Below are 457718 nucleotides of genomic sequence, written 5' to 3'. Positions count from 1 at the left end.
GGCCTTAATAAAAAACACAATCAGACCCCCAACCTTAAAGTTTAATGCACATTCTTCCCATATTTCTCTTCACACCAGTAAAAAAACAAAAAACGGTGGAAGCCGTGTGTTCTCCCAGGCTAAGATGTGTGTTAAAGAAAAAGGCGATAGTCATAATGAAGCCCCATTGAATATCAAGCACACCATCAACTCACTATAGCTCTCCATCGCGCTAATGAAATTGTTCCCCCCAACTTTTTAATTAACTTGCAGGCTCATGGTGTGGAGTCAAGTTGTGGACACAGACAAAGACTACAGCGCTCTCTCTCCCAGGTGATATGAATATCAAAGAGGGAAGTTGCTCTGAATTAAGCCGAGTTTCTTTATTAGGGGAGAAACTTCAGAGGGAGAGACAGATGTGCTGAGGCTGGGCTCGTGTCATTTCTCCCGCGTCAGTCTGCTTTCATTCGACACTTTGATATGTAAGCGCAAAGAGGGAGGGGATGATGGATTTATTGTGAATTTACAACATGGATTGTTTTCATAACTTTTTAAAAAAAATCTTCAAGGATGTCTCGTTGATAGTAATCACAATCATTCCAAGGCGCTGGGACATTCATCACAAGGAAAGGGAGATAATAGGGAAGCCACTAAAAGAAAGAAAGGTTTTTTGGTTTTTTTCAAACACATTTCCCTTTATTGGCATGGTGAGGCTGATGAGAATTGCACATAAAAAATGAAATTCACAAGAAAGTCGTACAATAGGTAGAACCACAAAGGCATTGGTAAGGACTTGGCAGAAGGCAACGTGGATAGGACACAAACAGGTAACATCCCATAGCGACCCCCTCCCCCACCCCAAACACACACACACACACTCACATACCTGCCTAAAATCACACATTCACACACTCGTACACATATTGTCCTTCCAAAAAAAATTACCCAACAAACGTTTAAGCAGTGGCAAAGTCCTCAGTAGGTCACATTATTAAAAAGTCCGCCACATTTGAAATTTGAACCATAAGGTGTTATAATATATTGCTACTCTAGGCAATTTACAAAGCATTTTTTTATTACAATGATTAAAGCCACATCTATCAAATGGGACACGACACCATTACCCAAACGCGATACAGACAGCAAGAAAGTAAAACAATGCCTTAAAACACAGGTAAGGGTTTTTTTTAGTTTTTTTTTTTTTAAATCCATCCCTCGACCAATTTTTGCCTCTTTGCATCATAAAAACGAGCCGTTTCTTGTCTCCACAGTCAAACTCCATGAAGGGACGCCTGTGATCAGCAAAGCTTTCTCTCCTTCCTGTGATGGAACCTGCTTCTCTCATTACTTGGCTCAGGCTAGAAACGGGATATTAATTGAACCAGAAACCGCAAGGTTACCTTTTATGTCATGTTTCGACGGCGCTGTGATATCTGGACTGTGAGTGAGGGCGGGGCGGGTGGAAGGGGGCCGGTGGTGCGGCATGCGATACATCGTTGAGTAGTTTTCTCTAGGCTTATAGAATGTCATTTAAAATCTGCCAGTTAAGACAGCTGAGAGGCAGATATCCAAAGTGGTATATATACCGTACCGACTGTCATCCTGTAATAGCCATGCACTACACAACAAACAACTCGACACGTTTTTTACACACACACACACGCACGCCGTACACACACGCACGCACAGGGCGGAGTTAAGAGTCAGTCACGTTTTGCACAGATGTCACAAGGTAATGCGTGCATTACAATCACAGAGACTCAATTACATCTTAAAGGGAAGAGCGGGAGGCGGGAGGCGGGGGGACATTCAAGTGTTTACCGCACGGGGTAATATGTCACGGCGATGAAATGCCAAGATACTGGAATGGAGTCATCCTAGCTAACCAGCGGCTGGGTAATGGGTCAAGTCCAAAAATCACACAACAATAGGAGCTAAAATACAACTCTGAAAAATAATTTATTGCTTTTTATATAGTTTTTTCTTTCATTTATATTATTATCATTATTATTATTAATCATCTCGTAATTATTGTAAATATTAGTAGTATCATCATTTTGTATATATATACACATACATATATATATATGTATATATATATATATTGTACATCAAATACAAGATCTTTAAAAAATTCAGGAAAAGGAAATTGTAAACTTTTGTTTGGCATTCACATAATCAAGCGTGAGTGGAGCGATGACAACAAAGTGTTTACAGTGGTACAACAAAAATTCCTGCTAAATCATTTTATTGCTTCATGTTCTGGTGTTTGTGTGTATGTGTGTGTGTGTGTGTGTGTGGAAAGAAAAACCCAGCGACGTGCTGCAGATGGGACTGATAGTGGAGACAGAATGAAATCACTAAAAACCATGAGGGGGCTGACTGCTGGAGTGATTCACTGAATGTTTTTGATTGTTTTGGAAAGGCATAGAAGGTAATATTATCCCCACCAAAGCGTTTATTGTACACCCTGTCTAGTGATTGGAAGTTAAATAACACAAATCGAAAGGACAACATAAACAGGAAATAAATCCCGTGAGGTACGCCATGTCATAATGGAGCCCATAAATAGTCTTGATTCAAATATTAAAATAAATAGATAAATATGTGATTGAAAAGATTTGAATGCTCGTCTTTCACTGAAGGTAATCAAAAGGAGAACCGTACAAAGCAATGAAATCAAATTGCATATATACTGTACATATATGTATATATATACTGTATATATTGATTGCTTCAGAAATAATTAATAAAAAAATGGGGTACCTTTTTTTTACAATCATGAAAAACACGTTAAAAATGCATTTTACACTGGTTGTATAAGCAAAAACACTGATTGAGAAACGTTATAAACAGAGAAAACTATACATGGTTGACTGTTTTTTTCCCCAACAAAATAACTTAAAAAAGGACGTTTGTTCACATGCTCCCTCAAAATGAGCAGTCGGACACATCTTTTTTTCTTTTTTTACAATCATAGCATGTCTTCTAAACATCATGTAGGTGTACAATATGTTTTACAGTATTGTAATTACTACAGATCGACATTCTGAATTAAGAAATTGTCTCCTCATCTTTAAAAAAGGCTGCGTTTTACAGTGCATAGCTGTAACAAATAAAGAACTTTATCCGATATGTACATAAAATAAAAAATATTCCTTTTTATAGTATTTGTAAATACACGGCTACATTTCTCCTTAAAATGTAGACAACAATGTTACCTTGAGAATTTTACCTCCAAGATACAATTCCCTATACTTTTGTTTGTAACACTAGATCCAAACACCAGATTCAAAAGAAAGAATAAAAATCAACAGCAAAAGAAAACAAATCTGGCTGAACAAGCTGCATGTTTTCACCCCCAAAGAATTGTGGGCTTTGTAGTGCTTGGAGAAAAAAAAAAATCATGAAAGTTTTTTTTTTCTTCTTCTTTCACTGATGGTTGTACAGCAGTAGAGTGCACCAAACCTGTGCACCAGGTTATGAGGGTTCACTGGCTTTCCCAGAATGCAACGTCTCTTCCCAGCTTCTTCAGCAGCTATGTTCATGTAAACTTTATTTTTGATATATTCATTTATATTGATATAGGTCTATAGACTTATTCTTTATATACTCTATGACATAGAGTGTAAAACTTCTGGTAGTCTCGTCGGCAAAGGAGCGAGAGACAACAGTGAGGTATCAGAAGTCCCTCTTTGTGACAGACGGCAGGTGCCACTGAACCGGTTACCTTCTCAGGCTGCGCTGGGCCTCCCTCAGCAAGCTGTCAAAATCCATGGAGTCATACTTGCTTTTTGTGGAGGCTGGATCAAAGTCGTCCGAGTGGGAGTCTGAAAGCGGCAAGTAAAGGATTGTGGTTAGAGTTGAGCAGAGCAGCGTTTCTTTGAAAATGCACATAAACAAGATTTGTGTTCAGAAAAAACTTTACGGTCACAGCATATACAGTCTAAACGCCAGTATCGCTCGGTCATGTGGAGCTCAGTGTTAATCTCAGAGTTACTTTGCTGCTGGGCTTGAGATTTTTCAGATCTGTATCTACCTGAAAAAAGACAATCATTTGTTCCCTGTGTTTTGCTACTTTGAGTGTATTGTTGTCAAACATCAAAATTTGATGAACTTAAAAAATAAAATAGGGGCTGTCAATCGATTATAATATTTAATCGTGATTAATCGCAAATTAATCATACATTTTTCTATCTGTTCAAAATGTACCTTAAAAGGAGATTTGTCAAGTATTTAATACTCTTATCAACATGGGAGTGGGCAAATATGCTGCTTTATTCAAATGTATGTATATATTTATTATTGGAAATCAATTAACAACACAAAACAAACCCTCACAGGTACTGCATTTAGCATACAAATATGCTCAAAACATAACATGGCAAACTCAAGCCCAACAGACAACAACAGCTGTCAGTAAAGGGGAGACTCGTGGGTACCCATAGAACCCATTTTCATTCACATATCTTGAGGTCAGAGGTCAAGGGACCCCTTTGAAAATGGCCATGCCACTTTTTCCTCGCCAAAATTTAGTGCAAGTTAGGAGCGTTATTTAACCTCCTTCACGACAAGCTAGTATGACATGGTTGGTACCAATGGATTCCTTACGTTTCTAGTTTCATATGATGCCAGTATCTTCATTCTAGCTTTAAAACTGAGCCCGCTAGAACCTCCGAAATACAGATTGTGTTAATGTGTTAAAGAAATTGGTGACGGATTTGCGCTAACTCGTTATTATCGCGTTAACTTTGACAGCCCTAAAATACGGGATAACGCACAGCCTACTATGTGCCCAGACTAGTCGGACTTAAAGGGGACATGTCATGCTCATTTCTGAATATACCTGTATTCACCCTCTGTCTGAAACGCTCTGTTTTAGCGCCTGTCTCTTTAAGAAACCCTGCCGAAACCCTGCTCTGATTGGATTATATATATATTGTAATGAGCCTGCATGTGACATAGGAAGGGGAACCAAATCTGATTGGCTTGTTGGATCACATGTTTTCTGATTGAGGCAGCCCACAAAAAACTGACTGGGTTGTCATATTTCACAGTTTGTGGGTTGGTAGACACAAGTGAGTTTTTCATGATGTGTCCCCTTTAAAGGTAAAAACATTTCAATCCATAACTGCATGTTTACATAGTAACTACTACTAAAGAATTCAAATAGTTTGGTCATAAAAAAGTGCCTTATTTCACATGGTGGCAACACATGTGAAAGCATATCCTTCCGTCGGTCCATCTCTCATGTGTCCCATTTTTCCTGATCAACCTGATAATACATAAAGAGTATCTTATCTCCGCCAACAGACAGCTTCACAAATGGGGCCCCCAAAGGGCCCAGCAGCACACTCCACGAGCTTTGAGAAATGGGAATGACCGTGGCAGCTAGAAGACGCCAGTCGTGATCTAATGCAATGGCCGAGGGCTGGATTGTGTCACGCTGCGCACCTTGAGGGATGAAAAACACCCCGGCGCTCTACTTAAAACTAATGGACAGTGTCTCCGAACACACAGAAAAAGACGCGAGAGCCTACAAGATTGAGAAGACGGTTCGGATACCACACTATTATAAGATCCTCCCTTCCTCTCAATCTCTTTATCCTGCGCTATCAGTACGGGGACGACCAAAATAGCCTGTTCCTGACAAAGAGGCGGTCGAATGAAGGCCTTTCCATTCCAGTAGACTGATTAGTCAATCTCGGCATAATGTCTATCCTCAAGGCTTTAGGATTAGCAACTGTTTCTCTGTGTGTCAATTTCTCATCATGTCCCCTCTTTAAAAAGCTGATAGCTTCGAGCATGTGCTTTGAAAATGTATAGTAACCGCTTCATTTATTGAGGAAAGTGCTCTTTTTCTTTCTCCGGTGACCTGTTGACCCTCTTGTAGCAGTGCATTATGCATTCCTGACCTCCTGCTTTGCTGGTAAATAAATGCCAGAGGAAAAAACTGGCTGCGGATGCGAGAGTCAATACCTATCTTACATGTCATCATCAAGTGGAGGATCTTTTGTGGGTGTGCAACACTTGACATAATGGGGCACCTCTTACTTAAAGAGGATCTATTATGCTCATTTTCAGGTGCATACTTGTATTTTGGTAACTATATAACGCACTAAAGGAAAGGGGAAAAGCACAAATCACAATAGGTCCCCTTTTAAATTTCAATATGGCTGCTCAATTATTGCCACCAGTATAATTGTGCAACTAACAGACAAGAGGAAAGTTTTTTTCTTCACGTGAAACATCATGCCAGAAAAAAAAAAGCCTGCATTTCATAGATATCTTGCATTATTTATATGCCGTTCAACCTTCAGCTGCATATCCATTTGAGTACAGATTTCTGTATCTGATCAATATAGAAGCTATGTACATACAGTACATGCATGTTTACTCTAAGGAGACACTCACGCTAGATGAATTCTGCTATACTGCCACGACCCGCCCCCCCCCCACCGACTCCCAACAAAGGCAGTAGGTGCGCATAAGTAGGTATGCTCCCCCTCCCTTTAAGTAAATGACCGGCCCCTACCTGCCACATCAAGGCTCTACCTCCTTTCTGCGCCGCAACAGCTGGCAACAGATGGAAGCTCCCTCTAGAGGGAGGAGGGGGTTCGCTGGGACTTAACCTTGCTCCCACCTTCCTCTTCCTCACCTCATCTCTTTCTTCTACAGCGCCTTTTCTCCTCATCTCTACTCCTCCCTCCTCTTCGCCGCTGCTCTTAAAAGTGATTCCTGCACACATATATGCAACAGCAGATGCAAACACATCTGCACACATGCTTTTAAGTGCCATCTCTCTCCCTAATGTCTTCATATCAACAAAGTAGAAACAAGCATCTCATGTCCACATGAGTAATGGAGTGTGCGGCTACACGCAGAGAGGGAATGGAGCTCTATTCTTGGTACGTTCACAGATTGACCTCTGAACTCTCTTCGCCCTTTTGAGCCACGAATGCCTGGTGGACACATTCAGAGCTGTAAGAGTTGTTAGCAGCACAGAGATGGGTCTCTTTTGATCTTTTTGATTTCCCCCCCTCTCTTTTCTCTGACAAGTCCTCCCAGCTACGCAAATATGCCGCATGACCGCAGGGGGCTGATGGAGAAGAACAACAAAAAAGCTGCACTTACCCAAGTCTGTGTAATGCGATTTGCAGAACTGCTTTTGTCCGCCGAAGCACAGCTCGAACTGGGGCTCGTTTGACCTGCGTAAGGTGTGTCCGTTCTCAAGGGCGGCAAAGGCGTCACAAGTGTAGCGGTACGTGATGAAGCCAAAATTGTCCCTGGTCGAGAATAGAAAATGGATACGTCAGAGCGGGTGCTGTGGGGCAACAATAACTGAGCAGTGGGGAGGGAGGGGGGGGGGCCTTGTCTTAGATGACGATCACGCTATTTATATGCAAAAGAGAATCAATAAAAGTGTATCTTTGGGGCTCCACAGGCTAAGAACTAGATGGAGCAGGAGACGCTCGGAGACTGCAAAAACCTCTGTTTTACACTCGCCCTTTGCTCAACAGTTACAGCAGAAGATTTTTTTTTTATGTATTACATGACATCCAGAGGTTAGGAATGGTCAAATAAACGTTCCCTACACTAATACCAGACTACCATATAGATGCACACACACACACACACATGCACAGAAAGCCCTGGGGCCTTACCCATCGTCCCTCAGGTTCACCGCACATTCTTCAATCTCGCCAAAGACTTCAAAGCGGCGCTTCAACTCTGTCCGGGTGCAGTCGGACCTCAGTCGCCCCACGTACACCACCCGTCTCTCCTCCTGCTCGTTAAGAGGAAAGACAGAGCGGAGGAAGGAGATTAAAAGGGGGAGTCTGTTTCCCCTCTCTTTCTTCACCGAGCCCTAATGAATTGGTCTTGATCACTCCTGTGGATACAGCAGCTGACTTTTCGGCCCCCCGTTTTTTTTTGTCCCTCTCCTCTGTCTGTCTGTTGTGTTCCTCTGTGATTGGTTCAGCCCCTGCTTCCTGTTATCTGATAGAGTCGGAGGCGCCTTCAGTCGTCTGCCTTGGCACCACAATTCCTCTTTCTCTCTGCAACTCATCAACCAGAGGCGGAGTGATTTTTATCAAATGATGCCATGTCTTAAGTTTGAGGCTGCTTCTTCTTCTTCTTTTTGTGAACTAAAAATAAAGCTGCGAGGTGACTCAGCCATATGTCAGAGAAGCCTGTTTTCTTTCCCTCCAACATGGGAGTCAAACTCACAGCATGGTCAGTTATTCATATCCAAGAGAGAGGGAGCATTAAGAGCCACGGGGCAAGAAACGTGCATTTGCTTCAACCTCAGAGGACGCGGGGGTCGCAGCGGAATAATTTAGGAACAAACTGCACCAGGCTGCAATTATGGCGTTTGAGTAGTTTAATTGCATATGCTAATCATACAATGCAGCACAAGCTTGGGGCTATAGCGTATCACTAGTATTATTTATTTATTCATTCATTTGCCATTACAGGGGCGAGTCCATTGAGGCCCGTTGAAATTTTGAATGCTGTCTGGAGGGTAGTAGTAATAGTAAATCAGTTGCCTGGTGCTAAACTCAAAGTTCACCTTTGCCCCGTTTATAGAGTAACTGAGAAAGATACAAATTAACTACAGATTATGCTTTTTTTCCACTCTCTTTAATGCTTACATACTGTTTGAGACAAAAAAAGTATTTGCTGAATTAGGGGTTTAGCTGCTGACAACTGATAAATAGGCGGTCTTCTCTTGATGGCACCCTGAGGGCTGCCTGTGTGTGTGTGTGTGTGTGTGTGTGTGTGAGAGAGAATGAGGCAAAAACAGAGACAGACAGACAGAAGGCTTTCACATCCCTGGCCTCCCAAACCTCATTTGACAGCTTGAGCTTCGCTGCTCGTAATTGTTTGTCTTTTCCATCTCTGAAAATGTATGCATGCCAGGCCACGTTTGCATTACTGCATCATTTAATGCGTGCTTGATCAACGGGTGGTAGCGGGCGGCGTTGCCCTGCTGGAAACCTGAGTGATTTCACACTGGGAACGTGGAGAGCGGAGATATGGGAGAAGAAATGTGATATTCGCTGCATCATTTTGAAATAGATACAGAAAAAGAGCTCAAGAGAATCAGTTTCCTTTTTTTTTTGGTCCTTTCCTCCATCTTGCTCTTTCCACTATTTTAACATTTTGCCCCTGTGGTGTGATTAATAAAAGTCGACAGTGTTTCCAGACGACGCAGACGTTAAAAATACACAACCCGGAGATAAAAAAAAAAGGAAGAGTCTGTCGCCTGAATCATTCAGGAACTCACTTTGTATGTATTCTTTCAGTAGGGTGGCACATGGCGCTGGGCTGGAGGCTGTGTCATCCTAAGTAATGTGTGTGTCTGCGGGAGGTTTGTGTGCGTTGGCAGGGATTTCTGCGTAGTGCCACAGTCAGTGATTGCACGCGCTCTTTTAACAGGCAGGAAAAGTCAGGATGGAGGAAATGAGATGGCGTTTGTGACTCACTATTGCTTTTTGCTTTTGCCTCTCTCTCTGCTCGGCCCGTTCGAACTCCCGCTTCTCGTAGTCCCGCTGGTACTCCTCCCTCTTCAGCCTCTCGTGCTGGTAGTCCTCGTAGCTGTCATACCTGCGGAGAAAAAGAATACGTATGACATCACCGTTCTCTAAAATTCACGTGCACTGTTGATGACTATCAAGAACAATTCCCGGTATTCACCGAGGAGCAGTCCCCCTTATTATCTCACTACTGAGGGTTCGGTTTCAAAGGGAAAAGGGAATGGACATGTTAATAAGACGTCTCTTCGCCATCGCTATGATTGCGCAGCCCGCGAGGAGAGGCCCGCGGGAGTGCCGGCGAGCAGCGCGGTCGGGGAGCCAGGCAGCTGCAACTGTCAGCACAACTTCACATGTCATTACTTTCTGCTTAGTTAGGGCTTCATCAAGAAGGAAAGTGCAACTTTCTCCCCCACCCCGGACTAGCGCGAGACGTGTCCGTTAAGTTTTCGACTGATGAGCGACTCTCTGGGCTTGTCGGGTGTCATTAGGCCCGTGGGTGCCAAATCAGCTCGGAGCGCTGGGATGGTGTCAGTCTCCCTCTCTCTCTCTCTCTCTCTCTCTCTCTTCCTGCACTGTGACAGTACTTCTCTGCATATGGAGCGGTCCCCCCTCTGCAGTGGCTCACAGAAAACTACAGAGACACTGATACAGCTGGGAGCGCCACACTCACCAGTGAAGTAGGAATGTGCATCAGTATGATTTGGGATGCTTTTGTCACTTGTCCAATAACACATGATCAATTAAACATATCCGCCCCCCGAATGTTTGTCACGGGGCCCCCGTGTGGATGGGACAGGCTGCAAAGAAGCGTCGGTCTTGATGTGAAAAGCGAATCGCAGAGTGGTGGCAGGGGGAAGTTAACTGTCAATTGTCTATAGTTATTCAGCCATGCTTCCTCGCACACTACACTGAGGTCTTTTGAATGTTGCCAGGCACAGCGGTGGAAGAAATACTCCTTAACTTTAGTAAAAGCAGTAATAACACAGTGTCAAAATACTCTGGTACAAGTAAAAGTCCTGCATTTTACTTTTAAGTAAAAGTACAAAAGTTTTAGCATCAAAATATACTTAAAAAAGTAAAAGTACTCAGAATGTCCCATTTCAGAATCATATATATTATATCACTGGGTTGTAATTATTGATGCATTAATGTGTTCATCTCTAATGTGGCAGCTGGTAAAGGTGGAGCTAATTTCAACTACTTTATATACTGCTGGGTAGCTTAACCGATAATAATACATCATAATTATTAGTTGATTATATATCAATAATCTAAATCTGTAAAGTAAATAGTAACTAATGTTGTCAAATAAATGTAGTGGAGTCAAAAGTACAATATTGGTTTACAAAATGTAGTGCAGTAGAAGTATAAAGGAGCATAAACTGGAATTACTCAAGTAAAGTACAAGTACCTCAAAATTGTACTTAAGTACAGTACTTGAGTTATTTAGTTACATTCCACCACTGGCCAGGCAGTTGCTGAGAATCAACATTTGTCCTAACGTGAAGAAAGCGACCGAACAAAGGTTGATAACACGTAAACTACTGGAGGTTAAATCATTTCAAAGACTCACCTTGGCCTGCGGCTGAGAGGAGATCGAGACTGATGGTGGGGGCTCTTGTGAGTCCTGGAACGAAGGGTGCTTGGATCTGTGACGTGACGAGACCTATGGGAAAATGTTAAACATGAAAATATATGTTTTTAGCAACACCGACTGTAGGAATGCTGTTCATCTCACACATCAGAGGGAAAAAAAGTTTAAATAAATCAAACTATGTACTGATGACTCCTGCAAACTTGTGACACCTTGGTTAATTTGTTCTTGGCTTTGGGAACTAAATTAACCTCTTTGATACTCATTTAGACGTCAGAAACTGGGTTAATTCCACATAAAAGCATTCTCCTAATCCAGCCCCACAGTAAGTGTGCATGATTTTCTACAGAACTTTCATACACACCTGAGCTAGCACACACTATCTATGTATGAGGAGTCGGTCAATACTGCAGAGCTCGTATATATCCCTGCACTCCTTAAGCTTCTTGATGCTTAATTATTGAAGTGTTGTTGAAGAAGGAAGAGCTGAATGATGGAGGGGAGAGAAGTTTGGGAAGCTCAGTGAAGCAAAGGAGTGCCAGTTTTGGACAGATCGAGGATCTTACGCTGGGAAACTTGAAACGGGGGAGAGGAGGGATTTTGAGAATTATTTTGCTGAAGTTCTATTTATCTTTTCTTGCATGAAAATATAACAAGCTTCTTGTTCTGTCGCTTTTCAAAGATCCCTGCGCAGTGTTTTCAGAAAGCTTGTCAGTGTCAGATTCGGAATCGAGCGCCTTGAGACCATTACTGTATAATTTGTGAGCGAGCTGGTGTAGAGCACAAGAACATGAAGGGCTCAAGCAGAGTGGAGTGATTCTATTGGCTCTCTGGAGTAAACTGACCTTTAAGTAATCAGGCAAACAAACTGAGTCGCTGCAGTGGAGTCCTGCACTGTGAGCCACTCGATGGACTACTACTGACAAACTTCATTTACTCACGTCCTTCTCAGTAACCACGGTTCGCCTCTGTTCTCCTACCAAACCCGACAGAAACCCCCTCAGCTCTGATCAAAGGGAAGCATGGGAAATGTAGTTCTCACACAGAGCTATGATGATAGCAGTCTCTTTTGAGAGGGGTTTTGAGACTACATTCCCACAGCTTGGATTTGGCTTTCATCTCTGGGGATGTGAAAGAGGAGGGTTTGCCACTCAGTAAAAACAACAGCTGCCGCTTAAAACAATAGCCCCGGCATCAAACAAAAAGCAGGAGTGAGCCAGTGAGCGAGTGAGGAGGGGTGAGTGTTAGGAAGACACTCAAATAAAACTCCCTGCCTAGAGATTAAAACTCGTACTTTTCAAAAGTCCAGTGCCTCTAGCACATTTCATGTTTCTTTTTTGTTCATTGTGTGTTTTTTAGGGACCATTCCACTAATCTTTTTTCCCCCATTGTCACTTCAGAGATATTGAAGTGCCACCTGGTTTAAAAGACAGAATTTGGTTGGCATAACAACTGCACACAATTCGGTTAGAATTAGGGCTGTCAATCGATTCCAAACTTTAATTGCAATTAATTGCACGTTTTTTTTATCTATTCAAAATGTACCTTAAAGAGAGATTTGTCAAGTATTTTATACTCTTATCAACATGGGAGTGGGCAAATATGCTTGCTTTATGCAAATGTATGTATATATGTATTATTGGAAATCAATTAACAACACAAAACTATGACAAATATTGTCCAGAAACCCTCACAGGTACTGCATTTAGCATAAAAAATATGCTCAAATCATGACAAGGCAAACTCAGTGTGCTGACTTGACTATGACTTGCCCTAAACTGCATGTGATTATCATAAAGTGGGCATGTCTGTAAATGGGAGACTCGTGGGTACCCTTAGAACTCATTTACATTCACATATCTTGAGGTCAGAGGTCAAGGGACCCCTTTGAAAATGGCCATGCCAGTCTTTCCTCGCCAACATTTAATGTAAGTTAGGAGCGTTATTGAACCTCCTTCATGACCAGCTAGTATGACATGGTTGGTACCAATGGATTCTTTAGGTTTTGTAGTTTGATATGGTGCCAGTATCTTCACTCTAGCTTCAAAACTGACCCTGCTACAACCTAAACATCACAAGTTGCGTTAATGTGTTAAAGGAAATTAGTGGCGTTAAAAATAATTTCCGTTTCTTTGACATCCCCGGTTAGAATCCATTCCACCTCTCTCTCACCTGTTAAATCTCTTTGTGTAACACTTGCCAGATCTGTCCTGCAACGCTAAAGACTAGCAGGAGGTCAAGAACCCATGCTGAGAGTCTCCAGGGTCTATCCTGTCTGACACCAGCTCTGACGACTGATCAGGCCTGTTTTACACTCCTAAGCCAGATCCCCTGCCAGCTCCCTGCCCTGTATAAACTGCATGGGTGGGGAGCAGCCAAGGCTCAGCCAAAAGAAGTGTGTGTGCGTGTGAGAGATGACTTACCAGGAGGTGGGGCGTCTGTCAGGTGAACTGGAGAGGGAGCGCCTCCGGTAGTGCGAGGAGGAGCTGCGGGAGTCGGATTGGGAGCGAGAACGGGAGCGGGATCCACTGCTGGTCCAGCAGAAAGGCCTGCTGGGCGAGAGGAGGAGGGAGGACGGTGGGGAGACGGAGCCTCGTGAAGGGGAGCAGCTGGATGGCGGGGAACACGAGGGAGAGCAGGGGGGGCAGTCGAAGAGAAGGTCCAGAGGGGTTCCCTCCCACGGATAGAGGAAGCGACTCTCGCGGCCCTCGCCCAGCTCCAGCTCGTCCTGGAAGGGCAGGAAGCCTGGGTGCAGGGAGCTGGAGCCAGGCGGCCTCTCTCCCTCCTCGAGGGACTTCGGGGCTGCAGCCTTACTTGGTTTGCTGCCTGCTTCTCTCTCCTTGCCACCCTTTGTATAAAGGGCTTGTATGGGGTGGCCAAAGTGCTTGTTGAGTTCTGCTCTGATTTCCTGGTCACACAGGAGCTTCCGGCTGATGGCAGAAGAGTGGAGTTGGTCCCAGTCAGTAGTGGCCTCTTGTGAGGAGATCTGTGTAAGGGTCTGCTTCCCTAACTCCTGGACCCGGGCTGCTTCTCCATTCACAACGTTTTGATGCTTAGCCAAAGGACCACATGAAGCTGATGATGGAGAACAAGAAGATGAAGATGATAATGAGGATGGCGGCATGGCTGAGTCCTTACATTCGACATGCCTGTCCTCCACTTTGCCCGCAGTAGTAGGCGCGGGAGCAGCGGTGGCACCTGACGTGAGCGTCATTTCCGCCGCCGCTGTAGTCACGGTAACGGTGGCTGTGTTGCCGCCGTCCTTCTTAGCGTTAGCCGACGCTTGGCAATAGTCATGGTCACTGTAGCCGCGGGGCGCCGCCCGCTTATTGTTGCTAGTGCTGCGATGCTCCTCAAGGCCGCCCCCCGCGGTGACCGAGTAAGGTAGGGCGATGGACGCTTTGCTCAGCTGGGCATAGAGCTCAGTCTGTTCGGGACCCTTCCTGGTGGGGCCCCCGCCTGAGGCGACTGGGGCCGGGGCCAGAGCGCCGGGGCCCGACTCGCTCAGCCTGGCTCTTTTGCATGCCAAGGCCGATGAGGAACATGAAGACAACTTGGTTTTGAGCGATGCTTTGAAAGGATTCTCTTGACTGGCTTTGTGTGGGGGCGTGGTAGGTGGTGTCAGACCTGCAGCGGGAGGGAAAGAGAGCAGTTGGTGGAGGGGGGCAGTAAAATAGAAATGAAATCAGGATGCAAACCTCCCCAAATATCCCCCTCTCCCTCCTCCCCTCGCTCACCTATAAACTCCCAGGTCAGTTTATGGACACAGATACACGCCTGATTAAAATATTCACTTTCACTTGGCCTAATCCTGATCTCTATTTTATTGCAATCTTGACAGATTAATGTAATGCTTGGTGTAACTTAATACGGTGGCGCTGTAACACGGATGACTTGCCATCCCCCTTCCTCTCTGACCTTGGAAAGATCCCTTTTCGTGAAAAAAGAAAACACAAACCCCTGCAGAGGACGAACGTAATGCACCCCAATGAAAAAATAAAAATAAAGTAGATGTATCATATCTCTGCCTGCCTCACGTAAATGTCTGCACTGGACAGCGGCCAATTCATCTGAATAAAACCAAAGATCTTTTTTTATCGGCGTGAAAAAGTAATCGCCGACGTGACGCCGTGCAAGCCGCAGCATCTCCCACTTTCCTTTGAAACAATGTAGGGCTCTTAATGCACACGTTAGCATGCCTGGTGATGTTGCCATGGCGAGATGTCATGGAAGCCCTGGCGAATGGCTTGTCGTTCTTCTCAGATGGCATGTCCCTACTGCACCCCCTCCCAAGTTTCCCCAGCCTCTTGCAGATTTACAACCAGACAGATGGCAGTTATATGGGAAGTCCTGAGATGAGCCCACTTTATGGCATTGTTAATGCACTCACACAAACAGCCGCCGCCATTACTCTCTCTCTCTTTTCCTTTTCTCCCCTTTTTCCTCTCTTCCTGTCTGCCATCTTCCCTGGATCAATCTCTATTTCTCCCTTTTCCGTCTCTCAGCATCCTATCCTGTTTCTGCAGAACAAATGTGCCCACACACACACTCAGCACTAACAGTCTCTCACTGGAGTCAAACTCGGGCACTTTGAAACACCTACGCTCTTCTTTGCCTTTCTTATAATGCACATCCTTCTTCCTCTTGCTTGTGAATTGCAACAAATGACAGCTATTAGTATCAAATCCAGTGTTAGAGTATGCACGGGGAAAGACAGCTTGGCAAAGGGAGTGCGAGGAGCCTGATACATAAATATGCACGTTTTTCTGAAACCACTTGCTGTGTTTGGAATGCCTTATCATCCGACTTATTATCTGGATGTGTCTGTAAGTAGGACTGCAAGCCCCCACTCCCCTCTCTCCTCCCCTCTTCCCTCAGCTCTGATAGTAATATAGACGTATATATATGCCGATGAAGTGAGCTATGAAAAGGAGAAAGGAGAGAGAGGGAGCTACACAATGCCTGAGGAACTTCTGTTTCACCAATGAAGCGCCATCTGTCCAAAACAATGTGCGCGTGGGGTCATAAACTAGGAGCCATTAGCGACGGGGGCGAAATAAATCAGAATTAGATAAATATGTGCCTCTCAGTCAAACCTGCAAGTGATGGATGAGCCGCAGACGCAAACACCAATCATGTAGCCACCGGAGAGAGAAAACGATGCGGCGAGCGAACGGAGACGGAAAAGAAAGAGGAGGGTTTTATAATCTTTTTTTTTTTTTTTTCGTCCAGCTGTAAATTGCAAGGAGACCTCGGAGCGAATAACAGCTCCGTGCTTAAAGAGTTGATCCGGCGGTAAGCCATGCAAATAGCAACACACAGACCACCCCGGTGTCATGAGATACAGTAATTAAAGACAACGAGGCAGCGAGGGGTAAATCTATTAGCTTGGCAGAGATTAGGCCGCAACAGTCAGATCCCAGGGGGCCTGTTGTAGCCGTTACTGAGAGGTGTCAAGAAAACATGCAGCCAACGGTCCAAAAGTTGATTTTGTTTAGTGTTTTGGCTCAGGATTAAAGTTATCTATTTATGAAACAGTAACCACGACTACTACAACTCATCATAAAGGTATAAAATAATAATGTTACTGGCAGCAATTCATGGAAAGTTACAACCGTGAGTCGTCAACCTGCCTTGAAGGTGCTGAGCGGAGCCGCCCACCTGGCTAACTTCCATATGGTTATCAGTCACACCACCATAATCTCTACTGTAGTGGAATGTTACTGTGAAATCTGCAAAGGACGTGTAACTCCGGACCTCAAAGCTCTCACCTCCGCTTACTGCGATCTATATCCATCTGTCTAATGCAGCACGAGACTCCGAAAGCTAATCCCTAAATCGGAAAAAGGGGCTCAGTAACCTGGAGCTCTCCGGACTAATGACTTCCCTGCTAATATTCAATCCGAAATTTGCTTAGGACGGTAAAGTCAGTTGAAGGGCTTTATTCGAGTGTGCTTGTAAAACAGATGCGGTGGAACAGAACGGACGGACGGACCCGGCCACGGGTCAATAAACTCACCCCCGTGCCGTAAAACAGGAAGAAATATTAACCGTGCTTGATTGCCCCAGAGCTTAAGCAACCTTTTTTGCTTCTTTAGGTCTCAATAGGCATCCCCCCTTTGACCCCGAAAGCTTATCTACACAAAAGGGTTAAACGGCACTTGGACCAAGGTCAGAGAGGGGCAGAGGGAGACCTCTTGGGATCTGATGTGCCACAATTTCCATCCCCCACAAGAGATAAGTAGAAGGTGCAGGGGGGCAGACATGAGGTATGTATGAGGACTATTTCCTCTGCTGGTAAATGAATACCCGAAGGGGCAACATCACACAGCGCGAGAGGCCAAAGGGCTCACATTTTGTTTTTATTGACCTTAGTGATTAATCTGGCGGAGAAGGGGTGTAATTACTGACACCGTTCACGCAGAGAGATACAGAGAAATACCCCAATAGTACAGCTTTCGCTGGCATTTGCTTAATTTCTGTCTTGTAATTACCTTTTGCCTATAGCTTTCCTCAGATGTAGTTAATTATAACTCAATAACACAAAAGGATGATGTCAATAATGATGCTGAGAAAAAAAACCTCACACTGACTCCATTTACAAAACAGCATCCTTTGCATACAAGATTTTAAAATTGACTCCTCAGTCAGCTGATCTAATTGCAGAATTGTCTGGGGGGAGGGGGGGCCTCAGGACGGGACGGCACAGATCATACGGTGGAAACCGAATTACGCTGCAAAACCAATTAAAACAATAACACTGCCATTTCTATTTCCCTATGATGTGTAGGCTAAGTAAGCTGTCAGTCAGAGAGCATTAGGATCTGATAGAGGAAGAGGAAAAGCATATTAACTCTTCGGGAAGGGGGGAGGTGGTGGAAGGTGGGAGGGGTTCGCTAATAAACCCTGAAGAGATTGGAAAGCCTAATCAATACTCAGGCACATAAAAATGTTCTCCTATGCATTCACCTTGAACTCTGAACTGGGATGGAACAATCACGATGTTGGAGTTGGAGTTAACCCATTACTAGCTACAACCGGGAGGTGAGTTATTCATAATAACTACATGTGTTTTAAATAATCAGAAAAGCCTGCTTACCTGGGGTTCCAGCAATCTCCACACTTAATGTGCGTTCAATGGTTTTGTTCTCAAACGGTGATCCCTTGTGGTCACTGGAAGACAAAAGGAAAAGTGCAACATTTTACTTCTCAGGTGAACTTTTAAAAAGCTTATGTGATCTAAGAAAATGGAAATGAGTCACAAAAATGCCTCAACTTGGATTCTAGTCTTTTCTTTGGATTTGTCTTTGTTTGTTGTTTTTGCCTAGTATAACGTGGAAAAACTTCTCACACTTACTTTGGAGACTCTGGGGTCAAAGGAAGTGGCAAGGTGGTTGGTTTGGCTGCAGAACACAAAGGAGCATGGGTAATTATTGACCTAGGTATAACACGCATGGCAGAAGAGAACAGGTCCACATTCTGCAATCTCAAATTGGCTCATTAAATGCAATTATTGCTACAGAAAACACCTGGTTAGAAAGTCTTTCTATTGTGAAAAGCATATCTTTTTTAGATTGACCCTGTTTTAACAATTTATAAGATAGACTGTCCACTCTGTGAGGCAGGATGAAGTGATGGGACGATTTTTTTTATTTTTTTTTTCATAGGTGTCTAGACACAGACATTACCCCGCTCGAGACAACAAACAGATCGAAATGGAATAAAGACATAAAGAGACGATGCCACAAACAAGACACATGACAGTGGGTGAGCCCCTCTAAGGACAAAAAATTAAAAAAAAGTCATAATCGCATGCACCAACAGCAGAGGAGGGGGAAAAAAAGAAGGAAGAAAGGAGAGTCAAGGAAGCTTGTGCAGTTGCCCGAGGCTCTGGCCGACTTGTGCTCCAGCTAAGGGAACGTGGCTTTAGTAGCGCGACGCTAAAGAGCAGCACCCGGGCTCTGAGTCTAAAAATGTTCAGCACGCTCGGCTCAATCAGCCAGAGATGGTTCAAAGGTCGACTTTATGAATGCAAGACGTACAGTAGCAAGACAAGGCTCGCCCCTTTTCCCACCCCCTCCTTTTTTTTTAAATTTAAATTTAAAACAATGCCTCCGGGACTAACAAAAAGCATTGGCCAGCAGGCTGTTTGTTGTCATTGTTTATGCCCTCAGAATGACTGTTAGATTCGAATTAGAATAGGGGTTAGTTGTGAAGTCAAACTGGGAAGTGGTTAGAGCAGGAGAGGGAGAAGAGAGAGCAGAGATAAGCCCAGTGGGGGGGGATGCAGTCATGATTACCTAACAACGGGAGGCCCTGGTCGTCGGGGTGCTCGCTGAGTGCCTGCCTGTGTGGGTGCCCTTGCCCTTGTGTGATGCGGGGAGGGGCGGGCTCTGCAAATCTAGTATCTGGGAAGAGTGGACCCTGCGAGAGCACCGCAGCGGCGCTGCTTGTGACATGGTCATCATCATCATCATCAACACCAGCATCATCATCGTCATGGTCAACATCCTCCCCATAGAGCCCCTGGCTTAGCCACCCGAGCTCTAGTCCAAAGCCCAGGTCTAGCCCCGAGTCTGGCTGGTTAACCCAGCTCTCTAGGTCAAAGGCCAGAGGTGACAACAGGGACCCCGAGTCAGGCTCTTTAAGCTGACTTACTCCCCGCTTTCTACAATCAGGGGTCCTTCCCAACTCTTCCTCCTCCACCTTTGAGGGAGCCTTCGCTGGGCTCTCAGACCTCTTACCTGCCGATTTGTTCTGAATGCTGGGGGTGATCTTAGGTGGGAGTAGGTGGGCTCGATACCGAGCAGGCCTCTGTTTGGAGGTGAGCAGCTGGCTAAGTAAGGGGTGCCCCGGCTTCTCGTCTCTTTTCCTAATAGTTACCGTGATGTGCCTACGTGGTGCGCGGCTGGCACCTTTACTGTTTCTACGGCCTTGCCTGCCAAAGCCCTCACTAGCCTGAGTGGCGCCCGCAGCCTCTCGGCAATGCTCACAGCTGTGACTCACCTCTCGGGGAGGGAGGGAATAAGAATGCATATACCTAATAAACCTAGCGGCGGCCAGGCGGCCCGCATCGCCTGGCGGCCTTCCTTCTTCACTGGGCGGCCCGTGCTCCAGTTTGGGGCGGGCATGGCCGCAGGTGGAGGTTCTGTGGCCGGCAGGGATAGAAGCACCCTCTGACTCCTCAACCGCGTCATCGTGAGTGCAACGCTGCCACTTCCCAGCCCCAACACCAGCCACACTACACTCGCCTGCAGCCCGGCTCTCACCTCGCTGGTGATGCTGCTGCGGCGGCTGCTGCTGCTGCTGCTGTTGCTGCTGTTGCTGTTGCTGCTGTTGCTGCTGTTGTTGTTGTTGTTGTTGAGATGGCACGGCTGACTTCTTCTTGGAGGCGTTGGAAGAAGAGGAGGAAGATGTGGAGGAGAGGGAGGAGAACGAGGAGGTGGACGACGAGGACGGCGAGGAGGAAGAGGAAGAGGCACCGAGACCCAGGCCACTCTTGTCTCTGCTACTGGCACCCCCCCAGGTGCCTTTGGCTTCACTGGCTTTGGTGTGGAGCAGGATGTCATCGGTGGCTGTTAGGTATTTCAGCAGCTCAGTGCAAGGCCGCCTCACCGGGCGGTTCTGTTGGCTGGAGCCCCCTCTTGCTTTGCCATTCCAGGGGCTCTCCGTCTGCACAACGAGAGAGAGAAAATGACTTAGTTTGCTTAAATAAAAAGGTTTACTCAGTGTTACAGTGCAGTTGATCCAGTTGTGAGAAATGCTCTTTATTTGGCACAAAAATAAAAGTAAAAAAGGAGCCAGAGAGAGGGACTCAGACAGCCTGAGCACAGTGGTTGCCCGACTGTCTGGGAGGCGATGTTGGGAGTGCGGTCCGCCCATCATCTTAATTGCGTGGCCCCTGTGAGCACCACCGCGCCACTCTGTACGCGCACCATGTCCTCCGGGAGTCCTCATTCGCTGTGCTCCAGAAACGGATGACTCAAAGGCACAGTATGAAAATAGACCATGTGAGGAAGGTTGACGCACTGCCTGTGCAAACACGGTACGCGGCGTAACACACAAATCTGCGTCGGCTATGATCACATACAGATGTTTTATACATTCAGAGGATTTTGGAGAAGCATAAAACAAACAGACATGTTTCCCCAAACAAGAGCAAATGATCCAGTGCTGTAAGCTTTGCATGACACTGAACATACAGTATGTCACGTTCTGACATGAAATGCAAACAGATTACTGAAATCACACACTTTATTTATTCATAAACCTATGATACTTACACTGACTAAAATTAATCTTAATCAACCCCACCCCTTCAGAAAAAAAAAAAAATCCTTTTTGAGAGCCGTCTAATGAGAACATCAAGTCTGATATTTTGATCTTGTCGTCTCAAGGCATCAATCTCTCCCGCAAGAGCGCCTGTCGCTGTTTTTTCCCTTTTTTTCAACAGGCACCATACCAAGGCGGATAAGTGGTGGAGCTAATGAGACAACGGTGCCGATGCCTCGCCTGGAAAGCCCAACAGCAATCAGCCTGTTTTCATTACGAGATGGCCCCCTGGGATAGTAGACTAGAGCAGTAGTCTAACATCTTCTAAAGGCGGCCACCAAAACAAGAAAAGTGTGAGAGGGAGAGAGGAAGAAACCAGACAGAGCAAGAACAGAGTGAGGGAGATAAACAAACACTAACAACAAAAAAATGTGTGTACAGGAGTGAAAAAGCAGCAAGTCAGCGCGTGTATTTGTGTGTGTGTGTGTGTGTGTCCCTACCTTGACGACGGCAGGTGGTGGTCTGATCCGGTGGTTGATGCTGGCTGCATGGTTCTGTGCCTTGCCACCTGTGTATTGATTATAGCTGAGCTGGGAGTTTGCGGGTGCCAGAAGGAGCTTCTTCAGCTGCGAATGGACCCAAACAGAAACAAGAGAAAGTGGTGAAGGGAGGAGGAGGAGGGAGGGGGGGGGATTGAGCGTGGGTTATGCAAATTTCCTTTCAATTAGACAGCCTTTGTAAATGTACAACCAGAGGAGACCAATGTTGCAGTTAGAAAAGATAAAATCACTGACATATTTAAAAGATTACAAGCACTTTACAGCATGTGACAGTTCCTTTTTGTCCTGTGCAGGTGTTTTTGTGTACACAAAGCCAGGCTGCTCTAATGTGATTGAATAAACACACTCGGGCATGTGGCTAAAGGTCATTTGTAAGGGACCGGCATGGAATAAAATGGACTATAACCGAACACAACATAACATTTTAGGTCGAAGCCCAGATGGTATGTGTAAAAATAAAGAGAGCAAAGGTAAGCTGACTTCATCGAGAGGCCAAAAAAGAGGACTCGGGCACAGGGGGGGGATTAGCTGAGAGCCCCACTGGGAGTAGACGAGATGAGATGGATTTCTTTTCCCCCCCTTACTTTCATTACGTGCCGGCTTGATTTCAGGGCCTGTGGCACTGTGTCAACCGTACTTGGCCCCACCGCAGTGTTCATATCGTTGAATTGGCGCCACAATAGCACTGTTATGTAATTAGCACTGAGCAGCGAAACACACTGATCCATTCCGTTCACTTCCCTCCTCACTGCATCTGCACGCTTCCACTACACATACTGTGAATACATCGTGGCAGAGTGTGCCAAAAACACAAGTCTAACAGACAAATGGACACTTTTGGTTGCCCAGTCTTGTTGAAGAGTCTTGCAATGGACTGGCACAAAAGCAACAGGGTTGGAGGTCATGTCTTATGAGTAGCGTATGTTTTGACCCCGTAGTGGTGGTGATGGGAGAATCTGGAGAAGGATAAGCTGGTTGGTCTTACCAGTGAAGGCTCCTCGGGCTCTGGGGTGCGCGGCGAGCCGTCGGGGGAGGAGGGACAGCTCCGGTCACTGGCATTGGTCACGTCCCCATCTGCCAGGGCCTCAAACGAAGGCAATCCGTCCTCATCCACCGGGATGCTGTCCAGGGTCTCTGTAAGCACTGCCAGCAAGTTGGCCTCATTTTCTTCATCTATCTTCTTGGGGGGGGAGGGAAAGGGGGGAAGGCGGAAGACAGAAAAATAGAGAAATATAGGACATTTTAGTCAGGAGAAGTTGCATCTCTTTTTTTTCCTTCTACCAGGGAAGTAAAGGTGGTGGGTGGTTGCATGCAGGCTTTCATTGTTAACAGAGTGGGAAGATTTTTTTCTAATTTTTTTTTTTTCTTGCAGCAGAGCTGGCTCTATTTTGGCAGCCTTTTTAAAAACAAAATTCTCTCCCTGTGCAAGTGAGTCAAGCCTGTCACTCATATTTTAAGCATGCAGCTTACTGGACCAAAATAATATCTCCCCCAAGAAACCCATTACCAGGGCTGACAAGTAGCAAGTATCTCGGGAAGACAGGAATGGGTCGGGGTGCGTTTGCGGCATGGGCGGGGATGGTTTGTGGGGGTAAAGGAAAACAATGAGCGGAAGTTCTCTCTCTTCCCCTCGCAGAACTGAGAGACGATCTCGCTTGCCGACATTTATGTTTGCAAGCAATCCTCAGATAAGGCGAATTACCAGCCGCTAACGCTAAATAAATGCGATACATTTAAAATGTTGGGCCTGACAGCTGATGCTCGCAATGGGCGGGAAGTTGCCATCAACATTTCATGAAAAATAAATCTTGTTCTTGCCACTCAGCTCCCCTCTTTGATGTACCAGTGGAGTTGTGTGCTTGCTGCAGCTGGCTGTTTAATGGTAGAGATTAGAACTGGGTGTGAGAGAAATAAAGAGACAGAGAGATGAATATATGGAGATGGATAGCGAGAGTGAGGGAGACGCGAGCTGCCAACTATCGACATCGGAGGCTCGTCGGGGATAATAACTATGCATGTATGTAGAGGGAAATAGAGAGAATAGATATTAAGAGTGAGAGGAACGCAGCTTGTGTTTGTGTGCACGGCTGTGCCTTTGCACAGTGACAAGTGACAACAGGAACTGTAAGTTCCAGGGCCATAAAAGCCCGGGGGACTTTAAGACAGCGGAAAGATAAACAGCGTCGTCACCTCGGGATGTTCTGTGGCCAGCCCAACAAGAACAAATCCCTTTTATGCACATGGCAGGATTATCATCGCTCGGCGACGGCGTGTGGCCATCATTATGCCAAAGGGGGCCGCCAACCTCTCAGATACCAGCGCTGTACCTCAGAAGACAAAATTTCCCCCACCCACTTGCTCCTGTCTACCCCACTGGTTTTACATAATTACAAACCCACCCACCACGGATGCCACTTTTGGAGCAGGTTTGGATTTACCAATGAGATAGCGGCCATTTTCATGCTCCCCCCCCCTTCCAATTTTCATTTATAGATGACACAGATATCGTTCAGTTAGCTAGGTAACAGTGAGGAAAACTGATGTTCATTGAGTAGATTTTCTCCTAACAACATGAGCACTCAGTCATTATTAAAAAATGATAAAGGGGACATATTTCACAGAGATAACGCGACGTAGACTGGGGGCCATGTCGCATTGGCAAGCAAATGCCTCGCAGGAAATTGCTCTGTATGAGGTGGCATGCTGTTTAATTACTTGCGAGGAGCTTCAAATCCACTGTGCTGGAACCCTACGCTACCGAAATGCTCCCCATTTTCCAGCATCCCAAGTTATTACCTGAGCGCTAAGCGGGTAGGTATTAACCGCTCATAAAGCCGGAGCCTTTTCTTAGCCCAAACATACATCCTCGCGTGAGGAATTGGAAGTAGGATCATTTTAGATTATCACAAATGAGTCTTTAATGAGCCAGCCATCTGTTTAGGCCCAACCTCACCAACTATCCAAGCAAACGCTGTATTCGGATGGGGCTTTAGTCACCTCTGTAGAGCCAGTTCAAACCTAAACACGCTGTAGAAATTGCAGTCTGTCTGTGCCACAGTGTGACACTAGTTACATTAAAAGTTCTGTGCAAGCTTCATTATGTCATGGCTTGGAAAGGATTGGGGAATTTCTGAGGCTCAAATGTAGCGATTTAAAAAAAAAATCCACCGATTGGCAAGCTCCCACAGGCACACTGTATCCCCGAAGATAACCCAGAAGGGACTCTCATATTCTGAAAGAGACACTTGTAAAACCCTGAGTCGTGACGATCATGCTGCAGCCGCTGCTGCGGCTCTAGTGGAGGCACTCGCAGGCCAAGTGGGGATTTGAGAAACTGGGGTAAAGAGCAAAACCTCGGTGATCGTTTCTACCCTGGAGAGAGCATGATCTAATACCCCTGTCCAGGAGGGCGAGCTTAAGGACCACACCTTGCAGAGTTCCTGCACCAAAGCCAATCTACTACCAATGACTCACTTCTTGCCCCTTGTATATATTCTAAACAAAATCTCCGTGTGGGTGGACTTCAGGAGCTACGGCACCCAAAGGGGGCGCCGCCGGGATAACCTGGCAACCTGCTGACGGCCGTGTCCACTTATATTGATTACTCCAGCAGCTGCTGAGAGGGAAAGAGGGCAGGAAGAACAAAGAGAGGAGAGAAAAATTGCCTCGGTGGGAACACTTTCTCGCCCATCCCGCTTAATGGACCTCACCGAATTAAAGAGATCTTAACAATCCTGGGCTAATTGTGGGATCACAATATATTAACCCCGCTCCAATCCTAAAGGGTGCCATTTTGTGGCTGTTTTATTCCAAATGCTTCAATTAGCCATAAAACATGCTGGCAAGTGCTGGCAGAGCTCCTCTCACCCCCTCCTCCGCCCCCACGTCGGAGAAAAGAAAGCCAACTCCAGTTGTTCATTATTAGGTGAGGCCCTTTTGTTATCAGGCAGGCTGTCTTTGAGGTTGTCCTTGCCTTTAACTCTTTTATTGAGTTCCACGGCCCAGCATTGTGTTCCAGGAGATACTATTCACACAGCTGATAACGGAAGGTGAAGGTGCTGTTTTAAACAAACACCCACTTCTGAACACCGGGGCGAATAGCCAAATTATATCGGCTAATTGCTTCTTGAGGATTCCGAGCTCCTGAGCAAATTTGGAGGGGATCAAATTTTAACGAGCTTTTCGGGGCAATGCATCATTTACATGTTAAAAGGAACCAAATGTGTTGTGAAAAAGTGCCAGGCCCGATCGCTGAATAACGACAAGATGGAGTTTCGACAGACTAAACAGCCCCACCGTTATCTCCGAATGAGAGGCAGAACATGTGACAGACACTCTGGATGTGGGGAGATAAAATATCTCCCATTAAATGGGTCATCTGGTATTTAAAGTACTGTTTATTCTCACTGTCTCACTCTTTCCTTCTCTCTTTCTGCAGATGGAGGAATCGCATCCAGTTAGTTCAGACGGAGAACATTCTTAATAAATTGGCCCCCTAAATTGCGTGGCGGGGTTAAATCTGCGCCTTGACAATTTAATTGCGTTGCTTCATCTCAATCTTTTATTTTTTTCCCCCCTCTGCTCTCTGCTCTGTCACATTTCAAAAAACATTCCCTTGAATGAGGTTAAGCGACTAGCCAGACCTTCTAATCATGGCACAATCAGAAATTGCGGGGGGTATATGTGCGTGCGGCGAGTGAGGAGGGGGACCTGGGGGTGGCGGTATCACATCTCGTCGTTACAATCTCGACTCTGCCAAGAAAAGCAGCCTTGGATTTGATAAACAAATAATGTCATTCTGTGTTATTACCCCCAGCCCCCAGATTTCAGAGGAAATAAATCAACGTCAGCCTCGCCGTTAAGGCGTTAGTCAGGCCTGACACGTCGGCCGGTCACACAGGCACAACATATGGCAGCGGAGGAGGAGGCAGGAGAGGGAGGGAAGGGAGGGTGAGGTACGGCGCGATCGCGCGGCGGAGAGACAAATCATGGCAGCCGCCAGAGACGTCTGGTCATTTAGCATGAGCTTACTGAGATGGAGAGAGGGTGATTATGGCCTATACGGAGCGACGAAGCCATACATAACACTGTTAAGTCCCTGTGTCTGTGTGTGAGGCGGCGGCGAAACAGTCTGACGATGTTCCAAATCATAAAACTAAATGTTAAACCTCCATCGTGGTCAGGGCTCTAGAAGCCAACTGACGGCTCCTGTCGTTTTCCATCCGACTACAGAATCAATAGAGCATCTTGTATCCTGAATTTCCCAAGCAAATGATGGACTAGATATCAAGGGTCTACACCCCTCTGTCTCTCCTCTATTGTCACCACTCCGGGTCCAGTATATATCCTGGCTTATCATGATAGTTTGTGCTGTAAAGTGCTAAATCTGGTACCCTCTAAATGCAGACAAGATTGTCCAGTCCAAGCACCAGGCGGCTGATTTTAGCATTCTCCATCCTACTTAGCTATAACACCACAACCGGTCTTGTGATAATCCCTTCGCCCCCTGGCAGGCATTCACTATTTTGTGCCTCTGCTTAAACAGAAATGGCAGCCCCTCGGAATGAAGAAGAAGTGCCGTTGCAGAAGCCGACTGTTTACATGCCAGATGTCTGTCTGAGTTTAGACGGCTACGTGAGTTATATACATCAGCGAGGAAAACGGTTCGACCCATCAATGAGGACCAGGATGTGTGTGTGTGCGGAGATGATGCATCTCCTGGGAACCATTTGAGACTGTTAGAGCACTATCAGATGAGCTGATGGGGGGGGGAAAGAGAGAGGGGAAAGGGAAAGTGAGAAGAGGAGATATCTGTGTGAGAGCGAGCCAAAGAGAACTGTTGTTACACATCCTGACACAGGCCAGATCCGATTGAGACGCCTACCCAAGGGATGTTAGCGGCGCTGTTCTTTCTAGTTCTCTGTGGAAAAAAGAAATCCTTTGACCGGTATCCCTGCTGCTGCTGCTGCTAAAACTAACCACCTGAACTCTGTGACACAAACTGCTGAGATCAGCTGTCACATGGCTGCAGACACACCGGGGCCCTTACTGTCTAACTTTGGGTCAAAAATCATTCTGTATCTTTTCACACACCTGGACAGACGATGTAAACCAACCAATGAAACACCATCCTTACATCTCCACCCTAACACAGCGTATTCATATAAACTCACACGCATTCTCACACAGCTACCGGCAGTATAACATGTGCGGGGGGGGGGGGTTCGGTGTGTCCTGGTGGAGCCTCCCCGTCTACAGTCCTGCCCCAAGCTGCTGTTGTTTTCCTTCCACAGCCGTCCAACAGATGGTCCAAGCAACCGTTTGCTAACACCACAGAATCACACACCACCACCACCATGATTGGACACTCACTCTTTTGTTTTGGCAGCGACTTCCCAATCGGCTTGGCACGAGGAAACACTGATTGCTGTGATTGCTCTGACTTGCTTTGACGATCGCAGCAGGAGGAGGAAAAAAAAACAACAGAGATTTGGAGGCTGGAATAAGGAATATTCAGCTAGATGCGGAGATGGGATGAAGAATGGTGCTTCCCTCTGCTTTTTTTTTTTTTTCGCCTAATGGAATGCAAATAGCTATTTGCTTAAGTCGGCAGCTCTGAATGTGCACCACTAAGCAAGGGGGCCTTTGAACATACTGTTACACTGTTGATAATGTGTTGGAGGAACACAGGGAGGGGGGGAGGAAGAGCGAGTGCAGAGAGACACAGAAAAAAAAAAGGAGACTGTTTCCAATGTCCATCTTGCTAAATGGACGCTGCCACATTTCCTGGCTGGGATGCAAGTCTGCCATCAGCAGTCAAGCATAGCTGTCCATAAAACAATTACACACACGCAGAAGGCTGGTCACTTTGGTTTTGACATTTACATCGATTTGCGAGGGGGAGCAGAATGGACCAGAACTTCTTGTTTTTTTTCTTTTCGCACCGAGGACTCAATGTTATCATCCACTGCTGACACCACATTTACACACACACACACCTGCACACAAATGCAGCTCCTGACCTTTCAGGCCCTGCCAAGCCCATCGAGGGTTTGTGGCGTTTCATTTGTCACAGTAATGTCTTCCTCGGAAAGGTGCCAGCGCGAGGAGAGGCCGGGGTACGGCGGACAAGATATAGCGGTCTACGCCCGGCGTTTCAAACAAAAAGGTGTGTTTCTGTGTCATTGTCCTGTATTCTACATCTTTGCGCGCATGTGTTTGCGCATACGGCGGGGGACGCAATATCACAAATTTATGGTAATTGAAATGGCAGAATCTTTTGGGGGGAAATGCAGTCAATTTGATTCTGCGGCAAAAAAAGGTCACCCTATTCAATTTGCACTCAATGCCATGCGCGGCGCGACAGGGAAACACCTGAAAGCAAACGATCTTATCAAGGCCTCGCAGGCTTCGCCACTTACCCGCCGCATAAAAGCTATTTGCTGATTACTAAATAAACGCATTATCTTTTACCTTGACTTCTGTGAGTGCCTTTTCGCTCCTGGATCCAGGTAGGAGGCTGCCGCTGCAGTGTGTATGTACGCCTCTTATCCGCGAGTGACTTTGTGAGCATGTTATCAGAGCAGGGTTTTTTTTTCTTGCGCACTTTCAAGTGCCCATATGTGTATGGGCTGCACGTGTAGTAGATGTGGTCAAACACAGAGGACTCCATAAGCTTTTGCATGTTGTGTGCGAGTGGTACCGACGCGGGGATGCGCCTATCTTTACATGTAAAGAAAACACATCAAAGAAATTGTGCACTTGAGTCAATACAATCCCAACTCATCGAGGTGAGGCAGGGATACTATGAGAAAGGATGAGGGGGGCATGAAAGCTCTCTGGGTCTTTCTTTGTAGCATCAACATCGAATGTTGAGCTGTATTTCATCTTAATCTAGGATCTGTTCTCTGTGGAATACTGATCATGCTGCCGTTAGTTTGGATAGGCTCTCGCCTTTCACTCTCAGCTTACATTTAGCCGCCGCACCTGCACACGCTACTCGACTGTGAAACGTCTGCCAAACGCAGAATGATCAATGGTCACTGACCACTTGATGACAAGCGTCAAGCACTCGAAATCCCTTTCCCCAATCTGCCCATCAAGTTATTATACAACACAGCCCACAGCCATATGAGTCGAGGTTTCGGCTGGCCACAGTAGAGCCTGAAAATGGTTTTCTGGAAAGAGCTGATTAACAAGCAGACAATTTTAGAGCTGTTGACTCGCTGAGGTCAACAGCACTGTGATGGCGGATAAATGCAGCGGTTTCTATCCCGGATACACCACTTCACATTCTCACAATGCACATATTTCACAATTCACCTGATATAAAACTTGCTATAGCTGTGCTTGTGCCAAATAATCATGTTTATGTGCATAGCAAGTACTTAATACCCTTGAAAGTATTAAGTACTTGCAAGAGTTGATTAGGACCCCAATCTGTGTCCATATCTATCTATGATATTGCCATTTCCTTGAGACGGATTTGTTTTACAAAAAGGAGGAGTGGGAATCGCCAGAGGCCCCACGATACTTAAGTCAAGATACAATCGTATTGTGATTTTAAACATTTTGCAATATATTATATTGCGATATATTGTGATTTATTACCTTTTTTCAATTGCAAATTATGTTTTACCTAATAAGATACAGTTTTCATACACATATCTTGAGGTGAGAGGTCAAGGGACCTCTCTGAATGTTTGGTATTAATGGATTCTTTAGGTTTTTCTAGTTTTATCTGGTTACCAGTATGTTTACTTTAGCTTTAAAACTGAGCCTGCGACAATGTCTGAAAGACAGAATAGCGACCAGGATCGTTAAGAGGTTAATAGTTTATATGATAAAAGGTCGATACTTGACGTCTGTGTATCGATACAATATTGCCACGCAAAATATCGCTACACTACACTGTATCGATTTTTTCTCCCACCCCTACAAAAAGTGGAGTGGAAGGAACATGTTGTATCTGCGGTGGCCAAATGTCTGTAAGAGCTTCCGCTTTCACTTTAGACTCGGGAGCTACTGATTGGCCAGCAAGTGAGTCACCCAAGCATCCAGTCACTCATGCATCAGCAGAGCCTAGGAGAGCCTCTTGAACTATTCGAGGCCTGTGCAGACTTAAATGCTTCAGGGGGGAAATAAGCTGGAGCTATAAGCATGCAGTGCACATCATAAAGCTTAGTTAGAACGCATGGACGACAAAGCTCTTAAAAATAGAGTCTCAACCAGGGAAAACTAGTCCTTCACTTGTACAAATTGAAGTGCCAAAGATGGGTTAAAAAAAAAACTCAAATGTACTTAAATGCTTTTTTTCCCTGACAATATAACCCAAGAGAAGCATCACGGCTCACATTTTGTTTTTAATTAATTGTTAAAGACAACATTTGTCCTTTAAATTATTGTTCAGAATCAACAAAGTTCTCCAGAAGCTGTGACACAAACACACAGAAATTGACAGAATATGGCAAACCACCAGAGCAGAAGGGCTCGCCAAGGCTACTGCTGGGCATGCTGGCACGGAACACACACACACACACACACCTGGGATCGATTGGCCTTTCCTGGAGAGCGGAAGCAGCCTATCGCCCAAGACTGATAGTGCTTCACCATGAATCGCGGCGCTCGCTGATTGAAGGCCTCTCTCCATCCTCCTCTCTCTCTCTCTCTCTCTCTCTCTCTCTCTCTGTCGAGGTTTCCCTTTTTTGCCTGTTATTCATACTGTTTTCTTTCTTTCCTCCCCGTCACTCTTTGATCAATTCATTTCATCTCTATGCAAACACCATCTTGCGCTTCCTCCGTCTCTTTTTGTTGCACAAAGGAGAAAAGTATAAAAGGCATTCTAGGAATCCACTGTTTGTACCTTCCTCCCACTCCAAAGTGTACACTATTAAATAATACAAGGAAGGTCGGTCTTATCGCGTGGCATCGTTGCAACATGTTGCCGCGTGCGTGCGTGCGTGTGTGTGTGTGAGAGTATTGGGGGGTGGTGGGGGTGTGTGGGGTGGATTATTGGCTTAGTGTTTTGGCCAGGTTTAAGTGAAACAGCTCTGAAAGGCTCTTAGTGGAGATTACCCCAGGTACTAAAAATAGTCATTCCCACCCAACACACACATGAGCACGCACGAAACGGAAAGCGATGACAGTGTTGTGTCTAGCCAGAAAGAGGCCACTATCTGATCTTTGTATATGGTGTCTCAATTACACAAAAGACACACACACATGCACACGGACACATCGGTGGCTCCAGTGTGATGAGAGAGATGGGTATCCACTGGGGGGGCATGGGGATCAGCTGGGGCAGGAACACCAAACCATGCCTCAATCAGCAGCAGCGGCCCGCTGGGAACGTGGGCTGAGTGTGTGTGTGTGTGTGTGTGAGAGAGAGAGAGACAGGGAGCCAAGCAGCCACCACCACACCAAAGGATGTTCCCTTGCTCTTTTTGAAAACACTCCCTGAGGGGACTTTTTTTTTTTTTGCCATATCCATCCCCCCGCCCTGCTCACTATCCCTCCCTTCCAGCCTCTCTCTCCAGAAGCAATTGTTGGAGGCCAGAATATATTTGTTTAGCCACTGCAGCTTCAACTTCCCATCAGCCAGGAACAAATGCTTTGCCTTGGGAGACAGAGAGAGAGAGGGAGAGAGAGAGCCCACAGTGTTGAGAGCTCTTGTTGTGGAGTGGATCTGACAGACGCTCCAAGATGACACAGGCTTGGACAGCCCAAGTCTGCATCTCTCTACTATACGTCTGCGCCCGCTTGTCTGCGCTCCCTCTCATTTGTGTATCTTGAAACGGCATAGCCGCGGGTCTGAAAAGCGCCGGTTTGCCTTCAGTTTCGACAGTGACGGAGGATTTTCTCCCATCAGACAGTGCAAACAATGTATCGGCGCGGTAAAAAACTGAAGGAGACGAGGAAAAGTATGGTGTATTCTAATAAGACTCACTTGAGAAAAATCATATTATACAGTGGAATATGATAATTCATACACCCTTTTGCTGGAGCGGTGAACTGGTGCGGGTGGTGTACTCTCAAATGTCAGCATAAATTTGCAAAATAAACGCAACCGGCATTCAGCCGGGAGTAGGAACAGGGACAATAAGGGTCTCTGCTGTCTGTGTGTGTGTGTGTGTGTTTGTGTGTGTGTGGGCATGACAATTCCTCTCTAGAGGGTCTATGACTTTGTCCTGTTTCAGCTCACAGGAGCGCCCAATCGCCAACAAGTGTGCGAGCTAATCAATGCTCACACGTGTTCGCGGGGAAGGAGGAAAACATTTCATCACAGCGTGTTTTCATCAAAGCCTGCCAAAGATGACCCAATCAATCTAATCTGCCTTTACTTAAAAATAAGCGCCCGAGCATCTGTTCAAAATCGCTCAAACAAGCAAGACAAAGCGGCATAATGCCTCGCAAAGTCGCAAACCGCGTCCTGTTGGGAGCAATATAAAGAGTTTGAGCGGCCCACATATGTGCGCTCACGTGCGTCGCAATATCTGAGTAATGCTTTAAGCCTTGGCATCTTATTTTACTACCTGCAAAGCCCACAACCTTTTACTTCCAATCCATGAGCTTTGATTTGGGCTGGCACGAGTCCAGGCTTTAACGGGTCTCTACATTTGTCTCTTTCACTACCCATCTGTCCCCATGTCTGTCTGCGTGTCTGTCATGTCATCTGTTGGCCTTTTCTATGCCTCCCTTTTGTTTCGCTTTTTCTCTATCTGCCCTTGTCCCTTTTTGTCCCACCTGTCCATCTATCATGAGTGCATCTCACAACAGGACAGGTACAGCTGCGATCAAATGTCAGAACTCAGCGCCAGTTTTCTTGCATAATCACATGGTGATGTGGCCATGACGCATCGCCAGTGCGACCGCCACAATCGGAATCCAACTAAGTTAAAACCAACGATATGCGTTTCCATCAATCAAGCGGCTGAAGCTGGACATGAAATCTGAGTGCGGTTAAAAAGACTCTGGGTCACGCTTCTATGCCATTATCTTTGGCAGTACATCGGGAACTTATTGGAGTAACCACCCCTTAACAACTGTCGCCCGAAATAGACTGTGGACTTTCACGGTCGGTCCGTTTTGAAGAGGTGTCAAACACCAGGAGCGATAGCTGTTATGTGTGTGTGTGTGTGTGTGTGTGTGTGTGTGTGTGTGTGTGTGTGTGTGTGTTACGAGAGGTGGGGGTGTATCATTCTCCACATTTCGTGTCAGGGACAGTTGGGACAGTGGCAGGGAATGGAGCAAAAGGAAGGCCAGCCAGGGGACAGCTTGTGATCTCGGACCGTATGTTGCTTACGGAACAGGACGCACATGTACACAGGTAGAAACATGGGCTAAGTGGGCTAACATGGGCAAAGTCCACGCCAAAGGGAGAAACACTGCTCCTGAACTGCCTCGCTTGAAGTCCTGCCTTTTCTTCTGTAACGTGGTGATGTCACCAAGTAACACATTTGCATAATAGTTTGGCACGCCCTCAAACAAAGCTAGTTAGAGCGGAGCTGGAGCAGAGTCCAAAAGGTTTGGTTCGCTTGACAAATCACAACAGAGTGGACCAGCTGACCAATCACAGCAGCCTGGACTTTTTGGGGGGGCCGAGCAGGAGGTCAAACAGAGCGTTTCAGACACAGGTTGTAAAGAGGTGCTGCAGCACAGCCGGTATGAGAAATGTAAAGCGTTTTTTTGAACATTAAAGCATGTAAACATGTTCTAGTAAAAACCTAAAATACAAGTATACACATGAAAATAAGCACAATAGGTCCTCTTTAAATGTTCCCCTTAAATTACCAAGTAAAACTTTGTCTGATGTGACGACTATGCTTCCGATCCCAACTGTACTGTATAACCAAGTCGGTTTACTCATTTGCTACCGTCTGTCACATGGAGCTGCAACCTGAATAAAAAGCCCCAGTCCAAGAAAAACAGTAGGTGTTTGTGTTCCTTTCTGAGCTGCAAATCATTTCAACAGTTGACTTACTTGAACTAATGAAAGGCGGTTCAAACTTCCAGGGAGCATGTTGTTTGATGGGGGGCTTTTAAAATGGGAGGGGGGCCTCAGCGTGACAGCTGCACCCAGCTGTTACACATGGGCCGCCTTGATCTTCTGCTACCTGCGTTTTTCTTACAACACACACCCATGCTGATTTGTTAAGCGGAAGTGTACGCACGAGAGGATGCAAGAAAACAAAGAATACACTTTAAATCTGGCCAGTTATTAACATGTTCTCTAATCTCAAACTTTTGATTGGATGCTTCTCTGCCCTGTGTAGAGGCCAATCAGGGGGGGGCAGGCGCAGGAAGTACAGCTGCAGCCCCAGCTTTCTGATCCTTGCCGAGCGGCAAACTTTCCCCTGTCAGATTAAGTAGGATTAGCCGGGTCCTGCCGTATGATGAACTGAGCACTTCATATGGTGACTTGAAACTTGCCAAAGATGGAGAAAAAAAAAAAAAATCCCTGGTCAGGGAAATGTATTACTTGCTTGGAGTTTTTTACTGCTTGATTAGAAGCCTTTCCATATCCTCAGCATAATAAATACAATAGCTGCTGGCTCGCTCAGAGTGTTGAAAACATCACCCGCTCACTGCGATGTACAGTATTCAAGTGGATGCAAAACACGTGTACATGAGCATGTGCCCGATGCACACTGGAAGTCAGACGCAGCTACTTGCTCAGAGCCAGCTCCCTCATCATGGTCCTCGGTGATGGCTAAGTTCCATTGTGTTTTAAAAATCACACACACAGAAGCACATGCATACACTCTCATTGGTATTTTTATCCATCCCCAGAGCCACTCAGTGGCTGTAAGCCATATCACTCTCAGATGACAGAGGAGCCACGGTCACACCAGCTAGTACTTAAGGCGCCCCTTTCCATGTGTGTGTGTGTGTGTGTGTGTGTGTGTTGGGGTGGTCCACAGTGGTGATATAAAGAGATTCTGAAAAGGGTGGCAGTGCTAGGGAGGAGGTCAAACGTGGAAAGAATTTAGCCTGTTATCAACTGTTGCCTGCAAGACCACTGAGGAAGCACACAGACACACACACAAAACACAAAACAGAGACCCTGAAAACGTGACTACATGACACACACACGCACACAGCCTTCTCAGACAGGGTTTTTCCTCCCGAGGCGAGGCTAAAGCATCCAATCTCAGTCTTTCTTGTCTATCTCTGGCACTGATAAAGGCTTATAATGAACTGGGGACTGGAACTCAGTCCCAAGACCGATGGCTTTATGGCCCTGGCCAGATCATCGCCCTCTGTGGACTTCGTTTGTCACCGGGTGAGGACAGAATGAGAGATGGAAAGAGAGGGGATAGGAGGAGACAGAGAGAGAAGACAGAGAGAGAGGGGGCGGGGGGGGGAAGCAAAGGTTAAACTTTTACACTCCAACCTTTGAGAAGCGTTTTGCAACACAGCTGCCGTGTCCGGAGTTTACTACCGGCGCGGTCTCTCAGATGTGTGCCGCGTTACTGACTCCGGGCTGAAATAAACGCTCAAAAGTTTTGATAAGGGTCGCGGCCGGGATGCAAACAAGGGGACAAAGGTCCTCCTGGGGCTTATCGTTCTTCGCGTTATCTCCACTTTTGTACTTCGGAGCAATGTAAAAGCATGTTTGTAAACTGGTAGCAGTTGTACATTTTGTTTGGCTCGCATTCAAGAATGCGATAGGGGCATGCTATCATTCCAGCTCACTCCTGACCCTTTGGGAGCGCATAATAATGAAATCACTGTGGATGCAAAGATTGTTCCATACAGCACCACAATGCTTAGAAGCTTTACTTACCTCAAAAAGATTGGACGCATCGTTGCCATACTGGGTGGAAATAATCTCCGATTGGTCGCTGTACCATTTGAGGCCGCCCAGGAAGCTGTCTGCATCTAAGTCACTGACATCCAGCTCTGAGAGGTCCAGTTCAGGGAGATCCGGGCAGAGGGGCTGGTCTTCGCCAACCAAGGCAGCACACTGAAGGAGAAAAAAAGAAGGAAACAACAAGGATAGTCAAGACAAAAACAAAATCACATCTCTTTTATATGCAAATCAGAGGATGGATTCGTTGTGCCAAGTTTGAAGACAATGGGGGAATCTGAATCTGGACAGGAGTCAAAAGTCTTCTAAGAACCTGCTGTTGAGTCCTGAACAAAGGAAATCCATACATAGTATAACAAAGCTTCTCATCTCAATGACAAATTTAGGTTTAAACTCCCCACTTTTCCTTACTTTTACTCTATTGATTAGTATCAGAACAGTTCTGCAGGTCAGCTCGTTTTTGCAACATGCAAACCTGCACCCTGTTTCTGCTCTGCTTCTATCCGACCTGCAGCAGAGCACCGTGCCCTGCCACCACCACCACCACCGCCACCACCAACACCAACACTCCCCCGGCACTGCCATAGGCGCTGGCCTCCGTGCCACTAAACGCTGCCTGTTGACATTTTGTTATTCACCAGCCACTTTTGTGTAATCGAGCCAACGCGTACTGTATGTAGCAGCTGTCGCTGCCTAATCATCAGCTGCAAGTGAGGGGGCTCTGGACTGGAAATCAATAGGGCTTTGGCGATTGGTGAAAAGGTGTTTAAGCGGAGGGGGAGAAGGGGTGGCAACAGGTTTACGAGCTGATTTTGCATTTCAAATGACAGATATTTATCATATCCTTCAAAAGATTCTAGCTTATTCATCATTATGGATAGTCATTTCAGTGGGAGATCTATAGTCAAGGCGTGTTTACACTCTGTGACAGTCCACATGCAAATCCAAACCCTAACAAAACAACTGGCTGCTGTCTTAACAGGACACACTCTCTCTAATTTTGTTGACAACACGTCAGCCCGTGTATGAACGCCACAGGATGGATAGAAGATAGAGATATCCTCGGGCAAAGCCTGGAGGTATTTGGCCCAGAGACAGACTGACTGAGGAGGGATGAGACTCAGGTTCGGCTCAGGGCAAAAAAAAGCTGCTTGGAGATGGAAGGATGCTGTGCCAAGTATAGTGGAAAAACCGCCCAGACACCGGTGTCACAGTTCATCCTGTCGTCGGATTCGCACCAACGCGAATGACTTAAGACTGTGATGAGACAAATCCGTTATGTTGCCAGATGATCCAGGCTGACATGGCACAGGATGGGGAGAAAAAAGAAGAGGAAAAACGGTATGTGAGGATGTTTCAGAGTCTGGACGTCCTATATGCTGCCCAATAATTATCTCATGGACTTCTTGGTGGACTAATGAAACAACGCCGCCAGACAGACAGACAGTCAGTCAGTCATTCAGTCAGTCAGACAGTCAGTCAGGACTCACAGCAGCGCTCCACTGATTTTACGCACGCATCGCGCATAAAAGCACCTGATTATTAGAGGAAGCACTGACGTCCTGGATGACAGTTCTCTCAGTGAAAGAGCGAGGTTTTTCATCATCGAGTCTACATGCATGCATTTCATAGAGAAGGGAGCTTCAAGAAGACGCGTAGAAAAGGAGACTCTCTCTCTTCCTCCTCTCCTCCTACCTGGCTATAAAGTGGCAGATGCTCCATCGGTGTTTAAAGTGCAAAAGGAGCGCATTTTCTGAGTGAGAAAAGCAATCCCTAAACCGATCTGAAATAACACATCATCCATACTTAAATTCAATAATCTTTCTCATATTATCATCACGCTGATAACCACAAAACATGCAGCCATGCAGGCTCGCAGTCACATCGAGAGAAAACCTTCCTGAAGCATCACTGATGGGGGGGGACTCCAAGTCCAAGTGTTGCCAGGTAGAACCAAATGTCCACAACACCGGGTGGACTCGGTAAATTATAGGGAAAAAAGAGGACGTCTCTTTTTGATGTGCATTTTTTATTTTTTTTTAATCTGTACGCACTGGATCACTGGAATCAGAGATTTAAAAAAAAAGACGACGAATTATTACTTGGATACAAATTACGCAGAAGGGTAATAAAATGAAATGCGCACACAAGCATGACCTGATCAAGTCTTGTGCTTGGATTGTTGCTCTCCAGCAGCCTGGATGTTGGCACACACACAAGACAAGACGTGCCCGGTACCGTGAGTGTTATGATGCTCCTGCGCAAATGCCAGATAAGTCCTCAGCGTGGACAACCTTTTTTTTGGTAAAATAGCATACCCACAGCAGCACATCAAAAAGGATTGTGGGCTTTCATGCGTCAGCGAAATACCTGACTTTGAGACATTTCAGTCATTTCGGCATGAAAACACCCCTCTCTCTGGCGCCGGAGCGCGTCTACAGTCCGCGGCTGCAGGAGGACAGATATCCGCAAGCTCCGTCTGAGAGAGAGATCCTACGAGGAGAGCGATGGTCTTGTGCACGCGTTACAACAAACTACATCTTTAACTGAGGTGAAAAGAGAGACTCCGCATATTCCCTCCACTTGTCATGTATTCCCGTGTTGTACTGTATGTCCCTCCGCATCCTCAAACTGCGTCCAGACGCGCACTACACCACCGCCAGCAGCAGCAGAAGAGAGAGAGAGAGAGAGAGAGAGAGTGGAAAAATCACTGTCTGTCTCGGATAGTCAGTGTGTTGTCCAACGTGTCCAGTTAGAGAGGTGGATAAAAAAAAAGAAAAGTCCAGAGGGCTAGAAACAGATGAAAAGAAGAAGTGCGCTCACCTCTAATTCTCTCCACACCGAGTCCTGGTTACACCTGTCCCACGCCATCCAGACACTGAATGACGGTCCGCACAAAAAAAAAAAGAAATAAAGGAAAAAGGAGGAAAAAAGAAAAAAAGAAAGAAATCAAGTAAAAAAAGAAATATCCACACACGCTTCCCACTCGCTCTCCCACTCACAGGCAACTGCTGCCCCTCGCCGAGAATGAACCGAGGGCACCTGTCTTACAACTGCTTTCCATCACATGACAAAGCTATTAAAAGTAGTGCAGGGGAGTGACTCGGAGTCCACGCTGCTCAGCCTGGTGACGCGCAGGAGAGCAGGCGGGGTCTGGTTGCGCACATAGTAAAATCCTGTGCGTGCACTGCAAAAAATGTCCATCTCAAAAGCCACATCATGCTTTATCTTTTCCATATCACACTATATATATATATATATAGCAGTGGCGGCTGGTGGAAATGTTTCTAGGTAAGGCTGTGGTGCCACATCCAATCAAATTCAGCAAACATATATAGGTATGATTTAATGGAGAAAAAAAAAGTGAAGGTATCAAAAACACATTACTACTTTGCAGTTAAATAATCAACAATTATTTTATTCTAATAAAGAATGCTTAGAGAAACACAACAGTATAACATGTACTCAGTGGTGGAAAGTAACTAAGTACATTTACTCAAGTACTTTTGAGGTACTTGTACTTTACTTGAGTATTTCCATGTTCTTCTACTCCACTACATCTCTTTTTGAATATATACTATATATTATATAGTATATATTAAAAAAGTAAGCGACACGTACTATTTGTAGGTTGAGACACGTTGTCGACTGATCTTCTAGATGGAAATCTCGATTTGAGAACTCAAACTTATTATCTCAGATTTGTTGTTAAAATGTTTAAGAAACAGAATAACATAATTCGGGCTATTTCTGTGGTGTGTGAACGTCAAATTGCAGCAAATCTGACAAAATTTGTGTAAATTAAATGTGAGGAATGTATATATATATATCCTCCTGGGAACCAAGTAAAAAAAAGAGTCTTCCAATAACTTTTTTTGTGTGATTTACTTCCTATTTAGTGTTAAAAGCATGTCAACTGTAGTGGACCACAGGACCATTTCAGTGTGAAAAGACTAAAAAAAATGAACAGATTATGGCCGTTTAGTGATATATAGCAGCAAATCTGACAAACTTTAAATTAAATGTGAGTAATGTATAGGGACATTCAGGATCAATTTGCCAATCCTCATGTTTTTGGTTTGTATCGTGTGGAAGCAGATGCGACGTTGCATTTGGCACCTGGAGTTAAGTGACTTCATCTTTTCTAGCTCCCACAAAAAGTGACATTTTCACAAAAGCTGGTCCTGTAAATATGTCACCGCACCTATCGGGGATTCCTGCAAGAATGCGCAATAACCACAAGGTTTTTCCCATCCCTGCCTGCACCTACAAACACATCTTGTAATGTAGAAAAAATAATAAAATAGTCACAGCATGTCTTTCCAGAAAAAAAAAAGTTAGAGATTATCATGAACATAAAAAAGAAGTGGATGTCTACCACATTTAAAGTTTCAGATGCGTAATTGCAGTTTTTTCCCCCTCCGCACTAAAGATAGAGTAGGCTATGTTCAATTAAATGATCATTCTTATACAAGATAATTAGTTTCCTTTGTTTGCCCCATTCTTGAATTAACTCCAGACAAGAAGACTGTAACCTAAAATGCCTGCTGTGTTTGGCGTGTAGAGTATCAAAGAGGGTAACTCAGGCTTTAGGAAAGTAGTTTTTTTTGTCCATTCAGAGGCAATAAAAAAGGACAGGTGGCAGTATCAACCGTGTATACAGTGTCAACAGGACGTGTATAGGCAACACTAGCTCGCTAAAATAAAAACAAAAGCTCTGTGGACATTTCAAACAAAGTGGGGCTTCTGACTGACAGCTTGCTGCAGGAGGAATCCTAAATGTTATTGTCTTCCTCTAATCACACATTTAACAGAAACATTGTTCTATATGTAAATTATTGTCTCGTAGGGATTTTTCTTAGCGAGTTCATGAATAATGTGATTCTAAAACTGTTGCATGAGATCTTTAACAAATAAAAAAGGATGATATCAACAGTTAGTTTTCTGTTTAGACATAAGAAACTCCATGGAACTTGGGATCCAATTTTTTAGTCTATTAAGTCCACTTGAGCATGCAAGGAGCAATTGTCTCTCTAAATTAGCGAACCGCAAACAGCAAGTCTCATTAAACACAAAATTGCACAGAAACCTGTAAAAAAGGTTGCGGGACTGGAAATGTAAATAGTGCAGATTGTGTGTGAGCACGCCAGTGAGTGCAGTAAGACGTTATAGCCGATATATATGTATGCTTATGGGTGTCTGAGGGCATTTGTAGCACTCAATCTATACATCTGCCTCTCCACGCGTGCCCAGAGATACTACCCAGAAGCAACGGCGAAACTCGATCTGAGCAGGTGGCGTGTGCAGTGACCTCACGGAGCCCAGATGGAACAGTACCACAGAGACATGATATAGAGGGGGGGACATGGGAATGACATGGGGCTCGCTGGTAGATATAAAACACTCAAGGATTTAAAGCTGTAGTAGGCAGGTTGAAGTGGATATGATTAAAAGAAGTTATTTTTTATAACATTAGCGCATGAGACAGGTAATCTGAAAAAAAATCGGTGTCCTCCGGTGCTCCTAATGGCATCTGCAAGATTTCACAGAACGGAGGAAAACAACCAATCAGAGCCGAGCTGGAGCATGCTGTCTCTGAGCAGCTGTCAATCACTCGCAAACTCCAATCAAACGGTCAAACTAGGCAGCGCTGATCAAATATGATCAATATTCTGTTACTATAATGCATATTTCTTTTATAAAATGTTTTCAGAAACATGAGAAAGTTTGTGACCCGGCTGCCATGTTGAGATCTGTTGAGGAAATACCAAGCACCGCCCACCAGGCGGAGCAAACTTTCTAATTTTACAGCTAAACAGTACACGACGAGATGTTTCTGAAAACGTTTTACGCAAGAAATAAGCATTACAGTAACAGAATATTGATTCATATTTGATCAGCACTGCCTAGTTTGACCGTTTGATTGGAGTTTGCGAGTGATTGACAGCTGCCTTTGTTGAATGAATGAATGAATGAGTTTTTTAAAGCCTGAAAACAGAGCCATGAGGAGGTGCAGAAGTCTAATTTTCTCTCAGAACACTTGATTTACAATGTGCTGAAAGGTTATTACGGAATGTTTTGCCCAATGATGCCAAAAACATTCTGCCTACTGCAGGTTTCTGTGATAAAAAAAAGTGTAGTTAACGTAATCTCTCAGTCTTTACATGGTGTTTATGTGTCCAACAGATGTAGCTACAGTAGCAACTGGTCAGATAGATTTCTCACAACTTGAGTAATAGCACCATAATGAACACAGACTTGCCAAAAAGAAAAAAAAAAAAAATCTTGGCAGGAGATATATGCTGGTAAACTACATTCCTCCCTCTCCTGAAGCGGCATGCGAGTCACAGTCAAAAGGCTTATCTGATTGTACTCTTCATGCCAATTAAGACAACGGAAGCTAAATATAGATATAATGCTATGATTTCCTTTCTTGAATGGCCTTTGATTCTTTCTTTTTTTTCTCTCGCAAACACGTTCTTGCTAGAGGCTGGATATTTATGTGTGGAGATTTGTAGATATAGGAGTCATATCAAAAGGAAAAGGGGGGGTTCTACAGCCCTACTGAAGTACAGGTAATCTTTGAAATACCACAGCTTTTGTTTCAGTCGCAGAGAGATGCTAATGAATGGGTTAGTGTGGGAAGATTGTCACAGACTGGTGCAGAATGAGGATGTTTGGTGTAGCGCCACATCAGGGGAGATATTTGGGCCGACATCGCCGCGTGTTCGATCGTTCCGCTGCCAAAGAATGACCTTGGGGCTTGCTTTCACACCGCTCTTGCATTTAGCCGCTCTTATATATATCACGTCTCAAGGGGGGGGGGGGTGAATGTATAGGGCGGAGTGTGAAAAGTTGTTCGCACCCGTTTCATGCACAGCATGTTGTCATGTGACGGACCTCTCGAAACCTCTTGAATATTGCCAATTGCGGAGCATGTAACCTTGCAGACAAACATACTTCAAAAGGAACCATTGAAACCCAAATTAATTAAAAGTGACTGTTGATTAATTGCTAAATGGCTCGCAGCTCAAAAATAATGCAATGTGACAACTTTGCACATAGAAGATGCTCGGCGCCACCTTTAGACAGTCAGACTTGCTTGAATCGGGGGGTTGCGCTGCTGCTGGCGTTATTCTCAGAAAGCAAAAAGGTCTTTATGATTAAACAATTTCTCCCAAGAGTCAGCTGACAAGTGGAGCTCTCAAAGCCAAAATGGGGCTAATCCACAGATAATTATCTTTGTTTGAATATTCAACGTGGCCTGACTCATGGTACGGAGTCTCCCATTTGCATTCTCTGGTCTCAGATTGAATCTGATATTAACATTTCTGTTAAAGAGCAAACAGACCCTGCAGTGGAAATTATGGTTACACGTTTAATTCGACACAGTCTGACTGTGTCGTCTTTGACAGTCCATCTATACTCAAGTGGCGGTGTCTTGTTTTCCTTTTTCCATAAATTGTGTCAGCGGCCCTCTGAGAGTGTGCTGCTGTGTGCGTGTGTGTGGGGGGGATGATTCATATCACTTTGTTGCATGTCATTGCTCCCAACAGAATCTATCCTAGCATCTGGCCGTTTTAATACATGGTGGCTGGATTCATAGGAATTAATTGAGGGCAGAGGTAAAACAGAGTGTTACGTCTATTCATTTATTGTCCGAGACGGCTTATGCTTTGTTCTCCCGCTTGTCATCTGATGTGCTTTCAGATCTTTGGTGCATGGGTGATTTTTCCCCTTGACGAGTCATATTGTTTTCTCCTTATTAGGGGTGACAGTGGAGGAAGCGGTCACATTTCACAGCAGTCAAATGCTCTACAATAACATAGGATGTGATGGCATACAAAACGGGCAACAGGAAATTGTAAATGGATACACAGCGCAAATATAAAGTCCTAATGTGGTGTCGAAGGACCGCTTTAAAAGTACCCTTTAAATAGTAGGGGTGGGGGAAAAAAACTATATTGTGATATTTTGCATGGCAATATTGTATCGATTGACGTACGTCAAGTCTGACTGGCGGCTATTCTGTCTTTCAGAGGTTATAGCGGGCTCAGTCTTAAAGCTACTGGTATCACATGGAACTAGAAAACCTAAGGAGTCGATTGGTACCAACTATAGCATTTCGGGAAGAATGCTAAACAACATTCCAAAGTTACGCAATGGCATGGCCATTTTCAAAGTGACCTCTGACCTCAAGATATGTGAATGAAAACTCTGAGATGAACAGAGTGAAAACTGTATCTTATTAAATAAAACAGATGTTGACAAACTGCATAATTTGCAGTTGAAAAAAAGGTAATAAATCCCAATATATCTTATCGCAATAAGATCGTATCATGACTTAAGTGTAATAATATCGTATCTTGAGGCCTTTGGTGATACCTAATAAACTAATATAACTTAATAAAACTGGGTCACATATTAGGAATATTTACCATAACATTTTAAATGTATTATCTCTTTTCTATTTCTTAGTGCCACAGAAAGATCTCTCACAAGGCCCATACATTTACTCTGCCTCCATAGGCTCCTAACTCATGCATTATAGGCTACAAAATAAACAGTGTGACGCCACAAATTACGCCGACGCTCGCCCTTTGATGTACAGTAAGCTAGTGCGATTCCCCCCCCCGTGATGATTTTTACATCGCCTCTCTTTGCAGTGCCCTTCAGAGAACCCGCCGCCTCGCCGCCCCGCGTGCGAGCGTGTAATCCTTTCCATCAATGAACTCCACTGTGTCATTTAGCCCGCTCTCGGTGTGGCGGCTACTTTCCCCAGCGGAAAGTCCGGCCCACATTATTAAGGCAAATGGCATGAAGAGGGCTAGGGCCAGTTAGCCGTGGCTGAGCCTTTGGAGCTGAAAATAGCATCAGTCCCACGCAGGGGCAGGTAAACACAGAAAGGAGCCTGGGGCGCAACACAGGACGGTTCCACCCTCCCCCCCTTCTTTACTCCAGCTCTGTTTTGGAGGAGCACCCCCCTCCCGCTACAGATGAATAATATCACGGTCACATGGTGATGCGAGTCTCCCGTCGGAGCCCTGTGTTAAGGGGCTTGTTTAAAATCGCCGGCGAGTCATGCAAGATGCATGTAGAAAGTGGTGGCACAAAGAGGGCGAGCTGCGAGCGTGGGCCTGGTGTGTAATGCGTCTTGGTGGAGAAATCGTGCTAAACTAGCGCTCTGGGCAGGGACTTGCGAGGCACTTTGTGTTTTGCTTGGGTATAGCACTCACCAGGAATATTAAAATTTATGGACCGTGAGGGTTTGGGTTGCAAACACACATACATAAACAAGGCCTGAAAAATGCTACAAACTTTGAAATTGCTGTAAAATTCCAACAGATGCCACATGCCCGGCAATGTAACTAGAGGAAATGAGATGTGCTGGTGTGCAGGAGGTGCAGTTAAATCTTTTTCTACTGAAAGGGCACATGGAAATAGCGCTTGTTGTCATGCTGAATATCCAGTAAGGCACTTTGAAAGTTTAATATATACTTTAAACTTAGTGAGTCAAGAGCCATGGCCTCTAAAAAGCAATGTTTGCAGCAGTGTAATATACAGGCATTAAAGGAATTACCTCTTTTCTGGTGCTTACTAGATCATGTTTGGATTTTGAAGTGCGGGTTTAAATATTAGGGCTGTCAATTGATTCAAATATTTAATCGCGATTAATTGCATGATTGTCCATAGTTAATCGTGATTAATTGCAAATTAATTGCACATTTTTTATCTGTTCAAAATGTACCTTAAAGGGAGATTTGTCAAGTATTTAATACTCTTATCAACATGGGAGTGGGCAAATATGCTGCTTTATGCAAATGTATGTATATATTTATTATTGGAAATCAATTAACACAAAACAATGACAGATATTGTGCAGAAACCCTCACAGGTACTGCATTTAGCATAAAAAATACGCTCAAATCATAACATGGCAAACTGTAGCCCAACAGGCTGCAACAGCTGTCAGTGTGTCAGTGTGCTGACTTGACTATGACTTGACCCAAACTGCATGTGATTTTCATAAAGTGGGCATGTCTGTAAAGGGGAGACTCATCGGTACCCATAGAACACATTTTAATTCACATACCTTGAGGTCAGAGGTCAAGGGACCCCTTTGAAAATGGCCATGCAAGTTTTTCCTCACCAAAATGTAGCGCAAGTTTGGAGCGTTATTTAGCCTCCTTTGCGACAAACTAGTATGATATGGTTGGTACAAATGGATTCTTTCGATTTTTCTAGTTTCATATGATATCATCTTCACTCTAGCTTTAAATCTGAGCTCTCTACAACCTAAAAATCGCAAGATGTGTTAATGCTTTAAAGGAATTAGTGGCGTTAAAACAAATTTGCGTTAACACATTATTATAGTGTTAACATTGACAGCCCTAATAGCAAAATTCATGTTTTGCAGGAGTCAAAATGAACTGTAGAATGTGAAAACTACATTAATGAGATCTCATCACTGGCTACAAGCACATTTTTGGTGCATCTTTCTGAGAAAACTGCAAAAAAAAAAAAAAAAAAACCTCCTGTGAGTCACGAGGAGGGCCCAAAGCACAACAGATGTTGCTTGATTTCTAAAATAATAGAGAGGCAGGGCTGAATACCTTGACAGTGCAGTCCTTATGTACTCTTAGCACTGGAAGAGCGCCAGGGAAGAATTAGGTCAGCCGAAGTGCATCGTGCCTCGTGGAACTCCACGTTAAAACAGCATCAGGGGAGAGGTGGAGGTGGGGGAGGTTGGTGACACACAGGTAGAAATTTCTGGAGCAGCGCAACCTGTTTTTTTTTTGTTTTTTTTACTCTTGTATCATGGAAACGTGAGCAGAAACGTTACACCCTTGAGTCCAAGCTGCAGTCTAATTATTTTGAGCAATGAAAGGAGAAGGAAAAAGGGGAATGAGAGAAAGAGAGGGAGAGAAAAAAAAATGCATGCGAATTGCAATTCTTTCATACAGCCTGCATACGGGGTGTATAACCACAAGCCTGAAAAAATCCTTACGGCACAATAAAACTGATTGTATCATCACCTTTTTTTTCCCCTTACAGGGTGCATTTCTACTACTCTTCACATCACCTCCTAAAAGGAGCATGTACGGTGCTGCTGGAGTACACAGAGATGGAAAAAAAAGAAAAGCGATGAGAGGAAAGAGAGGGCACAGTCAATACCCATTTTTGCCAAGGCATCCTAGTGAGAAAAAAAAAAGAGCAAAGAGACAAAAGGAGCAGATGGATGGAGATGGAGCTAATGGTGAAAGAGAGTGTGACAGGGAGTAACAAAAGCAAGAGGGAGTGAGGCTCTGTGAGTGATAGAAAGATTTGGACAAAGACGGGGCATGAATTAGAGGCAGATATGGAAGGAGGGGAAGGAAGATGGAAGCTAAGCACAAGGAGGAGTGATTGGGGACAGGAAGTGTGGACTTTTAACAAAGGGTCAGACCGATGAGGAGGCTAGCGACCGACTCGCTGTGCTCCGAAGCTGCTCCATCACGAGATAAACCAGCTCGTTGTCCCCATCGCCGGGGCTGACCCCGCTCCACGCCGGCCTCCCCGCGCCCGTACCACGTCCACTATCTCAGCGTTGATCTAATAGTTACCACCTTCCCCCTCCCCTCCCCCCGCATATTCCGGTCACGGTCTTAGATCTTCCTGCTTACGATGGGTATCTGGCTCACATGTGCCACGTATTCATTTACAGGAAGGTCTAGGTTTTCACACACACACACAGATTCCTCCACTGCCAACATGACCTCACTGCCCCCTCATGACTATCACGTTTTGGAAATAAAATTGTGTTCCCCCCTTGTTAGCGCTATTAAAACTGGAAGAAATAATGAGGTGTGAAGACGACAGAAAGTAATTGGTTTTGATGTGTGTAAAAATCGTGATTTTAACCGGACATGATATTCAAATGACTTGGCATCCGTCCATCAGCGTGAAGGCGTGTGTAAGCATATTGCAGATTGTGCTGAGCAATAATGTTGGCTTTTCCTCGTGAGTAGTCACTGTTTTTTTGCAAGCATTTTTTTTTTTGTGTGTGTTTTTTTCCAAATGTTGTTACGCCTCAAGCCATTTCCACTTTCTCGAAATGATTTCCATCCCTTATTTTTATATATATCTGATCATCAGGGGTGGAAATCAAGAGCTAAGATTAACTGTCAGGCAGTCATTCAATCAGTCAACCTTTTGCCCCGGCTCTCCCGTCCCTGCAGCCTCCTCCAAGTCCCCCTCCTAATCCCTTGTAGTGTGTTTTGTGGCGCTCGCCGTCCACCGGGGCTGTCATCGCCGCCACAATAAACAGGATTAATCAGCGCTGGCATTGGGCACTTTAGTCCAGATGACGCGTGTAATTAAGGAGTAATTGGCATGTCATCTGTACATGAGGAAATATGACATGCGCGAGCCAGATGTACTCGTCGCGCCGCCCCGGCAACAAGCGGCGCCTTAACAACTGTGTCCTCAAAGGCTTTTTCTTTTTTTTTTTCTCCCAGAGAGATAACTTCCTTTGCACTGCTGACACTCTCGCTTCCTTAACGTCTTTACTCACCCTGCAAACTCCCCTCGCATTGTAATTCACTCCCTTATTCATTTATTTACATGCTAACACACTTAAACACTAATTTGCTAACTTATTCATTTATTTACATGCTAACTCACTTACTGCCGCTCGCATTCGGCGACTTATTCGTTTATCCACATCCAGGATGACACAGTTACTTTCTCCAGTATTCATTTATGCACGTAGGAAGTCACTTGTGTTCTCGCTTGCTTAATTAAGAGGGCCCCCTCTCTTTTCACTTCACACAAAAGGATTGGCTTTACGCAGCTCAATACATACTGTAGCTGCACACAATGGGAGATGGCCAAGATGCCCTTTCGTGTTTAGGGTCATGCCGGCTGCAACAATAGGTCTGAACTGCCCTTATCTCTGCTTGTAAACGTGAAGCTCCGGGATAAGTCAGAGCCCGATTTCATGGCTCATGTGGGAGATGAACATAACTGAGGGGAGAGTTTTCTTATTTGCCCTTGCACGTTCCATTTCCTCGGTTGTTAGGGAATAAAAAAGAAATTCACCAGCAGGCTTCGGGATGCTTTACCCAAGCTCTTATAGCGTAGACGCACACCTATTTATTATTATTTCATAGTTACTTAGAGTATCCGCAGCCATTTGTCAGTGTAAATGCAATTTTGAATTACTTAAGAAGCAACATTAGGTATGCCAAACTTGCGCCCGCCTCCTCTGTATAAATTCAATTGACTCAGGGATATTAAAGGCGTGCCAAAGAAAATGATCATAATGGATCGTACTTCTTATTTCAGGGAGAGTTTTTGAACGTACCAAACAAAACTAAAAGAAAGCATCACTGAAACAGAGTTTTGGGCGTGGATCTGGTTTCCAGGAGGGGTGCAGCTTGGCAGGGAGCGAGGTCAGCGATGCACTTGGCTGGTAACCTCAGATAGCTGCTGGCTAATTTGCAGTATGCCCCCAATCGCAAGAGAAAGCCCAGAGCCACGCTGAGTGAGGGGAGAGAGGGGTGGCCATAACGGCAAAGCAAATGGCTCATGGAGATATCCCAGTTGTTTTTCATCACATCAATTTCACGCCTGTGCCGCCAGTTTTTTTTTTCAGAAATGTGACAAGATGGAGACGGGGAGGAAAAAAAATAGGAGAAAAAAAAGGGGAGATAGTGAAGGAGGAGGAAAACAACAAGCTGGGAGATACATAAAGCTGGCAATGTTAATCTCGAGGCCCCGTTCCTGGTGCGAGTGATTGCTGTCACAGCTGTCTCGTGAACAAACAAATGAGAAGATCTCCAAAGCTAATATCTACACTGACAATATTGTTCACCCACTTCTCAATTTACTGATGCAACACAGAAGTTCTTCCGGCAATTCGGTTGACTCCGGTATGTTTGCAGAGAGTTAAAGGAAGTAATTTGTTTTAAGTGCAATAAAGATTTGGAATGAGCAAATGCGAGGTCGACCTTACTTATCCTTTTATTGCAGCTTCCCAGAAGCATATAGGTAATGATTATTGTTTTCTCACTAGCCGTGTTTCCATTCAATTGTGGAGCGAATTGTAAGCAAACCTTTGAAATGTCGCAAAAACAAGAAATGCGAATTAGGGCCGTTTCCATTGACTGGTTTGGAGTAAATAAAATAATCGTAAGAAGTTGGCACTGAACGCTATACGCATGGCTGTTATCCACCAGTAGAAGAAGTAGAGGTTACAAACTGGAGACAAAACAGGTCGGCTTGGCCATCTAACCCATGTACGATAGAAAAATGGAGAGATCTTAAAGAATTTGTTTCAGTTGGTCATGTCAGCTAGAGACGAAGATGAGCGTTTCCATGACGCCGACAGCTGTATCCGCATGATGGCGTCATGTAAGTTAAATGTTCGCTATGTCAGAATTTATTTGGCAAAGGTGCTTCCATAATCCATTTAGCGCATCGACTCTTTTTCGACAAAGGCAAAAACCACCTCAAGCCAGCGCAAACCTTTATTTCGAAATTTTATATTTTGCGAATTTTGCCGCTTCCTTACAGCTTTTCTAATGCGATACTTCAAAACGGGAATAAAAATATGTGTATGGAAACCCGGCTACTGTGAATAAGTTCAGTTATACAAAGATAGCTGCTTTTACCTCTGCTGTTACGTCCTTGTTTAAGATATTGTGTATGTGTCATGCCTCTAAGGAAAAGTACCCGATCCCAAAACAAAAATTTCCACTAAATTCCAAAAGGTGTTGCCGTCATCAGGCTTTATCTATGGTGCAAACAAACCTGTTTATACAAGCTGAGATAGCAGATATTTAACCCGACAATTGCTTTATGGCTTCTTGACCAAACACACTTTATAGCGGTTTGCATAGTTCCCGTCTTTCATCTGTTAGAATTTGAGAGGAGCGGTGTTCTATGCAGCGTAATGACTCAACAGTAAAGTAAAGATCCCTCCAACTGTGGGTTGAATATTTCTAAAAGCAAAATGCGCTATTGCAGTTAAAAAGTACAGGAAGTACTTAATTTGTGCATATGTTTGCTTTATGTGTATAGTCTCATACACTGCAGATAAACAGCAGGAAATCCAGGCCTGATAAAAACTCACTGAGCGCCTGATGGAGCTCCGGCTCGGCATGGGAATAGTCAACAAGACTCCAACTCATTGGACAATCTACCATCCAATATAATTAATGACAGTGCATTTTTAATTACCCCTGTGTGGCGGTAGGCACTCCAGCTTTTGTTTATTGAGCCCCACTGATACCCATATTAACCAAGTTAGGTTAATGATAGAGGTATTTTACTTAATAGCATTTTTATTACTCCCGCTAAGAATGAAGCAATTAATTAACAATGGGCGAATTAAGTTCCTCTGCTGTAATGGCCTACCAACACAGGACATCATTACCAATAGTCAAAATAATTCATAAAGCGAGGAGTCAGGTGGCAGGATGGGCGGCGGGAGCGATGAATATTCCCCGGCATACGGTTTGATTTTTCATTTTCGAACGGAATAAATTATGAAAACGGTCTGTCAGCGGACGCGTTGGTGGTACTGCATGCAGAGTGAGCTGCAGGATCAAAGATGCAGTACCTTAAGTCATAGATTTTGACACAGGAAAAAAAGAGAAAGTTGCACAATATGAGTATTATTTGACAAGATAAAGTGGTGAATTAAAGATGCACGGATAAATGAGAGAACAACCACAAGAGGAAAAGATGGGGAAAGTGAGGGAGAGGACTTCAAGAAATGACATCGAATTATGGACCTCAAAGACATATATGAAAGCGCATAATCTTTTAAGCTTGCATTTGAAGGTAATCTTCCATTAAAGAATACTGGCTATTTCTTTGTGGAGGAGAAATGCAAAGACAGCAGAACTGATGGGGGACTATTGGTGTGACTTTGAATAGAGGGAAATGGCAAAAGGTGCAATTTCTCCGGCTCCGGACGTCGTCGGTAAATTCTTCCATTCTGAAAAGAACTACTAAAACAGTGGCTGCGGAGAAATATAATCCCCCACCCCCAACCTCCCAACGCCCAACACACACAAACACACATGCACACACACACACACACCCTGAGCCCAAGTACACATGCAACAAAGAGGGAGAGATTAAAGCATTAATTCAGTGAGAGGGAATAGGATCCTGGCATAAATTTAGAGTGAATGTTTTGGGGGTTATCTTCTCTGCTGACTGCTGTTTCTACTCTCTGTACTCCATTGCACTCCACATGCAAATGTAAAATCGAGGTCACACCCTGTATCCTGTAACATATCAGGCTGTAAACTCTTGTTTTTCTTTGATAAGCTCTGTATATGTGTGTGTGTGTGTGTGTGTGTGTGTGTGTGTGTGTGTGTGTTTGCAGCGACAACAGGTGCACTCTTGTGTGTGAACGTGGAAAAGTACCAAACCGTCCATGTGGATGGTGCTCTTTCTGTATGTGTGTGTGTGTGTGTGTGTGTGTGGCTGGGTGTGTCTATTTACATCTCAAGACAGTGCATTTCAAGCTGAAAACAAATATGCACCTAGAGAGCCTTGTTTGTTTGCTTGTCATTGCTGGGTGGGATGTACTTTACCAGCTTTCTCCTGGCTTCACACTGGATACCAGCTGGCGGGCACTGGGGCGCCGCGACGCATCGTGCCAGTGTCACAAACCAACGGGAAAAAAGTGTGCCTCATCATATAGAAAAAGTAGTCTGGCAGCCTCCAGTCCTCATTAAAAATGCACTAACGCTGAATGCTCCCATTAATCTAAGCATGCTGTATTTAGCGAGGGTAGCCTTGTGTACAGTCTATAAAACACAGCAATTAAAGCAGGTACTTTTGGCTTCATCAAGGCCCAGCCGAGCGCAATGGGCCAGAAATGGGGAAAAAATTCCTCCAGCAGCCATAGCCAGGATGTAGTCCGTAGCACTAAGACAGATATGGAATTGGAAGACGACATGATTTAATCTCGCTCCCCCGCCTGATAATGGAAAGAGAATCTGTTAATGTTCCATCTACAGTGTTGCAGATAATCATCTCTGAGGTATCAATTCTTATTTCAAGACATCAGTCATCCGAATATAGACTAGAAAATGAGGTATAAGAATATCATGATACTACTACTACGTTGGGGCCACCGTGATAATATAAATGGAGAAGTATGACCCCAGCATAAATACATAAAATGTTGCTTTTTTGTTGTTGTATTATGTGCTTGTTGGTGCGGTACAAGGCGGAGGACGTTCAGTAACAACATCTGTCATGACATCATTACGAGTGCAGTAGGCGTGTACTTCTTATAGCACGAGGGTTCAAGGAGAAGTGCTAAGACGCGAGCCGTCGAAGCATGCTTTCAACTGCAACCCGAGTAGGTTACAACGTGGAGAGATCACATGTGCAGACCCTTTAAGACTTTGATGGTTGCTCAAAGGGACGGAGAGAATAGCTCGCATCGTCCCGTCCCATAGCAACAACTTTTTTTCTTTTTTTTCCCTTCTCAGGTTTAAAGCTGGAACAGACGTATGAATGCTACTGGATTTGTGCCATCACCCTACAGAACCCCTCAATAAAAGATATTTTTGGGTTTCGATATTGGGTTCGATAGCAGGTCAGGCATTAATGACTGTTACTGTAGCTCTTAAATTTTACTGGCTTTCAATGGTGAATGGTATAGTTTTTTCCAGTCAGAGGGGGTGGGGATTGAAACCGGCCGAGCATTGTTGTAGCATGTAACAGTGGTCACATCAGAATTACTTATAAGCAATTATTTTTTCATGTCCATGCCAAGCCACGAGGGATAAGAGCATTAGCCACATAAATGGATAATGAGGCCACGCTCATAATGAAAAGATACAGCGTCCACAAAGTAGCATTACAATCCAAAGATGACAGATCCCCCCCCCAAACAAAGTGAAATCACTCCAGAGACTCCAGTCCAGACCGTGCTGGAGTGCATCCCATATAAGCAGGTGAGAGTTACTGTGTCGCTGTGTGTTCTCCTGAGTCGTTTCGCGAGTAGGGCCGGGTTGGCTACGTAAAGCTGTCAACATTTCCATACCCTAATAATAATTACCCTCAATTTACCCTCTGCCCCAGAGGCAGCTGGAGTAAACAGGCCCAGGGTATCACCACCTCCATGCTTAAAATGTGATTTCTCATCAGGAGGTGGCCACATGGTATGGAAGATAAATCATTTTCTGTATGTACAGTATTAAAAACTACTGCGCTGCCAAGTGTAAGATAAGAAGTCCACTCAGTCCACTGTTGTTTACAAGGTTTCCTTTTTTTATGGCCTTTATTTATAGTGGATCATGACCTTGAATACGATTAGTGAGTCAATAACATCAATTCACTAAGTTGCATTCACCGATAAGAACACACTGCAGGATTGTTTCATAATAAATACGTCCTATGGATAATGAAACTAGGACATGATTATGTTCAATAGTTAAACTTCAAAGTCTAAATACTGTATAATGACTAATAGCAGTGTGATTTAATAACTGCTACTGACGCATTAATTCAAATATTTAGTAAGTTAGGTAGTTAGTTAGTTCCCTTTCTTTCCTAAATAAAAATGTGTGCCAGAGTATAAATCAGAGTATGATGATGATGAAGTATGATAGTACTGTGGGATAAGTGAAGTGGCCAACTATCACCAATGTTATAGTTATTATAGGGATGCTGTTGATGTAGAGCCCCTGACATTTCAACTACTTTCATGGCTGAAACATACAGTAAACTGCTTTCAGCTCTCAAACCACATAACAACTGACAATTTAACTGCATACAGAGCGTAAACTTTAAATAGAACTTTAAAATGTTTTCAGCAATTGCACTAGAACACACTTCAAAGCCTTTGAGTGCTCCAACTTAAACTGACACTTCAAATGCTTTAAGGTTTTAAACTACATAAAAACTGACAATTCAACTGCATACAGAGCATCAACTTGAAACGAAACTTTCAAATGTTTTCAGCAATTGCATGACAGACAATTAAGAGCCTTTGAGTGCTCCAACTTAAACTGCCGCTTCAACTACTTTCAGCCTTTAAACTACATACAAACTGACAATTTAACTTCATACAGAGCGTAAATTTGAAATTAAACTTTGAAATGTTTTCAGCAATTGCACTAACAGACAATTCAGAACCTTTGAGTGCTTCAACTTAAACTGACACTTCAACTGCTTTCAGTGTTTCAACGTCAACTGCAATCCTAATTTAAAATCTAAGAAAAAACCAACAACAAAGCCACATTTTGACATTTAATTTTCATACTTCATGTTGTGGTTTGTGTCGGTGAAAGACACTTTTCAACCTTGACAACAACTGACATTTCCAACATAAATTGACTGGCAGCTGCTGTACTATAGGCCACAGTCGGCTACATTGAGGATAAACCTTAAATGTTCCTGCATCTCCCACCCAGCCTGGGTCCAAAATCTTGGAGAAATGAGAAATTATTGTCCACAATTCTGCCATGTTACAGGTTCTGGGTTTGGGAATTGAGGTCTGGAAAGCATTTGTTAAGGTATGAAAAAGATAATACATTTGTCTATGTGTTTTTCACTGTTATGTTCTCCAGCACTACATCTCCTTAGGGACTGCCAAGCTCAAACCACAACTGTTCCTCAACCATTTTCACATTCAGTTGGCCCACACTGGGGCAAGGCAATTTGGCTCTCGGACCATCTATACAGTGCCTTGTCTGGGAATGGATTTAGTGATTCTGATCTTTTTTTGTGCCTATGCTCTTTGTCTCCATTGTCAAGACTCGGGGAAAGAGAGAGAGAGAGAGGGGAAAAAACAAGTTTGACCGAAGCCCAGTCAATTATCTCCCAGGTGTTTGACTGAAGTGATTGTAAGCGATCGCGGCAGTTCCCACGAGCCCTGGACTGAGACGGGCTGGAATTAGCCAGGAACAAAACCCAATTCAGCAGAAGTGAAGAAACAGCAGTTTTGAATAAAACCAGGCAGAGAATGCAAAAGAAAAGGCTCCCTGCAGAAGATAAAGTCGAATATTGGGTCCTTTTTTCCCTCTTCCTCCATTCCCCAGTTACACACAGCCTATCATATAGCCTAGTCTTTTTAAACAAACTGTGGGGCTGGAATTGTGTCTGTGGTGCTTCCAATACCTTATTGTGTGGAGGTTAATTACTGGCAAGGCATGAGAAAATTACATTCTCAAAATAAAGTATTATGATTGGCCCTTCCGCTGGCTATTTTAAGTAATGCGTGGTCTTCATACAAGATAGCTGGGAAGCCAGATTTTTAGACTTGTTCGATATCAAGTAACCTCGTTTCAAGTCCTCTATTAAAGCGACTATTCTGACTTGCAAATTACCTTTCTTTCCCAGGCCCCAAACACCATTTCCTCACGAAGATTAAGTTATAGCCTGTACTTGAGTGCACACAGTGTTGTGTAATAACACAGGACACTTTTTCTATTGATAGCAGTGAATTTCCTTGTGTCTTTTCACATATCTCCCTGAGAGAATTCAGTCATGCTGAAGGGCAGCGTATCTGCACAGGGAGGATATTGTGGAGATTGACATTTAGAAATGGAGGGGGAGGAAAGTGATGGATTTCTCAAGCACTACCCGCGGTGGTGTAAGAAAACGTACGTAGGTCTAGCCTATAAGCTAGCTGCTGCAGGAGTCCAGGCACATTCCTCAAGTCAATTCTTAACCACTAAAGAATGGTTAACTGGGTAAGGACTCTAACTCAGCCTCAGTGAAGAGTGTAAGCAGGAGCCTGCTTAGGTTTGCATGAATCCGCATGACGGGAGGGCCCAGTTCCCAGGCAATGATTGTGCATTTTCCTCCCTGTTGGAATCTTATTTACTCTCGCCTTCCACATGAGATGGCCACGTCAAGCATGGTTTGCGTCCGGTGCACTTTCGCTCGGCTGCTCGTGCCGCACGCCAGCTCACACACATCAGGGCTAATAAATATGAAGCCTGGGGAAACTGGCTTCGCTCGGCGCGGCAAGGCTGGAGGTATCTGCCGAACGGACGAGCCGGAGTCAAAGAGCACATCACGTGCGAGTTAGCGCCGCTTTGGACTGTGATGAGCGTGTAATCGCAAACTGGGATACGACTCCGGGGGCTATGAGGCATTGGGCTTGTTCAGCATCACCCCAACAACCCCACCAGCATACACTCGCACACACGTACACCCCAAAGCACATGCACCCATAACCAGAAAATGTCATCTTAGATGTTCTTTTTAAATAATGGCTGAGCAAGTGTTTTTTGGTTGTTTCTTGACTTGAAAGACGTTTTCTTTCATTCAACATTTTTCCATCTCGCTCTTCTCAGTTCACTGATCAAACATGTCTGCATGCTTGCGTGTGAATCCACACACACAAACATGCAGCCAGCCACTCGTGTATCTCATCTCTGCTCGGTTTATTAAATCAAAGCAACATAGAAAGTACCCCAAAACAACAGCTTCCTCCTTCCTAAATCCGAGGTGGTCTCACACTGAGCTGGGGATAACCCCCTAAAACAGAGGGATCGAGGGTGATGAAAGGTCCATATGTCCCGGGCAAACACCTTCACAGGACTGAATGTGGTTCGAGAAGCTCCTGTGAAAAATGAATGCCTGGGCCAGGCGACACCTCAGCTTGTTGACGGAGTGTGACATCCTGCAAGGACCTCCTTTTTTTTTCTTCCTAATGACCCTCTCATATGCAAACTAGTCTGGATCATCAAGCTCATTTGTAGTGTCACCTCCTGCCCTCAGCGTTGTCACCCCCTGCCCTCAGTTTCACACATTAGGTGCCTTAATGCCATGTCCACAGTAGTGTTGATACATTTTAAATTTGTTGCAAAAAGCTCAGTTTTCCCCATCTACACCACCATGCAAGGCTAAATGCATCTGCTTTGGTGAGTATCTCACTGAAACTGAAACACTGTAGAAATCAGTTAACACATACAGCACAGTATGTTGAGATCTACAGTGTATATACAGTGAGATCCATTATATCTATATGTTGTTTCAGTTCACGATAATCCACGAGACTCTTGTTTTCCATGCTGTCAGCAACACCCTCGGTACTGTAATGAGCAGCCACTGCCACTGTGTTCGGCACGGCATCTGCCAGTGATTACTTTATAACAGTGTTGCCAGTTCTTTGACATCAATGAACTGACAGCAACTCCCACATCCCTAAACAAACACGCAGGAGATGATCTGCTGAGACTTGTGAATCGCCTACAAATCACAGAACAACAGACTTTAATTTGGCGCCAATGAATGACCACGTAGACATACAGTATATACCTACACTATATAAATAGATCAGACATGACTGTAACTGCGCAGTTACATTGTTTCTGCAAATTCAATGCAACCGAAGCAAATATTCAACTGATAATGTAAGACTGCTTCCAGTAACAATAGCGGGAATGCACCTACTGTATGTTAGTACTTATAATATGCTAACTAATCTACAAAGATCAATACATGTGCTGTTCTTTTAATCATCTGTGACACATGAAAATTGGTTTTCTTACTGCTTGCTACCTTAAAACTCAGTTAAGTAATGGATGTGATATGATAATAAAGACATAGACTGTCCTAATCAAACCAGTGGCCTCAAAATGCAGAGCCATGTCTGCGTTGTTAATTGCCTGGATAAGAGTGTGTTCAGATTAACATTTGAAATGCAGGAAAAAAAAAACGCCCTCTTCCCATTCATTTCAATGGCACCACTGCATTGAGGAAGTGGGGGCTGCCCAGGCAAGGGGCTCTGACAAAAAGCAACACTTTTTAGCAGCACCGCACTGCAAAGCCATGGCAATGTTTTGGCCATATACGTACGTAAGGAGATTACTCTGTAACCTAAACAGTGTAGCTCCATTGTTTACTTCACAAAAGTCAAGACCAAGGATAAAATGATCGTCACAGTGATAACTTCCTGTCTCGTAGTAATATAAAATGCTGTGATGTGTATTTGTGTCTGATACACCTTAATATAGAGTGCTGCAGGGATGACGTATTTTTGTAGGAATACTAGGAATTAGCATCTCGCTTGTTCCCTCGACAAAAACCCAATGGGATTTTTCCATTGGATTTTGGAGTATTGCAGAAAATAAGCTCTGTGGCAAAAAAACATTTATGATGCTTGCATGTTTTGTTCAGCAAGATAATCTCCACAAATGAACACCATTTTTATGCATTTTGAAGTGAGAATGCAGTTACCAGAAGTAAAAAGCTAACATTAGGAAGTGCTAAGATGCTTACTCATTTCCGAGTTCATTCCTGCAGCACTCTATTCATGGATTCATGTTACTACAACTGGACTTCCCAGATCATATTTCATCTTCAGTACCCGTAGAAACACACAAAATAAAGGTGTATTATTATTTGAATTAACAGTGTAGAGAAGGATCAAATTCAGTAACAGTGACATACAGGTTCAAATGAAATTCTTTACACTGATTGTGTTTCATTTCTTGCTGCTGTGTCCATCCACCTCTCTCATGGAAAACACCCTCACACAGGCGCTACTAAAAACAGACAATATTGACGTCTCCTCTACTGCAACAAATGGACAGTCTGATGGAACCCAAATGAATTTGGAATTGCTGCAGTCGCGTTGGGATTTGTCTCTGCCCAGTTACAAGAGGACGGGTGTGTATACCGGAGACGAAAAAAAAAAAAGATATAAAAACAGAACCATTAAATAGAAGCTGTCTGTACTTTAATACACAGTGGAAGCAACAGAAGCTGGGGCGTGTCAGCATGCGAGACAGATTGACAAAGTCATCACAGGCTGAAGCTCAGGGCTTTCGCAGCCATACCCAAAACCTGTTTGTAACATCTTATTTTCCAGCATGTACCCAGGGGCCACTTCCGTGTGTCTTAGAGAGCTGTGCTTTGCAGCCACACTAGCATGAACCCCCCTGATGGCTGGCGGAGCCCTCTGATCTGGCTGCTCACACTCTGGTCCACACTCTGGGGATCTGGGATAAAGGACCCTTTTCACTCTCTTCTCTTTCCTCCCCAGCATCACTCACAACCACCTCTGTTTTAACAACTTGCCTGCCTCCATCACTCACTCTTTTTTAACTCCCTCCTTTACTGTTCCTCCTCCTCCTCCTCCCCCTTTTTCCTCTCTTCTTCCTCGTTTCCTCTCTGCCACTATAGCCATTGAGTGCAGCCAAGGCTTTTGTGTGCAGAGTGGCTCTTTATTGAGTGTCACGCTGGCCGATAATCGCTGTTTAGCGGTTATCGCCCCTCCACACCAGGCCCATTAATTAGGCTTAATAGTCGAAGAAGCAACTTTTAAGGATGCACTTGAACAGCAATAAGGCCGCGGTTATGAGACGCCACTTGTTTGCGTGTGACTTCTGAGTGCGTTTTTATTAACGCCCGTGCGCCGGCTCTGTTATTATTTGTGAGCTCGGCTAATCAGGGGGAGCCAATTGTAAGTGACATGTCCGTGGTTTATCAAGCCGATGATGTGGCGGGTGAACAATGGTGCCAGAAACAATGAGCGGGGGAAGCGGTGTCAGGCGAGATTACAAACGTCTCGTGGAGCGGGCGAGAGCCCTCGGGGATGTCAGATCACCATATTGTAGGGCTAATGAGATGGCGACACACTGTACACAAAGGTGTTGTAAAAATCCGTTCTCTGTGATGGCTCAGCCGGCTCGCTGTGACATTTCAGCAGGGGTCATATTGAGGTGACACACAAAGACAAGGTCTTCAGAGTTAACCTGCCGCCCAAAGAATATAAGCCAGAAATCTCCTTTGAAGCAAATGCGACAGATGGATTTTCTGAATGTTACTCAGATAGGAAAAACAGCATTGTCAAGTTTAGTCGCACAATATGTTGCTATTTCTAGTCGGTATAATCTGGGCGTAAACATGTCAGTTTCTCACAAGTTCTTCTTTTAAATTCCCGTGTCCATTAAAAGCCACGGGCTCGTTTTTTCTGTGAGAAGCCGCAGTGAAATAAATATTTGTGCATGGCATCAAAAGGGGCTTACATCGCAGACAGCACGTCCTCAAACAAATATTGGCGAAAATGTTGGGGAGGGATTTTGTTAATTGATGCTGTCCTCTTCCCCTTTTAATCACATAAGCCCTGGATGAATCTTAGTTTAATTCGCTGATAGAATGCCTCTTTTTCCAGCCGTTCCTCCGGCTCGTGCTGAAAGCTGAAGGGATCAGGTCTAATCCAAACTTCCCCCCTCCCCAGCGTCCCATGGCTGGTCAAGTCTGGGCTGCTCGGGAGAACAGGGGAGGGGAACAGGAAAACTGGCAGGCGGAGGTGGGGGACTGTTTGTCGGACCTGGTTATTCCGCTCCGTGGATCCCATCAGGCGAGTCGTGACACGTCCCGTCCGAGGCCATGTCCCACCTGAGCGCCGTGCAGGGGGTTGGACTCTATGAAGGGGAAGAGTGTGTATAACTGTCTCATCTGGTCACATTCAGTTTGCATCTCTGGAGTAGCTTGTTATATGACTGTGCCAAAGTCTTCCTTTTTTTTTAAGTGGTCAGCCTACCTCTGCAATATTTTATCAAATATTCTTTTTGTTTGCTTAGACTGTTAAATTAAAATGGTTCAAACCAAGATAAGCTTATCACCCCAAAGGCTTACAACTGCAGCTCAATTTCCCATATTCTTCTTATTTCCATATTTTCTCATCTTCGTTCTTTTTTTTTTTTTTGTTCTCGACTCTCCGTTTAATAAACTGTGTACTCTCTCCATTTAGAAACATCCGACCTCTTTATAGCCTAGAATATGAATGAGTCAACTTAAGCAGAACCTTTATGGCAGCCAATATCTCTCATTTGGACCATTTCTGGGAGTCCTCCAAGCTCCACTGATGCTGTGATTCAGGCGGGGAAGCTGCACGAGTTAGCAGTTCCATGATTAGCTCGGAGAGCAGTAGGGGGTGGAAATGTCCATCAGTGCAACCCCACCTCCCCGAGCCTGTGAGGCGTGAGAGCGCTTAGAACACCCAGACCCCGCTGACAGCGGTGACTCAAGACCCCCGAGTGGAAAAAAAGAAAATTTGAAAAGCTCGTCTGCTCTCTATCTCGACTTGTTGAATGCCAGTGGATGAGTTTTGTTTGTGTGTATGTCAGATAGTCACCAGGAGAGGAAGTACGGCACGTGACAAATGAAAAGGCGAGAGGATGGGGTGAAGCAGCATCCCATTAAAGAGAGAAAGGGAGTAAAGATAAGTCCGCGGTGAGACGATTCATGCGAGCGAGTGACAGCAATCACGCCGATTTGCATTGTTTTACATCAGCTCCCGACAGACATGTAGCACATGTGTACCAGCAGGCATGCCTGACAGCGGATCTATCTTTGTCAGACACTTGCGTGCATGTGTGTTAGCACGTGTTCTCACATTTATGTCTTCCTTTGTATTTATATTCACTTGTCTCGCTATGACATCCGGACCATAGCTTGAGTGCAGCCGATTACAACCGGTGCTAAACCTCTATGCTGCCTTAGTGACCAACCCGGGGCCAGTTGTCCCTCATGTTTCACATTGTCTGACCCCTCTAGTTTGACCTCCCTGCTCTGAGTACAGCTGTCTGCCTCATAAACTATACTCCATAGCAGGGGTGGTGGTGGTGTTGTCGTTGTGGAATGATCTTTCTTTAAGCTTTTGGGGAACCTATTTTTTGATTTACTTCTAAATGCACCAATGATTAGTCAGCAAAATGGTGCCTAATAACATATCACCTTAAAAATAAAAGGAATATAAAGGCTGATGTGATGACATAATCAACTAATTTATTCACAACTTCTAAATAAAAGCACAAAACACAATTTTGAATACTTTGTTTTATAACCTTTACAGTCCAGAATTGTTTTAATTCCCTTGCAGATATATTTTCGAGATCAAGGTAGTCCCTTTTTTAAACTTTTCTTTGTTATTCATCTTAAAACAGCTTTATGGCCCTGACACAAAAAGCCGACGAATGTCTGTCGAACAGTTTGGGGCCGTCCATCGGCCTAGTTTTTGCTATGTGTCCCGCACCGTTGGCTCTAGTCTGCCCGTGTCGGAGGTTTTTCGGCCGATTCAGCATGTTGAATTGGTGGCGGAGCTCGTCGTTGAGAGAAATCACTCTGATTGGCTGTTCAGCAAGCAGGCCAACAAGTAAAGTCAAGAGGAAAAACACAGAAGGCTCTTCTCATTTTTCATCTTCATCTCATCAATCCAATACACAGATATTTTCACAACAACATAGCCATCTGGAATGAAGCTTAGCGGTGTGAAAGTGGTCGGCGGATGCCGCTTTGTTTCATGTTCGTATCATTACTGTATAGCTTGTATATTATCCGCAGTCCTCGGTCTTCCGGTTTCTCATTTTGAATGACGAATATAGACTACCGCCACCTGCTGGTAGGGAGTGTTATTTCATCTCACGCAAGCGCAGAACATACGTGGTTGTTTGCCGTCGGTTGTAGTCTTTGCGGTGTGTTCAAATGCAACTTTTTGGTCAAGACAAAGGCGACGTGAGACGACGCAACTGGTGGCCTTCGTCACTGCTAGTTCTTTGATGTCGGGTTGGTGTGTCTGGGCCTTTAGATGTATAGAAACATCCCAGAGAGTAATTTTCCCCACAGGTCTGCTCAAATTGAAAAAGGACCTCAAAAGCCACTTTAGGCTACATCCACACTAAGCCAGTAAAATATGAAAACTGACGTTACATGTTGTTTGTTTAGTACGTATAAAAACCAAAGTTGTCTGGGTGCACGGACTTCGGTTCAGTTTGTGCTCATTCGCATGTGTGCATGTTGGTGGTGGCATGTAAAGAAAATAGTGGTGGGTGCCTGTGTCATGAGTCAGGTCAACACTGCAAATTGGCCTCAGAAGCGTTTCTCCCAGTGAGCACACATGCTGTGTTTGACTACATGTGCACATAGTCTGGCCACATACGCAAGTGTCAGGAGGCAGGTTAGCATTCTGTGACTGTGATACTGCTATCGCAAAGTCCATATTCGTTTGCCCACATGACTCCATGCGCACACCGGAGCAGGCATCTGAGAGTGTGTGTGTGTGTGTGTGTGTTCCATATTTAAAGGATATGTCTGAGTTTGTGTGTGTGCGTGTGAATGTGTTAGAATAGAAAGGGTTCAAGTTGACAAACTGCAGACGCCAACACTACGAGAGTGAGAGAGAGAGAGAGAGAGAGAGTAAGAGAGAGAGAGGGGGGCTCTGAGCAGAAAGGGTGGCAGAGAGGAAGAGGTGGGGGTGGAGGGGAGGGGTCTAAATCTGTGAGAAAACGTCTAATCCCTGGATTGCTGAAGCTTCGGAAATCCTGGAAATAGATTAGGAGCTTCGCCGGCCCAGCCGCCTTTAATAAGAAGGCCCGTTTGGCTCCAAAGTCATGGCACAGCACTTGCATAATGTGCAGAGCCGCCACTTCTTGTAATTATCGTTTCCCCTATTTGGAAAATGATTCAATAAACACTGATCCACGGTGTCCCGCGCATACTGACAAGCTGCGGATGGAAGCCCTGGTACATGTGCGACACCCGCTCCGGCCACTAATCCAAATACAGGGAGGAGGCTGAGGGGTGCGCTAATCGAATGAGGACTGACCGTATCGACGGGAGAATCTTTGTGCAGTTTCTCTCGAGCCGGACGGCCACTGAGCCGAGGAGGCTCCCGATACATTTAGAAAGGTCCGCCATCAGATAAGAGAAAGTTGCAACGCGACTCCCGACATTATCTGCTTTCACACATCAGCAAACTTTGCTCCTTTTTTCTTCCCCCCTTTTGGCATTCCCTGCCACCAACGTTGTCTCTGATATCTTTTTGTAATGAGCGAGCTCTGAGGGCTAGCGGGGGGAGAAATAAGTCATCTTCATCTATTTGCTCTCAATGGGATTGCATTTCCCTCTCCACTGGCTCTGCTGTGTGAAACCCTATATTTCTCCCTCTCAGCAGGGAGGTCGACACTTTGCGGCGACAAATGTGTTGAAATAAGGATTTGATCCGGGGTTCGCAAAACACAAGAAGCAAATTCCTTCATTATGAAAAGTGAAGTGTGAACACATAGAAAAGAGATATCATCATGTTATCTAAAATGGAACCAGCTATTGCAGCTTACGGTGTCCAGATTTGTCAGTGCAACAAAACTATGACAGAAACTGAATTCGAAATAGAAAATGACCGAGGCTCTTTGAAGGCTGGTTGAGAATGGCATTTGTATGAGTTCAACAAAGGGGAGTGGGCCAATAAATAACTTCACCTTTCTGTCATCTTTGAGCGATTGTTTTTGACTGTCCACAAGGTTAGAAATAAAGATGAACAAGATGTGTGTACAACTGAAATAACAATTTTGGAGCTGTTATTTGCAAATCAACCAGGTAACTTCAACATCAGCAGTAATTAGGGATGCAACTAAAGATTATTTTCATTGTCGATTAACCCGTCTATTATTTTCACAACTAATCAATTAGTTGTTTGGTCTATAAAATGTTATAAAATGGTGAGAAATGTACATCAGTGTTTCCAAAAGCCCAAGACGTCGTCCTCAAATGTCTTGTTTTGTCTACAACTATAAGATATTCAGTTTACTGTCATAGAGGAGTAAAGAAACCAGAACATATTCACATTTAAGAAACTGGAATCAGAGAATTTTGAATTATTTTGTCTCAAAAACATTACTCAAACCAATGAATCAATTATCAAAATAGTTGGCGATTAATTTAATAGTTGACAACTAATCGATTAATCGATCAATCGTTGCAGCTCCAACAGTAATTACAGTAAATAGCTTTAGTTAGGGCTGTCAATCAATTAAAATATTTAATTGTGATTAATCGCAAATTAAGCACACATTTTTTATCTGTTCAAAATGTACCTTAAAGGGAGATTTGTCAAGTATTTAATGCTCTGATCAAAATGGGAGTGGGCAAATATGCTGCTTTATGCAAATGTATCTATATATTTATAATTGGAAATTAATTAACAACACAAAACAATGACAAATATTATCCAGAAACCCTCACAGGTACTGCATTTAACATAAAGAAATATGCTCAAATCATAACATGGCAAACTGCAGCCCAACAGGCAACAACAGCTGTCAGTGTGTCAGTGTGCTGACTTGACTATGACTTGCCCCAAACTGCATGTGATTATCATAAAGTGGGCATGTCTTTAAAGGGGAGACTCGTGGGTACCCATAGAACCCATTTATTTCACATATCTTGAGATCAGAGGTCAAGGGACCCCTTTGAAAATGGCCATGACAGTTTTTCCTCACCAAAATTGAGCGCAAGTTTGGAGCGTTATTACGCCTCCTTCGCGACAAGCTAGTATGACATGGTTTGTACCAATGGATTCCTTAAGGTTTCTAGTTTCATATAATGCCAGTATATTCACGTAACAACCTCCGAAAGATCGATTGCGTTAATGCGTTAAAGAAATTAGTGACATAAAATTAATTTCACAGCCCTAGTTTTAGTATTTGAAAATGACCCTAATACCAGACACTGGGTCTTCAGATGGTTGTCAGCCAAAAGCTCACTATCGCTTGCAAATCATTCTCATCTATTGACACATCTGAAGCTCCAGTGGACAAGGCCCCACTGCCATAATGGCCGTGTCAAAATGACAAATATTAGCTCTCCTTTCCCTCAATCAATTAAGAAAATCAGTCAATGAGGGACTATTGATGACAGGACCCCTTTAAAGAAGTGAGAGATTTCACTCTAGTATAAATAACTGCCTCCCTTCTGTTTTGCTCTCCTGGCTTTGTGCTGTCTCTCTCTTTCTTTCGCCAAAATGAGGGTAATGTGCTATGAAAGGTATCCCAGATTTCACACTTCCTGGGGCCCTGAGAGATGGAGCGACCAGCTGTCCATATCACAGCACCCGTGTTCCTGGCTACCCCCGGCCAGAGAGAGCCACAGGCAGCCAGAGAGGGGGATAGAGAAAGAGGGAGAGGGGGAGAGAGCCAAGAAGGAGAGAATGAAAAGAGCTACCCAACTGGTAGAACAAAACCTCTTTGAAAGTATGTGGATGTTTCTAGCCTTTACTGTACATTTTATGTGTGTGTGTGTGTGTGTTTTGTTCTACCAGTGTGGAGATTTACAGCCAAGTCACCTCATTGAGTCATGAAAAGTCAGACTCCCTTGCCTGCTCGCTCCCTCACACACACACACACACACACACACACTCACACTCACACACTTGAGAGATTTGAGATGAGCCAGGACTGCAAAATGCCAGAAAAACAGTGACCTAAGCATCCTGGAAATAGCGTTAAATCTGGCAATATCATGGATCACAACAACTCGGTCCCAGCTTGCAACCAGTCTGTGACATTGCCCTCGCTCAAAAAACTGTCCAAAGTAAGATATCCTTTCACTTTCTCTGTGAAACTGCCCGTAAAGCTCCCCCCCCCCTCCCACCCGCACCCGAACACCAATCTTAAATGCGGGTGCCATAACACTAGTGTGGTGTACTGCTCTAGGGCGCAATTTTCCATAGACTTGCTCTATATTGCCATCCGAGAGAGCTGGATCAAAATGGCATGGTTTCAGCTGGGAAGTCGGAATATTATTGTAGAAATAATCATAGCGGGGGTTTGGTTTCAGCCGGCTATTGTATTCATGTCACAGTGTCGCCACGTTCATGCCTTTAAATCTCACACATCTTGCAGAAACCTTCCATGCGCATACTTTTCCTATATCTAAAATGCCAATGACAAGATGGGAAAGACAATGAGCTGATTAGCATGTGATTACCGAAAAAGGTCGCAAAGTGTTATTTCAATTGAGATACAGTGCTGCATGCGTGAGTGTCATTTTCAAAATGCATACCCTTCAAGATTACTGGGGAATTTGTGTGCAACTTCAATCCGTTTTCAATAATATCCCTACAGAATATGTAGAAATGTATCCAACTCTAGTCATATGCTGTTTCACTTGGAATCAAATACTCCACCATTGAGTTTGAAAACCCAAATAAAGGTTTCTGTTCATCGTATAATGTGGCTTTTAAGGATTGAAGGACAAGTTCGAAATTTAGGGAAATGCGTTTATTCCCTTTTTGCTGAGGGTTAGACGTGAAAATCAATACCACTATCATGTCTGTATGTTAAATATGAAGCTACCACCAGCAGCAGGTTAGCTTAGCTTAGCTCAAAGACTGGAAACAGGGGAAAACAGCTAGCCTGGCTCTGTTAAAAGGCAACATTATCTGCTAACCAGCACACGAGAGTTAAATCGTTCCTCTCATCTAACTCTGCCAAAATGTGAATAACCAAAAATTTGTTTATATTTTCAATTAATTTCTGTGTTGTGTAAATGAAATCGGCAGGAGGAGAGCTAGCAACGTTAGCCGTTAGCAGCCGGTGGGCAGCACAGTCCTGCGTGGCTAAATAACGGAGCTAACAGCTAATGTATGGAGGTTGCATTGAGTTACATTATGATACATTCAAGCTATTTTCAGTAAAAAAATGTATTTGTTAAAGGTAAATTATAACGTTTTGTGTTCAAATGGAATCTTGTAAAAACAATGGGATTTTTCGTTTTGTTTTTTACCATGGTATCAAATTGGGTATCGAGAATCGTGGAATTTCACAGGTATTTGATATTGATTAGTACATTTCTTGTATTGTGACATCCCTAGACCAAACCAATTAAGCTTGACGAGGTAACAGAAATCAAGGGGACAATCGAATGCATCGACAAGTACATCTTACCCTTGCATCAATTAAAGGTGGTACACAAATAAATTTGTGTCCAACCCAGAATATTCACATCATTTTGGTCTATTTTTGTAGCCTAAACTGCTGTAAATCACAGTATGCAAACATATTTACAATAGGTATATACTCATAGCCTCACATATGATGTTACACATACCCAGACAGAACAAACAGCACATATTTGTGGATTTATTTCTTGTGATTTCAAAATAAAAGTGAGGGCTGAGTCTCTGTGGCGGCTTTTCAGCATAAATAATCCCACATTACTTTTCAAAGTGCTGGTTTTCAGAGGCGGTGAGTCGTTTAAATGGGTGGCGCTGAGGTCACTGGAGGTAGTAGCCCTAAAAGTTTGCACCTGGAGGGAGCGGGGCCACTTATTGATTGAGGAGTGCTCATTGGACTATATCAGTGAATGATTGACTGCATGCTAATCCCGCCCATGAGTGTGGTTCAGTAGCTTCATTTTACCCCTCACTGCTTTCTGGTGGTGATCATTTATGCTTCATTTCTGACAACACATTTTCTATGTGAGAAAATGAGAAGGAAAAAAAGAAGGGAGAAAAACCTATTTGCTGCACTTTAAATCATGAGGATTAAGTGTGTAAGAGAGTGAGAGAGTAAGAGACAGAGAGAAAGAGAGAGCACAATACTATTCCAATCACAAGTGCCAGAAATACGGAGCAAATAAGCCACAGCAATTTATTCCAAAACAACACAAATCTTGTTCTTTTTGTTCAAATGAGCGCTGTGGTTTTCAGGCTCGTGAAAAAAAAAAGACTATAGAACAAACACAGTTAGAAGACAAGGAAGCAATGCCAACATCCCTAATTATATGCTATTCATGTTCCCTCTCATCGCTTTGCGAGAAAACGAGAGCTGATGTAGCCGTTTTGCGGACAGCTAATTGTGTGAGCAACAGCGTGCGCCGCCAATGCATGAGTAGCTCTCCGAGGCCGTTGCTGTGCGTTTGAAAAATAAAATAAAACTCAGCACGGGAATTGAGAGTGCAACATTTAGCATTAGTGCTACTGCAGCTCTTTATAGCAGGCGCCCTGTAGCACTTCAGTGGCTATATGCATAGGGTGCCTGTTTGTTTCAATCACCTGGGGTGCTTCCTTTTAAAGGCCAGCAGTCACAGTGGCCTGCCTTTCATATTTTGCACTGATTGTGGTGGCTATTTTGATTCCCCGGTTGCTTAGGCCAGACAACCTGCTGCTCATTCCAGTCACACACTCACTGATAGACGAGGAAGCCATTTTTGAAGGAGTGGTCAGTCTCGGTGGAATGAAAAGTGACTCCAATAACAGTAAAAAGCCTTTTTCTTTCCTTGCCCTTGTCCGTTTTTGTCTGTCCTTGTTGTTGTCGAAGAATATGTCCCATCAAAGTTCTCTGAGGTGAACTCGGTGCACACACACACACAGTACGAAGCGCCATCTCTGAAGTCAATGCGATCCTCGGGCTCTCTCACTACCCCCGCAGTGTGACGGGGCACCGGGTCCCGGATCCCAACCCGAGACTGCCAGAGTTTTTAAGTGGCTTTGAGATTGGGAGAAGTGATAGAGGCTAAGCCCTTAATAGCCATTTCTCTGTAATCTTTCCTATGAAAGGCTAAACTATGGGGGTATTGATTTGTTTGAAGAAGGAGGGGGGGGAAAAAATGGAGGAGCGGGTGAGAAAAGTACTCCATCAGGACGGGGCATCTTGAAATGTGACAAAGTTGTTCAGCGGCCGCGCAGATAAGCTCAGAGTGAGCCCATTTTATCCAATAAATGCTGCACAGTTCGCTCCGTGAGAGCAAAACAAAGACAAACTCATCAAATCCAAGTTGACAAGACTCACAAACAGTGGTGCTCTTTCTGTCTCAGTCTGCACTCTAACATGGTTGGCGGTAACATCAGTGACTGCGTTGGCTTCAACCTTTAGTCAGGCGCTCCAGCCCAGTCAACAGCGCATCCATTGTTACAAAAAGTGCTCACAAACCTCCTGTGAGGAGGCCGGGAAGGGAATGTGCTCCCGGTGTGTGTGTGTGTGTGTGTGTGTGTGTGTGTGCTGCTGGGACTGCTTAAGCATCACAGGTCTGTTTGTACTGGTGTTATTTAGATGACTGCTTTTCAAATGACGCTAAGCAATGCTCCACGCTATATCTCGCTGCGCACGCCAGCACACATCTCCCCATAGTTACAGCCCTGAAGGATATGGTAATCGAGCTATTATTAGATGTGGCAGCGATAGCATTGTTCTCTTTGTAGTCCCGAAGAATACATATTCCTCTGTTTGATGTATTAAGGGAATGTACAGTATGCCCTCCTGCTTGGGCATGGAGAATGATTTAAGAACCTACACACAGTGTAATCCTATTATATATGGTTTATATGCTTGAACTTTTAAGGGCAGAATTTCACATCAGCATCACACTGATAATTCCGCGAGAAGCGAGAGGCTGCCGCCAGAATGTGGGGCTGTTTTTCGGAGCATTTCCTCGCAATGTTGGTTCATCTGTCGCCCGAGGGAGGGCAGGTGGCCTCGGCCTTATTCCTGGGCTCCGTGTTCACCTGGTCTGCGCTCACTGAAAAAAACACCAGACGTTCTGGTCGGTTCTGGCCAAAACACACACTTCACGTGGCACCTTTGCCATAATTAAGACAGCTTTTCTTTACACCGACCCTGCTGTGTTCCAGGGACCTGACAAAAGGTTTGCGTGTAAGTGTGCGTCTCACAAAGAAAAACAGACTAAACTCTATTTGTGCTAGTGCTCGCTTGTGGAAGATCATGATGAATCAGTCTATTTTATTAATTCATCATGAGCACAAAGACAAGCAGAGCGAGGTTGTTTTCTTAACCAGCTGTGAAGGCAGCAATTTTGACACCTCAAAACACACACACTCCTACAGGGCCATTAAAAAGCATACTTTTTTCTTTTTGGTCAGACAGTGGCATATGTACTCCTATCTTGCCTTTCCTCTCCTATCTCTCCAACAGTCATTAACCCTCATGTTGAGTCCACTTCCACACACACACAGCTCTTGACCCCTTGACCACCAGAGGTTACTCATTACCGCACGTGTACGTGTGTGTGTGTGTGTGTGTGTGTGTGTGTGTGTGTGTGGGGTGTCGGGAAGGGATCGTCTTTCTACCAGCCAGCAGACTGAGTCTAGTCGAGTCAATAGGCTCCATTGAAAGCCATTGAGTGGACCGAGAGGGGAATTAGCAATTAGTCATTTATCATTTACAGTGCATTTACCCAGAGAGTGCAACCACGCCATTGAAATTGTATTACCTTCAGCTAAAAAAGATTAAAAAAAAACAACTAAAATACATATAAGTGAAGCATATTTGGAGGAGTTTGTAGCAGTTTGAGGCACCGCAGGACATAAAAGAGCTTAAATATTCATAAACCCAGAATAGATGTTACTATTTATTTTTAATAATCCCAAGACATTTCACCACAGGCCAATCCTAAAGAAAACAGAGAAGTGGTGGTGGTGGTGTCGGTGGTGGTGGTGGTGGGGTGGAGTAGAACATGCAGTAGAGGTTTGGGAGTTGTTACCCTCATTTATGCATAGTCATGTGTGCGAGCTAGTGGGTGGTCAGGGGTTGAGCGTCCCCGTGGTAAAAGTCCACAGCGGCCGTAGTCCGTCTGAGTTATTGGCTAACGGGGCTGTTTGGCTCCGAGAACTAACCCCCCACAGACGTCACTGGTCCCAGGCTTGTGCAAACACGATAGCGGAGCGACAGACGCACATATGTACAGTGCACTCGTACGCGGAGGTGGAGTAATGCTAGCCAATTACACAATCACACAGCACTAGACGTGAGAGGGAAGAAAATCATTCACACTCCCCCGCCTACTCTCTCACTTACCTCTCTCTCTCTCCCTCTCTCTCTACACACACACACAGAAACATCAGAAATTTCATCTTACACAAACCTTGAAACACACACGTATAAACACACACACACACACACTGGGAGGAGGACAGGAAAATCAATACTGATCATAGGGCCAGCTGTTTTGGGCCTATCACTCCATTGTGATGCCGAATGTGAGGTGATTCATGACAGGCCGCGCTCTCCCACGCCTCACAGAACGACTGATGGATTCCTCTCTTTCTTCTTGCCATCCCTCCATTCCTCACACACTCCCTTCTCCTCCTCCCCCCTCTTCCTCTCGCAGGGTCCGAGGTGATGAGAATGACACTGCACAGAAGGGGTCTTTATGTAAATGAGATCAGTGATCCCCCCCACCCCCCCGTCTCCCACCCCACTCTACATCCCCCGCTCATTTGCAAATCCATGCGTTATGGTTAGATTGGGACCAACTGCGAAACCTGACTGGAGCTGGAGGGATAGGGAGCTTTATGCAGACACTGCAAGAGAGAATGGATGATTTCTTTTTTCAGCTTGGTAAAGAGTTAACATCAAAATCAAGCAATAGGCCATGAGAAGTACATCTCGTGGCTTACAGCTTTCTATAAAACAAAAGTAACAAAGGTAATGCGACGCGATATAAAAAGAACATCATCTTTTTATTTTTGATGTGAAATATTTGTGCGAACTATTATTGTCCCGCAGAGCAATATAGTTATAGTACTGGCAGATGATTTCTGGTTAGTGCATTAATATTTAAATCAACTATTATGCGGTCAAAGGTGTGCGTTTATTGGACATTTTACAACGGCTTCAAACGTGACCAGCAAATCAGATCAGACCGGGTCTATCTTGCTCAAGAAAAAAAAGGCACATTTTCCTCCCGCTCCTGTATGAAACTTGAGCTCTTTGCCCGAGTTGTGTTTTGTTATTGTGTATTAGAATGTCAATGCGCCTATGTCTTGTTACCCATACAAAGCAGCTGCACTGTAACATAAATACAGGCCTTGAGGTATGCTCGTGAAAATGTCACGATATGGCGAAAATATCAGTTACGAAAGAAAAGGAAGAAAGCAATACTTCTGTCTGTCATAACACCAGCATGGTGCACGCGCACACACACACACACACACACACACACACACAACACCCAGACTAAATCACCTGGAAATGGCCCAGTGTTCTTGACACACACACAAACATACAGACGTCATACGTGTGGAACACACAGACACAAACACACTCCGCTTTTGACATTTGGGGATTGTTGTTGTTTTGGTCGACTTCAGGCGGCAACCCCACCTGTGGCGATGACTCTGTTTTGGGTCCTGACTTGTCACACTGAGAGGCGTCAGGAGAAAATGCCCAAGGCAAAAACTGGCCCTGTTTAGCCCCGCAGTATGCCCGTTTGTAATTGGCCAAAACACCAGGCGGCCTGTGGCCATTTGTCAGTTTGAATAATTGATACAGGGAACGGTCACACCAGCAAACACGCTGGCACTTTAGCTCACATTTATATGCAGGCGTTTCCCTCGTTCTCAAAACCCTCCACGCACATCATTTTCATGTGCAATTTCATGTGATGTTATGAATTATGTATTCGGTTTCATTCCGATTAACATCTAAAAACACAGACCCATGTACCATTAGTCCAACTAATCAATTACGAGACGTATAGAAATGAGTGAAGATACAAGCAAATGGAGATTAAATTGGGGAGATAGCTAGTCAAATTAACTGCCGCTTGTTAGGGAGGAGAAGATGAGATTCTTGTCTGGCGTTTTCTTGTTAATACAGGCTTCATTAATGACACGCTCACTTTTCATATTGTCACTCTTTGAAAATCACAAGCCATTCAAAAATAAAAAAAATAAAAAACAACTTTGCTATTTAGCAAAGGATGATCAGCCAGTCAAAACTGTCAAAATGTTGAAATCAGTCACAACCCGTCATTCGTTGACATGCCCTTTTCATGCCGCGCAGTCGAGAGAAGGGATAGTTTTGATGAGTGCCTTTTGTTTCACTCACTTTTTCCTCCAATTCTTTTTTTTTTTCTCATGTCCTAATTAACTCCCTTTTGTCTCACCATGTTTTCCAAATGAGAAATGCTGTGATTCTCTATCTTGGTGTTATTTTTGTCCCTAATAAATGAAGGTTGAGCATGCATTGCCTTGTAATTAGTTGGAGGAACAATGCAAGACTGCAGCATTTTTTGGCCTTGGTGTGTTTTGGTGTGATTCAGAGAGAGTGGGGAGAGACAGAAACAGAGAGAGAGAGAGAGAAAGAGAGATACAGAGAGAAACAGAGAGGAAGCACAGCCAGAACCCTACGACTCCCTGTTGAGAGAACATAAGCTGCGTTGCAGGACTGCAAAATATGCTGCCTGGCTTCTAATGCCAGATTAGTGATGGCAAACCATTGTATTGCGTGCCATGGCATCAGCATGAGACCAGTGTGCATGTATACAGCCTAATGAATCTGTCACTAAGTTTAACGTGGTTGGAAATGTTTTGGAAATTAAATTGTCTGTGTTTAAGGTCCTCTTTACATTTACATTGCTTTATATGTATGCTATTATTTTTCAATCTATAATACAGAGTATGATGAGGCATGCAGTGATCCCATACAAATGTCTTTATTTTAATCTAAAAGTTAGACTGTCCAGATTCAGCATATGAGAATTTATTCTTTACAAAGAGTGAGTCAGATGTTTGAATCCAGTTTTCCAACTGCTGTTAACTCTATACCAGCTACAGACAATTATATTCCCTCTCATGAATATTGTCTTTCGCCATCTAACAGAAGATTTATAATCCCATTGGGACTTATTGAGGAATGAATGAGTTATATAACCAGCTTAGTAATAGAACTCATTCATTTCTTCAATCAGTCAATTGTTAAGTCAGAAGCTGGTTTTCAAGAGGCCAGGTAATAGGATGTGTGTGTTAATAGATCTTTATTTATTTCTTTATCAGGTGCGATCCAATTAGTGCTGCAACTAATGATTATTTTCAATATCAATTATTGCTTCTTTTTTATTATTATTTTGATTAACAGAAGAATTGCTAGATCTAAAAAAAAATATTAAAATTTAAATGTTAAAAAAAGAACTTGAATTTAAAATTAAAAAAGTGAAAATCATAAATTCCCAGAGGCCAAGATGACGTCTTCATATTGCTTTTTTGTCCCACCAACAGTTAAAAAAGTTAAAGGTGCTAAATTTGAAATTCAGAGCATATCTATTGCCTCCACACGGCTCAACACGGCGACAGAACAAGACTAGCTCCCAGACTTTCTGCTAAGCTAATTGGCTGCTGGCTTTAGCTTAATATTTACCTTCAGACATATTCATATCTAACTTTCGACAAGGAGGCAACACATTTTTTTTTATTTCCAAAAACGTCAAACTATTCCTTTAAACGATTACTTGACTATCAAAATTGTAATTGTGATACATTTTCCATCAACAATCAACTGGTTTTGTTCACCACTAAATATGCATGTATATGTATATGTATGTGTCTTTGTTCGTGTTGGGTGACAGAAAGCCTAATCGTATTGAACACATGTACACACATATTTTAGCTTCAGCATGTCTAGCTCCTTTATATCATCATCGTGTATGTGTCTCTTTGTGTGTTTGAGCGATGCACGTGCGTATCAGCATCCAAACCATATTTGCAATTCACAGCAGCCTCCCTCGCGCATTGTCCCAATCTCTGCCTACTTACCCTGCTCTTTTTTTGTGTTTTCCTCTGTGCATTGTTTTGGCCTGCAGCTATTGTATCTGTTTAGATTGACTGGTGGGTTGGCTTTACCTCTTGGCTTCAGGATGGGGATTGGGGTAGCAGAGGAGGGGGTAGATAACAGAAACAGACAGGGTCTTGATCACCCACGCTATCCTCCACCTAAATATTACTCCACAATGTCTGCCGCCCCCACCCCCCAAAACAAATAGGACATTTCCTCTCCTCTTTATCTCCTCCGTCTCTCCTTCGCAGGTATTCCCTGCCACTCAGCCCTCGCTTTTTCCCCCTCTTTTTTATCTAATTCCATACTCCTTGATTCTCTCCCTCTGTCTCTCCTCATTTCTCCCTTCTCAGGTTTAGCAGAGAGGAGGAGTGCCAGTGATTAGGAGGCGTTAGAAAGAATGGACGTGCTGTTCCCATAAAGCGCTCTGTGCTGTCAACACCAGCTTTGGTGGAATGGAATCAGATAAAAAAAAAAATCACTGAGTGTGTGTGTGCGAGAGGGGGGGTCAATTAGGAGTGTAGCTCGCCAGTTCCAGCGAGACACATGACTCTCTTGCCTACTACTGTAAAGTCAGTTTGCCCTTCAGCTGAACTTAGGCTCACTTGAGCTCAGCAAAGCCGGGCCAGATGGAGATGAGAGGTGGGGAAAGAGGCAGAAAGAAGAAGGCAGCAAAAGGACTGACTCACAGTGGTGGAATTAATATCTCGACCCCCCCACACCTCCCTCTCCTCATGCACTCGCACACAAATATTTGGCAACATACAGAGTGAGTGATGGGACACTTTGGCATGGGACAGGGATACGGGGGACACAGAGTGTCTGCCAGAGACTACCAGGGCAAAGGGAAACAGACGTTCCAATGGCATTATCAGCTGCCTAAACTAATCTTTTTCTGAACATGCACATTGGGATTTAAAAATTAGACTCCGAATATGAATTAACTTTAGACTAACCTGACTCTTATTTTGAAGAAACATTGCATTCAATGCAAAAGTGAAAAATTAATGAATTATCTAGATTAGGAGACGCCTGGTCCAGTAGATTATATGTAAATCCAATTTATGTGGGCCTAATTATTCCTAATGGCAATGACCCTATAAAGCTACTCAAAGCAAAGTCAAATAAACTTACAAGTAAAGCAAGCAGTTTGCAGTTTTTAATGTACATTTTAGACCAAAAAAAGAGTCCCACAATATACAGAATCTCCATTAATATTTAGTTTCTGCATTTTTCACTTTCATTGAAAGGCTGCTTCATGTTTCAACATCTATTAGCTACCAGAGTACTCTGCAACCAACAAATAAAGATATAGAATAACTAAAATAAATCTATACCAAAACACTGATAAATTGATGACCCAGATTATTAAGTATTAATGAATGCACTCAATTAGAAAACAAGCAGTGTCATAATGTTACAATCTAAAGAAAAATAAGTGTCGTGTGAAGCCAACGCCTGTCATGTCACTATTTGAATTATTTATGTGCATTGTGAACATCAACATCTTTTGAGCAGAAAACAATAAAAAGCAACTGACATTGCTTTGGGAGCCAGACAGTATTGCAGCCATCACTTCCACTTCCAGCTGTGGTCAACATGCAAATTAGAGTAACGCAGCTTCAGAGGTTCTACAGTATAAGACATCGGCCCTGTTCACACCTGGCATTAACAGGCCTCTTGGGTGATTCAATCACAAGTGGACAGCTCTAAGTATAGGTGTGAATGCACGCATTGAGGACGCATTGAGGTCCGATCGCTCAGACCACATTTAGATGTGGTCTGAGCCACATTCTTTTAGTAGTGTGTACAACGAATGTGTCCAGGGCCACACTGAAGAACTGCCTATTCAACTGGCGTCCTCTGCTTAAGCTGAAGTACACACTCATTTGCTGGCTTTGTCTACAAAAATTCGGAGATATATTATGAATGCCTCAAACATCTTGGCTGATTTGTTTGCCTGGAACACGCTAAGGAATAGACCCAGTCTGCGTTGTTTTGATTTCTTCAGTGCCATGGCGTGACTTTCCTCTGTGTATTTTGGCCGTTTTTGTGACCGCGATAGCGCCGTAACCGTGTAAGATGCGGTCACAAAACTTTACAGGGGAGTAGATAAGATCACAATGAAGGCCAAGTTCGAAGATGGGCATGGTCCGAGGAAGGGCGCCGGAAGTAGGGGGGTAGGAACACACACACACACACACACACACACACTTTACGCCCCTGGTCCTATTTGGCATTGTCGCTATTTTTTTACAATGACTGACTATTGAAATATTAAGCACAAACAGAAGTAGGGATATGTAGGAAACCAAATAGAAAATGCATATCAGAAATATGGTCCAGACAATAACTATAGACCATCTTGCGATGGGATCACACCGGCCAAAACGTCAATTCAGACAAGGCCAATGGCCCCTTTGCACCTGTTGCTCAGACCATGGCCATCTTTGAACTCAACCTTCATTTTTGATATTAACTACATACCTGTAAAGTTTCACGACTGCATCTTGCACGGTTGTGTGGGGGGTATATATGCAGGTAAATAGAGTATATCAACCTCTTTTTCTGTCAACTTACGGTATAATCACATATCAGCCAAAAGGGCATGGAAATACATAGGAGTATACCCACTCCTCCAGGGACCACTACACCACTGGCAACCCTATTGTGGTGACAAAATCTGTCCACAGACAGACAGAAATATAAACACTTGGCTGACCCACTAGGTGAAAACAATACCAGCGCCACTGTCGTCACTGCTAAAAAAGGCCACTAGTTAGCAGCAGTCTCAGCATTGTTGATGGTTGTTTAACCAAAATATAACTATTAATATGATACTCACGTTTATATAAGTCCTACACGGGAGAAGAAAGAGGAATTAAATTATTATATACAAGTTCATATTTGGATAAGGCTGTGTTTCTCACTTACACTGTGCACCTTTTAACGTTCGCACCTTACATCTGCACTTCTTGATTCCACAGATATGAAGATGGTGTATTGTGCGTCACTTCGAGTGTTTCTTTTTCAAACTTCATGCAGGTACAACCTGTCTGCCTGCCAAGTGGCCTAACTGGCTCTGTGCTCCCTTATAGCTGAATTAGCAGGACATACAGGAGAAAACAGAATGTGTTGGCAACATATTCTCATTTGCAGTGGCCACGCATCATCTGCTTAGAGAAATCAGGGTGAACCATCAGAATATCAAAGAGGCTGACATTTACTTGGAATGTAGTTGTGTGTGTGTGTCTGTGTCTTTAGTGCCTACTTGATTATAGTGTTCTCTACTTTTCACTCCCGGTTTCTCCCTCTTTTTCCTCCAACACATACAGTACCAACACACACCTATTTGTGGTGCACTCAGAGCTGCCTGTGTTTGCAGGCGTTAGATTCGCAGTGACAGGGAGAGATGGAGGGAACAGAACGAGAGGAAGCGAGAAAAGAAGGAACAAAGAAATGGATGACAGAGTGAGCGGCTATTCTCTCATGCTGAGTGAGTGGAGTGTCAAAACAGGACTAAAGTGTAGCGGTGTCATGAAAGATTGAATGCTCAGTGAGACTCCATGTTCCACATAGCATGCACGGACAGACGGGAACAGACAGAAAGAGAAGGGAGTCGCAAAGATAATGTAGTTTGAAAAAAAGCAACTGGAGGCTCAAGGAAAACATCATCACAGTGGGAGAGCTTCATGCCGCAATGGATAATAAGGCTAATATAGTATAGTTACGAGTCGGAGTTTGGCATCTTAAGTTAAAGCCTAGCTATCGCTCTCTGCAGTAAGCCATTCCCCATTTGCTATTGCTTTACGCTACGGCCTAATAATGCTGCAATGCCATAAAATAATCCAAAAAAAGATCAAGTAGTTATGGATTCTCATAAGCTCCGAATTCACTGAAATGTTGAAGATGTGAATCACTAACCCAGGCGTCCAAAAGCACTCCACCTGTTCTCCTGTGACTGATGCTTATACCTTTAGCCACTAATTGGCACTTATGGGGAAACCCTCCCACACTCCCTCCATCACTCCTTGCATGCACACATACAGTATATACACACCTAGAAAATGGATTGACCTCATTCACAGGGCTTGGGGGGCTACATTAAAGGGTCTCACACTCTCCCTGGCAGATTGTCAAAAAGCGGGTGGTCAGTATAAGTGAGAATCATGCCCTAGTTTGGCTAGCTCTGTTGGGAACCAAGTGGTCTTTTGACAAGGCTTTTAATGGATAGGAGTGTTCTATGTGGATCAGGACCTTTGCACTATATCGCAGAAGCTCTCTGGACCTTTACCTTGGCGGACATTGCCTGTCAAGCTGAAGGAAATTCCTATTATTATTCTGAGATTGGATTCTTGTGGTTTGTGATTGGGCCTACAATAGAGCCTTGGGGAACTCCACATATTCCTTCTCTCGTTTTCAAGCCCTCCACTAGAGCTATGGACCTTTTAGTTTTTTGTTTGCATTTTGTTTCTATGAGCAATATTTGTTCCTCAAGCTAACTGTGTTCGTGTTGGTCTTCGTTATATATTTCATATGTCTCGTGATGCAAAAGCGCTGCAAACTTGCCAGTTAACACGCATGCAGCCCATGCCAAAACACACACACACACACACAGAGGTGCCCACGCTCAAAGAGCACGCAGCCATAAATCATTTAAAAGCACAAGTCTTCTCTGAGAAATGCTTCGGATAAAAACGGCCCACCTGAGTCGAGCAGCGCACAGATCAATCATGTATCACAAGAAAGTCGAGGGAAGAGTGGGATAACAGAAAGAGGAGTAGATGGGGGTGGGGGAGGAGCGGCCTTCTCAGCGTCGAGCACCCTGAGGCGTAGATCCCTCAACTGGTTCAGGTTCTTGCATGTGGGAGAGAAGCTTCATGGAATGGTCATAATGCACCACGAGCGTGCGAGTTTGTATGTAAGGTTCCTCCATTTAAAAGGCCTCAGCTATCTAAGCACACAATGCATAATGCATTGGACGTTCAAGCCAGTGTGAAATTAGCAGTGCTTACACGCAACCAGTGCACGCATTGAGCCTCAGCTATACTACAGGACGGTGTTAAGGCATCAGACTGTCCACTCCCTCCCCCACTACTACAACCCCTTGTTCTTTCTTCTTCTCGTCACAGAGAGAGAGAGAGGGACTGAGGATAAGATAAGGCCAAGCTATCTGCTTGGTTTGCCCTCCATTCGAAATAGACAATGTGGCAGTATGCAGAGAAGGAGGGGAAAAAGGGGGTAGGTCTATCATAAAGCAAACTTGTTTCAGGTTAGCGAAGGGCGCTCAGTGACAACAAGCGGTAATCCCTCTTTCCAAGGCCTAGAGGGGACAGAGCGATAGCGTGGAGAAAGACGGTAAAAGAAGAAAAAAAAGTCTGCCAAAGAAAGATAGCAGCAGATATGTGGGCTGACCAAATTAATCTTCTTGACAAATATATCATTGGCAGAAACCAACGATGAACCTCTCATTCATGTGATACTGTAGTAGTACAAGTTTCCAAATCCCTTAAAAACAGTATGTCATCGTGTCCTCTTTGACTCCATCACCTAACCACTCCAGACTCGCAAATATCCTGCGCTCCTTGGAGAGAATCCGTCTCTGTTTTTGGACTAACCGAGAAGCAGCGGTATAGCATTCCTTCAAAAAGCCGGGTCTCAAATGCCTGCAATCTTTAAAATTGCTGGGGAGGATCAATCTGGGTCCGAAGACGGAGCCCGAGTCGGTCTTCCCATGAGTAGCAGGGCTGCATGTAGCCTTATCCCCTGATGGATGTGGAGAGGGCTAGCTTTAATCCTGGACTAACAGCCAGTTCTCTGGCCCCTTGATTGCTGCACAGCACAGAAAAACAGCCCAAGGGGCCAAATACAGTCTTCCTTTGATAGGAAGAGACCCAGCTAAGATTTATATTTGTGGGTATGACTACATATGTGCATACATGAGGTGAGGGAAAGGAAAAAGAAAGAGGGTGTGAGAGAAAGGTTGATTTTATTATTTGCGGGTATTGGGTTTTTGCCCAGACATAAATCCTGGCCATCAATAACAATCTCAGTGAATAATAAGGTATAAGGACCTTGACCAGACAGAGCGAGAAGGCTTTGATTTCACATAAAAGCCAACAGACACACTTTTAAGCAATACTGTCTTGAAAATGTGTTTTCTCGGTTTTCACAAAGAATAAAAATCCTTTAACTTTATCTCAATTTTCTTATTTTTAATTGGTATCGATTTTACGAGGGACATAACGCACAATAATGGCTTTTATACCGTTTTACATTATCAGAGTACAAATTAGTAACAATCAGGGTAAACTCACCACACATAGGCCTTGACACTTACACCCTTTTCCAACAAAATTAGAGCATATATGTGTCTTTTTTTAAACACGGGAAAACCCACTAAAAATAGTCGACAGACTCCGTTTCCATTACCAGTAGACGAGTATGCCTGTTTTTTTCTTGTGTGTCACGTTCATCGCCACGAATGCTTCTTTTTTTTCTATATCTGTTACATATTTAGTCTGTCTTTCAAACTCTTTAACCAGAGTTAGTGATTTTTTGGAACAGTGGAAAGCCTAACCAAGAAGGGTTTGATGAGTTTGATTTTGTTTCTGTCGAGTTTGAATGAAGTGTGTTTTAAAATGATCAGGGAGGTAAAATGACTGTTTCTTTCAATGCCGGCTGGGTAGCTTTGAGGAGCACATATAATGGTTGTTTCTTTATACAGCTAACTCTGTGAATTAAGAGTTTATTTCAACCAAATTGGTGATTGTTGGAACAGTGAAAAGACTAACAAGACGGTTTTGATCCGTTTCATTTGTGTGTTTTATGACGATCAGCGAGGTAAAATTACTGTTTTACTGTGACTGGAGACTGGCGACTTTGAGGAGAGCATATTAATTTAATGTTTTGTATGTTAATAAATTATAACAATTGTCCAAATCCCTGTTGATTTTTTTTATTGTATGTTCACTTCAACGCATGTCACATAGCATTTTGTCAGGAAAGGGGCAAAAAAGGGCGTCATGTTCCCATCACTGCAGTTCAGAACTTGAGCCGATAAATACCTGTGACTACTACAGAGTTATTTGTCCCGGGAATGAATGCCGATTGTTACTTTTCCCACTGAAGGTAAAAGACAGATGTTAGTAGGTTTTTTATCCAGTTGGAAAATGGCTTGATTTTCCATTTTGGTGGATGGGTTGATTGAAGATTGCTGTGCAGTCAAAGAGCTTTTAGATCAATTCAAAAACCTGCCAAAGTATTCTTGAGCAGAAGCATGTAGGCCTGCATAAATATCGGTCGTGAAAACTAACTACTTTTAGCTACAATCCTGTGAAACAACACAATATGCACCTACGGTGTGAGAGTTTTAAAAAAGGAACTGGTCGTGGGGAGTTTTCAGCGTGAGACCTTGTGGCTTCGATTCAAATAGTTATGACCACCCGCAGCTGCTTGACCTGTGTCCTTCTTGACAGCTAGAATGGCAGGCTTCTGTCTGTTTATAAAGACATGGGGTGCAAAAGCACACATATGGTCATTAGCATGCTGGACAGACAGCAACAGGTTAGTGTTCTGGATTAGCTGTAAGCTTTGGCTCATGTAAGCGTTTGGACGGGGAAAAGATGTTTTCAACAAAGACTTCATTTGGAAGGCTTGCTTCAGGCAATGTTTTTATGTCATGTTTTTATGTCACGCTATGCAATGCAGTCTAATTATTTCAGGGCGTAGAACATACAAGATAGTTGTGAGTTTGCATGGCGGAATGCACAATGCCTCGTCTGTGTGGGTTAATTAAAAATATGGTTCAGGTGAGCCGCATTTCAGCGGAGTGAGAATTAATAAAGTTTCAGCAATGCTTTCGGGTTATCAGTGTAAATTTATATCCTAATTCTTAAAGGGCAAAATAATTCACTATAACACCTAATTACTTAAACGTGCCAATCCCCTGGGAGCAAAAAAAAAAAGTTGAATAAAGGCCCCCCCTGTGGTGGCAGTGATGCCCAAGTCATTGAAGGTGGCAGCGCCAACTTGGGCTGGCACCGTGCCCAGCCTCTCTGGGGACCACATGTGGCACGCACCATTGCACGGTTATATATCTGTGCCAATGAGCATCCCCACCCCCTGCCTTTGCCCTAAAATATGCCCCTTTAAATGCGCTCACCTGCCAAAATGCCCTCATGCACAACGGCCCGTGCAACCTTTAGAAAACCTCACTGTCATCTCTCCAGCTCGCCCAGGAGGGCATAAATGAGGAAAATATACATTTTAATTGAGCTACTTAGAGTGCCTTATGCCCTTGTGCAGGCAAAATGACTGTAACTTCTATACGCACACAGTGTACAGTGTTCCGGATCATCCATCTCTGCTGCCAATGAAGCTACCTTGCCCGAGGGTGCAGCTACGCACTGCAATGCCTTCCTATGGGGACAGGGCCACTGACACTTCCAAGTCACCTTTTCCAGTCCTATTTCTACCTTCATCTCCTCCTCTAAAATCTTCCCTTCCTCCTTCATGCTGCTGCAAATAAACAGCAAAAAGGGCTTAAGGGTGACCGAGTGGCTGATTCCTTTTTTTCTCCACGCTCCTTCCCATTTCCTCTAGAGTTACGGTCCCCAAAAAATGGGCTTTAATGGGAAACTGAGGACAAGGTAAATGGGGACTTTATCTGGCCATCAGTTTGGCAGTTAGAACTGCTGCCGAATGGGCTTTGAAATCTCCTTAAGGCAACTCTGAGGTGGGGAGAGGAAGAGAGACAGCAAGGTGGGGTCAAAAGTAGAAGAGAGAAAGAGAGAGAGAGAGATAAGGGCTATATAAGGGATAGAGGGAGGACGGTGAGGAAGAGATTGCGAGTGATGGGAGACAAGGGTGGCTGAAAATGACTGTATGAGCGGAGTGTGTGGGGGAGAGAGAGGAAGAGGTGGAGATATGATCGGTCAGCGAGGACTAGAGGAGGTCAGAGTTGGATTAACCTGCATAAGGATTAGACAGCGCTGTGAGGGGAGCCTCGAGCCTACAGCAGCTGTTGCCCAGGGTGCCAGTCACTTTCCACTGCAAGGTGTTTGTGTGTGTGTACATTTTGGTCAACAGATGAAATACAGTAATATGTGTGGGGTTGTTGTATATCGGTGAGGAGGATTTAGAGGCCATGCAGCAGTAAATATTATAAAACTTTTTAAAGGATTTGACAGGCAGTATTTCGTTTTATTTTTCTGTCAACAAATCTTATGAAAAGACAACTAGGGATGTCACAACACCAGAAATTTTGTAGTCAATACCAATACCAGTGAAATTCCACGATCCTCGATACCAATTTGATACCAAGAGTAAAACAAAAAAATAATTTTATATTGCTGTGAAAACATATTATTTAAACAACTGATTAGAGCCTGAACGCATCATGATGTAAAATCAATTTCACCTCCCATGAATTTGAGCCATTAGCTTCGTTCAAGACTGTGTTGCTTACTGGCTGCTAAAAGCTAACGTTAAATTGCTCTCCTCCTGCTGATTTCAACACGGATTTCTTGTTCACCATGTAGCATTATCAGGGATGAAATAGTGTGCGTCCCCTGGATGCGTCAATAGTGATTTGACTGTGTCATGAACACATTTTCTGTCATCCCCTGCCCGATGGGACGTCGTTAGTCTCGAGTCCTGATGGTACCTGCGGTACTGTAGAAAAAGAAGTACTGTCATGTTTTCAAAATGTTGGCATCGACTTGCTACCAAAGTCCTGGTTACATCCCTAAAGACAACAATGAATTAATTCTACTGACAAATATTGCCTGATTTCTTCATTCACTCAGCCTGACGTGTTCATGACAGCAAATTTCTTCTTGAGAGTTGGGGTATTTTGTTGAGAAGAGTGGTTGATGGTTGAAGGAAGTTGAAGAACTTACAACAACTTGTATAGCTGCATCAATCTCAACAACTCTTTTTCACTTGGCTTATTTTTGTGGCTATTTTTCCTTCCTATTCTGATGTTGCTTGGCAGATAGCTTGCTGTATAAGATGACGACAACCCCATTCTTAATTCTGCATACATAGCTCTGATCGGTACCAGCGACAAGTTTCTCCAACTTGGGGAAACGGTCGACACAAAATCGCTAAATCTGAGTTATGGGCGGCAATTCAGTGGTCTAGAATCGGGCTGAGTCAACTCGTCTATTGTTAAAACTATATTAAAACCACATAAATCAGCCACACTGTTGCACCAGTCTATGGCTGAAAACAGTAGCCAGTAAATGCACTACTTACTCTCCCGCTCTTTTAGGAAATGACTTTTTTGACCTGTTTTACGTACAGACAGAGTAGGGAAGTCAGAAGGTATTGAGAGACAGAAAAAGAAAATGCATTGTCGGTTTTGGTCTATTCATGAGATTTGATGACTATAACAAAAATATACAATAAAGCCAGCGTCAGCCTTTAAATTATTTAAATAACAGGTAAAATCACCTTGCCGTAAAGTCAGCCTGAAGTGACTAGATGCCCTATTTTGCATTTGACTTTAAGTTTCTGTCAAAATTTCTGTGCTTAAATATGCATATACATGTGACCAAGTGTCATCCCTCACACATATAAACACGGCAACAGTTTTCACCAGAGCTCGCCGCCATCTGTGGAGCTGCCCATCTCTCTTTCTCTCTTATCTTTTGGACTCGGCTGCAGAGGTGCTCTGGGCTATGTCATCTTCTCTCTCTCTCTCTCTCTCTCTCTCTACACACACACACACACACACACACACATACACAGATCCTTCCTCCATCACAGTAGGAGACAGTGGGCTTGGCTCTCGCTCTGATCTCTCCATGCAGCCTCCGAGCCTTGGAGATAGGGTCAGCTCAGCGAATGATGGCCTTCCAATCCGTCTCTGATACAAACAATGCACGCACGCACACACACACGCCACCTCAACATACACAGTCTCAGAAAACTCACACATCACACACAGCACGGGTCAATAACCAGGGTATACCAACAGCAATCACAGGACTGCTGGACGTGGGGGCTGTGTATTTGCGTGACATTCGATCGGATGGATTCGCCTTGTTCTTTGCCAGTCTCCCGGGAGAAGAGGCTGAGGGAGGGGAAGCGATCTGTGGCATTCTTTCAGGGATGATTCTTTCCTCTGTCTTTGTGATGATGGTGGCCTTGGCTCACAATGGGTACACTACGGGTCCTGCATTGAAACAATTGCTCCTCCACAGGCTCCCTGTATTCTCTGTTGACCCAAGGGGGGTTGGGGGGGGATGGTTTGTGCTCTGTTAAAGGTTTGGTTTTCATTGTGCATGTGTGTGTGTGTGTGTACACAAGCATGTGGGAGCCTTCAAGACTGGGTATCATGGGCGTGTGTGTCTTTGAGCAATGTGTTTGGGCAACACAGAGAGAAAGAGAGAGAGCTTTTATCTGTATTGTCAGGGGATAATCACACAGCATACCCTTGAATATCCTGTGTGATAAAATCTGATGTGACACTGTGGGATTGCAGGGATGATTGAACTCTTGTCTTAAAGAAATCAAGCAAATCCACCGTCACTCCGCTTGAGATGGGGATCCGACACAACAATGTCAAATGACTGTGTTTGGAGCATGAGGCAATCAGGGAAATAGTATACCAGTTACAAGGCAGACCAACATGCATTACCCTCTGAACATGAAACCTTGCTTACACCGGGGGAATGATTTATCTCAGAGAATTCTTTAGTGAATTGGATCTGAGAGTGTGTGTGTGTGTGTCTGTACTCCTGAATCAAATAAATAAAATGCATCAAGGATATTAAACAAACTGAACAAAATTGGATTTAAACAAGCAGCAGACTTGAAATTGCGCATTTATGACGGTATTCCAGTTTTCTCCTCGTGCTTTCTGATCCTCAAAAAGGGACTTTGTTTCTAAAGGGATTTCAAAAAGTTAGCGTTCACTATAAAACAGCATTCCTAGAGCTGTTAGGGATGCGGTGCCTTGCTTCAGGGATGATGCTTTTTAAAAGTACAAGCTTGCACAGACTTCGGTGGTTAAACATTAATGGGAGTCCACATGCGAAGACAACAACCATACGTGCCATTCACACCAATTTAAACCTCCATTCGGCCGTCACTGACCTCACAACCAGCTGTCCTGTCAGGGGCACCGATCCTAAGGAGGAGGATCAGAAATTTACAGAACAAATACTGCTTTTAAGGAGGCTCCATGATAAATATATTTACGGATTTATCGATTTTATTTCCACTACGGTGGACAGCTGAAATCTCATCGTGAAACTGCGTCATGATAACAGATTTAGTTCAGTTCGCAACATGTATCCAGTAGGAGATTTGTGTGATTTGGGCAACTACCAGTGGAGATTACACTTCACTATACAGTATATGCATCACAGAATGAAAAATAGATGCAGTTTTTTAGACCGCATAATGAAATGTGAGGGGTCCCGAAGTGACATGCATCGCATGAGCGTGTCTTGACAGCACATTCTCACTCCTAACTCGTCAAATACTGCCGCTTGGTCAGTGCCCCGACGCACGGTGAACCCCTCTTGAGTTACTTTTGAACGTGTCAGGGACGGTGTGTCAACATACGCTCGTTACATGCATGGCGTCCTTTCAAAATAAACTTCTGTTTTCACAGGCAGATAGGTTTATGCAACACAACCACTTAGTTAGGTTTAGGAAACGGTCGTTGACGTTAACTTCACTGACTAAGAGTCAGGTGACTACTGAGTGGCTAACAGCTCATGTGACTATGTGACTGCCTAACGACTCACGTAACCAGCAACTCACATGACCAGCGACTCAATGGACTAATGATAAAGAGTCACATGACTAACAACTGACGTGACAAAATAAGTCAACGTTACTTTTAGTTTAACATGGGCCATGAACAGCAGTCTCCTGGTTGAAAGTCCTGTGTTTGTTTGACCCATCGTCCGCCCTATGCGGACTCCCACGCTATTAATACTACGTCCCTTGCTCTGACCATCGATGATGCCACGGGTGGGTTTACATTTGAGTTAGTTGAAAGCCCGGTGCATCGCATACAGACGCTAAAGGGTGCCTCTGTGTGTCGTATCCGATGCCGAGGGCACTTACCAAGCGACGGTATTTGACGACTTGGGAGTGAGAACGGGCTGTCTTGACGTCCGTGTGGATGGTTGCATTTGATAAAATGGAATCTTATCTGTTCTATGAGACGTGCGAGTGACAGCCACTTAAAAGAAAATGCTTTAGGTGTGGATTGCCCTTTAGTCTCTCTGTCCTGTAAGCCCCATTGTCCATTTGCTCTATTTTCTAAGCTCCTCAAGCAGCCTGGTCCATCATCGTGACAACATGATATGGAGACGAGCATTGTTCACATCCACAGAATTTAACTTTTAAGCCTCGTCAAGACCTCTGCATTTCCAAGATAACAAATACATCACATGGTGACATATGTATAAAATCATGCACAAGATATCTAGAGGTTTACATTTAATGTAATTGTGAAGCTATAAAAAAAAAATGGTATCTTGGATTTGAATATTTCATTGTGTGAGTGTGATGTACTAGAGGTGTTGGAACAATCTGTTGTACATAGTTCAAAAGAATTACTCTGGATAAGGAAATCAAATTGGTTCTTGGTGTCCTTATAATACAATTAACAGCTATACCAAGAAAAAAGGTATAAAAACAACAACAAAAGAGACACTGCTTGCAAGTTTTTAAAAGAGAAAATGTATATATGCCTGCTATCTCCAGCATCTTGGAGGGGACAAACAGCTTAAAAATGGCAGCCAGTGTCTATTAGCATGCCATCTGCAATGCGTAGAGATGTGAGAGACGCCGAGCTCATAAAGCCTTGCCTCTCTGAAAGATTCTCCACGCTTGACCTTACGGATGATACTTCCGCTAGGTTTTGGAGTGCTTAATAAGTAATATTCTGCTAAAGGCCAGCAGGTATTTGGAGCAGGGAATCATTATTGAATGAGGCTCAGACCAGGTTTATGGTCCCAATTATGCTAGGCTATAAAAGTCTGATACTGGCCGAGCAAAAACTTTCACCGAGTTTCCAAGTTGCTGAGGAGAGACTGCAGATTAGAAATTAATTTGAGCAACACGATGTGCAATTATGATCGGGAGATGGAGGAAGAAGTTGCATCACACTTACACCAGCTTTTTTTTATTTTTTTATCTCTGGTTATATCAAGGCTAATATCTGTTTAAATATGCAGCTTTCAAGACTGAGAGTGATTGGAGAGACACACACAATGGCTGCATCCACAATTAATTTGGGGTTTGGTACACAGAGCTATAATTTAAACCATCGCTTAAACAAATCTCAATACGCTAACATTTTTCAAACATAATCCATTGAATTGATCTGAGTAATATTGCTATCTAAATGTGTATGAATAGATTTCACCCAGAGACAGAAGATACACAGCAGATGAGTTGTAAATATTTCATTTTGATTTCTGGGATGAGGTTTTATTATTGATGATGAAGTGGGTGCGGGCCTTCTCTTGCGTAGAGACGGATATTACTCTCGCTGAAGGTTTTATAACAACTGCTCTGGTTAAGATAAGACCATGAATGACACCGAGGGAGAGTTCAGTCTTCCATCCTCTACCTATATAATATCACCTCTTCCTCTCTTTTACTCCCGTCATCTCTATTCCTCTCTGCTGGCCGTGAACCTGCACCCACACCCGTTCCTTTTTCACTTCCATGGTCTCATTTGTCTTCTTGCGTCTCTCTCTGCCAGTCTCTGTCACGCTTTCACCCTCCTCTCATCTCTCCTCCCCCCCCCCCCCCCCCTCCCTCCCTCCCAGGAATGGATTCAGGTGAGCCAATTTCATCTCGGTCATGCCTCTTGTTTGCAACAGTCAATTCGGCTTCTCGGGAAAATGGCCTCCTCTCTTCATCGAGGGCCTTTTCATTTAGACAACTTGGCTCTTTTGCCCTAACCCTGAAATTACTTTTGGGCGCTTGTGAAAGGGGGCGATGCGTTAGTGTGATACGGCGCCATCCATTCATGCTGGACTGTCACCTCTGTCCGGTGGCGATGGTTTTGTTTGGCTCAAGTAAAGAGTAAAGAACCACAAGACTGATTATGTAAAGGCGATTAGCCAAGATGCAACTTTTGATGATACTGTTACTAAAACGCTTGAGCAGCCTGTTGAGTCAAGAGTAAAGATAACACCATGGGAAAAAATTGAGCTTGAAAGGTATTTCTTTTTTTAATTTAAAGGGTGACATAGTAATTTACAGAAGACATTTGCATACATTATATTTGGCATAGGTTAATAAATGTTATGGTCAGCGCAAACAAAAGGAGTTTGCACACCTGATCCGGATCCGAGTCCTTTGACATCAGGTATCTGCCGTGTCAAACCAGATGTCAATGTTGATTTATTTGTCACGTAACTTACGTTACGTAACTTAACTTAACTTCCGGAGTTATTCTAAGCCAAGTCACGATCTTTTCCTAAACCTAACTACAGTAAGTAGTTTTGTTGCCTAAACCTAACCAAGTTGATCTCTTCTTAAGCCTAACTACGTAGTTTTGTTGCCTAAACCTAAGGAAGTGGTTTATTGTGAAGACTGAAGTTTATTTTGAAAAAAATGTATGCATATTGCAAGCGGAAATTGACACGTGTTGCTGGACATTCGTAGGAAAACAAACAAAGAATAATTTTTTCGTAAGATATCATACGAACCGTTGTATGAGGATACGTTGATCTGACACACCTTATTCTTTCCGAGCCCCTTGGTCTAAATACTGGAATGTCCTGGTTAAAAAAACATAAAATTCATAAACTTAAATTATTGATAAGATTGGGAGGTTCCAATTCCTGAAACTTACATGACGCGATCCACTCAAGAGAAGACGTATCACTCTGTTGGAGTTGTTGTAACCACAAGAAAACTCTATTTGCGATTGTAGCCTACAGCGATGTAACAGAGTAGAGCTTCTTCCCTCATAAATGATCTATGGATGATACAAATCCTTTGGATCAGCTCAGGTCATCTCTACTCAAAACCAAAAATGTCAACATTATGGTGGCGTTAGTTGGAAATTGAAGGGATCACCGAAGCCATCAGGATACATCATCTGGTCATCACGAATGTCTGCACCAAGATTTGTCCATCCATCTGGTAGACGTTGAGATATTTACTGAATAAATGAAAACGTCAACCTACCGGGGGCACTGAATTGAATGTCTAGGGATCACCAAAGTCAGTAGGCTTCATCCACAAGAGACTATGATTGTCTGAGCAATCCATCCAATAGTTGATGAGATATTTCAGTCTGGAACAAGGCGGTGGACCGACCGACCAAAGGACAGACCGCCATCGACTTTGCCATCCCCACCACGTCTAAATGGAAACATGTTTCAGTTTTGTGCTTCTTCAAACACTTTCTGGAAGACTCTCTGCAAAACTTCATCTACCTAGTTTGCTACATTGCCAAGCAATTAAGCTGTGTACAAACCATGGAAGTGCATTAAAACTTGGCTTACTCCGTAGAAGCCGGCAACATATCAGATGTTGAGTGAAATTGATTTTATGAGGAAATGTTGCAGCGCAGCACATTACTGCTCAGAAAACTACAATGGCATACAAAGAGGGACCGGATGTTCCCTTGACATGGTTCTTTAAAGTTAGGATGATGTAGTCAGCAGCTCATTAATGCTTTGTTAACATTTTGCGTAATGGGAAATAAATTAGGCACAAGCAATATGGCAACCCCCGTTATAAGAATATTCTCTCACCTGCTCATAAGCTTTGACATTTCGGAGAAGAGACACCTCACCAATCAAGTTTCACATTAGGTGACGGACGTGAACGTAACCCAATGATGCTGATCCAAGTGTGAAAGTATTCTTTTGATGATGCTGCTCTCGCTGCCTCGCTGTTTCACTCCCCGTCTCTCCCTCTTTTTCATCTCGCCCTCTGAGAGATCACACTCCGTCCACATGCTCCAGCCATTAGCTAATAATTCTCTCAGATCATGAGTCGTTTACTTCACTCACTCAAGCACCGCCGCGCTCGTCTAATGGTGATGACCCGGCTGTGTGTGTGTGCGCGTGTGTGTGGCAGAAACTCGTGTGCGTGCGGTTATACATACTTTGCGGATGCATCTGCTACCTGCGCCGCCTTCACGTGTCATTGGCTGCGGGAAATGAGGAGCCTTTTCGCCACTCAGCCTCCCATCCCGAGGAATATGAGCATGGCGCACATCTCTGACCGGAGGCAATCAGAGTTAGCTTTAACGGTGGGAGCTAATGAGAGAGGGGCTAGCGCTGTGACTGTGTAAAGAGGGGTGCGGAGCCACGGCTAATGCAAACATGCTCAGTTGATTTTGACGCATTGCACACACGAGCTGGAAACGGATGAGCTATTTCGATTGTATTGGCATTTGGGTGGTGGGAAACAGTAGGGAGGGAACATAGAAGTGTTCAATAAGTATCCCGAATACCTGGGCAGCGTTATCTCTAGGGTGAAATGTCTATAAAATGTTCTTAATTGGCCACACCCTGTCATATTTGCCCGATTAGAATGCCACCAACAATGCAACATCATTCCCCTCATTCTCCCACATTTTTCCGTACGCGCATACATACACAGACAGTCCATTACGACGGCCTCCTCGAGGGAAATCAGGCCATTGTCAGGCATATGTCACATGTTGACATTATATCCTTATCATTACTTGATGCACAGGAGTGGAATTAACACAATCCCCCCTGAGCATTAGAAATCACATCTGTAAATGTTGGAATAAACAAACAATGGGAAATTTGAATAAAAAGTGAGCGATGCAGACAGACGGAGAGAGAGAAGCTGAAGACCAAAAACACCCAAACACTCCCCGGCTCTCACTCAAAGATAGGATCACAATCAGATAACACACACACACACACACACACACACACACACCTGCTTGTTTGTCTGCTCCCCCTCCTCCGACCTCACTGATTCTTCCAGTAAAGAAATAGGGATAAGGAGAGAGAGAGAGAGAGAGAGAGACAGGGGAAAGGAGCAGGGGGAAGGGTGGAGGGAGGAAGAGAGGGAGGAGTAGAATGGCATTATGTCTATCGGTGTGGATAATTGAATGTTGGAGCGTTTTTCTCCAAGCCTTTGTTGTCCAATCAATACAGCAGTTCCCATGGGAGCTAATCTGTATTAGCAGAATTAGCCTGCTGGCTAACTCAGATGTCTCAACCAGAAGGCCCCTTTGCCTTGTCCACCAGATGTGGGGATGCTGACAGCTGTGCGTGGATGAGGTGAAGGGTCGTCTACTGTAATGTAGAGGTACACAGGATGGTGTGTTCCATGTACGTATATACCTCAAATTTTGAGTTTTATTTCACAGTAAAAGTTGTGTTACTGCATTAAATACATGTTTAAAGGGCACATATCGTGCTCATTTTCAGTTCCATACTTGTATTTTTGGGTTTCTACTAGAACACGTTTACATGCTTTAATGTTCAAATACACTATTTTTCACACATTGTCTGAATATACCTGTATTGACCCTCTGTCTGAAACGCTCTGTTTTAGCGCCTGTCTCTTTAAAGGCCCCCCTCCCGAAAAAGCCCAATCTGCTCTGATTGGCTTGCAAGAAAAATATGGTGCACCTTTGCAAAGGTACTGTGCGTTCCAGTACCCATACTACCATACTATTACTATTTAGTATACCAGAAAAAGATTAGTATGTCCCAATACATAGTATGTCTAGGCCAAAAATACCACAATGTCCTACTGAATATGGGTGCATTTTGCAGTATACAAGCCAGCATGCTTTTCTCGCTATTCTGACCCATAATCCTCTGCGCAGCATATATATGAGCAAGAGGGTCAAAGTTCAAAGCGCAATGTTACTGTATACTGCATGCAACAATACAAATTTTCAGCCCGTTCTCATTCCCTGGGCGTCAAATACTGCCGGTTTGTCGTCGGCCTTCTATACCGGCACCCTTTACCTACAATTTAAACCCATCCACGGCAACAGTAAACGCTCAGGGAAAACCTACGCAAATATTTTTGTTTAGTTCACAACATTAAGCACCGTTTACTACAACCTAAGAGTTGGTATGACTTTGTAAGGGCAGCTACAGTATGTACTAAAAGTAAAAAGAAATAGTATGCGATTTGGAATGCAGCGGTAGTTCTCAAGCTGTGGGCGGTATATTCTAATGAGCCTGCATGGGACAAAGCCCAATCTGAATGGCTTGTTGAATCTCATGTTTTCTGATCTAGGCAGCCCACAAAGAAACTGACTGGGTTGTCTTATTTCACAGTTTGTGAGTTGGTAGGCCCTCCAGATACCCAAATGTATGTACACAAGCACTGAAAAAGCGACTTTTTCATGATATGTCCCCTTTAAGTGGTTAAAGCCAACCATACGTCGCTGTTCATCTGTGTCGGTCAAAATAGTAACTTTGGTTCTCCGAGTACTGACGACTGCTCACTGGACTGAATGTCTGTTATGTGGGAAAAATGGCCTACTTAAGTAGGAAAATAGGAAATCAATAAAATATTGAGAAAGTGCATGAAGTGATGCCGACTTAATTCTGAGTTTGATGGGTGAAGTGATGGCAACAACACAAAGCACGTCATCACTGCCGTCTTTCAGCATTTCGCTGGAACTTTGTCTGCCTTGAGAAAGAAAGTGAAACATCAGCCTGCGATAATTAACACCATCAATCACGCAAGATGCTCCGTGGTTCCAGGTATGATGCTCTGAATTTGACAGAAAATGCTGAATATGAATGATGGAGGGGAACTGGTGTTTATCAGTAGCACCTTTCACACAAGTTACAGACACAGGGGAAAACCGCGGCGCTGTGTTTACGGAGCTCAACATGGAACATATGAGAATTAGCGGGGTGTGGTGTGTGTGTGTGTGTGTGTGTGTGTGTGTGTGTGTGTGTGTGTGTGTGTGTGTGTGTGTGTGTGTGTGTGTGTGTGTGTGTGTGTGGTGACGATGCTCCATTTGAGTTCAAATGTGTGTTCCACCACGTGTTTGTGTGCGTGTTTGTGCATGTGTGTGTGTGAGCATTAACAATGAGCGGCCTGCTAGTGCTAATGAGAGGTGAAGGGAGACAGTAATTGAAACCCTGGGGAGAAGGGGAGACGGAAGTGGAAGGGGGGGGCAGCAAATGGAAAAAACACACTCCCTGTACTCCTATATTTTCACCATGGATCTAGGCAGCATGTTTCCCCAAGAGACACAGCCAGAGGGTAGAGTGCTCTCTTTCGCTCCCTCTTTTCACACATTTCATGTTGTGCGGTTACACTACAAAACACACGGTCAGGACCTATGAATGACTGACATAAAGAGCCTAGTTTAGATTTGCATGAAACTGTTTTGGGGGGGTTTTTATCTTTAAAACCTCTCTGTAATTGGTGTACACCATGGTTTCTGCCCATCCTGTTGTTGAATACACCTCTTTACTGCGTTGCATGGATCTCAAGTGGAATGTGGACCATGTCGACTGGGTTGGGTGGAAACATTAAAATAGAGAATCACATTTTCTACATAGACATTTTTTATTATTTAGGGACAAGCCTGTGTACACAAAAATGCAACAGGAGGTCAACTATGGCTCGCAAGGAGCATTTTTGGAAAATAACTTCCACTCACTTTGCCTAAAATTATCCTCTGTGTGAACAGCTAATGCCAAACTGAAGCTAAAGATTATGCCTCATGGGATTAGATCAGTCCCCTTTTGGATTCATGTCAAATTTGGATGGAATCAGCATCGATGGTGTGTGTGGTGCTTTCATACCATAGACTGTATATACAGTAAGAAGTGGAGTTGGTCACTGTGATGTCACCCATTGGTTTGTGGACCTTTTTGAATCTTCAAATTCTGCATTTTGGTTTTTGCCTGATGCTATCTTGTTTTTTTTTGCAACCAGAAGTGACACGAGATGGTGGACACCAAACACTGAAGACATTTTTAGACGACCAAAATGTTACAATTAACTTTCCTGAACTGAAAACACACCGTGAAAGTTCTGAGACGGACAACTCCCAGACCGGACAACGTCGTGGCAGCGACTTGTCGATCACAAGGTAGCCACGCCCTAAAGCATCCCCGGCTTTATGGTCTATTTGACTCTAAATCGGACCATAATTTACTAAATGAACATCATGCTGTATTTAAGACTTGAAACTAGCGATTGAGAACATAGCTCATGTTTACAATGTTTACTGAGGTAATAAATCAAGTGAGAAGTAGCCTCATTTTCTCATAGACTTCTATACAATCAGACTTCTTTTTGCAACCAGAGGAGTCGCTCCCTGCTGACTATTTGAAAGAATGCAAGTTTAAGGCACTTCGGCATTGGCTTCACTTTTCTAGACCTTTACCTAGCATTACCTTACCATCTGCTGTCTTGCCCTTTAACAACATGTTCCTATGTACTATTTCAGCTTGGCTGTGATGAGCCAACAAGCATGGGTTTATTTGACCCTGGCCATATCTGGACGCCGCGCTGCCTGCTACAGGGAACCGAGGTGTTGTAACACTGTCGCCACGTAATAACTCACGACCTTGCGCGATGACATCCAAGACGCTTCACACACTCGAGCGGCTGAACAAGGCCTTGGAAACTGAATGTGACCACCCTCCAGTTTAAGTTGCTGATGGTATTTATGTAAAAAAATGTTTGCTGCATGCTTGCCACAGACAGAATGTGCGAGGTAAAAAAGATCAGAGACGGTCTTGAATCAGCCAACCACTCGGCACAGTGCCGGCACAGGGGGGAGCATGCATGTGCACACACACTCACACACTTCCGGAAACTTCCAGGGAAGCTCCAGTTGTTACAAAACTTCTATCCCTTCTGACCTAATAGCCTACAGAAATAGTTAGGCGCACACGCAGAAACACACTCACCGACAAAGACATTACATTTGACTTACATTTGCCGAGGCTGCAGCAAGTGACGTGAATGAGCAAATATTGGAAATTGATAACAATGCTAATGCCTACTTCCCCAAACACAACACATTCTGTTTTACTATTACATTTTTCAAAGACCTGCTTTTCATGTAAGCTGCTTTCCCACTGACAGAATTGCTAACATTTGCTGTATTTTAAACTCTTCAGACTGGCAGACATTATTGTGGAAAGACTAAGGAGATTGTGGAGAAAGTAAAACTTTAGTTAAACTTCACATATAAATAAGTTTCTTCAGGAGGTGCCAAGCTCGTGTCTTAGAAACAAGCATTAAAAGGTGGTACAGACAAATTAGCACACCACTAAGCCAATCGATTACTGGCACAAAGCCAGTCCGAGAGAAGAAAAACACTCTAAAATGAGTATTGTGGGTTGGCGTCTATTATAAAGTATAGCTATTATAGTGATTTCCATCATAGGAGACAACATGTGCACACACTCGCACTCTACATTCAGACCTTTTTCTAAAACAGTACACTGTCCTCGTGCTAGTACATACTGTGTGTAGTAAGTTCTGTACCTAAAAACAGATACTGCCCTAATAAAAGAGGACACATTCACACACGTGCACAGTAAATACAGAAGCATGCACCTGGAAATCACCCAGGAAGTTCCTTCATACCGTATGACTGCACACGAACCAGACGAACTGTAGCGTGGTTGACAGCGGTCATAAATAAGTTGCAGCCTCATAAAGAGACAACAACTTGTCACTGTTGGATTGAAAAACAACCTTAACTGAAAGAGTGTGAACTGTAGCAAATCCAACTTGGTGGTTATAAGGGTATAAGGTTCAGAGCTGTAAAACTACAGTATAAACAGTACACCACAGGAACTATATGAATAATCTATTATAAAAAAGTATGTTCAAATGATCTATGCTTGAGTAATTGTTACAGGGTGTAAAACCTTTAAATAGGAGGTCAACTGACGAGGTAAAATATGACTTTTGCCATGAGCAATAAGACCTTTTGTTTTAACTTTGTCAGCCAAGGACATTGCCTAACTTGTCATCTGGGCTCTTGCTGGCAACTGCACACCAACTGCAACATTCTATGAAAATAGAGACTCTCATAAAATGGTGACACATCAAGGGTCGTATTTTCAGAGGACATATCATGAGGTACGGATATTTTAGGAAAAGGGGTGCATGGCCATGTTAAACGGACAAGAGGGCTAACCCATAGACACTTTCTTACACGTGCACTGCATTTATGGGCATGCAGGAGCCTTTGAAACACCGTGAAGGTAAATGCACTAAAAGCAGTCTGCAGTTGCTAACTCAAAACCCTCAACACGAGCCAAAGCAGCTGGGCCTTCATTCAACAGGTTGATCAGAGTCTCGCTCGTACTGAGCTGGTGCACACATTTGCACGTGCACGTTTATGCATGGTGCAAAACGGTGGCCGCCAGCCACAATGCGAGCTGCGAAGCCAAAATTCCATTACGCATCCAGCGGTAATTTATATGCCTGCTTGGTAACTGGAAAAGTTGAGGCTGAGGGCAGGACGTGGTGACACACATGCTGGATTCTGCACATGCGTCCCTAAAGAACATGTTCCGCAGCAGGTACATTCCCTGGAGATCTGGGGCCTCGTTTATAACCGTTACGTACGTACAAAACGGGGCCTGAAAGAGGCGTACGCCACTTCCCACGCGAAAGTTGGGATCTGAAATTGGCGCCACAGATGGTGAATTTGTGAATTGAAGCCAGACTGCAGAAATTAAAATGCATACACATTTAATTTCACGTTACTTATAGATCCACTTTATCATACACATTCAAACCAGCAGTGTTATTTGTGCTTGTGCTAATGAGTCCTTTCAGCCGATTAGACTGTTGTCAGGCTATTAAATAGGCATTATCAGTCGCTACAAGCCCCATAGATATGGATCAATAGGGGCCTACTACACCCACTAGTAGTAACTGTTTATTTGCCTAAAACTAAAGACTTGTAGTTTTGTTGCCTAAACTTAAATAAGCCTTTTTGTTTGTGTTCAAAAAGTGACGTTTCATTCAGTTTTACAACATGTTGGAACGTGTTGCTTTTAAGTTTCACTTTCACTTTTACAACGTAGTAGGTGTAGTAGACCCCTAATAATCCACATCTATGGTGCTTATAGCGACGAAAAACGCCTATTTAATGGCCTGATAACATTCTAATTGGGTGGTCCTTTTCACCTCAACCATGTTAACTAGGATAACTGATGAAATTATCATCATTGGTTGTAGAAACCCAAGATAACATCATATAACATTAAAGAATTGCAGAACAGAGCATCAATACTGTGCATACGTATCACCAAGAACTTTCATATAGTTTTTGTGTGTAAAATCACTGCAGTGAACACGACTGTGTTGTCACACTCACTCTGCCTTCTCCAGTCACCTCACTCGGCACATCTTCACCACCTGCACATATGGATTGTAAATTAGCGAAGTCTGGAAATAAAGCCAGTGACAGCTGTCACACAATCATAACACTCTATATCCTCATTATCAGTCCTAATCATAATGCAGGACAAGTTCAACATAACAAAACTTATATAAATAGATTAATTGCGTTCACCTATCAAACTTCCATTTTCAAATGATATCCAGGGTGGGGAAAAAAAAACACTGATTGACACGATAATTTTGGCAAGGTGTGAAGTAATCAGTCGGATTTCTGTAAACATATAAACACTGCGGTGACACTCGTGCGTAATGCTGCATGATGGATGCACTGGCACTGCTAGAGGACTACGTGAATGGAAGAATTAGGAGGGAACAAGTGTTCAGGGACTAAAAAACAAAAATTCAATTTGAACCATTGATCAGCAGGCTCATTTATTTGCATCAATATTCATTCATTAATTGATGGTTGGATGTGGGCAGGTGGAGGGTGGGATATTAGGCTGATCCATGAGCGCACATTTCCAGGTGGACTGCGATTTATAAAGGTTTAATAAATTGGATAATTTCTTCCAATCACTAATACACATACTAATCGTATACATCAAGACCTTTGAGCAGTTGCTGAGAAACAGGAAAAGAAATAACCCCCCGCCCCCCCCCCCCAGTCATAAAACATGAAAGTGCAAGAGTCTCCCTGGCTTGGCCCTGAGCTCGCCATTCCAACTTTGAAAACAAGGCCTTAAAATACCAGAGCCCTAAGGGGGTGGGGGTGAGGATTTATGTCCGTTTGCAGAAGGTGAATGAATATGGGCATATATAAAAAGAACCAGAAAGGTCTAGACCGTAAATTAGGGCCAAGGGGTAGATGCAGGGCAAGCGCATAAAAGTGTGGGACTCTTTTGTGCAAGGTGTTCGATGACCCCTCATTGTTGAGTCTCTTGTACAGTCTATTGCCTCTACGGATATACGCAGGGGTAAAAATGAATCATACACACATGCTGTACATACATATATTACAGCAGAACTTCAGTGATTCTACTCCTACGTGTTTGCAGCTGCCACATACTAACTATGATTCTTTACTGAGGATGCAGCTCAATTCAACCCTATTGGTGCGGTGGATTAATCAAGACCACACTCATGATTGGAACTTTGCACTCTCTCATTGGCCACTTGCTATCGCTTTGCAGATTTACAGTGGTTGAGAAGCACCAAAGGGAATGAGTGGGCGGATGGATGTAGCGAGGACGAAGAGTGGATGGTGCACCTCCCCCCGGTCTCCTCTCCCTCCCTCCTTTCTCAGAACTGATGAAGGACTTAATCTTTGGTGCTACCTCATCAGTCCAATAATCTAATTAGGGGGAAAGGGAGAGTGTCGGGATGGATTCATACGTTGGGCTGTGCCGCGCCCCCTTACCTGCCCCTGCTGCCATTGCCGTGCACATTAATCAGAGAGGAACCTCCTCTCCTTCTCTTCGTGAGGGAGCGATAGGGGAGGGGGGGGCATGAAACAGACACTTTCCAAAAGGCCTGGCTTACATATTTCATGGCACATTACGGATGTCTTGCCTCAGCTCCGCCGACAACTCATTAGGACCTTTATGAAGAGGGGGAGTAGAAAGAGAGGGAGAGGAGAGGGAAAGAGCAGGAAAGCATTCTTAATATGCATCCGTATATCAGTCTTTTCGACTTTTAGCACAAGTTTAAATGGAATACCCAATGGTGGGTTTAAGTGCAGCTTTTTCTCTCAGAATTTTAAAATGATGTACAGTACAAGCTTGTTCGACTGGAGATCAGAGAGCCGTGTATTTCATCCAACGCACAAAAAAGATGGCAGAACGCACACAGAGGTTCATGCTATAGCGCCCAGGTCACCAACCATTAGGTCTGGGTATCCGGAAATTATGACACTCCCCCTCAGGTTAACACAGTTAGCTCTGTCAGCACTGTTTGTGCTGTTAGCTGCGACTCAGCCATCTCCATGTTGAGAGCCGTGTGCAGGCAATCCGGGCTGTATGGGTTGTAGCTGCTGCGGTAATGGGCCAATCATACGTTTAACTACATTGAAGAACACTTGTTGTGATTGGCTTGGAGCAAAACCACACATTAGTTATTTTTAAGATCTGGACACAAAAAGGATCGACTGCAGGTATCGTTTGACTGGAGAACTTTTGATAATACTTGGTATTGGGTTATTTCGGTCGATACTTTAAAAGGTATCAAGTACCAGCCCTACCAACCATGTAGACGTTCCAAACGATCTGATAGAGTTACCAGTACAGCAATAGGAACATAATCCCTCACTGGTTTCCCACCAGCAAATATTGCCAATTGTGTCTGATGGACTGCCTGGTCCACCTGGACAAGAATTTAGCCTGTCTTGCTGTGGTGCTTGGCGAGCCTTTTTTCGATCCGGTGTGCTAAATGAACAAACTTCAACTATTGATTTCAATGGGATCCAAAACCCAACAAGCCTCCTGCGTTAGATCACCCCAAATATGATCCATAATATGATACAGCTCCAAATATTCATGGTTAATAGATAGCCTGCTACCCAAAGGCATATTAGAAGGTCGTGTTTAGTTCAAGGTGAGGTCTTACCAATCAGAAACTACCCCTTTATGGTGGTTCAGAAGGTGTGGTCTCAGGAGGGCCCATTACTGCATGTGCCTGTGAAGGTACATCCGTGATAAATGGTATGGTACTTTTGGGTATAAAAATGCACTGCTCGCGTCTATTTTTAAGTGTTTGTACAAAGATTTGCTTTCCCGACTTCCACAGTATCGTTATGAAGGCTTGTGTTTATACATACTGTATGTACATGTGTATCCATTTAATATTTGGGCTACAGTATATTCCAATGACAAAGTATTTTCTTTTAGGGACATAACTTCTGTTTGGGATGATTTAAAGGGCAATTTTGTTAAATAAACTGACATATTTTTTTCTGTGTTTACCTGGTATGCCTCATAATGCCAGGTGTGTAATTCACCTGCCATGTTGCCCAGTTGCAGGACTACATGTCTGATCAGGATGATGGGAGAGGTGGGTGACGCACACAGAAGGGAGAGAGCTCAGCTGATGGCTTGCTGGTGGCCTGATTGCTCTGGCCCAGCGGCCCACTGAGCAGTGATTGCCACAGCTGGGGCCTCCGGTACAGATTCCTCCGGCGCTCCCATAGCTCAAAGCTGACACCTCCCACTAAGCACTGTCTGCCCAGACCAACCTCTCACGATGCCATTTGTCCTGACAGATGGAAAGACGGAGGTTTCAAACCAACCTATATCTTCTTCCACTGATTTGTCCTTTCTTTTGTCTCCCTTGGCTCATCCATCAATCATTTTCATCCTCACTTATTCACTTTGTGTCTCTATCTTCTCCTCTGTCCTGCCTGACTGTGTTTTCCTTTCCTAGTCTCACTCTTCATCTCGTCCACCTTTCTGTCTCCACATCTGCCCTTTCAGTATTCCTTCATCAACTCTTCTGCCCTTTGTCCCGGCGTCCACATTCATTTATTTGGATCGCTTCCACCTCGGAGGGAATAATCCGCTAACTGGTTCATTCATACGGATGACATCATCAAATCCCTTCGTTGCCGTTGGCTGGATTAATCCTGTTCATTCTCTTGCACTGACTGAGTTCATTATGGAGGCACAAATCCAGTCGGTTTAAAAAAAGAGCGAAGAGGTCCGGGCTACTACTGCACGAGCTGCAGGGGAAGAGAGTGATTGAGACAGATAGTGAGAGAGGACAGAAGAAGGAGATAGAAAGTAGCAGTCACTTCAGGCCGCGGTCAAAGTGCAGCATTAAACAAAAACAATAGATTTATGGATCTGCGTTTGCACAAGGCTGAAACATTTCAAGTTAGTGGAGTTTTGAAGAGAGTGGTGGGGAGTCGGAGGTGATACATTTCTGTTTATGTGTTAATATAATACATCATTAGTTCTTTGAGGTCCAACAGCCCATTACGAAGGCCACACAAACAACATACTATGTAAGGTGCTGTGGGAAAGTAGTTTACACTGATTTTTAACCCATAATAGCCTACAAATAAACTGTAGTGATTCCTCCAATCATCTGTTCTTCCCTCCTAGAATAACTGGTGGTCTAACCCTTAAAGGGACTGTTTGTAAGATTCAGAAATGCTGCTTAACAGCGACACTTGTGGCCTTGAAATCAACGAAAGTCAGCGTCGAGCTCGCGCTTGCTCGCTCTACATAGACATGAAGGAGCATCACTCAAAACAGTGAGGCGACAGACGTCAGCTAAAACCACAATATCACTCTATATTTCACCTGCTTGGCAGTAATGTTAGCTGACCAGACAAAGGTCTCTCCATGAATCAATGCCGATCCCAGTGTTGGCTTTTCCTGCTCAGCACAGGCTTCAGGCACCCGGTCGGTAACGAGACGATAACGTAACTCGTTGAGGAGCCCCGTCACTTCACAAGACACGGGAAACCTCTGTTGGTCTGGAGGAGCTGCAGCAGTTATTTCTGCACAAACGTCCACTCTACATTCACTAGATATTCTCAGAGCTAAACTAACTCTTCTGCAGTGTGGAGTGAGCGCACGTTCAGGTCTAGAGGTGGAGCGAGACAGCGAGGACGCGCGCGCTGTCTGAGTGAACGCATTAACACAATCCATCCTACTAGCTTGTTGTGAAAGAAGTTAAATAACGCTCCAAACTTGCACTACATTTTGGAGAGGAAAAATGCAATGGCATGTCCGATTTTCAAAGGGGTCCCTTGACCTCTGACCTCAAGATATGTGAATGAAAATGGGTTCTATGGATACCCACGAGTCTCCACTTTACAGACATGCCCACTTTATGATAATCACATGCAGTTTGGGGCAAGTCATAGTCAAGTCAGCACACTGACACACTGACAGCTGTTGTTGCCTGTTGGGCTTGAGCGATTCAATATTATAATTGATTGACAGTAGTTGAAAATAATTTGGTAACAACTTAAAGGTGCTGTGTGTAGGATTTGGCAGCATCCGGCAATGAGGTTGCAGATTGCAACCAACTGAAACTCCTCCCGTGTGCCAAGCGTGTAGGAGAAATACGGTGGCAGACGTGAAAACGCGAATGGCCGTCCGTTCTGGGCTACTGAAGAAACATGGCGGCCGGCTCCCTAAAGAGAACTTACTCCCTATGAAGATATAAACGACTCATTCTAAGCTAACGAAAACACGATTCATATTTTCAGTTGATTATAAACTAAAGAAAACATACTTATTTATATCATATTCCAATTTCTGTCAATACAGTAGATCCCCTAAATGTTACACACTGTTCCTTTAAGAATAGAAAAATGGCCACACCCAGGTCAACAGTTTTAAAATAAATAAGACCCTAATATTACAGAACATAATTAGGCCCCATAACTTTAAAATTCAGTATAGTTTGGTATCCCGGCTCAGTCCAGATCTAGCGTCGCTTGATCTTTTTCCTGGAAATGTAAACCATTAGCGTTTCTGCTGCTACTGTGGGAGCTCCACTATGCTAAATTAGGTTACATAACACTACATAGCTAAGGGCAAGAATGAGAGTGAGGAGGGGAGCATACAGTAGGCCAGGCTCCACAGGTGCAGTGTACAGTAATAGCAGTAACACCCAACCAGATCCAGGTTAGCTGTTGTGAGGAAGTGTCTAGTATGTCCCTGGAATACTGTAGGGGATTCACTAGACTACACAAGGCTAGATGGCTCAGGGAAGAGGAGGGGTGGTCTCTAAGCCCCTCGTCCTTGCGTGACATAACTGATAGGATTGCTTTGACTAACGGGCATTTAAGTGCTAGTGTGACCCAGTGGCGGATCGAGAGGTCAGAGACGAGGCTGTGGCCAGAGACGGGATAAATAAGCTGAGGCATTCCACATTATGAATTATGTATAATTGCTTGCCTGAATACATGTGAGTATCTATGCATGTGTGCCGTCACTGTGGTATAGGATACGCATGCATGCATTCATTGATTAGTTTTCTCTAAGTATTCCATGTACATAAACATAAACACATACTGGCACAACATGGAGGTATAGTGAGAGAAAGCAGAGATGGGACAAACACAGTAGTTACTTTGCACTGCAGTATTTCCATCGTTGTCTCTGTCGCTCCGCCACACAGCTATGCCCATTTGCTACTCTTTTAACACATGCATCAAACTGTGTCAACACCCTACAAGATTTGATCACATTTGAAACACATATGTAGGAAAATATACATTTCATAGGCCTCCAGAAAAAAACAAAAACATCTGCGTCTGTATTGAGGAAGTGGATCAGCTGATTGATCGCGTAGGCAAAGACGTTACCGGCAGTAACACTGTCACTCCGATTCATTTTGAAACAGCAATGGCCAAAGGTGTAACGTTATCACTCAGCGACTTTATCACTCTGACATACCTTTGCGTTTTTGGGCTGGCGCATTGTTGCGGTCCAGTCAGCAGGGGCTGTGCGGAGAGTGTGAGAGAGGAGAGATGCAAACACTGCCACGGCTTTACGGAAAACTATATCGATATAAACGATATTGTCTCATCCTATATCTCGTTTGAAAATACAGCGATATACCGCCCAGCCCTAATTCATCCTTTTAAATTGGATAGTTACAGTTAACATGATCCATTTTCCTGCTATAGTATTTTGCCCTTTCTTTTTTGCCCTCCCTCCCCGACTAATTTCTGTATGACAAATCAGACTGCTACGAAATTTATGGCGGATATTCATGGCCCCAGGATGACTGTGCAACTTTGTTCTACCCTGACATTTCATCTAATGCCACCATCAGGACCAAAATGTCCACCTGAGCAACACTTGGGACCATGCCAAGGTATAATGCCTTAATGGGCAGATTTACATTTCAAGTTTGCTATAAGATGTTCATAATATACGGAGGGTTAAACCCTGTGTTCCCGGTGACCACCAGACTTTTTATCCAGGTTATCATCGGTTCAAATTTACAACACAAAACAAGAAATATCTCAAAAGATTGCCACCCTCGTACACATGGCAAAATTGCCAGTCGGTCCATCCAACAGCTTTGTACCATGTGGCATAAGGAACATTAAAACATATAGTGTTTTGTTGTGCAAACGGTTATGCTGAGATGTGGGGCTTTGGAATGCATCTTTTTTTTTGCTTCTATTTTTTAGAGACCTGTAGGCTTTAGTTACTTTGACACATTTTTATGTAGGCTAGATGTGTGTGCAGCCTTAATGGAAATAGTGATGGGAGTGACAAGGGTGATTACCACAGAAAATGAGAGGCAGCATAAACAATAAAAAAGCAAAATATATGGACCCATTATCCAAGATGTTTTTCTGCCAAACTCACAATAGAAACCTGTGAAATTCAATCTGATATACACATTGTAAGCTTACATTAAATATACGCATGGATGCCTATGTGCAGACATAAAACACAAAAACAAAACCTATGTGATATTCCAAAAACGCTCTATTTACGACTAAGAACAACCACTGGAAGTGTGGACAACCCGACTGCCTGTGGTTCGACTGGCCAGTCATATAGGAGACGGAGGGAGTGGGCGATCATCCCCGTCTATCTGCCCCCCTCCACCCCTCCCTCCCTCCCTTCCTCCTCTAGCCAGATGACACACATTGTGGCTGATCTGTCAGTGCGCTGGCATCGTCGGAGCAGGACATGCATGATGTGTCAGAGATAGAATGTCACGCTAGAGGCCCCTGGATGGAGAGAGGGATGAAAAAGAGGGGAGAGATGACAGATGGAGCGAGATCGACAAAAAGAGTGCGGTACACAAAAGGAAGGATGGAGGGAAACAGGTGGATTGAAGGTGTTAGGCGGAAAGAGAGACAAGGATGGAAAGGAGGGATCAAGTGAGGAGGGGGATAAGCACACGGAGACAGATACAAAGAGATTATTCCGAAGGCCAATGCTGCACATTCTCAGCGCAAGGCATAAGGGCGGCAAGGTGGCTGCTTACACAACACACACACACACACACACACACACACTCGCACGGCTACATGTTGCCAAAAAGACCTGCTGGGCGCCTGCAGAGACATGAGTCATAGTATCCATATCACTACGCCACAACACATACAAACAAACATATTGTGCCGCTCGAGTGCTGCCGTTACAGGCATTTCTGACATTTCCCTGACAAAAAGGAGAAGATCTGAGGGTTCTGCCTGGTTGTGTTGAAGGAGTGAGAGGAGAGCTGCAGCTTTGCATCGCTCTAGTTGGTACAGTACAGGGGAGCAGTGAGTTATAGCTGGCCTCTTACAACAAAGGTAGAGCCTGGCTTGTTGTGTGTGTAGGTACACAGTTGTGAAATGTGCTCCGTGTGGGCTGGTGTGTGTCAGTAAAGACATAGATAGCTAGTGGGTGTGTTTACTAATGTGTGTTAGCGGAGGATGTAGTGTGTTAAAGCAAGTGTGTGTGGTAGTGGGGATTTAATGGGATTTCCAGCTCAGCAGAATGCGCCTGCTCGTCTCACACCCACCCCCCACCCCCAACATGTTCAGGCACGTGCACGCACAAACACACAGTCTCGGTATCGATCCGATCGCCAGCCGCAGGGTCATTCATCAGATCGTTGGAGACACCCAGGTGTGTTTTACTGTTGGCCAATGCTCAGCAGCGCATTCGAGGAGCAGACAACCATCATCGGAGACACGCCGAGAGAGAGAGGGAGAGAGGGAGAAACAGAGAGGTGGATAAAGGAGGGGAAATCTTACAGTAACAAAATGACAGCACGAGAGAAAACAGTTCTGTGAAAATTACAAATATATTATGCACCCACGATTTGTATCTTGCGTCCCACATTGAGACAAGATTTAGAGAACTATTTTTACTAGATTGTGAATTTGGTTAAATATCTGAGAAGTCAACGTGTTTCGTTTCGTGCTTCAGGTCAGCGTTGACTTTCAACCAAGACCACAATCTTTCGCTGACCTTATCCAAGTGCTTTCAGCTGACTGAACAAATACAAATGTTTATCATACTGTAACTGCCAAGAGAAAGAATTGTGGGAAAAACAAATATACTGTCTGTGAACGTTTTTCAGATATGTTAAGTATTGATATTTCCTTGTTATGTTGATTAAAAAAAAAAATCTTGGCAGCATTACATTTCCTACAAAGTTTATTGACAGGTGCAAATTATTTGTATATTGATGTAATAGTTTATCAAGTAGGTTGTAAGAGTTGTAATGACTGAGGAAGGACTACGATTCTGACATTTTTCAAATTCTTTTCTCGCACGATATCTGCACAAGATCATTGTTATGGCAAAAAAAAAATATGGTCAGGCAAATATGGTTGGTTGGTTAAGGTTAATAAAAATGGTCTGTGATGGGATGAAAACTCCAGCCTCCTGCATGAAAGTCAGACTCACTATATGTACATCCACCACCCTGAACTCCAAACTCCATCTACCTCACTACTGTACATACAGAATTCTGCATTGGGACTGAAAGTGGGCACTGGATGTACATTCAGATCAATTCAATTTATTTTGATACAGCATCACATCATCACAGAAGTTATCCCAAGACGCTTTTCATATAGAGCAGGTGTAGACCGTACTCTATAATTTAGAGACCCAACAAGAGATCCCCCATGAGCATGCACTAGGTGCAACCGTGGCAAGAAAAAAACCTTGGGTAGAAACCTTGGGCAGAACCAGGCTCTGGTTGGACGGTCATCTTTTCATGTCTAGGTGTGGAATCATCCAATATGGGCTTAATGCCTAAGATACTGGGCTGCTTAGGAATCCTCTATTTCCACACTTACTCCTTCACTAAAAAACTCACTCCTAATTTGGTACCATTCCCTCCTTTTATGAGATTCACAAATGCCAGACAGATAAAACTAATTTCCGATGGCCATGTTTTCACCATCCAGTCGCAAGCGAATTCTGTTGTGATGCTAAATATTTCACACAACCATTCTATGAACTACTTCAGACATTATGCAGATTTACTGCCACCAACAGTCAAGCCTGACAATCGCCTAATTTGCCACCCGATAGTCACAAAGGCTGATCTCACAGATGATGACGGTCACATCTCTGAGATACAACAACACAACCTGACACGCGGCAGCCTCCACCTCAACCTCCACCCTAATGACGGGTTAACGGATGCCCCCAACGCCATAGCAACAACTCCTTGGCCTTGTCGTCGTTGTACCTCTGATTCAATTACCTTGACCTCGGCGGGTGCCTGGGCCTCCCTCCCAGTCTTGCTCCTGTAGCCGGGGAAGGTTAATTGAAACGGAATGCAACATTAATTTCCTTATTAATGAGAGCAGGTGACTGGCCGCTAAACTGTAGGAGAGGGTGACCTCACAGAGACTTTTTCTTTTTTTTAAACTTTCCCTTGTTAGGAAACGCCATGTGATGATTCAGAATGTTCGATCATAATCAAAATGTACCGATGTGCTTTCAACGTATCTGTTGTAATGTGTGCATGTGTATCTTTTGGCCTTTAGACTAAGCCATTAAAGCCTATATTATATCAAACTACTTACTCATTTGGCCTGATACCAGAGACTGCATACTATATCGAGACACGCGATCAAATATACTCGCAACCTTAAATGCACTGCGGATTGGCATATAAGACACTCTGCAGTGCTTCACTTGGGTTACCTAGCTTGCCGCTATTAGAGAGTCCATTGTTTGTGCTTTAAGAGAGCCCATTGTCAGTGCTTAGCCTCCTGCATTGGATTTCTCGCTTAAAGGGATAGTTCAGGTGTTTCGAAGTGGGGTCGTATGAGGTACTTCTCCATAATCAGTGTATTACCTACAGTAGATGACGGTTGGCACGCACCCAGCTGGAAGAAACAGACTGGAGTTACCGCACGGAAGCAAAGCAATGTACTGCTGTGGACGGGGCTGGCAGCAAAACGTATTTTAGCGACCTAAAAGAAAGGCTCACCTAAAAGAATCAATATCAGTTTAAGTACAATATATGTAGAATATTTTCACCGCTTTACCTTGCTGTCAGAAAGCATGGAACTCAAGCTGTTGTATCCAGCTCCACTCTCGTCAATGCCACCAGACTCCTTTGAAAAAAACTGTAATTTGACCTTGCAGAATATGGAGTTGGTGATCAACTGCTGCCTTGATTGGTTAGTTTGTTTGTGCTATTGTGTGACTTTGGTGAATTCAAACTAACCAAAGTCACACAACAACACAAACAAACTAACCGATCGAGACAGCGGTAGACCAGCAACTCCCGTGTTCTGCGAGGTAAAATCACTGTTTTTTTCAACGGAGTCTGGTTGCTTTGACGATATAGCAGTCACACGGCAAGGTAAACCGCTGAAAATATTCTAAATATAGAGTAAACTAAAACTGATAATGATCTTTTTAGATGGTCCTTTCTTTTAGGTGTCTAAAATACATTTTGCTGCCAACCCCGTCCACAGTAGTACATTGCTTTTCTCCCGTGTCCATACTGCTGTCAGTTTCTCCAAGCTGGGGGCGTGCCGTACGTCATCCACTGTAGGCAATACACGGACTATGGAGAAGAACCTCATACAACCCCACTTGAAAACCGCTTTGTGTCTCAAAAGAGAAAAAAAAAAAAACAGGTAAGCAGTTTTGACAGCGACTAAAGCGTATTTGCATGACAATGTGCATTGTTTTGTGATAATTTGCATGCCGCTGACGGTGGTTATGCACTATGTATGTGTATTTAAAATTAAGCCTCCCCTGCTTTCACCCCATGTCATTCAAAAGTCCCAGGAAAATAAAACTTTGCATTTAAGACTAACTTTCATTCATCCGCACACCCGCAATGCAACAATACTCCACGTGTGTGCATTCTAGTGCCTCACGCCCCTCATCTGTCAAAACATGATAAGATATAAAACTCCGCGGTGACGGGGAACAAGCAGCCTCCTCTTCAATCTCCTTAAACAAATACCAGGCAAATGAATGAATTTTGAACAGCCACCGCTGCCTCTATCACGGGACGGATCTCTGCTTTATTTCATTCTGGCACCTTCAGACGCTTTTCCGGAGGATGCAAGCAACTAGTTCTAATAAGATTTTTCTGCACTTGTTTTTTTTTTTCCCATTTCGTCTCTTCCACCAGCGACTTCCTTGTTTAATCACAGAGTCTATTAAAAAGGCAATTAAACATCATGCAGGTAATATGTATAATCCATTGAACAAATCCCGGATCAAATATGCAAATAGCAATATTGGAATGTTGATTAGTGTGCCATTTTGCCTGCACTATTGATTCAGCAGAGTTAGAGCGAGACCTTGTGCCCTTAAGTGGCACGTTGCCTGGTTTTAAGGTCTGGTATAAAGTGCACAGATATTTCTTTCATGCTCAATTTATGCAAGGCAGTTTTGAAGGGAATTCCGCGCGATTCGCTCAGAGGCTTTCTGCGAGTGTTGCTGCACATTTGGCTGGGACGTGACTGTTTCTAAGTGCATGGGAATCTGCAGGAAGTCTTGTAGTGTTTATCCCCCCTGAGGCAAACACCCCAAAGCTACGTGAAAACGCACAGGCACACGCCACTTTAAGGAAATATCGCTTTAACCGAGCCAAAAAGAGAATACAAATGTGTATTGGGAAATTGTCTGATTGCTCTATCTGAGGGTCAGCAAGACACCAGCTTTGTGAACTGAAAAAAATGCTTTGCAGGAGCACAATAAGTGAAGATAAAGAAACAGGGATTCATCTGTGTGTCTGTGTGCACACCAAATCCTCACATTGTTACTATCTAGCATGTAACAAGAGTTTCACTGGATACAGGCTACAGAGATCAAACAACCTGAACGCAATTAGAGCTGCATCCAGATGATTTCAGGGCGAAGACGTGCTGTTATCACTCCTCTAGTTTTGAAGGGGGGGAAAAAAGACAACTCTCTTCATCATCATAAAAGGCAGCGCTGGACACAAAAGGCTGCAATCAAAGTGAGAGTCACACACCACAACAAAAGCGCTCGTCTGAGTAACACGACGGCATTTAAAAAGTGTTTGCTTGACTGATGTTCGGGCTGCTTGCTCATGCCCGTCTGCCCAGATCTGTGCGGCGGGGTTTGGAGTTGACAGAGGCCACACAGAGCCGACGCACAGATCAACAGGTTATTAGCATAAGCCCAAGAAGGTGTCTTAAAAAAAGGCACATTGAAATGTGGAAATAATTCCATCAGCCCGACCGCACCTCTTACAAATAAGAAAAAAAAAAAACAACAACTGCTTTATCACTTTCTCAGCTTGATGCAGTTTCTCTTAGGGGGCTTTGCCGTTTTGTTTTGAAATATTAAAAGTGGAGGAGTACAAGCTGGAGGGAAAGGAGGAGGAGGAGGAGGAGGAGGAGGAGGAGGAGGAGGAGGAGGAGGAGGGAAGGAGGGTGTTTGGTGACAGAGGACGGAGGGAGGGAGGAGGATGGTGGGGTTTGTGTTATTGATGTGCAGCGCTGGCTCAGATAAAGGATTGGTGGGAGCCAACCAGCTCCTATCTGGCTCCTCCAGCCAAAGGCCTGTTTGCTTTCTAGGAGTTGCCGTCGACCAAAGTTTGTGTGCATGTGTGTGTGTGTGTGAGCTGGGAGGCTGGAGAATGGAAAGAGAGATAGTAGGGAGGGTAAAGCGTGTAGATGCTTTTTTCGGAATTAGATTCTGCTTCCCTAACAGCAAAATTAAGGTACGATCGGACAGAGAGAGAGGGATGGAGAGAGACATTCTCAGGGTTAAGCAAGGATAGTGTATAGTAATGGACCGAGCGCAGTGTCACAGATGGAATATGATTACCATAGATCCATTTCTGTCATGCTTTCAGAAAAAATAAAAGGAGGGAAAAAATAGAAACGCCCATGTGGCCGAAAATAATCTGAAGACGGATCGATATGGTTAGTAACGGAGTGTCAAAAGACCTTGATGAAGAGGTGGCTTTATCAAAAAGATATGTTTCATAGATGGGGCTCTTGATTTATATAGACAGCGGCCCAATGATGCAACATGAATTACTGGCTGGTTAGTATACAGGGATGGAGAAATGGAGGGAGAGGAGAGTGGGGGATGGGTCAGAGGGGAAGGATGTCTTCTCCTCATCAGCATCTCACTGTCAGCACAGGGAGAGCACTACATGCTGAACCGCAACAACAAACCCAAACCCACTTAGATAGGTTTAGGAAAAACATCAGGGTCGGGTTTAAAACAAGTATTTAAACTAAGTAAAATACGTACGGAAATAATGTAACAGAAGTATGGAAAACACATCATAAACATCACTAACTTCAAAATAACTCAACAACACTTTGGGACGCAAACACCGGTCTCGAACACCGGCCTCCCGGTGAAAGTCCTGTGTTTATTGGACCAATTACCTCCCCTCCCCTCCACCATAAGCATTCTACGTCACTAGCTCCGAGCGTAGCATATTTATGCGGATGTGTTTACATTGCAGTCACTAGAGACTACACGCCGTACAATTGACACACCAAAAGCAAGAATAGCGTTCTCATTGCTGGCAAAATGACTTGTGATTACCACATCATTCATATGGCATTTAGTGGATTTACTGACAAGGTGGTGCTTCATAATTTTGGGCACATGGTAAGTGACATTTCTGAGCCCAGACAAGTTGTTAGTAGCACAATACTGTAGAGACAGATCATACTCCACCTACATCTAACAATCATTACAACAGGCTGAACACTACTATCCCTAATTGGTCTTCCAGCTGTCTACAAACACCAATTTATAGTATTCTTTGGAGGACAGTTTCCTTCTGACGGTGGTCGCATGTCTGGTTTGGATATTTTCTAAGAATATAACTGTATGCCCCTTTAACATTTCAGATTCTCTGTTCCCATCTCGTTATACTTCACCTCCCATGGATTGAGATTTACCAAACTTCAAACACAGGATAATATTTAACAACAGTGAAATAATATTTGAGGAGCAAACGAAAAAATCTTACTTTCATACACTATACTATTTCACGGCTTATAATGTACATCTGCAGTGTTTATTTACAGGATCCAAAGTTCACTGGTGCCAATGATTCACGGTTATAATCCAAACAACAATCATTGACGAGTGAATATCTGAATTCAGTTCGTCAGTGAGAAATTGAGCAATGCAAACTATTTTAATAAGTTATGTAAATGAGGATGATGGCTTTTTTTTCCAAAACTGGCATTTAAGAACTGACGGTTCAGATATTTTTTGATTAAAAATTCACATTTAAAAGTCTTTTATGTTGTTACAGTAATTTCAGGTTTTCATCTTTTAACCCTTCATAATCATAATTGTGTGGTGACCAAAAGTTATTTTAAAAATCAAGATTCTTTGAAATCCCATAAATGACTCATGTCCTCTCGAGAGAAAAAAAAGAAGAAAAACGTTTTTCTCCTTATCCGAGTCCTTTCCACCCCTCACTCCCCTGCTCCCTTCATCATGAGTGATACGGGCTCTGTTCTACCCTCCATTTGTTTGACCCTGCAGGAGGGGAACTGATGTGCTTATCCATCAGAATCGCACGGCTCCATTTACGGGATGGACCCCTGCCTCTAAAGCAGCTCCTCCAGCCGGCACCAACAGCTGCCCGCCTGTCTTAAACACACGTCCACCAAGGGCAAGGGCAGATCCCCAACGCTAACGCTGAAGCTTCTTCAGCTCCAACTCCGTTGACTTGTGTGCAGCTACTAGGGAACGTTCTGTCAAACGCAATGGAGTGCGCCGCATCTCAATGTCGATCCCAGGGACGCGCTGATTGAGCATGTTGGCTTTCTTTCCCATTGACACTAACTTATGAGCATTTGAAAGTTGCAATCAATTACAGCACTGTCGGAAACACACAGAAGGTTTAGTGGGGTTATGCTGAATAATTAAAAGCACTAGAATATGTCTTGTTCGGATAAAATTTAAATGCTCCCAGTGCGTTCAGGCCGCATTCAAGAAACCTGACATTTCAGCTTAGTATTAGGGCTGTCAGTCGATTAAAATATTTAATCGCAATTAATCACGATTGTCCATAGTTAATCGCGACTAACCGCAAATTAATCACACATTTTTTTTCTGTTCAAAATGTACCTTAAAGGGAGATTTGTCAAGTATTTAATACCCATATCAACATGGGAGTGGGCAAATATGCTGCTTTATGCAAATGTATGTATATATTTATTATTGGAAATCAATTAACACAAAACAATGACATATATTGTCCAGAAACCCTCACAGGTACTGCATTTAGCATAAAAAATATGCTCAAATCATAACATGGCAAACTGCAGCCCAACAGGCAACAACAGCTGTCAGTGTGTCAGTGTGCTGACTTGACTATGACTTGCACCCAAACTGCATGTGATTATCATAAAGTGGGCATGTCTGTAAAGGGGAGTCTCGTGGGTACCCATAGAACCCATTTTCAATCATATATCTTGAGGTCAGAGGTCAAAGGACCCCTTTGAAAATGGCCATGCCAGTTTTTCCTCGCCAAAATTTTGCATACATTTGGGACGTTATTTAACCTCTTTCGCGACAAGCTAGTATGACATTGGTACCAATGGATTACTTAGGTGTTCTAGTTTCATATGATTCCGTATCTTCACTCTAGCTTTAAAACGGAACCTAAAAATTGCAAGTTGCATTAATGTGTAAAGAAATTAGTGGCATTAAAATGAATTTGCGTTAACGCGTTATTACCTCGTTAACTTTGACAGTACTTATTACAGTATATAAGATATTCTTTCTTCAGTGTATAGTTTGATCCCTTAGCCTCTGCATGCCACTGCCCCATTCAAGTTTCCCCCATGCCGAATACGTCATGGGGCGACACACTTCTGTGGGGCCCCACTTTTCCAGCCCATTCATGGTCTCGCTTTGCAGGGGCAGAGTAGGACATAACATTAGAAAGCAGACAGGGGTGACGTGTGCCCCCTCTCTGTGTGTCTGTGTGTGAGTGAGAAGGAGGAGAAGGAGGAGAAGGAGGAGGAGAAGGAGGAGGAGGAGGAGGAGGAGGAGGGCAGGGGAGGGCCAATGTTGTGTGCCAACACATAGAGTTCAAGCAGAGCAGGAACTGATACCCCCCCCCCACAAAGGAAGAAATGTGCGAGCAAGAAAAAGGGGGTGTCAGTTGAGAGAGACTCAACCAGTGTTAGCTGGCTTTTCCAATTCCACACTGGCAGCTCGGTCATGGGACTGAAACTCCATCCGCTCTCTGGAAAGTAGAGGCTGGACAATCTGTTTCAGGACGAGGTTCTGGTTGGGGGCAGGTACATCATAGATCTCGTTTACACTTGGCGAGTTCATGAGGCTTGAGCCAAGTGCAAACACAGCAAAACAACTCAGAACAATTTTTTTTTGCAGAAAAGCATCACGTAAATGCACTTCTAGATAAACTATCTAAATATGATGCGGCCAAGAAGAGACACATTAAATAACTAGCATAAATGTGGCAATATTGGTTTATAATATTGATTTTCTTAAAACGTCATTGTGTCTGCAGGACATTTATTGCCACCCTTGTTATGTTTAAACCCGACATAATTGCTTCCCCTGAAGTAATGGTCCCGGTAACCATTTTAACACTGTGCACATTTCAGCGTTGAACATTAACGTCTCCTTTACACCAGCTGACTGATTCATCCGTGGAAACTTTAGACTCAAGTGTCCCACATTTCCCCTCACACATGAGACTTTATCCCTCGCAGAGGTTCCGAGCGTGGCTCACTTTCCCAAGCTCGCCACCATCACAAACCCCCTAACCCCCCTATCCATCTGACTGTAACTCTAGCCTCATCCCAGGGTGCGTAATCTCTCTCATGTTCCTGTCTCTCTCCGTCGTCGTCTAATCTAACTCGCTCCTCCCGCTGCTTCGGGGCTTCACGTGGAATGCCACAGGTCACGGCTGGGGCGGCTTATGCAGGGGCAGGTGCTGTCACAAGGTATGTTTCCATGGCGGCAGAAATACGCCACTGATTTTTTTTTTTGAAGGCTAAAGACATGGCATCCACTGGCCCCTCCTTCCTCTCTCTCTCTCTCTCTCTCTCTCTCTGCCCCCTATCTCCCTCTCTGTGCCTACATTTGGCTCTCTCTCGGGCTGTGTCACAAGTTGTGTCAGTAGCGGTTGCAGTTTGGCCGCTCGTCATGGGCGGAGGATTGGCTACGAATCTTCCATTAGCCTGCAGTATGTAGCACATGATTTGAGTCGGAGTAGAAGGGAATGACTCGACAGCACATTCGCTGCCAGATAAGGAAGAGCCACAACACCTCCTCAGGATGATACCCTGCCATGAGAGAGAAGTTGCACTTTTTTCCTTTTCCTTCCAGAACCTGATTGTTTTTTTTTTCTTTCACTTGCAAATGCTGCAAGATTTATATACATTATACTAATATCACCGTCATCTTATATATTCTAAACCAGGGGTTGTCAATCATTTTGGGGACAGGGACCCCTTAAAGGGGAGAACATTTTCCAAGAATCCACTCATAATCGTAACACCGATTAAGCATAATGCTTACTACCATTTGTACTCTTCGATGCCTTTAGAACTATTTGGATTCCAAAACTTTTCAACCTAAATACTTCAGATCTGATGATAGTGATAAGCATTAACACATTTCAGTTGGAATCATGTTAATACCACTTTGTTTTGCCCTGATATTCCGGGTGCTTTGTAACCAGATGTCGCTTTAGCTTGGCCGGCTTCATGGCTACGTTCGCTTGCACCTGACGACACTTGACGCATTTTGGACTCCCTTCGCTGTCGCTCGATATAACTGTCGTCATATTTTCTCAATTTAACTAGTTTGGGCTAAGTGTCACTTGACGATGTGGCCTGACATCCAAAAATACTTTTTTCCCATAGACTTCCATTGGGAAAGAGATGTCCGTAAATCAGCGGATAATTTTTTTTGGAGGTAAATCAACTTCCACTACCAAACACCTGATTAGCCCTTATTTAAATCATTAGATCCAAAAAGTTGTAAAATGCGGATTGTAGAGTTATCGGATGCGGAAGATTGCTGGATGATCCAGGTACTTTTTGGCTTCATGCACCACTGTGCAACTCTCATAGGAATGAACGGGAGCCCGCCTCTAATGCTGTATCCACTTCTCTTTATATAATTACATCTAATAATATAATAATAGTATATCATTTATAGCAAATTATTTCCCGGACCCCCTGACAGAGTGCCACGGACCCCACTTTGACAATCACTGTTCTAAACTATCAAAATGAGGTCAAGGTTTGGGTTATGAACACGACCTTTGACAACACATCCCAGTTGCACTAGCAACAGCGCCACTGCTGAGTGACAGTCAGCAATGTGCAGCCACCACACTGACAAAAGCAGCGCTCCTGCTGTTGGAGGGTCCTCTCAGTGTCAGCTGTCAGTGACGTGGAGCTGGAAGCTCAGTGGAGTATTTTGACCTTTTGCTAACTGTGATGTCATCCTCTGGCTCATTTACATAGTTAAGAGAGCAGTTCTCCGAGAGACTCACTCGATATACACATGTTTTCAGCATCTTTGCCTTTGATATCTAGTTATGTTTATGTGACACAATATCAAAAAAATCACACCCCCGACTTCTGGTTTAATCAAAGTGTTACCTCCAAAGGGAAATTGCACTTGTAGTAAATTAAAAGACTCCACGCATTTTGTATTGAACCTGCAATCTTCAAGTATCAGCTGAAACAGACTCCATAAAAACAAACACTCCTTTTCATTTCATCCACTTGATTCTTCCCTCTACTCCTCCTCATCACTCTTCAAAGGCGAAGGTTGACTCTCACAGCTCCGGGGTGTGCTTGTTCTTCGGCGCGTCTGTATCCCTTGCCTCGTTACTGAGCTTCACAGACAGTATAATTTCAGCCTGACACCGCCTTGAATGTGCCGCTGTCAAGCCGGAGCGCGGCGGAGTGCGAGTTGAGGGATGCAGGCTCAAAAATGTCACTTTCGTTCTCGCTGAGATGAGAGGGAAAAGAAGAAGAAGAAAGGGGGGGGGAAGGAGGGCTGGTGGATGGGTGGCTGGAAGAGGCCTTGGAACAACTGTTTAAATCATGACGGGAGAATGACCACAGCCTGAAGAGGTTGTGTGTTTGTGCATGCACAGAGAAGGATGTGCTCGTCTGTAGAGTTTATTGTTTTCTCCTCTTGGTGGAGGCATGTGATAGGACTGCGTATAAGTAGATCGGGGAGTTCATGCAACTCTTGTATATACAAAAAACAAAGTGCTTGCGTGAGAATGCACAAAGATGCAAAAAAAAAATAAAGTGTATTATCTGCACCGTGTCGAGCGTGTAGGTTTCTCGCCATATGTGTGAGCGCGTGTGCCCGCCTGTGCTCCAGCATATCTGGCCCCGACTACAAAGCCCCTCTGTTCTTAGCATGAGCTCCATCTCTGGGCCTTGTCAAACAAACGGCTCCTGGCGCCCCTTCTCCTGGGCATGTGCCACGGCCGCTGCCAGGTCCGCCGTGGCTTGTGGAGACCCTGTTCCTGGCATCTTCCGAAGCGCTGCTGAGCATTAACGGAAGTCCCCTCCGTCCTCGTTTACATTCATTAAAACGGTAGCACTGGGCTCCCCCCAGAGCGCTGGGAAGCCGCGCCAAGCCTGCCGCAGCCGATAAACCGGGGCCACCTCTCGCTGCCCATTCGCTTTGCTTTCTTCTGTCATTCCCTGTGCCACTCTCTGTCTGAGATGGCGCCCCACAGCACCCCTCTGTGGGCATTGGGCTCTGGTCTGTTGGCAGGATTCTGTCTCTGTCTTGGTCTTTACTCTTGCTTTTTTTTTTTTTCTCTTTGCTGTTTGTTTTTTTAAGTTAAAACGGTGAAGGTTGTCACTGTTCCAAGTCTTAAAGGGCAACCATATGAAACAGCATTTGAACCTGTTTCAGTGGCTTTGGTACAGACCTCGACTGTGCAGGTAAAATACTGAGCACAACTTCACAAGCCAGAAGCAGACAAACAATGTCCTCAGTTTACCATTCCAATACTCAAACACCTACTGCATCTAACAGCCACTTACTGTATGAACCAAAAGCATGAGGTTTATCATGTTAAAACGAGGGAAAATTTGTTTTAACGCCATTCATTTCTTTAATGCATTAACACAACTTGCAATTTTAAGGTTGCAGTGGGCTCAGTTTTAAAGATACTGGTATCATATGAAACTAGAAAACCTAAGAAATCCATTTGGTACCAACCATGTCATTCTAGCTTGTCATGAAATAGGTTTTATAAAGCTCCAAACTTACGCTAAATTTGGTGAGGAAAAAATGCCATGGCCATTTTCAAAGGGGTCTCTTGACCTCTGACCTCCAGCTTTGTGAATGAAAATGGGTTCTATGGGTACCCACGAGTCTCCCCTTTACAGACATGCCCACTTTATGATAATCACATGCAGTTTGGGGCAAGTCATAGTCAAGTCAGCACACTGACACACTGACAGCTGTTGTTGCCTGTTGGGCTGCAGTTTGCCATGTTATGATTTGAGCATATTTATTATGCTAAATGCAGTACCTGTGAGGGTTTCTGGACAATACATGTCATTGTTACGTGTTGTTAATTGGTTTCCAATAATAAATATATACATACGTTTGCATAAAGCAGCCATATTAGTCCACTCCCACGTTGATAAGAGTATTAAATACATGACAAATCTCCATTTAAGGGACATTTTGAACAGATAAAAATGTGCGATTAATCACAATTAACTATTGACATTTATGCGATTAACTATTTTAATCAATTGACAGCCCTAAACAATATGCATTCTATACATTACAGTGCAAGACTAATCTTGTGGATTTGGTCATCCGTGGTAGGGGTCTGGAGGTGAACGTTCCAACTGCAGCACCTACAGTAAGGTATTCTGCCAGGATGTCTGAGGTAGTGTGGGGTTAAGCACCTCACGTTAACCTCGTTCTAATTCTGCTCGCCTCATTATATCGCTGGACATGTTGCCTTGAAGGGAGTCCACTGTCCTGCAGATTTTCTCCCCCCTTTGTGGCAGAGGAAATGTTAGGTCTAGGGTTGTGACTTGACCGTTGTTGGGTTGTTGTGGGGAACAGCGGTTACCTTCTTTCTCTCATTTCGCGCCTGGCTGACTAAGATTCTTCATTGTCAACATGCTAACCCTTAGCTCAACCCCCATACGGAACATGGAGATGACAAACATGTGCTGGACACACCAACAACAACACAATGACCTCTACAGGGGGAGCTGCTGCCAGGTGCATTCAGAGCTTTTGAGGTGAACATTGAAGCAGGTATGACGGCCAACATGCCAGCCCTACTCAGCACCTCGGCGTCCTTAATGCTGGGAAAATCTGAAATGAAGCTGACTGATCACTAACATCACTAGCTCTCAACTCCCCTATGCGTCAGCTGCGTCTTTTAGGGTCACGCTGTTGTACCGAACAGACGCTTGTGCGTGCGCGTGTGATGGATGAAGGCGGGTTGCAGAGCGGAGGTGTGGCTAGGCAGAGGAAAATATAACCTCTGGCGAGATGAGAGGATGCCACTCTGGAAGGGAGATCAAGGTATGCGCTGCTGGAGGAAATACAGGCCCCTTGGCTGGCAGGCGGAGCTGACAGAGTGGCTAAATAGAGAGATGAGGGAGGCAAGTCTTAATTACAAACAGCAAGTAGGGATAAGGAGAGGGATTAGGTCATCCATGGAGCACGGAATTAGAGGAAGAAGAGGGGGGGGGGGGAAGAAATAGCTGACTTTAATTAGCATTGTTGGTGGGGCAGTCACGTGTTAGTGTTAACCCCAAAGAGCTAGTTGTCATTAGCATTCATATAACGAGGGCTGAGTGCAACCAGGCCATTTCGGTAGCAATTACTTTAGCCTGGCTAGTGCCGACATGCTGGGACACTACACATAAAGATAGTCACTCGTGCTGCAGGGGCGACAGAGGCCAAGGGAGTGAGTGATTGAGCAAAAGCGACTGGATATTCACTCCAACCAGCCTTAGCATGTCATTAACTTCCTCCCCCATCCCCACCTCCCCCCCTGACTGGACATTATGAGCTTATCACATAGAGCAAAAGGGAATAATTACCCAAATACTATCCAGCACAGCCATCTTTAATCAGAGGAGTGTGTAATTACTGCCACACAAACGACTTCAGTTCATTACGAGGCTGCCGTAACATGTCCGACGATGGATGGCTCATCATTCTAGAGTGTATTATTTACCAACGCCGCAGCAAACCCAGGGACAGATAAATACACAATTGTCATTAAGGAGGAAAGGAAAAATGGATGTGCCGGTCAGACGGGCATTTTTCAAAGACGCGTATTAAAAGCCTAAAGTGGTGAGAGACATTAGAGGGCAAGTGAGACGATAGAGGAATACCCGGGCGACTGATGGCGTGTTTTAAAAGCAACTTCCACTTGATTAACTCCCCTGTTCTCTGAAAAAATCTAATTTCTGCATATTTACATTTACATTTGCATTCGTTTTTATGACACACACAAATCTGTTTATGGCAGGGCTTTATTTCTTTCCCCCGGCAAGCAAACCGCTCCGGAAAGCATTTCCGAGGCTTGTTGTTTCTGTGCTCCTTTAAGTACACGTGATGTGTATTTTCCTGGGGTCCAGTAGCGCACTAATCTTCTGGAGCCAGATGTGCTGGTAAAAGGCAAGCCACAAAGCCTCCACCACTAGACGTCTCTGCATCGCTCCTGGCCAGATATGATGCTGCATCCCTGGGGGCATTAGCTGAGAGCTTTGCCGGGCTCCAAATAGAACTATGCTCCTGCTCTGGAGACAGCGGCATAATGGAACAGTGCGAGGGAGGAGGACCAGTCGAACTTGAGGTCTATCGTGGGAAACCACTGGGTACAGCACTTTTTTAAAAGTAATACATGTGTGTGTTTTGGAACGATAATGACGACCAAATTGTTTATTTAGAAGTGACAGAGAAGCTGAGCCGATATGTGTGGCGGTATCCTGATCAACTACTTTTACGTGATCACGAGACTATGTGCGAAAGCCCCATTACTTCTTCATCAAAACTAACTAACCATAAAATAACAATCTTTCTGTGTCTCAGCGAACAGGATATTAAGGAAACCACTCACCAAACATATCAGCAACAGGAGATTTTTACAACTTCGGGTCTTTATTACAGTCTACAAAAGATGCATTTCTGAGCTGTTCTTTATCCCCGACGATTATTGTGCCCCAATGAACCAATCAATCATAGCGGCAATTTTAAGAAAAAAAGTATGCAGAATTGCATCTGTATCCGCTATGAAGCATTTAAAATGTTGTGCGATTTTGGAAGGCAGGGAAAGCTATGCGACAACAACAACAAGCAGCAGCAGCAGCAGCATTTCCATCCCGATTGAGTGGCGGTAATTGTCGAGTTGTCAAGCGGGCTTTTGTGGCCGCAGACGGAGCTGGCAGAGCCCATCAGTAGAAAATTACAGAGCAAAAGAACAATCGGCTTCTCCGCTGTTACTTAAAAAGAAAGAGTTGCCCAACAACAGGGCGATCCGAATGGAGATGAAACCAACCCAAAAAGGGAGACTGTTTACCTCACTTTGTCTTTGTCTTGAGAGGGAAATGTCAACCGGAACCCAAAGAGGGGAAAAAGAAAGGAAAGGAGAAAATCAACTCAGGCCGCCATTGCTCATTCCTCAAACATCTGACAACAAATCATTATGCCGTCGCTGCAATTGATTAACAGTCACCTGGTAATTGATATCAACAAAGGGAGGGTTGTTTTTAATTCGAGGCTCTCACAGGCGGGCCCTCCTTTCGCCATGAAAACATTAGGAATGCTCTTTTTTTACTGCCGCTTGTCTCTAAGGCAACCAGCTCAATTTATCAACTAGTGTTCAGGGCAATGGAATTAAAGCCATACAACTGCTCAAACAAGATCCCATTTTATGGCCTCGAGTTGTTGCAACCAATCACATGCTGTTTCACCCTTTGGCTGACCACCCTGTGATACCAATGAGACAGAAACTTCAGTCAACTGCTAGTATCTCTTAAAAAGATGATCCGCATCAGTTGTGTCCCCGTTTCCCAACTTTTTTTTCTGACATAACCATTTAGTAGCAGTTTATCTGAAGATTAAAAGCCTATAATTAGTGCCGTCAAAGTCAACGCGATAATAGCGCGGCAACGCAAATTCGTTTTAACGCCACTATTTTCTTTAAAACATTAACACAAGTTGCAATATTGATCATTCGGAGAGTGAAGATACTGGTATCATATGAAGCTAGAAAACCTAAGGAAGCCATTAGAGGCTAAATAAAGCTCTAAACTTACGCTAAATGTTGGTGAGGAAAAACTGGCATGGCCATTTTCAAAGGGGTCCCTTGACCTCTGACCTCAAGATATGTGAATGACACTGAGGGTCTGGCATAACTGACAGGGCAAGCTTGCTTGTCTGGCCTTGATCTTTGTGCATGTTTAGCCGGCCTGGGCATGCAGGGACACCCGCATGACCAAAACCAGTGTGACAACCCTGGACCTATGAGAAGGGATCGTTCTGTCATTTCATAGGGGGTTGTTTTGTCACCACCTGCTTCACGGCTCATCTATGTGAACAAATCCGTGGCGGGGCACACACACCCTCCCTCCCCTACTAAATGCACACAAACCACATTTACTAGATCAATACCCTTAAACAAATCCTTAATCTGTAATTACTCGCTAACACCCAGCAAATGATAATCCGAAACACAAACACCCATCTGTATTTGAGGTGGTCTGCCTCTCTCGACATCTGGCTCTCACTGAATTACAGTGGGGCCCCCACGCAGAGCAGCAAGCAGGGGACCCGTGCTCTGAATGGCGCAGGTTGGAAAACAGCTATGAAAGGTTCGCCTGTGCCCTCTGTTTGTTGCTCCTGGGGCTTAAATATGGCAGCTATCCATGGCGGGGAGTCTCCTCGAATGGAGTCCGCCATGGGGGCTGAGCAAATAACAACACTTGCCCTGATGCTCATACATACGGCATTCTGGATGTTTTTTTCTAGGGCAGGAAATAGGCTAAAGTGAGAGTCAGAAAACGAGTAAAAAATAAATAAATAAATGGAATTACAAAAAGCTTTTGTGTGTTGAGAAGAACAGTGACTCATCAGCGTTAGTGTTGGTGGTGGTTGGTGCTTTCCGTTTCTTAAATTTATTCTGCCACCTGTTATTCATCATCAAAATAATAAATCCTACACCAGAAACTTGGTTAAAAATCTTTAAAAATAACAGGAATTACAATTCAGGTGTAAACCTTTTTAATGCAGCAACAAACTGGGCAAAACTTAAACAGGAATTGAAATTCCAGTATATAATGTATATAGTATATAAACATAGAATTTAGTAGATCGGCCCCATTGTCACAGATATCCCATCCAGCTATTAATAGTAGGCCTGATATAAGATCTGGTATCAGTCTCGGTGCATCCATAGTATTTTTACACTGTAACATTGATACTTTTAGTCAAGTAAAAGATCTGAATACTTCTTCCACCCCTGGCTTAAAGCATTAAAAATCATTTAAAAAGATCCATAGAGCATGAACAGTTTTCATCATTGGGACTCGTAGAAAAATGCAGATATCTCAAAATCTTGCCAAATGAAACAAAAACCTCTGCACAAGAGCTCAGAGCTAAGTGGGATCTATGTCTTGCACAATTTGGGTAAACCTTTTAAGAGCAAAGTGAGGAATGAAACAAAAGCATCAGAGGAAGAGGGGGCAGTCGGTGGTAGTGGTGTACTGTAGCTCCTGACATGACTGGTTGCCTATAAGTGAAAGCCAAACGGCCATCAACTGTTACCCATAACCCCCTCGCTCCATCGTCCTATACCATCATCTCCCTGATGGACACTCAAACCCAGCGGTAACCCCACCTCCCCCCACTCCGGCGCCCTGCCAGGCTCGGAAGCAATCTTCACATGGGTGAAACCGAGGGATCTTGCACGAACATTGGGTGGGGATGGGGGTGGGGGGGCAAAACCGTTTTCCGTTGCTAGGGAACAAAGTGACTTGAAATCCTTGTGTATTTGTCATCGCGGTCGTTCGTGGCGAAGGGATACAGGTCGCCACTTGAGGAAGAAACATCAAAGGGCAAAGAAATTTAGCCGGGATGTGAAGCAAGAGGAAACATCAGTTTCCTCCAATTGGTAACGCCTTGATAGTGAAAAAATATGAATGAAGAGAGAGAGAGAGAGAGACAGAGACAGAGACAGAGACAGAGACAGAGACAGAGACAGAGACAGAGAGAGAGAGAGAGTGCAGCACGCTTTGGGCCATGTTTTAGCATGAAGAGGCAGCCCATTTCGCATGCCTGGCTTATCGGGTGCGGAGGTGTGCCTGCGCACAATGTGCAGGTGTGATAAATAAAAATGTTTGGGGTTCTGTTTTTTTATTTGAGTCTGGGTGATTTTTGTCTTTGGCTGAATTTGAGCAGCAGATTTGAGCTCAGATCAAACTCCTGCGGGGATGCTGCACAGGCACACACACACACACACACACACACACACATTTAATGCGTCTTTACTGCACCTACTAGGTGACATCCAGTCCTTTTGCTTGCGTGTCACATCAAGTGTACAATGTGGTTCACATGTCAAAAGGGTTTAATGCCAATATCAGGCTTGCCTTCTATGGCTAGTGCTGAAAAATCAATACGCCGGCGTTCTCCTTTGAGAGTGTTTGGAGCAAAACAACACAAACGCACAATCGTACACACACACTGCTCTGCTAGCATGCAGTCTCCCCAGGACACGGTGTCGCCCCAGGGCTAAGCTACACCTGTCCACCTGCACTTAGGTGGCTACTAATATGTTTGATCCAGAGTGACAAGGTCCTCACCTCACAACGCTTACAATTTTCTGTTGTGGGGAGAAAAACTTTCAATTCTTGGAGTGTTGTGTGTGTGTGTGTGTGTGTGTGTGTGTGTGTGTGTGTGTGTGTGTGTGTGTGTGTGTGTGTGTGTGTGTGTGTGTGTGTGTGTGTGTGTGTGTGTGTGTGTGTGTGTGTGTGTGTGTGTGTGTGTGTGTGTGTGTGTGTGTGTGTGTGTGTGCGTGTGCGTGTGTGCCAGACTATCCCCAGATGCATTTGTTTAAGACATAAAAGATATTAGCATGAGGGCTTCTGGACCAATCCCACTCAAGGGGACCAGACGACCCTGATGTGGTTAGAGGTTGGAATCTAAATGCCTCAATAGCAGTAATGGAGACTTTTAGAATTCACTTTACTAAACAACACATTTGTGTCTTTTCTGTGGTCAGACTTGTTAAATACATGTATTTGCAAGTGGCTGTCATGCTTAACCCAGTAAAATGTCCAGATGATAGCAAGAAATGGACTCCCCCCCTCGTCCCTCCTTGTCCCTGCCGGTCTAATTTTCAACCAGAATGATCTTGAGATTCTTTCTCTCTGTTTTCAACCGCACTCTTTTTCCGGGGCTTAGCGCCGTCTCGCTCCATCAACCAAAAGATTTATCATGTCCTGCAAGAAAACAAACAAGCGGTGTGTGGTCATCCTACTGTAAGTGCTTCTAATTACATCTTTAAAATCCCGCCAACAAGCTATTAAAACGTCCACATTCTCATTTTTTCTCATTCCCCTCCACGCTGTCTCGTATCTTGAAACACTGCGAGCAATTAGTCCGAGTGACTTTATTCATTGGGGGCTCAGTCCTAATGATTATTAAACTGCACACAAGTCGGAAAGTAACCGCAGGGCTGCATGGTGGGAGAGAGTGAGAACGAAAGAGGGGGGAAAGAAAAGAAAAAAAGGGACAAGGGGAAGGGAGGCGGGGAAGGACGAGAAAGCTGGAGGGAAAGGAAAGAAAAAGGAGAGACAAAAGGATGAGGATGAGAGTGTGGGAGAGATGATGGGGATTAAAAAGAGGACAATCGTGGACGAAGTTGAATTTATTATCAGGGACAAACGGACTCTGGAAACGGGTGCGCATGAGGCCGAGCCGTCCACTAAGAAATTAGGACGGATCATTTGCATTGTGGCAGGTGGATAATCACCCGGTAAAATCAATCATATAACTCATCCGCACAGCCCGCGAAACACGTGTATAATGTAGAAACTAAATGACAGGCAGCAGATGCACCTATAAAACCTTGCGACGAAAAAATGCACGCGCACAGTAAATGGTCTCAGGTGCTTAGCAAATGTGTACACACACCGGAAAAGACTCATGCCCGCAGTGCAAACATGCATAGACTTTACCATGTCCCCGCTGCTCTCCGGCTCTCGTCAATCCACACCTGATGTTATCTCTAAGGGAGATTTATGCACTCGCCGGAGTGAATTTATGAGAGACGGCCTCCTCCAGTCAGAGTCTGCTAAGAAATTGCTTTGTTGAAAAAAGAAAAGAAAAAGAAAAAGCAGATTTGAAAGATTTATTTCTATCTACACCATGGATGCATGATATATTCAATCTGTTTATTTGAGTGAAACAATCATTTCAGGGAGGGAAGCCTACGAGACGCGATAAGGCTGAATTGTGTTTAGCGCCACCGCCCCCACCGAACCCCAGTTTGCAGTAGGGCCTTTGCTCAAATCTATTCGGTTGTCATTGTTTTTGTTTGCAGCGACGGAGTATAGGGGGGGGCTGACGGTGTTAGGGTGATGCATCATTTTCTCCCTTTTGTTTGTTTTGCTTTTTTTTATTGATAGATTGATTGTTACCTTGGACATGAGCGCCGTGATGGAGGATCTCGGGACAAAAACACAAGTGGCAGCTCCTCGCCGTCACCTCACCTGTCAGACTGGCGAGTTCATAAAACATGATCAATATTACCCCCTCCCCTCTCTATCCATTCATCTATTCATTTCTTTCACCGGGTCTCTATACTTGTAGCTGGGGGGAAAAAAGCATGCTGTCAAAAGCGCAAAGGCAGCCCTCCTGTCTCATACAATACCACAATAATTGAAAGCCATTTTTTTTTTCTTTTACTCTTCCTCCTCTGTATAGACACAACGGTTCTGTACTCAGAGTGAGTGAATATGTGACGTGACATACAGTACAAACACTGTGGCTAATAGAAAGAAAAGAGACCAGTGCATTTGGTGGTCCTGACGTTAGATGTCCGAGGAAAGAAAAGGTCAGGGTTTGATTGAGTAGCCGGCCGCCGCTCAAACAAAGCCCCGTCTCGGAGGGTGCAGAGGACAGGCGCAAAGTTAGCATCTCAGCTCCCCCGGGTGCCTAACACATGCCTTCCACTTCCATCTCAGATAGGACAGAGGGACTGGGGGCAGACGGAAGAGTAAAGGACAATCACTCTGGACCGTCAGGGACAGGTCGGGCAAAAAAGAAAATGTACCTTAACTTTTTTTCATACAGCAGATAAGAGTTATTCTACTGTCTACTGATTTAATGTCAAATAGCTTAAAGAAAAGAAAAAATGACTAAAACATCCAGGGATTCTGACGAGCAGAGTTAGTTAACTTTAACATATTGTGCAAGTAGGACCACAGTATCAGGTCTGTTTATGTAAGGACTTCTAAAAGATTCAAGTTGGGTGTACTACTATCTGTTTTTTTAACAATACTAAGGCAAAGAAGCCAGGATGGCATACAAGGTGGGACAAACAAGTGGAAAGGACCACAGCTGACTGCAGGGTGACCAAATGAGAATGGGTGAAATCCGGGATACTGGAGTTTGGGTTGGGCGTGGTCATGTGGCCACGGTGGGTGTGTTCTCCAGCACGTTACATTCAGTGACTACGTTTACAAATGTTTCATTTTTTGCCCTTATTCTGAAATATTCCTACCGAGCTGTTTACATGGCTAATGAAAATTAATATTCCACTAATATTCCCGTTGCACACTCTGATCAACGTATTTGCCTCCCTCTTTCATTCCTTCAACCATCTTCTCGAACAAATTTCCGTTGCGATATTTGCGCATATCCAAAAAAAACTGCTGATATTCCAAGTCTTTCATAATGTTTAAAAGTAGTTGTGTTTCTCCTTCCGACCAGAAATGTGGGCTTTTGTTTTGGGCGTGCATCTCTTCAAACTGTCAGCTAGTTGGTTTGTGTACAACGCACAGAGCTGGCTGCAAACAGGCAAGAGGCCGGGTGTCGCAAATTGCAGTAAAAACCCCAGTTGAGATGCATATTCAGAATGCGTTGTATAAATGGTTAAATGAATGCTCCTTAAACCCAAATAATGTCACAATATCCCACATGTTTTAATCATAAAATGCTCCATTCGGAATAAGGCCTAATTCAGAATATCCAAAACAGAATATGCTGTTTATATAAAACGTATAAAATTTGGAATATTGATATTTTCAGAATAATAGTGGAATATTAGAGTGCATATAAACATAGTCACTGTCAACAAACAGTAGTAATAATAATAATAATATGCTTTCCTGCAAACTTTGCAAAATGCTTGTTTGGATTTCGTAAGGCAGCAATGAGCCATGGGTATTTCCCTCCCCACTCTTTCCGGTACCTGCAGTAACATTTTTGCTTTTTGGCTGGATGTTCACCAGGTCCCGGGATACTTGGCTTCATGTCTGTGATGAATGCCTTAATTTCCCTCCGTAAATATTTTAATTCAACAACGTCATAGTTATACGTTGCCGCTATGCGTCGCCACTACGCATAATTATCACCGTACACAGCATTTCAAAACCTAAACCACGTTTCTCTTTAAGGATCTTAAGGCCCAGTCACACCATTATTTACAAACAGTATGATTTCTGAGTCAGATCAGTCCATTTCAATAAAATTGCCACAACCAGTGGATCTGCTTGTGGAAACGAAATAAATAAAGAGTTCAAATTTGGTATGACACGTGAAATCCATCATTGACCAATCACACACCGTTTCCAAAAATAATGATCTATGAGGGATTGCAGAGATGGATGAAGAAGAGAGAGAAGATATGCAGTATGATTTGTAGTCATTAGTGAAACATAAGTGGATGGCACATTTACATTCCCTTGAAGGAACCGTGTCAACTTACTGTGCCCTCTAAGTAGTCACTATGTGACCCAGATAGCAACACCTACCTCACAAAGACTCATAAATACATTGAGCTGTGTCACTTTTTATCACTTTAATTGAACAATGGTTCTCCAACTGGTTCCCACTAAACACGTGAAAAATTAAGTATAGCAATCCTAACTTCAGAGAAATGTTGGGGCAAAGCGGTATCAAGCAACTTATAGAGGAAACGCAGCTTACTGCACGAACATGAGAATGGGACCGTGGACAAAGCTTTTAATACCCATGAGATGAATGCACAGTGTGACCTTTGTCAATCTGAGGTGAAAGAGTTGGGAGCAGGAGCTCATAACACATGATGGTGTTTCTGGTAAAAGTATTGTGTCCAGGACCCTAACCCTTCTGTGTGTGTCTGATGCTTCTGGTGTCAGGTGACCGTCAGGGGTAGCAACAGCTAATACTGGTCTCTTCTGCCACCTAGGCCCGGGGGAAATGCTCTCCTCAGTGGTGGCACTTAGCAGATTGTGGCAGGGCAATGGGCAAATAGGTGACAAGATCTGAGACGAGGCATTTTCAGAGAAAAATGTGTCATGCCTCGCGTGCCTCAGCCAATTAAAGTGTCTGCACCTAAAGCAGAATTATAGCATAGTTAACCATAATGAGTTGCAAAGTTTAAGATCACTGCCTGCCAGACATAAAAGAAAAGAAATGGAAGGTGCAAATTCGCCGAGAAAGTTTGGAGCGGCACAAATCATATCAATTGCTCTGCGTATGGTGCATCGCCGAGAATATTTACAGGTATTAAGTGTTCAAACAGCTGGCTGCTCACCTGTTATTTACTCGCGTTGCCTCTGTCATCACTTACATACTGTCCTTTGTCTCCAGCAATAGTATTTCATTTGATATCAAGAGACAGCCCTTAGATTATCACATGCTCAGTCAGGTTTCAATGTCTAAACCTTCTTCTGCCAGTTAGAGCACTTTTATGTCTTTCATTGATTTAGTGTCCTGACGTAATTTCTTGAGGCCAAATTCACTTTGCATCTTGTTCACCGACTATAAAATCTTCGAGCTTTGATTAGATATTTATGAATGGACGCATGCATTTGAAAGTCTCGAGTTGCATTTGATTTATGTCAGCAGATAACTATTCAAAAGTAAATCACCGGCCAGATGAGTGTGCTGTGTTTTTTCCATTTTTCCATTTCTGCCTTATTTTTCTCCCGCATGTTCACGTATCGTCGGTCAAATCTGAGCTCAGATTTTGTGTGTGTGTGACCGTGCAGATGGCTCGTTTTATCTGGATACACATCCCTGTCAGTGCACCGCTCCCCGGCGAGCAGTGGATTTGGACTGGCTGAGGTTAGAAAAAGTGAAATCCGGGGCTGGCAGTATTCCCTCCCTGCCTCGTGTTCCTTGCGCTAATCTCCTGGTCGGGTCAGCGCAAGAACAATTAAATGAGGAGAGCCGAGCGGCTCCTCCAGGACCCTAGGGCCTTGTCGCATGGGTGGGAGGTTAGCTCGACACCACTGGTGGGAGAAGATGCATCATTAATGAATCAGGAAGTGGAGACCGAGCTTGTCGGCACCCCAGTAAACTCTATTAGACCACACCCCATTGCCTTTCACTAATGAATAATGGATGACGCCCTGCTGGTTCCAGGTGTGACTTGACACAGCAGTTAAAAAAAAGGATATGAATATTCAGTGGCGGGTGGTAATGAAATCAAAACGTTCAGTATGGGAGTCCGTTTTTAGATTGAGTCTATCTCTGCTGTGCGGAACTGGTAGACTGTGCTGATGGAGAGAAATGAGAGACTTTATATGCACTGACAGGGCTGAATTTTTGCCCTGCACTTTTAATGGTTTGTCTGACAGCAGATGGAGATGTCACTGTGCGCGCACTGATGGAGGCCATTTTATTTTGGCGAAGCAGCGGTGATTTGTTTGTCGGCGAGGACACTGATGAGCAGGAGGACGGAGAAATGACCCATCGGTCAACACTAAACAGACTTCATTTAGTTGCTCTAACAGAGGGCTTCCAAATTGCCCTGTCAAGGCGTTTTGTTTTTTGAACACATGAGCCAGTCTGTATGTACAAGGTTTCATATAAGACTGCAACAGGTGAGAGACGGATTCAACTCTGTCACATCGCCTCAAATCAGTAAAACAAAAAGTAAAACAGCTGCTGAAAATCCTCTACTACATTCTCCTGTGTCCTTTCTCCATGCTCCACCACTCCCCCCCTACACTCTGGCATTTACAGGCTCCATCCAGAAGCAGAAATACAGACAGAAAAGCTTGTGAACAAGAGAGCATGAGCCCGTCATAGACAAATGACCAAGCCTCCGAAGGTTAATGCCCACCATGTGTGGAACGGGGGGCCCGCAGGAGGCCAACGCGGCTGCAAAAAGCACGTCCCAGACACCCCGGCAGGCGCGAGGGGCTCTAGCTGCTGATTAATGCCATACTTTGGCTAATTACCTCCTCAGCGGACGTTAGCTTTAATGACACGAGTCATCAGAATACGTCAGGGTGGATGGATAGCCAGTTGGGGGGTGGGGTTGAGAGGAGGGAAAATCAGGAGAGATATCAGCTCAGCCGAGCGTCAGAGAAAGCCATCGACTGCGCCTTCCCACCCCATTAGGTCGATTCCAGCACACCCGCCACCGTGCCGTCCGTATCTGAATAATAACTGCCGCTCACTCGCAACCCCACCACCCCGCTCGCCCTTCCCCTCAGTCCACCAGACCAGCATGGACTGGGTCCATTTGGTACCCTGTGACGCTTTCAGCCAAACTCTAATTTACAAAGAAATAAATGGTCTCCATAATAACAAGGGCCTGAATGTTCCCCAATCTCTGTGAATCTGCCTCACCCTCCCACAACAATTCACCTCACCAACAGAGAGCCAAGAAGTGGACAGTGGACTTCAGCTGTTGTCCCCACCCAGCTGATGAGTTACAAGCGGCCCGATTGGCTCAGCAACGCTGTCCTACAGTGTGGTCATTCAAGCCCCAGTGGAAGAAGTGAACTCTGATGGCAAAGCTAATTTGGATATTCTCTCAAGCGTGAAATATGGAAAAGAGTTGCTAAATGAGCAATTAATCCCACGGAGATACCATGTACCTGCAAAAAAAAAAACTTAGATTGAAGAAGGGAAAAAGAACAGAGTCGAAACGAGAGCAAATTACCATTTTAACTTTCCTTAAGTAGTTTTGAATTTAGATTCACTTGATATGATGAATATCAACATTTCAAGATGAGGAAAAGCCAACAAAACTGCACAAATGTTTGCACACAGGCACCTTTTTGTCAGATTTCTGAGCTATGTTTTGCCATTTTCCCTTTGAAGGTTCCGGCTAATTGCTTGTGGATGACTTTAGCCTTTTCATTCTCTGAAGGCCTAATTGTAATGTATTGTTGTGGAGGGCCGCGGGGCTCTCCTGGAAGTCTTATTTATTTTTGCCATTCATCAGTCTGTTAAATATAGTCAATACCACTGTCAACGTAAATTACATGGCCCTCTATAGAGGCGGCTTTCCGTGGACGAGGGAGGCGAAAAAAGGACCTTGAGCCGGCGCCAAGAAGTGTTCTGAAGTGCGACGCTGATGCTGATTCAGAGCTGAAAAGAAGGCGATGAAAAAGGGATGAGATGGAAAAGGGTGGCCCTTGTCTTTTTTGCGATGTGAGAGGATAGGGTTCATCCCAGTGCCACAGACAACAAGCGCACGGCTTAAGTGTCTGGCAGTGTGACATGTAGCTGAAGAAATGGTTCTCCATCCCTCGTCTTGTGTCTCTCTTAGGGACATAAAAAAAAGAAAAGAGCTGTGTGTGACTAGATTTCAGTCCTATCTAGCTCTCGCAAAATATTGATTCACACTAAGAACTGAATGTCAAGGTAAATGTTTGCCACTTTTCACTCTGCAATTATGTCTTGAGACAGTACGGACACAGTGCATACATACACGTATTTACATATTAGCCGTCAACTACAACAGTGCCAGTTTTGTCCTTGAAGTTGAGTTGGCGTTAAACTATTTCAATTTGCACAAGACTGTCTCGGTCTTCTTTATTCAAACAGAAAGGCTCGGAATAATCTCCGTCATCCCCTGTGTGTGTGTGTGTGCCTCACACACACACACACTAATAACTAGCAATCATGATAATCTATAACTGCACTCCAGCAGAGTCCCTGGACAGGCATTACAGTCATGTTGCGGGCCAATAAATAACGCCACAAATAAAGCGCCTGTCCATTTTCGCACCCAGTGTGTATGCAAAATAGGTCAATAACACTATCCTGGAGGTCATTGCCAGACCGTTTGCTCCTTTATCGACTGTACTGCAATTCCAAAGGAATTAGGCTATGTCACAATTCATCGTAGCCGCAGCCTCTGGGTCTTTGACAAAAAGGGAGCCTTCTGTGGGGATGACAAAACCTATTTGTCTTACAAGGTTGTGTGTGTCTGTTTTGCTTCTGCTTCGCCTTCAGTGACCTGAATCAAAATAGAAAAAGAGGCTTTCATGGTGTGTCTTATATTTTAAGTTCTTGCCTTTTTTCTTGGTTAGTGTTAGAAATGTATTTCTCTTCTTTGACGGTGTGATTTTTTTATGATTAAAGCCTCCTTTTTGTGCCGCCTAGAATTAAGATATTACTTTAGATGACTGGTTACCTGGTTTGATTAAAAACATGTTATCAGTGTAATTCCCTAAATTTCGGTAACTGACTGGAAATCAGTTATTTTCAGTTGTTCCAACTTGTCTCCATGGGTATATCATTCTGCTATTTATCATCACATGTCAAATACTTCAAAATTGCATCCCATCTGTTTCTCCCCCTCTAAAGAGACACGTTTTTTTTTGAATGACTCATTCTGCACTCACATGCATACTCAAAACCCATTCAACAAATACTCTCTTTTGGGCGTCATAGCAGCAGGATCATGGGACGGAGGTATATGAAAGTACCGTACATGTCGGTTTGCAACGTCACCAACAGCTTTCTCCCTGCCAAAGGCTCAAACATGTGGCTTGATGCCCAGTTTAAGAACATGTCCTTTCCTTTCGTCCTCCTCGAACTCATAATTGAGAGTGATGGAGGGAGTGAGTGATCCTCAAAGGCAACTGTCAGTGTCCATTTTATCGTCTTTTTCTCGTCTACTTTTAGGGTGCATTTAACCCCTTGGTGCGGTTCCTTTGGGTTGGTGTGAAAGATGAACTCGAACTCTGGTGTGAACCAAATAACCGTTGTCTGGCGGCTTCGAAGGCGTGGTCTCGGACCGCTGTCAAGTGAACTCTGAAGCGGTTCATTTTTGGTGTGAACACCATTCAAAACCAATCACAGGAAGCGTATTTATGTGTCATTTCATTGGTTAAAAAGACGTTTGCTTTTATGTTTTGGTGACTGGTAAACCAGTAGGCTATTTGCACGGTTTATCAGACCACAAATCAGACAATAATTAGGCGGGCAAAACAAAAACGGAATTCATGTGAAGAAGAAACGTATTTTAAGTCTTATTTTGATGCAACAATTTGTACATTAGTAGGAATGTAGCACAGCATGGACGTGAAAGCAGTACTCACTTTATCTATGTGCAATAAAAATATTTTCGCCCTAAAATCACTGAATAATCGTGATAAATAATTGTGATTTCAATATTGATCAAAATAAATTGTGATTATAATTGTTGCCCTAATCATGCAGCCTTAGCCACGAGCCTGTTATTCAGATCATTTTCTGTAACCAGATGGTGGAATTGGCAGCCGCTAAATGAGTAAAACTTAACACCAATGCATCATCCACACACTTTTGTCACAGCGTAGGAAAGCACATCACAAGCATCGAGGAAACTGTTGAGTCATACAAGGACCCAACTGTATGACCAGTAATAGCGATGTGAAGTCCCTCCTCTTATGGTGGACCACCATGGGACCTTATTTTGGAAAAAAATATGAACGCTAGTTAACGGAGAGAGAAATACTTTTTTGATCCCTTTTGAATTGCGCCACGAATCACACATATGATGTTTGTTAATTTAAAACATAATTTTGCACGTCAAGAAAGTCTCCGTAGTATCATTTAGTTTTGTGTGAAACGTGATAAGGTTCTATGGATGTTTTGGTACTTTTTCCTGACTAAGAAATGTTTTCATGTCACGATGGTAATCAATTTGACTGTTCTGACCAGACAAACAGAAGCATCAGTCTTTCATTAAACAACCTATGTTTAGGCAACCTTTTTACGGCTGCGTGAATAGTGAGCGTCCGCTCCGGGCAGCATCGGGTGGAAGTAGCATGACATTGCTATACTGTCGGGGAAAAGGCAAAGAAGTTGAGGGTGGATGGTTAGGCATACAAAGCATGTGACTTTGACATCAGAGGCCACGGCCACCATCTTTCGAGCTTACAGGCGCTGAATGTTTAATGTTCAAAAGATAGATTTTGGGGTAAAGTATCACTTAGTATGCAACAATGTGCGCTCAAATTAGAATTTATCATTGGAAACACAAGATTTTCGTGTTTTAACAAAGGTTATATCAGCTGTCGGTATCATTAACGTCTATCAGACCCTTTTTACTTTTGTGTTAAGTGTTAACTGGTGCTGCCACCACTAAGCCAGTGGCAAAGCCTGTTAAGAAAAGCTGACAGACAGACTGGTGGAGTGTCTACAATGTCTAGTGGGTTTTGATACTGTCACAAGACATCTCTTCCTTCTCCTTTTCCCTCCATTCCTCTTTGTCCACCGCTCTACTCGCTCCTCTCCCAGTCCCATCATGATGGCCTGAGCATGAAGGAGCCATCTGTCACTCTGTGCTCACTCCTGCTCGGGTCCTGAGAGCCCGCCACTCGCCTCTCACCCGCCTTGGCTGTCATGTCCGCTGGCTGACGGGAAAAGTGACGAGCGGCGACAAACGTCCCCAGCTTGAGTCTGTCAGTAACTCCCCCCTTTTTTCCCTCTCCGCTCCTCCTCCCTCCTCTCACAAACACACACACACAGACACCCATCCAAATGCATACACCCGTCTATGCTTGAAAAATCTGCTCGCTGTATCTATACAGACAGCCTTCAGAGAGCTCACGTTCAATTGATTTTCTCCATTTTGCAAAAGCATGACATTCTGACAGGGGAGAGGGTGAGCAGAAGAATAAAGGAGGGAGAAGATGGGGAGAGACATGCAGAGAGTGGTATTCCCCCATCTGACCATTATGAGCGGCATGTCAAACGAGGGCGAGAGACAGAGGCCATGACATGGGCCAGCCCACACAGGGAGAGGCTGCGAGGGGGGGGAGCAGGGACAAGGGAAGCAGGGGAATAGATATAGAAATGGGGAGGGAGGGCAGTTTGAGACAAGGAGGGAGGGGGAAAGATTGTGAAGGATGGAGAAAACCACTGTAAAGAAAACAAGAGGGAAGAAAGAGAATGAGCGCGTGGAATAATGAGGTGGGGCAGGTGGAAGAGGAGGAGGAGGCAGCGAGAGAGCGCTCCTTACAACCCTCCCATCGATCGGGTACAGTTAGATTGGCTACCTCCTCTCAGCCCTCCTTTTGCCCCCTCGATCACGCCCTTCCCTCCGCCTCGCCACTCCCTCCCTCCCTCCCTCCGCCCCACTCGCAGGGGCCAAAGTGATAGACAGTGAGAATCTAGTGATAGCATTTGATTGTCAGCTGAAGTGGCAGTTATAAATTTACTCCAGGATAGCCATTTACTGAGTGTGACGGGTCGAGGGGATTGCGACAGTGATTTATTTATTTATTTATCTATTTATTTCTGCATGATTTTCCCTTTGCATTTCACCCCTTATTTATTTCCCCAAAGTTATTTTTTTTTCTGTATCGCGAAGGAAAAAATGGTATCGGTATATCTCTATTAAGAGCTAATGAATTTATCATAGGCTGCATTGAGGTGAATGTGTTGCCTGTTTTGAATTTCAAAAGAGATATTATATAAATAGCCACAAGGCTTTAAGGACATCCTAGACGTTCTCTCTGTCTTTGATACTGGATTGTATAATGTTTTAATCAATGAGACTAGATGTGGGGTTATAGTGGTTAGATTCATAGGAACTAATAATTGAATGCTGATGTATTATGTTTGATGTATTAAAGTCATCCTGTAGATCCTGGAAGCCCAGATGTCCCACAGGGACAAACCTTCAGAACCTACAAATGGCTGCTGTCTCTATTTGGACAATTCAGGGCTTCTACTGTAGCTGGCTCAAAAAAAAGAAGGGGAAAGAAAATGACCTCTGTTGCGCGTAGTTTACCGGAGCATCTGTCTCTGTTTACAATATCTTCCTGATATTTGGAGGCAGGGGGGCTACGGCCATTTCACAGCGCTCCCCACTCGTCCGTCACCCCCGTCCCCCGTCCCCCCCGCCCTCATTCCTGGTGGATTACTCCTTCAATTTGTTAAAAGCCGAAGCCTCCGTGGGATGGTCCAATCGCAGGAGAGGGATGCGGTGGGGGATGCAGGAAAGCAGTTGGCATTTACAAATGCTGTGGGTGCAGTGAAATATGGCGGCCATATTTCAACATGTGTGAGGCTGTACGTGCACACACACACACACACACACACACACACGCGCGGGGACACACACAATTCAGAGGGAGCGCGTTGTCAACAGTCTGCAGGTGCATCAGTGTGTGGATGTGTTTGTTTGTGCATGTGTTGGGCGGGGGGGAGGTGGGGGTTGCATGGGTGGGTTTGTGTGCACCTTTGACACTAGTATGACAGGCGCTTAATTGCATCCAGGGGTCCATGATGCCGCTTTCTTCCGCAAACGGTGACACACACACACACACACACACGATCCAAGATCCCGACGTTGTCGAGGACACGCAGGTATTGACTTGCATTTTTTTTTTTTTCCTTTCTCAAACCTGTTAATTAATCCTAACCTTAACAATAACACTAATTGGCACCGCGTCTAAAAATAACACTTTCTACTTTGACAGATTTTTTTGTGCATCTTCCAGGGGATGTACAGACCCCAGAGGACATTACAAATTTGATCTTGCACACAAAATACGCGCCCACACACACACACACACACACAACCTTATACTGACATGAGCAGTAGGAAAATGAGACGGAAGAGAAATACGACAGGCACGTCTACCTGAAGGCACAGGCTCCAACTAGCAGCTAAACTAAACAAAAGAAGCTTTGTCTGTCTCTTTCTGTGTGTGTGTGTGTGTGTGTGTGTGTGTGTGTGTGTGTGTGTGTGTGTGTGTGTGTGTGTGTGTGTGTGTGTGTGTGTGTGTCAGACAGTCAAGTTACAACCCCTGTTGTTCCCCGGTTCCCTTATTTTAACTCTTTCCCCTGCTGTGTTTCCTTGTTATCGCCCCATTGGCTCGTTTAAGAAAATCGTGTTTCAGAGCTATTCTCCACAAGAGTTCATCAGACAATCTCATCACATTGCACTTTTTTTTTTTCTTTTTTTTTTTTTTGCATGTGCGGGGATTTCCGAGGCTATCGAAATCGGCCGATCTTTAGAGACGAGCTTAAAAAGCAGAATGACAATCTAGATGTGATCTCCAAGTGGAAACTGAAACTAGAATTATGCGGTCGTGTGCCTCCTTAAAAGAGCCAAGTTTGGTCATTCTGTATGAGTTCATTTCATTTCATAGGATCCTAAACGGAAGCCAGAGCCCCATATGTGGTGCAAAAGATATTCAACACAGACATTTGCATATTCAACAATAACAAAGCCATCCACAAAAACATACATGCGCGTTAGTATTGCGTTATCTCTTTCTGTCAGAAGTCAGGGTATAGGCAGAACTGAAGACAGAAAAAAATCCGTCGTGGCATTCCTGGCATGCGCGGCAAGCTGAGGTACAACAAAGACAGGTACAGCTACAGCCTGAGATAAACAGACAATGTAATTACTGTATGGTACAGCATAGTACATGAGCCGAACACACACATTCATACTCGCACACCTGTATCACACACATAGCGCATGCTATATTCCAGGCATCTTTGTGCTCACTATGAATGAGAGAAAAATAATGGGTTTTGTATCTGGAATTCGGCTCACCCGAAAATGACCTGTACTGTTAGGATCCCCTCTCTTCAAGCTAATGCTGCTCTCCAGCTGGCTAGTCATTAAATAACTTGTAACCAGAGGTGCATATTGGTTTCAATATGAGGAGTAATAATGATAGTGTGATAATGACACAGAGCCGTAAGGAAAAAAAAAAAACTGTAACTGTAATTGTATTTGTAGGCAATTTAAAGCCAATCTGCAACAAAGAGCATTTTAAAGTGTATTTTTTTGTTGCTGTTGTTGTTGTTGTCCGTCTCAAATGCTTCTATTGACCAAATATTTAATGTTCCGTGAGGTGCACAGCTCTCACACATCAATATTCAAGCCCCCTTTCATTCTGTTTGTTTATGGCCATTTGTTTTCATTTGCACACAGGAGAAGCATAAACCCACAAAGACTACGGACTGTTGAGCAACTGTTGGGAAGTCTTGACTTGAGTTACGTACATGACCAGGACTCGAGAATCAGAAGCCACAGTCAAAAAATGTGATGATTTCATACGACTTAAGAAAAAATGTCACTTTGACTTTAACACCAACAACATCAGATTTCAGTTGGAACTGAGCCTGATGACTATGGAGGACAGAACCTGCCAAAATGAAAAATAAATGACTCAATAAATAAATAAATATGTCATTAAATGTAGCAAAAATAATATAAAAAATAAATGCAGCCATTAATTAATTGATCAAATTTGACATAAATTAATATTACTGTTTTAATGTGCTTCTTTATTTATTTGACTTTGTATTAATCCCCTTATTTATTTACTCTTGTTCCTTTACATTTTTTTATATATTTATTTTTATTTATTTTCAAATTCACTTATTTTTGCATATTCTTTTTATTTATTTTTTTTTGCATTTATTTTTGCATAATTTCTTATTTAATGTATATTTATTTTCAAATGTAAATATGTATTTCTACATTTATTTATTCATCTATATATTTCCGCCCGATTTTCCCTTTGCATTTCACCCCTAATTTATTTCCCCAAACTTATTTATTTCTGTATCGGGAAGGAAAAAATAGTATCTGTATATCTCTATTAAGAGCTAATGAATTTATCATAGGCTGCATTGAGGTGAATGTCTTGCCTGATTTGAATTTCAAAAGAGACATTATATAAATAACCACAAGGCTTTAAGGAAAACCTAGACGTTCTCTGTGTCTTTGATACTGGACTTTATAATGTTTTAATCAAAGAGACTAGATGGGGGGTTATAGTGGTTAGATTCATAGGAACTAATAATTGAATGTTGATGTATTATGTTTGATGTATTACAGTCATCATCTAGATCCTGGAAGCCCAGATGTGGCACAGGACTACACACATACTGCACAGTACGCTGTTATTCTTTTGTCTTTAATTGGGAAAATTGTAGATTTTGGAGAATTTTCTGGTGGTATCCATAGATAATCTGTGAGTGAGTCAGATGGATCTAAAATTAGGTTTATGATATTCATAGCCTCATTACCTCCAGAAATGTATACACTAATTACAGGCTGTTTTGTAATTACAGCTAGCATAATATAAATGTTTTAGTCATACAAACACCTTAAGAAGAGAAAGCTGCAAGTGAAATCTAGTGTAAGAACTACACATAATTAAGATTTTCTAATCTCTGTTTAGGATTAAGAAGCGGATGGTGATGTATCTGCTATGGCGGGAAAATATGAACATACATACAGCACATTGTAGGTGCTATAACATTTGATGAACAGGATGCTTTGAGGTTTGTTTTTAACTTTCTTCCTCCTCTCCTAAGGTACTCGTCGTTGCTGTTGCCGGTCTCTCTTGATAACAAACAAACAAAGCAAATAAATACACCCTCATTTCCACATCCCCAATGGGCAAAGAAAAAGATATCTTGTTGGGTTTTTCCAAAAATCACTTTGTCTCTCTCTGAGCCTTCCCCCAAAATAAAAGCATAAAAGATGCATAGGTTGTGCACTCTCTTTTAAAAGCGACATTCAACGGGCACTAAACTGAAACATTTAAAGGAGGATTACGTCACTTGGATCTCATGATGTCCATTGCAGAAGGCTAAAAAACAAGCAGTCACCTCAATAACATCTGGCTGCACTCCTAGTAAAGCCACATTAGATTCTCGACATTAGATGGCTCATCTCCGCGGAGTACAAGAACTAGTTTTTCCCTCCGCTACGTGTTTGCACGAGGACGAGGACAGAAGACGTGCTGGAGGTGAAACAGTTTGTTTAATATGGATTCAGGCACCGGCGCCTTGCGGGGCCTGCCCACTGTGGGCCTCCCAGACCTCATTGTAATTTCATTAGCTGCCGCGGCGACAATGAGCGCCGTGTCGCATCAACACATCAAACCCCCGGGCCGCCGATACCCACGAGCCAGCGCGCGCATGCACATAAACAAAACAGAAAAAGACTTGCGTTCGTGCACATGCATGCATAAACACGGAAACCCACTCGCTCGCTCACTCACTTTTCGCACTCTCTCTCACACATTCCCACACTCTTCCCACCCTCCTCCGCCCCTCGCAAGCTTTTTTTTTCCCCCACCGGTAGGTCTCTGGTGGGCAGAGGGAGCAGGATTTCTTCTGGGGCTTTCCCTGCCTTCCAGTTTTAGAACGGCAGAAGGAGGACATGGTGGAGGGAGTTGGAGTGGAGACGATCGGATCGGCTTTGATATATGGAACCAGCTTTGATGGTCTCTCCCTTCTTCTCACTATAAATAGCTAGCTACAGCTTTAGGGGGAAATGAAGAGAGAGCCAAGAGGAGGAGGAGGAAGGGAGAATGAGGAGAAGGAAGATCCCTGGAGATATCATTTTGTGCTCAGAGGTACACACGTGCATATACAACAATTTGAGTTCGAGTGCCAATTCTCATCGGCAAAGACGTGGAAATGTTTGCATTCTGACAGAGTGACGGGATTTGACACACAAACATGCATGCATCACACACATACACACACACAGGGGTGTGGAAGGAGAGAGGTTTAGGTCCCTGCGGCATGTTGCACAGTAGAGAGGTCAGGTTCCTTATAGCTGTATAGGAGAGTGTGAATGGAAGGCAAAGTGAGAAACAGCACCAGCACATGCTATAATCATCAGTGCATCGACATGATCGCATGTGATGGCACACAATTTCTCAACTCTTTAAAAAGGGAAAGAATACTGGTGGCTTTGGATGTTAAGCACATTAACTTCAAACTGTGTGTACTTTACTTTACAACCAATCATTTTCAAAGCATAACATTGTATTTTCACACCAGTTCCCTACGTTCCAGGTCAACGTATCCTCATATAACGGTTCGTATGATGTCATACGGAAAGTTATTCCTCATTTTTCCTTTGTTTTCCTACGAATGTCCAGCAACGCATGACGCACCAGTCTAATTCCACTTCAGTCTTTTCAAAATAAACTTTCAAAGAAAGACTGTCTTCAAAGGAAACAGCTTAGGTTAAAGGAACAAAACCACTTAGTAAGGTTTAGGAAAAGATTAACTTGGTTAGGTTTAGGCAACAACACTACTTAGTAAGGTTTAGGAAAAGATCAACTTGGTTAGGTTTAGGCAACAAAACTACTTAGTAAGGTTTAGGAAAAGATCAACTTGGTTAGGTTAAGGCAACAAAACTACTTATAGGCATAGGAAAAGATAAACTTAGTTATGTTAAGGAAAAGATCAACTTGGTTAGGTTAAGGCAACAACACTACTTAGTAAGGTTTAGGAAAAGATCAACTTGGTTAGGTTTAGGCAACAAAACTACTTAGTAAGGTTTAGGAAAAGATTAACTTGGTTAGGTTTAGGCAACAAAACTACTTATAGGCGTAGGAAAAGATAAACTTAGTTATGTTAAGGAAAAGATCAACTTGGTTAGGTTAAGGCAACAAAACTACTTAGTTGGGTTTAGGAAACAATTGTGGCTTGGGTAAAAAATAATGCCGTAAGTGACGTAATATAAGAACGGAAGTTATGTGACAAATAAATCAACATTGACTTCGGGTTTCATACGGGATACAAACAATGGTCTCCTGGGAAAAAGTGGTGTTTTTTGACCCAATCATCCACCCCGGCTCCCCATCCCTACACGGCGTTTGGCGCTGTTTATACATACAACACATATATCAACTTAAAGTAATGAAGTTTGTAAGCAGACACCCATTTTGAATTTGTCTTGAGGGACGTTCTGACATAAAAAATGTTCAGTAGCATTACATCCACGTGCTCTGCTTTTAGATAGCCAAACCAGGAGGACGAAGGGTCGCAAGGAGCATTTTGATATATTGTCTGCATTTCTAGCTCCACCTTCAGTTATGTTGTTCAGTTTAAGCTACTGCTGCTGCAGCTAGCTGGTATTCTGCCAGCAGCCACTACATGCTGTGGGCTGACTCATGAATTATTGGTTTACCTTTTCACTGTTTCCATGATACGCCCGGCATTTGTACACAATATATTTCATCATCTAGTATGTTGTCATGCGTGTACAGATATGACCACCAACAAGCACTGTCTGAGGTTAGTCCATACCCACAGGTAGCTTTGGTGAGAACTATGATGAGCAAGTATCTGACTGTAACACAAATGTCAGAAATACCAGAAAGATGATCTACAACAGTAATGTAGATGGGGACTTGAATGCAACTTCCTTGCTGTAATTTTTTTAATTTTTTTATGATGACTCAATCTAAATTAATTTACATTTAACTGAATGAGAACCTTTCACTGTGCCTTAAAATCTATTTGGGTAAATCAACAGGTAAATGTGTTTAAAGTAGGGCTGTCAAAGTTAACGCCATAACGCGTAAACGCAAATTTGTTTTAACACCTCTAATTTATTCAACACATTAATTTAACTTGCGATTTCTAGGTTGTAGCGGTAAATGGACAATATTTTTTAATTGTTAATTGATTTCCAATAATAAATATATATATATACATTTACATAAAGCAAGCTTATTTTCCCACTCCCATGTTGACAATTACTTGACAAATCTCCCTTTAAGGTCCATTTAAAATAATGTGCGATTAATTTGCAATTAACGGCGATTAACTATGGACAATCATACAATTAATCGCGACTAAATATATTAATCGATCGACAGCCCTGGTTCAAAGTATAAATCGAAACAAACCCTAAGTTCTATCCTGCACCGCCTCTGTTTCTGTCCCACAATGCCAGCGAATTACCCAGCATGCAATAGAGTACAGGCCTGGAGGGCCAGCATCCATCCTGCCTCACTGGAGCTTTACAACAGGCTGTCAATGACACAGCCTAAACAATGTCAACTGTAGCAACCAGAAAGTGATTCAATTTAAGACCTGCTTTACTCTCCTCGCAGCGAGCCTTCAGACCCGCCGCCTCGCTCTCTCTCTCTTCTCTCTCTCCTGCTCTCACTAACGCACATGTACACAAATCAAATGTAAACATGCAGACGGCGTGTCTCCATCAGCCACGGGGGACAGGCGGTGGCAGCTCTGTGTGCGCCGCCTCACTTTTTACCACCCAGAAACAAATGACCAGTCCTTTCATTTCCCCCGCCCCGCCGCAACACTGTCCCACCTAATCGCTTGTCGTCCGCGAACATGACAGAGCTTTGCCTCAAGTTATGACTCCTGGATGATGACACACTTAGAGGCCGGCGAGGGGAAGTTAGCGCCGCGATAGATTGATACATTTGTCGCTTCTCTGAGGACTCTCACTCTCCCCTCCTCCCTCCCCCACCAATAAATGACAAATGAGTTTAACTGCCACCGTTAAAGGCATTTATAATATTGATCTGGCAAGAGTCAATAGCCAGCGCTATGCTCAGGCACTCATAATATTACTTTGAGCAGTGTGCACACTTGCAAGAGCATAAATACGGAGGCACACATGCTCTCATACAAAACAAAGGGTGGGAAATCAATGGACAGTGGTGCTACTAAGAGAAAGACTAATGTTCCTAACTAATGAAAATAAACACATTAGGAATGTACGGCGTTAAACGACCTCTGTGCTGACCTCACTCCATCTTGTCACAATTAATCCCTCGTTAAGGGGGTAATTGTTTGCCACTGCTCATATTTATTGTTGATCGCGGTGGCGAAGGTGCCTGCTGTCTCTGAGACCAGGGTGAAGCCCGTAAACACACACACACACACACACACACACACACACACACGTGTGCCGTTCATGCATGGGTGTGCTGGAGATAGCAGTGGTGGTCTTGAAGAGGCGCTTGTGCCCCAAGTTGCCGGGGGCAGCGATCGATAAGGAGAGGGAGCACGCCGGCGCAGGCTCTAATTGAAATGAATTTGGCTGTGGATAGATAAACGATTGGACATGTAAAGGGAGAGCGAGGATGAAAAGGGAGGGTTAGTCGGAGAGGGGGCGGGGGAGAGATTGAGATTTTTTTTTCACCTTTTCTCTCAAAGGGCGAACGTCTGGGGAGTCTTCAAATGAGAAATACGGTCACTTTATCATTGGCGGCGACCAATAGGAATTTTACACGGGGCTGAATCAATCATGCGGGGGGTTTAATATGGAAAGGAATGAACAGAGGAATATTTGCACAATGTAATAACACCGTCTCTACATCCTGTCCATTTGGTCAGTTTGATTAGCAGCTCAAATACTCATCGTGTCTCTACCACTGTATCGCATTAGCATCTTCTTTTATTTTTGACATTTCAACTGCTATCTTGTCAATAACGTTCCGGTTCACTGCTGACATTACCATGCTGCTGCTGCTGCTGCTGCTGCTGTGTGGAAACAGCTCTGCAGAAAAGTCATAAAAGCCAAGACAGAGGCAGGAAAAAAAAAAAATCAACAGGCAGATTTTGAACTCCGTATCAGCAATACTGCTTCTACTGCTGTGTGTATTTTTATCGTCAAACACAACGTCTCCTGTACAATCACATGATTGACAGCTCAGCTTTCTGTAGCGCTAACAGGCATGCTGTAGGGAGGTCAGTCCTGTCGCCTGTGCACGTGTTCCTCTATGGAGGCTTGCACCGGGGGTTCAGCCCCGACAAACATGTGATCTTAACCTCTTTGACAGGAGAAGCGTGCTATAGTATGCCCGCCGTGACGCTCTGTGTGCAGAGGGATCAATGTGCTGACTGCCCCCGACTACACGGAGACGAGGGGACACCGTGTGGAGGTAAGGAAGAGAAAGTACACATGTATGAGATCAATTGTGTGTGTTGCTGTGTGTGTCCTGCACTATTTGAGTCACGTAGACAGAGGGGCCGTCAACCTGAGGGGACACTTCCTAGGGACAGGAGCGCCCAACCAACCACTAACCTACATACATACACACTGTAAACATACACTTACAAGTGAGCTCAAACACAAACACACACACACTACTGTACATCTCCAATGGTCACTCCTCCAGCGTTTACTCACCTTGTGATGCTGCCTTTGAATGATGTCTGCTTGCTTGGTATTGAGTGTTTGGGAGGGGGTCAAAGGTTAAGAAGGGGTAATGATGAGGAACAATACTTTCCTCATGACAACTGCAAGGGCTTCACTTCTGGACTACAGCTCATTGTGGGGGAAATGTGTGTGTGTATGTGTGTGGGGGGGCCCCAATGTGGGAAGAGGAGCTAAGGACTACAATTCCCAAAGGGTCAGGGCTGCACATGTAACTGCCAGGCCAAGATAACAGCAAGTCTAATGATACAATGTATTCTAATAACAAGGGAACGCATTTGTTTAACCAAATCTATATGTTGCCGAGTTTGATTTCAGCAACTTTTTACAGTTCTTCAAATGTAGTTTTGCATTAATGTGTTTTTATAAAACAGTATTTAAGTATAAAGACAGAGAAATTCGATTTTAGCCTACCTGAGGAGGGAACGGAAGGTGTTTCAGTGTCCAAGTCCGCCAGTGTCAAAGAGGAACATGGAAAAGAGAAGACAGAGAAAACAAATCAACAAAGGACATTAAAAAGGCAAAATTTAAAGGGAACCTATTACGCGTTTGTGCTTTTTCCTTTTCCTTTAGTGTGCTCTATCGCTTTCTGTGCATGTGAAAGGTCTGCAAAGTTACAAAGCCCAAAGTCCACGCCAAAGAGAGCTACTCTCCGCCACAGAAACACTGCTCCTGAACTGGCTGAAACGTCTTTTCTTTCGTAACGTGATGATGTCACCAAGTAACAAACTTTGCCTCGTGGCTAGTTTGGCATGCCCTCAAACAAAGCTAGTTAGAGCGGAGCTGAAGCAGATTCTGAAGAGTTTTGTTTGGTTGACTCACAACAGAGTGGGCCAGCTGACCTATCAGAGCAGACCTTCGACAGGGGGGGGGGCGGGGCAGGAGCTCAAACGGAGTGTTTCAGACAGAGGGTGAAAAGAGGTGCTGCAGCACAGCCGGTATGAGAAAAGTAAAGGTTTTTTTTTAACATTAAAGCATGGAAACATGTTCTAGTAGAAACCTGAAATACAAGTATGCACCTGAAAATAAGCATAATAAGTCCTCTTTAAGGAATAAACGGGAAAACAATATTTGACATTTGTTAATTGAAAGACTAAATGCTGCTCAAAAAACAACAATGATCCCCGTTTTCATGATAAATGACTTATATTAATTCCATTTGATCGTCACCATTGATTCAAACAGACATGTTTTTGTTTTGGTAATGGTGTCTGTTTTGTCCCTAATTATTCAACCAATTGTTCAATTAAAAGGAGAAATAATCGATCAATCAGCTGCCTGCGGGCTAAACTGCCTCGACAAGCTAATTCGGTTGGTCATCACAGGACCTGACCACGGCCGGCACCGTATTTGCTCCACGGTGGCCACGGTTATGAGAATGACCACTTTATACGGGGGGGGCAACCGTAATTAAAACATGCTGTGTCCGCCGCAAAATGAAGCAAATTAACCGCCGGAAAATGAATTACCATGAAACTCCAATGAGAGGGATGATGGATGACAGCTGTCTGCCACTCTTGACAGTTTTTACATTTGACTTTCTAATTAATGTGGGGATTTAATGTGTTTGTTAATTCTGTCAATAGCAATTATGTCTCTTTTGGCCGCAGCTTTGCCACACGCATGTGCCCCGATTTTATGTTAATGTGCTGTTCTGTATGTGTCGGAGCCATGACTTGCCAAAACGAGCCCGGCCAGCAAATGGAGCTTTGGCTCCCCGCGGAGAAAACGCTATGCTGAATATACATAGAACAGCATATGAATTCAAGACAGCTCCGCGCTGTTGTGTGCTTAAGGAAATTGGCAAGCGACTTGGGGAAGTGAATTGAAAATGATTTGTTGGATGAATGGGAAAGGATCATGTTTAGAGAACAATGCAGATTAACTGATGGTGATATTAAATGGAGAAAACAGAAACATAAATTATGATTAGGCACCGTTCTTATCCAGTACAACCACTGAGGGCTCAGTAGTATATTACCGAACATCACTTTCACCTTACGCCATATCAATTCTCCATCAAAGTGACTTTGTTTTGACAGTTTGCACCTCACTTGTTTAATCTGCATTTTCATTTTGCACCCTCTCGACATTGTTTGAGCGTACAGTCTAAACAAAAAAAAGTTTCTTGTGAACATCAAGTCCTTGGGTAAACTTTTGTAATAAGGTTGCAGTCTTGGTACTTTTTGGAGGGGGACAAAGACAAACCCTGCCGAGTCAGCACTCAGCGCCCAAGGACATGGGGGCCGTGGGTGAAGAAGAAGTGAGGAAGATAGATTTAACTTGCTGCGGGACAAGTCCCTTGCTACCACCCACTCCTCCTCTCCTCTTTCACCTGACCCACCACTCTCTGGTGCGATATCAATCCCTCGCCTGCCCTCTGCCTTCCCTCCTTCCCCACCTCCAACACACACTTCTAGAAACACACAGAGGACATCAATCACAGGGCTGCTGTTACTTTAAGTGACTCACTTGTGACACTCTTCGGTATGGCTACTGTTTCTCTTCGCTGGGAGCTCTTAGAGGAAGTGTGATTGTGTGTGTGTGTGTGTGTGTGTGTGTGTGTGTGTAAGAGAGTGTCAGTGAAAGACAAACAGTGCTGATGAGGTTGTCGCCATTCATTTCACTTTTTCAATTTAGCCAGAAGTGCTTCCTATGAATTGACCCCTTAAAGCACACACATTAGAACTGGCGATTATTTTAGTATGTGATGAATGAGGGAGCCAGGCAGAGAAAGAAAGATGGAGGAAAGTGTTAGTTACTTTTTTTCCATTTCATTTTACTGATGCTGTAAAGAGCAGTAAAACTTTTGGGTTGCCAGGTTGTGGAAAAACATCTCTAGCTGGTACCATAACCCGTTTACTAACAACATATTAACACTTGCAACGGCAGGCCATTTTCAAAAGGAGGTCCCTTGACCTCTGACCTCAAGATATGTGAATGAAAATGGGTTCTATGGGTACCCACGTGTCTCCCCTTTACATACATGTCCACTTTATAATAATCACATGCAGTTTGGGGCAAGTCATAGTCAAGTCAGAACACTGACACACTGACAGCTGTTGTTGCCTGTTGGGCTGCAGTTTGCCATGTTATGAGTTGAGCATAAATGCAGTACCTGTGAGGGTTTCTGGACAATATTTGTCATTGTTTTGTGTTGTTAATTGAGTTACAATAATAGATATATACATACATTTGCATAAAGCAGCATATTTTCCCACTCCCATGTTGATAAGAGTATTAAATACTTGACAAATCTCCCTTTGAGGTACATTTAATTTCCGATTAACAGCAATTAACTATGGACAATTATGCATTAATAGCGATTGAATATTTTAATCGACTGACAGCCCTAGAAAAAATATATTCATTACTTCTAAAAGGGAAATCTATAGTTTAGTACAACGTTGGTTATATTTTTGCAGCTCCGGCCATTTGGTCCATCACTTAATATGATAAAGTTTCCTCACCAAAGTAATTGCTGAGCTCTTGTAACCCCTGCGGAATCGCTGCAGGGAAAAAAGTAAGTAAAACATAGAAAAATAAAGTTGTAATAAACTACAGTTTTCCTCATTTATTGATTCCAACATCTGGAACTGCAGGCATATGATGTGATTTATATGTTTGTTTAAGTTTTGGCATAAATGTTTCGATGATCATAGGATTGTTCATTGTGCAGTTGTGAAAAAACATTCCGCTTACTCAGACAAGTGTTTTTTTTATAGCATTAATATTCATAATCAGATCTGAAGCACGCTTCTCCCTCTGAAATATAGCGAGAAAGACAAAGAGACAAAGACAAACCGACAGGAAAGCATTTTGTGGAGCTGTTTTTAGCAAAAAGAGGTCCCAGGTTGGTATGGCAGACGAGGTTTTCGGAGTCGAAGAAGCGAGGGGGAAAAAGGAAGCAGTACCTTGCAGACACAGTACATTACTTTTTCATCAGCACATGCACTCCCCTAAGCCTTGGTCCACGGGGGTGTGCGTATTGAATCACAAGCGTGGCCCGGGCTCTCTTTCCCCCTGCACTCTCATATATTGCATACCGTAGGAATGGAGGGCATGGTAAACTCATATAAGCCACGAACCCCACAAGATGCTGTCAAAAACTGCAGACAAATACAAATAAACAGTGTGCTGAGAGATGTGCATACTTCGCACAAAAAACACACACAATAACACGAGCGGCGCGGGACTGCAAAAAACTTGGATACGGCACGCAAAAACAGCATCAAAGTCACAGTTTCCTCTATAACGATCTTCCTCACATCATAGGAAACTATAATAAGACTAATAAGACTTAATGAGGAGGCAAGTAAAAGTGTGACCAAACAAAGCAGTGGTTTACGAGCCCGGAGACTGAGAGGGAGCTGCCTCGGGGTGCTGCAGGACATGACCGCCGTGTCACATTTACAACTTCACATCAAAACCTCTTTGTGTCCTTGCCAAAGTTATCAGTGTGTAATTACCACTTACTTGCTCTTTATTACATATCTGGCTTATCCGATAAGGCCCGAGAGGCCGTCTCCCCATGTGTGACATCAAAGTGTAGCTGTTTAAATCTACAATAATAACCTCGGAGAGCAGGTATGATTATGGGAGGTAATTTGTCGTACTTATTTTTGCTGGTTTCCTATAGCCTGGAGAAATGCGTCCAGGGTAGATATGAGAATGTCCATTATTGCTACTTAAGAGAGTGGAGAAAAAGGAGCTTGTGGAAAGAGCTGGGGAAGCGGAGGAGGAGAAGTCAATCAAGACGGGAAGGATGTTCATTCTCTCTCTCTTCTTCTTTAGTGGGCCATAAAAGCTAACGGGCCCGGAACAGCGCTCACCTCGGAATCGCCCGATTGCTTTTTTTTCCCCCCTTCTCCCCTCGCGCCTCCCCTCCCTCTGCTCCTCCGACAAATCGGCAGCCTGGACGGAGGTGAGGGTCATAAATAAGGAAAACGGTAGTCACTGTCACATGCACGTGCTTGCATGCACGCACACCGCCTCTCACGCATGCACAGCTCTAGGCGCTTTTTCTCCTTCCGCGCAACACACACAATGTCGAGCACGGCGCGCTGCAACCGAGGACCTCCACGGGAATGGCCGTTTTTTTTCCCCCCATCGTGTTACCTCAGGTGGAAAGAGGGGGGGGGGAACGTGAGCAAAACTTCTAAAAATACAGTCCTACAGAGGAGTTGGTGCCACTGCAGAGGTTAAACAATCCGAGAGCTGCAGGCAATCATTCAATTTAAAACGCACCGGGAGCCCTTGGGGCGCGAGGGGAGCAGGACGCATAAAGAAATTTAACAACTCAATGTTTTACGGCCCACGAAAATGAGATCTGAGTACAGGAGCGGAGGTGGTGGCGCTGAGAGCTCGCCGTGTGGTCCGTGCACTCCTCCACAAAACCGCCAGACACGGGGAGAAAAAAAAGAGGTCAGCCGCTGAGTGTTGAGTTGAGCTCATGACCCCTTCACCAGGACTAAAGTACACTGCCGCTACAGAGAGCTGGCAGCGTAGGAGGGAGAGCGGGACAACAAATCAAGTCTTGGAGTGTTGCCAGTATACGTTTCATTCAAATGTAAGTTTAGAAAACAGATTATTTTAGTATTTTAAGTTGTAAACAGTAACCTTGTTGGTTAGATGACCATTCAAAAGCTGCAGAAAAATGTATGCGCTACTAGTTTGGCGCATGTTTAATCAAACATTTTGACACTTTTCACCTCAAATGACAGAAAGCAACGCTGATGGAAACTGGTCACTGACTCAAACAGAAAAAAAGAACAATCGGAAAAGTCAAAAAAGGACGAGACAAGACCGCTAGTGACAGAGAAAAGAAAAACAGACGTCCGGGAAGGAGAAAAATAGACAGAGACGGGCTGATAAAGGCAAGGCTGATGAAAAAAAGACAATGATACATACAGAAAAAGACAGGTAGGACAAGTTGAGACCCAGAAAGACGGGCAGGCGGGAAGGCAGACGGTTTAGACAAGCCTTCGGAGGACACAGTGCAGCTAACCAGCGAGAGCTAGAAACAGGACTGTGTCACATGCAATGAAGGCAAGCACACAAGACGGATTGTATTTTTAAAGAGTTGAGAGGACAGTGGGTAGCGTGGGGTAGGATGGGTTCAGCTGTGCAACGTACAAAATATTTCTATTACATTTTTACCATTGCTTTCTTTCAGTCCAGTAGAATGTTTCAGGCATTTCCATTTTATGTGACTAATGCAGCTGCTTTTCCACATTTCAGAGATGAATATTCTACTTTTTGCTCCACTTTATTTATTTAACAACTAAGTTCAACTATCTCTAAATTCATGTTTTAAATACAAAACATATAACCAGCTTATAACATACAACACACTGTTGTAGATTAAACCACCCAACAAAATATAAGATAGCGCCTCAGTAATGATAAATCAATATTATAATATATATTAACTTACAGGGGCCTTTCCACCTGGATAAAAAGTACATTATTGTGTGTGTACTTTTCAGTGGAGTAAACGGTTAGAATAAAGATGGATGACATCACAGCTCCCCAAAAGTGAAGCCAAAACATCTCGATCGCCCCCTGGTGGCTGGCTGCAGAATAGGTCATAAAGCCCGCCTCCTCTATGTTAGCGGATGGGACATGGGCCAATCTAAAAATTCAAATGTCAAATACATTTTTCCAAAGATGGTTTCTGTCATTTTCGGTAGTTTTTAAATCATGCTGATGTATGTTCAAGTGTTTTAATTAGTTATTTGATGCTATAAAATGGGGTGAGACACGAATGATTGACAGCTGTGATTCTCTCTCGCTAACAAGCGGCGGGCGTGCTCGGCTTGCGATTGGTTCGGAGGCGAAATTACTTTCCACCACTGGCACTTACACTAAAAGCAGTACCTTTACTGTACTTGTAATTAATTATTTCACATTGCAGTATTGTAAGGGTCGAAATACTTCTTCCACCACTGAATATCTTGGTCAAAGATCCATCCTGATAAACTCTCCTCCGAGTCCTCCGTCCTCTCTTAGGTACATCGCTTTACACATGCTCACCTTATGCATCATTTACTTTACTCAGCTCTTTTTTTGCCTTCAGCATCCTTCTCATCTCTAAACCTTCAGTGTTGTTTGTTTCCTTACTACGCTATTACTTCCTTCAGTGCAAACAAATTATCTGCCAGTTCCCTTTTACGAACTCAATTCCTAAATATTTTAGCTCCCTCTCCTTGTTTTGTCTTAATTCCTCTTCATCAATCCCACTTCTTTTTTTTTACCACTACCTCCAAATGCCAGCTCACTCCAGTCCTGGTAGTCCTCCCTGTTTAAAAATAATTCCACTCATTCAAAACCCTTTCTTCCCCTTTATTACCATCCCTCTCTCCCTTCAACTTTTCCTCCCCGCTCTTTGCTCTCCATGCATCCCTCCTTTCTCCACACCTCCTCTCTGTGTTCTCCCGTTCTCCATCCTTTCCCCTGGCAGCGCCCCCCCTGGCAGAGGGCCTGAGTGTGGGCCTGTTTCCTCAGCAGGCAGCCGACCGCTGCGTGCCCGCATTGTGAGCCGGGGAAATATGCTCCATTGTGTCTGCGCGGCGCTCACCCCTCGATGTGGAAGTGGTCTGAATGCAGGCTCGTTAACCAATCAATAGAGCAGACGTGTCTAAAACCTCGTCCTTGAAACCCCTCTCTGCTTTTGTTCTATGCATGACAAATGAGCTAAGTGGAAGAAAACATCCTGTGGGTTTTTTGTTTTTTTTCCAGTGCAGATTTTGCCTTGTTTTACAGATTTTTTCTGTAATCCCTCCCTCATGCTAAAAAGCTATTTGACAAACCTGATTAGAACATTTGGACGAATCAAACGGCACTGGGTTCTCTAGATGAATCGCAGAATGTGATATATGTTAAAAATGAGAGCCACGCGTCTATTTAAGTGGAACATATGTCTGATTGGCAAGCAGGGAGAGTTATAGTTGCACAGGGAGGGAAATGAGTCATCCCCAAACAGATGAATGGCTTTAGAAGTAGCCTAATAGAGTCCTCCGATGTGTTCATCGGGTAAATTATCCCTTTTAACCTATAAAAGGATGTCAGCTACGTTCTATTTCATTTCAGGAACATGGTGTCAGAAGTGGGACAGGATCATTTAAGTGTTAATTGCAATAATTAAACGACCTGTTTTGAGGTGCTTCAACTTAAAGTATAGAACACTTTATGACAGCCAACGTCTTGAAGCTGCTGGATGGGAGCCACTTGGCAGCATCATCCCCTCCTTTCCAGACACAATCTTATAGGACCATTAATACGGACATGCCAAGGGCACTTTGTCAAGTCTGCACTGGATATAGGACCGTTAGAAAACAACAATAATGTTGTTAGTAAGGCAGCCGTTCACTAGAGACCTCTTTTCGGCCAATAGAATATATAACATCACATTTTCCATGTTTACTAATCTACTGCTTTATCTTTCTTTTTTTTAATCTTGGCCAGTTTTTGCCAACTGTTTTTAAAACAAGTGGACATCTGTTGGGCAAGTTACTTCAAAAATGTAATCAATAACTTAATACATACTAGGGCTGCAGCTATCGGACATTTTAGTAATCAAATATTCTACTGATTATTCCATCAATTAATCGGATAATAAATACTTACTTACTAGTAAATATACAAAAGAGAAAATAAGACTGAACAACTAATTACAAAGAATAATATCTTTCTAACTAAACCCATTATGTGCATTTAAGTGCCATATGACATTCTGGGTTTCAAGGCTCCAGTTAATGTAAAATGAAGCCTACATGCAAAGCATTTGCATTTGTTTTTTAGTAATCAAGTTACATGAGCTTCTCGAGGAATCGTTTCAGCCCTATTACATACATACATTATATAATTAATTATATAATTAATTACTGAAAAGCACGAGTAATAAGTTACATAACTCACTTTACTATTGTTAGTCAACACAGCTCTGTTAAAGGACCAGTGTGAAGGATTTAGTGGCATCTAGTGGTGTGGTTGCAGTTTGCAACCAACAAAATATCCCTCCGCTCTCCCCTCCCTTTCCAAGTGTGTCGTGGAACCTACAGTGGCTTTCACGTAACATAAAAACGTTAAAGGCCCTCTCTCAACCAGTGTTTGGTTTGTGCTTTCTGGGCTACCGTAGTAACATGGCGGTGCAACATGGTGGACTCCGTAAAGAGGACCTGCTCCCTATGTAGATATGAAGGGCTAATTCTAAGCTAACAAAAACAATTCTTAGTTTCAGGTGATTATATTATATTATTAGACTAATGAAAACAAGTATTAAGTATAAAGTATTATATTCCATATCTGCTAATAGATGCCCCTAAATCCTACACACTGGACCTTTAAAAGGTGCCTTTAAACAACTCCAAAACCTCCACACCCTCACGTCACATATTCTGTATCAGTTTCTGTCTTTTTTGCAGTCGTACTAGAACTCTCCCTAGAGAGAGTCTGCAAGGCACCATGAAAAAACACAACATCAGTGGCATAAAATCCACCGAACGAAGAGTTAAAAGTGATTCTGTGCCAGTGTCCGATCTACTCCCTGGCATGGAATCAATCCAATCACTCTCCGAGACGTCTAGACAAACTCTAATCACTTACAATTCAGAGCAATCACTTTCATCCCATGATGCATTTCGTTTGGTGATAGGACGGGTCTTTTTCGGGGTGACGGTGCTACGATCGTTCAGGCAGCAATTACTGTAACACAGAAGGCTTTGAAGAGCGTGACAGTGATTTGATAATCATGTGGCAGTGAGTAGCAATACACTGTCAATAATTATCAAGGTTAGTTATACTGCATGTTGTATGTAATAAAAAGTACAGTTTAGAAAGTCAACAATAGTGGAATAAATAGAGGGTGCCAAGTAAGAAATGGTTGAAGGGATAAGGGAGCATGATGGGAGTGATTTCCTTTGTCTGTCAAAGTTTTAACCCGGTCTAAACATTGTCAGCTTCAGTCACTCATCCACAGATAAAAAATAAAAATGAAAGAGACAGAGGAAGCAAGCAAGAAGAGAATAAAGTGGACAGGAAGGCGGGAGGGCCAAGCGGAAGAAAACAGTCCACCTATACGCTGCCGTCTCAAGTGTTACCCGTGTCTCACCTTTAATACGATCTTATTTTGGTGGAAGAACAAGGCCGGCGTCTGTTTTAGTGGGAGAATTCCTCTCCAACTGTGAGAGACGATGGCTCCCAGGGCTCGGTATTTGTCAGAGAAACTCCTGCGCAGGCCTCAGCCCCAGCCCGGAAAAACCCTTTGTCAAGCAGCCAGCATTTTTCATTCTGCTGTTGTTGTGTCTCGGTCTCACCTAAGGCCATTAAACTCACAAAAGAATAAATTACATTAATTGCCAGTCTCGATGAGAACAGCTGGGCTGAGGTGCAGAACAACAACGATAAAACGAATTACAAGGAAATAAACCCCGGGTAAGAGAAGTAGCTCCTGACTTTCTTGCGGTAGGGTAGGGGGTGGGGGGTGAGGTGGTGGTGGGGGGGGGGCGTTTTTTAAAACAAAATGGTTTCTGCTTGATGCACTTCCCATCGCAGGATGGGTTTCTGTTTAGGTTCTGCATGAGGATAAGTCAGAGAATGAATTTGTCTCTTCCTGGGTGAAGGTGTTCTCTGCTCCCATGCTGCCCTAGTTCATCTTGACGCCTTTCACCATTAAGGCCCAGGTGCATAGCTAATGAGGGGCTGCTGAACCACACACCTGTGTGCTGCGGGAAGGAGGCGGGAGGCCCAGCACCTTGACGAATGCCCTCACCCCTGTTCCCCTCTTTTCCATCTGTCTCGATCCCTCCTTCCTTTTGTTCTGCCTGAACAAACCCTCTCCGCTTCCATATCCGTCAGACTTCAGCTTGGCCCCTCTCATTTCTCCAATCCGCTCTCTTTCTTTCAATGCACGTCTGCCCGGCTCTGCAACCGTGTTTCCCGGGCGTTTGTGCCTTTGGCAGAGGCTGCCCCAAGCACATGGCTGAGGCGTACCTCTGAGAAGAGCTCATTAGAAGGTGTGAGCTCAACCCCTGATTGATTTCTGAGCATGACACAGCGAGAGAGCCGAAGATGTAGCGCAAACACCAGAAAAGAGACGAGGGTTGAGGGTTAGGGGGATCAAGAACAAGAGAGTGAGAGAAAAAAGAGGGATGGGGAGGGGGGAGAGGAGACAGCCAGCAGAGACAGAAACTGACTATGCTCTCTTTTTCTTTTATGTGCCTTTATATTTTGTTGTTGTTTCGCTCGCGTTCAGGGCTGTGCAATGAACTGAGGAGTGGCTAACTCGCTCCAATTTGTCAAGAGCTCTCCGACTGTTGTTTGGGCTGTGGGTGGGGGTGAGGAGGGCGCAGCCGCTGATGCCAGCCCTCCAATAGCGGAGTGATTACTGGGCACTGGGCCGTGCTGAGCCGGGCTGGGGCGTCAAAACATGCCGTTGCACTTCACTAGACACTGCTGTATAAAGATGTGTGCTGAGACCTATACGCTCTGACAACGCTTTGCTAAATTTAGAGAGACATTAAGGGGTTACTTGATTATTCGCCCGAGACGTTGGCTCTTATATATCCACACAACCACGGCAAAAAAAAAGGGGAATTTAAGAAAGTCATATCTTCTTTTTAAGATAATCAAATCTCGTCTTTTCACATCAAGGATACATAATTTTGTCAAGCATCATTTGCATTGGGTTATTAAATTTGTTTCAAGGTAACTGATCTTGATCTGTCTTAGTGAGAAATTCTAAGATAATCTATTTTTAATTTAGAGCTGATGAGAAATATGTCTGAGAAGCAGATAGCATGGTTGTCATACTAATGTCCCAAACATTTATTAAGAGAAAACGAGACGGCTTTCAAGGATCAGACCAAAACTGGTCAAGAAAGCAACAACACTGCAGACGTCTTTAGTTTAATTAGAACAGTCTAGCACATCCATTAGCTATTTCCGCTTATTCTTTGAAGGGTCGCGGGGGAACGGAACCAATCCCAGCTGATACTGGGCGAGAGGCGGGGTCGCCAGTCAATCACGAGGCTGACACATCGAGGCAGACAACCATTCCCGCTCACATTCACACCTACAGGCAATTTAGAGTTGCCAATTAACCTAACCTGCATGTGTCAAGACTGTAGGAGGAAACCGGAGCCCCTGGATGAAACTCGCACAGACGCAGGAGGGAATATGCAAACTCTACTCAGATCAGGCTGGCTGGTTCGAACCCAGAACCATCTCACCTAACCTGGGGTCCGGGCACCCATAGGGGGGCGCCAAAGATCACATGGGGGCTCTCCAGGATTTGTCTGCTTTGAGGTAACTAAAATGATACTGGATAATTTATACAAAATGTTTATAAAACTACTTAAAAAGATATATTTAATTGCTAATTAGTAGCTAAATCTAACGAAATATTCAGCTTCAATCCATATCTGTTGGCGTTTAGCCTTTCAAGAACAACATTTGCTCTCCCGCTTGATGCACACAAAGCGAGGCACGCACCTGTATTAACGGAGCGGTCTAGCAGCAATCTAGCAACACCATAAATTACATTTATTTAAACACAATAAGAACAAATTTATTTCGGTATTAACTAACTGTTATATAGTAAATGAATTAAGTTGTTACCAAAAGAAAGATCATATTATGCATTCACTTGGCAAATCCATCAAGACGTCATCACTTTATTTATGTTGACGAAACTGACGAGTTCTATTCATTATAGAAAGTTGATTTAATTAAAAATACATTAATACACTGAATCTTTTCTTCGACACAAGTAAGTGGGGGGGGCTTCAAGAAAAATAGGTTGGGAACCACTGCACTACACCAACTCAGATCAAGTATACTTTTCAATATAAAACTATATATCTAAATGAGAGGGATAATCGTTTTGCTATTTTGTAAAAGGGCACTTTTTGCAGTGTAGAGCATACAGATGCATGACACTTTACAGTACGCGCATCTTGCTTCATGTACTCAAGCTAATGGAAAATTGGACAGCATCATTTACACTCTTAGAACAACCCAGCTGTATCTTGTTAATGGTTGAATTAAAGCGAGTGACAATCCATATTTCCTGCAAACCCTTTTTGCAAAATTGTGTTCATGCACATCTTTTTCGGTGCCATGGTGTGTAAGCAGTCTTGTTCTCCGGTTCCCCCGTGCGTGCACCCCCTTTATAGCAACATGTAAACAACCTCGTGTATATCAATTCCCCGTAGTAATTCTTAGTCTCTCTGCCTCACGTCTGCATATGATTATTGATTCTATAAAGAGGGGCCCTTCAATAGCGTCAAGGCATTTAGATTTGCATTTATATTCTCGCTGCGATGGTGTTCTTCTAAAGCAATGAAACCTCTCACTTGCCCAGGGATGAGTGGAAGGGAGGGGAGAGAGTTTTGATAAGGCTGCCGTCATTCATTTCAATTTCCTTATCGAGCCTAAGTACCTTCTATGAATTGGCCCTTTAAAGTACACAAATTAGAGCCATCAGTTATGCCGGTATGTGAAACAAGGAAAGGGAACGAAGCAGTGGGGGAATGTTACCGAAGAAAGAGAGCGGCTCGAGAGCCACGGGGAGAATATTAGACGAACTGCAGAGAGAGAGAAAAATAAAAATGAGAGTGAGAAAGACAGTGTTAATGAGTGTGTGAGACAGTGAGACCACTTTGTGGGCAGCCCTAAAGAACAAATGTCTCTAATGCTTAATTCCACAGGGAGCAGTCAGGGTACGGTTCTTATCATTTTATAATGATGATTACTCAGGGTCTGTGGAATGGGCACCCACTCAGGGGCCAACAAAAAAAGAAGAAGAAAAAAAAAAGAGCAAAGTCAAGCAAACACGACAGGAAGTAAAATATATGCTGAAGAAAAATTACAGGACATTCAATTGCAGAGATTATGTGTTTGCTCCTAATAAGTGCGATAAAAGAAGAGAAAAAAAACTCATGCATTTAAATATGCTTCTTAGCCTAGTATAATCCCTAGTCTCTGCGTCATTGTGACTCTGGCAAGAGATGCACCCAAACAATACTTCTATACCAAGTACTGTTTGTTTGCTTTACATATGAATAGCCCACTTTATTTCTGGAAGTACACCAATCACTTTTGGTCCATTAAATTCTAATTAGTAGAGATAGAGCCTAAAGCCTCACTGAGAGAGATAATATTATAGAGGGCTGGGAGAGAGCAGAAAAAAAGGAGAGACAGAGGAGACTGTTGCCAGACTGACAGAGCCTAAACAATGCCACATAATGGAGAAGACCTCAGAGCTGCTATGGGAAGGAAATTAACCCCTTCAATTCTCAAGGCCCGTTATAACTCGCACCTCTTATTATCTGCAACAAACCTTTTGAACAGCTTTGGTCTTGTTTTCATAGTTTTGGCCAACATTCAGCAACGTCATACTCACCAAGTTCATATCTGAGATCTAGGACGTCAGACAGGACAAGAATCATGAGCGATCAGACTTATTTAGTGGTGAAAACAAAGGCGAAAAGGTTTAAATATTACCCAAACTGTAATCATTTGCACCACCTGCTTCAATTTTGACCTACCCTACTTGCCACAGATGGGAACGCACATGGGTTTCTTGTGAACAGGGTTTTTTCGTACCAACATTACGGATGCACGTTAACTTTTACCTTCAAATAAAGTGGTTTGGATCAATGATTCCCAATGTTTTTTGGCTTTCATCACTGGCTGCATGTGACTACCGCTTGTTACCAGTTCAACCAAAATGTGATCTTCACATTATTTTTAAAAGCCTTGAAGGGATAACTGTCACGCCCCCAGCATCAAGAAACAGACAAGAGCACCGGAGCAAAGCAGTACAGTGTTGTGGACGGGGAAGGCAGAAAAACATATTTTAGTCATCTAAAAATCTGTGTAAGTGTACGCTATATTTGCACGCCGACCCTAATCTACTGAAAGTATTGCAGCTACTATGGATAAGTACCTCATATAACCCCACTTCAAAACACCCGAACTATCCCTTTAAGAGATAAAATCAGCTATTTGCTTGAATTTTAGAGATAAAAATAAAAATAAACATTACTTTGAAAAGCAGAAATATATTGTTTCCTGGTTCCTATCCTGTTAATCATCTTGTGACCCCTTTTGGCTTCTAATATAATAGATAATAATAGATAAACGATAATCTGGCTAAACGGTCAGAGCTAGCGAACGGACTTGGCGAAGTCAGCGGACGTATACACGTGTGATTACGTCCGGTTTTCAAAATAAGGTGTTCACAAAGGGAACTGTATACAAAAAATACAGATTATGGAAATAAGATTGATTGATTATATTCATCAGAAGTACAAAGCATTACATATCCCTTATATGTTAAAATGAAAATACAGTGACATGTCTTTATTCTTTGATTTTTGCGTTGCTGGAAAAATAATAAAATAAATAATGCCTGTCAATGACTGATAAATTTGAGTTCAGGATAACTCTGACTACATACATCAGGGGTGCCCAATACGTCGATCGCGATCTACCGGTCGATCGCGAAGGTAGTGTGGGTAGATCGCATGGCATTTAAAAAACAAACAAAAAAAAAAACATTTTTTTTTTTTTTTTTTTTTAAATAGACGTCAGCCAACAAATTGCAACACTGTTTCACCTGAACTCATCTGGAATGGAGGATGAGATTTTGACACTACAAGCTGACATTCAGTCCAGGGCTCATGGACAGTTCTGGAACTTACTCACAGAGGAAAAGTACCTCAACATGAGAAAATGTGCTACCTCCTTGACTGCATTATTCGGCTCCACTTATTTATGCGAGTCAGCCTTTTCCCACATGAAGATTATTAAGTCCAAATACCATTCCACCTTGACTGATGATCATTTGGAAGTGTGCTTGAGGCTGGCTATCAGCAGCTACTGTCCGGACTATGCATCCCTGGCTGATTCCATTCAGTGCAAGTCATCAGAGTAAGGTAATGACAAAAAATGTACAGAGTTATATTGTACAATATGGGTTCATGCAGTTATGCAAGGTACACCAACATATATTGTACATATAAAGAATACTCAATATATTTATAAATAAATATATGTTTTGCATTTTTATAGTAGGTAGATCATTTTGACTTGGTCATTTTATAAGTAGCTCGCATGCTGAAAAAGTGTGTGCACCCCTGACATACATGATGACAATCAAACATTTTTACAGTATCAATTTAGATATTTTCCAAAGTAAAAGTCCATAGAAGTGTATGATTTAACTTTTTCCCGTGGTCTAGTGTTTGGATAGTTAGTTGCACTATTTCCCTCACAATGACGCTCCTGATCTTGTGTTCCCAGAATTACTTTGGTGAGTAAAATGTTATAACAGACAGAGAAGATAGGCAAAACTGCAAAAATAATAACCCAAGTGAAATAAAGATTTAGAAAAAGATGATTTCAGATAAAGTTGTGAGTGTTGCCGGTGTGCGAGTGAATTGCCCATCGATCTGGTGCAGCCCATAAAGCAGTCTCAGACTTTGGTAACTCGGGCTTCAGGGGGTTGGTACAGCGTGTGCCAAATAGCAGGCCTGATTAATGCACCGATAATCTGGTCCATAAATAGACACGCCAGTCAGTCTCTGTTTTGTATTTTATGTATCTGCCTTTACTGCAGCAATAACTGTTGGAGGGCTGTATTTCATGGTTGTTCAGCCGCCAAACTTCTCTCACTTACACTCTGTCTCTCTTTCTCGCTCTCCTCCTCCTCTCTGGCCCAACTCCACTTTGATGAAGAGTGAAAGAGCATGTTGTCTAAAACTTTTTGGCAAGTGGTGAGAATACAAAAAAAGACTGAGAGGAAGAGGCAGCTTTCACAATACATCAAGCTCTCTCTTCAACAACACCTACAGTTCGCCGATACCTGTGGGTCTCTTTTCATCGTGAGTCACTGATAAACAGAGAAAAGAGGCTGCCGGATTAGAGGAGAAGGCTGGAAAAGAGCCCATCCCCATTCGAGAGGAGAAGCCTTGCCAACCAATAACATGGGTCACCGGTTCCCAGGCCAAACTGTATCGTGATGGAGCACTGGGATGCCAGGGCTCAACCGAGAGCGGAGGTGACAAAGGAGGAAAAGCTTTTACCACATCAGCAGCAGAAAAAAAAACATTTGTTACTCACTACAAAGGGAACATGGCAGAACTCCCTAGTCCCAATCCCCATCTGACTGGAGATATAGCTGCAGGGTAGTCATGCTCTATCAGACCTCGCCTGAACCAGATCCGTCTCCCACATTAGCATTCTCATGTGAATAAATAACAGTGATAATGGTGACACTGTTCTGCATACTTAATGGGAGATGGTGGGCTGCCAGGTCATGATAAAACACCCAATCCTGAAAAGTATCTCCAATGAACAAAAGCTGGAAGATATTTGAAAACTTACTTATTAACCGAGAACAAAAAAAAACACTCCAAGGGCTCAAAGCTGGCACTTTTTATAGTCATCAAGGTCTCCAAACAAACAATTCAAACAGTTATCATATACTGTTTGCTGTGTTGTTTAAGCTTCACAGCAAAACACTGCAATAAACGCTGCCCTTTATCCTCATATTAGAGAGCACAATACTCTTCAATCCCACCCATTTGCACAGCTTATGAATATTCTAATTTAAAGCATGAAAACATCCTTTTAGTGGCCGTTGGCAGTTCTTCAGCTCTGATTGTGTGCCAGCAGAAATGCAGCTAAACAACAGCAGCAACCTCTGCATGATCTCCCAACTTGACCGCTGTTTTAATTACTAAAATTATAATTACGATGAGTTGGATAAATGGGTCTACTGGGCCCCGCAACTCACCAAAAAAAACAATGTGCTTTTCATATTCAAAAATGTTATTTTGTAAGGGGCAGAGGAAAGAGTTTTTGAAATGGGGCCCCGAAGCAATAGTTCATTTACTGTATCCTGAGATGTTGCCTTAATTTATTGATACCAGTTTGTTTTCGATTTGAGGTGAAGTGCTCCGGAGAGTGTTGCTGAAAGAGGGGTGAGGAAAAAAAAAAAAAATTTCAATTATGTTCCAGCGAAAAAAAAGGCAGCGACAGGAGCCTTTCAGTGCACAAAGCTGCCCTGTGACTTGATGAATGGCCAGCCTTTAATGTTATGGGGGATTAAAGATAACTTCTGAACGATCAGCGGGCCAACATATAGGCAGCTCCTCTTTCACCGGCATAATAAGTTCTCAGCTGCCACTGGTTTAATTACCTCCTTTTAAAACTCAATCCACGCGGACCCCACTTTAAAAAAAAATAAGATGGCAGGAGGATTAAGTTGAGGGGGCAGTGGGGGTCAGGTATGCCATTGATTACAAGGTACCATTAAAGATCAAGAGAGGAGGCACTTAGAGGCATCCATCAGGCTAAGATTGAAGCGGCCGTAATGATCTTCCTGTACACCATAAATAACACTGATCGCGTTGCTTCTATCTCGTCCACACGGCGCTGCGGGTTTGTTATGAAGCGGCTCAGCCCTCCTTCCGTGCAGGCAAGGCCCCTCGGGAGCGTCCGCTTGCTCAGACCACCCCCTCTCTTCATTCCCCGCCACCCACCTGTGCCGCTGAGCAAGTTTGCGAGAAATCCATCAGGACTGCGTCGGGGATGAACAGATCATGTTAGCTACCCCCCCGGGGAGAGAGGTCACCGGAGCTATGAGTCACAACTGTCATATGAAAAACACTGCGGAGGCGTGTTGTGACTGCCAGATGAGCATTCGAGATGCACGTTTATGCTGCTTGCCAGGTGCTGGTCGCAGGATTTGGCATGCCAGGAGCTCGAGATGCAAAGAGGCTGTCAGTTTCAGTCACTCAATGAACAATGTTCCTGACAAAATAACACACTGATTGTCAAAGAGAAATGGAGTCTTCAAGAAGTAAATTGGTTATAGTTATTAAATTCAACTGTGAACAAAACGATATGTAAAGATCTGTTACAATGACAAAAATCTAAAATGTCTTATGGTAAACCCCCAGTGGGAAGCAACGTGTTATTCTGGGCACGAACTACACAAGAATCAAGCCCATTTTGGGCCTGATTCCCCCCCTCTCGACAATGGCCAGCAAATCCTAGTTTTGTTTATGGTTCTAAAGATTATCTTTCCAGATATTCCTGTGGTGTGAGTTAAGTTAAGAGTGTTTTTTACATCCTCCGATTGGCTCAGAAGTCCATCCTGGCCGCAACGATTTCAAATCGCAATTATTAAACGTTCAATATTTATGATCGGATATCCTGTTGTGTGTGGGGAACACACAACAGGATATCCGACAGCCGATGATGCAGTCATGGAAAGAATAGAATAGCCAATTGGGAACCAAGTTGACTGAAGGAGGAGGGACAACAACTGCAGTCATGGCGGCCGCAGCAAATGCAAAGCATAAAATAGTAGTAAGACGGACCTCAGAAATGGAGGACCAACTTGTTGATTTGAGGCAACAACACAAGTGTTTATTTAAAGTGTTTCCAAAACTTCATCCAGTTTTTTTTCTTCTTTCTTTGTAAATTTTAAGTACAAAGTAGTGCAAAAAACTAACATCACTAATTCTTCCTGTCCGCCATGACTAAAGTTACGTTTGATTGCGGGAGATTTGGTGAGATTTCAGGTTTTGAGAAATGGGACGCTTGTTGTTCATGAACTATAGGAACATCCATCCATTATCTCTCTTATTCAGGGTCGCAAGAGACTGGAGCCGATCCCAGCTGACATTGGGCGAAGGCGATGTACACCCTGGACAGATCGCCAGACTATCACAGGGCTGACAAACATTCACACCCACGGGCAATTTAGAGTCAACAATTAACCTGCATGTCTTTGGACTGTGGGAGGAAGCCGGAGAAAACCCACGCTAACACTGGGAGAATGTGCAAACTCCACAGAGACGGGCCCTAACAGTGGGTTTGAACCTTCGACCCTCTTGGCGACAGTGCTAACCAACCTTAGGAACAAAACTGTTAAACTTATCATAACATGTCGTTATGTGTGTGCGGTCTCTCACATTTCCAACATCTGTTAAGATTTGGAAAAATGTTTGCGTGGGCCAGCCTTAACTCGCTGTTACAAGCAACTATCACATTTATTGGAGGGAATCCCTCTGGTTCTCTTCACAGGAGATATGCGTTTGTGGCATATGGAAACGAATGTGAATTAAAAGCAGCATGAGAAACATATGCTTTGGCTCCCCAGTGGACTGACAGACCACAGGGACCAACGTGCCTCCACCCCTGGCTCTCCCATTTTGTTTTCATCTTGGTTTGCCTCCAGTGGGCGGCTGGTTGCTGGATTACAGAAAAAAAAAAAGAAAAAAAACGTGTTGCAGTTGGATATCTTCATTGGCTGGTGATGAAGGATGGCGGTGTACAAAACGGGCGCCTGTTGACACCTACTCGGGGTGGGGCTGCAGAATGGGACAGCTGTATCTGTAGGTGTGGGGTTAATGGAGAGCACAGCGTGAGACTTTCCCTACATTACACATTCCATGATTACAGGAAACCAAATTAAGCTGCTGGAACATCATCTGCTCTCTGCAGGTTCATTCACTATTTACTACAACTTCTGCTCGCCAAAATTCATGAGGGCAGATTTAATATAACGGTGCACTGATGCTGTTTAGCTTATATGACTTTCAGACACTCCATAGGCTTCTATAATACCCACAAAAAATAATGAAAGCACTGTCCCCAATTCCCAACACAGCGTGCTTTTTGAGTTTATTCCTCTTCTGAATAGTCCTGTGTGCCTCATTGATCAACAAAGCTGTGCATCGCCCTAGGTGATTGCGTTGTTTTCTGTAGCACAACAATGCAGGCAGGGTGGGAACAACAGGGAGGTGAAATCATGGGCAAGTTAGCCGTCCTGACAGAGAGACGGCGAGGAAGAGGATCCCACGGGATTTATGGTACAGCGGATGACCCTCTGCGGGGGTAGCTGCAGGGTGTCCTCATAGGATGCCCCCTACTGGTAAAAAGGTAAGAGTAGGTCACAGAACCTCCTACAGCTCCTCTCCCTTTGAGCGAGCAAGAGCACATCAACATGAGGAGAACTTTCCGATAAATACGCTGAAGGCAATGAATGTATTCAGCCCAAAATAATGAACCAGCTGCGTAGCATGGGTGCATGTGTGCATGTTACATGCTTTTCCTGGTACCGGCACGAGAAGGCTAAAAAGAGGAGAAGTCATATTGCGTCATATCATCGGGGTTCAACACACGCACTGTAAAAATCTAGTCTGCACTCGCCGAAAGGCTCGAAAGCTGGCACACGATCACAGAAGATGAGGATGATTGATTCGCTTCACTGAGGCGTCCGCAGGGAGGGTGTTATAGTAGCCTACTTTATGGTTATGAGAATTACAATTCTGCAATTATTGAAAAGATCTTTAATAAAAGACCATAAACAAATGCTTTCTTTTTGACAGCGTTCTATTGTGTATCCGCGTCATGCATTCCAACGTACCCGAAAAGCTCCGTCAGGCCGAGCGTAGGGATGTCATATACTTGTGACAACACCGGTAGTTACCGATCACAACGGAGATTTTACAAGAAAAGATGACGCTTAATGTATGCAGGGTGCTTACGCTACAATCTTTAATGTTGGATGGCTGTGTGTCTGGCCTCTCTGGTCGAGCTTTCGCTGCGGGGCCGCAGGATTCCAGCTGTGACCGCTCCCGTCCTCCGCACGGAGATTGCCTCATTAACGTTATGGTTCCCTTATAGCGTTGGGTTTAAATCCGAAACATTGCCAAATAGACGCTTTTGCTTTTCTGCTTCGACACCAAATCCTCCGCCATCGTCTTGTCTGTCAACTCTTGTCCTGTGTGTGTGAAATCAGACTCCTGCTACTCTGGGCTGAAACTCCTTACGGAGCAGACACTTTCACTTTCAGATTTTAGCGTCTGACTATGGAGACGGTACGGACACACGAAAATTAACTAAATGGGTGTTTTTTCTATAAAAACGGTGGGGGTGATGGGCAAGTAATGTACTCGGTTATTGCCCGATCACCGTGTAACACCGGTAACGCTGACTACCGCAGAAAGCTTAGCCAAGCGCACCCAAAGAGCACCTGAGCGGACACCATCCCTATATTTCTAGTGCCGCCTGCTGCAACCCTCCAACACGGCAGCTCCGCTTCCACTGCGCATGTGTCATAAACCCCATAGCTCCCATGCGGTCAAAGACCATGTCCCAGCCTTCATTTAATAATAGCCTTGGTACCAGCTTGGGTCTCATCACATTCTGCGCTATGAGGAACTGCATAGAGGCTGCTAATTTGAACAGATGCATGTCAGCAGCAACAAAAAGTGCTGGGGACAGGAAAAGAGACTTTTTCCCTTTTTTTTTGCAAATAAAAGATTAGAGGATATACAACAAAGGAAGTCAGGGAGGGGGCGAGAGAAAAAGGAACAATTACAGACTGAAGAAAGAGAGCACTTCAAAGAGAAATGATAAACATTTGTATGTACTTTTGCTCTCCTGATAAGCAAATCATTCTCTTTACTCTACGCTTGAGTGTGTTATACAGCGAATAATACAAGTATGACACGTTAACATTTTCTTGCACAAGTAAGTATTTACAAATGAATGTGTTTGTCCTTGTTTTTTACGTAAACCTGTTCAAGTACCTGGATAAAAGCTGTATCGGTGCAACGCTGCCAGTTCGGGGTTATTCCCCCCCGTCACCACGAGGCTGGCTGCAGGATGCAGGCTAAGACTGCTGCTACTCTTGGCAGGGGCTAACCCAGAAAAGGCAAGCAGGCAGGCATGCTGGCTGCTGGAGATTGGGTCTGGCGGAAAGCAGGTCACACATACATCAGAGACCAACGCAGCGCATTGCCTGTTACAGCTTAATATCCACAGAAGCCGGAGCCAGGACATACACACCACCGCAGATAGAGGGAGAGAGCCAGGCAGAGAGAGAGAGAGAGAAGAGTTGACAGAGGAAACAGACAACTGAGGGACACGAGAAGAGAAAGAATAAGAAAGACAAAAAAAATAGCTTGCAGGAAATGGAGAGCAAGAGAGAGAGAGGGAGGAGAAGGAGGAAACTGAAATGATGGGTTTGGCAGAGGTGGAGTCGACATGGGAGGAGGCAAGAGAGTTAAAGGCAGAAGAAGAGGAAAAGATATCCAGTGGATAAAACGGTGATGGAGAATCAGGCAAAGACAGTAAAAACTGAAGGTTAGTTAGAATCGAAGGTGAAAAAGTACAGTAAAGTGAGCTGAAGTGGTCATTACGTCTACAAATATAGATTCTTGTTTAGGCTGGCGATACATATTTAATCATACAGATAAGGGAGCTTGTATGCTGACTCAATGAAGTTCAAACATTTCGGGGTTGTTGTCACCCCTGCATTAAAATTCAGACTGTGTTATTGCTCTTCTATCGTCTCATTTAACAACTACAAACAAAACACTCCCCTCACACTGTACTCCTGCCACGCTAAAAAGACATAAATTAGCTCCGGCGAAGTGTTGTAAAGGTTCCACAGACATTTCAGCTGTGGTATAGAAAAAGAAAAGAAATAGCAAGTGCAGTAAGTGAGAGAAAACAAAGGGACAACTAAGGAAAGAGTGTAAAAAGCGCTGACAGGCTCTATTGCTGGGAGTAGAGGTTGTGAAGGGGGTATAACAGAAAGAGTGGGAGCATGCAAGAGAAAGGGAAGGGAGAGATAGTGGGTGATAAAGGGGGGGGAAAAAACACAAGCCCAGCTCCCATAGGAGGAATGCACAATAGTGCAATAAGCTGGTGATATAATGGTCTTTTTTGCTGTATCAAGCCCGTTCTCTTCATCTTTGGCAACCCTCATCAAATCAGCACGCCGTTACCTCAGGTGGTGCTTTAATTACTGACGGAATTCTCAAGACCAAATAGGAGACAAAACATGTTTCTGCTAAGTCGCACACGGAGAGAGAGGTCTTAATACAAACCTCATGAACACATCGGAAAAGGTCTGAAAATGATGAGTTAATTAATCCATTGACAAAAAAAATGCACCGATTGACAACAACTTTGATTATTTATATACCAAGATAAATGTCAAACATTGATAATGAAAGTAATCATTTGCTGCAGTTCAAATCTAAAAACATTAGGGCTATGTATTGGCAAGAATCTGGCAATACGACACATAATATAATACAGAGGTAGCAATTAAAGATATTACGATGTATTACGATACTCTAAGCAAGGCAATATATTGCGATTTTTTAAAATTCAATCTTAGGAAAACTGTAATAGTGTAAAGAACACAGCAGAAATAAACCATTTTAAAATAGGCAAAAATAACAAATCCAAATGTATACTGCATGCAAAAAGAATGCATTTGATTATCATAAGTGGGCATGTCTGTAAAGGGGAGACTCGTGGGTACCCATAGAACCCATTTACATTCACATATCTTGAAGTCACAGGTCAAGGGACCCCTATGAAAAGGGCCATGCCAGTTTTTCCTCGCAAAAATGTAATGTAAATTTGAAGCGTTTATCCTTCTTCTTGACAAGCTATTGTGACATAGTTGGTACCAATGGATTCCTTAAGTTAGGTCTAGTTTCATATGATGCCACTACTTTCACTCTACCTTTAAAACCGAGCAACCTCCGAAAGATCTGTGCCCTATGTCGGATTTTTAAGAAGTTAATTAAAAATCAATACAGTACATTCAGGTATATTGATATTTTCTTACACCCTTGAAAGATATAAAAAAAACACAATGAGCTCACTTGTGTTTTCAAGGGCTGCAAAACGATGCCACATTAGTATGCTATTATGCTATATGTTGTTAATTTGATAATCCTCATGACGAAACCTTTTTTATTGCACTTTTCAAATCGTGCATCAAACCCCGTGGATTAAAAAATCTAAATGGATGCATTTTACTTTATTTGTTCATTATTTATTTCACATCTCTCTAGAAATATTCCACTCTACTTATGATTACCGACACACGGTTGTAATTATCTATACTCATAAATACACATTCTAGACGCACAAATTGAAAAAAATAAGACGTAGAAACCCTGAATACCATCTCTGTGGGTGTATGCGTACATACTCATAATTGTGTGTCTTTCTGTATGCAGTTATGTTGTTGTTGCAGTTGCCATTAGACTGTTATGGGACCGAGAGTGGTCCCGGGCGGACGCACGTCTGTAAGGCAAACCATCGGTGACATCCTAAGCATGGCTAACGTGGTTACGTCTGCGGCGACGCAGACGAAGAGCCTTCCCAGGGTAGTCGGCGAGCCGCGGCAGCGCACACCGCCACAGACGGGGGGGGGCAAAATGAGATAGCGCAGGGGCCAAATCTAATCAGGGGACGGAGACGCAGCACAAGAAGAAGGCATGGAGACGGCACAGCAAAGAAATGGAAGGGGAAAGAATAGTAGGGGAGGGAGGGGGTTGTTCAGAAGAGGTAAACAGAGAAAGCAGCAGACGCAGAAGGAAAACAGGGGGAGTGGGAAAGAGAGAGATATTAAGTGGGTGACAGAAATGTACTGAGTGTTAAACTGCAAGGGAGTGTGTGAGACAGAGCAGAAAAGAGAGAATGAGGCAGTGCAGGAGAAAGGCTTGCATGCACATGTGTGGGAAAGCAGGCTGAATTGTTTGTGTACCCCCCTCCCTGCTGGTAAACGGGAAACACAGCCTGCGCCGTGTCCCCCCACCGCCACCCCTTCGCACCCTCCTCCTCCTCCTCCTCCTCCTCGGCCGTTCAGAGCCACTTGCGCTGCCTTTTTCTCAGCCAGCGCCACACAATAGCAAGCTGATGAACCTGGGGCTAACATGCCCTTTGAGCTCAGTAAAGGCAGAACGCATGGAGAGTCCTTAATGATATCAGTCCGGCGCAGCAAGAACGCCAGCGCACACTCGCTAACTTCCTCCAACCTCCTCCTCCCTCCCACCTTTTCCAACCCCTTTTATAGGGAAAAGGGAAGAAGCCTCGCACATCCCAGTTTAGTTCCAGAAGAAAATAAATACAAACATCACAAGATCTGACATAGATAGTGAGCATATGTACTGGCACATCATTTCCCCGGCAAGAGCTTGAAATTAAATTTAAGCATTTTGTTTTTAAATTAAATGCTGCCTCAAGTGATTGCGGCACTCCTGATAGAGGTAGATTGGATGGAGACATTAGATAAAAAAAAAGGGGGCTGATTTTGGCCGCCTGATGTCCTTCGCTTCCTTTCTTCACGTTCGTGTGGTGAGAAGATGAGGCTGATATCAAGACATGCTTTCCACATTCGCTGGCGCCAGTGTTGCCAAAAAGAAAAAAAGGAAAGAAGAAAACAATATGCAAATCCCAAGGTTTCCTCACATATTAAAGATGCTAAAAAGAGATATGGGGTATGTTGTTGGGTTGGCATCTGTGTTGTGCAACTGGAAGTGTGTACTTGAGGAAAACTACCAGAAAGGATTGACTGAATAATTGAATGTGTGCGATAAGGAAAGGTTAAAGTGGCACAACAAATGAGTGTGCATACTGGTCTTTTCTCCTTGTACATTGTGACCTCTGAACCTTGATAATTAGATTCTACAGCCAATTAAAGTCAGGCTTCTGGTAACGGGCGTGGACAAGAAGACAAAAAGCACTCGCCCGGGTCAAACCTTGACAGAGGTGCTTTCGACATGGCCAATCACCCCATCAAACCAACAAGTCCTGAAAACTAACAACAAAATAAGTTGCTTATCGGTGTCTTCCAAAACGATGAACATGACCTTTCCAAAAAGACAGTTCTCCTGAGCTATTTTTTGCTTTGTCCTCATCAGTTCTGGTTATGTTTTTTGGCAAAACTACACCTAACTACGTAGTTATGGTTTGGAAAATATCCCTGTCAGGGTTAATAGTACTCCCCTGATTTAGCATTGTCACTCCCATAACATTCTCAGAGTCACGATGAATCAAAGTTGATGCAGCAAAACCAAATTTCACGTCTCTTTTAGAGATCGCATGAGAACCAATACTTCAGTACGAAGTCGATGTCAAAATGCTGAAAATATGACGGTACTCGTTTGTATTAACGGCGTCCCAGGGACCACAGAGAATTTCCCTGATAATGGTACATTATGAACAAACAAATCTGTGTTGACATCGTCAGGAGGAGGGCTAGTTAACGTTAGCCGTTAGCAGCCGGTGGGCAGCACAGTCTTGCTTGGCTAAATAACGAAGCTAACAGCTAACGTACGGAGGTTGTATTGAGTTACATTATGATGCGTTCAAGTATATTCAGTAAAAATATATTATTTTATTTTGGGCAAATTATTAAGTATTGGACAAATTGGTAAATTATAACATGATCACGATGTGTTCAAATATAATCTTTTTTGTTTTTGGCAAGAAGCTTGAGGCCGATGATCAGGGATTCATAATAAATTCACAAAAAACAGCATGCAAATGGAAATAAAGGAGTTGAAGTGCATGGAATGTATTGTTTTGTTTTTGTTTTTTACCGTGGTGTCAAATTGGGAATCGAGAATCGTGGAATTTCGCTGCTATTGGTATCGACTACTAAATTTCTGGTATCGTGACATCCCTAGACTTTTTTACCTTCGCCGAGGACGTTATGTTTTTGGTTCGGTTTGTTGGTTTATCTGTTTGTCAGCAGGATTACAGAAAAACTACTGGCCTGATTTTCATGAAACTCGGTGAGCAGTTGTAGCATGGGCCAAAGAAGAGCCCATTACATTTTGGAGCGAATTGGCCTTGGCGAAGGTCTGTGCTCTACGAGTGCCCTTCTAGTTTTTCCATGCATTCTTCTTCCTTGTCAAAGCCTGGTGCCTACATCACCCACAATGCAACTCAACCACCGACAGTTCAGCCGCAAATTCAGGTGTGTTATGCCAGCAGCGGCTAACGTAGCCTCACATCACTTGAGGCAATTATGCCATCCTGTTGAGAGGGTGCATGTGTGACACCACTGAAGTAGCACCTTTTGTATCAGAAGAAGCAAACGACTAACTCTCCCTACCTGGACCAACTGTAGAGTTCTCAGTGACATGTACCACAGTGCAGGGAAACTGGCAAATGAGAGGGAAATCTAAACACAAAAAAACTTTACACTCATTACTGCAAATTTCAATTCAGTTTAGATTACAATGTCCATCAAGCCAGCTGTATAAAGTCAACAACGTGATACATTTTAAGTGAGCATCAATCAGCATCAGCACGAAGACAAATTACATGCAACCCTTTTCTTCACTACTGGGATGCATTTACCAAAAAATATTGTCGATTCCCATTATCCAAGATTGTACTGTTTTCATCGAGTCAATCAAGCCATCAAATCAGCCACTAAGATGTAGTCTGACAAACGTAATTTACCAAAGACGATCAGCATGTGGGCTACATAAGCATCCTCTCCAGAACCTTTTGAGTGTTTTGAGTGATTGCATTTTCATTCCACTCGAGTTTCTTGTTCCATTTTTGGCACCATCTGCATTTTTATCCTCTTTCGACGATGCTTAATATATGCTGATGCTGATAAAGCCTGGATTTGTGTTGTTTTTTTGTTTAATTCTTTATCAGAATAAAGCTATCAGCTAAGCTTGAGGGTCAGTTCTATCACCGCCGGACACGAGGGCTTAGCACGTTCCTTTAATTCATCAAGGTTTGATTACTTCTGTGAAGATATTTTCCTCAGCCTGATAACCTGATGCTCCCCAATTAATGCCTTTTCACAATCCTGCCGACGCCGACATGATCAGAGCGCGCTGGGCCTGCCGCGTGTCTCTGTTCGCCTCGCTTTGTTAGAACACTCTTAGAAAGTTACACCTTGGAGATTTTTTAAACCATTTTCACTCTCAACTCTATCAACAATTGCAGTTCATCAAACAAGATGAATTAATCTCTCTGGCACTCTGGCAACGAGCCCAGATAACTCAAAGAAAGACAAAAAAAAAATCCTGTGTGAAGCAGTACCCACAGAAAGGTACATGCTACTTCTGTGATCATTGACAAGTCATTCTATAAATGTGAACATAACACATCTAATAGACAACTCAGATCAAAATGACCCTTAGTTTGCCCAAGGTGAGTTTTCAGGGACATCTTCTGTTTAATTAGTGATAATGAAATAAAGTGTACATCAGGAGCCCAAACATTCAAATACAGTACTTACAATGTATTTACTATCTAGTTCGGATGTTTTATATTTTACTGAAAACTTTAAAGTTGTTTTGGGGTGGAAAATAGGCGGCAACCTCCAGGTCTGAAAAGTGAAGCCAATGCTGAAGTGCCTTAAACTTGTATTCTTTCTAACAGTCAGCAGGGGGCGACTCCTCTGGTTGCAAAAAGAAGTCAGATTGTATAGAAGTCTATGAGAAAATGACTCTACTTCTGATTTATTACCTCAGTAAACATTGTAAACATGAGTTCATGGTCTCAATTGCTAGTTTCAAGTCTTCTTCAATACAGCATGATGTTCATTTAGTAAATTATGGCCCCATTTAGAGTTAAATAGACCATAAAGCAGGGGATGCTTTAGGGCGTGGCTACCTTGTGATTGACAGGTCGCTACCACGGCGTTGTCCGGTCTGGGAGTTATCCCTGTTTTTGGTCGTAGAACTTTAACCCTTTCACAGTGTGTTTTCAGTTCATGAAAGTTAATTGTAACATTTTGGTCATCTAAAAATTCCATTCGATCATTGTTCAGCGTTCGGCTGTACTTAGCTCCACCCTCTCGTGTCACTTCTGGTTGCAAAAAATCAAGATGGGTGACGTCACGGTGACTACGTCCACTTCGTATATACAGTCTATTACATTTCATGTAAGGTTGTGTAAACAGCTTATACAGGGGGTGAGTAGTTGGGGGTCATAGAGCCACTGATATCAGAAATGTAATAAGCTGGAATGATTTATGTGACAAGTCAAATTGTCCAATAATGAAAACAAAACAATGCACAACATGGACGAGTTGAAAAGTCAACAAGATATGTACGGGTTAAGGTTTAGTTGTTAGTCACTACATGACAATGAGCTGCAGAAGAGATTGTCTGCAGATGTAATACACTTAGCATTGATGCATTGGACTGCTAAGCAGGAACAGAACAACAACAATCTGAACAATTCTGACAACTATTAATAATGCTTATGGGCACTACGCACAAAACACACCAAATATGGAAGCTGCTGAATTAGAAGTCTGTCTCTTATTCAGCCAGGTACGAGCAGTAACACCTACGATACCCCTCATCTCACTGCAGCATTGGGCCGACTGGGTCAGTCGCTCAGCCTCTCAACACAAAGAAACTGCTTCTTCAAAGTCAGCAATCAAACACGCACGGCACAAAAGCATTTATCTTCTGTGGCTTGCATTAAAAACGGCACGGTATTCATTTGGAAATTAAATTTGCCCACCAAATTAAAGAGCGGAGGAACATAATGGATTGATCTGGATTGTCAGGGGGGCGAGGGACCCCCTGTAAATAAAAGAGAACGGGAAGAGAGTTGAAAGAGAAAGTAAGCGGAGGGGTTTGCTGGATCAAATTGCAGTATTGTCTTATTTCATTGGGGAAGAGTTTGTGTGTGTGTGTGTGCTTGTTTGTGTGTATTGACCACGGGGAGAGTACACGGCACTTCATTTTCGAGCTGATTGTGCGCTGCCCAGTGGCGGCACCCGCTGCCAGGCTACTCAGTGAAAAGCTTCCACTCTCTTCCTCTCCTCCTCTGCCGAAAAGAAATCAGCCGCAAAATCAGATTACGATCAGGAGAGATTCATGGGAATGATAGAAAAGAAATACAGAGCTGAGGGGACTTTGAAGCAGAACCCCAAAAGCAATGAGACTAGAGAGAAGAGGAAAAGAGAGAGAAACCTTGCCTACACGTTACATTTTTACTAGGCAGTAAACAATTGTGCAGGCTTTCTCAGGGCATTTGTCTAAATCCAGCACAAGAAGAGGGAAATATGTTAATCACAGAGAATAACCTACAGGAAAATTAGAGGCATGTTGCTGGAAAGTGGTGGGTACACAAAGTCAGTCGGTAAAGCTCGAAAGCAGATTGGAAAGGTTGCAATGCTATGTAGCAAAATAAGTAATGCACATAAGGAAAAACAGATTAGTCTGGACTAAAATATAAATGACATACTTGCAAATGTTAAGTAAAAGTCCCTAGAAGTGTATGATTCAACCTTTTCCCATGGTCTAGTGTTAAAAAAGTTAAAAATCGTGATATCGAATCGCAATACATATCGAATTGGCAAACAAGTATCATGATGGTATCGAATCAGGAGATAGGTGTATCATCACAGCTCTACTATTTAAAAGGTCCAAAGACCAGCATTATTTTAGGCCCAATTAACGAAACCTGGGTGAAGTCAAAGGCTTAAATTAACAAACGGATAAAAGGAGCAAAAGTTATACAGCATGGCTGTCCTTTTCAAAGAATACAGCTTTCCAATCGTTAATTCAGTGAAAGCCTAACTACCTCAGATACTTAAAAATATATCACAGGAATTGGCCTCTACTAAGGGACATCATAAATATGACCACATAATGAACATCCGCTCGGAGAGTGACTGTGATAGGGGCCATAAACCCTCTAAACTGGTTCCTATACTGTCTGAAGGAACACCATTTGTCCTATGAAGGACATAAAAAATATGATTTTGCCCAGGTAGTCTTCTACATCTCTCCTTTGGCACCGTTCTCCTATCTACATGTCTCAAAGGGCTTTTGAGTAATGCATTTCTATTATTGTACCGTGTGTAGTGTCACATTGGTGGCTTTATCAGGAAGTTGTTGTAGGGTGGAGGCTGGAGTGGGATGGAAGGGTTATTTCGTGGGCTTGGCTGGCATTAATCTCTGTCACTTGTCCTCTCTGATTTATACTCCTTCCCAATAAGCCAGTCTACGGCCTCCACTTCAATTGCTACTTTGTGATAGCGCTCCATGTTCAGCCTTCGTCCGCGCCGCCGCCGCTTGACATTGAAGGCTTGTTCTCCAAACCAGCAGAAAGTAAAAAAGCATGGTAAAGAATTAAATTTCCTGCACCAGGAACAAGAAAGACAAGATAATAGGAGCCTGGAGCTCCCTCCACCTCCATATAAAGAAAAGCCATTCTCCTCGGAGTCTATTAAGCCGCGGTGTGGCTTCTGCTTGACGACTTTGATCAAGAGCAATTAATCTTTCACCAGGAGTGAGGAACGCGGTAAAGGCCCGGGTTTGAATACAGTCAAATTTTAAAACATATAGAAAGGAGGTTTTAATAGGTGAAACAGGAGAGATCTATCAGAACCAGCCTCTGATTAATGAACGCCGAGGCTTAGCTCCAGGCTATCTGATCAGAAAGATTCAACAGCAAACTCCTCCAATCATCTCCTTCGCATTTATTAACAGACCGTCAGGATGGGCAACCATGCCACCCACCCACTGTCTAACAGCCTCACCACCCCCCCACCCTCTGCTGTGGTCCGTATATTTCCAAAGTGTTTAATTACAGATGATTTATCACCAAACTGTCGTTTGCTAACTGGGCCCTTCCGTTCTCGCTCCCCCCCCCCCACGCCACTCTCCCGCTGCGTTGAGGGGAACCTTCACGTCATTATGAGAGAGCTCATTTATATTAAAATGAGTATTACCAGTTAATTCGCTCCATACATTTCGGACACAGCATGTGTCACGCATGAGCTCCCGGATCACACCTGGTTCCGCGGCGGCTTCGGCATACATCAAGTGCTTTATTGCGGGAGAGTTAATGCGCGTTTGATCTCGCTGCGATTTGCCATAAAGATTAAAGAAAAACACGGAGCGTAACTCATATATCATTATTCCATATTGCCCTTGCAAACATGATAAGTCTAAGAGCACATTAAACATTATGCACTGAATTAAACGTAGAACACTAAAGGGGCCATTTATGTCGAATCTCATTTCCTCGGTTAACCTCTGGTCATAGCTGTCAGTCATATTCGCCAGTCAAGGACGATCACGATGTTTTGCTTAAAGCGAAAGAGAAAACCAATAATGCATATCACAAATGTAGTCTATGGAAGTAAGTGAACTATATGCGCTCTTCAGAGCGGACTCCATCATCCCATAATCCCCCAGCTCTTCAGGATGCATTCACAGAGGAAGCTAAATTCACTTTTATCCAAAGAGACCACACACTACCGCTAACAACCTACAAGCAATCCTAAAGGACTCCAAACAAAACCCACATAAATATGCACACGGATTGCTACCTCCACATCCATGTAAATGAGAACCAATCCCCCCCCCAAAAAAATGAGTTTGGACGGGAATAGCTTCCTCCCAGTTCAGCGAGGGGAAATAATAATGAGGGTATTAAATACAGCCAGCAGATGAAAAATAATAACATATCGATTGGGCACGTAGCGCTTTCAAAAGGAGCGTAATGGCCTGATTCCTGGTATTGATCCGCGAGCAGGCTCGGGGAGGAGTAGCTAGTCGCCCCTGTAAGACCCCCAGTGAGAATGAGATTGGTGAAGCCATCTGAGGTTCTGTTTCTTGTTTCGCTCCATACAGGCTTCATTTCAAATGGGTGTTTTTTTTCCCCTTCCCCTGAGCGGATGTGAAATGAATGCCGCTGCTGAAATGGTCTGACACATACAAGATTTGCCATCTTGTGATCATACTTACCTGGAACAATGGGGCTGTGCTGTACAGAAATGTGCATTTTGTAGCATCATTGAATACACGGTTTAACATTCATGGTTTTTTCTTCAATCGACGGATTGCTTTTGTAATAAAGCAGATTTCCTTCAAGGCATGTGTGTTTGAAATTAAGATGATAAGTATGAGATATCATGCAGGATTCTAGCTCCTTCATATTATTTATGCTGTGTATTCATGGAGTGCTATGTTTGACTGTGCAAAAGGTGGACATAATTCAATCTCCAACTTAACACATATGATCCCTAACCCGCCTCTCACAAACTCTTCAAGTGATCTTATTTCTGGCTCAAAGAGACAGAAAAATCTATATCTCAATTTGGTACACTTCAACTCCACTCCAAAAGTGCCCTGAGAGAAAACTGAATTAAACTGAGACAAGCTGATTCAACACCCTGAAAGATGAATTTAAGTAGTTGTTTCTGAAATATGTATTTGCCGTGTGCAACGCCGGGCTTCTTTGGCGAAGAGTAAAAACGTGATGGGACTTCACAGCGGCTTTTTTTCCCGTCTGGATAAAGGTGTGTTTTCCCAGAATAAAAACGTGCATGCCTGGGAATACATTAATCATAACAAGGTGACAGCCATCCTGACAGACAAGCAGAGGAACGGGAACAGATTTGACGGCGCTTTCTATTCCTCAACGTGTTGGGAAAAAAGCAAAAAAAAACGTACAGGGCAATTAAAGGAGCGTCAATAGCCGTGTCAGCTGGATTAGGGGCTGGGCGTGAAATTGTCACATTGTGTGTCAGGGGTGCTCTGTTAACAACTCGGCCCCGGCTTTTGCCGTGGAGTGGCGGAGGGGGGCCCCCCCGATGGAACGTGACACTGGAAGAAATACCGTCAAGTCTGTGCAAGGCCAGATTAGATTAGCACACTGGAACAGGTGGTCTTTTATTGGCTGCGTGATACTGTCAAGGATCCTCTGAAACTGGATGCAGCATGTGCGTACAAACACACACACAGGGGGAACATTCAGGATGAAGGCAGCACAAAGCTTTTGTGCCGGATACCGAAAAGAACCTCAGCTTGCTCACGCCTGAGTCAATTGTAATGTGAGAGTGCAACGCATGCGGTTGGATGCTGCAGTCACTGTTACGAAGAATAGAAGGAGGGTGTGGGGGGGGAGAAGTCATGCTAGGGTTAATGCGCTTTGGGCAAAAAACACTGAGTGTCTGTTGAGTGACGGGAAATCCAGGGATTGTCCAGCTGTCTACCAGGCGACAGCCACACAACAGCGTCTAACGAGTGAAGAGAGGCGGGGGGTGATGGTGAGGCAGTTTGCCAAACCATTCTCAACACCCAATAGTATATTTACTGTCATTTACAGGGAACATATTAGCCATGAATAATACATGTGGTGATGTATGGCACAGGTTTGCTTTGGATAAATTATACAGTGGGGCCGAACCAAATACTGCGTCATATCCCCATATGGACAGCGAGGCATAAAAATGCACCTCTGCCAAACTGATGGTGGGTAATATACAGCCCGCTCTCTGAAATCTGGCTGAGCTAAATTTACTGAATGGGGCCAAAAACAGCAGGATCCAAATGCCACCTTGGCTTTCTAAACATATGGGGTTATTTCTAGGGGTGTTACGATACATCGATCTGGATCGATTCAATGATCAATAATCCAATATCATCAACTTGAAAACATTGATACGCATCATCTTTAAGATACGCCTTCATTTTTTTTTTTTTAATTCCCATGGTACGTCTGTGTCACCATTTCCATCCAAGCACACCTGCTTCCTACAGAGCCCAGTAAGAAAATTGTCAAATCCTATTTTAGTTGCTTTTTGTGAGTTTATATAAATGTAACTGATTATGTTAAAGTGGCAGTAGGAAGTTTATTTTTGGCATCATTGGCCAAAAATACCATAATAACCTTTCAGCATATTGTAATTCAAGTGTTTTTAGAGAAAATTAGACTTCTGCACCTCCTCATGGCTCTGTTTTCAGGCTTTAAAAAAATCTATGTGCCTGTGACGGGAGATTTTGACCAATCACAGGTCATTTCAGACAAAGAGCGTTCCCATTGGCTGTGCTCCGGTCATGTGACCGGTACTTGGCGTTCCTTCAAGCCATCTCAACCAGATCTCAACATGGCTGCCGGGTCACAAACTTTCTCATTTTACAGAAAAACGGTACACTACAAGACGTTTCTGAAAACATTTGAGGCGAGAAACAGGCAATAACGTAACATAATATTGATTCATATTTGATCAGCGCTGCCTAGTTTGACCGTTTGGTTGGAGGTCGCGAGTGATTGACAGCTGGCTCTCATAGACCGCAGATGGACAGAAGACCTCAGATCAGCTCTTACTGCTTGTTTTCCTCCGGTCTGTGAAATCTTGCAGATGCCGTTAGGAGCACCGGAGGACACCGGAGGACACCGGAGGACACCGGAGGACACCGGAGGACACCGAGGCACATGATTTTTTTCAGGTTACCTGTCTCTTGTACTACTGTCACGATATAGCGACCGTTTTATAAAAATAACTTTTTTCAATCATATTTGCTCCAATCTCTCCTACTTCAGCTTTAAATGGACATATGATATCGTCTCATATCGATTGCAGGCCCCTGAATTGAATCAAAATCGTATCGTGGCAGACTTTGTGATATGAGCAAATATTGTATCGTTGTCCAAAGATTCAATATAATATTGTATCGTGATGAAACTTGTGATTTACACCCCTAGTTTATTTCTGAGCAAGCAAGAGACAGATTTGAAGTCATGCTTGCGATTGTGTGCAGATTTCCCCCCACAAAAATGATCCTGGGAATGCCAACATAAGAAATACCAGACAGTAGACTGTGGGTGTTCTTTTAGTGAAAAAAAAAAAATTGTTGAGGTGTTTTGATGTGAGAGAAGTGTCTGATGAGGAGGTCTATTGAAACTAGGTCACAAGGGGTGCCATTTTGTCAAAAAGCCTGAGTGAAAAGCATTGCAAGAAACATGAAGCGCATTTTTTAGTCAAGGAAGACAAACTCTTTTCCATTTCTAGGACAACACAGTCCTTCTAACTTTATGGCTATATAGTAATGAGACAGTTTTAGAAAAGCTAATGTGTAACGAGTGTCCTCTGGCGAATAAGTAATAAACTTGCGTGTTTAAAGGACACTTCAGCAAAAGAAGTCGACTAACTTTTTAAATGTACATTTTTATTACTTCTGGAGATAAACTGGCCCACTTGTTTCAAGCATGCTTGTTGACTTGGTATACTTCACATACACTACACATTTACTTTTTAAGTGGTACTTAATGGAACTGAAAGAGTCTATAAGCTCATTTTATGAGGTAACTTTTTCAGTGATTTGGGGGAGCAGGTCTGGCCTAGAAAATGTACAATTTGTGGATCCGTAGTCTGGAGTTTATATAACTGAGAAATGAACGGCGATTGTAATAATTCCAAGTTATTCATGGGTAAATTTCACTTTAATAGACCGGAAGGAATTTAGTTTGTAAAACCCCAAGTTTTGCCAAACTCTCCCTTATCCAATTAAACTTTTATGCAAAAGCTCTCAAAGGTACAGATAATGATGTGTCTAATTCAACCATTAACTTCCCACACAGAATGAGATAAGATAGAAAGATCTTTATTCTCAAGCTGTATCAAGAGTGCTAGTGGTTACACTATGATATAAGGGAACTAAAAAGAAAACAAGGCAGGCGTACAGAGTGTCTATTTAGGGCAAAAAGACTGCGAGATGAAAATTCATGTTAGTGCCTTTGGAGGAAGCTGAGGTAGTGCCAGAACACAAGGGGAAAGACGATATTCAAATCCCGCAGTACTCTATCAGACGGTGTTAAAATGAGATTTGGCACTATATCTAACACAGAATGAGTTATGAGTTGGACAACTATTATGGCTAGATTCTAATTGGAAGTGTCCATGAGCAGTTTTTTTTTCCTCCTCGTACCGTCAATGGAAAAGATGTAATATCTTGTCTTGTGCCGGCTGGCGAATGGCGGATTGATCTACACTTATTTTAGCTTGTCAGAGTTGATATGCTGTAGTAAGTACAGCCCTTAGATGTATATAGAGTGATTATGGGGGTAGAGACAGGGCCACAACTTTTCTCCTGATGTGCAAAAGACCAAAAGTAGGGAATATGCATAAAATAAGAGCCTGAACTAGCTGGGGAAATGTTTGGCCTCTGGCTATACACAGAATCCAAAATGTCTGATTAATTGTTTATTGCCACGGTATGAAGAATCACGGGCAAACATTTTCTACATGTACTGCACCGGCTCCTTTATCAGTGAGGGCTTCATAACAATACCCGGTGAACTTTCCATGAATTCCTACGCCCAAATACAATGCAGGTGCCTGTTTGAGTTGACGATTAATAGCTGCAATTTACAGCAAATGGGCTTCCGCACAATATGTTTAGCGGGGCTAGATAAAATGGGTCCCTGGCCACTGATCTGGAGACAGATTAGGTTTTTAGTCGGCTATGATTAAGGCATGAATAGGGAATGGGAGATCAGACTTTGGACCTGCAGTGTTTAATGCTGCCCACCTGTTATAAATGAGCAGTTAAAACGAGTCAAGCGTTGGTGGTCCCGGGCCAATTCAAGGGCATATAAGCTACACACACACACACACACTCTCTAACATCAGTTCTTTACCTCTCTTTTCAAGCCACCCCACCCCTTTTGGATTTCCACACTCTTGCTGCTGTGCAAGGTGTTGCTGTACGCTTGGCGGGTCACTGGGCCGACGGACGGTCTATGATTTCCCTCCGAAAGAGAATTCAAAAAGGACATTTGTCACTGCGGGAAGATGAAGAGATTTGCTCTACTGCATGTACAACCAGACTGACTGCGCTGAATGCGAAAGTGGTAATAAATGACTCTTTAAAAGAGACATTTTTTTGCCGTGGACTCATCCTCGTCCAGGGGTAATGAATCACAAATCTGTGTGCTCTTCACAACCACCAGACCCAGTGTCGCCAAAGGCATCTTAACACTGTACATTTTAGCGTTTCAAAAAGAGCATCTCTTACATCTGCTCCATGAAAGTGTGGGTTTCAAATTGGGTCAACAGACTGTCGCTGAGTTTTTTCCTTGTCAAGGAGTCTCTCCTTGTACCTGCAGGCTGAAAGTACTTAACACGTTCTCTGAAGTTTGACTTTCATGCACTCTGTAAAACATCTGAAAACGGTCGCTTTCTGTGCGAGTGCTAGCGTTCGCCGGCGAGTGTTGTCCTCGTTTATTTCTAAATGGGCTTATTGCATAACAGCCCATGGAGGACCCTGTAATCCAAGTGGTACAACATGTGAGAGGTGTAGAACAAGGAACTGGGGCTAGCCACGGAGAGGGGCTACTGTGGTAACGCGGGCTAAAAGGTTAAAACAGCAGGGGGAATTAATATGTCTTAATGACATTATAATGAATGGGAAAATATGGGACATCATTTATTAAACGGAGTCAAGTGTGTCAGGGAAGTGCGAGGACTCACAAACGCATTAATTATCTCGCGGTCTCTCTTCATGGACGGGGGAAGAAAGCACTGGTGGAGAGGTAATGACAGGCCCCGAACGGACGTCATAAATTACCACAGGGGGGCTTGAAGACGACAAGGTCTCGTCTCACTCCTGCACTCACGCAGCAAGATGTCTTTTCATGTGTCCAAACCGTCACTGGGAATTTGGACAGAATATCAGAGTTGCCTTTTCTAACTCTCACTCATTTCCAGACAAGAAAGGAGGGAAATGCCCTTTTTTCTCTAAAGACCTGATATCATACTGGCAAGACATGACTTGTTATTTATCATACCTGTCACACTGGGAAAAAAAGAGATGTAAGCTTAAGTCCTGTTTCCACACTTTACTGTCTTGGGACCAAGGACGGGGGGATGGTGGTTCAGGCTCTGCTCCAGAACAGTCATCCATAACCAGCAGTCTGTTTTTAAGATTTGTGATGTTTGGGCCTGATCTGATCCTGGCAGCTTTTCTTAAAAATGATTTTCACTGTTGAGTTTTCTGGGATCCAATGACAACTGGTGGATTCCAAAAGAGCCTTGATGTATTCATGCACTCCTTAAACTCTCATCGTCACGGGGTCCGTTCTGATAACAATACTAACATGGTCGGATTGCTGAGACACAAAACTATTAAAGAGATGCAAAACTATCACACAGATGTAACACTATCAGAAAGAGATGCAAAACTACCACAGAGATGAAAAACTACCAAAAAGACATGCAAAACTACTGCAGAGACACAAAACTACCAAAAAGAGACACAAAACTACCACACAGATGCAAAACTACCAAAAAAAGATGAAAAAATACCACAAAGACACAAAACTACCACAGAGATACAAAACTACCAAAAAGAGATGCAAAACTACCACAGAGACTCGAAACTACCGAAAAAGACGCAAAATTACCACAAAGAGACACAAAAGAACCACAGGAAACTACCACATGGATGCAAAACTACCAAAGAGGCCCAAAACTACTACAGAGATGCAAAACTATCAAAAAGAGATGCAAAAGTACCAGAGACACAAAACTTACAGAGACTCGAAACTACCAAAAAAGACACAAAACTACCACAGAGATGCAAAACTACCATAAAAGACACAAAACTACCAAAAAAAGATGCAAAACTACCACAGAGACACAAAACTACCACAGAGATGCAAAACTACCAAAAAAGATGCAAAACTACCACAGAGATGCAAAAGAACCACAGAGAAGCAAAACTACCACAGAGACACAAAACTACCACTGAGATGCAAAACTGCCACAGAGATGCAAAACTACCACAGGCATGTGAAACTACCAAAAAAGATGCAAAACTACCACAGAGACGCAAAAGAACCACAGAGATGCAAAACTACCAAAAGAGACGCAAAACAACCCCAAAGAGACGCAAAAGTACCACAGAGATGTAAGACTACCAAAAATAGATACAAAACTACCACAAAGAGACACAAAACATCTACAATGAGATGCAAAACGACCAAAAATATGTCTCTTGTTCTTATATAGGAGGGGTGGGGGCCCTTTACATGTCTATGCCCAAGGGCCTGATGCCTTTCGGAGTGACTTTAACGGTAAAACCAACCAAGCATTTGTTAACGACCGCAAACCAACATGTTTAGCCAGCAAATTTAAGAACTTAAGACCAAACAACTTTTCATCTAAAAGGTGAAGCACTGTAAGCCACACACGCAATCATTTTCTGTAAATGAATTAACCTGATATAGAATCTGTACCCAAAAATCATGATAGCTACTTCTTACTTCTCATTAAGAAATATCACATTGCATCCCCACGATTTACTGTTTTGTAGTAAAATTGCTCATCATTACTGCCACATTGAATTGGTAGGTATACATCTTATCTAAATTTGAAATACCATACATAATATGTGTTAGTAATAAAGAAGCTCCATCTCTCTCAGCTTAGTCCAGAGTGACGCATTCCAGCACCGAGCACCTGTTCAAACCTCTCAAACTGCTTCTGTACTGATACATTACAGCAAACAACTGCGCAACAGCCTGATTTTCCAGCTCTACAAATTGGTTAATTCCTCACACAATAAACCTGCCAATGTCATTTGAGGGAATATTGACCAACCAAATGCACATCCGAGCTCAGTGAATCTACAGCTTGGTGGCCATATGTTGTTATGGCAATACCAGCTACCCACAAACAAAGCCTCTAGCAGACAGATCTCTTTTTTTCCCCCCTCTGTTTTTCTTTCTAATCTCCCGGTGCTGCTCGTCTGTCAGCATTTCAGTATCTGACTCCTGGGGGTCAGCTGAGTCAGAGGTCGAATGCACGCAAGCTTGGCACAAGCACAACAAAGGCTCAGTTTCCTTGGAAAAGTCAATGAGACCTAGGCGGAGGAGGGTTTTCCAGGTAAAATTTGATGTGAGATTGATGTAAAGGTTAGGCGACACGGTGGGAGAAAAGTTGATATGCAATTAAAATGATGTGTTGACTGAAATTGTGTTGGAGAATTGACATTTTATTATGTCTTTGCTTCCCAGACAAAAGTTCTGAAGGGTACCCAAAGAGGGTCAACAACTTTTTCATTAAGATGTTTTTGAGTTACCGTAGATCACTTATATTTCGTGTGTTCTTCTGTTTGAATAATGTCAAACAACATTCTCTTTCAATGTACATGAACAGCTCTAAGACAAACAAGTCAAACGGGTCATTTTGTTTTGGTGTCTTGTGGATTTCAAAGTTGAGAAAGGACCAGATACGACGGTCTCGGATCAAGACTTAAACCCAGGGAAGTTGCGAGTGCTGGAATGCTCATGTCACTCTGGAAACGAGTAAATGACACTGAAAATTGCAGCAATTATTGCCGACTTAAGGCCCGCCTGTGGGCCCTAGGAGAATTAGAGGAGAAAATACAGACTCCGTCTTCAAAGGCAATTAGTCTTCATATTGTAGTGTGTCCATTCAGCGAGTGTTCTACCCACTCATGGGACTGCACATGTGGACATGGCTAATAGTCTCTGTTAATGAGCCAATCGTTCATTATCAATCTTCTGGGAGGCGCAGTGTGAGAGCAGCATCCTGTTGACACATTTGGAGGAAATGGCCGCCGCATGCCGTTCCCTACGTATGCACAGCACTGCGGCGCGATTGTCGCTGAAGGCTGCGAAAGAGCAGCTTGATTCCGCGTGTCCTTGTGGAGACAGCTAAATTAGACAGATTTGCATGCACACGCAAACCCATGCACATGCGCGCAGTTTGAATCCTAGCCTATTCTGGAGGGGGAATGCCCTTTTTGTCCCTGGCCACCTGGTCAAAACACTAACAGCTGACTTGTTGCTGAGCCCTGCAATGGTAATAAATCACAGCGCGCCCCCCCCTCCCAAACACATACATGCAGTCACACACCGGCCGGCACCATCAGCCTATTCCTGTACACCACGCCAGATACCATCTCTTTATGTTTTATGGCAGTATAGTTCACCCTTTTTTCATCAGAGTGCAATCTCTTGTGCTGCGTCTACAGGCTCTGTGCCTGGTCCTATCAGCTCAGAGCTCATGGTGGATGTTGGGCCTTTTCTACACGAGCAATCGATGAACACACCATTCCCTACATTTACTCTTAGTGCTACCACACTGTCTTTTTTCTGATATCGCCAAAGTGCTTCTCTTTACCTTTGGATAAATGACACTTTTTGACTTTGACACTTTTGTTTTTTTCATCCTGTTTACTCACTTCCTGTGCATCTTTGGTTTTCTTCTCACTGTCCCTGATGCGTGCTGGATGCAGCCGTTTCCACAAGCAACCCACCAGTAATCTGAGCTCTTAAAAGCCCTGTACATTCCCCCCCTTACTCATTCATTCTCACTTTGTCTCCCATCTAGACAGACTCCATTTTAGCAGTAGTCCAGCATTTTCCATTGACCTTACAGTGCTTGATTAAGGGCACTGGGCCTCTGGCGCCACTCTGTTTCCTCCATGTTTAATTAAAAGGTGAGGAAAGTCCTCTGTCTTGTGATGATGGCTCGAGTACATGATTCTTTCCCTGCCAACCCAAAATCCCTCTCTTGTGGCTTGGGCCCCAGGCTCCTGCCTCCACACGTCCTTTCACTTAAGACTGTTTTCCTGAGACTGAAAACTTTTTCTTGACCTTTGTGCCATCGCCAAGGAAACTGTCCATCTTTCAGTTTCCCTGTAATATGCTGAACTCCACAGGATCAGATAAAAGTAAGGAGACTTTTTTTTTTTCTCCTTTCCACGTTGTTTACTGACAAAAAATGTCTTTCTTGTCGAGAAGGGGAAGGAAGCGATCATCATAGTCTATAACATAAGTCGCCTTGTCAAAGCCTGTTTAGAATACATCCTCAGAGGAGCCGTGCGGAGAGGAACACAGGGGTGCACTTAGTGTCATTGCCGCTGGGGAGGGAGCTGTCGAGCGCCGGCGCAGCAAAGGAGGGGGCTGCTGTTTCATATGTCTATGGCAATTAACGCTGATGTGACACATTCAAAAAGGTCCCCTGGGATTGACAAAGCCAACAAATTGACTTACCATTTGAACACGAAGACGTAGGAGGGGGAGAAAGAAAAAAAAGGCGCACGGCTTCGTCTTGTCATAATGAATCTGGAACCTATTCCTGTCGGCTGCGTTGCTGGTGTGATGATTGCACTTTATTTCCTGTATATGCCATAAAGTACCACTGTGCTTACAGGGACATTGTGTAGCTTTTGACAAGATGGGGGTTGTGGGGGAGGGGGGGGCGCCCTGAAGTAATGACTTTATCGTGTGGTTCTGGTAACTTACATGACAAACGAAACCGTTGCTTTGCTGCTTGCTATAAATGTCTCCTTAGGCCCCGGAGCAATGCGGGGAGAAAGACAGATGTTTCATTTCATGCCATGTTTTCAAACTCTTACACACACACACACACACACACACACACACACACACACACACACACACACACGCTCTCTTTTCCTCTCCGCCTATCTGACAAACCTCTACTTAATCCTGAATGATATATGCATCTCAATTCATTTCCCAGTGCTGTACTGGAATCGCCCTCCAGCTCAGGGAGCAGGAACCCGGTGTCCATAAAGGTTCAGCCAGTGATTCAGGCTTTTAAGGAGCGTTCAAAATGACAGGAGTCATTGGGCGGCCAATTTGTTTTCTCACGGGGAGCTGTGTTTGTGGCATTCGGCTTTCCTCGGGGAAACAAGGGCAATCAGCTGGAGCTTGTCGAGGACTACGAGAGCTACTGACCTCTGACCTCTGCTTTGGGAAGTCACTGGAGGTTTCAAGAAGACAGCCGCCATTGGCATAGAATAAAACCTTACATAACACTGCCCTGCTGTTAAATTGCACTGCGACACATCCACCAATGTGTACCTGCACACCACAGGTAAAACATCAGCATATTCATTCTAATAAAAGGCTCATCATCTTCCCGTTCACATGAACAAGAGAAAAAATATAGTTTTAAACAGTAAAAGACAGAGTTTTAGTGATGGCAAGAAAAGTGGTTGACATACAATTAACAATTCAACACCATTAATTACACTTAATCACTGCAAAAAAACTCCCCAGTTGTGCGATTCAAGTGTTTAACTTGAGTGTGACAGAGGCGATGAAGAGGGATTCTGTGGGGAACCCTTACACATGTAATGTTGGTCCACAGGAGCTCTCTGTGTGGCTGAAAGGGGGGGGTGTTTGGTGGCATTGAGGTGGTTGATGGGGCAGATGTCTTCTCTGGGCGGCCATGCATACAGACCTGGCCCGGGGGATCTCTACCCGCTGTGCATCAAGAGCAATTAAACACAGCTCATACCGGAGTTCACTGACGCAAACGCGCTGTAAAAAAGCGTATACGCACACGCAAGCAACCTTAAAGGACAGGACGAATGGGAAAAAAACTAGCGCCGCAGGCATAAGTTGTACCAAATCAAGTGAATCAAGTTAGTTTGGGGAATACAAATTATTCAAGACTATTGTGTAGAAAAGTAAAGTGCATTTATAGTAAAGCCTCTCCCGCAGGCTCTGACCTAATCTGCAACATCCGGCTGCACTTGTCACAATCCTACAGCTGCATGCCTGCCCTAAAAATGTATACAAGAACAATAAAAATGGATTTCAAAATACCTACGGCAGGTGCACATTCAGTAAGAACACACTAGGAAAGGAGCAAAGTCTGCAATGAACGTAAACAGTAAAAACAAACTATTAACTATAGTACGTTAATGGAGCGATTTCCAGTGCACACGTAATCAGAAAATGCAAATTAGTTTCTCATTAATACGCAGCGGAAGAGTTTTAAAATCCAGGTTAATGTGCTTTGCTGCAGGCAGGACAGGGCTACACTTTGGATTAGTTAAAGTGATTTAATAAAGGGCAGGTGGCATGTGCAGTTCAGTACACCTGCTACTGAAGAAGGCAAAATTACAGACGTTGCGAGGAGATCCACTTGATATCTCAAAAAATCTTTCACGCTCAAGTTAGATAGCTACAAGTCACCGCTCTCTCTTTACTCCTCTACCTCAATCTAAATAAAACTAATCTATTTCCCTCCAAATTCAGCTCTCTTTAGAGGCCCGCCAAATTAATTCAACAGTTATAACTAGATTCGGTGGCGTGCAGGAATAACCGGCGTTCCACAGCTAAATCAACATCAGACACTAGGCTGGTCCTCTGGGGGCGCCGAGCAGTGCCTCACTGTTTCTCAGTCAAAGCAGCCCGCTTCGCCTGCAGCCCCCCGTGGAATATCTCTTAATGTAACTGGCATCTTCATTTTGGCTGTGCTCTGATTTTTGCATGAAAAATCAAATCCTCTATTTTAACTCTGAAAAAGTAAAGGGTTTGAGGAGAAAGGGGGGGGGGGGGGGGGGGGGAGAACAAAGAGTGAGAGACCAACAGAGGAAAACGGTGTAAGCTGTTAATGCTATGTTAATCCCCGACTAAAAACAGCTGAAGGTAATGCAGAGCTAGATAGCTAGCAGAGGAGGTGAGTGAGAGAGAGAGGAAACAGGGGGTTACAGGGCATGCATAAAAGGAAAAGGAGGAAACATCACCAGAAGTCTTTTAACCAGTGTGAGGTATATTTTCTAGCATGATTATAAGACTTCATGCTGATTCAAACTGGTTTCCCCGCACAGAAAACAAACAGCATTCGGTTGAGAAGAAATCTATTAAAGGAACTATATGAAACTATTTCCATTTATTAATTGCTTTGTATGGCCGATATGTGAATGGATTGTAACGTAACTTAAAAACTGAGACCTTCCTAGCCAGCTGTAACTTAGCTACGCTGCATGGATCTGGCGGTGGTTGCTTCATAACGATAAAGTAATTTGCAAACGGCAAAACTAGTTAGTATCATGAAGCCAATGGTCCAAATAAAATATAGGGACATAACATTATTATAAATATGAAATATGATTGGAATGTAATGTCACTGTTGTGACAAAGATTTTCTGAAAGTTCCACACAGTACCTTTAAACTTAACAGTGCAAAATTTATAAATATCGAAAATCTATAAAGTCTATAAATATTATAGTAAGTTATACATTTTTATTCCTACAAGAATATAGTCAGATTTGTTCCGTGATCTGTCACACTAACACTTTAAATAAGCACGACCTTACTTAAGAAACAAAGCTCTATGAGAGAGATGTCCAAAGAGTTAAGTGCCTTTGATGGTTAAACTGAAGCTACCGTTATTTTGTTGATAAAAATAGCCTGAAGATGCCCCGAACACCGACAGCCAACACCGATGGCATTGTAGCAGGATGGAGCAAATAAAGGGCTGTACACAAATGCCATTTGTTCATTATTCATTCATGGAGTGGATAAACACACAAGGCCATGGCTTCGGGGTGTGTTGACTTTCCTGACCATTGTCAGTTCAAAAACAAATTCTACAAAAGAAAGACAGATAGTGTGACATGGGAGCTACACACACAGCGGGGGCTGAAAAATCAATCACCACCTTCAAGCAGCACACTCAGCGGCTTTCAAATAATGAAAACAGGGGACAGGCAAGGTTTGTGTTGGAGACACAGCCTTAGGATGCACCTGTCTAACACATATAGCTCTTTTCCTCATTAGACAACAATTCAAGGTTTTAGCTCTCCCTTTGAAAAAGTGTGCTTCTTGATTGTGCTTCAAACATTGATTGGAATTTGAAATTCTACCGTGAATTTAGATGTTACTGAGCAATGATTGTCACATTTCACACCTGATGCATACTGTTAGATCTACTACCCCTGCTGTACAACATATTCTTTTTTTATATTGCATACTGTATATTAAAAAAATGATGACGTTGGGTTGGTAAAGGAAACCTGTTGACACGTTTTCCTTTAATACCAGCCTTCATTTAGATGTCACTGCTATTCGATTTATTTAAATGTCCTTACGGAAAGATTTTAACCTTGCAAAGCTCTAATGAAACATGAGATCACTGCAAAAATGTGCCAAATAATAACTTTGTTAACACTTTGCAAAGCTTTGATTGAACGACTATGTTCAGGTCATGTACATCAGCAGCCATTGCTGTGGTAATATTATATAATTTAGGGCTGTCAATCGATTAAAATATTGAATCACGATTAATCGCATGAATATCCATAGTTAATCGCGATTAATCACATTTAATCCCACGTTTTATCCGTTCAAAATGTACCTTAAAGGGAGATTTGTCAAGTATTTAATACTCTTATCAACATGGGAGTGGGCAAATATGCTTGCTTTATGCAAATGTATCTATATATTTATTATTGGAAATCAATTAACAACACAAAACAATGACTAATATTGTCCATAAACCCTCACAGGTACTGCATTTAGCATCAAAAATATGCTCAAATCATAACATGGCAAACTGCAGCCCAACAGACAACAACAGCTGTCAGTGTGTCAGTGTGCTGACTTGACTATGACTTGCCCAAAACTGCATGTGATTATAATAAAGTGGGCATGTCTGTAAAGGGGAGACTCGTGGGTACCCATAGAACCCATTTACATTCACATAGCTGGAGGTCAGAGGTCAAGGGACCCCTTTGGAAAAACGGCAATACCATTTTTTCCTCGCCAAAATTTAGCGTAAATTTGGAGCGTTATTTAGCCTCCTTTGTGACACACTAGTATGTATGTATACTATATTCATCAGGTTTTTTAGTTTTAGCTTTAAAACAGGGCCCGCTACAACCTAAATATCCAAAGGTGCGTAATGCGTTAAAGAAATTATTGGCGTTAAAATGAATTTGCGTTAACACGATATCACCCTAATATAATGATATATATAATTTATTTTTCACTTCTCACAACATTGTCTAAGAAATATTCATGCAAAAGATTATATTACAAAACTAAAATCCTCCCTCTGTCATCCCTATCAAATGTCTAACCACCAGCCTAACCACTGTTCATGAAACAATGGAATAACACAGGTAGAAGAAAAAAGATAAAGTAACAATCGTTGTGTTTTTTTTATGAGGACATACCGAGCCAAGCAATAGCGCATGCATATTCATGTGCACCACAACAAACTGTGAAAACGGCTTTGTTAGTGAAACCAAATCCCATTGCTAATGTTCGAGAAAAGAGTACACTCTCTGGAGGGGGCTTTGGATCCCAGCCCGCTGAGATGGTTGCCACCACTGGTGGTGAATGATGCAAAAAAGGCTGGCGTCTAAGAAACAGTATGGCCTGAAATGCTGTTTACCTCTTTTGGCAAACATAAGCCAAGCCCTGTGCTCGAGCATCAACAGCGGGTCAGTAAAAGCCACCGTGTTTGGTAGCTGTTAATTGAGGCACTGAAGTGATAAATTTAATGTTCCAAAGTGTGAATTTAATGTCCTAAAGTGTGAAGAAAACAAAACAAAAAAAAGAATGTAGCTGTAAATACGTCAGTGGAAGTCAGACTTTACAGGCTGTTGATACAGACAAGGGTAACATTTTGCATAAAAAGGTACATACATTTCTGGGTAGTTACCAAGGAATTATTAAATAACTTCTAATTAATGAATAACAAGTTGTTCCAGAGTAACTCTTAATCAAAGTTAGTCCTTAACTTTCTGTTCTGTAGTTGTGCTTACCTTAAATTAATTTTGTTCAGATTTCTTTTCTGTTGATATACGTCAAAAATCCTAATTACATCCTGTTGTGGAAGAACAAAACATGTAAAAGTCCGGAGGAAGGTGAATACTTTTCATAGGCCCTGTAAGAGAACACTAGTTAGCTGGCTGACAGATTGTGTGGTTGTTGAAGTAGTGAATAATATGACATACCGATGGGCAGCGATGCATCACTTAATTACGTATTACAGTAATGACATTACTTTGTTCAGTAATGAGTAATGTAGGGGATTACAATTAAAACTAATTATCTTGCACCTATAATAATAATAACTTTGCACCTTCCAAAAACAGTTACAAATTGCTTTATGGTAAAAACTAAGACATAAAATCCCCTCCGAACAAGCCATTACATAAAAAGTTTTAAAAGAGACTCAAAAGAGGTTACTGAGTAAATGGTAAATGGACTTGCATTTATACAGCAACGTTCAAACTGCTTTACACTACATGCCAACATGTATCCATTCTCACACACATTCTTACACTGATGGCAGAGGCTAAGCCATACAAGGTGCCACCTTCTCACAGAATGTAAACTAATGCTCATCCACAAACCGATGGCACATCCTACAGGAGCAATTTGGGGTTCAGTATCTTGCCCAAGGGCAGTTCGACATGGGGACTGGAAGACCCAGGATCGAACCGCTGATCTTCCGATTGCTGGATGATCTGCTAATACTAAGCCATAGCGTCTTATGTACATGTTGTGTCTTCTTACCTGGCTAGCCAGTTATACAAGTCTGAATTCCCCTGCTTTTGTTCAGAGTTAGAGCTTCACTGTGACAGCATGCTGTCACAACGGCTAAGCTACAGTAGCTGTTGATGGTCATTAAATACCTCCAAAACATAGGCGGAACCAAAATGTCTTGTTTACCATTTCTACACGTGTTAAAAAGTATAACATGTAACCGTTGTAGGTTGCTGTTTGTGAACACACAGCATTCAAAGTTGGCCGTGCCACCACCGCTCTATAAGCGAGCGAGGGAGAGAGAGAGAGAGCAGCGATGAGCGAGGGAGCTATAGAGTGAATGAAGAGAGGGAGCGGCGTTAGTGAGAACAAAGCAGAGAAATGTCCCGAACACAGCAAAATAAGAAGAAAATAGAAAATACAGGCAGAAGGCGGGGTCTCTGCAGGTACAGACACCACCACACACTTCTAGTAGGTCATAAGTTATGATTGATTTATGATATGATTTTTCAATGAGAAGTAATTGACTACATTTTTAAGTAACTCGCCCAACACTGATAATGTGAGCATTAATGGAAATGTGCTCTGAATGATGATTTAAATCTTTTTGACACTAATGAGCAAGGCAATCATGAATTAATGATCAATTCCAGCATGATACACTGCTTTACTTGAAGAGCATAAATATAATAACTAACATTTACATACGGTAGATACATAATGATTAGTTATTAGATCAGAGTTCAGCAACATCGTCCGTTCTAGTAACTTATTATCTACTATAAGGTTCTTCATGAGAAGAGTTAGTTCCTGATTCGTTATTATTCACTGGAAACTCCTCAGGATGTTCTGCATCCTAATGGTAAAGTGTTACCGAAGACTAGAGTGAGAATGACAAAAGAATCTGAAAGCAGATTAATCCGGGAGGAATTGATTTGTTAAGCTTCTCTCTCTTCACGGGCGCTGCAGTCGAACAGGATTTAAGCGCGAGCCCCTGAGATGCACATCTGCTCTGAGCCTGTCCTCCTCGGGACAGAGGGGACCCTCCAACCCGGTGCTCCGCCGGGAGTCCTCCGAAGCCAACTGCCCGCCAACTGGATCAGTTCACCGTGTGGTAGCCTGGATCTATGTGTATGTGCGCGTTGGTCTGCGCGCGTTCGTACGGATATGGTTTCTGTGTTAATCAAGTGTGTGCACACGTGTGAGGATGCATGGACTGCAAAGCGTGCGTGCATGTGGATTCATGTCTGTGTATGTACTGTATACGTGCGTGTGTCAATGTGCACTTGTACAGTATATGTGCCAGCTGTCCAGTGCTGCCTTCAGGAAGAATGTGTAATGGGGATAAGCTCCTTCTCCTGGCTTCCAGCAGCTTTACTGCAGATCTGTTCCAGGTGTGTGTGTGTGTGTGTGTGTGTGTGTGTGTGTGTGTGTGTGTGTGTGTGTGTGGCCTGTGTTAAACTAAAAGAAAAACAAATGCAGTAGAGCCAAGCCCCCAGCTAGCTGGCCAACCGCTAACAACATCTCCATCTAAGAAAACAGCAGCGATAAGTCTGACATAATTATGTCACACTGGGCCATTTCAAGTTGAAACACAATCGTCAAAGCTCTCCCACTGCTCAATCACAGACTCTACAAAGATAAGAAAGCATGGCTGTGCTTCATCTTTTAAACTACAACAAATTATTAGTTGTGATCGAAGTTGTTGCATACAGATTTAGCCTCCAAAATAGTGCTTTCACACGTAGTTCCATACATCTTTCTATCTACGCAAGGAGAATGCAAACTGGATTCAAATGGGGAAAAAAGATAAATACATCATTTCACAGCTTTGTTACGAAGCCTTAAAGCTCAGTTGTGCTGTTTGGCCAGAGGTAAAGGCAGGGAAGCGGATTATGGTTAACGATATTATAGAGCTGATGCAGCACGGTGGAGATAGGGTTTGGCGTGGAGGAGGGTCTGGTGGGATGGAGATGGTGCTAATGCTGGGCTTTCTGACCTTGGATCACCCCCTCTAAACCCTCCATGCATGGGTACCTGTGAGCACAAACACACACACACACACCACCACCCCCCCCACACACCTCACACTCAGCCCTGAAGCTCTCCTCGCGATAAGCCAATGAGGGAGAGGGACAAAGCGAGGCGGAGGAGGATGTGGCACTGGCACTTGCAGGAGGCTGTTTACTTGCATTGTTAATTTCATTAGCCCTCCGGCAACCACTTCAATATTTAACATTCTCGATTTAGCTCTTTCCTTTTTTTCCCCTCGCTTTTTTTTTTTCTTTTCTTTTAACAGGTTTGCCACCAAGTCCAACAATTAAACAGAGTGGCCAAAGGTAATCTATCAGCACTCTGGTCTTACCACTTAATATAGTGGCACTCGATTTGCACTCAACTGGAGGCCAAATCTTGTAAAAGCCACAATCCTTTTAAATGGGCAATCAATTTGGCAATGTGACTTTGCAGCCTGGTGATGCTCAACCCCTGCCTGTATAAACCAGTGATACGGAGTAATAGCGAGCATGCGGCGGCGCAGTGGAAAGGCAGATATGTATGACACCTGATCTATCACTGAGGAAAAACACATATGCCAAAAATGGCAACTAATTAAACTTAAAAAAAAAAGATTTCATGCTACTTGCGTTTTGCTTTAAAAAGTATCCAAGTGTCCAGGGTCAATGCCACGGTGCTGGGTATAATCTAGCATGTGAGTGTGAGCTGCAGTCAGTGTATTAGCATTAGCGGTCACATACATAGAGCGCGCTGAAGAGTGTGACAGCCTGCTAATGGCTCTGTCACAAAAGGGACCGGGAGTTTAGACACAGCTATAATCATGATCTCAATAAGCGTGCCGCCCTACCGGCGCACCAGCTCAGTCGTGTCCCCTGATATCCATACTCGTGACATCATATGCATACAGTCCCGTGAAATCTAACTCGCGGCTTTTGCATACTGCCAACTTTTCCAGTTGGGAAAGCAATCGTGTGACTACTTCTCACACTCCTGCGGTACGGCGTCAACTCGTACACCCTGTGTGAATAATATCCCAGCCTTTCCTATAATCCCCTCCCCTCAGCGGAGCAGGATTGTATTGTAAAGGGTCTTTCATACCGACGAGGCTGCAATTTATAAACTGTTCTTTTCATTGTGGCGCACACCCAAACCACCCGTCTCTATAACCTCACACCCCCACCCCCCCAGCTGATTTATTAAACAATTCGCACACATAAAGTTCATTGGTAGGTGTGCTGGCGAGGCAAAGCCTTAAAAAATATTGCCACAATGGCGCAGGAGACCTTTTCATTCACCGTTCAGAACAAATCGGACTGCAGCGGGCAGAGAATAAATTCAGACTTGTAAGTAAATACATGTAATTGAAGCAGTGGACTGTAGAAAATGCATCAGGAGCAGGCTTTTTCTATTATGGGGATATTTATCTTCCTTCCTAAACAAAAAGGCCAAGGGAGAAGGCGAGCAGGCGGGTGCCCAATGTGTTTGTTTTCCTGCAGTACAGTACCGTGTGCATGTTTGTTAGTGTGTGTATGTGTGTGCAGGCATGTGAGTGTAATTGCTGCCTGTTATCATTAAGCAAGCTGGAGCGATCGGAGGATGCACAACAACCTATGAAGGGCAAACCTGGGGATATTGTGCGTGACATTGGACGTCTGTGGGTAAGTAATGATCAGAGCAGCGTGTGACAGCCCAGCCTTAGCGGCGACAATGGCACATTGTTCGCTGCGCTACGTCGCCCGCGTCCAACTCCTACCCACCTCTTCATTAGTAAAAAAGCCCCCATATTCAACCCATACAGTCCTATAGAAGCAGGAATGCTCCCAGCGCTGCTTCTTCAGTACTAACAGAGCCATTATATTTAACAGTAATTCATAGAATGCCTGCATGGGTGTTTTCACACTTCACGAAATAGTCTTTTTTTTTTTATGCTGAGGAGGCCAAACAGAGGGATTTGTTCTTCTTTTTCTCTCTCTGGGGTCATTCGCTTATCCTCTGGCGCTCGAGCAGGTTCAAACCAGGGCCACACCACCTCGAGTAAGAGGCGAAATAACCTTTAATTGAGGAATAATCCCAGAGAATTGGATCGGGGAGTGGTAGATAATGAGCAATTGTCTGTTAACAACATGAGACAATTTACTTGGAGCTGTGACATCAAGATGGCAGAAGCGGATGTGAGAGGAGAAGCAGATTAATGAGACCAAATACTACAGTAATCCATACAGAGGACCATTGGCACCTACTACCTAAATGGATGTACTGTTTGTGTCTTTAAAACTGACAAATGACGCTGGTATTCATCTTAATTTATTTTATTGTCAACAAATCCCACTAGCAGACCAAAAACCAATGCATTAGCCTGTCTCGCAGCACCTCCCTACCCTGTATGTGGCACACAGCCACAAGCTCAGTAATTCCTACTGAATATATACTTGGAACATGTATTTGCATTAAAAAAAAATACTAGTAATTTTCTAAAACAGCTGGGCAATGTAGTTTTTTACAAAACACAGGAGTATGTAGCGTATTTGTTGGGGACTTTTCAGCCTCAGATTATACTATTCTACATTTCTTTGGCTCAATTTACACAATAGAGCTTTATCAGAGCAGCACACATCATTGTGTATTTATTCAAAATTGTAATACTTATTGCATTTTAAAATAAAATAGTTTAAAAATAAAGCTGTCGAACTATTTTCATCAAAACAAAGTCTGCTGTGGTCTCAAAACTAGCTGATACAAATAGCACAAAAAAGACAATTCATGCAGAAGTCAGAATATGAAATGATGTACAGTAAAAGTGATTTAAAAACTTTCAAAATTGTAGGCATCAAATATGCTGTATTATATACTGTAAGTCAGTGGTTGCCAACCTGGGGTCCGGGCCCCCCTTAGTTGGGCGACAAAGATCACAGGCGGTGCGCGAGGAAATGAGATTTGTTCATGTTTAACTAAAATGATAATAACACACTTACTGGATACTTTATACAAAAGTCGGTAAAATAAAAACTATTTAAAAAGACATTTTTTTTGCTACTTAATAGCAAAATCTGATGAAATATTCTGCTTCAATCCATATTTGTTGGCGTTTAGCCTTTCAAAAACAACATTTTCACTGCAGTCAAAATGTATTGCCTCTCCCGCTTGACGGAGCAGTCTAGCAGCAATCTAACAACACCATAAATTCCATTCATTTAACCACAATAAGAAAAAAAAAACTATTTCAGCTCTAACACTATTACCGTAAATAAATTAAGTTGTTATGTTATGTATCGGCATTCACTTGGCGAAACCGTCAAGATGTCATCACTTTATTCCTGTTGACAAAACTGGTGAGTTCTATTCAATAAAGAAAGCTGATTTAATAAAAAAAAAAGACTAACTCATTTGATTTGATTTGATTTGATTCTCATTTTCAGCTTTTCTTACATACAAGTAGGGGGGCTTCAAGGAAAATAGTTTGGGAACAACTGCTGTTGATGACGCAGTCTAGAATCCAATGTAGTAAATCCTACATTCATACAATATCATAAGCAATCGTGACATACTATAATACACATTTGGTGAGTATTTATGGTAATGAAAATAAACTCCAGTGTCCATGTTTAAAAGAAACATGTCTCCCAGTGCAACGGTGGCCGGACAACAGTGGAGGTCTATGGCAGAGAGGAATAAGCTCCATCAAGCTTTGGCTACACAGAGAAGATATGTGTATCATAGATTTTGTTTTATTTCATGGAATTGGTTGACAATAAGACAATAAGCCTTATCTATATTTGAGGTCAGAGGGGTGCAGTGTGTCTACGCCATCACCAGAACAAACCAGGGCATGCATTTTTTAACTTAGTCACTTTGTAAACATGTCAGCACTGCAGGTAGTACACCCATAAATGTCACTTCAGAGGCAGAGTAATTTCATTTTGTTTGGAATAAATAAACCTTCGTCCCTCAGACTGATTACGTTCCCCTCGGAATCTTTTCGGCTTGACTCCCGCTTTGATGAAACAGTGCCCCGCTTAATGATGCTGTTGATTCATATCCGGTGGGTATCGCACCAAAAGGGAGAGGGAGGCAAAGGCTCAATTTCTGCTCGAATCAGTGGATCCCCCTGCTTCCATCTAGCACTGCTAAAAAAGAAAATGGACAGACAACAGCAATTCTTGTTTTCGCTGTCATGAATAAGTTATATCAACCTCCGATGTATGAGGGAATATGAAAAACTAATTACCATATTTTCCATTAATGGGAACAGAAAAGTTTTGGGTGAAGTTCTCAAACTGCAGTAAATTCTGTAATTATGGGTCTTTTCTTGTTATTCTTGTTTGGTAAGACGGGAAACTCACAATGAACAATATTCACTGGATTTATAAGCACCCAGAGAACTCTGGTTGTAAGCTGATAAAGGAACGAGCTGAGCTGGTTTGGCGTTCTTGGGCTAAAGACAGATTTTTAACGGTAATAGGAAGCATTTATATGAACTCAAAGTCTGGCTTTGTGCCTGCTATTAGAAAAGTTAAGACAAACAATAAAAATGCCTGTTAGAACTCTTTTGGTTTGTAATTGCAGGCAGAAGCCCATATACAGTGGTATCAAACATCCCACAGCTGGAAGTGAAATAAACTGCTGCATTCATGAAGGAACATGATTGATTCATTAGGCCAATATTTCTTATTAACAGTCAAGTTATTGTAAACAATCTACATTTGAAACAGACTCTTGCTTTGCTAGAAAAGACATGACATTTCTCGGGGTAGCTCTTGATTCGTTTCTACAACAAAGCTGCCTCACTGCTAAGGGTGCCGCATCAAGACAAAAAAGCACCACATGGCCAGGAAATACATGAGAACGAGTGTGCACATGAACTTAACATGACTTCCCGTTCTGAATGGCAAAAGTGGGCTTGCAGAGCTCTAGGAAGCTGGGGATTTTGTACACTAACCCCTGCATCGATCCAGATCAAGCACTGGCAGAAAGCAGTGGGCGTTGGGAGCAGAGCCCCTTTGATCAAACAGTGGTCATGACTTCTTCAAGAAGCAGCAATCTCCCACTGAAGTCTGGGAACAGTGTGAAAAGTCCCACAAGGGATTATGTCTGAGTATGTCAATTATAGTATGTACGCAGAGCTACTCAAGGGTAGGATCTGCCAATCTCGGCAGCTTTCTGATCCCACCTTGGCTCAAAATAGAAGGTTCTGTTGTGTCTGTGCCAAAAAAAAAAGTACTATAAAACAGCTACAAAACATTTACAGCATACATTGATGGCATTATATTGCTTTGAACTCAGGCTTTCAAGTGTTAATGCCATCATGACAGCCCCTTGGCACTGAATTACCAGTGTGACATGAAGCGTGGTATGATATGCCAACTGATTATGTTCCATTTGAAACAACTGCCGTTTGTTTTTGTACATATTCAAATTAAAGGGGTCTTTAGTGTTTTTTGTGTGTGTTCACACTATAGAAGATGGGCAATGACTAAGTCTCATGGCTACATTTGTCATAGATGTGGAACTATACAGGATCACTGAGGAAAATGTAACATCAGTCCAAAACATTTTGAACATGCTAGTTCATTTTTGACCAACTAAACCAACTCCATGACAACGATGCTAACTTCATTTACTGATAAAGACTGGGAGACCAGGAAAGTTAGTGAGTGGACCTTGATTGTTTTGTCAAAAATACACTGATTGGAAGAGTGTGAAATGTGGTTGAAACAATCCAGTCGGCAGAAAACATTTTGGTATTGTACATTTCTACAAAATCACAGGACATGTTGAATGTCCACGTTTCTGAACCAAAAATGCGTTTCATATCAGCATTGTATCACGATTGCGGAAACGCACAATGCCGCGTGGTTAACGTGAAAGGATTGGTTTGGTTTAGGCAGCAAAGCTACCTGGTTAAGGTTAGAAAAAACATAATGTTACGCAACCATGTTACAACAACGCAACGCAACAAATCAATTGTAACCAGCATAAAAAATACCCGCCCTTAGCGGACTTTCTTAAGCAACGTTGTGCGACAAGTGTAACAACAATATATAACGAGTGTAAAGCCAAAGTTTACTTTTGGTTTCACACCGGACTTGAACGGTGCTCTCCTTGATGAAAGTCCTGTGTTTGTTTGACCCATCCACCACCTGCCCGTAGTGGACTTTCTTGCTTGTTATACTCGTTATTATACCATGTAACTTTCAATAACAGTTGCTCAATATACTACGTCACTTGCTCTGACCGAATGTAAAAACATCCGACATTCAACGTATCCGTGGTTTGCAGAAAGGTACGATGCCAACATTTTTTGGTGGTGACTGGGCTGGGTGGACCTTGTGTGAAGGTTGTTTTTTCAAGTATGGCATGGATGAACAATACATATTTTATAGTGAGCTTTTGCCGTAGAATTTCAAAGCATTTTAACAATTTCACACAAACTACATTTATATTTTTTCATTTCAAGGAGAAGCCATCGAGAATAACAGACGTAACGCAGTTTCAGATTCCACCTGACAGAAGTGCCACAAGGTTGCAAGTGTATGAAGTAAGACATAATGTGTGTGGGAGAAGAGAAGAGTTTTTTTGTACTTGTCAAGTTTAAAGAGTTCTAAAAAAAGTATTAGTGTGAAAAACATATTTATGTTATAAATAAATAAATCGAATGAGGTAAACAAAAATGAAGCAGTCTGAATGGGAGATGCCGTAAAAAAAGACCTGAGCCCTAAAAAAAGACAAATTAAGAAGATGTTCCAACACCTAGCAGGTCTCTGTTCTCTGCCAAACAAGATCAGTGTCTCAATTCCTGAAATATGTCAAGTCACTGTACACTTGGCGCTGATCCAAGACCAGATTAAAAAATGAAATGATCTTTTTTTTTCTCTTTTCTCTCTCCTGCTCTTCCCGAGTAAACACACTAATCCGCACACTTTGCTGCCTCGTTACTTGGGCTCTTAATTAAAATGCAAGCACTTCTCCTTCAGGCGGTTACCAATACTTGATGCGCTGGATTACCGGCGGTGAAGTCGGACATAATTTGTTTTTAATAAAACATCGGAGGGATTAAGTCGATGGAGTTTACTGAGATTTGGCTCCGAGGAACCGCATGTCTTGTAAATGCCGAGCACAAACAAGCCAACAAATGCTTTGGCATCTTTAATAGGCATTTAATTGCTCTTAATATAGAACAAATGATTGTAATAACAGGGATTCCTTACACAAATGCAGCTACTGTAAACAGAGAAAAGGCGCATACTAATGGCAGACTTACCTGTATATTTGCATTTGTTTATACTAATCTAGGGTGAAATGGCTGGGTATAACGTAGGGAAGAAGTAGTATTAATTTGTAGCCTTAATTAGGAGTTTTATGGGTTGCCACAGTAGAGAGCGCATAAAACGACAGCGTCATCACTAATTCAACATGGCAGGCCTGCAGAACACCATCTGCTGCCCAAGAAACTGTTAATAAAGTCACAATTATCTTTTTGTAAGCACTTTATTGAGAATAAAATTTGCAAATTAATTAGGTGCGAGTCAAGTCCGCGGCTAAAAAGGAGAGAAGGAGGGAAAAAAGGCCAAACCACCAAAGGCAGAGGCAAAACCATTTGATTCAAGAACGTTTTGCAACCAAACACACCCGTGGCGCTAATGATAATTTTGGGTTTCATTGCTGATGATTTGAAACAAAGGCTTTGTTTCACTTTTTAATTGCGCTTCACATCCACTTACACGCATTTTGTAATGAGGCTACACATTTAACCGTAGCCTCCCTTCCTCTCATCACAACAAACAAAACCCCCAAAAAGAAAAAGCAGTCTTCGCAGCCAGTAATTGCACAGTGTGTTAACAGCTGCCTATCAAAACCCAGCAGGAAAATACAATTCACCCTGTAAAGTTGAGCATCAAGCCTATTCATGATCAATACTGCCGGGCCAAGAAAGCACTTATCTGCTGTGTTTACATTGTTGTTAGTTTCTCATCAAGAACGCTTCCCTCATTACCGCCCTCCCCCTCCGCCTCGAACCGCGACTGCTTTCGCTGCCTTTCCAGGCTTTTGTCAACACCAGCACCCACAATAAATGGCCAGAATAGAGGCCAGATAATTTTGCTAATCCCCTTTCCCTAAGACCTTGACGAGTTTAATTCATGGTGATTGTTTTGACTCCCCTCGCTGGCGATCAATACAGCCCATTTCAGCACTTTTTTTTTTTTCTTTTTTTTTGCCAGGCTCAGAAACAGAAAGCCCTTGTCGCTCCGCTCTTCTTGATGAAGACTGCACACAGACAAACACGGTATCCTTCAAAGTCATCAAATGTGCAGACGGATAGTGTACACACAGACACACGCACAAACCACAGTAATCACTGCTCTTCAAACTCAGCGGCTGCCAGTGAATTTACAGCTAGAAGTCACGTTCTACTGTATGTGCTTCAGCGTCTCTGAGCCGGTAACATACGTGTCTCCCACTTTCTTTTCCCGTACTGTAATTGGCTGAAATAGTGGAGGTGATGCTGGGGGTGAAGGGTTGGTTATTGCTTCCATCTATGTCTCTGAGGCGCTTATCAGTGACCCCCAGCAGCTCTAACCCCGTCTTCAACACACACGTGACCTCTTCATTTTAGCCGACAAGACGATACGAGCAACTATCTCTGCGAGAATAAAAGAGAAATACACAGAAAATGAAGGGGCGAGAAGCTTAACCATGGCGGAGTGGTAAAGTGGTGACACCGAGGTTGCCAAATTAGCCACTGTGGCACTGTTTATTTCCCATTTAAGGCAGCGGAGAGGACACCCTGGAGAGGGGAGACCAACAAACACTTTAAAACAGGAGGCACGGAAGCGGATGTGCAAGGTAATTGTTCTTGTTAGCATGATTTATGATTCATAAATTCTGCACTCACCCGGCATTCCCTTTGAAACACAAAAAAAGGGAAAAAGAATTTCCCTTTTTCAAACGTTTATAAAGCTTAATTACACGGGCCTGGCCGGCGGTTTATGTATTGATGTGAGAACACCGGGGCAATCACCCCAAGTCTCCTGTGTTTTTTTTTTAATGAAATGTGCACGGCTGCCTATGCATAACCAGATTTGCAGTAAGAAAGTGCACAAATTAAGCATGCCCATCGCTCAGACGGCGGCACCTCCTAAGTGGCATTTGGAAAATTACCTCATACATTTTATTTGCGGGCATGCTTTGTTCACAGAGTGGTAATTGACGGCGGTGTAATGAAATTGCGAGTGGAATCGCTGAATGTGTTTTTAAAGTCAATAACACAAAATGTAATGCCCCGCTGAGCAAGAGTTTGGGAATACAATTATGATCAATTTGAGTGCTGAGGGCGGCCATTTTGAATCAGCCTCATACAGAGACAATGGGCGCCTCTCACTCGGCGAGCTCATAAAAGAACTTCATCTGTATTTGTGCTTATGGGGGAGATTGAGCAAAGACAAAAGAGGTGCATGCTGAGTAACAGCCTAACCTTCTGGCAATTTTAAAAGGGGACGTATCGTGCTCATTTTCAGGTTCATACTTGTATTTGGGGTTTCTAGTACAACGTGTTTACATGCTTTAATGTTCCAAAAACACATTATTTTTCCCCTACCGTCTGTCTGAATACAGTGGAAACCGCTTATAGTGATCACGTCTGTCCAGGTCAAATTGATCACTATAAGCGGATGATTATTATAACTGAATTTCCTTCACCAAGGGTGAGACAATGCCGTTTTAAGCCGGCTCTGCAGCGCGAGCCTGCATGCAGAACGGCGCCCAGTTGCCGGGGCTCCTTGCTCTCTGACCCGGTAGCCGCATGGAGGGAGACGGGCGCCAGTCTGCATGAGCTGCCGGCGCTGCGGTGCAGAGGAGCCGGTCGGCAGAGTTTCACTTTGGGGGCATTACTGTATGTGATGCGGCATTATCAATCCACTTGGCGGCTTCACCCACAGGTGCTTTTTGTGTTATATTAAGAGAAAACAAATCTCCTTTTCCTGTCGTGATATCAATGTGCACGCAGCCTCAGGTATCCAGCCGGAGAGCAGACGGTCCGCGAGGCAAAGTATCAAGGGAGTAAAGTTCAATTAACGTTAGTCTAACGCAGTTTTAAAAATGTTTTTCCGTATGTTTTCATGTATGAAAAGACCCAAAATGAACACTGTAAGCGGACTACTTGATTACTTTAAGCAAATTATTTAAACAGCATTTGTATAGGACTGATTCTGTCCCAAGATTTTTTTATCCATATAAGCGGTTGATCACTTTAAACATGATCATATATTATAAGCGGTTTCCACTGTATACCTGTATTCACTCTCTGTCTGAAACATTCCGCCTGTCTCTTTAAGGACCCCTCCCGAAGAAGCCCAGTCTGCTCTGATTGGCTTGCGAGAAAAATATGGGGCACCTTTGCAAAGGTAGTTCTCAAGCTGTGGGCGATATATTCTAATGAACCAGCGTGTGACATAAGAAGGGGAGCCAAATCTGAATGGCTTGTTGAATCACATGTTATCTGATCGAGGCAGCCCACACAAAACTGACTCTTATTTCACAGTTTGTGGGTTGGTAGGCACTCCTGATGTATGTGCACAAGCACTGAAAAAGTTATCCATGATATGTCCCCTTTAAAACCATTGATGTCGCTGGATGGAACAAAACAAACTTCCTACATTTGACAGTATGCTGGTACAGAGTAGTTTGAATGATCCTTTGACCAGCTGTAAACTATGGTGCACTCCCCCTGTTCAACTTGTGTTAACCAATGAAAGATAAAACATTCAGTTACAATATCTTTACAAGTGAGTACAATCAGCTCTTCCATCTTGCGGCTCAGTATTCCGTTTTTTATACCACTCTCCAGCCCTATTCTTGTCCTTCACCAGGCGAGTATGTTTACAGCAGCCCTTCTCTCCCTCTTTTTTGCGAGGCGGAAATCCAACTCCTCGAGTGTGTCGCTTGCAACACTTCACGGCTCAGGCGCCGCATTCTGCCTGAACGGTCTGCAGGACACGCCACACCACGCCGCCGCTTTTCTCTCCTCGTTCACGAGCTGCCTTTAAGTGACCACTGGCCGAGGAGGCACGTCTGATTTATCGACTCGAAGGGGAGAAAACAAGTTGGGTTGGGCCTTGATCTGTTTCGGGGGTATGATTATAATGGGAACCTTGAGGAAGGAAAGGGGATTGATAGGGATGATGAGTTTCCAAGCCTCTGTTCATCAAGTGGACACGTGAGCATCATCTCTGGAAGCAGGAAAGCGCAAAGGCTGACCTCCGATTCCTACATTCATACAAGAGAATTCCTTTGTATGGTGCTTTGGCTCAGAAACAGAATGTTATTTTTCTTATCAAAGTAACTATGCAAGAATCCAAATATCTAAATACCTTCACATAAAAGAAGATTACTTCTCTTTTTTGGATATTCCATGATAAAATAAGGGCATATATTGTATTAAAAGCACATCATATTAGATAATAATATGATTTATAGTCAATACCTAAAAGGATGAAAATGAATTAGAAAATTATATATTATAATCTGTAATCAAATAACACACTTCTTCATAGGAAACCTTGTGATAGGGTGTCTATTAGAAGAGGAGAAACCGCAGGTATATCATAATGTATGCTAATCACATCTTAATGCAAATATTTCACATTTTCTTATTTTTTAATTTTAGTACTTATATTTCTTTACATATATTTTGTTTGTATTGTAGCATTATGTAAACACTCCTTTATTTCTATTTTCTTACATTTCTTATGTTTATACAAGAGCAACTGTATAACGCCCCAATTTCACCCCGGGGTTCAATAAAGTATTTCTGATTCTGATGTATGTAATATAATATAGAAAACAACTTTAGTGCTGGAGGCTACTATATCATAACGACAATCTGTTATATTGGAAAGTGAAAAGATTCAAACTATCATACACAAAGAACGTTCAAATGGCATGTTATTAACATCCCAACATTTCTCTTTGAAATACATTATTACAATATGTGCATTTATAGGTTATGGGCAGCTACAGTGCACGCGTTCAGGATCGCAGCTATAAAGCCATTGTTTGTGCATTAGAAGCTGCTATCTGATAGTGGTCTCAAGTAAGAGGAGCATCGGTATCAGACTGGTCGGACGACATGATCAGATTGCTTGTCAGACGGCTTCGGAAGCGAGGTGAATGGAGACAGCGCCATCATGTTTTTCTCATTAGACGCTATCAGGTGGCATCGGCTGACAGAGCAGGCGATGGCTGAGTAACCTCCAGACTCCTGGTGGCTGGGCTTCCCATGGGCGCCTGGGGTGAACCCTTTTGACCTCATCACTATGGTCACCAGTGCTTTGTTTATCAGACGACGTGGAGTTGTAGCACATGGCTGTCATGCTCAGACTGTGGCACGGTATCATTTGTTCCTAATCAGGATAGGCAATCTGGTCTTAGTGTACTAGACAACAACTTCAACTGCTGAGGAGCTCAAACAGCATGCGGGCGTTCAGTGGAACTGTTCTGCGAAAGTGCTTCTTGAATCCCAGATGTCCAACACAGGTTTATTAAATGCTCCACAAATACATTTACTGGATCATTTATGGGGAGAAAAAAAGATTTAATTCCTAACTTTTAAAGCAGTTTGAAAGGTGCCTTTCTTGGCATCCACTGTTGTCTCCGCTCAAAAATATTAAACCGCTGTGATCTGCTCTCTCAGTGGGATATGACAACATCGTAAATCTAATTCATGATCGTATTGAGACCGATAGCCAAGTTCCACACATAGCATTCTAGGCTGTGATAGCCTCGGTATTTCAAAAGTAAAATAACAATATGTCTAAGAGAAGAAAAGGAGTTGAATCTATCGGTGCCTCCTCAGAGCCAAGAAAGAAAGTAAAGGCTGCGTGTTGACAGTTTGGCTCAGACTTTCTTAGATGCAATTAGGACGAGGGATGAGTTATTTGATGTAGGTTTTAAAAACACAAGCCGCTCTCAAACATTGTAAAGAAAACCAAACTTATAAACCAAAGTATTGGACAAATTGACATGATGGTGGCACAAGATGAAAAGTCAGGGGTCACCAAAGTCATTCATCATTTTGTGATCTGTTAATGTAAAGAGATTGGATAGATGAAAAACTTGACATGCTGGTAGCGCTAGAGAAAAAGTCAGTGGGATCACTAAAGTCATTGGGTTCATCCTCTGGGGACCATGAAGATCTGTTCCTCAATTTCATGGCAATTCAACCAATAGTTGTTGAGATATTTCAGTCTGACCGACCAACAGGAAGACAAACATTCCTGTGAAGACCAACATTGTTATTCCTAGAGTCATGCCGTTAGCGTGACTAAAAATAAAATACACAAATAAGCTACCATATAGGCGGATGTTTTCACACCAAACAGTTCTGAGGACTCCCTGAGAGGAACTGCCAACTGGGGAGCTCCCCCAAGAACTACATACCTTCAAGGGCTTTTTTTCTGTTTGCATTTGGACCGCCAATAGGAACGCTGAAGTCGGTGAGCGACTAGTTCGCTACGTGTCACAAACTCTCTAAGCTTTCTTAGTAATACGAATAAATAAACAATTACATATTTATATATGATAGTGGCAACAATGCCACCAAGCAGGAGAAGTTAACGTTAGTTTAAAAAAAAGTTAGTGTGTCCGTTCTGGGCTACTGTAGAAACATGGCGGTGCAACATAGGGGACTCCATTAAGAGGATCCGCCCTATGTAGATATAAACGGCTCATTCTAAGTAACGGAAACACAACAATTCTTATTTTCAGGTGATCGTACACTAAAGAAAACATACTTATTAATATTATATTCCATTTCTGCCAATAGATCCCCCTAAATGCTACACACTGGTCCTTTAAGTTTGCAATGGACTCAAAAAAAATCCTTCCCTGTAAAAAAAATATATCCTTCCCAGCATGTATTTTCCCTACTGGGATGAAAGTACCCTACAGTTAAGTCTTCACAGTTCAGCTACATCAATTCAAGACTGGCAGAGTATCACTGTGTTCATGTTTTTGGAGCTAGTAAGATTGGATTGACATTAGCTGATATTGCTGTTGTGGCCATGTCAATAACCCTTCAGCCTGCCAGGGGGAGCCACGGGAACCTTCCCATTCCCTGATCTAATTAGCTGCCGACCAAGCTAACTCAACCCGGGCAATCCCCTCGGCCGCTTGAGCCACCAACAGCAGCCGGCCGGGCAGAGGCCAGAAGGTGGGCTGCCACCTAAACTTTGTACATTGATTACAGTCGATCCCTCTGGATTTCCTGATTGATTGGGCTTCCGGTCCACACCCCTTTGAGACCCGCATGCATAAACATATAAGAACACAAGAAAATACCCTATAAACACATGAAGCCGGGCCTGACTGTTGTGCCGTGTAAGCGTGGGAAGCGAGCAGTTCAAAGGCTCAGTAATAGATCCATGTTGATGAGTGAATGATTTTTGTTTTCATGGTAGAGGATGTCCGATCTGATTGCCAACACAGAGTAGGGCGGTTAGCTTTTGGAAGAAGACGTTAAAGATTTGAGTCGGCACCTTCCTTGAAGAATGAGGCTGTTAAAGCTCTGAAGTCGATTCAATGCGCCGTTAAAATTGTGAGGGTGAGCTGCCAACATAATTCCAGCCACTATTTATCCCAGTTTTAATCATTTTTCAACCCAAGCTCCATCAAACGTCTCTCAAGTCTTTGTAAAAACTTCACACACTGTATTTCTCAGTCCTTAGTGTCAGCAGTTAATTAGTGGTTAACACACTCAGTCTGCCCAGAGACAGATGAGTGCACATCAAAGAAGCAGTACAACACGATGGCTACTTTAGTTTCCATGTGTTTATCCTCTAACTGCAACACCCTGTCAAACCTGATACTATGTAGAGAGCAGTCTGCCACCTCTCAGGCTTTGTGGGCCTTCACCTGTCCACTTCTTTGAGATTCCTAAAGACCTGCTGCCACCCTGAGGACTGAGCAAGCCTCCCTCTCTCTCAAGCATGAATTCACAAACATCATCTACTCCGGCAACGGGGGTGAATAACTTTTGCAACTTCAGTTAAAAAATGAACAGTCATCTTCTGCAACAATGAAGCTTTCATGCCGGACAGCTTGCCGGTCAGCTACTGTACGAGTGAATTCGGAGGAGCGGTTGAGCCTCGACGTCAAAGCGCAGGTTAAGTGCGATAAGCGAAATGAGCATATGCCAGGGGGAAGATAATGACTAAAAATGACTTTCCACCTCCCTTACACAAAGAAGAGACAGGTACAGGGGCACAGCTGCTGTGGAAGATTAATGGTGCTGCCAGATGTAGGGACTCTGGAGAGGGTGACCAGCCCATGGTGCTCTTCACCATGCTGGAAGAGGACAAAGCAGCCATCAGAGGTGCATGGGACGGACACAAGCAGGAATTCATCGAGTATAAGATTACATGACAGCAATGAGCAAAAAAAACGCCACAGATGACAAGCTGAAGGTGTGCAGAGGGTTCTAATAATGATGTTTTTGCTGGCAATGATACCCTAAAAGCTATGCCTAAATCTCTACAATACACACAATAATCCTTAAATAATGAATCACCTTGCATTGATGACACCCCGCCAGTAATGCAAAAACATATTTTAAAAAAGATTGACTTCCATTCCACACCTCATTTCGCTAAAGCTGTGCGAATGTGAGGGAACTACCAAAAAGCCGAGCATTGTCACAGCTGGATTTAGCACGAGTGGAATCATTAGAGGCCCAAGATATCAAACAAATTTAGGAAGGAGAGAGAAAACAGGGGAGTCTATTCAGCAAAGCACAGCGCTTGCTGCCTGTCTTCCTCTTTAGAGTCACCTCTGCCTCACCTCCAGGTCACCTGAGCAAACGACATGCCATCACAGCGCAGTGTCAATACTGCAATTTGTTTTTCTATTTCCTCCCTTATCAAGGTTAAACGGGACAAATCAATCATCTTAGCTGCCGCGAAAGGGGGGGGAAAGGACCCTTCTTGTCAGAAAATAAGGGTTATAAATAATACGGCAGCAGAAACCAAACACTTGCGATACAAATTTCTCAAAAAGGCAATTAACTCTGGGGAGGGGAGAAGAGGAGAAACCTGAAACAAATGCCTTCTGAAAGCCCTTCTGCCAAATCTCAGATGCGGGGACACCGGTTCCTTGTTCTCAGTACAGAGAGAGTTTCAATTACATGCAGTTTGCCCTTGGTTGGGCTATTTCAATATTTTATGTTGATACATTACCACTGCAACATGCCTACATTCATTTCCATTCAGGAGAAGGAGCTTTGAGCCAAAATAGACTCTTTATCAAGCCGTACTCGGTGTTATATTATTGTGTCTGTCTCGATAGGAAATAGATCATAGAGAAGACAGACTGCCTAATACATAAATGAGAAATCCACAATTACTTTTCACATGGGTTCCTGCGGAGCCAAGGAGTGGCATTGAGATTGCTCTCGCATACCAGCTCGCGCAATATCAGTGACACGTCTTGTGAATGTTAGCATGTAATTGGTTCAACCAAACGCATGCAGTGATACATTAAGGGTGTGTTTTTTTGCATAATACAGGGTTGCTGACACAATGTGTGCCGTTCATAAACCAGATAATAGAGAAAGGCATTTACAGCACACAGGGGACCACTTTAAAATGGGTATGACATCATGTGATACAGAGGTGAGCCGAGGAGGTCACCACGCACCTGTGCGACATACAACTTCCTCCAGGCCACTTGACGAGTAAAGACAGATATGTGAGAGCAGGCCTCCCGTGACCTTTACAGCACACTTAAAGACTCGCTCCAAGAATTTAAACTGTGGTGCCGGCCTTGAGATGTCTGTGAGTAAAAGACTGTATATAAAGATAGATGACAGCTCTCCAAATGTGGAGCCAAAACATCTTGATCGCCCCCTGGTGGCTGGCTGCAGTATAGGTCATAAAGCCCGCCTCCTCCATGTTAGCGGATGGGTCAAACTAAAAAGTCAAAGGTGATTTCTGTCATTTTAGGTAGTTCTTATCACACTGCTGTATGTTCAATTGTTCATTTTTCTGATAAGTTTGGTTTTAACTAGTAATTTGATGCTATACAAAGGGGGTGAGACGTCATGATTGACAGCTGTGATTGACAGCTGCTCTGAGTGAAGTAGTCGCAGAGCCGGAGACTCGGGAATTGTACGAGAGAGGAGATGTAACTTTAACTTTCCATAACCGTCACCAGTCTGTGTAATAGAACGTGTCAATTTGATCATAAGTAGATATGGAGATATTATGGTTAGTTGTGGTGTCTTTCTAACCAAACGGCTACTTTGGTGCTAACGTAGCAGTTAGGTGGCTCACGCTAGCAAGCTGCGGCCGTGCTCGGCTTGTGATTGGCTTGGGCAGATGTGTGGGGGTGGGACCTTGATACTGCGGCTCCAGCAACCCGATCAGTACAGCGCAGGCTCTGGCTCAAAATGATGTTGAAGTGGAGACGCTTCGTAAAAATATGAATTGTAGTCAACGGCGAGATTTTTTTTATCCCGTTTGAATTGTGCCATGAACCACATATGTTTGTCAATTTAAAAGATAACTTTGCAAATCAATAAAGTCTCAATTTGTTGTAAAACTGTTGAAGTATCAGACTGTGAAAATACGTAACTAGAAAGACGACACACCCAAAATTTGCGTAAGTGACGTCTCTCTCTCTCTGAAACTACGATGCCTGTGTGTTTTGTACTGGGATGTACTCCCACGAGCAACGGGTCTTGCTTGTTCTTTCTTTTTCTGGCTGATTAAATGACCAGGAGTCGCTGGATAAAACACATCACGTAAGATAACGTTTCATTTGTGCGTGGAACATAGTTAAGTTATCCTTCTAGCTAGTGTTGGTGACGTATAATGTGCGAGATGAGAGATGTAGTTCACTGAGCGGTTTCACACAAAACTAAATGATAATACGACAAACTGAGATTTTACTTGACTTGCAAAATTATGTTAAAAATTGGCAAACATCATATGTGTGATTCATGGCACAATTCAAGCAGGATCAAAACAATATTGGTCTCTAGCCGTTAACTACCGTACATATTTTTTCCGAAATAAGGTCTCACAGGGTCAACCGGAAGGAGCGGGACTTCTCCACTCTATATATATATATATATATAGACAGTCTATAGTAATAGGCCAGTGTGTGGGTTAATATGTCCCATATCTTTGCATGCAGGCTATATTGTCCAGACCCTCTGTTTCCCACCCAAGGTTTCATTAAGCTCCATAGCAGGGAAGGCGGCGAGATTGATTGGCTGCTGGTATTTATTGGGCACTGATGGCCCAGGTGCTGTGGAACACAAGCATCAAGCTTTGTTTTTATATATCTGGTTTATAGCACAGCTGTTTCTGCTGAGCAAACGCTGTGCACATAATCACTGCGTAGACACTTGAATCATCATCAAAAGCTTCTGAAATGCAAAGAAAAAAAGAACAAGTGTGGAGCTGTCCCCATAGCACTAAAGGCACGGGGCAAAGGTCAGGAACATGTCTCTGAGGAAGTTTTGGCGTGCAGTTTAAACTTAACGGGATCCTCCCGCAACTCTCAAAAGTTTGCGGCTCATATATACAGCAATTGGCTCGTTAAAAATATGACATGCCCCCCTCCCACGCCAACACCTTGCTCAGGAGCTGTGTGTCCTCTAGAAACATTATTGGAGCGTGTGGCAGGTCCACTGGAGTGCCACTCTAATCATTGTAATGCATCTCTGTTCTTTTAATTAAGGGATAATGTCCAATTTCATGACGTTTATGAGGTTATAACATCCATTAGCCTGCAACAGATGCTGTGGCTGAATAGCTAACTAGCCTCGAGCTGAGCCACACAGGTCCTCCTCCAGGCCAGCAAGCCACACTGTCCAGCACTTAATGGTGAAAGACATTCACTCTCTCCCTCTCTAGCTCTCCTTCTCTTTTTTTGGGATACTAATTTTACATACTTTTGTCTCCCATTCTCTCTGTATCCATTTTCCTCTCGCTGCCTCCAAGCCGAAATTGGAAGGAGATTTAAAGAGTATAGCTATTGAACTTTAAACAGCTTATAGCCATGGAACATAAAACTGGCATTTAAAATTTGTGATTGCAATTAAACGCAAGTTATTCGCAATGAGAATGTCAAAAGCAGTTCTAATCATTTTTATTGTGCCGCTTAATTATTGCATTGCACTTTTTCCTCACCCGAGCCAAATGCTTTCTGGGTGCATAATTTCAACCTTTAGCTCCTCTTCTCACGCTTATGCCAACAGCAAGATGAGCAGTCTGCTCTGTAGCCCCTCAATTCCAGCAAAATGAGTCTGCCTGAACCTCTCTAACACTCTATATTTTTTGGGCCTACAGCCAGCCCTCCTCTCAGTGCTGACCTCAATTTTCTTATAAATACCTTTCTTACCCATCCCAGTGAAGGGGTGAAGGACACCGTCTACTCAAAGCATCAATTGAGATATTATTAGTCTGCTGTGGCACCAAACTATGAGATATTTATAGCCACACTGGGAATTAACGGTGGCCAAATTGGTGGCTGATGCAGATGCCATGGCAGACAACCAACCACCATTTGGGGGATATATTGTTTTCCATGACAGGTTGCATAACTGCGTTGACTTTTGGGCGTTCATTTCGTCAAACTGAAGGTTTTGGGGTAATTTTATCGCTCAACTTTCCAAAATTATGGCCGTTTGTTTGTCATGGAATGTCTGTCTGGTAAGAAATTCGGTTTGTCAAATCGTCCCCCGCCATTTGTTGGTTGGGGGGCAAACCACCATAACTCTCCTGAGGCTCCCCTGTCAACCTCCTGTGATGGAGACGGACTGGAATTGGCAACGATGGTGCCAGGTCTCGGGTCCAGGGTTGGAGGACAGGGGAGTGAGATAGACGGCCGTCCCCAGGGCAGGGTGAGGGTCTGCTGGGCAGCTGTCCGGTAATTAGTCCCCTCCCCTACGCTTGCCCCCTGGCATCTGTCGGAGCGGCAGCTAACAGTGCACGTGGCCCTCATCCAACTCTCAGGACGCAGTTCAGTTAGAACCATTAGGCTTTATTTAATCACATACACCTGCAGTTAAACACACACCTGGTCAAGTTGTGTGACAGATGTGTGTCGATACATAATACCTGTAAAAGTATGCTTGTCTTTCGTCTTTGGTTCAGTTTGACCAAGTTTCTAAATATAAGCCGTATGGGACATGGTCTTCAACTCTCAAACCTTCTCATTATGAATAGCTCCTGTGGGAGTTCAACGTTGCTTTGTGCCATGCTCTGCGCACCGAGCTGCACAGTACCTCCAAGGCAGCAGCAGCTCGCACCGAACATTTCCTGCCGCAACATTAAACTTTACAAAACAGGAAAAAAAACTGCTTCTCCCTGGAGTCCAATTCCTCACAAGGGCTTTAAAAAAGTCCTCTAAATGAAAAGGATGCTATGCACCATCAATACCTCAATATGGATATGCTGTAAAACATGCTATGAGACAACAAAAGCACTTTACTTTTACTGCACTTTGTGTGGCCCTGCCTCTGGCTTTCATAAAGCAGTTAGTGTTTACCACACTTGGCTGAGTAATAACCCTGTCGTAGGACAAACACAACTGTACCCTGAAGATAGAACTCCAGAAATCCTATGCTGGTCAAGTCTCTATATGTCCCTCTCTTCCCACTCTTCCCTTTCTCCCAATTTCACTCTCTTTGTGCTCTCCCCTGTATTACTTACACACTACACTCTAGTTCAGAGTGTCTTACATCTTACTCACTTATCTGCCTGCATCCTCCATTCCTGTCAGTATACTCAGTTATCCTGTTGCCTGAAGCAGTCTTTATCCAGTCAGGCTGTTCTCATACACTGTTCGTAGCTATACCTATGGAAAGCGATTCACTGTAATTCGTGTAAATCCCACAAAATCAATTTGTATGTAATTCACGTAATCGTGAACCAGGAAAAATAAAGAGTACAAACGCTGCGTAGGGAGAAGGTCGGGGTGGATGGTTGGGTCAAAACACAGCACTTTTGCCCAAGAGACCGGTGTTTGCATCCTACGTGAGTCACATAACTTTGGTACTTAATTAACATAGTATTTCAAGAGTAGTTATTTTAACCCAAACCACGATCTTTTCCGAAATCTAACCTAATAGTTTTGTTGCCTAAACCTAACTAAGTAGTTTTGTTGCCTAAACCTAACTAAGTAGTTTTGTTGCCTAAACCGAACTAAGAAGTTTTGTTGCCTAAACCTAACTAAGAAGTTTTGTTGCCTAAACCTTACTAAGTAGTTTTGTTGCCTAAACCTAACTAAGTAGTTTTGTTGCCTAAACCTAAAAAAGTAGTTTTGTTACCTAAACCTAACTAAGAAGTTTTGTTGCCTAAACCTTACTAAGTAGTTTTGTTGCCTAAACCTAACTAAGTAGTTTTGTTGCCTAAACCTAACTAAGTAGTTTTGTTGCCTAAACCTAACTAAGTAGTTTTGTTGCCTAAACCTAAAAAAGTAGTTTTGTTACCTAAACCTAATGTAGTGGTCTTGTTGCCTAAACCTAACAAAGTATTTCAAGAGTAGTTATTTTAACCCAAACCACAATCTTTTCCTAAACCTAACCTGGTAGTTTTTATTGCCTAAACCTAACTAAGACGATTTGGAGCCTAATCCTAACAAGTTGTTTCCTTTTGATACGACTGTATGCATGTAACTAGCGGAAATTGACATGTTCTGCTATTACAGGCTTGATTTGGAAATATGATCATTTTCTTTAGATTGATCAGCCTATCCCTTTTCTGTGAAGTTGCTTTTAGACAGGGCTCAAGTCTCTGTGGCATGCTCTACCACTCTTTCTTCTTTTGGTGTCAGTCTCAACTTCCCTCCATCCCTCCTTCTCCCACTGTGTCATCTTCCACGGTGCATCAGCCGGCCTCAGTCGCACTTGGAGAGAGAGCCTAAGTGTCCTTGGGTGAAGGGGGTTCCCGAGGAGCTAATGGTTAGCGCGGTATGACTAATGGGGAAAAAGCATGACAAAATAAGACAAATGGTTTGGACCAACTTCATTACCTAAGTGACAGCTTGACGGCCCCGCTGTATAATATGATATTTTTCATCTGTGACTCATTTGGCAAAGGAAAGTGACGGCGGGAGCAGGGACTAACTTTTTTATGACATCAAAGCGCTGCTGATTTTATACCTGCCTGAGCAGCAGAAGTAGTTGGGGGAAGTTTGGAATTTCTAAAAGGTGTTGTGTGCTTTGAAAAACAAGCATACAGTATGCAGAGCGAATTTTGGATTTGGAGTAAAGATACAGTATTCTGATGCATTGGAGAGTGTCTTAGGTTTTCCCAACATCAAACTACCAGGCAGATTGGCACCTACAGGCTAGCACTGGCAGTCTGTTTACTCACCAACCTCCCTTTTTTGTATTATACATCTATGGGCAAGTCTCTCAGTGGAGACGGAAGGCACGATGGCACATGGAAACCTTTATAATGCATCAGTATTCAACAAAATATGACTAAAAGATAAGGCAGTAGTCAAGAAATGTACTGTTATTCCAGTCAGCCGTGCTATTAAAACTTATTTCTAATGATTGGAATGTTATTAAAGCACAACCACAAAAACAGTTTCTGCAATAAATTGACAATTAATAATGAAAACTATTTCAAAAGTCTTCAAGCTTTTGATGATAAAAACAAGCCACGTTGATGACAAACTGGTCCTCAGTTTACACTGGAGGTTTGTGCTAAATAAAGCCTCATCTGCTCAATATCAGACCGCTTAATTTTTCATGAAAGGAAAGGTCATACGGTCCACTGTAATCTCAAGTCTCAGTCCCTGTGTGTCAGCAGCTGCCTGTCTTATGCTGTAGCATACATTATTCAACAAATACTTGGGAGTTCTTCTGGAGGAATACTGTGGTTTGCCTCACCGTCTTCCTTTGAATTACACAAATTCCACTACCATATTGCAAAAGGTGGCCTAAATAATTCACGATTTGCTTTCCCTTTCTTTGAGTGGGAACCGAAATGAAAAAAAAAAAATCTGTTGTTTTCGGTAAAGTTGCCAAGCAGTTGACAGGCAAGTGAAACATGAAGCAGATGGGTGTTTCAAAGTCTCATTTTGAGGGTTTGCAAAAAAAAATAACGCTTTTGAAGTGTCAATGTCGGATCACTGTTCCTCAAGACAGTGAGGGTCAACATCAGCTCACATGAGGACATTTCCAGTCCAATGGATACAGTCCAGTTAATATGACAGATCTCCCAAACCTACATTTCACTCACTATACCACAAACACACTGGCTATCTGCTTAATTTAAATTTGCTCTGCATTTCAGATGAATTAATATATTTTACCCCATCCATGTTGTATTAAATCAAACTCGGCTGAGTGGCAGAGAATATCTTAAGGTCTGCTGGATGTATTCTACATTCAATGGTGTATCTCCCAGACTCATTCCTGTGTAAACGCTGCTGGGCCTCGGCTTGCTGCACGCTGCGTTAAAGCCAAGGAGTCATTGCCTCTTCTGAGGGGAAGAATCCATCAAAACCACCAGGGAATAGCTAGGTAGAGCAGCTGTCTCCCAGTAAGGGAGGCACGGAAAAGTGGCAGAGTTGCAGATTATGTGTTATTGTTGAGCTTTCAGTCCTTACTTTCTCTCTCCTTTACCCCCCCTCCATCCCCCGTTCCCAAACTCCAACCATACTTTGCTATTTTGGTCTGCAGTCCTGTCTTTATCACTACGGAAAACAGCGCTGGAACCATTACGCAACATCAATTTCAACTATATTCCACTGCAAATGGCAGCTTAATTTGGTCTTGGTAAAATGTCAAAAATTAGGAAGAAAATCTGGCTTAAATTAGTTTCCGGAAAGATGCTACGGAAGCTGCCCAATAGCAGGTCATTACAAGTAAGTGCGCTGACAGTTTTAGGTGTTATTAGTCCACTCTCAAAGTGGTCCAACCTGCCTTTCAGGCACAACTAACAAGCCATTTCCTAAAAGAAGGAGAACAGAATCAGAGTAGAGGAGCGGGCCACAGGAGGTGTAAAATGAATTATTCTGAGGTCGTCCTCCAGTCCCCGGGACTACACAGGGCTGACAAATCCATCAGGTGTCCTGGACCCGTCTGTCCATGCCAAAGAAAGTGATTTTCTCTCACCCTCACTTGCTTTTTCCTTATATCCCTTTTTTTTCCTGTTCACAGCTACATGCTGAGAGACATCCACAAAGATTTATGAATTAAAGCTTGAACTTAGCATCCCGCTCCCCGCTCTGAGTCCATCCCTCTGTCGCCCTCCCTGCGGCTTCAGCCGAGTGAAGTCTGGACTTTTCAGAAAAGCAGACGGGTCACTGCCCACACGGTTATCTGCCTGCCCTCGCAGGCCAAAACCCCGGTGCAAGCTGGGAAAAAGAATCCTTTGAAAAGAGAAGCACTGAGGACTATGTACACAGTCCCAATGTGTAAACATCCTTTTCAGAGGCCTTCCCTGAGACGATGAAGGCACTCAGCTGGGACCGGAGAGGAGGAGACAGGAGGTTCAACAAGACAGCCTAGAATTTCTATTATCACATCCGAGAGATGGGTCAGCATAAAATAAAAGTCAACTTCAACAGTTAAGTGTGCTTCCGTCTGCGAACACGTGACGCATTTGTTTGAAGGTCCCAAAACGTTCCAAACAAAAAATGAAAGAACGGCAAAAGAAGAAGAAGAGAGGGAGTAGTGATAAAGCAGTCGTTTCATCTCTGCATCCCTGTGGGGAAATCAGGACGAAATTGGTTTTAAAAGCGAAGCAGCACATCAGTGTATTTCTGAGTAACTCAATGTAATACATCTATGACTGCTAGTTTTTGGGGAAGCAGTGTATTTTTTATTTCAAAGAGCACAACTAAGAATAATAAATGTGACCTAAACAATATCTTGATTTATAAATATTGTTTTCATAAAACAAGGGCATGTAAAAAAAATGTTGCATGTTCACCCTTTACACCTTTATAATCTCACACGAGGACGCAGAGGTTCCTTGTGCCACATTGATTCACTCGTTTATGACTCGGTTCTGCATGAGAACTTTAAGCCATTATCATTTTCCTGACCTGTCCCACATCAGATAATTGCCATAGATAGGCTAAATTCTCCCCTTCTGCCCATTTCAGCCCGGCCTCCTCTTCCGCACGGCTGCCCAGACCTACATTTCCTGCATAATTGCTGCGGATCACTGTATTTTATGAATTGATGATGAGTTGCTGCTACACTACATGTCATAAATACATGTAAACAAAGGCTGTAGTGTGGACTACATTATTATTGTTTAATATGGTACATGAGGTTTGGCATCTTGCTGCTTCTAAGGACATGATTTTAGTTCCTTAGCAGTACCACAATAGAAAAATACTCAATTACAGTTAAAGTGGCAGTAGGCAGTATATTTTTTGGCATCATTGGGCAAAGATTCCATAATAACCTTTCAGCATATTGTAATTCAAGTGTTCTGAGAGATAACTATACTTCTGAACCTCCTCATGGCTCTGTTTTCAGGCTTTAAAAAATCTACGGGACAGGAGACTTTGACCAATCACAGGTCATTTTAGAGAGAGAACGTTCCTATTGGCTGTGCTCCGGTCATGTCACCGGTAGTTTGGCGTTCCTTCAAGAGAATTCACAAGGCTGCCGTGTCACAAACTTTCTCATTTTACAGCTAAACCGTGAACTACAAGATGATTCTGAAACGTTTGTAATACGCATTAATGTAACATAATATTGATTCATATTTGAGCAGCGCTGCATAGCTTGACCGTTTGGTCGGAGTTCACGAGTAATTGACAGCTGGCTCTCATAGACAACAGATGGACAGCAGACCTTAGATCAGCTCTGACTGCTCTTTTTCCTCCGGTCTATGAAATCTCGCAGATGCCGTTAGGAGCACCGGAGAAGAGGTTACCTGTTTCATGTACTACTGTCTGGATAAAGTGACCGTTTTATAAAAATAACTTTTCTTTAATCATATTTGTTCCAATCTCGCCTACTTCATCTTTAAAAGTCATGCATTCAGAACCTTACTTAAAGCTGCCCTAATCAATTACCAACCGACTCAGCAGTTCCCCTCAGCTCTACAAAGAGTTTTAGTGTCTTTCATGTCATTGTTTTGTTATTTTACGACTCACAACTTTACAGTTTTCATTGAGTCTCACTGCTCTCGTCAGCGTTGTTTCCAGCAGCTGTTTAGAGCTAAAAACCTGCATGGCACCAACCCACAAACAAACAAAGTTAGCAACTAGCCAGAGAACACTGGAGCTTTAGTTCCCAAAGAGCCAGGTATTAATTCACTAATTGGAGGATTGGAGGAACAGAACTAAAAGGAAAGTGCATATTGGACTCCATTTACACTTAGCTATCTGATCCGCCAAAGATGCATCAAGTGACTATCTTAAAATGCAGATAGAAGCATTGGAGACGGATTGAAATCTGATTGTGTGGTTTGAGACGCATTCTAGCCAGATGTTAAAAAGGTGTAAATGAAAGTGTCATGAAACTCATCTGGATTTGATCTAGATTCGAGACAATTGAAATGACACATGTAAATGGTGCCTTGGACTTTCATTTATCAGGTGGTCAGGAGACTCCAAATTAATGCTAATATTGTGTCTGCTCTATGTGTAAATAAGGCACTGTATCAACTTTAAGGTGATAATATGTGGGCGTTGTGTTTACAGCTTGATGTGCTGCCCCCAAGTGGCCAAATAATAAATTAATTACTGCAGGTTTAAGTATAGAGGTATCATCAGCGAAATGTACATTAATATCAAAAGTAGCAAAGGCCCCTTTAAGAGTGAAATTTTTCAGTAATGTGTTATTCGATCATAACTGATGTGTAAAGATCATTTTAATGTTGTCTGTACAGTAGATAATGTTTTGTATGTAAAATCTTAATCTTCTAAGAAACTATAACTCTCAAATAAATTTAGTAGAGTGAAAGAAATTGGAGAAAAAATACCTTTAACTTTCACGCACAGTGGTCACTACGGTGGAGAGCTATTCAAAAGTCGTTTTCTTGTATATGCATGGGTTTAGTGCAACACAAATTCCTCAGAACCAAGATGGTCACCGGACAGCCAGAAGAGCCGAGCAGCTCAGGAATATTCTGCCAGTCCTTCTATTGTAGGAGACCCTTGCAAGTAAATATTATTTGGTATTTGGTAAATCAAGTAACAACTAAGGAGTAACACAGTTGATACAATTTTGTATTGATTTTATGTTGGAAGAAAATGACGATTAATCATCTGTCCACTAAATTGGACATCATGCATCACTGGTGACTTTGTTGTTCTTGAAAATAATCCATCTGCAGTAACTTTTTGGCTGTAAATCAATTGATTTATGTTATCAGAATGCAACTTGCCGTTTTTCTTAAAAAAAATAAAAATATTTTTACATTTTCTTTTATTTTTGTAGAAAATGTCCATTTAAAAAAAAATATACAAGAAGCTGAGGCGTAAGGAACCAGGTTTAACATTTTTGAACAGTAGTTTATTAGCCTAGAATATGTTAAAATGTGCATTGGTTTGTTAAATACATATTTATATGCAAAAAAACTCATTAAAAAATGCATGTTTAAAAAAAAAAAGAGGTTTAATTTTTTTTTTTTTTTCGAGGTCTAAAGAGGAAGAAAAACACTTAGGGAAAAACTTCTGACTGTGGTTGTCATAATTCATGCATGAAAGGGTTAAATTTGTACTTTAGTACACTACTTGAATAAATGTAATTTAATTTCCACGACTGCACATCAGGAGAGCATCGGGAATGCTGGGAGTAAATTGCATTTCTTTTATCTTTGTTTTTTCACCTCCGCAGTTAAGAACAAATCTTTAATGGAGAACTTGGCGGGAAGTGAAACGCATCAACATCAATAATTAAGAAGCAAAAGACAAAAGCGCAACAGTGAGATGGAGTGATCAAGAAGCTACTTGAAATGTTCAGATAGTTTTTTTTTTGTTTTTTTAATTCTTTGCGAGTTAAAGAGGTCTTCAGTGTGGGAAAACCTCATCTGGATTGTGTGAGTGTCTGCACTGAAGTGCTTTTTAATCACTATCCCCCGGTGAAGCAGCCGAACGTGCTTCCTTCCGACTCCGCCTACCCTTCGGTGTACTCCGATGACCTGGCATCATGGTGGACTGAAGGGCCCGAACAAGAGGATTCATGAGGGGAACCCCGTATTTATCACTAATGATATTCAGTTATCTATGCCACCATCTCCACACAACCTTCCTCTTTTTCTTTTTTTTTTCTTAGAAAAGCAAAAACAAAACCCAGTGAGCGTACTGTGCATCTACAGTCACTTAGACGCAGCTCAGCACACAAAAACAAACACCACACAGAGACACATTTCATACCGGGGGAATAAAAATTAACCTGAGATGCCATCAGCAATTAAGCCTAATTTCAATAACGTTCAACATTTTATATTCGTGTGTGCTTTCCCATTAGCGTAATCAAGCGACAACAAATGTTTCCCTGCATGATAATGGCAAGCTGCCTCCTCTGTGCGTGGATAAATTAAGGAAAACATACAAGTACTGATTAAATTTGGCCCATCAGGAGAAAAGAAGTGGGACGATGGTTGCGCACCTTCAAGACGGCGAGTCCCCCCTCACCCTGATCTAATAGAAGACCAAAGAGGTATCCTGAAACGCGCATATTCAGCTAACCTTGAACCCCGCCAAACCCCAGGATCAATCATTATTCAGAAAAGCACCACTGTTAATGATGTTATTTCACTGATGAAGTGACGTTGCTGTTAAGAGTTGCTTAACATTAATATTCAGTGGTAGGATCGAGCAAGGCAGGCGTAATTAGAGTTGATGGGCTCCATAAGCATTAATATTGTAGTGCATCAGCAACGTGGACCTCTTGCAGAAGCCTCTAGAGCTTTCAGTACCCTGCAGGGACAACTCACTTTTTTTACCAACTGTGTTTTCAGATTATTCAAGAGGAAGACCATTGATTAGGATAAAAAGTAGGGCTGCACGATATATCGTTTCAGCATCGACATTGCGATGCGTGCATGCGCAATAGTCATATCCTAGCGTGGAATGCCGGCAAATTAACTCCAACACGTCACGCTACAACTTTTTTGCTGCTTTATACAAAAGGAAAACTCGAAGGCTGTCCTCAGTACGAGGTTCTGGGCAATGTCGGCAACCTACCAGACCAGTCTGGGTGGGACTTTTTTGCCGTGTCATCGCTATTCATATCTATACAGCCAATATGTTTATGATTAAATTGTTTGCTTGAGCAGGGGTTCTCAACCTTTCGTAACTTGAGGCCCACTTCCGATTGTTAAAGAATTTCCGAGGACCACCTTCCCAAATAAATGATAAACTGGGCTATAAATATGTGTTATGCCACTGTCAGGTGTAATGACCCACATACATATTCAGCTTACCATCACCCATCACTGCCTGCCATTATGAATCCAAAGTATTCAGGGTCATATTTTCTCACCACACACTTTTACTGGTTTCAAAAATTGCTCGATTTTGTGTCACTGCATCTGTGACATATATTTCTGTAAAAGGCAGACTCATGCGTACCAATAGAACCTAATTTCATTCACATATCTTGAGGTCAGAGGTCAAGGGACCCCTTTGAAAATGCCATGGCAGTTTTTCCTCACCAAAATTTAGCATCATTTTGGAGTGTTATTTAGCCTCCTTCCCAACAAGCTAGCATGACATGGTTGGCACCGATGGATTCTTTAGGTTTTCCTAGTTTCATATGATGCCAGTATCTTCACTCTAGCTTTATAAGTGAGCCCACTACAACCCCCTGAAATACAGAATAGGCAGCACCTTCGCGGTCCACTAGGTGTCTCTCAGAGGCCCATCAGTGGGCCGCGACCCAGTGGTTGAGAATAGCTGTACTAGAGCACAACATTGTTTACAAGAGCACAAAGTTCTAGCCTCTTAATTTTGCTCTCCAAGTGCACCACATTCATGCATTTAACTTAACCCGGATCCCCCTGGAGGCTGAAAAGTCCTGTATTTTTTTTACATCGCAATATATATCGCAGAAAAAAATATATATATTGTAATTTTTTCCCAATATCGTGTAGCCCTAGTAAAAAGCCAATTCATTTTTGCACCATTGCAATCTCGGGCAAACATCTAACCACCAGCCATTTTTACTTGATTACTAGTTTAACACTCCATAACCACCGGAGAAAAATGATGAGCTGGCAGAACCAGAAACGTCCCCTGATGACAGCGCATGTAAACACGAATCAAACACGAGATATGAAGACAAAAATAGCCCCTCTGATAGGTGCTGACTGCGTTTCATCCGCAGCCGGAGCGCGCCAGCTCCGTTCCCAGGTATTGATGTCAATTACCGAGACGTCCATTAGCTCAGGAGTATTCTGAGAGGAGTCAATTTTGGTCATGTCATGCAGTTCAGTTTCACATTGAGGAATGACCCTGGGAACCAGCTGGGTTCAGCTAGCAGTGGGGCTAATGGCCCTAATGCATGATACAATAAACATGTGCCTTTATAAACCAGCCGGAACCTCTTACTGTGACAGCGGGCTCTCAAATGACACACACTTAACATTAAGCCTGGCCCATAAGAGTGTGTAGCTTAGTGTGATTACATTAGCAATGTGTTCTACACTGTGCAGTATGGCTCAATGAGGTGATGCTGGATAGTAATTACTGCCATTCCACTTTGTGCTCGTGTTGTACAATGAGGGGAAAACAGCTGGTTCTGAGGTCACCTATCCAGTCTTGGTGAATTTGTCCATCATACGTGCACATTAACTCTTGAAACGGTTCGGTTGTAAATGCGATCCGGCGCGATACCCTCGACTGACGGCACTCGCTGCATTCTTACACGTAAATATATGCTGCGCCACAATCTGCTTTTAGCAACACTGCAGAGATAAAAAACCTAAGCTCTGACCTATCTCGTGAGGCATGATATATTGACCTGAGTGTATCTCCAGCCAGGTGCACACACGAGGAAACGGATACCGTGTCAGAAAGTATTTCAACCACGCTGCAGTCAAACCTTTCTGCCAAATCTGTGTTATCCTGAGACAAATTAGAATCAAAGCATTTTTGGAGGTTATTATGATGAAGGATGGAGCAGGGCTGATATTATCAACCTCAAAGCATGGTCAGTATTAATGCACGTGGTGTACAGCGGGGCTGATTGAGTAAAGCTGAAATACGAGATGCTGGTTTTGAAGGACAAAATGCCTGCTGGAGCTCTGGGGAGTGGTAGCGGCGAGTGCATGTGCATGTGCGTGTGTGTCGGTGGGTCGGTGGGTGGGTAGTCTGCATGGGTGTGTAAATGAAGAGGTAATCTCAGGAGTGAATGCCTGGCAAAGAGCTAAGAGATGACCTCTCCAAGGAGGAAATCGAGGAGAAGAGGGAGAGGACTATAAAAACGAGAATGCGCTCAAGTAAAGGAAGGAAGAGGAAATAAGGTAAAAAGCTATCAGAGAGAAGAAAAAGGTCAAGAGGACAGCAGAGCAGAGGGCAAGAAGAGGAGTAGGACGGGATTGGTCTGTGATGAGGACAGTCCGACTCACGGCTCTGATTAGAGACTTTATAGAAAGCTGTAAAGACTGCAAGACAGACTTCAAGTTACCCACAGTTTCTCTAAGAAACCTCTGTCCCAAAAATCCCAGTGGAGCATTTCTATTGCCCGTGTGAGGATGGACAGGCTTTGACTCCATTCTGTTTGGTGTCTCCAGCTGTAGGGGTGTAACAATAGGTGTAATTGTATTTAAACGTTCGGTACAAGACGTTCGGTTCAGTACGCAACATCCTTTCGGTACGCCCTGTTACCAAACAGCCGTTTATGTCTATCACTCGCAAACGCAAGTTTTACCCGGAACGTTTTGGCAGCGCACCAGTCGTTCTCTATCAGCTGTAGCATGCTAGGTAGTTTAGTCCGGTTTATCGGGTCAATCAAACTCAACGGACAATGTTTTGTGTGTCAAACTGAATGCCAACACTGTTAAACTGAAGTCTATCAATGGATACTCTTCAAACATTAGATTCATGACAGCATCACCTGAATGTGTCGGTTAATGGAGCGGAACTAAAACGTACCGGACGCTGAGTCCTTCTCTCCACAGCGTTTCAAGCAGCCTCCCACTGCTGATTCAGACCGTGCTAAAGTAACTAATGATCGTGTTTATCGCTGCATATGTAACCACATTCAATCGTAAACAATACCGGATCGAAGCATGCGGTCAAAGTGTTTTGAGCCCCGCTACAATGTGCCTTCACGTGTGCCCCGTATGAACGAACACAAGCTGCAGTTCAGTTCAGGATTTATCAACAGGTCAGAGTGTTACGACGGAGCATAACATCAGAAATACTTTATTGATCCCCGGAGGCAAACTGGGTTACATTTACATTACATTACGGACATTTCTGTAATTTATTTTTGTGATTTATTTATCTTTTATTGACTATATATCAGTATTTGAGTGCCTTAACTGTGAAAGTAAGAATTATGACCAATAAGCAACTGTAGAATGTTAGAATTTTCAAAATAAATTAAAAAAAAAAGAGTTATTTCCTGCATTTTTCTTTGTTTTCCTTATTGGATGGAAAATGTACCAAAGATCACAGGGGGTGCGCTAGGATTTGTCTGCTCTGAGGTTGTCAAAATTAGATTTGCACATGTAGAACTGAAATAATAACACACTTACTGGATAATTTCTACAAAAGTCTGTATATAAAACTATTTAAAAAGATATATTTTTTGCTATATTCTGTTTGAACCTGCATAGTTGCAGATAAAGATTATGCTACCCTAATATTATTAGTATTATACTTGTAGAATTAGACTACAGTGGTGGTTAAGCAGGATTGTTTCCGACTCCTCGGGAGACCCAAACATTTCCAACAACTCGAGAGCGTTGTAAAGTCCAAAAGTCAAAATGTATTGAAAAAACAATAGATGTAATCATTTTCAAAATTCACAACATGTTTTTATCTGATGAAATATTCTGCTTAAACCCATATTTGTTGCCGGAGGGGGGCTCAGCTTTTCTTAGCTGCAAGTAGGGGGGGGGGCTTCAAGGAAAATGGGTTGGGAAGCACTGATCTACTGGATGGATTGGCAGTGTTGTTGCAGCGGTGCTTTGAGCTAAATGTACAGTACAGTACAGCCTCACAGAGCCGCTAGCATGGATTTAGACTCTTAACCTTGCTAAATGAGGTCAGTCCGGGCTGATTATCAGTTCCTAAATGTGGTCCTGAAATAAGACAAGGACTTGTAGCCGTGTGCGTAAATTTCCTCCACGAACCAGAGCTGGCTGCAGGGTGTGTCTGTGTGAGTTATGGACAGGCTGAAGTTGAAGATCCAGCAGGGTGAGTAAAAATGGAGTGGACAGAGAGCACTTTCTCAAGGTAAGGTGAATATTTAGTGCAACCGTAATAGTGGGGGGTAGACACATTTTTAGTTATGATGATGAGGCACCATTTCAGAGAAAAAAAAATGCACATAGGCAATTTTCATTTATTAGTAAGCACCAGTTTTTAAATTAGCTTCAATGAAAATTTCTAGATTGGGCCAAAAAACAAATAACGCTCTATACGCAAATGTACAGTATGAACAGTCCTAATCACCAGTGAAATGGAAAACATGCAAAGCCTTACAATATGTATTTGTCTCCAATAGTTTGCATCAGGAACAAAATTTGTGCAGTGTTATGCATAATTGGGATGCACAGCATCATGCATAATCAGGCCTTTTTGTTTTTTTATAGGTCTACTGTGACCCGGTTAGTGCACTCAATTTCACATAAACAGAAATCCTGCTCTGACATATTCCAAAATGTTTGTTGTGGCCGAGAGGAGCCTTCTAATGTCTCCCAGCAGGGTGTCGTGCGTCCGCATGCAGCCTTCGCTATCTGAATTCCAATGTTGCCACAAGGCCCATTTGTCGAAAAAAAAAGACTACTGTACACAGCCTCATGAATATAACATTTTCCCGATCCAGCCAGGTGAACTGTGGTGAAGCGACAACCACTATAAAAAGATGACTGCAAACACGGCATGCCTCGCAAACACAGCCTGATCATAAACTGTACATGCACACCCGGTATGGTGAGCTACACAGATGTATGCAGGCAGTAAGAGAAAGAGGGATGCATGCTGAAAAATGATGGGGTGTGCCATTAATCCATTAATAATAAACGCTGACCAAACAGCAGAAAAATAAAAGACAACTGGGACGAGAGAGGGAGATCGCTGCATTTGTGCTCAAAGCATTGTCTGTAATCACACATTGCTTCTTCTTCCTTCCCCCCCCCCCCATCCTATCTAGGAACCTGAATGTGAATACATTAAGCGAAAGGAGTCACGGAGAAGATTATGAATAAGAAAGTACCGCTGTTGATTATGCATTTTCTGCGCGCGAATACAATTTACAGCTATCGGGTCCTGTGATGATTGAATGCCGTCTGTTGCCCCCCTGGTAGTTGAATGGGGGAGGAAATGAAGAGTGGCGTGCACGGAAGGGAAGACGGCACTTTCAGAGGAGGAGAAAACTGTACGGCAGACTATCGTATCTGGTCGTGTTTACCTTCCGACGCGATCCATCAGTCAAGCAACTGTCGAATCCCTCATGAGTAGATTACACATCGGCCCGGCTTTGTTGAGTGCGTAATATTTATAGCACCATTAGGGTCTGTGCATTAGATTATGTGCTGTAGTTCCATAGAGGGAATCGCAGAGGAACTGTCTTGTGTATTACTTGATTATCATGAAATGAGAATGCGGTTGAGATTGAACAAAAAGTCTACTTCAAGGAAGTCTGGAGGAAAGAGAGAGTGTTAAGTTTCCATTTCAAAGGCTCCAACGGCAGAAGCCGCCGTAACAACATAAACAGAGAGCGGCGTATGATACCTGTTGTTGGGAGAGAGCTAGAGAGGGGAGGGGTAGGAGAAAGATTCAGAGAGAACATTAAAAGGCAGGGTATAATGCATGTACACATCACGCTTTAGCTCTTATCTGTTCCAAACAACACATCTGTTCAAAACAACAGCATACGAAAAAACACGCCATTTGAAGAATGCAATCAGAGATGGTTAGGTTCCCGTGACAGCGAGGCGCCCCTTCATCTCCCCTCTTGCAAACAGAACCCTTCTTCCGCGTGGCGGGAGGCGGTGGCAGCTGCGATTTCCGCGAGACCCTGCCTCAACAGCACGCCTATGCTTTGTGGAGTTCACAATTATTGGCGCCCATGTGTGACAATATGATGTTTGCTGAGAGCCGCTACAAGTGTCTCCAGTAATAAGTTGGCATGTGGCAGAAAGACAGCAGTGCTGCTTGAGTAAACAGACGAAGTTATCTCTGATGAAATACTAAACGCACAGCAGGAAGTAGCTCACAAGCAAACTCTAACCATCTGAGATCCTCTATTTAATGTAAATTACTTTTTTGGACGATTTGAATTTCATACACGCATGCTTATTTTCAGTCCCAGACAACCCCTTAATGCCGCACTTTGGTCAAAATATCGACAATTCACAAGAGTTTTGAGCATTTCAAGATTTTACAATGTTGTGCTTTTAACTGCAAAAATAACTGCCTACTGAGTCCAACATTAATTCATACAGGGCTGTTGTGGTGAAATAAAGCGTGGGTAAATCTAACCTGACCTCAGCTATCTTACCAATCCATCATTTTATAGCAGCTTCCAATCTTGTGTTTTGAATTTAGCTGGATTTAGATTATATCTTTAAAAACTCCAGATTAGATGTTGTTAATGTCTTTTCCATCACCTGACTCCAGGGCTGCTTCTGAATCAGTTTGCTTCACTTGATTTCAGAATACAAAATGTGGGTAAATGGTGTTTACCCACCAGTACAGCCCTAGCCTGACAACTCTGTAGACACAGTTTACTTTAGGACAGTAGTGAAAAACATGTCTCAAACATCATGTAATTTACTGCACATGTAGATCCATTCATATTGTCAGAAGACATTTTAACTGTGGTTTTAGGAATGAATCTACATTTTGCAGATAAAGTGTGATTATCGAGCCCCCAGGAAGAGCGCCGGGCTTTGAAGCAAATTTTTTCAGTGGGGTCTCAAAAGTGAAGCCAATGCTGAAGTGGCTTAAACTCTAATAGCCAGCAGGGGGCGACTCCTCTGGTTGCAAAAAGAAGTCTGATTATATAGAAGCCTATGAGAAAATGAGCCTACTTCTCACTTGATTTATTACCTCAGTAAACATTGTAAATATGAGTTTATGGTCTCAATCGCTAGTTTCAAGTCTTCTTCAATACAGCATGATGTTCATTTAGTAAATTATGGTCCCATTTAGAGTCAAATAGACCATAAAGCAGGGGATGCTTTAGGGCGTGGCTACCTTGTGATTGACAGGTCGCTACCACGGCGTTGTCCGGTTTGGGAGTTGTCTGTGTTTTTGTCATAGAACTTTAACCCTTTCGCAGTGTATTTTCAGTTCGGGAAAGTTAATTGTAACAGTTTGGTCGCCCAAAAAAATGTCTTATTCAGCATTCGGTTGTTCTTAGCTCCACCCTCTGGTGTCACTTCTGGTTGCAAAAAAAACAAGATGGCGACGGCCAAAATGCCTCGAAGCTTCAAAACGGTAGTCCACAAACCAACGGGTGACGTCACAGTGAGTACGTCCACTTCTTGTATACAGTCTATGCAAATTTGACATAGTGGCCAAACCGTGGAATTACAACTTCCTCCTGCTGGGAGGCGGGGTTAAAGGAAACACTAGTGCACTCGCTCTATGGATGTGGAAGCAGTGTGGAAGATCCGGGTCATTTTATAATCGGAAGTCAAACTTTTCTTTGCATCATGCGCCGCTGGGCAGCTTTCTTAGGAATGAACCGGGCCCCGCCTCCAACCATGTATCCAGTTCTCTTTATACATCCATGGTGATCTTACGCAAATGAAACATAATCAGAGTATTGCCGAAGGTATGTCAAAATAATTGCGTTGCCAAGGTTACAGTTTAGATCCTTGAAGAAAGTATTGAATATTTTTCTGAGCGTGAGTTGATGAAATCTATGTTTTAGGTGGATTGGTGTTCAGCTTTTGTCAGCAACTCTTTTCTGTCAAATGCATAGCAAGACAAGACGGGGTGTTTTTGTTTTGCTAACATTTTTATGAAAGGTGATTAATCAACCCAAACTGATTCAGCCATAGTAACATCTTTTAATTATACAAGCTGACAAATAAATACGATAACACAATTTTCTAATAGTCTCTGGTAAAGAACAACCTTAAGATAGAGCCTGATACTACTGACTAGGACAATATTGCAATAATGACATTAATGCTAGATGTTTTTTCATACCAACACTGTAATTATTATTATTATTGCTCATGAGTGATGTATTCTTAAGTAGATTTATGTTTGGATCAAACCATTTACCAAATTATGAAACCTTTGATTTGATGTCGTAGAAGCTGCCCATCTCTACTAACTGTGATATTTGGGTGGTGGTGAGCAGCCACCTCATGCCATAATGATCATAACCAATTACAAATCCTCCAATCACTCTGAAGATAATGCGGCAAAGTTGGTGCTCGCCCCTTGCCCAGGATAGCTGAAGACAAATTTCACGCTAGGTTAATGCTGGCCAATTGTATGCCACTTTCAATTAAGTTCATTTTCTCCTCATAAAAAGCTCACAATTGAGATATTTTTGACGGATTTTAAAGCTAACCATGCAGTGACTTTCATATCTTGATTCAAACTGGGCCGTGACAGGAGAGGTTAGTCCACCCCGAGACCCTCCAACACCACGGTGATTGAAATCAAATTAGCCATTTGCTTACATGCTTACACTCGCAGATTGCATGTTTAGCATTCAATCAATATTTGGTGTTGTGGCACAATAACTTTTTTAAATGCAATTAGCTTCATGGCATGGGGAGATGTATGTAAAGCGTTTCGGCATGAATGGACTCGATTCAGGTTGTCCAGTGCAATTATCTGCTGAGGGGAAGTGCCAAACAGAGTGGCAATTTGGCCCCGGCTCGCACACACTGTACTGTTATGATTACCTTTATAGTCCCCATTGATTTCCTGATGACATTATGACTTGTAATTTTCACAAGCAATCTCCATGAAGAAGAAGCTTGCTGTTCATTTGAAAGTCATGATTTCCGTTCACGCTGGGTATACAGTATTCTTTTTTTTCCCCCTGTTCTCTCATCCTTTACTCTGCTCTCCCCTCCGTCCTCTCACTCCCCCATGCACACATACACAAACAGATGGGAATTTCTAAGAAATTAAAATCCCATTTTTGGCTTGAGTTCAATCCCTTTTCCGCGTTTTTTTCCTCCTCCCCCCCCACCCCAAAGCTTCTGGCAAAAAAAATGGGCAATTCATGACAGCAAAGCTAAGTGAGCACACTAGTACACACGTTTACCCTTGGCAATTTCCTCTAACAAGATGAGGTGTTTCTTCGTCTCATGTTTGATGTGATACAGGTATGGCTGTTACCTTTCTAAGCCCAGACAAGTGCACTGTAATATCCCTCCAGACTAAATACTCTGGCATGACTATGAGTGTAAGAGAAAGTGATGGAGAAGGGGGGGAAAAGGGCAGTCACTTCACAGTCAAGGTAACGCATGTGAGTATTTACTGTGCCACTCTTCTAAAGCATTCTGCTTATCTCATGTTAAATAGACAGCGTTGTTCATAACATGCAAGATATGAGAAGGGGTTGGGTGATAACCTCCGTCTCTCGTCCCTTTCCTTAGAATAATCAAAGTCACTCGCCACTGCCAGTATTGCACTTGCAGCGCGATTCGCTTCTCGATAGCCCACCATCCCTCTAGCAATTACAGTTCTGACAGCTCCACTAAGACACGCTTCCCCGCTATAATTACCCATGCCGTATTTATCCAGGATGGGTATGTAAGTGTGTGTGTGCGAGTGTGCCGGGCCGAGGGGGGTTTGGACTTGTAATAATGATCATTTGGGAACCTGATCGTCTAACAGGGTGGCATGTTTGTGCTAAATAGAAAGGGAGATCCCCATTATGTCGCCTTCACTTCTGCGAGGAGTCTGCCTACCATGTTATTATAAAACGCTGGTTAGCAGCATGTCCTAATAAAGAGAATGTGGAAGCGGAGAGTCTTTCCAACTTTGATAAATTCCCCTTGTTGATGAATACAATTTGGCCGATACCGGAGCAGATCATCGGTGCAAAACAGCCGGTGGATGTAGCAGCTTTTTGATGAAGACAGAAGGCTTGACTGCTCTGATTAGGGTCAAGCGTTTGCTGCGGCGCAGGAAATAAAAAATCCTAAAAGCTGCTTCTTGTGATTGAAATATATGATGAGATGAAAAAAAAAAAGGCAGCTTCTGGGTAAATAGGTGAGGTCCCACTGCCTTTCCCAGCTTGCGACCCCGTCTGATGAGATCACAGTTTGGGCTGATGATTCCGTCAGTCCCCCCCCCCCCACCCCCCTTAGCAAAAAATATGATTGGTGCAAATTCACTCAAGTAATTTGCAACCGCTATCAGGGTGTTAAAGTCAGTGTTTTCTTCTGTAATATTCAACTGATTCGAATGTGCGTCATGAATAACATTCGTCTGCTCTCGGCATTAGTATGTACTACTTGTTCTACAGGAACGCAATTGTATGCCTTTAACTATGACAGCTGTGTTGGCACATGTAAGCTGGCTAGACGATGCAAATGTATTCGGACATTTCGCAGTGGAAGAGCATCAAAAAGCTAGTCACATCTCCACCCCCACCCCCCCAGTACAACATTATGACTGCGTTTCCTGGGGAATATAAGAATCAAAGTAGGCTGTCCATTTGCAATGTGTATTACCCTCGAGATCCATAATGTGATTTATCTTTACACCATCTCATTTCGTCACTGTGATCATTCGGCAGATTGCCTTGAATTTATTTTTTTTTGTTCCGTTTCCCTCTGCTGTGCTAATTTGGCCACATTAAAAACACAGAGGGAAGGTACTGTTCCGACAAATTGTTCTTTTTGTTATCCTCAAAGCTCGCTGGCAACTGGAGGTTCATATTTACATTTGCCAAGCGTGTAAGTCTAAGTCTTAAGCACACCATCGACAGAGAGCTGACAACTTTTAGGAAAAGAGAAATGGAAGGGACTTCGACTTTGTTTGCAGTTTTTCCGCTGCTATTTTAGTTGGAGCGTTGCATCATGACAACAAATGATGGTGGTGCAGTTTTTTGGTGTTTGTGGAGGGTTGCTTTTTCCCTCTGACTAGCTGTCACTGCGGTTCTAAATCAGGCGTCATAGCCTCTTCCCATTAAAAACCATCCATTAGACACATGGCCCTGAAAGCCATCCAAACAGAGCTTGTTTTGACCCTTTTACATCCCTTTTCCTTCATGTGCCAGTGAGAGGAGCAGAAAACTAGTCTGCAGCTGGTACACGATTGACAAGGTAATTTTAGATGCTCTACTGAGGGACCTTATGCAGTATTTTCTCGCTGTGGAAAAAATACGAGCATATACATATATTTGCGATTTTTCTAATCCCTGCAATTTTCGTCTCTGAGCTCAATCCTGCAGACTGGCTCTAATGCAGCGTTTCAGTCTCAATTACATTTAATGGATGGATTAGACATCTAGCCTATTCAGGCTGCATATTATGCAGTTGAGCATGTGAATTGGGTTGGAACTGCAGAGGGGGAACGCTGCTTGTTTTCTTGGGACCAGCCTCTGAGGTGTACAAGGTCTGGCTGCCAAAACAGGCGATGTTTGCCTCCATCAAAATTCCCCAAAGTTAACCTTGTAGCAAGTAAGGTGGAAAAACCGACATGTCTTGCATCTCTGCACAACAGCTCATGACATGTCATACTGTTTTTTCCTCTGCTTCGATGTTCTTAGCTCCTTGGAAAGAATTATACAAAAAAGCCATGCTGCCAAAGTGCTGAGGTTATGAGTCCTTTTGTGCCTGAGGATGAAAGACTGTCTCACTTCCGCACAATACTGTCACAAGCCATACACTTCTGTTTATCCTCTGAGCCCCAGATGTTGTGTCATATAATTAATACTTACTCGATGGACACATTACTTCTGAATGTTGAGGGTGCAACATCCTGTTTTTGAGCTGCTGTGTTTATCATATACAGAATGTAATTCAGCAGCCTACTGCTACTGTCACATTAAAGGAATAGTTCGACATTTGAGGAAATATGCTTATTCGCTTTCTTGCCAAGAGTTGGTTGAGAAGATGTCTGTACTGTATGTATGTTAGTATGTTAGTAGTTAGCTGAGCTTAGCACGAAGACTGGAAACAAGGGGATCAGCTAGCCTGGGTCTATCTAAAAAGGTTACACAATCCATCTACCAGCACCTCTAAAGCTCACTAATTAATACATTATATCTTTTTTGTGAATTACAAAAGGGCAAAAATGACAATTAGCATTTTATAGGGGCTTATGTGCCAGAATATTTCTTGGCTGGGACCAGTAACTTCCCGGAGACTCCGCTGGTTGACTGGTCCCAGCCAAGAAATAGTCTGGCACAGAACCACCTACACCCAATTGTGTAGGGCTGCCACCAGCAGACTAATTTTCTATCAATTAATATATCAACTATTTACCGATTAGTAGATTCTTTTTTGTATTAAAATCAAATTGACCATTTCCCCCCTGCTCAGAACACACCGGCCAAGTCCTCAGACTTTCACTGCCCGCGCTGCAGTGACACAGAGCTGGTTGAAAATCGTTGTCCCCTTCAAACACTTATTCAATGGAATTTCTGAGGTAGCAGGCAGACGACTTTATGGCTTTAGGAGTGCATTCAGCAGCTACAAGGACAAAAGAATTAAAAAAAACATGCGTCGGTTGAAAATATCGATGTTGACGCATTTCCAGCATCGAGGTCAGCTATTACGCCGACTTATCGCTGCAGGCCTACAATTGTCATTTAAAGGTGCTAAATTCGAAATTCAGAGTGTATCTATTGCCTCCATATGGCTCTCAACATGGTGATAGCTGAGCTAACTGTGCTAACAGCGCCGACAGTGCTGTCAGAGCTAACAGTATTTACCTGAGGGGTAACCGAAAGGTGGTTGCTACGCTTCCACGACGACAATGTCGGTCGGGACGAAGTTACAGCTGTAACTGCAGTGCAGAGCGGCGGCCATGAGCTAGCCAGTAGGGGCAAGCTCACATGCACTAAAAGGCACGTGCAGCTGGCCCGGCTCAGGACATCACTCCACTATATCTTTACATAGCAAATAGTTGTTTCATGCTATATTAAATTAAATGAATCCCGATATAGAACCTTTAAACACTTCCGTTTTTGACCATATAGACACGAGAGTGGCATCACTGTTCTCTCAACTCTCGGCAAGAAAGGGAAGAAGGCCGAATTGTTTCCAAAAATGTCAAACTATTCCTTTAAGGGTCATTCATTAATAAACAGCAGGTATGTTACTTTTTTCGGAGCTGGAACAACCTCTTGTCATAATAACAGAGTTTATCATCAGTAATAGTGCGTCACTGCAGTGCCTGAGTCAGCGCCGTGCTGGACAACTAGCTCCATGTGACATCTTCGGATAAGCAACAAACCGTCTCCGTTAACAAAGGGAGACAAAGCACCATGATGCTCCGTCATGCGAAGGCAAGTACAAGTTTGTTTACTTCCACTGATAACTAATGTCTACAACTTGCAGAAAATTGAAAAGGCAACTGACATCCCTCTTTAGGCAGTGTATGATCAAAGCACAGCGATATTTTGAACATCAAATGGAAAATCTTAAAAGGCTGGGTAACGAACACTTTTTTTTTTGCCATTTTGGTGTGGACACATTCATTATGTATGTGAGACATGCAGCAGGACACGCTAAAAGGTCCCGCATCTGCAAACAAACTGAATACACACATCATCTTTTCTAATCTTTTTTTTAGTTTTATCACAGTTATGGCACAGAGAGAACAGCCGCCCTGCTCCGTGTTAGTAAATGCTACATGAAGGTAGTAGAAAAATGTCATTCAAAGTGATTTATGCACAAATACAACAGATATGCAGCATGGTACGACAACGAAATGAGGCTTTCCTTGAAAAAAAAAAAAAAAAGAAACGAGGTGAATTTCAGTGTAACCCTTTTAATTTGTTTCATTCTGGGATGGGAGGGGTGGTTGTTATCATTCCAATTCAAGTAATTAAAACATCACTCTGCATGTGCCAAAGAACTGCCGTTTTTCTCTTTTTTTTGCCTCCGCACAGGGTCTCCAAAGCATCAGCACATTACAAACCAATTTCCCTATATCAGCTTATATTCACATTTGATTCTGTCGCAGTGCTGATGGGAGTTGGAACACGGGTCTCTGTACACAGGAATCTAAATAACGTTATGAAGCCTGGCGCAGACCTCATTTATAATCCAATGCCTTGGCTGAATTCCATTATGAGTTTCCCCCCCCCTCCTTTTATTTGTGGGGAAATAAGGGAAAAGTGAGATTATAAAAATGGCATCAACATACAGTAGCTGCTTGGAAGCCGTGGCTCCAGTGTAAAAGTGACTATGTGCACAAAAGGTAGCCGAGGACAAGGTTTTATAAATTATCCTCCCTTTGGGGACAGCAACAATATATCAGCTTTGCTTGCTGAACTTTTATCAGAGGCTATTGATACTTGATACCCACGGGTCCTATTTTGAACTCGGGTCCTACTGCTTCATGTAAGACAGAGAGGCTGTGTGGGGGGGAAAAAAGCTGAAATTACATCTTTCTCTATGGTGTAAGCAACCAAACGGAGGAGGCTAACAACACCAATTAATCTCAAACCAAACATGTCATCATAGGCAGCTGCCTTTATCACAAATACCTCAAACACCTGCGAGCCAAATCAACATCTGGAACAAAACTGATAACGCATTTCCAAGTGCGGATGCTACGAGCAAAAAAAAAAAAAAAGCTTTAAAATATTCAGAACTTTTCGCAGGAAAGTTGCTATACTGACTCAGGTGTCACAATGTCAGGATGGTGATTTGACGACAGTGGCCCCAGCGTATGGAAACCTTGGAACATCTGGAAAATCCCTAGGTGAGCGGCTGGCAGCCGGGCTGGGAGAAGGTGTCAGACCTGAGTGACACACAGATGTGTGGCCTCTTGCCCGTCCGAGGCTCCGAGGCTGGGATAGCTCATTAATCAGAGGACCCTGCCAGGCGGAGGGTGCTACCGCCGCCAAGTGTTTCCCCGCACAGCTCACAGACATAAACACATTACGGCCTGTGATGCATACTGTATATTAATTGACATACTGCATATATTTCCAGTTCTTTTCTGTCACAATCGCAGCCTGAAACTCTTCGATAATTGGCACAAATGACCACAACTGACGAATACTAATGCAATCCTCCGCTCGCAACCGCAAAATATGATCTATTCCCTTTATAGTATCAGGCACAAAAACAACAAGCGCTGCACTGTATATCATCATTACAGAGCTACTCTACACAGGGGGGAATGACAAAGAGTTACCTGTCACCTTGTCTTGGGTAAAGGCTATTTAATTACTTATCAAATAGCCTTCAATGTCAACAGACTAAATCTGTTTCATAAATGTGCAAGTAACAATTTTTGACTTTTTCCACTTCCCAAGGGGAGGAAAATCAATTTTAATCTAAAGTCCTCAAGCCGTTCCATATGTATGTCCCAGTGCAGCATACTGTACATCATCTGAGGCAATAAATGGCTGTGTGACAGAAGAGGAGGGGGAGGGAGAGAGCGAGAGAGAGAGAGAGAGAGAGAGGGAAAAAACATAATTGAAGTTGTTGTTTGCATTGCTTAGTGAGGCACTTTTTGCTGAGCGGTGCCAGACTCGTGTTATATTGTATTGTCAACATTCCTAATGACTTGCTCTTATAATTTAGGAGCCGGGCATCTGATGAAAGATGGAAGAAAAAAGGTGCAGAAAAATGTGTCATGTTGCTGGATGATTACAGCGACTACACCCCCCTCTGCTTGGAAACAACCCACTCGTTCTGATGCCTTTCTGTACATGTTAGTCACTCCAAAAGCTCTCCACAACACTTGATTTATATATAGGAACGGTATGCAAATGTGAGAATGCTAATATTCTTCTTTTTTTTTTCTGTTGCTCTCTGTGCGTATGACACTGAGGTTGCTTTCCTTAATTCGACTCAGATTGCATTTTCCTGACCCTTAATCCTGACAATGGCATTCGAGAGGGAGGATTTCACATCCGGTTAAAATACATATATATTAATAGAGAGTATGAATTTGTTTATTTCTGTCTAAATGCTAAAGGGGCTGACTCCTTTCATCACCAGTTGGACTTTTGGCAGGCAAAATCCCAACAAATTAGCTGGAATGACAACTCTGCCTTAAGCATGGGAGGAAACTCGTTTGAGGCCACCATCTAGAGACTAATCTATTTATCACACTTGGCATTAACTCGACCGAACGGCTCAGACCAATGCATCAAAACATTTGTTGGTTGTTACGTATTGAATCACGCCGTTACACAAAGCTTTTTTTGCATTTTCATTTTTTTTTTTTCCCTCCCCCCGGTGGTAGAAAGTCAGGCATGTTTATACATGAAATGCCTAGAGAATATTTGCTCTGAAGGGTTTCCTCCGTGAATCACAATAGCCTTCTTAGGGAGGAGGGGGAGAAGAGAGAGAGAGAGAGGAGAGAGGATGGACAAATCTGCTTACTTTGGAGCTTATTGAGCAGAATGAGTCATGCACAGAGATGAAACGTGACTGCAAAGCAAAAGGTAAGGAAAGCCTGACGAGAACAGAGGAGCGAGGAGATGAGACGGAGCGAGAGAGGAGGGTACGGCGAGGTGAGACAGACAGGGGAGGAACATAGACACATGGAGACAAAAGGGGGAGAGGGAGTGGGAGTACAGACAAGGAGGCATAAATATGTGTGGGTGTGTGTGTGTGTGTGTGTGTGTGGGACTGGGATGGGCGAGTGAAAGAAGGGAGGGACGGGAACATTAAAGGCCAGATGAAATTAGTTCCATCAGGCCACTCTGATTGTTCTTTTTATAGTGTGACCTGCCACCGGGGGAGCCGGTGCCTTCTGGGAGTGTCACACGCAGGGTTGCTGACACACAGCACTTTCAATATCACTGACTGAATTGTTCAAGGTGTCACTATTGATAGTGACACAGCCCACTGAAAAAGGAGCCAGCTTTCACATTCTGTTTTTCGCTCCCTCCGTCTCTGCCTCTCCCGCTCTCGCTCCCGCTTCATCTACCCGAGGCCGACGTAGTTGTTTTTCTCTCCGTTTTAAAAATAACTGCACAGTCAAACGGTGAGATGGGGGCCGTCTGAGGAGGTGGCACCTTCTCTTTAGCGCACGGTATATCGATACTAGAAAGGTATCGCGATACCCGGCCGTTAAAAATGGTACGATACCGCGTTTTATTAGTACTGGTACTTTAAGAATGACAGTGTTTTAATGTGCAACAGCGGGGCCGTGTGTGTGTGTGCAGCGCTCTGCTTTAAAGGATAGCATTCAGATTGGGATCCCGGGGTTATAACTTTGCTGCTAGTGGAGCAGGCGGTCAAAAAATAACCTGTAGTGATAACCAGAAGGATGGAGTCAACAAGTGAAGTTGAAAAGAAGATTAAAGCATGCTATGAATGTCTTGACCGGCTGCACAGTCCCGCTCTGAGCTGGTGTCTCTATCAGCAGAACTCCCTTAAAAAAACAAAACAAGGAAATAACAGCGCGGCTCTAATTACCGATCAAATGTACCGATAACATTAGATTCACCATCTCTTCTGAATCTGTCAAAGCATCTCCTGTAATTCGGCAAACACATAATCCACCAAAGTAAACAGGTTAAATTATTATTCTACTGTGTGCCTCTGTAATGTGAAATGGACGAGGAAAAGCAGTCTGGCGAGAGTGTGACACTTGTCTCTCTTCACACCATTTCGACACAACACAGCGCTTCCTACAGTTACTGTGGTGTCTTCCTGATTTTAGCAGCTTGTCTCTCATCAACTCCTCACAGAACTTCATCTGAATTCATTATCGTTTTGTGGGATTTTGTTTAGGAAGCCTTTCGCCGTCTTCCATGCTGCAGTACCACTCTCCGCCTTAACTGTTACTAATGCGCCAGCGAGGGCGCTGTTTTACAAAATAGGCCTTATTAAATGCCGTTTAATGAGTCATGTCAGAATCAGAAATACTTTATTGATCCCCGGGGGAAATTACGGTTGTTACATTTTAGAATAAAATATAATAATAAGTTAAGAAAAATAGAAATAAGAATACAGATAAAATGTAAATATGTGTGCATTATAAAAATAAATGCAAATATAAAATTAACTATCAAAGATATCACATAAACTCAAGTATAGGGGACATCAGATTACTGCATACCATTTAATTTTTTATTGAATACATTTTTACATTTAAACATTTTTAATTAATAAAAAAAAAAATGTAAGTTCCTTGTTCCGTCATCTATTACTCTATTACTTTTCCTGATGTTTTAGATTTCTGCCGTGGTGTCGCTACAGTATCGGTATCTACATATTTAGGCAGGGTATCATATCGAAGTCAGAAATTGGGTATTGTAACAACACTCCGTGTCAGTGTGGCGGCAAGTCATCCGTCCTGTCAATGTCATGACCTGACCGTGGCAAACCTCAAGCCCGCATTGGATTTCCTCTCATTCACATGGAACAATGCTAAGGGGTTTCCAGGCTACTTGAACATTAATGACTCAGGGGCCTTTAATTGTCAATGGGGACCAAGTCTCAGGCACAATGGAGCGGGTACCGGGGAGCTCTTTTTTTTAACGCTATCGATTATTTATCCTGACCTTCAGCCATGAAAAGAGGAGAAGGCAACAAAGAAAGGGAATGTTTCCTGAGCAACTGAACACCTCTGCCTCTGTTTCTCCATCTTTTATCCACTGCTACACCCCCCCTGTTTTATCCTATCCTTAAGCCCAGCTGCCTCTCCCTCTCCCCTTCCCACTGTAGTCTTTAAAGCCTGTCCAAAAGAGTAATCCCCATAACTAAAACCCCCCCAAAAAAAAGTCCAAGTCCAACAGGATGAGGTAGCCAAAGCACTGGCTTGATAGCAAACAACAAGCCTTCTTTCTTCAGGACCACTGTGTGGGATTATCATGCACAAGGAAATGAACATCACTTAGTATTTCCTGAATAACAGAGCTACTGTACTGCAGTGGTCCATTGTGGCAAACCATCATTGAGTTTCAATCAGGTTGGAACATTAGTCAGGTGTTATTTTCATTAAATCTATCATCAACATCGAGGTTACACTTTGGAAAAAAGGCCAACACTATCATGTAAAGGGCTGCATGTATGATTGTGTTCACCATATGCTTAAGAAAATGGAAATTCACCAACCATCAGGGGAATTACAAAGGGAGAGAGAGGCAAGTTTCAAAGCCAGCAGTTAAGCTTGTTGACACATTTTAATCTAGGAAAGCCAGACGTGCGCCTCCCAACCCCTGACTTTGTGGGGAGATGTAAAGGCTGGAGTGTGCTTGAAACAGATGTCAGGCTCTTTTTTTTCCCCCTCGTCCCTCTGAGTGTGATATGGATGCCATCAACATCACGGGCTGCATTCATAACAGCGTTATTGTACCTGGGCTCGGCTCAATTGGAATTCACCGCCACGCCACGCTGTTAAGGCTCTATCTTAAAACATGCACCTGGCTACGTATGGAAAATAAGCTTGTTACCCGCTGGAGGGAGATGAGGAACCCCGCTGGCTCGCAGCGAACTCACCTTGATGGCCAAAAGGCTTTTTCGGAAACAAAGTCAATCCTTTTTTATTTTATTTTTTTTTGGAAAACAGGGGGGAAATGCAATTGATCTTTAATTTGCATAATCCATTTGTGATTACACGGCTAATTTTCACCTCAGGTTTATCGTAACTCTGCCAAACTTTGATATGACCAAACACGAGTATAAATATTTATCAAACCGAGCAAAGTCCAATTTCAAATTAAAAGTTCTTATTGCAGCATGCTGGATTTGAAAAATCACTGGGAAAAAATACCCAGAATATCAGAAACTCCACCTTGATCATGAGGCAACAACAAGAACATATCTGTTAGGTTTTGTTATTATCTAGTCAAATAATTCCCTTCCTGAGAAGATACAAAGGGAAGCTATGAAGCAGAGAGAAAACAACAAAGAGCCCTAGCACACTGGCAAATATAAAAATATCAGTACATCTAAGTGGGACAGTGGGTGACTCAAAAGGTGACACTACATGAATCTACATCAAACTCTGGCATGTTTGTTCCCCTGAATTATTTGTAGTCGCAAATCCCTCAAATGACTGCTGTGAACCAACCTCAAATCAACAGCTAAATTAGTATCCTGTCAATTAACAGAGAGTGATCAAAGTTGATTTTCATAACAGTCTTCATGGGTAGGACAGTTCCTGCCTAATTGTCTTGGTGGCTGCTGGGATTGAGTGTTCCCTTATGTAACAACGACAACAACTAACACAGCGATATTACTGTAGGGGGAAAAAAACAAACCAGGAAAACCAATAGAGCTCTGTGAGGAATTTCAAGCCTGGAGATTACACAGGCAATTCAAGCAATATGTCAGTTAAATGAAAGCTGAAGTGAAATGTTTGGCGCCAGAGACTTCAGTGCGGGATGCATAATGGCCAGGGTTTGCTTGAGGAGTAAATAAAATGCCGCCGAGGGTTCAGATTGTGCTGCAGCAACAGCGACCTGAGCGCACACCTTTCATAATAAGAGTCTATCCAAAAGTCAGTGGGCAACCTCTGGGTCTGAAAAGTGAAGCCAATGTGGAAGTGCCTTAAACTTGCATCCTTTTTTGGGGCGGTTGTGGCTCAGAGGGTAGAGCACCAATTGGAAGGTCGGTGGTTCAATCCCCGGCTCTTCTGGTCACATGTCGATGTGTCCTAGAGCAAGACACTTAACCCCAAATTGCTCCCGAAGGCATAGCCATCGGTGTGTGAATGAGTATTTAGATCAGATCATGATGGGCAAAGTGTGAATGCTGACATTTAGCGTAGAGCGCTTTGAGTGGTCGGAAGACTAGAAAAACGCTATATAAATATAAGTCCTCCCCCTTTCTAATAGCCAGCAGGGGGCGACTCCTCTGGTTGCAAGAATAGGGTCAAATTACATAGAAGTCTATGAGAAAATGAGCCGACTTCTCACTTGATTTATTATCTCAGTGAACATTGTAAACATGAGTTTGTGGTCTCAATCGCTAGTTTTTAAGTCTTCTTCAATACCTGCCTAAAAATGTCTTATTCAGCGTTTGGTTGTACTTAGCTCCACCCTCTCGTGTCACTTCTGGTTGCAAAAATTTGGTGATGGCCAAAATGCCAAACTAGAGGCTTCAAAACGGCCAATAGGTGACATCACGGTGACTACGATCACTTCTTATATACAGTTTATGTCCACAATCTATCTGCACAAGTAATGAGATGCCGCATGGGGTCTTGCATCGCCCTTAAGGGGTTTATTTCACAACAATGACCCGCCAGCTGTACATTATCCCGCTTATTAAAAGGCTACTTACTTAAGAAATCAATAATTTGACATAAAAACGGTCCGCCAAAGTCTGACATCAGAACTGCGTCCATAGCAACGGTCTGCTATAAAGAAATAGCAGACCACAGAATGCTGTGTTTTAACCAATCAGAACAGAGTATTCAACAACGCAGTGTAATAAAAAGAAATAACAGACTGTAGAATGTTGTGACTGACCAATCACAATCGAGTATTCAACAAAGCTGTGTAATAATGGACTAATATCTGACCAATGAAAATCGGCAAGCCTATCAGAAGTTGGTCACTTCTTGTTAAGACCGGCTGGTGATCGATCAAACTGTACTGGTCCAATGATTTCAGCCTCAGAACATTACAGATCTTTGTGAGGCATTTGGTCCCTCTAGAAAAATGCTTGACCATGAACTGAAACATTATCAGTCAAAAAAAAAAAAACAGTACCGTGTTCAGGGTCAGTGAAGTCTTCTCTGAAAGCTTCTCCCAGTTTGCTCCATAATCAAAAACCAATTCAGAAATTGAACTGTCACACGGGAGCTTATGCAGCGCACATTCTACGCTTAAGTTATACATAAACATTGCTGCCATGGAGCCAGATAAGCAATGGGCATGCCTGGGGGAGATAGCGGAGGTCAGTCCCCTTGTCCATTCATATTCTCCTCTCCCTCTCTCTCTCCCCTGCTGGCCTTTCATGCTAATTATAAGATTTAGCTGTAATCCTGCACAAAGCCGCAATCTGCCGTATAGGAAATATGTATACTCCTGCATACCCGGAGCTGCTCGCGTACGTACTGTACATTCTTTTCACTTAATGGTTTAAGGGATCCCATCTCACCTCTGCTTGGCAGGGGTGGCACACGCGGTTACACGGACTTATGCAAATACGGTCAGCTCACCTGCGGTGTTTGTGTGTGAGGCGGCGCGTGTAGGGTGGAATCACTGGCATAGCGGGAGGTGGGGGTAGGGGCAAGGAATCACAGAGGAGGTTTAACTCCCAGCAGGACAGGTTAACAGAGTAACAAAACCTGAAGGTCAATTATTCTAACTCATTTGTTTGTTTAGGGCTGAGTGGCGCTGCTTTATCAAGGCCGGCCTTGACATACTTGGATATTTGCCCTCTTAGCGCCGCACGCGAGGTAGTTTTCTCTCAACAATTGATTGAACACACACCTGTGCTTACTGAGTAGATGCTGATCACTCAAAAAAATGGTTGGCTGGTCTTCACAGGACGGCTGTGGCAGTGCTGTGGATAATTCATCAGAGGGGGTTCCATTGTCTTTCACACAGAGGAGGATAACTGTCCGGTCCCTGCCAGCCAGGGTCCAGGTCCACCAGCTAATGGCACGGTGCTCCAATTAGAGGCGACAGAGAGGAAGGTCCTGACCCCCATAAACCTTGTCAGTGGAGAGCTGTCAATCAGAGCGCGGCAAAGGGGAGGACCCATCGTTTGGCAGTTATTGGCGTGATGGGCGAAACTGGGTCCGTTGTGATGAGGTCGACATTGACCTGCGTACTTATCTCCGATCAAACATCTGCTGCTGATACAAGCGCGGGGGGGAGGCACATGGGCGGAGTTGAATGAAACCTGCATCGGTTATGGCTCAAGAACGTGATGGCGGGGATGAATGGACGGTTGTTCAATTAGAGGTCACCTGGACAATTCCCATTGTCATGCACATGTGAGATTCGATTTCCTGATTGCTTCAGTCTGTCCTTGTGCCTCCCTATAGTAGGGACAACACATTTCCATGTCACTGGAAGAGGATCATTTCATCTAAGAGTAAAAGTACTGTAAATTTGGGCAGTTCTGCAAATTTATCTCCCGTGTTTTGAAACCGTTTCATACAATAAAAACTGTGAGGCAGAAGGTATTACATCAGTCTGCGAAGGAGTTGTCATTTATTCAAACCACATTTTAAAATGTATGAGATGCGGGAACAAACAGCAAATCTAAACGGAGATGATTTCTGCGCTCGGAGATGTTTTGACAGCAATGAGGCGATTTCACGTATAACGAGACAATCAGGAAAACATGAAATGCTGTGCTGTGGGATTAAGCAGGGTTTCCTTTTCAAGAGAAAAAGTTTAGAGAAATCAACTGCAAGAACCACAAAGGACTGCTGGTTCTAGTGAACATGTGATCACTCAAATCTTACAATGACAATGAAAGCCAAAAAGCTGTTTTTTTCCCCCTCATCTATTTTGCCACTGAAAGCTTGATTGAGACATCAGACTCAACCTGTCTGTATTAGAACCTGCCCTCAGAGATATTTGCATTTTACGCTCCTCGGAACACTTGACAGACAATCCGAAGTCATGCCAGGAAACTAATTTGAGAGTTTTCTGTCTGAATTGAGTGTGCTAACATGATGTGTATCTAAATTTGGTAAAAACATAATTTGTATTTGATCCTTTAAAAGGTGCTATTGATAACATTGATAACATTGAGCCATTAAGTGTCGCATTCTCCCTCCCCAGTTCCATTGCAATAACTTCACAACGAGTGGTTGCCAGGCACTTAACGTCAATCTCCATTTATCTGTTTTTTCCACACTGACTGCCGATACAGAGATACCACTTGATACCAACATAGTTTTACTATTGGCTCACAAGCTTTGTTAAAAGTGGGAACCAAACGTCAGATCTTGTACAGAGATAAACAAAACATTCATTTTGGAACATTCATTTAATTCAAAGTCCTAATTTTTTTCAGGAAAAGCCATACTTTTATTCTGCACCTTTGTAAAAGCTCTGTGGATGTATTATTTTGAAAAAAAATACTTGTCTACATAAAAATGTTATCAATAAGACCTTTAAAATTCAGCAGTTTTTTTAAATTTACTTGAATTTAGTAACTGTAGATAAAAGGTTCACAAAGTAAATGTAGTCCAAGTGCATCTGCAACTTTACAAAAAAAACAATTTCCAAGGCAGCCCTCAAAAATCTTTCATGTTGTGCCAGCTTAAGGGTACGTAGGAAAAACTAGGCTGCAGTAAACATAGTCACCGTCACAGAAGCGGAGAACAGTGCCAGTAAAACAAATGCACTCCAAGCTCTCCCTGCCCACTGACCTGCATTTCTTGCTTTCCCTGTGCACCTGGATTCTGGCACAATCTGCTTCGTGATAGTTGCATTTGAGAGTGTGGCTCTTTGAAAAGGCTGAATACATATAATGTTAATTCAGAAAATGTTTTTGAATTGAACCTGAGTCCTGAGGGGGGGAGAGCTGATTTAATAATATACAAATTAAATTCTACATTTGAAATGAATGCCAAAATCACCATCTTGCATACATATTTAAAAGGGCAGCAAATTGCAGGTTGCACATGTAGTACTGGCCTCAAATTACTGGAGGGTTTTGCTTATGTTAAATTCATGCAAAATACTGTAGCACCTTGGTGTACCAGACAACATTGTCTAGTACTGACGTTGGTGCAATTCTTTGGTCAGCACTAGAAGTTAAGGAGTACCCATGTTTACCCGTGATTATCATTACTTCATATTGCTAAATGAAGAAGTGTATCTTAATAAAGGTAAATAAATTGTTATACCATACATTGATACTAGGAGTGGGAATCACCAGAGCCCCCATGATAAGATATTATCACAATAATTAAGTCACAATACGATCTTATTTTGCGATTTTAAACAGTTATACAGTTTGCCAATAAGTTTGAAATAATTTGAAAATGGCCATGCCAGTTTTTCCTCGTTAAAATTTTGAGTAACTTTGGAGCGTTATTTAGTGTTCTTCCCTCCCAAGGCAACGGGGCGTTGCCACACACATGCACGAGCACCGCCGCATCGTAACTACTTTACAGACACAGAGCGGAGAGAAGACCTCAACTCAACAATGCTACTTCATGACAAGTAACCGCGACAGTGCTATGCAGGGCTGAGCTTTCTCTTCCATTCTCGAGTAAACGTGCGGCAGCGACACGCTTTGAGTTCAGACTGGTGCACGCCGAGGGTAGAGAACGAGCAGGGAGGCAAGGAGGCATCTGATTGGTTCTTTCCAAGCGGAACTCGAGGCAGTGATTGGTAGACGTTTTTACAGGATTACAGCAGCTACAGATGACGGCTCTTTTCCAGTCCTTTTTCAGAGCTCATAAGTAATGGATCGCTGTCAGGGTGTAAAGACCATTTCAACCAATATAACAAATAGTGGAGACTGAATAACATCGTCAACCCTGCCTTTAAGAATGAGTCTGCTACAACCTTTGAAAGACAGAATAGCGGCCATCGGATTGTTAAGAGGTTAATTGTTTATAATAATAAAAGATCGATAATTGGCATCAGTGTATCGATACAATATTGCCGCCCAAAATGTTGTGATACCATGCTGTATCAATTTTTTCCCCCATACATGTTTTGCCATGTTCAAGTTGGACTGAAGACACAGAAGGAAAGAGACAGCATGAAACATACAGTAAAAAGGTGTGCACTGACGTCCTCTTATTATTGGATAGGTGCACTGCGTCTCGAGGTTACCAAGAATGAGCTCACACTCATTCCAGGCATTAGATCACACTGATTATCATCCCACCTGGGCTTTGGTGCGACTTTCTGCTCCGGCATTATTGTTCGGTCTCACATCCTGGGATAACTCAGACAAGGTGTTGTCACTGACAACACAAACCATCCTCTTTAGACATTCTCCACCCCAGACATGTGGAGATTCCTTGACACTGACAACCATGCGGCAGTGCTATGACAACCTGTTAGTAAGGTAAAGTATGTGTGTGTGTGTGTGTTTGTGTCTGAACGCCAGTAAGTGGGTGTTTGATGGAAAGATGATTGAGGGGATGGAACATGGCAAAAGACATGCAGTCCTAGTCGCTGTCATTTTGAGAGGTGTGTGATGAAGTTGGTGTGTCTGTGAGCGACTTGTTTTTCTTTCCGTCTTTTAACTCCTAAGCGAGCACGCCCTCCCGTCCTCTCCCTGCTCCGTTTCTCCTCCTCCTCACCTCGCCTTGTCCCAAAACCCAGAACAATACATCAACGGGTGTCCAGACCGCCGCTCTGTAATAACTCTGCAATCTCTGGAGGAAATGCTCCGTCACAATGCATGAGACAACATCTTTTTTTAATCAATTGAGCGAAACAAACAATGCACACTGACAAACGCTGCCAACAACCAACCACCGAAAACACGGCGAATGAAGAGTGATACACGAATGGAAAACTAAATTACCGTCGCCATTTATCCGAGTACAGATTCTGTGTTGAAAAAGGGTGAAAAATGAGGAAAGAAAGAAGACAGTGGTGGGATGGAGGGAAAGAGAAAAAGAAAGAAAGTAACACTCAATCATTAAATTATGCCCATTCTAATTTTGTTCCCTTCCATCACTTTCAATTATTAAACGCCGCCTTTAAGAATGAGTTACTTTATAACTACAGAAAGACCAATAGTCCCTAAAGCTGCATGTTACATTAGCACACTGTGTGGAGAGCAAACGACTTTCATTTAGCTTTACAGCTGACTAGCTTTTATGTCCCTCTGAAAACTGTCCTCCGAGCCAAATGGTCACGTGGAAGAGAATGAGAGTGTGGGGGGGGTTAAAGATGGATGCGAGGAGGGAGTATATCAGTCCACAAGCACAATGGCTATAATTAATCATCAGCTGTGTTATTTCTTATCAGGAGATTATTTAGGGGAGGAGAGGTTGCGAGATGGGAGGGAAAAGGCTAAGGTGATAGGGAGTGTTCAACACAGGCAAAGGTGTGCATGGGAAGTGGTGGAGTTGTTGGCTGCCAGGTACAATATGGTTGCATTGCAAGGGTTGGACTTTACACCCTGCTTTCAGGAGTCTTACCCAATTGTCAAGTCAACGAAGACATCCTCAAGTCAATATTTTAGATGCGGATAAACAGAATCAGCGGGTAGGGATTGAAAAAGTAGAGGCATTTTCTTATCTTCTTTCCCTCTTGCAGCTGATTATCCAAACTAAACGACAGAAGACATTGTCAGTGCCTTCCAAAATGACCCTTCTAAATGAATCCGGAGAAGTACCGGAAGTAAACAAGCTGCAAATACTGCGATGGCGTCTCCCTACAATACGTGCGTCTTTGAATGCAAGTTGTCCTATAAGAAGTGTATAATTTTCTACTTTTACCTTTACTTTCCATCCATCTTCAACCGCTTATCCAGGATCGGGTCGCGGGGGCAACAGCTCCAGCAGGGGACCCCAAACTTCCCTTTACTTTCTATGTACCGTTATTTTGACAACGATGTCCAGGAGTTTGGGAAGAACCTGAGCAGTTCTCAGCTGCCTAACGTTAGCCTGACATGGTGAAACAGGTAACTAGAGCAACCGAATGACTACAAAGTAGTCGACATCACAAACACAACACTTAACAAAGTGTTAACTGGTGACTCTCAGCCGAATGCGTCGCGGTTGCTCGTAATGACGGCAGCTGTGTCCTTTAAAAGCCTTCAATTTTACTTTAATCAGTTTTTAATGCATACTCACCTGTTTTTAATCGACGCCAACCATTCATGTAAGTTACTTTGAGCAACCACGGACGCATTCGGCTGAAAGTCACCAGTTAATACTGCAAACGGTAGAGTCACTACGTCTTGCTGCTGCAGCAATGGTGGCGGCACTAGATGGTGGAACACACAAAGCTGTCAACTTATTCTTCTATAGAGAGCTGAAGTGAAACTGGAATCTCCAGGTTCTGTCCCAGAAGTAAGAAAACCTCATTCAAAGTCCCATTGACATATGTAATAATGCAAAGAAAACTCCAGGCTTGGAACAGAACTTTGCTCAACAGTATGTCATGTGGCTTGCGTAATATCAGGGTGGTCATTTTTAAAAATCTATCCAATTTATGGTTCAATCAGTATTTCTGTGTTTAGCAATCTTTAACCAACACCATTTACCACAAGTGCTTGACCACTGCAGGTGAAACATCATGGCTCAACAAAAGAAGTATGTCGAAGACTGTAGAACAGTAGAGAAGACAGCAAAAAAAGTTGGGGAAAAGAAGAAAGTATTGGTGAATACTATATGGACCACTTCAGAACAAGGCTGATCAGTGGAAAAAGATAAATTTCCGATGATTGAAAATGTCATGACCATATAGCGCAAACACAACACGGATCTATATGACTGACTGACTGATTGAATACTGAATACAGTTACCAATCTACTAGATCCCTGCCCTGTAAATTCACAGCTGTATGAGACATTGAATTTAATCTTTGCCTGGGCAGTATGACAAGCCTGGTAGAGAAAATGCAAGTTCATAACATATGGATAGAAGGAGATTTTGGGGATTTTATGCTTCACGAGGCCCAAAGGGGAAAAAAATAACACCAACAAAAAAAAACTATAAGATAAACTGAGAAAATAAAATCAAACACAGGGGCACATATTGAAATGGTGTGTTTAGCATTCAGTCAGCTGGTGGGGGTTGTGCCCCACCAAAAATTGAGAGAGGAAAAATTGAAGAAGCTATCCAGCTCTGTCTTGTTATCTAGAACTAAGAGCCACAACTTGATTTTAGGTACATAATGCCTCCAGGGAATGGTAGCAACTCACTTTGGGGTAAACAACCTCCCTACAACCAAGTCGTATGGCTGTTATGAGCTATAACCTTCCTGGAAAAAAATAAAACAAAACAATCTTTTACAAGTTATTTTTGCTAACAAGACTGTCATAGAGACATTTTTCATGAAATTCTTACTCCTAGCTGTTGATGAAAAAACATGTGTTGGAAATACGGTGATTATATATGATGATTGATGAAAATCGCAATATATTTATTAGACACTCTAATTTCTTTAGGCTCCTATAGTCTCAGAAGAAAATCTCATAAAAGAAATGTTTCTCTTTGCACTGAAAAAAACTCAAATCAATACAAAGCATACCTACCAAGACCCAGGGGGGCTGCTGATGAGTGCCTGTCACCTTTAACTGACCTTTAAGCAGCTTTAATTTGTTGCTTCTATCAAGAGTAGGATTTGCAACAGGATGGCATGTATCAAACGGCTAAGAGGAAGTAATGATTGCAGTGGTGTAATCCTGCAGTGGTCGCATTTAAAATCCACATAAATATAAGGATTCTCATAAGTGAAGGTAAAGAGTAATAAGGTATTTGAGATGAGGTGGATCTCTGCTGGCTCTCTTGGCTTGTCATTTCATTTCTCATAGCTCAGGATCCCGCGGTCCCGCATCAATCCCCCAGTAATGCCAGAACCTCCAAATCTTTTGGCTAGGTGGCGCTTGACTGTTTCACCATCAATATGGGATCAAGTACCCTCTCTAATGACTCTAATATCGATGCCCTGCACTTACAGAAGCACCGAGCCTCCAAAATGTCAACAGTGGCATTTTATGTGCTAATGCCATATGGGTGCAGTGGGCTGGTAAAAAGCTTTTCCTCCTGCACGCTACGCTCAAATGCTAATACCTCGGCACTCTCTGGTCTGCTTCATTTTCAGTCCCCGTTATGCTAGATTAGCGGCTGACGTCTCACAGCAAGCGGCCAGCTTGCGTTGATACAGAGGAAGTTGTTCGTGGGTGGCCGTTCTGACTCAACCTCAACAGATTGGTGTGCCGTACAAAGTGAGTACATTCAGTGCTCTGCCCGGGCCACCTTTTTTTCTGCGCGGTGGCAAGGTGAAGGGCCCTGAGTGCAACCTGTGCAACTTGTTCCACAGAAAAGAAAAATTATGTAACATACATATTTTTCCACCCAGAAATAGCAGCGTGGGCCTGGCACAGTGTCGGAGAGCCATGCATGACAGCACCCGAAGAAGTGTGACAAAACAAAAGCTGCAGGAGACATCACTCAACCTTGCTCATTTTGTTGACAAGATTTTAGACCTTTTGCCTTGATTTCCCTTAATAATAAAGAATTATATATATAAAAAAAAAAAAACAAGCACAAAGATTGTCCTCCGTTTGTCACCACAAAATCGGAAATCTTGGATGCTTTTCAGACTGCCAATCAATACAATGGACTTCCATTAAAGACTAAGCTGGACAGTAATTTTTTTTTTTTTTAACCTTACTCGACTACTTGAAGAGCAATTTTTTGACTTCAACATCACCACGTTTCTTGACCCAGTGCATCGCTCCCTATTTTGTCTTCATAGGTAGAGTGAGATTTGGTCTAATAGCTTTGCTCTTTGACAGGCCTATAGTCTCTTTGTTCCTCATCACACTCCATAACCCAACTGATGGCCATGACTCATTTTGTCACTCATCTCCCACACAAAGGCTGTCCTTCCCTTTTTTGCCCTGTCAACTGACTCGCTCTAAATCTTTCTGTAAAGATGGGAATAGCGCCCAGGCTTTCCTCCCAGAATGGATTCGAAATTAGGTAGATAACCCCCGGAGCGCTTACTCTTTCTGCCATGCCTTGCACACTTGTCACGACCTGCAGGTGTACCAACGTCTCCGCATCCTCCCTCGCTCGTCCAACCCCCCCACTCGGCCTGTGATGTGACAGGAACAGAGCATACTGGTTCTCTGCAAATTGCAGAATGTAAAAAACGCTGAGGCCCGGAGAACCGGCGGTGTTTATCTGCTCCGAGATCTGCAGATGAGCTGACTGATCTAAAGCAAGCAGGGCTCGGGGCAAAATGAGATTTCTAATCCTAAACACATTCGGAGGCAAGGCGGAACAGAAGACCAGAGCTCCCTTATTTACATAGGCTGGTATCACAAACACAAAGCGACAGGGAGGCGATCCAGGCAGGCAAAATGTCAACCTTGTTTGAGTGACCTCATTATGTAGATTAATACTGACATAACTTGCCATTTAGACAGGATCGAGTAATCCTGCAGGTTAAGATTATTTGAGTATCAATAGCTTGTAGGCCCTTTCACACATCCATTAGGCTGACCAACCCTTTAGAGGAGTGAGAATTCGTTTTGTGATGCCTGAAAGCACTGCTGAAATGTCAGTGTAGCTGTCACTGAGATTTGATCAGTTCCAGGGTAGCAGCGTGCTGACATTCAGTACTTGAGCCAAATAAATACCTCTTGCAGTTGTGGAATCAAAAGCCCTGCGTTATGTGTACAGTTCATACATTTTAGTGTGCAATTTATTCAATCATTGCTACTCAGTAATCTGCAAGACCCTCTGTTTTCCATCTTGATTAGATAACATACAATATAATTCATTCACATTCACTTTGATTGTACATCTGCCATTAAATGGTAAAGATAACGCCTACACTTGAACTCACTGTGAGTACCCAAGCGTATCCATCCACTGAGAACAATTTGGAAACATTGTCCAATTCAGATTTTAGCGCTACATTAATTACAGGAAAGAAAGAAAAAAAAAAAAGAATCTGATCTATACCAAATTAATTAGGCCTGGGTGAGTGAATGTAGTGAATGCTGGGGGAGCAACTCGGTAATCAAAGATGGTCTTAAATCATCAGTTGTTCTACCATTACCCCCACGGCAAGCCCAATGAAAGACTACTGCAAATTAAAAAATGACCATCGTTTATTGGTCGCTTAAAGCTAGCTGCCATAGCAGGAGCCCAATAGCTGTTCCATGCACACCCCCGCAACCACGCCCAGAGTAACAGCTCTGGCTTTTCTTATGACAACAAAATTACTGGGGGAATACCATAGATGTCTCTTTTAAAAAAACAGAAGATGCATGTAAAGACCCTGACTATAAATAACACCAGTGGGAAGTATTTCATTTTGTATGAAAGTATTCAAGTACAATTTAAAAGTACTACTTTCCTACGGCCTGTTGCAGCAGGTGAACGTACATTTGATCCATAGACTGTATATAAGAAGTGCACGTAGTCACCGTGACGTCTGCCATTGGTTTGTGGACTGCCGTTTTGAAGCCTTGATTTCAGCAGTTGGGCGGTCGCCATCTTGGTTTTTGGCCATCGCCATCTTTGTTTTTTTGCAACCACAAGTGACACGAGAGGGTGGAGCGGCTGAACATTGAATAAGAAATTTTTAGGCAACTAAAATGTTAACTTTCATGAACTGAAAACACACTGTGAAAGGGTTAAAGTTGTAAGACGAAAACACGGACAACTCCCAGACCGGACAACGCCGTGATAGCGATCTGTCAATCGTAAGATAGCCACGCCCTAAAGCATCCCCTGCTTTCTGGTCTATTTGACTCTAAATGAGACCATAATTTACTAAATGAACATCATGCTGTATTGAAGAAGACTTGAAACTTGCAATTGAGACCATGAACTAATGTTTACAATGTTTACTGAGGTAATTAATCAAGTGAGAAGTAGGCTCATTTTCTCATAGACTTCTTTACAATCAGACTTCTTTTTGCAACCAGAGGAGTCGCCCCCTGCTGGCTGTTAGAAAGAATGCAAGTTTAAGGCACTTCAGCACTAGCTTCACTTTTCAGACCCGGAGGTTGCCCACTGGTTGTAATCTAAATACAGCATGTCGATCCAATTGAAAAATTATTGCACCTAAAACGGGAGAGAACTAGTGTTGGAAATTAAGTGACATTCAATAAACTTTTACTCAAAAGAGAACTTAAATGTAGGCTAATGTTTCTGAACCTACTAACTTATGATACAATGCTTTTTATCGGTATAACATTAATTAATTCAACCGCTTTGGCTGTCAATTGACAGGTTTTACTGAGGTGAGAACGGCTGTATCACACATGAATATGGATCATAAATAATAAAATCATCACGTTTCTGTTAAAGGGCAACCAAGTGCAACTTCCATCTCAACTTAATGCAACATTAAATCACACTTGTCAAATTCCAGTCACATTAACTATATAGCACAATACATGATTGTTAAGGTATGTAATGTAATCCTTGGTTAAATAAAAGAAACAATTTTCCCCCCGGCTCTTCTAGCATTGGTCCCTACAATTCTCCGCCATGGCAACGGCTAGTAAAGTGACTTACACATGCTCCCCCGAACAGTTTTTTCTTGACTCTAGATTGTAACCCAATAAAGTTATCGCTTCACTCGCACACCATGATTGAACTAAGCTTCATTTGAATTTCCACATAGCTGATTTAAGAGGCTGCTGGAATATTTCTGGTTTGGACTGGTTCACACTTAAAGAAATCTTTCCCATACTTTTATCGGATAGACTTTGCCGATGAAGATTTACTTGCAAAAACATTAAGCTTATGATGTATTGCTGTTTTTTTTCTAGGTACATTGGCAAAACGGCGAGCTTTACATAAAAGAACATATGCAGTTGGCCGTTTTAAACGAACCACCTGATGTTTAAGGAAACAGCTGACTCGACCTCATGACCAGCAAAAGCACAGCCACTTTTCATTTACATGGAGGGGAGTCAGCTGGCACCATTTCCACACCATAAGACCTTGGCACGGGCTACAGGAGCTTCACGCACTCGCTGGAGCTGGCATCGGTTTCCCCCCTCTACAGCGACGTAAAGGTCCAGCCGTGACGCAAGGCAGGAGTATTTTGGGATGAAGTGCGTGGGTTCCCAGAGAGTGACTGGAGATAATTTTAACTGGATGAACACGATTCCTTCCTATTCCAGCATTCCAGTGGAGAAGTTATTTTGGGGTGATGCTTTACGAGGCACCAGGCACAGCGGAAAGAAATACCACACAGTTGGAAGAAACAGGAAATGAAACATCTGACACGGTATGAGGTCCTGCAGCCAGGGATAGGTGCTAAAGTGTGTGTATCCTACATAGAGTTATAGTCGAGCTTTTGGCTGGAGAAAAAGTCCAATTTTGTGGGTGTAATATTGTTTCCTGCTTCTAAAAACACAACTTCTGACACGTCAAAGTCTTCCAAAGCAATCTGATAGTGTGATTACATTACACATCTCCTATAATAAGAAGGGACTACTGTGCATATCTGATTTATTTATACTGAGGAATTAGATTATACCTGTGTTTTTGCATTTTCTGCATGCTGTGATAAATAACAGGGTTAAAGAATCAAAGCAGAAAATAGCAGATTCTGTTGGCTCAGGAACACGCCGCACATTGCAAATATAGATGGACACTTTTTTTTCACTCTCTAATTCATATCTTCTTCTGCACAGAGAGACTCATTACATTATCAACACCTTCCTGGGCGTATTGCCACGTCCTAGATTTACACAGTACACCTTGCACACTTCGCTCATGTACCCAGAGCAAAGAAAAAAAAAAAAAAAGAATAATGCAATCATTCCTATAAAAAGGAGCAAAAAGAGTTTTGTCTGTGGTTCACGCAAGCTACCAGTTTCCGGGTTTCCTGTTGCAACGCTTTGTGCGGACATAGCATTTTCTCTGTTCCTGGGTTTCGTGTAAAGCGATCCTGGCACACCACTGTTCCGGACCGTCTCGAGTGATCCATTACTCAGCCATGCCAACTGCACCCTTTTTAGTCTTCCAGCTTTGGCAGCTTGTAGAACAGGCACACGATCAGAAATTTCATCCCGGGTGCTTCTTGCAGCGCATGTTTCTATTGCAAATCAGTGATTTTTCTTCTTTCCGAGTGCATAAAAATGCCCCTTAAATCCCACAGACCTACTCGTAAGTCTCCATCTGAGTATTAAAGCATTTTGGGGTTCCCATTCAAGGCTGCAACAGCGACCATCACTCATAATAACTTGCAAGCAAAAACAGGTGATTTCATGTGAAATTCATTCTAATTTATTTGGCCCCGGGCTTTGTAGAACTAAGCCAATGGAGAGTCAGATTGTATTCAGACAAGGACAAATGGACACACGGCAATCATTAAAGCTCGCGCAATAATTAGCTTCCGTGAGGCCCAAGAAAAGTTGACGGTTGAGTAGTTGACGCATTAAAGTTGTAAGGAGGAAGAAAAAGAGAGACGGTGCAGGCCAGGTGTGAAGCATGACACAGCTGCGTGTAGTCTCCAGCCTGTGACATGTTCAGGGATTAGTGGAAAGGTGACATGAGGTGAGGAGTGTTTGGGTGAGGTTGTAGAAATGGTTGCAGTAAGGCTAACCTGGCTTACTTTTTCCTCAGTGTGTGTATGTGTGTGAGAATGTGTGAGTGCGGTAAGGCCCGGTGCTCCACGGCTCGTTCTCCTAATCGTGCGGAAACTCAGACTACTTACAGGAGCAATGAGGGAGGTAATGAGAAAGTAATTTTTACTAATTTCAGCTAGCTCCGCTTCCATTCTGTATGACTGTGTGTGCCGTCTGCATCATTACGGGCAACATCTGCAACGACTCGCCATGCGTGCGTTGCCGAGAAGGCGGGGGGAGCGCGAAGAAAGGAAGGGGGGAGGGAAGTACATGAGAAAGACTACAAGCTGCTGACTGAGTTTTGATATGTGCTTGAAGAAAAAAAACAAAGGATGCCAATGCTCCGTGCTCATACTGCCTCCTGTTGTCGGGATTCTAACTCATCAAGGTGGTTGCGGTCTGAGACAATGAAACCCTCTGCCGAGATTTTTTTTTTTCCTACCAACAAGTCTGTCGCCAAGCAGCTGCCGCTAATCTCTGTTAGCAGAGCGCCACTAAACAGCTGACTACAGCCTTTAATCTGGTCCCACCACAATCATTACCTCTGGAGCCAGGAGGGGGGTGCCTAACACAATTGCAGAAGAGTAAACAAATGAAACCAGATTTGTGTCCATTCGTCTGTCATTCCTCTGGCTTTCATGTAATCTCATTTGAATATTTGTTAAGGAGCCAAAGTCGCTATCGTTTCATCAGGCTGTCTCATGCGTGCTCTGCGGCTCGGGGCCTGTGTTTGCCCAGTCTGTCTGATTGGCGATCTTTTTGCTAGCTTTGAAAAAAATGCTAATTTAGTTTTATTCCACCTTTGACCTCCAGGAGATCCATGCTGGATGCACGCACACTCTTTCTACAACGTAGTTCGACCTCTTCAAGCCACCTGTGGGCCCTGTAGCTCCCATAGCGGGCGCCCCCGGCTCGACATAGACTTTATCATTTCCACGTCATGCTTGCCCGTCAAACTAACACGCCGAGGCGGCCACTTCGGATGACAAACATCGGCACAAATTTGTCTTTGTGAAAGACGTCTCCGCATGTCACCACCAGACAAGCACGTCATATAGCAATGCTCCCGCGGCGAAGGCATTTCTCTCTCTTCTTGGATCACACGTCTCTGGCTCGGTCCCAGTGCTTATATGAAAGTCTTGTGATTTGACTCCTCCGCCATGAGCACATGAGGGAACAGGTGCCCGTGAAATTAAAGTCAGGGGGAAGGTTTTCAGAAGTGTGGAAGTAAATGCAGAGAGGCCCCGGCGCTGCACACTGCAGATTACCTCCATATGGCATGAGGGCCGCTGGAGAGCTGAGGCAGCCCCCTGTGTGGAGCCCACAGGGAATACGTTACCAGCAACTTGACAATGACATCTTGGACATTTTGTTCTTTGCTCCTCTGAGGGGGGGGAAAAACTGGACTTGTTTGGTGATCACAGGGGTTTTGATGCTTGCTGTGTTATCAGAAGATGTCGTGCTTTGCCATTATTTTGCCCCTGCGCTTATTATAGATTCCATTAAGATGGCAGTTAAATTGGATGTCCCCATCAGCTCTGGAGCATGTTGTTTGTTTTAGAGAACGGGATGCTGAGTCACAGAAGCATTATTAAGTCTTTCAGAAGATAACAGATGAATTAAAGTGACAAAGCGAGCAAGAGGCTGCTGTCTTTTTTTTTTTTTCCCGACCGGCTTTATTAAGAAAATGAGAAATCAAAACACTGTTAAGCTACAATCCATATTTAAGATAAATTAAGTGTTATTCAAATGGGTTTTAGTTTAGTGGAAATGTCTCAAAGCTCGCAACATCAATGACTTGAATATGTGATGTCAAGTTACACAGCAGGGCGACGCCATTGATAACGGGCAGGAGACTGACGATGTAGACACTGATGGTACTTGAGTGATTGGTGATGCGAGCACATTACGTTTGTCACACTAAAAGCTGAAATCAGTCCTCAAATGAAGTCAATAAAGAAGGTAAAGAATGTATTGCTTGGAAACTTCATAGATAAGTTTAGATAACTTACAGTTATAGTTTGATTAATCGCACATTTTCTGTTCAAAATGGACCTTAAAGGGAGATTTGACAAGTATTTAATACTCTTATCAACATGGGAGTGAGCAAATATGCTGCTTTATGCAAATTTATGAATATATTTATTATTGGAAATCAATTAACAACACAAAACAATGACAAATATTGTCCAGAAACCCTCACAGGTTCTGCATTTAGCAGAAAAAATATGCTCAAATCATAACATGGCAAACTGCAGCCCAACAGGCAACAACAGCTGTCAGTGTGTCAGTGTGCTGACTTGACTATGACTTGCCCCAAACTGCATGTGATTATCATAAAGTGGGCATGTCTGTAAAGGGGAGACTTGTGGCTAACCATGGAACCCATTTTCAGGTCAAGGGACCCCTTTGAAAATGTCCATGTCAGCTTTTCCTCGCCAAAATTTAGCATAAGTTTAGAGAGTTTAGGTTTTTTCTAGTTCCATATGATGCCAGTATCTTCACTCTAGCTTCAACACTGAGCCCACTACAACCTAAAAATCGCAAGTTGCGCTAATGCGTTAAAGAAATTAGTGGCATTAAATCGAATTTGCATTAACGCATTATTATGGCATTAACTTTGACAGCAACAGTTTTAAGTTATAAACAATTATATTAACAATGGTTCAAATAACTACTTTAATGTGAAAGCAGTCACTCATAGTGACACCCACAGAGAATTATCCCCCAATTTTGCAGTTCTCTTTACTTCTACAGAGTTTTTCAGTGTCTTTAGCTCATTGTTTAAGTTTTATGGAACTTTATTGTCTTGGCAGGCAGCAGCAAAAAGCTCTGATAAACCTACTGTACACTACCTGCTCAGCACCAAACGGCAGACAGACTATGCTAGTGACGAGCCTGTGAACATAGTGGAGCATCTAGCAGCTGAAGAAAAAGTCCATCAGGAGTTGGTGAAGACAGATCTAAAAGGAGAGCGAATGTTTGACTTAAACTTATAATCAGGTGGACACAAACACATCTCCAAATGAATGTTAATGTTGGTCTGTGTCTGCTGGATGTGTAAATAGGTAACTGTTTGCTAACATGTTCGCTATATGAACTTTATATGGTTAAAATGGTTTACAGTTTGTTGTTAAAATGTGGCCAAAAAACAAAATCAGTAAATGCAGTGTTATGTTTAGTTGTGATTCCCAGAATGACTAACTCCCAGTTACTACTATATTAACTTTTTATTGCTCACTTTACCAAATTTGTGTTTTTCTAATACTCTTTTCCCCATGTTGTTTTTTTACTCATTTAAAAACTGAATGCATACTTGTGATCTGTTATCCGTTTGGAAAAATCAATGAATAAAGATTAAAAAAAATTTAAAAAGTCAGTTGTGGTAGTCTGGCTAGGACTTGTTGATCTTGACACATAAAATACACAGATATGAATTAACCTCTGCGGACAAAATACATCTCATTTTGATACACAATCAAAAATACAATTTGAAAATGAAAATAAAGAGTGAAAGAGTAATAGTTGTGCTGTTGTTTATCTCCCAATTCCATGAGCTAATGTTCCCAATAGTAGGTTTTCAAAGATGCAGCACGTACAGGATCTATTTATGTATCGGCTGCTAATAGCAATATTAATGTGTGCATTCCCAAACAACACAAAATATATTTATTTACCATTTAAAAATCATGTAAATGCAGTTATCGAAATCTCACCAAAGCTTCAAAAATCCAGTTTAAAACGGTGGTTACTTGTAAGAAAGCAAGTAACATAGTCTACTAATGGCTATATGCAGACAAAGACAGTCTCACACACATGCACAGCCCACAAGCTGATGTCCTATTACCTATGATGAATAGAAGATATAATAAAAGGCACTTCCAGTTATTTCATATTTGATAAATTGATACCAAACTGCACAATCCTCAAAGGTGACAGTGTAGCAAAAACTCTCTTATGTATGTTCAATGTACAGGATCTTTCTTCCCATGAAGCCCAACAACTTCTCCAAGCACACAGTAATGTAGTGGAACTCCCATGCAACCAATCTGGTTTTTCCACAGCAGTCACTTCGGGCTTTTAAGACATTTTCCTTGCATGGCTGAGGAAGGAGCACATTGTAAATGAAAGATTAGTGCGATTGTGTTACATTATTGTGAGGTTCCCCTCTCAGCAAAGGCTGATTTGTGAGCCCGTTCAGCGATGTTTCCGGCACACTCCCTTTGTAATAGATTCACTGGGCCTTGAATTGTTGTGCAGTAGAGGCAGTTCAATTAATACAGCACCACCATAAAATAACTATTGAAATGACAAACGGGTAAATGAATAAGCATTTGCCTCTGCAGGCGTGGGGAAGGATGTGTGTCTGCGGAAATTTATGCCGGCAAATCAAGCGCTTTTGGGGACGATAATGCAGTCAACTAAATATATCCTGCTGTCGCACACAAGAAGGGGCAGGTAAAAGATGGACCCGTTATCTCTCACACCATCGACTGATGATGGCTCATTTGAATATTTACAGCTGCATCTTAGGTAGGTCGAATGATCTCCTATCATTAGGCCACGGCCCTTCAGCGCAGCATAAAGATGCATCAAAGATGGCAGTAAATGCAAGGGGGAAAAAAAGAAGTTGGCGTACATTGTGCCCACTATCTCACACACAGTGAGGAAAATCAAAGGCCTCAAGGTGCCAGATGCACCAAGTTGGCCGTGTGGTGGGATAGAGAACGCCCTCACGCTGTTGTCAATATTAATTTCCAGCAGCATTGACAAAAGCTGCCAGGATAAATATGCATGAGGGCTGAAGGAGGGAGAGTAAGAACTCCTGGTTTTAGTCAACGAGCCCACAGTGTTCACTGCATGCTGATTAAACACTCAAGTGCAGGATGACTAAGTCATGTCTGACAACTGCGGGGTGAATTTTTAATTTACACTTTGCCACATCCAGGAGGATGTCTCGTATTAGTCACTCATGGCTGCTGTTTTTACTCACTGCAATTGGACTAAGATGTTTTTTGGACTATCCAAAGCTGGTTATTTTTGGTGTTGCATGTCACCGCTGACTCTAAGTATATTTGGTTGTGGTTGTCTTCTGACATTGACTTAATTTCGACTTAATGGCCGTCATGTGCAGGGATGGGGAAATGCTCAGAAAAGACGAGGTGCAAATTCAAAAGGGAAATGATCTGGTTCAAGGTGAGTTAATCCTTGGCATCGGTTGTCGAGAATTAGATCAAATCGCGTGCACGTTTTCCCTTTCAGCGTTGGCTCGCAGGAAAATGGATGGTGTCCAGAGTGTAGTTCACATGGGTTTCAATTAGCAGTGTCTAAATGAATTAAGAGGTTTAAAGCCATTGCTGTTCTAGTGGTGGTATTAACCTGGTGCTTCTCATTAGCCACCCCTGGCTGATAAAGAGAGTAAAGGGAGCGGCGGTGCAGACAGACACCTCTTGCTGACAACGGGTGACAGAGTGGATCACACTGCCTCATGAATAGTAATGGCCGCCAACATGTCCCGCTCTCCCCCGTGTGAGGAGTGACGGATTCTTGTGTCAACAGGGCCCATGGCTAGGGAAAAAGGACTGACAACTGACTGAGACATTCTGGAGGGAGGAAGAATGGAGAGGAGAGAGAGAGAAAAATCCAGTCTTGACATGAAGGCTGCGTCATAAGATTGTTTGTCTGTCAGAGCTGCCTTCATTGCCTGCCTGAGAGTGAGTAAATAAACACTGTTTGCAGGGGAAAGGAAGTGAGACTGGATTGTTACCCAGTGCCCTTTGGGGTGCGCGGAGAGGCGCTGGCGCGTCTCAATAAATCAGACTGAGCAGCCACTCTTAATGCACTCCCCAAACTATCGATAAGCGAAAGGAGAGGCTGCTTTTCTGAGGAGTGATGTCACTGATAACCCGGCGGGCGCACACTCTTCCTGACTGACTGGGTCTTGGCCAATCAATAGCAGCACAATGCCACGCTTGGCAAATGCACAGGTGAGCGGAATGTCAAATGAGCAACAAGAGGCGGAGCCGAGCAAAGGCCGAGTTTCTAATGGAGCCAGAAGTGGCGGCGCGAGCGGTGATGTCCAGTGCTTTAGGCAGGAACCACTAAAAGCTCTTGTGAGCGGAGCGGTTGTACATCACACTTCAGGTATACAGCATTGAAACGGAGACGGGATGGAATTGCACCTCTGCTCCCAATTGTCCGGGTGGAGCTTTTTTTTTTTGATCAAAATCTGTTGTTTTTTGTCATTTCCCACCAGGGGGTGGAGCAGGGAGCTGTTGACTGAAATCTGAGCACAGCTGGGTCTATAAATTGTTCATTTGTTCCCTGTGAACTCCCCTGGCCCTGGACAGAGTTTAGACCTAGTTGGTACAAAAGAAGGTTATAGGTTGTGCAGGCAGTCACTAATCGAATCTGTCCATAGAGGCCAATTACGGAAAAATCATGTGCAACATGTCTTCTTGGGCCTTTTAACACAGCAGAGCATGACTCGTTTTATAGCCGCTCAATCCACAGTCCTTCATCCTATTTCAAACTATTCTACTTTCCAAACTGCTGTCATGTGTATTTCACATACCCAAGACAAAACTACCTTCATGGACCTGGCTTTTAACTCACTCCCAAATACTCACATTCACATTTAGCAGGTTGCATATTCTCCACAAGGGGGAGCTGTTTAGTCTTTGCAGCACAAGTTTAGAGCTGTCACCTCCTACAGGCAGACAAAAACAAGACAGTGACACCTGCTGCATACTGCGGGTAATGACTATTAAAGCTTTTTGTTTTAGAGCGTAATAGCTGTCCTAGCGTGGTTCCATACCTCTGAATCGCCAAGCATATCTCAGATTTGTTCAGCAATTGAACTACGTCGGCGGTTGTGCACATTGACAGCTGTTTCCCCGGTTAGAGAAACAATGGACCTGTTGGAGCTTAGTAGGCAGCATTGCCATCAGACAGCCCTTTCTGACGAGGAACTGAAGCCATTATATCGCTGTCTTCGTGGACACCAGACTCCATTCACAAAAACAGTAATTTTACCTCGCAGAACACAGGAGTTGCTGGTCTACCGCTGCAACGATCGGTTAGTTTGTTTGTGTTATTGTGTGACTTTCTGATCCAAACTAAGATAGCGTCCACACAGCAGTACATTACTTAGCTTCCGCGCCGGTACTCCTGACTGCTTCTCCAAACCAATATCCATAGAAGGGCTTGGGAAAATAGCATTTTGATGCTAAAACATACATATTTCGACCAAAATTTGAATGTTCAGATTTGAATACATAAAGAACAACACTGGGAAGCTACAGAATAAAATAAAAACCTAAAAAAAAAAAAAAAATAATGAACGCCACCCTTTAAGTTACATTGTTACCATAGACTGTATACTGTATATACTGTATATGTCACCCATTGGTTTGTGGACTAGTGTTTTGAAGAATCGAGTTTGGCATTTTGTCCGTCGCCATCTTTTTGGCTTTTGCCATGTTGCTTTTTTGCAACCAGAAGTGACACGAGAGGGTGGAGCAAAGCATAACCGAACGCTGAATAAGACGTTTTCAGACGACCAACAAGGTTTTAATCAACTTTCATGAAGTGAAAACACACTGTGAAAGTTCTAAGACGAAAACACGGACAACTCACAGACCGGACAACACCGTGGTAGCAATCACAAGGTAGCCATGCCCAAAAGCATACCCTGCTTTATGGTCTATTTGACTCTAAATGGGACCATAATTGTTAAAAATGTTAACTTTCATGAACTGAAAACACACTGTGAAAGTTCTAAGACGAAAACACGGACAACTCCTAGACTGGACAATGCCATGATAGCCACCTGTCAATCACAAGGTAGCCACGCCCTAAAGCATCCCCTGCTTTATGATCTATTGTACTCTAAATGGGACCATAATTTACTAAATGAACATCATGCTGTATTGAAGAAGACTTGAAACTAGCAATTGAGACCATAAACTCATGTTTGCAATGTTTACTGAGGTAATAAATCAAGTGAGAAGTAGCCTCATTTTCTCATAGACTTCTATACAAACAGACTTCTTTTTGCAACCAGAGGAGTCGCCCCCTGCTGGCTATTAGAAAGAATGCTAGTTTAAGGCACTTCCGCATTGGCTTCACTTTTCAGACCCGAGGTTACCCACTGAAAAAAATTACGAAGAAAAAATGAAGTTAGTCTACTGACGAATTAAGTTACACTGTTACATGGTATTTGTCACAAATTTCCCAGAATTTTCATTATTTGTCAATATTCCACAATGCAAAGGACAATTTGCGGACCTTGCTGGGGCAACCTTGGTCCAGGGCTCAACATGGTATGCCATATACCACGTTGACTGATATGTCACATCTTGCTATGACTGCCAGGGATGTCGCATCCAAAAAGATCTCTTTTGTGAAAGAAACCACCGTCGTTAATATTGGATCTCCCTCCCTCTAGATTTTTCTTATCACACACAAAATGTGCAGCAAGGCTGACATGTCATGGTGCCGTTTCTCAGACAGCCCTCAAATGGAACGTTTTTTTTGTCCTGATCAAACTGAAATGAACTATATTTTCAGGCTATTTGTTGTCACAAATTCAACCATTCTTCACATGGGTGTGATATGTGCCTTGTGCCAGCTGTCAAAGGCTTACTGGTGGCAGAATGTTTTCATGTCTTAAATGAATGATAAAGTGCACTGCAACAGCTCCAAACTTGTTCTATTTGGTAAATAAAACGGTTTCACTGGTTAAAGAACTGTGGCCATTGAGCAATGCTCTTATATAAAGCTTGTGACAAACTGCACTGACGCACGCTCCATTAGATAATCTTTGACTCAATTTGTTTCTATATTTATGTTTCTAGTCATTTCAGTCAGCGGAATGGAAGGAAAATGTTCCTTTGAATTTGATTTCCACAGCAGAAAAATGAGGGGATGCTAATCTAAAATCTTAAGGACCATATTAAAAGCAATGCAAAGACATTTACTCGGCAATGTAATTCATCATATGCCATTAATGTTGGATTTTTTTTATTATTTCCGCATTAATGTGATCACGGCACCCAGGCAAGTGACTCACAGCCGTTGATCGTAGGTGTTTGTATACAAATTGAATATTTTGGTGTGTGTGTGTATGTGTGTGTGTGTGTGTGTGTGTGTTGGGGTAAAAGATAAGGGGGGCATCATTATGAATTCTGAAAAGCTGAGCACGATTTCCGGCATCAATTATTCAAGTGTACAGCCTGTTTCTGTAATCGCTCTCCTATTGTCCGCTAAACGTCCCAAATCACCACGGAGTCGACATGGAGGAAGAGCGAATGCATGCTCAGCAGGAAATGATGGGATAGGATTTCCTTCAGCACCATTCTTGGGATTTGTTTGTTTTTTAAGGCGGTAGGATTTAGATCACTAAATGATCATTTGATTCAACTCAAATGAAGGTAATACTTTGATTGGCGACTGTGTTGAGACGTACAAATTAGCTTTCAATCTATTTACAGGTTGAATAGTGCTACTTGCATACCAAAATGCTACATATGCAGACCTGCTCTCCTACAAACAAGTCTAAGAATCAAAATTTGGACAAAGGACAAAGGCACAAGATGAAAAGTATGATGGCGTATTAGGCCATTATTGACAAAATAACTAAATTACGGAGCCGGGTGGAGGGGGGTAATAGTCGGAGAAAAACATTCAGTATTTACAAGGAAAAAAAATACATATTCTTTGAGATCATAAAGTCAGATTCTTGGAGAATAAAGTCACAAATTACAAGAAAAAACTCAGAAGAATAGTGTTTTCTGTCAAGGAACCACATCGCTTCACTTTGCAAGGTTGGATCAACCTCATCACACCACAGACGCTGCCGTTAAACACTGCATTAATGTGAGCCACAGAGTGCAAAATATATTCATTCGTTTTATATTAGTATTTATTTATGTTCATAAAAGAACACAGAAAGGACATGACAGGAAACATGTATATGTATCTTTCAGGACCTTCGCTTCGCTCAGAGGCCATCCTTACTATAAGAACACTACTTGAGATGCAACAAAGTTCAGACGCCGGACAAATCTGTGACTTTAATCTCAGAGAATTATTTAATTTAATTTAATTTAATTTAATTAATATTATAAATATTCCAGTTTTGTTGTAAATTTGTGAGGTTTTTTTCTTGTTAAATTATGACTTTAATATCGGAAATTTCACATTGTTTTCTTGAAATATTACCCCCCTCCCCGTGAAAAATGATGAGTACAAATCTCACGAGTTGATACCAATTTCACAAAATGATGAATGCAAAGACCAAACTGCACAACTGATATCTCCATACTCCAAAGGCTGTTTGTGCATTATTGAATTTGGGGTGTAAATGTCCGTATTTGGTTGTAAATATAATTAGCTTTTGTTCTGGAGATATAATCCATGAAGGACCGAGAGTAAAACAATCATAATGCCAGAATCAATTGTCACAGGGACTCGACAGCATCAATCCTCAGTTGTTTCATTTTATCACATTTTATGCAATCACTTTTAATCTAGTTTTTATGTCACCCACTTTTGTTTTGCAGTTGGATTTTGGCCATCAATAGTCAACGGTCCTATCATTTATTGTCTGGTTCACAACAAACATAGAGGTTGATGTTCTTTTTCAGGGGGGTTTCACTCTTCTCTGGGAGCTGGACGGCTCCTGGTTAAGGAATCAATTTGACTGGACAGCCTTACAAATTGCATAAAGAGACAAAGTTGTCCTTGGAGTGCGCCACAATTGATTGATGGCTCAACACACTTGCGCCGTAAATCCTCCCGACAGAACGGAGACAAATCAGTCGCCCGCTTCTGCTCCCCAGCCTCCCGTGCTATTTACCTACCTTCCCTATCTCGCCTCACTCTGCCTCTTCTCACACAAAATGCCATAAGATTCAAATTTATTCAAAACAAAAGTCAAATTTCTCCCAACCATTATGTTTTGCCAGAAATTGTACAAACGTGCATCGGCGACACACAAATATGCTTATCAGACACTTTATATGTAAATTTTGCAGTGAGAGTTGAATGACAGTGAGTTTATGTCGTGAGGCTGTTACAAAATTAAAAAATCCTGTGTAGACTAGATGAAGCTGAATCCAACAGCGTTTTATTTATTTAATCAGCTCTGTCGCCATTCCTGCGCGATATCATCATGTTCTTGTGATGTGAAAAACAAGGCAGCGGCAAGCACACAGTTTAAAGCCCAAAGTTAACAGCACTTGGGAGATAAAACAAGTTCTCTCGGGGGTTGTGCTGTGCCAGGGATATGGCAGCCTTCCCTGGGGAGGCCACACCACTGTTTGTTTCTGGAGAAAAACACTACAGGCATCTTTTTTAAAGAACCCCCACTAATCAGAAGTGATCCGTTCACATGTGCTATCCACTTTCCCTCGGGAAGAACTGCAGAAAAAAAAAAAAAAAGTGGAGGCTAGTCACAGACACAAGAGAACAATGTTGGAAATAAACATCCAGAGAGGAAAAAAGGGTTTTAAACTTTAACTAGTATGAAGGCTGGTCCAAAAACAGTATACTGTATCTTAGGGGTGGGAATCACGATATGATATTATCACGATACGATATTATCAAGATACGATATTATCACAATACTTAAGTCACGATACGATCTTATTGCGTTTTAAACATCTTGCGATATGCTGCATATTGCGATAAGATATATTGGGATTTATTACCTTTTTTTTCAACTGCAGATTATTCTGTTTTTTCAACATCTGTTTTATCTAATAAGGTACAGTTTTCATTCATGCATCTTGAGGTGAGACTCTAGTGTAATTGGAGCGTTATTTAGTGTTCTTCCCTACAAGCTAACATGACACGATTCGTACCAATGGACTCCTTTGTTTTTCTTGTTTCATATAATATCAGTATCTTCACTCTAGCTTTAAGACTGAGCCCGCTACAACCTCCAAAAGACAGAATAGCAGTCGGATTGTTAGGAGGTTAATAGTTTATATAATAAGAGATGGATACTTGACGTCCGTGTACTGATACTATACTGTATCAATTTTTTCCCCCACCCTTACTGCATATATTAAGTTCATTTGTGCATACTGTACATGTGTGTACAGCAGTGCAAAAATACTTGTTCTATGAACATGCAGGTGGAATGTAAAAGATCGCCCGAAGAAAAAAATTAAACCAAACAACTCCAAAATAATCCAGCAGCACCACTCAAGAGAAAAAAAAAAAAAAAAAAAAAAAAAGATTTAACCGTTTCTATGCACACAAGAAGGCAGAGTGGGCAAACACTCCCTGTCTAATGAACACACTGCAACTGGATGATACTATAGCGCCTGGGGTTTGTGTGAGCAAGTGGGTGGGTAAAGTGAGTGATATACTGTAGTTTTTTTTTATGAGTATGTTCATGTTGGTGCGTAGGTGCAGGTAGAACACAAAGTAAGCCATCTGTTTAGGATTCATTTGAATGCTACCGCTCCCTCTGCCATACCTCTGTTACTAGACAGAGTGGAGGATTTGGAGAGAGTTAAAGTCTAAACTAGACACTCAACGGGGGAATATTAGATTCCTTCTGTTGTATGCATGTTAGTGTCCTCCCGATTTTCATACCGTAACGGATAGGTATAAATAATTAAGCAGCCTGTTGCCCTGAATAGCCTGAGAGCAAAAGAGAAGAAGGGAGGACAGAGGAAAATTAACAGCAATCAGCCCCGCTTGCAGCATTTTAAAGTACCACAACATTGTCATAATTAAGTCCTCTCTAGGAATCACCAGGAATTTCTTCTACTAGGACAAAAACGCCTTCTACGCTCTCCATCCCTTTCTCATTATTAAAATACAGCCTTTTCGCTGCTGCTTACATGAAGATGCAGTACGCACCATATTCTCTGTCATTTTAATGAGAGTGATAAATGCTATGCTAGCTTTGCCTATTTATAAATTTTATGGCACAAATTGTGGCATAAAGGGCACAAATCAGATGAATGACAGGCGAAGGACAGCTGCGGCATCGTCCCTCCATTAAACGCTGCAAATGGCCAACTGTGGCCCGGGCAGTTAATTAGCCAGAGAGGGCCTAATCAGAGTTTTGGAGCCGTGGTCCTCCCCAGGTAACGCACTAATAGAAGAAGCTTGTGGAGACACAGATGGAGCAAAGAGTGTTGAAGCAGGGTGACTATTGGCTTTGGGCTTCTCAAAAGAAAGACATGAGCATCCCGTGATAACCTGCTTTGATCTGTGTGTGTAAATAAAGATAACTTGTGAATTTGGCTGATGATCGCAATTCACCTCTAATAAAACCTTTGCTAGGTCGATTTTTAAAATGTCTTATTTCTTAAAAAAAAAATAGTTTTTTACCTCACAGAACATCACTTGTTGGAACCATTTTCTATATTTGGATATACCGTATGTACACAGAATAGCTACTTTAACTAGAAAATACAGAAGTCAGCTGATCCAATGTGAAGATGCCAATTCTCCATTATTTTAAACCATTATTTGATCGTAAAAATTTACCTTATGAAATGGATATTTCCGGTCGTTGATTACGATCAGCTGAGCCGTGTTCAAACCCGCTGTAAAATACTCTGCAGATTCTGTTTTGTATACTACAGGGCTTTTTGCTTGTCCTTTGAACACTGTAGGAGGCAATTTTGTTTCGTTGCACTCCTGGTTAGAAAGCACATTATGGAACTGTGTAGTCAAAGCATCTATACCCATCTTCTTTTGGAATCCCTTACAGAAGCATTGTCTGTACAGTGTTTATAAGATGCCTATATTTGCCACCGAGGGGGGTGCTATCATTTTAAAAGGGACTGTTTGTAACTTTTTAAGCGTATGTAGCGCTTTCTGCACCTTTTTATAAAGGTAGCGCCCTGTGTTCGTAAAACTTAATTCCCAGGTTGGCTTTAGTTAAACCCTTATTCCTGTTGTTGCTTTATTTTAATAACCCATAATTATTTCCTCCCTATTTCTTATATGTGACTGCACTGTTGTTATGCTTATACCTAATAAAAATCACATAACAAATATGTCCCCAACAATTTACTCAATTTATTAACTAAAAGGGAATGATGTCAAAAATATGTAAAATAAAAAAGGTTCACAATACTCTCAATAATAATATACCAAGAAAATAGTACTTTGACCTTTCACAGAGATAAACAAGTCAGTATTAACCCAAGTCAATCTTCTATGTTCCTTTAACCTTCTGGGGTCACTAGCATATATGTCACCCTTTAATGTACTTGGTCTAGCCAACAATAACAAAGCAGTACCAAAGGATATGCAATGAACTCTCATGATTTATTTTACTTTCACCAAAAATAACCTGGTGGGCCCACACACACACTCTCTCTCTCACACACACACACACACACAAGCTGGCAAACAGAAAAGGACCATTAATGAAAACAACCCCCGTTGCAGGCCTGGTCGATGCTTGGGAACATGGTGGCCAAAAACAGTCGAGACCGTTTCACTCTAACAGCCAAATAAAAGCTGAGTACTCACGTTAGCGTAGCCGAGTTAGTATCACAGAGTCCTAATGTTGCACCTCCAAGCGTGGTGCAAACAGCTAGAAAAGCTGATAGCTGACCGTGGCAGTGCAACAGGTGAAACCTTCTTTCTCCCGCGTTGCCAGAGGAGCTACCAGGCTTTTATCCAGGTCACCTGGAGCGCTATCTGGGCAGTCCAGATGTCCTTCGGCGGTAGTTAGCTTGGCTAGTTAGATGGAAAGGCTAAGGCGCAATATCAGCTACTGTGTGTATAGCCACTTAACTACTGGCAACGTATACAGTCGGCGTTTCACTGGCTTGCAGTCCTATGCTCTAGTTTTTACAGCACTATAACTTACAAACACACTTTAAACCATAAATCTCTAATTACTACATCTCTTTTCGTTCCACTTTCTTCTCTCCAACCTCTCCGTTGCGCCGCTCCCTCACTTCTCTCGCTTGACCACCCGCTCCTCGCTAGTCCCGCCCCACAGCCAATCACAACCAGGTAAAGTGACATGACACATAAACAACCAATTACATGTAATAAAATTAAACACTATAGGTTGTACTCAAAGTAAACCACATGCTCACCAAGTACACTGCAACCAATCTATTTAAAGTGAAACAACATACTGTATGTGTATATTGAACTGAACATGTAAATATTAACCAAAACATGTTTATTCTGAGCAGAACCACCAGGAAACTGGTAGTAGACCAGGAAACCAGCCACAATGGCACTCAGGGGCAGAACAAATTGCCCTGGGGCTACACGTATAAATCTACCGGGTCGGGATCCCATGCACGCTCGCATATGCGCGCTCGCGTGTGGCCGGAGCCTCTGCTCCTCTGCCTGCTTGCCTTCACTGACACACCGCGCGCGTCCTCGTTCTCTCGCTCCTCCTCTAGACGTGAACGCGCGCTCACTCCACACTGCAGAAGAGTTAGTTTAGCTCTGAGAATATCTAGTGAATGTACAGTGGACGTTTGTGCAGAAATAACTGCTGCAGCTCCTCCAGACCAACAGAGGTTTCCCCGTGTCTTGTGAAGTGACGGGGCTCCGCAGCGAGAAACATTATCGTCTCCGACCAAAACTCCGTTGTCTCCCTCCGGGCGCAGTCGGGAGGCGATAACGTTTCTCTTCCTGCTTCAGCCCCGGGACCAACCTGCTTTTCCATCAGAGGAAAAAAAGCCAACACGATGCTCGTTCATGTCTATTTAGAGCGAGCAAGCTCGAGTCCGATGCTGACTTTCGTTGACTTAACGGCCACAGGTGTCGTTGTTAACAAGCATTTCTGAAAGTTACAAATAGTCCCTTTAACAGGTGGGAAACGCTATTAGACGAGGGAACAGACTTCGACATAACACCGGGTCTGACTGTCTGGTCCGTTCGCCGTTTTCAGACAACCGTGAGAAGTGCGCTACACTGTCATTCAATGAATGCACACAAAAAAACACAAAGGTGCCGGCGAAAGAAACAAAAGAGCCTACAGGGATTTATGTTTGAGCAGCCAGGGAGAAATACTTGCCTTATATCTCAAAGATGAAAGGCAAGTTAACTTTAGCTAGCATGGGAGTGAACTTTCTCGGCTCCATGTTGTTTTTAATGCAGTCGGCATCGCTACAATCTACACTAACCACGGCTTGCAAAGCACCACTGTACAAAACCTTTCAATCATGCCAGTGACAGGGCATAAATGTAAATCATCCCTTCAGTCTTACTAGCGCCTAAACTGACGTTACAGCGAGAGAAGATGCTGGGAGTGATGTTCTTGTCTCTGGCACCGTGCAATTAAAAACGCACCTATCCAGAGTCAAACACCCCTGTACCAGCAAAGAACAGTGCTAATATGATTGAGCACTACTTTAACATTTGCACACATGGCGATATCCAGATAGATGTAAATAATGAGCCCAATCTTTAAGCATGTTTTCCACTGCAGCTACATGTTGCTCGGTGACTGTTCTGGTAAATGTCGCTGAAGAACTACATTGCTTGGCGGAAGAATGATTATTTGTTATCAGTAAATTATGCATTTTTTTGTTGCTTTGTGTTTATTTGATGAAACCTTGCCAGTTATACAAAGTAATTTATCCACGGAGTGCCTAAAACCCCCTTAGCGGTTGTAAAAATCACTGTAAATCATGGCCTCATGTGTCTTATTGCTTAAATGGAGTTTACTTACAAGTGCTTTGCTACTTTGGAAATAATTTGAGTCATTTAGAAAGGCCTTTCATTTCCAGCTCAACTCTATAGAGTTTTTTTAAATGTATCAAGCTTTTATCGGCACCATCATGAAGAACGGCAACAGTCAAACCCACTCAACAGTATATAAAGCGGAATATTCTGCTAAATCACTCTTTGAAATTACAATGAATAAAAACATAATGTAACCTGTGACAAAGGTTCTGGAGTGGGCGTTGCTTGGCAATAAATGGTCATAATCCAAAAAAAGGTTGGGAATCGGCAGTATAAGACACTGCTGTGTGATGGACGGATAGAAAGTATGATGGAAATCACCTGCCTCGATCCTCAGCACGCAGTGGAGCAGTTTGAAGTCAACAGAGGACAGAAGGGAGCATGTGTCCTCCGTTAGTACGAGACAACAGCGGAGGAGCGCACACTGAGGCAAACATTCGCTGAGGTAAGACACACAGATGCCTTAAGCATCCTGAAGTTAACCAGAGAAGCTTTCAGTATACATCTCAAACAAGTTCCCCAAAATAAAATCCAGCCAGCTCCTGTTGCGTAATCTACCAAACAATCAGTCAGCTAGCACGTCCCACAGAGGAGAAAGTGTTAGGAGGAGGAGGAAGAGAGGAAAAGGCAAAAATAAATGAAAGTCAGGTTGTCCTGACTGATGATGTGATGCTGTAAACAGGGAAGCTTTTTTTCTAACAATTAAAGAGCAGGGGCTTATTGATTTCCAATGGTGCTCTCGAGTGACTTGCTGGCTGTCACAATGAGGCCCGGGGTAAGGTGACCATGTCTCTGCTCAACGTGATAAACCTTGCATGTCATCAGGTAGGGAGGACGCGGTGTCCCCCTTTCCCCACCCCGCCCCTCTCTGCCTCACGGACTGCCGCTACAGCATTTATCATGGTGCGATGTGGAATTATGGGGCGCTTCATTTAGTAATGAAGTCACAGAGGAGTTGGCGAGTGCAGCCGGCACATACCAAAACAGGAATAAGTGAGTCAAAGTTAAGAGCGTTTGAGTACAAACATTTAAAGTTCACGTGCTAAAAACACCAATTCTACATTTGCGATATAAATTTTTCTCCAGATGACACCTTGGCCAGTGAGGCAATCATGCAACTCAATGTGCAGCTTTACGGGCATCATGGGAAGTGGCGGCAACCTAGATGAGGGGGTCAACTCCAGTCTTACTCCGGCGATAAACAACCATAAATCAGAAGACGAGCTGTCACTCGGGTAGATCCATCATGGGCCAACCCGCGGCGCCCCAACACATGCACGCACGCACACAAATGCTTGTACCACGGCGAGGAAAACAGAGAAAAGGCCCATGCAGATTGATTGGCTCTTTTAAATGAGTGGCAGTGGGGTTATGTTGATCGATTCCATGGATAATTGACTGATTCTAGTGTTGTTAGAAGTGGAGTAACGACTACATGTCAACGCTGTGATGTGACACAGCCCGCGGGCGTCTTAAGTTATAGACATGGCTTAGAAAGGATGTTGATAACATGCAAAGAAATTGTCCTCAGTTTTCGCTCTCTTTACAGATCTTTGGACTGTGTTATAAGGGTTTAGCAGGCAGATCGTGGCAAGAGGTCATAATGTGCTGAAAACACTTGATGCTATAGGAAGTAGGGTTGTACCCAAATCAGAATTTTTTGATTTGACTCGGATTTGTCTGTTAAATACAAATATTCGACAACTCGTTCTTTTATGATTTTTCTTCATATTGACTATCTGGCAATCAGGAAATCATTGGCCCGAGTTTCTGTGATGATTTCCGGGGATGGTTGCTCGCTGCGCCCTCTCTTCCTGCGAGGACGGAGGGGGGACGTCAACTGTGGCGGACTGTCCTCAGCGCAAGGGGTCTGCGGCGATGTCGGCAAACCACCTGACCAGTGTTGAAACACGAACTCCGTCTCCTTTAACATGCTTGGGTGTGACTCTTGCTGCGTCATCACCATTCATATCTATGCAACCAATGTGTTTATGATTAATTTGTTTACAAGAGCACACAATTGTTTACAAGATCACAAAGTCTTCATAGATCTAGCCTCTTAGAAAAAAAACGACCGCTCAACCTCAAGAATTTCAAGTCGACTGAAATGTCACTGGCGATGATTCCACTCGTCCACTTATAGGGGGCAACACTTACAGGAAGCCATGGAAAACTTGGAAAATATCAATTGCCAAAATCCACAAAATGGAAGCACATCCCATACTAAAATGATCTTGTTTGCTATATTTTAGTATCGAGTCCTGGCTGAAATTCATGCTGCATATAAATATCCTTTTTTATTGTCACTCGGAATAAAAGTTGATTGGAATTTTTATGGTTGAGAATTCAGCCAAATGGAGAGGCTTCTCATCTAATATTCCTACACCTCCGCCGGCAAGTCGCCATTCTCTCAAGTCTAGACCAATCGATGAATTAACTTGTTACTCGGACATTAAAAAGGCATGGCCAAGGAGGAGCAGTAGTCTGTGAATTGCTGTGTCACAAAGCGGGAAAGTTCACCAAATACAGCTGGTCAGAATTGTCAGTTGGCTGCAGGAAAATTGCAAATGCAAATTCAAGATTATGACTTTTCTATAGATCTACGAGAAGATAAGACAGAAAAAGGTCCGGAAAATGCCAACTCACTTCTGAGTGAAGGACCCCTCCCCTATGGTAAGATTCAGCCAGATTTATTATGCGAAGAGGTGGCCGCTGAGTGGAGGAAAGGACACTGATGCATAGAATGCAAAGCGGCTTTTAATTATTCTTGGGAAAAGAGCACAAGCCCTTGGCTTGTTTACCACTTTACCGGAAACGGCTTATGATTGCTTTGTAATTATCTCCTTGATAATGTAAAATTTACCCCCCACCTCCTTTCCGTCCACTCCTTTCCGTAGAACACCACGCAAAAGTGATCAAGCATTCTTCATTTAGTCCAAATGTTTTAACTTTTATTCGGGGGAGGTGGAGGGAGGGCTAATAGATTATGGGTAATGAAGCAGCTCCAGCAGTAACACAAATAGGACTTGTTGTGAAAGACACAGGCTGAGGCACGCCTGTGCTGTGATAATCAGTCTCTCTTTTGTCTCATGATAAGCTGAGAGCCTAACCTTCACCCAAAGAGCACATCATTTCCCCGATGTGAGACTTAATGAGACATTAGCCATACTAACAAATGGTGGACGAGAAAGTGAAAGTGACTTTCCAGGTAAAGGCCGTTTGCCTGACCATAATCAGTCCCCAAGTGCAGCTAAAAGATGGAAACAACTCGGAGTCTTCGTCTCAACAGCTTGCTGTGGCTTTTACGACGGGCCTCCCAGGGCCAATGGAAAGGCATGTAACATCTTAATATCCCTCAAAGAGAACAGGTAATCTGCTTTTGTTGGCGGCTAGTTTGCTGTGATACAGGCAATGCAGTTTGTCTATTGTTGGCTTGTAATTCTGTTTAGGTGTAGCACAGAACTAAAAAACAATTGCCTGTCAGCTTGGGCGTGTATGTGAGAGCTTTTTTATTGTATTGAGAGTTATCCAATACAGAAATAATTCAAACTTGGCTTCAAAAGCAATACAGAGCACTGCTACCATGAAGTATGGAATTTGCAATGCATTTAAATCCTATTTTAGATCACATCAATATGCATCTGGCATTATTGAGTCAGTGAATCGTGCATTAAAGTACTTTTTTCTTTTGTTCAGCACAGAGTGGTTTGGAGATATGGGACCAAAGACACAGTGGTGGATGGATAAAGAAAGGAAGTGACGAGCCGGTGCGTGAAGGGGCCCTGTTCCCCCGCCGGGCCTCCCAGCTCAATTAGCTCAGCTCATCCCGGCTTTCTGCTGATGGGGAAAATCAGCTGTACCATACACAGTCCAGGGAGTCTAGCCTGTTAGTGAGTGAATGAGTGAGTCAGTGTGCACATTATGCGTCTGTTCATGTCTCACATGCAGATTTTGCATTTGTGTATCCGAGTGTGTACGTGTGGGCTGTCTCATCTCCGTTAGACTGGGAGCCCCACAGTGCTCTCTGTATCAAACACCTGAACCAATTAGGCTACACTCCAAAAAAAAAAAAAAAAAAATAATCCCTAAAGCCACTTACAGTAATGTCATAAACAGTCATGCAAAACTCGAAGCTGTAAGAGAAGTTTGTCTGGATTCACTTATTAAAATAAAAAAGATGAACTGGAGAGACCAAGACTAAAAAGTCAGAGTTATGGATTATGAAAAAACTCCCGCCAGAGACTAGAAAGGTTATATTTCCAACACTTTTCTTTTTGCCAACAACTCTAGGCTAAGAAAGAAACTTCCTCATGTCTAAATTTTGAACACTCAGTCAGCACCAACAGAAAAAAAAAGAAGATTAAAACTTTTTTCTCTACTCCTGTGGCAATGAAACTACTGAATTGTAGTGTTGTCCATAGTGTGAAGGTACAGTAGGTGGTCTGCATGTGAGATGTAGTGCATAAATCATTAAGATGACCCCTGGATGTGCTTTCAGGATGTCCTAAAGAAAAGGAAAAAAGGTCTGAAGGAAGCAGGCCGTTTGCTATATGACAGTGTTCGGAGGTAAGGGGCGGGGACCTTTTCACAGATGTGATGCACATGTGTGTCTCAAAGGCAAAGTGAGATGATAAAGAGCACTGAAAAAAAAAAGCGTGACTTGAATTGCTTGGCCAGCACAACTCAAGGCCACAGTCTATTTAATCATGGAATAAGGACGCTTCCAAAAAAAGGCAGCGTGATATTCCTGCATCATTCCCCGCCTCACTTGACCCCGCAGACACTTTATGACACACAATACAATTACCTGACGACACACGCTCTCATCTCATCCTGCTGTTGTAACTCTTCCCAGAAATTAATACACCTCTCACACATGCTCAGACTTCCCTTAAAAATCTAGCCAAAGAGTGCTGCAGTGCGCCAAGTAACTAGCTAAACAAACAAAGTAAATACACCGATAGTGTCGATGATAACATCCAAGGCGAAATGAAAGGATGAAGGTCAGTAATTGAGAGAAGGTGGGGAGATAGAAAGCATGGTGTGGTTTGTTTTTTTCTCCTGGCAGGGGTCCATCTGGGCACGTGCGGCGGGCTCCGAGGCGGTGTAGGAGCACGTCTGTGCAGAGGTTAAGAAAAGCAATTAATCCACAGCGGAGATAATCAAAGGAACCTCCCCCTCCAGACACCTTGGTGGGGGAGGAAGAGAGAGAGAGAGAGAGGGGAGAGAGAAACAGAGAGGCAGACAGAGAGGGAGATGGGAAAATACTTATTTACAGGCACTGCTGGCGCGATCAAAAGCACAGGGGTTCAGCTCTGCCACCGGGGCCCTCCGTTTCAGGTGGAATTGATAACACTTCAGATGTACAATTCAATGTTTGTGAGAGTACTTTTACCTCCCGGTGAGAAGGCAAGGATTTTTCACAGTCTAAGCTGCATTTCCTTTCATCTCAGATTTTGCAAGGTATCAAAAGATTGTCAATGGTGAGGAAGATATTTCCCCACACATAATCAAAGAATGTAGTCTGGAGTGCCTGCACAACACCCCCCCCCCTGCTATGACGTCGATTCAGATAGCACTAACGGTGCTCCGATCGATCGTTATCGGACGATATTCGTTCTAAATAGTTTGAGAGGTGGTCTCTATAAAGGCCGATCAGAAGAGTCGATCAGATGACGCAAAACAAGCAAGACAATCCATCTCTACGCACCCTAAAATGACTTCACTGGAGTTGCGTCTCCGAGTTGTGTCTCTCAACAGCCTGTTCAAGGCAGGACTGTTGGCGCCGTTATTCCATCTCACTGTTCTGTAGAAAAGGTACGGACACAGAGTGGGGGGCATTGTTGCTCCGCTGCTAAGCCGGCAGCAGAGGTACGCACAGAGCCGAATCGCCGTCTGTGTAAAAGGGATAGCCAGCATGGCGGGACAACACACACACGGACACACACACTAGACCCTGACGCTGTTGTGTCACACGTCATGACAGCATTCTGTCTAAAGTCAGAACTGGGGCAGCATTATGCCGGCTTTATTCGGGTTCAGAGTAAAAAAGAAAAGTAATGAGGGGTCTTCTTTGCAGCAGTATTTTGGTATCTATCTGTATAAAAAGGGTTTATAATCTGAGAGAGTGTCTCTAAGAGAGAGGGAGTGAAATATGTTCGCACATGTTGTCTGCCAATAAATAAACAATTTGTCAATTCATGATATTTTCTCATCGAAATAAGCAGCAGACTGCAAAAAAAACAAAAAACACTGTCTGATCAGGCAACAAACAGGCAGTGCAGTGCGCCTCGTGTTTTCCACCTGCGAAACATGAATCCTCTGATCAGGGCCTCAGACGGCACAACTGTTTAACTGTGAAACAAGCACCTTACAGGGACAGGATGAAGACTGAAGATGAAGCTGAAAGATATTCCGTCAAAAAGCATCAACGCTATCTTTTTTTCCCTCTCCATCAACCAATATAGAGCGTGTATTTGGCGGCGGTTGTGAAGTAAAAAAAAAGCTTTGCCTGCTAGAGATCCTTAAAATGAGTCATGTGATTAGTTAAATCTAATGCATAGTTCCATGGGGAATCAAAGCTTGCTCCCTCTGGTGGTTCACATCTCCCTTTGGAATTGAAATAAAGTGTGCTTTGGGTACATCTATGCTCATGATGTGGTCACAAAACCTGCTTTTATCTCTGCTAAGAGACCCTGACATGTTGTAATTTAATTTTTTTATTCATCCTTTTTACGTCTGTGTTCATAAGACATAGTCCTCTGTATCAGTACCCATGTAAACCTTCAAACAATATCCTACACTGTAACAAGTGCCCAAATGTAGCTATATGATCCATTTAAAAGTATGTAAACATCTTGCAGCGAAAAACTGGCAGACGGTTAGCAGGTCAGCGGTGAGTAAGTGGCGGCACTTTCACAAAGTCTTGATTAGATAATTACCCATCCATATCTTGGCAATATGCTGCGACGGAACAACACGCTTCTCATTAAACTGCCGACAGGCCCTGCTCCTGTGGGTTGCTATCAAAACCGAGGTGTTCAGCAGGCACACACTTGTTGATTAAAAAAAAAAAAAAAAAGATGTGCCAACATGGAAATTAGATATACTCCTCTGGGGGCAGTTGTAAGAGGTGGGAGTAGTTCTAGGTACACAGAGCGGATCATGGACTGAGACCATGACAAAAAGTAAGTGAGTTTCTGGGAACAGGTAATAAGGCTTCTTTCGAGCTTTGCCTGAAGTTTTTTTCCTGCATTTATTTGTCCGTTCAAATCCTGATTTGAATTTCCTCATGACTGCTACCACGCGTCTTGGAAACAACCACGAGTCTCTAGCTGATACACGTGGGCTAACTCATTCCACAGTCAATGTCCGATTCTTTATTCAACATATGGAATAGACTATATCGCATGTTCAAAAAACAACATTACTCAGCTCATACTCACTTGTGCCACTTCATAGCACTTAATCGTGACACCCTATATAGCGGCAGACTCAAATTAACAATTAATCTTACTTTAATCTCCTGTCAATCAACGTGGAGCGCATTCTAAACTTAAAAAATAACAACATAATGTATTCTGCTGAGTCTGTGATGTGAAGAGAAACAGAAGTCCCATACGCAAAAAAAAATAAACTACCATATTTAAATGTTTTATCCCTTTTTTCCCACTAAATTCACTCAGGCTACTGACTCATTAAGCTGAAAAAGAAGTGACTTGCATAGATCAAATACTGTATATACGTGCGCACACAAAGGAGCTTTCATTTAACCGAGCCGCTGAGTAAGTAGTAACGTAACTTGAGCCTCGCTGTGATGAAACGTGCTGTAGGCAGAAGCAGACACATGAAAAAAAATGCATTAGTCCTTACTGCTTCTGAGAGCACGCTGTGTTACCTGCAGCTTTTTTGAAAAACATCTTGAATGATAGGCTTCATCCTTTTGAGCTGGACTGCCAAGTGCTGCCGCGCTTTTTTTTTGGTCGAGACAAACTGAATACATTGCTTTTGAAGAGCGGGGATTGGAGCTTGGAATTCTAAAAAGACATGCACAAAATGTGTGATGAAACTTTCAGCACCATGGACAGCAGCCCTGGAGAAGCCCGGCGAAAGGGAGGGGGGGTGAGAGTGAGTGTGCGAGATGCAGAGTGGGAAAAGAAAGAGGTGGCGTAAAGTGAGAGGCAATGAGTTCATTTGATAATTAAAGCGAAGACATCATCTTCCCCACCCCCGTACATTTCAGCTACCCCCATGTCTGCTCTTTCAAAAGTGGAGGCCTTTACCCCAAAACACACACACACACACACACACACACACACACACACACACACACACTCCTGCGGCAAGACCCAGCTTTTCCAGTTTTTCCCCGTCTCTGTGTCTTAGGCTGAATAATGCAGGGCCTTTACCCAGCGCTCAAGCATGAGTGGATAATCTGGCCACAAGGACAGGCTGTGTCAACATTTCCCTTTACTTCCTTATTTATTTATTTACCCACCCGCCGTAGGACTTGGGGAGGGCGAGGGAGGATATGTGCATGGCTAACAACATGCCGGCCGAGCAGATGACCTGCTTTCGGAAGGTTCACTCCTTTTTTTTTTTGGATGAATTTCTAAGGGGCAGAGGGCGGACTGTACCAAACTGAATTTGGGAGATTACACACAAGCTTTTTAGCTTTTTTTAACTAACCATACGACACAGACATGTAGGGGCCGCCTGCAACGTAGCATTTATTCACAGACAAATAGTCTAAACTGTACACACACTGCACTGCTACGTCTATAACGTTACTGATAACTTCGTAATCGCTCGCTCCCCCTCTGTCACTCCGTCTCTCGACCGCACACTCGATACAGTGGACACCGACATTACCAACACATCTGGCAGGCTGGCAGTTGAATAAAATCATGTGGCTATAAACTGCTTTTGTAGTTTGAAGAAGGCTAAACCCAAAACACTCAGTCGCCATCTTTCTGAGTTCAGCTGCCTGTTACACCATAGAGACTGACGTCTGGTGGCGCGTGCTGTGCTGTACTACAATACATCACATCAATACAGCATGATAGAAAGCGTAGCAGCGTCTGTATTGAAAATCATACCGACAGGATTTTTAAATACCCTGGTATACCGTAATACTGAAATATTGCCCGAGCCTACTATGAAATGTCACAAAAGGTTAAATATGGTCATCACAGTTTCTCAGAACAGCTTCTCAAGTCATGTCGAAAGTTAGTGCACTATCTTGGAATGACAAGACTACGCTTTGTAAAGTTATAAAGTCCGACCAACAGTCCAAAACCCAAAGATATTCAATTTAGAAGCGATATAACTGAGAGAAAAAGCTCCCATTTGAGAAGATGATGAAGCCAATCTCTGGTGTCTTTGCTTGATAATTGACTTAAAAGATGAATTGATTAAAATTATTGGTAATTATTTCTTTTGATAAGCTGATCAATGAATTGACTATTTCTTTCAGCACTCCAGAAACGATAAAATGCTGCCATGTTTTCAGTTTAAAGCACATTTTCAAAAGTCACATTTTAAAGGGGCTAAATGCGAAATTGGGAACTTTTCTATTGCCTCCGCACGGCTCTCAACATGGCGACAGCAGAGCCGGCGGCTTGCAGCTGACGGTGCTAACAGCAAAGAACGTACTGTATATTGCCAAGAAGTGAAAGTCAATTGTTCGTTCCATTGCAACATCAGCGCCCAGCAGCAAAGCTACGCTTACGCCATTTTGGACTGAAAACGACTACCGGACGCCAGTAAAACGTCCGTCTCAAAAGTACCTACAAAATGATTTCTATTCTGTTGTCATATTCTCACGCAATGCCCTGTGTTGAACGACAAAATATTATAAAAGTAACACAAGTAAAAAAGAGTTTTGTCTCTTTGCTTCTATACTCTTTGCTAGAAGCACTAACAGTGAAAATCAGCTGTACCCGCCATATGAGTGCAGTGCAGAGTGGCGGCCGTGTGCAAGCCAGTGGGGCACGCTCACATGCACTAAAATCACCCACGGTCGGCCCGGCTATGTCAACAAAGCAAGGAGAAGCTCAGATTACAACACAAACATTCGTACTATGAGTAAGCTCATTTTGTCCACTATATCTTTACATAGCAAATAGTCTTTTGCTGCTACATTAATGCTCTGGATATCATATAGAGAACCTTCAAGAATCATGTAAAATGATGAACTTTAAATTTTCAACCCTCTGTTCGAGTTGAACACGAGGGATAGGCAGCTAAAATCTGCGCTCGCATTGTGGATTTAAGTGTCTTAAGTGCTCCCAATTGATTTGGCAAAATCCATTTTGCAGCAGAAACTGCTGAGGCTTAATTGTTGCACATTTAAAAATGCCATTCACAATCATGTTTGGGGTGGCTTTTGTTTTCCGTGCCTAAATAACTGTTACAATATGACTCTCAGAACAGCCAATCGCAAGCTCGGGCTTTAAGAGCCTAATCCTCTTTAATTTGTGATTACTTGTCATTCAGAAACGGTGGCCCACTAAACCACAGGAGGGGTTATTGTTTAAAAGTCTTCCTCTGCTGTATTGCAACCTGGATACTGATAACTGAAGAATAAATACCCTGTATATATATATATCCTGAGCTCTCATGGTGGCATTCAAGTAAATTACCATAAAAATCACTGTACAAATATTTTGGCATCAATCATTGAGCATAAATTGCTAAATAGCTGGGAGCCCTCTTAGCATTCGGAGAATGATTTCATTGGCATTCTTGTGGCAGATGACTTCAGCCTCACACGTTCCTCACACAAATTAGAATGTGTGAATTAAGAGGGATTTCATACAGCATGATAAGTGTATTTTAAAGGCAGAACTGATTAAGCTTGAGGGAAGAGGGAGGAATTAGGTAATTATCTGAAAAACAGACACCTCTGCTGTGTGAGGGAACAGGCCCAACACTCCAGGATCTATTCTCAACCACAAACTCGGACCAATCCAAGTTTGCGTTACCTGATTTCAACACCTACCTGGCAACCCATATGGATCTAACGACACAGAGATATGAAAGACACATGCTTTTACAAACGTTAATGCGAACACCTACCTGATTTCAACACCTACCTGACAACCCATATGGCTCTCAGGACACAGAGATGTGAAAGACTCATGCTCTTTCATGTCTCTGTGTCCTGAGAATCATATGGGTTGCCAGGTACGTGTTGAAATTAGGTAACATTAATGCGAACACCTACCTGATTTCAACACCTACCTGGCAACCCATATGGATTCTCAGGACACAGAGATATGAAGGAGCATGTGTCTTTCATATCTCTGTGTCGTTAGATCCATATGGGTTGCCAAGTAGGTGTTGAAATCAGGTAACGTTAATGCATTAACGTTAACACCGCATTCAGGCAACGTTAATGCGAATACCTACCTGATTTCAACACCTACCTGGCAACCCATATGATTCTCAGGACACAGCAATATGAAAGACACATGATATGAAAGACACATGGGTCTTTCATATCTCTGTGTCCTGAGATCCATATGGGTTGCCAGGTAGGTGTTGAAATCAGGCAACGTTAATGCGAACACCTGCCTGATTTCAACACCTACCTGGCAACCCATATGGATCTCAGGACACAGAGATATGAAAGACACATGATATGAAAGACACATGTGTCTACCTGGCAACCCATATGATTCTCAGGACACAGAAATATCAAAGACACATGGGTCTTTCATATCTCTGTGTCCTGAGATCCATATGGGTTGCCAGGTAGGTGTTGAAATCAGGTAACGTTAATGCGAACACCTACCTGATTTCAACACTTACCTGGCAACCCATATGATTCTCAGGCCACAGAGACATGAAAGAGCATCTTTCATGTCTCTGTGTCCTGAGATCCATATGGGTTGCCAGGTAGGTGTTGAAATCAGGTAACGTAAATGCAAACACCTGCCTGATTTCAACACCTACCTGGCAACCCACATATGGATCTCAGGACACACAGAGAGATATGAAAGACATGTGTTTTATGATCTCCACGTGAAAAAAAAAAAGCATCACTCCAGTCCACGCAATACACTGAAGATGACAGCATTTCAGTTCACTTCAAAAGGAATGCTAAGTTTGTGTTTACCTCTAATTTATTTATAGAATTCCTGGCATAAGATTCATTTTGTCTACTAGGTTAATTTATTATTGATTTCAAGGTGGCAGGATGTTTGAGCCCTTCCAGAGAGAGAGCTGTGGAAGTTCGGGCAAAGGCAACCTTTCAGAAAAAAAAAGTAGTTTGGAGACATTATTTTTTCCATTTAATTAGAACTGTAATGTCAAGCAGCAAAAGTGTGTGACAGAAAAACACAAGAAATGGATCATAGGAGGAGGTCCCTCAATTAAAGGACAATGAAGTTTGGTGAAGTTACCTGCACTCACCTCATGTGCTGACTCACTCTCAACTTATCTGACTAGAAGAGCATCATACAGTGTCATCTTTTGATGTGATGTGTTGGAGAGAATCGTGGTCCTACCTGCTCGTAGCAATTGTCCCAGGTGAGGTTGAGGAGGCAGGAGGAGAACAGCTCATCTTCGGTCCGGGCATAACCGTCCATGGTGTGTGTGTGTGTGTGTGTATGTGTGTGTGTGCCAGCCGTCTTCTTCTACGTTGCAAACGGAAGATGTCTTTTATTTGTCTTCCCTCGACGAGTGTCTCCTTCTGCGTGTCTCTGTTCCGTCCCGGGCGGCCGTGGAAGAAGCTGTGAACCGATCCAGCGGCGGTGTGTGCTGCTGGCTGCTGCCGCTGCTGCTGCTTCCTCCTGTCACGTGGAGTGGAGTGGGCAGCTTCTCCCCAAAAAACACACAGTGGGATGCTTCACGAGGGCGGTGTTTCCCAAAGTGGGGTCCGCGGACCGCCTGTAGGCCGTCAGCTGCAGGTTCAACAGTGTCCCCCCAAACATACTTTAATTTCACTGTAATGTCACTTTAAATGACAGGGTTGTTTTAAAATGTCGTTATCAATTCAATTCAATTTCAATAAAATTTGCTTTATTGATCATGACTGTCAGGTGAACAATATTGCCAAAGCGTCAATTCAATAATAAGTAAAAAAAAAAAAAAAAAAAAAAAAGAACAAAATAAAAAAAAAACATATACATACATATATATATATATATATATACAATTAATTTAGCAAATTACAATATATAGATATTTAAAAAGAACATGCATGTAAATGGAAGAAAACAATAAAGAAGTAATTCATGTTTGTTGTGTCAATGAAACAAACAAACAAATAAAAAACAATTAAAGGGACTGTTTGTAAGAATCAGAAATGCTTGTTAACAACGACACCTGTGGCCATTAAGTCAACAAAAGTCAGCGTCGGGCTTGCGCTTGTGCTTGCTCTACATGCTGTCACGTGGAGTGGGCATCTTCTCCCCAAAAAACACACAGTGGGATGCTTCACGAGGGCGGTGTTTCCCAAGGTGCGGTCCGCGGACCGCCTGTAGGCCGTCAGCTGCAGGTTCAACAGTGTCCCCCCAACATACTTTAATTTAACTGTAATGTCACTTTAAGTGACAGGGTTGTTTTAAAATGTTGTTATCAATTCAATTCAATTTGCTTTATTGATCATGACTGTTAGGTGAACAATATTGACAAAGCGTCAGTTCAATAAAAAAAAAAAAAAAACATATACATATATATATACAATTCATTAGAGGGACTTTTTGTAACTTTTTACACGAATAAATCTACCGGGTCAGGATCCCATGCGCGCTCGCGTGTGGCTACGCTGTTGCTGACTTTCGTTGACTTAACGGTCACAGGTGTTGCTGTTAGCAAGCATTTCTGAAAGTTACAAATTGTCCCTTTAAGCAAATTACAATATATAGATATTTAAAAAGAACATGCAAGTAAATGGAAGAAAACAATAAAGAAGTAATTCATGTTTGTTGTGTCAATAAAAACAAAAAACAAATAAAAAACAATTAAAGGGACTGTTTGTAAGAATCAGAATTGCTTGTTAACAGCTACACCTGTGGCCGTTAAGTCAACGAAAGTCAGCGTCCTGTTGCTCGCACTTGTGCTCGCTCTACATAGACATGAACGAGCATCACTCAAAACAGTGAGGCGACACACGTCAGCTAAAAGCACAATATCACTCTATATTTCAGCTGCTTGGCAGTAATGTTAGCTGACCAGACGAAGGTCTCTCCATGAATCACTGCTGATCCTAGTGTTGGCTTTTCCTGCTTCAGCCTCCGGGGTTGAAGCAGGAAGAGAACTGTTATCGTCTCCGACCGGGTGCCGGTGTCTCCCTCCAGATGCGGTCGGAGACGATAATGTTTCTCGCTGCGGAGCTCCGTCACTTCACAAGACACGGGAAACCCTCTGTTGGTCTGGAGGAGCTGCAGCAGTTATTTCTGCACAAACATCCACTGTACATTTACTAGATATTCTCAGAGCTACGAAGTCTTCTGCAGTGTGGAGTGTGCGCACATGAACGTGAGGTGACTTTTTAGGGCACTTTTTAGGGTACTTTAGGGTACGTGTGGGCTTGAGTGAATTGGGCTAATGTTAAATGTCAGATTACTTCACAATATAAGGAAGACTTCTCACTTTATTTGACTTGTCATCGGTGTCAAAGTTTTTGACCTCAGCCTTTTAATTTGGAAGGACTTCCAAAGATACAAAATTATGTTATAAATTTTTTTTTAAAAGTGCAGCGAAACAACTCTTCATTTTCATGACAATTAAAGTGGCAGTAGGCAGAATGTTTTTTGCATCAAAGAGCAAAAAATCCATAATAACTTTTCAGCATATTGTAATTCAAGTGTTCTGAGAGATAACTAGACTCCTGCACCTCCTCGTGGCTCTGTTTTCAGGCTTTAAAAAAATCTTGCCCTTGACGGAAGACTTTAGCCAATCACAGGTCATTTCCGAGAGAGAGTGTTCTTATTGGCTGTTCATTCAACGAAGGCGAGAAATGGGCATTACAGTAACAGAATTTTGATTCATATTTGATCAGCGCTGCCTAGTTTGACCGTTTGATCGGAGTTTACGAGTGATTGACAGCTGCTCAGAGACGGCAAGGCTCCAGCTCGGCTCTGATTGGTTGTTTTCCTCCAGTCTATGAAATCCTGCAGATGCCATTAGGAACACTGGAGGACACAGAGGCACAGGATTTTTTTTACAGATTACCTGTCTCGTGCACTACTGTCAGGATATAATGACCCTTTTATGAAAAATAACTATTTTTTAACCATATCTGCTCCAACCTGCCTACTCAAGCTTTAATATACTTTTAATCAAACTTAGCTGGAAGGAAAGGTGTACGACAAACTTGCAAAACATTCAGCTCTGAAATCACAATGATGTATTTGTGTGAAAGGAATAAAACACTAAGGTACACAATCACTTTTAAATCTTTTAAAGTTTATTTGAAAGTGACAAAGTAATACAACATCAATTTAATTGAAGTCCCTAAACAAGCACGGTACACCCTCATGGGTACTTTCTCAGAACTGTGATGGCATGTGCACTCTTTTTTGACTGACATCTTCCTCACTCTCCTGTGGCACCTGTTGCTGTGGGGCAACACCTTTATCGTTCCTAGACTGGTGACATTATGCAATTCCCTGCATAACTGTGCCTAGCTTCAGCCTGAGTGGAGGGCTAATCAGATAGAATAAGTAGGAAAAAAAAACCTGCATAGTGTGCAGGGCAATTTAGTTAGGATGAAATACTGAAATTAAAGTTAAAATGTTAGACCTATAATTCTTTCAAGGAGTATGCTAAAATTTCCAATCACTTCTCGAAACCCTCTTTTACCTCATACCTCTTCTCACTTTACTGCCTTATTTGACAGCACAAAATATAACACAGCCCATTGCACCAGAGATACATATAGCCAGCAGCTAATTTGCATCAGGTTATTCCCAAATCAGGAGCCACTGAAATAGAGCAATACAAAGCACAAGAAGCAAATTAATTAGTGACAGACAAATGTTAGTGCAAAGGTCAGTAACATAATCATTTTACATGTCAATGCACCAACTGCAGGCTAAAACCAAAGGTTTGCTGACCACCTACAGCATGTATGTGTACAATGTGCAGTTGGTCAGATTTGCTATTAGTCCCTCACAGTGTTGCTTCCATGATACTAAGGTTTTAGTGCTGCTTCGAAAGATGAGCCCTGCTGGTTTTATAGTCCATGTGGCCTCCAAGAGGCTGATTTACATGTGAGCCACCAGGTGAATGCAGTAAACTAGTTGCTGGGGTAGAAAAGCGGCAGTACCAGCAGAGCCAGGACACCCACTGCTGTAATAGAGAGAGCTGTCTGTACACATTTGAGTAGGACAGAGGTGTACCATCTGGAGGGAGACTTGAAGTACCTGAAAGTGCTTCCTAATCTCACATGTCTGCACAGTCTACATTTGAATCAAGAGTTCAACTGCACTTGGTCTACATGTCCATGGCTGCTCCCGAATTGACTGTTATCAGGCAATTCAATTGGCATTATTGCTCGCTATAAGCCTCATAGATGTGGGTCAGTAGGGGCCTACTACGCCTACTTACTTATAAAGGTGACAGCAAAACTTAAAAGCAGCACGTTCTAACATGTAAAACTGAATGAAACATTGTGTTTTGAACACAAATAAAACAGCTTCTTTTGGTTTAGACAACAAAACTACAACTTATTTAGGTTTAGGCAACAAATTATCTTGGTGAAGTTTAGGGAAAAAACTCATGTTTTGGCTTGACCTCCATCCCATGTGGAGTTTTAGGCTGTCTATACCAGAGATTCTCAAAGTGGAGTACGGGGACCCCAAGGGGTCCGTGACACTTTGCCAGGGGGTCCGCGAAATAATTTGATATAAATTATCAAATTGTGTCGTATCATTTAAAAGTACCAATGTGGGACCATTTGCGCCAATATAACAAGCATTATTGTGTCCATTACTCCCACCCACGTTAGCTTTGGGCCAATAGGAACTCTGATATGATTGGGACACATCACATCAATCTGTCATGAATCAGTCACTTCACTCAGGGTGCAACGAATCGTTCCTGCTGTTGCTTAGCTTAGCTTATTAGCTTATGACACTAAGCCCCAACTACCTAAATTGAGAAAATATGACGACATTTATATCAAGTTTGGTTTTATTGAGAACAGCAACAGGTGACCAAAATGCGTCATGTGTCTTCATATCAAGGCAAAACAAAGTCCAAACACAGGATTCAACTTGAAATGGGTTTCTGTTTATCACTATGAAACAGGTCTGAAGTATTTAGATTAAAAAGTATTAGAATATAAATAGTTCCTATCGGCATCTAGGAGCACAAATAGTAGTAAGTATACGTTTAACTGGTGTTACGATTATGAGGGGTCCTTTAAAATGTTCTCCTTTGTAAGAGGTCCCTAGCCCCAAAACATTTGAGAACCCCCTGGTCTATACTACATCGCCTGACTTACACTTCTGCTCCTTTGATAATTACTACGGTCGTTAGAGGTCGCTGTTGTCTTCTTTTATACCTTCTTTCGGTGATCTACCATGTGATTAGATGATAAAACCTGCTATTGGGTGTAGTAGGCCTCTATTGAACCATATCTATGTAGCTTATGGCGACCGATAATGCCTATTTAATAGCCTGAAAACAGTCTAATCGGCAGACATGTCAACACACACATTTTTAAGATAAAAAAAACAACATATGTGATTCAAAAGTTTTAGTTGCAAAAGCTTCATACCAAACATCTTGAGTTTTATTAATTCACCAGATTTATACCGTCTGATCAAAGGTTGACATGATTACTCGTATATTACTGTAATGCCATTACAGTACCTCACACTTCAAAATAGTTTAGAAACGGTCCTGTCTTTTACATACACTTCAGTCTCCTTGAAGCGGTGCAGTAGCCTACAGTATGCAATGAGGGGCAAGGAGTTTCTTTAAAATTTTGCCTTGAATGTAGCGTTTGATTGCGTTTTAATTGTTTTATTAGTCACATAGACTATGATAGACTGTGATGCGCGAGTTTTAATCAAGCCCATAATGATGGATTCAAATGAAAAGCCTGCCTGATGCAAATTAAATTATATTCATACAGCTTTAGACAAAAAAAACAGCAGTTTAAGTACAATATGTCAACCATTAGAATAATTGTAAAGCATTGTGGGAAAGCAGAACAGAACAAAACCAGTACTACAGAATTTGTTATCCACGTGCAGCCATGCTGAGCACAGAAAATCTTTCAGCTCGCTGCGAACTGCAGAGCTCATTTGGAGAGCTGTCTTTTAGCACGCTATTTATTGTGATGTGAGACCCACGCAGTTAGACGGGGGCCTTTTTTGTTCATCAGCTTTCTTTGCTGGGCCTCCTTGTTTGATCAGACGCCTTTTGCCACGCATGATCTGCACCCCGTTTGAAGTGTGGTCAATTGGCACAGCCGCTGTGCATTTTCTTTTCTTTTTTTTTCCTGGAGAAATTGTCAAGAATTCACTGCAGTAGTGAGAGTATAGAAAGACAGAATGACAGTGAATGTCCCCCATGGTGATTGACCATAACGCAGCCTATATATTTCATCGAGTTCATTCTCACAAGGCTTGTTAGGGGTGTCAATACTGCAAATTGTGGAATAAAAACACATTAAATTGCCTTTAAATAGCAATAAATAAAGGATTTTGAGCCCTCTGTGACAGTTACCAGTCTGAGTGATTTTACACTTTTTAATTGTTGCGTTGCATATTTTAATGGAAGTGCATTATTGGTGGGAAAAATGTGGTAAACCAACTCCTTGATAGAAAGCAAGGCCTGATCTGGAGGAAGAGAAAAAGAATGATGCAAGCAAAATGAAGAGCGGTTTGTTCTTTAGCCTTATCTGTCACCATCAACCATAATCTGTCCTGTGCTGTAGATTAATTTAAAGATTATGAAGTGCCATACATTTTTGCACAGTGCAGGGGAGTGCCAAGGCACAAGAGAAATCACAAATCGTGTAGCCCGGCTCCTTTCTGAATATATGGCACACAGCTCAGCTTGTTCCGTGTACTTGTGCCTGCATCCTTGTGCGTTTCTTCTTCTGCCCGGCGACACATGAAAGCTTTTCACGGAATCAAATCAACAGCCCGAGATAATTCAGTGTGACAATATAACAATTGTGTTAGTGTGATCTTATGTGGGGATATTTCTATCGTTCACACATATCTCGTGAAGGCTGTGTGCAGGGAAATTGGGTGAAAGATCAGGACGGCCACCAATCGGGCCGCGTCGAGGGGGAAATAAATGAGGTCAAATCAAATGTTGTTTCCCCTCCTCCGCCGACAGGTAGTGGCTGCACTATTTCTGCACAGGTGCCTTCAGTAGTTGCGTGATTCATTTCAAACTGGCAGCCCATTTTAAACATGCAGTCTACATGCCACATCTCCCCTACATAACCAATTTATCAAGCCTAACCCGGCGGTACGTGCATATACTCCCATATCACAGAGAAGGCTGGAAAGCAACTGTCATAGATGGCATGATTGAATTGTTCCCTTGCACTGTCACCAGAGGGGCTATTACTTCAAATTAGCATACAAATTCAAACCAGGACAGATGGATTTGTCACATTCCAGTCGCCATCTTCCTGGAAGATTGGCTGTGCTTGTGCTGCGTGATGGAGATAAGACACCTGTCTCGGCTCCGATTGGTGGCTGCGTCGGTGGGGGGGAAAGGACCGGCGTGGGATGGGAGGAGGACCGGGGGTGGATGGATTTCCTGAAACGCTGAGGTGTTCTGCAATAAACTTCCCTACCCACGGTCTCAAATGATGATGAGGCACCATACTGGACTCTGTGGGTGGCGGGAGATTGAGCTGTAGCGAGGTGGTGATTCACACTGTTTGGAAACACGCTGAACAATACCTGTGTGGTATTTGTTTGTGTTTGCTACTTTCTGTTGAGTTACTGTCATAAAAATGGCCTCTAACATCAGCCCAGGGTGCAAAGATGGGTGTGTTATGAACAGCTGCGCGAGGAAATGTATAGTATATCCTTGACCTCGAATAAGTTCTCAGCTCAAAACTCCAAATCTCATTCCAGCTCTGTCAGAATTCACTGTATTAAGCACAAACAGTAGGACTGGTGCGCCCTCATATCAGACTAACTAAATACAACTTGGAGACATTATGATTTTCATTTGTAATTATGGCGGTGTGAATCAATGGGAGGTATCGAGAATGAAAAACTGTTCTCACCTCAGGATCAATTCCATATAATTTCCAGATCAACTCAAAATAATGGGTTTTCTATTGGCTTCACTTTGGAGAGCGAAAGAGAGACTAATCTCTCCGGCACCATTTTGTGGTTCTGTGTACGTTCCCGAGCAAAAGGCCATCCACTTAAAAACTTTGTCTCCCAACAGTCCAAAAAATATTAAAGCACACATGGTAATTTCCTGACTTAGCATATTACACAATCTGCGGGCTTAATTTAAAACTCCCTTAGCAGGTCTAGTATCTCAGCCTGCCTACTTCCAGACACTACAGAGATTGTGAAAAACGCTTACTGGTTCATTTCTGCCTCTATCCTCAGGTCAATGTTATGTATATTCCCTTACAATTGATGTAAAGTTCAGATGGAGAACAGAGGAAGGCGAGGTTATGCTATCATAAAGGCTACCTGAACACAAAGAAATCTGGATTAGAAGCAGTTAAAGAAATTGCTTTTTTAAGAGACCTATGAACACAAAATAGGGTCTTTGATTTGCATTTATCATTGTACAGCTCAAACGTAGTTGATAAAAGAATAATAAAGGCCTGGATTTTTCATCCTTCTTCCACACAGAATAGTCTATCCACCTTGACATGCAACAAGCAGAGCTGAAACAATTAATCGATTAATCAATCAACAGAAAAATGTTCGTTTAATTAATTGTTTTAGTCATTTCTCAAGCAAAAACACCTAACATTTACGTTATTTTTGTCTTAAATATTAAACTGATTATCTTTGGGTTTTGGACCACTGGTCAGACAAAACAAGGCAATTAAATGTGTCACTTTCTGCTCAGGGAAATTCGCATAAACCAATAATTTAGTATCGCCCTCCAAAAGCAAGTCAGCTACATGATAGCTGGTCAAAAGAATTTTTATAAAAAAAAAATTACGCAGCCGAACCAGAGATATCCTCTTTTTTAATTCCATTCCCTCGTCTTCCTTGTCAAAACCTGGTGCATACATTACCCAGAATGCAACCACCGACAGTCAGAGATTTGTGTGTATTATTATGCTAGTAGTGGCTAATGCAGCCTGAGCTGCTAGTCTCAAGCAGAGATGAGGAAGAGGTTGCAGAGGTCACTTCTTTTCTAACTCCACATCCCTAGATTTTTAATTTTCAAACTTGTAGTCTTCATCCCCAGCTGATGCTGACTCAAGTGACAGCACTTGAGGCAATTTATCCAACTTTGCAGCTCTGGTGCCACAAAAGGCTTTATACAAGTTTTTTTCCCCAGAAATAGACCCTTGAGATGTAAAATCAGTATAGCGGTCCTTTATAATCAATTAACCGCAAAAATAATTGTCATATTAATCAATTGTAAAAATGATTGTTGGTTGCCGCCCTAGTAACAAGTCCTATCTGGAAAAAGTACATCTTGAGGCACAACTGCAAGTACTTCTTTAAAGAGAATGGTCAAAAATCGATGAAACAGAGGCCGTAACTCCTCCGTTTTGGAAACGCCAAGCTCCCAATTTGTAATGCAGACTTTCTGTTAAAAATTGTACAACGTCTCCAAGTCTGAGCTAAAATACCTGAGGGATGTCACAAGTTAGGCTATTGAGTACTGCTCATTACTAGTAAACTGACTATTACCTGTGAAATGGGTGGAGTGCATATTTAAGAAGTTGCAGGTTTCAGCTTTAAAAGCGGAGTGGTTATACGGTTCAGAGAACAACAATGCAAAGACTCAACACTATTAACTGGCAGCTGCCAAGCAGCAGTAACCAGTCCTTAGAGATGGTTGGACCAGGATGCTCTCCGAGTGCGCCAACCCTCTGACCTGAGCTCAGGGATAGCCCCCCCCTCGCCTCCCCATCCTACCTCACCCCTCTACATCTTCACAGTCCTCTCATGAGTCCGGTTGATCAGTCTCTTCATGGAATTCACGCTCCGCCACTCACAGGCAGCTTGTCTCGTTTAAGTTGTTGACCCACAGAATGAGAAGGGGAGAAAGTTTGTCAGAGCTCATCCAACTTTCCTCGTTGCTAAGGACTTCTTACACTACATTTTAAGATTAACCTGACAGCCGCGGTTTGACTAAAGTAAAACTAAATACACATTCAGGTTTTGTCACTGACCATTATTCTGGTTATTTTCTACATCACTTACAATCCGTGCTTCTTCTCCCAAACTGCAAGCTTTACCTTCCACATTAGCGAGGCGCTGACACAAAGCAGTACAGCCAGAACAGGCTCCAGCACAGCAGGGATTTCACACTGATCTTCTTCCGAAACATTTGTAATTAACATCCCCCCCCCCTCACTCCCAACTGTTTCTGAAGCTATCAATATCCCAGTAAGAAGATTTAACTTCCCTGAAGAGCCAGAAAACGAGCTGGATTTGGCAGGTCAAAACGTGATTGCTCACTTTGAGTGTGTGAGTGTGTGTGTGTGTGTGTGTGTGTGCGCGTGAGGGTTAAGTGAAAAAGTTTATGCGCTGATTATCCTGGTATTTTAATGCTGACACTGGAAAAATGTTTTTATTACAAAGTCATTTTTATTAAGTTGAACAGCAACAGTAAATGTGACCAAAGTGCCCCTCTTAGTATCTCCATGACAAGAGGACAGTACATTATGCCCGCATCAAAATACTAATTATATTTGATCAAAAGCTTCGGAGGACATGTGCTGTTTCAGCAGTAGAAGCAGGACAAACAGCCGAGAATCCCGAGCTGTGACTCAGTATGGATGTCTTAAAAGAGGAATGTTGAAATTGACATGACAGATCATGCTTTAAAACACAAATGTTAAATGACTAAATTCCTGATAACTGGTCATTTACAGTCCATTTTCTGGTAGTGCCTAAACCTCTGGGCTTCAAATAGAATGACACAAGGTGGCCCCCTCAAAGGACACAATTCATCAATCATCATGAAAATACATTACACACAGTGAGGCAAAAGTAGAATTCAAAATTAGGTTGGTGGTGGAAATAATATTAAAAAAATAGACCAAATAAGTTCAGGTTTTACTTTGTACAGATACTGAGGATGCCGTTGCAGCACATGCGAACCTTCTTAGTACTGAGTGTATTCCTTGGATGAGACTTTTGCAATGATACGCTCCAACTGTCTCTTTGCTTCACACTGGGGGAAGTTAGTCATCTCGTAGTACTGCGGGGCAATTTTCACCAGCCTAGGAAAGAAAGCGAGTAAACATTAGTCACAAAAATTGTCTTCAGTGTTTACTTGTGGGAGAACGCTGTTCTTCCATATTCACACGGTGACTGCCGGCGCATGCTCAAATTTGATACTTAATTGTAGAAGGTCACAGAGGGGGAAGAGAGAAACACAGGTAGTAGGTGTACCGCAGTACAAGCCCTGCATTTTATTCTTATTAGACCAAAGAAGTTAAGTAACAGCTTTTGTTTGTGTCTGTGTCGGCTCTGCACTCTGGCACACCGCATGGGAAACAATAAATACAAAGGCAAAATGCTAGCTTTTAGCTTTAATTTAGTGTGCAACACACTGGCCACATCACATAGCACCTCGTAACCGATGCCTGTGGTACACACTGGATGTGCCGTTCAGACAAATAAGTAGTTAGGCTAAGGGGACCTTTGTTGCATGTCACACCCCTCTCTCTCTCCCCATGTTTCCTGTCTCTCTCTACACTGTAAAATAAAAGGGAAACACCAAAAAATGGTGAAAGTAGTCAGGGTACAATAGCCAATTTGTGCAGATCCAGAGAGCAAATGTGATAAAACAGCTGCTTTTCTGAAGCACTAATGACGCTAACGGCATGTATGCATTAGAGGCTATTCCATCATGTTTTTCATCCCTCTCACGTGCGTCTGACAGAACAGATACGCTTCTATTCTAATCAACCAGCTTGCGCTACACGCGCATGAACGTGACCCGAAGCTTATTTTTTTGTGCTTCTATCGTCTTCCTTTCTACACGAAAAAGTACACTGGTTTTATGTTGGGCTCTAAGCGTTGCCAAAACGCGGGTGACCTACACTCAACACTGTGCCTGAACACATCCTGTGTAGACACACATGGAACACTCAAGCTGCTTCTGCTGCCCAGGCTACACCTTCTGTATAGATACGGTGTAAGAGGCGAATACTGATCGGGTTTACACAGAAGACAGCAGGTGTGGGTGTTGACATGTCATACGCTACAGGTGTGTGTTGCCCATTAGGATATTTATATCAATACTGAGAGAACAGTGTGGGATTTGTATCCAATTCCAGAAGACGGACATGTATTGGATTATTTTTTTTCAAAACTGTCCTCCCACAACATGCTTAACAGATGTACGGACGCACACAGAAACACAAAAAGACACTAGCAATTCAAAAGAAATACAGTAAAAAATAATATATATATGTATATTTTTTAACCAATACACAGGAATTGCAGAAATCCAGGGTATAGAGGAATTGTGTGCAGAAATCCAGGGTATTTCACACAAAGACAGTCTTTGCACTAGTCTGCTGCACTATCACAGATGTACACAAACAATAAAGTGATCATGAAAAAAATATATATAATACTTTATCCATTAGTTAAGCTTACAAAAGAAAAATCATACATTTTGAGATTTTTTTGTCCTTTCACTCACTTATAAGGTAAAAAAATAAATAGATAAAATTAGTTCAAAGAACTTCAACCACCATTTGCAAATTAAATGTAATGTTTCTTTTCTGGTAATTATCTTTAAAAAACATCATTCCTATGAAAAATGTAGCTAGAAATGAAACTTACCACTCCGGCTTGATGTCGGTGCACGTGCGGATGTAATTCTTGGTGGTGAGCACAAACTCGTTGTAAAGCACCCACTCCGGCTTGTGGTCCAGCACAGTGGAGGGGTGCAGCTGTACGACTTGGTTGTCCTTCGCCGTCAGGTAATGGCCGGTGCGTTCCAGGTGAGCGACCTGTTCGCAAACACGGAGGGAGAACGGGGTCAGTTCCAGTAACGAACACTCTGAAATCCAGCTCACAGAGAGAAAAGACATAACAAACATATATACCCTTCATCGGTGCTTAATTCAACATCAGTCTGTAATTTAACTGTACAGACTCATCAAAATCTCATTAGTAAATTACTAATACTTTGCTACAGAAGCAGCCCGACGCTGAAGACAAACTTGTCTGTAACCGGGCAGTGAGCGATCTTTCTCTACTTTGGAGATGCTAGGTAAAGCTGCTGTGGCTGTTGTGATTAACCAAGGCAATCAGTCTCAATAAAGGCCTTTCCCAACAAAGTCATGATCTCACAAATGCTGCGAAAGCTCCAACATGAGCCGCAAATTTGTCTCCAAGATAAAGGTTAATGTTGACAAATATTTAAATATTAACACCATAATTCAACTTGTCAGGTCGCTTGTTTCAGGTAGCCCTGGAAATGGCTGCTCGTAAAATGCCATTTGTTTCCCTGAGCGAGGAGCAAATTGACTTGATTTCTTTTTATGTGTTTAAAACAAAGCAGCTCTCTCTGTGTGTGTGTGTGTGCGCGCGCGCGCTTTAAAAGGTGGTTATCCATTACAATTAACATCTCAGCTGCATTTTAAGTCAGTACTGGGCTTTGCACAAAAACACTTCTTTTCAAATGATCAAACTCAACAAGGGCAAACTTCAATGAGCAGTGGAGCTGGATATAAAGACTGCATTTGGACAAATAACGAACAAAAAAAATAATAATGATGCATTGACATTAAAAAAAAGGGAAAAAAAGGAAGATTAAATAGCTACAGTTAGCAAGCTCAAAACTACTATAGAATAAAACAAACAAAATATGCTTCTGTGAGCAAAGAGCTTCCCCAAGGGACCCTGATGTGACTGACCTGCATGAAGAAGCCAGTGACCAGCGCGCGGCGGATGTTGGTGTAGTAGTCTCTGCTGTTAAACTCGGTGCTCCGCCGCGGCAGGTTGAAGCGGTCCATGATCCTGGACAGCTGCTGCCGTACGTTGTCTGCCGACATCAGCGAGCGGTAGTTGACGAAGTTCTCGTAGCACCACTGAGTGGAGTCGTGGTCTGTGTGAGACGAGGGCAGTTTGGGGTTAAGCACTAAGAAAGCCAACGTTAAACTCTTTAAAGAGGACCTATTATGCTTTTCCCCTTTTCTTTAGTGTGTTATATAGATTTTGTGCATGTAAAAGGTCTGCAAAGTTATAAAGCATAAAGTCCACGCCAAAGGGAGTTACTCTCCCCCACAGAAACACTGCTCCTGAACTGCCTGAAACGCCTTGCTTGGCATCTTATGAAACTAGAAAACCTAAAGAATCTATTATACTAGTTTGTCGTGAAGGATGTTAAACTACACTCCATACTGGCTAAATTTTGGCTAGGAAAAACTGGCATGATCATCAAGATATGTGAATGTAAATGGGTTCTATGGGTACCCACGAGTCTCCCCTTTACAGACATGCCCACTTTATGATAATCACATGCAGTTTGGTCATAGTCAAGTCAGCACACTGACACACTGACAGCTGTTGTTGCCTGTAAGGCAGTTTGCCTTGTTATGATTTGAGCATATTTCTTACGCTAAATGCAGTACCTGTGAGGGTTTCTGGACAATATTTGTCATTGTTTTGTGTTGTTAATTGATTTCCAATAATAAATATATACATACATTTTTATTAAGCAATCATATTTGTCCACTCCCATGTTGATAAGAGTATTAAATACTTGACAAATCTTCCTTTAAGGTACATTTTGAACAGATAAAAAATGTGCAATTAATTGTGATTAATCATAGACAATCATACGATTACATATTTTAATTGATTGACAGCCCTAATGCAGTGGTTAGCACTGTCGCCTCACAGCAAGATGGTTGCAGGTTCAAACCCGGCCTGGGGCCATTCGCATGTTCTCCCCGTGTCTCCCACAGTCCAAAGACATGCAGCTTAATTGTTGACTCTAAATGTCCCGTAGGTGTGAATGTGAGTGTGAATGGTTTTCTGTATGTGTCAGCCCTGTGATAGTCTGGCGACCTGTCCAGGGTGTACTTCGCCTTCACCCAATGTCAGCTGGGATCGGCTCAAGCCCCACCGCGACCCTGAACAGGATAAGCGGCTACAGATAATGGATGGATGGATGCTGGATGGATGACAGCCCTAATGTAAACATGTTCTAGTAGAAACTCCAAATACACATAATAGGTCCTCTTTAATGAAACCAGTGTGCATGAAAAGGGCCACTCACTTTGTTTAAATGCGTGGTAGACGTTGAGCAGCGTCATGTGGTCTCCGTCGATGTGGGCAAAGCGCATCTTGGACTCGTCGGCCACCTTCTTAGCCTCCGTCGGTCGGACGAAGCACTGTGGGACTAAACAAGGTTGGTATAGGCCCCAACACAGCCGCCCATAGGGATAAGTTAAGCAAATCCCACAGAGAGGAACAAGGCCTCAGCTCAAGAGAGGCACAGAGCACTTCACAGGGGCACACTGTATTGCGAAGTGTTTTTATGGTGGAAAAGAAGAAGAGGAGGAGGAGGGGTCAAAGAAGGGGAGAAGGACGGGTTCATACAAGATATAGCAAACATGTGACACCCATCTTATAGATGCGATACTGAAGCGAGATAAATCAGTGACGAAGAGTTCATCTAGAGGACTCTGGTCTCCCCTCTGTGAACTTGCTCTGGGTTGCTTAATGTCAAACCTGCTTAATTGTGGCTTTAATGGGTAAAAGGGCTGTGTTTATTGAGCCTCGTGGTCGGCTGCTGTGGCGGCACCATTCTCAGGTGTACTTTCGCTGCTTACTCTAATGAACTCAGCAGAAAAAACCTGCCGTCCTGGAACACCTGCTTTAAGTGCACACCACGTCCAAACAGCTAGTTAAATCCATTTCCCCCACTCTCAAAGACCCTCACGCTCCCTTCAAAGGCGTCAAGATTCATCTCAATGAGCAGCATTCTGCTTTGGCAAGCCTAAAGTGCAATTACTGCAGTAGCATGCTGGTGCTGCTCCAGCTACACCTATACATTTTGTACAGACATGTATTCCCCCCTCCCCCCTTCCTCACAAGTAATAGCTGACACCACGGACTTTATCCCCTACTTGCCTTGTAGTTAACTTCAGTTGGTGCACTTATTCGGAGTAGTTTTCAACTTCTGCGGTCTACTCTATCTATTGTTGTGAGTAAAATTTGATAATGAGGGCTTAACTAAAATAAAAAGAAGGGTCAAAGAATGCAAATACATTTAAAAAAAAGGGAGAAGCTGCCGTGTATATTTCCTTAAAGCTCATTTCTGAGCACAGGAAATGGAAAGAGTAGCAGCTCAGACCCACACAGCGGGCCAGGCCCTGAGCATTACCTGACAACATGGCAGTGATGGAGAGGATCTCGTTGGAACAGTTGAATTCACAGCTGGCGATGACCATCTTGGCCAGCTGGGGGTCCAGGGGGAACTCTGCCATCATGGAGCCCAGCTCCGTCAGGTCGCCGTCGTCATTGAGCGCTGCCAGGTAGTTCAGCAACTCCAGGGCTCGCATCAGGGTCTCTGGGGCTGGAGAAAGACAGAATGGGGGAGAGAAATGGGCCATTAACAATGGTCCAAGCCCACGGGGCAATGCACACACACAGATGACAGCAATTTCCAAAAATGTCATTTTATCATCACAGCAAAACTTGAGAACAATTTGGAGCCTTTTCACACACAGGATTGATTAATACTCATGATAGTTAACTGAATATCTTTAGAGTTTTAGGTTGTTGTTGAAGGAGTCACCTTGGGTTCAGGGTTATTATAATGGACAATTAATTGAGAATAAAATCGGCAGATTAACCAATCGTGAAAATAATCTGTAGTTGCAGCCCTATTTATGTGTTTGCATCTTCACAGTCAAACTAAATAATACATGTGTCTACTCTGGCATTAAACATTAGATCAAACTAATCTATTAAGGATGGTCTGACACTCTTTGCTGCCAAAATTAAAGATTTATGTTAAATTTGGCTGGTCGAGCATTTAGAAATCAGGCCTCATTTCTTGTTTGTGTCTTCAAAATCTAATTAAATTTGGCTTTAAGACTGAGGAATCTTGATTTTTTTTTTTTTAAACTATCAAATGTGAAGTATTCTGTAAAGACAGAATATACAATGTGCAAATGTTCACATTCAAGCTACTAAATGTCAAATACAAATGGTGGGAAAACTCAATTCAAGGTAAAAACACAAATTGCAATTGATTTCAGCTGTTATATACTAAAACTTGCTTATTAGCTCAGTAAAGTAGGAGATCTGCAACCTGAGCAACCACATGAGAGGAGGCCCTGCTGTACTCAGACCTTCAATAGAAGACGGATGCGAGTTAAAGGTGCTAAATACGGGATTAGGAGCATTTCTATTGCATCGCAATGGCTCTCAACATGGCGACAGCGAGCCAGTGGCTTGCAGCTAACGGTGCTAATAACGGAGAAAGTGCTGACAGAGATAACAGTGTTTACCTGAGGGGAACCCGGAGGGTGGGCGCTACACTTCCGGGACGGCGTTATCAGCTGTAACCGCTGTATTAGAGCAGTGCAGAACGGCGGCTGTGAGCTAGCCAGTGGGGCACGCTCACATACATGTAATAAAAGCATGCGCGACCGGTCTGGCTATGTCAACAAAATAAGGAGAAGCTCGGACTACAACACACACAGAGGGAGAGTGACGTCATTCTCTGCTCAGGTAGACGTTACTCCTCTATATCTTTACATAGCAAATAGTTGTTTGATGCTATATTAATGCTCTGGATATCGAATAGCACCTTTAAGAAAAGACAGACACTCGAACAAACGGAGGCTTTTTAGTGGCGGGGAGCATGAGGTCAATCAAAATGAGAAGGCTCTCTGTGTGTGTGATGACCGGAGTTACGCTAGACAGCAACTTAGCGGAGAAGTAATCACAGCAGAGCTCATTTTTCATCCTCCGCTCAGGCAATCCTAAACAACTAATGCAATTACAGGGGAACTTTCTACTTAATGCTTCAACACAAAAGGCTTCCACCATTTGGTTAAAAGATTTTTTCCTCCAGATGCAATTATTGACCTTTGGCTCCCGAGAGCTGAAGCCTAATGACCAGTTGCATGTTAACTGAAAATTAGCTTCAAGCTCCGTGTGCGGTGCTCGTTCACTTTCGTTTCTCTCAAGTGCTCCCCAAAAAATTCAATTTCAAACAGCAGGGAGGCATTTTTTTTTATGATTAACAAATATTGATTTGGGGCATCAAAGCTACTTTTTTCTACACAAAGTGAGCGCTGGCCACATTACTTACCACACCAATGGCTGGTGCGGGGCTAAACAAAAGGTGAAAGTCTGATTTCCAAGTACTGCTAGCATGATAAACCAGTGTGGAAATTCAATATATACACAACGCGGCTCATCAGAAAGTAAGTATTGACTGCCTCAACACACAAGAATCCGATATATTAACCAAGGGCCAAATCAATAAGACAAAAGGCTAAAGGTACATTAAACCACATTGGCTTCGAAAAGGTACTTCTTTGGAAATGTCACCAGGCAAATGAATCCCACCCAGCCAAGTCCTTGTGTAAATCGCTACTGATTTCTTTTGGATTTTCCATTTGGTTGGCTTGCTCACGCTGTTCGCTCTTGTGTTTAGTGAGCGAGGAGCGAGGTGGGCAAAGAGAGAAATAAACTACACATTTGAGCATACCACGGTAAAAGGAAAATCAAGGTTCCCATTGAGATTATGGACAAGCTGAAATGGAAAAAGCCACTGGCTTTTGGGGCTGATGTTGATCATCAGGGAGACAATACCTAAATGAAATCCACCCGACTTGAGATATAAACATCAGGGAACAACAATAAAAACATGTGTTAGCATGGCATTAACCACAACAAACACTATAGCCTCAAACCAGAGGGTTTTGATTGTGACAATTACAATGTCCACCTATCCACTGGGGCTGTGGACTGGCAACAATCTGGAGATACAATATCTATCATGATACAGGGGTTACGATTCAATTAGGGCTGTCAAAGTTAACGCGACAATAACGTGTTAACGCAAATTTGTTTTCATGCCACTAATCATTTTAATGCATTAATACAACTTGCGATTAGGTTGTAGTGGGCTCAGTATTGCTCGAGTGAATATACTGGCATCATATGAAACTAGAAAACCTAATGAATCCATTGGTACCAACCAGGTCATACTAGCTCGTTGCAAAGGAGGTTAAATAACGCTCATAACCCTTGACCTTTGACCTAAAGATATGTGAAATAAATGGGTTCTATGGGTACCCACGAGTCTCCCCTTTACAGACATGCCCACTTTATGATAATCACATGCAGTTTGGGGCAAGTCATAGACAAGTCAGCACACTGACACACTGACAGCTGTTGTTGCCTGTAGGGCTGCAGTTTGCCATGTTATGATTTGAGCATAATTTGTTATGCTAAATGCAGTACCTGTGAGGGTTTCTGGACAATATGTGTCATTGTTTTGTGTTGTTAATTGATTTCCAATAATAAATATATACATACATTTGCATAAAGCAGCATATTTGCCCTCTCTCATGTTGAGAAGAATATTTGAGTTCTTGACAAGGTACATTTTGAACAGATTTAAAATGTGTGATTAATTTGGGAATAATTGCAATTAACTATGGACAATTATGCGATTAGTCGTGATTAAATATTTTCATTGATTGACAGCCGTAGAGTCAATATATTGTGATATATTACGATACTGTAAGCAAGGACTATATTGCAATTTCTTTAAATCTAATTTCAGGAAAGTTGTCATACTATAAAAGAACACACCGCCATATGCATAAAATCTGAAACAGTGGGATCTGCATTTGCATTTATCACAGTCCCTGTAACATCCAGCATCATAACACTACTTTGAGAGGTCGCACATCTTTGCAAATGAAATTAAGTTTTGACTGAGTTAATCTTTGCATGTAAACTATTAAAAATCGCTAGTGTTTTTGAGAATAGATACGGTATCACAAAACATATCGCGATACTCGATATTTTCTTACACCCCTACTATTCACTCATTTGGGATTTGAAACATGCCAAAAAACGATTAATAAAGCAGTTCAACCAACAACAAAAAACTTGAAATCTCAAAACTCATGTAAAGCCGTTGTTTCGTCGTCTATTTCTTGACTCTCCAGAGAAGCTTCTCTGACCTGTCCATTTACTCTGAGGTGGGCCTTTGACACGGCGTATCAAAATTGATCCACTGTAACTAGATGCTATAAAGCTCCTGTCTAGGAATTCTCACAGACTCAAAGCAGACTTCATCCAGTGAAAACAGAAACTAGCTCCGGCTTCCAGCGCACTCAGGAGCTAGTTAGGAGAAACCTTCTGCCGCGAGTGGATCAAATAAATAAAAGAATCCTCCCCCTTTCCCTTCACCCCACTGTTCCCAGTTAGACCCAGCAGACAAGGCCAATCCCATATGTTGACGCTTACCCTTGCGTTTTTGTGAGAAATGTGGGGGTGGCGGTGGAGGTCAGTCACGTTTCACTGGAGGAATATAAAGGGAAGGCAATAGCCAAGGTGATAGCGCTGCTATTGATGTAACCAATTTCATTCTCAAAATGGCGTTTGCCACGGTGGACGGGGAGAGATGGGTTTAATCTCAGAGGTGAGATGAAAACTATATTATGGTGAGAAAAGGGGGGGAGGGAGGGAGGAGGTTAAGGATAGGGAAAGGAGGGGTGGTCTCCGCGGGAACACACTCCTGGAGAACGCCATAACTTGGCACCTCAACGAGACTAGGTCTGTTTTTCTGGCCTAGATCCAGCATGATTCAACTCAACTTCAAACTGCATAACACCACTGTGTAATCCATGTCTGTCAGGGCGCTTATACTCAAATCTCCAAACATTCACTATGCAGTATTTGATATCTGCCAAGATCATTTTTATCTTTGCTTTGTCGTTTTCCCCAAGCTCTCAAGTGACACAGCCAACCCAGATTTCAAACAACCACAGTTGAACTAAATGTTGATTTTATAGCAGTTTGTAACGGCTCTTTCAGATTCAGATGTCACTGATCAAAATCAAGATCTCAATATGATCTGAGATTGAAGTTATAATCCTTCAGATTTCAGTCATGGTTGGTTTGGTAACGCTGGGTCACTGCTGGCAACAGCAAGAGCAGTTTGAAACTACCTTTAATGTTTTGTAAATGAAAAACATCTGTTGTTGCCTTTGTATTTGTTAGCATATCTAAATTGTCTATAGTGTATGCATGAATTGGTGAAAATAAATACAATAAAACTCCAGAAAACACTCACTTAGCGGCTACTCTGTAGGGTTGTAACTAACGATTATTTTAATTGTTGATTAATCTGTTGATTATGTTCTCGATTAATTGATTAGTTGTTTGGTCTATAAAATGTAAGGAAACAGTGAAAAAATGTTGATCAGTGTTTCCCAAAGCCCAAGATGACGTAATCAGATGTCTTGTTTTGTCCACAACTCAAAGATATTCAGTTCACCGTCATAAATTAGTGAAGAAACCAGAAAATATTCACATTTAAGAAGCTGGAATCAGAGATTTGTAACTGTTTTTTCTTAAAAAAAATACTCAAACCGATTAATCGATTATCAAAATAGTTGGCGATTAATTTAATAGTTGTTGATTAATCGATGAATCATGAAAATCTTATTCATGAAAACCTTAAGGCTTATAACTGTAAATACATTTTAAATGATTTGTTTTTGACATGGAAAGTTTGGAATGCAAAGCAAAACAACATAAAGAACACTGAACATACAGTATAGATGTGTATTTGTAAGTAAAAAAAGAAGAAAAAAGGTTCATATTTTTTCCCTACTAACCTGGAGGGTCCATGAAGTCGAAGTGCACCAGGTCGTCAATACCAAGCTTCTTCAACTGCAGCACCACAGAGCCCAGATTAGACCTCAGAATCTCCGGATACGTGTTGTCCTGTGCCGGTTGAGAGGTACGAGACAAACCCAAGGAACAATTCAAAATGAATTAGTCAGGGTGCTTATTATCTCCTCATGCGTCGCTCATATGTCAACTTGAACAGGGACCGGGAGTCTAGGGCATTTGAAGGGCTATTTAACTTGTTTGAAAAATTCCCTTTGCCACTCAGCGTGACGTGAAAGAATTAGCCTGTTAAAGTGGAGAACTGGGCCTCCGCAGGTTCATTTGTCACAAGGTGGCTGTTTCGTTAGCATAGGTTTAGGTTATGAGGAAGGGTGGAGGCGGCGCTGGCTTAGCAAGAAGCTCCTGGAATTGTAATTCAGCTGAACTGGGAATCATGGATTCTAAGCGCAAATATTGCATAATAGAGAGCTTTTCCAGCTAGAGGGCTGCTTTGGGGGAATACAAAGTGCTCGTGGCATTGAAGAATGTGAGAATCAAACACCTCGTAGAATTTCTAACCAGTTTCAGATTGTTTCTTACCTGCATTTCTGTCTTGTAAGCCTTCTCTGTGTAAAGGCGGAAACACTTTCCTGGGCGTGTCCGTCCGGCGCGACCTGCCCTCTGCTGGGCCGAGGCCTTGCTGATGGCTGTAACCAAGAGGGATTCCACTCTGATACGTGGGTTATACACCTGATAGGAAAGATGAATTTCAGGTAAATAAAAAAAATCAAACTTCACTTATGGGAGATTTTTTTTTTAGGAGGTAGAAAAGAAAAAAGTTAAGCGCATACTAACACCCTCAATCTACTATATACCACCACCATAATGCATATATAATCTCTTTTTGCACCATGTGTATGACTTGGCTCCAGGCTGGTGAAATGTCAGAGGGATAAATAACTGGCTTTTCCATCTTTGCCGCTGTCAGGTGTGCACTGCTGTGTTTATCTGGGGATTCTCAGGCAACAGGCGCAGATGATCGCAGCAGATAGAGAGTGGTGGGAGAAGATAGGTGGCGGGGAGAAGAGGGAAGCTAACCTTTTGCTTGGCAAATCCGGGATCAATTACAAACACCACGCCGTCGATGGTCAGGGACGTCTCAGCGATGTTTGTCGACACGACAACCTGTGGAAATGAGAACGGAGGGGGTAAGAAAATGATCCACCCGGGGTGTTTGGAGAGACTGACGAGACCTCAGACTCTGGTGCTAGACTTTGCATTCAAATATTTTTAGTCAGTTTTACATATAATCATCAGTTATTTAGGAAATCCATCCCAACATGCAAGCATTCAAATCCAGAGAAATCAACAACTTTCACGGATTAAAAGGTAGTTTCTTCTGTTGAAATATTAGAAAACAAAGAAATAAAACTGAATTTGGATTGCTATTCAAGTATTCAAAAGTGCTTTGTACAATCATAAAGCGTAGTGCTTTCCTACAGTGGAGCAGTTCACAAATCACAATCCTCCTTAAGCACGAGTAAAAGAGAGACAAACAAGTGCAGATACTGGCTTTTGCTTTAACTTGAAAAATATTCCATGATGTGAGCCAGTTGACTGAAGAAGCTTGTAGAGATGCCACTACAGTGCACTGCACACACGCTGCCTAATGCAACCCAACAGGGGAGTACCACAACAGTTTCCGCAATCAAGTTCAATGTGCTTTCAACGTATTTGTGGAGAGAGCTGGCTCGGTACTCAGTGTCCCATCCAAATGCATTACCTCTGGCCCCTTTTTTGGGTTATGTGAATGTGTGTGAGTGAGGCTGGGGGTTGTGTCTGACTGTCCTCAGCATGCTAGTGGTTTTGTTGAGATGTCAGCTCCCCTCTCTTGGAAGAGTTTTTCAAAATCACAGAAAATCGTTGATGTAATGGTTCCCTCTTAGGTGGCCTGCTTTTTGCTCTACAATGGTTACTGCTTTCATACAAGCATCTTCTCTTCCCGCACATGTGACCAACAATCTGTCAAGTGCGACTAAACATTTTCATTGGTCGCACCGGTGCGCCTGACATTTAGCAGGTCTGTCTCTGCGAGTGTATGTGTGTAGCATTATTTATTTCCCCACCGGCCCATAGGAGGAGGTAACCGCTCCGCCACCTGTCTCCCCATGTCCTCGGTAAAATGCCTAATCCTGACTTAACATCTTCTGCGGGCGCGCCTAAATGTATATGCTGGTGCACCTAAATGAAAAAGTTAGGTATACCAGTGCAACCAATGTAAAAACTCTACACGTTGCTTGAAATTTGTAACACTGCCGTCAGCGGACATGGCAACCCTGAAAACTAACTACAAAGCAAGGAATCTCTGTCCGTCTGTCCTTCGCATACATCTGGGTGTGTTTTTTCCTCGTAAACCAGTGTATTTCACCAATGTTTTTGACAGCGAGTAGCCAGGCTTGGGTGTGTTTTTTCTGCATTTTACCAGTCTTTCTGAGTAGCTGCTTGACTTGGGTGTGTGACACAACTATGTCATGTCAGGTGTATTGCTAAGGACCCAAGGAAGCGCAGTGTCGAGGGTGAAGTTGTTTGTATGAGCGGATCTTGCGAAAGTAGCAAGGAGCAACACCACAAGCCAAGCATTCGACCCGTTCTGAATGGGCACTGCACTAGTACTTACAAAGAGCTTTTGAGATTTGACAGTAACTAGTTTAGTTAGCTAGTAGTTGTAATTAGATTATTCCAGCATGCGGTACTGAAATATTAAAATATGTACGTATGTGCACATCCAGTCCACGTAAAAACTAGTGAGACAAGACATGGGGGATTTGTTTAAAACAAAATGTATCTAGTGTTACAATAAAACACTACATTTGGATTTGTTGTCAACTCAAAGCAGACGATGCATACACCCTGGGGTGCAGGTGTTATGAAGTAGTGAAAGGACCCACCAAATTTAAAGCTGGATTTATACTGATGCAGAGGGTTAACAGGAGTCCCGCTGTAGATACCTACGGTGTAGGCTTTGATTTACAGTTCAACACTGGATTTCCCCTGTTGGTGCCACCACCACATCACTAGTTGGATGTACCGTATTGCGCTCTAATTATATTCCCCACAGTTACTGTGTTTACATTCCTTCATTCACTTTGTGATATAGAGCGACTGTGAGCTATGCATCTAGTTATAGAGCTGGAGTTACAACCATGTAACTTTTACTGCACTTTGTCTCATTACTGAATAAGAGAATATTGCAAATACTACTACATGCGAGTACCCGTACGTGCCGGTCTGATGTACGGGAGTTGAGTTAAGCATCAGTGAAGATGTCATTGTATCTTTGCACAGAGAAATTCTGCAAGAAGAGGAGACACATAGGAAAAGCAACGTGGGGAAACTGTGAACCTGCACCATCTCCCAGTCTCAGATCTTTTTCTATTACAATTATCCCCTATAGCAAGGCTGTCTATGCGAAATGACAGCTGAATCTGAGCAAAAAAACTCAAATGAGTCACATCACCCTATGGGTCTCTTGCTGTCAGCATATACACAAACAGCGGGAGGAGGGGAGGAGAGGAAGACAGATTTGCAGCTGCTCTCACGCGAACCTTGACCGCCGCTAGGGCGAGTTCCCCTTATATAACGGTTTAAACAGACCGGACAGAGAGACCCTTTAGATTCATCATAGCGCTCAAGACTGCGGTGGCCGTATCATAGCCCACTCTACTGGCAACTGCCACTCCACTGTCAGAGCTTAATATGCAAGTGGGTGTTTGGAAAAACGCCTCTCCACACTTCAGTTTCCCCCTGCTCACACTTGTTCAACATCTACCAAGATTGGAACACGCTGTAGGCTGACCTAAGCAGTCATTTGGTGGTCGCCGTCTGCTTTCTTTGGTAGTTCCCATGATGAAATGCCAAGCACAAAACCAAACAGTTCTCTGTAGTCTTTGCTGATACAGGTCCACACAACCAATTTTGCACACTTGACACACTTCCTTTGTAGCCGTGCCTCTTCAGCTGTCTTCAAGCTGTGAGCCTTACAGACTTTTTAAATCCCACCTTTTAAGTGAGGATTTCTCTCGAGCCTGAGAATGCCTGACTGTTTAGTTATTAATGCCAGGGAGGGACTTTTTTTCCCCTCATTCAGCCCTTGACCTCGGGTAATTCACCTGTCGAAAGACACATTCCCCTTAGTATTCAGGCAGAGGAATGAAGAGATGGCAATAAACGGCCTTATGAAACTGATCAGACGGCAGTATCTGGCAAATGGTTGGGTTGTTGTTCGTGTATTTCTTGGATGAATGGCTGTCTGGATCTGATTGACATGAGCACTCCATGACAAATGTGAGTTGCTTAATTTTGATAGACAACTGAAAATAATAATTATGGGCTGTCAATATTATAACCAGCTTAGCAGGAATACACCAAGACCAACTGCTTGGTTCAAAGGTATAAGATGCACATATAGCCCATTTCCACAGGAACATAAAGGAACCATCTGCTTAAGCCGGATATATACTTGCTTTTAACTATGCATTTGCTTGCGTATGATGCCGCCTCACGTATCCTGCATCCGGTTGGAGTGTTGGTTGTGTATGCAGCCAAAAATCAACAAAACGCGAACGTGAGGTTAAAAAGCAAGTATATCTCCGGCCTTAGGCCTAATAACTCTAAATCCAAGTTCCAAGTATTTCAGGGGTTGTCGCCTGGCAGTGCAGTCAATCATGATTGGTTGAGCAGAAGAGTCGTCACGTCACAGCAAAGATGACTACAACAAACACAGCGATTACTATCATTTTACTACTGTCTGCAACAGGACAACCAACAATAAAGAACAACAATGGAGAATGCTTGAGGAGACCATCAGAAGCGAGCTGAAGTGTGCGGCTAGAAACAAAAAGGTGTACCAAAAGTTTTCTCAGTGTCTGGCTGACATGGAGATACAACATATGTCCAAAAGGTGCAGGGAAACAAATCTGTTGATGAAACAAGATTATAGAAAAATAAAGGATCACTATGTGTTCAGTGAAACAAACTCCCTTTGGCGTGGACTGTGGGCTTTGTAACTTTGCAGACCTTTTACATGCATAAAAAAAACAAACTATATAACACACTAAAGCAAAGGGAAAAGCATAATAGGTCCCCTTTAAATGGCATATATCTGAAATTTCCCAGATTGTAAAATACAGTGAAAACTCTAAAGTGCTAAAGACTCACAAAGTTCCTAAAAGTTTAGTTTATGTGAAGCCTCAGGAAACAGGTTAAGTTCCTGCAGTGGGAAAGGGACATCAGTGGCCTAAAGATACAGAGGAATTACATCTTTTCGAAACCTATTAGCCACACTGTGGCAGTCTGAAATTAAAGTGGCTGCCCAAAAAAAAAAAAAAAAAAAAAGACCAGGCTATCAGATAGTGTCTCATGACAGACACTATATGCCAGGGACCAACGTCCCAGCAAGGAGCGAAAGGCATGGAATGATTCAAAGTCCAGTTAACAAATGGACTAGGTGAGGTTGTCACTGTCCTGCGTGTTGGGACACAGTCAGTGCTCCAGCAGATGCCACACATGACAACCTCTCACATTTCATGATCATATGGGTGGCCTCATTGACTGCATTGATTCTGAAGGATTATCCGGGCTAGGGCCATTACACTGAACGCAGGCTGGCTCCTTCCAGTCTGTTGCTGCACTGGATAATCCTGGCTTCTTCATCAGTAATATCATTAGAGCATCATCTCTGCATGTTATTTCTGGGTTATTACCTGCAGGAGAGCAAGTACTATGGCTAACACGGGCCATCTTTCACGTTCCCTGCTGGGAAACGCAGCCTTGTTGACAAATAAAGCCTTCCCCTGACTGGGGGAAAAGGAGAGCGTGCCACGAGCAGCATCGATGCACCCGCATTCAAAGCTCGTTGAAATGGATACGCGGCAGAATCACGAGTGACATTTGGTGGAATATTCCAAACGTGACAATGTTAAAAACAAACCTAACACTCATCACGGCGCATTTGTTAGAGACGCTGGAAAGCAAAGTGAGATTATAGTCTTTGTTTGTAATTAGTCAATTGCTGCCTTGGCTCTAAATGATTAAACTGTTCAAAAATAGAAGATCAGTGGTTTTCCTGGAGAAATAGAGCAATGACGAGCTGGTGCTTTATGTTAATTTAGGGGTGCCTAATGCAGTCGTTAGCATGCGTAGCGGCAGACGTCGCAAACCTTTAATTCTTTTTCACTACTTCCTCTTGGGCTGGCTTGGATGACATCTCTGCTTTTTTTTTTTTTTTCAATTGTTGAGCTGCTCAGTCAGTCTTGGAGGAGAAGCACATTTACTTCAAGCACAACAACTTTAGATGCCACCTCCAGCAATTCAACAAGCACCTGACAAACCGATCTCGAGGGGGAAAAAAAGGGGCATCAACTGTTCTGTTCTGAAGCTAATAGTGGTTTCTGGGTTGATAGCTCAGAGGTCACACCATCACTACATTCACTTTATTGCCTGTATTAACTTCACTCATGGGAATCAGGGAGAAGATGCAGCAAGAGGTTCATCGAGAGGTACAACCACTGTTATTCAGCAAGCCTGCTGCCAGTGGAACAATAATTTTTCCTCCTATATCCATCACATCAGGTCAATGTATGTAAACCTACAGGGCGATGCAGGTACCCATTGCAAGAGCCACGTAATATCTAAATCTATCCCTATGCAACCACGGCGCTGTTTCATGTCAACATCTCTTTGAACAGCAGAGGCAAACCCTGAGAATGATATTTTGAACTTTTGAAAAAAGATCTTATCCAACACTGGGTAATCAAACTACTAAGAACGCTGAGCCTCTTAAGCCTGTGCAGCAAACGCACACACACATACATCATTCAAGCAGAAAGCTGGAAGAGATCAAACTATAAAACTGTGATAGTGTGTCAAATGTTTGATCCAAACCTTGTGGGGTAACCCTCAGCCTGTGCCGCACTGTAAATGCACAGGTTAACACTGTTAGCTCTGTTGCCGTTGTTTTCACCTAGACTTTATGTAAAGATGGACGACAGGACAGCTCCTCAAAAGTGAAGCCAAAACATCTCCATCGCCCCCTGGTGGCTGGCTGCAGTACAGGTCATAAAGCCCTAGTTATTTGATGCTATAAAAAGGGGGTGAGACGTCATGATGGGCAGCTGTAAGTCTCTCTCGCTGACAATCTGCAGCTGTGCGGCTCGCGATTGGTTCGGGCGGTAACCGTGATACCACAGCTCCACCGCCTGATCACTACTGAGCAGACTCTGGCTCCAAATATTGTCAAAATCTCAAGATGGCAGCTCCCGTATCCGGGTTATTTTGGCTTCACTTTTGTACAGTGGGAGGGAGTGGAGGCGTGTCATCCATTTCCTCGCATTCAGCACCTTTAAAGTATCGTGTGTTTAACTTTGACAGCCCATAAATATTTTCACTACTCATATGTCGGCCTGATCTGCCTCAATTAGAGGGGTTGTAGCAATGAGTCATTCATCAACACCGTCCCCTATCAGATGCTGGGGGTGAATGTTTGCTCATTCACTGGCAGTGATGATATTCTGATGTTCTGTCAGATCCCTGGCCAACAGTGTGGCAGCACAGGTGGTGCTGCTACTCTGGTGATGAGACCATCTGAATAGAAACTGTCACACAACATGGAGGAATTGTCTCGTGTCTGTATCAATAAGAGGATCATCCGCCCCGCTGAGATTTAGTGATTGAGGAAGAAGGCGACTATGAGCAGCGAGGAAAATCTTGTTTTTGATCGGCTCACGTAACGTGGCTCCAGACGGCAGAGGTCTTAGGCCTCCTCTCTGAGCAGCAGCGGGGCCTGTGCAAATGTAGTGGAAAGATAAAAATGACTGAGAATGCAGTGCTTTCCTCAGGCTCAGAGGGCGTGAGTAATACCCCAGTTATAATTTAGAGCAGAGAATCGCATGCTGACAAAAGCAGCATATGTTGTGTGAGTCAGTTCTGCGCTAAAGCTGAGAAAGGAAAAAAAAAAAGTTTCAGTCCCTACCTTCCAGCTCTCTTCCTTTACCCACCTTATTCCCCATCTGGCCTTTCTACATCAACTCCACTCATTTTCTCTTTCACTCACCCTCTCCCCACATCAACCAAGAGTGTTTTTATAGCAACAAGGCAGTTATACCTTCCTTCCGATGGCACCACTTGGTTTATTGGGTGGGGGTGGCTCAAAGATCCTCTGCTGCTGCTGTGGAGGCAGCGTGGAGTACAGTGGGATGATCTTGATGTCGCCGACTTCAGGCCCCAGGTCTTCGACCTCCCTCTTGATGCGCTTGCAGGCTTCGTCAATTTCCTGAAAGAAGCAAGTGCAACAATTAATCCGGGCGTCACCTGTGTACGTAAACAGCACAAATCAAACCGGTTCTGAACGACACCTGGATGAACAATGGCGGGCGAATGTGGATGATAGGGGAAGGCGGCCGGGGAAACCGTGGTTCCCTGCTACAGTACATTTGTTCTAACTATCGCTCCATCTGACGGAGGAAATTAAACCTGGACCGCAGTATGCTTTGCCGAGCTCCCTGTGGCTCTGTTGTCAAATGCGGCAATCATGGAAAACATGGACGCGCGCGCTCCGAAAGGCGCACACACACACAGAGCCAGACAGACTCAAACAGGGTTCATTATTCCACAGTGCAGCATTGTAGAGGGGAATGTGAGATGAGACTGCAGCACTGATGCATAACCAGCGGCAAATCATGGCAGATCAGTTTAGTGAAGCTGAACGTTCTAGAGCCGGTGGCTGGCAGACAGACAGAGGACCTGAGTAGCACCAGGAATAAGAAAGCATGATAGTGAGCACAGGGTCCCTATTGGAATACACTATTAAATGTACTAAATACATACATATTCCACAGGCAGCCCCTGCTTTTAACTCATTAACATAGAAAAACTTGTGTTTTATGTTACCTCCCCGTATACACATTTTTAATCATCGTACTTGATGGTTTGAAGTGGTTTCTGGTATGGCCTAAAACAACATATAACAGCGTTTAATTTTTCAAGCAACTCCCGCTGTTAAGAACCATTTCCTTTGTTTTGCTAACAACAATCATTTAAATCCTTATGAAGCAGCAGTTACTATATGTGTCACGTTACAGCCTATACTGTTGCACCACCTGCAGGCCCATGGGAGCAATGCAGCAGTTTCTCAAAGAGAGGAGTCATAAGGCAATGATGAAAATGATTTCCCTGATGCTTATAGACAGACAATGAGCTACATCAGAGCTCTTCATGCACATTTATTATTTACTAGGCTAACAAAACTTCTCAGACCTTTCCTTTTTCAAAAGTGTGCCGTGCTGAAATTAGTTAAAGCATGACTGAAGCGGACTTAATTTGTACCGCGGTGTGAAGCCAGTAGCACTTGCCCTGACATGAGAAAGCACCGCGGTGACGTTTCCTGTTTTCCTTCTGGACTGCAAGTGTGTTATTAGCCCTGTTGTCCCCTTGTTCATCGCATTACGTCGAACCCTGCTGATGGCCATGTGCCTCTTAATCAACACGCTGACAAGTGGAAAACGGTAAATCTGAATGGATTGGTCAAATTAGCTGGGGTATTAATAGCCTATCAAGCCTCTGGATGCAGCAGCTGCCATGGAGGAAAAAAAATGGACCTCTTTGCCAAAGCGCTGGAAGCAAGCTGGCTGTCTGTCCCTTAGGGACATCAAGACAGAGTGTGTGTGTGTGTGTGTGTGTACGTGCATGTGTGTCGGTGTGTGTACAGACACATGGGGGGCAGTTGGCCAGTGTTGGGAACCTGTCCACCAGCTCTCCCTGCGACCCCAGAAGCAACAATCTACAGCCAAGCTAATAACCGACACATTTAGGCACTCCTCTTGACTAGCAAACAACCCCCCCGCCAATCCCCATGTTTTGATGTTAGCTGCTGAGGGGGAAGCTTAAATATTAGGACTTATCTTTGCTCAACAGCTGTGATAAGTTTCGACTTTCTTGTTTGGAGTTGGTGCTTCAGTTCTATTTGTTTGCGGAAGCGAAATATCTCACAGAAAAAAAACTGTGGAGGAGAGAGGAAGAGGGTCCTGCGCATTTTGCTTTCGTCTGTTATAAATTAAACAGTCAGATAAAAAGAGGCTATGGCTTTGCCATGGATCTGCCTCCCGATCATTAGTCTACATCAAAGTTGCTGGGAGACTGAAGAGGTTAAGAAGCGCTCGAGGGGCGTGCTGCAGCACCCTTTGAACACCCATCTCTGCCAGACCTACCACACATTAACTTCTTTAACCCAATTAGGAGGGGGTGATAATGAACTCACCGTGGGAGTGCTCTCAGTAATGCTTTAGCTTGACACAGTGCAGGAGGGGGTGGGGAGGGGTGGAATATAAATCAACAAATTACATTTAACTGCATGAGAAATGTTCAACACATTGCCTGCAAATATCCCAGACTTTTCTTACACATTCACAGGAGTGACTATCGGTGTTTCTAGCCATGCGAGCAGCTGGGATACCACTAAATCTAAAATCAATTACCAGCCCTCGAAGGAGACCACTTCAAACGCCGTGCCCTCCAATGACTTCATCCCCTTCGTAACAAGCCGCATATTGATCCTGCTTTGGCAAATGAAAACTGACGTAGGTGTACTGCCACAGTCAAGCTGATGTTGAGTGACAAATAATTACTGCTAATAAACAACCCGTCACAAGATGTGATTGGGGAAGCCGGAAAGACATGAGTTTTTAAAGATTCCTTGTGTAGATGAAAAATTGGTACTGGACATGTTGTACAGTCCAACATGTCATTTAAATCTCTAGGGCAATTTGGGCTATATACACACATTCTCCTATACAACCACAAGTAAGCACATGGTCTCCAACACCATTTTGTCATAGTGCTGAGAGAATAACCACAACAGCACAGGCACTGTTGGCTCCAACAGGCTTCTCCTGTCCAATGATCAGGACATTGAAACATTTGTTGGCGCTTTCCTGTGTGTATGTGTGCGTGTGCGTGTGTTCACCCTGCTGTGACCAAATTCATCATTTTGGGCATGAACCCTGCCCTCCATTACACATCAGTGGACAACATTTGCAGGGAGGGAAAAAAAATAATAATAAATGACTTAATTTCAGAGATTTGTGGGAAGGGCAGAATCTGGGTCACTCCTAGTTTTTTTTCCTCTTCACTGTGCAAATCCTGGTGGTTCCCATACAGGCACACTCACGTGCATTAACATCTATCAAACTGAGGATTAATAATTTCCTGTTCAGAGGGTGCACGAGTGTGTGCTCATGACTCTGTGAATGTGAGTAACTCATCTATGTAATTAGATTAATTTGCACACTCTTTAACTTTGGAGATGTGTGAAATCTTTGCACAAGTTTATAACCTTGTTCGTTTGGACAAAAATAACAATAATATACATGTTTTTAGTGCTGAAATTGATTTGTCGATTAATCAATTGATTAGTTAACTGACAGACTGACTATATTTGTGTTTTGGACTGTTAATCCGACAGAAAATACTATTGAAAATCTCATTTTAGGCTTTAGAAAAAGATTACCAGAAAAAAGAACCAACCGATTAATCGATAACAAAAAATATCATTCGCTCCAGTCCAACATGTGTCTGATGAAAGTGTCTCTAGAGATAATATAACTGTACAAAAAACTGAATTGTTTCCTGTTTGCAATCGTCACAAATAGAGATGCTCCAATCGAAACCGGACAGTTTTCAGAAGATTGGCCATGACCGGTGACTGGCCGATCAGTCATATTTCCAATTTCTTTCTGGGTACCCTTTACACACACGTGCCATATGATAGATTCACATCGCACACACGGCACCACAGACAGTAACTTCCCAGTCACACACACGTAACATGTCGTCCGTGAGAAAGTTCTTCAGCGTGAGTGAAGAAGACATAAAGCTCACAATTTGTCACAACTCCAAGTCCAAAATAAGCCCAGGAGTAGCAACCTTAAAGACATTTGGAATAACTAACTTAATCAGAAAATTATTATATTGTAATTCATTCCCATGCATGCTGCTCAGAGTAATCACAGTGACCGGCTCATCTGCCAACAGCACGGGGTCTCTCCCTAGCACTGTCCTGCTTATAATGGAGCTAATAGCTATCGTTAACGGAGGTTCCATTGAGTTGCATTATACCAATATACACCGATCAGCCATAACATTAGAACAGCATGGGCACCCTGACTGGTCTGCGGCTACGCAGCCCCATCCGAAACAAACTGCGATGCACTGTGTGTTCTGACACCTTTCCATCGGAACCAGCATTAACTTTTTCAGCAATTTGAGCTACAGCAGCTCTTCTATTGGATCGGACAACACGGGCCAGCCTTCGCTCCCCACGTGCATCACTGAGACTTGGGTCTGTCGCCGGTTCACCAGTTTTCCTTCCTTCGACCACTTTTGGTAGGTCCTGACCACTGCAGACCGGGAACATCCCACAAGACCTGCAGTTTTGGAGATGCTCTGACCCAGTCGTCTAGCCAGCACAATTTGGCCCTTGTCAAAGTCGCTCACATCCTTACGCTGGCCCATTTTTTCTGCTTCAAACACAAAGTTCAAAATGTTCACTTGCTGTCTAATATATTCCACCCACTGCCAGGTACCATTGTAACGAGATAGTCAATGTCATTCACTTAACCTGTCAGTGGTCTTAATGTTATGGCTGATTGGTGTATATCAATACAAATGAGTAATGGGCAATGGTAAATCATAACGCTATTATAATGTGTTCAAATGTAATCTTGTAAAATGTCGTTTTTGGCAAGAAACCTGAATAAATACAGTTGTTTGAAGGAGATGTTTTCACAGCAAAATAAAATAGATAATAGAGAAAGAAATATGATGCTTAACTTCCTAACACTAGCTTCAAGCAGCTTTTAATATATAACTAGAACTACTAATGCCAAGAGATTTTCTAATCAAAGCAAATATTAAAATGCAAATACAATATTTTATTTCCTAATCATTTGAATTGTGGGTTTTTTATGCAAATAGCCACTATAGATGACAATAACAAAGTAAGAAGATAACATTTAGAATCTTACACTGACTTCAGGACAGTTGAAATTATTCTTTGGGACAGTGGTGAAAAAAAGTTAGTCTAGAAACTTGCTGTCAATTATAGTTCTTAGAAAGAAAATGAGAATCGGCAGGTCAGACTTTTAAAAACCTCTGAAGTCGTAATCGGCCAAGAAAATTGCAATCGGTGCAACTCTAATCAGAAACCTGGTTTTTGTAGAACAACAAAAATCTCATTGAAAACCTCCGGACTCATACCTCCTGTCCAGTGAGGAAGAGCAGCAGGTCCCCTTCGTCCACCTCACACATGTGGATCTGGATCACCGTGCGGATGGCCGCCTCCAGGTAGTCTCGCTCCGGTTCGGGCGTGTAGAAAATCTCCACGGGGTGCGTGCGTCCGGGGATGGTTAGCAGTGGGCAGTTGTCAAAGTACACCTGGAACTTGCCGGCATCGAGTGTGGCGCTCATCACGATGACCTGGACAGAGAAGGGCACGTGAACGGGAGAGAGGAGTCTGTGAGGGACAATGTATTCATAAAAGAGGTGAAAGGAAAGATAAAAGTAAAAGTAAAGAGTGTAAATGACTGTGGTGATTATGGGAGTGAGCACTCAAGTGTGGAATGAGTTAACATTTCATATGGCTTGATGATAATTGAGGATAAGCACACATACTAAGTGGATAAGGCTGCAAACCAAATACAGAATAGATGAACAGTGCATGGATAATGCTTTGAATCAGAATTTAGGGTGAGGGCGCTGGCACGAACCCAAGATGGTGTCTATAGTGTAGAACTTGGCATTGTACTCCAATTCAGTGACCTACACAGCGCTATGACAGTCCTTGTTCCTGATGTTGGGTACACAATGTTCTCTCCAGAGCCATTAGATAGAGCGCATTAGGATTCTGATGGGGAAACGCGTCTCCCATTTTCAATCTCAAACATTTTCAGGGGCCAGTGTCTCGGCATTTCGCTTTACGCTCTGCGAGACATCATAATTGCTCTTAATCAAGGCAAATTAAACTTTCAAATTTGGTAGGGGATAGGGATGAAGGAGATAGAGGGGTGTGGGTGGATGATCATTCCCAACAACCTAGACCTCATTTAACAGTCCGCGAACAACAATCTAACCTTTGATTCCACGCTGACAAACAACTAGTCATTATCCATCTGCTTTATGAGAATGATGTCTGGCACAGTCTGCCTATAAAACTTCTGCCTGCCTGTACGCTCCCATCCACGCCGACACATTGCTGTTCCCCCCCTGGTTGATTGGCTTAAAATGGGGCTGACTCTGGGAGCAATCTCCACTAGTGCCGCGGTGCAGAATAGATGTGCATTTCTGAGCCCAGCGGCAACATTTCTCTTTGCTCAACAGATACACAGCTGTCAGACATGGGGACACTGTCAGGAGGAAATGTGACAAAAGGGAGGAGTGACAGAAGAGGGACATAAACACTGGCTGTCACTGAATTTATCCTGCAGGAAGTCATGTTTAGGGTGTATTGAAGGCATTAAGTGGGACATATTTGTGGAAACAAATCAGACTACTGTCAAGAGATAGTCTAGAGATAAGAAAATAAAAGTGAGCTTGATGTTCCAGAATAAACAGAATGTAGGTGCTGGATAAATAGTCACATTAAGATTTGGGAACTTTTAAATGAATCCACCTGCGATCAAAGGATTGCAATACCTTATCCTGAAACTAAGGTCATAAAAGAAAGACGCTTGATTTTAGAAATGACATACTGAATAAACTATTTTTACCTTGAGGTCAGCCCTCTGGCGGACCACCTCCTTGAGGACTCCCATGAGGATATCTGTAGCTAGTGTGCGTTCGTGTGCCTCGTCCAAGATGATGACACCGTAGCGCTCCAGCAGAGGATCGTTCATGGCCTCCCGCAGCAACATTCCATCTGTCATGTACCTGCGTGGATAGAAGACATACAGGCTTTGTCAGCATATACAATGGCATTATCTGATTAAAACCCTGCTCAAAATTAATGCAATGAGCACAGCATTCCACCTTTGATTTGAGAAAATTCAAACCCATCCTTTAACACCAGTCGGTCAAGCATCAGATGAGCTATGAGCTGTCATCTATGAACTGAAAAACTTTAGTTTACTGTTCTCAAGAAAATTAAAGTGCAGAAATTATGGCCGTTAGCTTTGACATGTTTTGAGCACCCTATTGTTCTATTGAATTAATTGTAGATTGTCACTTGTACAAGGCTAGTGTTTAGCTAAGAGGCTCCTACTATTATCTACTAGGGCTGTGCATTGACAAGAATCTAACATTAGATCAGACATACACTGTAAGTGTGATTTGACTTGGCATACCATGGATCTCCATGTGATTATCATAGAGTGGGCATGTCCGTAAAGGGGAGACTCGTGGGTACCCGTAAAACATTTTCATTCACATATCTTAAGGTCAGAGGTCAAGGGACCCATGTGAATATGGCCATGCCAGTTTTTCCTCGCCAAAATTTAGCGCAACTTCGGAGCGTTATTTAGCCTCCTTCGCAACAAGCTAGTGTGACATGGTTGGTACCAATAGATTCCTTAGGTTTTTTAGTTTCATGTGATGCCTTAAAACTGACCCCGCTATGTTGGATTTTAAAGAGGGAATGGAGATGATTTTTTTGAGAATCACTACACATAATATCGCGATACTCGTGTGTATTGATATTTTCTTACATCCCTATTATCTCCTTCTCCCAGTACAACTGTAGGTTTGTCATAGGTTGTTATTAAAATGAAAAGAGAGCCGAGAGGACTATTTTTAACCAGCCTTCTTACTTGAGTAGCGTCTTGGCAGAGCTGCAGTCCTCAAACCTGATGGAGTAGCCCACCTCTTGGCCCAGCATGACATCCATCTCATCAGCGACCCTCTGGGCGACGCTCATGGCCGCTACCCTCCTGGGCTGGGTGCAGGCCACGGCTCTCTTTGTTCCCGGCATTGACCGCACCATGTCCACGCACCACTGAGGGATCTGGAAGACAGCAGACTAATCAGTTTGTGCTGGAGCCAAAGAGACATGAAAGGAATTCTTGAAATGAAAAAGCAAAGTAGGGAGATGAACTCAAGGAAGATGATGGAGGTCGGCCTATAACAAATATTTTACGAAAATAAAAGATTTCATCGTACTACTATTTGGAGTGCATTACTAGGATTTACTATGTCCTGCAAAGCAAATACCTATGAAAGTCATACCTGTCAACATTTCAGCATGTTCTTGCTTAGAGCTGAAAAACAGCAGCAGCTTGCTAAGAGAGTCTTACTTCCACTCTATTAAGCTTGAGGTTCGGATGGCTGCCCTTTTGAGATGATTCAAATCTTACCAGTCTTTGAAATGTCACCCAATCAGAAGAACAAAAAAATGCAGATGAAAGGTTTGGAAGAGATAAACATTTCACGGACAGTATTAAAATATGTCATTAGTACTTACAGGGCCTGACCCTAATCATCAGAATAGGTTTGGTGGAATGCCTGTATACCACTTCATTTGTACATGACAATAATTTAAGCTGTATTTGCAATAAAGGGATAGTTCGGGTGTTTTGAAATGGGGTTGTGTGAGGTACTTATCCATAGTCAGTGTATTACCTACTGTAGATGGCAGTCGGCGCGTCCCCAGGTTGGAGAAACAGACAAGAATACTGGCACGGGAGCAAAGCAATATAGTGCTGTGGATTGGGCCGGCACCAAATGTTATTTAACCACCTAAAAGAAAGGCCCACCTAAAAAAAAATCTATATCAGTTTAAGTGTACGCTATATTTAGAATATTTGCCAACTGAACTGAAAGTGAAACTTATCTATACTGTTTTTGTCAATGGATTCTGCTGGCTTTGAAGAGACATAGATAAGTTTCACATTCAGTTCAATTCAAGATAAAGCGATGAAAATATTCTAAATATAGTGTACACTTAAGTAGATATTGATTTTTTTAGGTGAGCCTTTCTTTAAGGTGGAATAAAAACGTTTTGTTGTCGACAGCAGTACATTGCTTAGCTCCCCTGCTAGTACTCCTGTCTGTTTCTCCAAACTGTGGACGCGCCCACCGTCATCTACTGTAAGTAATACACCGACTATGGATAAGTATAACCCCACTTAAAAACACCCAAACTATCCCTTTAAGGAGCAGTGTGTAGGATCTGGGTGTATCTAGTGGTGAGGTTGCAGATTGCAACCAACTGAAGCCTCTCCCATGTGCCAAATGTGTAGGAGAGCTGACGGAAAGTTGTGACTGGCCCTCTCTAGCTTGTTGCAAGAGTAGCGTAGGTCATTTGGAGAAAAGCCAGTGCGTAGAATGTGTGTGTGTTTGTGGAAAGTGAGTGGTGAGGCAAGCGAGAGAGAGAGAGTGATGGCGACGGGAGCGAGTAACATTATCGACCGGAAAAGTTAATATTTTCAGGTGATTATACACTAAAGAGAACATACTTATTAATATTATATTCCACTACTGCCAATAGATCCCCTTATAACTTGTTTTCCCTGATAATTGTGAAAAAGACGTTTTGCGTAAATAAAACACTAAACACTCTTTTAAATTTCAAGAAATACCATTAATTATCAAAACTTAAATGCATCATTGATTATTTTTCTTTTCATTTCAAGAGCAACAACCACAGACGGCTATCCTTAAAGATCCATAAATGTAGCCCCTACCTTTGTGAGCATGTTCTGTATGTGTTGAATACAAATGTTTTCTAGCATCATCAAGGCGGAACATACTGACAAGATCACACCACTTAATTTAGGAAGTGTTTGGAAAATAGTTTGTATTCCCCTCAGGAGTGGGCTGAGGCTCAACCGGTGATCTACTCTAATCTTCTCTCTTTCAAATTTTAAAAACAGACAACCCAGCTCATTCAAGAACTGTAGTAAACTTTACTGCACACTCTCTGAATCAGCTTAATAGTATTATTATACCAATTATATTACTGAATTTCAATTCAATTTGACACATTTTAGTCAATATATTATCAAAAATTGTTTTTAGGAGTAACTGTCAATAGTGGTGTGATCTTTATGTGCTGGTTTTGCAAAAACACTAAACATTCTGCCTTTTACCTGGGTGGTTTTTCCAGAGCCCGTCTCTCCCACCAGCACAAAAGACTGGTTACGCATCAGGATGTCAGTGAAACGCTCTCTGTACTCAAACACAGGCAGCTGCAGCCGCTTCTTCAGGATCTCATAGTAGCGTGGCGTGTGTGGCAGGTTGGTGAAGGGGTTGATCTGCTGCTGAATGGGGGCTTGCTTCAGGAAACCTCCTACGCCGCCTACGCCGCCTACAGCCAGGTTGTTGGGGACAGCGGATGGCTTCACATCTCTGTCCCTGTCACGGTCTCGATCCCGGTCGCGGTCCCTGTCCCTCGACCGCTCGTCACGGTCTCTGTCCCTGTCTCGGTCACGCCTGTGAGAGGAAGATGCACCATAAGACTGCCATACAAACTCACCAATTTAACTTCGAAACAACATAACTCCAAAATGCATGAACACACCCCCACATACATTTTGCACAATTTTTCCTTAGTAATGGTAAAGATTCAAGAAAACATAAAGGGCACGACATAGAACATGAGGTCCACAATCAACAAGTTTGTTCTCCTATTGCAGAAAGATGAAGTTAATCGCTTATTGCTAATATTTTTATGTAGACATATGTTTACAAAAAATAATGCATCCACAGAGCTTTTAGAGAGGTGCTGAATAAAAGTATGGGTTTTAATGAAAAAGAAAAGAAAAAAAAGATTAGGATTGTGAATTAATCATTTAAATAATTTTGGCAGGTCCAAAATTAGTGTTTTGTTTTTATCTGTGGAAGATATTGTTTGGTTCCCAATTCTAACAAGGCTTGTGAGCCCACAGTAAAACAACGTTGGAATCACGTGGTATCTCTGGGTCGAAAAAAATGAGTGCCTGGCAATGACGTGTTGTGAAGTAAATGCAATGGAACGGGGGAGGAAGAATGCAACATTTAAAGCTGAATGTTATCAATAGCACCTTTAATGGCTTCAGAACAGTATGTGAACCATTTATTTCATCACATTATTTAGACAAAGATGGTGTCTGCAGCTCTGTGGTGAAACTAAGGTGCGAATGTGACTCATGTGAATACAGTAGTACCAGAAAAGTCCTTTTGGGTTAAATTAAGGCTAAAAATTATGATGTTACCTTGATCCGACAGTGGAAAACACAAGTAATTTCTGGCAGATTGCACATTGAAATACCACAAATTATTGAATTTTTAAATGTCTAGCCATTTCTAATGAATATTTGACTGTTAATTACTATTCAGTTTTGTCTAAATGTGTCTTTGACACTTGTGTACAGACAGAAATGAGCTGACAACAAAAAGTTAAGCCAAGCATGACTCCTAGAGAGGTGGGGTGCATCATCTAACTTAAAACCCTGGATGTAGGCATCTCTACCACTCATGTCCTTGACTATGGGAAAGCTGCAGTATGCACATTGGATGATGCTAGGCTTTGTTATTTGAATATAAATATACCTGCATCCATAATAATAATCCAGTAATATATATATATATATATATATACACACACACACACTGTATATTCTGAAATGGACCATTCTGCATAATGACTACTTTTAAGTTTTAAGTATATTTTGATGCTAAATCTTTTGTACTTTTATTTAAGGAAGATTTTTAATGCATGCGTTTTACTTGTAACAGAGCATTTTTTTACACTGTGGTATTACTACTTAGTAAGTATTTCTTCCACCACTGTTCCAATCATTATTTTATTTAAAAAAATCTAGATATAGTATAAAGTACAATAAATAGCCTATTGCAAACACTGACTTCTACGAACATGCAAAATAAATTAAATCAATGAATATATTACGTTTTAGATGATGTGGTGATATTTAAGTCACTTTGCTGCTATGCCTCTTCATTCATTTCCTTTCATTTGAAAGCTTGTTCCTGGCTGCCTCCAGGCAGGATGTGTATCGTTCTCATAATTCATGCAATATTAATGCATCCCTTTGGATACATTATTTTGCTAGTCATTCCCGTATGGTCAACGCAATGTGAAATCCAGGGCAGTGACCCTGAGCGTCCACTCGGTGACTTTGACAACAGAAGAGCAAGGTGATGCTTCAACCTAACGTTAGCTCCTCCAACTTCTACAGGCCGATCGGGACTTAGTTTAGACCCATATGAACAACCAGCAGTCCAGTCCCTTTGATATACCCACGGAGAGCTTGGCTTTACAGCAGAAGTCAAATGACGCTACTCGGGGTGTTTAATGTGAGACATAAGCAGCCATCTGACTGACAGGGCATCTCATTTCAGCTACACGGCTAACATTAGCCCGACTAGGGGGTCACGTGTGCAGCTTTCTATCTTCATTTTGTAAGAGCCATAAGCCAACCAGGATCACATGTCGACTTTGTCTCATGAAATCATTTCTATTCAAGACGCAACGTTTCACCTAGCACGAGCTAGCATGTAGCCACGTGCAGAACAGGCTGGCTGTCTGCTAGTTAGCTAGCTAAGATAGCTGTAAGCTAGTTAGCTGTCTGCTACGTTAGCTGTTAGCTAGTTACGTTAGCTGTAAGCTAGTTAGCAAGCTACGTTAGCTGTTAGCTAGCTAAGTTAGCTAGTTACGTTAGCTAGCTAAGTTAGCTGTAAGCTAGTTAGCTGTCTGCTACGTTAACTGTTAGCTAGTTACGTTAGCTGTTAGCTAGCTAAGTTAGCTGTTAGCTAGTTAGCAAGCTACGTTAGCTGTTAGCCAGCTAAGTTAGCTGTTAGCTAGTTAGCAAGCTACGTTAGCTGTTAGCTAGTTAGCAAGCTACGTTAGCTGTTAGCTAGTTACGTTAGCTGTAAGCTAGTTAGCTGTTTGCTAAGTTAGCTGTGTGTTAGTTAGCAAGCTAAGTTAGCTGTTAGCTAGTTACGTTAGCTGTTAGCTAGTTAGCCGTCTGCTACGTTAGCTGTTTGCTACGTTAGCTGTTAGCTAGCTAGCCACGTTAGCTAACGTCACACCAGCCACTTTACCGGCCCATTGCATGACCGTATCGCCCAACAACAACAACAACCCCGTGCAGCTGGCTGTTTCTCCTCTCATTAGTACAGGTGTGCATATCCAGCCCCGCCAGGTGCTAACGGACTAGCTACACTTGCTTGGAGTTGGCGTTAGCACGTTAGCAGCTAGTTAGCAACACAACAACAGGCAGCCTGCATCAGCGATCACAAACAACACACAGAGAGAGGCGCGCTAACGCAACATACCCTTCAGAGGGTCTCTTTTTACCCTGCGAGGCATCATCCCCCAGGTCTACACGGTGTCGCTTGAACATCCTGGCGCCGGTTTGAGTCTAAACAGCAGCTTTAGTGAGCAGCTTGTTATTATTATCCACCATGCAGCTTCTCCCTCTAAACACCAGCAAAATGGCGACCGGAAGCTCTTACCTCATCATTGTGATCCTTCTGGACTCAGTGAGTCGAGAGCAGCGATCTAGTGTGAGAGCCGCTGGTGTGTTGCACGTTGCATAGAGAAAGATCCCGCGGCTTTACTGAGTCCTGCACATGATGTTGTCCACGGATGCCTATCTATCTGCAGATACGATGCGGTGGTTGTGCAGCGTCTCAGTCGGGATGATGTGCCCGCCAAACAACACACACACACACACGCTCCTGTTGCCTCGCCCCCTTCAGTGCACAGCTTCAGTCTCACTGCAGCACACAGGCAGCTCTGTGTTTGGTCTCCAGCAATGGGGCAACCTCGTTGTTATTCAGTTAGACCAGGGATCTCTGAGCAACCTGCGGCTCCTTTTTTCCCCTCAATGTGGCCCTAATACTCCGTAGTACATTTGCACTTGGGCCCTCACTGCATTAGACATATATACTATATACTTAGACTATAAACTGTGTTACCTTCATCACAATGCTCAAATGTTTTGCGGCTCCAGACAGATTTTTTTTGGGGGGGGTTTTGCCTAAAATGGCTCTTTTGATAGTAAAGGTTGCTGACCCCTGGGTTAGGGCGAAACCTAGGTCGAGTCATGAGTTTTTTTTCTCACTTGAAAGCCCTTAAAGTAATGAAATATAAGAATTCAATGGAACTTTTTTTTTTAGCATTATAGAAGAATATGATTTACAAAAAAAACTAGCCCTTAAATTGTCTTTTTTTTTTTTTGCATGCACCTGATCCTATTGGTCTAATGCAGGGGTCTGCAACCTGCAGCTCCGGAGCCACATGCGGCTCTATAGCTCCTCTCCAGTGGCTCCCTGTGGATTTTTAACATGGAAATGAATAACTGTTTTTTTGTTTACATTTTCATTTTTATTTATCATCGTTGTAGGTCTATGGTACGACGGTACGACGGAGTATTAGGGCCACATTGAGGGAAAAAAAATAAAGCTAAGATTTCGAGAACAAAGTCATAATATTACGAGAAAAAAAGTCGTAATATTATGAGAATAAAGTCAGAAGTTTAAGAGAAAAAAGTCGTAGTTTTATATTATATAATATTAGTATATATATGTATAGAAGTATAGTAGTAGTAGTTTTGCGTGTTATTTTCTTTTTTTCTCGTAAATTTATGACTTTATTCTGGTAATATTGCGACTTTTTTCTCGTAAAGTTGTGACTTTATTCTCGTTATATCACGACTTTTTCTCAATGTGGCCCTAATACTCTATAGTACATTTGCACTTTGGCCCTCACTGCAGTAGACTTATATACTATATACTTAGACTATAAACTGTGTTACCTTCATCACAATGCTCAAATGTTTTGCAGCTCCAGACAGATTTTTCTTTTTTTTTCTTGCCTAAAATGGCTCTTTTAATTGTAAAGGTTGCTGACCCCTGAGTTAGAATTAAGGGATCTTAGCTATAATGTAATGAGTAAACTATAAATAGCCATTAAATGAAAGGTAATTTAAGTGCATCACATATAATCACAATGGTAGAATACTAAGTACTCAAGTATTGTACTTAAGTACAATTTTTAGATACTTGTACTGTACTTGAGTCCATTTTCGGCTACTTTATACTTATGCTCCACTACATTTTAGAGGTAATTAACACACTTTTTACTCTACTATGTGATAAGTTTAGTTACTTTGCAGATTTAGATTATCAATACAAAATAGAAATCAACTAATAATTTATGATATACTATTATAGCCTATATTAAACTACCCAGTAATATGTAAAGTAATTAAAATTAGCTATATATATATACATGTATATATATATATATATATATACTGTATATATACAGTATATATACTGTATATTCTGAAATGGGCCATTCTGCATAATGACTACTTTTAATTTTGGTACTTTAAGTATATTTTGATGCTAAATCTTTTGTACTTTTATTTAAGGAAGATTTTTAATGTTTTACTTTTTAGTTTTACTTCTAACAGAGTATTTTTTTACACTGTGGTATTACTACTTAGTAAGTATTTCTTCCACCACTGTTCCAATCATTATTTTATTTTAAAAAATCTAGATATAGTATAAAGTTCAATTAATAGCCTATTACAAACACTGACTTCTACGAACATGCAAAATAAATTAAATCAATGAATATATTACGTTTTAGATGATGTGGTGATATTTAAGTCAAATTACTTTGCTGCTATGCCTCTTAATTAATTTCCTTTCATTTGAAAGCTTGTTCCTGGCTGCCTCCAGGCAGGATGTGTATTGGCACCCAATTTTACTGTTATCAAACCACTGATTAGCCTAATAAATTGCATCACTCATCATCACCCCCATGCATATGGGCCCAGTAGGTGGTTTGTAAATTTTTAACAGGAGGGACCTACCCAGTTCGTTGGTCGTTGTCATAGATTCTGACTTGCACAAACCTCATTGCACCCTGTTTTTTATGGTATCATTATACCATTTATATTACTGAATTTCAATTCAATTTGACAGATTTTAGCATCCCCCCATCATATCGGCCTACAGTATCGGCCAGTAGGATATATAACTAAACCACCAAGTTCCAAGGGGTTAAATCAACTATTTATACTGTATGTGGAAATTGAACAGACAACTGCAGAAAAAAAACAAGGAAATTAGGCTAATCTTATATAGAAATACATCTACATTTGCACTTTTACTCGGCCATCATCGAGTCCATCCTCACCTCCTCCATCACCGTCTGGTTCGCCGCTGCCACCGCCAGGGACAAGGCCAGGCTGCAGCGGGTCATCCGTGCTGCAGAGAAGGCGATCGGCTGCAACCTTCCCTCCCTCCAGGAGCTGTACACCTCCAGGTCCTTAAGGATTGTGGCCGACCCCTCCCATCCTGGACACCATCTTTTTCAGACTCTGCCATCTGGCAGGAGGTTAAGGTCCATCAGGACCAAAACCTCACGTCACAAAAACAGTTTCTTCCCCATGGCAGTGGCTCTCCAACAGCCCATCCGCCCCCCTGTGACTGTCTCTCCCTCACACACACACTACTGCCCCCCCCCACCCCCCCGCTCTCAATATTTGCACTATCTTTATATCATGTTTATAGCTTATTTGTAATTTGTAAATTGTACATTTTTATTATTTTATTCTAACGTTTTTATCTATTCTTCTGTTTTTATCTATTCTTTTGTTATTATACAGTTTGTCTCGCACCAATAATGCCAAAGAAAATTCCTAGTGTATACCTCTTACACCTGGCAATAAACACCATTCTGATTCTGATTCTGATTCTGACATCTTTTCCCCTTACCACATAAAAAAGTGTGTTTGTAACTGATGAATGCCATTTGTAGTGATGTATGGAGTTCTGATAAATACATTGTTTATTTCTTAGTTTATTCTTTTTGTTTTCAGATCATGCTAGATGCATTTTAAAGGTCATCGCAGAATAAATAGGATTTGTTTTTTTGTTTTATCAGGACTGTATTCTACCGGAATCTGCAGACGCGCAAAAAACACTTGATCCAGCCTGGAAGGTGCAACTAGGAAAAGTGGTGAGCATGGACATTTTTTATTCTCAGCTCTTAGTTAGAAGAGCTGAAAATCCTTCTTTCAACCTCTACAATTATAAAGTGATGAATAATCTGTCACTGAAGACAATCATTGCCGTTGACACAGGTAATTACACAGCCTGGACATTGCTAACAAGCTGCATAATGGCAAATGGCTCATTGCTTATAGCTGGGGGATTGATGGTGATGGTTAAGGCGAAGTCAACGTTACAACAAAGTCATAATTCTCTAATATGCAAGGATAATTTAAAATACTGGGGGTTTTCCCCCACCTTTCTGTCTGTCTCGCTTTCACAGACTATTAAATAGCAGTCCAACTGTGTATGAAATAGCTCTGGCAAACAGAACTGCAGAGCTGGCAGTGGATAATACTAATACTGGGAACTAATCATCTGGAATATTGCAACATAAACTTAAACTGTAACCCCCAGCTTTAAAGAACTGGACACAAAATAGGCCTCTGTTTGAATTGACTGTTAAAGTCAAAGAGCTCAGTTAAAAGTAGGAATGTCTTGATCGTTTTTTCGTTGTAGTTTTTTTTGCTCCTGATCCTGATCACATTCATTTTCAATAGTCAATATTGAGTAACTGCCAACCAAATCCAATCCAATATTTGTTTTTGTTGATTTTTCATTCATATCACGGCTGCACAGCTAGAGTAACATTTCATTCAAATACAGCACCTAGACTTCACCTGCAAAATATCACTTAAAGGTACAGTATGTAGGATTTGGCAGCATCTCATGGTGTGGTTGCAGATTGCAACCAACTGAGTACCCCTTCGCTCACTCCTCCCTTTCCAAGACTGCGGTAACATGAGCTGCCGAGCGCAAAACCGTGTTAACGCCGTTCTCCTCGCCCAGAGGCCATCCTTACCATGATAACACAATTCTAGGAGCAACGGAAGTCAGACGCCGGCTGGAGGTACCACGGTTTTGCACTCTGCGGCTCACGTTACTGCAGTTTCACAAGTGTGTCGGAGAACTGCGATGCCTTCAAATGTGAAAGGCTCTCGCTAGAGCCAGTGTTTTTGTTTGTCCGTTCTGGGCTACTGTAGAAACATGGCGGTGCAACAAAGCGGACTCCGTGAAGAGGATCGGCTCCCTATGTAGATATGAAGGGCTCATTCTAAGCTAACGAAAACAGGATTCTTAGTTTCAGGTGATTATACACGAATGAAAACATAGTTATGAATATTATATTCCATTTCTGCTAATAAATCCCTGGAAATGTTACACATTGGCCCTTTAAAGGGACAAAATGACCACTGCAAAACAACCACAAACAGATGCAAAACACCCAAGACTCAAAACAACCACAAAATAACAGATAATTGAAGACTACCTCATTATACCAACGCCCAGATGAAGTTTGGCCCAACCCTGATTCTCCTGCTGGTTGGAGAAAGTAGCATCTGCAGCTGTTGCCCCATCACTGATATCACATCAGGTCCTGTCAGCTCTTATCACGCTGGCCCACCATCTCCTATCTTAATAGAGATCTGACTGTATGCCGTGGCTACGTGCTGACCCCCAGCGTGGCCTTTCTGCTTATCGGCCGTCCACAAGCTCACGCTCCTCCAACATCCTGTGAATTTGCCGGCCTTGCTTGCCAGCAGGGCCTTCGGAGCCATGTTGATGTTGTTGTTGTTGTTGTTGCAGCAGTTAGTTTCAGTTTTGCCTCTCGGAAATCTGAAAACTACTGACGTAGGTCACAGGGGACGAAGACCCGTAGACAGCAGCAGGACAGCCATTATTCTGTGGTCAAGGAAGCTTTCATATTAATGTGAGGGCTTTCAGTGTATTTACATTCTTTCTGTAATTTGAACTGTTCAACTACATGCCAGTTTGATGTTGCTTTAAAGGAATAATTATGGGGAATACTATATGCTGTCTTGAGTTAGATGAAAATATGTATACAACTCAGTGGGCTACCTCCGGGTCTGAAAAGTGAAGCCAATGCGGAAGTGTCTGCGTTCTTTCTAATAGCCAGCAGGGGGCGACTCCTCTGATTGCAAAAAGAAGTCTGATTGTATAGAAGTCTATGAGAAAATGAGCCTACTTCTCTCTTGATTTATTACCTCAGTAAACATTGTAAACATGAGTTTATGGTCTCAATCTCTAGTTTCAAGTCTTCTTCAATACAGCGTGATGTTCATTTAGTACATTATGGTCCCATTTAGAGTTAAGTAGACCATAAAGCAGGGGATGCTTTAGGGCGTGGCTACCTTGTGATTGACAGGTCGCTACCACGGCGTTGTCCGGTCTGGGAGTTGTCAGTGTTTTCATCTTAGAACTTTAACCCATTCACAGTGTGTTTTCACTTCATGAAGGTTAATTATAACATTTTTGGTCGCCTAAAAATGTGTTATTCAGCATTCGGTTGTACTTAGCTCCACCCTCTCTTGTCACTTCTGGTTGCAAAAAACCAAGATGGCGACGGCCAAATACCAAGATGGGGAAAACCAAAATGCCAAACTCGAGGCTTCAAAGGGCAGTCCACAAACCAATGGGTGACATCACGGTGACTACGTCCACTTCTTATATACAGTCTGTGATACAACCTTCATAATCTGTGATGATAAGACTTGAAACGGGGGGAAACAGCTAGACTGGCTCTGTCCAGAGCTCGGTCGTCACCATGAAGCTGGGCAGGCAACCAGCAGAGACTCTCAGCATAAACCCTGGGCTCAGGGTGAAACAGCTAGCCTGTCTAGGTCTGAAGCTAACTGGCTGTAGTTTCACATTTAGTCTACAGATATGAGAGTGATATATCAATCTACTCATCTGAAGAAGCACATAAACAAATACGTTCATTACCAAAATGTTGAACTATTCCTTCAATTTAAACTGTTTGAGTGTAAATAAGACATAAAAATCAACCTAAATCTTTCAAGGGATGCTAAGCCTGTATGGTAAGGACTACATCTATAGTATATGGCCTTTATAAAGTGGAATAGTGATTTAGGCTGACGCAATTTATCTATCTGCAACCGACTATTCATATTTGACAGCTGAAGTGGTGAGGAAATACACGCAGTAATTGCAGAGATACTGACTCCATATGAAAGTGCAACCCGAGCAAATGATGCAGTTATGCATATCGTATCTCTGATACATTAGAATTATTAACTCCACATGAAACAAGTGGGGGAAAAGATGACTGACATGTTTTGCCTGTTTTGTTTTTTTCCTTCTTCTCTTTCCTCTATTATCTCAGATAATAACAGCCTTGTCAGCAACCGAGCAGAAAGTTACACTCCTCAAATCGCAGCACCCGGGGAGCAAGCCTGCAGGGATCTGTGAACTCGACTGTCTCAGAGGCAACGCATGATAAAACTCAGGTAAGCGTAAAAAAAAAAGCAAGGTGAGCGAATGAGGCACGGATCATAAGGGCACTGACCATCACTGGAAGGGGCATCTGGTTGGTATAGTAATTAACCCTGCTGAGTGGTTGGCCTGGAAACTGCTGGCTCCACATGCCCCTGTCCAACCCCATCCCTCAAACCTTTGGATGGCCCAGAGATGATGGGGTGTCAAACTCTCCCTGGTCACACTTATTAGAGCCAGTGAGCATCGGCATGACCCCGCTGGTCTCTCCCGCTATCCAAGCTCCAGGGTAAGATAACTGGGGGGCTAGGGATCAGAACAAAGCAAGTGTGATAAGATTAGTGGTATATATGATATGGTACAACCCATCTCAACATCTGAAACATGAAAGGGTAGCAGCTAGGTACAAAGCTGCAAAAAATCATGCACACACATACAAATGATTCCTCCCTTGAGCTCTCTTTGAAGCACAAACACAGAGAGGCAAACACACACAGGAGTGATGGAAGCAGCACGGGGCCAATCAAAGCCCTTCACAATGCACATTTTGTTTTACTTGTCCTCCAGTGGGGGGACGTCGCTGTCACAGATAAGGGGCGAAGATTACTTTTTGGCACGGGCTAGTTGCTGGTACCGTAGCCTTGTTTTATCTGTAGTGGTGACGATTGGCTACAACAGCACTCAACAATCCTCTTTTGCTCTCTGGGGTCTGGGGAGGCTGCTTGAATCTTTCAGCTGTGTGACAAGACCAAATGCTGGCCAGTGAAATCCTGACGGGTAATGGTCAGAGGGGGAACGTCTCTGATGAATTCCATAGCGAGTACAAGCTTGTGTAGTGTTTTTATGGTGGTTGTTTGTGTGGTTATATGAGGTTAAAGGACAAATGTGTAACAGTTAAGGGGATCTATTGGAAGAAATGGAATAAAATATTAACTAGAATGGCACTCGGAGAGCGCAGAACTCCGCCAAGGTGCCCGAGCACGATTGCAGACCCTCTCCGTTCAGCTTGCGCCATCATCCACGTGTGTTTTTGTTGATGTTGATATGAGCTGTACGTAGCGGAGCATAGTAAAACACTTCATTCAAACTGGACAGAAACAAAATTAAACTCACCTGAACCGTCGTCGTTACTCTTTCCAAGTGTGCTTTGGTCGAACTCAACTGTAATTTCACAGAGTTTAAAGTGAAAAAAAACGCAGAATCTAGAGTTGGCGGAGGTAATAAGTATGTTTTCTTGAGTGTATAATCACCTGAAAATAAGAGTTGTTGTGTTTTTGTTACCTTAGAATAAGCCGTTTATAGCTACATAGGGAGGGGGTCCTCTCTTCAGCTTGTGCGACCGTGGTGTAGTTTGTTATAATGTTAGCTTTTGTAGGCCTACTTCTGGCGATTGCATTCACACTTCAAAAATCATAAAAGTGGTGTTCATTTGTGAAGATTATCTTGCTGAACAAAACGTGTAAGTATCATAAACTTGTGGTTACCACAGAGCTTATTTTCTGCAATAATCCAAAACCCAATGGAAAAATCCCATTGGGTTTTTATTGAGGGAACCAGGGCGATGCTAACTTCCTGGTTTGCCTACAAAAATGTCATCCCCGGAGCGCTCTATAGACTATTTGTGAGCAAATATCAGCCGATGTGTGGGATCTGGTAATACTTAATTCATTTGTATGTTTTAAAATCTGCTGACCTATTTCACCAAAGTGTTCTTTAGTAATATAGAGAGAAAGCTATTCAAATACCCACGCTTTGTCACGGCCATCGGCATGTGATGACGACGCACAAGCGCCAGTATGAAACGCACCGGGCTTTCCATTAACTACAATGTAAAACCGTCCATTTATCAACACACACAAGGCTTTCATCCAGGAGACTGCTGTTTGTGTCCCGTGCGTTACGCTTTACTTTTACGTTACTATCAGCTGTATTCACAACACTCAGTTTCATTTTCACTTTACAAACATAGTAGTTTTAAGCCCAACGTCGTTTTTTCCTAAACCCAACTAAGTGGTTTTGATGCCAAAACCTAAAGTTTCGCCAAGGGGGCGTGACGAAGTGGCAGTATGTGAGGAGTTTGGATGAGAACGTGTTGCAAAGCCTGGAAGGGAACGGTTGGCTGCTAGTTAAGGAACGCAGGACAGATTGAAAAAAATATTGTCAACTTCAATCCATGTCACAAATCCAACCGGCCCACAACCGTGGCTCCTTCTCCAATGGTCACATCTTCCCTGAATCAAACAATGCATTTCACTACTGTGTTTCTTTTCTAACAAATATGCAAAGCTCAGAAATTTCTTTCACGAGCATGCAAAAAAAAAAAAAAAAATGGTCAACGACTTTGTGAGGAACCCAATGCAAGCTGGTATCATCATGCAATTCCATTAGTTCAGACTCCATCTGGTTTATAAACTTAACAAACTCCTTGTAAAAAAAAAAAAAAGGCTCGCTGCAGTGTGCCAAATCAGCTGCCTGGCACAGGGCCGACACTGGGTACACACCATGGCTGCCTAGCTCCAATTCTTTCTCTCTCCTCGCCTCTATTTTGTGTCAGAGATTAAAAATAGCAAGTGGCCTTCTGCAGAATAAGCAGTTCATGGATTCTGGCTTTGACACTGTGTTTGCCTGGAGAGGCCAGCTGTCACCTGCATGCAGGAAGAGTACTGTAGGCCTCACCACTGATTCGCAATACACAGTGGGCTCTTGACTTTGGCTGCTGGACAAAACGGGTGTGTCTGTGCATTCATTTTACAGTGCTGGATAACTTTTGGTATCCATAACTATGTATTTTTAGGTTATACAGTCATACTGAAATGCATACTTAGAGTGTGTGTTTACATATTTATGTACATTGAGCTGAAAAGAACTTTGGACCCTAAACAGTGGGAAATAATATTAAACAAGTTTGGACACCCAAAATAAAAAAATTTACAAAAATCTATGTTAATTCAATTAAAAATTGAAATTGAATAATGATTATAGACAACTCAGTGTAGATTTGTGATGGCGGAACAATTCCCTCCAAAGGCTGGAAAGAAGAGAATCAAGTTAAACTGCTCTAATCTGTAAAACAATCAAAACACAGAGACTGCTGCATTTAGAATTAATGAGAGACCAACCTTGTGAACACTAAAAGAAATTAGTCAGAGATTTTTTGGCGGATATGGGCTCATTTTCTGGTTCAGAACATTACTATCAAACAAACCTCGTCTGTGTGTGAAAGCTCAAACAAATATTACACCAAGTTCACAAAGTCAGCCTCTGTGTCAGAGTGGGAGTTTAAATCAGATGAAATTCCTCCTTGTGTGGTTTCTAGCTTAAAGAGGGAGCCGATACGAACATCAATCAAAAACGTTCAATGTCACAAGACCAGCGGTTCCCAACATACCCCGAACCATGTCAGATGAACCCAAGTACTCCGACACGCTTGGCACACGAGAGAAGTTTCAGTTGGTTGCAGTCTGCATCCTCACCGCTAGATGCCGCCAGATCCTACACACTGCAAGTACCCCTGGTTGGGAATCACTGCACTAGACAAATGAGATATTTTTTGTTGTGTATGTGCATGGGTCGGAAAAGACCAACTTCAAGGCAGGCCATATTGCAGGTTTTTTGCATTTATATTAATAAATATCAGTAAATATTTCCACACATAAGGCACATGTAGTCTCATCCAAATATCAACTTCTAAATAAATATACATAAGGAAAATAAAAACGAAAAAGATTAACCCATACAGATGAACAGACATCAATAGAATCTCTAATATTAATATTATTCATTAACACATATGTACAAGACATTCATTACACGTTTTGGTAAGCCAATTTGGACCCCCTATGAGAGTAACAACAAAACGCAGCACTCCGTTTACTGGCATCCCTTAGGAAGAAGTAGAAAGCAAACAATTGGGATTATTTTATCACAGGGGAACGGAAGAAGGGAATATGGGGCACACAGGAGTTGAAGCTGCCATATTTGTTATTTTCCTAGCTAAACTTCCTGTAGGGCATGAAGTTTGCAACTCCATTGATTTCAAGATTGCCGGTTCCTGCGCAGCAACAAGCCTGTCTAGATACACCTCCGGCTCCGTCAACGATGGCTGAAAAAGTGTTTTTCTCTCCGTTTTATTGACTGAAACAGAGCTGCGAGGTGGAACAGGGATCTAGTGAGCGGTGGCCACGTTGTGCAAATGTAACTAGGTCTGAATAATGTAGTTGTCAATAAGAACGAGAAGGATTTAAATAAGTCTTTTTTTTAGTGACGTCAGATCATGCCAAGTTGTCACTATGACAGGTGTCACCGCACAGATCCACGATGTCCCACCCCGCTGTATTCGACACCACTGTGGACCGGTTCTCTGGAATTGAAAATGAGGCTTCTACATGTTCAGGTACGTGATTTGACCCATCGTCCTGGGATTCGCAGGGCTGATGACCCACCTCTGAATGATCGACAGAGCCTTGTTTAATTCGAAGCCATGGAAGGTCTGATTCAGTAGACGTGACACCCAGCGCCAGAGCTGCCTCTTCTCCCTCCTCCACCGTGGAACCCAGTTCCTCATCCTCGACTCCCTCCACCTCATGCCCCGCCTCTTCCACTGGACTCCGCCCCTCCTCCAGCTCTAAGGCGGCTCCATCTTCCGCCAGGGTCACCATTTCTCCCACTCTCCCGTCAATCCCATTCGTCTGCACCCCCACTAGAGGCTCCAGGCTGTCGAGCAGTGCAGGTGCGTCTTCCCCGCTGACGCCATCTGTGCCAAGGTCGCTGCCAGCAGCGTGGCATTCCCACGATGATTCATGTGAACTTCTGTCGTCTGACACAACTGGGAGAGGGGAGATGAGACAACTGGTCATTTTAATTACTCACTTGATCTGAGGCCATCAGAAAACAAGTACTTTTGCCCTATTCTGTTCCTCTGAAGGAATTATGGAGTAAGATGGCCGCTGATTTGTGTTAGCTGGCAACATTAGCATGATTAGCCACCAAAAACAGAATTTATGAAATGTGAAAATAGTGAAAAATGTCCATCACAATTGCCCAGTGCCCAAGCTGACCTCTTTAAATTGCTTTTATTAGTTTTGTTTGACCAACATATGAAGGCCTAACTTTATTTAATTTGCAATGATATAAAACAGAGAAAAGCAGAAACAAGCTGGAACCAGCAAACATTTGGCATTTTTGCTTGGTAAATAACTTCAAACTAGGGCTGTCAAATTTAACGCGATAATAATGTGTTAATGCAAATTTGTTTTAATGCCACTAGTTTCTTTAACGCAACTTGCAATTTTTAGGTTGTAGCGGGCTCAGTTCTAAATGTAGAGTGAAGATACTGGCATCATATGAAACTAGAAAACCTAAGGAATCCATTGGTACCGACATGTCATACTAGTTGGTCGCGAAGGAGGCTAAATAATGCTGCAAACTTGTGCTAAATTTTGGTGAGGAAAAACTGGCATGTCCATTTTCAAAGGGGTACCTTGACCTCTGACCTCAAGCTATGTGAATGAAAATGGGTTCTATGGGTACCCACGAGTCTCCCCTTTACAGACATGCCCACTTTATGATAATCACATGCAGTTTGGGGCAAGTCATAGTCAAGTCAGCACACTGACACACTGACAGCTGTTGTTGCCTGTTGGGCTGCAGTTTGCCATGTTATGATTTGAGCATATTTTTTATGCTAAATGCAGTACCTGTGAGGGTAAATATATGCATACATTTGCATAATGCAAGCATATTTGTCCACTCCCATGTTGATAAGAGTATTAAATACTTGACAAATCTCCCTTTAAGGTACATTTTGAACAGATACAAATTGATTGTGATTAACTATGGACAATCATGCGATTAATTGCGATTAAATATTTTAAATGTTTGACAGCCCTACATCAAATTTAAATCAAAATTGTTGCAGATTAATTTTATTTTCAGTTTTACTATATAATACTAATACTACTAATGAAGAGCTCTAGCTGAGTGGCAGCATTTCAGCCAGAGCTAACAATATATTTTAAGGAGAAATACATATATAAACACAAAACAATGATAGTTAGTAACAAATGAGTTATTATTAAGTACGAAGAATTGAACTGATGTCAAAGTAAGCAATTGAACAGCCAATGTAAACTAAGGATGCTGATAGACCAAGGCCCATAAGGTCACGCCAGTCGATACCTTTATTCATTTTATTATATCTGTTTTTATGTGAGAAAATTAAAATATGATGAAAAAACACTTTCAAAAGAAAACATGAGGAAAACTTTCCTCTTTTGGACCACTGTGTTAATGTAGAAAGTTATTTCAATTACTTATGTGACTGAAGTGCTTCCATGGCAACAGGCTAAATATAGCAGCAGTGCCCCAGACAAGGGGACGCAAGACAAGTGTGACGCCCCCGCATCTCGGCAATAGCAACAGCTTAGTTCTGCTCCTTCGCCAAAATACGCTCTCACTTTGGGGATTACTGACCCATATTTGTGGATGTGCAGGCAAAAAGGTTAAAGACTGCACATAGAGTCCCCGCCACCTTCTCTCTCTCACACACACACACACACACACACACACACACACGCAAAAACACGCAGGAAGAAAGCAACATTACTTGAACTGGCATCCATATTTATGGCCCCCCGTCCCCCATCCCCTTTTCAAAGAGAACACGGCAGAAGTTTCTGAATGTCAGCAGGCGAGAATTTGCTTCACATTTCCAAAATGCCATGGCATTTGGGCAGCTTGCACCAATGAGAAGGAGAGAGGAGTGGAGGCGGGAAGGGAAAGCACTCGGGTTAAACATGGAAGAAAGCAAGGAGTGTTTAGCACGCGGTGGCTAATTACAGTGTTTATGCCGTTACCTGTGGGTTCTCTTATCGATGGCTGGAGAAGCCAGTTACGCACAATTGCACACTTACCTTTGGGTGGCTGCACGTATGGCTGAGACGTGGCAGGTGTTGGCCAAAGCTCCGGTTGAAGATTGTCATTCAGTGAGATGTTGTCTCGTGTCCCTGTAAGACCACCGTCAAAAGAACAAACACTCCCCGTTACTTTCACATCCAAGTGACGGCAAAAACACGAAGTAATTGGTACGAAGAGTTTTGGGCACGTCAGGCATGGATGGAGCTCGTCCAAGCTCACGTGTGGTGCTGTGTTGTGTGTACAAACAAACACGCACGTATGCATCGCAGTGCTCACAGGAAGTGGCTTCAGTTCCCTGTCATCTGTCTTCATTAGTGATGGCTGCACGCCTCTTAGGCTGACACCATATGCTACTCATAGGAGACTGTGCACTATAAAGCAGACATCACCAAACTGCACTCACATAGACGCATGCATACACACAATCAGCCTTTTGCCTTCACAGAAACCCTGTGAATAGGCCTGTTTCTCTGACCATTCAAGTGTGAGGCACCAAAACAAACAGAAGAATGAGAAAATGGATGACTGGGTGACACGATGCGTGAGAATCATGAATGGTGAACGGAGACCATATTGTTATGAATGCAGTCCATATTGTTATGGATGCTCAGTGGTGACAGTGGCGTGGGAACAGTGAGTGATGGCGTTGGGTGGGGGCTGTTTGGTTCCAGAGGCTTCTAAATACCAACTGGGGACAACAGAGTTGCCGGTTGTCTAAAAAGTTCCGTTACTTCTTTTACATAGACGGTGGTTTTAATCATTATGTTAGCTTGTTTTGATTGAAATGTCTCAGAAAACTATTGGATGGACTGCCATGCAATTGGGTACACACATTCATGCACCCTCAGGGTGAATTATAATAACTTCGGTGATCCCAGGTCAACATTTCAATTTGTCTAGCACTTTGGTATATGACCAAATACCTGCAAAACTAATGGTATTCCCATCAGCCTCGGCTGTACATTGTGTTTATTGCTACTAAATGTTAGCATGCTAACACTCTAAACCAAGCTGGTGAATGTGGTAAACATAAGCATGTTAGCATTGCCACTGTGAGCATGTTAGCATGACGTTAACAGAGCCGCCAGCATGGAAGTAGACTCGTAGCCTTGTTTCTCTTACTCTTTAATTATGAAATTGTTATTTCAAATAGCCACTAATGACATTTGAGTGATGTTATTTAATAGCTCATTTCAAATGAGTATTAGCAACGGGAGGCGGATGCTATGGATAGAATTTTCCTTCATGGTATTTGTATATTTATGTCCTATATAGTGAATTTTATGAAACTGTTTACAGATTAAATGAGGAGATGGGAATGGTTGTTTTTGGTTAATCCAATGAATCAAATCTGAAAAAAAATACTGCCCGCAACGACCCAATACAATCGACCAATCAATATCAGTTAAAGGACCAGTGTGTAACAATTAGGGGGATCTATTGGCAGAAATGGAATATAATATTAATAAATATGATTTCTTTAGTGTGTAATCACCTGAAAATAAGGATTGTTTTCGTGTTTTCGTTACCCTAGAATGAGCCGTTTACATCTAGAGCGGGTCCCCTTTCCATTGAGTCCGCCATGTTACCAGCATGTTTCTACAATAGCCCAGAACGGACAAACCAAACACTGTTACCTTTTCCTGCTTGGGCCGGAGTCGATAACGTTACTCGCTACCACCGCTGCTCTCTCTCTTGCTTCACCACTCACTTCCCACGCATACACACACTCTACTCTTACAACAACTGGCCCTAGAAAGGGCTGTTCGCGTTTTTTTGCGTCGGCCACCGTAGCACACCGTAGCAATCCTAGACGCTTGGCACACGGGAGAAGCAAGTGCAACCTCAACCGCTAGATACCGCCAGATCCTACACACCGTTCCTTTAAGAAAAATCTTCATATAAACGGTTGTGACCATTGGCATGTCTGTGATCTCAAGACATATATTGATTTCCCCTGACAAAACTCTAACTTCACTCGCAGTTGTATTCATTTTGTGAAGAAAATAACAGATTCTTTAGTTTTGACGTATCATGCGACAGCTGTCAAAAGACAAAACTCTCCAGGCCTGTAGCTTTAAGACTCTACGCCTGCATGCGAACGCTGTCTTCAATTTTTGAGAGGAGTTCTGCAGACTGCCTTTGAAAGCCAGTAACAAGGGGGTGTTGGTTACTGGTATGAAGAGCAGGGCCCAGACTGAGCACAGCAGTGTGTCTCCAGGAGCCAGGCAGCACTCAGGAGGAGGCAGGAGGCACCAGCGACGTCCTTTAAACCTTCCTGGCAGCTGCCTGTCCAGCCATCTAACCATCTCCTCTTCTCCATCACACACATACGACATAATGTATATGCATATGCACCTATCCTGCAAAGATAACAGGCTTCCCTGCATTATATGATACTCCAACATACCAGATCATATATCACAAATAGGGAGAGGAAAAAAAAAAAAAGACATGTCTGTCAAACAGTCACACTGTTAAACCCTACACTGGGATGCAGTGCTGTCTGGCTCTAGAGTGACAAGGAAATGCCTTCTTCTTAACTGGAAACTGTCTGTCACTGGACCAAAACAGAGCTATACGGGTGCATTCTGTATCCACCTCAATAGCTGATGCACACTGACAGGCTTTCACTTGCTGTGTTACATTTCAGCTTGCACTCATTCACCATGGGGGGGTGGACTGGAGGACTGGTGGGGATCTATCAATCACAACTTTATCTGACTCGCTGCGTCGATGTCACTGTTATTGTTTTTGGCTCTCTCTCATCCGGAGACGACGTAGTCACCTCTAGTGTTCTCCGGGCCTCAGATAGGCGGCCAAGGCCCTCCATCCTATCCTGTTTGCCTTTAATATCCATCAGCCCAACTTCATATCACATCAAGGCCACAGACGCTCACATCTCTCTCTATATTTCTGTCTCCCTAACTGTGGTGGACAGCGCGGTCGTCAGGCACTCTGGGCCCTCGCCTACAAATTCCCTAATAACGGCACATTCCCCTAAATGTGTTTGTAATGTGGGCAATCATTTTCAGTAATGGATGCTTGTCAGTTTTATGGCGGTGAGAATGACGGTCTCATGACAGGGCACCTCCATCCAGCCGCAGCCCCTCCACCTCTCAGTCTGGTTCATACGCGGCACAACAGCTCCCTCCAGTGGGAGAAGCGGGGAACTATTTTCTAGGTGGGCCGTCTTATCTCCTTGCATTTGGAATTAGACTGCAAATGTAGTTTGGGATACTAATTTTTGATGCAGTTTATATTTGGTGGATTACATTTTTGTTTGGTTTTGCTGCTCTGAGGATGAGGTTTGTTTAAAGGAGGGGAACAGCTGACAGTCATAAACCTGGGTTTACTTCATAATGCAAGAATACAGGTGCAAAAAAAACAAAGAAATGTGTTGTATGTGTTTTTGAAAACTAGTTGGGTCTGTCTGCCAAGATTTTTAAAAGTAATATCTGCAGGTTTGAGAGCATATTTTACGATTAATTTTCACTCTCATATCCTAAAAACATTGTATTGGTTTGACACCAATTCCCAGAAAAATACTTGGTCTGTTAATCACTTCTCGTTCTATTTTCTCTGACTACACAGTCTACATCGTATATCACTCTGTGATATGACAGCCTTCAGTCCTGGTCTCGCATGATTTATGATTCAAATTCGTGCCGGTGAAAATCTGAGCACATTTTAAAATTAACCCAAAAAACAGTAGCGTGCTGCCTTAAAAAAAGACTCTCCTGCCCTTAAGACATGCCCAACCCCAACAGTCAGTGTGTGAATCAGTGTGTGATATCCAGGCAGCCTGCTCCAGTCAGTGGTATCATGAACAGACACATGAGCGGGTGGTCAATGGAGTCAACACATTGTAAACGGTGGGCATGAGGTGACACGCTTTCTGGGCGTCTGCCCAGATTTGTCCTGGCATGACATAGTGGAGGGCATGGATGGGCTAAGTGGGGCAGAAGGAATACATACTCCCAATTCCCACGGATACGCGGTAGGTCAAGCCTGAGACGCAGCCAGAGAAGAGAGAAAGACACACTGTTATCAACATAAAGCCTCATTAATGTATGTAGATTAAAAAAAAGAGAGAATAAGGGGAAATCAGTTTAAGCCAGTTTGCTAGCTAGAACAATTAGAGAAAATGTTTTTTTTTTTTTATAAAACAAGAGATTCGAGAGCAAGATGATTTATGTTAGGAAAAAGAAAATCTTCCCACATTTCTATAGTAAATTCTGAACTATAAAAGGGATGTAAATGGCACAGTTTATCACAAGTTAACTGGTTGAAACTGGTTAACCTTTTTCATTTTTACATTTACTTTATGTGAACATGCACGCACACACTCCCATAGTCACACGGTCGTGTTTGCTAATGGTGTGGTACAGTTACAGGCAGTGCTTGAAGTGGAAAAAAGGTGCCGGTACTCCCCTTATTCACATGTTGGTGTGTGTATCGGCCATTATCAGCAATCATTATTAGCCTAAATTCTGAATTTCTATAGTGAATAAAAGATACTAGGAGATATTGGGTTTGGAGGTCCTCCTTCAAGAAAATTTGAAGGTCTTTCACTTAAAACTATGGAAGTTCACATCATTTTGGGACCATTATTATTACTATAGATGACCCCAAAAAGCTTAAAGACAAAACTTGATTGATTATATTTGTTCATGAATAAAAAAAGTTGTTAATTATTTTAGCCTACATAAAGGTCGTTAACATTGTATCGACAAATACATTAGTAATACGACATAATAATAGTACTCTCCAAAAATCGCGTCACTTCCGCGTCCAGTGTGAACCCGGTATTACTGTGCCATTGAAATACTGCTGTTATTACTCTGTATAAGTTTAATAACTAGACTGTGTTTGATGTTAGATTAAAACATGGAGGAATCATTTCAGGACTTCAATAAAGGAGATGTGTAACGTGGTGCAGCTTGAATGTTTTTGGTCTTGAGACCCACCTGGAAGACTCCACAGTCCTGAAACCTCCAACGTCTTCAGCTTCCTTTCCAAATCTGCTACTCTGTTTCCAAGGATCCTGCAGACCAAGTACGATGGGTCAGGTTACTTGGGACTGATGAACAGTGTGTGTGTGTGTGTGTGGGTGTGTAGTCATGTGTCATAGCTCAGTGTTTGCCTAGGAGGTGGAGGAGGATTCTCAGAACAGGTATGCAAACATCACATCAGAAGTGTGCCAGAAGGATGAAGTTTAAAGGTGAGCTGTGTGGGAAAAAACCCTTGCGGTCAGCGGAGGAGCAGGTGAGAGCTTCCTCCGACATCATTTCAATGTACCACTTCATTACCTGTTGGTGTGCCTCTGGTGCTGGATGACCAGGTTCTTCTCATGGATGGTCTCCAGCAGAGCCGTGGCCAGGGACTTGAGGTCAGAGATGGACTGAGGCGTGGCTGGCAGGCTGCAGCCCTTCTCTTCCAGGAGCATCTCTTGGACTAAAAAGGAGAGGGAGAGGAAAAAATAGGGGTGAAGCAGGTAAAAGAATGGAGAAGGAGGGAATAAATAGGATTGAGAAAGCTATTTTTATTTGAAGCCAGATGTGTTAAAAACAGAAACACCTACAACCTGCCAATAATGCACCAATAAAACTTTCACAAGACTTAAAAAAAAATATATATAGAAGAGAGGCGATTTAGCATGAGACGGGGAAAACAGCATGACAAGAGCAAGACAGAGATGGAGAGTTACAAAACAGCTGTCTACTAGTGACACTCTCCTAACTTTAACTCCGGAGCCCACTGTGCTGCTTCTGCCAGCAACTGTCAGTCATCTTGGCAGGCTCATTTCCCTGCCAGTGGTGCTCTCTACCGCTTGGAATACAATTAGTAACGCAGCTGGTGTCCAGGCGGTGGCTTGAAGGATCGGCGAAAAAGCAGTTATTAAATAATGCAACGAGACACGGCGAGAAACAAAGACGAAAAGATCAGCCGCAGAGTTTATCTGATCAAAAAGTGCTTTAAAAATGCCATAAAACAGAGGTGGCGGGCAACATTTTTCTGGCCTTCAACACTTTCCAGATCAGCTGCTCTTGTGTCTATTTATGTGGGAGTTTCAAAGTGAGCTGAACAGTTTGTGTTTTCACCTTGTTTTGCTGAGAGGACTCCAGTGAGGGGACTGCTGTTTGATTTCCCATATGTGCTGGAGTTTTTTCTCCTCTCAAGAGCCGTCTGTGGGGAAGGGAAAAACAAGTAAAGCTCGCAGCCACCATGTTTGATGAACACTTTAAATACAAGTTTTACTTTTAGTGCATATGCATGAGAATACAAATTTCAGTCAAATGAATTGTTCAGGATGCATAAAGCCCCAGAATCGGAGGCATGCCATCTGTACCTTGTACTTCATGATGTTGGATTTCAGCAGGCTGACTTCCTCTTGTAGTTGGCTGAAACGCTCATGCAAATACCTAAAGTACAGTAACAATGATCAAAATCACAATGAGAAGAGCCAAAGCACATAAAACTAAATTGATGAGGTGCAGATTACATTTAAAACATAACTGACACTAATAAACAAATTATAGACAGACATCAGACATGTGCAGTATTGACACAATGTTATACTATTAGTGTAAACCATCCCCTATGATCACTTTAACTCATAGTCTACGTTTTGGGGCAGAAAAACAATCTATCACCATGTTATTGGTTTAACCCTTGGTTTAATAAAATAAAAAAAATAAAAAAAAGGATTCACGATTAGACTTCCAGGCTATTAAATAGAAGACGACAGCGACCGTAGTAATTATGACATAGACAGTAGTATAGACGGCGTGAAACTCCATTGGTGGTGGAGGTCAGGGGCGATGGATGGGACTCAAAACACAGTACTTTCACCCAGGAGGCCGGGGGATCACATCCCATGTGAAACCAACAACGTTTAATGGTCTTTGTGTTCACAAACGTTAAGTTTCACTTTTGAAACATAGTTATTTTAAGCCAAACACAGTGTTTTTCCCTGAACTTAACTAAGTGGTTTTGTTACCTAAACTTAAAATTTTTTGTAGTTTTGTTGCCTAAACCTAAAGAAGCCTTTTGTTTGTGTTCAAAACATCACGTTTCATTCAATTTTACAACGTGTTGCCTTTAAGTTTCGCTTTCACTTTTACAACGTAGTAGGCGTAGTAGGCCCCTATTGACCCACATCTATGGTGCTTATAGCGACCGATAACGCCTATTTAAAGGCCTGATAACAATCAAAAAAAGTACATGTATATAGATGATGATAACTTTACGTAGCAAAGTAAGTATCCAGAAAATGTTCTTCATGTTTACTGATGTGGACGAGAAAAAGTGCAACGACTTCACAAAGGGTAGGCTACCAAAGGTATTGTTATATTATATATTGCAGGCCTTTCGCCTGTTCACACAATTTGTTTTCCCTTTATCATAAAGCATGTAAATTAAAAAAAAACATAGTTGTTGGTTCAATATTTAGTATGAAAATAAAATGGCTCCACAAGGCACTGGCACATTGTATTAATCACAGCTCAGTGACATAATGAGAATGAAAACAATGCGAATGAAGGTCATCCAAGCTAGCGCAGTTTTTCACAAACCTGGAGGAGCATAATTTAGATACAGAAGCAAAAATATAGATCATGGAATTAAAACCAAACACAGCGATCGATCGAAGCAGAATCACAACAAAGCGGTTGTAAAATGTCTTTGTACTTTTATAATATGATTTTATTTTACATTTTTGTTTTGCCTTTATTCCTCTAACAGATTTCTCAACAAAGATGTGTTCTACACCCAGTAAAGCAAGAGAAAGAAGGAGAAAGAGAGGGAGAGAAGTTTCTGGGAACCTGCAGCTCGTAGCAACACGTAGCCTCTCTAGAAGCTGGAAGAGATTTAGAAAACTAGAAGCGGAACGGGCTTGACACAATGTGACCATTAGAGGTAGTTCTGTGTACTAGGTATCTGCTTCTTTGTCCCACTTGCCTGTTCTCCATGCAGAGGGCATCCACATCAATGATGCGTGCTTCCCGGTTGCCCAAGACGTGGTTGAGCTCCACATTGAGTCGGTAGGCTTTCTCCCTGAACACGCTGCGCTCCGCCTTCACGTCCTGCAGCTCGTCCGTCAGAGCCTTCATGTTGTGCTCCATCTCCTCCATCTAGAAAAAAGGCAGCCAGGCAAATACTGTTTTTTAAGAGAAGTAACTGAAAGATATTTTAAAGCTCTGTTTACTTAAGTGGAGTTTGGTGAGAGTGCATTCACTGTTTTCAGCAATCAGCAACTCAGGAGCTCCCTGCTGTGAAACCACGTCTACTGTTTTCAACTGAGTGAGCGGCTCCACTGGAGCAGATTGAAGATAAGTGCCTTGTTCGAGAACACCTCAACGGCGGGTTCAAAAGAGGGGAAAGTATTGTTTCGTCAAAATAATAAAATCCAATAAAACACATTGTAAGCCTCATAATGGCAGTATTTACTGCACTGTGTGTATGTAGCTTAAGGGAGCAACACTAGTAGTGGGTGAGAATATTTCCAGCCAACAAAAAGTGAGGGATGTCACGACGGATTTCTCCGTAACATTAGTCCCTTTTCGACCTAACAGCTCCAGGAACTATGGAGCAACAGGAGCTAAACTCAGGAACAAAACCAGGAACTAATCATTATCATCGTCTTGGTGTTGTTATTACTTTTAACATCAAGTAACATTACAAGAAATGTCCGCATCTTGTCCAAATTGCTGAGGAATTGCTGAGGAACTAAATGTAGCCCTTTATCCTCCCAGTAAGGTAGGGTTCCTTAAGCTGTGTTTCCACTAAGAAGTTCCTGGTAATGTTAGTCCTGGGACTACTTTTCAAAGGACTAAAAGCCTTTCCTTCAGCCCATTGATGTCTGTGTTTCCATAGCGGTCTAAAGACCTGCGGAGGTTAGGCAAGTTAGTCCACTGATGTATGAAAAAGCAACATGACTTGGGACAAGGACTGCTGGTGGTCGCAGGAGTAAAAACACTCTGCAGCCTGAAAATTGTCTCCACAGTAAATCATCTGTTGAGTGTTTAGTGGTTATTAATTTGTGCTTTAGAACGTAACTGCCATGAAACAATCAGAAAATAACTTTTTTCTCTCATTCACAGCACCGCCGCGCTGTCTGTGTCTTCTTCCGCTCGCCTCCCAGCTCACTCACGCGATCTCTCTCTTTTTTCTGTTTTTTTTTTTTTTTTAAATGAGTCGGGATGCCGACGGCTAAGCTAACTTTAATGTAATCAAACAAAAAACTAAAATGGTCCAAAATCGATACTACAGTACTTCCTTGTTTAATGAATGAAGCGGTACACGAGTTGAAGCAGCGGCGCTGGGTGTATTTGACCGATCAGCGACGATCATCCCTGCAAACCCCACCCCGAAAGTTCCTGCACTTTCAGAAATTACTACCCTCTGACCAGGAAAAATGTCCCCGGAAATGAATTTAGACTCTGGTCCCTGCAGTCGAAACACAAAGAGTTCCTCAAAAGGTTCCTAGTTCCTACGGTCGAAAAGGGGCTTTAGTTACAAAAATGGTTCCTGGTCCCCTAAAAAAGTCTCTGGGGTCGATTCAGGTGATGGGTTTAGAAAAAGTGTGTCTATATGTTTTGAGTAGCTGAAAATTCACCACAGATCAAATGTGACTGTAACCGCACTGTACATCTGTGACGTGAAATCATCTAAATTTGAGTTTCTTTTCTTGGTTTTGGATGGTGATTTTATTGGGGGGGGGGGAAAGAACTGTATCTACCTGTAGCCCTGCTCTCTCAAGCTGGTGAACCAGATCCTCACGTTCATGGGCGGGGAAGTGGCGTGCCCCCACCTCCTCATCCCCCAGCCTCTGTCGAGTAATGGTCATCCTCAGGAGCTGCAGAAAAAAATAAACATGTTAAATTCTCTGCTTCTCTCAAAACCCATCTACTCGTGCACTGGATCGAGTGAGGGGGTCACGTTAAGGGAGCTCCATTTAAACTGTGTATAAGTCTGTGTGTGTGCTGCTACTGATAATCTCACCTTGTTATCCCCCTGGGCCTCCGTAAGTCTCTGATTCAGCTCCTTCACCTCCTCAGCGAGCCGTTTCGCTCGTTCCCTCGAGTCTCTCAACAGCTGGGCCAGGTTCACCTGAGGAGAAGGTGGAGAAGACGGTCACATACACAGGAACAACGGTTAACATACAGATACGACTGTGGAACTGTTTTTTATCATCAACTTTTGAATTGGTCATGCGTCATCAAACACATCAGACATAGGACTAAATTATATTCTAAATAATCACTATCAGAACTAAAAAACTGTCTATTCCTCATCAAAACCATGGGTAAAATATTTATTTTAAAGCAGATTTTAGTTGGTCATATTTGTTTCTACAACCAATTTAGAAGAATCATTATTTACTGTACTGTACATAAAAAGCAATGCAGTGTGCATATCAGGATTATCCTTTTCACAACACTGTTTGTCCTCCAAACCGTCCTTTTTAGGGCTGCAACTAACGAGTATTTTCATCGTCGATTAATCTGTCGATATTTTCTCGATTTATCAGTTAGTCGTTTGGTTTATAAAAACGTCAGAAAATGGTGAAAAATGTAGATTAGTGTTTCCCAAAGCCCAAAATGACGTCCTCAAATGTCTTGTTTTGTCCACAACTCAAAGATATTCAGTCTATTGTCATAAAGGAGTAAAAAAAACAGAAAATATTCACATTAAAGAAGCTGGAATCAGCTAAAAAAAATACTTAAACCGCTTAATCGATTATCAAAATAGTTGCCGATTAATTCAATAGTTGAAAACTAATCGATTAATCGTTGCAGCTCTACTCCTTTTTCATAATGCAATACAGCAGCCGACTCTTCAATTCTGTCACAGCTTCCTTGAAAGCATCACCAAGCAGAGTCCTACAGTACTCCCTTAACATTTATCCTAACCATAATTATCTCGTAAAGGGTGCATGTTTTTTTATTGTGGACGTGTCATATAAGAAGCCTGCAAGCTGTGTGAGCACGTGATCTGTATTTGTTTGGTATTATGAGGTTGTTTGTTCTGTATTTGATGTGAAGTCATGTGGCAGAGGTTATCCTCACCTACCTAAATCAACATAACAAAAGGGAGAGAGCAGTTTGCTTCAACCGCACCATGCTAATTTGCAATGTAACACAATGAAGGCAAATACTTTTTAGCTATTAGTGGCGGTAATGAAGTCTTTGAAATCAACCACAACTCACTTGATTGCGTTTTTCTGGCGGCAAAGAGGGGTCGCCGTCCTGAAATATGAAAAGAGCTACATGATCAAAGTATTCTTTGTCATCAAATAAAATGAGCAAATATTACATTATGCATACTGTTGAACATTACTGCTTTGTCAGGGAGTACTTCTAAACAAACGTAGACAATACTGTGCACACGGACAAAACAACATCACCTTGAAGGTTTCAAGCACTTACAATGAGTTCCCTGTACTTTTTCTTGATTCCCTGGTGGCGCTCCCTCAGCTGGTTGGCCATCAGCTTGTACTGGTCTCGTTCCTGCTGACAGGTATCCAGCTCCTTGGACAGAATGAGCAGGGCCTCTTTCTTACTCTCCAGCTTGCGCTTACACACCAGGAACTACACGAGGAGAGAACAGAGAGCATTATGATATGCATTGTTGTGGATAGGTTAGACTTATTGCAAGTCATCTAGCTCTATGTGTTAATCCCAGGACCAGAGGTTTAAGCCCGTGTGTAATATCAAACTATCATAACACCTACTGTATCATCCAGCTTGTTCTTGGCTTTATAATTTCCTACAGGCTCTACCCTGGGATAGAAATGGTCAAACGACTCAACTGTGCAAATGATAGCAACCCTGGCCAGTTCCCTACAGGTGGAAAAACACACACTAGAGCAGAGTGTTTAATGTGTAGATAAGACACAGCAGAAGGAACAGAGTAAACCTTGATAGCTGTCAGACCAGTCCATAACCAAATTAAATAGCAGCTGCTACCAAAGAGCTGAGTGTGCAGTATTAGTGTAAAGCCTGTAGTATGGTTTGTAGCTGGACCCTGCTATTCCCTTATGGAAAGCTGCAACTAATGATTAATCAATCTGACGATTATTTTCTCCCTTAATGGATTGTTCATTTGGTCTATAAAACTAAATAGTGAACGATGCCCATAACGGTTCTCTAAATAAAACTCAAGGTGATATCACATTGTTTTTCTAACCTCCCTAGCACTCCAAAACCTGAATATATGCAGTTTACTATCACATAAGACAAAGAAAAGCAGCAAATCCTTTAATTGTTGGGACTTATGGGACACTCTGCATTAAACCTGCAGTAGGCAGGAATGTTTTTGGCATCATTGGAGAAAAAATTCCATAATAACCTGTCAGCATATTGTAATTCAAGTGTTCTGAGAGAAAACTAGACTTCTCCACATGGCTCTGTTTTCAGGCTTTTAAAAAATCTAGCCTGTGACGGGAGACTTTGGGCAATCACAGGTCATTGCAGAGAGAGCGTTCCTATTGGCTGTTCAGTGAACGGAGGCAGCTGTCAATCACTCGCAAACTCCGATCAAACTGTCAAACTAGGCAGCGCTGATCAAATATGAATCAATATTCTGTTACTGTAATGCCCATTTCTCTCCTCAAATGTTTTCAGAAACATCTCGTAGTGTACTGTTTAGCTGTAAAATGAGTTGGTGGGCGGTGCTTGGTATTTCCTCAACTGATCTCAACATGGCTGCCGGGTCATAAACTTTCTCATTTTACAGCTAAACAGTACACTACAAGATGTTTCTGAAAACATTTGAGGTGAGAAATAGACATTACAGTAACAGAATATTAATTAATATGTAATCAGCGCTGCCTAGTTTGACCGGAGTTTGCGAGTGATTGACAGCTGCTCAGAGACGGCAAGGCTCCAGCCCGGCTCTGATTGGCTATTTTCCTCTGGTCTGTGAAATCTTGCAGATGCCGTTAGGAGCACCGGAGGACACAGAGGCACGATTTTTTTCAGATAACCTGTCTCATGCACTACTGTCACGATATTGAGTTTTATAAAAAAATAACTTTTTTTAAAGGAACTGTTTGTAACTTCTTACACGTATAAATCACCCGGGTCGATATGCATGTGTGGCTACGCTGTTCAGACAAGACTCCAACACAAACTACACGGAAGCACCAAAACCGCAAAGTTGTATCTAGTGAAGCCCGTCTGTTAAACAGTGTTTGCTGAGGTCGGAGGACGCAGGGGAGACCGGAGCTTTGGTCTCCAGGACCGGAGTCTCTGCTGTACTCTGCTCCTCTGCTCCTCTGCCTGCCTTCACTCAGCTCGCTCCACCTCAAGTACATGCGCACTCCACACAGCAGAAGACTTCATAGCTCTGAGAATATGTAGTGAATGTACAGTGGACGTTTGTGCAGAAATAACTGCTGCAGCTCCTCCAGACCAACAGAGGTTTCCCGTGTCTTGTGAAGTGACGGGGCTCCGCCACCGAAACGTTATCGTCTCCGACCGGGTGCCGGTGTCTCCCTCCCACCGCGGTCGGGAGGCTGAAGCAGGAAAAGCCAACACTAGGATCAGCAGTGATTCATGGAGAGACCTCCGTCTGGTCAGCTAACATTACTGCCAAGCAGCTGAAATATAGAGTGATATTGTGGTTTTAGCTGACGTGTGTCACCTCACTGTGTTAAGCGATGCTTGTTCATGTCTATGTAGAGCGAGCACAAGCGCGAACCCGACGCTGACTTTCGTTGACTTAACGGCCACAGGTGTCGCTGTTAACAAGCATTTCTGATTCTTACAAACAGTCCCTTTAAATCATATTTGCTCTAATTCTACCCACTGCTGCTTTAAAGAGCTTTTGATTGGAGTACATGCATTACTACTATTGGGTAATACTGTTGAGTTTCTATACATCTAAAAGCTTTTTGTTTATTTTTACACATTTGCTTCAATGTTTTTCAGTGGTATATGGTATAGTACTAATTATAACTACAGTTATAGGCTTTCATTACGTTTCAGTACGTATCTATTTAACATATCCCTATAAGTGGAATCAGTAGGTTTAAACACATTTATTCTAGCAGTGTTAACAAGTGAATGCAGTCCCACAGGTGGCTCACATGTGTATAGGAGGTATAGGAGGTGTGCAGGGATGTCAATGCATTTCCAACCCACAGCCTCGGAGTGTGATGCTGTCGGCCTGACAGGAGAATAGCATGCTAGCTTACCCCTTCAAGCATTGTTTTTGTAGCCTATCTGGCTAAAGACTTACAAGCTATGTGATGTCAGACAGCTGCTTAAACGGCTCTGTTAAGACAAGACAACGAAGCTCGTTCCATATGGTGATGTGTTGGTCCGGAACGAGCAGGTTCATTGAGCCGGCTCTTTTAAGTGAACGATAAGAGCCGGCTCTTTGAACCGACTCATTTAAGTAAACGATGGGAGCCGGCCCCCCTCTGAGAGCCGTTTTTTTCTTTTTCTTTTAATTAATTCAAGGCAGAATGATAGGACGATCTTCTCTGCGCCACGGGCACTCCATGCACTGACTGTGACTGAATGTTGTGTCAATGATGTCCGTGCGAACAATCAGGTGATGACAGACATGGATCATACCATCAAGCAGGGAGGGGTGGGGGTGCGCGACGCGTTGACGGTCTACAGAGCAGGAGGGAGAGGAGGAGAGAAAGAGAGGCGTGTGGTGCGCGAATAGCAGACAATAGTGATGGCGAGCTGAAGCTTCATGAAGCATTGAAGCTTTCCAGAAAATTGGTTCGGAAAAGGGTTCATTACTCGAGGCTTCATGTGCACACGAAACCACCTGGTGGCCAAAGAGTGTAAAACAGGCAGATATGATCTAAACCATGTGATCTGTGATATACTGTTTTTTGCGCCAGTAAAGGCTGTTGGGAATGACAAAATATATTACCATGTAATCCATTTATATCTATATAATATATAATATAATGACTATTTTGTACAATAAACTGTAATTGTTTTGTGACTAATGCATCTTATGTGTGTAAACCAATCCTTTGGTCAATAATTGTATTGTAGTGTAGTGTAATATAATATAAAAAAGGCAGGAGGGGTAATATTAGTGTTCTGTGTCACTTTCTGGAAAGTGGCATTGGTTTAACCAGTAAAGATCTGACCCACTTCCTGAACCAGTCATGTGGTATGGCTGGGCAGCGAAGCTTTGGACGTCATCAATGACGTCATTGGTCTAAAACGATACAAGCCTCGATACGCGCATCGCGGAAAACTTCCTGGATTACTCGGCACGCACTCCGAAGCCTCTGCACAGCACGTAACATCACTAGCAGACAAGATGAGTGACAGTCGGAAAACGAAGCAGCATGTAAAATTACGGTATTCTGGAAATTATAAGGTTTAGTATAATTATATTGAATAATTCAAGTGATATATGTGCACACATACTAATCATAGGTCAAAACTGCTAAAGCTAAATTTGGTTGAATTATAAAAAGGCAGAAGTGGTAAAATGAAGTGAGCCAAAAGAGCCGGTTCTTCTTGGTGAACTGAGCCAAATGATGTGGCTCACTAAAAAGAGCCGAAATTCCCATCACTAGTTCCATATGGACACAAGGGTGCTGCTGTGAAATCAGTCCGTCTCTGCAACAGCTGTTCTCGGTCTTCGCCTCTCACTCACCTCGCTGACTAGCCCCTGCCAGTCACTCTCGCTCCTCTTAGAGGACTGCATTATCCGAAGTATTTGAACAAAATGTCAGGATACAGACAGGCTGCCTCTGCTCCTCCGTCCGAGCTGCCTCTCTCCTCCGTTTGTTTATCCTGCAACGTCACTTTTTTCCTTTGGCTCTGCTGTCAAGTCGCCTCGGAGTGAGAATAGAACAAAAAGATGACTTCCGGTAAGAAAACGGAAATCGAGCTAGGGTTCCTTCACAATAAAAGCACGAAGCCCTAACCACAGCACAGACATGATAAAACACGAGTTACAATCATATTTTTCACATATTTATTTAGATACTCAAGTTTCCATTTACAAAATAATTTGAGAATAACCTCAAACCAATATACCTTAAACAAAAATAATAATAATCACAATCATAATAATCATAATAAAAAGAGAATCTGTATATCATAATACTTGCATATTCCATATTGTTTGGCAAATTTGCAATGCCATTCATTTAAATAAATAAAAAAAAAAACGGTTGCCATTGCATAACTTTCAAATCATATTTAAGTGAAACTAACAAACTCAGAAGTCTAAAATGGCTCTTATCATTGGCTGCAAAGATCTGCAGGCAAAATAAGTCCACATTCAGTATTCTCACAGAACAGACTATATATGCCCAACCTCTTTATTCTTCTCACAATTGTTCTGAAATCGTAAAACTTTTGAGAGGCTATGAAAACAGGTAAAGGGACAGGTCTAACGGGGTGATCAAAAATTATTTGTTATTTGTGAAAAAAACAACAACAACAATTTAACAAAGTGATATCATAGAAATATACAAGAATAAAAAAGTCCATAACATTTTTTACTACAGTACAGCGTCTTATAATCTACTCACCAGCCTTTGGAAAATAGTTACTTTGCACAAAACATTTGCAAAACCTTACAGGCGTATTTCACAGAAGACAAGTTGTCGCGGCAGGAAAAACACAAGTGTAAATAATAAAATTAATGATGGCTGAATTCCATTTAGCTGCATCGGTTTCAGGGTCCTGGTATTGTTCATGCTGGCTCACTGTCACACTGTCATGGCTTACTTGGATACAGAGCCATTGTTAAAGTTAATAGTAACACCTGTGCTTTTCCTTTTATGATAAGTCTGATGATGTCAAGACATATTGGACTTCCTTTTTGTGCAGTCTTGTTACCTAGTGCTGCTAAAGCCTTGCTATGAAACCTTGGCTGGACATGATAACTATTAAAAACTATCACATCAGAATTGCTTGCGTTTGTTTTTCCTCTGACTGCTTATAAGACTCTAAAGTCATTTTTGAAGTCCCTGATCCTTTTTGAAGTTGACTTCACTTCAAGTCACTGGGTTGAGACTCTTGAACTGGGACACCCAGACGCTCATCAGGGCTGATGGACAGCATTGTAAAGCTGGCGCTGATGTCTTCTCTTCGAAACATTTCCTTCAAGGGGGTCTCTGAATTCCACCCGTGGGTCTTGGCAAACTTGTAAACACATCCGAAGAGATCAGGAAATATCTTCATCACATCAACTTGGGCTGCATCCTCGGCACTGTAAACAAAACACGATATTTAAAAAAATTATATATATTATTTATGTTATAATTTGAATCAAATGTTGTGCCATGGTATTACTTTCTCAATTTAACTGTAAAAAATACTTCGTCAAGATTGATTAGTTATTTAAAACTGTATTTCAGGGTGGATATAGGCGCATAGTATCAGCAAGTAGTTGAATGTAAAAAAAAATTACAATATTCTTAAGACTTATGAGTTGTAAATGTATATTTTTTTGTATTATAAAGAGATTGAACAACACAACTCTCTTAAAACCAATCAATAAACAAGTATAATTATTGTATCAGTGTTTATAAATTGTGAATATTTCATTTTATGTAAATTTTAAGGCCCTTCATCCCTTTCACTCACTAGTGCTCATGGAGGTTTCGTATGAAGCGCAGTAATCCCAGTGTGTTGTCTGGGTAGGCTTTGTTCTTGGCATCCATCTTCTGGACCAACTCTGGTGGAAACTGCAACACCAAAAATAATTACTCATAAATTACAATTATTAGAACTGGAATGCAAAAGTTACAGCTGTTATGTTGCAGTCACCTCATTTCTCCACTGTTTGAAGGATCCATCCCTGGCACATTTTTCCAGTGAAGAAACCAGTTCCTGGTCAGCCTTTCGACAGTTTGCCACCTCCTCCCTGTTGCCAATCCTTCTCAAGTATTCAACTCTCCTGAAAAAATAAAAAAGTGTATTTCACGATATATGAATTGCAAAATAAACAGAACCTTAAAACATTCTCATATGATACTGATTGAAAATGAGATGGAAACGGACCATTCGCTAAACCCCTCCTCCAAACAGCAGTTGTCCAATCATAGCAACCTTAAGGCTGCATTCACACCAGATCAGATGGTGCGACAAAAAAACAAAAGTTTTACATTTAATTTTGAATCAGGGTATTGCATCTGGGCTGTGGCTGCCGCAAGTAGCAAATCAAGTAACCAGCGATCCACAACTGTACAACCCAGTTATAAGGAAACAAAAGATGTTAATCGTCGCAGTTAATGGGCCATTTTAGTGACTTGCCAAGACCTCTGCACAACCCTGCGGCCAATTGTGATCTGATGTGAATGCAGCCTAAGTAGGCAAGACAGGCCTGGTATGCTTTGGATTTCTTGACATACCAAAGCAGCGGGCATGATTGATACTCAGAAACACAACAGCAAATGTTAGCATGCTAACATGTTAAACTAGGATAGTAAACATGGTTATTCCTGCTTAACATTAGTATGTTAGAATTGTGTTTTTGAGCATGTAAGCCTGCTGACGTTAGCATTCAGCCCAAAGCGTGGCTGTGCCTCGTAGACATGTCTGTTAGACTCTCAGTCTTGTGTCATTCTTCACACCACTACTTCACTTCCATTACTTCTTGTGTGTACAACTGAGTGAAACACCATAAATGACTTTGAGATGAGACTGGAAGTTTGCATACAATTTGTACACTTCATCACAGGGAGACCACAAAGACATGCAAAAGACATAGGAGTTTTGGAGATCTTTGAGGCAGTAGGATGCAGCCAGGATGATATGATATAATATAATAACAGGCTCAAGCCAGCTTGTGGCTATTCATTGACTGGGAACCATGAATGTTCGTAGCCTTCCAAATTTTGCGCCACTCCATCCAGCAAATATTTAAATATTTCACTCTGGACTGAAGTTGTAGACCCACTAAACGACTGACAAGGCCATCCCATAGAAGAAAAAAAAAAATCAGGTAACAACGACTTTAAATTTGAATTCATCAATCTATCAATCTATGAAGCATTTCTTACCTTTCAGAGGTCCAGAAGAAGGGATGACTCAAGCATTCCTCCACTTTAGGTCTGTTCTTTGGTTCTTCATTGATCATCCACTCAATGAGATCCTTTGCCACCACATCTTGAACATGGTCCAAACTGTACCTCCCTTCATGAATGTTGTTCTCACATTTATAGGATTTGTCGCCAAAAGGATGGTGTCCTCCAGAAAGGATATAATAAATCAGCATCCCTGCCACCTTCAGAATGAACAGAACATTTTAGCAATTAAGGAAGTATTTTTCACCAAGTCATCAATCAAGTTTGTTAAGCAGAACAACTCACCTGTATGTCAGTGTTTGACTTGTATGGTATGTCACCTTCTTCTGCTAAAGTCTCCTTGGCCATCCAGCATTTTGTTCCTGCACTGCCTGTGCGATGAGTTGTTTGGCCTTTGGTTAACCGTCTACTTATGCCAAAATCAGCTAGTCTTGCCCTCCCGTTAACATCTGCAGAATAAATCAGGTAGACAATCTCTGAAAATTATGCATGATAATTATAAATTCAAATATTGTTTTTTCTGTTAATTTCAGATAATGAATTCCTTCATTTCAGTATATTTTTAACTTGTCTTACCGATCAAAACATTCTGTGGTTTGAGATCCCGGTGGAGAATTGGAGGACTTTGACAATGAAGCACCTTTAAACTCTCGAGAACCTGATAGACAAGTTTCATTTTCTGGAGACCACCATCATTATTTCTGATGTATTCTTCCAGGGTGTATTCACAAAGCTGAAGACCAAGATATCCAAAGTTCTCATCCTCCGCAGCATCAACATATCGTACAATAGATGGATGATCAAGCTCTGGAAGTCGTAGAAATCCTTCCTCATTCTTCAGCACCTGATAGTTACATTTAGTCATTCTCTTAATAGCAACTTCAGTGCCATCATCTCTCAGCCCCAAGAAGACTTCAGTACCATCACTTCCCTTCGCTATGCGGAAGTCTGCATCATTCACATAAATCATGCTGTCAATTCTGGTTACTTTACTTTCAGTGCTCAGAAGCTTCTCTAATTTCCCTCTCCACCTCTTGCTGATTTGTAGCCATTTGTGTGTTACTGATGACGTAGTGGTGTCACAGTGGAATGGCTTCACATTTGAAGTTGACTCCACAACAGGAGCTGCTGTTAGACCAGTGCACACTTCATCATTTGGGTCTTCTTGCTTTTCTGACTTCTCCTTCTTTTTCTTGGATCCAGGTAAGGCTGCAACATCCTCACATTCTGAGTTTGGTTTGCTGAAATGACTTTTCAGTCGTCTGAGGACTTCTTTCAGCTTGTCATTCTCTTTCATATCTGCAGATGTCAGTATGTTGTCAGGCACTGAAGTTATCCCCACAGATGTAAAGATGTTGGCTGCATGTTCAACTGAAAGCAAGTTTGCAAATATGCCATACGTGTAGACTCTAATGTCAGAGGAGTGTTCATCCTTTACAAAAGGAGCAACTGTCTTGCATAACTTCTCAATAAAGTTGGGATCCCAGCCATTTGTGCCTTTTGTTTTCTGTGTGATCACATATAGTGTTTTCAGAACACATAGCCATATATCAGGTCTCTCTTTTGAGCAAAGCTGGATCAGTAGTTGGGGGATTATAGCCAAAGCTTGCTCATTTGGTATGTCTTCCATTGTGCAGAAAACTGCATGTAAACTATCAACTGCCCTCGTTACATCTCGCTCAGGGATGTTTGGAAAGCGACTGACTGCACCTGCAATGTACGTGTTCACATTTTCAGTGTCCTTCAGCCATTTGATACTTGCCTGGCTATATTTCCCTTTATTTCGCCCAGTAACAGTAAAGAGCATTTCGATCATGGTCAGATGGGTCAGAGGATCCTCCAGCAGCATGTGACTGTCAAAGGTTTTGAACACTTCTTCAGGTGGTCCGCCTTGCACAGCAATTTCCAAATCCAAAAAATATCTGATCTTGGAGCATAATTCATCTCCTTTCAATGCAAGGTTATGAATCATCTGAGATATTTTTTCATTGTGAATAATCTGTTCAGGATCAGTGTGAGGTAACACTGTTACCTCTGCACCAGCAGAAATGAGCACTTTCATGACATCATCTCTGTCATTGATGGCGGCAGTTTGCAGTGGTGTGAATCGCTGAATGGGAACCACTCCATTTGGATCAGCTTTTGCTTCAAGCAGTTTCTCCACAAAAAGACGTGGGGCTTCTGATAGTGAGACAAAATGTAAAGGTGTAAGGCCAGTTAGGGAAGCCTTGTTTGGGTCTGCACCCTTTTGTAGTAGGAAAGTAAAAATATCCCTTTTTTGATTTACAACAGCAGCAATCAGTGGAGTTATATAGTCTTTACACACTCTGCTTGGGTAAACTTCATTGATGTTTTTGTCCTTTAGTAATTTTTTGAGCTTCTTGGTGTTGTTGTCAATAACACACTGTATTATAGAATGCGTTTTTGTTGGGGGGAATTGAAACTGTGTGGAGGTAATCATGTCTTTGCTTCAGAGTACCTGTGAAAAAGACAAAATCATGATGTTACTGTTACAACATTTGTTGTCATTTTAAACATTAGACAAGCTGCCAAAAGCTATCATTACAATTTAAGGTTCATTATGTTTATTTCATTTTCAAGGGTAATTTTTCAGTGCTTTTGGGTATGGGTACAGATGGTAGATAATTCTATCCTGAGGGCAACTAAATCAGAAAGCATCTACATGGCTACATACATTACTGTACAACTAGAGGTGACGTTTATCAACGAGGCTGTGATTCACAAACCCCTCAGCCATGTACTGACACGTACAGGTATGCAAAAATAATTTACACAACTCTCCTATATATGATTTGATTTGGTTGAGTAGTATATCTAATTTGGACACAAATACAGTCGAGTGAACACTGGTCCTGAATTCTAGATGATTTGATAATGCACAAAAAGTGCCACACTTTGCCCTCACACACGGGTTACACTTTGAACTTCCTCATTTAGGGCGGCAACCAGGATCCTTTCCTCTGTCCTATCCTCTGTCCTCTGTCCTATCCTCTGTCATATCCTGTCCTCTGTCCTATCCTCTGTCCTCTGTCATATCCTGTCCTCTGTCATATCCTGTCCTCTGTCCTATCCTGTCCTCTGTCCTATCCTGTCCTCTATCCTCTGTCATATCCTGTCCTCTGTCCTATCCTGTCCTCCTCCCTCTGTCCTCTGTCCTCCTCCCTCTGTCATATCCTGTCCTCCTCCCTCTGTCATATCATGTCCTCCTCCCTCTGTCCTATCCTGTCCTCTGTCCTATCCTGTTCTCCTCCCTCTGTCTTCTATCCTCCTCCCTCTGTCCTCCTGTCCTACTCCCTCTGTCCTATCCTGTCCTCCTCCCACCGTCCTCCTGGCTTCTGTCCTCCTCCCTCCGTCCTCCTGTCCTCTGTCCTATCCCCTCTCCTCCTCCCTCTGTCCTATCCTGTCCTCTGTCCTATCCTTTCCTCTGTCCTATCCTGTCCTCTGTCATATCCTGTCCTCTGTCCTATCCTGTCCTCTCCTTTCCTCTGTCCTATCCTGTCCTCTGTCCTATCCTGTCCTCTATCCTCTGTCCTATCCTGTCCTCTTTCCTCTATCCTGTCCTATGTCCTATCCTGTCCTCCTCCCCTCTGTCCTATCCTGTCCTCTGTCCTATCCTGTCTTCTGTCATATCCTGTCCTCTGTCCTATCCTGTCCTCTGTCCTATCCTGTCCTCTGTCCTATCCTGTCTTCTATCCTCTGTCCTATACTGTCCTGTGTCCTCTGTCATATCCTGTCCTCTGTCCTATCCTGTCCTCTGTCATATCCTGTCCTCTGTCCTATCCTGTCCTCTATCCGCTGTCCTATCCTGTCCTCTGTCATATCCTGTCCTCTGTCCTATCCTGTCCTCTGTCCTATCCTGTCCTCTATCCGCTGTCCTATCCTGTCCTCTGTCATATCCTGTCCTCTGTCCTATCCTGTCCTCTGTCCTATCTTGTCCTCCTCCCTCTGTCTTCTGTCCTCCTCCCTCTGTCCTCCTCCCACCGTCCTCCTGGCTTCTGTCCTCCTCCCTCTGTCCTCCTGTCCTTTGTCCTGCTCCCTCCGTCCTCCTGTCCTATCCTGTCCTCCTCCCTCTGTCCTATCCTGTCCTCCTCACTCTGTCCTATCCTGTCCTCTATCCTCTGTTATATCCTGTCCTATCCTGTCCTATGTCCTCTTTCATCTATCCTGTCCTCTATCCTCTGTCCTATCCTGTCCTCCTCCCTCTGTCCTATCCTGTCCTCTGTCATATCCTGTCCTCTGTCCTATCCTGTCCTCTGTCATATCCTGTCCTCTGTCCTATCCTGTCCTCTTTCCTCTATCCTGTCCTCTATCCTCTGTCCTATCCTGTCTTCTGTCCTATCCTGTCCTCTATCCTCTGTCCTATCCTGTCCTCTATCCTATCCTGTCCTCTTTCCTCTATCCTGTCCTCTATCCTCTGTCATTTCCTGTCCTCTATCCTCTGTCCTATCCTATCCTGTCCTCTATCCTCTGTCCTATCCTGTCCTCTGTCCTATCCTGTCCTCTATCCTCTGTCCTATCCTGTCCTCTGTCCTCCTCCCTCTACTCCAGCTAACATTAGGGCTGATAGAGTGAAGAGGAGCTGTTTGGTTTCAGCTGATCAGTTTACAAGAGATGTGACAAACTGACCTAAACAGTGAGACTACACAGCCTACTGCAGCTTCAGCTTCAGCTGGTGGAGCCGAGGGTTTATGAGGGTTAATGAGGGTTTATGAGGGTTCATGAGGGTTAATGAGGGTTAATGAGGGTTTATGAGGGTTAATGAGGGTTAATGAGGGTTAATGAGGGTTAATGAGGGTTCATGAGGGTTTATGAGGGTTTATGAGGGTTAATGAGGGTTTATGAGGGTTAATGAGGGTTTATGAGGGTTCATGAGGGTTAATGAGGGTTAATGAGGGTTTATGAGGGTTAATGAGGGTTAATGAGGGTTAATGAGGGTTAATGAGGGTTCATGAGGGTTTATGAGGGTTCATGAGGGTTAATGAGGGTTAATGAGGGTTTATGAGGGTTAATGAGGGTTAATGAGGGTTAATGAGGGTTAATGAGGGTTCATGAGGGTTTATGAGGGTTTATGAGGGTTCATGAGGGTTCATGAGGGTTAATGAGGGTTAATGAGGGTTTATGAGGGTTAATGAGGGTTTATGAGGGTTAATGAGGGTTCATGAGGGTTTATGAGGGTTTATGAGGGTTAATGAGGGTTAATGAGGGTTAATGAGGGTTCATGAGGGTTCATGAGGGTTCATGAGGGTTAATGAGGGTTTATGAGGGTTAATGAGGGTTCATGAGGGTTTATGAGGGTTTATGAGGGTTTATGAGGGTTAATGAGGGTTAATGAGGGTTCATGAGGGTTTATGAGGGTTCATGAGGGTTAATGAGGGTTCATGAGGGTTTATGAGGGTTAATGAGGGTTCATGAGGGTTAATGAGGGTTAATGAGGGTTTATGAGGGTTTATGAGGGTTAATGAGGGTTAATGAGGGTTTATGAGGGTTCATGAGGGTTAATGAGGGTTTATGAGGGTTAATGAGGGTTCATGAGGGTTAATGAGGGTTTATGAGGGTTAATGAGGGTTCATGAGGGTTTATGAGGGTTAATGAGGGTTCATGAGGGTTAATGAGGGTTAATGAGGGTTTATGAGGGTTAATGAGGGTTCATGAGGGTTCATGAGGGTTAATGAGGGTTTATGAGGGTTAATGAGGGTTTATGAGGGTTAATGAGGGTTAATGAGGGTTTATGAGGGTTCATGAGGGTTAATGAGGGTTTATGAGGGTTAATGAGGGTTAATGAGGGTTCATGAGGGTTAATGAGGGTTAATGAGGGTTTATGAGGGTTAATGAGGGTTAATGAGGGTTCATGAGGGTTAATGAGGGTTTATGAGGGTTCATGAGGGTTAATGAGGGTTCATGAGGGTTAATGAGGGTTAATGAGGGTTCATGAGGGTTAATGAGGGTTAATGAGGGTTTATGAGGGTTAATGAGGGTTAATGAGGGTTCATGAGGGTTAATGAGGGTTTATGAAGATAATAAATTAATAACACAGAGGCTCACAGTCTGTTCCTTCACAATAAACTCCCCGGACACTGAACACTGGATCACTGCTCACTAGAGGGAACTAAAGTCAGTCACAACTCAACTCAATAACGTACACGTGTTAACAGTTAGCTGTTAGTCGAAGAGCTACCTGTGTCTGTCTACAGAGAGACAGCAGACAGAGCAGACTGAAACGCTGCTGTATTCCTCCATGTTTAACAGTCTCATCATGTTCATGCTTGTTGAACATGTGTAATGATAACGTGTCTTGGCTTTACACTTGCAAAGTTGTATTGAACTTACAGTAACGAGTAGTTGTAGCCGTCTCTGATCAGCTGTTCTCAGACTGACTGACTGACTGACTGACTGAGTGTTGATGCTCCGACAGAGAGCAGCTTTTAGACAGTTAATACCTAGTTACGTTAACCATCCCTAAATATAATGATTGTTCTGATTCCTTTTGCGATGTGTTCATCGCGGATGTTTATATGATGACGATGAAAATACGAGTTATGGGTCAGCCCTATTTCTTATTCATTTAAAAATACATATTTCAGAGATTCCTCCGCGTGCCACTACAGAGAGCTCGTACCACAGTTTGAGAAACACTGCTTTAGAGGATTGTAGGAAGATTAACTTACAATGTCGACGTGGATTGTCCGCTGCAGTTTATCAAAACTTACTGTGATTTTTCTCTAATTCTGCCTCTCTCTCTTGCTCCTCCTATATACAGCTAAGGATGCTGGGAGAGATGGGTTGGGTTTCTACAGTAAAAGGGGGGACATGCCCCTTTCACTTTTATGATTCTAGTTGATTTTCTTACAAAAGTATCTCTGAACATTGTTCTGTGACTCTATAGTCACTAATGTCCAAATGTGAAATGATCTGAGTTGATAACCATGTTGATCACCTGAGTGTCTTCAGTTGTTACAGTGCGCTCACAGACATGCTTCAGGAGTTAAAAGATTTTTTCTTGCCATACACTCTGCTTTTCCATTTAAGTGAAACTAACAAACTCAGAAGTCTAAAATGGCTCTTATCATTGGGTGCAAAGATCTGCAGGCAAAATAAGTCCACATTCAGTATTCTCACACAACAGACTATATGCCCAACCTCTTTATTCCTCTCACAATTGTTCTGAAATAGTAAAACTTCTGAGAGGGTATGACAACAGGTAAAGAGACAGGTCCAATGGGGTGATCAAAAACAGCTCAAGAAACTAAAATAACTCAAAACAATATTTGTTCAATGCTCTGTTATTTGTGAAAAAAAACAACAACAATTTAACGAAGTGATATCATAGAAATATACAAGAATAAAATCAATAAATTGTAATATTAAAAAAAAACTAGTGGTAAAAATAAGTAATGAATAAAAACTAAAAGTATCTTACATATGACATATCAATGTTTCAAAGTAAGTCACAACTAAAGCCATCAGATAAATGTAGCAAAAATAAAAGTACAATAGTTCCTTATAATGATAATGGTCAAGCAAAATTATAAAATCTCACAAAATAAAGAAATACTAAAGTGAAGATAAAGTCCGTAAAAAAATTGTACTACGGTACAGCATCTTATAATCTACTCACCAGCCTTTGGAAAATAGTTACTATGCACAAAACATTTGCAAAACCTTACAGGCATATTCCACAGAAGACATGTTGTCACAACAGGAAAAGCACAAGTGTAAATAATAAAATGAATGATGGCTGAATTCCATTTAGCTGCATCAGTTTCAGGGTCCTGGTTTTGTTCATGCTGGCTCACTGTCACACTGTCATGGCTTACTTGGATACAGAGCCATTGTTAAAGTTAATAGTAACACAGTATAGTAACACATAGTATATTGGACTTCCTTTTTGTGCAGTCTTGTTACCTAGTGCTGCTAAAGCCTTGCTATGAAACCTTGGCTGGTGTTATGTCCCATTTAGGTCTAGGGGTGAGGGAAGCAACGTGAGCCGATGGTATCAGGCGTAAAGTAGCCGCTTATTGTTAAATGCACAATTTAAAATGATAGAAACAAGCTGCAGGCAATTTACCAACAAGATTCAGCAAACAAAAGCGAACACAAAGTGCTGACAAAATGTAACTTAGGAACGGGCTTCTAATGGCGCTGAAATCAATAACTTAATAAAACAAAAACTACTGCAAACTAGAAATAAGAATCACAGCTGAGCTGGCAAACAACTAAATATAAACAAGAAACAAAACCCTATTGACCCCTGAATTCTAGATGATTTGATAATGCACAAAAAGTGCCACACTTTGCCCTCACACACGGGTTACACTTTGAACTTCCTCATTCAGGCTGTAAACCAGAATTAAACTTTGAATGTGAACAGCTGTGAAATATATAATACATTTTGGTCGTAGTAGGTACAAGGATGAAATATCGTATTTGTAAGTAAATGTTCATTATGATGACATCATATAACCATAAGAATGGATTATGAATTAGAGTAGGGCTACATGAATGTTCTTCTGTTAATTAAGCACACTTATTATTTTACAATATTATACAATTTTAAGGTAAATATTAGAGGATTGTACAGAAATCAACTTATAATGTCGACAAGGGGTGAACTACACCTATCAAAACTCAACACGACACTATCTGACTATATATGAATGTTGCAAATGCTAATGATATTATATTTTAGATGACTTGCAAATATATTGTTGTAGCACTTTGTTTTTCTTTTTGCTCTGTATTATAATGACAACAATAACTGGACTCACTTGTGCAAAGTTATGAGTGTAATTTCTGGCCCTTACCAACTGGTAAGATTTAGAACTTCCTCATTCAGGCTGGCAACCACAATTCAACACTTGTGCAGGAAATCTGTGGTTTTACAAGGAGGTACAATGATGAAATCTTGTGTTTGTAAGTTCAGAAAGTATTAATGATGATATCAAATATCCATCTTCACTGATAATGAAGAAACAATTACAAATAACAGTAGTTCAGGTTAGAACAGGTTGGACTGATCGTTGATGTACTGACTAGGATGAATAAGGACATTGACATGTAAATAATGCGATTCACAAACCCCTCAGCCAAGTACTGACATGTAGGAAAAATAATTTCATTGTACAACTTGAAATCTCTCCTATAGACACTGGATTTTCTGAGATCTGCATCAGGTTGAGTAGTAAATTAATTTGGACAAAAATACAGTAGAGTGAACACTAGTCCTCAATTGTAGAATTGCTAATGCTATTTTTTAAAATGTTTTTATATATGGCTTGTTAATGCACAAATTGTGCCGCACCCTGCCCTCACTGACTGTTATAGAATTTGAACTTCCTCATTCAGGCCAGAAACCAGAATTTAACGTTGAATGTGCACAGCTGTGAAATGCCTATTAATCATTTTTATGTTGTAGTAGGTACAAGGATGACATATCTAAATATGTTACTAATCAAACTGTCGGAATGAACGACCATAAGAATGGTTTATGAATAAGAGTGCCACACTTTGTCCTCACTGACTGTTTTACAATTTGAACTTCCTCATTCAGGCCGGAAACCAGAATTCAACGTTGAATGTGCACAGCTATGAAATGATTATGAATAAGAGTAGAGCTACATGAGTGTGCTTTTCTCATGCAAGAACACAGATTATTTTACAATACAGTTTTTAAGATAACCATTAGAGGATTGTAGGACGATTAACTTACAATGAAGACGTGAATTGTGCGCCGCAGTACATCAAAACTTGCTGTGCTTTTTCTGTATTTCTGTCCGTCACTCTGACACTCTCTAATTCTGCCTCTCTCTCTTGCTCCTCCTATATACAGCTAAGGATGCTGGGAGAGATGGGTTGGGTTTCTACAATAAAAGTGGGGACATGCCCCTTTCATTTTGATGATTCTAGTTGATTTTCTTACCAAAGTATCTCTGACCATTGTTCTCTGACTCTATAGTCACTAAAGTCCAAATGTGAAATGATCTAAGTTGATAACCATGTTGATCACCTGAGTGTGTTCAGTTGTTACAGTGCGCTCACAGACATGCTTCACGAGTTAAAAGACTTTTTTTTGCCATACACTCTGCTTTTCCATTTAAGTGAAACTAACAAACTCAGAAGTCTAAAATGGCTCTTATCATTGGCTGCAAAGATCTGCATGCAAAATAAGTCCACATTCAGTATTCTCACAGAACAGACTATATGCCCAACCTCTTTATTCCTCTCACAATTGTTCTGAAATAGTCAAACTTCTGAGAGGCTATGACAACAGGTAAAGGGACAGGTCCATTGGGTTGATCAAAAACAGCTCAAGAAACTAAAATAACTCAGAACACTATTTGTCCCATGCTCTGTTATTTGTGAAAAAAACAAAAAAACAATTTAACGAAATGATATCATGGAAATATACAAGAATAAAAAAAATTGTAATATAAAAAAAAACTATAGTGGTAAAAATATGTCAGGAATAAAAACTAAAAATATCTTACATTTGACAAATATCAATATTTCAAGGTAAGTCACAACTAAAGCCATCAGATAAATGTAACAATAAAAGTACAATGGTTCCTTATAATGATAATGATCAAGCAAAAATATAAAATGTCACAAAATAAAATAAAATTATAAAGCATTTTATAATCTACTCACCAGCCTTTGGAAAATAGTTACTATGCACAAAACATTTGCAAAACCTTACAGGCGTATTCCACAGAAGACATGTTGTGGTGGCAGGAAAAGCACAAGTGTAAATAATAAAATGAATGATGGCTGAATTCCATTTAGCTGCATCGGTTTCAGGGTCCTGGTTTTGTTCATGCTGGATCACTGTCACACTGTCATGGCTTACTTGGATACAGAGCCATTGTTAAAGTTAATAGTAACACAGTATAGTAACACATAGTATATTGGACTTCCTTTGTGTGCAGTCTTGTTACCTAGTGCTGCTAAAGCCTTGCTATGAAACCTTGGCTGGTGTTATGTCCCATTTAGGTCTAGGGGTGAGGGAAGCAACATGAGCCGATGGTATCAGGCGTAAAGTAGCCGCTTATTGTTAAATGCACAATTTAAAATGATAGAAACAAGCTGCAGGCAATTTACCAACAAGATGCAGCAAACAAAAGCGAACACAAAGTGCTGACAAAATGTAACTTAGGAACGGGCTTCTAATGGCGCCGAAATCAATAACTTAATAAAACAAAAACTACTGCAAACTAGAAATAAGAATCACAGCTGAGCTGGCAAACAACTAAATATAAACAAGAAACAAAACCCTATTTTAACAGCTCTCAACACTAACAAACAAAACACACGAATGGCAGCCCCCTCTCTAACTAGTGATTTACACAGAGGAAAGACTATCCAACTAGCACATTAATATGTGACCTAAAACACTTCTCTCTAGCCCAGTTCCAACAAATAACAAATGCCTCTATATTACAAAGTTAACCACACACAGAAGCAACGAGGTGGACTGATCAAGCGTAATCACAGCCACCCTTTACGTTCATCTCCGGTCCTATTTTAAACGATTCGGCCGGTTCTGCCCCGACCGCGGAGTGGTAGACACAGCGGTGACGTGTCGGAGGCCGGACCACAAATGGCGGGAAACTGGGGCATCCACCTGAGGGCGCGTCCGGAGGCTTGGCCCTGAAGGGGATCCCCAGACGTGACGTCATCTCGGTGCGGAAGAACAGCAGAGCGCACCAAAAGAACAAGAGCAAAGGAGAGACACAACAATATACAACAACAACGAACAGTCACTCTAAGACCGTAACAGCTGGACATGATGACTATTAAAAACCATCACATCAGAATTGTTTGCGTTTGTTTTTCCTCTGACTGCTTATAAGACTCTAAAGTCATTTTGAAGTCCCTGATCCTTTTTGTAGTTGACTTCACTTCAAGTCACTGGGTTGAGACTCTTGAACTGGGACACCCAGACGCTCATCAGGGCTGATGGACAGCATTGTAAAGCTGGTGCTGATGTCTTCTCTTCGAAACATTTCCTTCAAGGGGGTCTCTGAATTCCACCCTTAGGTCTTGGCAAACTTGTAAACACATCCGAAGAGATCAGGAAATATCTTCATCACATCAACTTGGGCTGCATCCTCGGCACTGTAAACAAAACACGATATTTAAAAAAATTATATATATTATTTATGTTATAATTTGAATCAAATGTAGTGCCATGGTATTACTTTCTCAATTTAACTGCAAAAAATACTTCGTCAAGATTGATTAGTTATTTAAAACTGTATTTCAGGGTGGATATAGGCGCATAGTATCAGCCAGCAGTTGAATGTAAAAACAAATTACAATATTCTTAAGACTTATGAGTTGTAAATGTATATTTTTTTGTATTATAAAGAGATTGAACAACACAACTCTCTTAAAACCAATCAATAAACAAGTATAATTATTGTATCAGTGTTTTATAAATTGTGAATATTTCATTTTATGTACATTTAAAGGCCCTGCATCCCTTTCACTCACTAGTGCTCATGGAGGTTTCGTATGAAGCGCAGTAATCCCAGTGTGTTGTCTGGGTAGGCTTTCTTCTTGGCATCCATCTTCTGGACCAACTCTGGTGGAAACTGCAACACCAAAAATAATTACTCATGAATTACAATTATAAGAACTGGAATGCAAAAGTTACAGCTGTTATGTTGCAGTCACCTCATTTCTCCACTGTTTGAAGGATCCATCCCTGGCACATTCTTCCAGTGAAGAAACCAGTTCCTGGTCAGCCTTTCGACAGTTTGCCACCTCCTCCCTGTTGCCAATCCTTCTCAAGTATTCAACTCTCCTGAAAAAGTTTATTTTTAGGATATATGAATTGCAACATAAACATAACCTTTAAAAAGTACCATATGATACTGATTGAAAATGAGTGATGGAAACGGACCATCCGCTAAACCCCTCCTCCAAACAGCAGTTGTCCAATCATAGCAACCTTAAAACTGCATTCACACCAGATCAGACGGCGCAAACGCAGTACATAACCGGCGATCCAGAAGAGTACAACCCAGTTATAAGGGAACAAAAGATGTTAATAGTCGCAGTTAATGGGCCATTTTAGTGACTTACACAGACCTTCATCGCAGGGAGACCACAAAGACATACAAAAGACATAGGAGTTTTGGAGATCTTTGAGGCAGTAGGATGCAGCCAGGATGATATAATATAATAACAGGCTCAAGCCTGCTTGTGGCTATTCATTGACTGAGAACCATGAATGTTCGTAGCCTTTCAAATTTTACGCCATTCCATCCAGCAAATGTTGAGATATTTCACTTTGGACTGAAGTTGTAGACCCACTAAACGACTGACAAGGCCATCCCATAGAAGAAAAAAAAATCAGGTAACAACGACTTTAAATTTGAATTCATCAATCTATCAATCTATCAAGCATTTCTTACCTTTCAGAGGTCCAGAAGAAGGGATGACTCAAGCATTCCTCCACTTTAGGTCTGTTCTTTGGTTCTTCATTGATCATCTACTCAATGAGATCCTTTGCCACCACATCTTGAACATGGTCCAAACTGTACTTCCCTTCATCGATGTTGTTCTCACATTTAGAGGATTTGTCACCGAAAGGATGGTGTCCTCCAGAGAGGATATAATAAATCAGCATCCCTGCCACCTTCACAATGAACAGAACATTTTAGCAATTAAGGAAGTATTTTTCACCAAGTCATCAATCAAGTTTGTTAAGCAGAACAACTCACCTGTATGTCAGTGTTTGACTTGTATGGTATGTCACCTTCTTCTGCTAAAGTCTCCTTGGCCATCCAGCATTTTGTTCCTGCACTGCCTGTGCGATGAGTTGTTTGGCCTTTGGTTAACCGTCTACTTATGCCAAAATCAGCTAATCTTGCCCTCCCGTTAACATCTGCAGGACAAATCAGGTAGACAAACTCTGACAATTATGCATGATAATTATAAATTAAAATATAGATTTTTTTCTTAATTTCAGATAGTGAATTCCTTCATTTCAGTATATTTATAACTTGTCTTACCGATCAAAACATTCTGTGGTTTGAGATCCCGGTGGAGAATTGGAGGATTTTGACAATGAAGCACCTTTAAACTCTCGAGAACCTGTTTGACGAGATTGTTTTTCAGGAGACCACCATCATTATTTCTGATGTATTCTTCCAAGGTGTATTCACAAAGCTGAAGACCAAGATATCCAAAGTTCTCATCCTCCGCAACATCAACATATCGTACAATAGATTGATGATCAAGCTCTGGAAGTCGTAGAAATCCTTCCTCATTCTTCAGCACCTGATAGTTGCATTTAGTCATTTTCTTAATAGCAACTTCAGTGCCATCATCTCTCAGCCCCAAGAAGACTTCAGTACCATCACTTCCCTTCGCTATGCGGAAGTCTGCATCATTCACATAAATCATGCTGCCAATTCTGGTTACTTTACTTTCATCAGTGCTCAGAAGCTTCTCTAATTTCCCTCTCCACCTCTTGCTGATTTGTAGCCATTTGTGTGTTACTGATGGCGTAGTGGTGTCGCAGTGGAATGGCTTCACATTTGAAGTCGACTCCACAACAGGAGCTGCTGTTAGATCAGTGCACACTTCATCATTTGGGTGTTCTTGTTTTTCCTTGTTTTTCCTCTTCCTCTTCTTCTTTTTCTTGGATCCAGGTAAGGCTGCAACATCCTCACATTCTGAGTTTGGTTTGCTGAAATGACTTTTCAGTCGTCTGAGGACTTCTTTCAGCTTGTCATTCATGTTCATATCTGCAGATGTCAGTATGTCCTCAGGCACTGAAGTTATCCCCACAGATATAAAGATGTTGGCTGCATGTTCAACTGAAAGCAAGTTTGCAAATATACCATACGTGTGTACTCTAATGGCAGAGGAGTGTTTATCCTTTACAAAAGGAGCAACTGTCTTGCATAACTTCTCAATAAAGTTGGGATCCCAGCCATTTGTGCCTTTTGTTTTCTGTGTTATCACATATAGTGTTTGCAGAACAGCTTTACATTTATCAGGTCTCTCTTTTGAGCAAAGCTGGTTCAGTAGTTGGGGGATTATAGCCAAAGCTTGCTCATTTGGTATGTCTTCCATTGTGCAGAAAACTGCATATAAACTAAGAATTGGCTTCATTACACATTCCTGGGAAATGTTTGGAAAGCGACTGACTACACCTGCAATGTAGGAGTTCAGCTTTCCATTGTCTTTCAGCCATTTGATACATCCCTGGCGGTATTTTTCTGCATCTGGCCCAGTTTCTTTTAATAAATTAGACATATCAAAAAGTAATTCGATCATGGTCAGCTGGGTCTGAGGATCCTCCAGCAACATGTGACTGTCAAAGGTTTTGAACACTTTGTCAGGTGGTCCCCCTGATAGCACATCAATTATCATATCCAAAAAATATCTGAATTTGGAGCAAAATTTATCTCCTTTTGATGCAAGGTTATGAATCATCTGACATATTTTTTCATTGTGAATATAATGTTCAGGATCAGTTAGAGATAACAATGTTACCCGTGCCCCAGCAGAAATGAGCACTTTCATGACATCATCTCTGTCATTGATGGCAGCAGTTTGCAGCGGTGTGAATCGCTGATTGGGAAGCCATGCATCTGGATCAGCTTTTGCTTCAAGCAGTTTCTCCACAAAAAGAAGTGGTGCTTTGGATAGTGAGACATAATGTAAAGGTGCAAAGCCAATTTGGGAAACCTTGTTTGGGTCTGCACCCTGATGCAAAACTAACGCACAAATATCCCTATTGTGATATACAACAGCAGCAATCAGTGGGGTAATATAGTCATTACACTCTCTGCATGGGTAAACTTCATTGATGTTGATGTCGTTTAGTAATTTTTGGAGCTTCTCGGGGTTGTTGTTAATAATACACTGTATTATAGGATGCGTTTTTGTTGGGGGAACGTTGAGTTGGACTTCTAATTGTGTGGATAGATGGATTGGAAAGGTATTCATTTCTTTGCTTCAGAGTACCTGTGGAAAAGACAAAATGATGATGTTACTGTTACAACATTTGGTGCCATTTTAAACATTAGACAAGTTGCCAAAAGCTATCATTACAATTTAAGGTTCATTATGTTTATTTCATTTTCAAGGGTAATTTTTCAGTGCTTTTGGGTATGGGTACAGATGGTAGATAATTCTATCCTGACGGCAACTAAATCAGAAACCATCTACATGGCTACATACATTACTGTACAACTAGAGGTGACATTTATCACCGAGGCTGTGATTCACAAACCCCTCAGCCAAGTACTGACATGTACAAGTGTGCAAAAATAATTTACACAGCTCTCCTATATTTGATTTGATTTGGTTGAGTAGTATATCTAATTTGGACACAAATACAGTCGAGTGAACACTGGTCCTGAATTCTAGATGATTTGATAATGCACAAAAAGTGCCACACTTTGCCCTCACACACGGGTTACACTTTGAACTTCCTCATTCAGGCTGTAAACCAGAATTAAACTTTGAATGTGAACAGCTGTGAAATATATAATACATTTTGGTCGTAGTAGGTACAAGGATGAAATATCGTATTTGTAAGTAAATGTTCATTATGATGACATCATATAACCATAAGAATGGATTATGAATTAGAGTAGGGCTACATGAATGTTCTTCTGTTAATTAAGCACACTTATTATTTTACAATATTATACAATTTTAAGGTAAATATTAGAGGATTGTACAGAAATCAACTTACAATATCGACAAGGGGTGAACTACACCTATCAAAACTCAACACGACACTCTCTGACTATACAGACGTGGACAAAATTGTTGGTACCCTTCCGTTAAAGAAAGAAAAACCCACAATAGTCTCTGAAATAACTTGAAACTGACCAAAGTAATAATAAATAAAAATTCACTGAAAATTAACTAATGAAAATCAGACATTGCTTTTGAATTGTGGTTCAACAGAATCATTTTAAAAAACAAACTAATGAAACTGGCCTGGACAAAAATGATTGTACCCCTAGAAAAGATTGAAAATAATTTGACCATAGGGACATATTAAACTAAGTTGTGTCCTGTAACTAGAATCTCAGGTATCTTCAAACTTGTAATCAGTCAGTCTGCCTATTTAAAGGGTGAAAAGTAGTCACTGTGCTGTTTGGTATCATGGTGTGTACCACACTGAACAATGGACCACAGAAAGCTAAGGAGAGAGTTGTCTCAGGAGATTAGAAAGAAAATGATAGACAAGTATGTTAAAGGTAAAGGCTATAAGACCATCTCCAAGCAGCTTGATGTTCCTGTGACTACAGTTGCACATATTATTCAGAAGTTTAAGGTCCACGGGACTGTAGCCAACCTCCCTGGACGTGGCCGCAAGAGGAAAATTGATGACAAATTGAAGAGACGGATAATACGAATGGTAACCAAAGAGCCCAGAACAACTTCCAAAGAGATTAGAGGTGAACTCCAAGGTCAAGGTACATCAGTGTCAGATCGCACCATCCATATCTGTTTGAGCCAAAGTGGACTTAATGGTAGACGACCAAGGAGGACACCAAATCATAAAAAAACAAGACTGTAATTTCCCAAATTCATATTGACAAGCCACAAAGCAAAATAATTTACACAACTCTCCTATATTTGATTTGATTTGGTTGAGTAGTTTATCTAATTTGGACACAAATACAGTTGAGTGAACACTGGTCCTGAATTCTAGATGATTTGATAATGCACAAAAAGTGCCACACTTTGCCCTCACACACGGGTTACACTTTGAACTTCCTCATTTAGGGCGGCAACCAAAATTAAACTTTGAATGTGAACAGCTGTGAAATATAAAATCATTTTTGGTCATAGCAGGTACAAGGATGAAATATTGTGTTTGTAAGTAAATGTTCATTATGATGACATCATATAACCATAAGAATGGATTATGAATTAGAGTAGTGGTACATGAATGTTCTTCTGTTAATTAAGCACACTTATTATTTTACAATATTATACAATTTTCAGGTAAATATTAGAGGATTGTACAGAAATCAACTTACAATGTCAACAAGGGGTGAACTACACCTATCAAAACTCAACAGGACAATCTCTCTGACTATATACATTTTATCCTAAATATGAATGTTTCAATTGCTAATGATATAATGTTTAAGATGACTTGCAAATATGTTGTTGTAGCACTTTGTTTTTCTTTTTGCTCTGTATTATAATGACAACAATAACTGGACTCACTTGTGCAAAGGTATGAGTGCCATTCCTTGCCCTTACCAACAAGTAAGATTTAGAACTTCCTCATTCAGGCTGGCAATCTTAATTCAACATTTATGCGGGAAATCTGTGGTTTTACAAGGAGGTACAATGATGAAAGCTTGTGTTTGTAAGTTCAGAAAGTATTAATGATGATATCAAATATCCATCTTCACTGTTAATGAAGAAATAATTACGAACAACAGTAGTTCTACATTGAAAACATGCACATTATTTTAGAGAAAATCGTTTTTAACATAGATGAAAAAGAAATGTTGGAAACTAAACTTACAGTATTGAAGTCTGGTGTCCGCTTTAACTACAAAATTCAAGCTGCTGTGCTTTCGCCTTCTCTTCGTCTCTGTCACTCTCTCTCACTAAGTCTGTGTCACTCTTTTGTTCACAGTTACACCGATGAAATGTGTACTGCTTTGTTGCAGAACAGGTTGGACTGGTCGTTGATGTACTGACTAGGATGAATAAGCAAATTGGTATGTAAATAATCATTTTATTCTGGCATATGACCCCACTGTGTATCAACATATCGGTAAAAAAATAACAAACAGAAGATGTTTCAATATATATTACCTAAATCTTGCGTATATTTTGCGTTTTAAAGATAGTATAGTGGGATGTTTTAGTGCCTGATCTGACAGGACACACGGTTGTTTTTCAGGGTAACAAGTTAAGCCACATAAACAGAACTTTTCCTGTCTATGAATAGATTCATTGATGTCAATTATAATCAGGACATCATTTCCCAGAAATGAAGAAGAAGCTGCAGTGCAGGTTTGAGTTGGAACAAATTCTTCTGCCAACAGTTTTTCTATTGTTAGTACCATAAAAGGGTGTGGCAAATTTACACGGAGATCTTTTAAGAGATTAGTTAATACACTGCTCTGTCTACACAATGTTATGAGTATTATGTATATGTTTTATTCTGCAAAAGAGGGAAGGGTAAAAAGCCTGATACATTTTAATATAACATTCAAATTACTAATAGCTGCAAAGATAAAGACTTAAGATTCCAAAGTCTTTTCTGAAAGTAATGAAGTCAAGAAAGTTAAGACAGTAATTCATCTTGAGAGGAGAGATTTGATGTTCAACTAATGTTGTGCCATAACCTTAAAATAAACATGATCAAAACATCTTACAAGACATTTATGTTTGAGAGTAACATTCAATGTGATTAAAACAAAGTTACATTATACTTTTTTTTTTTTTTAATTTGCAATACCATTCACTTAATGAGTAGAAGCACATTTAGACTTTTTTTTTTGGCATTTCTGCTAGATTAAAAAGGCAGTGGAGAGAGGGGACGACATGCAGCAAAAGGCCCCAGGCTGGACCCAAACCTGGGCCGCTGCGGTAAGGACTCAGCTTTAATGGTACGAGCTCTACCCGGTGAACTACCGGGGCACCCCAACATTTTTAGACTTCTGAGTGTGTAAGGTTTCTCTATCTGGCAAACACCCTCATGTCATGCTCTTGCAAGCTGCAGTAACGTGTTTTTTTAAAAGGCAAAGGTACGTTCAGATTTGTGTGTGATAAACAGGTAGTGGCATTGCAGTGCTTGTTTTACATACATTTTGTAGCTTGCAATTCAACAGTCAGTATTTTCAAAGAACAGAATGAATGTCCAACCTCTTTATTTATGAAATGGTAGAATTTCTGAAATGCTATGACAACAGGTATAAATGGGACAAAGCCCGTTGGACAGTCAAGAACAGCTCAAGAAACTAAAATAACTCAAAACTCTACTTGATTTGTCCAAGCAGTTATCCGTGAAAGAAATCAACGTAGGATGGAATTTTAGAGTTCATTATATATATTCCCTTACTTTCTTTTCCCACACATAATGTAGCAATGTCATGGAAAAATACAAGAAAATTGTACTATGATAAAAAATAATTACAGCAATGAATCTATATCAGCAGTAAGTTTTAAGCAAATCAAACATATAAGAAGTCATTCCAACGTATTGACAATTTCAGGGTCTTTTCAGATAATATTGATGCATCAATCTGTGAAAATGTGTGTGTAATTAATTTGTAATATAACTAGCAACTACAAATATCAGATAAATGTAGCAGAAGTAGAATGGTTACTGTACTACAGTATGGTATCTGAAAATTTACTTATTGTTACTCTCAGCCTTTGGAAAATAGTTACTATCTAAAATACACATGCAAAACCTTACAGGTATATTTTACAGAAGACATGTTGTCGCAACAGGAAAAGCACAAGTGTAAATAATAAAATGAATGATGGCTGAATTCCATTTAGTTGCTTCAGTTTCAGGGTCCTGGTATTGTTCATGCTGGCTCACTGTCACACTGTCATGGCTTACTTGGATACAGAGCTATTGTTAATGTTATTATCAACACCTGTGCTTTTCCTTTTATGATAAGTCTGATGATGTCAAGACATATTGGACTTCCTTTTTGTGCAGTCTTGTTACCTAGTGCTGCTAAAGCCTTGCTATGAAACCTTGGCTGGACATGATAACTATAAAAACTATCACATCAGAATTGCTTGCGTTTGTTTTTTCCTCTGACTGCTTATGAGACTCTAAAGTCATTTTTGAAGTCCATGATCCTTTTTGAAGTTGACTTCACTTCAAGTCACTGGGTTGAGACTCTTGAACTGGGACACCCAGACGCTCATCAGGGCTGATGGACAGCATTGTAAAGCTGGTGGTGATGTCTTCTCTTCGAAACATTTCCTTCAAGGGGGTCTCTGAATTCCACCCTTGGGTCTTGGCAAACTTGTAAACACATCCGAAGAGATCAGGAAATATCTTCATCACATCAACTTGGGCTGCATCCTCGGCACTGTAAACAAAACAAATCAATTAATGTGTATAATTATTATTTTATAGATTTCCATTTATGTACATTTTAAGGCCCTGCATCCCTTTCACTCACTAGTGCTCATGGAGGTTTCGTATGAAGCGCAGTAATCCCAGTGTGTTGTCTGGGTAGGCTTTGTTCTTGGCATCCATCTTCTGGACCAACTCTGGTGGAAACTGCAACACCAAAAATAATTACTCATAAATTACAATTATAAGAACTGGAATGTAAAAGTTACAGCTGTTATGTTGCAGTCACCTCATTTCTCCACTGTTTGAAGGATCCATCCCTGGCACATTCTTCCAATGAAGAAACCAGTTCTTGGTCAGCCTTTCGACAGTTTGCCACCTCCTCCCTGTTGCCAATCCTTCTCAAGTATTCAACTCTCCTGAAAAAATAAAAAAGTGTATTTCACAATAAATGAATTGCAAAATAAACAAAACCTTAAAACATTCTCATATGATACTCATTGAAAATGGAAAATATTGGAAAATAGTCAAGACAGGCCTGGTATGCTTTGGATTTCTTCACATGCCAAAGCAGCGTGCATGATTGATACTCAGAAACACAACCGCTAAAACTATGAGGAATGGATTTAAATGTGTTAAGTAAGCTGCAAACGTTAGCATGCCTATACCTAGCATTACTTCCAAAAAATATTATGCATGGTCCACAGGTTAGGTTAGAAGAACTCCCATTCAAGACTGGCATCTTCTGTGTAGGAGTTGTTCCTGAATGATACTACTGCATATCAGAATTTAGGCTAACATTAACAGTTCTGTCCTTGCTTTGTAGATAGCCATATTAAACCCAGAGATTTGTTCTGTTCCAGGATTAAGATTACATTTGTAACATGAATAATTAGCAAAATAATGATATATCATTTGGGTCGTTCTCTAGACATATGGAGTGAACTACACAACAAATATTTCTGTTTTTTAGAGGTCTTCAACAAACAGCATTTCCCATAATCCCTAGACCTCTATGGGCTAAACATCATGGCTCAACAAAAGAGGCTAGTCTATGGACCAGTAGAAGGGTAGCAGTTAGTTCAGACATGTCTGTAATAACAACATTCATGGTCCCCAGAGGATGAATCCTACTGACTCTGGTAATGAAATTTGGCATAGATACCCATGGTGCCCAGAATCCTAATTCCATTAGGTATGAACACATTTCACCCTGAACCAAAGTTGTCAATTCATGCCGAGGTGAGATGAAAAGAAAGAGGATCACTAGTCATTAAGATACATAGTCTGGGAACCATGAATATTTGTCCCAAATTATGGCATATTTCACTCTGGACCAAAGTAGAACAAACAAACGACAAAACAATGCCATCCCATAGAAAATAAAAATAATCAATCAATCAATCAATCAATCAATCAATCAATCAATCAATCAATCAATCAATCAATTAATCAGCATTTCTTTTTTTTACCTTTCAGAGGTCCAGAAGAAGGGATGACTCAAGCATTCCTCCACTTTAGGTCTGTTCTTTGGTTCTTCATTGATCATCCACTCAATGAGATCCTTTGCCACCACATCTTGAACATGGTCCAAACTGTACCTCCCTTTATAAATGTTTCCCTCACATTCAAAGGAATTGCCGAAAGGATGATGTCCTCCAGAGAGGATATAATAAATCAGCATCCCTGCCACCTTCAGAATGAACAGAACATTTTAGCAATTAAGGAAGTATTTTTCACCAAGTCATCAATCAAGTTTGTTAAGGAGGAAATCTCACCTGTATGTCAGTGTTTGACTTGTATGGTATGTCACCTTCTGCTAAAGTCTCCTTGGCCATCCAGCATTTTGTTCCTGCACTGCCTGTGCGATAAGTTGTTTGGCCTTTGGTTAACCGTCTACTTATGCCAAAATCAGCTAATCTTGCCCTCCCGTTAACATCTGCAGGACAAATCAGGTAGACAAACTCTGAAAATGATGCATGATAATTATAAATTCAAATATTGTTTTTTTCTTAATATTAGATAGTGAATTCCTTCATTTCAGTATATTTTTAACTTGTCTTACCGATCAAAACATTCTGTGGTTTGAGATCTCGGTGGAGAATTGGAGGACTTTGACAATGAAGCACCTTTAAACTCTCGAGAACCTGATGGACAAGTTTCTTTATCTGGAGACCACCATCATTATTTGTGATGTATTCTTCCAAGGTGTATTCACAAAGCTGAAGACCAAGATATCCAAAGTTCTCATCCTCCGCAGCATCAACATATCGTACAATAGATTGATGATCAAGCTCTGGAAGTCGTAGAAATCCTTCCTCATTCTTCAGCACCTGATAGTTGCATTTAGTCATTTTCTTAATAGCAACTTCAGTGCCATCATCTCTCAGCCCCAAGAAGACTTCAGTACCATCACTTCCCTTCGCTATGCGGAAGTCTGCATCATTCACATAAATCATGCTGCCAATTCTGGTTACTTTACTTTCATCAGTGCTCAGAAGCTTCTCTAATTTCCCTCTCCACCTCTTGCTGATTTGTAGCCATTTGTGTGTTACTGATGACGTAGTGGTGTTGCAGTGGAATGGCTTCACATTTGAAGTTGACTCCACAACAGGAGCTGCTGTTAGATCAGTGCACACTTCGTCATTTGGGTCTTCTTGCTTTTCCTTCTTTTTCTTCTTCTTTTTCTTCTTTTTCTTGGATCCAGGTGAGGCTGCAACATCCTCACATTCTGAGTTTGGTTTGCTGAAATTACTTTTCAGTCGTCTGAGGACTTCTTTCAGCTTGTCATTCATGTTCATATCTGCAGATGTCAGTATGTCCTCAGGCACTGAAGTTATCCCCACAGATGTAAAGATGTTGGCTGCATGTTCAACTGAAAGCAAGTTTGCAAATATGCCATATGTGTAGACTCTAATGCCAGAGGAGTGTTCATCCTTTACAAAAGGAGCAACTGTCTTGCATAACTTCTCAATAAAGTTGGGATCCCAGCCATTCGTGCCTTTTGTTTTCTGTGTTATCACATATAGTGTTTGCAGAACAGCTGCACATATATTAGGTCTCTCTTTTGAGCAAAGCTGGTTCAGTAGTTGGGGGATTATAGCCAAAGCTTGCTCATTTGGTATGTCTTCCATTGTGCAGAAAACTGCATATAAACTAGCAATGGCCAGATTTACATGTTCCTGGGGAATGTTTGGAAAGCGACTGACTACACCTGCAATGTAGGAGTTCAGATTTCCTGTGTCCTTCAGCCATTTGATACATCCCTCGCGGTATTTTTCTGCATCTGGCCCAGTTGCATTTAACAGATTAGATACATTAAAAAGTTCTTCAATCATGGTCAGATGGCTCTGAGGATCCTCCAGCAACATGTGACTGTCAAAGGTTTTGAACACTTTGTCAGGCGGTCCCCCTAGCACAGCAATTATCATATCCAAAAAATATCTCATTTTGGAGCATAATTCATCTCCTTTTGATGCAAGGTTATGAATCATCTGAGATATTTTTTCATTGTGAATAATCTGTTCAGGATCAGTGACATGTAACAATGTTACCCGTGCCCCAGCAGAAATGAGCACTTTCATGACATCATCTCTGTCATTGATTGCGGCAGTTTGCAGCGCTGTGAATCGCTGAATGGGAATCCATCCATTTGGATCAGCTTTTGCTTCAAGCAGTTTCTCCACAAAAAGAAGTGGTGCTTTGGATAGTGAGACATAATGTAAAGGTGTAAGGCCAGTTTGGGAAGCCTTGTTTGGGTCTGCACCCTGATGCAAAAGTAACTCACAAATATCCCTATTGTGATTTACAACAGCAGCAATCAGTGGGGTTATATAGTCATTCCAATCTCTGCATGGGTAAACTTCATTGATGTTGAAGTCCTTTAGTAATTTTTTGAGCTTCTTGGGGTTGTTGTTAATAATACATTGTATTATAGGATGCGTTTTTGTTGGGGGAACGTTGAGTTGGACTTGTAATTGTGTGGATAGATGGATTGGAAAGGTATTCATTTCTTTGCTTCAGAGTACCTGTGAAAAAGACAAAATCATGATGTTACTGTTACAACATACGGTGACATTTTAAACATTAGACAAGCTGCCAAAAGCTACCATTACAATTTAAGGTTTATTATGTTTATTTTATTTTCAAGGGTAATTTTTCAGTGCTTTTGGGTATGGGTACAGATGGTAGATAATTGTGGGGACTGTCACTTGTAATCGTGTGGATAGATGGATAGGTGTTAAGATACTCATTTCTACTATTCAGAGTACCTGTGAAAAAGACAGAATTATGATGTTACTGTTACAACATTTGGTGCCTTTTTAAACATTAGATTGTAATTTTTTCAGGGCTTAGAGAAGCTTAAACGAAATTCCATTTACCACCACTGTAATGTGGTGGGTGCAGATGATGGACAATTCAATCCTGAGGGCAATTTAATCAGAAACCCTCAACATGGCTACATACAGTACTGTATATATAGAGGTGACATTTATCACCACGGTTGCGATTCACAAACCCCTCAGCCAAGTACTGACATGTAGGCAAAATAATTTCATTGTACAACTTGAAATCTCTCCTATATTCACTGGATTTGCTGAGATTCGGAACAGGTTGAGTAGTAAATTAATTTGGACACAAATACAGTCGAGTGAACACTAGTCCTCAATTCTAGAATTGCTAATGCTATTTTTTTTACGTTTTTATATATGGCAAAGAGTGACACACCTTGCCCTTACTGACTGTTTTAGACTTTGAACTTCCTCATTCAGGCCGTTAACCAGAATTCAACGTTGAATGTGCACAGCTGTGAAATGCTTATTAATAACATTTGGACGTAATAGGTACAAGGATGACATTTCTAAATATGTTACTAATCAAACTGTCATAATGAACGACCATAAGAATGGATTATGAATAAGAGTAGAGCTACATGGATGTGCTTTTCTTAAGCGAGAACACAGATTATTTTACAATACAGTTTTTAAGGTAACCATTAGAATATTGTTATAAAATTAACTTACAATGCCGACGTGGATTGTCCGCCGCAGTATATCAAAACTTGCTGTGCTTTTTCTGTATTTCTGTCCGTCACTCTGACACTCTCTAATTCTGCCTCTCTCTCTCTTGCTCCTCCTATATACAGCTAAGGTTGCTGGGAGAGATGGGTTGGGTTTCTACAGTAAAAGGCGGGACATGCCCCTTTCACTTTTATGATTCTCAGGTTCAGGTTCAGGTGACTTTATTTGTACCCGTAGGTAGATTTGTTTTGCAGCAAAAAAAAGAGGATTCTAGTTGATTTTCTTACAAAAGTATCTCTGAACATTGTTCTCTGACTCTATAGTCACTAAAGTCCAAATGTGAAATGATCTGAGTTGATAACCATGTTGATCACCTGAGTGCCTTCAGTTGCTACAGTGCGCTCACAGACATGCTTCACGAGTTAAAAGACCTTTCTTGCCATACACTCTGCTTTTCCATTTAAGTGAAACTAACAAACTAATCTGTATGTCATAGGCTTGCTTATTCCATTATGTTTGGCGAATTTGCAATGCCATTCATTGAAATTAAAAAAAATAAAACGGTTGCCATTGCATATCTTTCAAATCATATATAAGTGAAGCTAACAAACTCAGAAGTCTAAAATGGCTCTTATCATTGGCTGCAAAGATCTGCAGGCAAAATAAGTCAACATTCAGTATTCTCACAGAACAGACTATATGCCCAACCTCTTTATTCATCTCGCAATTGTTCTGAAATAGTCAAACTTCTGAGAGGCTATGACAACAGGTAAAGAGATAGGTCCATTGGGGTGATCAAAAACAGCTCAAGAAACTAAAATAACTCAAAACAATATTTGTCCCATGCTCTGTTATTTGTGGAAAAAACAAAAACAACAATTTAACGAAGTGATATCATAGAAATATACAAGAATAAAAAAAAAAAATTGTAATATAAAAATAAAAACTACAGTGGTAAAAATAAGTAATGAATAAAAACTAAAAGTATCTTACATATGACATATCAATGTTTCAAGGTAAGTCACAACTAAAGCCACCAGATAAATGTAGCAAAAATAAAAGTACAATAGTTCCTTATAATGATAATGGTCAAGCAAAATTATAAAATCTCACAAAATAAAAAAATACTAAAGTGAAGATAAAGTCCGTAAAAAAATTGTACTACAGTACAGCATCTTATAATCTACTCACCAGCCTTTGGAAAATAGTTACTATGCACAAAACATTTGCAAAACCTTACAGGCGTATTCCACAGAAGACATGTTGTCACGACAGGAAAAGCACTAGTGTAAATAATAAAATGAATGATGGCTGAATTCCATTTAGCTGCATCAGTTTCAGGGTCCTGGTATTGTTCATGCTGGTTCACTGTCACACTGTCATGGCTTACTTGGATACAGAGCCATTGTTAAAGTTATTAGTAACACCTGTGCTTTTCCTTTTATGATAAGTCTGATGATGTCAAGACATATTGGACTTCCTTTTTGTGCAGTCTTGTTACCTAGTGCTGCTAAAGCCTTGCTATGAAACCTTGGCTGGACATAATAACTATTAAAAACTATCACATCAGAATTGTTTGCGTTTGTTTTTCCTCTGACTGCTTATAAGACTCTAAAGTCATTTTTGAAGTCCCTGATCCTTTTTGAAGTTGACTTCACTTCAAGTCACTGGGTTGAGACTCTTGAACTGGGACACCCAGACGCTCATCAGGGCTGATGGACAGCATTGTAAAGCTGGTGGTGATGTCTTCTCTTCCAAACATTTCCTTCAAGGGGGTCTCTGAATTCCACCCTTGGGTCTTGGCAAACTTGTAAACACATCCGAAGAGATCAGGAAATATCTTCATCACATCAACTTGGGCTGCATCCTCGGCACTGTAAACAAAACAAATCAATGAATGTGTATAATTATTATATTATAGATTTCCATTTATGTACATTGTAAGGCCCTGCATCCCTTTCACTCACTAGTGCTCATGGAGGTTTCGTATGAAGCGCAGTAATCCCAGTGTGTTGTCTGGGTAGGCTTTCTTCTTGGCATCCATCTTCTGGACCAACTCTGGTGGAAACTGCAACACCAAAAATAATTACTCATGAATTACAATTATAAGAACTGGAATGTAAAAGTTACAGCTGTTATGTTGCAGTCACCTCATTTCTCCACTGTGACTGGACTGTGACTTGAGTCGTGCGGCTAAAAGCAAAGATTCAAAGATATTCATTTCTTTTCTTCAGAGTACCTGTGAAAAAGACAAAATCATGATGTTACTGTTACAACATTTGGTGCCATTTTAAACATTAGACAAGCTGCCAAAAGCTATCATTACAATTTAAGATTGTGGGTACAGATGGTAGATCATTCCATCCTGACGGCAACTAAATCAGAAACCATCTACATGGCTACATACATTACTGTACAACTAGAGGTGACATTTATCACCGAGGCTGTGATTCACAAACCCCTCAGCCAAGTACTGACATGTACAGGTATGCAAAAATAATTTACACAACTCTCCTATATATGATTTGATTTGGTTGAGTAGTATATCTAATTTGGACACAAATACAGTCGAGTGAACACTGGTCCTGAATTCTAGATGACTCACCGACGGGTTACACTTTGAACTTCCTCATTTAGGCCGACAACCAGAATTAAACTTTGAATGTGAACAGCTGTGAAACATATAATCATTTTTGGTCGTAGCAGGTACAAGGATGAAATATTGTGTTTGTAAGTAAATGTTCATTATGATGACATCATATAACCATAAGAATGGATTATGACTGTTTTTTTTAGATGACTTGCAAATGTATTGTTGTAGCAGTTTGTTTTTCTTTTTGCTCTGTATTATAATGACAACAATAACTGGACTCACTTGTGCAAAGGTATGAGTGCCATTCCTGGCCCTTACCAACTAGTGAGATTTAGAACTTCCTCATTCAGGCTGGCAACCACAATTCAACACTTTTACAAGGAGGTACAATGATGAAATCTTGTGTTTGTAAGTTCAGAAAGTATTAATGATGATATCAAATATCCATCTTCACTGATAATGAAGACATAATTAAGAATAACAGTAGTTCAGGTTAGATCAGGTTATATTGATCGTTGATGTACTGACTAGGATGAATAAGCACATTGACATGTAAATAATATGATTTACAAACCCCTCAGCCAAGTACTGACATGTAGGCAAAATAATTTCATTGTGCAACTTGAAATCTCTCCTATATTCACTGGATTTTCTGAGATCTGCATCAGGTTGAGTAGTAAATTAATTTGGACAAAAGTACAGTAGAGTGAACACTAGTCCTCAATTGTAGAATTGCTAATGCTATTTTTTTAATGTTTTTATATATGGCTTGTTAATGCATAAAGAGTGCCACACCCTGCCCTCACTGACTGTTATAGAATTTGAACCTCCTCATTCAGGCCAGAAACCAGAATTGAACGTTGAATGTGCACAGCTGTGAAATGGTTATGAATAAGAGTAGAGTTACATGAATGTGCTTTTCTTAAGCGAGCATACAGACTATTTCACAATACAGTTTTCAAGGTAAACATTAGAGCAGTGGTTCTCAAACTTTTTTCACCAAGTACCACCTCAGAAAATATTTGGCTCTCCAAGTATCACCATTATGACCGATGTTAAAATACGGTAGCGTAGGCCTACCCTATTCAGCAATGCACAGTTCACTCCTGAGGCAAATTTATTCCTAATAAGAATATTACTTATTGTTGACTTTTGTCAGCCACATCCACGCTGTACAAAGAGGAGCACTAGAACTGGCACTGAAACTCTTCCACACAACTCTCATACTACTTGAGGGGCAGCCTCTCACACTAGGCCTGCACCAGATGAGGAACATCTGCCATGTGCAATAACACTGTTCAATTTTGCGATGACGATATGACTTGCGATAAATAAACAAATATTGAAGCGTGCATATTAGCTATACATATAAATATACTGTATTTAAAATATAACTGGGCTAAATGTTGTTTCTAGAGCAGCAACAGTAATGTTTACAACATTAAAGTCACCATATGAACTCCTGAATATCTCACTGGAAACAATCTAACATGTTCATAAAATAAATCATATTCCTGACATGAAAATACTAAATGAAGTTTATAAAGACTGAAGAACACAGACATCAGTCAGTATCAGTCCTTCCTCCTGTCCTCTGTCCTCCTGTCCTCCTCCTGTCCTCCTCCCTCTGTCCTCCACCCTGTCCTCCTCCCTCTGTCTTCCTGTCCTCTGTCCTCCTCCCTCTATCCTCCTGTCCTATCCTGTCCCCTGTCCTCTTTCCTCCTCCCTCTATCCTCCTGTCCTATCCTGTCCTCTGTCCTATCCTGTCCTCCTCCCTCTGTCCTCCTTCCTCTGTCCTATCCTGTCCTCTGTCCTATCCTGTCCTCTGTCCTCCTCCCTCTACTCCAGCTAACATTAGGGCTGATAGAGTGAAGAGGAGCTGTTTGGTTTCAGCTGATCAGTTTACAAGAGATGTGACAAACTGACCTAAACAGTGAGACTACACAGCCTACTGCAGCTTCAGCTTCAGCTGGTGGAGCCGAGGGTTTATGAGGGTTAATGAGGGTTAATGAGGGTTAATGAGGGTTAATGAGGGTTCATGAGGGTTAATGAGGGTTAATGAGGGTTAATGAGGGTTTATGAGGGTTCATGAGGGTTTAAGAGGGTTAATGAGGGTTCATGAGGGTTAATGAGGGTTAATGAGGGTTTAAGAGGGTTAATGAGGGTTTAAGAGGGTTAATGAGGGTTTATGAGGGTTCATGAGGGTTAATGAGGGTTAATGAGGGTTTATGAGGGTTAATGAGGGTTCATGAGGGTTAATGAGGGTTAATGAGGGTTTATGAGGGTTCATGAGGGTTTATGAGGGTTCATGAGGGTTAATGAGGGTTAATGAGGGTTCATGAGGGTTAATGAGGGTTAATGAGGGTTCATGAGGGTTAATGAGGGTTTATGAGGGTTCATGAGGGTTCATGAGGGTTAATGAGGGTTTATGAGGGTTCATGAGGGTTAATCAGGGTTAATGAGGGTTAATGAGGGTGTATGAGGGTTCATGAGGGTTTATGAGGGTGTATGAGGGTTCATGAGGGTTAATGAGGGTTTGTGAGAGTTTATGAGGGTTCATGAGGGTTAATGAGGGTTAATGAGGGTGTATGAGGGTTCATGAGGGTTAATGAGGGTGTATGAGGGTTCATGAGGGTTAATGAGGGTTTGTGAGAGTTTATGAGGGTTCATGAGGGTTAATGAGGGTTAATGAGGGTGTATGAGGGTTAATCAGGGTTAATGAGGGTTAATGAGGGTGTATGAGGGTTCATGAGGGTTTATGAGGGTGTATGAGGGTTCATGAGGGTTAATGAGGGTTTGTGAGAGTTTATGAGGGTTCATGAGGGTTAATGAGGGTTAATGAGGGTGTATGAGGGTTCATGAGGGTTAATGAGGGTTAATGAGGGTTCATGAGGGTTAATGAGGGTTCATGAGGGTTTATGAGGGTGTATGAGGGTTCATGAGGGTTTATGAGGGTGTATGAGGGTTCATAAGGGTTAATGAGGGTTTATGAGAGTTTATGAGGGTTAATGAGGGTTCATGAGGGTTAATGAGGGTTCATGAGGGTTTATGAGGGTGTATGAGGGTTCATGAGGGTTTATGAGGGTGTATGAGGGTTCATGAGGGTTAATGAGGGTTTATGAGAGTTTATGAGGGTTAATGAGGGTTCATGAGGGTTAATGAGGGTTCATGAGGGTTAATGAGGGTTAATGAGGGTTTATGAGGGTTTATGAGGGTTCATGAGGGTTTATGAGGGTTAATGAGGGTTTATGAAGATAATAAATTAATAACACAGAGGCTCAGTCTGTTCCTTCACAATAAACTCCCCGGACACTGAACACTGGATCACTGCTCACTAGAGGGAACTAAAGTCAGTCACAACTCAACTCAATAAGTTACACGTGTTAACAGTTAGCTGTTAGTCGAAGAGCTAACTGTGTCTGTCTACAGAGAGACAGCAGACAGAGCAGACTGAAACGCTGCTGTATTCCTCCATGTTTAACAGTCTCATCATGTTCATGCTTGTTGAACATGTGTAATGATAACGTGTCTTGGCTTTACACTTGCAAAGTTGTATTGAACTTACAGTAACGAGTAGTTGTAGCCGTCTCTGATCAGCTGTTCTCAGACTGACTGACTGACTGACTGAGTGTTGATGCTCCGACAGAGAGCAGCTTTTACCCAGTTTAATACCTAGTTACGTTAACCATCCCTAAATATAATGATTGTTCTGATTCCTTTTGCGATGTGTTCATCGCGGATGTTCATATCACGATGACGATGCAAATACGAGTTATGGGTCAGCCCTATTTCTTATTCATTTCAAAATATATATTTCAGAGATTCCTCCGCGTGCCACTACAGAGAGCTCGTACCACAGTTTGAGAACCACTGCTTTAGAGGATTGTAGGAAGATTAACTTACAATGTCGACGTGGATTGTCCGCTGCAGTTTATCAAAACTTACTGTGATTTTTCTCTAATTCTGCCTCTCCCTCTTGCTCCTCCTATATACAGCTAAGGATGCTGGGAGAGATGGGTTGGGTTTCTACAGTAAAAGGCGGGACATGCCCCTTTCACGTTTATGATTCTAGTTGATTTTCTTACAAAAGTATCTCTGAATATTGTTCTGTGACTCTATAGTCACTAAAGTCCAAATGTGAAATGATCTGAGTTGATAACCATGTTGATCACCTGAGTGTCTTCAGTTGTTACAGTGCGCTCACAGACATGCTTCACGAGTTAAGACTTTTTCTTGCCATACACTCTGCTTTTCCATTGAAGTGAAACTAACAAACTAATCTGTATGTCATAGGCTTGCTTATTCCATTATGTTTGGCGAATTTGCAATGCCATTCATTGAAATTAAAAAAAAATAAAACGGTTGCCATTGCATATCTTTCAAATCATATACAAGTGAAACTAACAAACTCAGAAGTCTAAAATGGCTCTTATCATTGGGTGCAAAGATCTGAAGGCAAAATAAGTCCACATTCAGTATTCTCACAGAACAGACTATATGCCCAACCTCTTTATTCCTCTCACAATTGTTCTGAAATAGTAAAACTTCTGAGAGGCTATGACAACAGGTAAAGGGACAGGTCCAATGGGGTGATCAAAAACAGCTCAAGAAACTAAAATAACTCAAAACACTATTTGTCCCATGCTCTGTTATTTGTGGAAAAAACAACAACAATTTAACAAAGTTAAATCATAGAAATATACAAGAATAAAACAAATAAATTGTAATATTAAAAAAAACTAGTGGTAAAAATATGTCAGGAATAAAAACAAAAAATATCTTACATATGACATATCAATGTTTCAAGGTAAGTCACAACTAAAGCCATCGGATATATGTAACAAAATAAAAGTACAATGGTTCCTTATAATGATAATGGTCAAGCAAAAATATAAAATCTCACAAAATAAAAAAAATAAAATACTAAAGCATCTTATAATCTACTCACCAGCCTTTGGAAAATAGTTGCTGTCACTGTCATGGCTTACTTGGATACAGAGCCATTGTTAAAGTTAATAGTAACACAGTATAGTAACACATAGTATATTGGACTTCCTTTTTGTGCAGTATTGTTACCTAGTGCTGCTAAAGGAACGAGCTTCTAATGGCGCCGAAATCAATAACTTAATAAAACAAAAACTACTGCAAACTAGAAATAAGAATCACAGCTGAGCTGGCAAACAACTAAATATAAACAAGAAACAAAACCCTATTTAAACTGCTCTCAACACTAACAAACAAAACACACGAATGGCAGCCACCTCTCTAACTAGTGATTTACACAGAGGAAAGACTATCCAAGCACATTAATATGTGACCTAAAACACTTCTCTCTAGCCCAGTTCCAACAAATAACAAATGCCTCTATATTACAAAGTTAACCACACACAGAAGCAACGAGGTGGACTGATCAAGCGTAATCACAGCCACCCTTTTCGTTCATCTCCGGTCCTATTTTAAACGATTCGGCCGGTTCTGCCCCGACCGCGGAGTGGTAGACACAGCGGTGACGTGTCGGAGGCCGGACCACAAATGGCGGGGAGCTGGGGCATCCACCTGAGGGCGCGTCCGGACGATCCCCAGACGTGACGTCATCTCGGTGCGGAGGAACAGCAGAGCGCACCAAAAGAACAAGAGCAAAGGAGAGACACAACAATATACAACAACAACGAACAGTCACTCTAAGACCGTAACAGCTGGACATGATAACTATTTAAAACTATCACATCAGAATTGTTTGCGTTTGTTTTTCCTCTGACTGCTTATAAGACTCTAAAGTCATTTTGAAGTCCCTGATCCTTTTTGAAGTCGACTTCACTTCAAGTCACTGGGTTGAGACTCTTGAACTGGGACACCCAGACGCTCATCAGGGCTGATGGACAGCATTGTAAAGCTGGTGCTGATGTCTTCTCTTCGAAACATTTCCTTCAAGGGGGTCTCTGAATTCCACCCTTGGGTCTTGGCAAACTTGTAAACACATCCGAAGAGATCAGGAAATATCTTCATCACATCAACTTGGGCTGCATCCTCGGCACTGTAAACAAAACACGATATTTAAAAAAATTATATATATTATTTATGTTATAATTTGAATCAAATGTAGTGCCATGGTATTACTTTCTCAATTTAACTGTAAAAAATACTTCGTCAAGATTGCTTAGTTATTTAAAACTGTATTTCAGGGTGGATATAGGCGCGTAGTATCAGCAAGCAGTTGAATGTAAAAAAAAAATACAATATTCTTAAGACTTATGAGTTGTAAATGTATATGTTTTTGTATTATAAAGAGATTGAACAACACAACTCTCTTAAAACCAATCAATAAACAAGTATAATTATTGTATCAGTGTTTTAAATTGTGAATATTTCATTTTATGTACATTTTAAGGCCCTGCATCCCTTTCACTCACTAGTGCTCATGGAGGTTTCGAATGAAGCGCAGTAATCCCAGTGTGTTGTCTGGGTAGGCTTTGTTCTTGGCATCCATCTTCTGGACCAACTCTGGTGGAAACTGCAACACCAAAAATAATTACTCATAAATTACAATTATAAGAACTGAAATGCAAAAGTTACAGCTGTTATGTTGCAGTCACCTCATTTCTCCACTGTTTGAAGGATCCATCCCTGGCACATTCTTCCAGTGAAGAAACCAGTTCCTGGTCAGCCTTTCGACAGTTTGCCACCTCCTCCCTGTTGCCAATCCTTCTCAAGTATTCAACTCTCCTGAAAAGGTTTATTTTAGGATATATGAATTGCAACATAAACATAACCTTTAAAAAGTATCACATGATACTGATTGAAAATGTTAGTGATGGAAACGGACCATTCGCTAAACCCCTCCTCCAAGCAGCAGTTGTCCAATCATAGCAACCCTAAGGCTGCATTCACACCAGATCAGATGGTGCGACAAAAAACGCAAGTTTTTCATTTAATTTTGAATCGGGGTAGTGCATCTGGGCTGTGGCTGCCGCAAATAGCCAATCGCGTAACCGGCGATCCACAACAGTACAACCCAGTTATAAGGAAACAAAAGATGTTAATCGTCGCAGTTAATGGGCCATTTTAGTGACTTGCCAAGACCTCTGCACAACCCTGCGGCCAATGGTGATCTGGTGTGAATGCAGCCTAAGTAGGCAAGACAGGCCTGGTATGCTTTGGATTTCTTCACATACCAAAGCAGCGGGCATGATTGATACTCAGAAACACAACAGCAAATGTTAGCATGCTAACATGTTAAACTAGGATAGTAAACATGGTTATTCCTGCTTAACATTAGTATGTTAGAATTGTGTTTTTGAGCATGTAAGCCTGCTGACGTTAGCATTCAGCCCAAAGCGTGGCTGTGCCTCGTAGACATGTCTGTTAGACTCTCAGTCTTGTGTCATTCTTCACACCACTACTTCACTTCCATTACTTCTTGTGTGTACAACTGAGTGAAACACCATAAATGACTTTGAGATGAGACTGGAAGTGTGCATACTATTTGTACACTTCATCACAGGGAGACCACAAAGACATGCAAAAGACATAGGAGTTTTGGAGATCTTTGAGGCAGTAGGATGCAGCCAAGATGATATAATATAATATAATAACAGGCTCAAGCCAGCTTGTGGCTATTCATTGACCGGGAACCATGATTGTTCGTAGCCTTCAAAATTTTGCGCCACTCCATCCAGCAAATATTTAAATATTTCACTCTGGACTGAAGTTGTAGACCCACTAAACGACTGACAAGGTCATCCCATAGATGAAAAAAAAAATCAGGTAACAATGACTTTAAATTTGAATTCATCAATCTATCAATCTATCAAGCATTTCTTACCTTTCAGAGGTCCAGAAGAAGGGATGACTCAAGCATTCCTCCACTTTAGGTCTGTTCTTTGGTTCTTCATTGATCATCCACTCAATGAGATCCTTTGCCACCACATCTTGAACATGGTCCAAACTGTACTTCCCTTTATAAATGTTTCCCTCACATTCAAAGGAATTGCCGAAAGGATGGTGTCCTCCAGAGAGGATATAATAAATCAGCATCCCTGCCACCTTCAGAATAAACAGAACATTTTAGCAATTAAGGAAGTATTTTTCACCAAGTCATCAATCAAGTTTGTTAAGCAGCAAAACTCACCTGTATGTCAGTGTTTGACTTGTATGGTATGTCACCTTCTGCTAAAGTCTCCTTGGCCATCCAGCATTTTGTTCCTGCACTGCCTGTGCGATGAGTTGTTTGGCCTTTGGTTAACCGTCTACTTATGCCAAAATCAGCTAATCTTGCCCTCCCGTTAACATCTGCAGGACAAATCAGGTAGACAATCTCTGAAAATTATGCATGATAATTATAAATTAAAATATTGTTTTTTTTCTCTTAATTTCAGATAGTGAATTCCTTCATTTCAGTATATTTTTAACTTGTCTTACCGATCAAAACATTCTGTGGTTTGAGATCCCGGTGGAGAATTGGAGGATTTTGACAATGAAGCACCTTTAAACTCTCGAGAACCTGATAGACAAGTTTCTTTATCTGGAGACCACCATCATTATTTCTGATGTATTCTTCCAAGGTGTATTCACAAAGCTGAAGACCAAGATATCCAAAGTTCTCATCCTCCGCAGCATCAACATATCTTACAATAGATGGATGATCAAGCTCTGGAAGTCGTAGAAATCCTTCCTCATTCTTCAGCACCTGATAGTTGCATTTAGTCATTTTCTTAATAACAACTTCAGTGCCATCATCTCTCAGCCCCAAGAAGACTTCAGTACCATCACTTCCCTTCGCTATGCGGAATTCTGCATCATTCACATAAATCATGCTCCCAATTCTGGTTACTTTACTTTCATCAGTGCTCGAAAGCTTCTCTAATTTCCCTCTCCACCTCTTGCTGATTGGTAGCCATTTGTGTGTTACTGATGACGTAGTGGCGTTGCAGTGGAATGGCTTCACATTTGAAGTTGACTCCACAACAGGAGCCGCTGTTAGATCAGTGCACACTTCATCATTTGGGTCTTCTTGCTTTTCTGACTTCTCCTTCTTTTTCTTCTTCTTTTTCTTTTTTTTCTTGGATCCAGGTGAGGCTGCAACATCCTCACATTCTGAGTTTGGTTTGCTGAAATGACTTTTCAGTTGTCTGAGGACTTCTTTCAGCTTGTCATTCATGTTCATATCTGCAGATGTCAGTATGTTGTCAGGCACTGAAGTTATCCCCACAGATGTAAAGATGTTGGCTGCATGTTTAATTGAAAGCAAGTTTGCAAATATGCCATACGTGTAGATTCTAATGCCAGAGGAGTGTTTATCTTTTACAAAAGGAGCAACTGTCTTACATAACTTCTCAATGAAGCTGGGATCCCATTCATTTGTGCCTTTTGTTTTCTGTGTTATCACATATAGTGTTTGCAGAACAGCTTTACAATTATCAGGTCTCTCTTTTGAGCAAAGCTGGTTCAGTAGTTGGGGGATTATAGCCAAAGCTTGCTCATTTGGTATGTCTTCCATTGTGCAGAAAACTACATATAAATTAGCAATGGCCAGAATTACATGTTCTTGGGGAATGTTTGGAAAGCGACTGACTACACCTGCAATGTAGGAGTTCAGATTTCCAGTGTCTTTCAGCCATTTGATACATCCCTGGCGGTATTTTTCTGCATCTGACTCAGATGCATTTAACACTTTAGGCACATGAAAAAGTGTTTCGATCATGGTCAGATGGGTCCGAGGATCCTCCAGCAACATGTGACTGTCAAAGGTTATGAACACTTCTTCAGGTGGACCCCCTGATTGCACAGCAATTGCCAAATCCCAAAAATATCTGATTTTGGAGCATAATTCATTTCCTTTTGATGCAAGGTTATGAATCATCTGAGACATTTTTTCATTGGCAATAATCTGTTCAGGATCAGTGCAAGGTAACAATGTTACCTCTGCCCCAGCAGAAATGAGCACTTTAAAGACATCATCTCTGTCATTGATGGCGGCAGTTTGCAGCGGTGTGACTGGCTGAATGGGAATCCCTCCATTTGGATCAGCTTTTGCTTCAAGCAGTTTCTCAAAAAAAAGAAGTGGTGCTCCAGATATTGAGACATAATGTAAAGGTGTAAGGCCAGTTTGGGAAGTCTTATTTGGGTCTGCACCCTCTTGTAGTAGGAAAGTAAAAATATCCCTTTTTTGATTTATAACAGCAGCAATCAGTGGAGTTATATAATCATTCAACACTCTGCATGGGTAAACTTCATTGATGTTTTTGTCCTTTAGTATTTTTTTCAGCTTCTTGGTGTTATTGTCAATAATACACTGTATTATAAAATGCGTTTTTGTTGGGGGGAATTGAAACTGTGTGGAGATATTCATTTCTTTGCTTCAGAGTACCTGTGAAAAAGACAAAATTATGATGTTATTGTTACAACATTTGTTGCCATTTTAAACATTAGACAAGCGGCCAAAAGCTTTCATTACAATTTAAGGTTCATTATGTTTATTTCATTTTCAAGGGTAATTTTTCAGTGCTTTTGGGTATGGGTACAGATGGTAGATAATTCTATCCTGAGGGCAACTAAATCACAAACCATCTACATGGCTACATACATTACTGTTCAACTAGAAGTGACGTCTATCACCGAGGCTGTGATTCACAAACCCCTCAGCCAAGTAGCAGGTACAAGGATGAAATATTGTGTTTGTAAGTAAATGTTCATTATGATGACATCATATAACCATAAGAATGGATTATGAATTAGAGTAGGGCTACATGAATGTTCTTCTGTTAATTAAGCACACTTATTATTTTACAATATTATACAATTTTAAGGTAAATATTAGAGGTTTGTACAGAAATCAACTTACAATGTTGAAAAGGGGTGAACTACATCTATCAAAACTCAACACGACACTCTCCGAATATATATGAATGTTGCAAATGCTAATGATATAATGTTTAAGATGACTAGCAAATGTATTGTCGTAGCACTTTGTTTTTCTTTTTGCTCTGTATTATAATGACAACAATAACTGGACTCACTTGTGCAAAGGTATGAGTGTCATTCCTGTCCCTTACCAACTAGTGAGATTTAGAACTTCCTCATTCAGGCTGGCAACCACAATTCAACATTTATGCAGGAAATCTGTGGTTTTACAAGGAGGTACAATGATGAAATCTTGTGTTTGTAAGTTCAGAAAGTATTAATGATGATATCAAATATCCGTCTTCACTGATAATGAAGAAATAATTATGAATAAGAGTAGTTCTACATTGAAAACATGCACATTATTTTAGAGAAAATCGCTTTTAACATAGATGAAAAAGAAATGTTGGAAACTAAACTTACAGTATTGAAGTCTGGTGTCCGCTTTAACTACAAAATTCAAGCTGCTGTGCTTTCGCCTTCTCTTCGTCTCTGTCAATCCCTCTCACTGACTAAGTCTGTGTCACTCTTTTGTTCACAGTTACACCGATGAAATGTGTACTGCTTTGTTGCAGAACAGGTTGGACTGATCGTTGATGTACTGACTAGGATGAATAAGCACATTGGCATGTAAATAATCATTTCATTCTGGCATATGACCCCACTGTGTTTCAACATATCGGTAAAAAATGAACAAACAGAAGATGTTTCAATATACATTACCTAAATCTTGCTTATATTTTGCATTTTAAAGATAGTATAGTGGGATATTTCAGTGCCTGATCTGACAGGACACATGGTTGTTTCTCAGGGTAAAAAGTTAAGCCACATAAACAGAACTTTTCCTGTCTATGAATAGATCAATTGATGTCAATTATAATCAGGACATCATTTCCCAGAAATGAAGAAGAAGCTGCAGTGCAGGTTTGAGTTGGAACAAATTCTTCTGCCAACAGTTTTTCTATTGTTAGTACCATAAACGGGTGTGGCAAATTTACACAGAGATCTTTTAAGAGATTAGTTAATACACTGCTCTGTCTACACAATGTTATGAGTATTATGTATATGTTTTATTCTGCAAAAGAGGGAAGGGTAAAAAGCCTGATACGTTTTAATATAACATTCAAATTACTAATAGCTGCAAAGTTGAAGACTTAAGATTCCAAAGTATTTTCTGAAAGTAATGAAGTCAAGAAAGTTAAGACAGTAATTCATCTTGAGAGGGGAGATTTGATGTTCAACTAATGTTGTGCCATAACCTTAAAATAAACATGATCAAAACATCTTACAAGACATTTATGTTTTAGAGTAACATTCAATGTGATTAAAACAAAGTTACAATATAGTTGTTGTTTTATTTAATTTGCAATACCATTCACTTAATGAGTAGAAGCACTTTTAGACTTCTTTTTTTTTTTTTGCCATTTCTGCTTCATTAAAAAGGCAGTGGAGAGAGGGGACGACATGCAGCAAAGGGCCCCAGGCTGGACCCAAACCTGGGCCGCTGCGGTAAGGACTCAGCTTTAATGGTACGAGCTCTACCCGGTGAACTACCGGGGCACCCCAACATTTTTAGACTTCTGAGTGTGTAAGGTTTCTCTATCTGGCAAACACCCTCATGTCATGCTCTTGCAAGCTGCAGTAACGTGTTTTTTTAAAAGGCAAAGGTACGTTCAGATTTGTGTGTGATAAACAGGTAGTGGCATTGCAGTGCTTGTTTTACATACATTTTGTAGCTTGCAATTCAACAGTCAGTATTTTCAAAGAACAGAATGAATGTCCAACCTCTTTATTTATGAAATGGTAGAATTTCTGAAATGCTATGACAACAGGTATAAATGGGACAAAGCCCGTTGGACAGTCAAGAACAGCTCAAGAAACTAAAATAACTCAAAACTCTACTTGATTTGTCCAAGCAGTTATCCGTGAAAGAAATCAACGTAGGATGGAATTTTAGAGTTCATTATATATATTCCCTTACTTTCTTTTCCCACACATAATGTAGCAATGTCATGGAAAAATACAAGAAAATTGTACTATGATAAAAAATAATTACAGCAATGAATCTATATCAGCAGTAAGTTTTAAGCAAATCAAACACATAAGTAGTCATTCCAACGAATTGACAATTTCAAGGCTCTTTTCAGGTAATATTGATGCATCAATCTGTGAAAATGTGTGTGTAATTAATTTGTAATATAACTAGCAACTACAAATATCAGATAAATGTAGCAGAAGTAGAATTTCGAATTTATTATAAGGATAATGGTCAAGTAAAAGTATAAGACCTCACAAAATAAAAAATACTAAAGTGAGGTTAAAGTCCCTTAAAACTGTACTACAGTATGGTATCTGAAAATGTACTTATTGTTACTCTCAGCCTTTGGAAAATAGTTACTATGTAAAATAAACATGCAAAACCTTATAGGTGTGTTTCACAGAAGACGTGTTGTCGCGGCAGGAAAAGCACAAGTAATAAAATGAATGATGGCTGAATTCCATTTAGTTGCTTCAGTTTCAGGGTCCTGGTATTGTTCATGCTGGCTCACTGTCAGACTGTCATGGCTTACTTGGATACTGGAATAGAACAAAGCCAATGTTAAAGTTATTAGTAACACCTGTGCTTTTCCTTTCATGATAAGTCTGATGATGTCAAGACATATTGGACTTCCTTTTTGTGCAGTCTTGTTACCTAGTGCTGCTAAAGCCTTGCTATGAAACCTTGGCTGGACATGATAACTATTAAAAACCATCACATCAGAATTGTTTGCGTTTCTTTTTTCCTCTGACTGCTTATAAGACTCTAAAGTCATTTTTGAAGTCCCTGATCCTTTTTGAAGTTGACTTCACTTCAAGTCACTGGGTTGAGACTCTTGAACTGGGACACCCAGACGCTCATCAGGGCTGATGGACAGCGTTGTAAAGCTGGTGGTGATGTCTTCTCTTCGAAACATTTCCTTCAAGGGGGTCTCTGAATTCCACCGTCGGTTCTTGGCAAACTTGTAAACACATCCGAAGAGATCAGGAAATATCATCATCACATCAACTTGGGCTGCATCCTCGGGACTGTAAACAAAACAAATCAATGAATGTGTATAATTATTGTATCAGTTTTTATTAATTGTGAAGATTTCCATTTATGTACATTGTAAGGCCCTGCATCCCTTTCACTCACTGGTGATCATGGAGGTTTCGTATGAAGCGCAGTAATGCCAGTGTGTTGTCTGGGTAGGCTTTGTCATTGGGATCCATCTTCTGGACCAACTCTGGTGGAAACTGCAACACCAAAAATAATTACTCATAAATTAAAATGAAAAGAATTGGAATGAAAAAGTTACAGCTGTTATGTTGCAGTCACCTCATTTCTCCACTGTTTGAAGGATCCATCCCTGGCACATTCTTCCAATGAAGAAACCAGTTCCTCATCAGCCATTCGATATTTTGCCACCTCCTTCCTGTTGCCAATCTTTGTCAAGTATTCAACTCTCCTGAAAAATAATTATTTTGAAAATGGAAAATATTGAAAAATAGTCAAGACAGGCCTGGTATGCTTTGGATTTCTTCACATGCCAAAGCAGCGTGCATGATTGATACTCAGAAACACAAACGCAAAACTATGAGGAATGGATTTAAATGTGTTAAGTAAGCTGCAAACGTTAGCATGCCTATACCTAGCATTACTTCCATAAAATATTATGCATGGTCCACAGGTTAGGTTAGAAGAACTTCCATTCAGGACTGGCATCTACTGTGTAGGAGTTGTTCCTGAATGATACTACTGCATATCAGAATTTAGGCTAGTATTAACAGTTCTGTCCTTGATTTGTAGATAGCCATATTAAACTCAGAGATTTGTTCTGTTACAGGATTAAGATGACATTTCTAACATGAACAATTAGCAAAATAATGATATTTCATTTGGGTCGTTCTCTAGACATATGGAGTGAACTACACAACAAATATTTCTGTTTTTTAGAGGTCTTCAACAAACAGCATTTCCCATAATCCCTAGACCTCTATGGGCTAAACATCATGGCTGTACAAAAGAGGCTAGTCTATGGAAAAGTAGAAGGGTAGCGGTTAGTTCAGACATGTCTGTAATAACAACATTCATGGTCCTCAGAGGATGAATCCTACTGACTCTGGTAATGAAATTTGGCACAGATACCCATGGTGCCCAGAATCCTAATTCCATTAGGTATGAACACATTTCACCCTGAACCAAGATTGTCAATTAATGCCGAGGCGAGATGAAAAGAAAGAGGATCACTAGTCATTAAGATACATTGTCTAGGAACCATGAATATTTGTCCCAAATTATGGCATATTTCACTCTGGACCAAAGTAGAACAAACAAACGACAAAACAATTCCATCCCATAGAAAATAAAAATAATCAATCAATCAATCAATCAATCAATCAATCAGCATTTCTTTTTGTTTTACCTTTCAGAGGTCCAGAAGAAGGGATGACTCAAGCATTCCTCCACTTTAGGTCTGTTCTTTGGTTCTTCATTGATCATCCACTCAATGAGATCCTGAGCCACCACATCTTGAACATGGTCCAAACTGTACCTCCCTTTATGGATGTTGTACTCACATTCAAAGGAATTGCCGAAAGGATGTTGTCCTCCAGAGAGGATATAATAAATCAGCATCCCTGCCACCTTCAGAATGAACAGAACATTTTAGCAATTAAGGAAGTATTTTTCACCAAGTCATCAATCAAGTTTGTTAAGCAGGAAAACTCACCTGTATATCAGTGTTTGACTTGTATGGTATGTCACCTTCTTCTGCTAAAGTCTCCTTGGCCATCCAGCATTTTGTTCCTGCACTGCCTGTGCGATGAGTTGTTTGGCCTTTGGTTAACCGTCTACTTATGCCAAAATCAGCTAATCTTGCCCTCCCGTTAACATCTGCAGGACAAATCAGGTAGACAAACTCTAAAAATTATGCATGATAATTATAAATTCAAACATTGTTTTTTTTCTTAATATTAGATAGTGAATTCCTTCATTTCAGTATATTTTTAACTTGTCTTACCGATCAAAACATTCTGTGGTTTGAGATCCCGGTGGAGAATTGGAGGATTTTGACAATGAAGCATCTTTAAACTCTCGAGAACCTGATAGACAAGTTTCTTTATCTGGAGACCACCATCATTATTTCTGATGTATTCTTCCAAGGTGTATTCACAAAGCTGAAGACCAAGATATCCAAAGTTCTCATCCTCCGCAGCATCAACATATCTTACAATAGATGGATGATCAAGCTCTGGAAGTCGTAGAAATCCTTCCTCATTCTTCAGCACCTGATAGTTGCATTTAGTCATTCTCTTAATAGCAACTTCAGTGCCATCATCTCTCAGCCCCAAGAAGACTTCAGTACCATCACTTCCCTTCGCTATGCGGAAGTCTGCATCATTCACATAAATCATGCTGCCAATTCTGGTTACTTTACTTTCATCAGTGCTCAGAAGCTTCTCTAATTTCCCTCTCCACCTCTTGCTGATTTGTAGCCATTTGTGTGTTACTGATGACATAGTGGTGTCGCAGTGGAATGGCATCACATTTGCAGTTAACATCACAACAGGAGTGACTGTTTCGGACTTCTCCTTCTTTTTCTTCTTCTTTTTCTTCTTTTTCTTGGATCCAGGTAAGGCTGCAACATCCTCACATTCTGAGTTTGGTTTGCTGAAATGACTTTTCAGTCGTCTGAGGACTTCTTTCAGCTTGTCATTCATGTTCATATCTGCAGATGTCAGTATGTCCTCAGGCACTGAAGTTATCCCCACAGATGTAAAGATGTTGGCTGCATGTTCAACTGAAAGCAAGTTTGCGAATATGCCATACGTGTGGACTCTAATGCCAGAGGAGTGTTCATCCTTTACAAAAGGAGCAACTGTCTTGCATAACTTCTCAATAAAGTTGGGATCCCAGCCATTTGTGCCTTTTGTTTTCTGTGTTATCACATATAGTGTTTTCAGAACATCTTCCCCTATATGAGGTCTCTCTTTTGAGCAAAGCTGGTTCAGTAGTTGGGGGATTATAGCCAAAGCTTGCTCATTTGGTATGTCTTCCATTGTGCAGAAAACTGCATGTAAACTATCAACTGCCCTCCTTACATCTCGCTCAGGGATGTTTGGGAAGCGACTGACTGCACCTGCAATGTACGTGTTCACATTTTCAGTGTCCGTTAGCCATTTGATACTTGCCTGGCTATATTTCTCCTTACTTCGCCCAGTAACAGTAAAGAGCATTTCGATCATGGTCAGATGGTTCCGAGGATCCTCCAGCAGCATGTGACTGTCAAACGTTTTGAACACTTCTTCAGGTGATACCCCTCGCACAGCAATTTCCATATCCAAAAAATATCTGATCTTGGAGCATAATTCATCTCCTTTTGACGCAAAGTTATGAATCATCCGAGATATTTTTTCATTGTGAATAATATGTTCAGGATCAGTGACAAGTAACAATGTTACCTCTGCACCAGCAGAAATTAGCTCTTTCATGACATCGTCTCTGTCATTGATGGCGGCAATTTGCAGCGGTGTGAATCTTTGTAGTTCAATAAAATTCCCTCCATTTGGATCAGCTTTTGCATCAAGCAGTTTCTTCACAAAAGCAATTGGTGCTTTGGATAGTGAGACATAATGCAAAGGTGACAAGCCAGCCTGGGAAGCACCGTTTGGGTTTGCACCCTCTTGTAGTAGGAAAGTAAAAATATCCCTATTGTGATGTACAACAGCAGCATTCAGTGGAGTTATGTAGTCATTACACTCTGTGCAGGGGTAAGCCAGAGCAATGCTGTTGTCCTTCAATAATTTTTTGAGCTTCTTGAGGTTGTTGTTAATAATACATTGTATTATGGGATGTGTTTGTCTTGGAGGGACTGTCACTTGTAACTGGGTGAAGATATTCATTTCTTTGCTTCAGAGTATCTGTGAATAGACAAAATGATGATGTTAAATGGTCATTATGTTTCAAGTGTACATTTTCAGTGCTTTGAGAAGCCCAAACAAAACTTTCCACCATTGTATTTAGGCAGGTACAGATGGTGGATAACTCAAACCTGAGGGAAAATCAGAAACTATCTACATGGCTACATACCTGTGTGTGGCTCTCAAGGATGGTCATGCTCATATTAGAACAGGTAACCGGTATTTAAAAATGCTTACAGTGAAAGTTCTATTTTGACTCCTCCCAAACACAAGATTGTTGTTCAGTAGGTCCCCCGTAACAACAGAATAGGTACCCTTTAAAAAAAGACCGACAATATAGGTTCCCACATTGTTACCCCCTTATACAACTTTATTCTCGAAATTTCAGAGAACACAGACACGCGGGATATATTTTGAATGTGCAGAACGTTTCGAACACAAGCAGAAATGCTTGCTGAAACACATACAGTGTGCGAGCTATTAAAGTCCAGGCACAAAAGAGGAGGGATGAGTAAATCATGCCTACATGTGTGTGTTGACTCAGCAGAGATCACATTAAATACTGTAAGAGAAGTTGATCTACAGGAGGAGAGTAATTATTTGAGAGAGCCTTACTGCATTATACTTAATCATATTTTGAATTGTCACCTGACCTGGCTGTGTTTTCTTTTACATAAACAAAGACATTTCCACCTTAAGTTGATGCACAAATAGGTGCATAAAAATTCACTAGAATGTGAACGAAAGTCAGCGTTGGGCTCGCGCTTGCTCGCTCTAAATAGACATGAACGAGCATCGCTCAAAACAGTGAGGTGACACACGTCAGCTAAAACCACAATATCACTCTACATTTCAGCTGCTTGGCAGTAATGTTAGCTGACCAGACAAAGGTCTCTCCATGAATCACTGCTGATCCTAGTGTTGGCTAGAGAAACGAGAGAGAAACGTTATCGTCTCCGACCGGGTGCCGATAACGTTTCTCTCTCCGGAGCTCCGTCACTTCACAAGACACGGGAAACCTCTGTTGGTCTGGAGGAGCTGCAGCATTTATTTCTACACAAACGTCCCCTGTACATTTACTAGATATTCTCAGAGCTAAACTAACTCTCCTGCAGTGTGTAGTGTGCGCGCATTCACGTGAGGTGGAGCGAGCTGAGGAGCAGAGTACAGCAGAGAATCCGGCCCTGGAGACCAAAGCTATGGTCTCCCCCGCGTCCTACGACCGCCGCCAACACTGTTTTGCAAGTTGGGCTTCACTAGATACAACCAAGAGGTTTTGGTGCTTCCGTGTAGTTTGTGTTGGAGTCTGATGGTACTTGTCCACAGAAAGCCGTAGCCTCACGCGAGCGTGCATATACGAGCGTGCATGGGAAACCGACCCGGTAGATTTATACGTGTAAAAAGTTACAAACAGTCCCTTTAATAATTTAAGTGATATATGTGCACACATTACTAATCATAGGTCAAAACAGCACTAAAGTTGGCTGAATTATAAAAGGCATAAGTGGTAAAAACGAAGAGCCGTTTGGGAGCCGAAAAAGCCGGCTCTTCTTGGTGAGCTGAGCCAAATGATCTGGCTCACTAAAAAGAGCCTGAATTCCCATCACTAGTTGTTTGACGCTCACATGTTGAAACGAGACCTACACCCCTCGAGGCCTACTGGTAGACCTACACAGTTAGTACCAAAACATCCTCCTATATTTGTTAGTGGATTTGCTGAGGAAAGTCGCAAAAGAGTCCGAAACTCTACAATTACTAATGCTTTTCATGTCTTTAGATATGACTTAAGAGTAGCACACTTGTTCAACTTCCCCATTCAGGCCAAGGCCTATTGAAAGAGGATGGAGTTGTGACACATGCGCAGTGTAACCATAGCTGCAGTCGTTCAGGCGGCTGCAGACTGCGCATGTGTTGTGTCCGTGGAAACACATCCTTTTCACCACCTTCCTTGAATCCAGACTTTGAAAGTGCACAGCTGTGTGTCTGTGAATCGCCACGTATTTTGGCCGTAGTGAGTAAACGTTATGAAGACATATAATAACCATAAAACATATAAACTTACTGGAGCAGGGTGTCCTCCCCCCCACTGTAGTAGGAACGATCAAAACGCAGCTTGCTGTTGCCTTCCTTTTCTGTCTGTCCCTCTGATACTCTCTCTCTCCGACTCTGACTCTCTCTCTTGCTCCTCCCTATGTAAGACGAAACGGGCTGCGGTCGAAGAGTAAAACAAAAAAAAAGAAAGCCCTGCTGGAGTCAAACTTCTTCCATGTGCACTTGTCCTATGTGCTGTGCAGCCTTAAAGGAGCAATATGTAGTACTGACAGCTAGTGTTTCATATGATTTTATATGATAGCAGTCAGTGCATTTTTTTGCAATTTGGGGGTTAGACAGTTCTAGACAAAACCACATTAGCCTCTGGCCAGCAGCAGACTTGTTGAAATCACTTCACCGGCTGCACACGGACCAGAGAGGGATGTTGAAACGTTCCGGACCGGAATGGAAATTTCATGGGAGAACGAATTGGTTGTATCATTGTTTTTGGAGAAGTCAGTATTTCATTTCAACATGTTTCCTTAATTTCTGACGACATATCATGGTCATCTTATGATTTAATACAGTAAATATATTACATATTGGTTCTTCAAGGGATTTCTGCAGACACGATTCCGGCCCAAAAAGAGTACCGCCAACTCAAATAAAATCATTGAATCTATATTTTCATTCATAGTTAATAATATCCTTATTAAAAATATTGATTGTTGCAGCTTTAAGATCCCAATGGCCTTTGTTAAGGCAGTAAAATAAATTTCACATTATATCATGACCAGTGAATGATACAATACTTCTTACAATCAGACTTGTACACATTTATTTTGATACTCAAATGATTACAGTATGTTTTGAGAGTAACATTCAATATGCTTAAAACAAAATTATACAAAAGAATCTGCATGTTGTAAAGCTTGCATATTCCATTATGTTTTTTTCTTTTAAATTGCAATACCATTCAATTAATGAGCAGAAGTACTTTTAGACTTCGGAGTTTGTTAGGTTCATCTAAAAAAGAAGTTGGCAAACACCCTTTTTTTGAATGTCATGCTCTTGCAAGCTGTTAATTTTTTTTTTAAAAGTAAGTGCAAAGATCCGTTTAGGTTTTTGTGTGACAAACAGGTAGTGGCATTGCAGTCCATGTTTTATGTACATTTGTAGCTTGTAAGTCAACATTCAGTATTAGTAAGAACAGAGTGACAGACGGAAAAAGCCTCTCAACTTGAGTGAATATATTTACATAAACATTTTGTTTCCTTCATTTTTGGACAAACAAACTATGTCCGTTTTTCAAATTTATTTATGCGAGTCCGCTGACTTCTGTGGGAAGGAGCTTTTTTTATTTTAAAAAAAGTTAAATTATGTCAGTAGTCCAACAACTAGTGTTATTTTTTTCAAACTTAATGTCCCTGACATCACCTAAACACTAAACTCTTGACTAAAAAGTTATTCCATTCACGTAATTGTCTGAAAAGGCATTAGCTATATCCAGTCCTGAATATTTCACCTCCTAAAACAACAAACCACATCTTCATTTTTTTACTGTACGCAATATAATCTATAGCACCTACAGTAACATTTTCCACTTCACAACTACACTCTAAGGGCTGGGGTCTCGGCTAAGATAATTAAAGGTTTGTGCTTTCAAGACATTCCCTGCATGGAAAAAAAGCAAAGGGGTGTGATACTTTATCACAGCCAGAGGGAGGCACTGCGGGCCCAGCAGAACACAGAACCCCAGTGCTGATAAGGCAACAAACTGTACATTACCATACGGTACGAGGACATGAGTTAAGTGGCACATACATGAGCAACCACGCCTCTTCCATGCCCCAAATGAGAACAAAACAAAATGAGTATTATGTTTTTTCTCTCAGGTCCTGGTGTATATTTTGGGGGGTATAAAAGCACAGGGGATATTTAACCAAAAGATACATCCCAATAGATCAAATTATATCTCAAATCTTTCCCTCCTCATGTCAGCTTGATTTTTTAGGAGAAAACCAGCCTCCTTGTACAATTGTCCACCCTCTTGACTCCTCTCAGTCTTTGTGAAATGGTCGGATCTCCAAAAGTCTGAGACACCATGAGAACCTATAATAGTACAAGGCCACAAAACTAAAATGATTCCAAACACCACTTGACCCAGCTCTCATTTGGGACAGAAACGAATGGAGGAATTGATATTTAATAGTTTATTAAATCTGTTCTGGTCCTTACTTTCCCTTCACAAATGTATCTTTTTAGTGGAAGACGTTCGATTGCAGGATGGGCAGTAAAGCACAGCCGCTCACAAGCTCAAGTCAATGATGATGTGTTCAAAGATCTGTGTGTTTCCCTTGAAGCTAGAGGTGAAGATGAAGTCCCTGCGGTCAGTGGAAACCACAGTAAAGGAGCGCGGTGCCTGGATGTACACCTCCTTGAAGCGGTCAAAGAGTTTGTTCTCATCATCCCACAGGTAGATCTGTGAGAAGGTGTAATCACTTCCCAGGGCCAGGTAGTAACGGTCTTTGAAAGAGAACGGCTGTAGAATCATGGAGCCTCGTGAGGGCAAGGCCTGGATCTCCGCAAACTGTTTGGCACCCCAACGTAGAATTTTGGAGTCGCCAATATAGCGTGTCATAGCCAGGTAGAGTTCCTCCTTGATCCGGAAGTGCTTTACAGCTACAACATCCTCCATGTTGGGGATCTCGCCCTGCAGGACAAACTTCTGGTTGCTCCGGCTCCACTGGTAGATCACGGGCACCTGTGAGCGGCTTGCCAAGATAAGGTGGGCCTTCCCATCCAAGTCCAAGAACTCAGCATCTGTGTCGCGGTACCACTCATGCAACGACTGGTATGAATAAAAGCCCTTATCGTTCCACTTGTAGAGGGTGGACAGGCCTGCTTTTGAGCTGTCAGCAATCAAAAAGAACCAGTCAGAGCCTATCTGGAACGCCTCAATGTCATTGGGTTTGGAGATCTTGGACACCTCAATGTCCTGGAACTTGCTGAACCTGCTTTGGTCCTCATCAAACTTGTAGATGTGGGAGCCACCAAAGAGCTGAGCCACAATGACAAACACCTGGTCCTGGATGACAACGGACTTGCACCCAACAATGGACTGACCTGGAAGGAAAGGAAAAGGAAATAAACAGGTCAATAGCATGAGTGTAAAACACAACCAGGATATTCTGAGACAGTTTGTTAAGGCATTGTCGTACCTGTGATGTTATCATAAGTCCTGAAGTTCATTTCTATGTGGTCCCATTGGAAAACCATACAGCTCTCTGCGCTGGGTGCAGCAATAGTCACATAGACATCATTCTTATAGCTGAATGTGTCAACAGACAGAGACTCAGATGCAACGGACTGATGGAGGACGAAATCTGTGGAAAGGCACATTCTGAATTGAAATTCTCCACATTCTAACACAATTCTAAAAGCAAAGCCACATTATATATGGGATAAACTGAGAAAACAACACTTTTTTCCTTTTCTTTACACTTCTTTGGATGACCCGGTTGAGTCGCTTGATACTGATGCCAGCTAGAACAGAGACAAGGCCAGCTGGCTCAGGTGTTTCTCACCCGTTGAGATGCATTCGTTGTGCAGGCTGGTCATATCATTGAGACGCTTGTCCTTCATGTCCTCCGGTCCAGCACACACGACATCCGACACTGTGGCATTGGTGTTCTTCAACCACATCATCAGCCACTTGGCACGGCAGTCACACTCAAAGGCATTGCCTCGCAGGTCCCTGCAGAAGAGGAGTACTGTACGTCATTGCAGATCAAAAAAGTACACAAGCTACAAGGCACGTTAGAAGAAGAAAAGGAAGAGGAATAAGATATGCATGGGATCCAGGATACAGATCATGAAGAAGAAAATAGACTACATTGCACTATTTTCCTAAAACTTTTAACTGAGGGGCAAACTTACAGCTCTATCAGTGAGTCCATGTCAATGAAGAGGTCCCTTGGCAATGCTTTAATGTTGTTGTTTGCCAAAGACCTAGAAACATCCGCAATGAATCAATATAGAAAATTGCACCCATTAAGAATATCATAACTCCATTACAAGGAAATGGAAAAACATGATTCACATATATTGTGTAGAAGTCAAGGTAATATTTAAAGGTCTGGACAACCCTGACATAAAAACTCAATATCAATCTTATATATCTCCATTAAAGTTTGATACTGTTACCATTAATCCTAATAAAATTGTGAACTATTTAGCATCACTTTAAATGGTCAAATTGCTCCATATTAAAAATCACCTCAGCAAATTACAAATTAGACTTAACAGTGTTTGGTAATGATCTTAAAGGTTGGAACATACAAGTGAGTCAAGTCCCTGAGTCCTCTGAAGGCATATTTGGCTGCAGTCTCCATCTTATTACTCTCAATGAACCTGTGGAAGATAACAACAAAGCATGTTGGATTTCGTGGTGAAAGAACATGAAGTCATACTACAATTATTGGATTGTAATAAACTCTAAAAAATACAGTATTTTCCCAAATCCCAGCAACAATACTGATACAGATTTGAAATACTTTTTTGGGAAATTGATTGTGTTCAAATCTTCTGTGGTACAAATTGAAGCACTAGAGGGCGCACAGTCAATACTTTCCTCATCCACTTTCTGAAAGACCAACATCCAACCACATACAGTAACCTCATACCCATAACAACACTCCTAGAAGACTTTTATTATACTAGATAGTGTGTGCAGTTCATTCCAGTTACAACTGATTCAATTAATGTTGTACACATGTTGTGTAGCCAACATGTTTTATTATTACACAAATTCACTGAATGTATTTGCACTTATTTGATAAAAAAATACAGATAAAGAAATAGAAGAACTTACAGATACTCCAGATGTGGAAGGCCTGCGAATGCATCATCCCTTACAGTTGTAAGAGAATTGGAATTCAAAAGCCTGTAATGAATAATAAAATACACATTAACAGATGCTGGCTGCCAACACAAAGTACCGTTTTTTTTGCCTCTGTCTATCTGAAAAACAGATGACATTTCTCAGATTGTGATTTCACATTCAGTGATCAAAATAGAGCCAAATGCTCTCAGCCCAGTTTGAGAGTGGGACGAGTAATTATATCACTATAGTTTATGGACTCTATCGCCTTTATCAGTACACTGTGGTACTGGAAAAATGTCAAGAAAAAACACATTTTTAACAAACAAACAAACTATGCGAAAACAGTGTCTGAGGAGTAAACCACAGATATTTACATTGTACTATATCAAGATGTAGGCTAACATATGTAAAAATACAATCATCTCGTAAAAATAGCTAATTTTAAGGGACATTTTTTAAAAAGAAATAGTAAGCTGACAGCAGCTGCGCAACATGTACTGTATCTAGCTCATCATGTGTGTTGTGACTTTGGTTAAATGCTCTCCATCTGCCACGCCTTTGCTTCTGCTGGCATCACAGCTATCATTGTACAGGAGCAACAAAGTAGATGGATGGCCTCTACAACATGGCATGGGACGGCACTGAAAGCTCTCCAGGTGTCCTTTTAAAACCTGCCCTGCAAATTGCTTTAACATGCACCAAACAGACTTAAAACATGCTTTACTGTGCATCTGTATTAAAGTCATGCACAATAGAAAGTTGGCTACCGGACATATGTGTGCTTCAATATCTTAAAATGATTGATTAATTCATGCTAAGATTATAGTTGTCAGATTATAGTTGTCAGATTATAGCGTAATGAGGGTTTTGTTGTGTGTATTGCAACTTTAGACTGTCAGATCTCTACCTATAGGCTGCACAGCCTGGTGCACTTGCCATATTAAAAACACCCACATTAAAGACATATTAAAGTTTTAAAAATGACCAAATTGTTTGGAAATCAATCCGACCCTGCATAGTTTTGTCCCAATAGGAGCCTTTGCTACACAAGATAAGGGCAACTCCTAAAATCTTAGAGGCTATAACACAGAGGAATGAGATGCAGTTGAAGTACTCTTACAGTAGCTGGAGGGATGGCATGTGAGCAAACATTGCCTCTTTGACCTCGGAGAAAGTCCCATTGACGATACTCCTGAAAGGAAAAGAAGCTTACAATGATGAACATAAAGAGCCAGCAAAACAAAAATCAGATGCTGAAAAGTGATCAATCAGAGAAGACAGAAAAGGACTGCATTGCTTTTTCAAACATCAGCTCTTATTAATTATGGTGCACATTATAAGAAATACAGCTATGCACAACTGGGATATGACTTAATAAGCCCATATTGCTGCATATTATACATGCACTGTAAACAATTGCTGTTAATTTACAGCAGGATTTCAACAGTATTAACCTGGTATTGCTAAAAAAACAGTGCTTTACTGTTAATAAAAAAGAAAACCTGCTAAATGACGCTCATAGGCCATTTTTCAACTGAACTATAATGCATTCTTAAAAAACAGCACTTTACTGCTGATCAACTGTCTAAAGTATCATCAGTAACAGTTTCATGCAGTATTTTTTTTTTATTCTGGGACCTGATCTGCACATGTGAGGCTTGTACATTGTACATGATTGTAAAATCTGTGAATTAGCTGTTCTTCACTCACATGTTGTTATGGTTTGCATTCTGTGCTTGTAGCCAGCTATATACATACATTTTTGGGAAAAGTGTCAACAAGTCTATTATAGCCTTTTTCCTAACAAGTGCCTTTAATTGTATTTAGTGCGACTATTCTTATGTCTGTAACCTGCTAAGTCTATTCATCTAGGCAACACATGTTGTATGTAAAAAATACAACCTAAATAGTGCATTAAAACAAATCAGTAAGATAATATAAAAGAAAGGTGAAAAAAACAGCTATATAATGTATCTTTAAACAGTAAATTAACTGTAAAATACTGTGAAATTAATAAAAAAAAAAAAAATTCAAACAGTACAAAGCTGTAAATTTCAGCGACAGCATAATGTTAATTTTACAGTAACAAAGGCAACCCTGCTGCCAGTTCTTTACTGGGAAATTCTCAACAGTGTGCATGTTTAGTGCAAAACATCACACAGCTTACTCACAGAGAATTGACGTCGTTGGGGCTAATCCTTGGGACATAGGAGGACCCGACGCAAATGATGGACTCCCTGGAGCAGCTGCATGTTGAAGGACATCGGAAAGCCTTCTTCGAATGACCCGGTTGCGACAGGAAGCAGAGCGACACAGAAAACAAAGCCCAAATCTTGAGACTTGTTGGCAGCATGTTTCTTGCCTGGCTGCAGCATGTGTGAGGTTTTCTGTAGAGAGCAACCGACGGAGGCAGATGGAGACACCGTGCGTTTCCACCCTGCACCATGAAATGCTGCACTGGCTGCCTGACATCAGCAAATCAGCTGCAGCTCCTCTCAGTCCTCCTCCACTTTAATTATTTATTAAGCCACAGCTCCAGTTGGATAACTGTTGGTTAAAACAACCATGCACCATACATGGAGGAGAAAAAACAGGAGGCAGCACCAAGGATGATCTGATGGGAGCCTGAACGCCTCATAATAATGTTCCTTTCAAAACATTTTTAATATTAGGTGGAATTTATTCAAGTTTTATTTTATTAGAAGATTATGTCAGGCAAGCATTTTCCAAAAATAAACGTCGAATGACGTCAATTTTTTTTACATTGTTGCCAATTTTGGCATAATTTTGTCCCATATTATTGGTTTTAATATGTGGGTGTGTTCAAAACATTTGCAATCAAAGATCATCACATGAAAGTCTCTTCATGATATATCGTTGCTAAGGGAAACGTGACTACAGTAAAGTGTACAGTACCCCTCCTCCATACAGAAACTCAGAGGCGCATCATAACTGCAGCACCATGGACAGCTCCTCTGCTCAGCTGGTTAAGGGCTTCTGGCTATCTGATGGCTGCATGCATGTATGCAGTCAAAGGATACACTATGGATGCATGTAGCCTATGTGTAGGGACACCTGCAGCAACATAAGGTATGATTAAACAGCTAGAAGTGGAACTTGAATGAAAGATAGGAGTGAAAATCCTTCACTTTTTTACTCAAAATCGAAATAAAAGCTTATGTTGTTGGTAAAGGAGGCTGCACTTCAACAATGGGATTCACAGTGGAGTGACCCAAAGTCCAATAAGCATTAAAAATGTGAGAGGGTAGCACATCCCAGATTTCAAAATCAAGGAGGACAAAGCATTTCACTTGTTTAATTGGCTCACATCACATTAAAGAAGACTATTCCTATGTATTTTGTGATGTGAGCAAGCGAAATGCTTTGTCCTCCTTTATTTTAAAAGCTGGGATTGTGTTGCCTTATCACATATTATACTAAATAAAATCTATTCATAAAGTGTACATTATCTGTAGTGATGTGTTTAATAGTTTAATAGCCTACTATTTGAATTTGAAGAGAATTATTGTTAATTATTGTTTCATGTGCCATGACAGGACACATCAAATTTATATAAGCAGCAATGCAGCATATGTAGTTTTAAAATAAAAAAATTAAAAAATAAATAATAAAGAAATACATGCCAATCAAATCGCCACACCTTCATTGTCTACCTGCAACAAAATTCATATATCAATGACAAAACATGCACAGTATAATACTGGAGAGAGATTAAAAGGAATAAATATACACATTGCCTTATTTTGCAGGCGTTTCAGAGCAAAATAACTTACACACACCAAAATTAAACAACCATTCCAGTTTTGATCATACGCCAGAATATTTCATGGTTTTGTCGAGCAATTTCATGAAAAAATTGACATTTTTTCTCTTTATTATTTTTTCTTTTGTGTGACCAAGACCAACATGGGGTGGGGGGGGTGGGTCCTTTTTCTATGTTTGTATTTAATGTCACGGACACTCAGTTATGTTCTGCATTTGATATGATGACCTTTTCCATGTCTGCAAAAAAAACCCAATAAAAAAGAATTGGAAAAATCATAGTATGTATGATACAAAAGAAATTCTGTTTTCCTCTTAAATATTTATGAATCTACCAAACCCCACCCAATTCTCTTATTTCACCCCTTTTTTATATATTCTAAATATATTAGATTGTTTTTAATTTGACATGTTACTTGCTACTGGAGATATAAAACAGACTTAAAAAAATAATTACAAACGTTTTGTAGATCGAATGAACAATTGGGTATAGACAGGTTAAATCCTTGTATCTGATTTGCTATTCCTGCTCCGAGCATACAGCACATGTATTTAATCAGAAGCTGCTGCCTTGATGGCAGCAGCAGGCTGGCCCCTATATACCAGCCAGGTGCAATGTCCCTATACTGCTACTAGTATGGTAAACCATGACCCTGTTAGTTTGGTAAACTGTGACCTTTTTGGTAACAGGTCCGTTAATCTGTGGCCCCGTTTGTGCCACTCTGGCTCTCCATCATCACTGAGCTCTACCTGGCAGCTGCTGAGAGCCAGGAGCGAGGGGCTGTTTGTCATCCAGCAGCATCCCTGGGGTACTTAGACTTATGATTGAGTGTGTGGAGTGCAGATTTAGGAGGAATATTTTTTATTTTAGTGTATTCTGGTGAGGAGGGATGAAGGTAAGCAATCATTAGGGTTTAAGGGAAACACGAGGCTGCAAGTGTATTTTGCCATTTTAAGATTTAAATGCTGAGGATAAATGTTCCCCATAATCTCTACTGTTTGATTTACCTAAGCCGTTTCTGTATTGCAATGATTGACACTGGATTGCATAAAAAAGAAAAAGAAAAAAAAGACTGATGCCGTGTGCAAGTTTCTCAGTGGCAGCCCTTTTCTGATTTACACACTGCAGCAGACTTGATCAATAGAGCGGGGGGGTTCCTTTAAAATTGGCAAGCACAAAAAAAAAAACTGGGTCTGACTCTCTCGATCCCCACAGCAACTCTGCAACCTCAGCAAAACATGTGAAAGCCTAGCAAGCTGGTGACAGGGAATGGAGAGAGAAGAGAAAGACAAAAAAATAAATAAAAAATAAACAACTCTGCATATGAAGAGGCAGCCAGCTTCGTCCTTGTCAACTGTACCGTTCCAAAATTCAGTTAAATCACCTACAGTACAGCCGTGATTCCTTAAATTCTGACTGAAGCAACATTTGCCGCCGCAAAAGAAGCCAACATTGAGAAAACAGCCGTTTTGTGAATGCCACTTCTGCTTTTCAGAGTGCTGCACTGTACCGTGGCCGTCAGTGTTTTTCCACTATATTTTGTTAATGGTTCAGTTCAGCCTGGGAACAGTGAAAGTGTGCTGATACAGCACCCTCATCTATCCGACTCCGGTCCACTTTCAAAGGCTGCTTCGGGTGGATTGGCTCTGCTGTTGCTATAGCTACACATGCAAACCAACATGTGCTGACTGTACACTTTGCTAAACCCAAGCACACCTGGGCCCGGCACACACGCAGCAACTATGGCAGCTGGTGCATCCAGTTCTGATCCATATATGAGTGTTTGAACTACCAGAACATGCATCTACATTTCAAACAGAAATCAACCTTGTTAATCTGCAGCAGATGAAGGGGAGGGCGCAGGAAGAACTTGGACGGCGTAGTATCGAAATATAGATTAGTCATCAGTCAGTGAGGTTTTAGTAGGAGTCTATTTTTGTGCCTCGGGACACTAACTGCCCTGCTTCCTAATGACAGAGTGGAGAGCAGAGGGAATAAGACAAAAGACTTCAGAAAACCTGATTAAAGATCAATTCTCCTGGTGAAGCTCTGACTGAAATTCATCCTATGCTGTGTAACAGTAAAATACAGTATAACAGTTAACTACATCTCTCTTAAATTGTTAATGCTACATACAGTGCAAGTCCAGTGAACATTTCCTTTACTAAACACAGGAGTGATCTATGTTTAGTGTACTTAATTGATTATCTGTTCCTTGCGATCGCTTCCACAACCCTGAAAGTAAATGATCTCATCCAATACACTGGCTTCAAATGGAGATAATGGCTCAACGGCTTTTGTATCACATTACATCACACTGCAGAAGACATAGCACAACATACTAAAGCGATATTGTTTCATATATCAATGAGTGGAAGAGCCTAATGTATTCCCAAAAAGGAATGCACTAGGGCTGTCAATCGATTCAAATATTTAATCAAGATTAATCCCACATTTTTTATCTCTTCAAAATCTTAAAGGGAGATTTGTCAAGTATTTAATACTCTTATGAACATGGGAGTGGGCAAATATGCTGCTTTATGCAAATGTATGTATATATTTATTACTGTAAATCAATTACCAACACAAAACAATGACACATATTGTCCAGAAACCCTCACAGGTACTGCATTTAGTATAGAAAAATATGCTCAAATCATAACATGTCAAACTGCAGCCCAACAGGCAACAACAGCTGTCAGTGTGTCAGTGTGCTGACTTGACTATGACTTGCCCCAAACTGCATGTGATTATCATAAAGTGGGCATGTCTGTAAAGGGGAGACTCGTGGGTACCCATAGAACCCATTTTCATTCACATATCTTGAGGTCAGAGGTCAAGGGACCCCTTTGAAAATGGCCAGGACAATTTTTCCTCGACAAACTTGAGCATAAGTTTGGGGTGTTATTTAGCATCCTTTGCGACACGCTAGTATGACATGGTTAAGTCGTTCACTTTGACAGCTCTAGAATGTACACAAAGTATACACAACCATGTGTCACAAAAAGAAACATTAGCAAAGAAAAAGAGGAATCACAGTTGATTACATTCCAGCATTGTTTTCAAGCTAAGACTGGCTTCTTTACAGAATATTTCATCCCATAACCGCTCTGTTGAGTAATATTAAGGAGCTTAATGAAGAGAAATGACACACAGGAAGTACAGGCCATTGTAAACAGTTGATCCATAATCTATGTTGAGTCCAAACTCCATAATAAAGTAAAGCATTTTCAACAACGCAAGTCTTTGCGGATGCTTTGGTCTAACTTCCGATCAGTGACGAACAACCATATGCTCCCGTGAAGAATTTGTATGCAGTTTGTGTCTTTAGAATATTGACTAATTAGCACACCTTCTCAGAGGAGGGAATTAATCAGTGACATCAGCGTGTGTCATATTTGTTTGTAATGAACACCTGCACGTAGTTTCATCCCCAGCTGTTGCTGCTGAGCTCAAGGCTTTGACCTTATTACAATGTCTGGATTGATAATCCATCAGCAAGTGCCATTCAAAACACACAGACACAGTTCAAATCAGGGTAAGAAGGAAGTGCAGGCAGACGGCTCAAACTAAGTAGAAATCACTTTGTCTACTTTGTCTGTTAAAAGTTTTTTTTATTTCAGCTCACTCAGTCATTAGTAGTGTCGTCCTGGCACGGCGGGAGTACTGGGGAACTACTTTTTGCCGCACTTCCCTCTTTCTTCAGGGTCTTCAGGCACTTGTCGAGCCTTTTGATGCACAGTGTCACGTCTTCCCGAGTGATGCCAACAGCCGAGGCAGCATTAAGGTAAGGACAGGGGTATGCCTCGGAGTGAGACATGAAGCCGTGGAACGTGTGTCCGCTTACGGTCTGCTCCTTGCCCAGCGGTATTACTCTAGAAACATGGGTGGAAAAACAAGGATAATGTGGTACGATAATGATCATTTAGCATGCCGGGATACAACTAGAATTTCATATTTTTTACATCTATGACCTGGCTATAGTTTAAGCTATTCACTTGACAACAACTAGTATTTAAACAAAATCATTTGACTTTAAAGGAGAGTGCAGAAATCATTTGTAATGAAGACAGTACCCTAGGCATTCAATTACAATATTCACTAAACTAAACATTAGCAAACAAACTCTATTCGCTTGTTTTTAATAGAAACATAACTGTCTACACTGTCTAACAAACTTTAAAGCGGTACTTACAAGAATTTTTCATAGATGATCTTTTTTCACTTATACAGAAAATGCTACCGTTGATGTTACATGCAATGTAAATTCCACTGTAAATACTGTGTTTTTAGGATTTCAAACAAGTCTTTACACATCCAGCAGACACGCAGAAACATTAGCATTCATCCGGAGTCGTGTTTCTGGCCACCTGCTGAAAGTAAGGCCAGTATTCACTCTCCTTTTAGCTCCGTTTTTGTCTCCACCAACTCCAGAGGGAAATATCTGTCTCTTTAGCTGAGAAATGCTCCACTGTGTTCATCAGCTGGTTGCTATCTTATAGAACAACAGTGAGCGCAAACCGGAAAACCATGACAATGAGCTGAAAGACGCTATAAAGCTCTGTAGAACCGAGGGGAACTGCAGAGCGCAGAACTGGATTGTTAATATTGATTATAGCAGTTTTAAAGAGCAAGTTTTCTTTAATGGAGATCGTACGTGACATCCGAACTGGCCGGGTAAATCATCGGCGGTTATCACGTGATTTATTGTGTCATTTGAGATCCTTACAAGAAAGGTTTACCTTGTAAGTCAGCTGCCGCCAGTTGTTGTTTTTGCAAAGTTAAAAGCTTCATTCAGGAAAGTAAATTCCTTTACACAATTCTATGTTTTAAATGAACGTGACACGAGGCAGTGCGGAATTATCAACGTACTGCAACCTTAAAGTGTTTCAGAGGTGAACATTTGAAGTGAGAAACCGGTTTGAGCTGCAATTGGTTTCAAAGTGTCAAACTCTGCAATATTGCTAGATATTATTTATATATTTAAAATTCAAATGATAACATGCAGAGGCATGTACAGTAACACAATGAGAAATTTAAAAAATACGTAAAAATGCAGGGATAAGCTGTACTTAATGCAAAAATATCAATACATATGCCGCAGAAATTTGGCAGGATTTCACCTCCGTCAGCACACTTTAATGTGAAATTAATAATAATTGATATTGATAATATCAATTACTGGCTAGCTATTAGGACTATGGGAATGAGAGAGACCATTATGGTAGCATTGTAATAAGATGTAGATCTCTGTTAATACTGTATGTTTAATAACTCGTTGATGTGAAACAGTCTGCTCCCTCGCACAGTATTCACAGTTAGCACCGAAAATACTTCAGAAAATCAACTCGCATCACATCCTGCAATAAATTAGAAAGATCAATGCGTGTCATTGTAGCATCAATCTTAAAAGTCGATGCATCTCATTACGTATGCGACAGAGGTACGGGGATAAAAGACTTGAGTAAGCGGCTGCACTCTGACCCATGGGAAAACGCTCACATACTCAAGAAATCAAGAGGGAGGAAGTGTGGAGGCTATTTCTTTGAGGCCATGAGTGCATTAAAATCTGAACAACACAAAAACAAGCATGACATAATGACACAAATAAATCATTCATTTGCGATATTTAAAATATTTAGATGCACCCGTGCTCGGTCAAAAACCACTGAAGGGAAAACCGGAAAAAACAAAAAGCATTTTTGGTATTTTTGCAGCCGTGAGGCAGAAAAAGGCAACAATGAAGGATTTACAAATCCTCCTCCCTCCTGTTAAGAAAAAGCACTACCAGTGGGAGAGAGAACACCGTGTGTGCCTGCTGTCCCAGTGGAGACAACACCGCTCTGTGGGTCGTAATGGAAACATGACGTTAAATTGGGAGGCGGCCCTCCTAGGATGGGCAGTCTAATCATCTAAAGTAGTTTTCTGCTCCACCAGATTCAGCAGATCCATCTGGCTGATTGCTGACTTCCACTGGCCATTTTTTCTGGCAACGCGGATGCAGACAAACCTTTTTTTGACTTTTATGATGAGTAGAATCACTCCCCAACACACACACACACACTTGTTTTCCATTCCCTCCCCATGTTTCCATTTCCAGGCCAGATTGCGGCCCTTTTTCTAAGTTTGCATACCTGGCTCCTGACACTTGCCGGGTGAACAACATGGAGCCGAGCTGAGTCACCGCCTTGTCGCTCTCGGCCTGGAGACCATCCAGAGACATGGCTGGAGGAAGAGAGGTGCCACACCCAACACACATATACAACTGATTAGATTAAATACCCAGGATTAAAGAAATGAAGAAATATAGGATCAGAAATGTTAGCTTTCACCACTCAAAATGAACCAATGGATACAAATATAGTCTGCTGGTCTGTAGCCAGTACATTGAGCTTACCTAGTGAAATGGGGTTATGTGGGGTGTGAAGCAATCTCTCCCCATGTGCAGAGGCTAGACTCTTCAGCTCCTGAGCCAGGAGCAAATAAATCTCCTGCAGGACATGCAGACACAGAGAAGAGGCATGGAGAGACAGAACTAGAGGGAGCAGGGGCCATGTGAAAGAACTATAAATAGCAGCACAATGCTCCTCTTCACAGTCTGCTACTGTGGTTTTTTTAGCAGCAGAAGCCTTGTTTTTTTTTTTTTTTTTGCTAATCAAGCAAATCTACTCGCAAGCAGACCGGTCAGTGTCCAAACCCCTCCCTTACCCCTTTTACTCATTTGCCTGACTGTGTGCGTTTCCCCTCCAGGCTTTGGCGCAAGCAGTGTGTCCACTTCCTCTCCCTCTCCGGCCAGGACCGTCACACATCCACCTCTGGGATCAATTAGAGAGGCAGGGGAGGAGGAACACATGCTTTTATCCTGAGATTTTAACATCGACGTGTTTAAAATGTGCTGACAAAATGCGTTTGGTTCAGAGTCTCAAAAGCAGTGTGCGGAACACTCTGAATAAAGGGGCGATGCACACAGATGTTCTGCAGCCGCACGACAACAAATAGCTGTGTTTTTGTTGCTGGCTACCAGCGCCAGATTCCCCAGTGAAGCGTCAGGATCTGCTCTCTGCAACAGTGAGTGTGTGTGTCTACTGCGTACACTGCTGACTCATACTTTCCTAATTTGAAAACATCAAGAAAGGAAAAATATTTTCTCTGTCATGAGTCAAACACAAACAGACTTTCGATGATGTCAAGTGTCTCTAAGTGTTCCTTGTTCTCTAATAACAATGGGTGACTTGAGAAGAGGGGTGCAAGTGGTGGACGGCTACGACTCTGCAGACAATAAGTGTGTGTGTGAAGACTTAACCCCATCCTAACCGAAAAAAAACAACACATCATCTGCTGGTTCTTTGCGATATCTAGACATTTTTTTTTCTTCAAAATGGTTCCATGAGGCTGTAAATGAATCTCAACAGATGAAATGCCTGAATTATTTAAAGCTTTTTGAACCCTGTGGGGGGAGGTGAGGAAATCACTCAGTTCTGCAGACACTATGGAAAACTGGTCCTGTACATTAATTATGTATAACGTGGACCGAGAGAAATCAATAAGCCTTGATGGGGTCGGGTCATGCGAGAGGCCAGAGGTATTTCCTAGATTTATATTTCTGCTACGGAGTTGGTTTCACGCAGATCGCATTTTGGGTATTGTATGCCATCCTGTGAGTATGATATGTTTAGGTTTAGGACATTTATTGTTATTTACTAATGTCAAACTATCCGAGGTCCCTTCTGAAAAATGTCCTCCTCCTCCAGCTTCTGAAGATTAAAGTAATTGATTTCCGCATCTTCCCGAGGTCTGAGCATCAACAGACACACGTATAGTCCAGTACATTTACAGTACATTTGTGGTAGAGCAGTTTCGGAGGTGTGAGAATGCTGCAGTGCCTATACCATTTGAAGAGGGGGGGATGCTGCATTGTGAGCAAGTCTGCTTTAAAACCAGGGAGCCACCGGGGGGATGTTTTCTGAAACTTCTGGATACATTTTTATCTTCCTATAGCACAGTCCTCCCTCTACAAAGCTCATTGCTCACGCAAGTTGAAAGTCTCATCACTCAGTCAGAATGCAGGTATAGAGCTACACACACACACACACACACACACACACACACACACACAGTCATAGCATGTGATCCACTGCAATTCAATACAACTTATGTAAGCTGTTCTTTTCAGTCTTCGGGGGGGGGGGGGGGACGTTGACACAGCACGCACAGAAACATATTCAGACTGACATTGTGTTTTCTTTTTATCCCAATTCATATATTGTTCTTATCATACCATCTGGAGGCATCCTGCAGATATCACACCCTGCACCTGAAGTATGTGAACAACTGTATCCGGCGTTATAAGGTGATGTGTGCCCTCACCTTTCTTTCTGACAGGAGTTTCTTGTAGCCGCTGGCTCCCAGAGTGAGAAGGGTAATGAGGACGTCGAGGGAAGGTGATGCTGATGCTCGACCTGGACAAAAGGAGGCCAACAAGTGACTTTGTTAAGCAGCAATAGAAACTAGACAGAATCGACTGAAAAAGTGTGTCAAAACCTAATTATAGGTATGAATATCCACTCCTTTTTTAACAACAATAACAGAAGCATAGGTGGCTGTTAAGGTGAAGCATTTCATGTATGTCTATGGTAGACCAGGTATCAGTTTTCTGCTCAGAACTGGACTTGCACTGACTAAAAGAAACTGTATAGCCATGGATGACGGCTTGGGATGGGTATCAAATCTCTGACTGAGAACAGATCAAAATGTGTTTGTAGAACTGAATATCAAAAACGGTCATAAGCTGGCATTGAATGGTTCGTCAGAATCTTATATCTTATCTTATATACAATATAATACAATACAAGAGATGAAAAGAAAGAAAAAAAATTGTGAAAAACAAAAACAAAACAAGATCAGACCTAAAGGGAAAATATATAAAGAGAAAACCTCAATTTATTGTGTATTGTGTGCTGGACTCCATCTCCTAATGGATTTGGGTCTTTGAAGCCTCAATGAGGGAGTTATTTGTTCCATTTCATATATGCCCAATAGTTTTTTGAATCCATAACTTATAGGTGGGAGGGTTGGACTTTAACCAATTCAGTGTAATGCTTTTCCAAAATCTAAATTCTCTGATTCCAGCTTCTTAAATGTGAATATTTTCTTTCCTCCTCTATGACAGTAAACTGAATATATTGAATTGTGGACAAAGCAAGATATTTGACGACGTCATCTTGGGCTTTGGGAAACACTGATCGACGTTTTTCATCATTTTATATTTTATCGTCAGATTAATCGACGATGAAAATGATCGTTAGTTGCAGCCCTAGCGGTATCGTTAATACTTTATTGTCATGGATTTACAACATGAATTATTCATTCATTATTTGGTTCATATCTCTAAATTCATCACATTTTAACAGTTGTAAATGTGAAGTGCTAGTCATATATAGAGGTCAGCATTGCAATAAAATAAAACAATTAAATACACATGCACTTATCTATTATTTTGTCAATAACCTATATATTCTCACTTTATGTAGTTCAGCCATAGTATAGTTAATACTCACCAGGGTACGTCTTGCTTATCTCCTGGATGAAGGACTCATCAAAACCTGCGATAATGGCGCCACCTACTGGTACCATAAAGTTCTTGTCCAGGCTCTGCACAAAGGCATCAATTCTTCCGACACGGGCCCCCTGATGACAGACGGCCAAGAAAAAAACACTAAGCAAATGCCATGTCTGTCATCAATATGATGACAGTGAAGATGCCTACAAATCATACATTTGTATTCAGGAGGTGAGATCCAGTTCAATTACAAGTGAAGACAAGCACAAGTATTCTACCGCTTCAAAAAGTACAAATGAGAGATGTGTGGTACCGACCTGTTGTATGAGGTGCATGCATTTGGACGACTGTACTCCGTACGCGTTGTTGACTATGTGGGGAATGTTATGTTTGGAGCACATAGCGGCCAGCTCCTCAAGCCTACAGGACAAGATGATAATACTGAATGATTGACTTCATTTATATTTATAAATCAACTACTGTGACATCTAGAAAATCCTATAAGGGGGGTAAGTGAAAACTGATTTTACCTGTCAGGGACCCGCGGGGCAAAGCAGGACGTTGTCGAGTGAACGCACAGGACGTTCTCGGCTCCGAGCTCCTCGATCTTGCGCTCAACTGCTTCCAAGTCTGTCCGCAACTCATCGCCCTCAAGAACATTCTCCACCACCACCGGTTCAAAGCCTGAGAAAAAAGTCAGATATGAGCGATTGTGTGTGTGCGTCTATGAGGAAGAAGCACACATCTAACTAGCTAGCATAGGGGATGAAAATGCCAACAGAAATCATCACAGAATTAGTAATTCAACACACTTTACATGGCACTATTTCAGAAATATTCCCCAACTAGTATCTGCTGCCATATTTCTAACACCGACATAGTCTGTGAACAGGATGTAAAGGTGACAGGGCATCGGATATTGATGTCATTATCACCTGCTGTGATCATGGCTTTGAAACAGGACTTCTGGTCGATGCGAGGCCAAATGATGTAGCGAGCCTTGGGTCTTCGATGACGAAGGGTCAGGAAGCACAGAGTCAAGCTCATTCCTGTTGCCATGGGGACTACAAAGCAGCTCGCCGCGCTCCGGACACCTGTTATTCAGAAGAAACAAAACACGCAGTTTGAAAAAAAATAATAATAACCCTGATGGTGTCATCGGAGTTATCGCAGCTTGGATTTGAGACTTAAAACTTAGCCTACATTACAAACTGGGGGAGAGGGGTTTGAAAGAAGTGGTCATTTAGGAGGGTCAAATGAGCGATGCTATTGAGTTGCATTATGGAAAAATGTAGGAACCTCACCCATAGCAGGGACTTACGCACATGCATCCACACTGGATGCATGAGCAGCGCGTGGTGGCTACCTCGCTGAATTGCTGCGTCTCTCACGCGTGTGGTTTCCACACGACCAGCCTTTCTGCTGCGGCGATGCTACTGCCAGCCCTTTGTTTCTACATTGACATTGCCTTTCATAATGTCATTTATATTTATTTTAGACAGAAAAAGGTTAAGAATCACGTGCTTATTTGTAAATAATAGTAACAATCCACGATTAAAAGCCGGTACTCTATTTATGGAGCTGTGCAAGTCACTGCATGTTCCACAACACTGTCCTGCAAATACTTCAAAAAACAAATTAATGCATTTTGTCCCCAGAAAATGCTAGAGACCTTATATTTTGAAACAGAACAGAAAGTGTTAAAGTTAAAAAATAAATAGGACATTTTTTTTCCTTGTCTGTGACATATTCTACACATACACGTCATGGAAACTGTAGTAATGTTGCTGGTATGATGTCAATATACTGTCAGAGAATCGTTTTCACTGTCTATGTTTGCTGTGAACCGTGGAAAGAATAGGCAAGACCTCGAATCTCTAGAAGAAACGCAACTGACAAACAGCCGAGCCAAGCCGAGTCGCGCTGCTCATGCGGGTTGTGTAGCAGTTCTAACCTGTCAACATGGGCGCCGAATTAAAAAGCAAGAGGTTCCACAACGCACTGCTCACGCGTCCAGTGTGGCTCGGGCGTAAAAGTCACGATATCTCTGCCTGTCCTGCATCAATTTTACAAATCTTTTTCTTTTTTTTTTCTAGTCAAAGCACTTCTTTCTTCAACTGTTCAGTGGCTAAAAAGTAACAAAAATTCAAACATTACTTGGCACAAATATTACATTTTCTTTCAAAGTATGTAATGTCCTCAGTTTGAATGATAAGATACACATACCTGAGAGCTTCAAGATGTCCAACACAACTGAATTGGTCAGCTTGTTAAGCAGACTGGATCCTGCAGCTTTGGGCTGGATGGCAGCGATGTCACCTGACCGACCAATGCCATGGATCAACCTGCACAACACAACTGAATGTCACAACAGGAGTCGTTAAACAACTTCCTAAACTTGAAGCATTCAGATCTGATATTTCACAGGTCACTAGTGAAGATCTGGATGGCTAGACCCTCTGAATATACTTCAGTACTATGTTGAGTAGAGCTCGGCCGTTACAACGTTTTTACATATCATAGATTAATCAGTTTCAGTGTTTATGTTGGCTAGGAAGGACTTTGATTTAAGATATTTTTTCACACTTTTACACTAAAACACATAATTTAGTAATTACCAAATTCATGGGATCCGCATAAAAAAATGCTCATATTAAAAAACAACTGATGTCTATTATTATCAGATTTTATTAACTCTCACATATCAATATCGGCCTCACAAAGCCAGTATTGGTCGGGCTCAAATGTTGTGTGGCTGGTAAAGTTTAAAACCTCACAGACAAAAATAATAAATCTACCACAGTTAGGCTGCTTGCTTAAATGGCAGGGCCAATACTTTGGGATTTTTTTTTTAGGTTTTTATATCATTCTGTAGCTTCCTAGTGGTGTTCCTTATGTATTCAAATCCGAACATTCACAATTTTGGTCAAAGTACGTATGTTATAACGTCAAAATGCTATTTTCCCAAGCCCTTCTAAAAAAGGTCTTCCCACGTGACCTGACGTAGGTTTCTGCATGATGACTTTCTACATATACATATATCTTTATCCACAGTCAGTTTTTATTCATTACAGTAACTTAGATGACGGTCAACATGCTCCCAGTTTGGAGAAGTAGACAGGAGTACCAGCACGGAAGCCAAGCAATGTACTGCTGTGGACGCCACGTTAGATCGGAACCGAAAGTCACACAATAACACAAACAAACTAACCGATTGATGCAGCGGTAGACCAACAGCTCCCGTGTTCTGCGAGGTAAAATCACTGATTTTATGAATGGACTCTTGTGGCTTTGAAGAGAGCGACATAACGTTTGTTGAAAATTGCTCAGCTCTGTACTCGCTGATCTCTAATTCTACTCCATGGTCTTCATATGACCTGCTTTTACTTGACAAGTATACTTTGTGATGTGCTATTGTGTGTAGCTGTGTATTGTGCGTTTTGTATGTTCTTTCTTGTATGACTCTGTAGTATGTTTCTTTGTTATGACCTGCCAAGTGGACTACAGATGTGAATTACCTTAAAGCTATAATCTGGTACGGTGCATCAAATGGTGACATTTATGTTTTAAACTGTACATGGTGCCTTTTAAATAAAAATAAATAACATCAGTTCTCTGTCGGAAAGGGCTGTCTGATGGCGAGGTAAAGCAGTAAAAATATAGCGTGCAATTAAACTGATATTGATTTTTTCAGGTGGCTAAAATACGTTTTCTTCTGCTCCTCGCCGTCAGACAGCCCTTTCTGACGGAAGAGCTGATGCTGCTATAGCGCTCTCTCCAAAGCCACCAGATTCCATTGACAAATTAGTAATTTTATTCACAGAACACAGGAGTATACATACAACCCTACTTCAAATAATCCGAAATAACCTTTTCAGTTATTTCCAAACTTAGCACAGCTAACGTTGACTCAGCTAGTGCTAGTGTTCACATTATTCATAACCTTATTAGCTCACTTTGGTAACCTACGCCACTGCTTTGTGCGAACGGCTGAATGGGAAAAAGAACACAGATGGAGTGGACCTTTAATAAAAACGTGTATTTCAGACGTTATGAAGTAAATGTCAAACACAAACCTGTAATGTCGTCTTGCCACAAGGCTGGATGCCACCCGGCCTTCCCGCTCTCCTACACCGCAGTTGCTGAGGAAGTTATTGCTGTCCATCACAGCCAGCTCATTCAGGAAGAGCTCTATGGTGCTCTCACTCCATCCCTCCTCTGGACACTTACCCTGCAACATACACAACATGAAAAGTGGATGAATCCACAGTGACCTTAGGGTAACCTTGAGGGAACATGAAGGCAGCTGTAGACTTTACCTGCTCCAGTAAGTGTCTGATGAGCTGCTCATGGCCACGACGCGCCTGGCTCCCCTGTCGAATGTAAGAGGTTGACACTATCTTCTCACACAGGCTGAAGTTTTCACTGTTCATCTCTGTGAAACAAAACAGCTTCATGTTAACATTAGCGGACAACTCTCAGGCACATATGGGAATATTTCAAACAAAAACACTTACACACACAATATGTAACTGTTTAAAATAAGAAGGCTAAAGCAAAACAATTATAAAAAATCACATCCAATCTCTGTCTCGTCTCTCTTCATTATAAGGTATGATAAGATAAGATAATCCTTTATTAGTCCCACAGCGGGGAAATTTGCAGTATACCAGATAGCTTATCATAGATATATCTTATTGGCATATACTGTTTGTTGGCTAATAAGTACCAAGAAATTGTAGTACCAAAATAGAGATAGAGAAACCAGAGAGCAAAGACAAGTTTATTTTTCAGATGTAAATGTCCACCTTAGTGTATACTTTGTTCATAATTCTTTCATAAATTAAAAAGGACCCTTATAAGAATGCTTTCTTTATTTGTTTATGTTTATATCAGCCAATATATTATTATCAGACTGTCTTCAAATATCAGGTTTGACATTAGTGTCATCAACCTAAAGGATCCTGCATCAGTCAGGTTCTAGCTTTCTCTCCTAAAGAACAAGACTGGGACAAATGAAAAAAAATCAGATTGTGCATATTGTGATTTTAAAAGTCAAAGAAAGACCACATCGACCAATTTATTAGATTTTAAAAGGGAGGGGGAGGGGGGGGAGGTCATGAGGAGTAGAAGATGTTTTTGGTTGCATTATGGGAAATGTAGTACCCAGTGTTTTTTTGAGCTTGACCCATAGTAGAGACTATAAAGTCAGGATATCTTGGTCTATGCTGCTTGGGTTTAAAACATGTGTTTTTTCCCCCAGATATATATTATTATTTTTATTTTATATATTTTTTCCAGTTCCACAGTATTTGGCAGCCCTATCTGAATTATATTGGACCTGATCTCTCCTCCATTATCTCACAAGGAGTCTCTTGAACATGAACTCATATATCCTGTGACTTCCCTGCACTATGGACTATTTCCTATGACCTCCTACAGTATATACATTTTTTTTTTCATCTGGGCTGTACCAGTGTTTGTTTGTTTGTTGTTGTTTTTTTTATTCTTATTCTTATTCTTATTGTGTTTGTGAAAATAAGAAAACCCAATAAACATATTATAAAAATAAAGATTAAAAAAAAAAAGATATTCTTATTTATTTATGAGTCCCCCTACTTTGTGAAAGTCCAATAATAACCAGCTGGAGTTTACCTCTATCATTCCTCCCATCCCTGAACCCTGACCCCTGACCAGACATCTCTACTATGACATACCCAAATAGAAAATGTCTCTAGAGTGTATGAACATGAAAATTGTGGAAACCTCAAACATAATCTTGTGCGTTACTGAAACAGAGAAATAGAAAATCTCCATTTACAATGACCTTTCTACCCAATAGTTCATTGGAAGCCAGGACCCTCTCAGTCCTGCAGCCTGCTGCCCTTCTTTCCTTAGCTTAGGTTTAACAGCAGGACATCGCAGAGAACAGGACACTTCTTGTTACACCAGAGTTAAACAACCACAGAAGAGCTTCAACACGGCTGCTTTGGTAGATAACATGTATTAGATCTTCTTACCTCACAGCTTTCCTGCGACACTTCCCGTGTTTCAAGCTTTTCAAGCCGACAACCCGCCTTCAAACTGTCAACAGGCGTGTGTGAATCAGACAGGAGGCGGAAGCAGCATGGAAGGATCAGCCGACGTCACTTCCTCTTCTTCTTCTTCTTCTTCTTTGGGGTTTAACGGCAGCTTGCATTCCTCGTGTTGCAATACTGCCATCTGCTGGAGCTAGTTAACTCCTACAACTACACTGTTGGCTACAGCAGCTATTCCCAACCACTGGGTCTTACTTGTCTGTCTGTCTATGGTAACAGTATGTCTATTGCAGCTATTCTCAACCACTGGGTCTTACTTGTCTGTCTGTCTATGGTAACAGTATGTCTATTGCAGCTATTCTCAACCACTGGGTCTTACTTGTCTGTCTGTCTATGGTAACAGTATGTCTATTGCAGCTATTCTCAACCCCTGGGCCGCGGCCAACTGGTGGGCCTCAGAGAGACACCTAGTTGGCCGCGAAGGTGCTGCCAAATGGTTAGATTTACCGCTCTTCTGTATTTCAGAGGTTATAGTGGGCTCACTTTTAAAGCTAGATTGAAGATTCATATGAAACTAGAAAACCTAATGAATCCATCGGTACCAACCATGTCATAGTAGCTTGTCGGGAAGGAGGTTAAATAACGCTTCAAAATTATGCACAATTTTGGCGAGGAAAAACTGTCATGGCCATTTTCAAAGGGGTCCCCTGACCTCAAGTTGTGTGAATGAAATTAGGTTCTATGGGTACCCACGAGTCTCCTCTTTACAGACATATATGTCACAGATGCAGTGACACAAATCAAGCAATTTTTGAAACCAGTAAAAGTGTGTGGTGAGGAAATATGACCCTGAATACTTTGGATTCATGGCAGGCAGTGATGGGTGAAGGTAAGCTGAATATTTATGTGGGTCATTACACCTGAGAGTGGCATAAAACACACATTTATAGCCTAGTTTATCATTTATTTGGGAAGGTGGTCCTTGGAAATGTTTTAACAATCGGAAGTGGGCCTCGAGTTACAAAAGGTTGAGAACCCCTAGGCTACAGTGTACAGGTTTGTAAGATTTTTCAAATCAGTCATGACCAAACATCTTCTGACTTGTCCACTTCCACTTCACTCCAGCAGGCTCTTTAATTCTGCTGCTGTTAGCCCTAATATTTTCAATATTACTTCCAAACTGAATGTAAATATCTTCCCCTTATGATCTCAGCAGGCCTGTAGCACTTCATGGGTGACAACCTTCATAACATCTCAAATTCATCCAATAGTTGATAGGGGCTGTGTTCATTCTCCATAAGCACGGTGGTATTTCTCCTTTCTCAACTTGTACCATATGCTGAAAACAACAACTTATTTTTTATTACTTTAAGTGCCCTATTTCAGTTTCTCACAGCTTCTTTATGTTTATGTCCCTCCCTGGTACTTACTGCCTTCCTCGTTTTTTTGCCTCGACTCTGAGGGATGGATCTCAGGTCAACTTCAGTCACTGATGTATGAATGTCTGGTTTATATAAGGCTGGATAACGTGGTCGCTACAAGGGTTAGTCGATAATAATTCACATCCACTAATTCCTTCCTTTCAACCATGATTCAGCCATGATTCCTGAAACATTAGATCACAAAGCCTTCGGAGAGCTGTTCATATGACCGTTTTCGGTGTTCATCATGTTATACAGAAGGGTCACTCTACAGGAACATGTTATCTGTTTGATATACTACTTTTCATTTGAATTCTTTTTTTATGTAAATAATGATTGTATTGCTGCAACTAATAAATAAACTTTCATTTAAAATTGTTAAGCTGATAGATTGACACTTTAAAAAAAAATGTACCAGCCAATGACAGAATGAATAAATCATTAAAAATCACACTTCAAAAATATTTCAATATATTTTAGAAATATATGAGTGTCTAGTGTGATTTTGGAGGTATAGACTGAAAGAAAAAAAAGAACTGTACACACATTAGCTCATATTTTGTGAAAGTTATGTTTTATTCATGAGTTAATTTTAGAATTAATAATCAGAACACTACCACGTACATATACAATTGATATTGCCAAGCATTCAGAAACACTTTCACAAAACATAACCTTCATTTCAAACCTTTAATCAAATTTATTAAAATTATTTGCAATATTAGGAGAACCATAGCAAGGCTACAATACAGGGGCAAATGTGCATGGTAGTGGTGGAAGTTTAATTTTTAACTTAACGTAAAAGTAGCAAAAAAAGTACTACATTACAATAAAACTCCTCCATTCAGAATTTAAGTTGTGTAAAAGTACGTAAGTAGGCTACTATCACCAAAATGTACTTCAGGTATTGAGAGTAAAAGTTGACATTATGCAGAATGACCCTTTTTAGAGTGTTTCATTATTTTATACATATAACTGGATTATTATAACTCGTATGTGTGTGCATTTTAATGTTGGAACTGGTCAAGCTGAAGTAAATTTTAATGATTTTATATACCACTGGGCACATAAATCTATGACAATGCATCATATTTTATAAATCTACCATACGTGTAAAAATATTTTTCACGAAACAAATAACTAGTAAAATACATAAATGTAGTGTAGTAAAAATGCCCATATTTCCCTCCGACATGTTGTGGAGAGTAAAGTAGCATAAAATGGAAATACTGAAGTACCAGTACATCAAAGTTGCCCTTAAATACAGTACTTGAGTAAAAGCATTTACTTACTTTCCACCACTGGATAAGGGTTACAGAGTAGTTTGTTGTGTATTTTATTGTATTATGTTCTTATTCTTCAGAAAAACTTCTGCAGCCTTCAGCTTTCATAAATCATAATTTTGCCTTATTTTGTTATCATTATGCTAATAGCAACATATGTGAGAACACATAGCTGGGCAATATGGCAATAACAATATCTGTATATCAGGCTATGTTACATGTATGCAAAAAATAATTTAAAAAAATTAAATTAGTGTTACATTAACTGTTTTGCATCGCAGATACAATTTGTTTAGAATAATTAATTTAGACATCATTAAAAATATATATTCCACTGAAATTCAATTGACAATTCTGTTAATTGAATATTTAGCTAAACATGAGAACAATAAAAAGGAACAGTCACACAGAATGAGCCTTTTTTGGGGCTGCTTAATTAAATAATAATTATAATAATAATAATAAAAACAAAAATTATACACAGTATATATTAAAGTTATTGTAACTATAGACAATATTGCTATTCCTTCTTTACATTTAATGACATTTATCACATATGCACAGGATTCAAAATGGCCACAATTTAATCAAAAGTGAAACCACTAAAAAAAAGCAAACGTTCTGGAAAATTTCTCAGTGTAAACATGTACAGTTATATCCATGGAGAACTTGAAACAAATCCTCAGCTGTAGTTTTTTGTTTGTTTGTGCTGCAAAAGGGAGAGAAAAATGGCAATATGATGGCATAGCAGGGCTTTCAACTCAACAGCTATGCCAACATCTTGCCTTCCTTCCTGGGCCCAGGTTTAAAATAGGTGGTACAGTCCATCCAGGAGCGCGAGCAGATTACACTGAAGACATGTAAAACGTGGAGTGGCTGAATACGCAGAGCCAAACAGACCCATTACGCACAGGTTTGTGCGTAATGATTCGATATTCCATGTTAGAATGATTCGATATTCCATTTTAGAATAACTTGATATTCCATCTTAGAATAACTTGATATTCCATTTTAGAATAACTTGATATTCCATTTTAGAATAACTTGATATTCCATCTTAGAATAACTTGATATTCCCTCTTAGAGTAACTTGTTATTCCACCTTAAAATAACTTGATATTACAGTAGGTTTGGTCCCACATGACTAGCTTATGAAAACTATACAATAACGAGCATGAAACGTGACCAAAACTTCAATTACGCAAAAAAGGAAAACACAGGAACGAAGAGGGTTCCACTTTACAGTCAAAAGCACCGAGAGAAGAGACTTGTAGGCCTGTTCCCTCCAGCCCAGCCTCCGTTGATCCTCACACCTACCTGTTGAGGTGTGTTAAACTGGATATCCCGGGTAACACGCAGCTCTCCCTCGGTCCTGGTCCCAGATCCATGTGTCTTGGCAGGAGGCGTCAGCAGAGTAAAAGTAGTTGTGAGGTTGTGTGAGAGATAAGTCTGCCCTCCGATCCGCCGCCCACTTCTGTGACAGCAGCACTCAGTGCTCAGTGGATGACTATGCGGTTCACAGTGCAGCAGTAGGTGTGTTTGGGATTGGCGTGGCTTCCTGCACCTTTGGGCGCTGGCGAGGAATCCAATTGGCCTAATTAGGACGGGGACACCGTTCACACTGATCCGTCCAAACCGGTTTGGACTGAGGAATCTCCCAAAATCCACAAGTAATTCTGTAGTAAAATGTGTTTGTGAAATGTAAAAATAGCCTATAAATATGTCTTAGGTACACTGTAAACAATTGCTGTTAATTTACAGCAGCATTTCAACAGTATTAACCTGTTATTGCTAAAAAAAACAGTGCTTTACTGTTAATACAAAACAAAAACCTGTTAAATTACGCTCATAGGCCGTTTTTTAACTGAACTATAATGCATTCTTAAAAAACAGCACTTTACTGCTGATCAGCTGTCTAAAGTATCATCAGTAACAGTTTCATGCAGTATTTTTTTAATTCTGGGACCTGATCTGCACATGTGAAGCTTGTACATTGTACATGATTGTAAAATCAGTGAATTAGCTTTATTGTTCTTCACTCACATGTTGTTCTGATTGCATTCTGTGCTTGTAGCTATAAACAGACATTTTGGGAAAAGTGTAAACAAGTCTATTATAGCCCTTTTCCAAACGAGTGCCTTTAATTGTATGTAGTGTGACTATTCCTATGTCTGTAACCTGCTAAGTCTATTCATCTAGGCAAAAAATATTTTTTATTAAAATGTATGCAAAACATACAACCTAAATAGTGCATTAAAACAAATCAGTAAGATAATGTAAAAGAAAGGGGAAAAACAGCTATATAATTAAAATCTTTAAACAGTAAATTAAATTTAAAATACTGTGAAATTAATAAAAAAAACAGTTCAAACAGTACAAAGCTGTACATTTCAGCGACAGTATAATAATGTTAATTTTACAGTAACATAAAGGCAACCCTGCTGCCAGTTCCTTACTGTTATTTTACTGGGAAATTCTTAACAGTGATATACAACTTTCGGATATAACTATCAGGACATTAAAGGAATATTACACCATATGGAAGTCATTTAAATGATAACTGAAGGAACTGTTGTTTAATTCCCTAACAGAAATATTATAAAAACTACCGTCAGGGTCTAAATTTGCTACCTTCTCGTGCCGAAACACTGCTTCTATTCATGCACACACTAAATGAGGTGATGTCCATGAAGCCAAAATGGTAAAGTCCCATTCCCAGTTTACCAGAACTTGCTGATCCACAGACACAAAATAAACCATGACTGCAGAATCTGGTTCATTAATGAATCACACAGAATGATTCAAAGCTGTCTAGACCAGAAGGTGATGGCTATCCAGGACAGGAAACGTCGACCTCTTTATGGCTCTTAATCATTAGCTCTTCATGTAAACAGTGTGGATGTTGCTTTTGTGAGTGCCACTCATATATATATATATATATATATATATACATATATATATATATATATAAATAATATGAATTCATATTTACACACTATAATCTCTTACGGAAGATTAACACTGAATTAGAGCTGTTGTTCATATCTGAGTCATGATGGTGAGAAGTCACCAGCCAGAAGACAGAGCATGTGTCCCTCCAGCAGAGGTGGGAAGTAACTAAGTACATTTACTTCATTACTGTACTTAAAGGGGAACACCACCCAAATTAAGAATATTTTATTTCCATGGCCTTGTAAAGTTTGATCAATATGTTTGAACATGAGCTACTCTCTCTCGAAGCCAGAAACCAAAGAAATCTCAAACTTGTGATGTCATAGGGTATAAAATGTGGAGCTGCTCCGTAGATAATGAATGAGAGGCTGATTTTAGAAACCACATAATGTGTGTTTTCTTTTTTATACCCAAATTAGCTTTATTCTATTGTAGTGTTCTCAGTTGTGAGGCAGAAAATGTTCTCATATACCCAGAACATCTTCCTGGGTGCTCACAGTGTCATTTATAACATCTCAATTCATTGTCTATGGGGCAGCTCCACACTTTATACCCTATGACATCACAAGTTTGAGTTTTAGCACTCTAGTTTTTTGATTTAGGAGAGATTTGTTCATATTAACTAATAATTTTTGGACTGTCTTAGGCCATAAGAAAACATGTATGAATTTTGAAAATGGGTGTAGTTCTCCTTTAAGTTATACTTTTGAGTTACTTTACTGATTGATTATTTCCATTTTATGTTACTTTCTACATTTCAGAGAAAAATATTGCAAATTTTACTCCACTACATTGACATCTTTAGTTACTAGTTACTTTCCAGATTAATATTTTAAAGACACACACACACACACACACACACACACACACACACACACACACACACACACACACACACACACACACACACACACACACACACACACCGTTACAAAGCAGCATCTAGTTGGGGCCCCTTCTCATGGTTCAGAAGTCTATGAGTCATTAGCAGTTCCACCAAAGAGACATTTCCTCTATAAACTTCTCACGTAGTTTAATACAAATTTGAGGTTCAAATAGGTAAAATTATCCGTTATTTCAGAAAAGAGACTTTTGGACTAATGTTGACTTTTGGACTAATGTTCGAAAAATTAAGACAAACTTGTGTATCAGAATTTTTTTTTTTTTTCTCCTTTCCTACCTCATTAATCATCTCACGTTGTTTGAAATTATTTTGTGACCCCACTGGATTAAACTAAGGTAAAAGGTAAAAGGTATAAGGTAAAACTAACTTCACCTTGGCCATCTACAAGACTTAGACTTTGATGTATCAACCAACACTAATAGAAGCTATTTTTTTCTGCAGAATGTGTACTTTTACTTATACTTTAAGGGCATTTTACTGCAAATATGAAATACTGTTTTGAATGCAGGACTTCTACTTGTAAAGGAGTGTTTTCACATTGTTGTATTGTACTTTTACTGAAGTAAAGGATCAGAATACTCCATCCACCACAGTTGCTCAAGATTGCACTATAGCCAGCTTCATTTTCCCATCTAACTTAAAAATATAATCTGTTCTTCACTGCATACTTTTTACACTGATCACTGATAATAATTTAACTCCCTTTGTTTCAATTTTTGGGAAAGAGTTGCTCACACTCACTGATCGGAGTGTTTTATGTAATCTTTATGTCCACATATCAAATAGCCGTAGAAATGAGTAGATATTAAGTATATATAAGCTGATGAACAAGACATAATTCTTTCTTTTCAAATCAATTTGACAATCCTAAAGTAGACTTTGGCACATTTGATGATTCATTTCCGAAGGTGTCGACACTGGCCACACCTGTCCACTCCCACAGAACAAATACTTTAAAGCAAAAGGACAATTACAGGACCTGACAGGGTTAACATTTCCATTACGTACAGTCAGCATTTGTTTATCATGGTTACCAGGTTGGATGTATAAATTGAAGGTTGTAATAATTTTAATTTGACATTTATTGAAACAGGTAGGCCCGTTAAGGGGAAGACTCTCCTTTGCATGAAGTGTTATCAAGAAGCAGTATGGTTGGCTATAACATGGATATGCAGTTAAATGACATACTAAGGGTGAGAATAACATTTGTGTGCCACTTTCCACCTGAGAAATCATTAACTAAACAATAACTGCTAAATATCACGAGGTGGCTTTTTCAGGACAGATGTTTTTTCTAAAAAAGAAAACAGATATTTAGGAATCAAAATGGAATCTTATTGATAAGAAAACACATAAACAACAAAGCAATAAAGTTATAGACGAAACAAAACGCAAGCAACACACATACTGTAGACACACACCTATAACGATGAAGGTATTGTGACGTTGCCACAGGCAAGTGTAAAGGTGTGCCTAATTGTGATATATTAATCAAAAGTGTTAGACTTGTAAACGTGAACTTTTACTTATTATCTTTTTTTTTGCTAATTTAAAATATTAAATTAACGCCTTGTATACCTATAAACATTATAATGTGTTAACTTTTTATTTCTTACACTTATTTAATTCATATTTTTACAAGGGGAAGCATACATCATGGACCAATGCCACATACGCAGCATTTATAGCCTAAACTAGTTTGCACATGCCCACATGAGCCTTTATACAAATACACACAAGGAAATACACAGAACGGCAACAAGGAAACAATAAAATTACTTAAAAATTCAATGACAAGCACCAGATAATTTCGGACTCCTCCCTTTCTACAGTAAAAGGTGTTTCAACTTGAGGTTAAAGTGACCTTCTGTGACCTTTTAACTTAAAAGTTTTTGACTTTTGAACTGTTCATTACTTGTTTGTTTTGAAAGATCAGCTCAGAAAGGTTCAGACGGACAGACTGCTTTACTTTCTCCTTATTTGGTGTTATTCCACTGTTTCTGACTCACTTTAAAATGTCACAATGACATATAAATGCACGTATGGCTATTATTGTCCATTTTCTCTGTCCTGCAAACCAAAACCCCGTCTCAGACAATTCTCAAGCTGAATCACATCTGCCACATGTGCAGCAGTTACAATTCAGATCAACACAGACCCTCTTGTGAGTCATCGTATGGTCTCAAGTCCACTGAGTCTCAAGGCCCCCCCCCGTTTCTTAAAGAGTCATGAAAATAACTCCCCACATGAATCCCCAAAAAACAGCCAAACAGGGCACTTTTGGTGATGACTCGCCTGTGTCTGAGATATTTTGAAACTATGCCCTCAGTCCGCCTCAGACAAGCTTGGAACAGGATCGAGTGAGTGTGCAGGATTTGGCCTGGAGCCTCCTCCGGGACGTTTTTTTTGCTGAGTCAAATACAAGTACACCCTGTAAGAGCGAGCAGATGAAGTCACCGAGCAAAGTCTGGCCGATAGTAAGCTGACTCGCCGAACGAGCCGCCCTCGGTGCTACTAACCTTGCCCTCAGAGGCATGTGGAGTTTATTAACTTCTGGCTGAATGACTTAGAAAGTGAGTTGGTCTGTTGTAAAATGTGAGCTGGAAGAGGGAAAATCCCCACCTACTCTGCCAGCGCTGCAATTGACTCACAAATTTACAAGGAATTATTTTTTTTTGCAGTCAACTTGGTGAATCAGCCTGCATAAATTAGAAGTGATTTCCCGACAGCTTTATTCTTGTTTTCTCAGTGTGCATTATGTATGTCAGAGCTGCATAATGTTACAAAATATTACGGATATCCACCTGATATCAAGTTGCACGTTACAAGAGTCTCTCCTTTAGTTCTCGTGCTTCTCTGAAGAGTCATCCCCTTCTCCTGAATTCACCTGAATTGGCTTTTACCTGAATTGTATCATCAGTGTGCTTTACGTAAGGAAGAAAGTGTCTCTGGTATTTATAGTAATAAATTCACTATATGTATACAATATAGACAATTCAGTGGCATTCTGGGGGCAAAGTATGACAGACTGTAAAAAAGTATGACATTATCGTTTAATTGTTAACCAAAGGCAAAACATAAGAAAACTGTTTACAAAATTATATTGTCTGAGATTTAAAGTATAGAAGTGAAATTAGCAATTAATAATGAATAAAAAGGGTATTTCTAAAAGAAACACCTTTTGAGATTTCTGGGTGTTTCTTCAGTGCGTCAGATTTGAGGGTTTATTGTATATCTATTGCAAGTAATTATAACTGCTATACATATAAAGGGCATAAACACTTGTAATAAAAAAAATGACTTTCTCTCTCTCTCTCTGTTATGTCTAAACCTCTTTTAGATATTACGCAACAATTACTGAAACCAAAAGTAGAGGAGTGAGAGTGAAAAACAAACTCTAACTACCACACTGAAGACAAATAACAGAAAATAAAAGTATACAAAAATCCCAATTTAACTCCAGTTAAGATATAGTTCTTTGGAACCCACAAATCTTAATAGGCTAGACTTAATAAAGTAAGGGTGTAAATAAGACATAGAGTAAATGAGATTTGAAGTAGAAATAAATAATTGACATTAGGAAAAATAATGAATCGCAACATGCTTACATACATTAAGGGACACACTAAATTATTGTCCTACAATTTCTGAAATTTAAATAAATAAATACATATATTATTAATCATAATCATAATAATAATAACAATAGTAATACATATTATTTTTAATTTAATCTTTTTTTTTAACTTTTCTCAACAATTTATCTTGAAAAAATATCTAGACATTCATTAGATTTTCTATAACTGCATATGATCCCATCTTAAAAGGGTATTTGGTTACAAATAAACAAATAAGATATTTTTTGTTTAACTTCAAAATATTATTCACACATACACACACACACACACACACACACACACACACACACACACACACACACACACAAACACACTCATATATATACTGTACATATATAATTTACTGCAATGCCCATTCAACATTAAACACAATTAACTGTGATTTCCAGCTAAGCCAACAGCCCTTTAGTACATGACTTCATTAGACATACCGTATTGTTGTGTCTTCCAAACCAAAGTCTTGTGTCTGTCCAGAAAAAAAAAAAAAATGGTTTCCAGGATTTTGAAAGTCAATGCGTCAGTAACAGTGATTAAAACAAGTCCTCTCTAGGGGAAAGCTGATGATGTATATTCCTACACACTCACACTGGAAGTTGGGTAAGTGCAGTGGATGGTCACATCCTGGATCAGTTTCCAACGAAAGGTACAGGGAAACAGTCAAAAGATCTGGGAAGAATGAAACACACTTCTGAAGAAAGATTAGAGATGACATTATAGATAATTTGGGAGAGTCTGGAAAGTACATAAAGATACACATCTAAAGCTACAGACGCACCCTTTTTATTCTAATGTGGGATGAAGCCGGTGACTGAGCACATGTTGAAATACTATGAGCAAAAATCTGAATGAGCAATGTTAGCAAACTAGGCTAACTACACTGTTAATTTGGGCACAAAGTGCAGCTCCAAATTGTTTAAAAGAGAAAATCACAATGGTTGAGATGTAACGCTGTGTGGGCTTGTTGGAAAATTGGAAAAAAATGCTTTTATCAACATTCGTATGACATGTTCCAGTCAGAACACCACAATGACGGGTCTCAGAAAATGTTTTTATCTACTTTTAAAAATGGGAATAGGCCTAGCTATGAGGACATACACTAGCTTAGTTGAGTTAGCAGGAAAGAGGATTTCTTTGTCTCCCAAGGAATTATTACCACAAATAATGCTTTGGCATGCTTACCACCAACAAAGTTTTATTAACTTTTCCTTGAGGAATCTCATGCGTGTCTTATCAAGTTCAGAAATCCAAACCCTTATCTAGTCTCACCCACTTGCCCCTTTGGCTTTAAATGTCAAATTTCTTCTTTTTGTTTTAAACCAATGTTTAACCAGAGTACGTAGGCCTATGTGTCCTGATGGGATGTAACCTACTGGTTTTAACATCATGCCACAGGGGTCGTTTAAGGGCTTTAATTAGGGCTGACCTTTGATGACCTTGTGACTTAAGTCGGCCTCCAAGCTATAGGCTATGTAGGGCTCCGTGTCTGTGCATATCGAGGAAGTGCCCCAGTTTGTTGTAGCGTTAAAGCCGATCCTGACATACTGACTCATGGTTCATGTTTTCATACATTCACTTTACTAATCTACACCAATCCATCAAGATAATTTTTGTAAAAACAAAGCAGAGCTTGACATTCAAAGTCTACCCTGGGGGAACTAACATGGTGACAGACGTTTGTCTCGTGTGTTTATTTCCAGGTAATTAAGGGGGAATTCAAGGATATAAATATAGAAGTACTTGGAAAACAATTCTAAGGAAAGATAAAAGAGATATAATTCAGTAGAAACCTTTAAAACAGCTGCAGGACAATTTAGGTGGGTGGACTATCAGGACTGCATCAAAGTGATGATTCACTCATTATTGTTTTCTTACATTGAAGAGTCAGGGTTTGATCACAGGAGGGCGCCCTATTCCACAACTAGTCTTCACATGCAGGAAGGCGCTATACGTGAGAAGTGAAGAAAAGCAAATCACTGCCCTTGTATAAAGGTAAAACCCAGTCTTCTATTTCACAGTGCTGATTGCTACTTGACATCGTCATTGAGGCTACCGCCATTCAAAAATGAGTAAAAATCCAGTTTTTTCATCGCGAGCTTCTCAGTATAAGTGGGTTCCTCTTATCAAAGTATTCTTACAAAGTCGACGGCAGACAATGGATAAGTCAAAGAAGCTTGCAGGTTGACAAACAATGAGGGGGGTATTCATTTGACATCTGCAGGAAGTGTTTAGAGTCTTTCTAATGGATAATTCAGAGGACAAACGCTTACATAAGAATTGTGTGGGCCAGGTGTGCATCCTCAGACACATCATCAGACGCATGTGTTTTAAAAGATGCTCAAAAGCATCCACATTAAGTTTATGTATGTATGTGTGGGTTTATGTGCTCTAGGAATTGATCTTTTCAGTTAATGTACAACGTATTCAGAGTTATTACTGGCTATCAGAACAATGTGCTATACCATTAAATGCTGTAGTACATGAAAATGGGTACTTCAGAATTTTTTTGTAATGCACT

The 457718-nt window shown here is 42.2% G+C and overlaps 10 protein-coding genes and 1 long non-coding RNA gene across 25 annotated transcripts; 1 reads left to right on the top strand and 10 right to left on the bottom strand.

Annotated features, from left to right (window-relative positions):
- Positions 1–700: 700 nt before the first annotated feature.
- On the bottom strand, positions 701–296698 carry ppargc1a (peroxisome proliferator-activated receptor gamma, coactivator 1 alpha). Of its 10 annotated transcripts, none has more exons than XM_074623007.1 (13): positions 296388–296698; positions 36730–36909; positions 22930–23124; positions 21885–22010; positions 19413–20784; positions 18470–18515; positions 18212–18285; positions 13536–14739; positions 11092–11184; positions 9468–9588; positions 7644–7765; positions 7114–7265; positions 701–3809 (listed from the first exon to the last, which is right to left on the bottom strand). In XM_074623007.1, the coding sequence occupies exons 1-13, from the start codon at positions 296466–296468 to the stop codon at positions 3706–3708; spliced, it is 3870 nt and encodes a 1289-aa protein (XP_074479108.1). In that variant the 5' UTR covers positions 296469–296698; the 3' UTR covers positions 701–3705. The 10 variants fall into 10 exon arrangements, with proteins under 10 accessions (XP_074479108.1, XP_074479109.1, XP_074479114.1 ...); XM_074623008.1 differs by having other exon boundaries at positions 22930–23121; XM_074623013.1 differs by having other exon boundaries at positions 20382–20784; positions 296388–296693.
- On the top strand, positions 260023–262068 carry LOC141760858 (uncharacterized). Its single transcript, XR_012592469.1, has 3 exons — positions 260023–260224; positions 261672–261795; positions 261930–262068. It is a non-coding gene; the product is annotated as an uncharacterized LOC141760858 (long non-coding RNA).
- A 9893-nt stretch (positions 296699–306591) lies between the features above and the next one.
- Positions 306592–339595, bottom strand: dhx15 (DEAH (Asp-Glu-Ala-His) box helicase 15). 2 transcript variants are annotated; one of them, XM_074624490.1, is made up of 14 exons: positions 339366–339595; positions 335999–336341; positions 333722–333915; positions 332687–332846; positions 331179–331397; positions 326032–326199; positions 318969–319055; positions 318471–318620; positions 317876–317984; positions 312382–312573; positions 311272–311394; positions 309905–310095; positions 308826–308995; positions 306592–307249 (listed from the first exon to the last, which is right to left on the bottom strand). In XM_074624490.1, the coding sequence occupies exons 1-14, from the start codon at positions 339371–339373 to the stop codon at positions 307132–307134; spliced, it is 2232 nt and encodes a 743-aa protein (XP_074480591.1). In that variant the 5' UTR covers positions 339374–339595; the 3' UTR covers positions 306592–307131. The 2 variants fall into 2 exon arrangements, with proteins under 2 accessions (XP_074480591.1, XP_074480590.1); XM_074624489.1 differs by lacking the exon at positions 339366–339595 and adding an exon at positions 339186–339356.
- Positions 339596–349768: 10173 nt separating this feature from the next.
- On the bottom strand, positions 349769–369023 carry ccdc149a (coiled-coil domain containing 149a). 3 transcript variants are annotated; one of them, XM_074623305.1, is made up of 13 exons: positions 367398–367512; positions 364583–364744; positions 364364–364402; positions 363156–363263; positions 362893–363009; positions 361113–361285; positions 359503–359575; positions 359255–359339; positions 358463–358607; positions 358121–358197; positions 357129–357161; positions 353147–353239; positions 349769–351060 (listed from the first exon to the last, which is right to left on the bottom strand). In XM_074623305.1, exons 2-13 carry the CDS (start codon positions 364640–364642, stop codon positions 350507–350509), a joined length of 1557 nt encoding a protein of 518 aa, XP_074479406.1. In that variant the 5' UTR covers positions 364643–364744; positions 367398–367512; the 3' UTR covers positions 349769–350506. The 3 variants fall into 3 exon arrangements, with proteins under 3 accessions (XP_074479406.1, XP_074479404.1, XP_074479405.1); XM_074623303.1 differs by lacking the exon at positions 367398–367512 and adding an exon at positions 368796–369023 and having other exon boundaries at positions 349773–351060; XM_074623304.1 differs by lacking the exons at positions 357129–357161; positions 367398–367512 and adding an exon at positions 368796–369023 and having other exon boundaries at positions 349778–351060.
- Positions 369024–369569: 546 nt separating this feature from the next.
- Positions 369570–374613, bottom strand: LOC141760453 (uncharacterized). Its single transcript, XM_074623302.1, has 6 exons — positions 372760–374613; positions 372469–372632; positions 372160–372383; positions 370925–371054; positions 370742–370842; positions 369570–370364 (listed from the first exon to the last, which is right to left on the bottom strand). Exons 1-6 carry the CDS (start codon positions 374243–374245, stop codon positions 370145–370147), a joined length of 2325 nt encoding a protein of 774 aa, XP_074479403.1. The 5' UTR covers positions 374246–374613; the 3' UTR covers positions 369570–370144.
- Positions 374614–380497: 5884 nt separating this feature from the next.
- LOC141760455 (uncharacterized) lies at positions 380498–387694 on the bottom strand. Its single transcript, XM_074623306.1, has 6 exons — positions 386220–387694; positions 385929–386092; positions 385620–385843; positions 384877–385006; positions 384694–384794; positions 380498–384315 (listed from the first exon to the last, which is right to left on the bottom strand). Exons 3-6 carry the CDS (start codon positions 385694–385696, stop codon positions 384234–384236), a joined length of 390 nt encoding a protein of 129 aa, XP_074479407.1. The 5' UTR covers positions 385697–385843; positions 385929–386092; positions 386220–387694; the 3' UTR covers positions 380498–384233.
- A 4850-nt stretch (positions 387695–392544) lies between these two features.
- Positions 392545–404819, bottom strand: LOC141761377 (uncharacterized). 2 transcript variants are annotated; one of them, XM_074624734.1, is made up of 7 exons: positions 404771–404819; positions 395319–397281; positions 395032–395192; positions 394726–394946; positions 393543–393672; positions 393360–393460; positions 392545–393266 (listed from the first exon to the last, which is right to left on the bottom strand). In XM_074624734.1, exons 2-7 carry the CDS (start codon positions 397261–397263, stop codon positions 393047–393049), a joined length of 2778 nt encoding a protein of 925 aa, XP_074480835.1. In that variant the 5' UTR covers positions 397264–397281; positions 404771–404819; the 3' UTR covers positions 392545–393046. The 2 variants fall into 2 exon arrangements, with proteins under 2 accessions (XP_074480835.1, XP_074480834.1); XM_074624733.1 differs by lacking the exon at positions 404771–404819 and adding an exon at positions 398278–398391.
- LOC141761379 (serine/threonine-protein kinase/endoribonuclease IRE1-like) lies at positions 398759–410082 on the bottom strand. Of its 2 annotated transcripts, none has more exons than XM_074624735.1 (6): positions 409286–410080; positions 408996–409156; positions 408690–408910; positions 407461–407590; positions 400242–400342; positions 398759–400148 (listed from the first exon to the last, which is right to left on the bottom strand). In XM_074624735.1, exons 1-6 carry the CDS (start codon positions 410028–410030, stop codon positions 399929–399931), a joined length of 1578 nt encoding a protein of 525 aa, XP_074480836.1. In that variant the 5' UTR covers positions 410031–410080; the 3' UTR covers positions 398759–399928. The 2 variants fall into 2 exon arrangements, with proteins under 2 accessions (XP_074480836.1, XP_074480837.1); XM_074624736.1 differs by lacking the exons at positions 398759–400148; positions 400242–400342 and adding exons at positions 406453–406901; positions 407278–407378 and having other exon boundaries at positions 409286–410082.
- Positions 410083–413523: 3441 nt separating this feature from the next.
- On the bottom strand, positions 413524–420901 carry LOC141761374 (uncharacterized). Its single transcript, XM_074624730.1, has 7 exons — positions 420771–420901; positions 416809–418708; positions 416518–416681; positions 416212–416432; positions 415125–415254; positions 414942–415042; positions 413524–414832 (listed from the first exon to the last, which is right to left on the bottom strand). Exons 2-7 carry the CDS (start codon positions 418688–418690, stop codon positions 414613–414615), a joined length of 2718 nt encoding a protein of 905 aa, XP_074480831.1. The 5' UTR covers positions 418691–418708; positions 420771–420901; the 3' UTR covers positions 413524–414612.
- A 2076-nt stretch (positions 420902–422977) lies between these two features.
- On the bottom strand, positions 422978–428182 carry lgi2a (leucine-rich repeat LGI family, member 2a). Its single transcript, XM_074624731.1, has 8 exons — positions 427796–428182; positions 426745–426816; positions 425613–425684; positions 425081–425152; positions 424679–424750; positions 424327–424496; positions 423961–424125; positions 422978–423865 (listed from the first exon to the last, which is right to left on the bottom strand). Exons 1-8 carry the CDS (start codon positions 428068–428070, stop codon positions 423048–423050), a joined length of 1716 nt encoding a protein of 571 aa, XP_074480832.1. The 5' UTR covers positions 428071–428182; the 3' UTR covers positions 422978–423047.
- A 3494-nt stretch (positions 428183–431676) lies between these two features.
- sepsecs (Sep (O-phosphoserine) tRNA:Sec (selenocysteine) tRNA synthase) lies at positions 431677–445121 on the bottom strand. Its single transcript, XM_074624732.1, has 12 exons — positions 444988–445121; positions 443287–443402; positions 443044–443198; positions 441194–441312; positions 439903–440061; positions 439498–439651; positions 439285–439387; positions 438966–439095; positions 437776–437867; positions 435806–435899; positions 435543–435633; positions 431677–433283 (listed from the first exon to the last, which is right to left on the bottom strand). The coding sequence occupies exons 2-12, from the start codon at positions 443398–443400 to the stop codon at positions 433037–433039; spliced, it is 1458 nt and encodes a 485-aa protein (XP_074480833.1). The 5' UTR covers positions 443401–443402; positions 444988–445121; the 3' UTR covers positions 431677–433036.
- Between the last annotated feature and the right edge of the window lie 12597 nt (positions 445122–457718).

This window comes from Sebastes fasciatus, chromosome 22 (assembly GCF_043250625.1).
Source record: "Sebastes fasciatus isolate fSebFas1 chromosome 22, fSebFas1.pri, whole genome shotgun sequence".
In the NCBI taxonomy this organism is placed as follows: domain Eukaryota; kingdom Metazoa; phylum Chordata; class Actinopteri; order Perciformes; family Sebastidae; genus Sebastes; species Sebastes fasciatus.
This window is presented reverse-complemented; position numbering and strand designations above follow the sequence as displayed.

What these genes read in the sequence shown, in the direction of transcription:
- LOC141761374 (XM_074624730.1), bottom strand. Translation starts at nt 418,690, where the DNA reads ATGAATATCTTCACCCAGTTACAAGTGACAGTCCCTCCAAGACAAACA. An exon ending in ACCACAGAATGTTTTGATCG is followed by an intron (nt 416,682 to 416,808) that starts GTAAGACAAGTT and finishes TTTGTCCTGCAG; the next exon opens with ATGTTAACGGGAGGGCAAGA. An exon ending in CGAAACCTCCATGATCACCA is followed by an intron (nt 414,833 to 414,941) that starts GTGAGTGAAAGG and finishes TTTTGTTTACAG; the next exon opens with TCCCGAGGATGCAGCCCAAG.
- ppargc1a (XM_074623007.1), bottom strand. Translation starts at nt 296,468, where the DNA reads ATGGACGGTTATGCCCGGACCGAAGATGAGCTGTTCTCCTCCTGCCTC. An exon ending in ATGCGTCCAATCTTTTTGAG is followed by an intron (nt 23,125 to 36,729) that starts GTAAGTAAAGCT and finishes TCCCCCCCCAAG; the next exon opens with AAGATAGATGAAGAAAATGA. An exon ending in GGAGATTGCTGGAACCCCAG is followed by an intron (nt 14,740 to 18,211) that starts GTAAGCAGGCTT and finishes CTCCCGCTGCAG; the next exon opens with GTCTGACACCACCTACCACG.
- ccdc149a (XM_074623303.1), bottom strand. Translation starts at nt 368,846, where the DNA reads ATGCAGTCCTCTAAGAGGAGCGAGAGTGACTGGCAGGGGCTAGTCAGC. An exon ending in CGCCAGAAAAACGCAATCAA is followed by an intron (nt 363,264 to 364,363) that starts GTGAGTTGTGGT and finishes CCTTCTCCTCAG; the next exon opens with GTGAACCTGGCCCAGCTGTT. An exon ending in TTGAGAGAGCAGGGCTACAG is followed by an intron (nt 361,286 to 362,892) that starts GTAGATACAGTT and finishes CCTTTTTTCTAG; the next exon opens with ATGGAGGAGATGGAGCACAA.
- sepsecs (XM_074624732.1), bottom strand. Translation starts at nt 443,400, where the DNA reads ATGAACAGTGAAAACTTCAGCCTGTGTGAGAAGATAGTGTCAACCTCT. An exon ending in GTGGCAAGACGACATTACAG is followed by an intron (nt 441,313 to 443,043) that starts GTTTGTGTTTGA and finishes TGTGTTGTGCAG; the next exon opens with GTTGATCCATGGCATTGGTC. An exon ending in CGGCAAGTGTCAGGAGCCAG is followed by an intron (nt 433,284 to 435,542) that starts GTATGCAAACTT and finishes CCATGTTTCTAG; the next exon opens with AGTAATACCGCTGGGCAAGG.
- LOC141760455 (XM_074623306.1), bottom strand. Translation starts at nt 385,696, where the DNA reads ATGATCAATGAAGAACCAAAGAACAGACCTAAAGTGGAGGAATGCTTG. An exon ending in TTCTTCTGGACCTCTGAAAG is followed by an intron (nt 385,007 to 385,619) that starts GTAAGAAATGCT and finishes AAACTTTTTCAG; the next exon opens with GAGAGTTGAATACTTGAGAA. An exon ending in TCAAACAGTGGAGAAATGAG is followed by an intron (nt 384,795 to 384,876) that starts GTGACTGCAACA and finishes TTGGTGTTGCAG; the next exon opens with TTTCCACCAGAGTTGGTCCA.
- LOC141760453 (XM_074623302.1), bottom strand. Translation starts at nt 374,245, where the DNA reads ATGAAAGTGCTCATTTCTGCTGGTGCAGAGGTAACAGTGTTACCTCAC. An exon ending in ACCACAGAATGTTTTGATCG is followed by an intron (nt 372,633 to 372,759) that starts GTAAGACAAGTT and finishes TTTATTCTGCAG; the next exon opens with ATGTTAACGGGAGGGCAAGA. An exon ending in TCAAACAGTGGAGAAATGAG is followed by an intron (nt 370,843 to 370,924) that starts GTGACTGCAACA and finishes TTGGTGTTGCAG; the next exon opens with TTTCCACCAGAGTTGGTCCA.
- LOC141761377 (XM_074624734.1), bottom strand. Translation starts at nt 397,263, where the DNA reads ATGAATACCTTTCCAATCCATCTATCCACACAATTACAAGTCCAACTC. An exon ending in ACCACAGAATGTTTTGATCG is followed by an intron (nt 395,193 to 395,318) that starts GTAAGACAAGTT and finishes TTTGTCCTGCAG; the next exon opens with ATGTTAACGGGAGGGCAAGA. An exon ending in CGAAACCTCCATGAGCACTA is followed by an intron (nt 393,267 to 393,359) that starts GTGAGTGAAAGG and finishes TTTTGTTTACAG; the next exon opens with TGCCGAGGATGCAGCCCAAG.
- dhx15 (XM_074624489.1), bottom strand. Translation starts at nt 339,253, where the DNA reads ATGTTCAAGCGACACCGTGTAGACCTGGGGGATGATGCCTCGCAGGGT. An exon ending in CCGGATTTGCCAAGCAAAAG is followed by an intron (nt 318,621 to 318,968) that starts GTTAGCTTCCCT and finishes CTTTCCTATCAG; the next exon opens with GTGTATAACCCACGTATCAG. An exon ending in CTACCACGCATTTAAACAAA is followed by an intron (nt 310,096 to 311,271) that starts GTGAGTGGCCCT and finishes CGTCTCACACAG; the next exon opens with ACCACGACTCCACTCAGTGG.
- LOC141761379 (XM_074624736.1), bottom strand. Translation starts at nt 410,030, where the DNA reads ATGAACATGAATGACAAGCTGAAAGAAGTCCTCAGACAACTGAAAAGT. An exon ending in TCAAACAGTGGAGAAATGAG is followed by an intron (nt 407,379 to 407,460) that starts GTGACTGCAACA and finishes TTGGTGTTGCAG; the next exon opens with TTTCCACCAGAGTTGGTCCA. An exon ending in CGAAACCTCCATGAGCACTA is followed by an intron (nt 406,902 to 407,277) that starts GTGAGTGAAAGG and finishes TTTTGTTTACAG; the next exon opens with TGCCGAGGATGCAGCCCAAG.
- lgi2a (XM_074624731.1), bottom strand. Translation starts at nt 428,070, where the DNA reads ATGGTGCAGGGTGGAAACGCACGGTGTCTCCATCTGCCTCCGTCGGTT. An exon ending in CTTCCACATCTGGAGTATCT is followed by an intron (nt 425,153 to 425,612) that starts GTAAGTTCTTCT and finishes TATCTTCCACAG; the next exon opens with GTTCATTGAGAGTAATAAGA. An exon ending in ATGGACTCACTGATAGAGCT is followed by an intron (nt 424,497 to 424,678) that starts GTAAGTTTGCCC and finishes CCTCTTCTGCAG; the next exon opens with GGACCTGCGAGGCAATGCCT.